General features: G+C 43.8%; 14 protein-coding genes, 2 long non-coding RNA genes and 3 other non-coding genes across 41 annotated transcripts; 9 read left to right on the top strand and 10 right to left on the bottom strand.

Moving 5' to 3' along the window:
* Positions 1-4,628: 4,628 nt before the first annotated feature.
* On the top strand, positions 4,629-10,424 carry SHROOM1 (shroom family member 1). The gene is made up of 8 exons (XM_038552143.1): positions 4,629-4,682; positions 5,735-6,777; positions 6,870-6,925; positions 7,152-7,361; positions 7,560-8,132; positions 8,236-8,362; positions 8,460-8,732; positions 8,839-10,424. The coding sequence occupies exons 2-8, from the start codon at positions 5,773-5,775 to the stop codon at positions 9,169-9,171; spliced, it is 2,577 nt and encodes an 858-aa protein (XP_038408071.1). The 5' UTR covers positions 4,629-4,682; positions 5,735-5,772; the 3' UTR covers positions 9,172-10,424.
* A 4,009-nt stretch (positions 10,425-14,433) lies between these two features.
* On the bottom strand, positions 14,434-17,572 carry SOWAHA (sosondowah ankyrin repeat domain family member A). Its single transcript, XM_038552144.1, has one exon. The coding sequence runs from the start codon at positions 17,570-17,572 to the stop codon at positions 15,857-15,859; it is 1,716 nt and encodes a 571-aa protein (XP_038408072.1). The 3' UTR covers positions 14,434-15,856.
* A 12,976-nt stretch (positions 17,573-30,548) lies between these two features.
* LOC102154746 lies at positions 30,549-47,487 on the bottom strand. Its single transcript, XR_005366665.1, has 9 exons — positions 47,267-47,487; positions 45,635-45,736; positions 42,066-42,965; positions 37,090-39,055; positions 36,776-36,825; positions 34,615-34,756; positions 33,929-34,020; positions 31,497-31,874; positions 30,549-31,119 (listed from the first exon to the last, which is right to left on the bottom strand). It is a non-coding gene; the product is annotated as an uncharacterized LOC102154746 (long non-coding RNA).
* SEPTIN8 (septin 8) lies at positions 46,290-72,799 on the top strand. Of its 9 annotated transcripts, none has more exons than XM_038552135.1 (10): positions 46,290-46,309; positions 58,276-58,396; positions 59,340-59,535; positions 60,074-60,254; positions 60,766-60,927; positions 61,494-61,590; positions 61,811-61,979; positions 62,213-62,345; positions 62,443-62,633; positions 71,437-72,799. In XM_038552135.1, exons 3-10 carry the CDS (start codon positions 59,369-59,371, stop codon positions 71,600-71,602), a joined length of 1,266 nt encoding a protein of 421 aa, XP_038408063.1. In that variant the 5' UTR covers positions 46,290-46,309; positions 58,276-58,396; positions 59,340-59,368; the 3' UTR covers positions 71,603-72,799. The 9 variants fall into 9 exon arrangements, with proteins under 9 accessions (XP_038408063.1, XP_038408065.1, XP_038408067.1 ...); XM_038552137.1 differs by lacking the exon at positions 71,437-72,799 and adding an exon at positions 65,355-67,754 and having other exon boundaries at positions 46,291-46,309; XM_038552139.1 differs by lacking the exon at positions 46,290-46,309 and adding an exon at positions 46,872-47,005.
* Positions 72,523-81,634, bottom strand: LOC119876779 (cyclin-I2-like). The gene is made up of 5 exons (XM_038551656.1): positions 81,256-81,634; positions 75,163-75,551; positions 74,828-74,956; positions 74,260-74,334; positions 72,523-72,759 (listed from the first exon to the last, which is right to left on the bottom strand). Exons 1-5 carry the CDS (start codon positions 81,632-81,634, stop codon positions 72,586-72,588), a joined length of 1,146 nt encoding a protein of 381 aa, XP_038407584.1. The 3' UTR covers positions 72,523-72,585.
* On the top strand, positions 81,481-137,163 carry KIF3A (kinesin family member 3A). Of its 3 annotated transcripts, XM_038552131.1 has the most exons (19): positions 81,481-81,638; positions 85,089-85,362; positions 96,178-96,322; positions 96,509-96,593; positions 106,968-107,073; positions 110,726-110,865; positions 111,259-111,456; positions 111,765-111,939; positions 118,379-118,477; positions 120,192-120,263; positions 122,339-122,347; positions 125,560-125,716; positions 126,098-126,278; positions 127,037-127,147; positions 127,497-127,622; positions 130,354-130,407; positions 130,819-130,887; positions 131,486-131,610; positions 133,903-137,163. In XM_038552131.1, the coding sequence occupies exons 1-19, from the start codon at positions 81,633-81,635 to the stop codon at positions 133,949-133,951; spliced, it is 2,181 nt and encodes a 726-aa protein (XP_038408059.1). In that variant the 5' UTR covers positions 81,481-81,632; the 3' UTR covers positions 133,952-137,163. The 3 variants fall into 3 exon arrangements, with proteins under 3 accessions (XP_038408059.1, XP_038408060.1, XP_038408061.1); XM_038552132.1 differs by lacking the exon at positions 120,192-120,263; XM_038552133.1 differs by lacking the exons at positions 120,192-120,263; positions 122,339-122,347.
* Positions 137,164-144,143: 6,980 nt separating this feature from the next.
* On the bottom strand, positions 144,144-153,003 carry IL4 (interleukin 4). Its single transcript, NM_001003159.1, has 4 exons — positions 152,806-153,003; positions 152,492-152,539; positions 146,947-147,069; positions 144,144-144,332 (listed from the first exon to the last, which is right to left on the bottom strand). The coding sequence occupies exons 1-4, from the start codon at positions 152,938-152,940 to the stop codon at positions 144,240-144,242; spliced, it is 399 nt and encodes a 132-aa protein (NP_001003159.1). The 5' UTR covers positions 152,941-153,003; the 3' UTR covers positions 144,144-144,239.
* An 11,330-nt stretch (positions 153,004-164,333) lies between these two features.
* IL13 (interleukin 13) lies at positions 164,334-167,264 on the bottom strand. Its single transcript, NM_001003384.1, has 4 exons — positions 167,085-167,264; positions 165,990-166,043; positions 165,600-165,704; positions 164,334-165,243 (listed from the first exon to the last, which is right to left on the bottom strand). The coding sequence occupies exons 1-4, from the start codon at positions 167,211-167,213 to the stop codon at positions 165,136-165,138; spliced, it is 396 nt and encodes a 131-aa protein (NP_001003384.1). The 5' UTR covers positions 167,214-167,264; the 3' UTR covers positions 164,334-165,135.
* Positions 167,265-175,601: 8,337 nt separating this feature from the next.
* On the top strand, positions 175,602-175,709 carry LOC119874127. The gene has a single exon (XR_005367337.1). It is a non-coding gene; the product is annotated as a U6 spliceosomal RNA (small nuclear RNA).
* A 20,931-nt stretch (positions 175,710-196,640) lies between these two features.
* On the top strand, positions 196,641-214,386 carry LOC119873884. The gene is made up of 3 exons (XR_005366664.1): positions 196,641-201,885; positions 212,142-212,968; positions 213,805-214,386. It is a non-coding gene; the product is annotated as a glyceraldehyde-3-phosphate dehydrogenase-like (transcript).
* RAD50 (RAD50 double strand break repair protein) lies at positions 196,818-426,889 on the bottom strand. 3 transcript variants are annotated; one of them, XM_038552122.1, is made up of 28 exons: positions 426,788-426,864; positions 416,148-416,303; positions 414,052-414,154; positions 386,005-386,045; positions 286,627-286,710; positions 271,146-271,297; positions 267,176-267,361; positions 266,617-266,821; positions 251,235-251,363; positions 250,835-251,000; positions 249,025-249,218; positions 247,443-247,649; positions 245,777-245,959; positions 245,090-245,247; positions 241,590-241,765; positions 240,807-241,044; positions 234,524-234,713; positions 234,158-234,284; positions 233,529-233,722; positions 231,032-231,142; positions 230,494-230,586; positions 230,306-230,419; positions 223,799-223,926; positions 221,730-221,954; positions 201,770-201,855; positions 201,107-201,249; positions 198,489-198,622; positions 196,926-197,140 (listed from the first exon to the last, which is right to left on the bottom strand). In XM_038552122.1, exons 6-28 carry the CDS (start codon positions 271,211-271,213, stop codon positions 196,954-196,956), a joined length of 3,642 nt encoding a protein of 1,213 aa, XP_038408050.1. In that variant the 5' UTR covers positions 271,214-271,297; positions 286,627-286,710; positions 386,005-386,045; positions 414,052-414,154; positions 416,148-416,303; positions 426,788-426,864; the 3' UTR covers positions 196,926-196,953. The 3 variants fall into 3 exon arrangements, with proteins under 3 accessions (XP_038408048.1, XP_038408050.1, XP_038408049.1); XM_038552121.1 differs by lacking the exon at positions 416,148-416,303 and having other exon boundaries at positions 426,788-426,889; XM_038552120.1 differs by lacking the exons at positions 386,005-386,045; positions 414,052-414,154; positions 416,148-416,303; positions 426,788-426,864 and adding an exon at positions 288,331-288,459 and having other exon boundaries at positions 196,818-197,140.
* Positions 215,592-216,488, top strand: LOC119876798 (glyceraldehyde-3-phosphate dehydrogenase-like). Its single transcript, XM_038552130.1, has one exon. The coding sequence runs from the start codon at positions 215,607-215,609 to the stop codon at positions 216,486-216,488; it is 882 nt and encodes a 293-aa protein (XP_038408058.1). The 5' UTR covers positions 215,592-215,606.
* On the top strand, positions 298,416-300,215 carry IL5 (interleukin 5). The gene is made up of 4 exons (NM_001006950.1): positions 298,416-298,587; positions 298,791-298,823; positions 299,693-299,821; positions 299,940-300,215. Exons 1-4 carry the CDS (start codon positions 298,444-298,446, stop codon positions 300,036-300,038), a joined length of 405 nt encoding a protein of 134 aa, NP_001006951.1. The 5' UTR covers positions 298,416-298,443; the 3' UTR covers positions 300,039-300,215.
* Positions 344,707-351,939, top strand: IRF1 (interferon regulatory factor 1). The gene is made up of 10 exons (XM_038552129.1): positions 344,707-344,863; positions 345,898-345,989; positions 347,261-347,360; positions 348,200-348,376; positions 348,482-348,531; positions 348,639-348,771; positions 348,962-349,081; positions 349,534-349,583; positions 350,496-350,631; positions 350,955-351,939. The coding sequence occupies exons 2-10, from the start codon at positions 345,903-345,905 to the stop codon at positions 351,065-351,067; spliced, it is 966 nt and encodes a 321-aa protein (XP_038408057.1). The 5' UTR covers positions 344,707-344,863; positions 345,898-345,902; the 3' UTR covers positions 351,068-351,939.
* LOC111098019 lies at positions 425,977-458,429 on the top strand. The gene is made up of 4 exons (XR_005366663.1): positions 425,977-426,468; positions 449,873-449,997; positions 451,112-451,178; positions 457,904-458,429. It is a non-coding gene; the product is annotated as an uncharacterized LOC111098019 (long non-coding RNA).
* SLC22A5 (solute carrier family 22 member 5) lies at positions 439,377-466,610 on the bottom strand. Of its 5 annotated transcripts, none has more exons than XM_038552125.1 (11): positions 466,157-466,610; positions 458,760-458,863; positions 452,306-452,479; positions 451,086-451,382; positions 449,820-449,946; positions 447,849-447,949; positions 445,712-445,926; positions 444,266-444,448; positions 443,122-443,257; positions 442,657-442,767; positions 439,377-439,417 (listed from the first exon to the last, which is right to left on the bottom strand). In XM_038552125.1, the coding sequence occupies exons 1-10, from the start codon at positions 466,547-466,549 to the stop codon at positions 442,680-442,682; spliced, it is 1,818 nt and encodes a 605-aa protein (XP_038408053.1). In that variant the 5' UTR covers positions 466,550-466,610; the 3' UTR covers positions 439,377-439,417; positions 442,657-442,679. The 5 variants fall into 5 exon arrangements, with proteins under 5 accessions (XP_038408053.1, XP_038408052.1, XP_038408051.1 ...); XM_038552124.1 differs by lacking the exon at positions 439,377-439,417 and adding an exon at positions 441,327-442,455; XM_038552123.1 differs by lacking the exon at positions 439,377-439,417 and having other exon boundaries at positions 441,327-442,767.
* A 15,238-nt stretch (positions 466,611-481,848) lies between these two features.
* SLC22A4 (solute carrier family 22 member 4) lies at positions 481,849-526,440 on the bottom strand. 4 transcript variants are annotated; one of them, XM_038552117.1, is made up of 10 exons: positions 525,785-526,440; positions 510,243-510,346; positions 508,233-508,387; positions 499,511-499,682; positions 494,679-494,805; positions 490,662-490,762; positions 488,678-488,859; positions 487,257-487,439; positions 484,816-484,951; positions 481,849-482,295 (listed from the first exon to the last, which is right to left on the bottom strand). In XM_038552117.1, the coding sequence occupies exons 1-10, from the start codon at positions 526,175-526,177 to the stop codon at positions 482,220-482,222; spliced, it is 1,629 nt and encodes a 542-aa protein (XP_038408045.1). In that variant the 5' UTR covers positions 526,178-526,440; the 3' UTR covers positions 481,849-482,219. The 4 variants fall into 4 exon arrangements, with proteins under 4 accessions (XP_038408045.1, XP_038408046.1, XP_038408044.1 ...); XM_038552118.1 differs by having other exon boundaries at positions 488,645-488,859; positions 499,511-499,613; XM_038552116.1 differs by having other exon boundaries at positions 488,645-488,859; positions 525,785-526,439.
* Positions 526,441-529,143: 2,703 nt separating this feature from the next.
* LOC119874132 lies at positions 529,144-529,251 on the bottom strand. Its single transcript, XR_005367289.1, has one exon. It is a non-coding gene; the product is annotated as a U6 spliceosomal RNA (small nuclear RNA).
* Positions 529,252-540,109: 10,858 nt separating this feature from the next.
* Positions 540,110-554,904, bottom strand: PDLIM4 (PDZ and LIM domain 4). Of its 4 annotated transcripts, none has more exons than XM_038552112.1 (7): positions 554,724-554,904; positions 549,533-549,684; positions 545,747-545,828; positions 541,405-541,586; positions 541,034-541,197; positions 540,580-540,697; positions 540,110-540,427 (listed from the first exon to the last, which is right to left on the bottom strand). In XM_038552112.1, the coding sequence occupies exons 1-7, from the start codon at positions 554,814-554,816 to the stop codon at positions 540,223-540,225; spliced, it is 996 nt and encodes a 331-aa protein (XP_038408040.1). In that variant the 5' UTR covers positions 554,817-554,904; the 3' UTR covers positions 540,110-540,222. The 4 variants fall into 4 exon arrangements, with proteins under 4 accessions (XP_038408040.1, XP_038408041.1, XP_038408042.1 ...); XM_038552113.1 differs by lacking the exon at positions 554,724-554,904 and adding an exon at positions 552,948-553,040; XM_038552114.1 differs by lacking the exon at positions 554,724-554,904 and adding an exon at positions 550,314-550,334.
* Positions 554,905-574,941: the final 20,037 nt, after the last annotated feature.

The following is a 574,941-nucleotide window of genomic DNA, read 5'->3' as shown; positions in this document are numbered from 1 at the left end:
GCTGATGCCAGAGTGGGAGTGGTGTTCGGAGAAGCAGAGACAGGAGGGCGCCAAGCAGAAGCCAGGCTCAGGTGCCTGCTGTCTGTCTCCACCCCTAGAAGACCCAAGCAGACAGGGTTCTCCAGGCTCCCCATGCGCCCAGAAAGTGGCAGCTTTGACCCCTCATCTGAGTTCTGGGCCCTGTTAATGCCACCAACAAAAATTGTCATCCAAGGATGCCAGGATGGGGGCTGCAGTCCCCACCCTCATGCAGGCTGCTTCTGTGGGAGAGCAAGGGGTGCCCACACCAGGGGCAGAGGAACTGGAGGACTGGAAGGGATGGAGCATTTCTTGGTGGAGCCAGGATTCAGAGGATAGAGGTTTGGGAAGTCGGGGCAGGGAAAGCTGAGGACATGGCTGGGAGGAAAGCACGGTGGCAGATGACTTTAGAGCATTCTCCGAGGTCTGGAGAACCCCAGAGGCAGAGACCTTGAGAGCCAGGCTCCAGGCTGGAGTGAACGCTGTCCCAGCCGTAGGGGGTGTGCATAGCTGCAGCTACCCGGGCTGGGGTTCCGGGCGCGGGCCTCGGCGATGCGGGATAGTGGGAGGAAGGCAGAAAAGGAGACGAGGGGGCAAAATGGGAGAGAAGGGTCCACAGTGGGCGTCAGGGAGCTGGAAGAGTGTGGGCACTGGGGGACCTGGAGGGAGAGTTGGTCAAGGAGGGACTTAGCGTCTGAACGGTACTCAGAGGCTCGGCAACAGAGGCACGAGCCCCAGGCTTACTCGCCAAACCGGAAAGGAATGGGGGCCGTGGGGACCCCCGGGGCCCCCCAGCCGGCGCACCCCGGGAGCTGAAGGCTCGCCCGGCCCGGAGGACGGCGGGCGAGCGCCGGGGTCGCCCCTCCCATCCTCCTCTCCTCCCGCTTCTCCCGCTTCTCCCGCCCGGAGCCGGAGGCCGCTGTCCGGCGGGAGCACGAGCGTCCACCCCTCGCCCTCCACCCCGCCCCCAGCCCGGGGCCGCGCCGCCCGGAGGCCACCACGGGGCGGGGGTGGGGCGCGGAGATCCCGGGGCCGCGCCGCCACTCGGCGCTCCCGCCCCCTCCCCTCCCCTCCCCTCCCCTCCCCGCGGCCGGACGTGGCACCTCCCCCGCGGCGGCTGGAGCCCGGAGGTGGGGTCGGGAGCCCGGGCCCGGGCGCTGATGTCACCGCGCGGCCGCCGGCGCCCGGGAGCGCGTCTCGGGCTGGAGTTCAGGTACGCGGCGGGGCCGGGCGGCGGGCGGCGGGATCGCCCGGGGGGGTGCGCCGCGGAGCAGCCGCGCGCCTGGTGGGCCGAGCGCGGGCCGGGTGCGGGGCTCCCCCGCGGGGCGGCGGGGCGGCGGGGCGGGGCGGCGGGGCTGCCGGGGGAGCGCGGCGGCGCACAGTGCGGGCTCCGCCGAGCAGCGGGCGGAGGCGGGGCCCTCGCGCCTGAGTCCGCGCCGCGCCCGCCCGCGTCCGGTCCCGGCCTCCCCGACCGTGACCCGGGCGGGAAGGGCCCCGCGAGGCGCCCGCCGGCGGCCAGCGGCTCCCCCGGCGTCCGCGGGTCCCGCCGTCGCGCCGCGCCGCGTGACTCTGCCGCCCCCTGCGGTCGCCCGCCTCGGCTCGAGTCCGCCCGGGGCCGCCGCCTCCCGCCCGCGGGCGCGGGCGCAGGCAGCGCGGAGCTCGAGGCCCTGGGGACCACCTCGGGGCGACAGCGACGCGGAGCGGAGGCCACGCGGGCTGCAGGCTGCCGGGTCCGCGGACCGCGCTGGGAGAAAGGGCCCGCAGGGCGCCGGGGGAGCCGCGCAGCTTCCCCGCCGCCTGCCTGGCCAGACCCAGCCTGCGGAGCCAGCGCCCAAGACGCGGCCCGGCCCGCCCAAAGCCCCGCCCGGCGGGGACGCTTGCCCCCCCGAGAGCCCCCCAGAGAGCGTGCCACCCAGGGGAGACCGCTGAGCCGGGCGGCCTGACGACCTCTCCACGGAGAGGAGTGACGGGAGGTGGCCTCTGAGAGGGTATGCTTTCATTCCCCATCATTGCGCATCATTGGAGGTTGCCTGCCTTTCTGGCAATCTTACCTGGATCTGCCCCCGTTGCATGGGTGTGACTTTACCAGCCCGAAGCTGCCCTCATCGATTAACCCAGCAACCTCTCACTAAAAACCTGAGTGGGCCTGCTTGCCTAGTCTAAACTGCTGAGGTCTAGACCCACATTGCAACTTCCCAGCTTCCCAGACTTGCCACAAACACTGCAAAGCCTACAGGCCCCAGACTGAATGAGCCCTGGACCCTGGACCCTGGACCAGACCCCATCTCAGCTTCCTCCTTCCTGAGAACCCGAATCCCTACCTCCCAGGCCTCCAGTCTGAACACCGAAGTCATCTTTGTCTCCTTTTCCTCTCTTGCTCTTTCATTCAGGTGACAAGTATATGTGACCTCCCCCCACCACTCTACTGCCCAATCCCAATCTGGCGCTCTTCTGGCAGGGATTCCATGCTGCTTCCCCGGCTTTGGTGGGGCTTGGCCAAAGGCCTAAAGAGCTTTTTGACCTCTAGCCTCTGGACTTCAGTGCTCTGTAGGCACTGGCTCTGCAGCCCAGCCTATAGCTGATGCTAATGTTAGGGTTCTGGGGTGTTGCCACCCACAGCCACAGTGGCTAGCTGGACTGCAAGAGGCTCCCTGCAGCCAGATACATTTGCAGACTCCTTGCTCTTTGTGTTGAGGCCCCAAAACACATTAACGGAGTTGCACCCTCCTAGTGTAACAGGTTCTGCAGAAGGTACAGTGTGAGTATCCTGCAGGGTTACTGGCCTACTGAGGCCACCACTGCAGAAGTATCCTCAAGACAAGTGATGGGCAAAAAGCCAACATATGTACACACAGTTTTATTATCCATTAAGCTGTTTCTTTTGGTAAACTCAATCCTTTGTGAGCACAGTAACTCACAAGATTAAAAAAAAATTTTTTTTTTTAAGATTTTATTTACTGGAACCCTGGGTGGCTCAGCGGTTAAGCCTTTGGCTTTGGCTCAGGGCATGATCCCAGAGTCCCAAGATCGAGTCCCACATCAGGCTCCCTGCAGGGAGCCTGCTTCTCCCTCTGCCTGTGTCTCTGCCTCTCTTTCTCTGTGTCCCTCATGAATAAGTAAATACTTAGAGGCAGAGACACAGGCAGAGGGAGAAGCAGGCTCCCTGCAGGGAGCCCGGAATCACATTCTGAGTCAAAGGCTCAAACACTGAGCCATCTAGGTGTCCCCAAGATAGAAATTTTCAGGCCTTTTTGGAGGAAACTTCTTCGTATGTGAACAATCACTGGTGCCTATAGAGGCAAGAAGCCAACAATGGGCAGGCAAGGGTGGCATGAACAGGGAAAACAATGCTCCAAGGTGGGCTCAGACTAGGAAGAGAGAGGGCTAGTGCCTGGGTGTCTAGGGTGGGTTTCCTAAAGGAGAGAGGTCCCCAAACCCGACTGTGAGGACCAACCTGCAGGGCTGGTGTCGATGGGCATAAAGATACCTCCAGGTAGGCACCACCATTCTGGTCCTCGATCAGCTGAGAGCCCCTCCTTGAGAATATTGCAGGCACTGCCTCTCCCTTGTGGGAAACACCATATCCTCACACCACTAATCTCCCCTACCTTCCTTGACCTGTAATCTGTAGCGTCTGCAGCCTTTGGGAAGGGGGTAGAGGGTGACCCTGAGTTCCAAATAGTATTTAGGAGGCTCAAATGAGCCTGCTTTTCATTTCCCACCCCAGCTGCCAGTCGCCCTCCTCTACACTCCTCAGCAAGCCAGCTCAGGGACAGTGAGCCCTCCCCACTTCCCAAAGTCCCCATAGCCCATATGGAGCTCCAGCTTCCTAAGACTAAAAGCTACTCTCACCCTTGACCCATGCATACCCATATGCATGGACATAGCACTGAAGTCCAGAGGCTAGAGGTCATCTCCTCCCCTTACTCCCTTTGCTCCCTCCCTGGCCCTGGGGAGGTACTGATTTCTGGCCTGTCCTGCTCCACCTGTGCTTGCCTGCTCTTTTGGTTCCTAACAATGCATGAGTAACAATGCATGAGATACTCTACAGTGTCAGCAGCCTCATTCATTCTGTCTTCTTCAGAGAAGATGAATAGGGGGATGCCTGGGTGGCTCAGCGGTTGAGTACCTGCCTTCCACCCAGGGCATGATCCTGGAGTCCCAGGATTGAGTCCCACATCAGGGTCCCTGCGTGGAGCCTGCTTCTCTCTCTGCCTACGTCTCTGCCTCTCTCTCTCTCTCTCTTTCTCTGTGTGTGTGTGTCTCTCATGAATAAATAAAATCTTAAAAAAAAAAAAGAAAAAGAAAAAAGATGAATAGGGAGAGAAGAGTGGGGAAGCAAAGGAGCCCTCTTCCTTCTCCACCAAAGCCACCTCATCCACTCATTGCAAGTTTACTTCTTTCCTTGCTATTCAACAAATATTTCTCTCTCTCTCTTTTTAAGATTTTATTTATTTATTTGACAGAGAAAGCACAAGCAGGGGAAGTGGGGAGAAACAGGCTCCTCACTGAGCAGGGAACCCAACGGAGTGCTGGATCCCAGGATCCTGTGATCATGACCTGAACTGAAGGCAGCCGCTTAACCAACTGAGCTGTCCAGGCACCCCTCAACAAATATTTCTGTAACATCGACTACGTGCCAGGCACTGAGGGTACAGAGATTAGTAAGTACAGGGCCTGTTCTCAGGAAGTTCAGGGGTGGGAATGGGAAGAGGGAATCGCAAGCCTGCCAACAATTACACTCCAAGGTGATGAGTACTGTGTTGGGGGGTGGGGATGGAAGGGAAGCTCTGAACACTGTAGGGGATCCCAAAGGGTCAGGAGCCCCCTAAGCTGGGCCCAGTAGGAGGAGTGCGAGCAGCAGGACAGAGTCAGGGTGTGAGGCTGCAAAGCAGAGACCATATTATTTTGGAATCTGCTAGTATTTTGAGAGCAGGTGGGGATAAATTTCCCACAGTGGAGTTTAGGTTTTGTTGAAGGCTTCTGGCAGTTGAGGGACGGAGGTAAACTAGCTTTCAGCAGTGTTTGCTTCTAGGAAATTGATTCTGGCTGCAGTGAGCTTGGAGGCAGGCCCAAATTCCAGATAGGGTTCTGCTTCTTACAGGCTGTGTGTGCCCTTGGGCAAATCATTTCCCCCTTAAAACTCCAGTGTCCTCATCTGTAAAATGCAGATAGTAGTTGTGAGGATCAAGATAAATATTTATATAATGTACCTGGAACATAACTGACACAGAGGCGGGGAAGGCTGCGAAGCTGCCTCTGTCACCTGACCTGGGTCTTGCTCCTTCCTTTCTTGGCTCCCCTGTGATCTCAGAACGTTCTTGACCATTGTTTATTAGGGGAAGATCACAGGGAGAAGCTAACAAAGCTGCCAGGAAGCTGCCTGGGTGGGACTGGGTTGGGGAGGGAAGGAATATGGGTACATTCTCCGCGCTCCAGGAGGTGCCAGGGTAGAGGCCAGGGCTGGCCTCCTGGAGAGCCTCTGGAGGTAATGGGCTAGCCACCACCTAGCGCACCCGTCCCCCCACTCCCCTGCAAGCAAAGGGGAATAGCTTAGACCCTCAAACTCCAGAGGCTAGGGGCTAGCCCTACCTATGTCGTCCCTGACCCAGTGTGACCAGGGAGGGGAGTGTAAGCCCCTGGCTGTCCCTGTTGGAGGGGCCAGCCTTACCCGGGGCTCCTCCCGCACCTCACCTCGCCGTCTGTGTTCCTCCAGGCCCCACGGAGCTGGCCTCAGCACTCACCTGCGCAGCCATGGAGGCCCCAGGGCCCGGGGGCGACCGCGCCTCCCCAGCCTCGTCCACCCGCAGCCTGGACCTGCGGCGGCTGTCCGCGCGCGCCGACTCGGCCTACAGCTCCTTCTCCGCGGCCTCCGCGGCCCCCGAGCCGGAGCCGCGCACGCCGTCGCCCGGGACCGACCTCCTCCCTTACCTAGACTGGGACTACGTGCGCGTGGTGTGGGGTGGCCCGGGCCCCGCCGGCAGCCTTCGCGCCTCCGCGCAGCCCCGGCCCGCGGCCGCCGCGCGCAGTGGGCCGCGGCCGCCCGAGGTCCAGGGCACGCCGGGGCCGCTCAGCCGGCAGGCCACCCCGCTGCTCTTTGCGCTGGCGGCCGAGGCCGAGGCGGAGGCGGCGGCGCGGCTCGTGGAGCCGCCCAGCCCACCGGCCTCGCGGGCCGCGTACCGCCAGCGGCTGCAGGGCGCCCAGCGGCGAGTGCTCCGGGAGACGTCCTTCCAGCGCAAGGAGCTCCGCATGAGCCTGCCCGGCCGCCTGCGGCCCGCGGCCCCCGCGCGGCCCCCCGCGGCGCACCCGCGCTCCGCCTCGCTCAGCCACCCGGCCGGCGGGGGCGGGGGCGGGGGCGGGGAGGTGGAGCCCGCGCGCCCCGGGGCCACCGCCGCCCGGGCAGACGTGGGCCGGGGGCGCCTCGCCACCCAGCAGCGGCAGTGGTGCTTCTCCGAGCCGGGGAAGCTAGATCGCGTGGGGCGGGGCGGTGGGGCGGCCGGGGAACGCTCCGGTGAGGCCGCCTGCAGTTCTGGCATCGCCAGGCCCGGGACCCGGGAGCGGAGGGTGCTGGCGCAATTCCAAGGCCACCAGACCAGACGGCTGCCTGAGTCGCCGCCCCGAGGCACAGAGGACCCAGAATCCGGGTCCGCGAAGCTTGGTGACGCCTATAGGCCCTCCGGTCGGAGTCAGAGTCAGAGCGCGTCAGGGGAAGTCTTGGCTCCCTGGGGAGGTCCAGGAGGGGTCATGCCCATTGTCCAGGTGTGGAAGTTAGGGGCTGCGGGCTTGGGGTGGGAGACATCTGGGAGAATGAAAACTTGAGCTACATTTCAAGCAATGATTTGCCTTTCCAGGCTGTTCCCCAAGGAGCAGAAACCCCCAGACCATTGTTTCAGGCCCAACTTGCCAGGTGAGAGACATGGACCACCAGGGAGTGGTCGACAAAGGCAGTTTTCATAGTTCTTGCCCAAGACAGAGAGGGCCTCTCACCTATTCTCAGTTTGAGCCTTCTAATTCTGTCTTTTGCCAACTACATCCCCTCTTGCCCTCCACCCCCACCCCGGTGCCACGCCACTGTGTCTCTGGTGCAGCACCAAGAGCTCCCTTCCTGGTCACTGAGGTGTCCCTTCCTACAGGTTCCTGACTCAGAAGGAAGCTGCAGTGGTTTGTTCTGCAGTGTATCCCCAAAGTAGCCCTGCTGACTGTGAACAGAGAGCCTCAGAGACATGCATTGGGTGTACCCGGCTCCCATCCCTTCCAGATGATGAGGTTTTCCTGGAAGAAGTCCCCCTGGCCAAAATGAGATCACCTCTAGACACCCATACCTGCCCAGAAAGCCCAACCAGGTGAGTTGCCTCTTGCTTCCAAGCTGAGTGAGACATTTCCTCCCTACACATATCAGCCAAATGCTATAGGGGCAGGGAACCCTCTCCTAGCTGGACCCTGGGAGCCTGGCTGGTAGGGATGGGGACAGGTGGCCCTTGGAGGCTACTGCTTGGTTTTGGACAGAGCTTTTTCTGACTCAGTGTCTCTTCCACTTCCAGTATCTATGTCTCTGACCAGCGGTATGGAACTGGCTCAGGCCAGAGGGCTGACCAGGCTACAGACTCCCCAGAGAATCCCCTCCATGAACACCCAGAGACTGCAAGGGCAGATGACTGCCACCAGAGGATACATGGTTCTGTGGGTGTCTCTGGGACCATATACTATAGGCCCCCTGGGACTGCAAATGGTGACATAGCAACCTTTCACACCAATGGACTGCTGACCATTGACTCACTTGCAGCTACAGAGAGTGACCCGCTCAAACCTCTCCCAGTTGATGTCCTCGGACCTCCAAGCAACAATACCCCAGGTGCTCCTGGCTGTACTGCCGAGGCTTTGGCCGCTGGCCAGCCCGGTTCTAGGCCAACATGGCCCAGTCCTCGCCTTGAGGAGCTGGTTCAGGAGCTGGCCAGACTGGATCCCTCTATGAGTGACACTCTCACTTCCTGTCCCAGCCCAGAGCCACCCCTGGACCTTCTAGATGGGCTGATTCCTTTAGCCGAGGTCTGGGCTGCAATGAGGCCAGCCTGTAAGGAGGCTGGGAAAGAGGCTGCTGGTAGTCCTGAGCCAGGGTGAGTTGGGGGCACCAGGGACTCAGGGGATTTGAAGTCCCTGCAATTTGGGGCAAGACAGCCCAGGAAGCTGTGGCTTTGTCCTCAAGTTCTGTCTCTTTAGCTCCAGCCAGCTCCTGCCAACTTCTCAGGAGGAGACAAGGTTTGAAAACCAGACCACCCGCTCTGTGCCTGACCAGGCCTGTGGCGAGCATCTCCCTGATCCAAATAGCAGCATCCAAGCCAAGAAGGTGAGTGTGGAGGGACTAGTGGAGATGGGGTGGGCAAGAGTAGGGGCTGAGAAGGGTGGTCTGGCCTCACCCTTAAGTACCCACGCCTCCCCTGCAGATGGAGCTAGCCGACCTCCTCCAAACGATGCTGCGGAACCTTCAGGCCGAGCAGGAGCAGCTGCACCAGGCGGCCCAGGCTTGGGCCAGGCGCGGGGCTGCTCTGGAGGCCGCGGTGGGGCAGGCCTGCGCTCCCCGTGACCTAGAGCGGTTCAGCAGGTTCATGGCCGACATAGAGCGTGTGCTTGGCCTGCTGCTGCTGCTGGGCAGTCGCCTGGGCCGCGTGCGGCGCGCCCTGGCCCGGGCAGGTGCGGACAGCGACCCAGATGAGCAGGTGACAGGGGCTGGAGTGGGGCGGTGAGGGGCCTATTCTGTCTGGGACCATCCCTGGAACGGCGGCTCACCGCCCTGCTCACCGCACGCTGTCCCTTCGGCTGCAGGCCTCTCTGCTGCAGCGTCTGGGGCTCCTGCAGCGGCAGCAGGAAGATGCCAAGGAGCTGAAGGAGCACGTGGCGCGGCGCGAACGGGCCCTGCGCGAAGTGCTGGTGCAGGCCTTGCCCCCCGAGGAGCTGAGCGCCTATCACTCCCTGCTGGTCGGCAAGGCGGCCGTCCTGGCCCAGCAGCGCAGCCTGGATGAGCGTGTCCGGCTCCTTCAGGACCAGCTCGACGCAGTCAGGAGCGACCTTGGCCCTCATCCCCTGCCTCCCAGGCTGGCCTGGCTCCCAGAGGCCTGTCTTCCTGATAAACCGCCCTTCCTGCCACCCCTCATCTAATGACAGGCAGTGGGAGTGGGGAGCAGTGCCCCTGCCCCTCACCCACCTAACTGGGGGTGACTCTGGTGCTTTCCCTTTGCGGGGCGGAGGAATGGGGATGGGGCAGGGCCAGTGTGGAAGACCCAGGCCAGGGCTTCCTAGGACACGTCTAAGTGTTTTCATGTGGTTTTACCCATTTCTTGTGGATTATTTGGTGATTAATTTATGAATTTTAAAACTACAGTATTCCCCCTTTTTGTGAGGAGAGAGGCTCTGTCTGGGTTGATCGGAGGGAGGAGGAGACAAATTAGAGGAGCATCTGAACTTACTATGCAAAACAGTTTTTTCTTTTCTATCTTACTAATAATAGATGTGGGAAGTATGTGTGTCACCTGGAGCCTAGCTTGGGGAAGGAATCTTGTTTACAGACAATGGACACCAACCTTGCCTGACTAGAGCAGAAGAGGGATTTGCTGGAGGACATCAGTCAGGTCTGAGAATCCTTAGGAAGACTGGGATACAGGCTTGAAACCAGGAGGGACCAAGAGGAGGCCAGGCCTTCCAGCTCCACTGCCACCAGGAATCCCTAGCACTTCTGGTGATCACATCACTACCACAAAAGCCTAGGCCTGATTGGCCGACTCCTTCTCCTTTGCTGGTTTTTACCCAAGCCTCCAAGCTCAATAGCAGAAGTGAGGGTAACTGCTTTCCTTCAAGACTTAAGGGATAGGGAATATCCCTATACACAAAATAGATTCAGTAGCTTCACTGCCTAAAAACCTTGACGAATTCAGGGACATTTATTCCAAGACTCAGAAGGAACTTTGTCTTCCAATTATCTTATCAAAAGTGAGTTTATCCAGCTCTCTTTGGAAACCCCACTGGATCCACCAGGCTTGAGGAGGGCTGTTGGGCATGGGAGCTGAAGGTGAGCCGTGAGAGACATGGAGATCTAGAATGTGGGGGCTGAGGTGTGGAGAGACCGCTCTGTTTGTGGGCCAAACAGGCTAAGCTGGGAGTGAGCTGGGGTTGGGAGAGGAGAGTTAGGTGCTGGTGTGGAATGAAACAGAGGCCACACACTCCCTTCTGTTTGTGCATCAGGCCTGTGTACATAGAGTCAATGTGAAGTTCTCAAATATACATGGGAAAATGTGCTTTAGTATTTGCAGCTGCAAAGGCCAGGGCCAAGAACATTGTTCATGCAAATGTTCAGTGTATTTTTGGAAGTTGGGCACATTAAAAGGCATGTGTATGTGTATTTAAAGCCAACTGACCCCAAAGTGAGAAATCTCTGCTTCTGGGCTTGTTTTCTGATGCGTATTGTCACTAAGTGCAACTGGTTGGGAATTTTAAATGGTTGTATTCATACCAAAAGCATTAGTTCCAACAGTCGAACTATTGAGCACAGAACAATGCTAACATTGTGCCTTTTTATAAAAAACATATGGGACTCCTGCTGAGGCAGTTGCGGGTTCTAACATTATGCTTTTGCCTTTCTCCTTTGAATGCTGTGGGCGGGGCCTCCACTCCACAGTCCTCAGCCTAGCAGGGCAGCTCTCTGAGATAGTCCGGATGGAATAAACTTATTTCTGCCTTTTGCCCTGTACAGCCTCCCCCGCCACACTCATTCTCCCAGTGTGATATTCTTGGAAAAACAACAGTCATCAGTTAGGCCAATAGAAATTGTGTGCTGTTCAGACAAAGCACTTCCAGCCTTGGATGGGCTTGAGGAGCACTGTCTGCTGTGGTCCTGTTAAACTGCACTTTGGTTCTGTGCTGGGTTTTTCCATGGGGGAATTATGAGGTTCCTGTGCTTGTCCTTATCAGATGGGGAGAGTAGGGCCACACCTCCTGCACCCCCCCTTTCATCGTGCCTCTGTGTTCTTCCTGCCCCATTTAATGTCCTTTCCACACCATTATAACATCAGAGTGCAAGAATGAGCACCACAGGTGTTCAGTATTGATGCCATAGACTAAGATTTTTTTTTTTTTTTAAAGATTATTAGAGCACAGAGAGCGCATGGGAAGGGGCAGAGGAAGAGGGAGAAGCAGACTCCCCACTGAGCGGGTAGCCCCGTAAGGGGCTCTATTTCAGGACCCTGAGATCATGACCTGACCTGAAGGCGACCTTAACCCACTGAACCACCCAGGCGGCTCCAGACTCAGACTTGGTGGTGCTGTGTGGGCAGGTGCCAGAAGCCCGGTGAATTCCACCCTCCAGGACGCTGCCAGCAGAGGGCACTGTTCTCCTTGTGATGAAGGCTCCTACGCTTCACCGTGGCCTCCTCCCCAGCCCAGTAGGCCCTCTGGGCTAACCCCAGGGGCTTTGCCTTCCGTGCAGAGCAGTGCTAGTTAGGCCTGAAGACTCGATGTGAGCCTTTTTGCTTCTGTTGGAAACAAATTCCGTCCAGCCAGCCACGGCGAGGCTGGCTTGCCTTCCTTTGCCACCAGGCCTTCGCTGGAAAGTTGTTGGTTAATGCGAAGTGGGGGAGGAGGGAAGCCGGGGGCGTTGATCTGGAGTATCAGTATCAAAAAGAGCCTTACTTAGTCTCCGAGGGTGGAAAAGAGGGTTTCATGGGTCTCTGTTGGGGTTTCTGCCTCCACCTCCTCAAAGCCACAGGTGCCCCCGCCTGCTGATTCCGCCCGCATCCCCGCTGCCCGCCGCGCGGCCCTCCGGGTTTTGGCGGAGGGGAGGCTTTGGCTGGCGCTGTTGCTAGGCAACGGGCGGCCGCGTGGCCACCTCCCGCGCTCGCCGCGCCCCGCCCCCGCTGCTCCTCCTAATATGGATTTAATTAGAGTACTTTTTACCTTCAGACTGTCAATTGGAAACCGAACAGGGAAGCAGCGTTCGGCGGCGCCCGCTCTGTCTGGAACAGCGCGTTCCGCGCACCACGCACCTGCGGGAGCGGCTGCTGTAAACCTCAGGGATCCTCGCCGGAGCGCAACGCGCTGCTGTTCGTTCACGTGTGAATCGGGAGCCTGGGTGGCAATGTGGGTCACGTGTGCTCGAGCGCCGCCGAGAGACGAGGTGAAAGGGGAGCGTGGGGGCAGGAGGAGGAAGAGGTGGGGGCCGGCGACTGCTCTAAAGCAAATGCTCTCAAGGACCCCGCAGTGTTACCGTCACATCCTGGCTACGGGCAGGGCAGGTGCTTATCGGTTGTCGTTGAAACTTAAATCAGCATCACCTACCCCCTAGGAAAATGGTGGGTCCACCCCCCCCCCCCCGGAGGAGACATCGGGACCTTCTCCTTTTTATCTCTTCCCTACAGAAACGACTGAGACCACCTGGGCTTCACAGGTTCAAGTCCAGAGGTGTGGCAGTTCTGGAAGGGTAAGGCCAGGACAGAGGTTCAAGGCAAAAAGCTATGTGGAGAGCAATAAAAAGTCTATTTATCAAACTATTATGAAAGGCCAAATAATTTCTTCCAGGAAATGGCCCAAAAAGGGGGGGTCAAATATGGGTCCAGAGAGGGCCCAGCTTTATAACTGTGTTGAGGAGTGCTTTCAGCTCAGCTGGCTGGATGACCTGTTTAGGTTCAGAAGACAGGGGTACGTATGCTAGAGGAATGTTAAGAAAGACATGGTGATGTCTATTTTTAACTGAAGTGATATACAGAACATGAAATAATCTCCCTTTGTTGGGACTACATCCCCTCCCCAGTCCATTGTTATTTATGTATACAAATACTAACATGGTTAGTGATTATAAGAATGGTGATCGTGTAAAGCCAAGCTACAGATGAGAGCTATTTGGTTTTGGTACTGAGGCCACAAACCCCAATGGGACCAATTGGGCACCGTGGTAGTATTTCAAGATGGTGTTGCAGTTCTCAAGGAGCCCTAGGTACTCCCTCCCTGTGCTCTATCCTCCTCACAGCCTGTAGGATAGATGCTGCAGTCCTACCACCCACGGAGGAGGGAGATAGAGTCTGGAGAACTGGATGACTTGCCTAAGGTCACTAGATGAGTAAGGGCTGAGATGAGGCCACCTTGCTTTTCTGCAGCAGGACACTGTCAGGGAAAAGAGAATCAGGAGGCCATCCCATCTGTGACAGTTATAGCTGTGAATCCTGGACAAGGTACTCATAGTTTCTTGAGGCTTCCATTCCCTCACTTTAAATTCCAGATACTATCAGGACATACCTTGTAAGGTTGAGGTTAATACCTGCACAGTGGTTAAAACTGTACTTGGCACTTAATAAACACAGGCCATATGTGCATCACCCATATCCTGGTCTCCATTAGGTGTGACATGTTCTAGAATAACCTCCAACCTCCTTTAAAGGAAGTATAAACCTTTATTTAAAAGTTTGTTCTAGATGACTCATACACATCTATATAACAATTAACTTCTCCCCCATTAAAAGGAGTGATTCTCTTCTCCATGACAATTCTAGCCAGCTAAATTGCCTTAAATTAGAAACAATTTTTCTTTTTCTTTTCTTTTCTTTTCTTTCTCTTCTTTTATTTTGTCATTTGTTGAAAATACCCCTCACAGGTGTACCTCCCGCTAGGCAATATGTAGTTCTTGAAAACTTTCCATATACATATCAAAGTATAACTTCTGACTGACTTATAGTTCTGGAACATCTTGACCTGAAAGGAAAAAATGATGGTTTCTAATACCTAAGTTTTAGGCTTATTGATCCTAAACTCTTGCCAAATGTTTTACTTCACTTGGAAGGCTTGCAGCATGCCCTTCTGAAACACAGAGATTCTTCTGGCAGTTTAAGTAACCCTCCTCTGATTTAAGTGTGCAGTAAACATTAGTTATTGTTATTACTACTCTCCTGGTTTAGATTTTGTTTTTCTCAAGGCAGGTCATACCTCTGTTTGTGACCTTTGTTATCCTGTCTCAGTCAAGCCTCTCTCTTACCATGGAAAATCTCTAATATTTTATTCTGTCTTCTAGACCTTCAGCAACTGAGACTGCTATAATTATTGCCTCCTACAATTTTTTTTTTCTGCAGAGGCAGATTTAATTTGCATTTTTAAATAATTTATGCAGCTTAGCAAGAGTTCCAGGCAAGGAAGGTGGGAAGGAAAGGGTCAGATCAGGGCCTACATTCATCTGTTGTTTTTTTTTTTTTTTTTTGGATACTATATCCGTGTGTGGATGCTGCCTTTATTTAGCAGATCATTCCAAACTCTTTCAATAACAGAATGCCTGGAAGAGGCAGAAGAGGATGAGGAAGAACTGAAGAAATTAAGTAAATAAAAAGACAAGAAAAATACAGTAGTAAGGGCTGTAGAATGTTTAAGGGAAAGACATTACCACACAAGTAAGAACAAAATGGGAGACTTGTTTATTTTAGTGCTTAAATCAAAACATTCCATTAAGGGCTGCCTTAAATAATGTCACACAGGATATATATGGAAGGGAGAAAACACACTCCCCTGTGCCACAAAAACTATTTGATATAACTAATGACATGCAAACACGATTTGCAAAAGCAGAGCATGACCACAATATGATATTAAAAAAAAGGCTGGTTGAGCAAACAGAGTCCCCATCTTTAAAACAGAAAAAGAGACCTTATAGTTAGAGTGGGTTGAACCTGGTACCTCTTGGTAATAGCAAACCTTCTCCATTACAGATAGGATCAAAGGTCCAGAGAAGTTAAGTCATCCCTGAAAGGTCACTAAGCAAAGAATTCTGTATTTGCTATTTTGGAATAAGTGGTTTGCTTTCAGATGGCTTTTAAAAGTGGATATATTTTTTGTTTCTATAGAATCTTCATATAAAATAGTTGCTCTTTAAGTGTATCTACTTTTATTTAACCAATTATTTTTCTGGTATAATGCTATGACATGTTGTTGTTCTTTAAATATTCACCTACTGCATTGAAAGGCGCATCCAGATTGGAAAACAAGATTCAGAAACATGGCACAATGGTGCATTCACAAGTAAATCATACTTAAAAAATTAAATATTCATGCCAAATCAAAATAATCACCCACTAGTGCCGAAGACAGTTTATATTTCATCATAAAGACAACCAGAAATTGCAAGTATTTGCCAAAATGTCTCCTTTCTCTCACTGTTAAATCATTCTTACTCCCCAGATGCACTTGTTTCCTAATAGTTAGCATTCACAGTACAACTGAAATGAATTACATTCACAATGATCACATTCTGTGTTCAAGTCTCTCTAGAATCGCCTAAAATGAGGTAGATAAACGTTTAAGGGTTTTGTTGGTTGGGACTACTTTCCTTTAGATCATGATCACCTGTTTGTTTTTTAATAGAATTCCAAAATACTCAGCAAAAGATTGAAAATGAGCATTTTGCCTAAAAATGGAAAAATATAATTTCAAAAGGTTATTATGAAAGTTGTTTTACCTCATTTTAATTTAAAAACAGGATAAAGGCAGCAAATTACAAAACCACTGGATATCTTAAAGCTGACAGTCCAACAGAACACGTTTAAAGAGACCCTTGCTCTAGTTCTGGCTTGGGAGTGTGTGGTTGCAGAGGCATCGAGTTCACTCGTTCGGGGGCCCTTAACTCTGACCCAATATTCAAGACTGATTTCTGGAGTTCTTTATAGAAGGCTCTCCCTGACGTCTTGACTCCCATCTCCAGAGGCAGGTCAAGCCTCGGGCGGGAGCTAGAACAGGCTGCACTGCGCGCAGCTGGAGACGGTGCTGAGCGGCTGTGAGGGGCAGGCCGGGTTACATCGACCGAGCCGGGCCTCAGGGACCGTCAGGTTGGGGGCGGGAGACTGGGCACGAGCCCAGCCAGGGGCCCGGGAGTAGGTCGGCGAGAGAGTTCTGGGAAAGCCGGCAGGCCGCTGCGGGTCTTCGTCTTTTTCCGTGGAGCTGTGGGCGAGGCACCCAAGAACTTGCTAAGGGAGCCCGACTTCCTCATGCCTCGAGCCAGGTCTTGGAGCATCAGGTCGTCGGCCAGGACGCCCAGGAACGCGCTGGTGGTGGAACTGAGGATGGTGGCGGCCACCTGCACCGGGCGCCGGGCCGCGTGGGAGCCACTGCCGGCCGCGGTGGCGTCGGCGTCGGCAGAGCCTGGAAGGCAGGGGTCGCCGAGGAGGCGGCGGAGCGCGTACGAGGCGCCGGGCGGCAGGTACTGGTAGGCGCGCCGCCCGCTGTGGTCGCGCACGTGCACCTGCGCGCCCAGGCGCACCACCAGCAGCACGGCGGCGTCCTCGCGGCCGTGCAGGGCGGCCAGGTGCAGCGGCGTGTAGCCGCCGTGCGAGCGCGCGTTCACGTCCACCCGCGCGCCCCCTCGGCGCGCCACCTCCACCAGCTGCAGCGCCATCTCGCGGTCGCCGCTCTTGGCGGCCCAGTGCAGGGCCGTGAAGCCCGACATGAAGTCGCGCTTGGCCGCCAGGCCGCTGTCGCGCAGCAGCAGCCCGTGCAGCTGGTGGGTCCAGCAGCCCCCCGCCGCCCGCACCAGCCACTCGTGCTCCGTGGGCTCCAGGGGCACGGCGGGCGGCGGCGGCGGCGGCGGCGGCGCGGCGGGCACTTCCTCCGCGTCCGGGCTTAGCAGGCGCGGGCCTGCGCGCGGCAGGCGCCTCAGGTGCGGGGAGCGGCCCGGGCCGGGGCCGAGGCCCAGGCCCAGGCCCAGGCCCAGGCCCAGGCCCAGGCCGGCCTCCTCCACCGACAGCCGCCGCCGCAGCAGCGGGGAGCTGCGCGGGCTCGGCTCCTCCGACAGCTGCCGCCGCAGGCCCTGCTCCTCGGCCCGGATCCGGAGCGCGGCGGGGCCCGGGACGCAGCGCACGGGCAGCATGCAGGGCTTGGGGGGCGGCGGCGCCTCGGCCGTCGGGCCGCGCCCAGGTTCCGCGTCCGGCGCCGCGGCGTGGGGCGGGGGCTCCCCCGACAGCGGGCTGGGCGGCGCGGCCGCGCCTGCAGAGAGCCCCTCGGGGGCCAGGGCTAGCTCAACGGCTGGGACCCGGGGCCCGGGGGCACCCCCCGATGGCTGGGCGGGACCCGCCGGGGGCTCCGCGGGCTCCGCGGGGGGCCGAGCGGGCCCAGAGGCGTCCTGCGGCTCCAAGGGCAGGGCCGCGTGCTCGCGTGGTGCCCCCGGCTGCTGCGGCGGCGGCGCGGCCGGGGATGGAGCCCCCGCGCCAGGCGCTTCCCGGGGCGAGACGGGGGTGCTCCGGGGGTCGCCGGGGTCGCCCGGGGGCAGGGCCCGCGCCGCCTGCCGGGGCCGCAGTCTCTTCTTCAGCACCACGAACTTGACGCCGTCCAACTCCTTCACCACCGCCACGTCGTTGACGAATTGCTTGAAGCGGTCCCTGCGGGCGGCGCGGCCGCGCGGGTCGCCGGCCTCCAGCAGGGGCTTGAAGCGGCTCAGCAGGTCGCAGCTGCGCACCTGGCCGCCGTGCTCCAGCAGGAAGCCCAGCACGGCCGCCTGGCTCACCCCGGCGGCGGCGGCGGCGGCGGCGGCGGCGGCCAGCGCCATGGTCAGCGCAGCCCCGCGGGGGCCCGGGCCGCCGCGCCCCCGCGCCCCGCGCTCCCGGCTGCCGGCAGGGGCAGGTGCACGCCGCGGCGGCCGCTGGGACGGGCGGGAGCGGGGGCGGGGGCGGGAGCGGGGGGCTCCGGGGGCCACGTCCTCCCCGGCCAGGCTCACCCGACCGTTTCCACCGAGGCGCGACGGGCGTGTCCCTGAAGCTGGACCTTGGTCACGCCCGCGCCGTGCCGCCCGGGGGCCTCCTGGAGGAAGGTGCGGGGGGCCGCATCGTGCACCCACCGCCTCCGGGGTAGGTTTCTGCCTTCGTACTGCGTCCGATGGGCGCCGGGCTCCATCCCCCGTGCTCGGTGCTCCCTTACAGGTGGCAGCTGCCACCGGGACCGCGGCGGGAGGGGGGAGCGGAAATTATCCGCCGCCCCCTCCCCCACCCGGGAATTAAAGGCGCAGTGCCACGCTTCAGCGGGCGCCCGGTTGCCAGGTGGGTGTGCTCCCCAGGGATGCCGTGGTCGACCGGGAGAGGCGACGCTTTTTCTTTCCTTAAGGAATAGCTCGCCACCACAAGAATACCGGGAGGTTATTTAACAGCAATTATTTGTTCATCGATACCGCTCCGATTGTCGACTGCGTTGACCGCGTTTCGCACAGGGAAAGGGCATCTTGCAATTTGCAGCTGAGACAGTGGCCATGCATGTTACCCAAGGTTTAGAAGGGATGTTTTAAAAAAGCAGTTGTTTCATGATGAGATAGTACATTTTCACATGGAAGTTTGAAAATAAAACCACAGAAAGATACAAAGGAGAACTATCACTTGAAATCACCATTAACATTTTGAAATATTTTTCTTCTTCCTTCCATACACACGTGCATACATGTTTTTTTGTTTTAGAATAAAAAGCGAAATGGTAATCATGCTATATTTAAATTTTTTCATTTAAGACACAAATATTTGTTGAGCACCTAATTTGGGCCAGTACCTTTTCCGGCTGTAATACATCAGTTAGCAAGAGAGATAAAAACCCCTAATCCAGTGGAGCTCACGTGGCAGGGAAGGGGGAATGGAAATAATATGGTGAATCTGAAAATTCTGTAATATGCTAGATAAATACAATGGAAAAACAGTAAGACAGGGGGGTCAGATTGCAATTTTGCACCTTGTGTTCAGGGCACGACTCATTTGAAGGTCCCAATTATATAAGGACTAAGGACTTGAAGAGATCAGGTAGTTATGCAGCTAGGTAGGAGAAGAAGCTTTTTGGCTGAGTAAACCACCAGGGGCGAAAAATGGGATCAGTTTCTTAACTTACAAACACCTTACTACAAGTATATAATCAGAGGTACCATTTCTTAGTAGTTTAAGAGAATAAGCCTGGGATCATAATTGCACACTCGAATCATAGCTCTACCTTGGCTTACTTGATTGACCTCTCTGTGCCTCAGTTTTCTTATCTATAAAGTGGGGATGATAATAATGCCTACCTCATCAGATTGTTGTGAGAATTAAGAAAATAAACACAAGAGACTTAAAGCAACGCTTGGCCCAAAGTAAGCATTCAAATTGTATAGCAATGATTATACCACTATTAATGACCAAAACAAAAAAGAAAACAGTAAAATGTGAAAGGCCATCCTTTTCCCAATCCCATTTCCCAGGGCAATTTCTGTCTTCAGTCCTTAAATGCATACGATTTAATCTTTTTTCTCCCACTTTTTATTATATTGTGAGCATTTTCCTCAATGACAATATCTATTCTTTAAATATATATGATTTTTACTATAGCATCAGATAAATATAGTATTACGCTTATTTTCTTATAGTTAGTAGTCTAAATTGTTTCCAGTTTTTAATTCTTGTGAATAGTGGTGCTCATATATAAAACTTTGTGCACATTTCTGATTAATTCCTTAGGATAGAATCCTACCAGTAGAATTACTAGGTCAGAGGGAATTCTTTTCAAAACTCTTGAAACTTAACGCTAGATTGTTTTCCAGAAAAGTTACAGTCCTGTAAAAGTACCTTGTCTTTCCCTCAATGGTATTGAGTAGCATCTTTTAATTTGTCAGTTTGGAAGGTGAAAAGTTGTAGCTCACTCTACTTTTTATTACTAGTGATGTTAAACTTCCCCCCACTTATTTATTGTCTATTTGGATTTTTTCTTTTTGATTTACCTTTCCCCCCCTTTATCCATTAATATCTTCCTGTTGATATGTAGTTATTAACCTTTTATTATATACATTGTCCAGATTTTCCCAGTTTGTCATTTGCCTTTTAATTTTATTGATGACTAGTTTTTTTTATTGTAAATACTGTATCCTTGTAGCTTAAGAATGCTAGTTCAAAATATGAAGATACATCTCCCATTTAAAGGAGAACGTGTAGGATCAACTTACTCTGTAATATTAAGCAGTCTACATCAGAATGATAACAATGCCCTTGAAGAAGTCCCTGTGCTTTTAATCATGCAATGATAACTGTAATCAGCTATCATTTATGTCTGAATATTACCTTTTCTTCAAATCAAACTCAAATCGCACCCTTGCAAAGTCTTCTGCAGCTGCCCCAGGGGCATCCTCCTCCTCCTTTTTTTTTTTTTTTTAAGATTTTATTTATTAATGAGAGAGAGCGTGGCAGAGACACAGGCAGAGGAAGAAGCAGGCTCCATGCAGGGGCCCAAAGCGGGACTCGATCCTGGGTCTCCAGGATCACGCCCTGGGCTGAAGGCCGCGCTAAACCGCTGAACCACCCAGGCTGCCCATCCTCCTCACTTCTATGATCTATTTCAACAAACATCTATTGACTATCTTTGGGTGCAAAGCAGTGAGCCAGGTGCTCAGGGGAGAAGGCGCAACCTGCCTGTGGAGAGCTTACTGCTTAGTGGAAGAGAGAAAAACAGTTAATTATGTTACATTCAGATGAAATCAATGCTCTGCAGGCTTACCAGTGCACAGCTTCTAAAAGACCCATGAGGAAGTCTTCAGGAGGCAGGCCGAATTTGCATATGCACAAGATAGGCAAGGGTTTGCAAGTTGGACAGTGAAGACTGAATTCAGGGTAAACAGTCTAGTGTGTTTTCTGTTTAAGTTACGTGTTAGAGGTACAGAAGATAATGTCAGGGAAGTAATCTGGGGTCATGGATAGAGGACCTTAAATTATACTTTGCACTTTATCCTGTTTGCAGTAGATTGCTGTGGAATGCTTGCTTTCTTTTTTCTTTTTAAAAAGTAGCTTCAATTCTTTTTTCTTTTCTTTGTTCTCCAAAAATGATGGGTTCATTTCTTTAAGATTTTAATTCCATTAGTTAACATACAGTGTTGTATTAGTTTCAGGTGTACAATATAGTGATTCAACAGTTCTATACATCACTTGATACTCATCAAAAGTGCCCTACTTAATCCCCATCGCCTATTTCACCTATTCTCCCACCCACCTCCCCTCTGGTAACCATCAGTTCTCGATATATTTTAATTTTCTTTTTTTTTTTTTTTAAGATTTTATTTATTAGAGTACAAGGGCATGTGCAGGCGCATGCATGTATTCGAGACAGAGAGAAAGAGAGAGAGCAAGACCAGAGGGAGAAGGAGAAGCAGACTCCCTCCTGAGCAGAGAGCCCTAAGCAGGGCTAGATCCCAGAATTCTGGGATCATGACCTGAGCTAAAGGCAGACGCTTAACTGACCGAGCCACCCAGGTGCCCCTAATTATTTTTTGATTATAGAATTCATGATTATGTTTTCCCAAATTCCAATAATTTCCAAATTAACAAAATAGATCACATGTTTGAGAAGCATTCCTAATATTTGTTGGCTTATTCTATGAAGCTTTTTATCTACCTCCCTAGGTATAAACACAGCCATGTATTTGTTCAGTGCAGGTGGCATTAGAGCACCCATTATTTTATAACCCATGCTGCTTTGCGGCCTGCCTGCTATAACTGATGCATGTGTGGTGAAGGGATGGAGGAGTGGCACTGCTGGAGGTGATGGCACGTCCTTGGGAGAGACAGAGACAATGAGCTACGGCAGCAGGGCAGAAAGATAGGAATAGATGCCAAAGCTATTTCAGAAGCAGAATTTGCATTATACTGCCTGTTTTCATTTTTAGTCACGTTCCCTTCGTTGTGATTTTCATTTCCATAGCTACTTTTCATATGACAAATTGCTGGTGCCTCAGAAAAATTATTCTGTGATCTCATAGGAAGTGGAGCCTCAATCGAGCTGGAATTTTGTTACTGCCTCCTCTCTCTAAGAGGAGGCGGGAGAAGAACCCTCTGTTAAAGATCATTACTGACTTATGCGGTTTGAACTCGTTCTGACTGTGATCACCAAGAATAGACAACGGATTAAATACTGATTGAAAAGGAGTTGCTGGTACAAGCAAAGTTTATTGACAGTGCTTGACAGGCTTCAGGCTCTGAGCTATACAAAGCAATGTAACCAAGGTCACAGTTTATTATTGGCTGAGCCCAATACTAATTTGTACTCATTTACCATTTAAAATTAGCTCACCAATTACTTAGAAGCGATGTTCTGAATGTTTAATAAGGAGAAAACTCATATAAAAGTCTAGCTTAAACCTTTACACTTGTGCATCTGAACATACTCCACTTTAATATTTTAAGTGATGCATTTATAATTTGGCAAACATCAGGGCAAGTGTGCCAATGACATCCAATTCCCCAGGCTACTTTTAAAGTTCGGTGCCCTCCTGACAGTGAGGCCATCAAATCAATTCTTCCAGTGACTCAGTAGTTTTCTCATAAATATTAGGAAAATCAAATATAAAATGTACATTTATAGCAAGGGTAAAATTTTATGTGTCTTGAATTTGGAGGAAGCAACAGACATTTGTTTTCTATCTCATTTCTCTCAAATCTCATATCTATCTCATTTTTCCTATCTTTCAAGTGTTTGCTTCTATCTCAGTATCTTAAATTTGAAAGTCAGCATAGATGGCCCTTTGTATTTTTTAAAGCCACATTTAAAAATAAATGTAAAATTTTAAATCCCCCATGCTCTGTATTCCATAATGTATTGTTTTGTTTTGTTTTGTTATATTGTGTTGCCTATTCCAACATACAATATCCCTTGAACTCTATGTCTGGGCTCCACAGAGACCCAGAGTGGATGTTTCATGTTTGTGACTGTCTCGCCCCCATAATGGGACAAGAATAGGCCCCTTACATTAGGCTTCATCCACCACAGTCTGGCTCCTCTGCCTCCTGGTGTCTCACCATGCATCATCATCAGTAAAGAAGAGTGTCTGGGGTCCCAGTCAGCAGGAGCTCCAAGGATATGAGGACGATGGTCTCCCCAGAACGGCTGTAAAGGGACTTTGCCCAGATAGCAAGCTTTTGCAGTCATGACTTCCGGAATAAATCATGTTTTGTTCTTGCTTACCAGCTCAGAGGGAGCAAAAAGGGCCTCTTTCTCATGCCTGTGACTTGTATAGTTCCCTTTTCTTCAAGGTTGAGGGACTATCTTTATTTCTAAATCCTAGTGACGGGATCCCTGGGTGGCGCAGCGGTTTGGCGCCTGCCTTTGGCCCAGGGCGCGATCCTGGAGACCCGGGATCGAATCCCACATCGGGCTCCCGGCGCGTGGAGCCTGCTTGTGTCTCTGCCGCTCTCTCTCTCTCTCTCTCTCTGTAACTATCATAAATAAAAAAAAAATTTAAATCCTAGTGACAAGTGCCACATCCTTCATTATATCTGAGATCCATTTCTCAGGATGCTTACCAGATTCTGCAGATGTGCTTGGTGGGTTGTTAGAGCACCAGTAGGTCTAGTCTGTGGACACTCGGAAAACTGTCCATGGTAGGCAAATCATGAGCAGATGTGGTCATTTTCTGCCTTTAGTCATTCCTTCTTGGCCATTTTATTCTCATAGATGAGTTTTGATTAAAAAATATGTTTACCCCCCCAGAGGGACATTTTGGGACTCCTTTTTATTTTCAAGGGAGTCAGTGTCTAAATTAGGAGAGCTTAGTTCCAGAGGCCTGCAAAGTGCTATTTTAACCATTTCCTTAATCATAAAGTGGAGTCCCTGCTTGGGTCAGAGTGAATAAAACAGCAACCCAAAACAGCCCTTCCACTATGGACTTCCCCATTCAAGAGGGCTTTGAGAAGACAGCACCAAGTGTATGAAAATGAGAAATCCACCAACATCTGGCTTTAAAGATGGACAGGTGGAAACAGTTTAAATCTTCTCTGAACTCTTGTACTATATATACTACTATGTATACTATGTAATATATTATGTTTAACTTGCCTTCCATGTAACAACATGGCTAAAGGTAGAAAGAATTCATAGATACAAACTCATCCAATTTCCTAGTCAGTGATTCTAAGAGCTCATTAATAGAGAGCTCCAAATAAACTAATTTGAAGTAAGTTATACAGAGCCTGAAAGTTATGCGTTGGTTGAGACCCTTCTAGAGGGGATGTGTTGGGGGAGGAGTCAAACTGAGGTGTGCAGTTGGGTGGTGGTTGGAAGTGACAGGTGGGTTGTGGGATGGACAATCAGCCAAAGGGCTAGTTCCAGGTGCTCAGCTTGCTTGCTGAGCACTTGCTTCAAGATTTGCTTGCTGCTTCAAGACTTACTTGCTTGCTTGCTGCTGCAAGACTATCAGCTAAATAAATGGTGAACAGTTTTATTAACAGTCCTCAGAGTAATAATTGGTGACACTGAACAATGGGCAAGAAACAGGAAGATGAACCCTGCCTCTGAGGCTGTGTGGTCTGGGGAACAGGTCATTAACAGCATGGGCTTTACTTATCTGACTGTGCATCAGTGAAACACAAGAATTGCTAAATGGGAACGAGGATAACACAGGTCCTTTTCCTATATTATTTCCAATATTCCTACTCCTGAGATGGCTCAGGCTCCTGGGAGTGAGATGCTATGTGTCACCTGTTGGGACATAATGCTAAGTGTTCCATAAATATTGCTAATGATGGAGTGGTGACAATCTGTCACATGATAGTGACTTTCATTGCTTTGATTTTTCTGATTCAGAGTGGGCTCAGAGGATGCTGTCCTCAATAACTAATCAGTGGTTACTTAATGTGCTCAATAACTATTGACAATGCTGAAACAGTAACAGCTTGTCACATGACAGTGACTCTCATCACTTTGTTCCTTTGCAAAATGGGGCAGTTACTGTCCATAAAGCTGGCTCCCACCTGGGGGTAACCCACTTGGACATGTTACGGTGGGTTACCTTGGTTCAAGAGGCCCATTATTGCCAGAGTGAGGAGTGAGGCCAGAAGAGATCTGCTCTTTTTGGACTTTTCTGAATATAAACTTCTGGTTACCTTTTCAGATATGGATTGAATGGAGGTGAGTATAGCACGGCTAGAACACAAGCTACACTAACCCTGCAGGCTTCAGTTCCAGATGAAATGGCTGGAGCAAGAGCAAGGGAAAAAATACAGAAGTGCTTGGTGGTGCTCAGCAGGAGGAAAGGTTCCACTTCCCCACCCAGTCTCAAAAACACAGACAATTGAGGATTTCTCTCAGAAAGAGAGAAACCCTCAGCTGCAGCTTGGCGCTGGGTTCCTTCCTCTCTCCATCCTTTCCCGATCTTTCTCTTCTTTACCAATGATGATAGAATTTCCTGGGCAAAAGAATCCATTCTTTTTTAACTGGAACTTTTGGGCAAAATGTCACAATGTTCTTCTGTCTTCAGAGCTCAACATACTGGGCCTTAGAAACTTTCCAGGGGAGAGACAATAAGGCCACAGTCTGCACAGAGCCTTCTGTGTGGCTGTCACAGTGAAGACAAAAACAATCATGGTAATGTTAGTGAGGCTTGGGTTTTTTTTTTTTTTTTCTGCTGCTTCTTTGTGATAGTTTTTCACTATTCTGTCTACATTTTTAAAGAACATTGTTTATGCCCTCATTAAAAGAAATTGTTTATGTCTCAAAATTATCAAATCCTGTGTCTTATTGGTCACTTTCCATTCAGAAGGTGTAGGGGATTGAATGGTGGCCGTCCAAAAGAGATATGTCTATGTCCCAGAACTCATGAAAGTGACCTTATTTGGAAAAAGGGTTATCACGGATAAAATTAAACTAAGGGTCTCAAGATGAGAGCATCCCAAGTTATCTGTTGGGTGCCAAATCCAATGACAGGTGTCCTTATAAGAGACAGAAGAGAAGACAGAGAAAAGGAGGTCATGTTAAGACAGAGCCAGAGATGGGAGCGATGCAGGCAAGGAAGCCAAGGAATGCCTGGTGGTAGTAGAAGCTGAAAGAGGCAAGGCAGGAGTCTCTCCTGCTGAATTTGGGGAAGTGCAGCCTGCTCATGCCTGGGTCTTAGATTTCTGGTCTCCAGAACTGTGAGAAAATACATTTCTGTTGTTTTAAGTCACACTGTATGTGATAATTTGTTATGTCAGCTATAGGATACTGATAGAGAAGGTTAGAAAAAACTGGAGGATTTATCCAAATCCTCCAGGACTGGAAGATTGCATCCTGAAATGGCTTTCTTCAGGTCTGTAGGGCTCAGATGACCCAGGGCTGTGAAGGGATCTGGCCCAGGCATGTCTCAACTAAATCCCATGGTGTGGCTGCATATTGGAAAGTCTTAGTGTCCAGGTCAAATGTTGGGAGGAAAAAATTCCCAGATAGTATAAAGCTATCCAGACCCCAAGGTAGGCCCCTCAGTCTGTGAGGCATTCTAAGTGATGAGATGGCAGGCCAGAAGATTCTTTTTACTCCATTTGGGAGGGGTGTTCTTTTTTTTTTTATCAAAATCTTTTAAGATTTTATTTATTCAGAGAGAGAGCATGGGGGGAGGACACTGGGGCAGAGAGAGTCTCAGGCAGACTCCCTGCTGAGTACAGAGCCCAATGCAGGGCTCTATCCCACAACCCTGACATCATGACCTGAGCTAAAATCAAGAGTCAGACACTTTATAGATTGAGCCACTCAGGCACCTGGGGAGGGATGTTTCTTGATAGTTCATTCAATGAACTCCTGGTTCCTCCCTGTTCCTTCTCCTCCCATGACAGACTTTTACTTTCCCAGAACCCCACCACACCTTGTACCACCTGCATTTGTCCAAAATCATCTGCAACATGGCATTCCAAGTAGTCATCACCAAGCTGAGAGAGTTGACAAACTAGGTGAAATATCTTCATATTTCTAACTTGAAGGATAATAGGTGACAGTTCCTATCCCCTATGAAACAATTGCCTGGTAGGGAAAGTAGACATATGAAAAAGAGATTTATGGGAGGATGTGCTCAGAGCTAGACAAAATCTGTTAGCATGCTGGGGCACCCAGAGGATGGAGCGCTTCTTAGGAGAATCTGAAGGTTTTCTGAGAAGACAAGAAATGTGAGCTGAGTAATAATCAGAAACTGCAGACTGAGAAGGGAGAAGGAAGGCATTCTCACCAGAAGCATTGGCATGAGCAAAGACATATATATATATATAGTATGCTTATGGAACAGCAAGAAACTCAGGGTGATAAGAGAACAGGGGTAGGGATGGCAGAGGGTTGCTGAGTGCAGAAACAGGTTGGAGAGGGTGGTTGGTGCCAGACTATGAAAGGCCTCACACATCCTTGATGACTCAAACTGAACGTGTCCAAACTAAACTGGTTATCTTCTTCTCAAACCCTCTTGCCCCACCCCCAGGGTTCTCCAGCTCGTAAAAGGGACCATCACTCACGCAGCTGGCATGATTCTTCCAAACCTTCTTTAGTACCTCTTGAATCCATCCATCCAGCTCTCTCTGTTCCTATGCCAGGCCATCATCAGTCTGGACATCTGCAGCTGTCCTCCTGCCCTGCCCTGCCCCTACTCCCTCACACCTCCACCTTCTGGCTTGCCTCCATTCCATTCTCTGCCTGCAGCCAGAGGGGTCCAATTAGAACACAGATCTAATCATATAACCTGGTTGTCTGTGTAAAACTCTAAACTATTTTAAATGGCTCACAAGACCCCCTATAATGTAGCTACTGATCAAAGCAATACATACCCAGAGAAGCTTATCATGGAAAGCAGTAGTGCTCCAACATAGTCTTCCCCATCCTGGGCTTCCTTCCTACAGACATTTTCAGCAGTTCTGAGTCTTGTACTTCCGGTGGTTATCTCTATATCCCCAAATAGTATGCTTATACTGAAGCTTCTTGATTTATCAATCTTGAATATCCTAGTATAGTAGGGCATATATAAGGTTTCATTGACTTCTATTACCTTTGTCTCTCTTCTCCATTACCAGACTATTTGCAGTTCCTCCTCAGGCTTGTTTTGAAATTTCAAAAAGTATACTTAAACCTTAACTTCTTGCCTATCAATCTTGAACAAGTTTACCATTAACCTATCCCTTTGTAAGATGGGAACATTAGAGCTCCTAGCCTATCATCCACCTTCTCTGCCCCAACCATTCTGTACCTTATGCATTTTTATTATGTTTATTTTCCATTTAACCATAGTGAAATCTCCCATAAATTTTTTCCAAGTTGATTCTAAAAAGGCAAGAAAACAAAAACAAAAAAACAAAAACAACAAAAAAATGTTGTTTGTTTACTTTAGAATAACCACGAAAAACTGTTCAGTGCAGCTCATGTCTATGCTATGTCTCAGTTTGCTTCATATTTGACTCTGCTGTTCTTGTCTGCTTTTTGTTTTTCTGGAAATGTCACTGTCTTTTCTTTGTTTGTGTTCTGTGAATTTCCCGAGCCATCGATCATACTCCCTATTCTAGTCAGTCCCTCCCCAACCCCCCACATCTCTGGTCAAGCCAGCCCAGGCTGTCCCTGCTTGGGCACAGCTCTGCGCTCCCATCGTGAGACTTCCTTTCACTGCTCCCTCCATTAGATGTACTGTTTCTGAATGTTGGATTTTTCTCTTGGTAACTGCTAGAGCACGCGATTGAGTGCTAGTGAGTAACTCCCTTAGAAAGAATGTTCAGGGGATGATTTTTTTTTTTTTTTACATTTTTGTTATGGGAAACTTCAAACACATGTAAAAGGAGAGAAAATAATACAATGAACCCATATACCCTATCAACTACCTCTAATAGTTATCAACCCATGGCCAACCCTGTATCATGTGTACTCCTAGCTGCTTCTCACCACCCCTAGATTATTTTCAAGCAAATCAAATCCCAGATAGCAATTACCAGTAAATATTTTAGAATTTATTTTGAAAAGGTACAGTTTTGTTTTGTTTTGTTTTGTTTTAGGGTTTTTTTTTTAGAGAGAGAGAGAGAGAGAGAGAGGATAGGGCAAGCAGGGTAGAAAGAGAAGAGAGACTCTTAAGCAGACTCCATGCCCAGCATGGAGCCTAACATGGGGCTCAGTCTCACTACCCTGAGATCATGACCTGAGCTGAAATCAAGAGTCAGATGCTTAAAAGACAGATGCCACCCAGGTGCTCTGGTACAGGCTCTTTTTAAAAAATATAATCACTGTACTATTAACACACCTAAAAAATAGCTATAATTTCTTAGTATCATCAAATAACTAGTCAGCATTACTAGTCAGCATTCAGATTTCCTTGATATATATAAATGTTTGCTTGTTTGAATTGGATCCAATTGCAGTTGTTTGATGTGTCTCTTGCGTGTCTTTTAATCCATGGTTCCACCATCCTTTTTTCTCTCTTCCAGTTTGTTTGTTGAAAAAAGAATTGTTTTTTAGTTTTGTTTTTCTTGTAAAATTTCCCGCAATCTGGATTTTGCTGATTGCATTCCTGTCCTGACTTTTGACATGGTCTTTTATCTCTCGTACTTCCTTGAAATTAGTAATTAAATCGAGGTTGTTGATCAGATTCAAGTTTGATTATTTTGGGGGCACTTTCATAGGTGGTATTGTGCATTCCCAAAAGGATGCACATCGTGTCTACTTGGCTCATATCATGATGTGAGTCGCCACAAGTGATCCTTGTGTAGGTGCATTATTTTATTGTGGGTTGCAACATGGTGTCACTCTTTCAATTAATGGCTAAAAGATTTCTATATTAGAGAGAAACTTCCCCTCATTTACTATTTAGTTACCCTGAGGCTCCTATGGGAAAGGTTGGATATATTCCCTTTATTTACCATTTTTCAAAATAATGAGTCCCTAGCATCTTCCAAAGGCAACCTGTGAACTTTTAAAATTTTAGTCATGGACTTAAGTGTGTTTGTATTTCAATTCATTATGGTTTTGTCATTACTGGTGCTCACATCATCCCTTCTTTTGCTACTATAAACTTTGTTCAGTTGGCTCCTGAGACTCTTTCCTATTTTCTTTGTTGGTATCTGAAATGATAGATATTTCAGTTTTATTTTATGTATTAGTCCTAGACATGGAATGAACTATTTCTTATTGTTACTAGGTTGGTCTTGTATTTCTAGGTCTTTTTAGTAGATAGAGCTAGAAATGCATTTTTATTATTTTTAAAAAATATTTTGTTTATTTTTTTTAATATTTTTAAACTTTTATTTATTTATGATAGGCACACAGTGAGAGAGAGAGAGGCAGAGACACAGGCAGAGGGAGAAGCAGGCTCCATGCACCGGGAGCCCGATGTGGGATTCGATCCCAGGTCTCCAGGACCGCGCCCTGGGCCAAAGGCAGGCGCCAAACCGCTGCGCCACCCAGGGATCCCAAATATTTTGTTTATTTGAGTGAGTGTGTGTGAGAGAGAGAGAGAGAGAGAGAGAGAGTGAGAAAAAGCATGAATGGCAGTGGGGGCAGTGGCAGAGGGAGAGAGATGAGCAGACTTCCCACTGAGCAGGAAGCCTGACCAGGCTCCATCCCAGGCTCCTGGGATCATTACCTGAGCCATAGGCAGTCACTTAACTGTCTGAGCCACTCAAGTGACCCTAGAAATGCATTTTTAGAAAGAGAAAATACATAATGACTTCACACTGAAACTTCTGAATCAAATTGAAGACTAAGGATTTTTACTTAATTTCATGGATCTTTTATTTTTTTTCCCCACACCCAATATGAAGTAAGCCTTTTACCTTTTGAAATGTCTGAACATTTCTTTATTCTCCCTTATGCTGAACTGACAGGTTCACTTGGTATAGAATTCTGGGTTGAAATAGTTTTCCATGAGAACTTTGAAGACATGCTCCATTTTCTTCCAAGCAACCAATGTTACTATTGAGAAGTCTAATGCCATTCTGACATTTTCTTGTATGGAGACTTTTTTCTTTTCATTTAAGGGAGCTTTTAGTATATTTTCTTTATCCTTATAGCTTTGGCATATCACTATGAAATGTCCAGGTGTGGATCTTTTAAAATTAACCCTGATCCACACTTGCTTGGAAAGATGGATAGGGAGAAGTATTCAATATGTAGGTGGCCAGTTAACCTCTGGCTTTTAGCTCCTCTTCTGATGCTTGCTCTATGTGGCATCGGTGGTCTCTGAGTCCAGAGGCAGGGAGGGTGTGTGAATAGGTGGATGTAGTCCTCTCTGTGAGGGTTCTGGTCTTCATGCACTCTGCTTCATACATAAGCATTCATCCTTCCAGCTGCTGCTTTATAGAAATGTGTTAATAAAATCCTTTATCTGAAATCTTGCAGATAAATCCTCTTCTGTATTGAGGAAGAAAAGAATATGCTTTGCAATTTTTACTTATCGTCTCATCATGGACTCTTGGAAAGAGTGGAGATGGACATGAACTGGGAGCCTTGGCCCTCCCCTAGCTCTCTTCCCTGACCACTGGCTCTTCTCAGTTTTTGCAAGGGGACTTGCTCTCTCTGAATTCTGTTCCTTCACCCCAAAATATTTCCCCTTCCCCACCTCCACCCCACACAGACTTTGTGCCTGGTGACTCCTGATCATCTTCCAGTCTATGGCCCTTCATCAAGGTGATCCCCTTGCTCCTTCACTAGATCTGCCCCCCCAACTTGTGCTCCCCTCACATTCTTTACTTTCCCCAGTGTCACACATCTCCATCCACTCCCATTACCTGCTCACTGCCTGTCTCCAGACTCTGAGCCCCTTGAAGGCAGGATCTCATCTGCCTTGCACATCATGATACTCTTCAAAGTCGTTCTCTCTGGGCAGCCAGCAGCCAATATGTGGCCAGCGTGGTTTTGAGGAAGCCATCAGGTAGTAGTGTGGGTGATGAGCTCGAGAGAGTCATGTTGAGGAGACAGATTGGGAGCTGGAAAAGCCCTGGACTAGAGCAGAGGCAGGAGGGAGGGAAAAGAGAGCCCGGCTGTGCAGAAGTTTCTGAGGATGCAGGATTTGGCCACACATCCTACAGAGGTGAGGAAACGTGAACATTCAAAGATGACTCCACAGTTTCTGTCTTGCAAGAAGAAGAAAATGGTGTTGCTGTTTCCTGAGATGGGAAATATTAAAGAAGGGAAAGGTGCAAGTTGAGTTTGGACAAATTGAATTTTTATGTTAAAGGGTGTTTGTAGGTCACCTGGGAAGTAGCTGCAAATGAGGACCTGGAGCTCAAGAAAGGCATCTGGGCTGGAGCTACAAGAGTCATGAGCTCCTAGATGGTGGACGACTTGAGGGTGTGGGCAAGGCCTTCTAGGAAGAAGCAGGTAGGCTCTTGGGGAATGTCAGTCCTATAGGAGTGAGTGAAGGAACAGTTTGTGGAGGGGAAGAGGAAGGAATGGACAGAGAGCTATGAGGAGAGTCCCGAAAGCCAAAGGAGGAAAGAGTTTCAAGAGATAAGGACAGAGAGAAATGACTAAATTGTGGCATGCCCATGTCCTTGAAAGATGAAGAAAGAAGAGCCGTATATAGTGATGAGGAATTAAGTGCAAGTATGATTTTTACTAAATGAACCCGGTGATTTCATTCAACCATATTTATTGAGGGCCTACTGAATGTCCAGGTCCTGGGGATTCATGAGTGAGCAAAACAGCTAAAAATCCCTGTCCTTATGGGGCTCACAATATAGTGGAGGAGACAGAGGACAAATAAGAAAACTGAAATACACAGTATGTGAGAAGCAAAGGCTAGCATAGCAAGCATAATTGTCAAGTGCTAAGGGGCAAAAATAAAGCAGGGAAGAGAAATGGGAAATGTAGGGAGTGTTGTGAAGTCGCATAGGGTGGCCAGGGATGGTGACTTTTGAGAAAGAACTCAGAGAGTGAGGGAGTGAGCTGTGTGAATATCTTGGGAAGAACATACCGGATAGAGAAAGGACTATATTGGCAGTGCTCCAGGGACAGCTCGGAGTTGTGTGGCTACAGTGGAAAGAACAAGAGAAGGGGTCAGAGAAGTAATGGGGGCTTATATCATGTACCACCTTGCCAGCCTTGATATAGACCAAGGCTTTACTGTGAGGGAGGTGGGAGCCATTGCAGATTTAGGAGCATGGTAGTGACAGGATCTAAGTTGTGCTTCAACAGAATCGCTCACTAGCAAGAGACTGGGATTGAAAGTTCATGCTTGGAAGCCCCAAGGCAATGATATGCAGAGTATAGAAGGAGAAAGTTCAAAAGTTGGAGGTGTACTCAAACAAGATAAACATTTCTGTGGACCAGAAATAGATCATCAATCCAGGGACTCAAACACAGCCCCGATAGACTCACAATCAAGATGCAATGGAGATATCCAGAAGTGCCAGTGGCTAAATGCATTCCCCACAAGACCCATTGCCGAAAATCAGGTGCTGGGGTGGAGATTGTGCAATGAGATGTATAGTTTTTCATGTTTTCTTTCTTTTAAATCCAAACTCTAAATGTATATGAATTCTACTTTTATTTATGAGCGGACAAATATCTAGAAAGACACACATGGGAGTAGAGTGGGAGGTTGAGGCAGGGGTCTCCCAGTCTTTCCCTTTTCTAACCTTTGGGTGTATTTGGATCTTTGGCTCAATGAATATGTACACCATAACACAGAAAGCAACAGAATTCTGGTGCAGTGTGGAAGAGTAGAAGCCACTGGGTTTGGCCAATAAGAGGTCATTGGTGGCCTCAACAAGACCAGTTTCTTGGATTTGTGGAGACAAGGGATAGGCTGCCAAAAGACACAGACACATGCGTGAGTTGACAAGTAGACTGCTCTTTCAAGAGGTTGAATAGGAAAGGGAAGGAGGGAAACCAGAAAGGTCCATGGGGCAGGGGCAGGGAGGGAAGACAAGACTTGGTGTCTTCAAGGAGCCTCCATGAGAAGGTGAAAGGAGGAGGGGAATGAGAGATTTAAGATCTGGGAAGAGGAAGGAACAACTGACCTGCTAACAGGGAACACCCCGAGGAAGAGCCAGGAGCTCTTCCAGGCGGCATCCTGGAGCCCCGAGGGTTGGTGGTCCAGGCAGCACCGCTAGATATGGGTGTTGGGCTGGGTGGAGAGCGTGGGTAGGGCTCAGGGCTCTGGAAGCTGGCCCATACCTAGCAGCTTCAGTTGTAACACAGTCTGTCTGCTTCTCACCTGTCTGGATTTCTCTGACTCTGCTGTGAGGGCAAGAAGTACTCCTGCTGTATCCCTGTGGCTCCAGCACACAGTAGGCCCTCAGTTAATGTCTGTTGATTGAAGGAGTGGATTATTCTTGTTAAAAAGAAGTCAAGTGGGAGGGCTGGAGGCGCGGGGAGAGTGACTAATGTTTGGAGCTGTGGCTGGGGAATGGGCCAGGGCAGTGGCCGGGAGCAAGCTTCAAATTTCTAAGTGACTCTGGGAGGTCTGCTGAGCATGGAAACATCAGGAGGTAGTGCTGTCAAGCAGCATGGCTGTGATACATTTTTTTCTCTCTCATGCAACTCTGGGCAGTGCAGGAGCATGCAGAGAAAGCAGATGGGTTTTTTGTAAGTGAGTTGACCTGCTGTCATCCTCTCAGTGGAGGCCTAGAAGAGTTAATGTCACTCCCGAGGCCCTGGCTTCCTTCCTAGAGAGGGTTTCTGCCTTGGGTGGGCTCATTCTTTGTGTTTGTAGCTTCTGTGACCAGAGCAAATTAGTGTGTAAGCCTCAGCCCAAATGTCACCCCCAGGGAAGCCTTCTCCTTTTCTCTCCTCCTCATATCTTCCTCTGGGTCCCCAGCAAGGGTCCCATGAGCCGCCGCCGTAGGAAGCCTGGGCTGGGGTGGGGGTCGGGGGCAGTGTCAGCCAGGGTGGAGCACTCACTGGGAGGGTGAGACCCAGGGTGGGACATCAGGGATTCACCAGCAGGCTTTCCTCAGGATTGCTGAGCCACACAGAGAAGGAACAGGACATTAGCTGAGACCTAGAACCCCAAGATTCTGGAGGCCAACTGAATGCACACAGGCTAGGAAAGGGAGATGGGTATCAGGGGACAAGGTGGAAGTTGGCAGACAGACCACAGCAGGCTGCTGGCATGAGGTAGCTCAGGTTTGGGCTTAATAATGCTGCTGCTTGTGCCTTTTTATTAGACTTCCTACACATTTTGCTTTGCTGCAGGCAGATTCTTAAAGGGGTGGCCAAGTTCAGCCATATATTGTTATAATTAATAATGTTTATGTTGGCCATCCTGTTGAACTCTGAACTCTGGCAGGCAGTAACCATGCCTTATCCTCATGCCCCCGGCACACAGGCCATGCTCAGTAAATCTTTGTTTTGCGAAAGAGTAAGTGACCTCATTCAGTCCCAAACCTTCTACAATCATACTAGCACGGGCCAGCACCATCCCAACAAGAAACCAGCCAGTCCTTCCTCTCCACTCCAGAAGGGACTTCACAGATGAGAACAAATTCTAATCATCCTGTATCTGCAAGTTGTCAGAAAAATGGACTCTTATCTCAAATGACTTTGTCTATCCTGGAGTCAGAAGAACAAACTTATTTTATTTTTTAAGTGAAGTATAGTTGACACACAACGAGCCATTAGTTTCAGGCGTATAACATAGTGAACTGACAACTCTGTGCATTATGCTGTGCTCACCACAAGTGTAGCTACCATCTGTCACTATACGATGGTATTTCAATATACTTCAGGCTATAGTCCCTGTGCCGTGCCTTTCGTCCTTGTGACTTCATTTCATAACTGGGTAGTGGGAGCCTGTACCTGTACAGGCTCCCACTACCCTTCACCCATGTTTCATCCATCCCCCTATCCCCCCGCCCTTCTGGCAACCATCATTTTCTGAACTCTCATGACTTCAGGCACCTCCCCAATAGCCATTCTCCCCTTCTTTCTGTCAGGACTCAAATTCTGTTCAGATAGCAATGCTTCTAAGCCCTAAGGGACAAATCATTATTGTTTGTCATGTGGGAAATTATCTCGATGTGATGCAGTGTCTAAGTACTCCATCAGGCAGGCTGTTCAGAGGTCGTGAGCAGAAGGACTTAGAGACCAATTTAAGATCGTTGAATCACCCAGTTTAAGGATTCAAATTAATGCTTGCAGTGAAAAACAAGGGGAAAGATGGAGCAGGGGAACCCACTTAGGGTAAGGTGTAGGCACGGTGGAAGGAGCCCACTGCCTAAATCTTGTGTTCCCTGGCCTTCACATTCTCCACCCGTCCCTCCCTCCCTCCCTCCCATCATCCTTCCCCACTGAGCATGGTCATGAGAACCAGAGTTGAGGGGCTTGGCAAACAGAAGTTTCCAGGAGCCAACACATGCTCTATCAAAGAAACACGGGAGCAAGTACCCTTGGCTACAACCATAGCATGCGGATGACCCTATGGAAAGCTAGAGAAGAGCACTCAAGAGATCAGGATGGGATCATAATGAGGGCCACCATGGGGGTGGGGGGTGGGGGTCATTCCCAGCTGGGGATGACAGCTGTCAATCTGGAATTAGCATGGTCCTAACCTTACAACTTGGTTTTTCCATCCCTTTTTGTGTACAAGTAACACTCTTGTGTTCTTGTATCTTTTTAATCTATGTTCAACATCCATATGTTTCATTTATTCTGTGTCTAGCACGTCTTGCAAGTTACCAACTACTGTCTATACTTAACACATTTTATGAATTTTGCCTGTCTTTTATTTTTTTTGTCTTCTACAGCAGACTTAAATATTCTCAGTAGTACAGCCAATACACATTATTGTACATAGTGTAATATACACCTTTGGCAATCCTAGAACTTCTGAGTGGTCATGTGGCAAATCTCTGGTCAGTGAGTCCCTAGGGGGAATTTTTAGGGGGCATCTGGGAAAGATTTTCTTCCCTGACAAAAGGCAAAAGCAGTGTACAGAAGAAATCCTTTGTCCTCTTTCTGATCTCCATGTGTCTTTGGCAATGAAATAATGAGTGGCACATAATATACACTCAACAAACCATTGAATGGGTGAATAAAAGGCACCAGCGCCCAACTTTAATACCTGTGACTCTGAAATCATGCTTTGTCTTCTGATAAGCTTCATTCCTAAATCTAGGGTTGGGAAGATGGAAGCAGGATAGTGAAAACAAATCTGATGATGATCATTTAATAATAATAATAATAATAATAATAATAATAATAATAAATTAACTGCAGCTTACATTTATTGAGAGTTTACCAGGTCAGAAATGGTTCTAAGCATTTCACACTTAATCCTCACACTAACCACATAAGGTGGAAATGATTATTATCCTTGTTTTGCACATGAAGACACGGAATCACAGAATGTAAGGTAAATTACCTGAGGTTACTCACCTGACAAGTGGTGGGCCTACTGCTGTAAAATTACAACAGTGTGGCTTTACACAACGCAAATTTGCTGTTATATGGTTCTAGAGCCCAACGCAGTCTTTCTGGGTTAAAATTTCTGTTGGCAGGGCTGAGTGTGGTCCTTTTGCAGGGTGTAGGGTTGAGCACATCTCCCTGCCTGTTCTAGAAGCTGTCTGAATTCCTTGCCTTGTGGCTGCATTAATTCTGATCTCTGCTTCCATTGTGACATCTCTCTTTGACATTCCTGACTCCCTCTAGCAAGACTCATGATTACATTGGGCCCATCTGGATAATCCAAGATAATTTCTCTGTCTCAAGATCCTTAACTTAATCACATTTGCAAAATCCCGTTTGGTTTGTAGGGGAATATATTTACAGGTTCTAGGATTAGGAGAGGGATATCTTTGGGGAGATCATTATTCTGATTACTCCACCATCCTGCCCATGCAGGTCCTGAACCAATGGGCCCCCCATCCTGTAGCAGAAGCTCTGTCACACACCAAGGAATGGAGGAGTGTCCCCTCAAAGCTTTGTCTGCTTTCCTAAGAGCTTCTATTTTATGCGAGCATGAAGGAATACTCAGTAGAGCAGTAATATGAACCAAACGGCTGAGTTATGGGGCTTTGGCCTCTTGTCCATCAGTTCATCTAGATTGTTTTTTTTTTTTTTTTTAGATTTTATTTATTTATTCATGAGAGGCAGAGACAGAGGCAGGGGGAGAAGCAGGCTCCCTGTGGGGAGCCCGATGCGAGACTCATCCAAAGACCCCAGGATCATGAGCTGAACCAAAGGGAGATGCTCAACCACTGAGCCACCCAGGTGTCCCTAGATTGGGTTTTGTACATTAACCAGATCCTTAGTTCTATTTTCATTCTTCAGTCAGATGGCCTCATTCTTGTGTGTGTCTGTTCTTTATTGCTAATTTGTTTTTATTTCTATTCTGAATTCAACTTAGAGTAATTTCTGTCAGTTTCCTTGAACTCCTGCCTCTATTTTCCCTGGCCAACCCCTTGGTTGCAGGTAAAACCTTACCTCTCAGCTATCTTGACTCAGACTCACTGATTCCTCTGGATTCCTTTCAGCAGCAGCCCTTTCCAGATCCAGTTTGTCCCTCTGAATGGATTCTCACCAGAGGTGTGGTTTCCAGGCTTATTTTTAGTTGCAGAGGAACCCTTCCTTGAAGTGAAAGCCCATCATATATGGCAGATGGAATGGAGCTGTCTGTGGGGAGGGGGTACAGCCCCTCCAACTGGACCCATTCTCCTCTCCACCCTTCTTCATGGCTCTTCTGGGCCCGAGTTGAAAGCCATCACTCTGGGGACTCTTGAGTGGCTCAGTGGTTGAGCATCTGCCTTTGGCTCAGGGTATGATCCTGAGGTCCTGGGATCGAGTCCCGCATTAGGCTCTAGGGAGCCCGTTTCTCCCTCTGCCTGTGTCTCTGCCTCTCTCTGTGTGTCTCTCATGAATAAATAAAATCTCTTTAAAAAAAGAAACAAAAGAAAACCATCACTCTGCATGTGGATTTGCTTCTCCCTAGTTAGCTGTCTCCTGTCCTGATGGCTTACTTCCTTAAATGCCTTGGCCAGCATGAAGCATGTGTCCTCTCTCGAATCTCCCTCATTCTCTTTGAAGGTCACATTTTCCCCAACAAGCACAACATTTTAACTTCTCATCTCTCTAGTGTGTCCCCAGGTGGGGCTTCCACTCACCTGCTTGTGTCCCATCCGTTCAGCCTTCAGGGCTGAAAGCCATGCTGGAAAAGGCTGGCTGGCCAGCTGCACATCACCTGGCCTCTCTACCATGTGACCATTTGAAGTCCTTCACTTAGGCCATAGCTCTCTGGTTACTGAACAATTGACATATTTTTTTTTTCCAGAGAATCTTCTTTGGTCACAAGCACCTTGGAAGAGCAGAGATGCTTCCAACTCAGGGAGGCAGGGGTTCCATGAGCCTGTGAGGAAAGGGGTGTGGAGGCCAAGCTGTGGGCAGGATCTTCCGGCAAGCCACATGGAGCCCCTTGTAACGCTGGCGTCAACCCTTGTCCTCCGACCCTCCAAGCCAGGTTTGGAGTGGGCTACCCTCCCTAGTGGGCAGCTCTGGATGGCAGGGAGTCCCGACAAACTGGGACTGGGGACTTGTGGGTGTCTCTGTGGCCCATTTACTGAGGGTTTCCTGGACATCTTGGAACACATTATGTGGGTCTTTTCCAAGCTCTGTTCTTTTTTTCTTTTCTCATTCTACATAATTATTTCCATACCTAATCTTGTACTTATAATTGTGTATCCTTTCTCGAAGAAAGCCTTCCAAATTCTATAGGCTTCAGGCCCTCTAAAACCTGGATGTAAAAAAATAAATAAATAAATAAATAAAACCTGGATGTGTCCCTGCAAACCATGGTCTCGGGGCTCTCCCAGTGGACCCAGGGACCCATGCTCTAGGGGGGGTTTCTAGGGGAGGCAAAGATTCTCATCTCCAAGGCTTTCCAAGACATCTGTAGTACTTTGTGTACAGGATGTCCATGGCACATGTTCTGGTGGAAGGCAGGGAGGCCTAAGTTTTGAAGTGCTTCTTGTCCTGTCCACAACATGCCAGTCCCACTGTAGAACCCTAAGGCAGAGGACAACTGGAAACCCATGAGGGTAGGGAAGGGCTACTTTCTGCTGGTTACTCTCCTTGTGCCACACAGCTCCTACACCCAGCTTTGGTGCAAACTTTCTGGAAAAAGGATTCAGTGTGGTCCCTTCTCTCCAGAATGGCTTTTTCATCGGGCTGGGACTCCTGGTTTAGGCTTCAACCTGGCAGTACTGGTGCTTGACTATAATTCCTAAATCTAGCTTTTAAGAGTCACGTATTACATAATGGGAGATTTTGCCTGCCTGGGACATCTCAGGACTTGTGAGTTCAGTGCCTAGGACCCAGTAGGTTTTTTGGATCTGCTCTTTGCTTTGCATTGTTTCATAGCTATTGATACAAGTCAGATGTGAAAGCCAGTGATAGCTAACACTATTTTTTTTGTTTTATTTTAAAGATTTATTTATTTATGAGAGCGAGCGAGCAAGTGAGCGAGCTTGCAAGGGATGGGGGCAGAGGGGGAGGGAGAGAGAGAATCCCAAGCACATTCCCCACTGAGCATGGAGCCCAATGTGGGGTTCAATGTCACAACCGTGAGATCAGGGCCTAAGTTGAAATCAAGTCAGATGCTTAACCAACTGAGCCATCCAGGTGCCCCAGCAAACACTATTTTAAAAACGTGTAGGGACACTTCTAGATATAGATAGTGGATTAAAGCTTCCCCAAGGCATTTCTCTTTCTTAATTTCTAACAAAAGAAAGTAAATAAAACTACAAGGGAAATTTCCTATCAGCAACCAATACAATCAACTTCAAATTTGGCATCCAAAGAAAGATACAGAAGGTTTTGGAATGCTATGGAGTGGCGCAACACATCTCTGCTTTCTCTCCTGTCCCGAATGCCCAGAAATGGGCAAAATCCTGAACATTCTCCCAAGTGCTCCTGAATCTGAAAGGAAACAGATGTGAGTCATGCCCTTATATTCTTCCTCTTCTGAATGAACCATATTTAAAAGGGTGCTGGGGAGAAATAGGGGAAGCAGGGAGTATGACCCATGGAGCTGACTCAGTTGATGGAAAGAAAACGCTTAGAACAACACTCCAACTGGGAAATTGATGCAAAGCCTGGGTTCTCCCCTTTCCTTGCAAAGGGTATCTAGTATCCTTCTCTCCATCCCCAATCAGGTGACCTGAGCCTTGCGCAGGACATTAATCAGAACCTCAGGACAGGAGCACATGCAGGAATTCCAATGAAGACTGCACTGTGCTTCAGTTGAGCTCTCCTCTCTCCCTTCCTCCCCTCCAACTTCCAAAAAGTGTACAAAATCCAAATACCCTGCCTCTCACTTAGGTCAGAGGGAAAAATAGACTGATCTCAAATAGTGGGGAGATAGTCAATGAGCTCCTCTCTCCTGCCATCATGTTACAGAAGCATAATGTAGGTCTGGACAGAGTTACCAAATCAAGATGAAAAGAAATGGATGCCAACACATGGCAGCACATAATTAATGATAAACAGAGGGGAAAATAGTTGGCAAAAAACAAAGCCTCCTCCCCCCTCTCGCCCCTACTCCTATCTCCTGCCAAAGGAAATTGCTTTCAATTGTTTCACATTGAAAACAACTTAATAAGAACACGAATTCAATAATCGAAGGCTCAAAGATAGGATGATAAAACGAGACTTGATAGCAAGGAAACAAAATGAGGACAAAAACAGCATTATGATAGAACTAAGAAATAACTTAGAACTAACAAGAAAGACAACTAACCACACAGAAACTCACATTCCTGAACTGGGGCAGCTAAACAAAGTAAGGAGATTTAAGAAAGTAGAATTACAGAGCACCTGGGTGGTTCCGTGGTTGAGCGTCTGCCTTGGCTCAGGTTATGATCCCAGAGTCCTGGGATCGAGTCCCACATCAAGCTCCCCTCAGGGAGCCTGCTTCTCCCTCTGCCTATGTCTCTGCCTTTCTCAGGAATAAATAAATAAAATCTTAAAACAAACAAACAAAAAAAGAAATTAGAATTACTAGAAATGGAATACATACAAAGATGATCCAACATAAGGATTAACTGGTATCCCTGAAGAAGGAAAATAAAAAATAGAGCCAAAAGAGAATGCCTAATGCAGAAAAAATGTAAACTGCAGATTGAAAGACCCATTATGTTCCAGAAAGGCTGGATTCAGAATGTTTAATACTAAGACATGTCTTGGTTAAATCAATGAACTACAAAACCTGATGGAAAGTGACTTCTTTAGGCATACAAGTAGGACAAAGAGGTCACCTACAAGGGGGAAAATTCAGACTTGTTTCAGATCTTTTCCAGAGAAGAAAGTGCAACATCTACCAGACTCTATGGGAAAGAAGGTGAGACCCAAGAATATCATACCTGGCCAAGATCTGGTTCCAGTGTACAGGCAACAGGCAGGCATTCTTAAACATCCAAAACTCTTCTTGATAAAACAGCTTAGCGATGAAACTCAGTCCATGAAGAGATGAATTGAAATGAAGAGCTTGCAATGGAGAATCCTTGATAAAAGGCTTGGAATGCATTTAAATCTACAATGTATACCAAGTAACTGCAATTATATTTCTACAGAACAGAATATGTTTCTTATAATCCTGGACAATGTAACAATATTAAATAAGTAACAAAAGTCAGGAGGCAGGGCAAGGGAGATTGGCAAGTGGAAAGGATCATGCACGTGTGCGTACACACACAATTCAAATGTATCATTTAAAAAAAATGACTGAATATCTTAATGCTTTTCACCATTTTTGTTTACTCTCAGAGGTACCTTTCAACAAGTAAGGTGGTAATTGTGGTCAAGAAACATGACTTGAAAGGTCAACTCTTCCTTCAGTTTCAAGTAAAATTAAACGTCATACTTCAAATTAAAATAGCATCTGGGGATCCCCGGGTGGTCCAGTGGTTTGGCGCCTGCCTTTGGCCCAGGGCGCGATCCTGGAGACCCGAGATCGAATCCCACGTCGGGCTCCCGGTGCATGGAGCCTGCTTCTTCTCCCTCTGCCTATGTCTCTGCCTCTCTCTCTCTCTCTCTGTAAGACTATCATAAATCAATAATAAAATAAAATAAAATAGCATCTGCATTTTGCTCCAATTCTTGTAAAGTATCTCTGTGATCTCTCTTCCTTTCTTTAACTATGCACAAAAAGCTTTCTGGAATGATGTGATGTAATAGTCATTTCTGTGGTCGATTCTGAAAGGTCGTATACAGCTGGTTATTTTCTTGCATGTTACTTTTTAATATTTAATCTTCCGATACATCTACGAATAAACAATTTTAAGTATTAGAAACAAAATTTTCTCAGACAGCTCACTGCAATAGAATAGTCCAAAAACAGACTCAGCAGAGAGGGCTGCTATTTCCCAGCATCTACTCTAAACATTTTATGGAATTTTTAGCATATACATGATGGCCAGGATGCAGACCCCATTTCCTAGCTGGGGTTCCGGCCGATAGGATGTAGGCAGAGGTACCATATGGCAGCTTGTGGGTCATTGTTGAGTACTTGATCATTTTCTCTTTATCACCTTCATTCTTTCCTGCTGTCTGGAATGTGGATATCACTATATGAGACCAAGAGATCAAGACTTTGAAAGCAAAGGGACACAGAAGGTGTGTATAGTGTGTCACATCACCTAGACTGCCTTTGTGGATAACATGAGGAAGAAAGAAACTTCTGTCTTGTGGAAGCATTGGAACCGAAGCCTAACTGACCCACAGACCTACACGTATGCATAGAGAAATCTAGACTCTGATAACTATTTGCATTGTACATCAGTGGGGAAAGACTAAACACCTGGCTTGGCACATGCACAAACAAATCGTCCTTGGACCTAAACGTGACAACAATTTTAAAAACGCTTTGTAAGGGATCCCTGGGTGGCGCAGCGGTTTGGCGCCTGCCTTTGGCCCAGGGTGCGATCCTGGAGACCCGGGATCGAATCCCACATCAGGCTCCCTGCATGGAGCCCGCTTCTCTCTCTGCCTGTGTCTCTGCCTCTCTCTCTCTCTCTCTCTCTCTGTGACTATCATGAATAAATAAATAAAATCTTTAAAAAAAAAAAACGCTTTGTAAGAAAATGCAAAGGGAATATCTTTATGAATGTGAGAGAGGGAAGGACTTTTTAAAAAGATGTTTTATCGTAGATATCAGAAAGGAAACAATAGGTAAACTATACAACACCAACATTTTACTCTTTAGTATGACAAAAGGAACTATAACAAATGTAAATGACAAGCAACAGTGAAGTCTGTCATGTTCAAGTTCATTGAGGTGCCAGATGTGTATATGGGGTGGGGGCAGAGGGGTGGTCAACTAAGCAGAGAGCTGCATATCCATTCCTTTTTACCTCTCAGATAGTGGCAATGCATATTAGCTTATAAAAATATCTCAGAACTTCTACAGAAATCTTTTTTTTTTCTCGTGTGGAACTCAGCATTCATACAGTTATTTTATTTCTAACTGTGGGACCATTGTGTGTGTTGTGTGTTGTGTGTGTGTGTGTGTGTGCGTGTGTGTGTGTGTGTAACATCTATGAACTTCTCCTGGGTGTTTAAGGAACACATGAGAATGCTGCCATAAGAAGTAACCCTCTGCTTCATGTAAGAAATGATTGTGGCATTCACCTTTGTGTGCCCACAGGTAACTCTTACTCCTCCCATAGTTTTGGCCAGTAGTAGCATTGGAGGGGAGATGAAGGAAGTGGAGAGGGTGGAGATAGAGGTGGAGGAGAAGAAGAAGAGAGAAAAAGGAAGAAGATGAAGAAGGGAAAGGGGAAGAGGAAGAAGAAAGAAAAAGAAATTTGGGGTTTGGGGAGTAGGTGTAAATTCCTCTAGTGAAGTGAACATATCTCAAGAGAAGGAAGTCAGCTGTAATTTGGGTTGTTCCTTCTCATAGCCATCAGCTGGGATTACTACAAGTAGACATTTTGAAACATGTCCGACTAGGGAAAAAAGGATCATTTTTAAGATAACTTAGGGGGTGCCTAGGTGGCTCAATTGGTTAAGCAGCTGCCTTCAACTCAGGTCATGATCCCAGGGTCCTGGGGTCCAGCCCCCCATGGGAGGTGTCTCTGCTCAGCAGGGAGTCTTCTTTTTTTTTTTCTCTCTCTCCCCCGCCTCACTGCTCATTCTCTCTCTCTCAAATAAATAAATAAATAATCTTTAAAAAAAAAGATAATTTAGGGCAGGTTTCAGAGAGTTGTGATGCAGAAAATGGCATTTGTGACAGATTTCTTACTAGTTATGGAGGGAAAAAAAGGAAAGAATAGATATGGTCTAGGATGGTCAATTCAACATTGATCTGTGTGTGTGTGTAGTCTGTTTGTGTGTGTGTGTGTGTGTGTGTCTGTCTGTCTGCCTGTCTCTCTCTACTCTGACATTAAGGCCTTTATAGTCTTTTTTTTTTTTTTTTAAGATTTTATTTCCAAGTCATCTCTACCTGCAATGTGAGGCTCAGACACACAACCTGGAGATCAGGAGTCTGCTGTGTGCTCCACAAACTGATCCAGCCATGTGCCCCAAAGCCTTTATGGCCTAGAGAGAGATTTTACTAAGCATTTTATTTCAAATATAGTTTAAAGCTCCTTACTTATTTTGTCTCATTTAATCCTATGACATAGGTACTCTAATTCTTGTTTTTAGGATGAGGAAGAAGACGAACACTTAATTGTGTAAGGTTAAAAACTTAGCAAGGGATTAGAAGCAGGATTCCAACCCAGGAGATTTGCCATTGGTACAACTCATTTCCCCACTGCTCTATCGCTTGTGGATAACTACTATGTAGCATGTGAAAACCACCACAGTAGAGGGGAACAAAGGGAACACATTGAGTAGGAAAGGACCACTGGAGTCAGTTTAGTTTAGTGACAAGCTACAAATTGGGTGGGAGAGGAAGAGAAAGCCATTTTAGGGTAAGAAATTTACCTACCTGCCTGCAAGCCAGTGGAAGGGTCAGGAAGGGGGCTCATCTTAAATCCAGGTGTGCCAAATCCAGATATGGTCTTTGGGCACCTCCTCCCAGCACAAGTTTCTGAGTAGGAAGAACAGGCCACGTTGTTTCTCAGAAGATATTGGGGGTGATGTGGGGGAAGTATGGAAGGCGGAATGACCGGAGAGGAGGCCAATGGAGGAGCAGGAGGCAAATCTTGCCATATTCCCAAAGAGAGAGCAGAAAGGCAGAAAGAAGGGAAAGAAAAAAAAGAGTTTTGGAGGATTTGGAGCTAGATTTTGTAAGGCTGGTCAGTGAAAAGGACCAGAGCTCACTGAAGCCATCGGCTTGCTTTGAAGTGTTGTTTCTCTGAGATTTATGAACATTTTGAGTAGCAAGGTTAGCAGAGAGAATGTGCGTGCCCTGAGACGTGTGGTTCTCTTTGCACGGGGCCCAGATTCCACTGCGACGTCGCCTCCAGTCCCTGGGGCAAGCAGGGTGATGAAACTTGCAATCCTGCGCCTCGACGGTCGAGGTGAAATGAGCATCCTGCGCATTCGTTGCGCAAGGACTCAACCCGCAGGAATGGAAGGCTGGTCTCTTCCCGGGAAGGCCGCCCGGCCGGACTCGCAGGTCCCGCCCGGGGTCCCGCCCAGGCTCGGATCGGAGCACCAGGTGGGGCCCCCGGCCCCCGGCCCCGGCCCCCGGCCCCGGCAGACGGGCTCCGGCGGCCTCTCCCGGCCCCGCGCGGCAGCGAGTGGGCCGGTGGTCCCAGGGCATTGGCCGGCCCCGACGGGGTGCAGGCAGCTCGGTGGCGGGGACACCCCTGGGCGCCCGCAGCACCCCACTGTCCTCGCCGCGAACCTGGCTTCCTAGCTCGCGGGGCCCAGCCCCAGCCCCAGCCCCAGCCCCAGGCCCCGGCCCCCCGCGCCGGCTGCAGCCTCGCAGAGACCCCGCACCGGCCGGTGGCGCCCAGCCACTGCCCCCCCGACCCCGCGCGCGGACTACAAGTCCCAGCAGCCCCCGCAGCCCGCACCTCCCGCCTCGCCGCGGAGACCCCCGGCCGTCCCAGCGCGGCTCGGGCTGCGCTCGTGGCGGGGCCGGGCGGGGAGGCCGGTCCCGCGGGCGGGGGCGGGGGCGGCTCCGCGACTTCTCCCGCCGCCGCCGCCGCCGCCGCCGCCGCCGCCGCCGCCGCCGCCGCCGCCGAGGGGAGTTTCCAGGAAGTGGCCATATTGGATCCATTCAGCCGCAGCCGCCCGGGCGGAGCGCGTCCCGCAGCCGGCTGGTCCCCTCGCGGCCCGGGTGCTCGCCCCGGCCCGCCCGCGCGGCGCGGAGCTCGCCATGGCGGCCACTGACCTGGAACGCTTCCCGGTGAGGGCCCCGCTGGGCCGCGGCGCGGGCGGCGCGGGCGGCGCGGGCGGCGCGGGGAGGGGGCCGCCCTGCAGCTGCCCGGGGGCGCCAGGCGGGCTGTCAGCTCCGCGCGGCCGGGCCTCGACGCCGGGCCGGCCTGGGGCCCCCAGAGCGCCTCGGGCTCTGCGCAGCGCCGGCCTGGCGCCCCGGGGCGTCGGGGGGCGCCCCCTTGGGCGCGCGGGACGCGGACCCCTTCGCCGCAAGGAGCCAGTAGACACCTACCTGGTTCCAGCCAGGTGCGAGGGCAGGCGGGGGCCCCAGGAGCGGGACGCGGGGCAGTGCGGGATCCTCCGACCCCCGCGGCTCCCGGGGAGCCAGCCGCGCAGGTGCTCTCGGATGGGCACCGCCTGCGAGGATGAAGCCCAAAGGCTCCGAGGGAGTCCTTCAGGGGAGCCCAGGGTAGTTGCAGACTTGGCTCCTGGAGCCCTGGGGCCTGCTTTGCCTTCTCCCTCCACTTGTCTCCCCTCCCCACCCCCACCCCCCACCCCCCACCCCCCACCCCCCACCTGAGCGCCCGGATCCTGGGCTTCAGTGGTCCCGTCTGGGGCAGCCGCTCCCCCAGGAACGAGGAGCGATTCTGCATTCAGCCAAGTGGATGTTTGTTTGGGCCCCAGTCTGGACGTGCCTTCTGCAGGGCTACCGGCTGGGGTGGTCCCCTCAGGGGTCTCTGTGGGGCTGAGCCCCACCAACAGGCAACTTCCTAAAGATGTTTATAATTCACCTGGGGATGGGGGGAGCCTTTGGGGGATCGTGTCCGCCTGTCCCCGGGTGTCTAAGGCTGGATCTGGGTGTGTCTGGGAGGCTGGGCTGTGACAGTGAAGGAAGCTGTGTCCTCTTGCCAGCATGTGAGGCCCTGGTCTGCGAGAAGGGGGAGGGAGGGCCCGGGCCGTTGGTGGGGGGCGGGGGGGGGGGGGAGCGGCCTGTGAAATGTTGAATATGTGACTGATAAGGAATTGGTTCTGAGTCTAAATAAGGGAGGTAGGACTTATGTAATTAATGCTATAAATACTATCATCTGAATTTATGCACGTACATTTTCCCTTTAATCTGAAAATACATTTGTTGGTCTACTTTGCAAATATGCATAAATGAAGCAGAAGCTGTTGGTTTCATAATTTCTAGACTGAGGTGTTTTATTCCCATCGAGGAGGGGGCTCTGTGTCAGTCAAGTAAGTTTAAATACGGGGAGGAGCGGAATCAGAGGTTGGGTGAATCAGAGGCTTACCTCACCCCCGCACTATAAATTGGAATTTATGTACCCAAGGAGGGTAGTCCCTGAATCCTAAGAGACATGCTGATTAGCTGAAGGCCAAGAGATCTGTGAATGTTTGCGCATCTGTGCATGCATGTCTGTGTACATTTTTTGTGCCCAGCTGACCAGAAAGTTATGTCTGAGTCTTGTCTGTGGCCAGAGGTTGCTCTAACAGTTGGTCTTGCTGGTGGGAGCAGTATGTAGGGTAACCGGAATCAGATTGCCTGATATGAATCCTAGACTACTACTCATTGGCCATGTGACCTTGAGCACATTAGTTAACCCCTCAGTGTTCTTATCTATATAATGGCATGAAAATATTACCTTCCTCCTAGGGTTATGGGGTGGATTCAGTAAGAGAATCCTGGTGAGGTACTTAGAGCAGTGTCTGGCACATGGTAAGGATTCCATAAATGACACATGATACCTAGTGCCTGAGTGGATGTGGAAACTGACCCTCTTTGTAAGAAGGCAGCAGAAAATGAGTTTGCTCCATTACACGGTCCCCTCCCTCGGGCTCCGTTCACTGTATGCCCAGAGATTGTCCTCAGTCCCTGAGCTGAGAAGCCTGATAGCACTGCCTGGGAGGTGGGGTGCAAAGATTCCCTCAGATTCCCCGTGTTGGCGTTTCTGTGAGGATTTCAGGTATTATGTCCTTGGTAGGTCAAGGCACAGAGAGGGGATTGACTCAGGTATGGCTGTACAGCCTGAGCTCAGGGGCCTTGGTTACTGCCAGGTTAAGCTGGCTGAATGAACGCCTTCCACACCCTCTGCACTCTGAGCCGTCAGCCTCCTGGGAGGACTTGCATAGGGTTGATTTGGGTGGAGACCAGGGGTGGGGTTTGGCCTGAATTTAGGAGTCTAGGCTCCATTCTCCTCTCCCGGCTTGTCATCCTGGGAAAATAATTTTTTTCTATCTTGCTATAAAATGGAACTAATATTCTTCAAAGAGTTTGTGGAAGGTTAATTACAGTTAAGGACATGTTTAGAGATATGCTTTGGTGTCTCTCCTGCCTCAGGGTTGACTTTGGTGTTAAGTGCTGGACATGAGGCTATGATTTGATTGAACCCCGCCCCCCACCCCTCACCTCAGGCTGGTTTAGTGGTCAACCGGGCACCGGCTGGCCTGGGAACTGTCCCGTCTTGGAGCTTAGATGAGCATACGGAGTTGTACCTCGAGGTCAGTATGTACTGGGTTCCTATTCCCCGCATGCTATCTACAGGCTCAGTAGCCTTTACATCTTGTGGCTAGGCTCTGCTCAACCCTAGGTCAGCTGAGGGGTGGTTAGGGTTGATGTCTCCTGGCTGTGCGTGTCTGGGAAGCCCTCCGGGGAGTTTCTGTTGCCTCTTGTCTTCCTTGAGCAGCCAGACTCCTGTGTGCTTTTGCCATGCTCCTCCTCCTTGCTGGGTCCCAGGGTTTCCTGCCCCTAGGGCCATCTCCTGTGTTCCTTCAGTCAGAATCTGATGGGGCAGGGTTCAAACTCCAAGGCAAGGGAGGCTATAGAGTCAGGAGAAGTGGAGCTGTGAGGGGGAGAGGGAAGAAACGTGCAGCATGGCAGCCTCACGCCTGGCATTCCTCCCAGCCAGTCACCCCCCCACCATCTCCGCTTTATACCCAGCACCATCTGTCACTTCCGTTGTCACCCCTGTAATCTTGACACTTCCCCAAGAAGCAGGCTATCCAAGGAGTGCCTATTCTGTCCCTAAAGCAAAAACTGGTGGGAAGGGGTGTGGGAGGCAACTCTCTCGTGCAACAGGGTTCTGTCATGGAGTGGTATCTCCCTGTCCTGGAAAAATGGCCAGGAACCTCCTTGCTGAGCCATTCTGAGAGAGATACGAGAGCTCAGCAAGTGACATCTGTGAAGCTCTCAGTGCCTGGTGGTGGTGAGAGGTCATAAGTGAGCACCACCTGCAAGGCTGTAGCTCTGCCCCACCTCCCTCATGGGCATCATGCCTTGCTCTGGGAGCCAACTTCAGGAAAGTCTGCCTGTGATCTTGTTTGAAATGGGTCAGAGTAGGGAGGCTGGTGGGAAGGGACCGGTGATCCAAGGGAACACACAATAAGGGACTGACCAGGGTAGGGAGAGAGAAGGTGGCAAGAAGGAGCCCAATTACAGTGTCAACAAGATGGGAGAATGGATGAGGCCTGGGAACCCAGGCCTGACTTCTGTCAAAAGCTTTGGGTGGCAGGGAGGGCTCTGGATGTTTTGTGCCACTGGGTTGTGGATGGCAGCAACCTGCACTCCGGTGATGCTGCAGGTGCTGGACATTGGTTAGTTTAGGTCTGAGACCCAACCCCAGCACCTGAGTAACCCTTGAGATGACAAAGATGGTGAAGCCCTCTGAATTTTGGGCTCCAAGATGGGCTAGGTGGAAGTATGTATTTGGGACATTAACTACCGTGAATGGCTCTGTGGCTTGGGTCCAGCTGCCAGAAGAAAGCAGCTGCAGGATGACAGAGCAGAGGCCCTGAGGGCTGGCTGGCCTCTGTGTCCCCTGCAGCTTCTCTAACCTTTCTGCGCCTTTGTTGCCAGCATGGGTCTTGGGGTCCCCAGGCATGGCCCCAAAGGTACAAGCTTTGCTAGACAACCAGACATGGAGCTGTGCAGGCAGGAGGGAGACACATATAACTGGGGAAGGGATGTTTTCCAAGGGCAGCATGCCATCATGATAGAGTCGGAGTGTTCTTTCCTGGAGCCGTCTGTATCTTCAGGACTTATATGAGGAACCATAACTGGGAAGAGGTGATGGAAGACAGGGCAAGGAACATCTTGGTTGTATCTGTACTTTAATTGTCCTGGGTGGTCTTGAGGCAAATTAGGTATTCTCAGAACACATGGCTTCCAGGCAGTTCTTGGTCCCTATCCTGGAAGCCATGTTAGAGGGATAGTGCCAGGGGAGGAGGGAATAAGGACCCATTTTAGATTGTAGGTGTCAGCTACTCTTTGGGGGGAGGTGGGGGCTCTTGGGCTTGGGCCACCTGCAGCCCAGGGTACCAGAGAGGCTTTGGGCATGAACCTAAGTCCACTTTCCAGACCTGGTTTGGTGTGAATTCCAGGGTTTGAATCTGATACATTGCATGGCACTGGGGTGAATGAGGCAGGCAGCAGAATGATCGTACTGCAGCCCTGAGCTTCCACTGGCCCATGTTGGTATCCTTGTATTTTTCCGCCCCTTCCCAGCACCAGCATTATCCTGGGATTGGAGAAGGGGGCGGTCACCTTCATTGCTCACATTCTCCCTTCCAAGGATAGGATCTCATTCACTGTGGAACACAGTCTGCTTCCTATCAGTGATGTCCAGACCACTTATGGCTTTTCCTGCTACAAAGCAGTGGGGGCTGTCACTGGAGTCCCTGAGCCAAGTGGGAAGGTGTGAATACATGGGTTTCCAGTACCTTCTGAGGTCCAGAGTACCTTTCCCATGTGCTCCATGGTGGAATGGACCACTCCTTCTCAGCACAACAAAGCCCAAGAAGGTGTTGCGTTCTAGACTTGGGGCAAGCTGATTTGGCCCAGAAACCAATAAGTGTATTTAGCTTCTTAGAAACCTTTATTTTGATATGAGAAGTGTGAAACAAGCTATCCTATATTGCTAAGTGGCAGCCCTGGCTTTCTATGTGCACAGAATGGGAGGAAAGTGCCTGCTAGTGAGCCAGGGACTCAGAGAGAATGGAGTATAGGGGTCAGGGCATGGGGTGGCCTTAGGCTCCTGGGGGTAGTTTTGCTCCTAAAGTCCCTTTATTTTCCAGGAAGGAGGAGGCGATGACTGGCCTTTTCTTTTTTTTTCTTTTTTTTTTTTTTTGATGACTGGCCTTTTAAGAGTGATGCTGGCCTCCTCCTGGGACCTAGCTACCATGTTTCCATTGTTGCCACCATGTAGGTTGTTCCTGTCTTCTCCCCAGGTTTTTGTTTTGTTTTGTTTTTGTTGTTGTTGTTTTTGTTGCTGCATTAGGAGAGAGACACTTTTGTTCACAGTTGTCATCTTGACCGTGGATAGGTGAATCCTGCCTCTGTCCTTTCCTCCTGGCCTAGGAGAGCCACATTCCCCCCCCCCCCATCCCCTTGGTTATTTCCCGTAACCTTTGACCTGGGCTTAGAGGCTTGCTGTGGAATCCTGGGATGTGAGCCTAAGCCTTTCCTGGGAAAATTCCTAGGATTCCTCTCAGACTCAAGGACAGTTGTGCTATGACCACGGGTTCTGGCCAGCGGCCTCTGCTCTGGCTATTTAAGGCCCAGGCTGCTTAGAGTAGCTAGAGCTGGGGGTAGGGTAGTTTGTGCCAGGAACATGGGTGGAGAAGGCCCCCAGTAGAGCGAAGACTCCTGAGTTCATGCTCAACATTAATAGGGCTTCCCTAGGGCTGGGAATAATAGGGCTGGGTCTCTCTTGGGGAGTGGGCTTCCTCTTTGCCTGGCAGGTGCTCAGGCCAGTGGATTCTAGGCCTGGGAGCCTGGGGGAAAAGGGTATCTGAAGACTGAAGCCCCAGAGAACTCTTTGGAAGGCCTAAGGGTGGGGATTTACTCTTTGTCCGGGATTTGGGAGCCAAGTACCTGTACAGTAGGGTACCGTTTCTGCTTCCATCCCAACGACCAACCTACTTTGGGAGTTTGACCTCAGGGTTCTTTATTTACCCATACCTTCTTTGGCTCTGTAGGTTCAGACATTCAGCAGATTTCTAATTTCTTCAGGATAAAATCCTATTCTTGTGTAGGCGTGCCATCAGACATGGTTCCTTCCCAAAACCCACCTCTCTTCCTGGTGAAAGGAGCAGCTCCTTTTGGCTGACAGTTAGGGCTGCTCCAGAGAGCTCAGACAGAGCATTTCCTGGTCAGGAAAAATGACGTCCTAGTTATCCACTGGGCTGCAAAACAAAATGCCATTCTCTACTTTGTACTGGATAGCCAGGCATGGAGGAACTCGGTGGGCCTGAGCAGTTGTTATTTTGGTTGTTGTCTTTGATGTGCCAAAGAAATGATGACACAGAAGCCTGGGGCCTGGCTCAGGAGCCAAAAGCTTGTTAGTGATTAGAGAGGGGATAATGGCCCTGTGGAGTTTCCCCTGTAGAACTCAAAGCTTCCAACTCTGTTCTGGAGCTTTGAGAACACAGTTAGACCCTCCTGAGCCAGCACCCAGGACCTGGGGGTACACATGGGGCAAGAAGTGGGCCCGCTCCTCCCCAGGGTCTGAGCTGAGTTATGTAGCTGAAGACTCTTAGTGGGGAGCTCTTGCTTGCGAGTCTCCATGCCCCAAGAGTGAAGACTTGGGTGTGTTGTCCTTCCAGCTCACTCTCCTCCCAGATGCCATGTTGCAGACTGTCAGGCCATGTACCAGGTACAACCTCTACATAGCTTGTGTTGGGCCCCATGGTCTTCTTGATTTGTACTGGTTGCCAACCTTTAAAAATGAGAAGTTGCATGTAAAAATCAGGATCTGTGGATTCTCCTGAAAAATTGTAAGATTTGGACGCCCTAGGCCTCTATTCCCACAGTTGGCTGGAGTTGCAGTACCACGGCCGCTGCAGCCCGAGCACAGGCTCAGCCATTCCCACCTCTCCCTGCGGGACCCTGCACTCAGCCAAGTCAGCAGGTCTCAGCCAGCAGGCCGTGGAGTGATGTGCTTGGAAGTATGGCTTTTGCAGGCATCTTGTCTCCATTCAGATCCTGGCTTTACCCTCCTGAGCGGTGTGGTCATGGGCAAATTACTTAATCTTTCGGAGCCTCAGTTGTCTCATCTGTTTGATGGAGGTGGTGAGCCTACCTCACAGGGCTGATGCACGGACAAAATGACGCTCAGAGCTGCATGTGGTAAGCTCTTGGTAACCGTTATGTATGGTTATCCTTGTCATTACTCTACTTTTTCTTCTTTGCCCATTGACATTACCTGCTTGGCTTCTCTAGCCCTTTGAATTTAAGCTGCATTAGATGGAGCCCCCAAGGTCTAGGATCTGGTGTTCTCATTTTTTTTCTTGGCAGCCCTCCCAGTGCCTGGCTCATGCAGCAGATGGGCCCAGTGCATGGGTGCTGGGTGACTGAATGAAGGAGTCAGGAGCCTTGTAAGTACGGACAGGGCAGACGGTACAGCACAGTGGTTTGGGGCAAGCGCTTGGTTACTCTCAAATCCTGGCTCTGCCCCAATTTGTTATGTAGCATCTGTTCACCTCAGTTTACTGGCCTATAAAATGGGGATAATGGTGTCTGCCACACAGGGTGGGGAAGGACTGTGTTGGAGCCTGTAAACCACTTGGCTTAGTTCACACCAAGTGGTCCTCAGTGAGGTGTTGGGGCATCATTTGACATTATTCCTTCCTTTGGTTGTAAATACTGAGACAGTTTCCTTGGCATACTTTCACCTTCCCTGTCCTTACTTTCTTTGCTTTCTCCCTGTTCCTCTGTGTTTAGATTTTTACTTTGCAAACCCTAGCAGTCAGGATGTTCTCAGTTGCGAGTACTGGATAGGCCCACTCAACTAGCTGAAGCAGTAAAGGAGGGGAATATGGCCAGGGGTAAAGGGAAAAGCCCAGAAATAGAGCAGAAACTGGCTTTCTCTCTTCTGTGATTTTCTTGGCACTGCCGTCCTTGAGTGGGCTTCAATGTTATGCTAGCTCCTTGGTTGTACAATGGTCATATGGTCATATGGGTTGAGCCTGGGTCACTTGCCTATACCTGAGATAGTCATGGGATCATGCTGATTGGCCCAGGGCTCTCAGGACCTACCCTTCGAGTTGTAGTTGAGGTCTTACCTGCAAATTGCAGGGCATTTTCAGAGTCACCAGGTAGATCTTTGGGAGATCTAAAGTTTCTTTCTGAGTTGTGTTAACGAGACATGCCAGTGATACTTTGGGGACTGCTAGCTCCTCCTAGGCTGGGTCAGCAGAGACACCCGGTTCAGGGACCTTGGAGTGAGCAGTATACCCAGGATCACATGTTGTTGATGCCAAACATAGGATCAGAGAGGTTGGCCTTAGTGACAGTCACACCACAGTAGACCAGGAAGTCAGATCAGTCTCCCAAGACCAGGGAACAACAGTCTGGCCTCATCAGGACCAGTAGCCATTCTTCTGTGTGTGTGCATGTATGTGTACGCACACCCCAGAGATCGACACTCCCATGGTCCCAGAGGCTCCTGAGCAGACATTGATTGCTCCAGGTCTATGGTCCCTGGAGTGACAGAGTGCAGCCTGGGCAAGAGTCTGGGAACAAGCTCCTCCCTATACTCCACACCCTTTTCCAGAGAGAGAGAGCTGAGTTGTGTGGGTGAAGGCAGCCAGGGCTAGCTGAGCCAGGACAGGTAGACTTTTGTGAGAAGCCCCCTGCTACTACCTGCACCCCATTGCTGCGCTTGGCCTTTGGAGCCTGGAACTGTGAGAAAGTGGGGAAAATCAGAAACAGGATGGCCTCTATTTCTGTGCAAGTACTCTGCAGCTGAGTGTGCGCGCGCGTGTGTGGTTTCCAGACGCAGCTGACTGGGTGGGTTTTGGCGGCAGGCTACAGGATGTTGGATTGCATCCTGATTGTGTCACCCTTGGAAGAAGAGGATGAATAAACACATAGCCTTCTCTGCAAGCACAGCACGCCTTATATTTTGGAGATTTGCAGTCTCGCCTGAGAAGAAACATGCTCTAGACTAACTGTTCTGTCCTCCATTTGATCCTTAAGCTGCGATGAGCAGGTGGAGCCGAGACTACATAATGCAGCTCTGTGTGAGGTGGGCAGATGCCCCTGGGTGCCATAGCGGTTGAAGACAGCGTTCAGTGGTTTATAAATGGCAGCGTTGTGTGGCACGTTGGGCATACTGGTGGGAGGGTGGGAAGAGCGGAAAGCCTGACCTCCCCCAGCCTGCAGTCAGCCTCAAGGAACTTCTAGAAGAGTTGGAAAACCAGGATGCATAAAATAAGGGCAACGAATAGTGCAGGGAAATGGGGACACAGCCAAGGGAGGGGTGTGGAATATAATAGTAGAGCCAGGTCAGAGCAGGTGCCAGGGAAAAGGGAGAATGAGCTGTGGAGCCCAGACAGAGGGACCAGTCGGAAGAATGAATTCAGAGGTAAACTGGCTGACTCTGTAAGGAAGGCCTCAGACTATGAAGGGCCTAGAATGCCACACTGTGGGTTTGGACTTGACCCAGCACATCCTATGCTTTCTTTACTGTTTTTGATGTAGGTCCCAGTGAGAGGAAGCTGCCTTTGGGGCCTCTTTGTCTGGCTATGTTTGCAGCCCAGGGGGGAGCCTAGGCTTGAGTGGGGAGGTTGTAACAGGATCCCCTGGGGCTAGGGGATATGGGGAAAGGGTCAACTGTAGGAACCGAGGCTCTGAGGCTCCGTAGAGAGAGGGTTATCAGAGAGCAGGTTTTGGGGTAATCCTGACTTGTTTGAGGGGGTAGCACAACTGCCCAGGGGGTCCACGTGGAGCCTTAGCTGCCAGCACATGAACCTGGCCGTCATCATCAATGAAATGCTGCAGTGGCTGAGCCAGGGTGTGGGGTGAGGGGAGAGAGACAGGCATTATTGGTCAAGGAGGTTAAGGTCAAGTATGTGTGTCTGGGGGCTCTGGTTGAGAGGAAAGAATGGTTGGAGGGGTTCTGGCTGAGGCAACAGCCTGTGGCTACTAAGAAGTCAGAGAGGGCTCAGGTGCTGAGCAGATGCCTCTGTAGGAGGGCAGGCAGCCAGGGCCTACTGTCTGGTATCCACATTGGCATGAGGGCTGACACTGTCCTGCTCTGTAGCTCCTAGGGCTGCCTTCATCTAGGCCTTTGTCCTCCCCTCTGGAGCTGTGGGGAGGACAGAAGGATGGGACTCACACCCTTGGCCCTTCCCTGGCCTTGTCCTTTCTAGTGGGCAGTTAAGGCAGAGGGCCTCAAGAATAGAGGGGATGTGTTTCTGCCCAACATGGAGTTGTCAGAGGCCTGCCCTCACGACGGCCAAAGCTGGAAAGGCTGAGCCTGGGAACCTTCCCTTGGAGGACAGCATTTTATCCCCATTCCCAGGGAAGCAGAGAAATCATCTGCACAAAGTGGAGTCTGACTTTGACCCTCTCCTTCGGGTCTTGGTGGTTTCTTTTTATAGCGCTGTGGGCCAGCTCCACTAGTCCCAGCTCACTCGGGACCTGCTGCCTGCCTCTCTCCTGAGGCCAGGCCTCCATTTTCTCATCTAGAATCCTCTGTCCAAACAACCAGGGTTGGGGTGGGTGTGGGAGGGTGGCATGAGCCAGAGCCTGGGAGTCCCTATAGAACACCACCAAGAAAAAAAAAAAAAAAAAAAAAAAAAAAAAAAGAACACCACCAAGGCAGGAGAGTGAGGCCTCAATCACAATGCCTCAGAGATTAGCCCTGAGACCCAGTTGGTAGGTGTGAGGGAGCACTGGCCCTGTTAGCAGGGCCCATTTGTGTACTCTACGGTTGGGTGCCTCAGGAGCAAGGGGTGCATGTGGGGAACTATGAGCCTGGCCCAATGGGGGAGGGCCCTCTGATGGAGAATAGATGTGAAGGGGTCAGGCCAGACCTGCCTCTGTTTGAATCTTGCTTCAGTAGGAGTGTCTTTGAGGTCTGGGAGAGAGCTGCCAAAACATACACACTATCCAGTCTTGGCCTCTTGAAATCTTAATTTAAGATCCGGGGACCATCTGGGGCCTCTTCTTGGGCAGGAGAACAGGTGTAGCCTCCAAGGTAGCAAGTAGGGTAGATGGTTCCCTGGGCCATCTGTGCCTGGAGATGTCCCAGGCCCAGGCATTGCTTGCCAGCCCAGGTAGAAAAGAGGCACGGGTGAAAGCCCTTTTCTGGGCTGGAAACAGGCCCTGAGGTACACTGGGCTTCCTCTGTGGAACCTCTTCCTGGAGTTGGAACTTTGGTGCACTCACACTGTGTCCTGAGATTTGCTGAGAATTCAGACAAGTTGGGAGGCGGACATCACTGGGGTTGGGCCTCTCCCCACGCGGCCCCTCTTCCCCAGTGAGCTCACTGCCTTGCTCCATTTCTTTCTTGGCAGAATGCAGAGCCAGAGCCTCGGAACCTCTCCCTTGGTGGTCATGTGGGCTTCGACAGCCTCCCGGATCAGCTTGTCAGCAAGTCAGTCACACAGGGCTTCAGCTTTAACATCCTCTGTGTGGGTATGTGTCATGGTCCAGTTGTGGGGTGGCCTCGGGGGGTGGACAGGAGCCTTCTAGGAGATGGGGTGCTGCCGCCCTGTCCACCTGTTGAGTTATAAGGGACCTTTCAGGCAGAGACACTCTTTGGGAGTCCAGGCGAGGCTTTAATTGGTGTCTTTGCCAGGGTCAGGGACAGAGCTGGGGGGCTTGACTCCAGTTGCCTTGAAGATTGAACAAAATTAAACATGTGAAAGTGCTTTGTAAACTGAGAGTTTATCACAGAGGTTCAGATTTATGTGTTTGTTTTAAAAACATTGACTGTCATTCGTATTGTGTGTCAAGGACACTTGTGGTTAACAAGACTCTCCTACGATGGCAGCTCCAGCACGCATCTGAACAAATACAGCTCCACACAGGGAGGTTCTGGGAGGTTTCATGCGCCTCAAGGCCCAGGGCTCCCAGAGGGCACAAAGAGCTCTCTGCCAGACCCCCTACAGGTGCCTGCGCCCTGGCCTCTGCCAGGCTACGAGGGCTCCTCCAGAAGCAGCCTATCCTGAGCCAGATAAAGCTGAATGGATCAGGAGGCCACTGATGGCTTCACACCCTGGCCCTCCTGGGACCATGACCAGCCTGGGCCCAGGAAGGATGGTGTGCAGACTAGGTGACTGGGTCCCATTGAGGCCAGCAGAGACTACTGGCCAGTGCTTACAGTTACCCACATAGCCATGGCTTTGTCCAAGTCAGCCCTCTGGCCCTTGTTTCCACACATTATGTTTGAGACCACAGAGAAGGGATGGTTCCTGGGATTGGGAACACTGAGTGATGCAGTTAGAGGCCTGCCCCTCCCTCTTGTGTGGAGGCTGAGGATGCCTGAGTCCCACCCACCCATCCTAGCCAGCAGCCAGGGGCAACCCTGGTTCCAGCAGTCTTTGACATCCTGTGTCATCCACTCCTTGCTTCCCAGGGGAGACTGGCATTGGCAAGTCCACACTGATGAACACACTCTTCAACACAACCTTTGAGACAGAAGAAGCCAGTCATCATGAGGAGTGTGTGCGCCTACGGCCCCAGACCTATGACCTCCAAGAGAGCAATGTGCACCTCAAGCTGACCATTGTGGACGCTGTGGGCTTCGGGGATCAGATCAATAAGGATGAGAGGCAAGAGGCGGGGGATCCCTGGGTGGCTCAGCGGTTTAGTTCCTGCCTTTGGTCCAGGGCACGATCCTGGAGACCTGGGATCGAGTCCTGCATCGGGCTCCCTGCGCGGAGCCTGCTTCTCCCTCTGCCTGTGTCTCTGCCTCTCTCTCTCTCTCTCTCTCTCTCTCTCTGTGTCTCTCATGAATAAATAAATAAAATCTTAAAAAAAAAAAAAAAAAAAAGAGGCAAGGGGCGGGGAGGGTGGCCCTGCCCTTCCTCTTTCCCTTCCTCCATGGCAGCCTTGGTTCTAACACTCAGTCCCAGCTCTCTTCATTCCAAGCTGCCCCCATACAAATCACACCCCATGGGGGCCAGAGGCAGGCCTCCTGGGGAATAGCTGAGGTCTTGAGGACCCCTTGGGAGGTTAGGATACAGGACTGGCCACCTGTACCCACACAGGGACATCCCAGGCAGAAGCCACTTATCTGCACAGAGGGAAGGCTGGTGGATAGCACCACAGTGCCTGCCTCCTGGGTGATGGAGCTGTCTCTAGTTACAGGCCTATCGTCGACTACATCGATGCGCAGTTTGAAAACTACCTACAGGAGGAGCTGAAGATCCGCCGCTCACTCTTTGACTACCATGACACAAGGATCCACGTCTGCCTCTACTTTATCACACCCACAGGGCACTCCCTCAAGTCCCTGGATCTGGTGACCATGAAGAAACTAGACAGCAAGGCATGTACCTCCTGCACCAGACTTGTTCCATGGGCTTCCTCCACTGAGTTGGGGGCTGTGGTGCAACTGCCCATTGTGGTCCTTAGGGGCCTGCAGATAGGCCCTGGGTTGGTCCTCTATCTTCTCTTGCTTTAGTCCCTACTATGCCAGTGGGCTCCCATCACTCTGGGCTCTTCCTCTAGAGCTCTGTCTCCTGGGTCTGGTCCTGACCCCCTGCCTTTTAGCTACATTGATTCTTATTCTCAGGTTAAAGCTGGGTTTGCCCAAAGGACTCATTATGGGGCTGAATGGTGGGTTGGGGGAACCAGGGCTATAAGAAGCACCACAGATGATTGTTACCACCCATTAGAAAGGTCCCAGTGGCTGGGTTCAGGCTGGGACTACCCATGGGAGCAGCTCCATCTCTCTGGCCTCCTGCCCTTCTGCCCGGGGATGTGGCCTAGGTGGGGCTGTTCAGTCAGGGGGACTCAGGAGGACCTAACCTGCTGCTCCTCTCCCCTGATCCTGGCAGGTGAACATTATTCCCATCATTGCCAAGGCTGACACCATCTCCAAGAGTGAGCTCCACAAGTTCAAGATCAAGATCATGGGCGAGCTGGTCAGCAATGGGGTTCAGATCTACCAGTTTCCCACTGATGATGAGGCTGTTGCTGAGATTAACGCAGTCATGAATGTGAGCATTGGGCACTAGCCTCAGGGCCAGAGGGCTCGGTGCCAGCACAGATCTGTGACACACAGCCCCAGAGACTCTGGTTTTCCAGGATTCCAGCCTTAGCTTCTCCAGGAAAGAAGGGTGGGCATCTGGGAGCCAGCTGGCCCCATGTCCTATGGCCAGGAGATGGGAGGAATTGGGTATTGGGCTGGTGCTGGGCCTTCCCTGAGTTTAAGTTTCACAAGATAAGGATTCTGGGCAGGAGCTGAAACCTGTAGGAGTGAGCAGGCAAGGTGCCAGGGCTTGGGAACTTGGAAGAAAGCCAGGCTTGCAGGTCCTATGAGGGACCCTCTAATGGTCCCTGTGGAGCCCGAAGGCTGAAAGAACCCCTTAAATATGAGGAAGAGGGGGGCGTGGGTTCAGCCTCCCCCCTGTTTGGAGGCTGTAGGGTGCTTCTTCAAAAGCCAGGAAGTGAGCATCTGGCCAGGCCTCGTTCAGGTCTGGCAGCCCCTCCCCCGGGCCCAGGCCAGGGTCTGTTCATGAGCATGTGTCTGCTGGTACTCAGCAATACTTGGGCTCCTTTCTAGGCACACTTGCCCTTCGCTGTGGTGGGCAGCACTGAGGAGGTGAAGGTGGGGAACAAGCTGGTCCGAGCACGGCAGTACCCTTGGGGAGTGGTGCAGGGTAAGTGTGCTGGGAGAGCCCATCCCCAGGTGAGGGCCCACATTTAGTGTCCTGGCCCCCCTGCTGCCCATGGTCTCTGTCCCGTGTCCTTCCTGTGGCCATCCATTGCCTGTCCTGCCTCTGGAGTGCACCTGTAGCACTGTGACTGCTGTCCTGTGTCCTTTCCCCCTGGGGCCCATCTGTGTGCCTGCCTGATGCCCCATGTGCCCCATGCTTTCAGTGGAGAACGAGAATCACTGCGATTTTGTGAAGCTGCGGGAGATGCTGATCCGGGTGAACATGGAGGACCTCCGAGAGCAGACCCACAGTCGGCACTACGAGCTCTACCGGCGCTGCAAGCTGGAGCAGATGGGCTTCCAGGACAGCGACGGTGACAGCCAGCCCTTCAGGTGACGGCCTGTGCAGGGAGTGAGCCTGTCTCCACAGCCGTGGCCGGACTGGCCAGACTGGCCAGACTGGCATCTGTGCCTGGGGGTTTTGTGAACCAGTGAGAGAGGCTGTGGGGACCGCAGCAGCGCCGTCATCTCCCGCCCCCCTCCCGGAACCCCCCCTTTCCTTGGCTCTGCCCCACCCCCTCCCACCACAACCCCACCCTTGGCCTATTCTCTCTGGGTCCTCACAGCCTGCAGGAGACCTACGAGGCCAAGCGCAAGGAGTTCCTGAGTGAGCTGCAGAGGAAGGAGGAGGAGATGAGGCAGATGTTTGTCAACAAAGTGAAGGAGACAGAACTGGAGCTGAAGGAGAAAGAGAGGGAGGTGTGTGCGAGCTCCGGGTTGTGGAGAGGCCGTGTGAGGGAGTGGGGGGCCTGGCTGGGCACCCACGACATCTGCGCTCCTCCCCCTGTGCTCCCAGCTCCATGAGAAGTTTGAGCACCTTAAGCGGATCCACCAGGAGGAGAAGCGCAAGGTGGAGGAGAAGCGGCGGGAGCTGGAGGAGGAGACGAACGCCTTCAACCGCAGAAAGGCCGCTGTGGAGGCCCTGCAGTCCCAGGCTTTGCATGCCACCTCCCAGCAGCCTCTGAGGAAGGACAAGGACAAGAAGAAGTAGGTGGTGGGCCCCCTGTCCACACTGGCTCTTGTTCCCTCTGGGCACTCACTCTGTCCTCCTCTTGGCTCCTTTACTTGGGCTTGGTTCTCGTCCATGCTCACCTGTTCACCATTGTGCTCTCATTCTCACCTGCTTTCCCACCTCCTTTTTGCCCATCTTTCTCTTCCTTTTACTGGTGGGTGTGATATATCAGGATCCCAGGTATTCGTGCACTCTCCATCTTGCACAAGTGATCCCTTGCTCCTTGGTACTTCCCCCCCACCTCTCCTCTCTCTCTCTCCTCTCTTCTCTGTTCTCGTTCTTTCTCTCCTTCTCTCCCCACCCTCTTCTGCAGCCCCTTCAGAGCTGGGGTAGTGAAGCCTGGGCCAAATAGGCAGGGTGTGGCCCCTGAAAGGGTGTAGAGGTCCCAGGGAAGGTCTTTCAGGCTGGGAGAGGGGCAGGGCCTGGGAATGTCAGCATTTCCAGATTCCAGAAGCTCCTGTGGTTTCTGCTTGCACAGCTGTGGCGCCTGCCCCTCAGGCTCGGAGACGGTGGATGTGGGACCCATGTTGGCTGGCGGATGGTGACTGAGGGCAGGGGACACGTGAGCCCAGGCAACGCTGACCCCTTGGGCAGTATGCTCACCGCCTGGTGGAAGGAAGGACAGCAGCTCCCCATGGGGGCTCTGGGGGTCCTGCTCCATAGAGGGGCTGCCCTTCAAGTTAAGAGTTGGAAGAGAGAGGACTCGGGAGGGCAAGGAGGCTTTTTCCAGCCTCCAGGAGTGCAGTTAACTTCTTGGCCAGTTGGGGGCAACTCTGGGTCATTTCTCCCTGCTTTTTTTCATAACCTCTTTCCACACTCTCCTGGCTTCTAGGGATCTCCCTCCTTCACCTCACTTCATTCAGTGCCCCATACCACCTCACACTGTGGGACCTTGTCTGTCCCTGCTTCTCTCTTCTCCTGGCCTCTATTAGGTACCTCTATTAGGTACTTCTTTCTCTTGTCAGCTGAGGAACTAAGCAGGTGATTCCATTGTTGCCCTCATCTTTGGGCTCTTTGGATTCCCAATCCTTCTTGGAACATTTGGGAATATGTGTATCCAGCCCTTCTTTCCTTGCCTTGTGGTTAATGCCATGAAGCACATAGGAAGCTGTTGGGTCTGGGATGCTGCTCGTGGCATTGGCACGCTCCCCACCCCCAGTATTGCATTCCCCAACATGCACACAACCCATGCACCCACACCTACTCGTACACTGTGTTACTGTCACTCTAGCCCCATTGTATCCACAGACTCAGGCACACATCTCCCAACACACTCCATCCCCAAGATACACAAGCACGGAGGCAGAGAGACATCTAAGGAAAAGAAACTTCATGAGCTGCTCCCTGGGGGTGGCCAGGGGTACAAAGCCAGGTGTTTAGGAATTGAATGCTAGTTCTTATGCCTGAGGCCTCCCTCTGCTTTGGGACAGACCCTCCTCCGTTCTCTAATCTCCCTTATCCTGCTTACTGGTGCCCCACCCCATCTGCTGGCTCTGCTGGCAGAGATGATCCCCTGCCTGTGCCCACATTCCTCCTCAGCCCTATGAATTTGCTCTCTGCTTTGCATTTGTTTCCAGCCCGGGCCCCATCTCCAGCTTTGGGCTTGGTGAGCCCGGGGACTCCGTGAATTGGAATCCATTTGGGTTTTAAGCTAGTGGCTCAGAAATCTGGTTTCTCCTGGAAAGGGGTGGTTATGTGGGTATGTGTCTCAGGTGTTGGCTCCTAAAGAGACTTTGCCCTGCTCCCCACCTACTTGGCCCAGGCCACCTTGTTTCAGAAAAGGCAGAGTCTCCTAGGAAATAAGTTATGGAAAAACCACTCAGAAACTGAAGGCAAGGACCTGTGGCTGGGTAGGGGCCAGGAGGTGGAGCGCAGGTTGACTGCAAGGAACACTGGCACAGCCCCCAGTGTCAGGTCTCCCTGCTTTTCCATGTGGCCTGGGTCTGGGAGACAGGTCTCTTCTGCTTGCTGGACATGCCAGAAAGCTTCAGTCAGTTTGGCCTTGGGGAGAGACCCTGTTCTCCCATGCTGGCCTTGCAGAGGCCAGGAGTGGGCTAGGTCAGGTGGCTAGGAGTACTCCTTCCTCCAGCCCTCGTCAGGGGAATGGGCTAAGTGAGGAATGCATTGGAGGCAGTGGTGGTGGGGGGGGGGGGGGTTGTTTTTCATGACCATTTAGTTGCATTGCTTTGATTGGTTATACTTGGTCTTCAAATTTTAATCCATTTTTGCAAAATTACTTCCCAATCAGATCTTGACTCTCAGCCTGGGATGCCACAAACTGAAGCGAATTCTCTGCTTTGCTCGTCACAAATGCCAAACTGACTGCCCTTTCCCAGCGTCCAACTTGTCTTTTGTTTCTGTTTGATTTGGTCGTCTGCGTACCTTTTAATGTGTCTGTTTTTTGTTTTGTTTGTTTTATTTTTATTTTTCAGTTAACGCACGCACAGACTTACAAAGAGCGGACTTTAGACTTTCATGTGTTAAGTTCCTTGAGTTACACCTTGTGACCCTTCTTCTCCCATAACATGGTGTGAGGACGGACTGGGAGCCGGTACAGACTCCAGTGTTTACAGCCTTGCTTGATCCCCTGCCCCGACCCCAGGCTGCCCCGGGCCTGGAGGGCTACCCCTCTCTATGCAAACACATCAAAGCCATGAATGCTGGAATCCAAAACTGACAAAGTTTATTTTTTTCAGAGCCAGTGGCTGGTCTTCCATTTACAGTGTCACTATTCCTTGACGGAGCAGTTATGTGCCACTCTAGCGAAGGCCCCAGCCGGCGATGCTTGACCTAATTGTTCAGCGTCAAGATGGCAACTCACGCGGTGCCCTAGGTGTGGTCGCGTGGTCTGGTATACATGCTGCAAAATTCACCCGATTCCCCTTCATTTTAATTTTTCTAACCTAGAGCTTAATTTCAATAATAACTTTTAAGAAACTTCTAAATTTTTATTTTGGCACAAGCATAAAGACAGATAATATCCTCTCCCATTATTTTCATAAGTAACCCAGTTTCCCTGATTTTTAAAAACTAAAAGTATCTCTAAACCTTTCTTATGTATAAAGCATCCCTATAATATTTAGGGAGAGGTGGGCAATAAACATCCTGTAATGACAGTGTTTGGAATTTCTTTACGGATGAAAGTGGATCATGAACAAGACCACGTCCAGTGTTTTTAATGTGAATGTAAATGGAACAGCAGCCCAAAACAATTGTCTGTGTGTTTCAGAGGTGCTACTTGTAAACAGAGACCAACTCCAGGTGTGTGTTAAGTGTTTGACTCCAACTAAGACCCCCAAACCAATCCTGCATATTCCAAATGCAGAGTACTCAGTTGGGGAAAGGTTTTTATCTCAAGGTCCTTGTTTTCTGTTTTCCTGGCTGAGTCACAAGGAAAAGAGATGAATGTGGACAATTTCAGAAAACACTACCAGCAAAGGAGCTGTCCCCTCTCCACTGCATTCTTCAGGGGATCATTTTAAGAAAGCAGTAGCAGCATTGATTCTTCTGTGTTCCTGTTGGTTTGCGAGCCAGTGGGAGTGTCAGGGCTGAGAATATGGTGTGATAAAATAGATGAAAAATGAGTAGCTCAAAAGAAGGATTTCATTTAATGTTGATGGAGCACTGTGCTGGGCACAGGCTACCCAGAATAATGCGCAGCTCTTCCCTCAAGGAATTCACAGTCTAGAGCACTCCCTAGACAGAAGCCTTGGGAAGCTGCGCTAACTTATTGTTGGATTGGTCGTTTGTTTTTCCTTGTCTTCCATCCTCCTTCTCATTAATGTTTTCCCTCTTTCTGCCTTGGCCTGCTGTAGTGATTTCCAGGACCAAGTCCTGGCTTCATCCTGGCTTCTGAGACAGGGCTCCTTTGAGAATGGGGACAAGGGGTGAGCTGTGTGTGTCCAGAGAGGCATGTCAGGAAAAAGACAGCCTTTGCCTCCTCACCAGGAGCAGAGGTTTTATGGATGCCCAGAGTGAAACTATTCCAAGTGTCCTGCTAAGACCAGAGGTGGATCAAGATTTTGAGGGGCTTCCCTGTGGGCATTCAAAGGCAAATCAGTGTATACCTAAGGCACATGTGGGCTAAGAATGGCTTGGCTTTAGGGGGATTCTATGTGTTCAGTTGGATTGAAGTGCAGAGCCGTTAAGGTAGCCTCCATTAGCTAACATACTTCTGAAGATGAAGCTCAGTGACCCAGTGGATTAATTGGTCATATAATAAATGGAGACTCCTGGCTCACAGGCCAGTCTGGGGACTCTGGAGTGGAAAGACCCTGCCACGCATCCACCACGGCCTGTGGGCTGTACTGCAGGCTTACTGGAATGCCAGAATTGTGGCTGGTTACCTGCCTGCGGGTGCAGGGCTTCCCAGCATCTCTGGGGAGACCTGTCACTGTTAAATTTTCTGGGGTCTGAGCTGCCTCCACAGGTCCCATCGGCTTTAGTGAGCCTCACTGCACTTCTCTCCCTGCACTGCCTTTGTTTAAAAGTTTATCGTCTTTAGCTGAGACCAAATTAATCCTTGGTGAACAAGGTGAGCTTAAAACATGCCATTATTTAATAAGCGCTCCATCCCATGATGGGATATGATTTGCCGCTCCTTTTCAGAATCCTCTTTTGGCATTATTAGAGCTGTCATTGGGGTTACATTGGCATTTACTATCATGTCTTTCATAAGCCAAGTTGGTCTTGGGTAGAATCATATAATTTATTGTCCGAACTGAGACTTTACAGAATGAAAAGAGGTTCTGTTAATAATTATGTCAGATCAACAGGTGTAAGCTGGAATTGTCTCAGGCAAACTGGGATGTATGGTCACCCTGGTTATGGGTAACCCGAGTCTAGGTGGTTTGTAATTGTGCAGACTGCATATATGTTTCTGTGTGTCTATGTGCGGGTGCTTGTTAAGTGGGGCTCATATTACTGGATAAGAGGCCCGAGGGAAGTGTGGCTTGCTCGTCTGTTATGTTAACAAGCTTTTCTAAAACTGCTTCACTTGTTAATTCATTTATTCCTTCATACATTGACTGTTTTTGTTCCTTTCCATTCACTTTGTACTCTTTTTTTTTTCCCATTAAATTTTGCATTTATTTTGAGTTTTTGTGGTGTCTTTTTTGGGCAATAGCTTTTCTGATTTAACACATTTCCTAGCCTATTAATCTGCTACAATTATGGTAAAATACAGCTTGTCTTTTCTGTGAACTTTGTGGGGTTGATCAGCTTCTACAGGAGTTATGTTTTAATTGTGACTCCTGCTCTAGGCAACTGAGAAAGGCTCTGGAATGGGTGTGGAATAGAGGAAAAACTTAGGAAAGGGAAGAGGAGACACAGCCCCTGGTCCATGAATTTTTGGTGGGTGGCTGGGTGCCAGACATGGAGAAGGCAAACACTGCCTTTTAAGAGTTTACATTGTGGTAGACTTGACACAGGACAACTAACATTTGGGTTCTTACAGTTTGTCAGGCATTGCTCTAAGTTGCATTATGCACATTAATTCCTCTAATCTTCATCATGATCCTATGATTAGGTACTGTTTTCCCCATTTCATAGGTAAGGCACAGAGAGGTAAAGTAACTACCCAAGGTCACACAGTCTAGTAACGAGGGGAATTGGGATTTGAATATTGGTGCTCTGTACCCTCAATTCCGGAGCTATAGCTCCCCCTTGGCAACCCAATGGGATGATGGAAGAACAGTGAAAATGTAGCCAAAATCCAAGTGTGCAGTTTGACAGTGTGAGTTGGTGGACCTGAGACAGTTCTATAGAGGTGGGATGCCCTGTTGGGTGAACATTTGGCTGAGGAAGGGCAGACTGGTGGTTGAAGGAAGCCAAGACATGCTCGTAGACCCACCTGTTGAACTTTCTCTTTTGGGCACTAGGTTAATCTCTGGGAAGTCCAAAAAGAGGAGAGGGGGACTAAGGGAACTGACAGCCCAGCAGGGAGACATGCAGACATCCCTAATGAAAATACACCTCTGCTCTACCTGCAGGAAGGTAGGCAGCAGGGAAGCAAAGGAAAGACAGAGACTCTCCAGGAAACGGGGGAGAGAAAGGCCTCACTGGTGGAGGGAACAGTACTGTACAACTCCGTTCACCCATGTGGGGAAAGTAGTATTTGGACAAGTGTTAAAAAGGCCCCTCCTGTTCATCTCCCCTGCTCTCAGCCCATCTGCCTGTCTCCACACATTTCTATGTTCTGCAGCCATAGTCCTTCACCAATGTCTGCCCCTCTGTAGATGGGGACAAGAGCAAAACAAGTTGTGTCCATATTTCTCTCACCACATCGATCCCCAATCTCTGATCTGAAGTGGGATAGGAGTTCCTTTAAAAAAAAAAAAAAAGTAGGATGGAACCTGGAATCCCAAGGCAAGCTTGAACATCATAAAACTTAAACACCCAAGTGGTACTTTGGCAACGCAGGAGTTTGCTATCCCAAAGAGAAATATGGTTTACTGAAAGATGGAGCAATAGGGGTATACCTTATCCCAATACAGGGCTCACAGGTCTACCTTCTCCTTTCTCTGGTTTTCTCTGATTGAGAGATTAGCTCTGAGGACCCAGTTTACACCCAGAGCTACCTAGTTAAGAGACACTGCAGTTCTCCAGAGTCAGAGACAGCTTGAGCTGAAGTGGGCCCTCAGCGTGAGCCCATACCCCACCCGCTACAGTGCCCACTTCCAGGGCAAGGAAGGAGGCAGAGGGCAGTGATGGCCCCCAGTGGGAATGGCTGTGAGCAGCATGCCACCTCTCCATCTGTGCTGGACTGGAGATAGTTGTTGTTGGGCTCTAGGAGATGATATTCCCAGTATACTAGACTATCAAGTCTAAAGCCGTGGTATCTGATACATTGAAAATAAGGTTGAAAGGAATTCAGGTTTATTTTTACAGAAGCTCCAACAAGCACATTTGTGTGGAGAAAAGGTAGAGATTTGTACAGACACTAGTATCATTTATCTGGTCTCTGACCATTCTGTACCTACTAGCAGTCCCTGTGGCTTAGCACAGTTCCAAAAAAAAAAAAAAAAAAAAAAAAAAAAAACTGCTCACGGTGGAAAGACTTCACAAATCAGTGGCATATATGTAGTTCACTCATTCCTGTCTGCAACACTACTGACACAGCTCTAGCTGGCAGAGGTGGCTGCCTAGCGAAGGGCTCTATGGTGTCACGGTGCCAGAAACAGCTGGCTTCACCCTCACAGCCACGCTGGTAAGCTCCTTCTAGCAGCACCGTGGCTGCAGCAGGCTCAGCCTCAGAATCTGCTCATCTCAATCCAAAACTCTCAGAGCTGTGTTTCCCTACCGGGGGTCAGCTGCTAAGATCATTCATTAGCATGAAATTCCTCTAATTAAGCTAATAGACAACTTTCAGAGTAACATAGGAAAAACCTGTTTTAAGCTTGATCAAATTACTGTACATTAAACAAAGCATACTTGGTGATCCAGTTCTTGTAAGAGAAGACATAAGTCATGACCAGGGCAGGAGAAATGCACCTGGAAAGACGGTCCCATTTCTGCAATGACAGGTAGGGTCACTGGGACTTGAAGGGCTACATGTGTGCTTGGTGTAAGCCTGGGGAGCTGGATACAAGAGCCTGAGCAGCTCTGGCGAGAGGAGTGATGAGAACTGATCTGCCTGCCAGACCCAGCCCGGCCCTTTGGTCCCACCGCTGGCTTGACTCCAGCTCTCTAAGGGGCTCATACCAGCCCTTGCTGGAGAAGGAAAACCAAGCTGCAGTGTGACTGTTTGCCCCTTCACACTGGTCTCAGACCCATGGGAGAAAAGAGAGAAGGGTCTTGATCTGTCAGACTACCCTTCCCACCAGTGACCCTGACCTACTTTTTCCTCCTTATTACCTCCTAAAAACACAGGAACTTATTCTCAATTGCTTTCCAGTGCCTTTCCCCCTCCTTGTTACAGGAGCCAGAAAGCCTAGAATTCAGAGCAATCCCAGCAAGGATGGGTTGCCATTATGCTCCAAAGGATACTGAGGGTAGGAGCACAGACGGTGGGAGGTGAAACAGAAAGGTCTCTGAGCAGGAGGAGGACTACAAACTTCTCAGATGCTGCTCTACAAGCTCCTTGCAGTGGCTCAACTGCTCAGTACTGACCTGTAATTAAAACAGAGTGGTCATCCTTAAAGCAGGACCATTTTACATTCTAAGTAAGATTTTGAGTGCTAAAATGTTAGCATAGAGCAGTTTCAGGAAGGTCTAACCACTCGACTTAAGAGTATTAACCCACCATTTCAGGGGCCTCCACCTCCAACCTCAGCAAAGCTGTCATTAGTCTAACTATGCATTCCATCTTACCCCGTCCATCCTCAGGGATTCTGACCCTTCCATGCCTGCCTCCTGGTACCCTGGGACCTGATACCACATAGTTATATAAAGGGTGAGGGGTCTGAAATTTAACCTCTCTCATATTAAGGTCAGAGGTGCCTCCTCCTGAGCTGGGCACGTCCCCCTGACCTGACCCCATCCTCTTGACTACAAGGGCTTCCACTGAGATAAAGCTCTTCTTATGGTCAGAGAAACCCACCACTTGGTCCAGTAAAGGAAACATATATTCTGTACTTGTCTAGAGGGCATGCCACATGTGCAAAGCCTAACCCTTAGGAAGACTCTTCCCAGAGTCGCTGTGGCCAGAGCATCTTCTGGAGCCCACAAGGGCTGAGAAGGGCGATGTGTACCATTTGGGGGGCAGAGTGCATCAGCTAAAGGGGCAAAGTGGAGAGCCTGGTCTGGAGCAAAGTTGATGTCTACCTGTGCTTTCTTTAGCAGATCAGATATAGGAGTACACCAGTCGGGCATGAGCCTCTCCAGCTCTAAGGTGATGATGACCAAGGCCAGTGTGGAGCCCTTGAACTGCAGCAGCTGGTGGCCCGCCATACAGTGCTGCAGCTGCCTGGTCAGGGACGCGACGTGGAGGGAAGGATTCCTCTGAGGCAGCAGCTCCACCACGTGGGGCCAGCCCAGGACCAGCAGGGCGTGGAACTAGAGACCGTGGTTTTTAATGTTAGAACACAAAACCCCCCTACCTTTCATAGATAAATGACCAAAAATGCAAACAATTTCAATTTCCATCAGGGAACTTCAAATGTTGCCCCACCCTTTTCATTCCCATCCATGCCCCACCCCCCCAAGGGACTTGAGACTTAATACTCATTCTGTGGCCAAGCTGAGCTTCAACCTTGGAGAGAAAAGACAATCTGCTTCAGTGACATGGTCATTAGGAGCTTTAAGTACCGAGATGACAATGTTTCCATTATGAAAAACAGAAGCATACTATTCAAGATTAAGGCAGCAGAAAGTTACTTGTATCTGTTTGATGTGAGAAGAAACTGCAACTTGGCAACAGTGACCAGGTCTCATAATGAAATAGCCCTTAGTGATTTGATCTTCATGCTTCATAACAGACCAAAACCCCGTGACATTTCCACATTGCATAATTTTGCCTTACTAACAGAATCATATCCTTAAGGATGACCATCATTCCCTAACTAAAAACAAAACAAAAAAACTAATACGACATTTTTTAAGTGCCAGATCAATATGGTCTAAAGCTTCAATAAGGATTGTGTGTAGGTGAATAAAGACAGCTAAGTGAATGTGTGTAAAGTGTAGCACAAGCAGACAGCTTTTTATGTACAGTATTCATAGAATGGAAAGCTAAATATTTTTGCAGTGTGTATTTAAAAAGAAAAACTCACCACAATAGTGCCGTCTAAAAATCTTTATAAAGTTAATTTAATGTATTTGAGAAGTGGGAGTCTGGTGGAACTGTGTTGGATTTGCGATACATTTTCACTCTTGCATATGTCGTGAGCCTTGTGGGTCACCTTCCTGTGGTGCATGTGCAAGGCCATGTGCACACCTGTGCTTGGCCGTCCTATGTTGTGAACAGCTGTTCCAAAGGTACCAATGAGTCTAGAGTGGACTCTGCCAACCCCTCGTACTTACTATGGTCAAGAAGTCCAGCGGCGTCCCAATATAGAGGTCCCAGTGCAGTTTGTCCAAAATAGCCAGCTCCATCCTCAGCAGCTCATTCGGGCTATAGCCAGAGCCATAGTGCTTTAAGAAGTCTTTTACGCGTGGAATTAACTGTAAAAAGAAAATAAAGAGGCCAAAGCCCTGTATCATGTCATCGTAACTTGTTTTCTTATCCATGGGAACTTGTTTTTCTTATCCATGACCCGAATAGAGTTGTCTTCTGGTGACCTGTCACAGAAAATGCTTCTGAAAGAAAAACCAAATCAGATCTTGGCAGTGTGGCAAGTCCCCAGGTGGGTGATGACAATGTGTAGTGGGTGTCACATGGTCATCCTCTGCAAACAGGCTTTTAATTCCAGTGGAGTTAACATTCGGTGCTATATTAATTTCAGGTGTACAGTACAGTGATTTAATGCCAAAGGGCCTTGATCCCTAAATGTACTCCAGCTCATACCCAAAGGTGCTTTCGAGGGCGGGGCTCTGCTGTCTCCCCTATTCAGCTGCACGAACTCACCCACGGTTTTCATTCCTATCATTCTTGTTCTTGACACCTACTGTAATTGCTTGTCCTCCAGAGAAAGAGTATGCCTTTGAGCTTCCTGGTCTACACCAGACAGGCTCACTCACAAAACCTCCCAAGGTTTTGGCAACACCGTTGCTGCAACCACACTTCCTTCAACCTTGATTTAAGGCGGTTCATCTCTGGAAAAATAATGGCTTTCCCCGCCAGAATGACTAGTAAGGCTTGTCTATGAGTACACATTCAAGTGCACGTGCTTGGAAGACCATTCTACTTTTTTAGGTAAACAAAGTATTCCTGTAGCTTCCATACATGCTTCTTTTAAGGGCCATTTACATGATTTTTAGTTGGACAGACAGAAGCAACTCTGGGGGAGCACCAATTATATTTTAATGAATAGGTTAAAAGCATTTTTATTGAAGGCTTGGAACTGGACAATCCATTTTTTTCTGACTCTTCAGACCATAAGCTCAGCCAAGGGGAACCCTGTGGAAATGGCAGAGGCTTCACTATTACCAAAGGGGGACAGGTTGTGGGGAAGGAAGGAGGGAGGTCTGGGAAGGGTATTGGGAGAGAATCTGCTGAACAGAAACCACAGTGAAACCGCTAAGTCCAAGCAAGCCCAAAGCACTTGTAGGGGCATCGCCTCTTAGAGAAGGGTCTCAGAGTCCCTGAGGACCAGCTTCGTTGACACAGACAAGTCCTTAAGTCTCAAACTTCTCAGATGTAGTTTCTAGGGGTGGCCATTAGGCCACATTATTTGGGAGGTCTTTTTCCTAGTTTAACAGCAGATGTTTCTGTTTAGTGGGAGGTGGCCTCAGACAGCAACCAATGAGGTAAGATACATTTGCCAGGAGGTCAAGCCTCTGGGTTTGCCAGACCAGGAGAATTCAGCTGTTCTAAGTGCCCATTTGTGGGTCCTGGGGTCCAGTGAGGCAGAAGAAGGGACAGCAGAGATCCTGGGAAGTCAATGAATTTTCCAACATACCCAACGTTCCTAAGGACACAGACCTTTCAGGAAGTCTGAGCACTGCAGCATTACCCTCCTGTACCCCAAAAGCAGCCCAGAGCAGACTCCCACAGATGCCTACCTCCTCTTCTTCATTAACTTTGGCAGCGAGTCTCAAGGAAGTAATCATGACACATTGGAGTATTCTCTCTCTCATCTGCAGTACAAAATGAACACATTTGAGCAGAATACGAATGCCAGAAACAAATAGTAAAGCATTGGTGGGCTTCCTTAGGAAATGAAGTTTTTAAATTTTTTTTCAAAAAGGGATTGATTGTATCCCTCCACAAGTTAGTGCCATTTTTAGCTTGACCAGTGAATATGCTCCTGATTTCCGAACAGCAAATGGCTAGTCAGGAGTCCTCTGTTAGGGGAATGAATAACAGTAGGAAATACAGCACCATCTCAAGGATGCACTGGTCTAGTCCAGACAAGCACGCTCTACCTCTTCGCCCAGCAAGTCCTTTCCCAACCAGGTCCACTCGGAAGGCCACACAACCCTGAGCCAGGCAGGCAGAGGAGTGGGATGTAAAGAGATTCCAGTTGCAGCTCTGGCAGCTCTGGTCCCTAGCTGATGAGCCTCTGAGCATCTGGGATGACGGAGGTCAGTTTCCTCTCCCACCCCCGTTAACATCCTCACAGGCACCTACCTTTAGCGAAACCAGGAGGCGGCTGAAGGTAGTGAGAGCCAGATTAAACGTGGTCTGGGAGAAGTGAAAAATGTTCTTAACCTCCAGGAGCCACAACACGAGTTCCCGGACCGTGTGGCGGATCTCGACCTGCCCGGGAAGAGCGGGGTGGGGTGGGGGAGTCGTCGGTGGCCAGTCCCGGTTGGCCTGCGGCACAGGTCGGCTGAAGGTGACCAGAGGGGCTGTGCGGAGTCCCTGCATCTTGCTTGGATCGCAGGGGGGTGGGGGTGGGGGTGGGGTGGGGCCCTCGGTGCTTCTCTGATGCCCAGCGGCTCACGGATTGAGACGGTACTTACTCCTCTTCTGCGAGAGGGGCCCACGATTCCCGCCTCGGGCCTCGTGCTCAGCCCGCACCTGGGGAAGGTCCCGGCACCCGGGGTGCGTCTCACCTGCGCGCGGACACAGGTGGAGCCCGGCCGCGTCGCGTGCGCGCGCGGGGAGGGGGGTGAACGTGCTCCCGGGAGGCCCCCGCCGCGGGGCCCGCTACCTGGGGGTGGCCGCCCCGCCACAGGCGCGCCTCGCGACCCAGGGCCAGCTGCAGGTGGGCGACCAGCCGGCGCTCGTCCAGGGGGCCTCCCCGGTCGCACTGCAGCGGCAGGGGTGCGGGCCTGAAGGGCTGCCGCGGGGACTGCGGCCCCGGGGCGGCGCCGAGGGCGGGGGCCGCAGCCCTGGGTCCTCTGGGGGACTGCGGGGAGAGCCGCCCTCCCGAGGCCATTGCGAGCACCGGGTCCCGGGTCTGAGACCCGCCATAGCCGGCCTTTTATAAGCCGGCACCCAGGGTCTCCGGCCCAGCCCCCGCCCCCCGCAGCTGCTCCCGGCGAGCCCGGCCAGCGGGGTTACGCCCTGGCTCCCGGGACGCTGCACCTGGAGCGCGCGCAGGTGGGTGAGGCATCCCCGCCCACAACCCGCGCCCCGGACCAGGGTCCCGAACCCGGGCTGGGGCGGCTAGTGACCACGGCGGCCCTGAAGGACACCCTGCCTCTCACCCACAACACGTCTTTGGGGCACGCAAGACCGGCTGGAGAGGTGTCTAGAGCGCTCCTCCCTCAGACAAGCTTGAGATGCAGAATGCTGACTGTGTGATCGCCTATAGGTGACTGTCTCGGTTACTTGTCTCTTAAAAAGCGACAGTATCTTCCTTACAAAATAGCTCCTTCACGGGTACATTTTTTCCGATCAGCAGTTATTCCACGAAGGCCTACAAATGTGTTAGGACACGACAGTAAATAAAATAGACATGGAATTTACATTGTAGCCAGGAAAGACAGATAATGAGCATGAGTAGAGTCCCAGTGATTTCACTTCTAAGTGTATGCTCCGCAGAAATTCATATACGTACACCAAAAAGACACCTACATAATGTTCAGAACAGTGGTATTTGTAATAGTCCCAAATGTCCATCAACAATTGAATGGGATAAATTGTTCTTTGTTCACACATGGAATACTACACCACATTGAAAAAGAATGGACTATACCCAACAAGAAGGAATCTCACAAACATAATAATGAATGTACAAGGACAGATACAAAAGATGTCATACTGGATGATTCTATTAATATAAAGTATAAGAACAAGAAAAAAATAGTATAATGTTAAGAGTTAACATAGTGGTTACCGTTAGGGGGCAGTGAATAGTAACTGGGGAGGAACGCAAGGAGTTTCTGGGGCCTGGTAATGCTCTGCTTCTTGATTTAGATGCTGATTACACAGATGTATTCACTTTGTGAAAATTGATCAAGCTGTGCACTTATTTGTGCGCTTTTCTTTGTATAAGATATATTTCATTAAAAATTTACATTACATTAAACCTACATAAAAGTTTACCCTTATATAAATATATGGGTATGTCAGAAGAAGAAGAAAGAGGAAAAGGAATTTGGAGTGGTAATGACAGAATTTCCCCGGGTAATATCAGACACCAAACCACGGAACCAGGAACCTCAGAGAACACCAAGCAGGATAAATGCCCAAATACCTCAGCATATCATATTCAAACTACAGAAAATCAAAGATAAAGAGAAGAGAAGGGGCACCTGGTTGGCTTAGTAGGTTGGGTGTCTGTCTTTGGCTCAGGCGTTGATCCCACAGTCCTGGGATCAAGCTCCACATCTGGCTCCCTGCTCAGTTCTTCCCACCCTCTGCCTGCTACTTCCCCTGCTTGTACTCTCTTTCTGTCAAATAAATAAATAAATGAATAAATAAACAAATATATAAAATCTTAACAACAACAACAACAAAAAGCAAAGTTTAAGAATTACATTGTACTTCTCTTCAGAGATCTACAAACAGGAAAAAAGTGGACTGAAATGTCTAAAGTGTTGAGAGAAAAAAGCTATCAACCTCGAATTCTGTATGTAATAAAATTATCTTTCAAAATTGATGAAGAAATAAGGATCTTATAAGTAGAAGATCCCAAGGAATCCAGTAAAAAACTACTAGAAGTAAAAAAGTTCATGAAAGTTCAGAGTACCAGGTTAATGTACTAGAAAACAATTTTATTTCTATACAATACCAATGAACAGTCTGACTATAAAATTAAGAAAATAATTCCATTTCGATAGCATAGAAAAGAACAAAATATTTAAGAACATAACCAAAAAAGTGCAGCATTTATGCATTGAAAACTACAAAACATTACTGAAGGAAATTAAAGAAGGGATGCCTAGGTGGTTCAGAGGTTGAGTGTCTGGGGATCAAGTCCCACACTGGAATCCCTACAGGGATCTTGCTTCTCCATCTGCCTGTGTCTCTGCCTCTCTCTCTCTGTTTCCCAGGAAAAAATAAATAAAATCTTTTCAAAAAAAAAGAAATTAAAGAAGACTTAAATGGAGATTCTATGTTCATAGATTAAAAGGCTTACATTGTTAAAATGGCAATACTTCCCAAATTGATCTGTAGGTTCAACATAATTCCTATTATGTTTCCTGCTGCCTTTTTTGTGGAAATTCACAAGGTGTTTCTAAAATTTCTATAGAAATGCAAGGGAGGGATCCCTGGGTGGCGCAGCGGTTTGGCGCCTGCCTTTGGCCCAGGGCGCGATCCTGGAGACCCGGGATCGAATCCCACGTCGGGCTCCTGGAGCATGGAGCCTGCTTCTCCCTCTGCCTGTGTCTCTGCCTCTCTCTCTCTCTCTCTCTCTCTCTGTGACTATCATAAATAAAAAAAAAAAAAAAAAAGAAATGCAAGGGAGTCAGAATAGCCAAAACAATCTTGAAAACAGAGACCGAAGATGGAGGCCTCAAACTATATGACTTCAAATCTTACTACAAACCTATAGCAATCAAGATAGTATAGTACTGGCATTTGGTTAGCTATTTAGATCAATGGAACTGAATTGAAAATCTAGAAATCAGCAGTCACATTCATGATCAATTGATCATTGACAAGGGTGCCACAGTAGTTCAGAGGAAGGAAGAATAGGATTTTCAGCAAATGGTGATGAGACAGTAGGATATTTATAAGCAGAAAAATGAAGCTGGATCCCTGTATCATACCATATACATAAATAATTCAAAATATATCATAGATGTAAATGTAAGAGTTAAAACTACAAAAATCTTACAAGCATAAATCTTCATGACCTTGAAGTAGGAAATGGTTTGTTAGTTATGTATCAGAAGTACAATGAAAGAAGTAAAAAAGAAAAAATACATAAGTTGTATTTGATATAAACTAAAAACTTAAAAAAAATAAATTAAAAACTTTTGAGCTTCAAAGAACACACTCCAGAGATTAAAAAGACGACCTACAGAATGGGAGAAAAATTTGTGCATTGTATATATGAAAAGAGATTTGTATTTAGGATATAGAAAGAAGTCTCACAACTTAATAATGAAAAGGCAAGTAAAATGGGCAAAGGATTTGAGTAGGCATTTCTCCAAAGAAGATGTTCAAATGTGTAATAAGCACATGGGAAGAGGTGCATCATTAGTTATCAAGGAAGTTTAAATCAAAACCATAAAGAAGACATGCTATTTACTACCAGTAGGATGGCTGTTATCAAAAGACCAGAAAACTGCAAGAGTCGGTGAGGATATGGAAGAACCATAGACCTCATACACTGTTGATGAAAATATCAAATTGCTGGTGGTATTGCTGCTATAGAAAACAGCTCAGCAGTTTCTCAAAATGTTAAGCATTAGAGTTACTGAATGACCTGGCAATTCCACTTGTAATGATATTAGACCCAAAAGAAATGAAACATGCTCACTGAAAAGCTTGTAGCAGCAATATTCATAATGGTCAAAAAGTAGAAACAAATCACATATCTGTCAACTGACAAGGGTATAAAAGTGTATATCCACACAATGGAATAAAAGTAAAGAATTACTGGTATATGCCACAATAGAGCTGAAGCTTAAAAACTTTACTCTAAGTGATAGAAGTCATTCACAAAAGGCCACATATTACATAATTCAATTTATATGAAATATTCCAAAGATGCGAGAGAGACAGTTGATTGGTGATTGCCTAGAGCTGGGATGTTGGCGAGGGGAGCGTAGAGGATGAGTGGAAGTGACTGCTATGAATTTAGAATTCCTTCTTGGGGTGATGAAAATGTTTAAAGTTGATTGTGGTTATGGTCTGTGTATATAATTAAAACCATTTTTTAAATGATTTCATTTATTCATTCACAAGAGACACACAGAGAGAGGCAGAGACATAGGCAGAGGGAGGAGAAGCAGACTCCATGCAGGGAGCCCGATGCAGGACTCAATCTCAGGACCCCAGGATCATGCTCTGAGCCAAAGGCAGATGCTCAACCATTGGGCCATCCAGGAGTCCCAATAATAAAAACCATTAAGGCTGTGTATATGTATATACATAATATGTATCATATATACAGTATATCAGATGGAGATGAATACTCTGGAGAAATATAGAAATATGGAGAAGAGATAAGACTGGGGCTAAAAGTTGAAATTTTAAGTAGAGAGATTATGATAGGGCTCACTGAGAAGATGATTTGTAAACAAAGCAGTGCGGGAGTCAGGTGGATATCTAGGGGGAGAGCTTTCCAAGGCCTTGGTTTGGATCATCTGGGTTTTGTCACTGCCCATATATCTGACCTTGGACAACTAATAGCTCTGTGCCAGAGTTTCTTTATCTGTAGAATAGCTGTTCCTATTTTCTAGCAAAATGACAGTACCTATTTCAAATGGTTATTATACAGATTAAATTAATAATAAAAAAAGAAAGTAAAGCACTTAGAATAGTACACTGGGCACTAAGTCAAATGCTTTATAGTTGTTTTTATTAGTGCCTACTGCAAGTGCAAAAGCCCTTGCATTCTAAGATGGAATCATGCCCAGAATGTCCTTGACTCAAGGAGGCCAAGTGTAGCTGGTGCAGAATAAAGAACAGAGGGAAGATGATAGAAAATGGGGAGAGGGCCTGTGAGTTTTAGTCTGTGACATAGGTAATCATTGGTAGGCTTTGAATAGAGAAAAGACACTATCTGACTCATGTTTTTTTTTTTTTTTTTTTAAGATTTTATTTATATATGAGAGAGAGAGAGAGAGACAGGCAGAGGGAGAAGCAGGCTCCATGCAGCGAGCCCGACGTGGGACTCTATCCCGGGTCTCCAGGATCACACCTGGGGCTGGAGGCGGCGCTAAACCGCTGAGCCACCCGGGCTGCCCCTGACTCATGTTTTTACATCATCACTCTGGCTCCTGTGTTGAAAACATACTGAAAGACAAGGATGCACTCAAGGAAACCGGTTCTGAGCTATTGTGGTAACAGATGAGAAGTGGTGGTGGTGGTGATAAGTGGTCAAATTTTGGTTCGGCTTTGAAGATAGAAACAAGCCCTGCTGAAAGATTAGGTATTGGGTATGAGAGAAAGACGGTTTTGATCTGAGCAATTGTCAGAATTCAGATTAGATTTATGCGGAGGGAAGTATGAGAGGGCGTTTTCTGTTGTTTGTTTTTATGTTTGGAGGGGGTTGGGATGGGGATGGGGCAGGTAAGAGTGTGTGTATGGGCGGGGGGGAGGCGAGAATCAACCTTTCAGTTTTGGACATGATCATCTTGAAATGTCTATTGCACATCCAGGCGCAGTAGCTGATGTTCAGAGCAGAGGTTCAGACAGGAAAGAGGATAGATCATTCGTTCTTTCACAAATATTCATTGAAAACCCGTCCTGTGCACTAGGTCCTATTCTAGGCTCTGGAGATATTTGTGAGAACACAGACAAAGCTCCTCCTGACTTCATCTGTAATAGAGTCAAGGATTTTATAAACAAATCAGCAATCAAGCGCATTCATGTGTGCGAAGTCTCTAGCTCTCCAGATGGACACAATGTACGACTGCTTTTTTTAATTTTTAATTTTTTGCTATGGTTGTTTTCAATATCTGGAGTGTTGCAAGAGACAGAAGATTGACCGTGCGATCCAGGTGCGCCTCCCTCGGTCAACCGGTGGTAGGTAGCCAGGTGCCCCCGCCCCACTGCGGGCCAGATTAATAAAGCGGCCGACCGGCAGCACTGCGCAGGCGCGGCCTCAGCCGGGCGTCCTAGGAGACGGACTCGGAAAGCCTCCGCGCAGGCGCAACTCCGGAGGCCGAGGAAGCGAGAGGCCCGGGGACGGGGCGGGGCGAGCGCGGAGTGCGCTTGCGCACTGCCTGCTCTCGCCCGAGGAGCCGCAGTCTCGAGAGCGCCCGGGCGGTGTTTCGGCGATCTCTGACAAACGTCTCCCGCGAACCCGGCGCCGTTGGACCACTCCCAGGGCGGGGACCTCCGCCGGGCACCGGAGGGAGCCACCATGCCGGTGAGGAGAGCGGCTCAACCGCTGGGGTTCCTCATCCCGGCGGCCTGGCTCGGGGGCGCGGCCGTTGCCATGGAGGCGCGGATCGGGCCGGCGGCCGGGCTGGGCGGGGAGGGTCGGGCTCGGCGGGCGGGAGCGGCTGGGGAACCTGGCGGGTGGGCTCGGGGTCCTGGGAGCGGCCCCGGGCGGGCCCCGGCGCCTTCGCGGGTGCTGCATCCCGCAGGGCCTGCGCTGCCTGACATAAAGGCGCCGCGCCGGGGGATGCGCTCTCGCTCCCAGCCCTGCTAGCGGAGTCGGGCGACGGGGAGCGGCCGCGCGGAGTCGGCTCTGGATGCGCCGCGCCCGGTGGGCCCGCGGCACCTGCTGGGTCGGTGCGCCGCGGGGCCGGGGGCTGCTTGCTTCTACTCCAGCTGTCGTTCCGGTGGTGGTGCCTGAGCTTACGGTGCGGAATGTAACCCGTAGGTGTCTTTGTGTGTGAGGGGGGGTGGGTAGTATGTTTGTCTTGTAGGATTTCGCAGGGTGTTACCGTACCTTATAGGGGGCGTCCTAAGTCCACTGTCGGGCCACGGAGAACACCTGAGCTTGGGTCGGTTTCCTCCTGGTTCTGAGGCCTGGGACGCTTATTTCGTCTTTCTGGGTCTTTGGTTCCCACATAATTAAACTGTTCCTCATGGGATTGTACCAGGATGAGATAAAGTAACGCACCGCGGCTTTGAAGGACGGTGCTTGACATTTAGCGTGAAATGCCCAGTATTTGTTCCGTGTCGTTGCTTTCAAGTTATTTTTCAGTTCATTCAGCAGATGCTTGGCATCAGCCACATGTTGGGCCCTGGAGGTAAAATTTTGAGCAAAGCCAGCCAGATTCTTGAACTTGGGAAGACAGAAACTTGCCTTCAATGGGCAGAAGTGAAAGGCATGTTGATAGAGACAAACAAGATGCTTACCATTAAGGAAGGGAATGGGTGGTATAAAACAAAGTAGATTCTGGTGAAGGGTAAAGTGTTCCCATATAGGAATGCTGGCCTGCAGATGTCAGATCATCTCACCCTCCCCCCCCCCCCCCGAGGGAATCTGGAAACTGACATTTTGTGGAATTTCTCCATTTTTAAATTCTAGCAACTAATTCAAAAATGTTGTTAAATGCTATGAGCTAAACAGAAGATATATGTGAAGCTGAATTCAGCTTCTTGACTACCAGTTTGCAACCTCTGGTGAAGACAGAAAGGACAGACATTAATACAATAAGAAGCAAACAAAAGTTGATTTGAAACCAGTTGTAGGGGATCCCGGGTGGCTCAGCGGTTTAGCACCTGCTTTTGGCCCAGGGCATGATCCTGGAGACTGGGGATTGAGTCCCACATCGGGCTCCCAGCATGGAGCCTGCTTCTCCCTCTGCCTGTGTCCCTCTCTCTCTCTCTCTCTCTCTCTCTGTCTTTCATGAATGAATAAATAAAATTTTTTTAAAGATTTTATTTATTTATTCATGATAGTCACAGAGAGAGAGAGAGAGAGAGAGAGGCTCAGAGACATAGGCAGAGGGAGAAGCAGGCTCCGTGCACCGGGAGCCCGACGTGGGATTCGATCCCGGGTCTCCAGGATCGCGCCCTGGGCCAAAGGCAGGTGCCAAACCGCTGTGCCACCCAGGGATCCCTGAATAAATAAATTTTTAAAAATCTTAAAAAAAAAAAAAAAAACAGTTGTAGAAGGCAGAGGGAGAAGGGTGCTCTCAGGGCCTATACCAGGATTTGACCTAGTTAGGGTCTTCCTGAGTGAAGTGGCTGTTTTGCTGAGATCTGAGAATAAGTGAAGATGAGAGTGAGGAATGTTCTAGGCAGAAGGAACAGCACATGAAAAGGCCTGTGGTAAGAAAGAGCATGTTTACAAGTAAAGGCTTTTAAAAAGCCAGTGTGGCTGTGGCTAAGAAAGCCAAGCAGGGTAACTTGTGAAATAAAACTGGACAAGTAGACACGGGCCAGAGCCAGGTCTTACAAACCAACCTAAGGACTGATTTTTATCCTGAGACCTGTGGAAAACCATGGAGAAGTTTTAAGTAAGGGACCAATATGATTAAATTTGTGTTGAAGCTAACTGCCCTGTAGAGAAGAGACTATAGGAGAACCTAACTAGATGCAGGTTTATAGTTTACGGTGGGATAACGGTGACCTAGACTTAGGTGGTGGAAGTAAAGATGGGGAGAAGTGTGTTGTATCGATACTGTTCAACGAAACTATTGAACTTCAGTAACAGGATTGTATTTTTTTAATTGAAGTGTGATTGACATAAACACAATAATTTCACCTGTGCAACATGATTTGATATTTGTGTATCTTGTGAAATAATCCCCATAGTCTAATAATCCCCATCCATCACCATATAGTCAAAAAAATTTTTTTCTTATGATGAGCGATTTCAATATACACTATTTTAGTGACTTTCAAATATGCAGTGGTGTACTGTTGACTTTAATCAAAGTGCTATATATTACTTATACATGATTTATTTTATTATTATATTTAGTTATTATATTAGTTATTATTAGTTATTATTATACTAATATTAGTTAATATTATACTAATATTATATTAGTTATTATTATTATATTAGTTATTATTATTATATTAGTTATTATATTTAGTTATTATTTTATAACTGGGAATTTGTATATTTTGATCCCTCTCACCCATTTTGTCCACCTCTGTACCCCACTGCCCTCAGGCAACCACCAGTCTGTTCTAGGCAGAATTTTGTTTTGTTTATCTCTTGTTTTTTAGATTCCACATGTAAGTGAAATCGTAGTGCATGTGTCCTTGTTTGGGGTTATATTTTAGCATAGATTCTTAATCACAAAATTCAGAATTCAGAAGTTGAAACTTTACGTATACAAATGTTCATAAGGTTAGAGAGATACTAAAACATTTCTCTGCGGTTGGACTTTGTTTTCTGTGTTTCATGTTATCTTCTATGGAGAAGATAGACTATATATAGTTACATGGTAAAAAAAAAATTTTACTGATGCCTTGTAGAAAAATAAAAAGTCTCAGGGGAACACAAGACCTACTACTTTAGTCTTGATTGAAGTTGTTAACCATGTTCAAATGTGTTTTCCGTCATGCAGGAAACTCAGTAGTAGTCAGGGATTTTTATTGCAGGAGGACAGTCCGTAATATACTGATTAATTTTCTGCTTGAACAGCATTTATTTACTATAAATGTAAATTAGGTTTTATTTCCCATCATTTGTGTTGTAAAAAAAAAACCTATTTACCTTTTCATATCTTTAACTTTTTTTATATATCCGTAAGATCTTTAATTGCATTTAACAGAAATTTGTGGAGTGCTTAAAATATGCAAGGCACTGGGATGGCACAGTAGCCTTTTTCAGATTTGAAATTTAATTTGCTGAAGGTAAAAGTAAATGTGCTTTTTTCTTATTTGTGAATATTTTCTCCACTAGATCAATAAATCTGAGAAGCCTGAGAGCTGTGATAATGTGAAGGTCGTTGTTAGGTGCCGGCCCCTCAACGAGAGAGAGAAATCAATGTGCTATAAACAGGCTGTCAGTGTCGATGAGATGAGGGGAACTATTACTGTACATAAGACTGATTCTTCCAATGAACCTCCAAAGACATTTACTTTTGATACTGTTTTTGGACCAGAGAGTAAACAACTTGATGTTTATAACTTAACTGCAAGACCTATTATTGATTCTGTTCTTGAAGGCTACAATGGTGAGTATATTGTTCACTCTTTAAAACAACTTTACCAAGGTATTAATACCCTATAAATTCATCTATTGTAGTTGCATAGTTTGGTGAGTTGTAGTAAATACATACACTTGTGAAACCACCACAACCCAGTTTGATGACCTTCCAGTTTTTTTTTAATGTCCTTTTGCAGTCCCACCTCCAGGCATCCATTGACCTGCTTTTGTCTATAGTTCTATCTTTGCTTGAAATTTCATATAAATCAAGTTACACCCTATCTCATCTTTCTTACCTATTTTCTTTCGGTTGCATAATGTTGTTGAGGGTCATCCATGTTGTTGTATGTATCAGTACTTTGTTGCTTTTTAATGCTGAATTGTATTGCATTGTTTGAATATACTATACCACCTTTTATATCTTCGAAGGAAATCTGGATTGTCCCACTTTTTTGGTGATTGTATATAGTTCTGCTATGAACATTGTTTTATAGAATGTCCTTTGTGCAGATAAGTTTTAAAGTTTTTCTTGGCTAGATATCTAGAAGTAGAGTTGGTGAGTTATATGGTTAATGTATGTTTATCTTTTGAAGAAATTGTCAGACTGTTTTCCAAAGTGGTGACTATTAATTCCCCCTGCCCCCCTGCCAGTGTGCTATGAGGGTTCCTTTAGTTTCTTTACATTTTTCACCAACATTTAGATTGTCAGTCTTTTTAACTACAGCTGTTCTAGAGGATCTGTAGTGGTATCTCATTGTTTTAACTTGTATTTCTCTATTACAAACAATGTTGAACATCTAATCCCGTACTTTTATTTTTATTTTTTTAATCCCATTCTTATATATTTTTGTATTTTTAAAAAATATCTTACGTACTTTTCAGTTTCATTGGCTATGTTACTATTGAGTCATGCTCTTTATATGTTCTGTATTCAAATCTTTTGATCGGGTAAGTGATTTGGAAATATTTTCTTCCAGTATGTGGCTTGTATTTTCATTTTTTAATGGTCTTTTGAAGAGAAAAGATTTTGAGTTTTGATTAAGTCCAGTTTATCATTTTTTTCTTTTATCATGTTTTCATTGACACAGCCAATAAGTATTTGCTGAACCCAAAACCAAAAAAATTTTCCCTTATGTTTTTATCTGGAAGTTGTAAACATTGTAGGTCTTACATTTAGGTATATGATTCATTTTGAGTTAATTTTTACATGTGGTGTGAGGTAAGGGTGTAAGTTCTTTTCCTCCCCCGCCCCCCCTCTTACTTATGAATACCCAGTTGTTGCAGCACCATTATTTAAGACTATCCTTAGCCTATTGGTGCTTTTGCCAAAAAATCAACAGATTACAGTGTGTGGGTTTATTTCTGGATTGATTATTCTGTTCCAGGTCTGTCCTGTTTTTATTACTGGGTTTATGTTTTGAAATTAGGTAGTATATGTTCTCTAGCTTTACTTTTCTTTTTCAAAATTGTTTGGCTTTTCTGGATTCTTTGTATTTTCATATAAATTTTAGAATTACCTTGTAAATTTCCACAAAAAAGAAAACCTACTGGGATTTTGGTAGGGATTGTGTTGAATTGTATTCTGACCATATTGAGTCTTCTAATCCAGAACATGGTATTTCTCTCCATTTATTTATTTATTGTTTAATTTCTCTCATTAGTATTTTGTTGTAGTTTTTGATGTACAGATCTTGTGCTGCTTTTCATAAATTTATTCCTAAGTGGGTTTTTTTTACCTGTTTCCTTTTTTTTTCTTTTAAGATTTTTATTTATTTGACAGAGATAGAATGAGTGAGAGAGAGAGAGAGAGAGGATGTGTATGCATGCATAATGGGGGAGGCAGAAAGAGAGGAAGAAGCAGATGTCTCTGCTGAGCAGTGGAGACTGATGTGGGCTTGATGCCGGGCTTGATTCCAGGACCACAGGATCATGACCTGAGCCAAAGGCAGACACAGTTAACCGACTGAGCCCCTCAGTGCCCTACCTGTTTCTTTTTTAAATTTAAATTCTAGTTAACATAAGTGTATTACTATTTTTGATGCTTTTGTATATAGAATTGTTTTTATAATTTCATTCTTAGAATTGTACATTTTGATACTAGAAATGCAATTGATTATTTTAGGGTTTTTTTTTTTTAATTGAGATAAAATTCAGGTAACATAGAGTTCACTTTTTAAACCATTTTACTATATACAAGTCAGGGGCTTTAGTACATTCATAGTACTTTTAAAAAAATTTTTATTAATTTATTCATGAGAGAGAGGCAGAGACATAGGCAGAGGGAGAAGCAGGGCCCATGCAGGGAGCCCGATGTGGGACTCGATCCCCGGTCTCCAGGATCACACCCTGGGCTGAAGGCGGCGCTAAACCGCTGAGCCACCGGGGCTGCCCAGTATATTCATAGTGTTGTGTAATATCACTGTTACCTGTTTCCAGAACATTTCCATCACCCCCAGAAGAAACTCTGTATCTATTAGCAGTTACTCCCAGTTTTGCTTCCTCTTATACTTGTACCTATGTATTTACTTTCTAATGTGTATGAGTTTTCCTGTTCTGGACATTTCATATAAATAGAATCATATAGTCTTTTGTGTATCTCTTCTTTTACTTGGTACATGTTTTCATTGTTCTTCTACCTTATAGTATGTATTAGGACTGCATTTTTTTAATGATCAGTTAATAGTCCATCTTATGGATATGCTGTCTTTTATTTATCCATTCATCTGTTGATAAACATTTGGGTTGTTGCCATTTTTTGACTATTAAGAAGTGTTGCTATGAATATTCTTGTACATGTTTTTGTATAAATGTGTGTATTCCCTTTGCTTAGGTAAATATCTACGAGTGCAATTGCTGGGTCAAAAGGGTAACTGCCAGATTGTTTTCCATAGTGGCTGGCTGCACCATTTTTACATTCCCACCAGCAATGTATGAGGTTTCCAATTTCTTCACATCTTTGCCAAAACTTGTTGTCTTTTTGGTTACAGCCACCATAGTGGATATGAAATGATAGCGCATTGTATTTTGCAATTGATTTTTATATATTGACCTTGTACCCTGCAACCTTGTTAAACTCGCTTATTATTTCTGGTAGGCTTTTACTCATTTATTGGTAAGCTCCCTAGGATTTTCTATATGCAAGAGTGTTTTCTATATGCAAGTATTTTATCTGCAAATAAAGATAGTACAGTTTCTTTGTTTCCCATCTTTTTGTTACCTGAATTGCCTTGGCTAGAATCTCAGGTACAGTGTTGAATACAAGTGATGAGAGTGGGATCCCTGGGTGGCGCAGCGGTTTGGCACCTGCCTTTGGCCCAGGGCGCGATCCTGGAGACCCGGGATCGAATCCCACGTCAGGCTCCCGGTGCATGGAGCCTGCTTCTCTCTCTGCCTGTGTCTCTGCCTCTCTCTCTCTCTCTCTGAGTGTGACTATCGTAAATAAATAAATTAAAAAAAAAACAAAAAAAACAAAAAAACAAGTGAGAGAGTGAACATTTTTGTTTTGTTCCTGATTTTAGCATTCACTGTTTTACCAGTAAGTATGATGTCATCTGTAGATTTTTACCTAAGTTCCCCTTAAAAAAAAAAGTTCCCTTCTTATTCTTTTTTTTTTTTTTTTTTTTTTTTTTAGGAATGGATTTTGGATCTTATCAAATGCATTTTTTTCCTGCACCTATTGAAATCATCTTTTTGTTTGTTATTATGTTCAGTTATGTTGATTTTTAAATTGAAACCAGCCATGCCACTTGGTCATGGCATATTATCATTTTGTATGTTGTTAGATTTGATACGCTAAAATTTTAATTTGTGTGTGTGTGTGTGTGTGTGTGTGTGCGTGTGTGTGTGTCTGTGTTCAGGAGGGATATAGGAGTTTTCTTGTAATGTCTTTATCTGGTTTTGGTATCAGGATAATAATGCCAATTTCAGAGAATGAGTTGGAAAGTATTCCCTCTTTTTAAGTCATGTGTAAAAATTTGTCTAGAATTAGTGTTACAGCTTCCCTAAATGTTTGGTAGAATTTACCAGTGAAGCCAGATAGGCCTGGAGCATTTTTTTGTGAGAAGGGTGGGTTTTTAACTTAAGATTCACTGTCTTCAATAACACAGAGCTTTTTGAGTTACTTATTTTTCTTTTAGTGAGCTCTGAAAGTTTATCTTTCATAGAATTTGTCTCTTTCATCCAAGTTGTTGAACTCATTGGCAGATAGTTGTTTATATCAATCCTCTATTATTCTTGTGTTAGAATGTGGTGATGTAATTGGATATTGATTTATGGTATATGATAGATGGAGTTTGTTTCATCTGTTTTTCTTGTGATTAGTCTGGTAGGAGGTTTATCAATTTTGTTGATCTTGTCAAAGAATTGACTTGGTTTTATTAATTTTCCTTTATTTTTTTTTACACTTTATATTCTTCTTTGATCTTTATTTTTTTCCTCCTACTTTATTCCTCTTTTTCTACTTATGGTGGAAGCTGAGGTCATTGTTTTGAGACATTTCTAACTTTCTTTCTTTTTTTTTTTTAAGATTTTATTTATTTATTCATGAGAAACACAGAGAGAGAGAGGCAGAGACACAGGCAGAGGGAGAAGCAGGCTCCCTGCAGGGAGCCCAATGTGGGACTTGATTCTGGGTCCCCAGGATCACACCTTGAGCTGAAGGCGGCGCTAAACCGCTGAGCCACCCAGTCTGCCCTAACTTTCTAATATAGAGATTGAATGCTATGAATTACTCCCTAAGTACTGCTTCAGTGGCATTGTACAGATTTTGACATACTGTGTTTTCATTTTCATGCAGTGCAGGGTACTTTCTCCCTTCCCTCTTGATTTTTTCTTTGATCCTTGGGTTGTTTAGAAATGTGTTAGTTTTCAGATAATTTGAGATTTTCCAGGGATCTTTCTGTTGTTACTGATGTCTAGTTTAATCCCATTTTAGTCAGAGAACATAGTATGTAAAACTCGAATCTTTTGAATTTAGAGACTTGTTATATGACCCAGAATGAAGTTTTTTGTTAAATGTATGTATATTCATGAAAAGACTGTGTTGGATGGAGCATTCTATAAATATTCTTTACATCAATTTACTTGGTAGTGTCATTCAAATTTTCTGTCTACTTAATTATTTTCTGGTTGGTCTATTGGTTCCTGAGAGAGGGATATTCGGTTCTCTTACTATGTTTTTCTATTTGCCTTTTCCTTTCAGTTCTATCACTTTTTATTTGATGTATTTTGAAACCCTGTGAGTAGGTGCATAAATGCTTAGGAGTTTCAAGTCTTCTTCATGCATTAACCTCATTTTCCTTGTGAAATTACTCTTTGTCCTTAGTAATGTTCTTTACTCTGAAACCTACTTCAATATGAATTTAGATAGATATTCTAACTTTCTTTTGATGTAATGTTAACATGGTATATCATTGTTCATCTTTTTACTTTTAATATATTTGTATTTTTGTAATGCAGGTGCATTTCTAGTACCTAGTTATACTGGAGATCACTAAGATTACCCCAAGTTCAGAGGTTGGTAGGAGAAGTCAGGGGACTCAGGATATAATTGTACTTACAGCTTTGGTTTATTACAACAAAAAAGAAAAAAAGAAAAAAGAAAAGAAGAAAACAAAAAACAGCACGGGGAAAATGGAAGAGGTGCATGAGGTAAAGTGTGGAGGAAACCAAGTTCAGACTCCTAGTGGGCACACAGGTTGTGCTTAATTCTTCTACCACTTAATGTGACAGTACTTGGGAAATCATATCTGTCAGAGAAGCTCTGTAGGCAGTACAGTGTCCCAGGTTTTTGTTGGTACCTGCTCATGTGGGCACCCTCAACCTACCACTTGCCAAGGTCCCAGACTCTTAGAAGGAAAGCAGGGGTTTAGCATAAACCACCTTGTTTATAGAAACAGTTTTGGCATGATGAGCTACTCTTACCTGTTAGGGATTGGTAAGAACCCTCCCCAAATCCAAATTCCCAGATGGTAGTCAAAGGCCAAACTTGAAAGCAGGCCTCTCAAAGAATAGCAGCCCCAGATCTGTTGTTAGCTCCCTTCTGCACAGCATTGTACAGTTGGTAGTGGTTTTGTTTTGTTTTACCTAGTCTTGCTGTCTCTGCCTTTTTTTTTTTTTTTTTAAAGAGAGAGAGACAGAGGCAGAGACACAGGCAGAGGGGGAAGCAGGCTCCCTGCAAGGAGCCCATTGGAGGACTCCATCCTGGATCCCAGGATCATGCCCTGAGCTGAAGGCAGATGCTCAACCGCTGAGCCACCCAGGCATTCCTAAAAAAAGGTTTAACTACTTGTCTCCTTCCAAGTTTTGTGCTCTTGTTGTCCTACATTTACTTCAACACGTTATAAACTCCAAACCACATCATTGTTATTTTTGTTTAACGCATCAGTTATCTTTTAAAGAGATTTGAATAATAGGTAAAAACATATATTTTCGTACTTATATAGTTAACCATTTTTGGTATTCTTTATTCCTTCATGTAGATCCATATTTCCATCTAGTATCATTCTTTCTGCATTGGAAAACTTCCTTAAATGTTTCTTAGAATGACTGGTGATGAATTCTTTCAGGTTTTGTATTCTAAAAGGTATTTATTTTGCTATTGTTTTTGAAAGAATTTTCACTGGATATAGGATTTTAGGTTGATAGTTTCTTCTTTTACTACTTGAAGAAAGTAGTACTTTCTACTGTCTACTGTCTTCTCATTTGCTTTTTCTTCTACTGGAATTCTCTTTTCTTTATCTTGGTTCTTCTTTACATAAGTGTCTTTCTCCAGGTGTTTTTAAGATTTTCTTCTACATCCCTGGTTTTGAGCATTCTGATTATGATATGCCTTGGTGTATTTTTCTTTGTTTCTGTGCTTACAGTTCATTTAAGCTTTTTTGGATCCGTGAGTTTGTAGTTTCCATCAAATTTGAAAAAATTTTAGCCATTTTTTCTTTCAATGTTTTTCCTTTCCCCACTCCCTTCTTGGGGGACTGCAATGACGTGTATGTTAGGCTGCTTGAAATTGTTCTACAGCTCATTGATGCTGTTTGGTTTTTTTCTCTGTATTACCTTTTTTATGTTTCTGTTGATATATGTTCAAGTTTAATGATCTTTTATTCTGCAGTGTCTAATCTACCATTAATCTTATCTATTATATTTCTCATCTCAAACATTGTAGTTTTCGTCCCTAGAAGTTTGATTTGGGTCTTTGTTGTATCTTCCATCCAAGTTCTTCCTGACTTCCATCCAAAGTTTCCACTTAACTTTTTAACATGTAGAATACAGTTTTAATAACTGTATTTTAATAACTCATTTAATGTCCTTGTGTGATAATTCTAACATTTGTATCAGTTCTAAATTGGTTTGATTGATGGAGTTCTTCATTATGAATTGTATCTTTATGCTTTTTTGCAAGCTTGGCAAATTTTGGTTAGTTTCCATATACTGTGAATGTTACCTTGGCTCTTGTTTTTTTTTGTTTTTGTTTTTGTTTTTTTAATTCCTATAAATATTCTTGAGCTTTTTCCCGAGTTGCAGTTACTTGAAAATGGTTTGATTCTTTCAGTTTTTTTTTTTATTAGTTTCAGAGGTAGAATTTAATGATTCATCAGTTGTATATAAATGTATATAAATGTTCATCATTTCCAACACTCATTTACATAGTTTCACCTTTTCTAGAATGTCATATAGTTAGAATCATGTATGTATATATATATTATAACCTTTCAGTTTAGCTTCTTTCACTTAGTAATATGCACTGAAGTGTTCTCCATGTATTTTCATGGCTTGATAGCTTGTATCTTTTTTTGTGCTGATTATATTCTGTTGTCTGGATGTACCACAGTTTATCAATTCACTTACCTCCTGAAGGATATCTTGGTTGCTTCCAAGTTTTGGTAGTTAAGAATATGCGCTGCTGTAAACATCTATATGCAGATTTTTGGTAGACCTTCTACCATTTTTAAAATATAGTAAAAAATGGGGAGGTTGGATAAAATTTCAGGTCATTTCTAGTTTTTAAAAAGTAAAGTTTAAAAAAAAATAAAAAGTAAAGTTTTAAGAGATGTCCATATTGAAGGAAATATTAGCATTAGATTTGTTAAGTTGGACATACAAAAACTAGAAATATAGAATCTCATCTCTGAAAATGAGATGAGATTCTTTTATTCTAGGGGATTCTTGGCTCTATAATTATAGATTACTATTCTTTTAAAGTCAGTAATCTTCATATATTTAATGAATTCATAGAAATTACATTAGGAATTAATTTTAAAAATTTTGGCCATTACATACTTCTAAAAAATAAGGGCTCTAGAGCCAAATGGACTGTATTCACAGGTTGTTTGTACCACTTACTAAGACATTGAACAAGGTAAGCCTTTGTTTCCTTAGCTAAAGCATGGGAGTATAAATAGTGCCACACTCTTAGGATTGGGGAGAAAATTCAGTAAGGATGTGTGTAAAGTACATGGCCTAGCTCATAGCATATGATCAGGAAATGACAGCCATGTGTCAGCTCTCACATGTGGTCTGTGCACTCATAATATTTTCAGCTCTTTTGAAGATTAGTACATTACATTCTTAATGACACAGTTTGAAACACTTAGTGAATTAGGAAAAAATAAGACTTTTTTTTATTCCATGTGTAAAAAATGGCTTCTGTTGTGATTAAGTGTTGTGATGGTTGTCACAGAAAGTCTTGAAAGTGATGGTGATGTAAGAGGTTACCTGCATGGAGTGGAAGTAGTTAAAAAATGTTTGTGCTGTATTCTCACACTGTGCTGTCTCCTGCAGAAATTGTACCTGCTCCCAGGGCTTTACTGGCCAAATACATCTCATTCCTTCACCTACCTGCTTAACGCATGCATTTGAATGTGTCATGGGCACTTAAAGCTCAGTAGGCCCTCAGCTGAATTCACTATCTTTCCTTTCAAACCATCATTTCAAACCATGGTGGTGGTCACCATCTCAGTATACGGCATAGCCATACATCTCCTTGTTCAGGCCAGAAATTTGAAAGTCATCCTGGATTCCTCCTTTACCCTGGTCTCCTGGTTAGTTATTTCCCAGATGCTGTTGCTTCTAACGGTTGCATGTCTCTGAAATCCTTCCACCTTTCATATTGCCTTCTGTTGTCAGCATTAGCTCTCACGTGGCTAACTACTCCAGCTCTTCACATCTCCCCTTGCTTTTCTTCTAGTTCCTTGTATACAGGGTAGCCTTAGTGATCCTGGTGTCACTTCTACCTGCAAAAATATTCTGTGGTTTCACTTTGCTTTTAGGATAAGTTCTTAAAATCTTAGCATGGCCTTCATGGCGGTGTGCATTGAGGCCCCTGCTGATATCTTTATTCTCTGTTTCCATCCACCTTCATTTTCCATCTGTTTCTTCCATTCTGATCTCATTTCAAGTCCTCAAAACCTCTCTTCTCTTTCTTGCTTCTTGCTGTCCCCTCTGTTGCTGTGTAACTCTTACTCATATTTCAGATTTTATCTTAAACCTTACCTTTCCTGACCTCCCTCCACTTTCCTCTTATATTATTTCTTCTGCCTGGACTACATCCCTTTACTCTCAGCTAGAACTCCATTTCTCATTTCCAACATTCATCTTGCTTATAAGTATTTGATCAGTATCGGGGCGCCTGGGTGGCTCAGTGGTTGAGTGTCTGCCTTCGGCTCAGGCCATGATCCCAGGGTCCCGGGATTGAGTCCCACATCAGGCTCCCTGTGGGGAGCCTGCCTATGTCTCTCCCTCTCTCTGTGTGTCTCTCATGAATAAATAAATAAAATCTTAAAAAACAAGTATTTGATCAGTATCTCCTCTTCAAGGTTATGCATACCAGAATATTAAGGATTATGTTGGTCTTATTTGTCACTCTGTCCCCAGTGCCTAGCATAATGCCATACTCAGGTGTGTGCTACGTAGTTGTTGAATGAATTTAGGTATTTGGAAAGTTTAAGTTGTATCTACAATTACCAGTAATAATTGTCACATTTTCAAACTCCTCCATTTCTTACAACTTTTACTTAAAAAATACATATTTTTAGGATGCCTGGGTGGCTCAGTGGTTGAGTGTCTACCTTTAGAGCTCTGAGTGCTGGGATCGAGTCCCATTTTGGGCTCCCTGCATGGAGCCCACTTCTCCCTCTGCCTATGTCTCTGCCTCTCTCTCTCTCTCTCTGTGTCTCTCATGAATAAATAAATAAATAAAATCTTTAAAAAAATACATATTTTTAAAAGGAACTTATTTCAGGATTAAGAAGAAAAAACCCTGCCGTTTACTTGTACATGACTAGGCATCATGCTGATCAAGTGGGGTAAATTGTTTTATTTGTTCTTACTGTTTATGTCGGGTAGTTATTCTTGTCCTCATTTTACCACTGAGGAGACAATCTCTGGGTCGATTCTTGTCTAAGCTCAGGTGACTGAAAAGTAGCAGATGTGTGGATTCACACTGAGGTCTTTCCGTTCTAGAACCTGTATTATTTCCTTGCTGCAATTTTTTTTTCCTTGCTGCAATTATACTACCTTCTCTAATTTAATGTCCACATTCAGTAATTAACATATGCATTACAGTCAATTTCTTATAATTAGCCATAGTGTAAAATTTTGCATTTAGGGCTTGCGGGATGCTTTTAATTAATGGTCAATATCTCATTGACTCTAGAACTATAACAGCGCTTGGCTCATATGGCAAAGAGTATGTATTGTCATTGTCGATAATAAAAGTGAAATTTGTACTTGAATAAATATTAAATCCAGGGAAGAAATCACATCACAGTGTCAAAGAAATAACTTTTAAGAGCTATTGTTCTGTAGCATTAGACTCTAAAAAGTAACTGATTCTCTTAATTTTCAGGGACTATTTTTGCATATGGACAAACTGGAACAGGCAAAACTTTTACCATGGAAGGTGTTCGAGCAGTTCCTGAACTTAGAGGAATTATTCCAAATTCATTTGCTCACATATTTGGTCACATTGCTAAAGCAGAGGGTGATACAAGGTAAAAAAGAATTATTTTCTAAAAAAAAAAAAAAAAAAAAAAAAAAAAAAAAAAAAAAAAGAATTATTTTCTAATATTGAGAAGTACAAGCACAAGGAAGGCATATATGTATAAAACTTGTAAACACATTTGAAAATAGCTCTCATAAATATTTCTCTGCTTTTTAAAATGATGTTTTATTTATAGATTTTTGGTTCGAGTGTCATATTTGGAAATATATAATGAGGAAGTCCGTGACCTTTTGGGCAAGGATCAGACACAGAGGTTAGAGGTAAGGATAACTGAAATTGAAGTATTTTCCAAAGTAGTAGACTGTTACTATATTAAGATTCTTTTTCTACAAAAGTTATTTTTAATATTTTACTTATCTTTTGACCTTGTGTAGTATATGATCATGATTCAAAATATAAAATAGTATGAAAATTAATGCATTGAAAAGTTGTTCCTAATCCTGTGCCCCACTTCTCCCCACCCTAAGATAACCATTTTCAGTATCCCTCACTGTTCCTCTATGTATATATTAACAAATATAATTTTACTTCTACTCCATAAGTAGGTATACATGTACAATGATCTGCACTTTTTTTTTTAAATTAAAATTCTTATCCAGGTAAGTGTAGAGTCACATGTGACTGTATGAAAGAATATGGAGAGATTACCCTTTACATAGATGTACCTTTTACGCAGCTTTGCCCAGTGGTTAACACTTTACGGAGCTGTAGTAGAGTATCATGATCATGATACTGTTGTTGATACAATCTACAGATTTTACTCACAGTGCCCTGGTTTTTCTTGTACTCTTTGTGTTTAGGTTAATATATCCGCTACTACATCAAGGTACTAAACAGTTGAATCACAGAGATGCCTCCTGTTGCCCTTTTATGACCATATCCACCTCTGTCCTGACTACATTCCTCTGTAGCCATCCCTGACTCCTGACAATCTCTAATTTGCTTTACAATTCTCAAATTTTGTTTTATTTGTTCTCAAAAATGTTATGTAATTAGAACTATACAGTATGTAACCTTTGGGATTGGCCTTTTTCATTTGGCATAACCCTCCTGAGATTTATCCAAGTTGTTGCATGTATTGAGAGTTCATTACTTTTTATTGCTGAGTGGCATTGCATGATGTATACGTGTAAAGTTTAACCGTTCACCTGTTGAAGGACATCTAGGCAGTTTATAGTTTTTGGCTATTATGAATAAAGCATCTATGAACATTTGCACACAGATTTTTTTATGTGAATGCATGTTTTCATTTCCTGGTTTGAAGGCCAAGAGTACTCCAGAATTTATTTTAAGTCAGAAATTTTTAAGGTGTTAAAGATACTAAGACCAATCATGAATGTAGTAAAAAACACTAGCAGTTTTCAATCTTTCTTTTACCTAAAGGAAAAACTAAAATTTCTGATTGAGAAATTTTAGTTTGTACTCTTTGGGGTAATAGATTGGCAGGAAAGACTACTTTTATCCTGCATTTCAGAAAAGGGAAATGTGAAATTACATGCGTAATAAATATTAGAGAATTACAAAATTACAAAATACATTATGTTTACTTACAAACTTAGCTGATTTATATTGTTTTTTAAAATAGAGATGTAATCCACAGAGGCTAATAATATTCACCCTTTTACAGTATACAATATAGCAGCTCTTAATATATTCACAAAATGATACAGCCATCATTATCTAATTCTGGAACATTGTCCTTACCCCCAGAAGAGGTCCTATGTCCATTAGGAGTCACTCCCCATTCCTGCTTCTCCCCACCTCCTGGTAATCAGAACTTAATTTCTGTCCCGATGGATTTGGCTATTCTAGATATTTCACATAAATGGAATCATATAAAATGTGATCTTCTGTGTCTTGTTCCATTTAATACAATGTTCTCAAGATTCATTGATGGACTTCATTTCTTTATTTAAGAAATAACTTTATTGGGACACCTGGGTGACTCAGAGGTTGAGTGTCTGCATTTGGCTCAGGGCGTGTTCCTGGAGTTCTGGGATCAAGTCCAACATTGAGCTTCTGCAGGGAGCCTGCTTCTCCGCTCTGCCTGTGCCTCTGCCTCTCTCTCTCTCTCTCTGTGTCTCATGAATAAATAAATATTTAAAAAAATAAATAAAAACAGTTTTATTGAAATATAATTCACATTCCATACAATTTACTCACTTAAAATGTACTATTCAGTGATTTTTGATATATTCATAGAATTGTACATCTATCACCACAATCAATTTTGGAACATTTTTCTTACCCTAGAAAAAAACACGGTGCTCCTTGGATATCGCTCCTAACCCAGTCCCAGGGAACTACTAGCTTACTTTTTTCTCTATAGATTTGCCTATTTTGGATACATAATATAAAGGAATAATATGTGGTCTTTGATGACTAGCTTCTTTCATTTAGAATCATTTTTCATGGCTCATCCATGTTGTAGCATGTGTTAGTACTTAATTTTTTTTGTTATTGCTGAATAGCAGTCCATTGTGTGGATATAATGCATTTTATTGATTCCATCAGTTGAACATTTGGATAGTTTCATCTTTTTGTCTGTTATGAATAAGACTGTTATGGACTTAGACTTTTACAAGTTTTTGTGTGAATATGTTTTCGGTTCTAGTGAGTACACCCTACTGAATGTAATTGCTGGATCCTTTGGTAACTGTATACTTAAGCATCTGAGGAACTGCCAGACTGTTTTCCATAGCAGTTATACCATTTTACATTCTTGTCACTAGTGAATGAGGTTTCCAGTTTCTCCACATACTTGTCAGTGCTTGTTACTCTTCCTCTTCTAGTTAGCCATTTTAGTGGGTGTCAAGTCATATTTGTGGGTTTGATTTCCATTTCTGTGGTGGCTAATGATGTTGAACATCTTTTTCCCATGCTTGTTAGCCATTTGAATACCTTCTTTAGAGAAATGTCTGTTCAGATCCATTGCCTGTTTTTAATTGGGTTGTCTTTCTGTTACTGAGTTGTTAATACTTCTTTATATATTCTAATGGAAGTCCCTTAGCAAGTATATGATTTACACACTTTTTTCTGCATTTACGGGTTGTCTTTTTCACTTTTTTGATTGTTTTCTTTGAAACACAAAATGTTTAAATTTTGATCATGTCCGATTTATCTGTATTTAGTTTTGTTGCTTGTGCGCTTGGTGTTGTATCTAAGAAACCATTGTTTCATCCAAGGTCATGAAGATTTATGCTTTTGTTTTATTCTAAGAGTTTTATACTTGTACCTTTTACATTTAGATCTTTGATCCATTCTGAGTTTTTCTTTTTCTTTTTCTTTTTTTTTTCTTAATGTGGTTGAGGTAGAGGACCAATTTCATTATTGCTCATGTGGATATTCAGTTGTCACAGCACCATTTTGAAAAGACTGTTTTTTTCCCCCAATTTGTGTTGCTTTTTTGACTGTGGATTGTGGCAATCTTTGCATATCAGTACAGAGAGAAAGCCTCCTCGTTCTTGTTTTTTCTATTGTCCTTTTATTCTTTTTAAAAGATTCTATTTATTTCAGAGAGCAAGCGTGCAGGTGCATGCATGACAGCAAGCATGAGTGGGGAGAGGGACAGAGAAAGAAGCAGACTCCCTGCTAAGCAGGGGGCCTCATGTGGGGCTTGACCCCAGAACCCTGAGATCATGACCTGAGCCCATGGCAGATGCTTAACGGACTGAGTCGCCCAGGTGCCCCTCTGTTTTCCTTTTGAAAATGATGTCCATATACTATCCATTGTATGGATGTAATTAAAACGTATTTGGCCAGTCCTCTCTTGATGAACACTTGGAGTGTTTCTGATCTTTCGTTTTTACAGACAATTCTGTAGTAAGTAGTGTTGTACGTATGTGATTTCATACATATGAAGGCATATCTGAGTTTAAGTTCCTGAAGCTAGATTGCTGGGTCAGGTGATAAAGAATTGGTAAATATTGCCAAATATTTTAGGATATGAGACAGACAAAAAGAGCATTTAAAATATTAATACTGGAATTTTGTTTAGAATTCCATTGTAAGTAAAATAATTAAAGAATAATGTGCATATGGTAGTTGAATAGAATATAGAATAGCAGTAACCATTATCATAGAGTGGTGTAGAATACATGTAGAATAACAGTGACTACTATTATTAAGCTCTTATAATGCAGGAGTAGACATTCAGTACAGTAAATTGTGATAGTAGTACATAGTTAATTTCATTTACTCTTCCTAGCAGTTCAGTTTTGTTGATGTGAAAACCAATGCACAGAGAGGTTTCTGACTTGCTCACAGTCAAATAACAGATTCACCTAGAATTACAGGGGTGGTTTTAGAGTCTTACCATTCTGGCTATGATATATTGAGCAAGTTACCTAACCTATATGAGCCTTAGTTTTGCCACATGCAAATGGAACTGATAACAGTATCTACTTCGTAGGATTATTGCCAACATTAACAAGTTAATACAAAGTGTTTAAATCAAGGCTTGATACATAAAAAAGTATTAAATAAATGTTAGCCTTCCCTCTCCCTCGCCCCGCCCCCAGAGGAAAGAAAAAAGGGGAGAGGGTGAAAGAGGGAAGGAGAATCTCAAGCATGCTCCATGCCCAGGGCAGAGCCCAACAGGGGGCTCAATCTCAAGACCCTGAGATCATGACCTGAGCCAAAATCAAGAGTCGAATGCTTAACTGACTGAGGTATCCAGGTGCCCCTAGCCTTTTTCTTTTTAAGTTTACTATATAAACTGGGCTTTTGGAACATAGTATTACAGGCTTAGGTATTGTTTGTTGGACCTTAAGGTTTATTCTGTAATGATGATGCATACATAGGAAATATCATGTTTCTTTTTTGCTAGTTGTCATCTTTGACATTATTTTTGATGGATGCCTTTTAAGTTTCTCATTGCAGAAATTATTAGAATAAAAATCATTTAGAAAGAACATTTTCCCTTGTACCAGTAATTACAGATTAGATTTATTCTTAGGAACATTTTTGTCAGTGATTCTCAACTCTATTAAACCCAGTGCCCCTTTTTTTATAACATATTTTGTAATGTCCCTTTGACTATCCTGAAACAAAATTCATAGAAAATAAAATCTACCTACACAAATAATTTTTAGGTTATCAGTATACTGACCAATTGTACTATAAACAAGAATAAAGTAGTGAAAAAATAAAATGCTATTATTTCATTATATAAGTGCTTAGATGTAACCACACTCAGTGACATAACCAAGTAGTCAGAGGCATAAGTAATCATTATGAATGCAACAGCTATATATGCAGACGGTTATAGATCTGTTATATTGGTGATCTAAATCTCTTGAGTGGTGTTCTTTTTTTTAAATTTTTATTTATTTATGATAGTCACAGAGAGAGAGAGAGAGAGAGGCAGAGACATAGGCAGAGGGAGAAGCAGGCTCTATGCACCGGGAGCCCAACGTGGGATTCGATCCCGGGTCTCCAGGATCGCGCCCTGGGCCAAAGGCAGGTGCTAAACCGCTGCGCCACCCAGGGGTCCCTTGAGTGGTGTTCTTGTCAATGAAATGGTCTTTTAAAATAGTGACAAGCTCTTGATAGAGTTCTCAACAAAATTAAGTAGTAGTTCTTTCCTCAGTTTTCTGTATTCCTATTCCTATATTAGTGTGGAAAAGCACTTTGTCTTTTTTTTTTTTTTAAGATTTTTATTTATTCATTCATGAGAGATACAGAGAGAGAGAGAGAGAGGCAGAGACCACAGGCAGAGGGAAAAGCAGGCTCCATGCAGGGAGCCCGATGTGGGACTTGATCCTGGGTCTCCAGGATTCTGCCCTGGACTGAAGGCAGCGTTAAACCACTGAGCCACTGGGGCTGCCCATGTCTTTATATATAAAATAAAATCAGAGTTTAGACTCAGGTAATCATAAATAATTTTTTTTCACCCATATGCATATATGCTAGGACATTCGACATTGTGTGAGGAGACAATTCTTCATTGATAGACCATCCTACCTATTTCAGGATGTTTAGTATCAATTGCTCCTGCCTATGAATGCTAATGGTGTCCTCAAATGAACCAGAAACTCCCACTACAAATTTCTGAAACATTCTAGGTTGGGAGTAACTGCTCCTTTGAGATCTGTTGTTCTGTTACAAACTGTATTTGTTATAGAAGTTAAATTTCTATGCTTTTATGATAATTATTCTATAGCATTACCCAGCTAAAAAAACTTTCATAAATTTAGAATCACATTTGATTCTTTTCTTTCTTTCTTTCTTTCTTTCTTTCTTTCTTTCTTTCTTTCTTTCTTTCTTTCATTTATTTATTTATTCATGAGAGACACATACAGAGAGGCAGAGACATAGGCAGAGGGAGAAGCAGGCTGCCTGTGGGGAGCCTCATGTTGGACTTGATCCCGGACTCTGGGATCATGCCCTGAGTTGTAGGCAGACGCTCAACCGCTGAGCCACCCAGGCATCCCAATTTCTTCACCTTTCATATCTAAACAGTTTATTTATACTTACTAATTGAATTTTGAATTAATGTCATATTTGATTGGAAATGACCTTAGATTTTGCAAACTAATGTCAGTTGGAAGTGTGTTTCTGGTCTGCAGTGACTTGAGTGCAGCAAGTGAGAGTAAATGTTTAAAAACTTATAGCAATTTGACATTGCTATAACATCAGGTGCATGATTTTTATATTTTTCAGAGATATGGGTTTGGCAGATTAGAAATACACACATTGTTTTTTTACTATACGTTTAATGAGAGACATTGATATACACCAGTAATTTTCACACATTTAAAATGTTTAAAGCATTTAAATATATTCATCAAACCAGACCTTACATGGGAGCACAGTGTGCAAAACACACAAAAATAAAGCTCTCTTCAGAATTTGGGCCCTAGGAACCCCAACTCTACAGTAGCCCCCTCCAGGCCCCCATGAACTCTCTGGGGCTCTCAGAGCACATTTTGACACCCCCTGGTTTATAGAGACCAGCATACTCCTTTACTACTAATAAATTAGGGCATATTTATATCCCATGACAGAAGAAGAGAAGTTTTTCCTTATGTATAAATATACCTTAAAGATTGTTATAAAAAAGCGACCAAAAAATTTCCAAACCTCCAACTAGATGTCGGCACCTGAAACTTGGAGTGTCTGCCCTTGTGATGTTTGTGTCTGGGATTGTTTTTTAAACTTGTGTTTGTCATCTTTGTCTATGAGGTCCTACTATTTGTGGAATGGTTCTCCCCACTGGCCGCTACAGACCTCGGCCTCAGCTTCACTTTACAAGCATACCTTGCTTAATGGGGCCGTCCCTTTATAATGCTTTCCAGTAACTGTATTTTTTACCCTGTGTCAAACAACTTAGCACCATTTTTCAAACAGCAGTTGCTCATTTCATGTCTCTGTGTTGTATTTTGGTAATTATTGGAGTATTTCAGACTTTCTCACCACTATTAATATTGGTTATGGTGATCTCTGATGATCTTTGACCAGTGATCTTTGATGTTACCATTTTAATTGTTTTTGGTGTGCCACAAACCATCCTCAGATAAAACAGCAAACTTAATAAATGTGACGTGTGTTCTGACTGCTCCACTGATTGGCCTTTCCCCATTTCTCTTCCTCTCTTTGGGACTCTATTCCTTGACAGACAGCAATACTGAAGTTAGGCCACGTAACCCTATAGTGTGGCTTTTAAGTGTTCAAGTGAAAGGTAGAGTTGCATGTCTCTTTAAATAAAAAATGATTAAGCTTCTAGAAATGATTAAGCTTTATTGAGGAAGGCATGTTGAAAGCGAAGATAGGCTGAAAGTTAGGTCTCCTGCACCAAATAGCAACTTTTGACTGTAAAAGAAAAGTTCCTAAAGGAGATTAAAAGTGCTATTCTAGTGAACATACAAATGATAAGGAAGCAAACAGACTTATTGCTGATGTAGAGAAAGTTTTAGTGGTTTGGACAAAAGATCATAGTAGCCACAACTTTCTCTTAAGCTAAAGCCTAATCCAGGGTGAGGCCCTAACCCTCTTCAATTCTGTGAAGGCCAAGAGAAATGAGGAGTCTATGGAAGAAAAGTCTGAAGCTAGCAGAGGTTGATTCATGAAGTTTAAGGAACCCATCTCTGTAACATGAAAGTACAATATGAAGTAGCATGTGCTTATGTAGGAGCTGTAGCAAGTTATCCAGGAGATCTAGCTAAGATAATTCATGAAGGAGGCTACTTTAAACAGATTTTCAATGTTGATGACACAGCTTTCTGTTGGAGGAAGATGCTGTCTAGGACTTTCATAGCTAGAGAAGTGAAGTCATTGGCTTCAAAGCTTCAAAGGACACACTGACTCTCTTGGTACGGGATAATGCAACTGGTGACTCTAAGTTGAAAGCAGTGCTCATTTAGTACTCTTAAAACTCCTAGGTCCTTAAGAATTATGCTAAATAGGGATCCCTGGGTGGCGCAGCGGTTTGGCGCCTGCCTTTGGCCCAGGGCGCGATCCTGGAGACCCGGGATCGAATCCCACGTCGGGCTCCCGGTGCATGGAGCCTGCTTCTCCCTCTGCCTATGTCTCTGCCTCTCTCTCTTTCTCTCTCTGTGACTATCATAGATAAATAAAAATTAAAAAAAAAAAAAGGATTATGCTAAATATATTTTGTCTTTCATCTATAAATGGCCAGCAAGGCCTGGGTGACAGCACATCTGTGCACAACATGGTTCACTGAATATTTTAAGTCTACTCTTGAGACCTCCTCAGGAAAAAAAAAAATTCTTTCGAAACAATACTGCTTGTTGACAGTGCCTCTGGTCACCTAAAAGCACTGATGAAGTTGTACAATGAGGTGAGTGTTTTTTTCATGCCTGCTAACACAACAACCATTCTGCAGTCCCTGGATCAGGTCTTGTTATTGAAGAATTATATTTCCTAAGCTGCCATAGAGAGTTATTCCTCTAAGGGATCTGGGCAAAGTCAATTGAAAATCTTCTGGAAAGGATTCATGCTTCTAGATGCCATTAAGAACATTCATGATTCATGAGAAGAGATCAAAATATCAGCATTAACAACAGTTTGGAAGAAGTTAATTCCAACCCTCATGAATGACTTGGAGGGGCTCAAGACTTGAGTGGAGGAAGCCGCTGCAGATGTGGTGGAAACAGCAAGAGAACTAGTATTAGAAGGTGGATCCTAAGGATGTGGCTGAACTGCTACAATCTCATGATAAAACCCAATGGATAAAAACAAACAAAACCAAAAAAAGAAACCCCAAAAACCAATGGATGAGGAGTTATTCCTTGTGGATGCACAAAATATATTTTTGAGACAGAATCTACACCTAGTGAAGATGCAGTGAAGACTGTTGAAATGGCAATAAAGGATTTAGAATAGCTCATAAACTTTGTTGATAGAGCAGTGGCAGGGTTTTGAGAGGATTGGCTCCAATTTTGAAAAAGAGTTCAGCTGTGGGCAAAATACTATCAAACAGCATCACTGTTCTACGGAGAAATCATTCTTGAAAGGAAGAGTCAATCACTGCAGCAAACTTTGTTGTCTTATTTTAGGAAACTGCCACAGCCACCCCAGCCTTCAGCATCCCCCAACCCTGACCAGTCAGCAGCCATCAGCTTTGAGACAGGACCCTCTACCAGCAAAAAGATATCGACTGGCTGAAAGCTCAGATGATGGTTAGCATTTTAGCAATAAAATATTTCTTGATTAAGGTATATGTTATTATTTTTTAGACAATGCTATTACACACTTAAAAGATTATAGTATAATGTAAATAATTTTATATACATTGGGAAACCAAGAAATTTATTTGACTTGGTGTATTTGAGTATTTGCCTTATTATGGTGATCTGCAACTCAACCTGCAGTAGCTCTGAGTATACCTGTATTTTGTTGATTTTGGAGGTGATTTCTAGGGTCTTACAAAGTGAATTTTACATTTCTAACACTGTATTTTAGGTAAACCTATCCTAAATATATCCTTCATATTTGGTAAATAAGTTTTACTCACAGAAAGGTAACGGTTTTACATAGATGTTATACAGATCTGATTCACTCATTTGTTTGAAATCCTCCAGTGTCTTCAAGTTGCTGTTAAGATAAAGACCAATAACTATGCTTAGTCTTATCTCTGACTGCCTCTGTAGCCATATATCCCACCTGTTTCTCCCATACTTCCCACTGTTTCCAGCCAACCTGGCTTTTTGTTTGTTTGTTGTTGTTTGTTTGTTTGTTTGTTTTACTTTTTCTAAGTGCCTAGTGTTGACCCATTTCAGGATCCTCACACCTGCTCTTTTCCTGCTACCCCAATCCAGTTTGGCTACCTCTTATTTCAGCAAGAGGTCTTAGCTTAAACTTCATCTTGGGGAAACTGTATGTCCCTGGTTTACTAGCTTAGTTCCTCTATACTGTGTTCTCATACTGTCCTGTGGTTTTTTTCTTCATGACATTATCCCAATTGAAATAACTTGTATTCATTTTTATGTTCTCGCCATAGATTGTCACCTGTGCAAGTGTAGAGACTATGTCTACTTTGTCCATCACTGTATCCTCATTTCTTAGCAGGGTGTTCAACACACAGTAGATGTTTGATAAGTAGCTGGAGGAATTATGGTATGTGTATAAGATCTTTGGGTCAGTTTTTTTCTTTTTTCTTTTTTCTTTTTTAGGTTAAAGAAAGACCTGATGTGGGAGTTTATATCAAAGATTTATCGGCTTACGTGGTAAATAATGCTGATGATATGGATAGAATTATGACACTAGGCCACAAAAATCGTAAGTGTAGTAAATAATTGTGATTGAACATTTATGTGTCGAGTAGGCTTTTAGAAGCAAAACTGACCCCACAGAGACTGGATTTTTAAGTTTCTTGATAGCCCTTTCTCTTTGATTATTTACTGTGTAGAGAACATATATGAATGAAAGAGATCACAGATTGCCTTCTGTGCTGACCAGAATTTTGTTTCTTGGTTATGGCGCTATATATATGAAATTCTTCTATTGTTAGCTGTCTCTTTTAATTAATTAGTTTATTTTTTAAAAGATTTTATTTATTCATGAGAGACAAAGAGAGGCAGAGACACAGGCAGAGGGAGACGCAGGCTCCATGCAGGGAACTCGATGCAGGACTCAATCCCGGGTCCCCAGGATCACACCCGGGGCCAAAGGCGGTGCCAAACCGCTGAGCCACCCGGGCTGCCCTAGCTGTCTCTTTTTAGCTATAATAATAAGTTTGTCAAACACTAACTGTGTGGTAAGTGCTTGTGCTAAGTCCTTTCTTTATAAGAATGATCTTTTTTAAATCCTCAAACTGAACTGTGAATGTACTAAATTCCTGTTTTGACTGAGGAAACCAAGACTTAGTCTAAATAACTTGTGCAAGGTTATGTACTACTTAGTAGGTGGTAGAGTGAGTGTTTGAACCTAAGCCATTAGACATCATTAACTGATCATTAGCATCAGTAATGCTTTACTGCCTTCCTTTTGTTGACAAGAAAAGCAAACCAAAATTAAGTGACATTCTCTTTAATAATAGTTTGAAGTTTTGTCTAAAAAATAGAAAGTTGCAGCACTATTTAATACCCAAGATGCCCCAGACTTAGTACTAATGATGTTGCTAGCAGCAATTAGAGGTCAGAGGTAAAAAAATAAGAATGTAGAAAGTAAACATTTTTTAAAAAGCTTTTTTGACTAGCCTGTAAATCTAGGAAAGTCAAGGAAATTAAAAAATTAAAAAAAATCAGTTGCATTTTTATAAATCAAGTAGAGAAAGACTAAATTCTAACAGAAAAATGAGCAAAAGATATACATGAATACATAGCAGCAGGAATACAGAGCATGTTCACCTTGACAAGTAATTGGGGAAATGAGTATTAAAAGAATAGTAGGAGATATTTTACCCATTATTTAGGATGGAGGGATATCCAGGTTTGTGCAGCTCTGAAGAAATGGGCACTGGTGATGGGAGTGGAAAGTGCTCCAGCCTTGTTCAGGGGCATTGTAACAGTATCTGTTGAAATTTTTTAAATGCATTTCTTTTCACCCAGTGTTTCTAATTTATATATATATATATATATATATATATATAATTTCTATATATATGTATATTTCTGGATATGTATGGATGTATCTATATTGAGAAATATCTAGAAAAATATCTTTAGACATAAAAAGATGCCTTAATGGAACATTATTGATAATAGCAAAAGGTTTGATGCAGTCTAAATAAATGTCAGTAAAACATTGGTTTTATGAATTGTGGTACAGAAGTACTCTGGACTGTAATGAAGCTATAAAAAAAAAAAGTTAAATATACATGTAGATACCTGAAAGATTTTCAAGATACATTGTTAAGTGAAAGGAAAACAAATTATAGAATAGTATGTACTGCATCACCCCGTTTAGAGATGTGGAAAAAGTCTAAATTGTTAAACTATGTATTTGGGCTGTGTGTGTGTGTGTGTGTGTGTGTGTTAAATATATAATGAAAGGACATTTGATAGTGATTACCTTTCGGTAAGGGGAAGTAAGATAGGAGAAAAGGGGTATGTGGAGCTTTTACTTCATGTTTTTGTATGTCTGTATTTTCATATTTTTTATACCAGGAATATGTTCATATATTGCTTACTCAATAAGAAAAAATTTTGACTCGATTCCTTTCACAGTAGTGATCAAAACCTTTCATTGAAAATAGAACAACAAAAAGCCTCCACAAAAAACCTCCCATTAACAACTGAGAATTAATTTGATTTGGTATGTGAGCTTCATTCAAGGAAAACTAAACAATTCTAATAAAAGGAGTAAAATGAAATGAAGACCAAAGATTTTGAGGACCTAAGATAGCAGAGGAAAATACTCCTAATTAATAGATTGAGTCTAAGAATTAGATATTTAGTACAAACATCCACGTTGAAAAGTTCTAACATAAAAATACTAATTTTATCATACTGCAATTGCAATAGAGTAAAATAACTATTCAGGGGAAAATAGAAGAAGGAAATGTGACAGTAAAAGCTGCTATTCTTTTTTTAAAAAAAGATTTAAATTATTTATGACAGAGAGAGAGAGAGAGAGGCACAGAAACACAGGCAGAGGGAGAAGCCGGCTCCATGCAGGGATCCCAACGTGGGCCTAGATCCTGGGTCTTCAGGATTACACCCCGGGCTGAAGGCGGTGCCAAACCGCTGAGCCACCCGGGCTGCCCTAATTTTCAAATTCTAAAATCAAAGCTTGCATGGAGAAGTTCTGCATAAATATATAGTAGAATAATTTTGACGTTGGCTAAAATTAGCAAAATGCTTTCCAAATACTTGGCAATTTAAGAAAAAAACTAATATATGCCTATTGAAAAAAAACTTTTAAAAAAAATATTATTTATTTATTTGTTTATTCAGAGAGAGAGAGAGAGAGAGAGAGAGGCAGAGACACAGGCAGAGGGAGAAGCAGGCTCCATGCAGGGAGCCTGACGTGGGACTCGATTCCGGGCCTCCAGGATCACACTCCGGGCTGCAGGCGGCGCTAAACCACTGTGCCACCTGGGCTGCCCAAAAAACCCTTTTCTTTACACAATATGTAAAATATTTATAGTTGCACAAATACTTAGTATATTTTGACTGGATGCTTTTGTTTAATAGAAGAAAGAAGATTGTACTATATATCTTTTTTTTTCATATGTTAAGGGTATCTTCCCATGTTATACATACAGATCTGTTTTGTGTTTTTAAAGGGCTCTTGAGTAGTCCATAGTAGGACTATTTTTTTTTTTAAGATTTTATTTATTTATTTAGAGCATGCAAGCAGGGGGAGGGGGAGGAGGAGAGGGAGAATCTCAAGCTGACTCCGCGCTCAGCTCTGAGCCTGACATGGGGCTGGATCTCATGACCTGAGCCAAAATCAAGAGTCAGATATTTAACCTACAAAGCCACCCAGGCGCCCCATCACTATTCTGCAATAGATTAACCACTTTCCTTTTGGTTGTTTCTGATCTCTTGATATTGCAAAGAGTGCTGTACTGAATATCCTGTATCATCTAATGCATATATGCAAGTATTTCTGTGATTTAGATTCTCAGCGCATAGTACTTTTTAGAGACAGCTGAAATGGCAAAAAATTCAAAAGTATTTAACTTTTTTTTTTTTTTTTTACCTAAATTAGTTTTCTTTTTTTTTTCTTTTTTAGCCAGTAATACTTGGGATTGAAATTAAGCTTTTTGTCCTAAAATTACCTCTGTAATATGAGAAACATTACAAATTCTTTTGTTATCAACATATAAATTGTCAGAGACATTTCTAATGTTAAGTAAACCTGTGCTTTTCTAGCTCTTCACTGTGATGAAATTAAGTATTTTAAACCAGTCTGGATATTTGATTATTTTTAAAAAATGCTGCCTCTTGTTATGCTTTTCAAGAATTTCCTTCCTTCCTTCAAGGTTCTGTTGGTGCAACTAATATGAATGAACATAGTTCCCGTTCCCATGCCATCTTTACAATTACTATAGAATGCAGTGAAAAAGGCGTTGATGGTAATATGCATGTCAGAATGGGGAAGCTCCATCTTGTAGATCTTGCTGTAAGTAACAGGATACTCCTTAAGGAATAACTCTTGTGATATTTTACATATTATAAGTGAATAAAAATTCCAGTGAAAATGTGACTTACATACAGTTTTTAAGTTGTTGACTTGTGTATGTGTTTAACTTCTTTTGTATTATGGAATACTTATTTATAAAAATAATGAGAGTAGTACTGTCTCCCCATGTACCCATGACTCTGCTTCAGCAGTTATCACTTCATGGCCAGTCCTGTTCCATCTCTGCCATCAGCCACATTTTCCCTTCCTATATTATTTGAAGCAAATTCCAGATAAATATCAGATTTTTAGTGTCAAATTTTGTTTTAAACTTTCAGAGGAATACTCTGTATTTTTAATTTTAGCATTATTTCTGTCTTTGTTTATTGCTAGGGTTCAGAAAGACAAGCAAAAACTGGAGCAACTGGACAGCGCCTAAAAGAAGCCACAAAAATCAATCTTTCGCTTTCCACCCTTGGTAATGTAATTTCTGCCTTGGTTGACGGAAAAAGCACTCATGTTCCATATCGCAACTCAAAACTGACTCGTCTTCTTCAGGATTCCTTAGGAGGAAATTCAAAAACCATGATGGTAAGACTTCATTGTAGAATAGTTATCATCAGGAAAATGTCAGATTCCTGTTTATGCCAATAATTGATATGCATAGCATTTTAAAAACTTGATTATTTCACTTGTAGTGATTTGTGGTTATTCTTTTTAAGTACATTGTGTGTGCTAACCCATGTAATGGTGTTTGGAAATCCATGTAGTTGTTGCTTTCTTGTTCAAGAAAGCTAGAGGAGAACCAGGTTTCACAAATTCTTTTTGATAAATTTATCATGGTAGTATTAATTTTAACTGTGTCATGTGTAAAATGTTTTGTATTCCTAATTCAACAGTGTGCAAATATTGGGCCAGCAGATTACAATTATGATGAAACTATCAGTACATTGCGGTATGCTAACCGTGCTAAGAATATTAAAAATAAAGCTAGAATTAATGAAGATCCAAAAGATGCTTTGCTTCGCCAGTTTCAGAAAGAAATAGAAGAACTGAAAAAGAAGCTTGAAGAAGGTAACTTTTTCTCAGAATATTGTTGGCTAAAAATATGTTGCTTAACCACTAAGTGTTCTACTAAAAACCACTTACTAAAATTCCTTGAGCATCTAACTTTGATTTTTTAAAAAAATTTATTTAAATTCAGTTTGCCAACATATAACCCCCAGTGCTCATCTCATCATGTGGCCTTCTTATTGCCTGTTACCCAGTTACCCTGTCCCTCCACCCACCTCCCCTTCTGCGATCCTTTGTTTGTTTCCCAGAATTAGGAGACTCTCATGATTTGTCTTCCTCTTTAATTTTTCCCCACTCAGTTTCCCCCCTTCCCTTATAGTCCCTTTTACTATTTCTTATATTCCACATATGAGTGAGACCATATGATAATTGTCTTTCTCTGATTGACTTTTTTCACTCAGCATAATATCCTCCAGTTCCATCCACGTCAATATAAATGGTAGCTATTCATCCTTTCTGATGGCTGCGTAATATTTCATCGTGTTTATATACCCCATCTCCTTTATCCATTCATCTGTCAAAGGACATTATAGCTCCTTCCACAGTGTGGCTGTTGTGGACATTGCTGCTATGAACATTGGGGTGCAGGTGTCCCATCGTTTCACTACATCTGTATCTTTGGGGTAAATATCCGGTAGTGCAATAGTGCAATTACTAGGTCATAGGGTAGCTCTATTTTTAACTTCTTAAGGAACCTCCACACTGTTTTCCAGAGTGGCTGTACCAGCTTGCATTCCCACCAACAGTGCAAGAGGGTTCTGCTTTCTCCACGTCTTTGCCAACATTTGCTGTTTCCTGTCTTGTTAATTTTTGCCATTCTCACCAGTATAAAGTGGTATCTATTTGTATTTCCCTGATGGCAAATGATGTAGAGGTTTCTTCATGTGCTTGTTGGCCATGGGTAGATCTTCTTTGGAGAAATGCCTGTTAATGTCTTCTGCCCATTTTTTGATTGGATTGTTTGTTTCTTGGGTGTTGAGTTTGGTAAGTTCTCTCTAGACCTTGGATACTAGCCCTTTATCTGATATGTCATTTGCAAATATCCTCTCCCATTCTGCAGGTTGTCTTTTAGTTTTGTTGACTGTTTCCTTTGCTGTGCAGAAGCTTTTTATCTTGATGAAGTCCCAAGAGTTAGTTCATTATTGCTTTTGTTTCTCTTGCCTTCATTGATGTATCTTGCAAGAAGTTGCTGTGGCCATGTTCAAAAAGGTTGCTGCCTGTGTTCTCCCTTAAGATTTTGGTGGATTCTTGTCTCATATTTAGATCTTTCAACCATTTTGAGTTTATCTCTGTGTATGGTGTGAGAGAATGGTCTAGTTACATTCTTCTGCATGTGGATGTCCAATTTTCCCAACACCATTTTATTGAAGAGACAGTCTTTTCTCCAGTGGGATATTCTTTCCTGCTTTGTTGAAGATGAGCTGACCATAGAGTTGAGGGTCCATTGATCTGTCTGTTTTTGTGCCGATACCATGCTGTCTTGATGATCGCAGCTTTGTAATACAGCTTGAAGTCAGGCTTTGTGATGCCCCCAGCTTTGGTTTTCTTTTTCAACATTCCTCTGGCTATTTGGGATCTTTTCTGGTTCTATCTAACTTTGATATTTATTTATTTATTTATTTTTAAAGATTTTATTTATTTATTCATGAGAGACACACAGAGAAAGAGGCAAAGATACAAGCAGAGAGAGAAGCAGGCTCCATGCAGGGAGCCTGACGTGGGACTTGATCCCGGGTCTCCAGGATCAGGCCCTGGGCTGAAGGTGGTGCTAAACTGCTGAGCCACCTGGGCTGCCCTAACTTTGATATTTAAAGGAATATTTCTGCAAGGTGTTTGATACACACTTCAGCATTTTCATATTAAGTTTAATTATTTAATATTTATTTATGTCATTTTAAAAAATTGTTTTAACTTAAACCTCCATCTCAATCATATCCGTCTCCATGACCTTTTATAGATTTCATTTGACCATTTACTAAATAATGAATTTTTTTTTTTTTTTTTTTTTTTTTGTCGAAGAACAAATTTTACCATATATGTATTTGGGTGAAAATGACCCAGAGTTCTTTGTGAAAGATACCAGTCACTGTTATTCAAAGTAAAGAAACTTATTAGAGTCATGAGTAAACCAAATTTACAATAAGTAAAAATTCATTGCCTTTGAAAATATGCTTTCATGCTTAAATTTGAACATGAGATTCTGTTTGGAGAATTCTTTTCTAACGATGTTAGAAGGTTAGAAAGTTTGAAGACCTTGTTCATGAGGGTGAGAAGTTTACTGCTTGTCATTGAGTGGTCAGTGACTTGCTACACTTTCATGCTAAGAACTGATAGGTATAGGACTCCTTTTCATACCAGATAAAAAAGGGCTTTTGAGTGGCTTTTTTACAGTTTACAGGGAAGCTGGATAGAACAGATATGAACTGCAGAGATGCCACCATCATATATGTTTGAAAAGGGTACTGGTTTAGTAAACTTGAATAAGATTATTTTTTTTTAAATTTTTATTTATTTATGATAGTCACACAGAGAGAGAGAGAGAGGCAGAGACACAGGCAGAGGGAGAAGCAGGCTCCATGCACCGGGAGCCCGACGTGGGATTCAATCCCGGGTCTCCAGGATCGCGCCCTGGGCCAAAGGCAGGCGCTAAACCGCTGTGCCACCCCGGGTTCCCTTTGAATAAGATTATTGAGGAATAATCTCAATAGCTGAGCTGCCCTCTCAGATAATGAAATTTGGTATTTTAAATATGGCCACTAGGTGGTATTTATAGTCAATATGTCTTAAAGATTTAAGATTTCTTAGATTTGTTAATGTTGAATTCACACCTTTATTTTCCTGCCTTTATTTTTTCACGTTTTTTCATAGGGGAAAAATATACATGATGTAAAATTTACTGTTTCAACTATTTTTATTCTGTGGTATTAAGTATGTTAAAATTGTTCTGTAACCATGATTATAATCCATCCCTTAAACTTTTTAATCATCCCCAAATGAGGTTCTGTACCCAGTAAACATTAACTCTCCATCCCCTCCTATCCTCCTCTCTGCCTCAGCTCGTGATAACACTATGCTATATCTGAATTTGACTATTCTACATAACTCATATAAGTAGAATCGTATAATATGTGTACTTTTGTGTCTGGCCCTCAGGGTTCATCCATGTCATAGCATGTATCAGAATTTCCTTCCTTTTTTTAAAATTTTTTTTAATTTTTTTCTAATTTCCTTCCTTTTTGAGGCTAAATAATATCTCTTTTTTTGTCTATACCACATTTTATTTATCCATTCATCTTTTGATGGACACGTAGGTTGCTTCTGCCTTTTGACTACAAAAAATAATCTGGCTATGAATGTGGGTATATAGATAATACATGTTTGAGTTCTTGTTTTCAGTTCTTTTGAGTATATATCCAAAAGTGGAATTTGATAGATCATGTGGTAATGCTGGCTTTATTTTTAAACACTTAATTTCATAGATGTTTATGATATTTGTTTTTATGATCCAGTTAACAGTGTTATGATTAGTACAGTTGATCATATAAACAATAAAAAAGTAAGTGGAAAACATTTAAAAGAGTAATTTTTAAAACTTTTTATAGACTTCTAGAAAACTTGGAAGTATGATGAGTTTCTGTATACCCATCACCCGGCTTGTCCTAATGTTAGCATCTTATATGACTGGAACATCTTAGAGTGAACATCTTACAGTTATTGGAACCAGGAAATTTACATTGATACAAATTTATTAACTAACCTATCAATTTTATTCAGGTGTTGAGTTTGCCCTCTAGTCCAGGATACAGTCTAAGATCACATGTTGCATTTAGTTGTCAGGACCTGTTGGTCTCCAATCTCCAGTTCCTCATCTTTCTTTGTCTTTCATGGTCTTGGCACTGTAAAAGTCATATATTTGAAAAATGTTCCTCAATTTTGGTCTTTTGTAGTTCTCATAACTATTCTGCAAGGTCTCTTCACTACGAATTCTATAATTTTACATTTTCCTTTAAACTTAAGGTGTGTCTTGTGGGGAGATACTTTGAAACTATGAAAAGGTCCTGTTTCTCATCATACTTTTCCCCACTAACTGTAGCATCCTTTAGGGGTTCTTGCCAGCAACACTAATTCTTTGGCATCTGTTCATTGGGTGACTTTGTCTTCTCATTATTCCTTTTAATGTTTAATGTTAAGAATTCTATTGTAAGGGGGAATAGTCCCTTCTCCCCCACTTGTTTATTCAGTTATTTATTGATATCAGTATCAATTCATGCATATTTATTTTAGTCTGTACATTGTAATACAATAATATCATTATTTGTCTTGTTGCTCAGATTGTCCCGAGATTTGACCATAGGAGCTCCTTCAGGGTAGCTGCTGTATCCTTTCAGCATGCTTCCATCAGTTTTTTGATTTTTGGTTTTAAGTGCTTCTTTATTTCTGATACCACAGATGTTTTAGATTCATTTTATATGTTCCCTATCCTGGCCTTAAATCCATCTATTTCTCCCTGGTTCCTTTCAGTGGAGACTGGTATATAGAAACCCAAGACTTGGACATTAGGTGCATTTGTTGCTACCAGGATGTCATTGTACTAGGCCTAAAGAAAATATATATATTTTTAAAGATTTTATTTATCTACTTGAGAGACAGAGAACATGAGCAGAGGGAAAGGCAGAGGGAGAAGCAGGCTCCCCTCTGAGCAGAGATCGTGATGTGGGGCTCTATTCCAGGACCTGAGATCATGACCTGAGCCAAAGGCAGACATTTAACTGACTGAGCCACCCAGGCGCCCCAATAAAAAAAAATTTTTTAAGATTATTTATTTATTTATTTATTTATTTATTTATTTATTTATTTATTTATGATAGACCCACACAGAAAGAGAGAGAGAGAGGGGGTGGGGGCAGAGACACAGGCAGAGGGACAAGCAGGCTCCATGCCGGGAGCCCGACACAGGACTCGATCCCGGGACTCCAGGATCGTGCCCTAGGCCAAAGGCAGGCGCCAAACCACTGAGCCACCCAGGGATCCCCAATGAAAATATTTTAAATGAATTTTTCTCCCAATATGCTGATCTCTTCCTATCCATTATTTAATGTTTAGATATTATCGTTTATGATTAGTGTATATTTATTTTTTTCACCAATTACGTTTGTTTTTTTAGACATTTCATTCATGGACAGTGTTATTTTTAAATAACTACTATGGAAGTTATTGATATTAGTTTAATTACACCCTTTTATTTGATTTTTTGTTTCTTTTTAAGCTATTTTTGTACTAATAAGCTCTTCTTATGATATAGTCCTTCTTTTCTTATGATATAGTCCTAAAAGTGGGATCACTGTGTTAGATGAGTTTTATTGTTCTTAAAAAATATGTAGGGTGAATGAATTTTTTTAAATCTTGAACAGAAGGAATCCCTGGGTGGCTCAGAAGTTTGGCACCTGCCTTTGGACCAGGGCATGACCCTGGAGTCCCAGGATCGAGTTCCACGTCGGGCCTCTTGCGTGGAGCCTACTTCTCCCTCTGCCTGTGTCTCTGCCTGCCTCTCTCTCTCTTGTGTCTCTCATGAATAAATGAATAAAATCTTTTTAAAAATTTAAAAAATAAAAAATCTTGAACAGAGGGGGCGCCTGGCTGGCTTAATTGGTGGAACATGTGACTCTTGATCTCTGGGTTGTGAGTTTGAGCCCCAGGTTGGGTATAAAGATTACTTAAAAATTAAAAAAAAAAAAATTTTTTTAGGATTATTTACTTATTCATGAGAGACACAGAGGCAGAGACATAGGCAGAGGGAGAGTCAGGCTCCCTGCAGGGAGCCTGATGTGGGACTTGATCCCAGGATCCTGGGATCATGACCTGAGCTAAAGACAATTGCTCAACCACTGAGCCATCCATGTGCCCCTAAAAATAAAATCTTATGCAAAAACTGAGAAGAAAATGCTCCTCCAAAATGATTACTTTTTTAAAAAGCTGAAATAATGACTTCTAACGTGAAATTTTTATGTATACATAGAACTTTATTAAACTTATCATTTGAAATTTTAAGTAGATTAGAATTTAACTTTTTAGGAACTTTGAAATAAAGCCTCTGTGTACATTATATCTTTTCCTGAGGTTAGCATATGTGATATACTGTTTAGAAACATTAAAATACAGTTTGTTTAGGGCAACAGACTTGATTGATTGATTTAGATTTTTATTCATGAGAGACAGAAAGGCCAGAGACATAAGTAGAAGGAGAAGCAGGCTCCCCGTGGAGCAGGGAGCCCAATGATGGACTCAATTCCAGGACCACAGGATCATGCCCTGAACTGAAGGCAGATGCTTAACCACTGACCCACCCAGGCATCCCAGGGCAACAAACCTAATGAAGAAAATTGATACAAGCCATGACCTGGTATAGAATATAAATTGTTTTGTAAAATTTCTATTCAAGGGGAAGAAATATCAGGTTCTGATATCAGTGGGTCGGAGGAAGAGGATGATGAAGAGGGTGAGGTTGGAGAAGATGGAGAGAAAAGGAAAAAAAGAAGGGGTAAGTTCTTTTTAGTGTTCTAGAAATTAACTGGGATTGCTCCCTAAATATGGTTTAACATTCATGCATACCTTTTCTTTTGCCATTTTTAGTTATGGTAACAATTCACACAGGAAATATCCATATACATAGTTAACTTTGCCTTATTTTTTCCTCCTATGCTGATCTCCTACTTACAGTTGAATCATAATACCATATGTTCTGTCCTTTACAGTTTAGAATTGTAAAAATCTGTGATAGTGCTTATACCATGTAAAGATTTCATTCAGGGTTTTAATTTTATGTGAGGCCTTTGATTTGTGTTGGGAACCTAAAATGTTTTTTAGGAAATCAGGTTAATGTGGAGTTTTTCTCAAGCATGCTTAGGCTTTAGAAGTCACTGTATTTTTAAATGGTGAATTTCTATGAGGATTCCATTTTTTAATTTAATACTTTGCTTTATAAAATGTACTTTCATTCTTATCCCTTTTATGGGGCATTTGTTGCCAAGTGTGAAGTTTGTATTTATTGTGATAAAGATATAGTTAACAGGCAAAAGAGAGAGACATATTATAATGGCCCACTTTTCCAACATTTTTGCTCTTAATGTTCATTTGTTTCAGAACTCTCTTCCATTAATGTGGATCATTAATGTGTGGATCATTGTTTTCAAGCTGGTGCATATTTTGCTTGTCTTACTAAAATGATCTTGCTCTGAAATAAACCCAGAAGTCCCAAATTTTAAAACAAAGGGTTCTGTAACTTCAAAGGACAGGAAGAAGATGATTTAGAGAAAGAGCTGACCAACTATAGTCTACTGGCCAAATCCTGCCCACCACCTGTTTTTGTAAATAAAATTTTATTAAAGATCCATGAGCATTTGTTTACATTTGGTGTACAGCTGCTTTCACATGAGACTATATGGCCCACAAAGCCTCAAGCACTTATTATTTGTCCCTTAACAGAAAATGCTTGCTGACCCCCTTGTTTAGATAAATCATTTTGTCTTCATCCCTATTTTCTCACAGACTATTCATAGCTAAAGCAGATAATAGATTTGTTAAAAATAAAATTTAAAATAGAAAAAAAATGCTGTTGCTTAATATGTTAAAATATTTTTTAGTAAGGTATCCTTTTAGGCTTAAAATTTTTTAAATTTTCATTGAGCCTTTCATAGTTTTGCTATGAAACCATGAGCTTACATAATTATATCCACTCGCTTGATGTTTTGGCGGAGAGTAAAATTGGAGACAAACCAAGCTATCTATAATGAAGGGTAATTCATCATTACTGTAGTTTCAATTGTGCATGACTTTATTTTTTATTTTTTATTTTTTGTGTGCATTACTTTAAATTTTAAAACTCACTTCCTGTAACTTACCAACTAAGTAGTGTAAATAATTTAAATTTTAAATATCAACAAATGACTTAGTTTTTTATTCACGTCATTCCAACCCTCTGAATTACTATGTTTTAAGTGGGTGATGCAATTTTCCCACAGTAAGATGCTTAAGGGAATCCAGTTTCTAATTGCCCTGTCTGGCTTTGTAACCAGAAAATATTGGGTAGTCTACCAAGACTGGTATTAAGGGAAAGTAAGTTTTGATTTTTTAATGCAAAGCTTGATTGTTCTTTAAAATTCTTTCGCTGGAACTGAATTTTCCTCTGTGTATGTGTTCATTTACTTGTTTCCTCTTTCTTTGGTTCCCGTTGGGCTCATTTCTTTGTCTTCCAGGCAGTAGCAGCAGCAGTAGTTCAGACTCCACATGTTCTGTCATAGAGAAACCTCTGGATAAGTCCTTGCCTAGTGAGTGGTAGCTCTTAAATTCTCTCACAGAGCTTTGGCTTTTCCATAACCCATGGGCTTCATTTGAGAAATGCTGCACTGCTCCCCGTCATTACTTAAAGAATACGTGTTGGACTTCTCAGTAGAACAAAGCATGTGGTTATTTCCTCCCTTCTTCATCGCTTCCAGTTAACCATAATTGTTAAAATGTGTGCTTTAGCTTATCTTTGAGACAATGGAAGAGAGATTCATGCTTTTGCCATTGAGATAATGTAAAGAGAGCTAGTAAGCTGTATAAAAGAATAATTCTTATGGTTCCTTTTTATGTTTTGGAATAAACTAATCCTAGTCAATATAAGAGATATGCAATAACAAATCCTGAATTTCTAAAAGTACAAATGTTTGGCAATACACCAGTGCCCATTATAACATGTCTTAAGTTATAAGATTTTATGCTTTGGTGTCCTATTCTTAGGTGTAGCTTAAGCTTGAAAGCTCCCAAATAAAGAAAAATGTAAAGTTTGAAGCAAGTAAAAATATATTGGATAGTATTTTATTTCAGATGGCCACTTTTCTCTATTTCTCAACTACCTGATTGATTTTAAGAAACTTTCTAAGGTATGATTGGAGAATTCAGATCCACAAGAAGTTGTTTACGCAGGATCTGTCTAGATGTATTTCAGTCCTAAAAGCTTTTTCTTAAACCTTAAATCAGTTTAAAAATATTATTAATTTTGTGTATATTTTTAGAAGAAAAGGGAATTGATGTTTTCTTCTACTAGATTGCAGCTTACTGCCTTTTAAAGCATTATCTTTGTAGTTATTTTTCTAAAACTATTAACAGTTATTCTTACACATTTAGCTTTCTAGAAGAAGAATTCCAAGAATATTAGAATTGTTTTCTCTCTTAACTCTTACATTTTACCAAAACAATTAATTTCATAGGACAATTTCTGAAATACAAGAAATTGCTTTAGAAACCGCATAGAGGTATTATAAATTGTCAGATACGAGGAAATACCCGAGTGGAGGCATTATAATTTAATTTTCTATTTTAAAACTTACCTTAATCTTTAAAAAATAGTTACATGAAAGTATGTTATGAAATGAGTTGTACTTGGTTCAGTTCATGCAGTTTTAGTTACTGTTTGTATATCTAGCACATTAAGTTCTTCTGTTGTGATGTGGGTGTGTTGGTGAAATGGAAAAATGGTTTTCCCAGCATGTGGTTGCTGTGTGTAACTCGTATGTACCTTCCCTTTTAAAAATACGAATGGCTTTTTTTAAGGTGTTCTTTGCTTGAGTCATCAGTTGATCATTTACCTCTATGGAATCATAATTACCCTTAACAAGCTATGAATAAATTGAATGCAAGTTTGTTATTATACAGGTGTACTTCACTTTATGCAGTTAATGTTTTTTTTTCTCTGAAAAAATTGCCTATAAATCAAATTGGTAAATCAAATCTATTGGGAGAACTTGCTGTCCTTAATATTTCTTCATTAAATCCTTTTATTAATCAAATTATCACTGCAAATTACTATAATCAGTTCATCTCTTTAGTTGATTCAGGTTTTTGTGTTGGATTTTTCTTAAAGGGGAGCCACACCTGTATGGAATCTTTATATTAGAACATTGAATTGGGAAATTTTGAAATCAACAATGCAAATTTTGCTCTTTTACTAATTTTTTTAATTGGCATGATTTTCTGTTTTGTCCTTTTAGATCACTTCCTGATCTTAGCAGGTTCCCAATTCCATGTGTACCATTAATATAACGACTTGGTGCTGAACTGTTATATTTGCAGGAGTTTGAGAGTCCTTGTGAGCTCTTGAGATCTATTTAAATTGTAATCTTAGTCTAGATTAATCTTATTTGCTTAAATTACATCTCTGATTGTGTTAAATATGCTTTTCTTTTTACATAAAGCTCTGTTTCAGTTTTGATAATGATTTGATTTATTTCTATATACTATAAATAAATGCTATTATACATTTTTCTTTGTTTTACAAAGGAAATAATGTTTTTCTTTTTTTCCTCTTCATCTCTGTGCATATGCTTCCTGTCTACGATTTGCTTACTACTCTTACTGAAAGATCAAGCAGGTTGGTGTGATTGATTTGCACTCCACATGGTACAATTATTTAAACTATAAAGAACTTTGTTATTTAACTACATTACATTTTTAAAATTTAATAGTTTTTTTTTACAAGGTAAGTATCTGTCTTTTGTATTTAAAAAAGCAACATTAGCTTTAAAAAAATTTTTTTTCAGAATAAATAAATAAAATCTTTTTTAAAAAAGAAAAAAAATTTTTCTCTTAAAAAATTTTATTTCAATTTTTGTTCAGGAAGATATTAGGAACATTCTTATTTCCAAATGATCTTTTTTGAAGAACAATTCATAAGTATCAGATTAACAGTGACAACCACACTGGATTCTCTAGACCTAATTAACAAAATAGACAAGAATAAATACTACACCAGAACCAGATGTTTCTTTTTTCCTAAATTTTTAAAGACTTTTAAGCCAAATTTTGGTAATACAAATATAAATGATTTTCACTGTCAAACATTTTTTTAGAAGCAAGGAGTCAAATACTTGGTTACTTATGCCCATGGGTGCTCATGTAATAAAAATAAAATTAATTCAGTTAACTCTTCCTAAAATTCTTCCCCTTTATCTTGCCAAAGTTCATTTTGATAATTTTGGTTGGAACACATGGCAAAGGGCAACTAAAAATATTACTACTCCTGTTTGTCTTAATTAAATACTTTATGACATCACCATTTTCCTAAGATTTATTTACCTGAAATTTTTTTGCTGAATACTGTCCTGCCATATTAGAAGAAGGGGTTTTGGTTGGTTCGGTTAAGATTTTTAGAAAATGTTTAAAAAAAAATCAATTTAAAAGTGACTTTTAGTGAATGTCATGATTTTAAGTGCCTGGTTAGGAGAGTTGGAACATATTCATATTTAGCCTAAAATGCTATTTGGAGAGAAGTACAATGATTTATGTGAATAATACTGGCTAGAAATTATGTTACTTAAATATTAAACTTTTGAAACTGAACCTAGCTGTAAATGCATAGTCATCTTTATGAGAATAAGAGCACAATTAGATATTTGCTGCTAAAGCATCAGTTTGAAAATAACACCTGAATGGTTTTGAATAACTAATATAATTCAGGCCTAATAGTAATTCATCAACAGGTTGTGCTTTTGTATTTCTACATATAATATTTTTTTATTTTACTGCCTCTTAATGGGGTTGGAAACTGTATGTTTTTGACTGTTGTTAACCGAACATTTAGAACCCTACCAGCCTAAAAATTAATGTGCATATGTTTATCAGATCATTTCCACTATATTATTAATATCCATGTCTTCACATAGAGGGTTTTTTTTTTTTTTTTTTTTGGCTATAACATACTTGCCATTTTTCTTTATTTATAATTCTGAGGTAGAAAGTAACTTAAAATTTTTTAATGCATGCATTTTATTTACTTATTTTTAAAGATTTTATTTTTTACGTAACCTCTATACCCAAAGTGGGGCTCAATCTCATAACCCCAAGATCATGAGTTGAATTCTCTACCAGCTATGCCAGCCAGGCACCCTCTGCATGCACTTAATACCTGAACTTATGCTTTTCCCCCTCAGATTTCTAAGAAGTAGTACTACTGATTAGAAATCCTTTCTAGGAGTTCACTGGGAGCAGGAATTAGATTACTTTTTAAAATTAATGTTTTAACAGCATAAATCAGAACATTCAATATAGGCAACTGTGCCGAAGAAGCCAACATATTCAGGTCTACATCCTGACTTTTGGAATGCAATGAATCACACCACACCAAAGCATGAATTTGGATCAGTGCTCTTATTTACTCTTATTTTAACTTACTTGTTTTGTGGCTTAAGTTCTCTTTGGACTTTTATTTCTGGAGAAATGAAAGATGTATTTTGCATCTTTGAGGTTTGTTTTTTTTTGTTTTTTTTTTTTTTTAATAATTGTATCCTAAAGATTTAAAATCTATGAATGATTCTTCATCTCATGGTTCCTGAAAGTACTTATTCAGATATATATCTGCACCATCATTATCTTTCAGTTCTCTTCCCTTGTTAGCAGGAAAGGCTAGCTTTTGGGTGGAGACATTAACAATTTATAAACTCTTCTGGTTTATGCTCTTCTGTGGTCCTTTGGGAAGGAAGTTAAGAATGACAGAAGCTTTCAGGAGAGCCTCTCACCAATTCTACGAAAAGTTTGATTGTTTTTCTACAGAAAAGTATGTTTCAAAGAAGTTGTATTACCAGAAATGAATATATTTGATTCATTTCATAACCAGTTTAATAACCTAGTTTTTTGATTTTCTGATTTTTCATTTTAATTTCATGATTTTGAAGTTTATCCAATAATCTTTTATTGAACATCTGTTGTGTGTATATGAAGCCCTCTATGAGGCATTATAGCCAAGATAATCCTTTGGAAGCTGTATTTCCAGCTCTATTATTTGGTAGTATTTCTACTTATATTTGATATTTGACATATTTAAAATGGCTTAGGTTTAAGATCCTGCGCTTGACATAATAACGAGCTATTTTAGTTGTTCATTTAAGACATGATGATAGATCATGGTAGATCAGCAACTGTAAAATGTCTGGTTATAAAATAACCATTTTATAATTAGTGTAGAACTTCATCCTTTAAAGTATACTATGAGATGAAATACTTCCAAGTAATTTTATTAGACATAAATTTTAGAAAAAGTGTGAAGATATATGTTAAAAACTTCCTATTATAAATTTTGCCTGACACTTTCATCCGTGCATTTTATGCCTACTTGTGACTTCTTTTCATTAATTTATTTTAACAAATTTTAGGAAGGTATTTTGGGAAACCACTTGATTTTGTACCTAGTTATCAGAAAAAAGTAAATAATCATACTGTGTTTTTGAACATATGTATTATTTGGGGACACATAGGTCTTTGGTTTTTTATTTACTTGGCTTTTTTTAAAATTTGGCTTTCTTTTATTAATCTTTCTTTCTCTTTTTTCCCCCTACATACCTGTTTTGCTTCTCTTTCACATATTTTTGTTTGTAGTTATCGCACAATTACACAAGTTTGTTTAGCAATTAGTGAAAAAGATATTCCAGGAACATAATAAATAGAAATAAAATATTCATTTGATTTCCTTATAATGTTGATATTTGATTTTGTATTACTGAGGAATGTATCTTTTATAATTGAAGATAATTTCTACAAATCTGAAAAATGTGCTCTAAAGTGATTATTGGAACTAAATAACTCATATAGGTAAAAAGAAAGTGTCCCCAGATAAGATGGTTGAAATGCAAGCAAAAATTGATGAGGAGAGAAAAGCACTTGAAACAAAGCTTGATATGGAAGAAGAAGAAAGAAACAAGGCTAGAGCTGAATTAGAGAAACGGGAGAAAGATCTTCTTAAGGCCCAGTGAGTAATACTTAATTGAGAGGGATTTGTGATTTAGATTTCTGGTATTTTTCTTAAGATGTATAAGCAAGAAAATTGAATCGTAATTGGCTTGATTTTTGTCTTCAGGATAGCTTTTTTGGATAGAAGGTTTTGTGGTATTTGTTCTATTTCTAAAAATTTGTTTTTATTACTTTGTCTCTAGGAGGAAAAATTATCAGTGATTTGGATGTTAGAGATTAAATCATAATACTACACTGTGATATAATTTGATAGAAATGTTACATGTTTATATCCCTCTTTTGAAATTTTGCATTGAAATACTTGTAAAGTTTTGGAAACTACTATTGGTAGATAGTAGATAATTGATGGATATTAAGTATTCTCATTTTTAATCAACAGACAAGAACATCAGTCTTTGCTAGAGAAATTATCTGCCCTGGAGAAGAAGGTAATTGTTGGTGGTGTTGATTTGTTGGCAAAAGCTGAGGAACAAGAGAAACTTCTTGAAGAATCTAATATGGAACTGGAAGAACGGAGGAAAAGAGCAGAGCAACTTCGCAAAGAACTTGAGGAAAAAGAGGTGAGTTTCTGGTTTTGGTTGACACTTTGCATTAGGTATTAACTTCTCTAATGAAAAGCTTTATATCCACTATCTTTAAGTATAGTGGGCACACGGTGTTACACTAGTTTCAGATGTACAACATGTCATGATTAAATGTCTCTCTTTGTTATTCTATGCCCATCATACATGTAGCTGCCATCTGTCACCTATGATCCTATGACAGTACCATTGACTGTGTTCACTATGCCGTACCTTTCATACCCATGAGTTACTCCATAGTTGAAGGCCTGTACCTCCCATTCCCCTTCACCCATTTTGCCTGTCTCACCCCGAACCCAGCCATCTGTTCTCTGTAGTGATGAGTTTCTGCTTTTTGTTTACTTTTGTACATTATTCTGTGTTTTAGATTGCACATATAAGTGAAATAATATGGTATTTGTCTTATATCTATAATCTTAATAAAATTTTAAAGCAGATCTGTGAATTGCTTTGAAAGATAATAGTTGTGAGACGCATGAGTGGCTCAGTGGTTGAGCATCTGCTCTCGGTTCAAGGCATGATCCGGGAGTCCTAGGATCAGGTCCCACATTGAGCTCCCTGCATGGAGCCTGCTTCTCCCTCTGCTTATGTCTATGCCTCTCTTTCTGTGTCTCTCATGAATAAATAAAATCTTTAAAAAAAAAAGATAATTAGTTGCTAAACATTTTTATCATCTGTTAAATAACTTATGATTTAATGAAGAAAATAATTCTGAAGTTTATAAATTTTTGTCACAGCAAGAACGCTTGGATATTGAAGAAAAATATACCAGCTTGCAAGAGGAAGCACAGGGAAAAACCAAGAAATTAAAGAAAGTTTGGACTATGCTAATGGCTGCAAAATCAGAGGTTGGTCTCCTAGAAGTTACCTACAAATGTAGCTCTGAATTAAAAAAAATTTTTGAATAAATATGACTATGAATCTTAAAGAGATCACACTGTATGCTTACAATTTTAAAGAAAGAATATTTTCTCCTTTGTGTGCAATTTCAAATTTTAGCTGTTAAGTTATATTGTATATTTCCAACCTTAATAACATGGACATAGACAGTGATGGGCAGTGTCATTCTGTCCATTGTTTATGAAAGAACTGAGTAAGCTTTTACAGAGTTTCTTAAACCAGTGCCTATATCGGATGGGACTGTGTTATATTTAAAATCCTATTTTCCCTTAGTATTTTTATTGATTTTTCTGGTAGATGGCTGATCTCCAACAGGAGCATCAGAGGGAAATTGAAGGCCTACTGGAGAATATTCGACAACTTAGCCGGGAGCTCCGACTTCAGATGCTTATCATTGATAACTTTATACCTCAAGATTATCAGGTAAGAGAGAAGTTTTCTGCTCTAGATAGTACATCACTGGTTGGAGTGAAGAAATAAGGATTATAAATTCTAATTTAATTGGTGGTAAATATTTACATTTAAGTTGTTGACAGTAAAATTTTCTTGAACTAATGCCATCACATTTCACTTCAGCTATTAATTTTTCTTAATACTAAATTCTCTGTTTGAGTATATAAGTGTCTATATAAGAATTTCTCAGCCCTTTGCAGGAACCCAAATTTATGTAATTGCATTCAGAATCAAGATATAGGTCTTATTTATTCATTCAGTATAATTAATCCTATAAATAGAACAAACAGTACTCTTTTGCTAATTTTTCCTACCTGCTTATGGATACCAGTTGCGTGCATGTGTATGTGTGCTTTCATGTGGTGTAGTGTGGTAAATATGGTAAAATATACATAACATGTAATTTACCTTTTTTTTTCTGGAGATACCACTTACTGCAACATTATTTATAATAACAAAGACATGGAAACAACCTAAATGTAGACAATAGAAAGAGAAAATGTGCATACATGTAGTAGAATATGCTGTTTTGTTTTTTAAAAATTTTTTAAAGATTTTTTTATTTATTCATGAGAGACAGAGAAGCAGAAACATAGGCAAAAAGAGAAGCAGGCTTCATGCAGGGAGCCCAATGCAGGACTCGATCCGGGACCCCAGGATCATTCCCTGGGCCGAAGGCAGACTCTCAACCACTGAGCCACCCAGGCATCCCAGAATATACTCATTTTTTTAAAAAAAGGGAAATTCTGCTATTTGCTACTACATGGATGAACTTTAAAGACATTATGCTGAAGGAAATAAATCAGACACAGAAGAACATATAAGCTATTGTCTTAAAAATAAAAAACAGTGAAACTCATAGAGGCAGAGGATAGAATGGTGGTTACCAAGGGCAGGGGGCAAAAAGAATCAGGGAGATGTTGGTTAAAGATTTTATAGTTTTTAAAAAAAAAAAAAAAAAAAAAGATTTTATAGTTTTACTTAAGGTGAATAAGCTTTAGAAATATATATACCATACTGTGTATAGTTAACAGTATTGTAATGTATGCTTAAAAGTTTCTTTTTATTTTATCTTATTTAAATTCAGTTAATTAACATATGGTGTATTATTAGTTTCAGAGGTAAAGTTCAGTGATTCATCAGTTGCGTATAACACACAGTGGTCATTATATCACGTGCCCTCCTTAATGCCCATCACCCAGTTACCCCATCCCCTACCCTCCTCCTCTATAGCAGCCCTGTTTGTTTCCTATAGTTGAGTGTTTCTTATTGTTTGTCTCCCAAAATTTACCTTTTTAAACAGTTTTTAAGAATATAGTTCAGGGGTGCCTAGGTGGCTCAGTCAGTTAAGCGTCCGACCCTTGATTTCACCTCAGGTCATGATCTCAGAGTTGTGAGGTCAAGCCCTGCATCTGGCTCTGTGCTCAGCAGGGAGTCTGCTTGATACTCTCTTTCTCCCTCTCCCCTTTCCTGCTCTCTCTCTCTCATACTCTCTCCCTCTCCACCTCTTTCCCTACCCCCTTTCTTTTTCCCTCTCCAAAATAAATAAATAAATTTTGGCAGAAGAAAAAGAATACGGTTCAGTGACATTAAGTACATTCACAGTGTTTTGCAATCATCACTGCCATCCATCTCCAGGTGGCTGCTGATTTTCAATTCTAGTATAACTTTAAAGTCAGCCTTTCTGTTTCTTTACTCAGTATTTCCATTTTTCTAGTACATTTTATTTGTTTTAAAAAATTTTAATTTGTTGGGGATCCCTAGGTGGCTCAGCAGTTTAGCGCCTGCCTTCGGCCCAGGGCGCGATCCTGGAGTCCTGGGATCGAGTCCCACGTCAGGCTCCCTACATGGAGCTTGCTTCTCCTTCTGCCTGTGTCTCTGCCTCTCTCTTTCTCTGTGTCTCTCATGAATAAATAAATAAAATCTTTAAAAAATTTTTTTTAATTTGTTGATTGACTAATTGATTTTATTTGTTTGACAGAAAGAGCACACACAAGCAGGGAGACACAGCAGAGAGAGAGGGAAAAGCAGGCTCCCTGCTGAATAGGGAGGGACTCAATCCCAGGACCTTGGGATCATGACCAGAGCTGAAGACAGACACTTAACTGACTGACCCACTCAGGCGCCCCTCTAGTACATTTTAGTACACCTTAACATACTGATTTTTAAAAAATTTTTGAGTCTATATAGCTTAAAGATTTTTTTTTTGAAAATCGCTTTAATATTTTTTTTTCCTCTGGACTCGGGTGCTCAGAATTAATTATTGGTTTATGGTACATTTCCTTATTGGTCCTTGGATGACCTGCTTTTATTTAGTTGGTTAGTTTTTGGTTTGTTTGTTTGGGTTATTTTGTAATGAGCTTGTCATGAATAGCAAAAGCTAGTATCACCACAGTAACCTACTTCTAACCAAATGGTTTTCCTCTTCCCTCTTCCATCCCTTTGCCTCTTCCAACCCAAGGTAACCATAATCCTGAATCCCATGTTCTTCACTTGCTTTTTATATAAGAATATAGTTTACTTGCATTTACAAGTATTCTTTTAAAGTGTATTCTTTTTAAATGTATAAAAAAGTTATAATCCAATATGTGATGTTTTGAGGCAACTTCTTTTACTTAATAAGATTGTAGTTTTATGAATATTTTCCAGTATTTCAAATGTTACTAAACATTAACACTAGACCATGTTTGACTCTTTAAAGGAAATGATTGAAAACTATGTCCATTGGAATGAAGACATAGGAGAATGGCAGCTAGTGAGTATTACCTTCATCCTTTCATGAAATACTTATAGAGTGTTTCCTATAGACTGGGTCTGTGCTGGCTTTGGGGAGAGAAGGATGGTCCAGACAATGAATCAGATGAGAAGCCACTAGGGTGGATAAGATATTTTTCTAATTAACTATATTGTAGTTACTATATTAGTTACTACTAATATACTAATTAATTATATTATAGTTACTATAGTTCTATTATCTTGGAAATGGTGTAGTTTAGGCCTTCTTAGGACTGTATGACCTGTAGGTCCTTTTCTTTTCCAACATTCAAATTTTCAGAATGCTTTATGAGTGTAACATCAGTATATCTCATAGTAATTTGCCTTGTTTACAATATTAGTTGCTAATTAAGACATTTTTCCTCCCTCTTCTTTATTTTCCTTTTTTGAGAAATGTGTTGCTTACACAGGAAATAACATGAGGAAGCAGACTCCAGCTCCTGATAAAAAAGAGAAAGATGTGAGTGCTTTTTTTTTTTTTTGAACTACAGTTTCTTTATAGTAATGTGGGTCACTAAGTTGTGTTATCACTATGATATAAGTTAATCAGCTCTGCTGAAAAATAGGCCGATCTCCGAGAAGAGAAGCCTTTGGAGGGGTAATAGAGAACATTTCTACTCCCCTCAGTCATGAGAAAAAAAAAAAAAAAAAAAAGTCATGAGAGCAGGCTTAGGCTTTGCACCACAGGAGGGACATGGCGCTTCTTCAGAGCACACTTCACCACCTCTCTAGGCCGTGGGTTGATAGAGACCAGAATGGGTCTGTACTTCTCAAAGCTAATCCTAGACATAAGTCAGCAAGAGGAAGTAGCAGGTGTAGGGAAAAAAACAAGTGTTCCTTTCCTAGAAAGGAATTTATAGTATGTCAGGGCTTCTTATTTACCACCCTTTGGTGAATACATTTGAGATAAATGGCATTAAAAGATATCCTTACACATTTATTTGGTCTTGTGTCCTGCAGGTGTTTTCTAGGAGTTTATTCAGTATTTAAAATCTTCTCCTCAAATCTGGTTTAAATGCTTCCTATAAGAGTGTCTTTTGTTTGTTCCCTTTACTTAGCCCTTTGAAGTGGACCTTTCCCACGTGTATCTTGCCTACACTGAGGAGAGTCTCCGGCAGTCCTTGATGAAATTAGAGAGACCACGGACTTCTAAGGGGAAAGCAAGGCCAAAGACAGGGCGAAGGTAAGGCACTAGGAAATAAAAGGCAGTAAGATATTCTAATTAGACACATTGAGAGGAAATTTAGTTGACATAATAAATATTTTAGTTCTATTAAAAAGCTGCATTTTAGATGTATTTAAATAAATATCAGAGTCCTTATATAGTTATGATTTGAGTAAGTAAAAACTAAAGAATTAAGTCTTCCAACTTCTTTAGCCCCCCAGTAGAGTTTAATTTACTTTGTTCTATCCAAATGTATTAGAAGTCATCTATTATCTTAATTCCTTAATTCTTAACAGTAATTCTTCTATTGAAATGGTTCTTAATTTGCCTACTCAACTCCCAAAGTCTTGTATTTGCTGCCTTGCTTTTCTATCATAAACATTGCCCCAATAACCTTGACCTTCTCAGTCACCATTCTTTCCCTCTCCTTTGAGTGCTGGTTTTGACTGTTGAGTAGTCCATATATATCATATATAATAAGCCCAGGGAAATCAGGGCTGAAGCTTATTTTTTTCTTCTTTCCTTACATTACTATCCTGCTTATTTAAGTTGATTGTAATACATGGGCCTCCTGAAATGATAGGAAATAATAAGCTTGATTTTCCCCCTACTTTGAGTATGTAGACTTCTCAGTTACTTGTAAGATGAAGTTGTATGGTTTTACTATCTTTGTGTTACATAACATAGATGGTAACCTAACATTTTTAAATTTGGTATAGTTGAACTCAGGAATCAGTAGCATTTTAAAAGTGTACAAGTTTTTACCTTTTTTTTTTAAAATCGCATTTAGGTGCCAGTTGTTAAAAACTTTTCATATGTCAACAGAACCCATGTGTATAATACTTAGTGAATGAAGAAATCAAAGAAATACAAATCTCATTAGATCTTTCGTTTTCCCATCTTTAATAAAGATATTTTCCTTTTAACTCTGCAGTTAATAAGAAAAACTACAATGAAAAGTGATGATAAGTAGTAAAGCAGTTGGCCTTAGCCTAAGAAAAATAGGCAGTGGTTGGGACTGGGGCAAAGTGAAGAGTGGTCTGTCTGGATTAAGTGGCAACTACCCTGTTCCTAGTTAGTTTTGGGAATAAAGGGCCTATTGTTTCTGGATCTTCTCATTTCAGAGGAGGAGCTAGAAATCCAGATTATTTAAATGACATCTCATAGTTTTTAGTCACTTTCTTTTTTTTTAACCATTAGGACTTAAAAGAAACAATTTGATAAGGTATGTGAATAGAGTTTTCAGAATGCTCACTTAAAAAATACTTCTTTTTTAGTTTAACATAAAAAAAAAAATTCATGGGCAGCCCTTGTGGCGCAGCAGTTTGGCACTGCCTGCAGCCCAGGGTATGATCCTGGAGACCGAGGATTGAGTCCCACGTCGGGGACTGCTTCTCCTTCTGCCTCTCTCTCTCTGTCTCTCTCTGTCTGTCTATGAATAAATAAAAATAAAATCTTTAAAAAAAAAATTCATTTGAGCCTACCTTAGATGAGCCAAACTTTTTTTTTTTTAGATGAGCCAAACTCTTACCATTAGCCTTCCAAACAATAGATGGCCATAAACATAGCTAAATATATACAATATAAAGTTTATTGATAATGCATTGTATTACCTGATAATGCTTAATGTGATATCCTCATTAAAAATTCATAATTCGGGGGATCCCTGGGTGGCTCAGCGGTTTAGCGCCTGCCTTTGGCCCAGGGCGCAATCCTGGAGTCCCGGGATCGAGTCCCATGTCAGGCTCCCGGCATGGAGCCTGCTTCTCCCTCCTCCTGTGTCTCTGCCTCCCTCTCTCTCTCTCTATGTCTATCATAAATAAATAAATCTTAAAAAAAAAAATTCAAAGTTAGGTGTGCCAAGCAAAGTTCCAGTGAACATAGTACATTCATGTAGCATTTCCATTGGTTCCTATACATTGTCTGTAAGTTGTTGCTTCAGATGATTTGTGTCTCTTTTTTTTTCACTGAACAAACCTATACCTTCAGCATGCCCCAGAGCAGATAATCAAGGGGTTCAAGTCTGAAGCCCACGTGGCCTGTCTAGTCCAATTTCAAAGTTTTCATCCACTCAATCCCTTACATTCTGGTGGTGGGATGGAGTGCCATGCTCTTGCATGTACTTTAGATGACTTCCCCTGGCCTAAAAAGGTGGGCTTTAATTGATCTCCTAACATGGTCAAACGTGTCAGACATTGGCCTGTTTCTAGACCTATGACCACCCTGTTTTACCTGCTACATAATGTAAAGTGTTTGCATTCAGTCTTCTAGAAAAGCATTCATGTTGTCTTTTTTCTCTTCTCCAAACAGAAAGCGTTCTGCAAAGCCTGAAACTGTAATTGACTCTTTACTTCAGTAAATGTTACAGATTTAAAGTCACAATAAAAATTAGTGATATTCTCATGTCTGGACAAAGTCTTTAATTAAAACACTGAAGACTATTCTGTAATTTCAAATAATGGAAGCTGTAATTCATGGAGTAAGACTGGAACTAATGACTTGCCTAATAAGTCTTAGCCAATATATATATATTAATGTCATATTGAAATTGTACAACTGATAATCCTTCAAATTGTTGTATTATGCTCCAGTTTATAATTGTGCAGGGAAGTTGGGGGAGCAGCTCTTACTATAAAGAGTTGCAGTTTAAATGTATACATAAATCTGCTAGTGATTTATTCAGCTACTGTATGATTAGGTAACTAGGTAGTCAGAATAGAAAACAAACAATGTATGTCCTCTTTTGCACACAGAAAGTAGCAGATCTCCTTGTCTTGTTGTTGTGCTGTCATATATGAATGTATGGGCTACATATATAAGAAATTATTTGATCTTAACACCTGCCTGGTCTGTTTAAAAATAATCTAATTTTTACACTAACATTCATTGCATTTTAAGTATAAAATGACTCATCTTACTGATCTTTTGAGAATTTTATAATTCAGCCGTCAACTCTTAGAAGTATACATGTTTAAAATACAAAAGTTGGAAATATGTTTCTTCTAGACTTCTCATGACCTTTTTTGCCACTTCAAGTCAAAATGCACTTTTTTTGTTATGGTTTAGTGTTCTTTTGAAGCATTGAATTTGTACATAGATATAAAGGAGTCACAGTTGCAGAAAATTAAGAAGCTAATACTGGTCTCTGATCTTTGCCCATATATGTATATTTTCTAAAATTCACTTTGAAGTATAACTAGTGGATACTTTTCTGTGTCTGAGTTCTAAATTGTGTTGGAAATTGCTCTGTATTTCCCAAATGAGAAAGGTCTCCATTTTCCACAAAATGCAACCAAAGCAGAAAACACTGTTTTATTTTTATTCATATTTTATTAAAAAAATTCTTCCCTCAATTTCTTTTATTTACAACTTTCAGATCATATTCCTCTAAAACTAAAAAAAATATGGTAAAATAAATTGTAATAGTTAGAATTGTTCTTATGTTGGCTGCTTACAAAATTTTAAATTTTTTGTAAGTTATGGTACTTCTAAACCACTTAATATACCTTCTGTGAGTTTTACAATTGTATAATCAGCCCTGAAGTCCATTGGTTGCAAGTTTGAGACTTCATAAATAAGTATTTACTAAGTGAACAGTATTTTAATAAGTTTGGTTAAATATTGGTTTGTAGTTACAAAGCTGTGTGTAGAGTGGGGGTGAGCAAAGGTGGCATACTTGTAAGTTGGTGGTAATAATGTGTCCCTAAATTTAAAGTACATTCCGGAGGTGGTGTACTAAATGTCCTGTGTATAGTGAATATTTTCTAGGTAATAAGAATTGCATTTAACTAGCAGCATTTTTTTTTTTCTAATGTGTAAGATAGAGGTTTATGACTTCTACGGGGCATTGTTTAGGTACTGTGAAGACTAGAGGTGAATTTGTGTCTTGTGAAAGCTTTGTGTGTACAGAATATCTTGGCAATTGCAGTTGCACATTTAACTGTTAGTAATTGCTCTAGAGAAATCTTAATTTTACCAGTGGAAACAAAAGATGCATATTTCTTTTTAAAAGTCCTTATGTCTAGCCTCTAACCACCCAGTTAATAGGAAAGGAATAACTTTATTTTTTATTTATTTTATTTTATTTTTATACTTGAGCATAGTTGACATGGTGTCACATTAGTTTCAGGTGTACAACATAGTGATTGAACTGCTCTGTTATGCTGTGCTCACCACAAGGGTGGCTACCATGTGTCACCGTAACAGCGCTCTTACAGATATTATTGACTATATTCCCTTTGCTGTGGGAAAGGAATAACTTTTGCATTAAGCTTTAAAACATAGGACATTTAAGCCAGTATGTTAGATTTATTTTTCTATTCCACTTCCGCTGCAATAACAAAAAGAAATCTGTAAAAACTCAAAACATTGAAGAATTTACAAAACAGACCACTTTAGCAGTTTTTTTTTTTAAAGGGTTTACACTAGAACTGATTATACCAGATGTACATTAGATACTCATTTTATGAAATACCAAAATCATATATTCGAGCCAGGCTTGAATATCCATATGAAAACGTGGGATACTGACTTTAGAGCTATTCATTTAGCTTTAATCATAGCAATTCTGTGGTTTCTTCACATGTACTATGTCTTTGTCCAAGAAATGAAATGTTATGTGACTTCAGTGTTAATTTCATTAAAGAATATAGATGAAGAAACCTGCTCATTATTGGAAATATAAATAGGCAAAATTAAAATGAGTGTCACATATAAATAGGTTGTTGAGTAGATATTTTCTCTTTAATTTAAAAAAGTAATGTTTATTTATTAAAAGGAGCCTTGGTAGTATGTTAATTGTTTGTGGTAGCTTCTTTAATAAACCCTGTTTTAAAACCTCAATTATCCATACTAATAATTAGGATATTAAAATATACTAGCAGCCCCCCCCATTTTCATTTAGATTCTTGTAAAATATAAGCCTAATCAAGGTATGGGGGTGGCCTGCATCTTTGTGTTTGTCTGGCAAGTAGAGTCCATTTGACAAGGTATGTCTTCTTTTTTTTCTGGGGAAACAGGACCTTTTTTTGCAGCAAGAAATTTAAGGGTACTTTAGGGGAGAGGGCATTGCTACTTCATCTGTAACATGTTTCTAAAATTATGGTTATGGATTTTGAGTGGTTTTTGTTTTCAGTCTTTTAAAAATATCTTTCCCCTTAACTCTTAAATTAAGGGAAATCCCTCTCTTTCCTACAGGGCTGTGAATTAAGGAATGGGTAGAGTTTACATTTAAGCACGCCAGTGTCTGCCCAATTTCTTAACGTATACATTTGTTTTTCTTTTCACTTATTCTTTGTTCTTAAAATGCTAGAAGAAAACCTAGATCTTCCTAGTGCCTTTGAACCAATACTGCAGTTTGATTAATTTAAATCATTAATAACTTCAGTAGGATTACTACAGACTGTATACTGGCCAAAATTGCAAATCTTACAGTGAGTTTGTTGCATTAATTTCAAAAGCCACACCTTCATTGTATTTCATGTATAAATTATATTTGTTCAAATGTATATATTGATATTGTATGTATACATGCAGCATGGTTGAGTTAGAAATAAAAATCTTTATCTAATACCTATAGTGGTGGTCTGTTTTTTTCCTGAACTATCTTGTGTTTATGTGCATCTTGATACTAATGGGCATGATACTTTACGCTTGGCATTGTAATTTTGTATGGTTTAAAGAACCCAGTGCATCTTTAAACAAATCATTATGAAACAAACCCGGGAGAAAGGTTTTAAAATGTGCTTCTTCTAATTGATAACATGTATTTTCGGGGCCCCTGGGTGGCTCACTTGGTTAAGCATTCTGCTCTTGATTTCGGCTCAGGTCATGATCTCAGGGTCCTGGGATTGAGCCCTTTGTTGGGCTCTGTGCTGGGCATGGAGCTTGCTTGAGATTCTCTTTCCCTCTCCTTCTGCCCCCACCCCTCACCACCCCATGCGCTCTCTTTCTCTCTTTTTTTTTTTTTTAATTTTTATTTATTTATGATAGGCACACAGTGAGAGAGAGAGAGAGGCAGAGACACAGGAGGAGGGAGAAGCAGGCTCCATGCACCAGGAGCCCAACGTGGGATTCGATCCCGGGTCTCCAGGATCGCGCCCTGGGCCAAAGGCAGGCGCCAAACCGCTGTGCCACCCAGGGATCCCCCTCTTTCTCTCTTAAAATTATTTTCACCAATTTTTTTTAAGCTTATACTCATTTATTCGTGAGAGACAAATACAGGCAGAGACATAGGCAGAGGTTAGAAGCAGGTTCCCTATGGGGAGCCTGATGTGAGACTTGATCCCAGGCAGGACCCTGGGATCATGCCCTGAGCGAAAGGCAAGGCACTCAGCCACTGAGCAACCCAGGCGTCCCTCACCAAAAATATTTTTATCCAAATTTTACTATCCTTTTTTACTAGGTGTTTGAGAACAGAAACTTAAAGAGCTGTATATGTGAAATGTATCTGACTAGAAGGTGAAAGGAGACATTTCTTAGTGCAAAAGTACTGTGATCTCTTTCAAAAACTTTTTTTTTTTTAAAGATTTTATTTATTTATTCATGATAGAGAGAGAGAGAGAGAGAGAGAAGCAGAGACACAGGCAGAGGGAGAAGCAGGCTCCATGCACCGGGAGCCCGATGTGGGATTCGATCCCGGGTCTCCAGGATCATGCCCTGGGCCAAAGACAGGCACTAAACTGCTGCGCCACCCAAGGATCCCTCTTTCAAAAACTTTTAATGAGTTTAATGTATCTGCAAAACAAAACATTGCTTGGATTATTGTTAATCATATATTCCTATAACAAACATTTATTGATTAGCAGGCACCGTGCTGGGCGCCGTGCTGAGTGGCCTGGCCTTAAGAAACTCACAGCCAGCACTGAGAAGTTTTGATTTGTCAGCAGGTCTCAGAGGACTTAAATGTGCTTTCTGCATAGGATAAGAGACTCCTCTGGCCCTTTCAGGACTTGCTGTCTTCTTTTTCCCCACTGCTAACTTAGGTCACACTCCTACATTGTGTAGAACATGAAAACAAGATGAAAGGCCTGCCATGGCCTAAGCAAGATAATAAATAGTTCCGCCTTCGCATCCTCTCCGCATCCTCCCAGTTGAGTTTTTGGAGCTCTGACACTTTCACCAAGCCCTGGCACTAAGGCTTGCCCTCAGGAAACACTACAGCCTGTGTTATCAGGATGCTGCTGAGGACATTGTCCTTATGAAGACCCTTGAGAGACTCTCTTACAACCAAGTACAAAAACAAAGCAAAAAATACAGCCAAAGACCAGCCTAGGGAACCACAGCTAGCCGGTGCCTGCTGCCTGCGGGAGCAGTTATTACATTTCTGAAGCCACAGCCTAAACTTCAAGGGAGCTAGAGGAGCCTCTAAACACATTTGTTACAACAGTAGCTAAATGTCTCATTCTTAGGCTGTTTCATTTGCAAAGCAAATCAGGTCTTCAGTCCTCCTTCGGAAGTTGAACAAATGTGTGGGAAAATGATTATGAAGAGGCTACTTCAAAAAGAACCTGTTTCCTCTCAGCATTTATCTGGGCTTCCTGTGACCCAATCTTCAAGTTACTTTTATCAACGTTATCAGAACATCACTTTGTCTTACCCAAACACGTTTATGGCTCTGACTAAAGAATATGACAGATCACACATTCTTCCACACCTGCTCCCCTCCCCCACCCCTTGTCAGAGGGCTGGGGAAATTTTAGTTTTTAATCAAAGGCTTTATTTCTCCAGTGGTACAAAGGAATTTAACTGGGACTTTACAACTGCATAAAATATTTCTCAGAGTTGATAGTAATCTTAGTGAGAGGATATTGCCTAACTCGACCTAAAAGTACCAGAGTCATTACAGAAATATTATGTTGAACTTGATTTCTAACTCCATCATGAATTGTGCCACTCCGTCACTGGTGCCTTCTGTATTGACTGTGTGCCTACACCCTACTGAGTAGAAGGTCTTTGTGATGCTCACAGCCTCCCTCAGGAGGGAGAAGTGACTGTGGAAATGAGAATGCCAGCGCAGCACGTTGAGGGCTGTAATTCAGGAGTGTGAATGGTGAGCTGCCAGGCCCGGTGTTCTTCCCCAGCAGCTAAGATGGTACATAGCACTTGTCTACCTGACCACAAGGTCAGAAGAGGCTTCTTCCCAGGGAAAGTGCTGTTGGAAATGTTGCAGCAAGTCGGATAAAGCGTCTTGGGCAGCAGGAGTAACATGAATCTGGATGCAGTGTGTACTGGTAGGATATGGGACGAAGGGCAGAAGGCATCGGGACAGGTGAGCCAGAAAAGGGAAGCGATAGGCCAGGACCCTATTGTGAAATTGTGTCCTGTAAGGAATGGGAAGCCTTCCTTTAATGGGATTTAAAGTGGGTCCCTCACATCATTTGTGTTTTAGAGAAACAACATACAGAAAGGTGAAGGAGTAGCTAGTTGGGAGCTGGGAGAGCAGATGGTGTGCACACCTGGATCCTGGAAGCTCAAGTGGTCCCAAGCCAAAGGAGCCAAGAGCCCTGGCTTAGCTAGCTAGCTCCCTTGTTCTCTTTACTCGTGTTGCCTATCAGGTACCCAGGTGTGCGGCCAGTGCACCAAACATCAGAACGTAATGGTGTTTGGTTAAACACTGGCTAATAGGAAATAAAGAGCAGACGGCTGAGAGCCTGGAGTGCAGCTAAAAGGAGTTTTGGGAAGGATGGATCAGAAGAGCTGTACTGTGGAGAGCTGAGGAGAAAATATCTGAGTGCTCAGGACGAACTCAGTTTGGGAAACGCTGGGCATGGCAGCAAATTAGATTTTAATTCTCTACCTGGGCATGGAACTCCAACAAGCTGATAACTTGGACCAGGGAATCAGCCCTGGGAGCAGAGAAAGTGCATGCCTTGCTCTCAGTGGAAGCTGGTAGGAACGGAGAGGCTAACTTGAATGCTGATAGGCAGGATGTACTGTGCTACATGAGGAAGGTGTACGCTGCCCTCTGTGCTGAAATTCCCCATTCTCAGATGATTTGAGCACTCCAAGAGGCCCACCAAGATGATATGTGGGAGAGAGTGGGAAAAGACAGGGTAGGATAACTGGCATGGACCAACCTACAGCAACAAGAGCACCCCTGGTGCATCCCTAACTGGGGCCCAAGAGTGCTTTCATGAAAGACATTCAACCATAGATTTGAGTGAAACGTATTTTGTTCATTTATTCAATAAGTATTTCTTAGCTTCTAATGCCAGAGATACAATACATTTGGAGGCAAGAGGTGGCGATAGCTGATGGCAAAGGGGGAGTGGTTCAGACTTCATTATGTCACTTGGTCCACAGAGGCGCGTACCCTGAAGCACGGCTGTGGCTAAGTTTCCTAAGTGAATGTGCTTAAATGGCAGCTGTCTCACCTTTCACTTAATCCCCATTTCTTACTCTTTTAATGTGTGTCCTCAGTTCATGTGGTCACGCTCTCTCGGTAAACTCAAGGGCTTATTATTGGGTGTTTCCATGCAGAGCCCAGAACCACCCGTCCGGAAGTAAATAGACCTGTTAGTTGCATCTTAACCATCGAAACTAAGCCTGTGACAGACCAGCCTGGAGCCCGCTTGTCCTTCCGATGGCCCCTTATAACCCTTTCTTCCCAACAATCTTTCCTTTTACCATCCTGGCCCCGTACACAAATATAACCCACAACTCATATCCTGTGGCAGACTACAGCTCACATTAGCCATTGAATGCAAATGAGTCTCAATCAAAGAAGAAAGGAAACTAAAGTTTTCAGTGTGGCCTTAGAAGGCTCCATGACTCTCTTAGTTACTTGCTGCCCTTGGCATGCTGGTATTTTATGTGGGCAGGGTGAAACTGGCTGTGGTCAGGGTGAGACTTTAAGCTTTTGATTTGTTCCCTTATTTTGAGAGGGTTAAAAAGATGTTACATGTTTTGGTATAATTTTAGTACTAGTATTAATTTTTGTCACATATGTGTAAGCGAGGATGAAACGCGAGTGCTCATTCACTGTTACTACATCCATAGTCTTGCAGAAAACTTGGCTTCAAAGGGCAAGTTTCAACAACTTGCCACTGTTTTTGTTTACTCTCCTACTTAAAATAATAGCTTTATTAAGATATATACTGAAACTATACTAATATACTATCAAATCTGTCTTTCTAAAGTATACAATTCAGTGGTTTTTAGTATATTCACAGTTACACAGCTGTCATCTCTATCTAATATGAGAACATTTTCCTCTCTCCTAAAGGAAGCCCTGTGTCCATTAGGAGTCACTCCCTAGTCTTCTATCCCCTCAGCCCCTGGCAACTGGCATTCTACTTTTACCTCAATTTTTTTCCTCCAAATTTTTATTTAAATTCTAGTTAATATATAGCATAATACCGGTTCCAGGAGTACAATTTTAGTGATTCATCACTTATAGCACCCAGTACTTATCACAAGTGCTGTCAATACCTATCACCCCTCTAGCCTACCTCTTGCTTCCCTCCCTCCATCAACCCTCAATTTGTTCTCTACAGTTAAGAGTCTCTTAACATTTACTTCCCTCTTTTTTTCCCCTTCCCTTATGTTCATCTGTTATGCTTTCTAAATTCCACATATGAGTGAGACCATTTGGTATTTTTCTTTCTCAGACTGACTTATTTTGGTAGCTCCAACCATATCATTGCAAATGGCAAGATTTCATCTTTTTGATGGCTGAATAGGATTCCAGTGTGTGTGTGTCTTCTTTACCCACTCTTCAGTCAACAGACACTTGGGCTCTTCCTGTAGTTTGGCTGTTGTTGATCTACTTTTGATTTGCCACTTCTGGATGTTTCATATAAATGGAATCATGTAGCCTTTTGTATCTGTCTTCTTTCACTTACCCTAGTGTTTCTAAGGTTCATCCATATTGTAGCGTGTATTGATACTTCATTTGTTTTTATTGCCAAGTAGCATTTTGTTGCATGGGAATACCACACTTTCTTTCATCAGTTGATTGACATTTGGGATGTTTCTACCTTTTAGCTATTATGGATAATGCTGTGATGAACATTGGTGGAGAGATTTTTGTGTGGACGTAAGTTTTCAGTTTTCTTGGGTAGATACTTAACATGGAAAGCCAACAGTCTTCTGTCTTGCTTTCACTGATCCTTATTCCAAGACCCATTCCCAACAAACCACCCTCCCTTTTGTTTGTAATATTTATGGTTTTGCTACTAGCTATAGTTTGCTACTCTACTACTAGCATAGTTCCACAGATTTCTCAGTCACTCACTATGGGATTTTTTCCCCACTGTTTGTTATGAAAACTTATAAATGTGTATAAAAGCACAGTAGTATAATTAGCTCCAATGTACCCCATCCCCAGCTGCAACAGTCATCATCTAGTGACCACCCCTGCCAACTGGTTTTTGATTTTCCAACCTTGGATATTGTGTGTTAATTTCTGTATTGAAAAGTGAGGGTTCACTTCATTTGTACTACCCCTTCCACATTTTTTATAGTGAATTTATTTTCAGATCTTGTATTACCTGTGCAAATTTGAATACTTAAATCTCTTGTTCTTATTCCATCATCTTTAGACAATATTGTTCAACTAATCCCTTCCCCAAGTGAGCTACCTTTCTTTCCTTCTGCTTTTACCTATCAACCATTTCCAGTTGTATCTTTTGTGTCATTAGGTTGATAGCATTTAGTCTGTTCTATAATTACAGTTAAATTGTGCTTTGTCTGGTGGTTGGTCCTAAGACTTAAAAATCAAGGGAATTTACACTATCAGGACTTTATTTTTTTTGTTTTGTTTTTATTGACATTCGATTTGCCAACATACAGTATAACACCTAGTGCTCATCCGTCAAGTGCCCTCCTTAGTGCCCATGACCCAGTTACCCCATCCCTCTTCCCGCCTCCCCTTCCGCAACCCTTTGTTCGTTTTCCAGACTTAGGAGTCTCTCATTGTTTATCTGGACTTTAAATGTTGTTCAGTGCAGAGCCATGTAGTGTGCTGGAGCTCCATTTTCCCATCTTAGACTCAGTGTGACAACCGTGTGCCAGTGGGAGAGGAATGTTTTCAGCATTCAGTTAACACCTTTTTATATTAAATTTTATATTAAATTTAATTTTGAATTCATTTAATTTTTAAATATTTTATTTATTTATTTATTTGACAGCTCGAGCAGAGGGAGCAGCAAGAAGAGGGAGAGGGAGAAGCAGCCTCTGTGCTGACCAGGGAGTCTGATGCAGGGATCAATCCCAGTACCCTGGGGTCATGACCTGAGCTGAAGGCAGATGCTTAACCAACTGAGCCTCTCAAAGTGCCCCAATGCCTTTTTTCATTCAACATTAGTTGGTAGGTAGTAGTACTCATGGACCCACTCTGCAAGCTCTCCTATCATGTACATCTTGCATGGCCTTGTAGTCTTTAATCATTTTGTACATTATGTCCTGCTCTGGAAAGGGAACTCCTTGAGAGGGGAATGATTTTTCTTCTTTTACTTCTATACCAATTTTAGTCTCTTAGTAAATTAAATTGGTTTCCCCAAAAGTTGTCAAGTAAATATAGCCAATGCCATTGAAGTGACACTGTGCTGTTAGAGTCTATATATATTTTATTTTATTATGTTATAAATATATAAATATTTTTAAAATAAAGCTATTTAAAAACTCATAAATTAAAATATTCAGCTTCAATGCCTGTAGTATTTCTTCTGCATGATCACTTTTAGCCTTTCCAAGAAGTCTTTCAGTGTACTCTTCTTGATTTCATTCATAGAACAGGTCTGCAAAAAAAAAACCCAAAACATTTCATTAGCTTGCATTGCTAGATCACTGAGTCAGGCCTCCTCTGGCACTTGTCACCTGAACAATTCTTTCCAACCAAGGCCTTCAGTCTAGTTTGCATGAGAATCTGTCTCTGCCAGTAGGCCAGCATGGTTTCCTGGTCTTCTGTACATTCTAATATTCTAATTCTATGCTTCTAGAATTGGTCACTGTACCATCACTAACCGTGTACCGTTAGGGGGTGCCGCAGACTCCGGAAAGGTATGTCACAGCTAGGTACTGTTCAGGGCTATAACATGAGGTGTAGGGCCTTTTGCATGTCTGCCTGGACTGCTGAGAGAGAGATTCATTTCCTTTGCCCTCCTGCCCGTAAACAGCAACACTCCAGCTTGACAGCACCTCAGGTGGAAAGGATTCCAGGTACCTACCCCAGGTCACTGCTTCAGTTTGAACCTCAGCTCTATTAATTACATTGTTTAGGACAAACCACTTCATTTATAAAAGCTTCAATTTCCTCCCTGGGTAAATGGGGACAATTGTGCCTACTTAAATGATAATTAAATGGATTAAAAGAGAGAATGAGTGTAGTGTCACCTCCCTCTTCCTTTTCTTTGCCTTAAGAATCAGGTGACAGGCTCAGCAAGGGGATGAATGTCCCCAATTCTTCCATTTGGCACTAGGTAACATCTACTCTGAGCTCTTCCTCTTTCCTACACCATCAATTCTCCCCTCTCTGCTGGATCATTCCCACTGGTATATTAACATGCTGGACATATGCCCCACCTCAAAAGAGCTTCCCTTACTGCTGCCCTTCAGCTCTTGTTCTGTTTCTCTGCAATCTTATAGCAAAACACCTCAGAAGGGTTTTCTGAACTCACTGCCCCTTTCTTTTCACTCCTCCTTACCAGCATTCTCTGTGGAACCTGTTCCAGTCAGGCTATTATTCCAGATCCAGTGGCCATTCTCATCTTCATCTGACTTGACCTTTTGGTACACTTGACACATTGGATCTCTTTTTATTAAGAGTTTCTTCCCTTCTGTTTGGGGCACCATACACTCTCCAGTTTCCCCCTTCCTTCACCAGCTACTTCTCAGTCTTTTTTGCTGGATCTCTTCCTGACCTCTTTATGTTAGAATGCTTCTGGGCTCAGTCCTTAGATCTCTTTTCTATGTCATGCAGGTCTAAGACTTTTGAATAACATCTTCTGAGGACTCTTTCTTTTATAGAACAAGTTCTGACTTCTCCCCAAAGCTTCAGTCTTTTCCAATAATCTCAGCATCTCCACTTGACTATCCAAGAGGTACCTCAAACTTAGTATTGATAAATTGAACTCCTGATCTTCTGCTCAACCTCCAACACTGCTCTGCGCTCAATTTTCTGGGCACCAGCCCTCTCCCAAAAGGCTCAGGCTGGGAACCAAGAGGCCCCCTTTTACTCATTCCCTCATCCCTCACAATGGGTCTTCTGGCTCTATTTTTATTGTTTTTTTTTTTTAAGATTTTATTTATTTATTTGACATAGAGAACACAAGTAGGTAGAGGAGCAGGCAAAGGGAGAGGGAGAGGCAGGGAGCCTGATGTGGAACTTGATCCCAGGACCCAAGGATCATGACCTGGAGCCGAAGGCAGATGCTTAACCGACCAAGCCACCCAGGTGCCCCTTAGCTCTATTTTTAGTTATATCCCAAATCTAACAACGTCTTTTTTTATTTTTAAGACTTTATCTATTCATGAGAAACAGAGAGAGAGGCAGAGACAGAGACACAGGCGGAGGAAGAAGTAGGCTCCATGCAGAGAGCCTGACATGGGACTCGATCCCGGGTCTTCAGGATCACACCCTGGGCTGAAGGCAGCACTAAACCGCTGAGCCATCTGGGCTGCCCATAACAACCTCTTTTGCTCCCAGTCTGTTGAAACTACTATTATCTCCAACCTGGGTTACTGTGATGGCCTCCCAGTAGAACATCTTGCTTCTGTGCTTAGCTCTTTTCAGTTTACTTACCACACAGCAGCCAGAATGATTATTTTAAATAATATAAATCAGATTGTAGTCTGTTCAGCTCCCAACTCTGTGGGTGCGTCCTGCCATACTTGGGGTAGAAACCAAAGACCATGTGTAATCTGCCAAAATCCCCCTTGCTCAATCTGATCCAGCCACCCAGTCTTTCCTCCTGATCTTTGAACATGTGAACCTCATTTCTACCTCAGGGCCTTTGGACAGCTATTTCCTCTGCCTGGAATGTTATTTCCCCAGCTAGTCATTTAGCCTGCTCCTTCACTTAATTCAAATGTTTGCTCAGATGATGTCACCAACTGTTAAATCATCCTTCTCCCTCATGACCTCTATATTCTTCATTCCTGTATTTTTCTTCAGAGCATTTATCTCTCCTGGACATAATATTACATGTTTGTTTGCTTTTCTAACTCTCCCACTAGAACATTCTGTGAGACCAGGCACTGTATCCTGAGTGCCTAGAATAGCACCTTGCACTCACAGACCCTCAATAAATATTTGCTGAGTGAATGAATGGGTTGATTAACCAAGGGTATTATGACTCTTAAGGAGGAATGTTTAAAAGTCAGGAGCCAAACTGTAGGTATGATTCAGATTACCTTGTTTGCCATGCTGCTGAGGTTCCTGTAGAGTCCTCTGAGATATCTGTTGGAGCAGTTGTGTGTATAGATCTGCCGCAGTACAGTAGCAGCTCTGCAGAAGATTTCCTTATCGCTTGTGTTCTAGAAAGATAAATATTGCAGTTAGCCATGTGCTAGCCCTGTTTTGAACATGGGAGAGAGTTTTTCTTGTGATTGCTTTTTTCCAGGAAGACAAATGGAAAAATGTGAGTTTGCTCAACTGTGGATCAGGTATTAAGAGAATTCTTTCATGTGAATGAAATGACAGTAAATGACCTCTCCTGATTACCTACAAATGCAGCAACCTTCTCATTTCCCTTGGACGGTTTTGCTAAAAGGCTGCCCGAGTAAAGGTGCTCAGCTAAGTAAATGACAGAGCAGGGATTTGAATGTAGAACCATATGTCTCTGCCCATGATGTCTATTTCTCTCTACCAGGCAAGCCTATGTGAGCTTGTAGTCACATTGCTCTGTCTCATTGCAGAGGTATTAAATAAAGTCCAAGTGTCCTAGAAATCCTACATGGTCGTCAAATAAATGATTGTCCATCCTTTGGCCTGGATATTGGTGCTTTGGGCAGCACTCTCCAGTTAGCTCCCCCACCCCCCTCCATGGGAGGTGGCAAGTGTCTGCAAAGCCTGGGGTCTATGTGAGGAGGTAAGACATCTGCCCAAACAGCTGGAGAGGCAAGCCAGGATCAGGGCTAGGCGTGAGATCAGAGGAAGCTTCTGGAAGAGGGTGCAGTTGAGCTGGGCCATGGACACAACTTCTGGAAAAGGCCTTTGGCCTAGGAGGTATAGCATCAGAAACACTGTGAACTACTGGCAGCCCAGATGTATGTCTGGTCACATGGCTATTTCTGGAGATGTCTGGGCCTTAGAAGAGGGAATGTACAGGTGGGAAAACAGCTTTTTTTGGGAACCTGGCAGAGGCATTGTGACTTAGTCTAAATCAGGCCTGGTGTGTCCTGTTGCTTTCCGCTGAAGAACAAAAACAAGGAATGTGGGGAGTGGTCTAGCTTGAGCCTGATTCAGCTCCCATAAAGCTATCTCTAGCCTCTGCAAGGACATACTTTAGTTCCTTGCCCCGCAAAGTGTGGGCCAGGAAGCAGCAGCATGGTCATCACCTGGGAGCTCATTAGAAATGCAGAACCTCCAGCCTGCCCCCTAGCCGCCTGAATCACAATGTACATGAACAAGATCACCTGGGGATTTATATGAGAAGTACGGGGGGGGGGGGGGGGGGGGGGGGGGGGTGCGGGGGTTTAACTGCATTTTTTTTCTGATTATTAAAGAAATATCTGTTTACTGTAAAGGTAATATATAGTCATCAAAAATGAATTCACTCATTATCCCACCAGCCAGAGATAGCTATTGATACTTTGATAAATATCTTCCCATTTTAAAAAAATATTTTTTTTAAAAACGAGGACCAACTGTTGATACCGTTCTGTAGCCTTTTCACACAATAGATAGTTCAAGGGGATCCCTGGGTGGCGCAGCGGTTTGGCGCCTGCCTTTGGCCCAGGGCGCGATCCTGGAGACCCAGGATCGAATCCCACATCGGGCTCCCAGTGCATGGAGCCTGCTTCTCCCTCTGCCTGTGTCTCTGCCTCTCTCTCTCTCTCTGTGACTATCATAAATAAAAAAAAAAAAAAAAAAAAAAAATAGATAGTTCAAGCATTAAGTCATTCAGTAGTATATAAGAACATGGGATGGGATGCCTGGGTGGCTCAGTGGTTGAGCATCTGCCTTTGGCCCAGGGGCGTGATCCTGGAGTCCCGGGATCGAATCCCACATTGGGCTCCCCGTAGGGAGCCTGCTTCTCCCTCTGCCTGTGTCTCTGCCTCTCTCTCCCTGTGTCTCTCATGAAAAAATAAATAAAATCTTAACAAAACAAAACATGGGATTGAGAGCTACATGGGAGCCCAAGGCATATTTGAGCCACAATTGGTTAGTATTCTATCATTGCAGTTTTTTGCTTCTGTAAAATAAAGTGGCAGTGAGTCATCTGTGTAAATCTTTGTGTTCATCTCTTATATCTTTAGGCAAAATTCTAGAAGTGCATTTTATATTTTAGGGTTTTTCCAGGAAGATCTAGACCCAGACTGAAGTAGGATCCTGACCCAGGATCCTAGCCTGCACAAGCTTTCCCTTTACCCTGTGGGCCTTGATGGACCATTGGCGAGGACTTTGGAAGGACATGTACTTAGTGAACTTGCCAAGAGCCCTCCCGGGTTCTGATTGTAGTTGGAAATTAAAGAGCAACACAAGCATCTCTGGACTGTGAGAGTCAAGAAACCTCCCATAAATCTCCATATCTTTGGAGGGTTAGTAGGTGAGCAGAGGTGGGGAAGCTAAGGAGGAAGGCAGACACTAAGCTGTACGTGCACAGGTAGGTGCATACCTGTGCTGCTGGAGAGAGAACAATGTGGTTCAGGAAGACCAAAAAGACAAGAGCCCCTTTGCTTATTTTTTCATCAAAATCTCATGAGACTTTTATAAAACTTTGGCTTGGAGCCTAGAAATTAAACTGCCTCTGTTTTGAGTATATGGCCTTATAATACAGGAAAACACCCTCTAGGCAAATTCTTCAATGTACTTTCCAAAGGCAATTAGGATATAAAGGAATTGAAGAGTTCAAATCAAATGGAAAAACTCTAAAAGAACTGATTCTAAAGGCAGTTTTCATTAAGACTTTAAAGTTTTAGTTCCATTGAAATTGCAGCTACAGGATCCTACTATGAACTACTGAATGACCACTGACATCTGCTTGACCAGCTTTCGCTGCCTGACAATATCTTGCTCAGGAGGCACACTTTGACAGCCTGGTGGACCTTGCAGTTCAGGACTGCTCAGGAAAAGAAACTGCACTGGGGAACTTAGGCCTATGCTAGATAGAAGCCTAACACTCATGGGGATATCAGCAATTGGTGGAACACCATTTAGGGCTGCTTCTCTGGCAAAGATGCTGTTAGATTTCTAACATGGCTCTTGACTAGCTTCATTTAGGGCCATAAAAATCTAGTCCTGTGCGATCCCGGAGTTCCAGGATCAGGTCCCATGTTGGGTTCCTGCATGGAGCCTGCTTCTCCTCCCTCTGGCTCTCTCTGTGTCTTTCATGAATAAATAAATAAAATCTTAAAAAAAAAATCTAGTCCTGTTTGTGTTGTATTCATTATCCCCACCTCAGCCCACATTTAGTCAGCTGATGCTCTACACAAGAAAATCTTTTGCTTCTACTTAAAAAAGAAAAAGATTTGAGAGTTGGTGTAAAATTCTGAGGAATCATGGATTTGACCTCTCTTTGAAAGTAGGAAATACCTTCTACTAATGGTCCACCCAAGAAATCCATCACAGACCAGTCAGCTTGCTTGTTTTCTACTTTGCTGTTTCTCAGACCACCTTAATTTCAGAGATGCTGGATAAACATTGCCTGTGAAGTCCAGGATTTAGATGAGCACTTTCTTTCCAGCAACTACCAAGAACAGGATCCCACCTGACTTGAAGATAATAGGATTCTTGATCCGCCAAAGAAAGAAAACTGATACAGTGGATTTTGGAAAGATGTCTTCCTTTGGGAACACCAAGATACCCACATACCACATTGATGGGCTTTGAAAATAACATCCTTTCCTTATCCTGTAGTATCTTAGTAGATAAGTAAGCAGGGCTGCGTCTTTGAGGAAAAGAAAGAATAGAACAAGGAGATTGGTAATCCTTGGAATAGAAGCATTTTGAGGAAGGCATATGAGACAGGTAGGAATGAAGGAGGACAGTGGGGACTTTGTTTCAGCAGATGTCTACCCATGCAGTGAGGGGCCTGTGTGATAACTGATGAAGAGGATGGCCAAGAGCAGCAGAAAGGTTGTGCAGCTTGGCCTGCACCTCGGCAAGGATGAGGCTGGCCTGGTCTTCTAGAGATGGCTCAGAGTGGAGTCACAGAGAGTTGGATCTTTTCTAGCCACCAGCCCCTCCTTCTTAGAATGATTGCTCCTCTATAACCAGTTTTTGCCTTTAACTAAGAGTTAGATCATTTTACATTAACACTTTCCACTAACTCAGGAATTGAATTCCAACCAACTTTCAAAATCACTTTCATATCTTCAAATGTGGAAACTGAGGCACAAAGAGATATGGAGACTGGCTAAAGGCCACATAGCTAGTTAACAGCAAAAGTGTGCCTAAAGCCACAGGCTGTGTGTCACTTCGAGACACTCGGCACTTTGGAGCCTAATCCCTGGCTTTGATAGAGCCTTCCCAGCAGTGCGGTGCCATCTGAAGAACCCAGGCACAGCCCTGTGGGCTCTTGGCTATCTCATATGTATATAAAATGTTGATAGATGATATTTATATATTATATAGTTCCATGTATGTATAAAATCTCCAAGCCCTTCCAGCCTCCTGATAGAGTCTGAAACAGGATGAGATGCTAAAGGACAAAATTATATAATATATATTATACATTATGCATTAATATAATATATATGGCTGTATTACATTATGTATTATTGTATATTAGACTCCTGGACTAATCTTTAATGAGATGAGATAGCCCAGACAGAGCCTGAAGAAGTTTCCCTCACAAGGTAGGATGAGTCTGTTCTGTGGCCTGGGTGCTGGGCCTACACAGCTCTACTCCTGGCCACCCTATCCTCTTCTAGTCCACGTGGAAAGCAGGTGGTTAGGAGACCACTGGTAAATTGAAGCTTTGGGTTTTTCATTCTCAGTCTTGTGTTTCCATGAAAACAGGAACTGATGTGCACAAACCTATTGACATGGCTGTAGTCATATGTTTGTCAGAGAAAATGTACTATCAGCTGTCAAATCTGTCTCCTCCCACTAAAGATAGAGGGGCGGGGGTGAGATGGCACAGGAGGCGGAAAGGCGAGATGCCCAAGCAGCTAGGGCCAGGGATGAGTGGGGACCCCCTGTGGCGGGGCAGTTCCAGACTGGGCTGGAAGGGGCTTGGCAGGACATTGCAGGCGAGGGTCTTTGGATTGCCACCCCCAGAGCCAGTGGGCTGTTAGGTGACCAGGCTGCGGAAAAGGAGGGGCTCTGGCGATACCTTCTCTGTTGCCGTAGGAAGTCTCTTAGACAAAATGAAAGCTCCCCCAGCCTGTAATCTCCATATCTATTTTCGTGACACTATTTGTTTTTTTCAGAAATGTGCGGGCTGGAAAAACTCTCCTTCAACAAGCATTTATTGAGCACCTCCCGTGTTCCCGGTACTAGGCTGGGATATAGGAGGAAAAGAAGGAGCTATTCCTTGACCGGGGTCTGAATTATGATCACAAAATCCAAGCTCTCCACTACACATCTTCTAAACCATGTGAAACCAGAAACACTAAAACATGCTTGAAAGTAAAGATCAGAATTCTCATTCTTAAAAACCTCTAACACCTTCTAGTTCATCTGGGTCTATTCACTTTCTTTTAAAGAAGAGTTTCTTGTTCAGACACTTGTGGATGGCTTTCCTCTCCCAAGTCACTCATGAGCCAAAGCGGACGCTGGGACAGCTCTTACCTTTGGAGCAGTGAAGACGTCCTTGACAGTCAGCTCCATGCACGAGTCCTGGCCCGGAATGAGAGAGAGCAAGAGACAGTCACTTCCAATTGTACAGAGGGATGCTTGTTGGGCAGCCCTCACTCCCTCTGACCAAGCAAACTTCCCACAATCCCTCAGGACAGAAACGCTGCTGCAGAGCAATCTCTACTCTGCTCCTTGTCCGTCACCAACCACCAACTTCTCTGGAAGCTGTGATGTTCTTCTCAGAGTCTAAGAAATACCCACGGCATCTCCAGAACATCTGGAGAGATGGTGCCAGATAGCTTACTCACGTTTCTCGCTGTGAGGATGTTCAACATTTTGATGATCTCTTTAATAGTAATATTGAAGTTATGTCCGTGGACAAAGGTGCTGGTGAGTGCTAGTAAGCAGACCAGAGTTGGAATCAGTTGGGAGGTGAGACCCATTAATAGATCTCTATTTGCAGTGACAATAGCAGACAAATCAGTTTACTAGGAGAGGCTCACAATGCAATTCTGACAGAGATATCTCTATATATATAGATTTAAAATTGCTGAAACTGAGGGAAAATGAGGGAAATTGGAAATTTTCGTTACACCAAGTTGTCAGTCATTTGGGGCCAATCAGCACCTCTCTTCCAGGAGAAAAAATACCTCACAGAAATAGGTAAAATGTTCCTGTGAAATCATACCAATAGGAAAATGAAACCTTTTTTTAAAATTAACTACAAAGTATCAGCATAGGAAATTACACCATAATTTGCTCTTTAGATTAATCTTATCAGCTTGGGGTTGCTGCTGGCTTTTTGTTTGCACAGAAGGAAGAGGCCACAGGTGTCCGAATTTGTTCTAGTGCAGTCCTCCTGGGGAAAGATAGAGTAATATCAAGAAAGTTTGACTTGAATAGTGTTTCAGCCAGGCTTCTTCCAAGTACAGGTGGCATCTTGGAAACTATCCTCTTATGGAAAAGCTGATCTGAGGTTCTTTCTCTGGGTAGAACCCAGACTCTTTCCTGTCCCAGCACTCAGGGATGCCATTCCTCCCGGTTTGGGATTCTGACAAAAGACAAGTGGCACCAGGTGGGGCTTAGCCTGGGTCACATCAGGTCCATGGGTCCTTAGCAGTACGGGGGCCCTAGGTAAAGCGTGTCTATCTTGAGGTGTCAGAAATGACCACTTTATAAATGGAACTGAAATATATCCTAATTAGGAAAAAGAACCACAGTCTTCCTGGTTTTCAAATCAGTTGTCTTTGTCAATGCCTCACAACCTGCCCTGCTGCCTTAGTCTAATTGCCTCGGCCCTGGTGAGGTCCTAGCACCCTTGCTGCTTGCTCTGGTGGAGTGAGATTCCTGGGCCCCAGGACCACATGGCTCTTTCCTCCTGAGATTTTGCTTCTCTGTCCTGTCCACTCCTTTCCCCTGCTTTCTGACCTTCCTCTCCCTACTGATTTCCTCAGGTCATCTTGTGAAGGACAGAATCCATGTGAGTGTATGAGGAAGGCCCTGCAACCATATTTTGGATCCTTCCTCTGCACTGTGGCACGGGTTTGCCAAACTTCGTACAATGACTTCTGATGCCAACTGTGTGAAGTTGGGTTATACTTCCCAGGTTAAGGGCATGGCTTCCATAAGACTGCCCTCACTTCACACAGCTGCAAAGTTCAAGGATTCCCTGCCCACCCTCACTTTTGGCCAATTGGCTACAAATTTAAAAGTTCACACTACCTCCTCAGGTTCATAATTCTCCGGAGTGACCCACAGAACTTGGAAAAATATGTAAGGTTATAGCTGTGTAACCTGTAATACGAGCCAAAAGAACAGACACAGAGGGTGATGTCTAGGAGGATCCCAAACATGAGGCTTCCTCTGTTTTCTCCCCATCGAGTCAGAATGTGCCACCTCCCCAGAACCTTGATGCATGGCAATGTACAGGGTACCGCCAGCCATGGCAACTCACCTGAACCTTGGGGTCCAGAGTTTTACTGGTGTGTTGTTCTGTAGGTGCAATTGACTGGATCATTGTCCCCTCAGTTGAGACCACTGTGGCCTAATGGTCATGCTAGTCCCCACCCTGAGTTGCCTAATTAGCATAAACTATCAGGACCCAGACACTCTTATGACTTGGGAAGTCCCAAAGATTTAGGGGCTCCTTCCCAGGAACTGCTAGCAAAGGCCAACCTCTTTATTCTAGAGGTTTAGAAGTTACCTCCCAAGAGCTGGGAGAAAGGCCAGATCTCTGGGTAAGTTTGTTTTGTTTTGATAGAGCATGAGATGGAAGGAGGGGGAGAGAGAGAATCTTAAACAGGCTCCATACCCAGTGCAGAGCCCAACATGATCAAGAGTCTGACACATAACCAACCGAGCCACCCAGGTATCCCTAAGTTTGTGTTTTTTAAAAAAATTTGTGAATAGGTATTTCTTTTTATTCCTCAGTTTTATTATTGACATATAGCATTGTATGGGTCTAAGGTGTATAGCATAACAACTTAACATATATACTGTGAAATGATTACCATAAGCTTAGTTAACATCCATCATCTTATTTATAGACAACAGAAAGAAAAAAATATTTTTCCCTTGTGATGTGAAATTTTAGGATTTATTCTAATAATTTTCAAATATGCCACAGAGCATTGTTAATTGTCATCACTGTGTTGTATATTGCATCTCCTGTACTTACTTATAACTGGAAGTTTGTACCTTTTGACCATGGTCATCCAGTTCCCTCTTTTTCTACCCTCTATAGTGACCACAAATCTCATGTTTTTTTCTATGAGTTTGGTTTTTTTGTGTGTGTGTGTTGTTTTTGTTTTTAGATTCCACATTTAAGTGAGATCATACAGTACTATCTTTTCCTAACATTTTACTTAGCATAACACCTTTAGGATCTATTCATGTTGTCACAAATGGCCGGATTTCCTTCTTTTTTATGGCCAAATAATATTCCTGTGTGTGTGTGTGTGTGTGTGTGTGTGTACACACCACAAGTTCTCTTTCCATTAGTCCATCTGTGGATACCTAGGATGTTTCCAGGTCTTTTTTTTTTTTTTTTTCCCAGGTCTTGACCTATTGTAAATAATGCTGCCATGAACATAGGGGTTCACATGTATCTTCGACAGAGTGTCTTCATTTCCTTTGGGTATATTTCCAGAAGTAGAATTACTGGATCATGTAGCATTTGTATTTTTAGTTTTTTGAGGATTTTTCATACTGTTTTCCATAGTGGCTGCACCAGTTTGCTTTTCCATCCATAGTACACAGGGTTCCTTTTTTTATGCGTCTTTACCAACACTTGTTGTTTCTTGCCTTTTTGATAATAATCATTCTAACAGAGGTGAAGTGATATCTCATTGTGGTTTTGATTTGCATTATTAGTGATGCATCTTTTCATGCATCTATTGGCCATTCACATACCTTTTTTGGAAAAATGGCCATTTTTTTTTTTTTTGCTCTTTTTTTTTCATGGGGTTGTTTCTTTGCTCAGGTAAGTGAGGTCCTCACTATAGAGATGGGGAGACAGAGTTCCTTCCAGGATAGGTGGAGACTTCAAATCCAGATGAACTATTATTTGGAGTCAATGGTGCATTTTCCTTTTTTGAGGGAAGGTCTAAGTTTTTGAGGAAAGGTCCGAGTGTTGAAGTTAAAACTGTGAAGTGTGGACATCCTAGAGGGAAGGCCAGGGTACAGAGCTTTGGGATTGAGGGAGAGCTGGAGAGGAGGGAAGGTCAATGCGATTCAAAAGCTATCCATGTATTCAGTGGTTGTGTGTGTGTGTGTGTGTGTGTGTGTGTGTGTTTAAGATTTTATTTATTTATCCATGAGAGACACAGAGAGAGAGGCAGAGACACAGGCAGAGGGAGAATCAGGCTCCATGCAGGGAGCCTGACATGGGACTCGATCCCGAGTCTCAAGATCACGCCCTGGACCGAAGGTGATGCTAAACCGCTGAGCCACCCAGGCTGCCTAACAGTTGTGTTTTTGAGTGCATGCCTTCGCTGAGGGCTATCCCCCAGGTTTAAGGCTATGGTGGCAAAGATGTAAATCAAAAGAGCCAGTAGCTCAGAAGCACAATGAAACTTCTTTGTTTTGTTTCAGTGGTTGGATAAGGCCAGGGAAAGTAGGGTGAACTTTCCAGAACATCAAAGAGTGACCAGCAGGTCCCCCCAAAGGGTAGGAGAAAAGGAGCTGTCCTCATTGCAGTGTGGCCTCATGGCAGCTGTACATGTGTCTCGCTGGTCGGAGGTCTGCAGATCAGGGGCAAGGACAGCCAGCACCCACGAAGGAGCCTCTCCCCACCTTCAGGAGTTGTGGGTGGTGATTATACCAGGCGGGTAGGCAGGCAGGCACTGAAGCTCAGGGAGACATTGACACTGCTGGGCTCTGGCTTTGTCAGTTGTAGAGCCCTTCCTTTTGCCCTGCCCGGTTTGTGGGGCCTCAGAGCTTTCCTTTCAGGCCGTAGAATGTGGGTCCAGCAAACAAACCACTTGTCAATTCTATGACCAGGAACAGATCACTAACTCTCTCCAGGTCTGTTTCTTCATCCGTGCTATGGCCATACTATGGCTCCTCCTCCTAAGATTCCACCAGGAGTGCGTGAGAGGTTCTGTGCAGAGTGCTTGGCACACATCAGTCCCCAAGGTGTGGCTGCTCATGGAGTCCACCTCAGCGAGTGGCAGGCCAGGCCACTGGTCAGGGCTGGCTCCTCGCCTTTCTCAGCCACCTGCATAAAGTGAGGGCGTTAACAGTACCTGCTTCACGTGGTTGTGGTGTGGAACAAACAAGTTAATGTTCCTAAGTTGTCAGAATAGTGCCTAGCACGTAGTAAGCGTGCTGCCAGCGATAGTAGCAGCAGCCGCAGCAGTAGTAGTATTGCCATTGTTTCTAATCATAACTTTGGTTGGTCACGTGACTGTGGTACTTAATCTACTAAACAAAGCCAAGTCTGGACAGGGCCAGTGGAGGTTTAGCCCCTGGACACCACCCTACACATGTCCCTCCTGGATGTGTCTGTCTCCTTCTTAGTCTTCGGGGCCTTATCCTTGTTTGGGGGTGTCACTGTTGGTTGCTACACTGCAGCCCTCATACTTAAGTCTCTGGAATCATTGCAGGAAATAGATACCGTGGGGCATCTTATGCAGAGAGCACTCAGTGCAGAAAAGTAGGTGTTTATGAAAATGTTGGGAGGATGGAGGAACAGGCTGGGCCCAGAACTCTAAAGAAATGACCCACAGGTAGGGCTGCTGCCCCTGGGGCTGCCGCTGCTGGTGTAGAGTTCAGGAGCACACAGCTGAGGCTGCAGCCTGGGGGTCCTGCTTCAGCTGTGCCCAATCACCCCCACCACTGCTCCAGGAGAAAACTTCAGCTTCCCACCCCAGCCGAGGGCACAGGAAGGGGGCGTCTGCCTCCTCCCAGCTCCTGCAGCTCTCTGAACAACAGGGAGCGGTGGGTCTTGTGTAGAGCATCTCTGCTTCCCTGGCCCTGGCTGAGGAGTTTTCCACAGCAGTCGTCCCCATGGGTCCCTGTGGCCCTGTTCCGCCCTGAGCCTTGCACTCCTTGCACTTGATCTCTCCCCTGGCTTCTGTCAGCGATGTGGGACCACACATGGAATAGCGCTTTCCAGCTCCTCCTAGGTGTACTCATGATGAAAGTAAGACTCCTCCAAAAGGAAGGATATTTAGTAGAGATTGGAGTAAGTAGGCCTTAGCAGGGGTAGGGGGACAGTTCGTGGAAGGCCAGCAGGCCTCTCTGGGGCCTGGAGGAAGTGAGCGAGCCAGCAGGCATGGGAGGGCAGTCTTCTGGAGGACTGCAGTCCCCAGTCACTATGAGCTCGGAGCAGCAGCTGGCCTGGATTGCGGGGCATGGATCTGGACCTTGGATTGCATGGGGCCCTGGGAGCCTCAGGTCTGAGAGTGACTCCCAGCAGTGCAGTGTCACTGAAGGCCATGTGTCCTGCAGTCAGCAGGGCCTCCTACTCCTGAGTCCCAGCTCTGCCACTTGGTCTTGGGTGACCTTGGGAAAGTTTCTCTGCCCAGGATTCTCTGTCAAACTGGGCTAATAATAGGGATATGGGAAGATTACATTATACAGTGTTTTTTGTGGTGCCTGGCATGTCGGAAGCCTATACATGCCAACTGTCATCATCGTCGTCATTGTCATCGCAGTTGGGATGGGCTGAATATGGGGGTGAGGAAGAGTGAGAAGTCACAGAGGACCCCAGGTTTCTGTCTTGGGAGCTGCTATTCACAGAGATGGCAGTTTCAGAGGGAAGGTCCGGAGACCATGAGCTGAGGCACATAGGACAGACTGGGTTATAGACACAGAGGGTGAGGAAGTGGTGGGGAAGGATGGTACTGGCCAGGGCCTCTGGAAGAGAGGGGACCAGAAATGACTGTGGCATTCCAGGGCTGCTGGGAGAGGGGAGGGAGGGAGAGGAGGCAGCCAGCCAGCCAGGCTGAGAGGAAACCCGGGCATGAGAGAGTCTTGGAGGAGAAGCGAGTGGTCCGTCAGTATTGTAGATGTTCTTCAGGGATGGGCTAGATAAGGTGGAAACATTTCCACTGGATTTAGTGATAAGAGATAATTAGTGACATCACTGAAATCGTTTCTAGGGTGTGGTAGGGGCAGGTGCCCAATGGAGGGCAGGCTCTGCTGGCATGTGTGCTGCAAGAGGGTGGGGGGCTCCAGGTGATCAATAGTTTTTCAACCTGAGCCCAGGCTTCCCCAGCTCAGTAAAGGCACCTGACACCAACGGAAATGCCTCCCATGCCCACATCCAGTCCCACACCAAAGCCTCTGTATTTGAACTGTATCCACACTGAAAGGTATGTGGGCTTGGACGGTGGATGGAGGGGGCAGGTGAGGCAGAGACAAAACTGAATTGGCCTTGAGCTGCTAACTGTTAAAGTTGGGCCGTGGATACTGGGGAGTTACTTTTGTGTGCTTTTGAGATTTCCCATGGTAAAGGAATTTTTAAGACTTCCATGGTTAGAAAAGTCATATATTTATATATCACGTACTATACATATATCGATGATCTCAGATGCCACACATGTTTATGTAGATGATGTGTAAGTGTGGGTCATGTAGGTACCACACACAACTCCAGAACCTGGTCACATTCACTCTTTCACTGTCCTACCCCACCTGGGTTTCTACAAGATTGTTCTCACTGGTCATCCTGCTCGCATCTTTGTCCCCACATTCTGTTGTTCACACAGCAGCCCAAATGCTGCTGTCACATGGGAGCCATCCCACCAGAGCAAAGCCTTCCTGCCCATAGAACCCTGACTGCCTGTCCCTCTTGTTCCTGCCCTTGGCCTCTGCTCTCCTCTTCTTGATGCTGGTGGGGGGCATTCCAGCTCACTCTACCTGTGAATGACTTCCTCCCTCTCTCCCTCCATCCAGATCTCTGTTCTGTGTGAGCTTATCAGAGAGGACTTCTCTGACCTCCCCTCACAGCACAACCCCTCACCTGACCCCGCTGCCTCCTTGTGTCCCACAGCACTCGCCACCACCTGTACTGTCTGTGTTTTCTTGTTTGCAGGCTCTATCCTCCACTAGGAGTAACCTTATTTTTGTTCATCATGGATCCTCAGTGCCTTGACACTTCCTAAAGACCTCAATGACTAATTATTAAATGAATGACTAGAGCTCCATTTCATGGAGAGGGCAGCTGAGAAGGGTAAGGCCTGAGTAAGAACGAGGGAAGTTAGGGACCTAGCTGGGACTTGTATGGACCCTATAGTCTTTGCCCTAGCCCCTGGAGAGGGCAGGGAGGATGGGATCCTGAGGACAGATGCAAGAAAGACCCCTCAGAGGGAGTGAACTGGGGGATGAGGGAGACCAGGCAGGCATAGCTGTGGACTCTGGCTTTTCTGAGTGGAGGCTCCACAGGCTACTGGCCTGTCTTTTCTTTGAGAAGCAGATGGAAGGTTCTCCTCCTGGGAGAAGGAAGCTGGCTGAGGCATCTGCTGGACCTCTCCATCTGTCCCTGAGGCATCAATGTCACTTCAGCCTCAGAGGGGACTGGTGGCCCATCCTTTCCCATCCTACCCCCTCTTCCATTCGCCAGCACCAGCCTGGCAGACTGGGGCTGGGCAAAGCCCCCCAAGAATGGCATTTCTTCCTCGCTTTTGGCAACACAGGATCTGCTTGGCCCTTGGGAGGAGTGGTGCCAAAACTCCTGCCTCCTGGGCCCCTGCTGGGCCTCTCTGCTCCTGGGCTGGCTAGCTCCCTGGGGGTGCTGGGAACTGAGCTCAGGGTCCTGGCTGGCCCATCCCGGGAGGGCTGCTGGCCCTTTCCTTACCCTTCATGGACCAGTCACCAATTTCATGTTGTTTTGTTTTAGTGTTTGTTTGTTTTTTAAATTAAATTTGTCTTCATCTCCCAGTAAGAAATGAATACATGCTCATTGTAGAAAATGTGGGGAAATGGAAATGAGCAGAAAGAGGAGACATTAAATGAGAGATTGCCTTTCTAAGGCAGCGTCCCCGGGGCTCCTTGGGCCCAGAACCTGGGGCTCTGCAGGGGCCTCCACAGCAGGCAAGCTTTCAGGAATCGTCCTCGTCACGGGCTCCAGCTTGACCATGTGATGCAGAGTGCGGAACTGACGAGAGTTGCTATATTTACCACTGGTGTCTGCGTCACCAGTGACCACACAGTAGCATCGGCCCGGCGGTGCATCTGCTGGGGCGTTTCTGAAGGACGCTCTGAGAGCTCACTTTCCACAAGAGAAGGCATGGTGCAGGGGAAGGGAGTGAGCGCAACAGAAAGTGAGGTCGTAGGTAGAAAATCGCTTCTGGGATTTCAAATGGCTTCGTCATGGGGCCCTCCCTTGCTGCCGAGAAATCAGTTGATCTGGGAAAGTTCGTTGCAAACCCTTTATTCTGTTGCTTTTGGGTGGAGCTGAGAAATGAATGAAGATAATGAGGCTTTATGACTTTTATTTTTCAGTGTAGGAGTTGGGCAGCGTGTGTGGGTGGGGTGACCACGGATACAGCCACCAGTCCCAACACCAGCTGGGGCTTCTGGAGAGGCTGGATGCCTGGCCAGTGCGTCCCAGGCCAGGCATCCAGCCTAGCACGGTCAGCCTGGACTTGGCAGGGCCTGCTTAGAAGGCAATCAGCTAAAGGGAGGAATAGTTTTTGGTTTTGTTCAAACTGACCAGCTAAATTAAGATAATAAGCAGAAGGCGCTTTCCTGTTGATAATAATGAAAAAGCTATGAGGCGATGGATTTGATAAACCCCGTCCTTGAAGCTGCTGGGTCACAAGGAAACAAAATGTGACCCTTCATCCTCCTGAGCCTTGAGCAGTTCAGAGGGCCAGCCTTGGAGAAACCCCAGCAGTGACTCGCAATGTTTTCTGACACCTCATCTGAGCAGCAAACAGAAGTGTTTGGTGCCAAGTTCACCGGAAACTCAAGTGTGTCTCACTTCTCACTTGAACCTTGGCCCCTCTTCCAGTGAAACCTCTGGGGCCTGGGGTTCCTGGGGTGCAGGGGGGCTCCCCGCCTTGGGCCCCATGACCAGCATCTCCCTCCCACTCAGCAAGCACTCTGCCCCTTCCCAACCCCCCTTCCATCCGGCATTGCTCAGAGTTTGCCTCTCCACCTGGAAGAAGTGAGACCACACACACGGTTTGAGAAACTCCCAGCAAATACCCCAGGCCTTAGTCCCCAGGTTGGGGTGCTCCCAGCCATAATAGCTGACACGAAACCTTTTTTCCTGTTTCATCTTTTTCTTTCTCTCTCATCCCTGGCTGGGCCCTCCTCCCTTTTGCCACCCACGCTGGCTTGGTACTGCGGCTCTGTGAGGTCAGTCATTCCTGGAAGGACCTGAGCCCCCTAGGCTGGCTGCATGCCTCAGTGACTACAGGTTCCTCATCTGGTCTCGGGGATGGTCTCAGAGGTAGCTGAGGACGTGGTGCGCTGTGGACCCCTAGTGGTGGAGCTGTACACCCTCCTGACTATCCCCTTGGAATACATCCTTAGGGAGTCCTTGGGGCCGGTCCACACCAGTCTCAAATGCAGTCTTTGCTCTTGGAAGATTCACACGGAATTTCATCCAGAGATTTTCCATCTTTCTTCAGACAGACAGGCTGGTGCTCTCATTGGGGAGGTGATGTGGCCAAAGGTGATGTTACTAGAGAACAGATGGCTGAGTTTGGAATAAAAATACAATCCTCTGGCCTTGAAACCCTTGAGACTCTGGTTGGAGAGTGATTGCAAAACCTTGGCTCCTGCCCCCAGGCCCGACTTTCCCACCTACCTGGTAGATCACCCCTCTTCCAGATCTGCCATTGCTCAAAGATTTCTTTCTGGTGCCTACTCACAAGGCCCAGAGTGCTGGAGAAGTGCAAGCCATGTGCAGCCCGCCACAAGTGTACTGGGACTCAGCAGGTTCTGAGGCTCCCTGGCACCACAGAGACGGTCCAGTGCCTGCCCTGGACAGCCTGTGGGATACTCAGCTCCCATGCCCCCTCCCTAGATCTTCCCTCGCTTTGCCTGGGTGCAAGGGGTCCGCTCTCTTTGAATGGTTCCTGGAGCTGCCCACTATGGTCATCTACCCCTGGATGAGTCCTTTCATGGCCTCTGTTGCCTGAATCACACGCAGCTTCACCTCTCACTGTTCCTGGGTCTGTCTCCACTGGCTTCTGAGCACGGCTGTGGATGTTCCCACCAGGCTTGAGGCTCCCCAGGGAGGGTACCTGCCTGCCACTTAGTGTTTAAGACCAGTCTCTGATGACCCACCACCCTCTGCAAAGGCGTTGCATCCTTCTGGGTGCCTCTTGGAGATTGAGTGTAAACCACTCCTGATGGGCATGAGCATTAGCTGTGGTGTGCTGATGCCTGGTGCTTCTGGCACTCGTGGTACTGGCCTGGGCCAAGGGAGAAGCAAAAAACCTGTTTGGGATGGTGGTCTGCCCAGGCCCTGTGACCTTGGGTCTCTACTTGTGACTCCATAGTGCAGGGGTCATAAGTCAGTTGGTGAATCTTCATTCACAGAGGTAATGAGTGTGCAGTAATAATGAGATGTGTCCAGGGACTGACTAAACAGTCTCTAGAAAGGAATTTGTGAGGGACATCTGGGTGGCTCAGCGGTTGTGTCTGCCTTTGGCCTGGGGCATGATCCTGGGTCTAGGGATCGAGTTCTGTATCGGGCTCCCTGAGAGGAGCCTGCTTTTCCCTCTGTCTGTGTCTCTGCCTCTCTCTCTGTGCCTTTCATGAATAAATACATAAAACCTTTTAAAAGAAAATGGAATTTGTGAGCTTCCTACCAGGGGAGGTGCCCAAACAGGTTGATGTCAATGTTATATAAGTTATGGGACACCTGGGTGGCTCAGTCAGTTAAACATCCATCTCTAATTTCTCAGCTGAGACGTTGATCTCGGAGTTGTGAGTTCAAGCCCCATGTTGGGCTCTATGCTGGGCATGGAGCCTACTTAAAAAAATACTCATCCTTTTAGGCCAGATAGCATTTGGACAAAGGAAGGCAAAGTGGCTAAGTGTGTGGGTTTTGGAATTGGAGTGAGTTCTGGGTTCTAATCCTGGTTTCGCTCCTTACCAGGTATGTGACCTCAGGCATGCTACCTTCTCTAACCTGAGTATCAGAGAGATTCTGAGGGAGACACTGGAGGGTGTGTGGGTGGTGTCAGACACAAGCTGGCCCACCCCTGGGGGCCTGCTTACTTCCTTCATCCCAGGTCGTCTCCCTCAATCCCCCTGCACTCCTCCCTAGGCCACCTCCTCCACCTGCCCCACTTCCCGGAGAGCTCCTCAGAGTCTTAGGAACCGAGGCCAGGGTCCCCACAGGCCAAAGTAAAAGACAGACATCATTAGGTCTCTTGTCACCATCTTTATTTCTGGCTTCCAGTTTGACAAAGTCAGTGAAAGAGCACATTCAGTGACAACACCCTCCCCCCCACCCGCCCCGGCCTGGCCACACACACCAAATGCAGCCTTTTAGGCTACTCTTCTATATATTATTAACTCTTTGATAACATATTTTATTTCTTAACTTTAAATACAAGGAAAAACAATAAATTACTGCTTGGCTGAGGGCCAGCTGCTGAGTGGCAGACAAGAGCAGCATCTCTGACCCTTTCTCCTGTCCCCTGTGTCGGCCCCAGGATCCCAGTGAGGTAGCAGAATTTTACACACAGTGCTTATTCCCAGGGACTCTCTAAACCCGAGTCACTGGGCCCCCAGCTCCAAGCCACTCCCTGTCCCCAGCACAAACAAAGACACTTGTTTAAATAACACACAATAATAAATAAGGCTAAGAAGAAACATGTCTGTGCCACTCCCAGGTACAGCAAGACCCCCTCCCACACATATCTGCCTCCACTGTAATGCTGCACTTTGCTCTGAGGAGGGGACAGTCATGGGATGCAGTGCTTTCCCTCAGCGTTGATGAAGTGCAGACGGAGGAGGGCCACCCGGCTGGGCCCCATGCACCAAGGCAGGGGTGGCTGGGCTCAGCTCCATGGAGGCAGGCGGTGCAGGCTGAGGTCCCAGCTGAGGAAATGGTTCTCCCCCCCCCCCACCTCCCTAAGAAATTTGTGACGTCGGAAAGAAAAATGAATCTGGAACTTAAGTGGTCAGGTCTGGGTCTACAGATAAGGATGCTAAGTTTTCATGCTTCATCTGAAATTTCCATGGCGATAAACTCCCCTTACATAGGTGAGCAGGTTTTTCACCAACTGGATCACTTCAATTTTGGTGTCTCGGCTGCGTTCACTGGAAATCTGCTGCGGGACAAAGAGATCAGCGTGATGGTGTGACACCAGAGCAGAGAGGACCGGCATCTGCCAGGGGCTTTCCAGGAACTGGCTTACTGAATCCTCACAAAAGCCCCCATGAGGTGGGTACTGTCATTACCCGTATTTCACAGATGTGGAAACTGAAGCTCAGGTAGGAGTCAGGAGCCCTCAAGCTCAGGTCCTGGAAATCCCAAAGGGCATGTTCCTGCTGCCACAGTGGCCCCACCCCCAGGGTGGACGCTTGCCTTCCCGATGCTCAGCCAGGTTCCCTTGGAGCCCCCAGGGAGCACCCAGGGCTGGCCCCAGTGGATGCAGGGTTGGGGCTACAGGACAGAGGGCCTTACCCCTGCCGCGGGCTTTTGAGAGCACAGTGCTTTCAGCATCCTCTGGGTCCTTTGGATGGCGCTGCAGTCGGAGACATTGATCAGAGATTCTAGAGCTGCGCAGTACTGCGGAGAGAACACGGGATGTCAGGCCCTGCTGGGTGCCCCCAGCCGTGTGGCTCAGGCGGCACCTTCACTGGTCTGCATGGACCTCACAGGAGGTGGGGTTTGAGAGCCCTGACGGAGGTGGCTTTGGTAGTGGCAGGGGTCCAGATTGTGAGGGCTCTGGTTTGTGGGTATCTCGTGAAGCTCGCTCGGCTCCCGGGGAGCCGTGTGCGTGAGGCTCAGAGAAGACAAGCACAAAACCTACAGCCTCTGCTACGTCCCTCCTCGCGGCCCCGGGGGCCTTACCATGCCGGCGGTCAGGTTGACGCTCCACACCATGCTGCCGTTGCAGAGGGATGCCTGCGGGGGCAAGACGATGGTGAGCCCAGGCCAGGTCTCCAGGGGCTCCACCCCACAGGCATCCCCGGTGTGGCACGGAGGTAGGCCTGCCCCCCCACCCCCAGTGTTCCTGAGCATCAGTTCCCGCTCCACATAGTAGGGGAGACCTATTGTACAGGGTCTTGGGGCTGAGAGAGAAACATTTGAGTGACACAGCCAGTAAGCAACAAGCCTTGTGTGAAGCTTTCTGTAGCCAGGGCTGCAAGACAGAGAACATCTGGCTGGTCAGTAGGACAGCCACAGGGAAGAGTCAGGACAGCGTCGGGTGAGTGGGGAGCAGTGGCCGCCTCAGATGGGAGGCAGTGAGGGCTGGCGTACAGAACCCTGTCCTCTGAATTGGGAGACACTGCAGTTTGAAGCATGGGCACTGGGTGTCAGCCAGGCCTGGCATGAATCTGGCTTTTGTCAACTTTAATGAAGCTTCGTCAGTCAAAGAGGGTCATTATACCTGCCTTTTGAGGTGGTTGGCAGTGGTGAAATGAGATGGAAAAGCACCCAGCACTAGGCTTGGCACACAGTCATTGCTCAGAAAGTGTGAGCCATCAGCACTGGGGACAGGAGCTGACTACCAGTGAATACTTCCATAAGAATGGATTTAACCAAAATGCTGTGAATAATGGCCCCATTATTCCATTCAAATCCCGCTGGCAAATGCTAAATAGTCCCAGGGGATATGCTGGCCCCTCTCTGCTTTCCTCTTCTTGAACGAATGTGTAGGAGCTGGCCACGGCAGGCAGGGCCAGGCCGGGGGGGGGGGGGGGGGGGGGGGGGGGGAAGACAGGTAGTCCCTGGGGGCTCCACCAAACCCCTTTATGGGTCCACCCAAACTGTTGCCCCCCATCCCCCTAACCTGGCTCTTCTCCCTCATGGCAGGGCCCATCCTGGTCCAAGGGGCTTCTCAAGACAGGGCCTAGCCTTCATGGCCTGAACCATGACCAACACCCTGCCTAAGAGTCACCCACTCCAGCGCCCTCAGACCTAGGACCTGCAGAAGGTACTCACCTGATTCTGGGTGATGTTGACCAGCTCCTCAATGAGCTCCTTGAGGGTTGGGGAGGGAGTCACAGGGCTCGGGGAGGCAAGGCCACCGAGGCAGGTGAGAGCAATGACCACAGTCAACCAGAGCGCCATGGAGCCCAGAGCCAATGCAGGAGGAGCGAGGGAAGAGCAGGCAGGTCGTAGGCTGGCCTAAGCTGAGTGGCTTGTGGCCTTGGCCTCTTGTGGCAGCTTTTATAGGCCAAATGATGACGCCTCCCACCCTGGTCTCTGCTTTGTCGGGTACTATCTAGAAACCACATCTTTACTCATCTTGATTTTACTTTGTGGAAAATCCAGCGTCGCATAAAGGAAAGAGTTTGATTTCTTGTGGACTTATCATTGAGAGGGGTCTGGAGCGCTTTCCAAGATATGGATGGGCTTGCTCCAGGAGTAGGTAAGAGAGCCCTGAGTGCAGCCTGATGTCAGCCAAGCCAGCCAGAACTGCAGCAATTTTGATTGGTAACCACCTTGAGTGCCCAGCCCTGTCCACAGACTGTTTTGGGTCACCAGAGGCTCTCAGCAAACCATGCTCTGACTACAGTCTACCAGATGTGGGAATTTCGGGGTTTTATTTTTTCAATGAACCGGTCTCTAATACTTGATTTGGATACAAACTCAAACAGGATAAAAAGGGGACACCTGGGTGGCTCAGTGGTTGAGTGCCTGCCTTTGGCTCAGGTCCTGATCCCGGGGTCCTGGGATCAAGTCCCACATCGGGCTCCCTGCAGGGAGCCTGCCTCTCCCTCTGTCTGTGTCTCTGCCTCTCTCTCTCTGTGTCTCATGAATAAGTAAGATCTTAAAAAAAAAAAAAAAAAGGTAAAAAAAAAAGATAAAAAGAAAAGAGGGAAGTTCATTCTTTTTCATCCACCTGATTCCCTGTTGGCCCTACTGTGGGAAGGATTATAAAAGTTTAGATTCACAGGTCTCCACAGAAAGATCCAGTCAGATTCTGGGATCCTTCTGGGACCTTTTCTCTTTAAAGTGACTTTGATGATAACTTTGAGCATAGGCAGTGTAAACACTGAGTGCCCAACTCAGGCTTTTTCAGCCTGGGCCCATCCTGATGGGAAACCCTTAATGGGCCAGGTTGGCAGGAAGTGGGACCCAGCCTTAGCCCAGGTAGGAAAATGTAAGTGTTCCCACCAGTATCTGTGGGACAAAGCCTTCCCCGCTGGGGGACCCAGGTTTGTGCAGACTGAAGGCTGTGGAGGGAAGCTGCTGGGCCTGCCCCGGTTCAGGGACCCCACTGAGCAGCCCACCCCTGCAGAGACCCTGGCATACAGCCACTTTCCTGCTTCTCCCTCCCTTCCCTGGAAGTCCTCCAGAAACCCCTGCAACAGAGACCGCATCATTTGCCTGTTGAGTACTGATGTCAGGCTGTCTCCCTCAGCCACTTCCTCCCCTAAACCAGTGTCTACCCCTCCAGGCCCCTTCTCTGCTTGCTCAGGCTCCCTTTGTCCTACTCTCAGTGAGGCTCAACCTCCTCACAGGGGCTCCCCAGTGATGCTCCGGCTCCTGCTGCGAGGCTGCCCACCTTGCCCACCTTCTCTGCTCGCCAGACCCCAAGCTCGAGGCCGGCTGTAGGCCCTGACGCCCCGAAGCCAGCCCCTGCCCCTGCCGGCCCCCTCCTCCAGTGCCTGGTGTGCTGTCACTTGGCTGTACGACAGACACGTCTGGGTGTGGGCTGTGGGCCCGTTTCCTCCTCTGTAGCGGGAGGCTCTGTGTTGAGGGCAGGAGCAGGGAACCGTAGGATGGAACCGTAGGTGGGATGTAGATGTCCCGGGCTCTGCGGGCGGTGGCCGCGATGCCCCGCGGAGATAGGGCCGGGCCTCATGCAACGGCAGACGGGGCTGATAAGCGGGATCCGCGCCCTCCTCTGCCGCGACCCGCCGAGGGCGTGAGCGCAGAGCCCACCCGCGGAGCCGCCACGCGCCGCCCCCGCCGCCCCCGCCGCGCGCAGGTCCGGGCCGGGCGAGGGAGCGGGGAGGCGGGCCGGCCCCTGCCCCGCGGGTCCAGCGCCCCACGCGCAGCGCCCGCACCCGCCCGCCTTGGCCAAGGGCAGCGGGGCCGCGCCGTCCACCGGGGCGCGGGGGCCCATCCCGGCTTCCACCCCGAGACGAGCCCCGCTGGCTCCGTCCTGCGTCTCTCTGGGTGTCTCTTGACTTTGGGGCGGCTCCGCTCCCGCCCCGGGTCACCGTGTCACCGCGCACTACGGCCGCGCGGCTCCGGCCCGCGCACGCGTCTGTCCCCCGGGCGTGGCGCCGGTCCCCGCGGCGGGCGGCTCGGGCCGGGAGGCGGGGCCCCAGGAGCGGAGGCGGCGGCGCGTCCACCCGCCCACCCGCCCGCGGAGCGTCCTTTCCCAGTTGCCGCCCACGCTGTTCTCCACGCGAAGGAAGGGATCCCCAGTCGCTGGGAGTACGGGGTAAAGCTAGTAGGCGAGTCTTAATGATTTAACATATCTCACTTAGAGGTTTTCATTTTTATGAAGGTTCTATGTGTGTGTGGTTTAAAATAATCAAAAACGAGTTTGGGGTATGAGCTCCCCGTGGGTCCTTTGCATTCCTGCAGGACTCGTGAGCGAGGCGCCAAGGGGTCCTTTGTTCCTCAGTATCTTTTGAAAGATGTTCGTACAAGAAACAGCCTTGGACACAGGGCGTCTTCCTCACCCACAAACGCAGGCCGACCTACTAGCCGTCCTGAGACTTCGGCTTCCCTAAGCTCAGGCTTGTTTTTCCGCAGTGCAACCCCCCGGGTCCTGGGGGCCGTGGCTTCCGTGGCACCACGCTGCGAGAAGTGGGGTTCAGAGGGCAAAAGAGCGCTTCTGTGTCTGTTCTCAGGGCCTTGTGTCTTCTGCCAGCACCCATGAACTTCTTAGCTTGTTACCATGCAAGTTAGATAAAATCTCAGAGCCTCCAGTTGTTGACAGGCCAGCCATCCCCCTCCCCTACCTACCCCATTAGCCTCTTCTCCAGAGGAACCATGATTTGAACTGTTCCTTTTGGTATTTAGCTCCTCCTTTCTAAATTTGATCTTTCAGGTGTAGGCATTTCCTGTGGTCTATGATGAATGTTTAATTCTCTTTCCTCCTTGCTGTTGTTCTTCCATTTGCTTCCTTCCCCTTTTCTCATCCCATTAGTACAGATCACAATTTGGGTCAGTCACAAGGCTAGTTCGTCATTTGCATAATAATACCAATATAGGGATCCCTGGGTGGCTCAGCGGTTGAGCATCTTGCTTTTGGCTCCGGGCATGATCCTGGAGACAGGGGATCAGGTCCCTCAGGCTCCCTGCATGGAGCCTGCTTCTCCCTCTGCCTGTGTCTCTGCTTCTCTCTCTCTCTGTCTCTCATGAATAAATAAATACAATCTGGGATCCCTGGGTGGCTCAGTGGTTTGGCGCCTACCTTTGGCCCAGGGCACGATCCTGGAGTCCTGGGATCGGGTCCCGCGTTGGGCTCCCTGCATCGAGCCTGCTTCTCCCTCTGCCTGTGTCTCTGCCTCTTTCTCCCTCTGTTGTCTATCATGAATGAATAAATAAAATCTTAAAAAAAAAGAAAATAAATAAATACAATCTTTAAAAAATAATAATACCAATATATCCAAAGCTGGAACAAGTAGTTTACTGCGATTACTTTTATTTCCCCCTCAAAGCTTCTTTCCTCTGGAGTCAAGAATAGGTTTTTCTATTTGCTTCGTTTTCTCTGTTCCTCTGTGATTTGACCTTAAATTCCTGGCCACTTAGATAACTCTCTTCTCAGCATATTTGGGTAAATGAGTTATTCTCACAATCTCATCTTCCCTAGAAAGTCGGCCCGGAGCCTGCTGACCTGCCCTGACTGACTGGACAGCGCCCTCTGACAACCTGTGAAGGCTGTCATCCTGAGGTCTGCTGTCACCCCTGCCCTGGGACTTCCCTTCACCCCTCTCCTGTGCAACCCTCTGACTTTGCATGCCAGGTCTTCCTCTTTCTTGGGGAAACACATCCTAACTAACACAGAATTTCAGGCAGGAAATAATTTTCTTTCAGAAGTTTTAATGCCTTTGATTTTGCGTCCTGTCTCCCAATACTGCTGTTCAGAAATCCTCAAGCATTTGAATGCATATCTTTCTAACTGTCTCTCTGGAAATTTGTAGGACATTTTCTGGGCTCCCACGCTCCAAATGTTACAGTGATATTCTTCAGGGTCTTTTTTTTTTTTTTAAGATTTTATTAATTCATTTGAGACAGAGAGATACAGAGAGAAAGACAGAGCATGAGCAGGAGGAGAGCCTGAGGGAGAAGAAGCAGATGGCCCACTGAGCAGGGAGCCTGATGCAGAACTTGATCCCAGGACCCAGAGATCCCGACCTGGGCTGAAGGCAGACAGTTAACCATCTGAGCCACCCAGGTGCCCCAGGGTAAATTTGTTTTCATCTATCATATCAGATGCACAGTGGGCCCTTTTAAACTGAAAACATGTCATTAAGTTTTGGGCAATTTTCTTTCCTGAGAAAAAATTAAAACCTCTATTATCTTATTTTATTTTATTAATTTTTTTATTTTTATTTATTTATGATAGTCACACAGAAAGAGAGAGAGAGGCAGAGACATAGGCAGAGGGAGAAGCAGGCTCCACGCACCAGGAGCCCGACGTGGGACTCGATCCCGGGTCTCCAGGATCGCGCTCTGGGCCAAAGGCAGGCGCCAAACTGCTGCGCCACCCAGGGATCCCCTTATTTTATTTTAAAATATTTATGTAAAGTCATTGTTTTTTTAAAGATATATTTTTTTTTTTAGGGACGCCTAGGTGGCTCAGAGGTTGAGTGCCTTTGGCTCAGGGTGTGATCCTGGTCTGGAGATCGAATTCCGCATGAGGCTCCCTGCGAGGAGCCTGCTTCTCCCTCTATCTCTCTGCCTCTCTGTGTGTGTCTCTCGTGAATAAATAAATAAATAAATAAAATCTTTAAAAAATATTTTTATTAGATTCACAGCAAAATTGAGCAGAAAGCCCAGAGTTACCATATACCCCTGGCTCCTCACATACACAGCCTCCCCAATTTACCATATTCTCTGCCAAAGTGGTACATTTGTTACTTCTGATAAGTCTCCAATGACACATCATTATCACCCAGAATCCATAGTTTACTTCAGCGTTGACTCTTGGTGATGTACATCCTGAGTTTTAATGAATGTGTAATGGCGTGTATCCACTGTTATAATATCATATGGAGTAGTTTCATTGCCTTCAAAATTCCCTGTGCTCCACCTTTCCATCCTTCCTTCCCTCCCAACCCCTGGCACCACTCATCTTTTTGCTGTTTCCATAGTCTTGCCTTTCCAAAATGTCATATAGTTGGAAGCATACAATGGTTAGCCTTTTCAGATTGGCTTCTTACATTCAGTAATATGTATTTAAGTTCCTTCATGTCTGTTCTTGGCTTGATGACTCACTTCTTTTTAGTGCTGAACAATATTCTGTTATCTGGATGTACCAAGTTCATTGACCCATTCACCTACTGAAGGATACCTTGGTTGCTTCCAAGTTTTGGCAATTATGAATAAGGCTACTGTAAGCATTGTGTGCAGGTTTTTGTGTGGGCATAAGTTTTCTATTCTTTTGCATAAATACCAAGGAAATGTGGTTACTGGATCAGATGGTAGGAGTATGTTGAGTTTTGAGTGTCTTCCAAAGTGAGAGAGAGAGAGAGAGGCAGAGACATAGGCAGAGGGAGAAGCAGGCTCCATGCAAAGAGCCCAATGTGGCACTCAATCCCAGGTTTCCAGGATCATGCCCTGGGCGGAAGGTGGCGCTAAACCGCAGAGCCACCCAGGTTGCCCACATTCTATCTTTAAAATAAAAAACAGTATGGTTGTATGAGTACAGAATGGTTTTAAGTATATCTGTCAATTACCCTTGTGATTGTGTGGTTGACTGCGAGATACAGCCATCATTGCTCAGCATCACAAGACAGCATTGTATCACATATTGATAAGCTGAGAAAAGGTCAAAATTGAAATTTTGAAGTGTGGTTTCTACTGAATGTGTATCATTTTCACACCATCATAAAGTCAAAAAATCATAAGTTAAACCACTGTAAGCTGGACACCATCTATAGAAATCATACAATTGCCTACCTCATGGAATTAAATTAGAAATCAGTAACAGAAAGATAGCTGAAAAGTCCCAAGACGTGGAGAAAAAAAAAAATCTAAATAACACATGAGTCAAAGAAGTAACCTCAAGGGAAATTAAATAATTTTTTGAACTAAAATTAATTAAATTAACTTTCCTTAGTCTGGAATCTTCTCTGTGAAATGATTACATTATTAATATTAGCATAGCTACTCTTTTTAAAATTAGTGTTATCATGGTACATCTTCTATATATTAACTTTTATTCTAGAATTGTCTTTATATTTAAAATCAATTTATAATTGGGCCTTGTTTCTTGACCCACTCTCACAGTCTGTAAATAATTGGTGCATTAAGGCCATTTGTGTTCCAAGTTATTATTGATGTAACTAAATTCATATCTACCATAATTGCTATTGTTTCCTATTTGTTGTTCTTTGTTTTTTAAAAATTAATTAATTATTTATGTTAGAGAGCAGAGGAGCATGAGTGGGGGGAAGGGCAGAGGGAGAGGGAGAGAATCTCCAGCAGACTCCCCACTGAGTGTAGAGCAGGATGTGGGGCTTGATCCCACAACCCTGAGATCATGTCCTGAACTGAAATCAAGAGTTGAACACTTAACTGAGCTATCCAGGTGCCCCTGTTCTTTGTTTTTGTTTTTTCAATATGCATATATTTAAAGATGTTATTTATTTATTTGAGAGAGAAAGTGAGAGAGCACAAGGGGCCAGAGGGAGAACCAGATTCTATGTGGATCAGGAAACCTGATGTGGGGCTCGATTCCAGGACACTGGGATCATGACCTGAACTGAAGGCAGATGCTTAACCAACTGACCCACTCAGGTGCCCCTCCTTTGTTTTTATTGTTGTCAACTACCCTTTTTCTGCCTTTGGTTTTAATTGAGCATTTTATATTATTCATTTTTCTCTCCTTTCTTAGTATATTAGTTATACTTCTTTTTAACTCTTTTTAGTGATTGCTCTGTAGTTGGCAATGTATGTTTACAACTAATCCAAGTACATTTTTAAATGACACTCTGCTGCTTCAAGGGTAAGGTGAATACCTTATAATAACAAAATAATCCTGATTCCCCCTTTCCATCTCTTGTCTTGTTGGTATTCATTTAACTTGTATGTAAGTATGCTTATGTATGTACATGTATATTTATATATATTTACATATAAATATAAGTAATCAAATATATGGTTGCTATTGCTTTAAACAGATTGTTATGTTAGATTAAGAATAAGAAAAATAAATGTTTTTATTTTGCCTTCACTATTCCTTCTCCAGAGTTCTTCCTTTCTTTTTTTTTTTTTTAAAGATTTTATTTATTTATTCATAGAGACACAGAGAGAGAGGCAGAGACACAGGCCGAGGGAGAAGCAGGCTCCATGCAGAGAGCCTGAAGTGGGACTCAATCCAGGATCCCCAGGATCACACCCTGGGCTGCAGGCAGCACTAAACTATCCTTTCTTAGTATAGATCTGAGTTTTGTCATTTTTCTTCTCTAAAGAATTTCTTTTTTTTTTTTTTAATTAGCATTTTTGCATGGCAGGTCTATAAATTTTGTCTGTTTGAGAAAATCTTTATTTCTCCTTCAGTTATGAAGGATAATTTTACAGGGTATAGAATTTTAGGTTCATGGGAGTTTTTTTCTCTCAAGATGTAAAATATTTCACTTTGCTTTCTTTTTTGCCTGCCTGGTTTTTAAAGAAAAGTAGGTATAATTCTTTGCTCTTCTATAGGTGAGGTTGTTTTTTTTTTTTTTTTTTTCCTTCTGAGTTCTGTTAGGATTTTTTCATAATTTTTTTCTGTAGTTTGAAAATAGTATGTCTGTGTGTATTAGGGTGGGGGCATTTTTCATGCTCAGTGGTCTCTGAGCTTCCTGGATCTATGGTTTGGTGTCTGACATTAATTTGGAGAGTTTCTCAGTCATTTTTTTTCAAATGTTTCTTCTCTTCCGCTTTTTGTCCTTCTGGAATTTTGATTATGCTTATGTTACACCTTTGGTAGTTGTCCCACAGTTCTGGATATTTTCCTTTTTTTTTTCTCCACCGAGACTTGTATTATCATTGCTTTTCAGTTGTGGTGGTTTCTGTTGAGAAATCCTCATGCTCAGAGGTTCTTTTCCTTTCCTGTGTGCAGTCTATCAGTAAGCCTGTCAAAGATTTTTTTTTTTTACTACACTTTTTTTGAGCTCTAACATTTCTTTTATTGTTCATTCTTAGAGTCTCCATCTCTCTGTTTATCCATTATTGCAAGATGTCTCCTTTGTCAGAACCTGCAGCATCTTTTTTTTTTTTAAGATTTTATTTATTCATGACAGACAAAGAGAGGCAGAGACACAGAGGGAGAAGCAGGCTCCCGTGCTCGCTTCGGCAGCACATATACTAAAATTGGAACTATACAGAGAAGATTAGCATGGCCCCTGTGCAAGGATGAGAAGCAGGCTCCCTGGGAGGAGCCCGATGTGGAAGTCAATCTCCAATTCCAGGATCACGCCCTGAGCCTGAGACAGACACTCAACTGCTGAGCCACCCAGGCATTGGGAACCCTTAGCATCTTAATTGAAGTTGTTTTGAACTCCTAGTCTGATAGTCTCAATGTCATGGCCATATCTGAGTCTGGTTTCCAGGCTTGCTCTGTCTCTTCCAACTGTGTTTTTGGCTTTTTAGGTTGTCTTGTCATTTTTTTCTTGATAGCCAGGCATATGTACTAGGTAAAAAGAACTGCTGTAAATTGCCCGTTAGTAACATGGTGGAAAGGTGTGTCAGGAGGGAAGTATTCAATAGGCCTACAAGGAGCAGGACTTACTACTCATAGTCAGCCTGTGAACTTCACACATGCTTCTCGGTCCCCATGCATCTTATGTGGGACAGGATGGCTAGAATGGCCTGGAATTAGGTTTTTTTCCTTCTTCCACTTGGAAGGCTAGAGCTGCTTGGAGCTGGGTATTTCTCTTTTCCCAAGTCAGTTACACTCTGATAAAACTGCAGCAGGTTGGGCTTTGATTAAATAGTTTTTCCTGAGGGCAGACCTTGTAAAGAAGAAATAGAAGGTTCTGGCATATTTCAGGATGTTACATTTCCCTTACCCCTGCTGGAAGCACAAGATGGTTGTTCTCTTATATTCCACTAAGAGGAAATAGTGAGCTTCTGGAGACAAAACTCAGAAAAGTATGAAGCCCCCTGATGACGGAGCTTCTTGGATTTTGATCTCTCAGGCTTGACAGTGATGAGCCTCCAGCAGTTCCTCATTGAGAGTTCAAGTTTCCCTACCTCACCACTGGTTCCTGCAGAGTAATTTTATTTTTACTTCTGATTTTGAAGTTCTAATCACATGGCTCAAAAATCAAAACTGTATAAATGAAAAAAATTCAGTGGAATGCCTCAACCCCCCTCACAAATAATTGGTTTTATTAGTTTTCTGGTGTATCCTTTCTGGATTTATGTAAATATCAGAAACTATGAGCATGCAGTTTGATTTTGCTCTCCTTCCTGCATATGACATAGCATCCCCTACACCTTTTGCATCTTGCTTTTTCTCACCTATCTTTATTAAGATCTTTCTCTATTCACACTTACATTTCTTGGAATATTTTTGAAAATAATTTTTATGACTTTTTTTCTCTGCATTTCTTCTCTTCCCTCTTATTGGAACTACTTTTTTTTTTTAATTACATATCTCCTAGTGTGCTCTTATTTTCTTTTTTCCCCTTATGTTCCATCTAAAAATGTTCTCTCCTCTGGGATATTTCTATAAGATGGGATCTCCCATCCCAAGGTATTGTGCTCTTTTCGGAATGTGTCTGTGTGTGTCTAATAGCACTGTGTTCTTGTTTCATTGATGGGATGTCTTAGCAATCTGTGAATTTTACTGATAGTTTTTTTTCTTTTTTTTTAAGTTTCTCTCTTCATAGGAAGTCTATTTCCTTCATGTTTTTTCTTTTTAATTTAATTTGATCTTTTTTCTTCCATGTTACAGGTATTTCCTTGGATCAGGTGATCCTAAATTCTGTGCTCATATTTAAGAGTCAGAGGTACTAAGAGCAGATTGAAGCCAACAGAGAGAGAGAGAGAGACAGAGAGAGAGAAAGACAGAGACAGAGAGGGAGGGAGAATGCGTATAGAGGTGGGGGGAGTTCACCATAGAGCAACTGGCTTGTGTTTATCTGGGGGACCTTCCATGCCAGCTTCATTGGGCCATTTTTTGACAGGTTGGCAGATTCCCCAAAGAAGAATCTCCCTGTCTCCAGCCTGGGCTAACAGCATTTTGGCAGGTCGGGCATGGGGGACCTCAGCATCTGCTAATTATTCGCTTAGTGCCCTAATTTCAGCACAAGTAAGCAGCCAGATGCCCTCTTCAGAGAAAAAATACTTCTGTCTTCTGCTGGAGTGGAGGCCTTCAACTTTGAGGAATGGAAACGGGGATCAAACTGCTTTTTTAAAAAATTTTATTTTTTAAAGATTTTATTTATTTGTTTGTTTGTTCATGAGAGACACACACAGAGAGAGAGAGAGAGAGAGAGAGGCAGAGACACAGGCAGAGGGAGAAGCAGGCTCCATGCAGGGAGCCCAATGTGGGACTCGATTCCTGGACCAGGATCACGCCCTGAGTCAAAGGCAGACACCCAAATGCTGAGCCACCCGGGCATCCCCGAACTGCTTTTTAAATCAAGTTTCAACCTATTTTCAGCATTCCTCATCCAGAGGTGCTTGGTCTTCTGCCACTGCCTGAGCATGTGGGGGCATCTCTCCATCAGTGTAGGCCTCAACAATCTGCAGCTGGTTTAGGATTTCCTTTTCTTAGTTTAGCCAGACTGTCAGCCTGTTGTCATTCTGCTTTCCACCTTTCAAAATGCTCTTGCTCGGGGGATCCCTGGGTGGCTCAGTGGTTTGGTGCCTGCCTTTGGCCCAGGGCTCAATCCTGGAATTCGGAATCGAGTCCCGCATCGGGCTCCCGGCATGGAGCCTGCTTCTCCCTCTGCCTGTGTCTCTGCCTCTCTCTCTCTCTCAATGTGTGTGCCTATGATAAATAAATAAATAAATAAATAAATAAATAAATAAATAAATAAATAAATAAATCTTTTTAAAAAACACAAAAAACAAAATTCTCTTGCTCTTGTCTTTTTCTCCCTTTTTCATGGGTTTAATAAACCTTTAAAAAAATTTTACCAGGTGGGAAATTACACATCTATTCACTGACTTGACTTGGAATACATGTTTTCAACATTGTGGAGAATTTGTGGAAGGGATCAGCCATGAGAAGCAAACAATAATCTTTGTACCCCTGGCACAAAGAGACCTTAGTATGTAGTAAAAGTCCTTTTCTCATGCACATTCATATTTTGTTACAAACATGGGACAGTACATAATGTAATTTTCACCGCCTTTTTCACTTAAAATGTTTCCCATGTAAGTATTCTGCACTTTAAATAATTACACAAAAATGTTACTGTGTGAAGTGTAGATATGCAAAGAAAGAAAAATACCCTGTAATGCCAGCACCCAGAGATAATCATCACTGCAATGATAAGTACTTTCTCCCTTAGCTAAAACTGAAATCTTGGGGCACCTGGGTGGCTCAATCAGTTAAGCGTCTGCCTTCCACTCAGGTCATGATCCCAGAGTCCTGGAATTGAGCCTCGCATCAGGCTCCCTGCTCAGTGGGGAGCCTGCTTCTCCCTCTGCCTCTCCCCTCTTTCCCACCTCCCTCTGCTCATGCTCTCTCTCTCTCTTTCTTTCTCTCAAATAGACATATAAATAAGTAAAATCTTTAAAAGTGAAATCTTTGCTTTAAGTATTCAGCCTCGTATGGGAGACATTTTAAAATAATTACAGATACTTCACACAACAATTATAAGTTCATTAATTCATTAAGTAAATGTTTATTGTATGCTTACTATATGCCAGGCACTAAACAAAACAGCACAGACCTCACCTTCTTAGAGATCCATTCTAGTAGGTGGAGACAGATACATAGTATGTCATGTGGTAACAAGTGCAATGAAAAAGAAAAAATGCAGAGGACAGGCAGAGGAGATATTTTATGCTCTTCTATATGGGATGGTGAGGAAAGTTCTCCCTGAGGTGTTACTTGAGCAGAGACCTAAAGTACCTGAGGGACTGAGCATGCAGATCACAGGGAAGAGGTGTCCATGCTGAAGAGCAAGTGAGGAGTCTCTGCAGCAGGAGATCTCCCAGTGTACTGAGGATTAGCAGGGAAGCCGGTATGGTGGGATGGGGTTATCCAAAAGCCTGGCATGCCATTGTGAGGATGGGCTTTCAGATGAGTAAACCAGAGGGCCACTAGAGGTTTTGAGCAGAGGAATTACATGACTTGATGTGCACTTTGTTCTTTTTCAGAAGAACTTTTTATTTTGAACTAGTTTTAGATGTGTAGAAAAATTACAAAAATAGAGAGAATGTCCTTATTTTCCCATAGCCAGTCTCCTCTAATGGTAAGATCTCACCTAGTCATAGAGCAATTACCAAAGACAGAAAAATTGACATTGGCTTATTATTATTATTTTTAAAGATATTATTTATTTATTTGAGAGAGAGAGAGAGCGTGCGTGCGCAAACAGAGGGAACCCAATGCAGGGCTCAATCCTAGGACCCCGGGATCGTGATGCTTAACTAACTGAGCCAGCCAGGTGCCCCTTGCCTGAAATACGTTTTACCATGGTGTTTGCCTAATGCTGACTTTTCAGTTTCCTTCTTTTCTTTCACAAACATAATTTGTAGACAAAACTTGCCTTTGTCCCTCTTTATCTAATGAAATACTTGTTTCCATCAGTATGACCTTTAACCCGAGTCCTTTGGGATCTAGACCCTGAAGTGGAATTGTTGGATCATGTGATGATACCCTTTTGAATTCTGTAATTGCCAGAGCGGCTCCACCATCTTGTGTTCCCGCTAACAGGGCACAAGAGTTTCAGTTTCTCAATATCCCTGTCAACATATTTTCTGGATTTTTTTTTCTAGCCATCCTAACAGATGTGAACCAGTATCTCATTGTGATTTTGCTCTGTGTTTTCCTAATGATTACCAGCGCTGAACATCTTCCCATGTGCTTTTTGGCCATCAGATTATTGTATGGGTTTTTATAGCAGCATCCTACTGTCAGTACTTTACAGAGTACATCTTACTCTCTTAGTTGGTTTGGATTGCTGTTAAAAGAAGTACCAGAGACTGGTATTTTTAATATCAGCAAGTTGCTTGAACAAAAATTTATTTATCACTGTTCTGGAAGATTAAGGCACTGACAGATTCGGTGTGTGGTGAGGGCTGGTTTTCTGCTTCATAGATGGCCTTCTTGCTGTGCCCTTACATGATAGAAGAAGTGAGAGAAGCACTGTGGGGTCTCTTTTATAAGGGCACTAATCTTATTCAGGAAGACTCCATCCTCATAACCTAATTACTTCCCAGAGGCCCATGTCCAAGTACCATCTACTTGGTGATTAGGTTTCAACATATGAACTTTGGGAGGCACAAACATTAAGTCTCTAGTAGGAAGTTTAGGTTATTTATTCGAGATTTTTTTTTAAGATTTTATTTATTCATGAGAGACAGAGAGAGAGAGGCAGAGACACAGGCAGAGGGAGAAGCAGGCTCCGTGCAGGGAGCCCGATGTGGGACCTGAGCCCGTCTCCAGGATCACACCCTGAGCTGAAGGCTGATGGTCAACCACTGAGCCACCCAGGCGTCCCTCTTTTTTCTTTATAAACATAGGCATTCATAGCTATGCATTTTCCTCTCTGCACTGCTTCTGCTGCATTCCATACGTTTTGGGTGTTGTATTTTCATTTTCATTCATCTCAAAATCTCGTTTCCCTTGTAATTTCTTTTTTGGCTCATTATTTACTTGAAGTCTGTTTTTTATATTTCCATATATTTGTGACTTTCCTAAGTATCTATTATTGATTTCTAATATCACTCTGTTGTTGGAGAACATACTTTTGATGATTTCAATCTTTTAAAATATATTGAGGCTTGTTTTATGGCATTATATATGGTCTATTTCAGGTAATGTTCCATGTCCACTTGAGAAGAATGTGGAATGTTCTAGAAATGTCTGTCAGTTTAGTTGGTTTACAGTGTTGTTCAAGTCTTTTATTTCCTTGTTGATCTTCTATTTTATCCACAATGGAAAGTGGGGTATTGAAGTCTGTAACTATTACTGTCAGAATGGTCCATTTTTCCTTTTTATTCTGTCAGTTTTTTGCTTCATATATTTTTATATTGTGTATCTGTTGTTAGTTGATGCATGTTTATAATTCTTATGACTTCCTGATAGATTGACCTTCTCATCATTATTAAATTCCATTCTCTATCTTTTTAACAATTTTTATCTTAAAATCTATTTTTTTTCATATAGTACAACCATTCCATATCTTTTGGGTACTGTTTGCATAGTATTTCTTTTTCCATAATTTTATTTTCAACCTATTTGTATCTGTGAATCTAAAGTGTGTCTCTTGTAGACAATATATAGTTGGGTCATGTCTTTTTTCTTTTTTTTTTTAATCCATTCTTCTAACTTCTGTTTTCTAATTGGAGTGTTTAGTCCATTTACATTTAGCGCAAATATAGAAAACATATGATATATGTCTCCTATTTTTCTATTTGTTTTCTGTTGGTCTCATATATTTTTTTTTTTTGTTTTTCTTAGTCCTCCATTACCAGTTTCTTTTGTACTGGGTATTGTGTTAGATATTTCCTAGTACAACATTTTAATTACTTTGTTTCTTTTGCTTTATGTTTTTGGGGAGGGAGCCAGTTATTTTCATACTGGTTCCTCTGGGGATTATGAATTAACATCTTAACTTAGATGAATAGCAACCTAATTTGTATTTCAAAAGCTCCTATATAGCTCAGTCCTTTCTTCTTTATACTATTATTATCACATGAATTACATCTTAAATTATAAGCCCATCAATACAGTGTTTAAAATATTTTGTAATGTAGTTATCTTTATTTTTATTTTTTAATTTTATTTATTCATTCATGACAGACACACACACAGAGAGAGAGAGAGAGAGAGAGGCAGAGACACAGGCAGAGCGGAGAAGCAGGCTCCATGCAGGGAGCCTGAATCAGGCCCTACCTGGACTGAAGGCAGTGCTAAATCGCTGAGCCACCCGGGCTGCCCTCTCTGATTTTTGACACTTTGTGATGCATCTAAGTGCAAATATCTTCGCGTTTGATTTGTTGTTGTTGTTTAGAGAGGAATATGGGGGCAGAAAGAGAGACAATTTTTTAAAAAGATTTTATTTATTCATTCATGAGAGACACAGAGAGAGAGGCAGAGACACAGGCAGAGGGAGAAGCAGGCTCCATGCAGGAAGCCTGCTGTGGGACTTGATCCTGGAACTCCAGGATCATGCCCTGAGCCAAAGGCAGATGCTCGACTGCTGAGCCACCCAGGTGTCCTGAAGAGAGACAGTCTTATCAGGCTCCATGCCCAGTGCAGAGCCCAATGGGGGTTCAATCTCACAACCCTGAGATCATGACCTGAGCTGACATCAAGAGTCAGATGGTTAACCAACTGAGCCACCCAGGTGCCCCTCTTTGAGTTTTTAATATTAGAGACGTATAATTGACATATAACATGTATTTAGTTTCAGGTGTATGACATAATCATTCAAATTTGTATATATTACAGAATGATCATCACAATCAGTCTAGTTAACATCCATCACCATACAGTTACAATTTTTTTCTTGTGATGAGAAATTTTAAGATCTACTCTCTTCACATCTTTCAAATATGCAACACCATAATATTAACTATAGTTACCATATTGTACCTTATATCTGCATAACTTATTTATTTTACAACTGGAGGTTTCTACATTTTTAAAAAAGATTTTATTTTGTTTTATTATTTTTAATTTTATTTTTTTTAAGTAGGCTCCATGCCCAATGTGGAGCCCAGTGCAAGGCTTGAACTAATGACCCTGAGATCAAGACCTGAGCTGAGATCAAGAGTCAGATGCTTGGGGTGCCTGCGTGGCTCAGTCAACTCAGTGTCCAGCTCCTGATTTCAGCTGGGATCTTGAGTTCAAGCCATCTGCATCACCCTTACCCATTTTACCACTCCCCTAATCCCCACCTCTAGAGACTACCAATCTTAGCTCAGTTTTGTTTTTGTTTTTATTTTTTAGATTCCACATATAAGTAAGATCATACAATATTTGTCATTCTCTGACTTATTTCACTTAGCATAATGTCCTCAGTCTACTTATGTTGTCTCAAATGGCAAGATTTCTTCCTTATTTATGGCTGAATAATATAAGATTCTGGGGTGTGTGTGTGTGTGTGTGTGTGTGTGTGTGTCTGTGTGTAGCATATGTTTTTAAAAGTTAACTTACCTGTCAATGTTTGCTTCCATGTTTTGGCTATGTTAATAATGCTGCAGTGAACATTGAGGGTACATATACTTTTGAGTTAGTATTTTAGTTTTCTTCAGAAAAATGTCCTGAAGTGGAATTACTGGATCATATGGTAGTTCTATTTTTAATTCTTTAAGGAACCTCCATACTGTTTACATAGTGGCTGTACCAATTTACATTCTCACCAACAGTGCATAGGGTTCCTTTCCTCCACATTCTTCAACACTTATTATTTCTGGTCTTTTTGATAATCATTCTAACAGGTATGAGGTGATACCTCATTGGAGTTTTGATTTGCATTTTTCTGATAGTTAGTGATGTTGACACCTTTGCATGTATCTGTATGTCTTTGAAAAACTATCTGGTCTGATCTGTCCATTTTGTAATCAGACTGCTTTGGGGTTTTTGCTACTGAGTTGTCTGAGTTCTTTAAATATTTTGGATATTAACCTTTTATCATATAAGTGATTTGCAAATATTTTCTCCCGTTTGGTTTCTTTTTCATAGTGTTGATGGTTTTCCTTGCCATACAGAAGTTTTTTAGTATGATGTAACCCTGCTTGTTTATTTTTGCTTTTGGTGTCAAATCCAAAAACTCATCACCATGACATATGAAAGAGCTTACTCCTTATGTGTTCCTCTAGGAGTTTTAGGTTTCAGGCCTTACATTCAAGTCTTTAATCCATTTTGAGTTAATTTTTGTGTGTGATGTGAGATAATGGTTCTGTTTCATTCTTTTGCATGTGGTTGTCCAGTTTTCCCAGTGTCGTTTGTTTAGAAGACTTCTCTTTCCCCACTGTATATTCTTGGTTCCTTTGTCATGTTAATTGACATATATGCATGGGTTTATTTCTAGCTTCTCTATTCTGTTCCATTGATTCAAGTGTCTGTTTCTGATCCAATACCACATTGTTTTGATTACTATGTCTTTGTGATATCATTTAGAATCCAGGTGTGTGATGCTTTCACCTTTGTTCTTTCTCAAGATTACTTTGGGTATTCAGGGTCTTTTGTGGTTCCCTACAAATTTTAGGACTGTTTGTTCTATTTCTGTGAAAACTGACATTGCAATTTTGTTAGAGATTGCATTGAATGTGTAGATTGCTTTGGCTAATATGGACATTTTAACGGTATTAATTGTTCCAGTCCATGAGCACAAACTAATTTTCCGCTTAATGTCCTCTTTGATTTTCTTGCATCAGTGTGTTAGAGTTTTCAGAGTACAGATCTTTCGCCTCCTTGGCTACATTTATTTATAGATATTTTCTTCATTTTGGTACAATTGTGAGATTATTTTCTTAATTTCATATTCTGATAGTTTGTTATTAGTGTGTACATATGTGATAGATTTGTGTATATTGATTTTGTACCCTGCAAATTTACTCAATTTGTTTATTAGTTCTAGCAGTTTTTAGTGGAGTCTTTAGAGTGTTTTCTCTCTCTCTCTTTTTTTTAAAAGATTTATTTATTTATTCATTCAGAGAGAGCGAGAGAGAGACAGAGACACAGGCAGAGGGAGAAGCAGGCTCCATGCAGGGAGCCCGATGTGGGACTTGATCCCGGATCTCCAGGATCACACCCTGGGCTGCAGGCGGCGCTAAACCGCTGCGCCACCAGGGCTACCCTCTCTCTCTTTTTTTGTTAAGATTTTATCCATTTGTTTTACAGAGAGAGAAAACAAGAACAGGGAGAGTAGCAGACAGAGAAAGAGGGAGAAGCAGACTTCTTCCTGAGCAGGGAGCCTGACACAGGGCTTGATCCCAGGACCCCAGGATCATGACCCGAGATGAAGGCAGCAGTCCAACCTACTGAGCCACCCAGGTGCCCCTAGGGTGTCTTATATATGATACCACATCATCTGGAAATAACAACAGTTTCATTTCTTACCATCTGATTTGGGTTCCTTTTATTTCTTGTTTAATTTTTCTGGCTTGGGGGATCCCTGGGAGGCGCAGTGGTTTGGCGCCTGCCTTTGGCCCAGGGCGCGATCCTGGAGACCTGGGATCAAATCCCACGTCGGGCTCCCGGTGCATCGAGCCTGCTTCTCCCTCTGCCTGTGTCTCTGCCTCTCTCTCTGTGTGTGTGTGACTATCATAAATAAAAATTAAAAAAAAATTTTTTTCTGGCTTGGATTTCCAATATTGTGTGGAAATAAGTGGCAAGAGTGAGCATCCTTGTCTTGTTTTCGATTTTAGAAGGAAAGCTTTCAACTTTTCACTGTTGATTATGATGTTAGTTATGCGTCTTGAGTTTATTCATTTTGGAGTTTGCTCAGCTTCCTGGATAGGAAGATTGATGTTTTTCATAAAACCTGGGAGGTTTTTGGCCACTACTTCTTCATGTTCTTCCTGCTTCTTTCTCCTTGCTTTTTCTGGGATTCCCATTATCCTTGGTAAACTGAGTATGTTGGTATACCTGACAATGTTTCACAGGTATGAGTCTCTGTTCATTTTTCTGCATTATTTTTTTCTGTTTCTCAGACTGAAGTAATCTCAGTCTCAGGTTCACTCATTCTTTCTTCTCTCATTTCAGATCTGCTGTTGAGCTCCTCTAGTGTATTTTTATTTCAGTTATTATATTTTTTGAACTCCATAATTTCTATTTGGATCTCTTAAAAATAACTTCTACCTTCTTAATGGTATTCTTTATTTGGTGAAAGATAATTCTCATACTTTAGTTCTTTAGACATGGTTTCCTTTAGTTTCTTGAACATACTTTTTTTTATTTTTTATTTATTTATGATGGTCACACAGAGAGAGAGAGAGAGAGAGAGAGAGAGGCAGAGACATAGGCAGAGGGAGAAGCAGGCTCCATGCACCTGGAGCCTGACGTGGGATTCGATCCCGGGTCTCCAGGATCGTGCCCTGGGCCAAAGGCAGGCGCCAAACCACTGCGCCACCCAGGGATCCCTTGAACATACTTATAATAGCTGATTTAAAGTCTTTATCTGGGCTTCTCCAGGAACAGTATTTATCAGTTGCTTCTTTTCCCTTTACTATGCATGGGTCCTATATTCCTATTTCTTTGTATGTTTCATAATCCCTTGCTGTAAACTGGACTTTTTATTTATTTGTTTGTTTTAGAGAGAGGAAGAGAAAGAGGGGAGGGGCACAAAGAGGGGGAGAGAATCCTAAGCCTGCTACACAACTGGCATGGAACCTGACATGGGGCTCTATCTCATGACTCTAAGATCATGACCTCAGCCAAAATCAAGAGTTGGATGCTTGATTTTCTGGATGGCGTCATCAGAAATGCTCTGGAAATTAGACATTTTAAATAATATAACTCAAGTCTGAAAATCAGGGCATTTGTAAATGTTGATGTTTGATTTTACTGCTGTTTGTTTCCTGGGTAATTTTGTTTTTGATTTGATTCATTTGGTTCCTATCTTTTTTTTTTTTTTTTCTTGATGAGTCTGGGTAAAGATTTATCAACTTTGCTTATTTTTTGAAAGAGTCAGCTCTTGGTTTCATTGATTTTTTACATTTGTCCATCTTGTTTTTGAGGTAGACCTATGTCTCTATAAATTTCCCTCTTATAGTGGGAATCTTTGTTCCAAAGATTTGGACCATTATGTTTTCATTTGCATTTGCCTCCAGATATTTACTTCCTATTTGATTTCTTCACTCATTGGTTGTTTAGAAGTACGTTATTTAGCTTCCACGTGTTTGTGTCTTTTCCTGTTGTTTTTTTTCTTATAATTGATTTCTAGTTTTATACTGTTGTGGCTGGAAAAGATACATGATATGATTTCAGTCTTAAATTTATTGAGACTTGTCTTTTGGCCTCATGTTATCTATCCTGAGAACATTCCATGTACACTTGAAAAGAATGTGTATTTTGTTGTTTTGGATGGAATGTTCTGAATATATATAAAGTCCATTTGGTCTAATCTGTTGTCAAAGACACTGTATCCTAGTTGATTTTATGCCTGGATGATCTGTCCATTAATGTAAATGGGGTGTTAAAGTCACCTAATTATTATATTACTGTCCATTTTTCTCTCTTTTATTGGGGGAGAGGGCAAAGGGCGGGAGAGAATTTTTTTTTTTTTTTTGATGGGAGAGAATCTTAAGTACCCAACATGCAGCCTGACTCGAGCCTCTATCTCACAACCCTGAGATCATGACCTGAACTGAAATCAAGTCAAACACTTAAACAACTGAGCTACCCAGGTGCCCCTATTTCTTTATGTCTGTTAATAGTTGCTTTATGTATTAAGTGCTCCAATGGGACAAAGATATTTATGCTTGTTATATCTTTTTGTTGGATCCATCCCTTTATCATCCCTTCTTGTTTGTTGTTACAGTCTTTATTTTTTAAAAATTTTAAAATTTAATTTGAAAAAGAGAGCAAGAAAGAGAGCACAAGGAGGGTGGGGAGGGGTAGAGGGAGAGGGAGAAGCAGGCTTCCTACTAAGCAGGGAGCTCAATACATCATGGGACTCAATCCCAGGACCCAGAGATCATGACCTGAGCCAAAGGCAGATTCTTAAACAACTGAGCCATGGGTGCCCCCAGTCTTTGTTTTAAAGTCTGATATAAGTCTTGATATTCTGGCTTCTTTTTTTTCTTTCTTCCATTTGCATGGAATATTTTTTCCATCCCTTCACTTTCAGTTTGTATGTGTCTTTAGGTCTGAAGTGAATCTCTTGTAGGCAGCATAGAGAGGCATTTTAAAAAATCCATTCTGTCTTTTGATTGGAGCATTTAGACCATTACATTTAAAGTAATTATTGAGGGGATCCCTGGGTGGCTCAGTGGTTTAGCGCCTGCCTTTGGCCTAGGGTGAGATCCTGTAGTCCCGGGATCGAGTCCTGCGTCAGGCTCCCGGCATGGAGCCTGCTTCTCCCTCCTCCTGTGTCTCTGCCTCTCTATGTCTATCATAAATAAATAAATACATAAATCTTTTTAAAAAAGTAATTATTGGTACTTATTGCCATTTTGTTAATTATTTTCTGGTTGTTTTATATTCTTTTCTGTTCCTTTCTTCTCTTGCTCTCTTCTCTTGTGATTGATGAATTTCTTGAGTGTTAGACTTGGCTTTCTCTTTATTTTTTGTGTATTTATTATAGGTTTGGTTGTGGTTACCATGAGGTTCATATATAACATCCTACAATATAGCAGTCCATTTTAAATTGAGGGTCACTTAAGTTCAAATACATTCTAAAAGAACTTCATTTTTACTCCCCCCTTCATGTTTTATGTATATGTTGGCATATTTTACCTCATTTTATTCTGTGAATCTTTTTATTTTTTCTAAAGATTTTATTTCTTCATTTGAGAGAGAGAAACAGTGAGCAAGAGAAAGCATGGGGGTGGGGGCAGGGGTGGAGGGACAGAGGTCTGTCCTCTGTGAATCCCTTTAAATATTTTTCTTGATATAATTGATTTTGCTCCTTTTGCCTTTTCACTTTCATACTAGTTTATAAGGGATTGTTCTAAGAAGTGCCTGGCTGGCTCAGTCAGTGGAGCATATGACTCTTGATCTTAGGGTTGCGAGTTCAGGCCTCATGTTGGGCATGGAGCCTACTTGAAAAGTAAAATAAAATGCTATTTATAAGTGGTTGTTGTAATACCTTTACTGTACATTTGCTTTTACTCATGAAATGCTTCCTTTCATAGTTTTCTTCTAATTATGGCCTTTTCTTTTCCACTTAAAGAAACTTCTTTAACATTTCTTGTAAGGCCACTATAGTGGTAATAACTTCCTTTAAATTTTTTTGTCTGGAAAACTCTTTCTCTATCCTTCAATTCCAAATGATAACATTGTAAAGTCTTCTTGTGGTTTTTTTTTCCCCAGCACCTTGAATATATCATGACATTCCTTCTAGCCTGCAGTTCCTGCTGAAAAATCAGCTGATAGCCTTATAGGATTTCCCTTGTACTAGTTGCTTCTCTCTAGCTGCTTTTAAAGTTCTCTCTTTGTCTATTATTTTAATTAGTATATGTTATGATATGGACCTCTGTGGATGTATTTTGTTTGTAAGTCTCTGTGCTTCCTGAACCTGGATGTTTGTTTCCTTCCCCAGGTTAGGGAAGTTTTCAGATACTTTTGCTTCAAAGAAGTTTTCTGCCCCTTTGTCTCTTTTCCTCCTAGGACTCCTATAATGCAAATGTTTGTTCACTTGATATTATCCAAGAGAGCCCTTAACCTATCCTCATTTTTAAAATTCTTTTTTTCTTTTTGCCGTTCACCTTGATGCTTTCCATTACCTTGTCTGAATGAGTGCTGATTCTTCTGCATCCTCTAATATACTGTTGATTCTCTCTGGTGTATTTTTCATTTTGGTTATTTTGCTCTTCAACTCTGATTATTTGCAGTCCCCCCCGCCCCCCTTTGTTGAAGTTCTCATTAAGTTCATCTACTCCTTACCCCAGTCCGGTGAGCATCTTTAATGACCATTATTTTGAACTCTTTATCAGGCAGGTTGGTTATTTCCATTTCATCTAGGTCTTTTTCTTTTGTTTGGAGCATGTTTCTCTGTTTTCTCATTTTGCTTGACTTTCTGTGTTTGTTTCTGTCAGTCATGTGGAACAGCTACTTCTGGACTTGAAGGAATGGTCTTATGTATGGTCATTCCCTGTATAGACTTTGTAAGCCTGATTATTTTGGCTGGCTGGCTGGAGTTGTGGCTGGCATGGGCTGGGGGTCCCAGGGTACTTTATGATCCTGAGGCTCTTCACATAGAGGGTACCCTGACAGGACAGCTGAAGCTGAAGTAGGTTTAAGCTGGGGGGTTCCCTGGGTTTTTCATGCAGAGGGTATCTTGACAGAACAGATGAATTTATTTTTATTTCATTTATTTTATTATTTTACATTTTACTTTATTTTATTTATTTTTAGGACAGCTGAATCTGATGTGAGTGCAAGCCAGGGTGTCCTGGCTGGGTGGCTGGAGCTGAAGTAGGTGCAGGCTCATCCACACAGGGGGTGCCATGGAAAGTAGTGTGGGCTTGGAATGTTCCTTTGTGTCCCGTAACTGTGTCACCTTGGCATGAGGCTGGAACTATAGTGGGTGCTGACCAGGGGTGTCCAGCTGTGTGCCATGCTGGGGCCACCTTGGTGGGTAGTTTGGGCCAGTGTGGGATAAAGGCTCAGGGCTCACTGAGGACACAGACTGGAAATGGTGCCCAGACTCTGTTCCCATCCACCTTATCAAGATGTAAGGGGGAAAAAAACCTTGGTGCTCACCAGGACCTCAACCAGAGACTTCCAGCAGCTCTCCTGCTGTTTGGCAGAATTCTGGGGCTGGATCTTTTATATTCTAGTTCCTCTTTTAAGCAAAGGTGTTGTGTTTTTTTTTTTTTTTTTTTTTAAGATTTTATTTATTTACTTGAGAGACTGAGCACAAGCAGAGGGAGAGGCAGAAGCAGAGGTGGAAGCAGAAGCAGGCTCTCCACTGAGCAGGGAGCCCGACATGGGGCTTGATCCTAGGACCCTGCGATCATGACCTGAGCTGAAGGTAGATGCTTAACAGAGGGAGCCACCCAGGTACCCCTAAGCCAAGTTTTTTTCTCTTTTTTTCCTTTCCTGTACCCTAGGGCACCTCTATGTGCTTCTGACCTCTTAGTACTCTCCCTCCCCCTGCCGCTCACAGGGTCAGGGGTAAATTTTGTTTCAGGATGGTGTATCCATCTGTCTTATCATTCTCTATGTGGTCTCTCTTTTGTTATGCAGAAGTTGTTCATTCAGCCCTCAGTTCCTCTTCAGGAGGAATTGTTTTGGAAGTAGGTGTGAATTTGGAGTGTCAGTGGAGGAGGTGAGTTCAGGGTCTTCCTACATCATCTGGGACCTGAAGCCTCCTTTCCTGGACTAATTTTGTAAAGCTATATTCTTTGTTATATGTGGTCACTGAATTCTCAGCTTAGTGGTAGTTAATGTTCAGACAGAGATTTCATGTCTTGAACTAATAAGTTTCCAAGCCTTTGTTGAAGGGCTGTGTCTTAGCAGTGATTGCGATTGCGGTTAGAGGTGCTGAAGGGGGTGAACTCCATTCAGGTCAAATAAAGAACAGCCCTGAGGATGGAGATTTTCAGTGAGCTTGCCAGACAGGGCAAATAGGAGTGGTTCTCTGTGGCTGAAGATTTTGGGGCACTCCAATCCATTCTGGTCCTTCCAGTCAGTGCTGGTTTCCACAAGTACTGTAGTTATGGGGCTTCTGGTTTTCAAAGCCCCCCCCAGAGATGGGGAGTGGGGCAAAGCCACTGGCTTTTCTGAGATTGTTTTCCCTCAATAAACACTCCTTGGCTTATAGCAAGCCTTTAGTTAATTTCCAAAGTTCTGAAAAAGTTTACTAGCTTTTGCCATTGTTCTTAGTGCTTTTACGAAGAGCTGATTTTTGTCAGATCTACTATTCCTTTATTCCCACATACGACTCCATCCCTTTTCCCTTCTTTAAAGGAAGTAGAATTTCTGTAGATACTAAAATTACAAATTTAATCGACACTTTGGATTCAATCCTTCAGGATTCTTTTTACAGCCTTTCCCCTTTCCTGATACACAGACATAATTCTCTACCAGTGAGAAACTGGTTCTTATTATCTACAATACTTGTATGTGTTTGATTTTCGTGTATAAAGTGGTTTCAGAATTGCTAACCATCCTGCTTTGAGAAACACACTGAGTTGGTTTACTCTTACAAAGATGACTGACAGCTGTGTTGAGAAGCTGTGAGCGTCAGGGGCAGGTCCAACCAGTGAGAGCCATTAGGTAGCTCCTCAGATTATTCAGGTTAGAGATGATGGTGACTTGGGCCAGAACAGTGGCGGTTTAGAAGGTAAGATAAGGTGAGATGGAAACATTTTGAAAGTTGAACCCAGAGTATTAAACTGATGGACTGGATGTGGGGCAGGAGATAAACAAAATATGAAGGATGCTGCCAAGTTTTTGCCTGAGTGATTGAAAGAATGGAAATGCCATTAAGTGAGAGCCTATGGGAGGTGCAGTTTCTGGGGGAAGGATTGATTATGGTCATTTTAAGTTTCAGATGTCTGTTAGATATTCAAGTGCAACTAGATGTCCAGTAGGCAGCTGATTCTGAGTCAGGAGCTGAGACAAGATCTGGACTGGAGACACATCTGAGGAGTCAGCATCTAGGGGATCGTGGAAAGTGCTGTCAGTGCCCTGCCTCTATCATAAAAGCTTCCGGTGTGCTCCTCCCCATTTCTGTCTGCTGCTGTTAACTGAATCTTTGTCAAAAGGCTTTTCTTAGTTTTTGTTTTTATTTTCTAACTGTGAAAGGCAGCTCTGTGGAAGGTGTACCTGGCAAGTCAGTAGCTGCCCCGCTCTGGAATGGCCCTTAGTCACTCTCAGGAGGTAGTAGGTGAATACCATGGCCCTTAGGTGTGTACTCTGCCACATTTCCCAGAATGTTCATGTGGGATTCAACTACAGTTGCCAGATGTGGTGACTGGCTTAAGAACACACTTGGCTTTTTATGAAACTCCCTAGTCTCCTGTTTCCTTCTGCTGGAATCATTTCAGATTCTACTGTGGGTGGAGAACTCAAATTAAGGTAATGTGAAAGCCATGAGAGTGAATGAGATCTCCCAATGAGTGAGTGCAGGGCTCAGAGGAGCAGACTCTGAGGACCAGAGGGCTGCCGCATTCTTAGGTCAGGGAAGTGGCATGTGCAGGGAGAAGCGGGTCTCTTGCAGCAATGTTGGGGTTGTTAGGAGTTTGAGGACAGAACCTAGGTGAGACAGTGATAGAATGATAGGCCACAGAATCTAGGCTGTTGAAGGAGAAAAAGGTAGGAGGGAAGCCAGGAACTGAAAAAGTGACAATATGGTAGGTTGAAATATTCGTGGGCTCACAGGATTGCTGGGGTTGGAGGCCCCCAGAGGGAACTGTGAACTTCTCAGGGGGTTTTTGGAGAGTGAGGTGCTGAACAGAGATTATGGAGAGCTTTGTTACTAGAAGTACTAGACTCTGGATAAGACAAGGGAGTGTCTTTTCATTTCAGGAAAGAATGAGGAGCCAAGAGGCCAAGGGTTATGTTACATCATCATCCAAAGGCTGAAATCACTGTGATTATGAAGTTAGTCTTGGGAAATGATGGCAAACTGGGAGCTAAAAATGCCCATGAAGAAGGGGGAGTGAGCAGGCTGGGGGCTCAAGAAAAAGGAAGCCAGAAAGAGTAAAACGAAGATGGATTTTTCTTGAACAGCCACCTGCTACTTACATTGTCAGGCAGTGCTAAGTAGTTTATGGTTATTTAATCCTCATTAACAACCCCCCCAGTATCTGTTTTACCTATTTACCTATTTTAAAGATAAGGAAATGGAAGTAAAAGCTCTGGATCCCAGAGCCAGTGAGTGGTGGTGCTTGGATTTAGCTCAGGATTTTGCCTCCTATTCTTCCTCTCCACATTGTGCCACCTACTCATCCCATGTGTGAAATGTGTCTAGAAGCAGCAATGAAAAGAAGGGACCCTACTCCACCTCCAGGACACAGACACAAGGGGAAATGGAGAATGGAAATGGGAAATCTCTTTTTAACTTGTAAATGACTGTTCAATTGCTTCTATTTATCTTGTATTGCCCTGTCATTTCATGTGGCAATGGCTGGAGCCTTAAGAAATATGTTGATAGAAGACGTGTTTTTTATTTAATGGGAAATGCTTCCTCTTTTGCTATTAAGAGGACTTTAATTTTGATTGGATGACAACACGAAGAAAATATTTTTGGGGCACCTAGGGTGCTCGGTCAATTAAGTGTCAGACTCCCATTTGGGCTCAGGTCATGGTCTCAGGGTGGGGAGATGGAGCTCCATGTCAGGCTCTGTGCTCAGCTCAGTGTGAAGTCTGCTTGAGATTCTCTCTCCCTCTGCCCCTTCCCTTGCTTGCACACTCTAAAGAAAGAAAATCTTTAAAAAATTCTTTGCAAAGTTATTAGGTTTGCTAAAGCTAGGAGATAATGAATTTTATAAAAAAATGGTGTTTGCGGTGTCTCGGAATTTTTCCTTTGGCTTTACTATGTTGATGATTTATGAACAGATTCATCATACTTTGAAATATTCTTGCATTCCTGAGATACTGGTTACTGTGTTATTGGTTATTATTTAATATATGGCTGGAATTGAAGCACTTCTAAGTAATTTACAAATTATTGGATCTTGCTCTGAGACTGGTCTTTTTCTCATGGTACTGATGTGGAGATCATGCCAGTTTGGTACACAGGGGAATTTTAGTTTTTCAAAGCATATTAGGATGACTGAACCTTGTCAGTCAATGGATAGGAAACAGATGGCTGGAGTGGTAGCTATGCTGCTTGGCCCTTTTATCCAGGAATCGGGTGAGGGTCTGGACCAGGCTTTCTCAACCAGAGTTCTTCATGTGAATAATAGGACACAGGAAATGATGCAAGTAACTTTTTTCAGTTCTTCCACAGACAGTATGTAGCTATAGCTGCCTTTGAACTCTGAACCCAGGGGCTAGGGGAGGCCAGCCCTCAGAAGGCGCAGTCACAAATCTTGTAGAACTTTGGACTACCTCAAATCTTGTAAAACTTTGGACTAATACTGCTGACCTGAAGCAGTTGATAAACACATATTCTCTGTATTATATCATATACTGTATTTTTAGCATGAAGCTAGAGAAAATACTAAGAAAAAGGAAATATATTTACAGTACTGTTCTTTATCAGAGGAAAAAAACCCCACATATACGTGGACCTGCACAGTTCAAACCCATGTTGTTCAAGGATCAACTGTAAGATCACTTCAGATGCACAGAAACTGATTACATACAGCAGATATAGTACGAGTTTCCTACTGCTGCTACAATGAACTAGCCTACACTTAAGGTGCTTAACACTGATTCTCTTATACAACTTGGGAGGTCAGAACCCCAGAATCAGTGCTCATAAGTCACTGTGTCAGCTGGTTCCTTTTAGAGGCTCTGAGGGGCAAGGGTTCCTTTGCTTTTTTCAACCTCTCTTGGTTGCTTATATTGCTTGGCTTACAGCCCTTCCCCCTCCTTCAAAGCACAGCACTGCAGCCTCTGCCTCTGGCAGCACATGCTCTCTTGATTAGGCTATTCATGATTACATTTAGGGTCCACCAGGATGATCTTATCTCAAGATCCTTACTTTTAATCACATCTGTCAAGTCCCCTTTGCCACATGAGGGAATACTCACAGGCTCTAGGGATTAGGACTTTGCTATCTTTGGAGGTTATTCTTCAGCCTATTGCAGATACCTTAGGACCTAATTCTTTCCACACCCTGGTTGAGAAAGGCTGTCTGTACCCTAGACTCAGTAGATTTACAGATGGCTCAAAACTGGTTGTGCCACATGACTGAGACTCTGAAAGATAAAACTCCACAGTCTAATTCAAAAGTGTGTGACTTGGTAGCATTCTGTGTATAATGTGTGGGAAAAGCTTCCCGATGTCAGCTGGCAACTCTAGGAGAAAGGTGTGACTGGACTTTTATTAGAAATGACATCTGAAATGAGCATGAGTCCTGCTCTTCCAGGTCTGGCTGGACCCCAATGGAAGGAGGTTAGGACTTGGTGAGAAGGCCTTGCTTGCCTACCACACTGGAATGCACACTTGGTGAACAATCAGGATTGATGGTGAGGCAGATAGTTGATACATAGGATGGATATAGAGAGAGGGACAGACTTCTTTATGATGGCAGCTCATGCTCCAAGCCAAAGGTGGCTTGCTCTTGATCAGAGCTTTCCAAAGGTGGATGTGCATAGTGGAGAACTTCCTCTTGTCTAGAGAGCCCCAAGCTGTGATGGCTACCTGGCAAGGGCATGTGGGGAGAGACGACGATAGGTATTGATTTAAATGATTACTTAAGGTTCCTTCAAATGCCAGTGCCCCATTTGACTACTGTGAATTTTATTTGGGGGAACCGGAGTCCCAGTGAGGGAGGTCACTTCCTGGATTTCTGAAGTTAAGAGCAGAGCCAGATATTAAAACCTCTTCATTTTTGGTCACCTTCAGATATTAATAATGCTCACTAATAACTCCTAAATTATCAAGACAGTGAGAACCTACTTCTCAAAAGTACATTGGAAAGTGGAAGTTGAGTGAAGTAGCTTTAGGTAATAGGAAGCAGTCATTTCCACCAGGAAGGGAAGCAGAGCAGCTGAGTCACCTGTGTTGCTATTGAGCCCCCCCAAGCCTGTCAGAGGCTGCCTGCAGGGGGTTGAAGTTCAGGAAATCAGTCCAAATTTCATGTGGAACAATTTTAATGATTCTAGATGCAGAGCTCCTCTGAGGGGACAGATTTTCCTACTGAGTAAGTTGATACCAGAAATAAGCAGTTGCCTGAGGACATGTATTTTTAAGGCAAAATCTTGACTATTTTTAATGAACGTAAGAACCCAGGGAGCTAACATTACATGTCACAATCTCTGAGCACTGATCGATGTTCTTCTTAATCCTGTAGAATTTCTCCACATATTCAGAGCGGCCTAAGAGCTCTACAAAATCTTCATCGTGAGTGATGACCAGAAGCTGGAAGTTACGCTGCTGTGAGCGACTCTTAATTATCCTGAAACAGTATATTCAGAACATTTTATTACTGGAAAGCTTAAATAGTCCTTTCCTTTTATATGAAAAAGCCACTGAGAACCTTGTCACAGTGGATGACACCATGTGTGCTGTGATGACCAGGGCCCCTGCCAGCCATGCAGGAAGCTGGAGAGCCTGGGGTGGCCTGAGGCCTTCAGTCCAGCTGGGTAGGAGCCCCCATCTCCTCTCCAGACAGTGCAGGTGCCCACAGTTGACTCTTCACCTAGGTCTGACTCAGGCACTGATAAGAATACATGATCTAGTTTCTTCCAGAACACAAAGTTGTTACTAAAGCAGGTAGAAATGTTTTACCTAATTTTCTTTAATATCTGTGGTGTTCAACTTTAGGAGTCTGACTTATTCCTTTGTCTGGGGTTTTTGTGTTTTGTGACCTGTTACTAATTCTCTCTGGAAGAAGAAGAAAAAAAAGACCAACTACAGGCAAGGGAAATTACATTTGCAAGTCCCACTACCTTCTTGGGAGCTGAGTCTACTTAGAATTCTGCCACCACCAGTTACCAGATGCATCATTAGTATGACACACAGGAGACCTGAGTGGGTGTACTGGGAACATTTTTGCTCATTATCTATATGCTGAGGTAACTACCTAAGAGACTGAAATCAAACTTTTTCTTTTAACTACTCATTTATTTATCCCTTGCCTACAGCTGGATGCACTTAGCTTTCAAAAGTAGTTGACCTTGTGTGATGGGCACACAAGACTACCAAGAGATGGCTGAGAAAGGGGCCCCATCCCTTCATCTCTGCCAGAAAGAATGTGTCTGGAGCCAGAGTACCCAAAACAGCTTCTCTAGCTTGGAAAAAGTGCCTTTTCTTTGCCAGCACAGTCTTTCAACTGCTGTCCATCCCTGGAGCCTGTACCAAGGGCATGTGAATGTGGCAAAGGTGTGTGCAATTTTACTTTCTAGATTCTACTTAACCACTATTCCACTTTTTGAATAAGAGCTGTCATTTCTCATAAAGCTGGGGAGATGGGCAAAATCCACTATTACCACCTACAAATGTTTTAGCAGGGCAGCTAAGGCCTCTACATGATGTGTGGGCATTGCTGGTGCATTTACAGAAAAACCAAACCAAGCCAGGAAACCCTTCAGTTTCCCTATGAACACACTCGGGGAGATGCAGGATGTGTCTGGGACTGCTGTTCACCACCTAGTTCTTTTTTAAGTATCTGAAGAATTACTATCAAAGGTCTGGCACCAACCAGTTTTCCCACAGAACACCCATCCAGAGAGGGTTTTCACCGTAATTTTTAAAGTAAGGTAAAGAGTTCTATCATAACCTGCCCCCAAACCAGAGATTCTTACTCAACAAGAGCATGTGCAAGAGACTCAATGTTTTCTCGGTCAAGATTTGTTGTTGGCTCATCCAAGGCAAGGATGCCACAGTTCAAGCAGAATGTTTCAGCCAACGCCAGACGAATGATGAGTGAGGCCAGTACCTGGAATAAAGCACCAGAGCTGAGTTGTGCATTGACCTTTTTCTCATTCACTTTAGGAAAACAGGCAGACCTGGCCTAATGTCTTTATAAGGGAAAGGATCAATGTCACGAGGTCACTGACTTTAGGCAAATCATTGCTCTTTTATATGGGAGAGTCTGGCACTGTGATCAGACTCTTAAACCCTTCCAGAAGGTGAGCCATCAGGTATATTATCTCAGCCTATCGTGCAGTGAAATAAGATGCTAAAAGCAATGGTGATTTTACTACCCCCAAATACACACAAATCATGTCAGCTATAATGAAACTTGAGAGCACACGTTTGAATCGGAAATGCATTACTTTTACTCAAAGTATAAGATTAACAACCTTAAAAAATTCAAGTCCTATTTTACTTTCCTGATAATGATATTTGTTAGAAAACGTAGACACGTTACATCTTCCAGAGTCCCACACACACTTTTCCTCTGTGAGTTATCTTTCAATCTCTATGTTCTATGGTGCAAAAGGGGCACCAGGTACTGTGGTGTTATTTACCTAGACTTAAGTGTAAGCCAAGAGAGAGAGAAAGAATAGTCCTGGATCAATTTACCAGGAGTGTAGGAGTATGGTTTTATTTAAGCTTACCTACAGGACATCCAAGGAACTGACACTTTGAGGTACTTTCTTGGTTAATTAAAAACCTAATGCTAAAACTCTCAGATGCAGCTGAAGCCATCTGAGGTATAAGGGGCACAGAATCAAGAGTGACAGAATAGTCTAGAAAGTAGAAACTACTTTTGCGTGAGCCGTCAATATCTCCTTCCACCAGTCTGTGAGCAAAGGAGCATCAGTGAGTGGAGTTAGTGATTTCAGGGCAGTTTAGAGCTTCTCTCTGATACCCAGGGCAGACTGGCAGACTGAAGCCAGGATCATAGCTTGGCCCTTTGGGGAAGACACCTTTTTCCTGTATTTGAACCCTACTGCAGCTGCCTCTTTCACCACCATGTACTCAGAGTAGAGTCTAAATGAAGTTCCTGGCCAACTTCTTTTTTTTTTTCCTGGCCAACTTCTAACAAACTATTTGTCTTCTCCCCCAACACCAAAGAAGCAATTAATACTAATTTTTATAATTTAGAGTGTCTATGGGAAATCTACTTTGTTCAGAAAATAATTTTCAAAAGTATTTTTAATCCAAAGGGACATGTTTCAAACTCTATTTTCTTATTCATTACCACTGAAAATCACCAAAGCAAGTAGGAATACTGATTATAGATCATAAATTTGTCATTTTTGCAAAATATGATTAAGATAATAATCTGCATGTGCCTTAAATTGGTATCTGCCATCTGGGCTGACAACAAAATACATACACGCAGGATTGTCTTTAAGCAAAAATTGAAAATTATGAAATACCTCAGATAATGTGAGCAGCCATTTCTAGAATCTTAAGATTTTGTTAAGAAACCCAGGAGTTCAGAAATGTTATCAAATATAATCCGCTTCTAATCTGAAAAGAGGAAGCTCAAGAATCTAAGCCACCATGGTTACAAACCTGTGCACAAAGGACCCAGCTTTGTTTCCAAAGACACAGACCAATTTTCCTGACTCTTTATTTAAAGCTTTACTCCTCTTTCTGATTTGCTCTGTGCTCCCTATCCAACATAGCCTGTTCTGCCAGCCTCGTGTGGAGCTAAGTAGCCTGGCTCAGTAGCTGAGGGGTGTGTCAGGGTGTATGTGGTACACGCACAGAGGGGAGAGGCAGCTGTATGTGTCATGGCTTCTGGTCTAGCAGAACCTTCTTTTAACATTTTTAAGCAATCTTTACACATGATGTGGGGCTCAAACACAACTCCAAGATCAAGAGTGCACATTCTACCAAATGAGCCAGCCAGGTTCCCTTAGAGGATCCTTCTTTCAGAGGGTGTGCAGGCCAGACCCATTGGCTAGGCCGATGGCAGAGGTTGGCAGGGACTCAGTCTCATGATGGGGCAGCTTTCTCAATGAGAATTTTACATTTTAGTGCCTCACCTGGCTCAGCCTAGGATCTGACTTAGTAATACTGCAGGTCACTCAGTCTATCATCCCACCCCACCTTTGATTGTTCTGAAATCAGAATGCACTCTTGCAATTAGTTGCATTTTTTTCTTTCTTGGTGACACATAAAATAGTGTTATGTCTTAGAACTGATGACACATTAACTTTATTCCTGTAAGGAGTAATATGATATAATGGTCACAAGCTGCATGTTCTGTGTTTGGCCTGTCACGTGAGAATGTTTCCGACCTTTCTCCTAAAGGACCATCTATGTTGCAGGAAATGCTGATTAGAACTAGAAGAGTGTAACGGGATAGCTGATCTGATCAACTTGATGCGGCAACAAAGAGCGCTGTGAGGAGCTTCTCAGCATTCACAGGCAGCCCTAGTTGCTTTCACTGCACTGACAGCAGTTTCTTCCCGTCAATTCACTGTGCACAGGTTACTCCCTAGGCTTTCGAGATACCTGCCTTTTGTCCAGCACTGCATCGTCCTCTCATATCCAAGGCTGTGTCTCCTTTTAGCATCACCACGCGGTAGTTATAATTCCGCCTTTTATCAGAAGCGGATACATTTTCATCGGCATCAGACCGAATTTCTATGTATTCAATATCTAACATACAAAAAAGAAGATTTCAGAGAAACCTACATTCTGTAGCTTCTTGTCACTTGCAAATATCAAGTAAGCCCCCATGAAACAACGTGTGAAGCTGACATTACCATTCAAACTGGCTGAGATGGTTCATGAGGCAAAAGCAACCCCAGATGCCCCAACCTTCAGTCTCCACTCTGCCTTTCTTAGTTCCCCTATTAAGAGTTTCCTCCTGCTGGTTTTCTTCTTATCGCCTTTCAGCTTATCCATATCTATGCTTCAACAGAATCTATTAGGTCATCAGTTAAATATAATATGTACATAGCCAAATATGTAAGTCCTGTCAGGCTTTGGAATAGAAAACTTTGCATTTTTTTTTTCTTGCTACAAGATGTCGTCAAGATAAGAATTCTTAGAAAATCTCCAAGAGATGTTTAGAAAGGGGTCTAGGAGGTAATGCTGGCATGATGAGAGATCCTATGTGCCAAGAACTAGGGACGGGGCTTTGGAAAAAGCATTCACAACAAACCATGTCAATTACCTTGTCCACGATAGGTACTTCGCCAAAGGTCACGTATAATTTTGTTGATTTCCTCCATTTTCATACTGTGAAATTTCATGATTGCTCTGGAAGAAGAAGCCATTGATACTTAAAAGGTAAAATAATGTAATGGTAAGATTAATGATATGTAATAGTATATTTTAAGAATATATGAAACATATAATGTATACTGTAATAAAAGAAACATCTTAACAATCTCATGAAATAACGAGTATTTCCAATGATAAAAGCAGAATACAGTAAGAGCTAGAAACAGGAACCAGAGCTACAACACTGCTGCATGGTCATGAATGAATGCAGCCAGGCACGTTCCCGGGCTCCTGAGTCCTGGCCCTGCCCATTGTCACTCCATGACAGGACAAATACTCCCTGAAAGAAATATTTAAATACTGTGAAAATCTCAGAAACTTTGTGGACAACTTTTTCCTTGGCTTACTGGAAGGACTGTAGCCACTAAGGCCTACCAGGTACAGAAGGACCTGTTGAATAAATGGATGGTAGTGAGTTAAATATGGGGGGCGAGATGTACAGGGTCCTCTACTCTGTGGGGACATAGTGTGACTCTGAACTGCTGTCTTTTTTCACTTTCTGTTACTATTAAAGTTTACCACAAGTGAGCCTGTTAAGGTATTTTAAAATTCCTCAGATGTGTGAGCTTTTCACCAACCAGAAGGTGTGGTTCAGAGAGAACAATTTAGTAAGAGACTTAAGCTGAGCTGAACCTCAAAATTTCTATTTTCCCTTCCTAGTTGAGGGATTAAGAAATCTTACCTCCAAGTATATGCATTAATTTCCATTTGGCCTGTCAGCTTCCACCCCCACTCCACAACATACTTTAAAAAACTAATACTTTCTGAATTCCAAAAAAAAAAAGGGGGGGGGGGGAAGAAATGTTAGTTTTTAACAGGCTACTTTTGTTTTTACAAACTTCATTCTTACTCTAGTCTCCTTTCATGAAAAAGCCCTTTGGTTCTTTGGAAATGGGTTTATGAATTAACAAATGTTGCATCGGTGACAAAAAGGCAAACATCATTGCCATGACCATACAGAGGATGTGAGGTGGCTCTACTTCCATTTGCAAGTCTCTTATCTGATATATACAAAAAAAGAAACTGAACGTAATGCTACTGCCTCTGCAGAATCATTTCATGATCTTTTGGTTCACCAGCAAGAGAGAAAGAAATGACTCAACATAAATACATTTTAAATATCAGATGAAGGATTTTGAAGTAATCAGACTGGAAAAAAACCGTATATTGTGCTTGCTGGTGAGAATGCTGCAAGCCTCCATTTTCCAATTCACACGCCTATCCCAGCCTGACATTTCACATTCCTGTCAAAAGGACGGACCAAATGTCTAAGTATTTGCCAAATAAACAACAAAATTCCTTGAGAATGTTCTTGGGACCAATCACGTAATCCATAGCTCTTCACACATTATAATCCTAATTTTTCAAATAATTTTATAAAAAGGTCATCTTTTCATTCAATTTAAAGATCTTTTATAACTAACCTAAATAAGCAAACCCACGGTGGAGAACAAACTCCAGGTGTCCAAGGTATACACACACAGCCCCTGCCATGGGTTCCTTATAGAACAGAGGTGGTGTATCCTGGCCTGAGAGAGACAGCACTACAAGAAACGGCTCTAGGGGATCCCTGGGTGGCTCAGCGGTTTTAGCACCTGCCTCTGGCCCAGGGCACAATCCTGGAGTTCCAAGATCAAGTCCCGCATTGCGCTCCCATGTCGGGCTCTTGGTGTGGAGCCTGCTTCTCCCTCCTCCTGTGTGTCTCTGCCCCCGCCTCTTATAAATAAATAAATAAATAAAAATAAATCTTAAAAAAAAAAAAAAAAGAAGCAGCTCTAGTCCTGAGAGAGATCTGGATCCCCCAAGAGGTGTGTCACACCAAGTTGATGCCTATTGGTTGGCCAGACCATCAGCTAATCTTTGTATTGTCTCTCTCCAGTATGGAGTTTACCACACCACTTGCAACAGTAGGGGATGATGAAGATAACCACATTAAATCCACTTGAGAATAGTGACATTAGTTGTTACTACTAATGACCATTTACTTTCTGGTAAATAATTAAATGTCATTTAATCCTTACAACAACACTGAAGAGTTATCTTTATTTATCCTCATTTTACCATCAAGAAAACTGATACTTTAACAATGAATTTTCTGAAAAAGAAATCGATCCCATTTATAATAGCATCAAAACCAATAAAATACTTAGGTACGAATCTAACCAAGGAAGTCAAAGATCTCTACTCTGAAAACTTCAAGACACTGTGAAAGAAATCAAAGACACATATAAATGTAAAAGTACCTCATGTTTGACTGGAAGAATTACTATTATTAAAATAACAGAAGCCATCTAAAGATTCAGTGCCATCCCTATTAAGATCCCACTGGGATTTTTTTTACAGAAATAGAGAAAACACTCCTACTATGGAACCACAAACTACCCTAAACAGCCAAAGAAGTCCTGAGAAAGAACAACAAAAGCAGGAGGCATCACACTTTGATTTCAAGCTATAGTCTTAAAAACATTATGGCACTGGCATAGAAATAGATCAGAAGAATTTAGAGCTCAGAAACAAACCCAAACATAAGCAGTCCAACTAATATTTGCCAAGGAAGCCAAGAATACTCAATAGAGAAAAGACTGTCTCTTTCAATAAGTGATGCTGGGATAAATGGATAGTCACAAGTCAAAGAATGAGACTGGACCCCTATGTTCAACCACTCATACAAAAATTAACTCAAAATGGATTAAAGACAAATTTGAATGTAAGACCTAAATCCATGAAACTCTTAGAAGGAAACATGGGAACTAAGTTCTCTGACATGACTTTTTATAAATTACACTGAAAGCAAAAGTAAAAAAAATAAAAAAATAAAAAAATAAAAAATTGGGGTGCCAGGGTGGCTCAGTCATTTGAGCATGACTCTTGATTTTGGCTCAGGTCATGACCTCATGGTTGTAGAATCGAGCCCCACATTGGGCACCCAGCACATGGAGTCTGCTTGATATTCTCTCTCTCCCCCTCTGCCCATTCCCCTGCCTTGTTCTCTTTCTCTCTCAAATAAATCTTTATATATATATAAAAAAAAAAAGCTTCTGCACAGCAAAAGAAATCATAAATAAAATGGAAAAGAAAGTCTACAGAATGGGCAAAGTATTCACAAATGATGTATCTGATGGGGTTAATATCTAAAATATATAAAGAACTCAGAGGTACCTGGGTGGATCAGCAGGTTAAGCATCTATCTTTGGCTGAGGTCATGATCTCAGGGTCCTGGGATTGAGCCCTGTATCAGACTCCCTGCTCAGCAGGTAGTCTGCTTCTCCCTCTCCTTCTGCCCCTTGTGTTCGCTTCTTTTGTAAATAAAATCTTAAAATATATATAATATATATACACAAACATATACATACATATACAAAGAACTCCTTTAATTCAATAGCAAAAAAAAAAAACGTTGACTCTTGAACATGGAGGTTAGGAGTATCAAGTACCACACAGTCAAAATCCATATGTAACTGTGGCTGCCCTAAACCTAACTTCTAATAGTCTATTGTTGACTAGAAGAAGCCTTACCTATAACACAAAAAGTCAATTAACATATATTTTAAATGTATTACATACTATATTCTTATATATACAGAGATAGCCAATAAAGTACATTAAAAGATGCTGTCACTAGTCTTTAGGGAAATACAAATTAAAACCACAGTGAGATAACATCTCACACCTGTTAGGATAGCCATCATCAAAAAGACAAGTGATAATGAATACCAGCATGGATGTGGAGAAAAAGGAACCCTTGTGCACTGTTGGTGGGACTATAAGTATAGCCATTATGGAAAGCATTATGAAGGGTCCTTAAACAAAAAATTAAAAATAGAACTACCAAATGGATCTAGCAATTTCCACTTCTGGGAATATATCCAAAGGAGATGAAAACACTAAAGAGAAATATTTACACCCCATGTTTATAGCACCATTATTTACAATAGCCACATTGTGGAAACAACCTAAATGTCCATGGATGGATAAAGATATGTAGTGTATATATTCAATGGATTATTATTCAGCCACTTAGAAAATGAGGAAATCCTACTATTTGGGACAACATGGATGGGCTTTGAAGGCATTACTTTAAGTGAAAAAAGTCAGAGAAAGACAACACTGTGTATGATCCCAATTATATGTGGAATCTCAACAAAACAAAAACACCGAACTGACAAAAAAGGGATCAGATTTGTGGTCACCAAGGTGGAGAGTGGAAGGAGGGAAAACTGGAAGAAGGTGATCAAAAGGTACAAACTTCTAGTTATAAGTAAGTACTAGGGATGTAACATATACCATGAATGAATACAGCTAGCACTGCCATATGATATAGAGGAAAGTCGTTGAGGGAATACATCCTAGCAGCTGTCATCACAAGGAGACATTTTTTTCCTTTTCTTTTTATTGTATTTATGGATTCTTTTACCTATTGTATCTTTTTTATTGTATTTCCTTTATTAAGAAAATGGATGTTAGCTGAACCCATTGTACTAATCACTTTGCAATATACGTAAACCAAACCATCACACTACATCTTAAACTTAATACAGTGGTGTATATCAATTATTTCTCAACAATGAAAAAAACCTGAAGTCTGACAAAATTACTAACATGGTTACAATTAGAGAAAAGTGATTACGATGTTAACAGCACTTGGATATCATAATTAAAATTAAAAAGACAGTTAAAATGCCACTTTAAAAAATATTTTACTGATTTTATTTGACAGTGAGTGAGCCTGAGAGGGAGCACAGGGCCAGAGGGGGGAAGAGGAAGCAGACTCCCCTGCTGAGCAGGGAGTCCGATGTGGGGTTCGATCCCAGGACCCCGGGATCATGACTTGAACCGAAGGCAAATGCTTAACCAACTGAGCCACCCAGGCACCCCAAAATGCCATTTAAAAAATATTTTATTTATTTATTCATGAAAGAGAGAGAGAGGCAGAGACACAGGCAGAGGGAGAAGCAGGCTCCATGCAGGGAGCCTAATGTGGATCTCCATCCCCGTGACCTGAGCCAAAGGCTAATGCTCAACCACTGAGCCACCCAGGTGTCCCTTGGTATGTCTTCATTATGTCTCTCTCACCTCTTCCACCATCCCATCTAGGTAACCTAGAAGTTGATGCTTATTTTACAAAATGCCATCTTGAGGGCAGCCCAGGTGGCTCAGCGGTTTAGCACTGCCTTCAGCCCAGGGCCTGATCCTGGAGACCCAGGATCGAGTCCCACATCAGGCTCCCTGCATGGAGCCTGCTTCTCCCTCTGCCTGTGTGTCTACCTCTCTCTCTCATTAATAAATAAATAAAATCTTTTTAAAAAATGCCATCTTGAAAGACACAAGGCTCAAATAGTTTTAGGAGTAAATGTTAGCTCTAAAGTATATAGAGTATTACACAGCAAGGAGAGATATAAGAAAAAAAAGGATATAAGAAAAAAAGTACAGGCTTAATTATTTTGCTTATAGATGCAGATACAAACATTCTAAATAAAATCAAATTTGGTGCTAAGGTAGTAAAAAGACCAAGCAATATCATGATCAGTGTTATCATGACCAAGTAGCATTTATCCCAAGGAAGCAAGACTAGTACAACAGGAAAAATAATTTAAGATAACTCACTGCATTAACAGATTAAAGAAAAAAATGATTATCTCAAAAATTTGTCAAAAAAAGTATTTGATATAAACCCTGAATTCTGACAAAAATACTCAGAAAGTGAAAAACAGAAGAAATTTTTTTAATTTGACAAAATGACTATCAGATATCCACAGCAAGCATCAAATTTTACGTTAAAATAGGAGTACTTCTAAAGTACAAGAGAAAAATGCCCCTTCTTATGGCTACTTTACAACAATATCCTCGAGATCCCTAACAATTCAGTAAGACAATAATAAGAAATGGAGAATAAATGAGGGGAAAATAACTTGTCATTGTTTCTGCAGGTGATATAATTGTGCACTTAGAAAGTCTAAGAAATCAACTGAAAAACTATTAAGACTAATAAGGTGATCAGAAATAAACATAAAAAAATTATAAGTATTATTATGTAGTAAGCAAAATCCAATAGGAAACATAATAGAAAATAGGATTCTACTCACAGTGGTAATAAAAACTATGAAATACCTAGGAAGAAATCTAACAAAATGGTACAGGATCTAGAGGAGGAAGCTATGAAAGCTATAAAAGCTTACACGAGAATAACCCTTACAAAAGAACAGAAAGAACTAATTAAGTAGGAGAAACTTACTACTGGGTGCAAAATGGGAGATAGTTAATGTTCCAGAGAAGTCCATTCCTTCCCCTAAGTAATCCATTAAATTAAATGCACTCCAAATAGAACTCCCAACAAGAGTAAAAAAAAAAAAAAAATATTTAAATGAAATCCACAAGGTGACTCAAGTTAGTATGTAAGACATAACAGGAATAAAGATGAAATAAATCCAAATACAGAGAGAACTTTAGTTTATAACTGCTATTTCCCATCAGTGAGAAAAGATTCAAGAGTGTTGGGAAGAGGGAAAAATCAAAACTTTATTTCTTTTGCCTTTTATTTTTTAAAAGAGTCATTTATTTTAGAGAGAGAGTGTGAGAGTTAACAATGAGTGAGGGGAGGGGCTGAGGGAGAGAAATTTGAGCACTCCTTGTTGACATAGAGCCTAACATAGGGCTTGATCTTATGACTCTGAGATTATGAACTAAACTGAAATCATGAGTTGGACACTCAACTAACTGAGCCACCCAGGCACCCCATGCATCACTATCTTTATTAGACCTTAAATTTCAAACTAACTAAAGGATTAAAAGTTAAATAAAATTATCAGAATAAAAATTAACAATTATAAATAAATAATAAAGAAATAAATAAAACCATCAGCTTTGTAGTCTTAGGACTGGAAAGCCTAAGGGAGAAGCTATAAATAAGACAACTAAAGGTTTTCTGGGACTCTTGAGCGGGTCAGCAGTTGAGCGTCTGCCTTCGACTCAGGGCATGGTCCTGGGGTCCCAGGATCGAGTCCCGCATTGGGTTCTCTGCAGTGAGCTTTCTCTTCCCTCTGCTAATCTCTGCCTCTCTCTCTGTGTCTGTCATGAATGAATAAATAAAATCTTAAAAAAAAAAAAAAAAGACTAAAGATTTTCCTACCTAAAAATGAAAAGTCACAAAAAATACCATAAAGTTAAAGGTCAAATGACAAACTGGGAGTAACTACTTGCAAGCAATGTGAAAAGGATTACCATCCAAAATCTATTAAAAAAAAAAAAAGTAGTACAACTCACTAAGAAAAAGATAGCCTAGTAGATTGGTAAAGAGATATGAACAAGCAATTCTCAGAGAAATACAAATAGCCAACCTATGAAATGCCGTTTAACCTCACTACTAAACAAGGAAATGTAAAATTCAAGTGAGAACTTTTTTGTGCAATGGATTGGCAAAAATTAAAAAGGTTGATAATATGAAATGCAATCATGGAGAAATGGGCACTTTCACACACTACTCATGGAAACACAAATTTTGTGCTTTGGGAAGGCATTTTGGCACTAATGAGCTAAAAATGTACACACCCTCTGTCCTAGTAGTAACTGTTTCTAAGAAGCTATCTTTCTGGTATATCTGCCCAAGTGTGCAAAGACATATGTTGTAGCATGTGTAGTATCAAACATTTAAAAGCTTCCCAATATGTCCACTGGTGGTTAAATCAATTAGGTAACATCCATTTCATAGAATATTATGTGGCTATTAAAAATAATGATATACTTACATATATGAATATAAAAAATTTTTCATTACCTGTAAGGGACATAACAGAAAAATACCTACAGTGTGATACTATTCACCTAAAACAAAGATCTATTTGTGTGTACATAACATGCAAAAAAGCAATGGGAGGGCAATGACAATGTCATCAATGTAATAATATCTAAGTGCTCAATAAATTCTAGTCATTGTCACAGAAATGAACCTAAGTCTGCTATAAATCTTGTTCTGTGATTTACATAGTAATGGACAACAGGTGTGCTCGCTTCGGCAGCATATATACTAAAAAAAGTAATGGACAACAGGGAAGCACAAATATCTGTAATACATGGCTAAATGGTATAAGTAGTACAAATATCATGGAGTACAGGGAAGGAAAAATCACATCAATGGGAAGGGCTTCAACAAGGTAACATTCCACAGAGGATAAAGAGCACAGGGAAATGTGAGGTGTCTTCAGGGAACAAAATGGTTCGATTTGGTTAGAACATAGTGAATAGTGAGAGATGAGATGGGCAAGACCAGAGGTGGAAAGTCTTTAATATTACAAGTGAACAGGGACCACTACCTTTAGGAAAATACACCTGGTAGAAGTATAATGGGTGGTGAGGGGGAGTGCAATACAGGACTCTGTGGGAGCTGACTGATGCAGGCCCAAAGATGAACTTCACAACACACTTTGCAGCCTGTGGACTTTACAAGTAATAGACATTTAAGAATGACCTTGAAATCCCTGACCTGTAGTAAACTATCATTCTGCTCAGGCAAAGGTAAGTATTTCATGGGCTGGAAAGTGTTGTGGGTAAGTGGTCATCTGAGTAGCTGCACCAGCCCTACCATGTGCCTGAAGTGTGTAGGTCACTCTGTTACATTTATCCTCACTCTTGGGAAGTAGTCTGTTTTGTGAAAACTGACTTTCAGAAGAAAAGGTCCAACATCTAAGACAACAGTGGTTTATAAATTATTTAGTCTTATGTTTAAATACTTTTTTCCATGTGAAAGATTCCCTTAAAAATTTCAGTAAAAATTGGTTGGGTTCAGTAAAAATCCTGGCATCCCCAGGACAGTAATTCAGGATTTTTGCCACTTCTCTGAGTCTATTTTTTTTTAATTTTAATTTTATTTTTTAAGATTTTATTTATTCATGAAAGACAGAGAGAGAGAGAGGCAGAGACACAGGCAGAGAGAGAAGCAGGGTCCATGCAGGGAGCCCAATGTGGGACTTGATCCCAGGACTCCAGGATCAAGCCCTGGTCCAAAGGCAGGTGCTATACCACTGAGCCAAGGATTCCCTGAGTCCATTTTTAAAATCATTTTGGACCCAGCCATTAGCAGAGAACTGAACATCTGAAAAGGAGTCAGAGCAGGTACTAAGGGGTTGGAAAAACATCACAAAACCTTACCTATCAGGGAAAGATCTTTCTAGTTCTTACTTCTTCCATTATTTAAACCATAACCAAGGCTCAAAATACTAGGAAAGAAAACTATCATTCTACAAAATTTGAAGTGACGCTTAAAATCTGAAGAGCACATAAAATGGCAAGTGGAAGTGGATTTCTCCATAGTCTCAGCTATTTCACTGAATAAAACATTAAGTAAAAGAGTCAAACACATATGTCTTATTAATAAAAAAATTAGTTCAGAAGTATGATAAAAACTACCAAGTTAATGAAAAGTTACCAAGTTAGAAAAAAGCAGTAAGATAGATTATACTTGCAAAAGACATTTTCCAAGATTATCCTCACTCTTGTATTTAAAAGTGTGCCAAATTTTGAGATATATAAATTGCTAAAAAAAAAAAATTAGCTATGATCACTGCTATTCGTGATCACACTGGATACTCTTCCTTATTGCCCTATTATTTACCACCGTGAGAACTTCCTGTCTCCCTACATTTAGGTCAGCGGAAGCACTCTTCTACAAGGGAATCTTCAGTGTTATGTTCTACTGAGTATCACGTCCTAAACAGTGACTTTCACTGCTTAGCAAAACTCAAAATCTGTCACTTACCAAACCGAAGTTGTACTTTTTTTTTTTTGATTTTTTATTCATTTATGATAGTCACAGAGAGAGAGAGAGAGAGAGAGAGAGAGAGAGAGAGGGGGGCAGAGACACAGGCAGAGGGAGAAGCAGGCTCCATGCACCGGGAGCCTGACGTGGGATTCGATCCCGGATCTCCAGGATCGCGCCCTGGGCCAAAGGCAGGCGCCAAACCGCTGCGCCACCCAGGGATCCCCGAAGTTGTACTTTTAAAAGAAAAATGACCTCTTTTTTTAGATGAAACCCTTAAAGGTTATTAAACTAATTTCCTAAAACCCTTAAAACTGTTGAGCTAATTTCCTTTAGCCAAATTCTTAAATATCAGCTTTTAAAATTCAGGGAGTGGTTCAATCACTGTTGAATGATAAACATTTGGTTAAAGAAACAAGCAGTGAGTGAGAAACGCCACCAGCCATCTTTTGGTTTTGTAATCTACCTGTGATGCTAGAGAGGCTGCTGATGTGGAACTGTACTGTATTCACAGTGATGGCAAGAATGGTGGCTATGAGGTGAACCCTGATCAAGCCCTCATCCCTAAGTTCTCCTCCAGTACCAGGAGCCGGGTCTGACAGACTCAGAGCTGGATGCCTCAGCTGCAAAACTATAAAAGTTAAGTGTTTCCAGTGAGTTTCAGAAGAAATGTGACTTAACAGGCAACATTCTGTATTTGGGGGAAAATAATAGTGGAAAACCTGGGGCACAGGATAGAACATAGTACTGAATGATTTATTCCAAAAATCACTTAATTGATGCCTTCTTTTTAAAGCAGTAAGAGGTAGTATATTCTAAATGATGTAGTTTCCCCCCATTCTCATATAGTGTTAGTGTCTCTGACCACTGGCAAGCTTATAATCAGTGATGTTTTTAGATGATTACTAATAACAGATGGTAATCAGCTTTTCTTGAAAATGCACTGCTAATTTCCTGTGTTACCCTAAATAGACAGCTGAATGCAACAATTACACTGATTGCATGCTTCATTCTAAGAGGTGAAACAATAAGGGAAATTTTGGACCTTTCTTCTAGGTGAGAAGGCAAATTAAAGGCTCACAACATGAACCTTACGAAGGCCACTATTTGCCAGCATAAGCCCACAAAGACTCAATTTTGGGGAAATCTGTACCACTTTTCTTCTCATTTAGAAAAATCCATTTGATTAGCAGATAACAGAACACAGTAAACAGCCTGTCTTTGTTCCTTAGGCAAGCCTAAATTGCTGGAAAGCACCTCTGCACCTCCCCACCCCCACAAGCTCCTCCTCACTGGCCCCATCAAGCCCACTCTGCTCAGTGTGATGGATCTGGCACTAAGGTACTTTTCTCTACTGAAGTGCCCTTTGTTCATTATTCAAGGCAGAAGGCAGATACAGACTGTTACTGTGGAGCACCTACCATGGCTCCCCTATTGGACCATTAGCAGTTTGCAGTAGGGACAGGGTATGATACTTCTGTCTTCTCACAGCCTGACAAGAAAAGACTAACGGGGTTTTTGAATGAACATGTGCCTGACAGAGGGAATTCATTTTCTACCTGCTGTCAAGGCTTCTTAGGGTATGTAGGGATAGCTGGAAGGTTCCTAGATATAGTCTTCTATTCAGTTAACACATATGGAAACCCCAAGTCTGCAGTTTAATGTAGTATGAGGAGGAGTTACCTTATAGCAGAACACCTACAAGTAAAATTTAAAAGAAGACCAACATGCCTAACTTGGCCCCTCAGTCCTGTCTACCTATCACCCCACTTAACAGCTCCCCCTTCACAGAACTTTTCATAAGAATTAACTATGCTGTCTCCACTTCTTACCCCCATTTTCTCCTCATCCAACTCCAAAGCTTCAGTTCAAACCATGCCACTGACATTGTTCCTCAAAATCAATAACATTTCCATTTGTCAAATTCAAGGGTCACTTCTGAGTCCTCATCTCATCTGACCTCTCAGTAACTCTAGATTCTTTTCTTTTTTAAAAAATTTTATTTATTTATTCATGAGAGACACAGAGAGGCAGAGGGAGAAGCAGGCTCCATGCAGGAAGCCCAATGTGGGGCTTGATCCTGAGACTCTAGGATCACGTCCTGAGCCAAAGGCAGACACTCAACCGCCAAGCCACCTATGCGTCCCAGTAACTCTAATTCTTTTTTTTTTTTCTAGATTCTTGAAATACTTTCTTCACTCAGTTTTCAAGATACCACACCTTTTACGTGTTTCTCCTACTTCAACTTCAGAAACATCTTGAGTCATGGAACCCTTCTCTTCTTTAAGTCATGTCACACAGTATCACTCTTGTGGCTTTAAATACTACATCTATGTTGATGATTCTCAAATTTATACCTTTCCTCAACTCCAGACTCTAGGTTACACATCCAGCTGCTTCAGGTGCCTACAAGTGCCTTACACTTAAACTGTCTAAAACAAAACTGTTGCTCAAGTAAAAATATGTAGGAGCAATCTTTGATTCTCTTCTTTCCTTTTCCTCCCCTATATTCAATTCAGCAGCAAGGTCAGTTAATTTCATATACCAAACAAACTTGAGTCCATCCACTTCTCTTCATTTCCACTGCTACCTCCCTAGTCTAGTCCACCACTATTTCTTGGATTATTACAACAGTCTCCTCACTGGTCTCCTCACTACCTTTGCTCCACTATGATCCATTCTCCAAACAGAAGCCAGGGTAGTTTCTTTTCTTTTCTTTTCTTTTCTTTTTTAAAGATTTATTTATATGAGAGAGAGACAGACAGACAGACAGAGGGAGAAGCAGGCTCTCTGCAGAAGCCTGATGTGGGACTCGATCCCGGGTCCCAGGATCACGACCTGAGCTGAAGGCAGCCACCCAACTGCTGAGCCACCCAAGCGTCCCAGTTTCTTCAAGCTATGAATCAGATTATGTTACTTCCCTGCTTTAAACTCTCCAGGGACTTCCTGTCATACAGAGAATAATATCAAACTGTTTACCAATGCTATAAGGGCACCACATACACTGGAGACCATGTTTCTCTGACCCTATTCCCCTGCTCATTCTATTCTAGCCATGCTTACCTTCTTCTAGTCCTTGAATCCCTCCTGTTCAAACTGGTCTTGGAGCCTATACATTGGCTATTCTCTACACCTGGAAGGCTTGCATCTCTTTTTGTGTATATGTTGCTCCCTCTCATCAATCAGGTCCCAGCTTAAATGCCACATTCTCAGAGAAGATCCTGCCTTAGAAAAGGCTTAAAGTAGTCCCTCAATTACTCCCATCATCAAAGTTAAATTTGCTGGGTAATCCTAAATATCTTCTTAATCTTTTTGATAAATACTTGACCATTATAGGGTAAATACAAGAATTCAATTAGATTATGGCTAATATACAGTAAGTACTGATTCAATATTAACATCCTCTCTGTACAGCTCCCACCCTTGAAAAATTGAATCTCAAAGAATGTTTAAATAGAAACAGAAACCTACATTTTCCTATTAATAAAAGTTAAATTCCTTAGTACTAGTAAGGAATAGACAGTTCAAGAATTTATATTAAAGAATGGAACATGACAAAGAAAGCTGGACTAAATGGCCTCTGAGTTTCCCTTATAATTTTGACTCTACAGTGACTCTAATTGACTTAAAAAAAAGATTTCCATTTTATAGACAAGGAAACTGAACCCCCAGGCATTTAAGTAAGTTGCTAAATATCAAAAGTGAGAATCTGAATTCAAGTAGTCTCCAGGGAAAATACTTTAAACCATGTATTATGGATTTTTGAGACTTCAAAAAGGTAGAACTTGGCTCTCTGCTTCTCCCTGTTCAACAGACAGCCTCATCTTCTGGTGCAGTGCCAGCCGCGTCCCCGAGACACGTTGGTGAAGGTCAGAGTGAATGGATTTGGCTTATTGGGTGCCTGGTCACCAGGGCTGCTTTTAACTCTGGCAAAGTGGATATTGTCACCATCAATGACCCCTTCATTGATCTCAACTACATGGTGTACATGTTCCAGTATGATTCTACCCACGGCAAATTCCACGGCACAGTCAAGGCTGAGAACAGGAAACTTGTCATCAACGGGAAGTCCATCTCCATCTTCCAGGAGCGAGATGGGGTCTCCATCAAATGGGGTGATGCTGGTGCTGAGTATGTTGTGGAGTCCACTGGGGTCTTCACCACCATGGAGAAGGCTGGGGCTCACTTGAAGGGCAGGGCCAAGAGGGTCATCATCTCTGCTCCTTCTGCTGATGCGCCCATGTTTGTGATGGGCGTGAACCACGAAAATTATGACAACTCCCTCAAGATTGTCAGCAATGCCTCCTGCACGACCAACTGCTTGGCTCCTCTAGCCAAAATCATCCATGACCACTTTGGCATCGTGGAGGGCCTCATGACCACCGTCCATGCCATCACTGCCACCCAGAAGACTGTGGACGGCCCCTCTGGGAAGCTGTGGCATGACGGCCGAGGGGCTGCCCAGAACATCATCCCTGCTTCCACTGGCACCGCCAAGTCTGTAGGCAAGGTCATCCCTGAGCTGAACGGGAAGCTCACTGGCATGGCCTTCCGTGTCCCCACCCCCAATGTGTCAGCTGTGGATCTGACCTGCTGCCTGGAGAAAGCTGCCAAATATGACGACATCAAGAAGGTAGTGAAACAGGCATCGGAGGGCCCCCTCAAGGGCATCCTGGGCTACACTGAGGACCAGGTTGTCTCCTGTGACTTCAACAGTGACACCCACTCTTCCACCTTCAATGCTGGGGCTGGCATTGCCCTCAATGACCACTTCGTCATGCTCATTTCCTGGTATGACAATGAATTCGGTTACAGCAACCGGGTGGTGGACCTCATGGTCCACATGGCCTCCAAGGAGTAAGAGCCTCCTGGACCACCAGCCCCAGCAAGAACAAGAGGAAGAGAGGCCCTCAGCTGCTGGGGAGTCCCTGCCCCAACTTAATCCCCCAACACACTGAGAATCTCCTGAGCTCCAATTTACATCCTAGACCCCGAGGAAGGGGAGGGGCTTGGGGAGCCCTACCTTGTCATGTACCATCGATAAAGTACACTGTACCCAGCCAAAACAAAACAAAAAACAAAAAGGTAGAACTTATCAACTTTTACAAAAACATTTTTTTTCATGACAACCAATAGAAATTATCTTACTGTATAATAGGTTTTTAATGATAGAATCTATTTTGATTCTTATCTCTCGAAATAAACTTGCCTTACTAGGACCAGGTCTCCTATTCCTTAGTGCTCAAAAAAGGTTTAGCAAGTTTATTGGGCAAACAGCATCTGTTGCTGAAGAACTAAAAAAGTAAAAAGCTTCCTAAAAGCATATATGAGATAGCAGGAAAGACTTAAAAGAATTATGAAAGGCAAAAAGGAGGGTATGTATGTGAACATGTAGTCTACCAGGCATAATAATGTCTTGCTAATGCTCTTGTTTCAAAACCTTAAATTTCAATACTTTAAACTGCTGGACCCCAAAACTAGGGGAGTTTTCAACATTTACAAAGGTTAAAAAAACAAGAGTTCTCACTTGATGCACACACAGATTTCTATGAGCTAGGAAAATGTAGAATGTTCACCTATTACACTTACCATGAAAGAGGATAGAAGGTGTGCTCATGGAATAACCGTCTAAGAGTCATTTTGGAATGCTAACTTAATCGAACAAAAATCTTAGTAGTATTAATTTAAAAAAATAACTAACATAATAGGCTCATTCCCAGTTTTCATGGACCCAACTTGTCTTAAAATATTATGAACTTCCCCAAAATTGTATATTCCAAAGTTATGGCTAGGTTATTCTGGGGCTACCTAATATTTTCATCATTACCTAAAACATTCCTCACACTGAAAGCAGGGTTCTCCTGCCTTCCTGAGACTGGTCTGTTGACTATGCACTTCCTGATTAGAAGAGAACCCATCTGTCTAGTTCTCTTAGCACTGGAGAGGATATTTTCCTTTTCAGAAAGCAACAAACAAAACCTAAGGTAAATGATAATTCTTCTGCCACAAATGCCTACAAACATGATAAAGATTTTTAACAAGAAGTATTTTACGTTCATAGTTGAGTTCTTAAGAAATAAAGGAAAATACCCATGTGATGGAAATAAAGGACTGAAAACCAACACAGTGTGTGATATGATACTGTAGCTAAACTTGATTATTGGGGATCCCTGGGTGGCTCAGCGGTTTAGCGCCTGCCTTTGGCCCAGGGCGCTGTCCTGGGGTCCCGGGATCGAGTCCCGCATCAGGTTCCTGGCATGGAGCCTGCTTCTCCCTCCTCCTGTGTCTCTGCCTCTCTCTCTCTATGTCTATCATGAATAAATAAATAAATCTTTAAAAAAAATAAACTTGATTATTATTTTCGTAAACTTCGCATTGGGTACTATCAACCAGATAGAACATAAAGCATAGGGCTTGAGAGGCACAGAATTAGAAATGATCCAACTTAAAGATTGAGACTCTTAATGATCTGTATCACCAACATTCAACGAAAAAATGGAAAAGTAGTAAGTTGAGCATTCAAAGTCCTGGGCAAATGCCTTACATGGGATGAGTTTAAGGTTCAGTGTTTTATTACCAGTGTAGTTCAGGAACTCCCAAACTGAAAAATTAACATAAAAACTGGACCCAGGCCAGTGTTATCCCTGGAGCTCCTAGGAGATAAAAACCAAAATTGCTATGTGGAAGGTCATTCTCACAAGAAGGTCATGAGGGAGTCTCACAGAAAAATAAAAAAAGCACTATGAAAGATAAAGTTACAATTAAGCATTGCATAAAACAAAAAATAATTCATTAGGGGTTAGAATTAGCACAAATAGTAGAAATATACTCCTAAAATGTGAAACACAAAAATCCTAATGTAAGAGTATAAAATATGAATTATTTAAAATGAGTAAAAGACACTTGAGAAATCGAAATACTAAGGAAAAAATATAAAAGAATTTCTATACAGGGGAAAGGAGAAAAAATGAGTGGGAAATATCATAAAGGGAGACAGAACATGAGAGACTCCTAACTCTGGGAAACGAACAAGGGGTGGTAGAAAGGGAGTTGGGAGGGGGGTGGGAGTGACTGGGTGATGGGCACTGAGGGGGTACTTGATGGGACGAGCACTGGGTGTTATTCTATATGTTGGCAAATTTAACACCAATAAAAAATTAAAAAAAAAAGAATTTCTGAAAAAACAAAAGCAAAATAAAACTTAGAGAAATGAAAAGCTTTAAAAAGGCAACTGTTAATAGGCAGGATGAATAGTAGCTAAAGAATTTATGACCTGGAAAATACTTATGAGGAAGCCAACCAGTTTATTACCAATACATGCATGCCTGTGGAGGAAAGAATGAAAAGGCTTATTTATATGCAATGAGAAATGAAGGGAGGAGAATAAAGAGAAATGGGAAAGGATGATATTTGAGGAGATAATACACAAGAATTTCCCAGAAATTATGAAACCTATCAATACTAAGATCAATAAATATGGTACTTGAACAGAAGAACTGAAAACTGACCTACCTCTGGAAGCACTCACACACAAAAAAATGCAGAATGCTGGAGACAAAGTAAAATCTTAGGAGAAGCAGAGAACAAAGGCATATTACTTCCAAAAGAATAGTAAGAATGATTTCTCAACAGTAACAGTGGAAGCCAGGAAAGAATGGAATATTTTCAAAGTGCTAAATAGGCACTTTGAAAAAGGGGGAGGAAACAACCAAAAAAACCCAACCTCTTAACCTAGAACTCTACACTACAAAAATTAGTAAGGGTTATACCCTGGGGAGGATACAAAGGAAACAGAACAGAAAGAAATGAAGAGTAGGACTTTCAAGAAATTGGTAAACATGAGGGTTTATCCAAATAAGCACTGAGGATGAAACTACTGCAGTAGTAATTATTACTAATTTGAGATGATATAAAAACACAATGAAACTAAAATCCTAGAGAATAGAAATACTGCAGACAAGATCATTCATATTCAGGAAGAAGATCAAACAATTCACATTAGAGCCATAGTTTTTCAGTTTTGATGTGCATTAGAATCACCGAGAAGTTTTGTTCAAATGCTGCCTGCTGGGCCCTGTCCCCCAACATTTCTGATCTGGAGTAGAGGCTGAGACTTTGCATTTCTAACAAGTTACAAGGTGACACTGATAATGCTGCTCCAGGACCTCTTTGAGAATCAATGCATTTGATCTTAAATCAAATACACATATTAAAAATTGAAAGGGGGACACCTGAATGGTTCAGTCAGTTAAATGGTAGACTCTCGATTTCAGCTCAGGTCACGGTCTCAGTGTTATGAGACTGAACCCCTGCATCTGGCTCTGTGTCTAGCACAGAGCCTGTGTGAGATTCTTTCCCTCTGCCTCTCCCTCTCTCAAAATAAATAAATAAAGGTAAATACCCAAATCACTAAAGGAGAGCATATCATTTACAACCTGAAGAAGGGGAAAAAAAGGAATAAACAACAATAAATTAATCTCACAGAAAGCAGGTAAGTTGAAAAAAGGGTACAGAATTAAATACAACTCTATTATCAATTAAAATGAATTAAAAGGACAATTAAAAAAAAAGATGGACAGACTAGATAAAAAAAATCTATTTGTTGAGTATATCATAAGGTTGTAGTAATTAAGACAGTCTCAGTAATGGCAAAGAGTCAGACAATGTGAGCAGTGACACAGAGCAGAAAACGCAGAACCTACTTGCACACACAGGGATTTCTGATATATAACGGAAATGACCACTATAGATCGTTAAGGAAAGGATTGGCTACCCAATAATTAGATTCAGGATGGCTGGTTATCAAGGAAAAAATGAAACTGGGTTCTCACATCACAATGTATATAAAATTCAATTTAGGATTAAATACTTAAAAGTAAAAAAGCAATATTAAAGCTTTTAGAAGAAAAAACAGCAGTAGGAAAGGATTTCTTAAGATACAAAAAAAGCTAATTAGAAAAGATTTATAAATTCAACTGCCTTAAAATAAAATCTGTTCATTAAAAGTTTGAGATGATATTTATAATACATGTAATTAAAAAATTAAGATACAGCTGAGATAAGAACACAGGCAGATCAGTACCACCACTACCAAGACATTAAAAATGGGTGAAAGACATAAACACTTCAAAGAGAAAAAACAAGAGTAAATATGAAAAGATGTTTAGCATCATTAGAAATCAGGGGACTGGCAATGAAGACCACAATGGTTTACCACTATACACCCACCAGGTTCACAAAAATTAAAAAACTGACAAAATCAGTGTCAGAAGATGCTTTAGAGAAAACCCTTACATTCTGGTAACAGTGCAGATTAGTAAAACTACCTTGGATAACAGTTATTTTGTAAAATTGAGTGCAAAAAAAGTTCTACTTGTACATATATCTCAGAGAATCTCTTACACCTTTTTCTTCAGAAAAAAAAAAGATATATCTCAGAGACATATCTTGGATAACATTATTTTGTAAAATTGAGTGCAAAAAAAGTTACACCTTTTTCTTCAGAAGACCTCATAGGAACGTTCCTAGCAGTAAAGGTTATATTAGTAAACACCGTATACACCATACAGTGTGGTATAGTCCCATGTCAGAATTCTGTACACATCAGTGAAAATGGATGAACTATAGCTATAAAAGCAACATGAGTATATAAAAACAAAATAAAAAAAAAGACAAATCCTAGAAGAGTACACAGAACATTGTATTTTTTAAAAGCTTGAAAAAAAGAACCAATACACACGATGATTTTTTTTTTAAAGCAGAGAAAGCAAAAATCTGTGTCAATTGTCACAGGGAGTAGGGGATGACAGAAGGCTTCGATGAGGAGCATCTAAGTGGATCCTAGTTAGTGACAATGGAAGAGTTCTTGGAATGGCTATGCAGGGTGGTATCAAGAGTACTCTTTAAGATTAATATGCTGTAAAACTTAACTTCATAACTTAAGTAAGCATGCATGTGTGTGTATATACATGTATATATATTTATTTTCCCATTCTGATATATATAACTATATTTAAAACATAAAAAAAAGAGGAAAATATGACTAAAATATGCTAGTTTATACTGACTGCAGTCAGAATCAAATCCCCAGTCTAATACTTACTGATCAAGGGTCTTATAATAAATGTCAAGATCCTTGTTCACAAGCTCTGTTGTTCTCATAACAATCATCATTTCCCTGTGCTTTTCCTCTGCATCCCGAAATTGAGGTTCTCGAAGTTCTCTTTTAAAATGAATAATTTCTTCCTCGTAGCCTTTCTGTCGTCCTATTGCCAAACTGTGATTTCTTTTTATATTGTCTATTTTTTCTTCCAACTTCTGATGTTCACTATAAATGGTAAACATGACAATTAAGGACCATTTTTAGCTTTTAGCAGCCTGAAGTGAAAAGTCAGATCTCTCTAGATAAAAAATAAGTCTCTCCTTGCTTTTTATTTAAGGCTTTAATACTAAAGAAATTTTTCTTCCTTCCCAAATCTCTGAATCATCCAGATTTCTGAACAGCTGATTTCTGTGTGCCAAAAAACTCTTATAACACGCAAACACTGACCAAGTTCCTCACTTTTAGACACCTAAAAAAAAAGTACTCTTGGTGATTAAATTACAAATTCACAAAATTCTGATTGTGAACTGAGAATGCACACTTACCAACACGGAGAAGTTACTAAGTAATAGGTGTCATCATTCCATTCACAATACATCAAAGGCAAAATACAACTTCATCTCAAACTATTAGTTTCTGTGGTAATACTTAGTAAAGGTCTGTACTTTATGAAAATAAAGTTTCACTTGCACAAGTATAGCATAGTAATGATCAAAGAAAGTAAAATACACAAACTTTTCTGGTAACTAGGGAGATAATAAAGATTTGTGTGCTTTAAAAAATCGTATTCATTTAACAATTACTTATTAAGCACCCTCTTATTAAGCACTACAGTTTATGGACATCATTACAGAACTGGCTTGATGATCTGTTTTGTTGACATTTCCATTGCATTCTAATTTAAGACAGATTTGACAAGGAGCACTTGTACTTAGTCTGAATGAATATTAAAAAATCACTCTTATGTAGTACCAAGCACAGAAGAAATTATAAAAATATCTGGTTTTGGTCTTCAGCAGTGAAAAATAAACTGTTTCAACTGTAAGATTATTCTAAAAGCTTCACTCTTTCAAACTTGCCACTGAGAGCACTACTATGTTAAATAGCTGAGGCTTGGGAACTAGGATATGTAGGTCACATTCCAGGCTTTTGTTATAACTTCCTGTGGATTTTTTTTCTGGGTCTCAATGTCCTAATGCTATAAAAATGAGACTGAAGATGAAGAGCTCTTCCAGTTGTAAAGTCTGATTTTTTTCAGTATATGAAAGAGATTTTAAACAGCTAAACCAATAGCGCTTACAGTAAGATTAAACCGTTAGGCTTTATAGAGTAAATTAAAATTTCATTTATAATATCCTTTAGAAAAAAATTAAACATTCTTTGATTCCGATCTAAAGTCAAGTCAAGAAGACAAAAAATCTATAAGGAATGGCTAAATTAATTAGAGGCCTATTTTTAACCAGTTAAGGTGGTTCAAAAATCTATTTGGCTAGTCCAGCCTTTTATAGCAGTCTAATGCTTAAGCATCAACCATTTCCTAGAGAATTCCTGAGGCAACTCTAAGGCAAAAAGGTAGCAACTGAAAGTAAATATCAATAAAACCACATGAAAGAAGTAGCAGACTAATCTTCAAAAAACAAAAACAAAACAGATCTGGTTGGCATGCAATTATAATGAGGACCGTCTAGAATGGGTCTCCAATGACAAATCACTTTGGCACTAAGTCCTCTGGCAGTATTAGAGACTATACAAACTGGGACCCAGGCATGGTCCACAGGCCATCTGTGTTCTTTATGCTTGATACCATTATCTTGTGAAGCAGGCTAGCAGAAATCTGGGACTTTGCATATTTAATCCTGCCCTTCAGTGCAGTAGGACTATAAATTCTGTATCACTTCTTCAGTTTATAAAGCCAAGACTTATGGTTATATAAAAACTCTGTCTACCTTCCTGTAAGTCTCAAGGGATATTTATGCTAAAATTCTTTTTTAAAAAATATGTATTGAATATTCTTCATACTTCAATAAAAAGATCTTTATTTAAACTAAAGACCCCTTTTAAAAACATACTTCTTCATTTGTAAAACCTGCATTTGACCCATTTCCTTCAAATGCTGTTTTCTTTCTTCTTCAACTTCTTTTAGTTCCTCATTTCTTTTTCTTAAAGTAAGGTTATCCTGTAGCCATCTCTCTTGGATCTAAATAATATTAAATTGGTTAACAAAAATAATCAAGTTATCAACTGTGATTCATAATAAACAATTGCTGACAGGTAGTACTAATTATACCTTTACTTAGAATTATGGTAAACTCGACAGAGGGAGAAGCCAGGGTAAAGGGATCTTGAAGCTTGGAAGAATCTGGATAGCCCACAAATACAAATACACAAAACAGATATTTAAATGACAAAATAAAAGAATATAACTAGATGTTTTAGTATTGTATAACTATATCCCATTGGATCATCTTGCATGGTAACCCCACAATAGAGCTTATTGATGTAAAAGATCACAAAAGAACAATATACTATCAAAAGTCTCCTCTCAACTTTTTTTTTCTAGTTGTATTTATCTCCTAACATATGCCAAGGCTGAGATACCATTAGGTATGTCAGGTAAGATCTTAACCTTAAAGCTGACAAATAACAGTCACAAGACAGAAGTTTCACAAAAATAGTATATACCTACATACCTGAAGACACTATCCCTGGACATTGAACTGAACTGAAAATTTAAGAAGTTGACAGGTTCTGAGTAGTTCTGTCCTTAAAAAGAGACCTGATCATGGTGATTATGAACTATGTCGTCAAGAGCCAAAAAGGAAACAGTTTACAAGTTTACAAGTTGACTCTTTGGAATGTAGGGGGAAAAAAATCACCTGCAGAAATAGGTTTGGCTCACAAAAGTCTGAATATAGAAAACTCAGCCTAAGTTCAGAGTCTAGACCTCTCAAGGAGAAAGCTAGGACCCTCCTCCAGTAACCCTTCCAACTGAAATAAACCCAGTATTGCGGGAAGTGGGAGGGAGGGACAGATCTTTGGCCTTACCTTGTTGCCAACAGTAATGGCACAGAAATTACTAAGGAGTAAGGATCTGGGAGGTGGGCCAGAAGAAGGGAAGCCAAGGATTTCTGCCACATGCTTAACCTTGCCCACCTATGAATCACTATTCTGAGGTGGGTTTTCAAAAAAAATTGTCATTAAGGTCACCTTCAGTTTTCCTACAAATAGTAATACAAATACATACAATGGACTAAGGGCATTATTATAAGTAGTTAAAAATAACTAAAATGATATGGTTGTAAACGTCCTTTTGTTGCCAGGTAACCTAATGTACCACTGCAGCTGCTGTGACTCTCAAAAATTCTTCCGTAGAAGACTACACTTGGACTTTTTCCTTATTAGGAACAGAAAACTAAGCACTTTTTTTTTCTTTTTAATTAGGTCAGCTTCTAGTTGCTTTTAACAATCATTTTGAAAGACATACAGTACAGTTGTTAAACAGCACAAGTTTTGAAGTCAGGTACACCTAGGCTCAAATCTCAGCATTACAACTTTCAAATTTGATGACTTTGGGCAAATTAATTTTTTTTTTTTAATTTTTATTTATTTATGATAGTCCCAGAGAGAGAGAGAGAGAGAGAGGCAGAGACATAGGCAGAGGGAGAAGCAGGCTCCATGCACCGGGAGCCCGATGTGGGATTCGATCCCGGGTCTCCAGGATCGCGCCCTGGGCCAAAGGCAGGCGCCAAACTGCTGCGCCACCCAGGGATCCCCGGCAAATTAATTTAAATTCTGAGCCTCAGTTTACTTGTATATATTATGATAATAATTCCACCTGTCATATAATGATGTGAAGACTGAATGAATGAACATATATGTAAAATAATCAGCACAGTGCCTAGCTCAGTAATTGATAGTGAAATGCTTTTTGGGTCAAAAATGTCCTTGTACTTTAAGCGTGAGAATTCCAATTATAGTCTACAAAATATAAAGTACTGGAGAAAGAGGAAAGAAAGCCAGATGCAGTTAAAATACAACACAATTGTTTTTCTGTAATATTAGCAATTTGGCAATGTTAGGTCACATTCTACTTTGGTTACTCACTACTTTTGTGACCTTGGGCGAGGCAGGTCACCTCCAGTTCCTTTCATCTAAAAAATGAGGGACACAGATTATTCAACTTCCAAATTTTTTATTCTGTGGACTAAATTTAGTAGAGCTTAAGTATGTAAATAAGGTACTGTTACGCTCAACTCTTAAATATTAACCCCATTTAGCTCAGATGACAGTCTATGCAGTGTAGTACCTAAAGCAAAATCTAAATATTAACTGCATTCTAGCTAACTGTGATGTAGCAGCACAATGAATAGATTGCAGTTCAGTATCTACCAAGTCTGGCTGGGAAAAACACCATTAGAGAGGATAGCCTGAAAGTTCTGCAATGCTCTGGCTCAGTGATTGAGGATATATATCAGAATCCCTGAGGAACTTTAAGAAGGCACAGATGCTTCTGCCCATACCCCAGAGATTCTGACTTATTGGTCTGTAATGGAGACATAAACAAGTATATTTTTAACAACCCACGTGATTTTTTTAAAATGGAGATGTAATTCATATGCCATAAAATTCACCGTTTTAAAGTGTGTAATTTAGTGGTTTTTGTATATTCAAAAGGTTATTTAAGCATCATCACTAATTCCAGAACATTTACCACCCCCATAGAAACTCAGTCCGTATTAGCAATCTCTCTCCTTTCTCTCTCCTTGCCCTAGCCCCTGGCAACACTCATTTGCTTTTTGTCCATTTGGATATTCCTATTTCATGTAAACAGAATCATATAATATATGGTCATGTTTTTTTGGATTCTTTCATCACGTAGCAAGTTTTCAAGGTTTATCCAAGTTGTGGCATGCATTACTATTTCATTCCTTTTCATGGCTGAATAACATTCCTTTTTATGATGTGATGGTTAATAGTGTCAATTCAACTGGGCCTCAGGGTGCCTAGACATTTGGTTGGACATTATCTGAGTGTCTTGGAGACTATGAACATCTGAATTGGGAGACTGAAACAGGTTGCCCCCCCTAATGTGGGTGAGCCTCATCACACCAACGACAACCTGAATAGAACAAAAACACCAAATCAGTGGTTACTGCTCCTGCCTGAATGTATGAGCTGGAACCCTGGTCTTTTCCTGCCTTTGGTCTTGAACTGAAACCTCGGCTCTTCTAGTTCTTACACCTTCAAACTCAGACTAGAACTATTTCATCAGTTCCCCTGGATCTCCACCTTACTAACTACAGATCTTGGGAGTGCTCAGCCTCCACAAAAGTGTGAACCAATTCCTTAAAATAAACTTCTTTCTATAAATTTGTGTATATGTATATAACCTGTTGGTTCTGTTGCTCCGGAGAACTGTAATACATATTGGATATATCACACGGATCCATTCATCAACTGATGACCATAATTTGACTAATGATGACATATTTTGACTAATGTGAATAATGCTGCTATAAATATTCTTGTACAAGTTTTTATGTGAACATGTTTAAAATTTTCTTGGTTGTGTACCTAGGAGTGGTAAACCCAGGAGATTCTGATGGGTTCCCCTAGCTAACCTTTGCTCTCTAAAACACTCCAACATTTATTTTAGGCCTCAATCACACAACCTTCTAAAGAACCTTATTAAGGAAAGACAAAAGAGATGCTGAAACACACCGTGGGGGAAAAAAAGAGAAAAAGCTCCATGAGGTTTGTTAAGGATATAGTGTTAATAATAAGCTACAGTGTCCTTCTTCCCATGAATGTCTATGGGAAATATTTTTCTTTGGTCTTAATATGGGTCCTTTCAGCTCTCAGACAATGTGAATCTTAATTATAGTTGTGACTTCCTATCTTCCTGTGACTATTGGAATCTTTAGCAAGCATATCACATTTCATGGGCTACATTTTATACACTTACTACTCAATTGCCACATTGTCTCATTTTCCCCACTAACTTAAAATGTTATTTGGCATTACTCTATGTATATAACTTATAATTTCTAGAACAAGGTAGTTTACAAAAGTGAGCTAATACAGTCAGATTCACTAAGTTTAGATCATCAACTTGAAAAGGAAAGAGTCGGGCAGCCCGGGTGGCTCAGCAGTTTAGTGCTGCCTTTGGCCCAGGGTGTGGTCCTGGGGTCCCGGGATCGAGTCCCGCGTCAGGCTCCCTGCATTGAGCCCGCTTCTCCCTCTGCCTGTGTCTCTGCCTCTCTCTGTCTCTCATGAATAAATGAAAAATCTTAAAAAAAAAAAAAGAAAAAAGAAAAGAGTTACAAATGGGTAAATCTTAATGATCTTTGTGTATGTTATACACGGAGGGACACTGATTTATAGACTGGGATTTTAAACAGGCATTCCACCTAAAAGCAAAGGATACATAAGTATCTTGTTATATATGCTATCATCAATTTGTAGTTACTCAGCATTTATTAGATGGCAGAGATTACTTTTTTTTTAAGCTTTTATTTTTGGGATTACCTGGCTAGTTCAGTCAGTGGAGCATGTGACTCTTGATCTTGGGGTTGTGAGTTCGAGCCCCATGTGGGGGATAGAGATTACTTAAAAATAAAAACTTGGGGTGCCTGGGGGTAGAGTCAGTTAGGAAACTGACTTATAACTTCAACTCAGGTTGTACATAACCTCAGGATCATGAAATTGAGCCCCACATTGGGCTCTGGGCTCATTGAGATCCTCTCTCCCTCTACCTCTGCCACCTGTATGTGCACTGTCTAAAATACATCTTAAAAAAATAAAAAATAAATAAAAATCTTAAATAAAACAAAGATTTTATATTTTTCAGTAATCTCTACATCCATCATGGGGCTTGAACTTACAACCCTAACCTCAAGAGCTGCATGCCTCACCGACTGAACCAGCAAGGCACCCCTAGATGGCAGAGATTTACTTTTGACTAATATTCATATATTTGAAATACCTAGCACTATGGCCAGAGGCCCTGCAGGCAGGTGATACAGCTAATCTTCAAACTGATTTTTAAAACACTATAACTAACTAGAATGAGGGATCCCTGGGTGGCGCAGCGGTTTGGCGCCTGCCTTTGGCCCAGGGCGCGATCCTGGAGACCCGGGATCGAATCCCACATCAGGCTCCCGGTGCATGGAGCCTGCTTCTCCCTCTGCCTGTGTCTCTGCCTCTCTCTCTCTCTCTCTGTATGACTATCATAAATAAATAATAAAAAAATTAAAAAAAAATAAAATAAAACACTATAACTAAATGATTAAAGCATTCATATAGCAAATTTTGTTTATAAGAGCAGGAATAGAGAAATGGTAGACATTAACTATCATGCTTACATAAGGAATGCTGAAGATAATTTCTCAATGTGATTTTAATTATACTGTAGAAATTAATGTCCTTAATGGAGAAAATGAGACAGGAATTAACTGAAAAAAATGACAAAATATACAGATATTATACTTACAACTTTTAAGATTATTATGCCTCTATTCTCGTTTTGTGTGAATTTACGTTTCATTAAGAAAAGACAGAAGAAAAAAAGATATATGCAGGATATTCATTGTTACCATTTGCAGTATAAAAAAAAAGTGATCAATTTATGGCCCACACACAAAATCGAGTATTTCATAATCATTAAAAAGTACATGGTGGATCTGTGAGCTAACTTGATATAAAGATCAAATTGCATTAAGTGGACAAAGGTGGAGAATATGAATGGTATGATCTTATACATAAAAGTAAATATGCTCACATACATACACACAGATATATTATTGATTTATCTACCTGCTGATATGAATAAGAAACTTCTTTAAGAACAAACAAAAAACTGTTAATAGTTATGACATCTAGAAATGAGACTGAGAATTGGCAGAAGGGGAAGGAGAATATTTTTTTTAAAGATTTTATTTATTTATTCACGGGTGACACACAGAGAGAAGCAGAGACAGGCAGAAGGAGAAGCAGGCTTCTCACAGGCAGCCCGATACAGAACTCGATCCCAGGACCCTGGGATTACGCCCTGAGTCAATGGCAGATGCTCAACTGCTGAGCCATCCACACATCCCGGGGAGGGAGAATTTTAAGTTAAACTTTTTATGTTTAAATGTTTATATTTAAAATTAGCTTTGCGGTGCCTGGGTGACATAGTGAATTAAGTGTCTGGACTCTTGCTTTTGGCTCAGGTCATGATCTCAGGCCCATGAGTTCGAGCCCTACACTGGGCTCTGCGCTGGACATGGAACCTGCTTAAGATTCTCTCTCTCCCTCTCTCTCTTCCACCCTGCTCATGCTCTAAAATCAGTCAATAAATAAAAGCTTTTGTGTTTATACTTTTACCAAATGAGTCTTTTTTTTTTTTTAATAAAATTGGAAAAAAGGAAAAGACTATGTTATTAGAATTGCTTTTCTCTACTGTATGCATTTCTACTCGATGGATCTATTGAAAACAAAAGTAAAAATAAAGTAAAATAAATTAAGTAAAAACATAAAGAGAAGAATGTTACTGGTATAAGTAATATCAAAAGCCAGTAGCAAAAAAGACCTACCTTCTGTGTATCAATATCTTGTCTCATGATTCCCATTTCTTTATTTATATTTTCTTTGTGTTTCTCACATTCACTTAGTTGAGCTATTACTTGATTAAGTTCATTTTCTTTTTGCTGTACGAAAGAAAATTCTTTGAGCATGGAAAATAAAAGTATAAACAAATAAATAATTTTAAGTTTTAAATTACCTTCTTATAGTCATCTTTCCCATCTTGAATATAATTCTCAATGTCTTTCATATAACCATGAATATTTTTAACCTTTTCTTTGATATCATTCATCTGTGGAAAAATATTTATTTTAGTATTTATTTAATACTAATGTTTATATACTGGTTGGGACACGGCATTTAGAAAGATTTATTTCCAAAGAAATATATATTAAGGTAACAAAAACTTAATAGGCAAGCCCAGTGGAGCAGTGGCTTGGAAGTTGGGAGACTTGGGTTCCACTTCCCATCACCACCAAGTTTTATAATGAGACAATTCCCTTTATCATCTATGGGATTGGATTAAATAGTCTCTATTCTCAACTTCTATTTTAGATTAAAAAGCAAAATAATTTAATTTTAATCTTTAACAAGAATTTTTAATGTCAATTATGTCACAGATCTGAAAATACTATTTACCTTATGTTTTTAATTTCATGTGAAACACTAATGTCCAACATGGTGCTCTGAACATTAAGTTTAATATAATGTATTTGATAATAAAAATAATATCTTACTTTATCCTGTGCTATTTTGTTGCTTTTATTTTTTTTGTTGATTAATTCTTCTTTTTCCTGTTGGAACTTCTCCAATATTGTTTCCAAAGGGCTTAACTGCTCTTTAGCATCCTAAAAATAAAAAATACAGACTTATACTCTATCATTTTATTTCAGGTGTCAGACTTTATAGTCCTCATAAAAGCACCTTCTATGTGTCAGGCTTTAAAAATTAACTCATTTGCTTTTTCCAATAACCCAATGAGGAGCCCTACCATTATTTTCATCCCATATGTCAGATCAGTAAACAGGCATACTAATGATTTGTCTGGGGTCATAAGAGCCAATAAATGAAGGATTCAGTATTCAAATCCTGCCTAGCACCTGAGTCTTTCTCTTAGCCACTATGCTACATTGCTTCACCACTGACTTGATTCCTAATCCAGGCCATGTGCCCCAATTATATGAGCATGTGGCTTCAGGTGTAGTTTTTATGAGTTTGTAGGGGCTCTGTGTGACCAAAGAAGCGGTTCAGTTCAGGCCTCTCTTTTACAGATGGGAATATGACTACAGAGGACACTTTTGTCCTTAAGGTTAGTTTGCTAAGGCTAAGTAGGTATTTTACAGTAATAAAAAAAATATAAGTACATTGATGTTGGTGTATCCACACCTATATTGGAAGAAAGGGGGCTTTGAAATAACAAACTATTTTACTAATCAGGAGTCTACGTTGTTCAGCCTTACAACATTTCTAGAGCAGAATTACATGACTACCACTGTTGAAAACAATGATCCTCAAGCACTCTAAAATAACGAATATTGAACAAACCATAAAAGTAGAAATAACTCCTTAGTATCAGACTTCAGTATAGGTAAATTTTTGCATTTTATCATATTGAGAAGAGGTATGGTATGCTGGGAAGTCAAATGTAATAGACATTGAAGACCTATCTGAAAATAAACTGTGCCTCTTACTAGCTGCATGAACTTGGCTAAGACCTGGGGTGTCCCTAAGTCTCAAACTTTTTTTATAAAAGGGGGATCTAGTCACAATTCTCAACCAGGCTAGTAAGACACTGAACTGTTTAATGTTAAAGGGCTTTATAAAGAGTAAAAAACAAAATTTTTAAAAAATATTTAATTTATTTATTCATGAGTGACACAGAGAGAGGCAGAGATTCAGGCAGGGGGAGAAGCAGGCTCCCTGTAGGGAACCTGATGTAGGACTCAATCCCAGGACTCCAGGATCGTGCCCTGAGCTGAAGGCGGATGCTCAACCACTGAGCCACCCGGGTGTCCCAAGAGTAAAAAAAAAAAAAGCTATTACTATTTTATATCATACTCTAAGCCTCTTATCATATGCAATCCAAAAATACTTATGAAGCATTTATGGTAATTAGTGACAGAGTCAGTAATATATTTAGTGCTCACTGAATGTTTATAATTATGAAAAACTAGGTAAAATTGTTATGTCTAAGGGGCACCTGGGTAGCTTAGTTAGTTAAACATGTGCCTTCAACTCAGGTCATGATACCAGGGTTGTGGGACTGAGCCTTGCTGGACTCCCTGCTCAGCAGGAAGCCTACTTCTTTCTCCTTTGCCTTCTGCCATTCCCCCTGCTTGTGTGCTCTCTCTCAAATAAAAAAATAAAATCTTTAAACAAACAAAAAAACGAAATTGTTATTTTTTTTTAATTTTATTTATTTGAGAGAGAGAGAGAGAGCGCGCACGCACGCGCGCACGAGAGGGGCAAAGGGAGAATCAGACTCCCCACTGAACAGGAGCCCAACGCAGAGCTTGATCCTGGAACTCTGGGATCATGACCTGAGCTGAAGGCAGATGCTTAACTGACTAAGCTACCCAGGCACCCAAGATTATTATTTCTAAAACCGTTCAAAAATTTGAGTGGGCCTTAGATGTGATTAATCTAGATGAGATGCCAAATGGTTTCCATTCCACGTAGTAACTCAATGCCTGCTTACTACAGTGGGAAGGATTCTGAAACTACATCTAGAATCAAACAGAAAAAGCATTACGACTAAGAGATAGGGTCTGCCATGGATACAGGATCGGCAGGTAAGACAAATATCCCAGACAGGCAGGAATCCTTCTGTGTAGTTAGCCAGCCACCTAACCACTTCCAGTAACAGGAAGTTCACTAATTAACCAGGCAGCCAATTCCTCCATATTATGGCCAAAACCTTTACCTATTAATACAAGGTTTGTCAACACAGGAGCCACAAAAGAATTATACTATTTTCTATTTAATTCTCACAATAACCAGAGTTCTAGTCACTATGCCAATAAGAAGCATTTCACATATGTGAACTTATTTAAAAAACAGGTATGTGGGACATCTGGTTGGCTAAATCAGTAGAGTATGAGACACTTTATTTCAGGGTGGTGAATTAAAGCCCTATGTTGGGCATAGAGCCTAATTAAAAAAAAAAGATAAAAAACAGTTTTGTATGAAATTAAAAAAAAAGAAAGATAAAAAACAGTTTTGTATGAAACTTACCTTTATCTCTCTGGATAAGGACTGAACTTCAGTGGATAATTCCACAGTCTGTTCCTCCATTTGCTGTCGACGTTGTAAATTAGTGGATATCTGAAGTTTCTCTGATTTAAGTTCATTTGTTGTACTTTTTAGGTATTGAATCTGTTCCTGCTGGTCCTGTATAAGCTTACGATTCAATTCCATCTTACTGGAAACTACATGAAAACATAGTCACACAGCGATTAGTTTAAGGATACAGAAAAATACTATGATCAGCAAGCTTCCATTTTTATAGCTCTATGGAATTCACAAAGGCTCAGCTTCTGTGGATCCCACCCACTGCAAGAAAAGTGATACAGAATCCCTCCTGGTCACCCATGGGTTAAAATCACAGGGCAGGCAGGACTAAGAAAGAGTAGAGCTCATCTGATATCCATCATTCAAAATCTGTTATGCAAAGCAAGGAAACAAGTAAGGCTTTTAGAAAGAGGATGAATATTGCGAACTGGAAGAAAGACAGTTCCCTGTCCACATGATAGATATAAAATGTATGATAAAAAGCATATGCTAGGATGTTGAAGTCTTTATGGGTACATGAAAAAACTAACTATATATAAAAAAAAAGAGAAAGAAAAAACTAACTATATTACCTGTATCTAATTTGTGTTGTTTTTCTTGTTTTTCCTGGTTTACTTGTTGAACAGTTCTATCCAAGTCTAGTCCTTGCAGCTTAGCTGCTTGTTGTGCAATTTTTCTTTCAACATCTTTAAGTTCCATCTTAAGAACAAAACAGTTATTTCCTTTAACAAACTTACATTATCATTATTTGGTATCTTTAAAAGTTGCTATTATTTTAAAATCTCAATTTGGCACCAATTTCAGATATAATTTTAACAAAGTTTAATAGGATAAAATGAATTTTAATAATTTAAATGATATAAATAATAGGAAACTAAAAATGAAAATGAATCACCATGAAACAGGTTTTATTTGACCTTCAACTACAATAAACTTACCTGGAACCTCTCCATAATTGTAATATCTGTCAGACAAACTTTAGCACTTTCTTCTTCAGGCATTATTGTGCCTAAGAGCGTTTCCTGTTCCTCTATGTCATTCTTTAAGCGCTGTATGTCTCTATTGACATTCTGCAGTTTGTTTCTTAATTCTGGTATTTCCTTTTCCTTCAAATCAATTATGCTTTGCCTTAACAGAGAACACAATTAAAAATAAGCTAACAAATAATAATAATTTTAAAAAAGCTCTCTAAAAAGCTCTCGAATGCTTTCTTATCATGAAATGAAGGTTATGTATTTTTGGCAAGAGTATCATTAAGTGACTGTATCCTCCTCAGGGCATCAGATCAGCGGTACATGATGTCATAATATCTTATTAACGGAGATGTTAATCTTATTCACTTGGTTAACATGGTGTTAAGCCAGGTTTTACCCACTATAAAGTTACTATTTTTGTCTTTGTTATTAATAACAATCCTAGGAATACATGGGGACTGTGTCAGTATCTTGTTTCTCTTCAAATTTTTGCCCACTGATTTTAGTATCCAATAATAGATTTTTCTCAAAACAATTAAATAGTCTCCCCCTACCCCCATGCTGATCCACGGGGGATATATTTCAAGACCCCTGGTGGATGCCGGAAATCATGGATAGCACCAAACATTATATTATTTTTTCTGCAATAGAATTTATAAACTAGGCACAGAGATTAACAACACTAATAATTAAACAATTATAACAATATACTGTAATAAAAGTTATGTGAATATGGTCTCTCTTGAAATATCTTGTACTGGGGCACCTGAGTAGCTCAGTTGTTTAAGTGTCTGGTGATTTCGGCTCAGGTCATGATCTCACAGATTGTGGGATCAAGCCCTGAATTGGAGAGTCTGTACTCCAAGTGAAGAGTCTACTTGAGATTCTCCCCTTCTATGCCTACCCCCACCCAAGTATGAATGCTCTCAAATAAATAAATATTAAAAATATCTTATTGTACTGTACCCTCCCTCCCTCTTGTGATGTTATATGGTAAGTTGCTTATATGATGATATGAAGCAAGGAAAATGATGTAGGCCTTGTGACTTCAAATTGGGCTACTGTTAACATGATGATATGTCAGGAGGACCATCTGCTTCTGGACCACAGTTGATCTCAGGTTAATGTAAAGAACAGAGAAGAAAACTGCAGGTAAGAAGGACTACTGTATTACTGTGATATTTGCCAAACTGAGAGATTTTCAATAAATTAACTGACTATACTGATCAAAAGTGTCAAGATCATGAAAGACAGACTGAAGCACTACTGAAGACTGCAGGAGCCTAGGGAGAAATAACAACTAGGTGCCAGGTGGGATCCTGGGCTGGGTCCTGAAATAGAAAAACAACATTAATGGAAAGACTGCTGAAATTCTAATATGCTTTGTAGTTTAGTTAACAGTGCCACACAAATGTTAATTTCTTTGTTTTGACAATTAACTTATGGTTCCATAAATTGTGAATATCAGGAAAAGCAAGGTGAAGGGTAGATGTGAATTCTCTGTATATTTTTGAAATTTTTCCGTACATCTAAAATGATTTCAAAACAAAAAGTTAAAAAAAATGATAGAAAGGAGACCACTCAGCCAACTGTTACACGTGTTTACAGTACAGAAGCTGTTAACCACTTTACTGCTGCTACTGTTGCAAATGGATTACAACTCCTGTGGCAGGTACTGGCTTCTTATCTATTATTGTTGACACCTCTGAAACAATAAAACTGATGTTTAATCTTAAAAAAAAGCTATCAACTGTACTTCTGAAAAATTCCAGAATTCTTAATTATAAATTAGTATGATGAATTAATTTCTAATGGAGTCTTATAATAAACTAAAGGAAAAACCAGAAACTCAAGGGTTTGCTCTTACATACTACTACTACTTAATGATTTTTAAAAAATCCACACCATGACCAAGAAATGCCAACCTAAAGTGGTCTTTGGCAACAGAAGACCTAGTTTGTTATGCCACTGAGATGAAAAAATGTCCTGAGTAAATATGAAGGTATGTAGATTATGAGTAGTTCCATACCCATGTTACTCCCTGAATCTTGTGATCATAGCCCAGAAGTTGATCTTAAAAAATGTTCCCAGTACCTAAAAAGTTACATAGCTATGATAGCCTAATGAAATCATTCACTTGAATGGGGACATCTTTGTGAAGAACTACATGCATCCATTCAGTTTTAGCCCTATCTTTACATCTTCACATACACACACAAAAAATCCTCTTATTGATGTGGTCCAGGGGTTTTTGACAATTTCTGGCAATTATCTATGATGCTAAACGCTAAAATAAGTATTATCAGAAAGAGAAAAGATGTTTCCCAAAAGAATAGGTTATTGAAATTAGGATGCTTTGGTTTTGTAAAATTTTCACAAACTCAGTTCATCTTTTTGTGACAGCATTCCTTTTCCAAGGGAATTTTATGTAAAAGAAACCAACACAGATATGGTTGGTTGAAAAATCAAAGAAATGGGGAAAAATACTTTTTATTTAACTGAGATTTGTAATAAACCTGATTCAGTATGAAGCAAAATGAGAAACAGGTATATTTTCATCTGAGATTTCATTCATGAAGGTGTTCTTAAACCTTTGGCCTTTAAATGGTTGGTGTTGGTGACCTTTGGCCTTTAAATGAAAATATTTTCCTCAGAGAGAGTAAGATGTGGCTCTTCACTAGCTCTTTGAGCTCACTTTCAATTACTTTTCCCTTTGGCCTCAGGGATTTTGTACTGCCTGGAATGTTCTTCTCCTGGACAAATGCATGGCTAGCTCCCTTACTTCTCTCAGGTCCACACTCAAATGCCACCTTCAACAGCAATTCCCCTCTCATCAATTCTCTACTTCCTTATCCTGCTGTATTTTTTTCCAAGGCATTCATTTACTTGTCCACTACTTATTTATTTTTCCAGTTCAGGTTATCTTACTTTGCATGTGACAATCAGAATGACATATGGGTGCCACTCTAGATACTGGGGTACTATATGGATTAAAGTTAGCCACAAATACTTTGACAGTCTTCTCGCTGAGAGGTGGAGTCTGTGTCCTCTCATGGAATCTTGGCAGGCTCTGTAACTCTGACAGAGACCAAGGGATAACAGCAGAAGTAACACTGTGCCAGTTTCTGGGCCTATGCCTTCAGATACTAGGAGCTTCGATTGCCTGTCTCTTGGACTACTTGCTCTTAGGATCCTTCATTTGGTAATCCAACCACTATGCTGTCAAAATCCCAAGACACATAGGCACTGTGTCTGACAGCCCCAGTTGCGTTCCCAGCCTGTAGTGTCACTGCAAGTCATTTGAGTAAGCCACCTTGAGCAATGGGTTTAGGAGGGTCTTGAGATGACTGCAGCCAACATCTGACTACAATCACATGAAAGACTCTACGAGGAACTACCCAGCTAAACCCAATTATCCCACGGACCCATGAAATATTCTAACAATGACTGTTGTGAGACATTAAGTTTTGAGGAGGTTTGTTACAAGCAATAAATAACTGGAACAGATATTGTAGCTCTCTCTTTTTTTTTTTTTTTTTTTTTGTAGCTCTCATTTATTCAGCAAATACTTAGCAATGTTACAACACAGATCCTTAAGGAAGTACAACTATGAATAAGGAATGTACCTTACTCTGAGATGGGGAGCTTTGATGGCAAGCGTCATAAAGTATAATACAAAGCTGATTTCTGCTATTTATATTAGTATGACACAGAATGAAGCTCTCAATTCCTCTAAGTGCACTTTCTACCAACTTCAAATTTTATCTTTTCTTTTCCTTTTGTCTCCTTATCACATTCTCTCTATAGACCCCAATAATCTCATTTTCACCCTTTCAAGATTATAGAACTTATCTATTATTGCATAACAAAATATCCCAAAACTCAGTAGCCTAAAACAACAGCACTTATTTCAGGATCAGGAACAACCATATGGGTCCTCCTGACTCAGGCTGTTTCACTGAAATTCCAGTCAAGCTGTTCGCCAGCGGTGCAGTCACCTCAAGGCCTGACTCCTGGATAATCAGTGTCCAAATGGTACTTGTGGTGGAAGGCCTCAGGTCCTTGTCAAGTGGGGCCTTTCACAGGGAGACTCTCATGGCAGGTGGCTTCCCCCATATCCAAAAGAAAAGGAGAACAGGCAGCTGTACTGCCTTACCTAACTAACCTAATCTTGGAAGGGATATGCTATCACTTCTGTCATAATTTATTGGTTTCATAGACCCATCTGGGAACATGGGAGAAGACTATACAGGAGCATGAATACCGGGAGGGAGAGATCGATCACTGGGAATCATCTTGGAGGCTGGCTATCACAAAGCTTATCTTTGTAGCCTTTTCCTGAAATTCCTCTTCAGTTTTCCGGACAACATACTCTCTTAGCTTTTCTGCTTCTAGAGTTGTTCTCAGTCTTATCCATTCAATATATTAACATAAGATTAATTTCTTAAAACACATTTTTCATTAAATCCCCATCATCTATCAGTGAATGTTGTAAATAGGCCTGAACATATAACATAGCCCTATCTTCTCAACTTATGGGAATCAAACTCCCCAAATGATTCCTCTAACTCGAGATCACCTTTCTATTATAGCACACTCTCCTTCCCTTTACACACAGTGCTCTCATTTCTCTCTATACTTGCCTTCTGTTAACTGAGTCAAATCAACTTCCCTACATTTTATTTTTTATTTTTAGAAGATTTTGTTTATTTGAGGGAGAGCCAGCATGCGTGTGGGGGTGGAGGGGCAGAGGAAGAAGCAGACACCCTGCTGAGCAAGGAGCTCAAAGTGGGGCTTGATCCCAGAGTCCTGGGATCATGATCTGAGCTGAAGGCAGACACTTAACTGACTGAGCCACTCAGGTGCCCCCTGCTTCTTTTTAAAGATTTTATTTATTTGAGAAAGTGAGAGCACAAGCTGAGAGAGCAACAGAGGGAGAGGGAGAAGCAGGATCCCTGCAGAGCAAGGAGCCCAATGTGGGGCTTAATCCCAGGACCCCACGGATCATGACCTGAGCTGAAGGCAGACATTTAACCAACTGAGTCACCCAGGTGCCCTCAAATTTCCTTATGCTTTACATTCCCCTCCCATATGTTCTCAAAATCTTATTCTCATTCTGTAGTCTTCTAGCTTCTCTCCTCTTAACTAATGCATTTGTCTGAACCAATTAAGAACTTAAGTGCAGCTTTCTAAATATTCAATTCGGAGAGCTTGTCTCCTTACATAGACCATCAGCCCCTTGAAGATTGTGTCATTTTGGTCTCTGTGACCAATCTCTGCTCTATGTTGTGGAAGACACCAAGGCATCATCACATACTTTTCTGACTTGATTTTATTTATAAATAGGCCATCATATGAATTTCTTGAATAAGTGAGGGAAAAATAAACAAAATCATGATGACTCATTCTTCTTGAAAGTGGAAAAGACATACAAACATAGTTTAAAGTTTGTCTGTTGGGGGAGGTTTTCAGTATTTTAATTCTTTTGATGAATTGAGAAAGTGAGAGATCAGCCAACAGGTCTGTATCTGTCAAAATTTATGCCCTCAAGCCAAGTCTCAGAAATTAACACATACATACACACAAACAAAAAACAGTAGAAATTATAACTGCTCTATGACTAGTTTAAGAAGTCTACTTTTACATAATTTTTTTCTTTTTTAAAAAATTTTTATTTACTTATTTGAAACAGAGAGAGAGAAAAAGAGAGAGAGAGAACACAAGCAGGGGAGAAGGGCAGAGGGAGAAGCAGACTCCCCGCTGAGCAGAGAGCTGGATGTGAGGCTCAATCCCAGGACCCTGAGATTATGATCTGAGCCAAAGGCAGATGCCTAACTTACTGAGCCACCCAGGCACCCCAATAATTGCCTTTTTTCTTCTTTTTTTTTAAAGGATTTTATTTATTTATTTGACAGAGAAAGAAAGCACAAGCAGAAGGAATGGCAAACAGAGGGAGAAGGAACAGGAGGCTCCCTGCTGAGTAGAGAGCCCCACTTGGGGCTTGATCCCAGGACTCCAGGACCATGATCCAAGCCGAAGGCATATGCCCAACTGACTGAGCCACCCAAGGGCCCCACTTTTCCTTATAAGATAAATAACATGAGATGGGACACACTGGTTCAGAATCTTGACTTGTACTTTTATTCATCTAACCCACTGTGGAACACCTACCATATGCCAGGGACTGGATGGGTACCTTTTACAGTGCTGCTGTTCATGTACAGTAATGGTAAATCCCTATTCTTACCTCATAGGGACAAGTCCCAGCATTTCATCACGCCGCTTTTCTTTTTTCTTTAGTTCTGATTCTGTTGACTTGAGTTTATCTGGAGCAAGCCGCAGCTTAGACTGCAAATCACTGATGACTTCCTGTAATTCAGCTTCTGTTTGAAAAACCCTCTGACAGACAGGGCAACATGACTGGTTTTCATCCGTTAGCTGAGTAATGAATTGAGAGTAAACTGCTGTAGCTCCAGCTAGCATGGCTAATTTTAAGAAAATACATAAATTACCAGTGAGAAGAATACACAATATAGTTTTGTCATTATGGTTCTATCTTTGATATATGATTATTCATCATTTATAAACATACAATGAAAAAAATAAAAATTCTGTTATTTACATATTCTTTGAAAGGGGACAATATAGTCAGATTTGTATAAATTACTTTCTGATAACACACAAAAACCATCACAAAATTTTGGAGCATATTGTGTGCCAGAAACTGTTCTAAGAGCTTTATACTATAATCTCATTTTCTCTTCTTTAACATCCTGAGTAGTAGGTAATTATATCCTCTGAAGAAAAGGAATGATTTTCTGAAGAAAAGAATCTGAAGAATCTGAATCTAAGAAAAGGAATGATTTGGTAATTTGCCCAAAGCCACAAAGTCAGTAAGTTGTAGAACCGGGACTGAAACTTAAGACCTTGTTTCTAGAACCAAGTTTTTAAAACTCTCATCCTTCATAATAACCTGTGAGTGAAAATTTACGAGTCAAAGTGCCTTGATAACATAAAGATGGTAACTTACCTCGCTGTTTTGAGGATTTTTCAATTTCTTCTTTAAGCCTATCTAAATCACTTTCAAAGTCCTGGCTACCACAAACATCAAACAGCTTGTCTTCATAACTGGACAACTGCTCTTCTTTCCTTTTTAGTTCATTATTTATATGATTTTTATTTTGCTCAGCCGAAGCTAGTTCTTTGCTAAAATAAGAATATGGATTACAATTTTACAACATGAGAAATGAGTTTGAAAAGTCTAAGTAGATACAAAACAAAATCTGCCAATAAGTATTTCAAATGTTTGCTGTGACTAAGTATTTTTTTTGAGAAGTCAAAGCAACAGTCCATTTCTGCCTGAACTCTACCCCAAAGACAGTGATCGCCTTCCAAACCTGGTCGTTAACCTACTCCCAGACAAATGTGTGTAGGCAAAACTGTGTGATTTCTGGGGGTTCATGTCTTAGATCTCAGGTTAGGAACCTCAGCAAGAATATGCCTGCTGGGCAGCCCTGATGGCTCAGCGGTTTAGTGCTGCCTTCAGCCCGGGGCCTGGTCCTGGAGACCTGGGATTGAGTCCCGCTTTGGGCTCCCTGAATGAAGCCTGCTTCTCCCTATGCCTGTGTTTCTGCCTTTCTCTCTCTGTGTCTCATGAATAAATAAATAAATAAAATCTTAAAAAAAAAAAAAAGAATATGCTTGCTGGACATACTGGAGAGAGAGAAGAGAAAGGGAGAACATTCTCTTAATTCCCTTTGAACCTTTCACTATCACTTCCCTTCACTCCTGAAAGAACTATAGGATACACTTCCCTTACACTTACAGGATACAAAGAATACACTTCCCTTCACTCCTGTAAGACCTTTATCCCTTCCTTTTTTTTTTTTTTAATATTTATTTATTTATGATAGTCACAGAGAGAGAGAGAGAGAGGCAAAGACCTAGGCAGAGGGAGAAGCAGGCTCCATGCACCGGGGGCCCGACGTGAGATTCGATCCCGGGTCTCCAGGATCGCGCCCTGGGCCAAAGGCAGGCGCCAAACTGCTGCGCCACCCAGGGATCCCCCTTCCTTTTTTTTAAAAAAAAGATTTTATTTATTTATTCATGATAGACATACATAGAGAGAGAGAGAGAGAGGCAAGCAGAGACACAAGCAGAGGAAGAAGAAGCAGGCTCCATGCCGGGAGCCTGACGTGGGACTCGATCCCAGGACTCCAGGATCATGCCCTGGGCCAAAGGCAGGCGCTAAACTGCTGAGCCACCCAGGGATCCCACTTCATCCCTTCCTTGTTGCTGTCATCTACTTATGACATTATCCATTCCCTTTCATTCATCAAAGACCTTGCTCAATAGTATAATTCATCTCCACTACAACTCCTAAAATTATCCTAGCCAACCTCCATACCAATATAGATGAGGGTTTGCAGGTTATGATGCACTAGGCAAGTCATTATGAAGTCAATATAATGGATCATATTCAGCATATATTTAAAAATGAGACAATAAAATACATTGGAACAGACTACCCATGGTTAGGACACAAACTATTTTGAGAAACTTATTTCAGATTAATGTGTATAAGTCCATGTGTGCTACATCTTGATACTTTCCATTATGAGTCACAGTAAAAATATGGCAAAAATAAAGGTGATGCTTTGGCCATCCCAGCCACTGAGCAATGGTTGTCAACATCACTATCTTAGCACCTAACACTCCTGACCCCCTCCTTGAAGGTCTATTTTCTCAAGATGTCAAGAACTACTCCTGTCTGGCTCCCTCCAGCTCCCTGAATTCTAGTTTCCTTCACTTTCTCCTCTTGCTTTGCTTACCAACAGTAAATGTTTTTCTCTTTTCTTCATATAACCCCTTTAAGATGATACAGTCTATACTAATGATTCCAATTATTAGTCATTCACAAAGCAACAACTTCCAATCTCCTGAACTTCAAGCTCTAATATTCTATTCCCTAATAGACATTTCCGTAAGAAACACAAACATGGCCAAAAGTGAATTCGTGATCTTCTCAAATACCTGTATTGAATTTTTGACTCTCTTGACACTTTGAGTGCAAAGTGACAACAGAATAAAGTGATCACTTTATTGTGGTAAAAACCAAATTATATAAACTTTACCATCTTGATCATTTTTAAGTATACAGTGCAGTAGCATTAACTATATCACATTGTTGTGCTATACATCTCTGAAACTTTTACATCTTGTAAAAACTGAAACTCTGTAACCATTGAACAACAATTCCCTTTTCCCCCTTTCCATACTTCTTAGCAACCATCATTCTACTGTTTTCAAGAGTTTGACTTCTTTGGGTATCTCACATAAGTGGAATCATGCAGTATTTGTCCTTTTGTAACTAGATTATTTCACTTAGCAAAAATATCTTCAAAGTTCACCCAATTAGTGCACGACAGGATTTCCACCCCCCAACCCTCAGTAAGCTTTACACTCAATGTGGGGCTTGAACTCACAACCTGGAGAGCAAGAGTCACATGCCCAACTGAATGAGCTAGCCAGGCACCCCAGGATTTCCTTCTTTTTTAAAGCTGAGTAATATATACACAAATATCCACCAAATCTTTATCCATTCATCATCTGGCTGCTGACACTAATGCTGTAATGAACATGGATTTGCAAAAATCTCTTCAAGATCATGTTTTCGATGCTTTTGTATACTCAGAAATGGGATTGCTGCAATATCTGGTACTTTATTTTTATTTTTTTTAAGATCCTCCATTTTCTCTATAACCTATATCATTTCATATTCCCGCTAACAATGCACAAAGGTTCCAGTTTCTCAACATCCTCACCAATACTTACTTTCTGGTTTTTCTTTTTTGGTAGTGGCCTTCCTAAACTGGTGTGAAGTGATATATCATGTGGTTTTCATCTGTATTTCCCTGATGACTCAAGTACTTTTTCATATACTTACTGGCCATTTGTATATGGTCTTTGGAGAATGGGAAAAATTCTTTGCCCATTTTTTAATGCAATTATTTGTTTTTGTGTTGGTGAATTACAGGAGTTCTTTACATATTCTAGGTAATTATCACTTATTAGATAAATGGTTTGAATATTTTCTCCTATTCTGTCAGCTGCCCTTTCCATAATTGTTTCCTTGCTGTGTAGAAATTTTTAAGTTTAACATAGTCGCATTTATCTATTTTTGCTTTTGCTGCCTATGCTTTTCATGTCAGGTCCAAGAAAATATTTGTCAATTTCAATATAATGAAGCCTTCCCCCTAAATTTTCTACCATTAGTTTTACAGTGTCAAGTGTTGCTTTTTGTAAAGGAGAATTTTAATCCTCTCATTAAATTCTGCAAACTTTTAAGGAACAAAAGGCCCAAATCAATTTCAACATTTCACTTGATTTATAAAATACAGAAGAACCAAAGTCAATTAACACAAAACATACCAGTTTATAACAATAAATAATAAAACAACTAAAGCAATGAAAAATAAAAACATGAGATAAGGGATCTATAGTACATCTTCAAATGTTACAACTACTTACTTCAATTTGGCCAGTCTGTCCCTGGTCTGATTAATTTCTTTTGATTTACTATGAAGCCAGTCTTCAAGCTGTTTTTTGTTGGGAAAATATCCTAACAATGAAGTTAATTCATCACTGTGTCGAGATTTTATTTTTCTAATTTGTTCATCTTTGTCAGCCTACAGAAAAAAAAAATTTTTAAAATAAAGTCCAAGATTTTACACATTGTATCAAGAACAAAAATAAATTTTAATTTACAAATCTGAGATCAAGAGTTACATCCTCTACCGACTAAGCCAGCTAGGTGGCTCAGAACAAAATAAATTTTAGACTGATTAAAATTCTAGGCTTAAAAAATAAAACAATAGAATGCAAGAAGAAAATAAAAAAACGTCTTGAAGTTTCACAGTGGGAATTGCCTTTCCGTGCCATAAGAGAAAAGAGTCTGACAATATATAAAAAGTAAAATTTCTGTATGATATATAATAAAAATTAATAGCAATGGGCATGTGTATATACACTTCTGTATTATTAATTTTTGTAATCAGAAAACAGTTCTGCTCCGAAGTCTTTTTTATAGAGTATTAAGCTCACTTAACTCCTAAAATACATTGCCAGCACCACCTAAACACTTCAAAGTGCATCTATTATGAATGTAAATTATTTTAAATACCAGAAAGTATAATTAGAACAAAAAGAAAGTCATACTTTGTCTTTGGTCAGCATTTCCATCTGGGTGCGTGTTGTTGTATGATGGTTTAACTGTTCCATCTCCTGGTCCAATTTACGCAGGGTCCTGTCTAGGTCTGCTTTCTCGTTTTGAAGGCTTATTACTTCTGTTTTTAGAACTTCTACATTGCTGTTTTTCTCAGCCTTGCTTAGCTCACGTTCCTTATTAATAATTCAAACACACAAGTTTATATGTTTTGTGTTAAAATAAAGACAAAATGTATTAGAAATCAACTATTCACCAGAATTACCAAAATATTACTGTTTGCCCTTATCCAAGAAGAGAAAAAGCATAAGAAATAAGATTTTTAAAGAAATTCTTATAAAGTTATCTTACTAGGTTATAATGGTAGAAAATTAGTTAATAAATCTTGGAAGGACAAACAGGAGGGAAAAGTGAGAATTTAGTGTAAAACTGAGAAAAATATACCTACATATACAGTTTAGTGACCCTTTAGTTGGTAATTATTTATCAAGTACCCATGTAACTCATTACATTGCTTGGCATGTAGAAACCATAAAATAGTGTAATACGGTCTCTGACCAATGCTTTGCCATCACAAGGCAATATTGTGACAAACTGCTAAACTGACAAAAATGTATGGTAGATGGTACAGAGCAAATAGAAATGTTTACTTATATTATCAAGATGGGATCTGAGAGGGAGATTAGCCAAGCTTTAGGATGCCCACTTTGGTGGCAGAAATGTGAAGGAAGGGGACAGATTAGAAATGAGGAAGAGAAACTTGGAAATTCATGAAAAGAAGAGATGGTCTAAGAAAATTTCTACCACACACAAAGTGAGAACATGTCAAGAATCATATAAAATCTACAGTGTTTGGAACCTAGAGGGAAAATACTTTTTTTAACTTAGGTAAGTGTTTCTTAGCCAAGGTACTCATAACAATCACCTGGTTTTGTTGGGAACACATTTTTCTTTTTTCTATTTATTTGTTTATTTATTTATTTTTAAAGATTGTGTTCATTTATTCACGAGAGACACAGAGAGAGGCAGAGATATAGGTAGAGGGAGAAGCAGGTTCCCTGTGGGGAGTCTGATGCGGGACTCAATCCCAGGAGCCCAGGATCACGACCTGAGCCAAAGGCAGATGCTCAACCACTGAGCCACCCAGGCACCCCACGTTTTTTTTTCTTTTAAAGATTTTACTTATTACAGAGAGAGAGAGAGAACATGCATGAGCAAGGAAAGGGCCAGAGGGAGCAGCAGATTCCTCGCTGAGTGGGGAACCTGACATGGGACTCAATCCCAGGACCCTGGGATCCTGACCTGAGTTGAAGGCAGATGCTCAAGTAACTGAGTCACCTAGGCACCCCTGGAACACATATTTCTATTCCCCAATCTAGAGATTTTGATTAACAAGGTCTGAGGTAAGGTTTAAGCATAAGTCTTTTTTAAAAGCTTCGGAAGTGATTCTAATTTTCAATCCACCTAGTTCCAGAATCAAAGAGTTGGTATGATTAAATATTCAGATGTTTTCATTTTGTATGAGATTCATAGACAAGGTTGACATTTTTATTGAAATGCCATAATCTTAACGATTAGCAATAGGCAATATACCTCAGAATATAAGATTCTAAACATTTGATATCTTAAAATTAATAGATTACTCAAATAATATCTTACAGCTTTTGAGAGCTCCTGGTCCAGTTCAAGAATCCTGTCTGAAGATCCTTCCAACTGCTGTAATTCATACTTCACATTTCTCAGCTCATTCTGCTTCTTACTTAGGATTTCTGATTTTAGCTCAATTATTCTTCCCAGTCCAGTTTTCTTATCCCTTATCTCATCTATCTGTTCTTGTTTCAGAGTCTCTTTTTCTGCAAAGTCATTCTACATATGAGAAGAATGAGCATTAACAATTTTTTTCACTGAACAATTTATTAATAAAGTTTCTTAAATGCAAAATTAACACATGCACACTAAGGAAAATATAGCAAAGTAAAAAATATAATGACTATCAACCAGAGAGAATTATTAGTAACTACGAGCAAACTTTTTCTTTATAATCACCTTTAAAAAGAAAATTTGGAAGACAAATACTGTATGATCTCACTTATATATGGAATTTAAAAACAAACCCAAAAAACAAAAAAACTCATAGAAAGATTAGATTTGTGGTCATCAGAGGCAAAAGGCGAGAGGAGAGAGAATTGAAGGACAGTGGTCAAAAGGTTCAAATTTCCAGTTATAAGATTAGTAGGTACTATGGATATAATGTATACCATGAGGACTACAGCTAACACTGCTGTATAATACATAGAAAAGTTGTTAAGGAAGTACATCCTAAGAGTCTCATCACAAGGTAAATATTCTTTTATTGTAACTACATGAGGAAATGGGTATTAGTTGAACCTATTGTGGTAATCATTTCACAATATATGTAAATCAGTCCATCATGACATATGCCTTAAGCATATAGAGTGGTATATTTTTTTAAATTTATTTTTTATTGGTGTTCAATTTGCCAACATATAGAATAACACCCAGTGCTCATCCCGTCAAGTGCCCACCTCAGTGCCCATCACCCAGTCACCCCCACGCCCCACCCACCTCCCTTTCTACCACCCCTTGTTCATTCCCAGAGTTAGGAGTCTCTCATGTTCTGTCTCCCTTTCTGATATTTCTAGAGTTGTATATGTTAATTATTTCTCAGTAAAACTGGAAAAAGAGAAAAGAAATTTAACTTAAAATCAAATTTAAAACATAGCCTGTATTTTCTTCATATTTTTATCCTTAAAAAAACTGAGGACAAACATTATATGGTCTCATTCATTTGGGGAATATAAATAATAGTGAAAGGGAATAGAAGAGAAGGGAGAAGAAATGGGTAGGAAATATCAGTAAGGGAGACAGAACATGAAGACTCCTAACTCTGGGAAATGAACTAGGGGTGGTGGAAGGGGAGGAGGGCAGGGGGTGGGGGTGAATGGGTGATGGGCACTTGAGGGGGGCACTTGACGGGATGAGCACTGGGTGTTATTCTGTATGTTGGCAAATTGAACACCAATAAAAAATAAATTTATTATTAAAAAAAAAAACTGAGGAAAGTTGCTTCCATAAAGTTTTGTTCTATCTCATATAGATTATATCCTAACACTAACCTGAAAATCTGACAAAACTCATTTTGTCAGAGGTCCACCCAAAAATTAAAACTATAATATCACTAGAGAATCTGACACAAACAAAAGAATATAGAAGCATTTACCATCAGTTGGCTGGCAATTTCTGCTTCCCTTTCTTGCCTCTCTCTCACAAGTTTGTGAAAATTTTTAATATGTCTTTCACTGAATGGTCCACGCTCAAAGCCGTCCAATTCTAGCTGTGTTGCCAAAGATTGAATTAATGAATCTCTAGCTCGGATATGTTCTTGATGCCGATCTGCTTGTAGCTGTAGACGACCTTTAAAAAACACAACCATAATGATTCTATTTTCAACTGGTTTTTTTAAAAATGAAAAAACCTGGGGATCCCTGGGTGGCACAGTGGTTTGGCGCCTGCCTTTGGCCCAGGGCGCGATCCTGGAGACCCGGGATCGAGTCCCACATCGGGCTCCCGGTGCATGGAGCCTGCTTCTCCCTCTGCCTGTGTCTCTGCCTCTCTCTCTCTCTCTCTCTCTCTGTGACTATCATAAATAAATAAAAAAAATTAAAAAAATTTAAAAACCTGTACATTCATATGCAGCTATAAAAAAAAACAAAACACAACAGAATCTCTTATAGCCTTTACCCAGATCTCCTCATTGGTAAATGTGGTATTGTGACATAATAAGAAATACATATTTGGTCTTTGTCCCTGCCTAACACAAAACAACCAAAACTCTTAGAATTTCTGAGTGATACAGGTGAAAAGAGCATCTTTTGTTATTCATTTTAAGTCCTTTTCAGCCATACTTGAGTTTATTCTAATGAGGTGACTCTTAAAAGGATGAGAGCTGGTTGTCAAAAGAACTATGTGATTATAGAGTAGGAATTTTCAGTATCCACCTTCTCAACTCTACAGAGCAGCTGAAGATTAATTCAATCACCAATGATTTATCCAACCATGCCTATATAATGGAACTTTCCCATAAAAACCCTGAACAACAGTGTTCAGAGAGCTTTCAGGGTGGTGAGAACACATCAAGGTACTGGTTCATGACTCCAGACAATTAGTCTCAAGAGCTGAATTCTGTCTGCTGAGAATTGGAGAATTAAATTACTTGGTATGGAAAAACCCACACATCTGGTGTCAGAATTGTTGTGAGCAGAAAAACAGGCTGCCGCCTCCGTTCCCGCGCAGGCCCCGGGGGCGCCGACGGCCCGGCCCAAAAAAAAGAAAAACAGTATTTCCTTTAGTAATATTTTGTAATACTATAGCATAATTTCACAGTCAGATAGATATTGACACTGATACAATTCATCAGTTTTATTAGATTTCCCCAGTGTTACTTTTATCTGCTTGTGCATATTAAGTTCTATATGACAGTGAACATAATACAGTTCAAATACCACAATAAACTTTTGTAACCATAAGGTTTTATAACTGTAACCATACTTGTTACTTTTTTTTACCTTTTTTTTTTTTTTAATAAAAACTTTATTTGAGAGACAGAGAGAGAGAGAGAGAGCAAGCACAAACAGGGGGAGGTAGAGGGAGAGGGAGAAGCAGGCTGTCCACTGAGCAGGGAGTCCAATGTGGGGCTCAATTCCAGGACCCTGGAATCATGTCCTGAACCAAAGGCAGACGCTTAACTGACTGAGCCACTCTGGTACTCCTGTTTTTTGCCCTTGTCCCTTTTATAACCATAACCATACTAAACCTCCTGCCCCTCCTCCTACTCAGTAACCCTGGCAATCACTTATCTGTCCTCTGCTTCTAAAATTCTGACATTTCAAAAAAGTTATATAAATGAAAACATACTGTAAAAGCCATCTTTTGAGATTGTCTTTTTTCACTCAGCATAATTTCCTGGAGATTCATCATTCATGCAGAAAATGCAAAGTTGGAAAAAAGACCAAGTTAACATTTTGTCCTACCCTGCTCAACAAGCAGTTCTGATTTTTCCTGATTGAGAAGCCTTGATTCTTTATTTAACTTTTCCAGTTCACGCTGACAGTCTACCAGTCTCCTTTCTTTCTCCCTTACTGTTCTCTGGTGATTGTGATATAAGTCATTTAGTTGCTCATCAGTCCCTTGAAAAACCTGTGTAGAGAACCAAAATAAAGAGCTTTATTGAATAAATAGAAGTTATCACTCTAAGGTACAAAATATGAAACAAAGCTTATTCAAAATCCTTTCTTTTAACACATACATGGAAGTCACACAAACATCAAGATTTGTATTTTTTCCGAAATATGAGTGGCAAATGGATTCAAATAAGGCTCATTATAATAATCTCAAAATTCTGAAGGAGAATAAAATTCTACCACCACAAACCTTTTCCATTTTCTGTTCCAGTTCACTATTATCTTTCTCCATTTGCTTCTTTCGGCTATCCAAGGCTTTAATTTCATTGTCAAGTCTCATTATTTTAGAGAGATTTTGTTCAATTTCTTTTAGACGATTCTGAAAATAAACCAATACTCTACATAAATTTCACTACAGTTTATAGTGGAAATGAATGAAAAGAATAAAGATGTCCTGGGCTAGATACTTAGTAAAAGTGATCTCTCTCATTTAATGCTAATAATGCTGTAAGTTATAGGAGGCACTGAGAAACTGAGGATCAGAGACATTAAATAATTTGCACAACTTCTCAGAGCTACTAAAAAAAAATCAGTAATTAAAACACCACTTCTAGCTCCAAAGCCCATGTCCTACCCTCAACACCTCCCACAAAAGTCATTCATTCACTGGGTAGAGTCACATTATGTAAAGTACCACATTATAAAAACTTAATCTTTAACAGGCTCATTTATTTAAAAAAAAAAACAAAACTACTGAGTGGGCGAGAAACTCATCATGAGTCACAAGTGCATTCTGAGGCTGAAGGCAAAATTTAGACAGAAAACTATATTTTGATTCAAAGTCTGCTCAAGCGCAGAGAATTCTGAGCAAGTGAAGTGTGACAGATGATCTCACTGGCCTGCTTCCAGGGACAGTTGGTTGCCTGATCTCCTAGGAATACTTAAAACCAGGCTCAGAGTGTTCTTTCCTTGGACTGACACTGAGGATACTCTTCTAATGTTTGCCTCTACAATTCCAAGGCTGACCAATTCCTCTTCTGAGAAGGGGTGCCTGGGTGGCTATGTCGGTTAAATGTCTGACTCAGTTTCAGCTCAGGTCATGATCTCCCAGTTGTGGGATCGAGCCCCAATCAGGCTCTGTGCTCAGTCTGCTTCAGATTCTCTCTCCCTCTCCTCCATACTCTTGTTCTTAGTCTCATTCATATAAAATAAATAATAAAATAATAAAATAAAATAAAAAATAAAAAATAAAAAATAAAATAAAATAAAATAAAATTAAATTAAATTCTGGGGAGGAAAAAAACCCTAATTTTAAAAACTGCCACACTAGTAGAGTGCTTTTATATCAACTTTAGCTTTCACTGGTGTACCTAAATACACCCTTAATTTCAATGTCATTTAATAAAGTTATAGTAATACCATATCTTGTGATTTGTATATTAACATGTAGCATGTAATCACCATAAAAACAGGAACTTTGTTTAGTAATGCATCCCCACACATGAAATTGGTGCTATGTTATTAGCTAAATCAAAGGAATAATTTTACCGATTATAATTCATAGCTATCATTGCATCAATGCCTACTATATTGAAGACATTGTTTAAGATGCTGCTATACATTCACTCTAACCCTTACGAGACTACTAGCTAAATAGGAGACTTGGAGGACTCAATGTGCATGAAGTCACATTTTTAATAATGTGAGGTAAGATTGGAGGCAGGGTGGTGTCGCTGCTAACACTATAGGCTCTGGGTACTGGAACAAGGTAAATCTCAACTTTATCTTGCACCATATAAAAAATTAACCTGAAATTGAGCATATACTTAAATGTAAGAATGCAAACTATAAAACAGAGAAGAAAATTTTTGTGATTTTGGGTCAGGCAAAGATTTCCAATTAGGAAACCAAACAAACTGTATGAGGAAAAAAGGATAAACTTGATTTCATCAAAATTAAAAACTGCTGCTCTTGGAAAAGCAGTTAATAAAATACAGTATTTGCAAAACACATACATGATAAGGGCCTATATCCACAAAAAAAGAAATCCCACAGCCAAATAAAAGACAAAAATCCCATTTGAAATAGGCAAATAGGGGATTCCTGGGTGGCTCAGCAGTTTAGTGCCTGCCTTTGGCTCAGGGCGTGATCCTGGAGACCTGGGATTGAGTCCCATGTCGGGCTCCCCGCATGGAGCCTGCTTCTCCCTCTGCCTGTGTCTCTGCCTCTCTCTCTGTATCGTAAATAAATAAATCTTAAAAAAAAAAAAAAGAAATAGGCAAATATCTGAATGATACTTAGCAAAGAAGATATGGCAAACACATAAAAAGACACTTAACATCTATAAGCATTAGAAAAAAAATAAATAAAAATTATGATAAAAAAAAAAACATTTGCAGATACTACCATGCTATAATGGCTACAATAAAAAAGACTGAAAATACTAAATAGTGTGAAGGATGAAGAGCAACTTCACTCTTATATGTTGTTAGCAGGACTACAAAATGGTACAATCACTTTGAAAAGTAGTTTGGCAGCTCATAAGGTTAAACATACACTTACCATACAACCTAGCAACCTACCACTAGGAAGTTACCCAAGAAATTTGAAAAGATATCTTGAAAAGCCTGTATACCAAGTTTATAGCAATTTTATTCCTAATAGCTAGAAGCTGGAGAGAGACTATTATCCATCAACTAGGGAATGAAAAAATTATAATATATCCACACAATTTATCCTCAACAGTAAAAATAAATTAACTACTCATACATGCAATACAGGTAAGTTAAAAAGATTTAAAAGATTATGCTAAAAACCAGAAACAAAATGCTATCTAATACATGATTCCATTTATATGACATTCTAGAAAAGGCAAAACTATGACTTAACAAATCAGTGGTGGGATCCCTGGGTGGCGCAGCGGTTTAGCGCCTGCCTTTGGCCCAGGGCGCGATCCTGGTAGACCCGGGATCGAATCCCACGTCGGGCTCTCGGTGCATGGAGCCTACTTCTCCCTCTGCCTATGTCTCTGCCTCTCTCTCTCTCTGTGTGTGACTATCATAAATAAATAAAAATTAAAAAAAAAAAAAAAAAAGAAATTAAAAAAAAAAAAAAAAAAAAAAAGAACAAATCAGTGGTTACCAAGAGCTGAGAGTAGAGGGAGGGGACGACAAACAAACTTCAGAGAACTTTTTTGGGATAATGTGAATGCTCTATATCTTAACTGTAGTGATGGTTATGCTACCGTATGCATTTGCCTAAACTATCAAATTACGTACTTTGCAAAAGGTGGATTTTACTATATGTGAATTGTTTTTCAATAAATCTGACTTAAAAAAATATGGACTTAGGATTTAGTGAAATCTGGACTCAAATTCTGGTTTCACACCATAGGAACATCTGTGCAATGTGAACATCTGTGCCTCAGTTTTCTTGCCTATAAAATCTCATAGGATTACTACAGGGCTTATTACACAGTGCATTTTAAAGCACTCTTATCCGTGACTAGCATATCATAGACACTCAACGAATGGGACCATTCATATCACTTGTGAAAAAAATTCTGTGTTCTGAAAAATGTCTTTTGAGCAGTTTAACAAAGAGACCAGACTGATTCTTAAAAGCCCTGGATATTAACACCTCAGCTATGGTACTACACTCAGAAACTTGTCAGCTTCTATTACTGTCTTTTGTTGGCATTAACCTTATCTGGGCTTGGATCTATTTTGACACCTCTAGTGACTTCATTCCTTAAATCCAGCCAGTCCACCATATCCTGAATATCATTTCTTTGAAATCTGTTTTTTTTTTTTCTCAATTTTCATTCCAGTGTAGTTCACATACAGTGTTATATGTATATGTGTTTCTGTTCAGTCCCTGCAGCACAAAACCCAGGTTCTATTCCCAGAGCACACCACCTGGTAAAAGAAGCCAGGACAAATACAAAGACAACACAAAATGTAGCAGTATTTAAAGCTTAGGTGTTAGTGTGAAATGAGACCATGAGCAAGTTCAGGTATCCAAGAACCATGAACTTATGTGTGGAAGAATACACAAACAGGCCAGAGGGTATTTTTTGAATTCAAAAACAAGTTTCCCAAGGCGTTTCCACTGAAGGCAAAGAAGGGCCAAGGTCAGGACAGATTGTGGTGGGATGAGAATAAAGCAGTATGACAGAATTCCTAAAGAAAGAGGGAATCTATAAAAAATGAGAAGCATGAATGCAGTATTGAAATGAAGCGGGCTTCTAGAGGACTCCTGGGAAGGTGATCGGACTCAAACTTTATGTTTAGTTCCACGAAGGAAAGAAACCTTGTACGTTAGAGCTAAAACCAAACCAAACAAAAACTTTGAAATCAACCACTTAATAAATATTTTCTGAACCACCTGCTATGTGCCAGACACTGGGATAGGCTATGAGGACTCAGAGAATAAAAATTAAACCCAGGGAGAACTAATCAAAACTAAACACAAATAAAGAAACAATATATATATATGTAAGTGATGAATCACTAAATTCTACTCCTGAAAGCAACATTACAGTATATGCTAATTAACTAGAATTTGAATAAAAACTTGAAAAAAAAAAAAGAAACAATACCTCACTATTTGTTACAGCCTTAGTTAGAATCCTGGCACCACTCAGCAAATGCCAGTTGTTATCTGTTTGCCATATCTTGATATTCATTCCTTTACAATGTTGTTTCTACCAAATGGATTTTCTTGATACTGTTTAAGAAAAGTTTGTTTTTCACTGCCTCTCCATCTCTAATTACCCACTTATTCATAGTCAACAAAATCATATCCCCAATTCATTCCTCTCTGGCCAACTCAGACAGAAATTCTCTTTCTTATTCCTTAGAGGTCTTACACCTGTCTCTCTCTGCTGTATGTGTGCCTTTCTAACCAGTCTGCTCCTAAAGAAGGTAAAATGTGTTCCAGTATCTTGGGAATTACCACACAATATCTATACACGGTAATCAGATAGCTCATTCTAAAATATCATTCTTACTTTCATACTTTCATTTTTCACTTATCATTCATACTTTATCATTCTTTTGTCTATTAAACTAAATTCTAAACCCAATGGTTCTCCATAATCTGACTGCAATTCCCTCTCACTCATTTTACCCTGGTTTACTTAACCCAGGCTCTTCCTCACATGATCCTGTTTAATAAACTGTATGTGTGAATACAGACATATAAAAATGTAGATGTAAATACATTTATACTGTATATATACATAAAAAGAAAAACTGCAGGTAGCCTGTATCTGGAAGGTCAGAAATGAGGAGTAGGAAGATTATCTCTTACTTTTCAACTCATATTTTTTCCATAATTTTTTTCACTGTGAGCATATTAGTTTTAAAAGAAAAAAAATACAAACATACATAAAATGCCTTCTACTCAAGTCAGTTTGATTTTTCCCCATTTTTTAAGGAAGAGTTCAGCCATCTCTCCTCCTTTGAAGGCTTTGTGACCAATTTCTATTCAAGACCATCCCCCTCTTTTCTAACAGCTTTATTGAGATAGAATTCACATATCATTAAATTCACCTGTTTAAAGTGTACTGATTTTCAATGCTTGTTAGTATATTCATAGAATCGTGCAACCATTACCATAACCGAATCTTAGGATGTTTCAACTTCCAAAAGAGAAACTGTGTCAATTAGCAATCACTGTTCATTCCATTCTACCGTCTACCCAATGCAATCATTAATGTATTTTCTGTCTCTATAGTTTGCCTATTTTGGACGTTTCAAATAAATGGAATCACATGACATACAGTCTTGTGTAATTGGCTTCTTTCAATTAGTGTGTTTTTGAGGTTCTTGCCTGTTGCAGCATGTATCAGAACTTCATTCCTTTTTATGGCTGAATAATATTTCAATGTAAGGTTATGCCACATTTTATTTAGCTAACGGTTTCCATTTTTTGGCTATTATGAATAATGCTGCTATGAACATCCCTATACAAGTTTTTTTTGTAGATAAATTTTTTTAAGTTCTCTTGGGTGTAAGATTCTCAGGAGCAAAAATGCTGGATCAGGGATCCCTGGGTGGCGCAGCAGTTTGGCGCCTGCCTTTGGCCCAGGGCGTGATCCTGGAGACTCGGGATCGAATCCCACATCGGGCTCCCGGTGCATGGAGCCTGCTTCTCCCTCTGCCTGTGTCTCTGCCTCTGTCTCTCTCTCTGTGTGACTATCATAAATAAATAAAAAAATTTTTAAAAAATGCTGGATCATATGTTAACTCTATGTTTAACATTTCAAGGAATTGCTTAACTGTTTTCCAATGAGAATGCACTATTTTACATTCCCACCACCATATATGAGGGTTCCAATTTCTCCCTATCCTTATCGACACTATTGTATGTCTTTTTGATTTACAGCTATTCCAGTGGGTGTGAAGTAGTATCTTACTGTGGCTTTGGTTTGTATGTTTGTGATGAATAATGGTGTCAAATTTCATGTGTTTTTGGACAGATATATACCTTCTTTAGAAAAATATCTATTTAGATCCTTTGTACATTTTCAAATTGTTATTTTTTTTATTACTGAGTTATGAAGAGTTTCTTACATATTCCGGGAAAAAGTCCCTTTTTAGATAGATGACTGGCAATTATTTTTTCCCATTTTGTGTCTTTTTGCTTTCCTGATGATATAGTTTGCAGAGCAAGTTTTTTTTTTTTTTATTTTGAGGAAGTCCTATTTATCCATTTTTCTTTTCTTACTTGTGCTACAGCCACCACACCTTTTGGCTCCTAAAGAATCTATATTTTAAACTATATTATTTGCATAGCTCTTTAAATTACTCCTCTGTGATCCTAACTATCTTCTTAAAAAGTATCCTTGTTTCTCCAAATAGATTTTAAGTTCTTTAAAAGCAAGGTCCAAAGTTTTGGCCTCTTCATCCCCAAGAGCAACTGCACAGTGCTATGCAAAAAACAATATTCACTAAATAATGCAATAATGTCAATGGATACTGAGAATCAAAATCAAAGCTTTTCTAGTTTACAATCCAAAAATCTGTATCAGGCAGTTGGAGGATGGCAATGAAATAGGAGGACCCTAGGCTCACCTCATCCCACAAATACAAGTAGATAACTATTAAATCATCTTACGTACCCCAGAAGTCTATCTGAAGACTGGCAGAACAAACTCCACAGCTAAAGGTAGAGAAGAGGTGACACTGAAGAAGGTAGGAAGTGTAGAGATGTGGTTTGGGAGAAAAGGGATTATGAGCCCTGGGTGAGGAGGGAGCTGCAGTTGCAGAGAAGAGTGAGGAAACAGACTAACATACAGGGTAGCACACAGGGAAAATGGATCCCCAGAGCGATCGGCTTAGAAAGCGAAGAGGGCCTGAATTTTTTGAGTTCTTGCAAGCAGCCTGGAGTTTCAAAGTGTTTGACTCTAGGAAAGCTCAGAGAGCCATGAGGCTGCTCTTGGAGAAAATGCTGGACAAACAGCCAGTAGTCATATACCGTGGAAAGAGCAATCTAAAGAACACCTGGGGCACACAGTGGGGAGGTTAGTTGTTCATCTCAGAACATGTCCTAAAGAGGCAATGTTCATTCAGGGATTGGTCCAGAAACAAAGGAATTGGCATTTCCCTCCCCAGCCCTCAGGGCCATCTGTAGGAACCAGCAGAGCCCTGACACTCAATACCTAACTTATACCAAGCTACACACAGCCTCCACACTCTAGTGGAACCTCCGGTCCTTGTCACACTCATCTCAGTCCCAATGTAGCAGGTCTCCTCCCCCAAAACACTGGCCCAAATCTCTGCCAACACCCCATCTCCCAACTTGGGAGTTTTGCAAAGCTTCAGTTCTAGTGGCGGTGGTGACAGATCTCATTTCACAAGCAGATCAGAGTACACCTAGTTAAAACATGCCACAATCAGGCCAGGGACCCACCATTGCCCACAATAGGCAAAGACAGCCTCTGCAGATGACTGACTGGCTTGAAGGATAAAGCAGCCAGGACACAAAAGGAGATCACATGAAGCATACATAGGAGATGCTCCCAGAAGGGTCAGGCCCCATAGAACAGGGGACACTATATGGCAGGGCACTACAGGACCTCTTCTTCATAAAGCCATTACTCTCAGAAATAGGAAACATAGCTGACTTTCCTGACACACAGAAACAGGCAGAGAGATAGACAAAAATGAGAAGACAGAGATATTTCTCCCAAATCTAAGAAGAGGACAAGGCCACAGCTAAGGATCTAAGTGAAACAGATATAAATAATATGCCTCTTGGGAGAATTTAAATAAATGATCATAAGGATATGCACTGGACTTGAGAAAAGAAGAAAAGACAATAGTGAGACCATTAACACAGAGTTAATGAATAACATAAGCAAATATAAAGAGCTCAATAAATGAAATGAGAGGGGCACCTGAATGGCTCAGTAGTTGACATCTGCCTTCAGCCCAGGGCGTGATCCTGGAGTCCCAGCATTGAGTCCCACACTGGGCTCCCTGCATGGAGCCTGCTTCTCCCTCTGCCTATGTCTGTGCCTCTCTTTGTGTGTCTCTCATGAATAAATAAATAAAATCTTTAAAAAAATAAATAAATGAAATGAGAAACACATTGATGGAATGAATAGCAGGCTGGAAGAAACAGAGGAAAGATATAGTAACCTAGAAGAGAGGTTAATGGAAAGTCACCCAACTGAACAAAATGGAGAAAAAAGAATTATGCAAAATGAGAACAGGCTTTGGGAACTCAGTGATGCCACCAAACATAATAATAGTTGTATTATAAGAGTCTTAGAAGAAGAGAGAGAAAATGCGGCAGATAATTTATATGAAGAAATAATAGCTGAAAACTTCCTTAATTTGAGGAAGGAAATAGATATCCAGATTCAGGAGGCACAGAGACCCCAAACAAAATCAGTAAAAGCAGATTCACATCATAGTATATACTGTAATTAAAAAGGCAAAATATTTGAAGCATCAAGATGAAAAGAAGACACTTATATACAAAGGAAACCCCTTAAGGGTATCTATCATCTGACTTCTGAGCAGAAACTTTCCAAGCCAGAAAGGAGTGGCATGATATATTTAAAGAGCTGAATGGGAAAAGTCTATAGCCAAGAATACTCTATCCAGAAAGGCTATCATTTAGAATAGGAGATCAAAAATTTCCCTGACAAGTAAAAACTAAAGGAGTTCATGATCACTAACTCAGCCCACTGCAATAAATATTAAAGGGGGACTCTGTGTGTGGAAAGGAGAGCCCAAAATGACAATATGAAGATAGGAAACACAAATCAAGAAAAATGACTGTTTCTGTAAAAAAACCACTCAAGAAATCCACAAAATAAAAACTGTAAAGTATTATGTCATATACCTAAAATGTAGGGAGGAAAAAAGTAAATGGGTTTAAACTTAAATGACCATCAACTTAACATAGGCTACTATATGTAGAAGAGATTATATACAAATCTAATGGTAACCTAACGGTAACAAATCAAAAACCACTAATAAATATGCAAAGAATAATGAGAAAGAAATCGACATATATCACTAAAGAAAGCCAGTAAATATGAAAGAGATAAAGACAGAAAGTATCAGAGAAAATCTTCAGAAACAACCATAAGACAATAAAATGGCAATAAATACATATTTATCAATAATTACCTTGAATGTAAATGGACTAAATGTTCCAATCAAAGACAAAGGGTTACAGGATGGAGATAAAAAAAAAAAAAAAAAAAAGACCTATACCAGAGCCTCGTTTTATTTCATTTTTTGAAAGATTTTATTTATTTATTTGAGAGCGAACAAGCAGTGGTGAGGGGCAGAATGAGAGAAAAGGAGAAGCAGACTCTGTTGGGCAGGAAGCCCGATGAGGTCTCAATTCCAGGACCCAGTGAGCATAATCTGAGCCAAAGGCAGATGCTCAACCAACTGAGCCACCCAGGCGTCACCAGAGGCTCATTTTAGGCCCAAAGGCAGGGGCTGCCTGGGTGGCTCAGTGGCTGAGCAACTGCCTTTGGCTCAGGGCATGATCTCCTTCTGGGGATCAACTCCTATACTGGGCCCCCTATAGGGAACCTGCTTCTCTCTCTGTGTCTGCCTCTCTCTGTCTTTCATGAATAAATACAATCTAAAAAAAAAAAAAAAAAAGAATTAGACCTAGAGGCAGTTGCAGGGATCCCTGGGTAGCTCAGCGATTTAACGCCTGCCTTGGCCCAGGGCATGATCCTGGAGACCCGTGATCAAGTCCCATGTCGGGCTCCCTGCGTGGAGCCTGCCTCTCCCTCTATCTGTGTCTCTGCCTCTTTCTCTCTCTTCTCTCTCTCTCCCTCTCTGTGTGTGTGTGTGTGTCTATCATGAATGAATAAATAAAATCTTTAAAAAAAAAAAATAAAGGCAGTTGCAGATTGAAAGTGAGGGGATAGAGAAACACTGATCACACAATTGAATGTTAAAAGGAAGCTGGGGTAGCTGTACTTATATTGGACAAAATAGGCTTTAAGACAAACACTATAACAAGAGAAAAAGATACTATATAATAATCAAAGGGACAATCCAACAAGAAGATACAAAAATTGTGAACATTTATGCACCCAACATAGGAGCACCCAAATACATACAATAGTTAATAACAAACATAAAGGAACTAATTGATAGTAATACAATAATAGGAGACAAACACCCCACTTACATCAATGGACAGATCATCTAAAGAGAAAATCAACAAGGAAACAGGGTCTTTGAATGGCACACTGGAACAGATAGACTGAATAGACATATTCAGAATATTTCATCCTAATACACGAGAATACACAATCTTTTTCAAGTGTACATGAAACATTCTCCAGGATAGATCATATATTAGGCCCCAAGACAGGTCTCAACAACTTCAAAAAGATCAGACATCCCATGCATTTTTTCCGACCCCAAAGCTATGACACCAGACATCAACCACAAGAAAAAATGTGAAAAGAACACAAGTACATGGAGGTTAAATAACATGCTAAGCAACGAATGGGTCACCAGGAAATAGAAGAAAGTACAGGGAAGGGTGCATGGCTGGCTTGGTGGGAGGAACATGCTACTCCTGATCTCAGGGTTGTAAGCTGTGCTCACTTCGGCAGCACATATAATAAAATCAGGATTGTAAGTTTAAGTTCCATGCTGGGTGAAGAGATTCCTAAAAAAATAAATTAAAAAAGTAAAAAAAAATAAAAATAAAAATAAAAAGTACATGGAAACAAATGAAAATGAAACACAACAGTCCAGAATCTTTGGGACATAGCAGAAGTCATTCTAACAGGGAATTTTATAGTAATACGTACCTACTTAAAGAAGAAAAATCTCAAATAAACAACCTAATCCTACACGTTAAGGAGCTAGAAAAAGAAGAGCAATCAAAACCCAAAACCAGCAAAAGGAAGGAAATAATAAAGATTAGAGCAGAAATAAATGATATAGAAATGGAAAAAAGACAAAGCAGGGGCACCTGGGTGGCTCAGTTTGTTAAGCATCCAACTCTTGGTTTTGGCTCAGGTCATGATCTCAGTGTTGTGAGAACAAGTCCGGTGTCGGGCTCCATGCTCAGCAGGGAGTCTCCCTCTCCCCCGCCCCCGTCCCCCCTCACCTTTCTCTCTAATAAATAAATAAATCCTGAAAACGAAACAAAATAGATCAATAAACCCAGGAGCTGGTTCTTTCAAAACACCAACAAAACTGATAAGGTCCTAGCCAGACCCACCAATACACTAGTCAATAAATAAATAAATAGGGGATCCCTGGGTGGCGCAGCGGTTTAGCGCCTGCCTTTGGCCCAGGGCGTGATCCTGGAGACCCGGGATCGAGTCCCACGTCGGGCTCCCGGTGCATGGAGCCTGCTTCTCCCTCTGCCTGTGTCTCTGCCTCTCTCTCTCTCTCTCTCTCTGTGACTATCATAAAATAAATAAATAAATAAATAAATAGAGCACAAAGAGAGTGCTCAAATAAAATCACAAATAAAGGAAGAGAAGTAACAACCAACACCACAGAAATACAAACAATTTTAAGAGAATATTATAAAAAACTATATGCCAACAAACTGGACAACCTAGAATAAATGGATACATTCTTAGGGACATATAACCTATCAAAACTGAATGAGGAAAAAATAGAAAATTTGAACAGACTAATAACCAGCAAGCAAGTTAAAGAAGTAATCAAAAAACTCCCAACAAAACAAAACTCCAGGACCACATGACTTCACGGGTAAATTCTAGCAAACGTGTAAGGAAACATTAGTATCTATTCTTCACAAACTATTCCAAAAAATACAGAAGGAAGAAAAGCTTCCAAATTCATTCTGAAGCCAGTGTTACCCTGATACCAAAACCAGATAAAGACAGCATAAAAAAAAAGAGAGAGCGAACTACAGGCCATTATCTCTGATGAACACAGATGCAAAAATCCTCAACAAAATATGAGCAAACCAAATCCAACAATACATTAAAAAAATCGTTCACCACAATCAAGTAGTATTTATTCCTGGGTTGCAAGACTGGTTCACTATTCATAAAATCAATCAATATGATACATCACATCAATAAGAGAAAGGAGAAGAACTATGTGATCATTGCAGCAGATGCAGAACAAACATCTGACAAAGTGTAACATCCATTCATGATAAAAACCCTCAAAAAAGTGGTTTAGAGGGAACATACTTCAACATAATAAAGACCATCTAGGAAAAACCCACAGCTAACATCCTCCTCAATGGGGAAAGACTGAGAACCGGAATTTCCCTAAGGTCAGGAACAAAACCACTTTTATTCAACATAGTACTAGAAGTCCTAGCCACAGCAATCAGACAACAAAAAGAGACAAAAGGCAACCAAATTGGTAAGGAAGAAGTAAAACTTTCACTATTTGTAGGTGACATGATACTACATGCTATTAATGCATAGTATACTAAACCATGTATGTATAGTATACATACACTAAACTGTATATATGTATAGTACATGTGAACTCTATATATCATACATTCTAAATATGTATATATACACACACACCTGTGTATATAGACATGTAACTGGAAAGACCACCAAAAAACTGCTAGAACTGATAAATTCAGTAAAGTTGAAGGACACAGGATCAATTGTGTTTCTGCACACCAATAATGGAACAGCAGAAAACGAAATTTAGAAAACAATCCCATTTACAATTGCATCAAAAACAGTAAGACAACTAGGAGTAAAGCTAACCAAAGAAATGACAGGCTCGTACTTTGAAAACCATAGGATCCTGATGAAAGAAACTGAAAATGACATAAAGTGGGAAGACATTCCATGCTCATGGATTGGAAGAACAAATAGTGTTGAAATGTCTATACTACCAAAAGCAATCTACAGATTTAATGCTATCAAAATACCAACAGCATTTTTCACAGAACTAGAATAAACAATTCAAAAATTTGTAAGGAACCACAAAAGACCCTGAATAGCCACAGCAATCTTGAAAAAGAAAGCAAAACTGGAAACATCCAATTCTAGATTTCAAGTTATAGTACAAAGCTGTAGTGATCAAAACAGTATGGTATTGGCATAAAAAGAGACACATCAATCAATAGAGCAGAAAATCCAGAAATAAACCCACAATAATATGGCCAATTAATTTTCAAAAAAGCAGGAAAGAATATCCAAGGGAAAAAAAGACTGTTCAACAAATGTCAGGAAAAATGGTCAGCTACATGTAAAAGAATGGACTACTTTCTTACACCATACACAAAAATAAAACAAATTAAAGACCTAAATGTGAGACCTCAAACCATAAAAATCCTAGGAGAGTGTAAGAAATAATTCCTCTGACATAGGCCATAGCAACTTTTTTGACAGGTCCCCTCAGGGAAGGGAAGCAAAAGCAAAAATAGACTATTGGGACTACATCGAAATAAAAAGCTTCTGCACAGTGAAGGAAGCCATCAAAGTAATGTTAACTTACAGAATGGAAGAAGATATCTGCAAATCACATATCTGATAAAAGGGTGAGTATCCAAAACATACGACGAGCTGATACAACTCAACACCCAAAAAACAAATAATCCACTTAAAAAATGGACATAAGACATGAACAGACGTTAGACGTTTCTCCAAAGAAGACATCCAGACACATGAAAAGATGCTCAACATCACTGCTCATCAGGGAAATGCAAATCAAAACTACAATGAGATATCATCTCATGTCTCCCAAGGTGCTGCTGAGGATGCAGAGAAAAAGGAACTCTTGTACACTACTGGTAGGAATGCAAACTGGTGCAGCCACTCTGGAAAACAGTATGGAGGTTCCTCAAAAAATTAAAAACAGAACTACCCTAAGATCTAGCAACTGCACTACTGGGCATTACCCAAAGAACACAGGAACACTAATTCAAAGGGAGACATGCACCCCTATGTTTGTAGCAGCATTATTTACAACAACCAAAATATGGAAGCAGCCCAAATGTCCATCAACCGATGAATGGTTAAAGATGTGATGTATAAAACAGTGGAATATTAAATAGCCAAAAAAACTGATGAATTCTTGCTATTTGCAACAATATGGATGGAACTAGAAAGTATAATGCCAAGTGAAATAAATTAGAGAAAGACTGATTTGATTTCACTCATGTGGAGTTTAAGAAACAAAACAAATGAGCAAAAGCAAAAAAAAAAAAAAAAAAAAAGGAAAAAGACAAACCTCTAGAAACAAACTCTTAACTATAAAGAATTAATGGTTATCAGAGTGTACATGGGTGAGAGGATGGGTGAAATAGATGATGGGGATTAAGGAATATTTTTGTCATGATGAGAACCAGATGATTACAATAAAAACCTTTTAAAATAGACAAATAAAAAATCTTTAAAAATCTATACCAGTATTTGGAGACAAGTTTAAAAAGCCAGATCAGTAACCTTTAAATGATTTTTAAAAAAATCTTGTAGTTCTTGTACCTGTAGTAGTTCTTGTACCTGTAGCCCTAAGCACCATATACCATGTATATCCTTCACACACAGGAAACACTCAATAAATGTTTAGGAAATCAGCATTTTTATTTATGGTCTTTATAGCCTTTCTTATAAACCACAGAAGTTTAGAAAGCTGAACTCATATGCAAATATTATCAACATGTTATGCATCAATTCCAAATTCTGTACAATGTTAAGAACATCCTGAAAATTACAAAAATTCCCTGGAAAGATGTGTCAATTAAAAAAAAATCTCCTTAAGAATATAGAAATGTGGAAGGGGAGGTGGGTGAGGGGATGGGGCGACTGGGTGATAAGCACTGGGTGATATGCTACATGGTGGCAAACTGAACTCCAATAAAAAAAAAAAAGAATATAAAAATGTGTAAAGTGGGGTCATTATTCAATTACTAAACATCTACATTAGTAACTTAGTATGACGGTACCATTCCTTCTACTCTCAAATCCAAGCTCTTTGGGCAATTCTAACACTAACCATCTATTACACACCTAAGATATTAACCATAACTTTATATAGTGTCTGATAATTTTTTCAAGAAATATATATATTAAAATTTATATAAAGTGCTTTAGGGGTGCTACCACGATAAAAGGTTACTTTCTTTTTTTTTTTACTTTCTTATTATATAAGAAATCAAATTACCTTCAATGGATCAAGTTCGTTCTCATAGGATTTGACAATTTCCTTTGATGATGTTAACTGGGCTTCCTTACTAGTAATCTGATCACGTATCTCACAAGCTTTTTCCTTATTTTGCTTCAAATATTTTAATTCTGTTTGACATTCTTTTACTTTCTGACCTTGTGTCTGACGTACCTGCCGAAGTGTTTCCAAGGCTTTAATGTACCTTTGGAGATATTAAATAAAAATCAAACTTCTGTACAAGGCAATTACAGTAGATTCAAATGATGGAATATTACACAGTTGTTAAGATAACATTTACAGAGTTATTAGTAACTTACAAAATGCTTATGATATAATGGTAAATGAAAAAGTTATATAAAAATTATTAGCCAGATCAAGAGAGATGTGCAGAAAGTAAACAGAAAGGAAATAGGCCCACTGGTTACTACTGGATGACAGATAATAACTGATGACATTTTACTTTTAAAACTTTTTCTCTTTTAAAAAAAGAAGCATCCAAATTATATCATTGCTCAATATTTTAATGGGTTATAAAGTCTCATTAAAGGTTACAAACCTTGTTGCTGAAAAAATCTCATCAAATTTTTGCTTCAGGGCCTTTCCCTCACTTAAAGGCCAATTAGAGTCTTCTTGGTGACAAAAAATGACATTATTTAGCACAGACTTGGAAACACCAAGAGAACTTATCATCTCTCGGTCAATTTCTGCACACTTAGAGCTGAGACTGACCTTCTCACCATGCCTACAGAAAACAAAAATTGAGAATTTATGTAAAATAAAAGAACCCCTCCATTTGTACTTATTTAACTGTTTAATCAATCCTTTATGCTGTACTTGTTTTAAAAAAAAAAAGAAGAAGAAAAAAATAAAAGTCCCCTCATTCATCCCATTACAATATTCCTCAGGGTAAAAAGTTTAACTCTTAAATGATCAGCAGTTCCATTATGAAAAGGAGGTAAAACAGGGCAGGACAGGAAAAGATGCCAGAAATTGATTTTTTACATGTCTGTACTTTTAAATATGATAATTTAAAATATTTATAGATGGTAAACAGAGAAAACTACCTTACATCTCCAGAACTTGAAAATAAGAGAAATAAGAGGCTTAAAAGAATAAAACAAAACATGATGGTCCATAGTAGACAGGCAATGGTGCCAATAAAAACATGTGAAGACTATGTTGTTTAGATAAGGACTGTTCAGTAACAGACACGCTGTGAAAAGAGAACAAACTTTAGTGATACTCACCTAAGCAAATCCAAGGAGGATTCTTAATCAGTAGACCTCAACTTCTAAGGTGACAGAGACAAATAAATCCAACAGAGAAGTGTCTTTAGGGTCTTTTATTTTTTTTCTTTAGGGTCTTTTAAAAGATGAGCTCCCTACATCATTATACCTAGGGCCAGGAGCTTCCATGCCCTTCAATTCCAAGAGATCTCTCAATACCTTTCATCAGAAGGACAAATTCAACATTTTCTTTCCTATCTTCTGTTCAGTATCTGTTAATAACTAGATTAGGAGGGCAGAAGCAGTGTCTGTGTTTATTGTCATTTATATATTCCAATATGCATTTTGAAAACACTACACCAAATACACTGAGAATGTTTTATTGGGGGATTGAATGGACACAGATCAAGAGGTTATCTGGGTAGCCCAGTGGGTCAGCGGTTTAGCACCGCCTTTAGCCCAGGGCCTGATCCTGGAGACCCGATATCGAGTCCCACGTCGGGCTCCCTGCATGGAGCCTGCTTCTCCCTCTGCCTGTGTCTCTGCCTCTCTCTCTCTCTCCTCTCTGTGTATTCTCATGAATAAATGAATAAAATATTTTTAAAAAAGGAGATTATCACATTAGACCAGGGAAAGATGATGGTAGCTTGAAATCGAATGGACACTGCACAGATGGAAAGAAAGATTCAACAGACCTTTAGGTTAAATTCACAGGACCTGGTAATGAACTGAATATAGAGGGCAAAGAAGTGTCAAGATAGAGGTTATTGGTTTGTTGTCACTGTATGGATAGGGGTGCCATTGGCTATGATGAAGAGCACTGTAAGAATATCAGGGTGTGGGAGGTTTGTTAGAAGGCACCAAGGAGAAAGACTTGGTTTTTAACATGTTGAAACTGAGGTGTCTTTGAAAGAACAGGTAAAACATGAGAAAGACAGCTGCATACATGGGTCTAAAAACAAACGTCTGGAGACCTAAATCTCTGAGTCACCTATAAATACACAGTAATTTGAGTAATGGATAAGAATGAGATTAACTAGGAAGAAAATATAGAGCAAAAATAGGAGAGGATCTAGGACAGCCTGTTGAACTCCTACCTTTATTGGCTGAGTAGGATGTGGCCATGAAGAAGATAAAGAGAAAACAGTGTCACATCATGGAAGTCTATTAAAAATTTTCAAGAAGTTATTAACAGCTACCATTTACTGAATTAGAGTGCACAGAACAATGGCCCTTCAGAGATATTTATGTTCTAATCCCTGGAATTTGTGAACTTGTTGGGTTACATGGCAGAATAATGATACAGATGGAGTTAAGGTGCTTATCATCAGGACCCTAAATAGATGGATCACCCTGAATTATCTTGGTGGGCCAACACAATCACAAGGGTCCTGAAAGGGGAGAGGGAGGCAGAAGAAGAGGTCAGAGTGATGGGAACTCTGCCGACTATTGCTGACTTTGAAAGGTGAAGGAAGGCCATGAGCCAAGGAATCCAGTGGGTAGACTGTAAAAGACAGGGCATGGAAATAGGTTTTCCCTCAACCTCCAAAAAGGAACACAGCCCTCCTAACATCTTGATTTTAAGCCGATGAGACCCAATTTGGACTCATAAATTACAGAAATGTAAGATAATGAAGGTGTATTGTTTTAAACCATCAAATTTGTAATTTATTTGCAGATGGGAAACTAATACATAAGCTCCTATTACCTATTAAACATTTTATATGTATTAGCTCAAACCTTAAAACAACTTTCTAAAATATATACAGTAAAAAAAAAAAAAAAAAAAATATATATATATATAGTAGGGGATCCCTGGATGGTGCAGCGGTTTGGCGCCTGCCTTTGGCCCAGGGCGCGACCCTGGAGACCCGGGATCGAATCCCACGTCGGGCTCCCGGTGCATGGAGCCTGCTTCTCCCTCTGCCTATGTCTCTGCCTCTCTCTCTCTCTCTCTGTGACTATCATAAAATAAAATAAAATAAAATAAATAAAATAAAATAAATAAAATAAAATAAATAAAATAAATAAAATAAAATAAAATAAAAAATAAAATAAAAAATAAAATAAAAAAATAAAATAAAATAAAATAAATAAAATAAAATAAATACAGTAATAATGAATCCCTCTTTTTTTTTTTTTTTTTTTTGAATCCCTCTTTTATAAGTGAAACAAACACAGGCTTCTATGTGATCTGTTTTGTAAAGCAATAGCATTATCCTAATTAACACTGAGGGTACCTGTGACCTTAGTTGGAGCTGTTTCAGTAGAGGAATGGGGCTGGACGAGTAAGAAGGAAGAAAAGAAATGGAGACAGTGAGTATCAACAACTCTTCCTGAGAAGACTGGCTGTAAAGGGGAAGAAGAGACAGTAACTGGAGTGGAATGAAATCCCAGGAGTGTGGGAGAGATCTGTGTTTAAATGCCATCAAAACAAATCTGCTGGAGAAGCCATTAGCTAATATACTGCCTCTAGCATATAACAGGTGCTAAATGTTATTAATGAATGGAATTATTTCAGTAGTTGGACAAATAAATAAACAAGTAAAAGGAAGTGGTAAGGTGACAGTTAAGTAATCTGCTCAACAAGGATAAAGCCTTGAAGCCAGGGGAGGCTAATTCCAAAATCCAAACCCATTACAAGATAATACCTGCCTCTAACAAAGAGTTGAAAGAGATAGATGATCTCTTTCTTCTTTTTTTTTTTTTTTTTTTTAAATTTATTTATTCATGATAGTCACACGGAGAGAGAGAGAGAGGCAGAGACACAGGCAGAGGGAGAAGCAGGCTCCAAGCACCGGGAGCCCGATGCGGGATTCGATCCCGGGTCTCCAGGATCGCGCCCCGGGCCAAAGGCAGGCGCCAAACCGCTGCGCCACCCAGGGATCCCTATCTCTTTCTTATTTGTTATGCTTCTCATCTCACGCACTCCTAATACTACCATTTTCTATTCAATCTATACTTGAGTGATTGTGCACCTTTAATTGAGCAACTGTTCATAAATTACTCAAAGGAATGTAGCATTACCACTAAATCATTTATGGGATCATTCTGTTTAACTGATAAGTAGATAGAACAACAAATGTTCATAGTGGATGAAGCCCTATGTGTGTAGGGGCAGAGAGTACTCAGGAACTCTACTTTCTGCTCAGTTTTGCTGAGAACCTAAAATTGCTCTAAAAAATAAAGTCTTTAAAAAAATTAATATGCCCCCCAAAATAATAGAGAAAAACCCATTAGGTTCCTTGAACCTAAAAGACTGAAAATGAACAGATATTCAAATATAAAATAAACACCTACTTTGTTCTAGTAATGACTCCTTCCAGGGTTTTAAATTCCGTCTTTTTGCTTTTCTGAGTACACACCATAGCTCTCTGCACAGCTATAAGTTCTCCATTGACATCACGAAACCGCAGACGAATCTGGGCTCTAACATCTGTTTCTTGAGCAACCTTTGAAGGTAAATGGAGAAAAATTATGCTACCTTAGTATCAGAATGTTAGTTCTAAAATAAAAGGCACAAGAAAAAAAAAAAAAAAAGGCACAAGAAATCTTATCAAAAATGAGGACAAAAAAGAAAAATGTCCAAAATAAGTGACATTCTATATGCTATTCAATATAGAAGAGGAGAAGAATAGTCTTTAATTGATTTACTAAAATTGTTTATTTTCTGTTATTCAGTATTAGATCAAATATGTAGATTTTTCAAATAAATAAATCTTACCTTCTTAAATATCAAAAGTGTTTTCCAAAAGATTTTTTAAAACATACACAAGCTTACAAAAAGTAAAAAAAAAACAGTATACAAAACTACTCTCTGAACCACTTGAGATTAAGTTGCTGATCTGATGTCCCATCAATATTTCCTAATAAAATAGGGATACTTTCAAATCTAAAAATCAGGAAATTTAGTGACGTACTACTACCATATGGTCCCCAGATTCTATTTAGGTTTTGCTGATTGTTCCAAATATGTCCTTTAAAACAAAAGAATCCAGGTCAGAATAATACACTGTATTATATACTATTCAGAATTACATATTGTTGTCATGCCTCTAGTTTCTTTCAGTCAGGGACAATTCCTCAGATTTTCCTTGACTTTCCTGATTGATTACTTTGAAAATTACAAAACATTATTTTATGGACTATCTCCCAAAATTTGGTTTGTCTAATATTTCCTCATGACTAGAATCAGATTATGCAACTTTGGCAGGAATATTACAGAAGTGATGTGTGTTCCTTTCATTGTATCTTGTCTAATGGGACCATGATTTCAATTTATCCCACTACTGGGATAATGGTGGTATCTGCCACACTTCTCTCATAAAAGTTTTTTTTTAATACTTTGCTATTAATAAATATTTGGAGGAGAGATATATTGAGACCATATTAATATCTCATACCTCATCAAACTTTCTTCCACAACTTTTAGCACCTATTAATGTTTCTTACCTGAATGAACTAGTTCTATGATAGGGATCAATTAGTTATTTTCCAGTTCCATTATTTCTCCTACATTTATTCATTAAGATTCTACTATACTATAAAGGGTTTTGTCTTTTCCCCCATTATTTACTTTCATTTAAAAAATATCACTGTAGGGATCCCTGGGTGGCGCAGCGGTTTGGCGCCTGCCTTTGGCCCAGGGCGTGATCCTGGAGACCCGGGATCGAATCCTACGTCGGGCTCCCGGCATGGAGCCTGCTTCTCCCTCTGCCTGTGTCTCTGCCTCTCTCTCTCTCTCTCTGTGTGACTATCATAAATAAATAAAATAAATAAATAAAATAAAATAAAATAAAAAATATCACTGTAGATTCCTACATTCCACACCTGGACTCTAATTTCCAACCAGGTTGCCATAGTTAACATCTGTGGATGCCTTCCTCCCTTGGCTTCACCAACTGGCTTTCGTATTGAATTAATTAGGAATGAAGGAAGGTGCTGAGTTTTTACCATGAACACTGAATTTTTTTTGTTTTGTTTTGAAAGATTTTTTGAGAGAGAGAGAGAGAGCATAAGAGCAGGCACAAGTGGAGGGAGGAGCAGGAGATAGTCTTCGAGCAGATTCCCTGCTGAGCAGAGAGTCCACCGTGGGGCTAGATCTCAGGACTCATGAGATCATGACGACCTTAGCAGAAACCAAGAGTTGGATGTTCAAGTGACTGAGCCACCCAGGCATCCCACAAATTTAGATGTTTTTGTATTTATTGATGTTCATATGATTTTTCTCCTTTATCCTGTTAATGTGGCAAATTACACTGATCAGTTTTCGAATGTTAAACCTTGCATTCCTGAGATAAACTCAACTTATTCATGGTGTATTATCTCTACTTGCATATTGATGAATTTGCTAACATTTTCCTATGGATTTTTACATTTTTGTTCGTCAGAGGTATCTGTGGTTTGTTTTCCTATAATGTCTGTCTGGTTTTGGTATGAGGGTAATGCTAGCCTCGTAAAACGAGCTGGGACATATTTCCTCTGCCTCTCTTTTCTGAAAGACTTTGCGTAGAACTGACATTATTTCTTTCTAAAATGTTTGGTAGAATTCAGTGAAATTATCAGGGTTTAAAGTTCTCATCATGAGGTTTTAACTATCAATTTCTTCAGTAGGTGTATTTTTTCTTGGGTTACCTTTAGTAGCTGGTGTCCTTAAAAGAATTTGTCCATTTCATGTAAGTTGAATTTATTGGCATAAAGTTGCTAACAACAGTGCCTTATTATCTACACAATGTCTGTATGATTTGTGGTGACATTGCCTCTTTTACTAATACGGTAATTTCTTTTTTTAAAGATTTTATTTATTTATTCATGAGAGACACAGAAGGGCAGAGACATGCAGAGGGATAAGAAGGCTCCCCAAGGAGCGCCAGATGCAGGACCCAATCCCAGGACCACAGGATCACTCCGAGCCAAAGGCAGACAGACGCTCAACCACTGAGCCACCCAGGTGCCTCAATACTGATAATTTCTGTCTTCTTTTTCTTGATCACACTGCTTAAAGGTTTATTAATTTTATTGGCCTTTTTTTTTAAAAAAAAAAGAACTAGCTTCTGGTTTTACTGGTTTTCTCTGTTGTCTTTGCATTCTTCACTTATTTTTGCTCTTAATTTAATTCCCCCTTTTGCCTATTTTGAGTTTAATTAGTTCATCTTTTTCAAGCTTAAGATAGAAGCTCTCAGGTTTTTAATTTAGATATTTTTTATAATATAAACACTTGATTCTATAAATTTCTAAGCATTATTTAGCTACATCCCACAAATTCTTCTCTTATGTTTTTATTTAAAGTCTTTTCTAATTTCTCTTGTGCTCTTTTAATCCAAGGGTTATTTAGAAGTGTGCTACTTAATTTTCAAATATTAGGGATTTTCCAGTTATTTTTGTTACTGATTTCTAGTTTAATTCTAATGTGGTCAGAGAATACTGGTTTGTATGACTTCAATCCTTACAAATTATTAACACTTGTTTATGGTCCAGAATATTTGTGAATGTTCCATGTGTTCTTGAAAATAATGTAAATTCTATTGTTCACTGGTGGAACGTCTTAACAAATGTCACCTAGGTTTATTTGGTTAAAAATGTTAAAATTGTCCATATCTTTACTGATATTTTGCCTCCCTTTCCTTTTCTCTACCATGAAGGGTGTTGAGATCTACAAATACAGTTGTATATTTATTTCTCCTTTTCGTTTCATAGATTTTTGTATCTTCCATATTAAAGCTTTACATTTAGAATTGTTGTATCCTCTTTTTTTTTTTTTTATTTTTATTTTTTTAAATTTTTTTTTAAAATTTTTTTTTTTAATTTATTTATGATAGTCACAGAGAGAGAGAGAGAGAGAGAGTGAGAGAGGCAGAGACACAGGCAGAAGGAGAAGCAGGCTCCATGCACCGGGAGCCCGACGTGGGATTCGATCCCGGGTCTCCAGGATTGCGCCCTGGGCCAAAGGCGGGCGCCAAACCGCTGCGCCACCCAGGGATCCCAGAATTGTTGTATCCTCTTGATGAACTGAACCCTTCATGATCATAAAATGTCTCTTTTTACACCGGTAATGTTACGGTTTCTGAAGTATACTGTCTAATATTAATATAGCCACTTCAGCTTTCTTATTGTTGGCATATTTTAGTATTTTTTTCCAGCTGTTTACTTTTAACCTATCTGTACTTTATTTAAAAACACTGTTATTCCTTTTGTTTTATTTGGGTCTTTTTTGTTTCATCTTGCAATTTTTCATCATTACGTTTTCCTTTTCATCTTTCTACACATTTATAAGATTTGTAATAATGTTCTAAGGGTATCTGCTAATTCTATCATCTCTTTCATTTTTTATCTGATTCTACAACTGAATTTTCTCCTGGTTATGGGTTCCCTCTGTCTCTCTGCATGGCAGGTAATTTTTTACTGTGAATTTTACATTGTTGAATAAAGAATTTTGTTTTACTCCTTTAGTGAGTATTGAACTTTGGTCAGGCATGCAGTTAAGTTTTTTGAAGTTTCTTTCGAACTTTTGTTTTTCAAGATTGTAAAGGGGGATCTAGAGCATTCTTTACTCTGAGACTAATTTAGTATCATTTCCCCTTAACCTCAAAAAACTCCTTTAACATTTCTTGTGGTACAAGTGTGTTGATGACACATAATTGTCATTTCTTAAAAAAAAAAAAATCTGGGATCCCTGGGTGGCGCAGCGGTTTAGCGCCTGCCTTTGGCCCAGGGCGCGATCCTGGAGACCCGGGATCGAATCCCACGTCGGGCTCCCAGTGCATGGAGCCTGCTTCTCCCTCTGCCTGTGTCTCTGCCTCTCTCTCTCTCTGTGACTATCATAAATAAATAAAAATTAAAAAAAAACATTAAAAAAAAAACTGAAAATGTACTCCATTTCCTCTTTTATTCTTGAAGGATATTTCTGCTGGATATAGGATTTTAAACTGAATGTTACTCTCCAGCACTTTGAAGATATCACCTATCTCCCAGCTTTATAAAATCTGAAAATGGGGACAGCTGGGTGACTCAGCGGTTGAGCATCTGCCTTCAGCTCAGGCATGATCCTAGGGTCCAGGATCAAGTCCCACATCGGGCTCCCTGCAAGCAGCCTGCTTCTCCCTCTGCCTATGTCCCCACCTCTCTGTCTCTCGTGAATAAATAAAACCTTAAAAAAAATCTGAAAATGTACTCCATTTCCTCTTTAATATTTAAATGCTATTGCTGCTGGATATAGAATTTTAAACTGAATTTTATTCTCCAGCACTTTGAAGGTATCACTTAACTCTGGCCTGGATGGTTTTTGATGACAAGTCTGTCGTCATTATTTTTCTCCTCTGCATAATGTTTTACTTTATCTTCAGTCTGCTAAAATTTTCTTTTTATCTTTGGTTTTCAGCAGTTTGAATATAATATATAATGTAAGTATGTTTATGCTCTGATGTGTCAAACTCCTTGGGTCATTTTTACTTTTATTTCTCTACCGATAGTTCTCTATACACATAACCACCTTTCCCTTTAAACTGATGAATTTATGTATCTTTGTCTGCTAATCCCAAAAGCTGTCACCTCCAGATCTGTTTCTATGTATAGTTTTCCTTCTAGTTATGGATCACATTTGCTTCTTTATATATCCACTAATTTCTTTTTTATTACATCTTAGACTCTTAGGCCCTGTAGATGCTACACTTAAGACTTTGGACTGTGTCAGCTTCCTTTAAAAAGAGCTGGGTTTTGTTTTAGCAGGCAGTTAATTTATCACAAACACATCTTGATTCTGTCAAAGTTTATTTTAGGATTTGTTTGGATGGCCCTTCTGAGGTCTCAGAAGAATGGTAGGGGGGTTCCACAAGACCTCCCTACTCTAGCATATCAGAACTCAAATGCCACCCAACAGTGAGTAACCTCTAGATTATCCATTCAGCTCACAATCCCACTCCTCTACCCTAGTAGTTGTTCTCTGCAAGCCCTCACTAAATCCTGTCCTGGACATATGTAGCTTAGTAACTGGCCAAAGATTCAACAGTCCCTTACACAGATTTATGGTACCCATTTCTGTAAAGCAACCCTATTCCTATATTTTTCCCACAATTTACAGCCACCTCAGCAAACCCACACTTCTACCTTTGTTTCATCTACCTAGTTTTTCTCTTTGGGGTTCTAATCCCACATGTAGAAAGCTAGAGTGAATGTACAGTCACATCATATATTTCTCTTTTCTGAAGATCAGAGCCCTGCAGCATCTGTTGTCCAATACCTAAAAACTGTTGCTTCAATTTTGTGTTCCAGTTTTACAGTTGTTTATCTTGGAAGCAAAGGCATAATACTTACTATTCTACTGTAACCAAACACAAGTCCTGAATCTTGCTTTTTTGTTTGAATCACAGACTACCTTTTGCTGGCCTTTTAATAAGTTTTTGGCCTAAGTCTAACTTTGATATTAATTCATCAAATTATTCAAAAAGTGACTAGGCTCAAATTTATTAAGCACTTGTAGTTTCTGTGTGCTGTTTTGGTTTAAAATGAAGGACACTTTTTCCTTTGAAGTATGGAAAACAGGTTAAAGAGAAGAGTAGAAAAAGGTGTGTTAAACATCATCTTAAGAGACAAACAGAATGGTCTGGGAACACAAAGTAGGGAACTCTCCTAATCTACCTGGGAGAGTTCTGGGAAGATTTTCTAAAGGAAGTGAATGTTTTAAACTGACAGATGGGCAGGAGTTAGATGAAAAGATCTGAGTAACTGAATAGTTTAAGTAATTTCAGAAAAGTATGGTGTAGAAGTAGGGGAAGGAGGAATAAAGACAGAAAACAAATGTTTTGTTAAAATGCTTTGTACTTAAGGCAACAGAAAGTCACTGAGAGGTTTAATCCAAGGGAAACACATGTAGTAGATATGCATCTTAGACTAATTACTCTGCCTTCAGGATAAACAAATTGGGCGGAGGCAAGACAGGGGGTAGGGAGTAATCCAGGAGAAACAGAAAGATAGCCTGATAAGAGCTTTAGCATTAAGGACGGAGGTAAGGAGGTAAAGTTGAGGACTGGCTGCCCAGAAGTTGTAGGATTCAAAATTAATATACAGAAATCCACTACATTTCTATACATTAATAACAAAATAGTGGAAAGAAAAATTAGGAAAACAATCCCTTTTACAATCACACCAAAAAGATACCCAGGAATAAATTTAACCAAGGTGAAAGATCTATACTCTTAAAACTGTAAGACAATGATGAAAGAAATTGAAGATGATACAAACAAATGGGAAAATATGCCATGTTCATGGATTGGAATAATGTTAAAATGCCCATACTATCCAAAACAATCTAAAGATTCAATGCAATTCCCATCAAAATACCAACAAAATTTTTCACAGAAGAACAAGTAATCCTAAAATTTGTATAGAACCACACACAGAAGACCCTGAAAAGCAAAAGCAATCTTGGAAAGAACAAAGCTGGAGGGATCACAATCCAAAATTTCAAGAAATACTAAAAAGCTGCAGTAAAAATAAATAAATAAAATAAAATAAAAATAAAAAGCTGCAGTAATCAAACAGGATGGTACTGGCATAAAAAGACACACAGATCAACAGAATAAAGAACCCAGAAATAAACCCATGTTTATTTATTTATTTTTTTAAAATTTTTATTTATTTATGATAGTCACACAGAGAGAGAGAGAGAGAGGCAGAGACACAGGCAGAGGGAGAAGCAGGCTCCATGCACCGGGAGCCCGACGTGGGATTCGATCCCGGGTCTCCAGGGTCGCGCCCTGGGCCAAAGGCAGGCGCCAAACTGCTGCGCCACCCAGGGATCCCTAAACCCATGTTTATATGGTCAATTAATCTACAACAAAGGAGACAAGAATATACAATATGGAAAAGACAGTTTCATCAATAAATCGTGCTGGGAAAACTGGACCATTTCATTTGCTATGACACTGGACCACCTTCTTTTACCATATTCAAAAGTAAACTCAAAAAACACCAAAGACCTAAAGGTGAGATGTGAAGCCATAAAACTCCTAAAAGAAAACATAGTGGACATCAGCCCTAGTAACATATTTATGAACATATCTCCTCAGGCAAAGGAAAGAAAAGCCAAAATAAATTAATGGGATTATATCAAAATAAAAAACTTCTGTAAAGGCAAGTAAACCATCAAAAAAACAAAAACAAAAAAGCAAGCTACTGAATGGTAGAAAATACTTCCAAATGATTTATCTGATAAGAGGTTAGTATTCAAAATATATCAAGAACTCATACAACTCAACACCAAAAAAACCCAAATAATTGGATTAAAAATAGGCAGAGGAACTAAAGAGAGATATTTTCCCAAAGACATACAGATGGCCAAAAGACACATGAAAAATGCTTGGCATTACTCATTATTAGGGAAATGCAAATCAAAATCACAACGAGATATCACTTCACTCGAGTCTGAAGGCTAGTATCAAAAAGACAAGAAATGATGTGTTGGTGAGGATATGGAGAAAAACGAACCCATGTGTACTGTTGGTAGAAATGTAAACTGGTGCAATCATTGTGGAAAATGGTATGGGGAGGTTCCTTAAATACAAAACAATAGGAATACTAGGGATGCCTGCGTGGCTCAGCAGTTGAGCATCTGCCTTTGGCTTAGGGCGTGACTCTGGAGTCCTGGGATCGAGTCCCACATCGGGTTTCCTGCATGGAGTCTGCCTCTCCCTCTGCCTGTTTCTGCCTCTCTCTCTCTCTGTGTCTCTCATGAGTAAATAAATAAAATCTTAAAAAAAAAAAATACTGTATGATCTAGTAATTTCACTAAGGGGTATTTATCCCCCCAAAATGAAAACATAATTTGAAAAGACAATAATGCTAGCCTTGTTTATTGCAACATATTTACAAGAGCCAAGAGATGAAAGCAACCAAAGTGTGCATCTATAGACGAATGGATAAAGATGTAGTATATACATATAATGGAATATTACTCAACCATAAAAAAAGAATGAGATCTCGCCATCTGCAATAACACGGATGGATCTAGAGAATATTACATGTGAAATAAGTCAGAGAAAGACAATTATTGTATGATTTCACTTGGAATCTAAAAAACAAAACAAAAAATCAGAAACAGACATAAATATTGGGAACTGGTAGTTGCCAGATGGGAGGCAGGTAGGGGAATGGGTGAAATAGATCAAGAGGATTAAGAGGTACAAATATCCAGTTATAAGTTAGTCACAGAGATGAAAAGTACACCATAGAATGAGGTCAATAATACTGCAATAACATTTTAGTATGAAGACAGATGTTATCTAGAGTTATAGTGGTGAGCACTGTGCAATGTATAGAACTGTTGAAATTACTATGTTGTGCATCTGAAACTAATATAACACTGTATGTCAAATATACCTAAACACAAAACTTAAAAAAAAGGGAGAAAAAAGAGCTGCCTCTTAGAATATAAATATCTCAGTGAGGAAATGGCCAGATGTTGATATTCAGCTTTGAAAGACATGGGGCTTGATGCTATCATTTAGCTCAAGGAAAGTAGTTGCTAAGGTCTCAATCCACAGTAGTTAAAGGAATTATGCATCTATGTACTAGAAAATTGTTTTAGTTTAATTGGTTTACAACATGCCCGGTATACCAGCAGGCCAAATAAACATTCATTCTCCATGGCACCTACCTTTCTAGGACTTAGCTATCTGGCAAGTATCAAATTATTAAGTAGAACTGAAGCAAAAGGTATCTTGTAACATTTTAATCACAGTATTGTTGGCAAGCATACTGAGGTAGAATCTCTTCAAAAGGAGCAATTTAGATTTTTTTAAGGCAAAAAAATAAATACTACACTTTAGAACAATTTCTGTCCAAAAGAATAAAACAATAAAATATTTTAACCCCTTCCCTTTCTAGTTGGAAAATCATTAAATGGGGTAGAGGAAAGTATGTGTTCATGCTGGTTGAAGGTGCGGGGACATGGCAACTCAGCCTAGAGCAGGGTAACTGTGTAGGCTGAGAAGGGTGTCCACAGGGGGAGACAGCCTGCCTAAGGGCTTCAACAGTCCAAGGGCGTCAGAGTTCAAACAGGGTGACAAGGGCGTCCATGAGAAGGGAGGAGCCAGCTCACAAGGAAGACATAATGTGGAAATTCAGAGCCTGACAATGTTAAGGAGGGAATCCATGAGAGGGAAAGTTTGCTGGGGTAATTCAAATCCCAGATTAGAGAGGGCATCCCTACGAGAGATGATCAGAGACTGAGCAGGGTAAGATGTCCACTTGAGGGGAATGAGAAGGTGGTCTTGCATGGGAAATCACAGCAGGATGGGCAACCAAGCATGTGATGGGGCCAGCCTGAGGAGTTAGAGCCTAAGCAGAGTGAGGAGGGACTTCACACAGGGTAGCATCAGTCCGGAATGGGGTGTTGGGAGCCCTACTGATAGTGATGGGAGATTCATTACAAACACGGAGATTGATCAAATAAGTAAATATATTAAGAATATAGTCAATTCCTTGCTTCTCACGGTCTTCACTGTATTTACCAGGCAATGTATTAAATTCTACTCTCCAATTTACTCAGTGCTTGATGAAATCCAACTTTCCAACTTGCTCAGGGCTTACCACTGAGCCACTGAACTAGACAAAAGAAACACAACCATGATGACTAGTCTTCTTACAAACTTTCACCCACAAACCTCAAGTGAACCAATGACACCATCATGCAACCCTGTTAACACTCCCCTCACCTTACCTCTGAGCTAAAAACTACCTTATACTTTTCCCAAGCCTCTATAAACCCCTTCTCCCACACTCAGTCAATGATTCCATTTATTTTTTCCACTGAAAATATAGAAACAATCCAAAGACAACTGATTTATTCTCTCACCACCAAATATAATTATATGCTCTGTCTGCCATCCTCTTACAATGGATAAACAATGTATACTCCTATTAACTCCTTCAGTCAAGCAATGGATCCTATCCTTGTCTACTCAAGAATTTAACTCTGCAATTATCCCTTCTTCTGCACTCATTTTCTTCCCTCTATCCAGGGTCATTTCTACCAGTCTACAAATGGTCTATCCCATTTATAGACTTTATCCCATATTTATCCATGGCTTAAATTCTATAGTGCTTAAAAACACAAATATGGGAGCAACATGTGATAAAGAAACTGCTGCAGAAATAAGCATGTGGTTAATTTACAGTATCAACCAGAAGCAAAACAAAGCTGATGAGACGCAGACAAGAGAGAGTTGAGCTTCTGAGGGTTCAGGTCAATTGAGATGCGAACAAGGTAGAGAATGAATGGGAGGGACTGAGGTAGTCAAAAGTTTGAAAGAAGTAGAGGAGAAGGGGGGGAAGGTAGGCAAATGGAGCAATATGGAAATCAAAGTTCCTAAGAAGAGACAAATAACTGAAGACAGTTAAGAAAGATTGGTCAGAAGTAGCTGAAAAACTCAGGTGTTTTAGACATGGTAGACAGGATGAAGTATGGGGGGGAGGGAATTAAAGAAAGGAAAAGAAAAGACAAGAGAAGCTGAATATGTAAGACGAACTGAAATGATAAAAACACAGCAGGTTAGGAAATTGAGGGGATTTGGGCAATTCGGGTAAGGAAACGGATTCCTTCCATAACAGCGAGTGTCAGTGACTCAAGGGAGAAGCACCGATGAACAAAATAGTGTGGGTGGAAGCTCAAAACTGGGAAATCATAGTAGTTGATAAGCAGGCAGTAAGCAAAGCTAGACAACCAAGGCCAGAAGAACCAGACGGAAGACATGAGCAGACAGCTAAGAAAAATAGCTCTAGAAAGAAGCAAGCATTTGGAAGGAGGAATGGGTGATAGACTGAAATTGTCAGAGATGCTAGAGCATCAATCAACTTAGAAACATCCAGAAGAACGACAAAAATAACAAGACACAACAAAACAAGAAAAACTGCCAACAAAACTCTCCTTAATCCTGCAAACCTTTCAACTAATTCCTTCTTTCTACTCAAAGCAAACTCATAAAACAATTCCGTGTTTTGCTTTTTTATCTCCTCTGGTTTGGTCAAGATGATCAATGGCCTCCAAAGAGCCCAACCTTCCTGGCTTGGGCTATCAACATAATTGACTCAGCTGATGTCTCCCTTTTTGTTAACACTTCATATTTTTGTCTTCCAAGACCCCACTCTCCCAGTTTTCCCCACTTTACCACTTATTCTTTTAGCCTCTTTTGCTGGTGCCTCTTCCTTGTCCCTATTTCTACATGCTAATGTGCTTTAGATTAAGATCTTCCATCTCTTCTCTGTATTCACTCCTTACGTGATCCCATCAGGCTTTCAAACTACCTACATGTAACTAACTGTATCCATCAATGATTCCTAGTTTTCTCTCTCTAGCTTGAAACTCTCCCCTGGACCTACTTCTATTTGCCTACTGGACATTTTAGATATCTAACACACATCCCAAATTTACACATTTAAACCAGAGCCACCCAAATTTCCTTTTCCAGAGTTTCCTCATTATGATAAATGTCAACACTACTTTACCCAGTTTTTCAAGTCAAAAAGGTTGGAATTATCCAGATCATTAACTCAGCTATCAGTACTATTTTTAAAATGCAACTTAAGCATTTTTCAACATTTCTAACATTACCACCTTAATCAAAAGGTGGTATCTCACCTGGATATATCTCACCTGGATTATCACAAAATCTCCTTTACTAGGCCTCCCCTCTGTTGACCCTTACCACCTACAGTCTTCTCTCAGCTGCCAGACTGCTTTAAAATACACACCATACCCTTATCCTGTGTCATTTCTACCAAAAGATTCCTATTTAAATGAGAACAGAACCCTAAGGCTTGCAGAACCTAGTCCTTTCTGATTTAGTTTTCTACCAGTGGTTCCCCTCGCCATTTTGTTCCTCCTTGTGATTCCTTGAACACATCAAGCATGCGCCTACTTCAGGAACTGGAATGTTAACTCCTACAGATTGTGAACGACTCATTCCATCTAGAATCAACGAATATTTAAAAGGTAACTCTGGCTGCTGTGTGGAAAAAGAGAACTTCAAGAATGATGGCAGAAAAAGAAATTTGAAGACTATTAGAGTAACTCAAAGGAAAGAGGAAGGTAACTTGGACTGGGAAAGGAGCATTGAAGATGGAATAAAGGGGCAAATTCTAGACATATTTAGTGCAATCGATGAGCCTTACCCTAGGAGAACCACCTTATGATCATGGTATGTTCCTCGCCAGGTTAAGTATCTATGGACATATTTGAGAAGGCTAGCCAAGAACTGCTTCTGAACTGGCAACAGAGAGAGACGAAGGAATCAATCAAAGCATGACACACAGGTTTTGGCATGAGCAAATGTATGGATGGTGATATCATTTATTAAATTGGGAGAGGATGGAGGCAGGACTAGACATGGAAAGGAATAGGGGAACAGGGAACCATGAGTTCTGTTATAAAAATGTTAAAGAGATACCCCTTAAATATCAAAACAGTTGGATATATATATCTAGAGTTCAGGAAAGAAGTTTGAGCTAAATATACAAATCAGGAATAATCTGCACATAACCAGTACTTAAAGCCATGAGAATGAATGAGATCACCCAAGAAGAGTAAGGCAAAAATACCCTTAGCAAAGGAGACTAAAATATGGCTAGTGAAAAAGAAGGTATAAGATAATGGCACCTGGAAGCCAAGAGCAATGTTAAAAAGGGAATAAAAAGCTATATCAAATCTTCTGAGAAGTTACTGAGAATTACAAAATGACAACTTGATCTGGCAATATGAAGACTGTCAGCAGCCTTGTAACAGCAATTTTAGTGAGAGGAAGAAAGAAGAAAATCTGACCAGAGCAGGCTGGAGACAAAATGGGAAGCAATAAAGTGAAGATGATGAGTACATACAACTCTAGTGAACTGAGCTATAAATTTGAATAGAAGTAGTAGCCAGAGGATGATCTGGAGTAAAGAGAGAGAGAGTTTTTTGTCTGTAGATTTTAGCTACCAGAGCATGGTCATATGCATGATCCTATAAAGAGAGAAAATGTTGGGGATCCCTGGGTGGCTCAGCGGTTTAGCGCCTGCCTTTGGCCCGCGGCGCGATCCTGGAGTCCCGGGAACGAGTCCCGCGTCGGGCTCCCGACATGGAGCCTGCTTCTCCCTTCTTCTGTGTCTCTGCCTCTCTCTCTCTCTCTCTCTCTCTCTATCATGAATAAATAAATAAATAAATCTTTAAAAAAAAAAAACAAACAGTAAACAATTTACCCTTAATGCAAGAGAAAACATAGTACCAATACAGGTGAAGGGTATTTTGGAAGATCTGAAGATTGGAAAATGTGGAAAATGAGGTACTTTTTATCTGATTCCTCCCAATTTTTCAATAAATTACAAGACAAGATCGTTGACTGAGGAGAAATTGCAGATTTAAGGAGAGAGGTACGAAAAGTCACTGCAGAGAGGGCTCATTCAGTGTACTAAATGATTTTACTATCTCAGAGAAAAGGTTATAAATACTTTAATAATTACAGTTACCTTTAGTCACATTAAAGTGGCAACACCTTAAATGAACATCAACAGAGGGTCAACTGAATAAACTATAGAATATAAACTCAGTGGAGGGATCCCTGGGTGGCGCAGAGGTTTGGCGCCTGCCTTTGGCCCAGGGCGCGATCCTGGAGATCCGGGATCGAATCCCACGTCAGGCTCCCGGTGCATGGAGCCTGCTTCTCCCTCTGCCTGTGTCTCTGCCTCTCTCTCTCTCACTGTGTGCCTATCATGAAAAAATAAAAAAACATTTTTAAAAAAATAAAATAAAATAAACTCAGTGGATTAGTAATTAATTTTATTAAGACCAATGTAATAAAAGCATGTATATATATTAATATATGCACAGTATGTTACTAAAAATTTGACTCACACAATAGTATAAAGTGCTACTGGTGTTTTGAAATATTTATGTTTCAGTGTATTTATATCCACAAATGTGTTTTTATAAATATCAAAAAAAGGTCTGGGAGAAATATACAATGAACTATTAAGGGGGACTGGCAGGTAACAGAGGGAGGCAAATGAACCCAACATACATATAAAACAAGAGAAACCTATAAGCCAAAATACGTACTATAGAAAATTCTATGTCCTTTACACTTAGTAATGGTATAAACACTATAATTCAAAGATTCGTACACAAAGATTTTAAATTATGGCACATTTTAATGGAAAACCAAAAGCAATCTAAATGTAAGAAAATTATGCAACTATTTAATATGTTCATAATATGGGGTGCCTGGGTGGCTCAGTGGTTGAGCATCTGCCTTTGGCTCAGCTCATGATCCCGGGTTCCTGAGATAGGGTCCCGCATCAGGCTCCCTGCAGAGAGCCTGATTCTCCCTCTGCCTGTGTCTCTGACTCTCTCTCTGTCTCTCATGAATAAATACATAAAATCTTTAAAAAAAAATGTTCATAATAGGCTACATATTTTAGGTAGAAAATATTTCAGACATACAAAAAGTATAAAGAATAAAAGCAGCACCAATATGCCAAATACTTAGGTTAAGAATTTAATTTATTCTTTAATGACATGGGACCTTATGATAATGTTAAGTGGGGAAAGAATATCAGAATACAAAATTAGGGTATGACTTTAGCTATGTAAGACTGTATGTACAGAATAAAATACATGAAAATGTTAACAGTGGTTGTCACTGGGTCCTAAGACTGTGTGGACTTTCATATCTCTTTATACTTTTTGCCAGGTTTTCTACAATAAGTCTTATCATTTTATAACCATAAAAATACTGAAGTTCACTAGCACCATTACCTTGGGATCATGAACAAATGTATTTCCTTTGGTTCCAGGAGGAAAATCGCCAGTACAAATGTATTTTAGACATTCAATGATGGTCTAAAAAAACAGAAATTTATATTAGCTTTGAGAATCAGAGAAGTTTATCATAAAATGTTAATTCGTTATAAAAACATTAACCACAGACTATAAGAGATATGTCAGAAAAAATTTGATATTATGAAACTTGTAATATAGATATGATTAGGTGTTAAAGAATAACTGCATTGAAAAGCTAATTAAAAAGGTATACTAAAATAAGAAGTTACTGTTAAAATCTTCTATTTCCAATTAAAATCCTTTAATAACAATAGCTAATGTAAAATATGGTTACCATAGCTGATAACACCATATTATATAAATGAAATTTGCTGATGGTAAAAAAATGTAAATATTCTTCCAAAAAAAGAAATAGAAGAAAAAGAGGTAATAGATGTGTTAACTGGAGAGGAGGGATCCTATGTATTTCCATACATATGCCAGTATGTATGGCATATTAAGTCACCTTAATATACCCTTTAAATATCTTAAAATTTTATATATCAATCACACTCTAATAAAGCCAAAATTTTTTAAAGTAAAATTTTAAAAAATGGCTAATGGTTACACAGGCCTCACTATGTGCCTTGTATTTTACTCACCACCCACCTTTACATACATTAACCACTTAATTTTCACATTAGTCTTAGGTTGTAGAAAACTCTTTTAACTCCATTTTATGAGAAAACTAAAGCGCTATGCCTCTGGGTCACCCTTGCCCGATCACATAGATTATATGTATTTGGATAGCTAGTATTTATAAACACTATGCACTTAATTCTATGTACACAATAAGTAACTTTTCCACACAAGCAAAAGTAGATAAAAGACTGGCATTCAATGCTCAACACGAAACCTCTTTCTGTATGTTTTTTGCTACGTTTAGTCTTCTCTGTTATACAGACAACGCCCTGCTTTTTCTCAAGCCACCCTTAAAGAGCAGACAGCCTCTTGGCTATACTTTTCTAGTACCTGCATGCCACTCCGGGGTCCAACTCAAATTTCTAAATATTCCCTGGTCCTCAAAAAGCCAAAATCAGTAAGCTGTGCTCCAATTTTCTATTCTGACTGGGTAAGAGCATCCTAACAACAGTTATCCAATGTAAGTAGGCCCCACAGCATCAGTTTCACTTTTAAGTCATTTATTTTCCCATTTATTATGCTTACACAGTCGGCATACTCAGAAACTCGTCTACGAAGTTCCTATGCCCATCGTATTTTGTAATTTTTTAAGAAATTCCTATAATGGGACAACTGCCAGGAAATGAATGCTATGTTTTGGGAGCAAGGAAAGTGTATTTAAAAAAACAAAACAAACAAACAAAAAATCAATGCAGACTACAGCTTCGTGCAGGAATGAAAACTCGCTGTAAACCTTGTCCTCCCAACAAGCCCGGACACCCTCACGAGGCTGGGACTGGTCCCCTCCCAGGGGCGCCGAGGCCCACCGTCCACACCGGGCCACGCCCAGGGCCCGGGGCGCCAGCCGCAGGCCCACACACTTCCTGGGGCCCCAAGAGCTGAGCCATAGGGACGCCTCGCCTTTCATCCTTACTACTGTTGGGCTCCCCAGACATTTTACCCTCTAGATTTCGCAAGGTGTGGCGGACGGTAAACTGAAGGCGGCTACGGAGAACTTACCGTCTTCCCCGCCCCGTTGGGTCCAACCAAAATTGTGAGGGGGCTGAAAAAAGTGATAATTTGCTTATCTTTGTCCTCTATTCCAAAACTCCGCACGCCCAAAATGCTCATCTTTTCGATCCGGGACATGTTTGCAAATGGTTCTTTTCTCAACACGGGGGGACCTCGGGACCTAGAGGCGCGGCCCACCGAGACTTAGGGGTGAAGCCGGAGCACGACGAGCCGGGCCGTGGGGACTTGCGAGTCTCCGAACTGGGAGGCTCCAGGGAGGAGCGAAGGCTCTGGCTGGAACGCTTCCTCCCACACCGGCTTCCTTCCCGCTTGACTGGCGAGGGAGGGGGCGGGGGCGGGGGCCGGGCCGGGGGTGCCCGCGTAGACGCAAAAGACAGACCCTCGGGACCCCGCACAAGGGAGCACTCACGGATTCCCGCCGCGGCCGGCCCGCGGGTCACGTGCGACGCCACGACAGGCGTGCATTTACGCTGCAGGCCCGGGGCACGCCGGGAAGTCGGAGGCTCGCGGTGCGCGCGCAGCTCTGGCTTCCGGGAACGGGTCTGCCCTGAGGGTGTGCTGGTGGCCGCGCGGTGCTCAACGCTGCCGGGCAGCCTTAATGAGCGCTAGCTGTGAGGACGGCGAACCTTTGTGACAAACGGCGGTTATCAGAGTACGATTCTGGAACCCCTGGAATGGAAGGGAGTGCGGTGTCGGCTAATGTCAAAACTATCTTCTGACCCTGTTCGGTTTGTTTCGCTAATGTACGCATCTGACGTATGGTGACGCCATCGCACTGATGGCTAATAGGATGCGTGCTCGTGTATTTCTTGTGCTTAAAAAAAGAATCTCAATTTTAATTTTCAATTGAGTAAATATTGACAGTTGTAACTCACATCAAACCTCTTTGGGAATCCTGAATAATTTTTAAGAGTGTAGGAGTTTAAGACCAAAGGTTTGAGGGACGCCTGGGTGGCTCAGCGGTTGAGCATCTGCCTTTGGCTCAGGTCGGAATCCGGGTGCTGAGATCGCGCCCCGCATCAGGCTCCCTGCATGGAGCCTGCTTCTCCCTCTGCCGGTGTCTCTGCCTCTCTCTGTGTGTTTCTCATGAATGAATAATTTAAAAAAAAATCGCAAGATCTACCCTCTTAGCAAAATTTTAAGTATATGATATAGTATTGTTATGCACTATAGTATGGTTAACTACAGGCATTATGGTACACGATGTTTCATAATTCATCTTGCATAACTCAGTCTCTTAAAGGTGTCTCTTCTTATAGTGGTACTTAGAGGAATGGATTTCCTTCACATCATATTTGCAAGTATTTTATAGTTTTATAACAGCATTTGGCTTTTGATCTACAACAGCAGTTCTCAAACTTTTGGTCTTTTTTTTTAAGGTTTTATTTATTTATTTTTTTAAATATATTTTTTTAATTTTTATTTATTTATGATAGTCACACAGAGAGAGAGAGAGAGAGAGAGGCAGAGACACAGGCAGAGGGAGAAGCAGGCTCCATGCACTGGGAGCCTGATGTGGGATTCGATCCCGGGTCTCCAGGATCGCGCCCTGGGCCAAAGGCAGGCGCCAAACTGCTGCGCCACCCAGGGATCCCAAGATTTTATTTATTTATTCATGAGAGACACACACAGAGAGAGAGAGAGGCAGAGACACAGGCAGAGGGAGAAGCAGGCCCCCTGCCAGGAGCCCCATGCAGGACTCCATGCTGGGACGGCAGGATCAGGTCCTGAGCCAAAGGCAGAGGCTCAACCATTGAGCCACCCAGGGGTCCCAGTGATAAGTGTTCTTATCACAAAAAAATTAAAAATAAGGAAAGTGGGAGGAAATTTTTCAAGTAATGGATAAACCAATGGCATTGACTGTAGTGATGGTTTCACTGGTGTATATTTACCTTGGAAGTCAACAAGTTGTATGTATTACATATGTCCACCATTTTATATAGTAAAAATTTTTAAGTAAAATAAGGGGAACAAAAAAAATGACTGAATATTGCTTTTTGGAACCCAATTTACAGACGGCTATCACATGCAAGAACCTATAGAAAAAATACAGCTATTACAAAACAGTAGTGGAAGACATAAAAATCAAAGCAAAAACTTTCGATTATTGATCCAGAAAAATGTAGAAAATGCTCTCCACTTAAAATCAGTCATTTGCAGGACTTAATACATAAACTAAAAAATTCAAGTCAAAGGATGCAAGTGAGGAAAGCCAGTGAGTACTCTCTTGATGTACCAAGAAAGAAACAGGAAAGCATCAAAAATCATATATTTTAAGTAACTAATGGAACACAGCAGATTGAAATTATACAGTAGTGCTTTATGTAACAAGCTAAATGTAATTTTAAAAATGAGAAAAGATAAGAGCCCATTTTAAAAGTCAGTTTATTTAAATATTATTTACATACAGTAAATGTCTCCCTTTTACAGAGTACAGTTCCATGACTTTTGACAAATGTAAATAGTTGTAAACCAGCAAGGCCATTTTTTTTCTGCACAGCATTTGCATTGCTTAGATACTTGGATATCAATAGGAAGAAAAAAAGCAAATCTGTATCTACAAATTACCACTCTAAGTTTCAGGTGGATGAAGATCTATATTTTTCTGGCAGCAATAAGAGTAGAGCCCAAAAATGTAATTATACACACTTTTATTTAAAAAAAAAGATTTTATTTATTCATAAGAGACACAGAGAGGCAGGCTCCCTGTAGGGAGCCTGATGCTGGACTCAATCCCAGGATCTCAGGACCCCAGGACCACGACTTGAGCCAAAGCCAGACGCTCAACCACTCAGCCACCCAGGTGCCCCTTACCCACACTTTTTTTTTAAAGATTGTATTTATTCATGAGAGACACACACAGAGAGGCAGAGACACAGGCAGAGGGAGAAGCAGGCTCCATGAAGGGAGCCGGATGTGGGACTTGATCCCAGGACTCCAGCATCACACCCTGAGCCAAGGCAGACGCTCAACCACTGAGCCGCCCAGGTGTCCCGACCCACACTTAAAAAAATTTTTTTTAAAGATTTTATTTATTCATGAGAGACACAGAGAGAGAGACAGAGACAGAGACACAGGCAGAGGGAGAAGCAGGCTCCACGCAGGGAGCCCAATGTGGGACTCGATCCCGGGACTCCAGGATCACGGCCGGGCTGAAGGCGGCGCTAAACCGCTGAACCACCCGGGCTGCCCCCGACCCACACTTTTATATGAGAATTTTTGTGATGCCTGAGCGTCTGCTTTTGGCTCAGGGTGTGATCCTGGGATCCGGGATCAAGCACCACCTTGGACTCCTTATGGGGAGCCTTCTTCTCCCTCTGCCTATGTCTCTGCCTCTCTCTGTGTCTCTCATGAATAAATAAAATCTTTTTTTTTAAAAAGGAATTTTATGACTCAACATAAGAAATTAGCAATGATTGAGACAACCAGTCTTTTTATATGTCTCCTGCTGTGATTTTTTTTCAAATGTAGCTGACTCACCATGCACATTAGTTTCACGTGTACAATATATTGATTCAACAAATTTATACAGTATGCTAGGCTCACCGAAAGTGTAGCTACCACGTGTTGCCATGCAACCTATGACAATACCCTTGACTATATGCTTCTACTGTGATCTTGGCATGAAGTACCAAATATCTCCTATGCAGTTTGGTTTTTAAAAATTAACTTGAATCTAATCTTTTTTAAAAAATTATTTATTCATGAGAGGCAGAGGGAGAAGCAGGCTCTATGCAGGGACTCCGACCCGAGACTCGATTCCAGGTCTCCAGAATCACACCCTGGGCCAAAGGTGGCGCTAAATTGCTGAGCCACCCAGGCTACCCAACTTGAACCTGATCTAATCACACTTTTACACTTAGCCTCAGGCATTAGGATTAGGTTACTAATTCCACAAGGACAGAAAAGACAAATCTGGAAGGAAGGGTGTGTTATAAGACACTGGTCCAGGTTCTCAGGTCAGTATCATTAAAAGAAGGACTGCTGCAGATTTTAAAAGAGTTTTTAGAAAATATTTATTTAAAAAATATTTATTTTATAGAGAAAGGGAGAGAGAGGAGCAGCCGAGGGAGAGTGAGAGAGAGTACTAAGCAGACTCTGCACTGAGTACAGAGTCCAATGTGGGGCTCAAACTCACACCCCTGAGATCATGACCTGAGCTGCCCCTAAAAGACTTAAAAAAAAAAAAAAAAGCAACACATGGTCCTGGGGTGGATTCTTGTTTGTGCATAGAAATGTGAAGGGAATTTGGGGGATACAAAGGGAAATTTGAATGCAGTCCAGAAATTACATGCTAGAAAATTATCATTGTTAATTTCATTATATTTGATGCGACATTATCTTGCTGTGTAAGAAAATGATTCTTTTTTGAGATATATATGAAGTGTTGATAATGGAGCATCATGCTTTTCTGTAATTTACTTTAAAATACTTAAGGAGGGATCCCTGGGTGGTGCAGCGGTTTGGCGCCTGCCTTTGGCCCAGGGCGCGATCCTGGAGACCCGGGATTGAATCCCACGTCGGGCTCCTGGTGCATGGAGCCTGCTTCTCCCTCTGCTTGTGTCTCTGCCTCTCTCTCTCTCTCTCTGTGTGTGACTATCATAAATAAATAAAAATTAAAATAAAATAAAATACTTAAGGAGAAAACAGCAAGCTGAAGAAAAAAGTTTACAAGATAAAGTAGCCAGATTCTATTACAAAAAATTCAACTTTGTTAACAGTTTTATAGGAAACTATAAGACTAAGAGAACATATAGGAAACTATAAGACTAAGAGAACAAACTAAAGGAAGGGGGTAGAAATGAATTTCGATAAAAATGATTAATCCCTAAAATAAAAAAAAACTGAAAGAGCAAACCAATCCAATTCCTATTTCTCAGTAAACTATTACTGGAAAATGTTTTCTTTTTCTCTTTTTTTTGAAAATGTTTTATTTTTCTTATATCATAATTAGTGAAATGAAAAAAAAACTTCTATGAGTTATTTTATACTTACTAGTGAATCTCGTTTTCTTTGTAGTACTTTCTGACACATTCTTTTTCTGATATTGATGTTGATACATTAGCTTTCTTTTGATTAGTGTTTATCTAGTATATCTTTCTATCCCTTGATTTTCCATCTTCTAATGTCATTTTGCATGAAGTATATCTCTTGAAAATAGCTGACAGATGATTTTGGGTATAATTTCATAGTGTCTACCTTTTAATAGGTGAGTTTAATCTTTTCAATTACCATGATTCATGATAAATTTGGATGTATTTCTCATATCTCTTTCAATGCTTTTCTTTGCTTCTTTTTCTCCTTTCCTGGTTTCTGGATTGACTAAACTTTTTTTATGCCCTTGTTGTGTTCTACTGATTTGGAAGTTGTACATTCTATTCCTGTTCTTTTAGTGGTTCTTCTTAAATTTTTCATATGCCTATTTTAAAGTCTAAAGTTAATACCTTTAGGAAACTTTTAAACAGTACAACAACAGTAATATATACCAACTTTGATCATTGTATCTTCCACATTATCATTGTTTAGTATTTTTGTTCCTCATTGTCTTAAAATCCCCTAAGTAAGTTATTTTTTGACCAGCATTAATTTATTTAGGTTTACCACTATTTGTCAGTCTCTTTGATAACCACGGCTTCTTGCATCACACCTTTCATGGGAGGTCATTTCACTTATCACATCAGCAAAACTGTTTAACCCTAGTGCTGAAGAGCCTTCAAGGAAAGAAATCTATCCCACAGTGCTGATAACCATGATTAAACAGTTATATTAGTGCAAGTGCTTTGTAAGTTGTAAAACACTAAAAATGCAAGGGATTTATTTTATTTCCATTTAATATTTTCAGAGGGGTGATCTGGTAAAATGTAACAAGAGCTGTAAAAATGTTCACACAAGTTTCTTAGCATAAGGAAATATTTTTTTAAATTATGCAAAGAGCTTTCTTAGCATTATTTATAGTTGTGAAAGACTAGAAACAATCCAATCAGTGAAGTAAACAATAGATACAATTTCATCTAATAGCAGATAACCTTGAAAATAATAAGTAGGGATCCCTGGGTGGCGCAGCGGTTTAGCGCCTGCCTTTGGCCCAGGGCGCGATCCTGGAGACCCGGGATCAAATCCCACGTCGGGCTCCCGGTGCATGGAGCCTGCTTCTCCCTCTGCCTATGTCTCTGCCTCTCTCTCTCTCTCTCTCTGTGTGACTGTCATAAATAAATAAAAATTTAAAAAAAGAAAATAATAAGTAGATACATGAAAGAGAGGTATTAATAAGCAAAAAAGATAAACACAAGCTGCACATACTCATTGATTACAAGTCTATGAAGTTATCCATGCATTAATAAAGATTGGAAGAAGTCATAAAAAAACTCAGTTGCCATGCTGAGGGGAGGAAGTTCTGTGTTTCTCTTCCCGTAATGTTATTTATTCAATAAAAAGAATTATTTTAAAGATATTGAAAGCATGAAGGTTAAAATACGGTAAAAAAAAAAAAAAGAGATGCTATCATTTTACCTTTAGTCACCACAAAAAATTTGTGGCATCATGCCCAGTCGATTGATTAGAATCAGTTCATAGAAAAGTCATTTGACCTTAAATGACTACACAGTTAGTAAAAAAACCACAGTTATCAGTTTTTTAAAAACACGTTGCCAATTTGGAAGCCACTAATAGAGATAAAGGTTTTTGGGCAAAAGTTTGGATGTTACCCATGAATACAACTTTTCAACACTATTCAAAATCCTTTTGCATAATTACTAGTAATTCTTAAAAATTCCAAGTACTGATTGCTAATTTTCTATTCTCCTAAAATAATGTGGGTTTTAAAAAAATGCCAGGTAGTTCACACTGACTTGGTCTCTACAGCTGAGCCTTAAAGTTTTGCTTTATCTTTTTTTCCAGGAGTGTGCCAAAGATTTTTTTAAAATTACTTCATGCTCCCAGCCTCAGGGAATAGACTCCTTGAGTTTCCACAGTATTCATATTAATTTGTTCAGCTAACACAACATGACTGCGTATTCATTCAGTTATTTTTTTCAACAAACATTGAATGCCTACAATAATAGGCCAGTCCTTGAAGACAAAAAGGTCAATTAAATAAACTCTTTCTACTCAAGGAGCTCAGTCTAGTAAAAAGGTCCTGAAGTGGGACGCTTGGGTGGCTCAGGGGTTTAGCGCCTGTCCTTCGGCCTGGGTCTCTGCCTCTCTCTCTCTGTGTGTCTCTCATGAATAAATAAAGTCTTAAAAAAAATAAATAAAAGGTCCTGAAGTGCATGACATCTACAGAATGCAGTCTTTTTAATAATCATAATAGTAAAAACAATCATTAACTTCTTTCAACTTGCAATGTTTTGTTTAATAAGCTTTTATTTCAAATAGTTTTAGAGTTGCAGAAGTCGCAACAATGTTATAGAGAGTTCCTGTGTACCCTGCACCCAATTTTCTCTATCGTTTATATTACTATATATTATATTTGTCACAACTGTGGAACCAACAATTGGCACATTACTAGGCTCCACTGTTTTTTGGAATCTCCTTAGTTTTATCTACCATCCTTTTCCTGTTCCTGGATTTCACCCAGGACACCACATTACATTTAGTCACCATGCTTGGACTCCTCTGGGTTGTGACAGTTTCTCAGACATTGCTTCTTTTTGATGACCTTGACGGTTTTAAGGAGTATTGCCTGGCTATTCTGTCCCTCTGGGGTATTTGGATATGTATAATGTTTTTCTCATGGTTAGATAGAGGCTATCGGGTTGGTGGGGAATACCACAGAGATAAAATGCCATTCTCATCACATTATATTAAGACTAGTTGCTACTAATGTGACTTATCACTATTGATGTTGATGTTGGTCACCTGGCTGAAGTTTGCCAGATTTCTCCACTGCAAAGTTCCTCTTCTTACAATCTCTTTTCCATATCGTATTATTTAAAATGTATTCCTTACTTCAGGAGGATGATGCACACCTTTTGTGAGAGTGGAATATCAACAAAAATTATTTGGAAAAAAAAACTAAAAAAAAAATTTATTTGGAGTTCCCTCCTGCACAGTAGATTAAAATAATTAACTTTTGTATGCAGTTTTACATTAATAAAGTTCTTTCAAATATTATTTTATAGTCTTTGCTATAAGAGAGTTTAAAGTCAGGTTTGGGAGATCAGTTTCACAGAGCAAAAGTTCAAAAATTATGACAAGCAACATAATTTTGGACATCCATGTTCATAGTAGCATTGTTCACAGTAGACAAAAGATGGAAGCAACCCAAATGTCCATTGACAGGTAAATGAATAAACAAAATGTGGTATATTCATACAGTGGAGTATTGCTCTGCCCTAAAAAGGAAGGAAATTGTCAAATGCTACAATGTGGATGAATCTTGAAGATATCTTAAGTGAAATAAGTCAGTCACCAAAAGACAAATGCCATATGATTCCATTTATATGTTGCCTAGAGGAGTCACATTTGTAGAGACACAAAGTAGAAGCATGGTTGCCAGGGGCTGGCAACATCCATTAAACAGATGTAGAGTTTCAATTTTGCAAGATGAAAGGAGTTCTGGAGATGGATTGTACAACATTGTAAGTGTACTTAACACTACTGAACTATACACTTAAAGTGATTAAGAAGTTAAATTTTATGTGTATTTTACCATAACAAAATATTTTAGGAGAAATATTATTTTGAATAGAAGACATTTTTCAGTAACTAGCCCTCCAACTTGACCTTGTACTGTAAATCATAGGCTGCACAACGGTACACTATAAGTTTTTAAAAATATGAATTGCCAGCATTTAAAAATCAATAGGTTATATATAATAATTGGGGTTTCTGACTTCTTTATAAAATGGGATGATTCAGCTACAGAAGTCCAAGGGTGTTACATGGAAACAATCAGTGGAAGCTGAATAGCATCTGCCACCTTTAGACAGGTCACATATGCTGCAGTTCACTGTAGCCTTACCGCCTTGTTGTATTACACCTGTGTATTCCATTGATTTGCACAGTCAGCTAGCAACTTGAGTGGGGTAAAGCCTATTTCCAGCCTCAGAGAGAACCAATCCGTATATCCCACACCCCTGGCAACATGTTCAAGGGTGAACATGTGGTCCTTTGTCATAAGGAAGGGGAATTCCAGGACTTTTTTTTTTAAAGATTTATTTATTTACTTACTTATGACAGAGAGAGAGACAGGAGGAGGGAGAAGCAGGCTCCATGCCAGGAGCCCGACGTGGGACTTGATCCCGGGACTCCAGGATCGCGCCCTGGGCCAAAGGCAGGCGCTAAACCGCTGAGCCACCCAGGGATCCCCGAATTCCAGGACTTTTGATTGAGCAATCAGAATAGTACAATTTGCCTTCTCCTGCTGCTCAGAAACAGGATACATACAGATCCAGGAGATCTGACATCATCTTGGGACCATAGTGGGAGAGCTGCCTGACAAGGGAGCCGAGGAAGAATCACCAAGGAGCCTCTCTCCTGGACCATTTGGTTGTATGATCTAACAATTCCCTGTTTGACTTCAGTCTGGATTAGATTTGGGGTCACTGGCAACAGGAAGGGTCCTAACCTAGTCTCTGGTGAACTTGGCCCTGCTAAGTTTTGATGATCTCTAATCACCATCTTTCCACCTGTATTTTACATTCCTCTTAAGAAAGATCAGTCTAGCAACAACAGTGATAGAAGTTAGTCAACCTGAAAAAAAGATATTCCCAATATTTATACATTCTGGTATAAAATTTAATGCATCATACTTCTCCTTTTTACACACATTTTTTAAGAGGAAATTCAGTCTTCTGATTTTAAGAAATGCAAATGTGAGGTAATGATGTATCAACCCAAAGATTTTCTTTGTAATAGAAAATGTTTTTAAAGGGGGGAAAATAGGGATTTTTATTATTATTAAAAGATAAAGGCAAAATTATTTTTTAAGATACAAGGCATTGGAAACAATTCATATTACGATACGCCATTATTGGGCATTCTCTATCTGATTGTTAGAAATTATTCATTTCCTCAAAGATAGAGAATAAATTGGTTGAGGATGCAATCTTGTACTATGCACTTTCTTTGCCCAAGGCAAACACTGAACATTTCAGAGCTATGAGAATGCTTCTGAATTTGAGTTTGCTAGCTCTTGGGGCTGCCTATGTTTCTGCCTTTGCTGTAGAAAATCCCATGAATAGACTGGTGGCAGAGACCTTGACACTGCTCTCCACTCATCGAACTTGGCTGATAGGCGATGGGGTAATTTTCTTTTTGATTCCTACAGTCTTTAAAATGCATGGGTAATTGGTGGTGGTGGCTAGTTTTTAAAGATCCATTATCAATAATGAAGTAATGAGTGTTAATAATATATAATGGGTAACCATGTTACTCAGAAGAATTATATTAAAAGTTATGAACCTTACAATACATTAAAAATGAATGTTGTTTCCTTTCTTTTTCAGAACCTGATGATTCCTACTCCTGAAAATAAAAATGTAAGTTAAATTATGATTTGATAAAATGATTACATGAATCAGTTTCATATTTTAAGCTATAAAGTATCAGTTAACATTGGGATGATTTAATTTTATCTATTTTGTTTTTATGTGTGCGGATGTAAATTATGTGCTTATGAATATTAGGAATGGTGTTAGGAATGGCTCTACAATATTAAGTAGAATCCATTAAGCAAGTGGATCAGGCCCTTTTTTGATGTTGTCAGTTCTCCATCTCAAAGAGCCTCGTGTCAGGCATTCTTTCCAAAAGAATTCCATATTGGGTCAGAGATACTTCCTAGGCTCCATTCACCTCTGTCGTTGGCTTTCCTCACTTCAACGTTTTTCTGAAAGTACTAGCAACTTGGGGTTATATATTTAGAATTATGGTCAGTAGACATGAAAATATACAGTGAAGTCCTATATTAATAGTCACTTCCACATATTTAAATGATTTTTAACTCTAATGGAATCATATACATCTGGAGTATGTCATGGTCATATTAAAATGTTAAAAATGTGATATCATTAGTCTAAATAGAATAAAATTACCAGCTAGAACTATACGAGGAAATTCTGAGGTGAGGTAAATCAGTAAGGCAGTTGTATTATACCTCGTAAGCATTTATTTTTCATTAATCATTTCATTTATATCATTTGTAACACTTCTCAGTAATTATATAAACATCATTTACTTATGGTAATTATAGCTTAGTATAAGGTGGTTTCCCACCTGGAAAAGACACAAGTAAAAACCTCTTGGGAGAAGGGAACTTGTGTAAACCCCACAAAACAAAGTCTAACTTTTTGGACCAAATTTTTATGCCTTGTTTTGATGAATTATATTTTTTAAAATCTTCCTCATTTAGCACCAACTGTGCATTAAAGAAGTTTTTCAGGGTATAGACACATTGAAGAACCAAACTGCCCACGGGGAGGCTGTGGATAAACTATTCCAAAACTTGTCTTTAATAAAAGAACACATAGAGCGCCAAAAAGTAAGTTAAAGACATTTGGCAAAAACTTAAGTATATTTGTCTGACTCTGCCTGTTTTTTTTTTTTTTTTTTACAAGAATTGACAGTTTCCTACAATATCTCCTCTGTTCTTTTAACAGAAAAGGTGTGCAGGAGAAAGATGGAGAGTGACAAAGTTCCTAGACTACCTGCAAGTATTTCTTGGTGTAATAAACACCGAGTGGACACCGGAAAGTTGAGAACAAACCGGCTTATTGTAGTGGAAGATTTTGGAGAAGAATGGTTTTTTGGCGATGAGAATGAGGGCCAACCAACAGTAGGGACTTAATGGCCAGTATAACTAAGCTTCAGAGACAAAGTAAATATTTCAGGCATCCTACTACTTTATCACTTCACACAGATGAAATATATTTGAGATATATTTCAGGTATCACATCATTGAAGTATTTTCCTCCAGTTTGCTGCAGGCAAAATAAATATGTATTTTAATCTTATTTAACACAGCGTTCTATAAAATGTCTGTTAACTTAATATTTATTTATGAAATGCTTAAGAATTTGATAAATTAATATTTATATCAGATTAGGCTATGTTCCAATAAAACAAAAATAAACGGCTCTGATTCAGTTCGTTGCTAGCCTCTATGCTACTCCTTTTTTTTTTTTTCTTCAAGATTTACTTATTTATTTGAGAGAGAGCATGGGGTAGGGGGCAAAGGAAGAGAATATCCAAGCAGACTCTCCCTTAGCAAGGAGCCTGACACAGGGCTCTACCTCAAGACCCAGACACAGGCCTCGATCTCAATGACCCATGAGATCGGGACCCGAGTTGAAACCAAGAGTCAGACACTTAACCAACTGAACTACCCAGATGCCCCATCCTACTCTTGAAGTGAGCACAGTCTGTGTGAAAACATGCTGGGTTTGGAGGGAGAGCCTGCATCTGTGCTGGCTGAACATTCCCGTCTTCCTGGTAATGGAAGCCACAGAGTTGCTAGGCATACTGCAGGTGGAAGTGACCCAGCAGGCCCTAGTGGGCATGTGGGTATAGGAACATGGGCATGGACTGAGCATGGTTTCCTCACCACAGTATACCTGAACCGGGGAGGGCGTGGGTTAAATGGTAAGTGATGAAAGAATGAATGAATGAATGAATGAACTTTCCAGGGCTGCCCATAGAATTAAAATGACTTTCAAGGATTTTCCTAGGAGGAGAATATGTAAAAATCTGTAACTAGGTCTCTTCCTAGCCAGTGAGAAGAATCTGGCAGGTCAATCCTATTGCCAGTTCAGGGAAGGAGGCAGAAACCCTCTTGGTGGGGCCCAGAGCACCGCGGCCTGGGACAGTACTTCCTCATCTCACCTAAAGTAACAAAAGGTGCAGAGAGACTAGGTTCTGGTGGCTCAGTGGTTGAGTACCTGCCTTTGGTTCAGGCCATGATCCCAGAGTCCTGGGGATCGAGTCCCACATCAGGCTTCCTACTTGGAGCCTGCTTCTCCCTCTGCCTATGTCTCTGCCTCTCTCTGTGTGTCTCTTATGAATAAAAATAATAATAATAAGACTGGTTTCTAAAGGGTCCCATCATCCTGTATTCCCAGGGGGTAGAGCAGCAGCACTCTGGCTGCTTATGACGATCAGTACCGTAACTGAAGGTTCTTCTGTTTGAGGAAATTTCTCAAGGATCCAGAATATGTGTTCTTTAAAATGTATCTTAATACCAAAATAGAACTAAAGGAGAGATCCAAGAAAAATATTCAACTATGCTATTGACTCCTTCATTCATTTACTGGTCACAGGGTCTACACTGTGTGCTGGGATACAGTTGCAAGCATAGGCTGGCACTCCTTACCAATGGGTGCCATTACCCAGGGGAATTATCTGCATGGATTGTGTGGGTTACACTTGGCTGTTTCTGGGAAACAATCACTGTTTCTGGGCATAGGAGAGGGGACAGAGCAGGCAGGCATAGAGTCTCGGGTTGGAGAATGCAAGTCCCTCTGTGTAAGAAGACACGTTTTCCTTCCAACACAAACCCAGGCATAGTGGTTAATGCTCTGCTGTGGCCCAGACCCCACCCCCAACTGTGTATCTACCAGGCCTCGAGAGTCAGAGCCAAGCTGATGAAAAGGAAGATGGGTCAGCACAGCCCCATGCTGACTGTTCTAAACACTGTCAGGAAACAGGAAACTTGATTTGTGAAGAGACTGAATGTCAATTTAATTCAATTCAGCAAATATTTACTGAACTCCCATCTGGTCTAGGACTGTTCTAGGGACTAGGATCCACCAGTGAATGGAACAGATAACATTCCCTTCCCTTACAGACTTACATTCTCTCTCTGGACCTATGAAGGTCCAGTACAGTGCAGGTGGGTTTAAGGCTAGAAGAGCCTATCTGAAATCCCACTTGTGAACGCTTACCAACCTACCAGAGCTCAGAGAAACTAAAAGGAATCACCACTGTATGCAATCAACCCAAATGGGACTTCTTAGATGTACCAATGGTTTTTAAGGCAGAAACTATGCTCCTCAAGCTGATTTTACTTTCCTTTTATTTCAGAAGCAAAGCCATCCTGATGGCCCCTAGCAAGTCACATCAACTGGCCCCTAGCTCAGGCCTGATGACTGTGGGGCTCCAGAACCCAGAGCACCCAAGGAGAGAAGGAATCGGCAGCCTCCAGGTTGTAAGACTATTTTCCAGAGCCTTGCTTTTCCTCTCAAAAGCTTATCCCAACAATGAAGCATCCCTTCACTCTATCTTAGTAATATCACTCTTACTGTCCAGTGAGAGGAGCTAGTGTGAGCTAATAGGCTGAGTTTTGGAGGGACACTGAGGACCTTCCCAGAGGACACCTTGACATAATATGTCCAAAACCAAAGTCAGCTTTTGTCAGCCATCCTCATCCCCTGAAACCTGCCACTGCTTCTCCTCTGTGTCTTTCTTTCCCCTCTTCCTCTGAGGTCCCTTATTTTGGCTAATGTAACCACAACTATTTCACCATCACCTTTCTGGATGACCCCCTCACTAAATTTAACCCACTGTGCCCTCCATCCACCATTCAGCCTCTGACATGTCACTCCTATTCCACCTCTGTGTCCCCACTCCTCCAGTGGAGGCTGTGATCTCTCAGCTAGACTGAGTCAGCACTACTCTCTGTTTCAGGCTCTCCTCACGCCTTGTCGAGTCAGGGCTGTGGGTAAAGTACACTCATGTCCACATGTCCCAAGGCACAAAAACCTCTGATCCACTTGAGACATCTCTGTGCATATCAGTCAGGCTCACTGTCTCAGGTCTAGCCGCCTTCACAGGGCATACCTCTGCCTCCTCCAAACCCTGCCATAGAGAAATGCAGGCATCTCTCACTTAACATTGTTTATAAGAAAACACTAACTAGGAGCCTCGTTCCCATTATTTTAAGTGGAAAAACTTTTACTGCATTACATCTCAATCCAAAATCAACCAACTTTCCAAAACACAAAGCAGTAAAATGCCTGAATATAAGCAACATGTTAACATATTAGGTTGCAAAATATTTTTAAATTTATTTTTTGTATTTCATTATTTAATGAACTGTGGCAAAATATTTAAAACACTACTTCCTGACCATCAAACCATTAATATGGCTGCTTTGTTTATATAATACACTACATGTCTCCTTGGTTGACTGTCAGAGCCTTTCCAATGACCTTTTGTGAACCTTAATATGGAAAGAAAGTAAAGACTTTCTCTGTTGAGCTCGCTACCACCACTTTACTCAAAAATGCATCCACTTTGGGGGAATAAGTATAACATCTTTCCTACATAAATACTGGTAAAACAAAACAAAACAAAAAACCCAAAAAACAAAAAACCAAAAAAAAAAAAAAACCCCACTGTGTTGAAGGACACACATTCTATGAAGAAATGTTCCACGTGGAAAGCCTTCCGTAGAGCATGCTAGTCTTATTCTTTCCAGAATACCTCTGAGAATGTTCACACTGCCATGTGTGCCTCACGCTGCCCACGCTGCCTCAGTACATCTGTCTTTTCCCAAGCAGAAAATGTGTAACTTTCTGCCCCCTCTTTCATTCCCTGCCAACCATCAGAATTAGTTGCCCCTTCTCAGTGCCCTGCGTGACTTTGAACATTCCTTTGCCGGAGCTCTTGCTTTTACATTACAGCATTATCAGATCCATCTGATATATCTCTGTATGTATAGCAGTCAGAATAGTCTAGGTGATGCTGCAGTAACAAATCATCCCTGAATCCCAGGGGCTGTATACAACAAAAGTTTGCTTCTAAATTACACAGTCTTCTGTGGGTGTGGCTCTGGGCAACCTTCCAGAGCAATTGTCTTCTGTGTGTTGGTTCAGCAGTTCCAGGATACTTCCATCTTGTTGGTATGGAGACTCCATATCAACAACTGCCTTTGCAATTCCCTTGGTAGAGAGCAAGAGCAATGAAGAATCACACATAAATTCTTAAGTATTTCACATCATATTGGTTAGTGCAAGTCACACTGCCAAGAGTAACTTCAAGAGCCAAGGAAAATACAGTTCTCCCATGTGCCAAGAAAAAGAAAAGTCAGAGGCAGTGGAAAGGGCGACTGGATGGCTCAGTCAGTTAAGTTTCTGACTCTTTGTTTCAGCTCAGGTCATGATCTCAGGGTTTTGAGATGGAGCCCCATTACCTGCTCAGCACTCAGCGGGGAATCTGCTTGAAGATTATCTCCCCCTCCCTTTGCCTATACCCCTACTCAGGTGAGTGCTCTTTCTTTCAAATAAATAAATAAATAAATAAATAAATAAATAAATAAATAAATAAATAAATATTTTTTTCTAAGAAAGAAATACTGGAGAGTAGCACTAATATTTAACACAATAGATCCTCAACAAATGTTCACAATGTTGCAGTGTTATGCTGAGGAAGGGGAGTAATGTAAACTACCATTTACTTATCTCCTTAAATGGGTTAGGACTTCACTAGACACTTTATATCACTATCTCAGTTAATTCTCATCACAAGCCAATGAGAGGCAGTAGTATTCCTTCTTTATGATATGAAATCAAAGGCTCAGAGAGTTTAAATTACCAGCCAAGGTCACACAGCTAATAGGTTATAGGGCTGAGATTCAAACCCATGCTGACACATCATTATCACTCAAAGTCCACAGTTTACATTAGGATTCACTCTTGATGTTGTACCTTCTATGGGCTTTGCCAAATGTATAATAACATATATCTGCCACTATGGCATCACACAGAATAGTTTAACTTCCCTAAAAATCCTCTGCATTGTGTTTCTTCATCCTTCCCTCCTTTCTAATCCCTGGCAACCACTAATATTTTCACTGTTTCTAAAGTTTTGCCTTTTCGAAATATCCTATCGTTGGAATCATATAATGTATAGCCCTTTCAGATTGGCTTCTTTCACTTGGTAATATCTATTAAAGGTTCTTCTGGGTCTTCTCATTGTTTGATAGCTCATTTCTTTTTAATGCTGAATAATATCCCATCATCTGTATGTTCCACAATTTATTTTTCCATTCACTTACTGAGGGATATCTTGGTTGTTTCCAGGTTTCAGCAGTTATAAGTAGAGTTGCCATAAACATCTATGTGCAGATTTTTGTGTGGATATATTTTCAACTCTTTTGTGTAAATACCAAAGAGAGTGATTGTTGGATTGTTTGGTAAGAATATGTTTAGTTTCTATTAGAAACTGCCAAACTGTCTTCCAAAGTGGCTGCAACTACTTTGCATTCCCATCAGCAGTGAATGAGAGTCCCTATTCCTTCACATCCTTGCCAGCATTTGGTGTTGTCAGTGTTTTGGATTTTGGCCAAACAGGTGCATAGTGATGTCTCATTTTTATTTACAATTCCACAATAATATGTGACATTGGGCATCTTTTCATATGCTTATTTACTATATACATATAGTAAATATAAAGAGAAGATATATATAAAAGATATGTAGAGAGAAGATATATACACACACACAGAGAGAGAGAGAGAGAGAGATGTCTGTTCATGTTTTTTGCCCATTTTAAAATCAGCCAAAATCACTTTAGGAGGGATTAAAAACTGAAAGAATGTATTACCAGTAAGCTCTCACTAAAAAATTTTGATAGATTGTACTTGTGGGAGAAAAACCATCTCAGAAGGAAGGTCTATAATGCAAAAGGGAATTAAACAGTCACTGTCTTACACAAGATGATGGTGTCTTCCTCCAGAAAGGATATACTTCACTTCCAGCAAGCAATTAGGGTAAGAACAGGTCATCTCAATCCAGTCTGAGATGCAGGTGATTGAAAGCTGGGTTTTAGTTTTAAAAGACTGGTCTATTTCTGTTAGTTCTTAAAGTATGACTCTTTAGGGGTCCCGGTGGAAAGCCTGGAAGGATTTACAGAAACCCCTTCCTACTTCGTGGGCTCCAACCTCCAATTTTTATTCCTTCATATCCATGAAATGGCTTAAAACTCTGCTTTACCCATGGTCCCTCAGCCATAGCGTTTCTTTTGGCTTCTCGGCTGCTCAGCTCCTCCACTTCTATTCCACTGCTTACTAATTGGTAAGTGCCTCAAAGCAAAAAGCTATGTCAAATGTCAGGACCATTTCTAAGCTTACCTCCTTTATAGTCTCTCGAGTCTTCATTGCCACGTTAGTTCTCTGATTGTTCTAAATAGATTTTTCAAACCATTTGGCCATCTTTCCTAATTGTTTAGCTCCAGGGTAGTTTGTACAAGCTAGTCTGCCACAGCCTGAGTTGAAAGTGTGGTTCTGGTTTTTGCAGAGGAAAGAAGATAAATGCAATGGAAATATATACCTTTAAATCCCCCTGTCCCCATATATTTCAAGTCTTTCATAGTGGCAGTCATCCAGGAATACAGTATTTGTCTTTGATTTTCTACCTTGACAGGGTCCGGATAGTTTCAAGGCCTTCCACTTGTCCCCTACTTCATGGGTTAGAGAACCAATATGAAGGCTCTCCCAGGTGTTAAGAATGTTTATCCCATGTATATGGTAAAGAACCAAAAAAATAATCAGAGGGTGTAAAAAAGATTCATGCCAAAGCTCCATTTGTTATTTGTCCTAAGCAATTTCCATTCTAACCAGAATATCATGGTGGCATTTAGGTTTTCCAGGTGTCTGGGTCAGCTCACACCTCGTATGTACCAATCTTTGAAAAGTCTGAGTATTTCCTGGGGCACCTGGGTGGCTCAGTTGGTTAAGTGTGTGACTTGGTTTTGGCTCAGGTCATGATGTCAGGGTCTTGAGATCGAGTCCCGTGTTGGGTGCTGCACTGGGCATAGAGCCAGGTTAAGATTCTCTCTCTCATTCTGCCACTCCCCCCACCCTGCCACCTGCTTGTGCTTGTGCTCTCTCTCTCTCTCTCTCTAAAAAACAAACCAAGAATACAGTTTTCTGAGCCCCACTCTGGATCTACGTCTGGCTCTGTGCTCAGTGGAAGTCTGATGGAGATTCTCTCCCTCCCCCTCTGTCCCTCCACTCCTCCCCACCCTATCATGCATGCACGTGTGCACTCTCATCAAATAAATAAATAAATAAATAAATAAATAAATAAATAATAAATAAAAATACTTTTAAAAAAGAGAAAAGTCTGAGTATGTCCTTTACCAGTACATAGCTATTCTGATGAATGGCTCTAGGTCTCATTGGTAAACGGTTGAAGAAATAAAGTTTACTGTATGAAGTAGGATTGTAGGGTCCCTTCCATTTAATGAGTGGGCACTGGCATCTGGGAAATGGATAAATAGTCTGATTTTCCATTGTGGTGGCTCTTGCACACCTCAATCTATAAGCTCTTGATTGTATCTAACTACCTATGGCATACAATAGCATGTTGATTGATTATCCATCTCTCTTGCCTCTTGAAATCCTTCATTGTATTAGCCACCATTATAAAATCAAGGGTCAAAGGACTTTATATAGCCTGCCTGCTCATTGCAGTAATTATGACCACTTTGCTTCTGATGGTTAAGTGCTTCCAACCTAGCCTCTGCCATTCTAGGGATTCCGTCTTGCCCACTGATATTAGGGAGCCCATGTCAGTGGCAGCGTCCCCCACCTTCAACTCAGCTTATGGAGAACTTCTACTATTAAGCTTTGTAATGATGCCTGTTTCTCCTCCCTAGTGCATCTTGTGCTGTGTTAGTGAGAGGAGTGTTCTCTGTGCCCTCCAGAGAACAGAGTCAGAGAGCGGGTACTCAGACCATGTACAACATATCCATCTAGTATTCCTGCTTCCTGAGCTATCTGCCCTCTTCTTCAACATTATGGAAAGGAAGTTCTGGCACCTCCATTTCATATTCTGTAGGCTACCACCAAGTCAGGCTTCAAAGAGCCATTCCAGCAAACTGTTAGGATCAGCTCTGGGTGTTCTTGCCAAAACATTAAATCCTGCATCATCGTGAATAGCCTCCCTATCAAGGAATTCAATTCTATCTACTCAACTCCATATTCTTCTGGACTAATAAAATCCATGTGGTCTTGGTTTCTGACAGTACATATATGTGAGATCCCGCACACCTGAATGTCAGCTGGAAAGCTAATGCCTCTCAGCTTCAAACACATCTTCTATATGCAGCTAGAACTGGGAGCCTGAAAGCCAATTTCTCCTCTACCAGCTGATTCTCTGTTAGGATCTGTCAGTAGGGGGTGCTAGACTAGGAGGCTGGAGGAAGAGGAGACTTGCTCCTTCCTGTTTCCTTCCTATTCCTTGTTTTTGCCTCCTATTTCTGTCCTAATCCTAATCTTAGTGTTACCCTGGCAGCAGTAGTTCATTCCAGCAGCAGCAATTGGTTAAAGTTTGCAGTTTCACCAACATTCATTTGAACAATGTTAGTGTACCTCACCCTTCTCCCCCAAGACCCCAGCACCTCTCTACCAGCATCACCTTCTCCCTAGAGATCTGGATTTCATTCCCATAGGCCCCTTTTCTGAGCTCAGAAACCCCACCAGCCACAGAGTAGTGCCTCTTTACAGAATTTTGAGTTTCAGGACCATGAGTTCCGTGCCCTAAGGTTGTATGTTTTAATCATTCTAACCTTTTCCCTTTGATCTCCATACGGGCAGTAGCTGCTTTCCACAAATCACCACCTTCCTAAAATCTTATTGTTCCCTTTTTGTCTCTTCAGTTATCCAATACCTGCTTAACAATTATTTATATTCACTTCTCTCTATTAAAATAACTGGTGTAACTTCTTTCTTCTGATTGTGCCCTAGTTGATCAAACTATTCTGAGCTCTAATTCTGATTACCCTGCAAACAGTGGGGAGTATTGAGGGAGGGTTAGTTGGAGAACAAATGTCATCTTTTGACATCACTTGTGTCAAGAGAAATGATTTTTCTGTCTCCAAGCATGGAGGAGCTAGTCCACTTTGGCAAGGGGAAAGGGCTGCTTCTGCCAGTTAAGGAGAACTCAGAAGAATTTGGGGGTTTCAAGAGTCTCAGGTTTTCTCACTCACATGTTCCTATCTCAGGTCTCATGATCCCATACTCTTGCTAGAAGAGCCACAACTTTGCCATAGAAGAATGCCAAAGGTGCACAACTATTCTCCTCTGAAGCTCTACAAAAATCTGCAAATAATCAGACCCTGAACCTAATTTTCAACCCAGTCTGCAGTCTGCCTTGTGGCTTCAGGAGATAAGGGTCTCTTCTTCATTTTTAAAAAATTTTATTGGGCAGCCCGGGTGGCTCAGTGGTTTAGCGCCGCCTTCAGCCCAGGGCGTGATCCTGGAGACCCAGGATCGAGTCCCACGTCGGGCTCCCTGCATGGAGCCTGCTTCTCCCTCTGCCTGTATCTGTGCCTTTCTCTCTTTTTCTCTCTCTCTGTGTCTTTCATGAATAAATAAATAAAATCTTTTAAATAAATAAATAAGTAAAATAAAAAATTTTATTTATGTAATCTCTGCACCGAACGTGGGGCTTGAACTCATGACCCCCAAGATCGAGTTGCCTGTTCTTCTGACTGGCTAGCCAGGTGCCCCAGAGGTCTCTTTTAAAGTTACCATAGAAGTCTGCTAGCATTCAGAACATACCTTAAATTGGAATTGCTCTGAGCCTATTGCTCTCTAAAGGTCTCCAGGGCTGTCAGAAAAGTCACTGTGCTCTGCAATCCTTATAATTAACATGGCTTCCATATATCTCATCCATTCCGTCTTCCATTGCCTTGCTCTCCATTTACCCTTCATCCAAATTAACCAGTCAAAAGCTTAAAAGACTCCAAAGCCACTGCATACCAGAAATTACTGTCAATCTGCTTAGCACCAGCAATAGGTTCCTATTATTTTATAGAGGTGAGTAATTGAACTTCAAAATTTCATTCCAAGGGTCTGTTACATCTGAAACCAATTGTCCATAGCTCAGGTAATCTTAGAAATCAGAGCCTGAGGCAAATATTAAGTACTGACACTTAATTCAGGATTATAAGCCTAGTTTGGTTAGGTTAAATGAAAAAGGGAAGTGAGGCAAGAAAGTTGTGCAGCAGTGTGGTGTGATATATTAGTGAACTAGCCACAACTTCACACCAAGATGTGAGCAAGCATAGCATATCTCTCTGCAGGTATGTTTGTCCCAGGGAATTTCTGCAGGAGTGCTGAAAGAAGAAGGCAGAAGAGCACAGAGAAAGGGCTAAGGAGAAAGGAATTCATATGCCAGGCTCCCTTTTGTCTGCGACATTCCATTGCTCAAATTCTCCTCTATTGCATTATTGGGTTGGTGGCAGCCACTTTGATGCCAGCCTTAATTTCATATAGTGTGGCATTTCACCTATGCCTAGAAGCGTAGGGGTAACTTGGTGTGAGGGGAGTGCTGACCAAGAGAGAGTAAGAGAAGGTGGAGGAAATCTGAGAAGGCGCACAAATATGTGCCCAATACAAATATAAATTCCAAAAATGGATGCAAGAGTTGTATTACCATTAGAATAATTGAATTAATCATTTAAAGTATTCCCACAAAGAATACACATAGGCTAGACAGTTTTATTGGCAAGTCTTCCCCAACTTTCAAGTCACGTGGGTTTCAAAACTCACGTATAACAAACGAAACACAATATTTCCCAGTTTATTTTGAGGTGAAATCAGAGGGGAATGTCATTAAAAAAAGAAAATTATGATCCTATACTCATTCATGAACATGCACACGAAAATTGTAAAGAAAATGTTATCAATCCAAATCCAGCACGTGTAAAAAGATATTACATAATAACTAAGTTGAACTTATTCTAAGAATTCAAGATTCAAAATTAGAAAATCTATTAATGCAATTTACCATGTTAAATAATTAAAGAGATAAATCACATATCAATGCACAAAAAGCATTACTGAAATTTAACATCCACTTATTGTAACTACTTTCACAAAGTTAAAATAAAAGGGAACTACCTTAATCTGGTAAGTTTGCAGCAAATATTGTACTCAATGGTGATATGTTAGAAATATCCCTTCAAAAGCAGTAACAATGCAGGGGTGCTGGGTGGCTCATTCAGCTAAATGTCCAACTCTTGATTTTGGTTTAGATCATGATCTCAGGATTGTGGGATCAAGCCCTGAATTGCGCTTGGAGCTTTCTTGAGATTCTCTCTCTCTCTCTCTCTCTCCTTCTACACCTCCCCCTTCAATATATAAGTAAATAAATAAATAAATAAAAGCACGAACAATGAATGAATGTACAGGACCACTTACATGCACTGTACAATCCCAGGGAGCACCATTTACATCATAGACATTGTGGATTTGAATATGTATCATGATATTTCCTAGCAGACAGAAGTAAAGGGTACTGAGGAATAAGTTTCTTTTCCCAATTTGCACAAAAACTTTATATGGGCTACTGGGGGCGCTGGATAATGTTAAATCCATTTCTTTTAAAAACTGTGACTGCAGATACTGGGCTTTGCAACAAGATTATAAATAGTACTAATAAATATGAGGATTGTAACAGAAGAAACAAAATTCATGTACAAACACAAATACCTGCATATATATATATATATATATATATATATATATATATATATAATTTTGCAGGTGATGCAAAAATGACAAAAACAAAACGTCAAAGAATGTAGAGGTAGTAAAGGATTATAAGTAATAAGACTTGGGATCCCTGGGTGGTGCAGCGGTTTGGCGCCTGCCTTTGGCCCAGGGCGCGATCCTGGAGACCCGGGATCGAATCCCACATCAGGCTCCCCGTGCATGGAGCCTGCTTCTCCCTCTGCCTATGTCTCTGCCTCTCTCTCTCTCTCTTTCTCTCTCTGTGACTATCATAAATAAATAAAAATTAAAAAAAGTAATAAGAGTTTAGCAAATTGCTCGATCAATATATAGAATCAATTACATTGTTACACATCACTAACAAATAGAAATATAATCTTAAAGATTATAACACAAAAATAAAAGGTGCCAAGGAATAAATCTAATAAAATATGAAAAACTTTATTGAAAGTTGATTTAAAGCTTTATTAAAATAATTTTTAGGGCAGCCTGAGTAGCTCAGCAGTTTAGCGCTGCCTTTGGCCCAGGGCGTGATCCTGGAGACCCAGGATCGAGTCCCACATTGGGCTTCCTGCATGGAGCCTGCTTCTCCCTTTGCCTGTGTCTCTGCCCCTCTCTCTCTCTCTCTCTCTGTGTCATGAATAAATAAATACAATTTAAAATAATAAAATAACAATAATTTTTAAAGGATCTTAACAAACACAAAGACCTACCATGATCATGAATACAAAAACTCAATACCATAATTTGGAACCTTACCTATAAATTAAATGCAAATCCTATCAAAACCCCAACAATTTTTATCATGGTACTTACAAAGCTGATTCTAAAATGTACACGGAAGGATGAGAGTCCAAGAATAACCAACACAATCCTAAAGAAGGAAATCAAAGTGGGAGATCTTGCCCCAAGAAATATCAAGAATATTTAAATATCAAGAATACTTAATAATTAGATCAGCATGATCTTTTTTTTTTAATTTTTTAATTTATTTATGATAGTCACAGAGAGAGAGAGAGGCAGAGACATAGGCAGAGGGAGAAGCAGGCTCCATGCACCGGGAGCCTGATGTGGGATTCGATCCTGGGTCTCCAGGATCGCGCCCTGGGCCAAAGGCAGGTGCCAAACCGCTGCGCCACCCAGGGATCCCCCAGATCGGCATGATCTTGACATAAGGTAGAGTAGTGGTTCTTCACACAGAGCAATTTTCTCCCCTAGGAGAATATTTGGCAACTTTTGGTCATCACCTTTGGAGAGAAGAAAGGGGCTACTGCATGATCTCATGTGGAGAGGCTAGGGATCCCACATTGCACAGGAGAGCCCCCACAGCAAGGAATTATCTTGTATAAAGTGTCAGTAGTGCCAGGGGCAAGAAATAGCAGAGGAGAGAGAGAGAGAGGAAGAGAGAGAGAGAGAGAGAGACTAATAAATAACAAATTTTAAAAAGACTTTATTTAGTTGAGAGAGAGAGAAAGAGAGAGAGCACAAGCAGAGGGAAGAGGGAGATGTGGAACTCAATCTCAAGACCCAGGGATCACGACCTGAGCAGGAGGCAGATGCTTAACTAAACCACCCAGGTGCCCCTAACTAACTTTTTTTTAAAGAGGCGGGTGGGACGCCTGGGTGCCTCAGTGAGCTGGGCATCCAGCTCCTGATTTTGGCTCAGGTCATGATCTCAGGATTATGAGATGAAGCCCCACGTTGAGCTCCACAGTTAGTGAGGAGTCTGCTTCTCTGTCTCTCTCTTTCCCTCTTCTTCTGCCCCTCCCCTTGTTCTCTCTCTCTCTCTCTCTCTAATAAATAAATGAATCTTCAGAAGAAAAAGGAGAAGGAAGAGAAGGAGGAGGAGGGTGGCACCTGGCTGGCACAGTTGGTAGAGTGTGCGACTCTTGGTCTTGAGGTCATGAGTTCAAACCCTACATTAGGCATGGAGACTACTTTATAAATAAATAAGAAAATATGACCTTGAAGTGAGCATATCCAGCTGGAGACAGCTGGAATGTTTCCAGGAAACTGGGTAATTCGAGGAAATTTTATTTAATAATGGCGTCATCATTAAATAACAAGCTGTAAGGAAACCAGGAAGGCAAATGTCATCCTCTGGCACTAAAAACAGGAGCTGTAACAGGAGAGGGATAGTTGGTGAAACTCCAAGGTACAGAGAAGATGCCTGTGGGAAAAGGGCCACCAGTAGGAGCTAGGATCTTCAATCAAGGGACACAGCTAACCTGTAGCAGCCTCACAAGAAGAGAGCTGGGAGAAAAATACCTTGACTTCACTTAGCTCCTACCCTTGGTTTGCCTATGAGAAACCTCCTCATGGTCAAACCCAACAGGGGTCCCAGGAGTAAAGAAGTCATTAATGTAGGGCAGACAAGTCTGACTCCAGGACAGAGAGAGAAGGCCAAAGATATGGATCTGAAGGAGCAAAAAAGAGCTCTCCAGAATGAATGGAAGGATTTCATAAATACAACCCTCAAAGCACAGTCATTAAGGAAAAGTCATTAAGGATTTCATAAATACAACCCTCAAAGCACAGTCATTAAGGAAAACTTAACATTCAACGAATTCACTGAGTGAACAGACAAGTTACAAGCTAGGACACAGAATTGTGTTACGTATAAATGACAAAGGATTCGTTTTCAGAATGAGTAATAAAGTCCTCTTAATAAGAAAAAGATAAGTCTTCAATAAGAAAAAGATAAATAACCCACCAGAAAAAAAAAAAGGTAAATGACATGAATAAGCATATTCTCAGAACAGGAAGCACAGATGGCTAATAAACATAAAGAGATGTTCAACCTTGTCAGTAGTTAGGGAAATGCAAAATTAAACCACAATAAGATAGTATCTCACACCCACCAGACTGGCAAAAATTTTAAAAGTCAAGATATTACAAGTCTTGCCCAGAATGTGAAGTAAAAGGAATTCTTATACATTGTGTGTGGGACAGTAAAAATTGGTACTTTTGAAATGCAGTGCCTAAAAGCATTGAAGACACTTGTACTCTTGACCCAGATTTTCAATCTGATATACATACTAAAGAAATTCTTGCACATGGACATTAGGAGATTTAAGAAAGTATGTTCATAACAGCATTGGGTTTTCTTTAAAAAATATTTTATTTTATTTTTAAATAATCCCTACACTTAACATGGGCTTAAACTCGTGACCTCAAGAGTCAGATGCTCTACTGACTGAGCCCCATAAGATTTTTTATTTTAAAAAAACTTTAGGAAAAAAATAATAAAATAATTTTAGGGACACCTCAGTGGCTCAGTGGTTGAGTGTCTGCCTTCGGCTCAAGGTGTGATCCTGGAGTTCTGGGATCAAGTTCCGCAACAGGCTCCCCATGGGGATCCTGCTTCTCCCTCTGCCTATGTCTCTGCCTCTCTCTCTGTGTCTCTCATGAATAAATAAATAAAATCTTTAAAATAAAATAAAACAAAATAATTTTAGATTTACAGAAAAAATTGTGAAGAGAGTGAGAGTTCCCTTGTACTCTACATCCAATTTCCCCTACTATGAACATCTCAAAATTGGATGGTACATTTGTCACATTAATAAACCAATATTGATACATTACTATTAATTAAAGTCTATGTCTTATTCAGATTTCTTTAGTATTTACTGAACATCCTTTAGCATCACTGTTTTTAATAGCTAAAACTGGAAAAATATGAAATATCTATCAGTACAAAATAGATAAATATGCATTTAGTCACTCACTGGGTTGCAGTAAAGGAGAGAATGTACAGCTTTGGGTCAACACGGATGAGTCTGAAAACATTTTGTTGAGCAAAATGAAAACATTTTGTTGAACAGTAAAAACGAGTCTTAAATACATTCAACAAGATTCCATTTATAAAAAGGTAAAAAATAGGCATGCCTGGGTGGCTCAGTGGGTTAAGCATCCGAATCTTGGTTTTGGCTCAGGTCCTAACCTCAGGGTCATGAGATCTAGCCCCATGTCAGGCTCCATGCTCAGTGCAGAGTCTGCTTGAGACTCTCTCCCTCTCCCTCTGCCCCTCTTCCCACTGTCTCTTCCTTTCTCTCAGTCTCTAAAACAAACAAATAAATCTTTTTAAAAATAAATAAATAAATAAATAATAAAAAGTAGAAAAAAATTTAAAAATTTAAAAAATAAAAAAAAATCTTTTTTAAAAAAGGTCAAAATAGGCAAAATAAAATCAGATATAATTTAAGAATATTTACATATGTGATAAAACCATTAAGAATAGCAAAAAAATTATTAACCACAAAAATCAAGATAGTGTGGCTACCTCTGGTGGGAGGGAGTGGGATATCATAGAAGAGTCACCTGATTCTCAGGGATAGGGTGGTGGACACATGGATTTTTAATATTTGGTTATGTTTTAAACTGTACGTGTATGTAGAGTTTTTTGTATATATGACATTTCATAACAATAATTTTAAAAGCTCTCGTCCCTTGTTCTTTTTTCCCCCCATAAAAGATATTTTCCACACAGTCCTCATCCTCCAGAATTCTGGCTAAAGGGAAAAGGTGATGTATTAGAGGCAGAGCAAACAGGAACCCCAGCCCTCCATGCCCAAACCAAAGAAATGTGATTATGTCTCTTATCATCCTTTCAAGCCCTACCACACATCATGGTGCTTCCTGTTTCTCAGAAGCTGAAAAGGTGCTGACATAATGTAATGAGTGGAAAAGAAGTTGTTTCCACAGGTCCACCCAGAAGCCTGGTATCGCCCCAGTGGACAGGCTAGACTCTCGGCTATTGTCAGGAACAAGGCTAAACCCAGACCCTTCATTGGGGAATGGCCCCAAGTTTGAAGAATCATGGAACAGGTTACTCTTGTTATAAGAGCAAGCAAAACCACTATCTGCTCTGCAAGATCCCTTCTGCAACAGCAAGAGGCAACTTCTTAGCAGATCCCTTTGCCCAGGCACTGCTGGGCTCTGGGCACCAGACTCCTGCTAGTGCCTGGGAAAGCCTACCACCACTGGCACTCATGTTCCTCCATATTCATCTCTCACATGTCTGTTTGCTTGGTGTTTATTCCTTCACCCAGCAAACACCGAGTACCTACAATGTGCCAGGCACTGTTCTTAGCATTGGCATCACTGCAGGGGGCAGGACACAGTCCTATTCTAGCAGCACGACACCATGAGAGGGGTCAGACTACAAAAAGCAGAACAACTATAAATTATGGTAAGTGCTATCCAGGAAAGAACAACGGTAGAGGTAAAATAATCCAATGTCAAGGCGTGAACGCAAAAGTCAGGCTGCCTGAGCTCAAATTCTGCTTCTACTGCCTATACTTTGGGAAAATTACACTAACTTTGGAAGGGATAATCAAACCTACCAAACAGAGTTGATTGAACATTTATTCTTTCAAAAATTATTTACTAAGCGCCTCTATGTGCTAGGCACTGAGGATTCGTAGTGAACATGACAAGCTAGCTCTTGCACTCAAGGTGCTTACATCATAGCGGAGGAGTCACTGGATAAGCAAAGGCCATTTCAGATAGAGATGAGGACTAGGGACCGATGTGATAGAGGGAGATGGGGGTGGGGAGTACTGGGAAGCAACAGCCACCTTATATGTCACGGAAGACCTGAGAAGGTGACATTTGAAAGCTAACTGATAAAAAGAAGCCAAATATGTGAGAGTTTGAGGGAAAGAGACAACTCAACAGAAGGGCAAGATGCCCCGAAGTGGGAATGAACGTGGTGTGGTTGAGGAACAGTAGGAAGACAGATAGCTGGAACACATTAGTTGCATGGCAGGAGATAAGCCTAGAGAGTGGGGGGGGGGGTGGGGCGCGGAATGGCCCATGCACACTGGAGAGAGGACTCTGCATTTCTTTTAGTAATGGGAAGTCAGTGAGGGTTTAAAGCAGAGGAGGGTCATTATCTGACTTCCATTTTTTGAGAACTCTTGCCTCGGGGCATCTGCCTTTGGCTCAGGACACGATCCCGGGGTCCTGGGATCAAGTCCCGCATAGGGCTTCCCACAGGGAACCTGCTTCTCCCCCTGCCTATGCCTCTGCCTCTCTCTGTGTGTGTCTCTCATGAATAAATAAAATCTTAAAAAAAAAAAAAAAAAAAAGCTCTTGCCTCTGTGTGGAAAGAGATGAGGTGTTAACATTTCATCAAGGAAATAAGTTAGGAGGGTATTGCTTTGGGGTTGGTGGCTTGAATTTGGGTCTGTGTGTGATATGCAGTGGTGTGGGATGAGCTGGAGGAGGCAGGATGCCCTCATGTAGGGCTTACAGGGCTTGCAGTGGACACCTGATCTATGTCCTCTCACCCCTTCAGCTCGCTCTGTTCTCTTAGGATCCACACCCAGCGTTCCATATTCTGCAGGAAAAGCCTTGGACCTCTTAGAATTCTGTTCTCTCTGCAGGTGGTAGGGGCTCCCTGGACCTGAGCTCCTTCCTTCCTTTGCCCACACCTTCCGCGATATGGCCCTAGAACCCTCTGGTGTGACTCCCATGTAAGCTAGGGTCTCCCAGGCTCCTGAGACCTGAATGAGTAGGTTCAAACTCCTCTTTGCCCACGTGCGAGTCCAAAGCCTTTGCCAAGGTGGCTGCACATCCCCAAGGACTTGTGTTAGCATGACCACCGCTGGGTCCCTGCTCCACTGTGGGGTTCATCCTGACATTCTACCAGAGTCGCTCCTGTTCTGCGCACCACCAGAACGCAGCCCTTTCAATGGAGTCCTGGCCACACAGCAAAGGTGATCAGCTACACAAATCTCTCCGTGGCAGAAGCAATCTCAAACTAAACACTAGTGTTCCTGTTCTCTGAAGTCCTGTGGCCACCCCACTGTGGAGGATTTTCCTCTTTACTCCATTTTGCATTCCTCTTGTGCCATCTTACCAGCTCCTCCTTCCTCCTCACCCAATTTCAGTGCCTTTCTTTTTCTTTCTTTTAGATTTGAATTATGTATTATTTGACAGAGGGCTGGCGAGAGAGCACAAGCAGAGGCAGAGGCAGAGGGAGAAGCAAACTCCCCCACTGAGCAGAGAGCCCGATGCAGGGCTCGATCCCAAGATCCGGAGATCAGGACCTGAGCCGAAGGCAGCCACTTGAACAACTAAGCCACCCAGGCGCCCCTCCAGTTCATTTCTAACACACAGCAATTTCTGGGGGCTCTTTTGTGACCTCAGTCCAATTGTTCACCCACGATCTCGGCTCTCCACCCCCCTCTACTGGCTGCTCCAGGTATTTCCCCAAGGGTTCCTCCTAGCGCGGGCTTCTGGAACTGGCTGCAAGGCTGCCATCGATGCCTTTTTACGCACAGTGGCTGTTTGAGTTTAAGGTGCTTACAACATATCACAAAAGCTAACGCAGCCTGGCTGAAGGAAGCCAAGCTCTGATTACTGTCCCCCGGCTGAGGCAGTTTTCTGGCATTTCTTTGACATGCCCCAGCACCGCCCTCTGGTGGCTGACAGGTGTTAAGAACTGACTGCTGGACTTCAGCGGCAAATCACGACTTCCCAAACTCATCCCCTCAGCCGCGCATCCACCAGGTGAGGACAGACCGCGGCGGGCTACAGCTCTGAAAACAGCTTCCCAATCAACAACCCCCACCTACTCTCCCACTTCCAGCCCCCAGGTGACGATTTCTCTGGTTTCCCTCTGGCCTTGGTCCCAAATATCTGCTCTTCGTTGTCAGAGCCCTGGGCTAGGAGTCAGGAATCCTGGCTCTACCATCAATGAGCTATTTGAGTCTCTCATGACCCCATCTGTGAACTGAAATGGGGCGCTGTCTCGGCCCTAGGAAGTAAGTGGGATGGGAAGGTACCCAACCATACTTAGGATTGCAGCGTCCTGCCTCAGAGCTGCAGTTCTCTCTCACTCCCTTTTCAGCATCAAAACTGTTACATGCATGATGTAATACATATCTATTATCTATCTATCTATGGCATAAGACAAAATCCTCCCAGAAGTATCCTCTGTCAGTTGGGGATATACTGTTATTTTATAGCCTCGATGCTATTCAGTCTTCACACCAACCCTGCCAGGTGGGCACTTTTATTAGCAGTGTTTCAGGGATCCCTGGGTGGCACAGCGGTTTGGCGCCTGCCTTTGGCCCAGGGCGCGATCCTGGGGACCCTGGATCAAATCCCACGTCGGGCTCCCGGTGTGTGGAGCTTGCTTCTCCTTCTGCCTGTGTCTCTGCCTCTCTCTCTCTCTCTCTCTCTGTGACTATCATAAATAAATAAAAATTTTTAAAAATTTTTAAAAAATTATCCGTGTTTCATAGATGCTCAGAACAGTGAGGATTAAAGAGGGCAAGGAACTTGGTCAAGGCCACACAGTTTGTGAATGGTTAGGTTGGGATACACCATGAGGACAAAAGATTCAGTGCTGGGGGACACCTGGGTGGTTCAATGGTTGAGCATCAGCCTTTGGCTCAGGTTGTGATCCTGGAGTCCTGGGATCGAGTCCCACATCAGGAGCCTGATTCTCCCTCTGCCTATGTCTCTGCTTCTCTGTGTGTGTGTGTGTCTCATGAATAAATAAATTAAATCTTAAAAAAAAAAAAGTTAAATAGTGCTAACTGTAGCCAGCCATATGCTGATTTCTCACTTGGGGAGAGGAGTGAAAGCTTTAAATCCCATAACTGCCATTCATAACTGGGTTACAAAACTCTTTCTTTGTCACTGGATCCTGTGCTCCTCAAGGGCAGCCAGTATTTTATCTTACAGCTTTCTTGAGATATAATTAACATAGGAGAAACTGAACCCAAGGTGTACAATTTATTAAATTTGAAATATGTATGTACCCGTGAAACCATCACCATGATCAAGATAGTGAACAGATCAAACACTTCCCCACCTGAGGCAATCACTGATTGGTTTTCTGTCACTATAAATCAGTTTGCATTTTCTAGAATTTTCTAAAAATGGGATCATACTCAGCCTGGTTTCTTTGACTCAGTAGAATTACTTTGGGATTTATCTGTATTGTTGCCATATATCAATAGTTTATTCCTATTTTATTTTTAAATTAATATATGGTGAAAATAACAACTTTGGTGAGCAGGTCTATGATTTTAATACACATTTAGGTTTGTGTAACCACCACCACAATCAGGATACAGAAGAAAAACTCTCTGGTGCTATCCTTCAGTAGTTCTACCTCTCTCTACCCCTGGGCCTTGGGAACTACTGATCTAATCTCCATCAACATAGTTTTGTCTTTCTGAGAGCATCGTATTAATGGAATCAGGCAGTAGGTAGCCTTTTGAGACTGGCTGCTTTTACTCAGCATAATGCCTTAGAAATTCATTCAAATTATGTTATTACTTTTTTTCTGAGTAGTTTTCATTGTATGGATGTATGCATCTGTTTATTCATTCACTCACTGAATTTTCAAGTTGTTTCCAGTATTTAACAATTATCAATAGAGCTGCTATAAACATTTGTTTAACATACATCTTCATTTCTCTAGGATAAATATCTATGAGTAGGGTTGCTGCATCCTACGGTAAGCAGATGTTTGACTAGGAGAAACTGCCAAATGGTTCTCCAAAGTGGTGTATCATTTTGTATTTCTATCTGCAAGGGTATGAGAATTGCAGCTACTCCATCTCCCCACCAGCACTTGCTTTTGTCAATATTTTCTATTTTAATTATTCTATTAGACATGTAGTGGTACCTCTTCACAGTTTTAATTTGCATTTACCTAGTGGCTAATGAGTAAAAACATCTGCTTTTAGTGTAACAATTGATATATTATGGCTTAAGTCTACCATTTCATTTTTTTATCTCTGTTTATTCTCTCATTTCTTATTTCTTTGTTTTCTATTTTTGGCCTTCTGGGTTCTTTATATATTTTAGATATGTCCTCTACCCAATATAGGATTTATAAATATTTATAAATACTTTGAAGTATATGGCTTTGACATTTTCTTGATGATGTCTTCTGAAAAGCAGAAGTTTTACATTTTGAAACCTAGTTAACTTTTCATTTATGGATTGTGCTTTAGGTGTCATAACTAAGAAATATTTGCTTAGGGATCCCTGGGTGGCGCAGCGGTTTGGCGCCTGCCTTTGGCCCAGGGCACGATCCTGGAGACTCGGGATCGAATCCCATGTTGGGCTCCCGGTGCATGGAGCCTGCTTTTCCCTCTGCCTATGTCTCTGTCTCTGTCTCTGTCTCTCTCTGTGTGAGTATCATAAATAAAAATTAAAAAAAAAAGAAATATTTGCTTAATCCAAGGCCACAAAGATATTCTTCAATATTTGCTTCTAAACATTTTACAGCTTTAGCTCTTACATTTAGGTCTGTTATCTACTTTGAGTTAATTTTCGTGTGTAACATGAGGCAAGTGCATAAATTCTTCATTTTGTATGAAGATATTCAATTGTCCCCAGCGTCATTTGTAGAAAATACAACTGAATTGCCTTAGCACATTGAATGAAAATGAATTGACCATTGGGGTGCCTGGGTGACACAGTCAGTTAGGCATCTGGCTCTTGGTTTCAGCTCAGGTCCTGATCTCAGGGTCATAAGATGGAGGCCTGAGTTGGGCTCCCTGTTCAGACTCTCAGACATGCTTGAGACTTTCCCTCTCCCTCTGTCCCTCCCCACCCCACCACTCTCTCTCTCAAAGAAATAAATCTTAAAAAAACAAAAAGAGAATGAATTGACTATAAATGTAAGGGTTTATTGTGGTACTCTCAATTCTGATATGTATATGTGGGGGGCAGTAACACAATGTGTTGATTACTGTAGCAGTAGAGTAAGTTTTTATTTGAAATTTGTTATTGAGTTATATTTGAAATAGAACATTGCATAAGTTTAAGGTACATATATTAGTTTGATGCATTAATATTGCAAAATGATTGTCATAACAGCATTAGTTAATACTTTTTTAAAACATTTATTTATGATAGCACAGAGAGAGAGAGAGAGAGAGAGAGAGAGGCAGAGACACAGGCAGAGGGAGAAGCAGGCTCCATGCACCGGGAGCCCGACGTGGGATTCGATCCCGGGTCTCCAGGATCGCGCCCTGGGCCAAAGGCAGGCGCCAAACCGCTGCGCCACCCAGGGATCCCGCATTAGTTAATACTTTGACGTATTAATGTTTGTAATACAGTTTTGGTATCTATAACACTGTGCCATGTAATAGGTCTCCAAGACTTATTTATGTACTAGTTGCAAGTCTGTAACTTAAATAACATCTCTCTCATTTTCCCTTCCTCCAACCCCTGGTACCACCATGTCCCTCCAAGCTTTTACAATTTCAGTTTTCTGGATTCCACATATAAGAGATATTATACAGTATTTGTGTTTCTCTGACTTACTTGGCATAATGCCCTCAAGGTCCACCCGTGTTGTTGCAAATGGCAGAATTTCCTTTTTTCTCATGGCTGAATAGGACTCCATTGTATAAATATACTACATCTTCTTTATCCATTCAACTGTTGACATTTAGGTTATTTCTATATCCTGGCTATTGTGAGTAGGGCTGCAATGAACATGGGAGTGCAGATATCCTTTTGATATCCTGTGTTTATTTCCTTTGGATATATATGCAGAAGTGGGATTGCTGGATCACATGGCAGCTCTATTTTTAATTTTTTGAGGATCCCCCATACTGTTCTCAATATCGGCCCAACCAGTTTAAAATCCCACCAACAATGCACAAGAGTTTCCTTTTCTCTATGTCCTCCCGATACTTGTTCTCTTGTCTTCTTTGACACCTGTCAAAATGATGAAGTGATATCTCATTATGATTCTGATTTGCATTTTCCGGATGACTAGTGATGTTGAACACCTTTTCATGTACCTGTTGGCCATTTAAATGTAATTTTTGGAAAAATGCCTATGTAGTTCCTCTGCTTGCTTTTCACTGGATTTTTTCTTATTATTAAATTCTATGATTCTTTAATAAATTTTGGATATCAACCCCTTATCCAACATGTAGTATGTGAACATTTTCTCCCATTCTGTAGATACCTTGTCATTTTGTTGACTGTTTCTCTTGCTGTGCAAAAGATTCAAGTTTGATGTAGTCCTGCTTCTTGTTTTTTTTTTTTTTTTTTCTTTTGTTGTTTGTGGTTTGGGTGTCCTATCCAAAGAAACACGCCATGGCCAGTGTTGAGGAGATTCTTTCCTATGCTTTCTTCTAGTTTTATGGCCTCATGTCTTATGTTTGAGTTTTTGATCTATGTTGAGTTAATAGTTTTTGTGAGTGGTGTCAGACAGGAATCTGATTTAATTTTTCTGCATGTGGTTACCCAGTTCCTCATTACCAGTTGTTGAAGAGACTATCCTTTCCCCACTGAATGTTCCTGGCTCCCTTCTCAGTTATTAGTTGACTGCAGATGTAGGTGTTTAATTCTAGGCTTTTCTTTTCTGTTCTGTTGATCTGTATGTCTATGTTTATGCCAGTACCATACCTTTCTTGTTACTGTAGACTTGCAGTTTGAAATCAAGAAATGTGACGCCTCCACTTTTTTGGGGATTTTGTTCTTCTTTCTTATGATTGCTTTGGCTAATTGGGGTCTTTTGTAGTTCCATATATATTTTAGGATTATTTTATCTACTTCTGTGAGAAATTGGAATTTTGATAGGGATTCCATTATAGATGGCTTTGGTTAGCATGGACATTTTAACAATCCACTCTTCCATTCCACAAACACACGATGTCTTTTGTATCTTCTTAGATTTCCTTTTGCAAAATCTTTGGCTTTTATTATACAGATCTTTCACTTCTTTTGTTTAACTTATTCCTAACTATTGTATTGTTTTTGATGCTATTGTGAATGGGATGGTTTTCTTTATTTCTTTCTCGAAAGTTTCAGTATATAGAAAAGCAACTGATTTCTGTGTATTGATTTTATATCCTGCAACTTTACTGAATTCATTGATTAGATCCAACAGTTTTTCAGTCGTCTTTTGGATTCTTCAACATATAAAATCATGTCATTAACAAATAGTGATAATTTTATGCTTTCCTTTTTGGATCCCTTTTATTTCCTCATCTTGCCTGATTATTCTAGCTAGGACTTCCGTTTAAGTGGAAGAGTGAACACTCTTGTCTTATTTTTTATCTTAGAGGGGAAGCATTCCATTTTTTTCCTGTTGAGTATAATGGTCATGTCATATATGCCATATTTATGTTCAGGAGTGTTCCTCCTATGTACCCAATCTGGAGTTGGAGTTTTCATCATGAAAGTATGTTGCATTTTGTCAAATACCTTTTCTGCATCTATTGATTTGATTATATGATTTTTATCTTTCATTCTATTAATGTGGTATATTGGTTTGTGTATGTTGGACAACCCTTGCATCTCAGGGATAAATCTCACTAGGTCAAGGTATTCCTTTTAATGAATTCTTGAAGTCAGTTTGCTAATATTTTGCTAGAATTTTTACATCTATTTTCATCAGGCATATTCGTCTACAGTTTTCCTTTCTTGCAATGTCCTTCTCTGAGTCTGAGTTTGGCATCAAGGTAATGCTGGCCTCATAGGATGAGTTTGGGAATGTTCCCTCCTCTTTAATTTTTTGGAAAAGTTTAAGTATTGGCATTAATTTTTCTTTAAAATATTTGGTAGAATTTTGTCATGAAGCCATTAGGTCCTGGCATTTTCTGTGTTGAAAGGTTTGTTTTTGATTACTGATTCAACCTCCTTACTCACTATCAGTTTGTTCAGACTTGCTATTTCTTCCTGGTTCCGTCTTGGTAGGTTGTATGATTCTAGGATATTATCCATTTCTTCTGTTATCTAATTTGTTGGCATATAATTGTTCAAAGTAGTCTCTTGTGATGCCCCGTATTTTTGTGGTGTCAGTTATTATTTCTCCTCTTTCATTTCTGATTTTATATATTTAAGCCTCCTCTATTTTTTTTCTTAGTCTTGCTAGGGGTTTGTCATTTGGGTTTATCTTTTCATAAAACCAGCTCTTTGTTTTGTTGATTATTGCTGTTGTTCTTCTGATCTCTATTTCATTTATTTCCACCATTACCTTTATTATTTCCTTTCTTCTACTAACTTTGGGCTTAATTTGCCTTTCTTTTTCTAGTTCCTTGAGATGTGAAGGTAGGCTTTTAAATTTCTATCATTTTAATTTTTGTGATCTTTCTAATTTCTTAGTATGTGCACTTATAGTTCTATACTTCCTTCTCAGAACTGCTTTTACAATGGAGCACCTGGGTGGCTCAACCAGTTGGGTATTGACTCTTGGTTTCAGCATGAGATCAGCCCTGTGTCAGGCTTCATGCTCAGCCTGGACTCTGCTTGGGATTCTCTCCCTCTGCCTCTCCCCACCTCTCTAAAGCAAATAAATAAATATTAAAAAAAAAAAAAAAAAAGAACTGTTTTTGCAGCATGCCATAGGTTTTGGTAACTTGTGTTTCTATTTTCATTTGTTTGGTGATATTCTTGGACTTCTATTTTGATTTCTTCTTTGACCCAATGGTTATTTAAGAGTGTGTTATTTAGGGGGATCCCTGGGTGGCTCAGCGGTTTGGCACCTGCCTTTGGCCCAGGGCGCAATCCTGGAGTCCCGGGATCAAGTCCCGCGTCGGGCTCCTGGCACGGAGCCTGCTTCTCCCTCTGCCTGTGTCCCTGCCTCTCTCTCTCTCTCTCTCTCTCTCTCTATTATGAATAAATAAATAAAACCTTAAAAAAAATAAGAGTGTTATTTAGCTTTCATATATTTGTGTAGATTTTCCAGCTTTCCTCATATTGTTGACTTCTAGGGCCATACCACTGTGGTCAGAAAAGATCCTTGGTATGCTCTCAATCTTCTTAAATTTGCTAAGACTTGTCTTGTGTCTTATCTTATGATCTATCTTTGAGGATGTTCTGTGTACTTGAGGAGACAGGTCAAAACAACTACAATTCCTTGAGAATAAGGTCCATTTTGCTCCTTCTGGTACTAACAACCTACATTGGGAATACATTGGGAATGCAAGCTGTTGTCTTCAAGGTTTTCACCACACTGGAGGGAGGAGAATGGGGCTTGGGTAAGTTAAAAAACCACAAAGTTCTACCAAGATTCAGCTAGGCTTTTTGTTTTTTGTTTTTGGCCTTGACTAAACATTTCCTTGGTTGCTGTAAACTTTTAGTTTTTAGAGTTCTAATAAAGCTGATTCTGACAGTTTTTGCCAGTGTATTTCCTGATTTTGTGTAGGGATGGACTTTTGTGGATTCCTAACTTCAACATTTTTGCTGACACTGCTCCTACACCATTTACATTTAATGTAATTATTGATGTGATTGAATTTATGTCTATTATTTTATTATCTGTTTCTTTGTTCACCCTCTCTCCATTTCCTCTATCTTGCATGTTTGGGTTATTTCAACATTTTTTAAGTATTCCATATAAATGCATCTATTGCATTTATAACTATCTTTTTTTCTTAAGGTCGACATTTTATTATTTTAAGTGGGATGTAAAACCTTACCACCATACAGATTCCTCTACTCTCCCTTCTTTATGTTGTCCTTTCATTATTATATAAACATACTTTGAAAACACCATCAGAAAATGCTATAATTTTTTTCAATCATAAAACATATTTTAAAGAACCAAAGAATATGTCAAATAATAAAAACAGAATGTTAACCTAGATTTTACCATTTCTGTTGATCTTCCTTCATTCCTGATATTTCAAGTTAACTTCTGGTATCATTTCCCTTCTGCCTAAAGACCTTCTTGTAGCAATTATTTAAGGGTAGGTTTACTGTCAAGGAATTCTCTTAGTCTTCCTTCATTTGAGAATGTTTTTATTTCATTTTCACTCCTGAAGGATATTCTTATTGGCTATAGAACTTGGGTCTATTTTTTTCCCCCTCCATCACTGTAAAGATGTGATTCCACTTCTTTCTGGTCTCCACAATGAGACTTCCTTCTCAACTTCTGTGGTAAATCTGAACTAATTTAAATGTATTCCCCTACACTAGATTATTTGATTTTGGGGTATTGAGTTTCTTAAGTTCTTTATACATTTTGGATACTAACCCAAATCAGATATGTCATTTGCAAATATCTTTCCCATTCTGGAGACTGCCTTTTAGTTTTGTTGATTGTTTTCTTTGCTGTGCAGAAGACTTTTATCTTGATGAAGTCCCAATAATTTATTTTTGCTTTTGTTTCCCTTGCCTCCAGCAATGTGTCTAGAAAGAAATTGTTATTGCCAAGCTCAGAGGTTGCTGCCTGTGTTCTTCTCTAGGATTTTGATGGTTTCCTGTCTCACATTTAGGTCTTTCATCCATTTTGAATTTATTTTTGTGTGTAGTGTAAGAAAGTGGTCCAGTTTCATTCTTCTGCATGTGCCTGTTCAGTTTTCCCAACACCATTTGTTGAAGAGACTGTCTTTTTTCCCTTGAGTATTCTTTCCCACCTTGTTGAAAATTAGTTGACCATACAATTGTGGGTTGATTTCTGGGTTTTCTATTTTGTTCCATTGATCTCTGTGTCTGTTTTTTTGCTAGCACCATGTTGTCTTGATGATTAATAGTGTTTGAAGTCTGGCATCGTGATGCCTCCAGCTTTGCTTTGCTTTTTCATGATTGCTTTGGCTCTTCTGGGTCTTTTGTGGTCATACAAGTTCTAAGATTGTTTGTTCTAGCTCTGTGAAAAATGCTGGTGCTTTCTGACAGAGATTGCACTGAATATGTAGGTTGCCTTGGGTAGTACAGATATTTTAACAATGTTTGTTCTTCCAACCCATGAGCATGGAATGTTTTCACATTTCTCTGTGTCCTCTTCAATTTCTTTCATGAGTATTCTATAGTTTTCAGAGTACAAATCTTTTATCTCTTTGGTTAGGTTTATTCCTAGCTACCTTACAGTTTTTGGTGCAGTTGCAAATGTGATTGATCCCTTGATTTCTTTTTCAACTGCTTCATTATTGATGTATAGAAATACAACAGATTTCTGTATGTTGATTTTATATCTTGGGACTTTGCTGAATTGATGTATTGGTTCTAGCAATTTTTTGGTAGAGTCTTTCAAGTTTTCTACATAGAGCACCATGTCATCTGCAAATAGTGAAGTGGAGCTAGGTGTATTATGCTAAGTGAAATAAGTCAGAAAAAGACAAATGCCATATAATCTCACTCATATATGTAATTTAAGAACAAAAACAGATGAACATATGGGAAGGGAGAAAAGAAAAAAAGGAGAGAGGGAAACAAGCCATAAGTGACTCTTAACAATAGAAAACAGGGGCGCCTGGGTGGCTCAGTCGGTCAAGCATCTGCCTTTGACTCAGGTCATGATCCCAGGGTCCTGAGATGGAGTCCCACATCCAACTCCCTGCTCAGCGGGGAGTCTGCTCCTTTCTCTCCCTCTGCCCCTCCCCCTGCGTGTGCTCTCTCTCTCTCTCTCTCAAATAAATAAATGAAATCTTTAAAAAAACCAATAAAGAACAAACTGAGGGTTGACGGAGGGGAGGTGGTGGGGGACTGACTAGGTGGATAATAGGTTAAGGAGGGCACTTAGGATGAGCACTAGGTGTTGAATGTAAGTAAATGAATCAGAATTCTACTTCTGAAAACAATATTGCACTGTATGTTAACTAACTAGAATTTAAATAAAAATTTGATGGAAAAAATGTATTACCCTATAAATAATGTGTCTTTTTTCTGCAATATATATTATTTATTATATATTTATATATTGCATATATTTTATAATTATATACAGTATTATATATTATATGTGCATATAATATAACATAATGAACTTTTTAAGGAAACTGCCAAAATGTTTTCCAAAGTAGTTGTATAATTTTATATTCTTGCCAGCAGCTTAGAAACATTCTAGTTGCTCCATGTCATCACCAATACTTGGCATAGTTAGTCTTTTCCATTTAGCTTTCCTAGTAGATGTGTAGTGATATTTCATTGTGGTTTAATTTGCATGTAGTTAGTGACTAATGACGTTGAGCATCTTTGCAGGTGCAGTTTGCCATCTGTATTTTCTTTGGTGAAATGCCCATTCAAATCTTCTGACCATTAAAAAAAAAATATGTTGTATTCTTATTATTGAGTTGTAAGCATTCTTTGTATACAGTAGTCCCCCCTTTTCTGTAGGGGATACATTTCAAGACCTCCAGTGGACGTGTGAAATTGTGGATGGTCCTAAACCCTACTTTTATTGTTTTTTTCCTACACATATATACCCACGATAAGATTTAATCTATAAATTAGACAGAAAAAAATTAGACATAGAAAGAGATCCACAATAATAAAATAGAATAATTACAATGTACTGTAATAACAATTACATGAACATGGTCTCTCTCTCAAAATATCTTATTGTACTATACTCACCATTTTTCTTCTTGTGATGATGTGAGATAATAAAATGCCTACGTGATAAGATAAAGTGAGGTGAATGATATAGGCACTGTAACGTAGCTTTAAGCTACCATCGACCTACTGATGATATATCAGAAGGAGGATCACCTGCTTCTGGACTACACTAGACTATAGGTAACTGAAAACACAGAAAGTGAAACTGCAGATAAGAGGTGACTACTACAGTCTATATGTAAGCCCATTTTCCAGTATTTGATCAATATATAATTTGCAAATACTTTCTCTCATTCTGTAGGCAACACATTTCATTTATCTCGTGTTTGGCTTTCCCTCCAAACTCTGCCTAGTTCCATCCCTTCTTCTTTCCACTGATACCACCACCATCCTGGTTCACCTCTCCTGGATCATCCTCCCACTCTGGCTTGCCTCCTGGTCTTGCTTCCACACTTGCAGAAAGACTTAGACTGGACTACAGTCCAGTCTGGAAACAGCAGCCAGTAAGCATTTAAAAATGCACATTGGATCAATTCACTTCCATGTACCACATCCTTCAAAGGCCCTCCATTCCTTTTGCATTAAGCCCAAGCCCCTGATGGGGGGGGGGTGCAAAATAGCCCCACCTCATCTGACCCCCACTGATCTGACCGTTCCCATTTTCTAGCATGATCCTCCTTACCTACCATGCTGCGGCCACAGTGCTCTTTTCCCTCAAACATACTGAGCCTGTTCTCATTCCAAGCCCTTCACATTAACTCTTCCCTCTGCCTTAGAGTGCCGTTTGCCCTGTTCTGCACGTTGCTGCCCCTTTTATCACTTACAAAGTTAAAATGTCACTGCTGTAGTGGTGCAGGGTACTGCAGTCGGTTGAGTGTCTGACTCTTGATTTCAGTCAGGTCATGATCTCATGGTCATGGGATTGAGCCCCATATGGAGTTCTGCACTCAGTGGGGAGTCTGCTTGGAATTCTATCTCTCCCTCTGCCCTTCCTGCTCATGCTCTTTCTCTTTCTTTTTCTCCCTGTCTGAAATAAATAAATATTTAAAAGAAATTGTCACTGCTCCAGATAGACATTCCTTGAACACCCAATATAAAGTACCTACCTCCATAATCTCTATGACACCATGCTATTTTATTTCTCTGCAGAATAGTCATTACCATATTACACTTTCACCATTGTTAGCCTGCCTTCACTAAAATATGAGTTTCATGACAGCAGGAACTTTGTCATGTTCACGTCTATATCCCTAGTGTCTAGACCCATGCCTACCACATCCTATGGGATCAATAAATTCTTGTTGAATGTCTTTGCCATGGCAACTACCTATGTACCTGGCACCTGGCCATACTGTAAATGTTTGCTGTCTGAATTTGTCACTTAATCCATCCCCATGGCACCAAGGGTCAAAAAGCAACCCTGAGCTAGCAGAGGGAGAGAAAAGATACACATGCAGGAAAATGACAAGAAAAAATTTGTAGAGAAGCCTAAAAGAGAAGATCAATTCCTCTAGAGGTGTTTTGGGAACTCTGTGACAGAGTTGCCATGTTCCTGGCTCTGACGTGGGCTCCGACCCGAGGGCCAGCCTTACCTTGGTTGTGGAGGCTGTGAGGCTCACACAGAATGCTCACAAGGCAATGGTGCCATGGCAGGAGCAGCCTCACAAGCCTTCACCAGGGGATGCCTGGGTGGCTCAGTGGCTGAGCACATGACTTCGGCTCAGGTCATGATCCCAAGGTCCTGGGATCGAGTCCCACATCAGGCTCCCCTCAGGTAGCCTGCTTCTCCCTCTGCCTATGTATCTGCCTCTCTCATGAATAAATAAAATCTTTTTTAAAAAAAGCCTTCACCAGGCCTACTTATCAAATATTTTAGACTCTTTGACTTCATCTGGTTTTACTCTGCTCCTGTACTTCCTGGTGTCTGCAGCTTGATTTTCCCATCCCACAATCCTCAGGCTGGTGGGTCAGCCCTGCCATGAACCAGTGACAGCTCTTTGCTCCCACGGTCTCTCAGGCCATGTGGCACCAGGCCTGCAGGCTAAGCGTGGCACCTAGGGTACATGGGCAGTTTTAACACATAGCACCACCAATTTCTTCTCTTCATGTTCTCCCATTGGCCTCATCTCTCCCTGAGAACCTGGTAGGTGAGTGGTCGGAGGAGTCTCTGTGAAGAGCTTACACTATTCAAGATGAATTGACATGACTGCTAAGGCCACCTTGGGGCATGGTGAGGAGCTGCTTTCCTGAGCACTGAGTCATCTCTGAGTCCTAAGAGAACAGCAGCCACCCACACTGTCTTAGCCTGGGAGAGAAGTTTCCCTGGGGTCAAGACCCTTGCCCAGGGCTCCCAGAAGCCAGGTGAAGTCTATGTACCCAAGAGTCATGATGTAAACAAATTCCCATAAGCTGCTTTTCTGAGGTGGGGACTCCAGATGCCAGGGCCATGGATGGGCAGGGCTCACTGGAGAAATCCACCCTTCTGTGTGTGTGTGTGTGTGTGTGTGTGTGTGTGTGTGTGAGAGAGAGAGAGAGAGAGAGAGAACCTTCAGGGAAGTGGCTGCCTAGGGTGTGACCCTGTTTGTGGACTTCCCGGCTCGGAGGCAGCACAGGTCCTGTCACTCTTCTGTCCACTGGACATCTTACCTAATACTCCAACTTGGTCCCTATGTCCTGAGGCCCTGGCCTGGAGCTCAGAAGGGAGTGAGTCCAGAGGAGGATGAATCAGAGGAACCATGGAGAGCTGCTCAGGAGCTCTCTCTGACTTTGTTCTGTTGAGGCATCACCACCTCCATTCTAGCCTGGGTTGGAGATTTGAAGCAGGAATTCTCTCAGGGGACGACTCTTCCTACTTTTAGATTGCCCAGGGCATTGACCCCTCAGAGACCTATCCCTGAGCCCTCAGTCCCAGGACAAATCCTCTGTGGGGCCCAGGGGGTTTGTTCTGGGAGAATCGGAGGAGCTGTCAGGGCCCACCCAGGGTGTCCAGAAGGGGCTGATTCTGTGCTCAGAATAGGATGTGAACCTTCCTGGGCTGTGATGCCAGGGTAGGGTGGGACGGTGGATCGATGAGAGGCTCCTTGCTCTCTGGCCTCTCTCAGTAGTCCTCTTAGACAATGTCAAAGTATTCAAATTAAAAAAAAAAAAAGAAGAAGAAGAAAAGAAAAAATGCCAACACGAACTAGAAGATATGCTAAGTGCAATAGGTCTATCAGAGAAAGATAATTATCATGTGATCTCACTCATATGTACAATTTAAGAAACAAAACAGGGGAGTATAGGGTAAGAAAGGAAAAAATAATACAGAAATAAGAGACGAAATCAGAGAGTGAGACAAACCATATGAGACTCCTAATCATAGGACACAAACCAAGGGTGGCTGGAAGGGAAGGGAGTGGGGGGACAGGGGTAACTGGATGATGGACATTAAGGAGGGCACGTGATGTAATGAGCACTGGGTGTAATATAAGACTAATGAATCACTGATCTCTACTTATGAAACCATTAATACATTATATGTTAAGTAATTGAATTTAAATAAAGTTTTAAAAATGCAAAAAAAGAAAGAAGAAAGAAAGAAAAGAAAGAAAGAAAGGAAGAAAGGAAGCAAGGAAGAAAGAAAGAAAGAAAGAAAGAAAGAAAGAAAGAAAGAAAGAAAGAAAGAAAGAAAAACTGAGTCATCTCTGTCTTTGCTTGGTCCCGTCTCTCTGGCACCCACTCAAAGGCTACTGACCAGGAAGCAGGTGCTTTGTTTACCAGGTGGCACCTGCCTATCTGCCTTAGCCAAAGTCCAACCTCAACTCCTGACCCCGCCCTTTAAACCTTCATTGACCCTTCACCCTTCTTTCTCCCCAAGACCGCTACACCCCCTTTTCCAAAAGCAAGAGAAGGGGGAGTATCTCTGTTAGCCAGCAGAGGGCACTGGTGCCATAGGGTCAGAGCTTCAGAGGCAAGAGCTAGGAGAAGGGAACCACTAATCCCTGGGGAACACAGGACCTCAGGGTGGACTCTGGTCCCGCTGGACAGCAGATGATGGTTTGATGGACACACCCAATCCAGCACTGGAGGCACCCTTATCCAGCCTTCCCTGTGTGTTGTGCCCACACACCCAGTGTCCAAAGGGCAGGGTCAGGGCCTAGGAGTCTTGGAGTACTGTTGCAGGTTCTAGCTACCGTAAGTGGTGACATAGGCATTGCCGGGGTAGGCTGTGGCCTACCTCTGCCCTACTACTCTCTTTAGCTCAACAGTTTCAGCCCCCAAACTCAAAATCTAGATGAAGCCAAGGCCCAGGGTCCAGCCTTGGCCCCAGATGCAGGCATACAAACTGTTAGCAGAGCGGGGGCCTCCCTGTACTCTTCATAGGATGGGGTATTATGGAGGGCACCAGAAGGGTCCTGCTTCAACCCGTTCCACATCGTGGTTATCCCCAAATCCTGTCCTCTGATCCTACTCCCAAGTAGGCCCAATTCTCTCAATCCCCTATGGCCATAGATCTGATTCACCTGGATCAACTGAGCTGCCTTTTGGCCACTGCCCTGCCTCCAGTCCACAGCCAGATCCCAGACTCGGGTGAAGCAAACAGGGGCCTGGGGTGCAAAACTTGAGGAGGCACTCAAACTCTCATGGTCATGCCAGTAGACCTGGTCCCTGAGAGTGGATGCCTCCTTAGGTTCTGTGGCCTCAGAGACTGTTTGCCACACCCTGGTCCCACCCTGGCGTGCCCATGCTTCATTCATCATGGTAGTCATGCAAAGTTTTCTAAAGCATGGTCACTCCCGGTTACCCTCACAGGGCCCACCCTAGAATTTACTTCAACAAACATCTGATTATAGACCTAATTCTCTAGAAGGAGAGGAACCATGGGTCCTGCCCTGAGGAGCCCCTATCTGCCAAGATAAAATCCTGACTGTTGAGTATGCCATTTGAACCTCTTCCCAGTGTGGCTCCCATTGACTGGTCCAGGCTCAGGAATTGGGACAGCGACACACAGCCATACCTGTACTGCAGGCAGAATCTGTCTCACACTTTTGAGTCTCCAAGCTTTTCCTTGGGCCATTCCTGCATCCCAGAATGCCCTCCCCCACGGCTGGCCTATGAAACTGTGACTCATCCTTCAAGGCCCTAATGAATGCCACCTCCCTGGAGTAGCCATCTGTGGACCCTGCTGAGATCAACAGCTCCCATCTCAGTACCCAACATCTCTGCCCCTTTGTCTAATTCTCCAGGTATTGCACACATTCGTCATTCTGCAATCAGCAGTGCACTTACTAAGTGCCTACTGTTTGTGAGGAGTGTACTGGGTGCCGGGGAGATGACTCTGACTGTTAACATTTGCATCCTCTGCCCTAGGAGAACACCCAGGTTAGTGATGGGGACCATGGCTGGTCACTTCCAAGTCCCCCATAAGACCAGCACAGGCACAGGGCTGAGCAACATTCCATGACTTGCAGATGCCCCTAAGTTATCAGTCTTCTAGAGTTATTTCTCCACTAAAAGCAAAGTAATACATGTGCTCTCCAGCCCCTGTGGAAAGCCGCTTCCAACATTCCTAAGGGCTTTCCAGGAAGGGAGAATGGCTTTGGTTTCCTCGGGTGCCCAGAGCTCCTTCTCCCAGCACATGCTGGTCCATTCTGCCCTCAGTATGGACCCAGTCCTCTCAAATACTACCAGAGCAACATTTTATGTTGAATATCTGACACAGTGACAGACTCATTGTGGTTTCTCATGGGCCAAACTGAACTAGACAGTCATACTTTCTCCTGGACCATCCTGGTGGGTGGTTCTCTGCTGACTCTTCATTCCTCCTCCTACCAGTCAGCTGGTCAGTGAACACATGCTTTCCTGTGGACACACTCCTTCAGAGAAAGCACTGGAACCTCTCACACCTGGCTGAGGTCCTACTTAAATTGAGCTCTTTTGTGGACCCACCTTCTTTTAAAGATTTTATTTATTTATTTATTTATTTATTATTTATTCATTCATTCATTCATTCATTCATTCATTCATTTATTTTAGAGATAGAGGGAGATGGAGAGAGAGTGCAAGTGGGGTGAGGGGCAGAGGGAGAGAGACAAGCAGATTCCATGCTAAACACACAGAGCCTGACCACACGGCTCAATCCCACAATACAGAGGCCATGATGTGAGCTGAAATCAAGCATTGGACACTAAACCAACTGAGCCATACAAGCCTCTCGTAGACCCACCTTCTGAGAGAGGAGAGAGAATCCACCTGTTATTAACAGCCCCTTCCTCTTATTCTATGTCTGGCTGGTCCTTGTCACTGTACTCTCAGTCTCTCCGCAGGCCCTAGAGGGCACACATGTGAACAGGGCAATGGCAAAGGGAGCAAAGGTCTCCTTGGAGGGACAGAACCAGACAGAAATGACCACAGTGCTGCTCAGGGAAGCCTCATCCCTCTATCCTTCCTCCCTTTGGCCCATCAAAGACTTTCTGTGGCAATTGTCTTGTTGCCAAGACCACCTCAGGGAAAGTGTGCACGCTGCTGAGATAATCTGAGAACATCATCCATCCATCCATCCATCACCTACCCACACCACACCGGTCCATAGGGCATCTGCTGTGTTCAACCAAGTCTGGATCCTGGGGATACAGCAGTGAACAAGACCTGAGCCACCCTGTTCTCTTGCTTCATGCGCTGCTTTCCCTATATGAATATACCTGTAACTCAGCACTTGCTGAGCACATTGACACATTTCTGCTATCTTTGAGTTTGATGTACACCTACTGTTTCTGAAATGTGATCTTGAATGGGGCCCAACATGGACACTCTGAAAACTAGGTCCTCTCCTATGTCAAATTTATTGGCCAGGCTGAATGAGGGTTTGGCTCCCTGCCTCAAAGATATTATTTGGACCCAGCATGGGTCCAGCTTTGGGAAAAAGAAGGAAGGGACAATAATCTACTAGTGGGGGGCTTCACTAAACTGCCATCATGGTTGTCAGGACCCTTAGGGGCGTGCGCTCTCCATCCTGAGCCTTATTCCCAGGGCAGCCCCTGGAGTTGGGATTCCCAGGATGAGTCACCAGGGTCACCAGGGACTGTGCTCAGAGCACAAGCTCCACTCTTGCAGCATTTGGAGTTTCCCTGGCTGCCTCCCAGGCCAGCCACCCTGGTCCTTAGCCTGGGCCAGAAGTCAGTGATGGCATGGACAAGGGATGTTGGAGGGTCTGTCTGCCTGTCCCTCTCGCTGGCTTACCAGCTACTTCCAAGTGGCCCATGCCGCCCACCCCACCTCCAGCTCTTTTGGACTGAGAGAGCTCCCCTATTTTCTTTCCAAGAGTCATAGTCTTCAGACTATCCTGAAGGAGACCCCTGTCACAGACTTGGGGGCCCCAAAGCAAGAATTTAGGTGACCCTGCCCACCCAGACTCCAGGCATTGCTTTGGTCTGAAGAGGCCAGGGAGGATCCAGGACTCTGTCTCACCATTGCAAACTCCCATCCTTCCTGGCTCAGATCCAGGCCCAGCCCACATTCAGCCCTGGACTGAGCTGCAAGCCCTGGGGAGGGAAGGAAGTAGCTGACCCTCAAAGCCAGCATTCCTCTGTGATGACTATAGTCTGCTTACTGCCCAACCACCCCATCAGGAGGGCAGTTCTCAGGGAGCTACAAGGGACTTCCCCACAAAGAGGCCTTTCCTAAAAAGGGGGTCTTCATTAGCTAGGGACATCAGGATCTGACTGGAGTCAGGAGAGCTGGGCCCAGAGGCCTCCTGGAAGCAGGTCAGAGGGCCACAAGGCCAGCCCTAGAAGCTTCTCACTCCATTTCTTCACTCTTTCAGTAAACACCGAGACTCTCCTTGTGGTTAACCCTGTTCTAGGCCCTAGGCGGGGCGCGGCTGCACCCTCCAAGGGCTCCAAGTCATGTAGGAGGAATCCCCCAGTAAAAAAAAATAAGTACATAAAGGGGATCATTTCAGCAATGATAAGAGCTATAAAGACAATAAAACGAGACGTGATGATGTGCGCTGAGTGGTACAACTGGGGAGTTTGGCCGTGTGAGGGGGCCCCGATTTCTCACACTCCACCTGCCCAAGCACAGTCCCCTCCTCCCGCGTGCTCACAGCCCCCCCCCCCCCATCCCACCGCCCCTTCTGGGTGGGGACTGCGGCAGGTGCATTCAGGTGGGGCTTTTCCGGGGCCGGTTTTCCCCCAGCTCCTCTTGGAACTTCCAGAGGGCCACTGACCCGCGACGCTGGACGGCCGCCCGTCCCCCTCCGCCGCGCGAACCTCAGCGCTCCCGGCGCGGTTCCCGGAAACTCCTCGGTTTCCCTGTGGCCGCGGCGTTTGCAAGAAACCGAAACCCAGGCCCCGCCCCTCGGCGCGGCCCTGCGGTGCCGGCGTGGGGGCTGGGGCCGCGCGGGTGGGCCGATCCCCCGGGGCCGCAGCGTCCCGCGGGCAGAGTCAGCCCGGCGGCTCGGCACGTGCACGCCTCCCGCGGGAGCGCGAGTGGCTGGGGCCGCAGCGCGGCCTCCCTCTGCAGCGCCGGGGACGCGGGCGCCATTTCTGCGCGCCTACTGTGTGCCCGCCAGCGGGGGCATTTACGCAGAGCTCCGCACCCCGGTGCCGCTCGCCGCATCCTGCGGGCGGGGTGGGGCAGGGGGCGAGCGGCGGCGGCGGTACTGGGCGCGAGCAGCTCGCCAGCTCGCCCGAGCTCCCACGGCCCGGAGCTGCAGAGCGGGCTGGAAGCGCTTGGCCCGCGGCGGGAGGCTGGGCGGGAGGCTGGGCGGGAGGCTGGGCGGGGGCGGCGAAGGAAGCGCCCGGGGCTGCGGGCAGGTGAGCGGCCGGGCACGGGCGGGGCGGGCGGCTGCGGCGGGGGCGGGGCGGGGCGGGGCGGGCCCCGGCAGGGCAGCCACCCGGGCGGCGCGGCGGGGAGGCTTTGCTTTTCTCCGCCCTCCCTCCCTTTCCAGGAAGCCGGCCGCTTACCCCCGACTCACCCCCAGCCGGGGCCGAGCTGGAATGTGGAAGTTAGCCTGAGAGGCTTGTGCCCCCTCCCCTCCCCTCCCCTCCCCTCCCCTCCCCTCCCCTCCCCTCCCCTCCCCTCCCCTCTCCTCCCCTCCGCACACACGCGCGCGCGCACACGCACACTCAGATCTGGCTGGGGCAGCGCGATCGTGGGTCACCTGGAGGCGAGGGGCTCCAGGTCAGGACTCGGTACCCAGGGCGAAGTAGGGGTGCTGCTGCCCCAGGAAAGCCGGGAATTCTCCGAGGGGCGCTCTAGGAGCACGACAGTGGGCGCCGGCGGTACTGCAGGACCCGGTCGTGTGGGGGCGGGGAGGATGCTGCTCCCAAGCGGAGTGGCTCTGGGACGTGGCCGCCAGGCCTCGCCCCGGAGCACCCCCGCACCCCCGCCCCCGGCCCCGGGCCTCACGGGGCGGATGGGGAGCTGAGGCCTCTTTCCTCCCAACCCAGTGTTTATAAGAAATGAAACTGCACAAGGCATCAGCGGCAGCCCACACTGACACCCGCGCCCCCTCCGCGGTTCCGGAACAGTCCACAGCGCCGGAACGATTCCTGGCCCACTCTTCCATCGCAGGACCCCCTGGCTGCCGCCAGCTGCAGCCTCCCACTCTGTATTTAGGATTTTTGTAAGAGCACAACGCTTATTCTGCTGTGTCATACAGCATTTTTGCCAGAACTGTGAGAGGGGAGGGGCGAGTCTTCAGCCAAATCCGGAGCTGACCTAGAGCAGGAGTGCGATTCATGATTTGTTGAATGAATTAAGAAATGACTTTTTTTTCTTCCAACTAGGCTCCTTTCAGGCAGGGTGATGATGGCAGGATTCTTGAAGCTTTTGGATGCTTTCTGATGATCTGATGCCTGATTTGTGTTCTGCACTTAACAGTTTGGGATTGCCTGCATCCCAGGTTTACTGTGAAAATAGACATGATGCCTGGAAGGGATTTTTAGCGTCTCAGAAAGCCCACTCTTCGCATCTGGAAGGCTAGAAGGCTTGCTGGGGGGTTCATCTGTTTTTGGGGACCATGGCTTTCTCTTTGGATAGCCTGCCCCACAGGAGCCCAGGGTTTCCCTTCTCTCAAAAACCTGGTGAAAGCCTGGCAGGGTTCTGTGCTTCAGAACTAACTGGAGCCCCACCTCCCCAGGGGGGTGAACGTTGTATTCTGAGAGCCTAAGGGAGGGGGCTAAGGACTGGCTTGGTCATCAGGGAAGAGGCTCCTACAAGGTTGATCTTGCCTCGGGAATGCCTATTGCAGAAATCACCTCAGAGGAAGTCTTGCCAGCCCAGAAAACTTCAGGGCCTGACACAAAGGAATTAATCCTTATTAAGTAATCGTATAGATGGGAGGCATGCCGTGAGACCAGAGCAATAACCTTCAGCTAACTCCACCTGAGTAGCCAGATAGATCTGTAGAAAAATGGAGACTTTGCTCCCTAGAAAGTCACCACCCTGGTGATAAATGCAGAAAAGGCAACATAAAAGTTAAGCGCCAGGGGGTTCTAAGGTGGGGAAGGATTTTGGTTTGGCAGTTTGGGGGTACTTCCTAGAGGACCAGGCATTTACTCTGGGCCTTGAAATGGAGACTGACACCGAAGTGTTTGGTGGGGAGGGTAGAAAAAGTGAGAATGAGACAGAGAGAGCCAGAGAGGGGGGAGACTGAGTGTTACCAAATATCACAAGAAGATAGAGATAAGGAGCAAATGGAAGGAGCAAAGACATAAGGGGAAAAACACAGTATGTTCAGAGAACAGAAATGCAGTGAAAGTTGTTCACTACTGTTAATACATGTCATTTTGCTCAAGTTTTAGTTTATAAAGTTTGGTAGTCTAATTCCATCTTCATAATAATCAGGAGAGATGGGCAGAGTATTTCTTTTTTACAGATGAGAACACGGAGACCCAGAGAGGAACAGTAACTTGCCTAGGGTCACACAGCAAGTAGTGGAAAGCACACTATCCCAAGCTTTCAGACCCGAATCCTGTATTCTTTACACTGCCCTCTAGTTACTGCTCAAGGGTAGGGAAGCTGTGGGAGACAAGGTTGGAACCAGAGTGAGCCTCAACTGGAATGTGGGGCTAAGGAGTCTGAGGAAATTCAGAAGCTCCTGGTGGACCTGAATGTTTGGGAGATCAGCAGAATTAGGCAGATCATCCTAGTGCAGAGGCACCAAGAAAGGAAGACCAGACAGGGAGGGAAGGAGAGAGACCTGAAGGTAGGCTGTGGTAATAACAGTCTGGGACTGGAAAGTCAAAACATGAGGATTTAGGGAAAGAAGACCTGGAGGACCAGGTGAGGCAAAGAGGAGAGGAGGACAGGAAAGACTTCATCTGGGAAGGAACATGAATTAGGATGAGAGAAAGCTGCTGGGAGGCAGTGTAGACTGGGAAGGCCAAGAGTTCGGCTTATGTCTATGTGAATCTGTGGATAGGGTTGTAGTGGAGCATCCAGAAGGCAACCGGAGCTGTGTTTAGAGGCTACTTGCCCCCAAGGGATGGCTGAAATGACAGAAGATGAGTATTTTGAGTCAGCAAGGCTCACCCAAAATGCTGGCCCTGAATTACTACGAAAAACCTAGGGAAGGCTCTGTTTTGATTAGCACCGTAGGGGATATGTGATACATTTTCGAATGGGATTCAAGAAGTGTCACAACAAAAATTTGGGGTACTTAAACAGGGTATAGTTTTATTTCACTGATTTGTAGTGAGGCACTCCCAATCATGATAAGCAGATTTTTTTAAAGATTTTATTTATTTATTCATGAGACACAGAGAGCGAGAGAGAGAGAGAGAGAAAGAGAGAGAGGCAGAGACACAGGCAGAGGGAGAAGCAGGCTCCCTACACGGAACCCGGCTTGGGACTTGATCCTGGGACTCAGGGATCATGCCCTGGGCCGAAGGTAGGGGCTAAACCACTAAGCCACCCAGGCATCCCCGATAAGAAGATTTTTATAGGCTTCAAGATAAAATAAGAATCCCTAGACTTAAAAGTAAAAAAAAAAAAGTCAAAGACCCCTTCAGAGATGTAAATGACAACTTCATCAGTAAATTATAACATTGGGGAATTTGGGGACTTCTGGGTGGCTCAGCAGTTTAGTGCCTGCCTTCCACCCAGGGAATAGTCCCAAAGTCCCAGGATCGAATCCCACATCAGGCTTCCTGCATGGAACCTGCTTCTCCCTCTGCCTGTGTCTCTGCCTCTCTCTGTGTGTGTCTCTCAGGTGGCTCAGTGGTTTAGCGCCTGCCTTCAGCCCAGGGTGTGATCCTGGGGACCCCGGATCGAGTCCCACATCGGGCTCCCTGCATGGAGCCTGCTTCTCCCTCTGCCTGCTTCTCTCTCTGTCTGTGTCTCTGCCTCTCTGTGTGTCTCTCATGAATAAATAAATAAAATTTAAAAAAAAAGATATGGGCAAGATACAGCTACACAGTGTTGTTTGTATTCAGAAAATATGGAAATAACCTAATAGGAGATTAATGGGTAAATAATTATCCTTATTAGAGAATAATATATACCCAATAATATGTATCATAGAAGTACATTTCATGGCATGAAAGATATACATACAGATGCAGATGATTATCTGTGAATTAAAATAAAGTTTTTGTCAAAGCACTTCTTACAGACTCCTATTGTCTTAAAAGGGTCATTTTGGTCAATTTCTGAGACCGTATAAGATGCAAACTTCCTTTCCCTGATCTCATTTTGAATTTTCCAGTGCCTATATCAGGTTCTTCAAGACAAGACAAGCATCCATTTGCTGCCCAGAAAACAGACTTCACAACTCAGGAGCCACTTGCTTTCTGCTCTTCTTGCTCAGAAGGTCTTGATTTCTGTAGTGGGTGTCCACTCCACCTGTCACTTACAGCACCCTACCCCTTCTCCCCCTTCCTGGGTCTCAGCACCTTCCATTTTTCTTAGCCAGCTAAGGCTCATTCCTTGTGGTTCCTCCTGTCTCTTGGCCTCTCTCTCAGGGACTGCACCCACTACTCTCTGGGAGACAGCTCCGACCCATTCTTGTTGGTCTCTTGGGAACCAAGCTTCATGTTAATCACAGCATCAGATCCTGGTGCACGGGGATTGGATTAACCCATCCATTTCCTCTGTAGGAGGAAGGCAGCTGAGTGACTGACAGGTGGAATGCTGCATCAATGTGTCTATTTATAGTCTGTACCATTGCAACTGGGTGCTGCTGTGGAGGGAGAGCTGGGTGAGGGGAGTGACACAACCAGCGCAGCCTAGAGGAGCAATTTACTTCTGAGTCAGCAGCTTTGGGGAGGTGAAGGAAGGAACATGCCAGGCCAGAGTTCTGGACACTCAGCCCAGCCTTTAGGAGAGTGCAAATGGGGCAAGGTCTACTTTAAGGCACAAGAGTTAAGTGGTTGCCCTTTCCAGGGGACTGGGACCTGGGTTCCTTAATTCTTTGTCCACATCCATGGTCTTGACCGACCCTAAGCAACTTCCCCCATGCTGCCTAGAACCTCTCTGGGCCAAGCGCCGAGGGCCACAGGCAACACCAATGCTGCTGCTAAGGAGCACCCCTGTAAGGGCTCTGTGAGGCTGTGGAGGTGGCCTAAGACAGGAGTGCTAGGGAGCAAGGGTACCCAAGCCCTAGCCAACTCCGTAGCCAGGGCTTCTCCGAAACCCTTCTCCTTCTCCCTAAGGTCAGGTATATGGCAGCCCCAAGGATGTAGACCCAGAAGCGGCACCCAGAGAGGTGCCTCTCTGTCGCTGTTAGGCTCTGGGCAGGGACCTCAAAAGCCACACAGCACCTGCTGTCCTCAAGTGCGGCTCTGTGCTTCACAGACATCGTTTCTGGGTAGCTGTAAACCAGCAAGTTAGGGCTGCTTGTTTTACAGTCGAGGAGACTGAGGTTCCCAGTCCCGTGCCAGGCTGCACCTGCAGCGGCCAAACTGGGATTTCCTCTCTCCCTCCCGCAGCCCCAGTCAGCACCCCAGGCGCAGTAGGCTTTCCTGGACTTCCCCAAGGCAGGTGAGGGTCCTGGGGGCCGGCCGCCCCTCCAGAAGCGAGTAGTAGGAGGGCCCAGACGCTTCCTTCTTGGCACCCCGTTAGCAGGTTTGAGGAGCCAGGCTCGTTTACGGGGTTTCAATCCCGGGCTGTCCGCTCTGAAGAGGACAGCAGGTGCCCGGGTGACCTGCTCACCTGCGCTCGGAAGACAGACGTCCCCCGCGCCCGGCGAGGAGGCTGAGAGCAGGCCCGGAGAACGCGGAGCGAGGGGAGTGGCTGCGGGTGCGGGTGCGGGCCGGGGGCGTCCGGCTTTCCAGGACAGCCTTCCCCGGGCCGCGGGGGTGGGGGCAGGGGCAGGGGCAGGGCAGGGGCAGGGGGAGGGGGAGCGGACGGGGCGGGCCCGCGGTCGCCCCAGGGCGGCGGCGCCGGCCGGAGGGGGTGGGGAGGAGCAGCCGCCCTGTACTTCCCCTTCGCCGCTAGCTCTACAACAGCCTGATTTCCCCGAAATGATGGGGCGGCACCGACCAATAGGCGCCCTCGCGGCTCCTCGGGAGGCGGGGCCGGGCCTGGGTTGGGGGAATCCCGCTAAGTGTTTAGATTTCTCGCCGGCGCCGCTGCCCCGGCAGAGCGCGCCACTCCTTCGTCGAGGCAGGACGTGCGCCGGAGCCCGGCCGGGCCGAGGCCGAGGGAGCCGCGCCAAGCCAAGGCCAGCCGTGCCCCCCGCCCCTCGACCCGCGCAGCCTCTGCCTTCGCGCCGCTCCCTGCGGGATCGCGCTCGCCGCAAGGACACCGCCGCGCCAGCCGACCGGGACCCTCGGGCGCCGCGGGTGGATCGCGGCCGCTGCGGAGGTGAGTCCGCCTTCGCCGCGGGGGGGCGGTCGGTGGCGTCGAACAAAGGCGCGCGGGGCTCCGGGAAGCGGGGCCGACCCCCGGCCGGGAGAGTCGCGGGCGCGCGGCGTCGCGGGGGCCCCCGCGCGGGCTCCGGAGGGCGCTGGCGGAGCGGCGAGCCGCGGCGGGGAGGGCGGGCCGCGCGGCGTGGACCGCCCACGAGCCGAGCCTGCCGAGCCTGCCGGCGCCCGGCCGGGTCGCGGATCTGTGTGCGCGGAGCCCCCGGGCCTCTGCGCCGCTCGGTAGACCTGCCGCGCGCATCCGTTAGCGGTGCGGGAGACTCGGCGCCCCCAGCTCCGCGCCCAGGCCTCAGGTTTCGGGCTGTACGTGCAGGTGTTGGGGCGGGGAGGGGGGGGACTTGCTGCCTGAAAGGCCGGTGGACCTGCTGAGGCTACGCATGCGAAGAGGCGCCACAGGTGTTCCTTCGGCTACTTCGCGGAGGACGGGAGCCAGACCGGGAGGGGTACCTGGTCTGGGAGCAGCATAGAACAGACTGGGGGGTGCAGGGTCCCGGTAGAGTGCAGGGTGGTTGCTTGCCACCAGTGCACGGCTAGCTAGTGGTAGCGGCGGCAACTCAAGTAGGGGGATTTATGGGCATCAACCAAAAGAAGCCTGTCCCTTACCAAAGGATTTGAATTTGGGGAGGAAAGTTCTGGCATTAAAATATCTGTGTATTTTGTCTGTTTCTTCTGCACATAAATCCTGAAACTATCACTTGCACGCCTGTCTCCTCCCCAGAGTGTTTAGAGGATCGTGAGGGAAGGGGCTTAATTGTTTTTGCCCATGATGCTGAAAATATTTGGAGAACAGTTTTGTTCTGGTGAAAGCCTTCTTTCCCATGATTATACTACTTGGTACCTGGTGGAGGGCAGGGGAGAGTTAACTGAATGACCTTGGGCTGCGGTGGGGGGGTGGAGGTGGGGGTTGCAGGCAGGGTAGTGCCTAAGGGGCTGCTCTGCAGACTCCAAACAGGAGCGTCTGTTTTCTCTTCACAGCCAACATGCCCATCACTCGGATGCGCATGAGACCCTGGCTAGAGATGCAGATTAATTCCAACCAAATCCCAGGGCTGATCTGGATTAATAAAGTGAGTGTCACCTTCTGGGTTTTTATGCCACTATTTTAACACATGTTCTTTGAGGGGACCGAAGCTTCAGATGCAGCTCAAAAACGGAAGTGATGAGGAGGAGGCAGATGTGTTTGTTTCCCAGTGGGTCCTGCCTGCAGGCAGTATGCAAGGGCCCAGCCTTGGGCCGCTCTGCCTTCTTCCCTTCCTTGATATGGACAGGGCACTCACCTGAGGGCACTGACAGTTTGCATCAGCAAGACTCTCCCCGCATCTGCAGAGCCAGAGTTCTGGTCTCTTTTACGAGAGACTCCTGCAAACATACAGCATCCTACAGGGTTCCAAACAGCCAGGAGGCAGAGAAATGAGCACCTAGTGGTGAGAAGATGGCTGGAGGAGCAAGGGACCTGAGAATTAACCTTGCACTGCTGGCCCAGGCTCAAGAAACCTCATGCTGGTGCACAAACCCTGCAGACATAGTAGTAATAACAATATTCATAATAATGCTTACTGTCCACTCCCTATGAGCAAGTGTGATTACTGTGCTACGTCTGTTACTTACGTTGTGTCATTTAATCCTCACAGTAGCCCTGTGAAGTAGATCCTGTTAATAGCTCCATTTTCAGATAAGGAAAACTGAGGCACTGAGAAGTAGATAATGAGATGACACAAAAAGTGATCAAGTCAAGATTTGAACCTGAGCAATCAAACTCAGAAATCCAAAGTGTTAACCACCAGTAATGATAACAGTGAGACTTAGTCTTTATATTTGTCACTGTGATTTCTCATTTCACAGAAGAGAAACCAATGAGGGACCAGGAGGTATAGGGACAGTGCCAGTGTCACACAGGTAGTCAGCATCCAAGACTGGCCCAGGGCTCCCTCCCTGTGTAGGAGCCAGTGGTCCCAATTGTCCTAAGCATCCCCATTTAATGGATGGAGTTTTCACTTCTGCGTTGGTGCTGAAAAGCCAGAGAGCATCCCAAGGTGCTCCTTATGGGTCCCAGCACACCTGTAACAGGCAGAGGGAGAGCTTTGGTGAGCTGATACTGCCATAGCTCTTCAGAACCCAGAGCCCCTTCTGAGAGATCTAGAATGATAGAGTAGTCTGTTTAAGCCATTCTCAGGATGGGTCAACTCAAGCCAGATGTCAGGGTGAAAAGGGGAAGTCAGCTTTTTCTCAGACTGGGGGGGGGGGGGGGGGGCGCGGCGGGGCTGGGCAGGCTCCTGCTAAAACCCTGTGGCTTCTGAGCTGACACAGCCTTGTATATATGTGTGTGTGTGCCATTCAGGAGGAGATGATTTTCCAGATTCCATGGAAGCATGCTGCCAAGCATGGCTGGGACATCAACAAGGATGCCTGTCTGTTCCGGAGCTGGGCTATTCACACAGGTGTGTGCCCTGGTCTCCAGCCCTGGAGGGCCAAGGAGAAGACTAGAGGAATCACTTCTATTAACACAGAGGCTCTTCATCGGGTTCCTTGAGATTGTGTACAAAATTTGGGGGTGAGCAGGGGGCAGATTTGTATTTCTGGGGAAAAGTTCCATCATTTCAGCAAGTTCTTAAAGGAACCTGTGAAATCAGCGTCTTCAGCAAGTTCTTAAAGGAACCTGTGAAATCAGCGTCTTAGAAAGTGTGATTTCAGGGAGTTTGTAGCTGGATTAAAGCTCCTTGGGGCAAAAGCAGTTGTGAGCCTGGATACTGAAAGACCCAAGTCTTTGATTTTCTTGATGTTTACCAAGGTCCTGGCCCAAGGCCCATCTGGTTGGCAGCCTCTTTTTATCCTTGAGGTCTGGAGCTCTTGGTCCATCTCAGATCAGACAGCACACCTATCAGTAACTGTTCTTTGATGCCTCCTCTTTGTCCACTGCTGTGTTTGGAAACATCAGATAAACCCTAGTCTTTATTTAATCTCTGGCTGCTAACAGCCCAAGCAGGGAGACTGGTTCTGGTCCAGCACCAGTACAGCCCGTGAAGACATACAGGCCCTCTAGTGCTTCTGGCTGGGCCCTTCAGAAAGGTCTGCTGGATGTGTCTGAGTCAAGCATGGGCATTTGAGAAGCCCCAGGGCTTGTAGAGGGTCACCCAGGAATACCGTCTGTTTGGCTAGTGTGGATCTCTGGCAGCATGAGAGCTTAGGGGTACTCTTGCCTTCCTCCTCCCAGGCCAGACAGCAGCTAAGGATTCCCACCTCTGGTCCTTATAGTCCTCTTCACTCTTCTGCCGACTAGGTCGATACAAAGCCGGGGAAAAGGAGCCAGATCCTAAGACATGGAAGGCCAACTTTCGCTGTGCCATGAACTCCCTGCCAGATATTGAGGAAGTGAAGGACCAGAGCAGGAACAAAGGCAGCTCAGCTGTGCGGGTGTACCGGATGCTCCCACCCCTCACCAAGAACCAGAGAAAAGGTATCCAAGGGCTCTGGATCCTTGGGAAGCTCAAAGGGAGGGAAGAAGAAGGGCAGCGGGGGCTGGTGTACCTGTACCAAGACTGATGGCCCATCTGCTTTGTAGAGAGAAAGTCCAAGTCCAGCCGAGATGCTAAGAGCAAGGCCAAGAGGAAGGTGAGTGTGGCCCTGAGCTACTAGTCTTTGGTCCCCCGGGAGTCAGGGTGGGCAGTGGGAGAAGTGCCACGGCAAGCCTGGGCCTAAGCTCCTTTCTCTTGTTGCAGTCATGTGGTGACTCCAGTCCTGACACCTTCTCTGATGGACTCAGCACCTCCACCCTGCCCGATGACCACAGCAGCTACACAGCTCACGGCTACATGGGGCAGGATTTGGAGGTTGAGCGGGACCTTACTCCAGGTGAGGTAGGCCAGGTCTGGCAGGAGGCCACACAAGGTCACAATGGGATGGCTCCTTCTTTTGGGTCCAGGAGGCAGCGTGCTTGAGGAGGGGGTGGCAGGTTGGAGCAGGCCGCGGGGTCAGGGATGCTGCATGTCTTGCAAACTCAGAAAGCAGCCAGTTCTGACCTGTGGTTTCTGCTGTCCCTCAGCATTGTCACCGTGTGCCGTTACCAGTACTCTCCCTGACTGGCACATCCCAGAGATAGTGCCGGACAGCACCAGTGACCTCTACAGCTTCCAGGTGTCACCTATGCCCTCCACTTCTGAAGGTTTGTGCCCTTGCGGCCCACATGCCTGCCTGTTTGGGTCCTGGGGAGGGTTTCCTGAGGGAGAGAAGATGCTCAGAACTCTACCTGGCACTGACCGAGATGACTGTGCTGTGCTGGAGAAAAGAGGGAAGGGGGCCCAGGGGCTGTATTTGGGTCTGAGGTTGCTCAGTTCCCTGGCTCCTCTGCAGCCCAGTCTCTGTGGGTGAGGAAGGAAGCAAGGGGGTGGGAAGAGGTGTGGCTTCAGGGTGCGGGAGGCTGAGTCACAAGGACAGTGTCCTGTTCTGGAATGTCCATAGCAGGTACATGTCTGCTGGGAGGTATGTGTGTGTGTGTGTGTGTGTGTGTGCGCACACGCACGTGCGTGGTAGGGCAGGCACTATGGTGGAACTGCAGGGGCAAGCCTGGTTGACTACCAGCCAACCTCTAACCTCTCTGCTCTTCCCCATCCACAGCCACAACAGATGAGGACGAAGAAGGGAAATTAACTGAGGACATCATGAAGGTAAAGCGCATTCCTCCCTGAGCGCTCTTGTGAAGTGGCTGCTTCTTAGGAGAGAGAAAACTACTTAGAGCTCAACACATTGGAGGGTGGAGGCAGCTGCTACTGTGACCTGGCTGCTTGTATCATCCTATAAGTGCCACATCCACTGTGCCCTCCTTGGCTGGTGGGAAAGACACTGGGGAAGTGAGGACAGTGGGGAGGCCTGGTTTCTGACAGGCTGTCCTGGAGGCAGCCCTAGGGCCTGGAACCACTCTGAGTCAGCCAGCACCAGTGCCTGGTCCCTGGCCTGCGTCCTCTGCCCCAACAGGCCCCAGGCCTGCTGCCCTGTTAGTTAGGGAAGTGCACATCAGGTTTTAATAATCAGCTTTTGGGATCTGGGATCTGATGAGGGATTTTTTCCTTTTCTTTGTTTCTTTTCTTTTTTTCCTTAAAGCAAATTATTCTCCAGGGGTGTGTTGTTTTTTTTTTTTTTTTTTTTTTTTTTTGTCCTGCTTCAATCTTAAAAGCGAATATAAAACAGTTGTTGCAGTAGTTGTACCCAGGCTGTGTTTCATCAGCATAGAAAACTTGAGACGTAGGCATAGCTCCCTATCTCTAGCTTTTCTTTTCTTTTCTTGACTTGTGATGCTGTTACTTTATGCCACATTCCTGGTTGGTATGTCCTCACTCAGCTGAGGGGGAAAGTCTTAGGAGATTCTGTGCCAGAGGGGAGATGTAGGAGCATGAGTCCAGGGCAGATCCACAATTCGCAGGCCCCTGTCCTAACCACAGTCCACATTTGCATCCATCTGAGAACATGCAAATGACCAAGGGTACGATGCTGGTAGGGAAGGTTTGGCTCACTGAGGGCAAGACCAGAGGATGAATCTGCCCTGGAAGTAACCTGATGGTTCCTTATTCCTCTGTCACCAGCTCTTGGAGCAGACGGGGTGGCAGCCGACAAACGTGGATGGCAAGGGGTACCTGCTAAATGAACCTGGGACTCAGCCCCCCTCTCTCTATGGAGACTTCAGCTGCAAGGACGAACCAGAAGTTGACAGCCCTGGGGGTAAGAAGTCCCTGTAGCTGGAAGGTTTCTCCGAGAAGCGAGAAACTGGCAGGGGGTGGGTAGGAAAGGGCTGGGGGACTGGGCTAGGGAGCAGGAGAGGCAAAGCATCTTTCTTCAACTCTTCTTGGTACAGACAGCTTACAAACTGGCTGCTGCTCCCACGTACTCAGGTCTGCCTGAAGATGGAGGCAGGGTGCTTACTGCCATGTGGGGACAGTAGAGGCGGCTGTGTCTGTGGCCTACAGGGATAGGGCTGAGGGGCAGGAGGGGAACACACCTGTCTTTACCCTCCATCCTCATACAACCTTCTTCACATCTTCTAGGGTATGTTGGGCTGATCTCTTCAGATCTGAAGAACATGGACACCAGCTGGCTGGACAGCCTGTTGACTCCAGTCAGACTGCCCTCCATCCAGGCCATTCCTTGTGCACCATAGCTGGGCCCTGGCCCCTTTGACTCCCCTAGGTGTTGAGCAGGACCTGGCATCATGGTTGCCATGATGCAAAGAAACAGGATTCCTGTGGGCTCCTTGACATGGCAGAGAATGACTCCATTGCTGAGCAGGGATGGAACCTCCCTCCTTAGGACAGTGACCCTTTAGGTTCTGTTAGGCCAGGGTCTGGGCTCATCTTGTGGGGTAAAGCTGGCCCTGCCTCCTGGGAAGATGGGATTATGAGATTGATGTGTCAGATGGAACTCTCAGAGAGGAGTCAGCCTCCAGCTTTCCCCCTCAGCCCGACTGCCTTGAAAGGGTCTCGCTGTTGCTGAGGTGGCCCAAGGGAACAGACCAGTGACCTCAGAGAAGCACAGCACCAACCCCAGGGCTGGCTCTGCACTAAGAGACAATTGCACTAAGGGAATCCTGTTCCCAGAGACCCTCCCCCCCTTCCCAGCTGAGCCCTAGGGACTGTTCCAAAGCCAGTGAAATGTGAAGGAAACGGGGCCCTGCAGGACAGTGCTCCCTCAGCTGTAGAGGAGCTCCGCCCTGCTTGGGCTCAGGGGCTTGGGAAAGAACATGGCACTTTTTCTTGTGGACCTTGCCACTTTTCTGATCAGAGGTGTACACTAACGTCTCCCCCAAGCTCTCAGCCTTTACATTTATTTATGTTGTGCCTTGCCCTGCGCCCACCTGCCCCCTCAGGCAGGCCCTGGCAGCCCTCAGCAGGCCCTGGGAGGGAAGTGGGAGCGTCTTGGTGTGATTTTTAAAATTGGAAACGCCATCTAACCACTAAGTCATGTGTGACCACATATGTACATGTGTGTAAATATGTACATTTATCTTTTTATAAAAAGTTAATTGTTTATAAAGGGTGTGGCCTTTTATTTAGAGATAAACTGCAAGTGGTTTTTTTTCTTACAGAGACATTTTATTTTGATGGAGTCATTCTTGGCATCCTGCCTGAACTTGACTGGGGGGTGAGCAGTGACATGCATCTATTGCAGAAGCCTTCCAGTTATGTTCATAGAGAAGATGACAGGAAAAAGGGACAATCACAGTACAGGGACATGCTCATATAAATATAATCACTTGCCCTTAGATTTATAGCCAGGCTGTGAGTTGAACTGGGGCTCCAAGGTCTGGACAGTGTTAGGTTTTTCAGTTCTGAGTAATGTGTCCCATAAACTATATGTCCTGCTAAACTCAAATCCAAGGGTATTCAGATGCTACTTCAAAAAGTTAACAATTAGTACTGCATGGTCATGGACAGTTACAACAGACACCAGCCCAAAACAGGTTCCTGAGGCCTGTTGTGGTGGGCATTCCTTGTCCGGTTTTTGCAGTGATGAAAATGTCCTCTCCCTCTGTACTGTCCACTGTAGTAGGTAGTGGCGAAGTCACATGTACCAACTGAGCACTGGAAATGTGGCCAGTGTGATGGAGAAACTGGATTTTAGTATATGTGCTGCTGAAGTGAGCACAAGAAACTGAATTTTTAGTTAAAATGTAAATAGCCACATGTGGTCAATGGCTACCATACTGGACAGTACAGATAGATACTGGGTTGGGGACAGATCTGAGAGGCAGAGGCTGGGGTTGTTGGAGAACACTAGGGATGGACACCTGCCAATTCAAGAGTATTTTACCATTCTGGTGGCCAGCAATAATATATTGGTGCTAAATACAAGACCTGTAGTGTACCATGCACAAATGGGCTAAGAAAACCTTGGATGACCTCACAACAAGCAGGTTTCCTTCTCCCATGTCTCTTCAGGGTTCTGGCTGAACTTAAGCACACAAAATCTTTATGAAGCAGTATATTTGATCAGAAGAGTTTCTGAAAACCACAGGCTGGGAACCACTGCCATATGGCAATGCCCCCTTCAGATAAGGCCCAAGTCAAAGGAATGTCTAAGGGCGAGAGTTCTGGATATGGACCTTTCTCATGTCTCCCCCACCCCCATCCCCAGCCTCTGGCCCTGAGGCATAAACAGTACCCAGTAGTAGGCAGGCTGGCCAAGGGAAATCAGCTGATACAACTCGCATCATCTAGGGAGTGAGGTCATGGCGGTAAGGAGGTTCCTCAGAGAAACCAAGCCCTGTGGATGCTTATCTATAGTGCAGTCCCAGAAACTGGACTTAGATCCTGTCCCTCGGCCCAGCCCTCTGGAAGGAATATGGGCCCCTGTGGGGAAGGCAAGGCTGAGTGAGAAAATGATGAAAAAAAACCTAGAAAATGAGCAAGGATCAGTCTGACATTCTGTCAAACTCAAAGTATTTTTGCCTGATCTTGGACATGCTCTTTGAATAGCAGGTGGCTTCCTGCCAGGTGGGCCTTTTGCTTGTGGATGCCTGGAGGGACCCCAATATCAAGCTCTTCCCAGTAGAAGATCCACCTGTATTTTTCACCTGGGAGTAGAGGGATGGATGAGATGACCTTTCTCACCTCCAAGGCCGAGCCCTTATTGACAAGTATTGGATTAACTTCTAGCCTTGTGTGGCTTCTAACTGGAAACTTGGCAAACTCTTGAAGGGGGTGATGACTTCTCTAGCTAAGGATGTTGGGGGTGGTGTGAAACCAGGTACAGTGGGCTAAGGAGGGATGGGAGGGAAGGGATGCAACCCAGAGCAAATGGCATTGACTGCTTCTGACCTTTCTGCTCTCCTCTGGTCCTTCAACCTAATCCCTGACAGAGAGTAGGCAAGCGGGTATGCTGAAGTCCCAGGTAGCTATGGCAATCTTGCAAGGTCTGATATGTGATGTTAGTTTATCACTTAAAAGTTATTAAAATGAAAAAAAAAAGTTATTAAAATGGGAGAGGAATTCTATCCATTAGCCTTCCAATCTCCAAAGCCAAGGTGGAGTCCTGACTTCTTCTAGCTCTTCTTATCCCAGGAGTCCTAAACAGTTGCGAGTAACTCGAAATATCTAGGGATGAACTCCCAAACTCTAACTACTCCCCATCACAAGGGAGCTGGGTTCTGGGGACTGGGCCTCAAGAAGCAGTGTGGGATAGAGCCAGACCTTCCAAGCTGTCCCATCACACCCTGCCATGGACCTCAGCTCAGGCCTCACAGGGGAGACAGTAACTGTGATAGCAGCTGACTCTAACTCATTAGCCAGTTGGTGCCCAAACGGAGCAACACCAGTATAACGGGACCCAAATTTGAGCATAATATTTTAAGGTGATTCTCAGGGTCTGTCAATGCTTTTGTGGCTCATTCTCCAGAGTTTGAGTCTAAGCACTAGTGGTGGAAACTCTTGGCTAATCAAGCTAGGAGGTCAATGAAAGAACTGTTTTGTTGGGGTTGTGGTAACATTGTCATTAAGGACTACTTTCTGTTGGGGTAAACTGGCAAATTGGGGCTTGGTCATACCAGCTAGAACTCTGGCTAAATCTATGGACATTCAGGGGGCATTTATGGTTAGTTATAGGTTTCATTGCCTTACTCCAAAGACATCACTTTAATTGGGCTGATTTATTCATTTAGCTCACTCGACAACAGGAAGAAAAAGAGAGGCTAATATGTTAGCTGCCCATAGAGAGGGTCATGATTACAGAAAATCTTCAGGGAAGACAAATGCAAACCATCCCTTCTTCATAAATTAGTCTTCAACATCTGTCAGTGGGCTATGTGCAAGATAAGAGCTTCCCCAGATTTCTGGAAGTCAAAGACAGGAAAAAGTCCTGCACCTGGCTGGAGGTAGAGTCCTTTCTTCTGGGAGTGAATCCCACTGGTTGGTGACATTGAGTCATTGCCAGGCTGCCACTCTCTGGGACCATTTGGACTTCTTTCACACTCTTTGTACAGATTCCAAAGTTGTTACATTAGCAGGGTACACATTTCCTCAGCAGCCCTGTGGAAGCACCTAGGGAGGCTTTGTGTCCACCAGATGCAATGCTCTTGCTTAACTTGGGCACGACTAACCCTCCATGATAAGGATGCATGAAATTCACTAGACCTCTGCACTAACCTTTCCCCACTTATGACAGTGGTCACAAGGGCAGGAGAATGGCAGGGGGCTGGTGCACTCTCTTTTTCAGGATTAAACTTACTGGGCAGAGTGACATGTGTCTTTGTCAGCCAGGCTTCCCTTGTGAGGCCAAGTCTAAGGCAATACAAGGGCATAGTTGGCTGGCCATGTGGTTTTCCTAGCTCCAGGCAGCTCCCAAGATACTCATTTCTGCTGATTTTCTGGTGGTAGGGAATTGCAGAAGCAGCTCCTACTTCTGTAAGCTCAGTGGGGAGGCAGGCCTAGGGAGTCTATGCTAAGTTTCATTTTAGTTGGGGAGATACTAGAGGTAATGAGACAAGGATATAGGGATTGAGTATAAGAGGAGAGGCAGACATCCAACCCACCATCCCTCCTCTATTTCCACAAGCTCAGAAATGGGAGGAACTGGGAAGGACCTTCAAGTCTGGCCAGGAAATGACAACAAAAGTCCTGGGTGCTCACCCCACAGCAGGTGCTATGCCAAACTCCCACATGCACTGTCATACTGGTGCCCCACCACAGCACCTTGTTTGCAGACCAGGTGACGAAAGCTCAGTTGGTATAGGGCGCTTGCCCCGGATGACTCAGCTAAAAAGCATGGAGCCTGGATTCCAGCCCACACCTCCCTATGCCCAGAACCCAGATGAGTTCCACCATATTAGGCTGTTGGCAGAGAAGGAAACTGAGGCCTGGGAAGGATGTTTGGGAGAGCTTGTCTGGGACAGGGCACTAGCACTTCAAGCCAAGAGAGCATCTGGGGACACAGAGGGAAGGCAACAAGAGTTGCATCCACTCTGGATACTGTGGGACTCCGGCCCTGTTCTCCTTCTTCCTGGGCAACATGGCGCTGCTGCTACAGGCCCCTGAGCCCCAGGAGGTGGGGGTTAGCTTGGTCCTCAAGGGAGGGATGCCTTACCTATGCCCTGGAAGCCACCTGCATTTTCAAGGGGTGGGGCTCCGGGGAGGGTAGGACACAAACAGGGCTGTAACTTGGCCTCAGGGCAGGGGCGGGTTGGCCACCCCAGCGTGTTTGTGAACCTGCTTCCAACTGCAGGGGACTCTGGCCTGCTAGGCCTTATCTCAGCTCTAGGGATCAAAGAGGAATTTTCAGCTGCGCTTCTGTCTGAGTAAGGCAATGAGAACTCTCCTGTTCTGCTCTAAACCAAACCCTTCATTAGGTCCTGGGGTACTCAGAAATCTGAACTCTGGGTGAATGTATAAGCACCAGGACTACTCACAGGTGCATCCTACTTCCAGCCATGAGACTAGAGTCTCATAGTCCTGGAACTATGGCTGTCTGGAATCTAACCTGGCTTCTTGGTCCCTGAGCAAATACAGCACCCCTGGCATCTGGCTGGTTGCTGTCCTATACCAGGGGAGTTCTCAGACTCCCTGGCAAGCTTCCTTCAGGAAAAGCTCTCGCTTGCCCTCCAGACCCCAGCCTAGATAATGGGGTCCTTACTTCCATTTCTGGACAATTGCCTTGGATTGGTCTGGGTTTCCTTCTCAGTTTCTGCCCTCTCCTTTTCCCTAAAAGCCACGTGGATATGGGAGTGTCTAGTCAGATACCACTTCTCACTTGTACTATCAATTAATCCTGAATCTGCCCAGAATTACAGTAGGTGCAGTGAGTTCTTCCAGAGCAATTAAAAATAATCAGCCACATCTTTGCTAAGAGTCGTGAAGGGATATGTCTGGGAACTTAGTTCAGGAGCAAAGTAAGTGGCCAAGGCCAAAGGAGTCCCAGGGTGCAGGTGGTGGGAATTCTGTACTAGGCTTTTCTGAGAAAGCTGACTCTATGGGATGAGGGATTTATATGGATACACAGTTGGTGTCTGGGGACCAGGCGTGGATAGGGAGGTAGTCGTTAGGCCAGAATAGCTATCACTTTCCTAAAACTAAGAACAAGTCAAGAAGTCATGTCACTTTAGCCACACCAGGGTAATGGTGGATTTCAGTCCTTGCTTGTGGGAGGTGAAGTGTAACTGCCTCTGCTGAAGATCCAGAGCTTCTTTCCAAATGCTCCTTCTGGACTTTCAAGGGTGGGGAGAAGAGCTGGATATCAGGATGCCGAGAGCCAGGGTGAGGGCTGTGCTCCTAGGTATGGAGCCTGACATTCTTAGATAGGGCGTGGGGACAGGACAGAGAGGAGGGCCTGAAGGGGTGTCCAACTTTCCAAGGCACCCTTCTGTCATGAACTGGCCAGCAGCCAGAGTACTTGGCTCAGGAGACCATCTGCCCCTATTGGGGATCACTCACTAGAAACCCATTTTTGGTCTCTGGCCAAACTAAGACATGTACAGGGTACCCAGGGGCCCTCTTTTAGCTGATGGCCCAGAAAAGCACAGCCTCACCATCCAATGCCTGTCCCCTTCCTCTCTGCCACTCCCCTTGTGGTCTGTGGGGACCCAATCTCTCCAGACTGGAAGCTCCCCAGGAGCTCTGTATTCTCACAGTGCTTAGGCAGGACTGGCACTTGAGAGCATTTCCTGTAAAACCCCAAGTCAGCATCTGCTTACCTGTTCTGTCCACTGCCCACCTGGCTTCTCTGAGTCCTCCCGCACTCTGGGGACAAGCGAGGCTGGACTCTGGAGTGCAGGGGACAGACTGAGAGGCAGGAGGACAAAGTAGTAACTAGCTCTACCACTGCAGAAGACCCTCGGACCATGACCAACCAGCAGCCAGAGCAGAGGCTGCTATGTCCCACTCCATGTAGTATATCCCATCCACGTCCCTCAGCAGGACTGCTGGGGGAGACATGAAGGCAGAGTCATTAATTACTTTCTTTTATTAAAAATGTACACTAGTAAAAAGTTTAATTGTACAGAATAAGAAATACAGATGAGTATTAAGAGACACATTAATTAAAGCTACCTGCAATACATCACCCAGGTAATCAGGATATTACAGTTTTTAGAGACTCGGGCAAACATGATTTCTCACTCCCCCATACAGGTATCTAGAAGCTCCATCCCATGCAGACACAGGCATTGTGTCCATGTGTGACACGTCTGCTGGCAATGCTGCAAGCAGGAGTCTATATTCCCCTACACCAGCCTGGGGCCCCTCCTCCACCCACAGATCTCTCCACGCCCACATATTGTGCAGAACTTGGCATCTAAGAGTCCAAAGAGCTGGCTGTCCAGGGCTGCAGAGGTAATCTAGGGTAGATTAGGAGGTACAAAGGGCCTTGGATGTAGGGTAACCAACTGTCCCAGTTTGCTCTGGACCGAGGTGAGGGATTTTCAGTGCTACCACTGAGAAAGCCCTGGGTAAACTGGGGCAAGGTGATCACTGTACTTGGAGAGCCAAAGGCTTTGTCCAGCCCCTCTCTCCTTGCCCTGCCCACAGGCCACCCTGCTGGGTCTCAGAAGCTCCGGGTGCTCATCAAGCAGCTCTGGGACAGAGGTTCTCTCTGGTGGGCCCCTAAGTGTTCCAGCCTAAGGCCCAGGGATGGAGAGGGGAAGGGGAATGATGATAGGCATCATCATCTGAGAGAGGATGGCCAGATGAACTCTGGCTGTCCAGAGTGGCCCGGGATGCAGCCATAGAGGGGCTCTGATACTCGGCCAGCTACTCCTCCAGCCTTAGAGCTGTCCTTAGACCTCAGGATCTGAGTCCTCACAGGACAGGCTCTGGCCCTAGTTCTTGGAAAGTGCAGTATCTCTGGGTGGGAAGTGCTCACCGCCCCCCCCCCCCCCCCCCCGCCCCGCCTCCCCCCGGAGCTTTCCATAGCCCTGGTGCAGCCAGCCTCATATCCTCCTCCTCTGTGTCCAAACCTGCTGGTGCTTCCTGCTCAGCTTCTCTCTACCTAAGGCTGGGAATTGGGGAGGAGAGAAGAGGAGTGCAGGACAGGTTGAGCTGAGTGAGAAGCAGGCAGGTGGCAGAAAGGACCTCTTTGACACAGGTGGGAACATCCTGATTGTGATCTGGCCTGTCTGTGCCTGAAGGTGAGGCCCTTGGAGAACCCAGAGGAGTGGCAGCATGATGGTCCACAGGGGAATAAAGATGTCCACATCCTAATGCATGTAATCTGTGAATATGTTATCTTAATGGCAACAGGGAATTGAAGGTTGCAGATAGAAATAAGGTTGCTAATCAGCTATGTAAAATAAAGAGATTATCCTGGATTATCTGGATGGATCCAGTGTAGTCACTTGAGTGTCCTTAAGTGGGGAAGAAGGAGGGAGGAGAGACAGAACCAGGGATGTGGCATTATGGGAAAGAGTGGACCAGCCACTGCTGGCTTTGAAGATGGAGAAAGGGTCCACAAGCCAAGGAATGCAGGTGGCTTCTGAAGGGTGATAAGAAAGGACTAGGAAACAGATTCTCTTACTAGAGCCTCTGGAAAGGAATGGAGCCCTGCTGACACTGTGAGTTTAGGCCAGGGAGACCGATTTTGGACTTCTGACCCACAGAACTGTAATCTGTGTTGTTTTAAGCCACTTAATTTATGGTACTTTGTGACAGCAGCAATAAGGGAAACCAGCTGAGGGATGCAGCTGCCCCAAGTCCCTTGGTTAGAGTCTGTCTCACAGAGCCCCAGAGTCTCTCTGTGGCAGACCCTATTCTGTTCCGGGAGTCACTGAGACTCTAGTGTGCTGGGCAGAGAGTGAGCCTCCATGGCCTAGGTGGGTCAAGAAGGATGCCTGAAAAATAGTGGCTCTGCTGGACATGTCTACAGGTAACAGCTTCCTCCTTGAACCCACCCCCTTAATCTCCAGTGGTGCTGGCTCTGAGCTGTCCTAGAGGAGGTGCTCAGAGGTCAGGCCACCCAGCACCTGAGCCAGGGCTTGGTTTAAGATTCCCAGGGTGGGCTTCTGTCCTTTTCCACACACGCATTATACTTATAGCACTCTCAATCTTTGGTTTCATAAGGGCATCCGATTTAACTCAAAAAAAGCTAGGACTAGGGGGAAAAAAGTTTTGAGGAAAAATCCCTAAATTGGATGTCAGCCAGATCTGCATCAAGTCCTGGCTCTGCCACGTACTAGCTGTGTTGCCTCAAATGAGACCTCCTGTAGCCTCAGTTTCTTCATCTATACAATGGGTATAACAGCTTTTGTCTTACTGCCTCACAGGGGTAGGTAGCACAAAAGAAAACATGCTGCACCAACTGAGATGCTGTTTTTATTAATAAACAATAGCGATCACAACCACACATGTGCCTTTAGAGGGAGTGGATGATCACACATCCTGTGTTGAGGAAGGAAGGGTGAGGGCACATTCATCAACTCCTTTTTGCCCCAGGCAGGAGGCTGCACGGCCTGGCCAGGAGAGGAGAAATGCTTTTCTCTCTCTGAGCCCCTCCCTCGGAGCTCCCACCAGACATGAGGCAGAGCCACTCTGCAGCCAGCAGAGTGTCCTCCCAACCACCACAGATGGGAACTTTTGTCCTTTTCCTTTTTTCTTAAGGAAAAAAATTTTCTAGAGTTTCTTTTAGATTGAAAACAGCCCTCCTTCTCATAAAAACGCATTTTTTATAGGAAAAAAAAACAGAACATGAAATTATACACAATATAATTCCAATCTAATGCATATATAATGTATAATTTTATGTGAAATACCTACTGGAAGAAATGCTTCAGAACACTAATGGTGATTACATTTGGGTGGTGGGATTATAAGTGATTATATTTATTTTTTATGTTTCCATAACTTAAAAATGCTCTACAATGACCTATAACTACTTTTACAGTCAGAAAAAACTTACATATAGTTATGTGTCAAAAATGCCAGGGACCTCCTTTTATGGGGCCACAAACTGGGGTTGAACTGGAGTCTGCACAGGTAGGAGTCCTGGCCCAGATAGTTGCTTGGAGACTCATGCCTTCCCCTGCCTAGCCCCTGCAGACCTGGTGAGACAAGAGGCTGGACAAGATGCTCTTGAGGGTCCTTTGCAGCCCAATAATGAAAGACTTCACCTTGCTCTCATCCATCCCTGCTCCCTGCCCAGCTTCTGGGGCTCCTCTGTGCCTAGAGAATTCCCTACTCAGGCCATTCCTTACTCAGACTTGCCCTGGGAGTCCCTGCCTCCTGGCATTTGCCTGCATCACAGGCTGCACTTCTCAGAGCCCTGCCCTTCCTTGAAGAACAAAGCCTGGCAGCCCCTGTGCAGCCTGCTGGCCTGCGGTGACCCCGCTTCCCTCTAATTCGTGCATAACAATAGCTGCCATTTGATGACTGTTAATTTTAGACCTCTTTGCAAAAGTGCTCTCATTTAATCCCAGGCCACCAGCTACTGCAGAGACTAAAATATGAACAGCACCCCCTGGGGTTGTGCAGTGTGGGGACCCTATCTGATTCTCTCTTGCCTCTGAGGGATGTATTGTGATCTCAACTTTCAATGGCAATATAACTGAAGCTCAGAGAGCCCAAGTGAACTCACCCATGCTCATGTGGTTCATGTGTGGCAGAGCTAGGACTTGACCACTAGTAAGTTTGCTTCAAGCTCACTGCTCCTCGCCTCCCGAGTGGTGTCATCCTCAACAGCTCCCACATTCCAGCACTGAGGGGAAGGAGGGTTGTGAATTGAACACACAGAAAGCACCCAGTGAATGTCTGGTGGCAGCAGTGATGATCACAATGAACTCAACCAGGGTTTATCATTCAGTAAACAAGTCTTCTCAGAGCATCCGGAGGCTCTGGGAGCAGTGACAGGCCTATTCTGTTCCCGCTCTATTCTGGCACCCAGCAATGTCTGACACATTGTATATGCTCAGTGAATGACACTGAATCCATGACTGTTTATTCAAATAATAAAACAATAAAATAAGTACTATGAGCTAATATCTATGGAGTGCCTACCATAAGCCAGCTCTCAGGGAGCCTCCAGGTGAGCTGAGGGAAAATATAACACTGGTGAAAAGGGCCATCCAGCATGGGGTATAACCTCACAAAAGTATGTCTATGTATAGGCCATGCCAAAGAATGAAAGATGATTAGCAGCAACCCTAAACCTTCTACCATGTTAGAGGCCATACCAGCAGCTGTCACCATCGCAGCTTGAACACAGCAACTGCCAAAGCACACAAACCCTGATTTTTCGTCTGCATCCACGTTCAGACTACATCTGGATGCTCTTTGCCTCTCCAGGCTAGACAACTGGAATGCTGAGGGCTGTAAGGCAAACAGTTGTAGAAATTGGCAATATTTAGCTTGGAAAGAAAGAGGAGGGTCGTCTGTAACACCTGATGAGCTAGCTGCCAATGGGCGTCAGCTTAGGGCACCCCCTGAGGAAGCCTGCTCTAGCTGGCTAGGCTGTCTGGAGACAGATCAGAGGAGGGAGCCTGGTGGGCTGTTTCTCTGGCACCTGATGAAGCCTTACCTTTCACAGCATATACTCTACACACTTGTTCACACAACAAACATTCATTGGCTGTCATCCCTGGCCTATTCCAGTCTAGAAAGATAAAGATGAATAAAACAAGTCACAACCTTAGAAAATGCCAGGCCCTTAAGGTGAACTACTGGTCAGGAATCACTAGTAGGCCTTCCCCAGCAGTGGTGACATGTCAAAGGATGTCTTCCAAACCTAAATTGCATACCAGTCTGTATCTTCCACTCCCTCCAAGGTCCCTTGGTCTGCAGTAAAAGCTAAAAGCTACAAGTTAGCAACCAGTGTGGCATCTTGAGGAGTTTTGTTTTTGTTTTTGTTTTTTGGAGAACCTATTTTTATTCCTGGTTGAGACCCTGAGTATCTTCTTTCCATGTAGAAGAATACAACGGTGTCAGGGCGCAATGAGGTCAATATCTGCTCCTCAACAAACCATCCCCACCGGCCCCTGGGCCACCACTCTAATCCCAACTGATGAGGAGCTGAGCCAGCCAGCTTTCCTCAGGACAGATGATGGCTTCATGAGGAAAAAAAAAAAGAGGCTGGCTCAGGTACAGCCTCCACTACAGCCCTGTCCACACACTGGATTGAACATACGCACACTTTTATTCCTCATTGAGAGACAGTAATTATGCATAAATACACACAACACATATGTTCAGTGTTTTTAATAACATAACGTTCAGCTTAATAAGTGTAAAATATAAAGCAAATATTTGTATAACCACCACCAGGTCAACAGATGAAACAACACCAACCCCCTCCAAGACCCCCGTGGGCCCCTCCTTATCACAACCTGCACCCTCTCCTGTGGTCATGCCTAAACTGACTTTTGTGACAGTAATTTTTGTGTTTTCTATAGTTTTACCTCTTCTGCCTATACCCTTAAAACAATACAGTCCGGCTTTGCTAGTGGTTAAACTTTGCCTGAAAGGAATTATACCATATGCATTCCTTTGTGCATATTATGTTGACGAGAGTCAGTCATTCTTACAATATTATTATCCAATATTACAGCTATTGCAAGTCACTGTAGTTCATTCATTTTCATTGGAAGAATGTTGCACAATTTCTGTGCCTTCTCTAATGCTGATGATAGGCATTTGGGCTCTTCCTGGTGTTGTGTGGATAGTGTCACGCACATGGTAGGTAAGAGTTTGGTCAGAGCAGACTCTTGAGGAGTGGAGCTGTTGGGTTATAGGGATGTGTATCTTCTTTACCAGATTGCCAGATATACTTTGTTTTTCTTTTTAAAGATTTTATTTATTCATTCATGAGAGACACACAGAGAGAGGCAGAGACACAGGCAGAGGAAGAAGCAGGCTCCTTGCAGGGAGCCCGACGTGGGACTCGATCCCAGGACTCTGGGATCATGACCCTCGAGACAAAGGCAGATGCTCAACCACTGAGTCACCCAGGTGCCTCTATACTTTTAAATTCTGAAAATGGTTCTCAGGGAAATAGTGCTGTCATACCCCGCTTTGCCTGGGGTAGAGGAAATGAGGTATGGCTGCTCTTGCAGCTAGATCAGATCAGCCTACCTTCCATCTTCAGCACCTTGTCTCCTCCAGCCCACACACCCTGTGCCCTCTGGTACCCATAGCTCACGGCCCCTTGGCAGCAGGCTGGGCTCTGGCCTCCCTATCTCGGGGATGCAGTTGAGTGGGGGTGGGAGGAGGCTGAGAATGAGGAAGTGGAAACTAAATATGAGGGCCACAGAGAAGTCCGGTTCACAAACCTCAGTGTTTCAGCAGCACACTCTGTGGGAGAGGAACATGCAAGCTGCCCGTGTAGCAGCCCTAGCAGGCGCCAAGGTGCACTACCAAAGTGCACTTTGCCCTAGGTTCCTGCACGTAGGTGACTCCACGCAGTCTTCACTGTGCACCAACACTGACAGTGACATGTTATCATCCCCACATCACAGATGAAGGCATTGAGGCACGAGATGCAGAGTGACTGCCAGTACAGTATGGCAGTTCATAGCATGGGATCTGGGCCTGTGTAAAGTGGGTTCAGCTTGTGGCTTGCCTACTTACTGATGCAGTCTTAGGCCACTTAGCTGACTTCTTTTGGTCTTAGCTTCCCCATCTATAAAATGGGGCTGACTCACTGGGTTACTGAGTTAAGATTTAACATGAAGGGCACCTGGGTGGCTCAGTCGGGTTAAGGTCATAATCCTGGGGTCCTGGGACCAAGCCCTGTGTTAGGCTCCCTGCTCAGCAGAGTCTGCTTCTCCCTCTCCCTCTGCCCCCCATCCTGCTTGTGCTCTCTCTCTAATAAATAAATAAAATCTTTTAAGAAGACAGAGATACTTTGAAGAAGGAGCTTAGCAGAGTGTCAGCACAAAGGAGAAATGAGCAGGACTATGAAATGGGACCTCTGGAGTTCCAATGTTGACAGCCAGCGCAGGAAGTAGGGTGTGGAGGGGGAGGGCACAGCTCCTGTTAGCAAGCTGGGACCAGGCCACCAAGCTGAGGGAGCTGATCCAAGGCTGTGTGAGAATGGTCAGTGGAGTGCTGGCAGGGTGGACTCTGAAACGCAGGAACCCAGGCACCTTTGCCCAGAGCTTTCTCTCTATCTGCGGTTGCTTCAAAGGGCACTGATTTCTGACAGGGAGCAGCTGGATCCCTGCACATGTGAGAGCTTCAGCCCTTCAGGCCTCCAGGAAGCTGCACTGGCAGGCGGCAGCAGTGGCAGCCAATGGGCAGCAAAGCCTGTTGCTAAGGTCACTGGTGAACCTTATTTGGCGACATGGGGCTGACCCTGCATTCACCTCTTAGAACCCTGGGAAACGCCAACCACAGATGTGAAATGAACGTCTCCAAACCACAACTGCATTTCCTTTGAGAAAAGATTCGGCTCTCTTCTCCAGCCTGCCTCTCACGGGTTGGACGCCTCCTGTACAACAGCTTGCAAGCTCAAGAGAGAAAAGTCTGCTACAAACCCATGCTGGGCAGAGAAAGGGCAAGGGGCTATGGCCCCAGTGGCCCCAGGACCCATCAAAGACCTCCAAGTTTTCTGTTCTCACCCTGGCAGCTGCCGACTCCTGCTCAGGCCTCCCTGCACACACCCTGAGGAGTTTCTGGCCCCACTTCCTGCAGCTTTGGGAAGCGGCTGGTATGAGGAAGACCCATGGCACGCAGGGAGGAAGTGGGCCTGCCCGGGCCCTTACCATCTGCACCGGCCACACTGCTTTGGTGCAGCTTACAGCTCAAACGGTCGGCGGTTTCTGTTTTTCACCTCCCTTTTGTGCATCTCTAGTCTAACACTGAATAAGGGAAACTGTTGCCCCACCCCAGACAAATGTGGGAGAGAAGCTGTGCCTTCAGTATTTCCAAAACAATGCTCTTTCCTCATATTTGTACACTGCCTTCAAGTCTAGAGACTGTGCTTACATATGCTGCTGTCTTGTTAGATCCTGTAAGCCCGGGGAAGGTAGTAATAGTGATGACTGAGCCCTCATCATGTGTCCGGAACATGACTTAACTCACAGAACCCACTATCCTTTTTCCTACTTTATGGGAGAGAAAAAAGGAGGGAAAGAGGGATTCAGTGATTGGCTCAAGGTCACACAGCCTGTGAATGACAGAGCTGGGATTTTTATCCTAGACAGCTCGATTCCAAATTTCTATTATCTTCTGTTCTATTGCTTTTCAAAGCACATACATAAGAACAAATCCCATTTACAGTGAGAAAGTGAGGCTAAGATTGAAAGAATGTAGGACTTGAAGACAGAGCTGCCCACATCTACTCCTAGAGGGCTATCCACTGGCATCACGCCTCTGCCCACACCCTCACCTCTTGACCCCCTGAGGCTAAAAGTGGCCTTTCTTTTCTAGGTATCCCAGGGAGCCAAGAGTCCTGGCCTATCTAGAAGAGGCTATGTAAGTCCATCTGTCAGGTAAGGGCGGGGGGGGGGGGGCACAAAGCCAGGCCCTTTGGAGGAGGTACCACAGAAGAAGCCCCTGCCGTGGCCCCGAGAAACCTCCTGCACACCCCAGGACAGTAGTCAACCCATTCCACGGACTGGTGTGTCTGGGGACCATGGGCAGCAGAGCTGGGACATCTGTTCACAGCATCTCAACTGCTGGTACGAGGTTGGACACTGAGGAATGCCACTGCAGACCCCCTCCTGACACACTGTCCTTTTCTTGGGCTCTTCAGGCTATCCTCGTACATTGAACATGCTTTTTTGCACACCGACAATGTGTCAGGCACTGTTCCAAGCATGGATGACACAGTGGTGAACCGTACAGACCAAATTCTGGGTCCTGGCAGTTTTAGTTTCAGGGTGGGACACAGGAGGCAAATACTCCCAAAGACAACTGGGGATCCCTGGGTGGCTCAGCGGTTTGGCACTTGCCTTTGGCCCAGGGCACGATCCTGGAGTCCCGGGATCGAGTCCCGCATCGGGCTCCTGGCATGGAGCCTGCTTCTCCCTCTGCCTGTCTCTGCCTCTCTCTCTCTCTCTCTATCATAAATAAATAAAAATAAATCTTAAAAAAAATAGACAACTGAAGAGCACAGGGCTCTAGAAGGCGCACCTGCAGGGTCTTAATCAAAGGAGTATGTGGTGGGCCTGCAGATTAGGGCAGCCATTCTCTGAGACGAGCGACATGGAGGACAGAGGGCTGGTGTGGAGCTGTAGGGTGGGGATGGTTCTTGGCCCACATCCCACAGTCCTCATCTCATGCCTTCAGCCCTTTTAAGAAATCTGCAGCTGTGAAAGCTGCTCTGCTGGTGTCGTCAAAGCTGCCCCTGAGCAGTGTCTTGGCTGGGACCAAGACTGTTTTTGGTACCTGTGCCTGAGTAAGCATGAACTCCGAGCTCTGGCACCTGTTGGGGTGGCTGGAGTTAGGGAGGGGGTAGGACCAGGATTTGGGGTCTCAAGCACCTCCATCCCTCCTCATCAGGGTGCTGCGTGTGCATGTGGGAGAGCACTGGCAGGCCAAAGCGTTCCTGAAGGGAGCCGGTGTGGCAAGACGCTGCTGGAATGAAATGCTGATTTCTGAGAAACGGTTTTGGAATGAAACATATTTTAGATTAAGCGAGAGCCCAGGACCCTTTCCCAAAGTACCTCTGAAAAGAGCTTTCAACCTAAGTGGTGAAATTACCTTTTCCTAGTGAGGAAACCCTAGAAGTGCTGCCAGCAAACCTGCCAGCTTCAGAGGAAGCTGGTGAGTGGCCATGGCCCTCCCTGCGCGGGCGCCACCCAGCCTGCAGGCTGCCAAGGTGGCGTGTAGTGTGCCCACCACCGGGCTGCTTCTGGAAAGCCCTCGTTGCCTCACTAAACAGGCTGCTCTCCCCCACTGGGGACTCCCCGTGGAAAAGAAACCCCAGCACTCAGGGTGGCGAGGCTGTGATTTCCAGTTTCATTTTCCAGGTTCCATTGAGAAGCAGCTCCACTCCCCATGCCCCCGGGGCACCACAGAGGAGCTGAGGGGCAAGGAATGTGTTCCCACCAGCACCTGTTTCCTGGGGCTCCCGGAGGGTGGAGACTGGCTGAAGCCCCTGTATGGGAGGTTTGTTTAATTCAGATTCTTGGCTCCCCAATTGCTGAGGGGGGAGGTTTGGGCCCTTCAATGGTTCTGATGTGGCCCGGGGGCCCTGCTAGGCAGTCACAGCCTCAGAGACCATCAAAACAGCCAGAGTACAGCTGGAGCGCAGCCCATTCCCTCTCCAAGGCTCTTCCTGCCAGGAGCGCTGGTGGAAGGAACGTTGTTCAGAATCTCCTCCCTTTCCCTCACTGGTGTTGACCATGCTTCAGATGTCAGTTCCCTGGGCCTCGAGGTCTATGGAAAGCCCAGCCTATGGTCTTCACACAAACTCCTCTATTCCCCACATTCCACATTTCTCCTTAAGGTGCTAATTTGTAATAGGCATTCATAGAAATGAAGCGAGAAAAGTTCTATTAAGAGACTTTAGGTCCTTTTGTTCTGTCCCTTGTTCCGTTTATTTGTAATTTATAGCCTATGTAATTCCAAAAAGACTGTAAGGACGCTTATGTTTTTGTTTTTTTGCCCTGAGTGTGTGTGTGTGTCCATGTGTGTCACATGTGTGTGACTGTATTTGAGGTGGGCCTTCCAATGTACCCTTGCCCCAGTTTGACCTTGGAGGGAGCAGGTGGTGAGCTCCCCAAGCCTGGCAGATGTAGACCTTTCCTAATCTCTAGGGCAAATTTGTTCTTCGGTGTTTCTAGTATCAGTTTTTGATCAATCATTAATCAAAGTTGCAATAAAAAAGATAATCTTCTCAGGACTGGGCTGTAAAGATCCTGGTTGAAACCTTAAATAAACCCTTCTGTGGAAGCCTGAAAGCCAAGAGAGAAGGGTCTTATGTCTGTGGCTGGATCTGCAAGCAAATGAAGTCATCAACCATCTCTAATCAGGGGGTACAGACATGAACTTCAGTCACCTGCATGGCTGGGGCCTCTTGCTTCATTTTTCACTGCTGATGAAGCTGGCCAAGCTCTGCCTACTAGACCAGGTGGCAAAGGTAGGGAAGGAGGATATAGTTGGGCCCAAATGTGAGAGTCTGGGGGCACATCCATAGGATGTGACAGCTGGGATATATGGCTCTGGGGCCAGTACTTAATGGCAGCAGAAGCAGGGCAGCTAATATAGCCCACCTAGCCCACATGGTGGGGGGAACCCCTCTTTCTGATAGCTTTGCTCATTCCTGCTGACTTGTAGCTCTGCAGGGCACAGTGGTGCCTGGGATGGGGCAGGAGGCCCACTTCTCATGGGAGGAAGAGAGGAAGCAGCTGCTCCTCCACTGGGCCCAGCAGGGGTCAGAGGCTGTGGGGCCCTCACGCTTCTCGTAGCTCCCTCACGGTAGAGAGGGGAAGGATGTGCTCTTTGGGGCACGAGGTCACAGGCTCCTGACAGGCTACAGAAGTCAGATCTTGGGGCTAGCACCAGGGATAATGAGGCCCAGCACCAGGTCCAAGAAGCAAGGAAAACAAGGCAGAGCACAGGGCCCTGGGGAAGGGCAGCCTGGACCAAGATACTCAGGGGTTTGGTCACCAGTGGCTTCCGTAGGACTCACAACGAGTGCATTATACAAGAAGCCAACACGCTCATGTAGACCTACCGAAGATGTGTGGAAGCTGAGAATGGGGAGAGGCACTTGCTGTTTTCTCTGACCCCTCCTAACACATTACCAGTCCCACTCTAGTAACATGTTCTTAGAAACACAGATCAAAAGTTAGGTGTGAGAAATTGTTCAAAGAACTGATGTCCAGAACAGGAACAGACTTGTCCTGGGAGCCTCAAAGGGAGGAAGCAGCATTGACACGAATAGTTGAGAGATGGATGTGAGGAAGAGACTTCCCATAGGTTGAATATGGTCTCCAAAGATAGATCGGTAGATATACATACATATTTGTTTTTGAGAGAGAGAAAGGAAAGAGAGGAATAGAAAGGTACTCACCTCATTTTTAACAGCGGATGTTTCTAGCTGGTAATGTTTAAATTTTTTCCCTTTGTGCTTACCAACAGTTTCTAAAATGTTCATAATGTGCTCATATTACATTTTTAAAAAATTTGGTGAAACATACATAACATAGAATTTACCATTTTAACCATTTTCAAAAAAGTTTTCTTTATGGGGTGGTTGGGTAGTTCAGTTGGCTAAGCGTCTGCCTTTGGCTCAGGTCATGATCCCAGGATCATAGAGATAGAGCCACACGTCAATGGGCCCCTGTTCAGTGGGAAGTCCGCTGCTCCCTCTCCCTTTGCCCCTCCCCCTGCTTGTTCTCTCTCTCTCTCTCTCTCAAATAAATAAATAAAATATTTAAAAATAGGGACACCTGGGTGGCCCAGTGGTTGAGTGTCTGCCTTCGGCTCAGGTCGTGATCCTGGGGTCCTGGGATCGAGTCCCACATTGGGCACCCCACGGGGAGCCTGTTTCTGCCTATGTCTCTGTGTCTCTCATGAATAAATGAATAAAATCTTTTTAAAAATATTTAAAAATAAATATATAATAAAAAGTTTTATTTATTTACATAATCTCTACACCCACAGTGGGACTTGAATTCACAATTCTGAGATCAAGCCACACGCTCCTCCAAATGAGCCAGCCAGGTGTCCCATTTCGAGCACTGTTAAGTGTGCAATTTATTTTTATTTTTATTTTATTTTATTTTTTTTATTAATGATAGTCACAGAGAGAGAGAGAGAGGCAGAGATATAGGCAGAGGGAGAAGCAGGCTCCATGCACCGGGAGCCCGATGTGGGATTCGATCCCGGGTTTCCAGGATCGCACCCTGGGCCAAAGGCAGGCGCCAAACCGCTGCGCCACCCAGGGATCCCAAGTGTGCAATTTAATGATGATAAGTTGAATGTATAAGCAGCCATCACTACCATCCAGCTCTAAAAATTTTCTATTGTCCTCAATAGAAACACCAAACCCATTAGACTAATTCCATATTCCCTTCCAACCACCGGCCACTGGCTGCTACCACTTTACTTTCTATTTCTATGCATCTGACTACTCTAGCTACCCCATACAAATGAGGGACAATACAATACTTGTCCTTTTCTGTCTGGCTCATTCCACTTCTTAGTATAATGTTTTCAAGGTTCATCTATGCCTTACCATGTAGGGGAATTTCCATCCTTTTTCAGGCTGAATAATATTCCATTTCATGTGTATACTACATTTTGTTTATCTGTTCATCTGTCAATGGACATTTGGATTGTTTTCACTTTTTGGTTATTATGAGTAATGCTTATATGAACATGGGTGTAAAAATACTTCTTTGAGTTCCTGCTTTCAATTGTTTGGGTATATATCTAGAATTAAAATTGCCAGATCATATAGTATTTCTATGTTTAATTTTTTCAGTAGACACGATACCATTCCCCACAGCAAATATGCCATTTTACATTCCCACCAGCAATGCGCAGAGTTCTAATTTCTCCACATCCTTGCCAATACTTGCTATTTTCTATTTTTTTGATAATAGCCATCCTGATGGGTGTGAAGTCATATCTTATTATGGTTTTGATTTGCATTTACCTACCTCAAATTATTTATTTTTTAATCCAATTCTGTCTGGATCAAATCCTGGATCAAAGCCTTTGTCCTTTATCTCTTGATAATATGGACCTTTCTCCCTTATTCCCTTTGTCTGTACTTATTCTTTGCATTATATATATTCTTTAAAATTGTGGTAAAGTACACACAACATAAATTCTACCGTCTTAACCATTTTAAGTGTACAGTTCAGTATCTTTAAGTAAATTCACATTGTTATGACCTAACCCAAGTTACCATATAAAAGGAAACAAGTACATAAAAAAAAAAAAGGCAAGCAAGCAAGCAATGATTCTCAGCCCGTGGAGACATTCACACACTTCGGCTCAGTCTTGGCAAGAGTTTACATTCATCTACTAAGCATCTCTGATGCTCTGGGCTCTATGCTGAGCAGGAGACTTTGAGGTGAGTGTGATCTGGTTTCCGCCCTTGGATTTCATCTCCGCACAGAGCAGTTAAAACCAAGGCTGTTCTGGGACAAAAGGACCACCCTGTTATGCAATGCAGTGTTGGGAAGGTGGCAGATGTGGGAGCTTCAAAGGATCTGTGGACATTTGCAGGTACTCAAGTGCAGAGAGGACGTGGCCTGTGCTGTTGGGCTATGGCGGCGCTTATCACAACCGCCATTACGTAAGCACCTGTTAATAATTCATGTGTGTCTTCCAGACTCAGCTGTAAGCTTCATGAGAGCAGGGCCAGATGGTCTTGCTCACTGTTGAACCCTACTGTGCCCAGCACAGGCAGGGGTAAAATGAATACTTGCTGAGTAAGTATTGAGGAGGAAGAGGAGGAGGAGAGAGATGTCTCTTTCCAGAGTCTTGGCTGTGAAAGGCAGACAGCATGGCTGTGCTGCATGGGGACAGAGGGTGGAGGAAGCATCACACAGACAATGTTGGCATGAGCACGTCAAACATTGAACCATGGCAGCCAGTAGAGTAGAGCCTGAAGACCCAGGTTTGAAAGAACTAAAGGGCAAGATTGCTGGGAGGGGGCCCTGGTGAAAGGGGAGAGGCTGTGATGCATTCTCAGTGGAAGGAGAGGGGTCTCTCTTTTTATGAGACTCAGATGGCCAAAGACAGAATGTGCCAGTTGTTGGCAAGGACGTAAAGCAACTGGAACCCTCAGGCACTGCCATGTGTTCTCCCTGTTAGTATTCCAGGCTTCAGATAGCACTCTGGTCTCTGGTTGGTGCAGACTACCATTTACACCAGTCAAGAGAACACCAACATCTGTACTTAGACCACCAGACATGAAAGGCTCTATGTCCGGAGCGATTTCCAAGATGGGCCTGAATCCATGGAACATGGCACGACTGACAGCCCAGAGTTGGCTCCATGCTCACCAGCCTACCAAATGTCAACCTTGCCTATGTGCCTCCATCTCATGCCACATGGTTGGCAGGACTTCAGTCAACAGAAAGTGGACTGTGCTCTTTTCAAATAGCATGTGGATGGGTCCTGGCGAGGCTGCACCCCTGCTTGCTGAGCTCTGGACACCACGGTGAATTCCATCAGGGCGTCCAGAGCCCTTCTGCCTAAGGGGCCTTTATGCATACCAAGCTGGGCACCAGCATCCTAGTCCCCTGCTGGTGGTCCCACTCCAGACTCACTGCACAGAGCTCCTTGCTCCAGACATGGGATGTGCCAACAGGGAGCCCACAAAAGGCAGCTCTGCTCAACACCTGCACAGCTCCAGTCTGAGGGAAGGAAAATGCTGACTCCGTGTGTGGTCTGTATTTTCACTGCATCTTCCTTTTCAAGTTGGAAGTTGTTGTCACTGAGTTACCAAATGCCCTCTACCCACTGTTGGGGAGCAGAGAGAGGTGCTCAGCAGTTCCTGGGGTAAGAGTACAGTCCAGAGGGGGACATGAGATGAACCCAAATGACAGCACAGACCCAGTACAAAGCAGTGTGCCATCAGGTGCCACACTGCATGGTCTCATCCTCAGTGCTGCAGGAGCTCAGCAGGGTGAGGGGTCCTATAGGGGTGGGCTGGGGAGGGAAAGTCTTGGAGCAGGGCCCCCACGGTGGGGAGCAGAGGACAGAAGAGACCATTACAGGTGACAGAAACAACAAAACAGGACCTCTATGCAAATGCACAGAACTCAAGACCTGGCCAGGCTTGGACTCATGTGGGAGAGGCTCACTGGCTGCCCTTTTACCCAGGAGAAAGGCCACAGATGGCAGGCTCTCGGCCCCACCCAGGCCCCTGTAACACATGTTCCACTGTCCCTAGTCTGACCACAACCCCCACATGAGCTGTGTCCTGTTCATGCTCGCTTAGAAACTGGGAAGTACCTGGCATGTGGCCCCTCCACTTCCTCCACATGATTGCTTGGGGCTCTGGGGGGATCAGCGAGGGATCATTTTTGTGGTCAGGAAATGTCTGTGGCAGCTTTGGACACCACAGTCCCTCTCTCTGTGCCCTTCTGAAGTAGAGGCTACATTCCCAGAGACTTACAACTGCCTAAACTCCAGCTCCAATCTCTTGCTTCTTCCAGGTAGGCTTATCTTAGTGTGGGGGACGGAGGGTGGAGGTTACCTTTCCCCAGCTTCATGAGGTCCCCTCAGATCCAAAATACTCTGAGTTCAAGGGCAGGACATCGAGAAACAGAGCAGCAGATACTAACTTGTGGTTTAGTTCAATGGTTTTCAACCTTGGCTGCACATAAGAACCACCTAAGGAACTTCTTAAAAATACTCATGTCCAAATACTTAAACAGGCACTTTGCAAAGAGGGGATCTAAATGGCTAATAAACATATGAAAAGGTGCTCAACTGTATTAGTCATCAGGGAAATGCAAATTAAAACCACATCGTGATGCCATTGCACACCCTCCAGAATGGCTAACATGAAAAAGATATAAAATACCAATTGCTGGCAAAGACGTGAAGCAACCAGAACTCTCATATATTGCTGGAGGGGTGCAAATGGGTACGGCCATTTGGAAAATTATTTGGTATAGAGTACGAAAGTTGGGGATCCCTGGGTGGCTCAGCGGTGTGGCACCTGCCTTTGGCCCAGGGCATGATCCTGGAGTCCCGGGATCGAGTCCCACATCGGGCTCCTGGCATAGAGCCTGCTTCTCCTTCTTCCTGTGTCTCTGCCTCTCTCTCTCTCTGTCTATCATAAACAAACAAACAAATAAATAAATAAATAAATCTTTAAAAAAAAATAGAGTACGAAAGTTGAACACATTCGTATCCATGCCTGCCTTAGCAATTCCACTTCTAAGTATGCACCCAATGGACATGCATACAAATGTGGTCCGAAAGCCGCCACTGGTATGCTCATAGCAGTAGTAGTTATAACAACCTCAAACCCCAAACAACAATCCAAAAACCCAAATACCCAACAACAGTAATATCCATACGGCTGAATGCTCTATAGCAATGAGAATGAATGGACTACAGCAACCATATGCAATAGCTTGCGTGAATCTCACAAACACAGTATTAAGTGGAAGAATCCAGACATGAGAGCCCAAATACAGTATGATTCCCTTTATATAATATAAAGCTTGAAAACAGGTAAGACTCATTTCTACCATTAGAAGTGAGAATGGTGGTTACCCTTCGGGGCACCAGGGGACATTGGTAATGTTCTGCTTCTTGATCTGGATGCTGGTTACTTCGGGTAGCTGGAGTTCACTTAGTGAAAATTCACTGAGATTTCCACTTAGGGTTTGTGTTGTTGTTGTTGTTGCATGTATGTTATCCTTCAGTACACAGTTAGATTTTTTTTTTTTTTTAACCCGGGTCAATTCAGCTGGCCTCAGTGAGACTAAGGCCCAGGCATTAATATTTTTTAATATCCTTGATGACTGTAGTGTGCCACCAGGATTGAAAGCCACTGGTTTGATTTTTTGGGAAAAGGAGATCCACTGAGAGGCTTCAAACAGTCCTGACAAAAGGCACTCTCCAATCAGGTGGAGCACGATACCCAGGCAGGAAGAGGTCCATCTTTGCTGAGGTGAGCAAGCCTCCTGCACGGGCAGAGGAAGCACTGTGGCCCGCTGTTGTAATGTTTCTTCTCTGGCAGTGTCTGTTGAAAGCTGGTTGCATCAGTTTGTAATGGGGTTTAGTGACAGCAAGGTGGACCCCAGCCGCGCCCCAGAGCACTGGCTTATCAGCACAGCTGCTGCAGGGCCATTTATAGAGAGGAGGCAGCTGGCCTTCCCAGGGATATTACCCAGGCCAGAGGCACTGCTGAGGATGTGCCACTTGGGCAGGGGCAGGAAGGGGCACGGATGTCTGTGTTTGTCGGTAACATGCAAGTCTGGGTTCCAGATGATACCTAAACTCCCTGGCCTCTGGGTTCAGATTAGGAACTTGCAACATCTTGTTGAGGACTACAATGTGCTTGGTTCAAGTGCCCAGGCTGAGAATTTTCCTTCCTCTCTTTGCGGTTAGAGGCAACCACCCTACAATTGCCATCTCCAGCATACTCTGGACAACGGGCAGCTTGGACAGGAAAAGACAACATGGGCTTACACGTTACGCAGGAGTTCTGCCCACCTGGGCCTCATCCCAGTGCATGGACCATGAACCTCCCACTGTGGGAAGGATCATGCGTCCCTCAGAAGCTTCCCCCAGCCCTCCAGGGCCCTCCACCATCCAGCCATGGGTTGCCTCTTGTCCGTGTCCCTACATGTCTGCCTCACAGCATCACGTTTACAGAATAAGAGTGAACAGGAAGGGGCCTGGGCCCACTTGCAACTCTGCTGAGTGGAATGCAGTTGGGGGGGGGGGCAGGTGTCAGGGGGCTCAGCTAAGCTTACTTGGCCGATGGACACAGAGTGGCGTGGGCTGGAAGAGGACAAGCTAAACCGATGAAAGCTAAATCGCTGGAGGGTAGCCAGCAGAACAACGAATCTGTCTCTAACTGTCCAGTCCCCACTCCTCAAATTAAAAAAAAAAAAAAAAAAAAAAAAAAAAAAAAGCCCTAGAAGTGAAAGAAGCTTGAATAAGGAAGCCAGGTTGTAAAGATATGAGTGTCTCTCCAGTGAAGCTGTAACTCCCCGCTTCTCTGGCTTTCATTGTCCCCTCTCCAGGAAATTGGGGTGATACTCCAATCTACTCCTGGATTTTCCTCCCTGCCCAGGAGGGGGGCTGAGAGTTAATAATGGCTCTGCTAGAGTGGCCAGTGGGACACTGTGCCAAGCTCTGTGCCTATGCTGTCCCTGGCTGGGGCCTCGGCCTCCATGTGCCACCTCACCTCCCTCATCTGTGAAATACCACATGGCAAGCCCCGCCAGCCAGAGTGCCACTACCCCTTCCTGTTGTCTGCTTTACAAAGCATTTGTGAAATGTTTCCTTTTTGTACCTCAGGAAATGGGTGGCCAGGAAGAGTACTTGATTCTACCTTTTCCCTAGAGGTATGCATGCTTCAAAGGGCTGTGCAAATTAAACCAAACCTGAGGTCTGACTAGGCTGGGAGAGTGAGGAGGAAAGAGAATCCTGAGAGTGTTCCAGCAGGGAAGTCATGGAGGCCCAGTGAAGGCTGATCTTGGGGTGTGGCTGAAGGACAGATGGACTCTGGGTGCTCCTCCTGCATGTGACTTGTGACCGGGGCCTAGGCTGTGGGCCTCCCTGGGCTCTAGGTTATCCTTATCCTAGGGGACAAACAAGCACACGACACTCCTCAGAACAAAAGTATCAAGAAGGCCACTGAGCTGGAAACACACAGGCTCAGTGAGTCTGACTGAAAGGACTCCTAATGTCAGATCTAGGGGAATCCCACGTGGACGTGGCCTGGATGTCCCCCAAATGTACACTCTTACCTTAAAGACCCAACAAGGATCTGTTATTCAGGGAGTTATTTCTTCATTTTTCTGAAACTGTTGATGTTTTCTGGTCAGTCATATAATTTCTGAAAGTCATCATAAATTCTCTCTCCTGGTTTCCTTTTATTGACATGCTTATTTCCCTCCTCAGAACACTCCAGTGAGTAATATTTCCCCATATGGAGAAGTCACTAATCCAGCACCTTCTACCATGTCTTATAGCTAAAAACTTGAATGGGAATTTTTAAAAGCCACCCCCCCCAACCCCCCACCCCACCTCATCCCCTGTGTCATTCAGAGACGTCACAAAGCTCATACAAAGAACTCTTAGGAGAATCTTGCAGGGACTATTCTTGTTTTAGATGCAAATCAGAAAAGGTTTCTGTATCGTCAGAGTCCCAGTGGGAACCAGATGCACTGCACCGATAAGCAAGGAGATGGAGTAAGGAAGGACTATGTCCCCTATGTCCTGGGTGAGCAGGACTAAGGAAAGCACAAGGGGAAGAGAAGCCTCCCAGAGCCAGCAATAGGCTAGGGTGGTGGGGGAGGGGGAGGTGTTACCTCCACCTTGAAGGGAGGAGGGCGAGGGAGCCCATCCATGGTGGAACAGACACAGGGCTGCAGGAGTGGGCTGCTATAAGGGTTGTGGCTTTAGGGTGGAGAACACAGACTCTGCTGACCAGAGGCCTAGCAGAAGAGGTAACGGGGGAGGGGTGGATAAAGCACCCCACTATTATTCTCCAATCTCCTACAGGGTTGGCCAAACCCAACTGGAAGCATGATGACGCCATGCTGCCTGGTTGATGCAGTCCAACAAACGTCAAATACTGGGAGGTGTGAGTAAGGGTAGAGAACAGGTAGGGGCAGGGCAGTGGCAGGATACTCCACACACTCATCTGGGTTAGCCACTCAGAAGGAGTAGATTGGAAGTTAATGTGCTATAATGTTGCATCCTCATCACAAATGAATGGCACAAGAGGCAGCCACGACAGAGATGATGGTGGAAAAAGGCTCAAGGCAGGGGTGGGGATGGTGATGAGGGTGGCTGGGTGGCTCAGTTGGTTTCGGCTCAGGCTGTGATCCTGGAGTCCTAAGTAAGAGCCCTGTGTTGGGCTCCTTGCTCTGCAGAGTCAGCTTCTCCCTCTCCCTCTGTTCTTACCCCTGTTGTGCTTTCTCTCATGCTCTCTCTCTCTCTCAAGTAAATAAATAAAATCTTTAAAAAAAAAAAAAAGGCTTATGGGATTTTAGCACAGTGACCCTAGTCCCCATCACAGAGGGACAAGTTACTCTACTTAGCTTCATAATTCCAAGGCAAACATGTACATTCATAAAGTTGACTCTGAATTACCAGCAAAGGGTTATATGTGGTCACTGTACTACTTAACAGAGCTTTAACTGGGCAGGCAAGATTGTAACACAATTTAGACAAGTACTTCCTTCCAAAAGAAGTAAAACAGGGCTTCCAGTTAAAGACATCAGGTTACTCACATGTCCCAGTCTTCTTTCTCTCCTGAAGTGTCACAAAAATGCCAGTCAGGAAATAAAATGGTATACTGGGGGGAGGGATGAAATTGATGGTGGGTATTAAGGAAGGCATTTATGATGAGTACCGGGGGATGTACGAAAGTGTAGAATCACTACATTGTACACCTGAAACTAATTTTACACTGTATATTAACTGACCGGAATGTAAATAAAAACTTAAAAATAAATAAAAAATAAGTTAAAAGAAAAAAGAAAGGAAATGGTATAAACCCTCAAGTGCAAAGACAATAGTAAAGGAGACATGAGTGGATGAGATTTGAGCAGACTCCAGGAAGATGGAAAGCAGATGGAGGAATGATGGCTGGCATGGAGGAAGCTAGTCTCCTAGGGCCCACGGAGGAGGATGCAGACAGGAGGTCAGTCCTCTCATGCCCAGAGCCCTGGAGGAACTCTAACCTCAGGGTAATTATGGATTGTGATGGTGGGCTCAGGAATAGGAGGCAGCAGAGTAAAGAACTAGAGAAATCCTTCTAGATCCCACTACACATTCTGCCTGGCACAGCAGGAGACTAAAGACCCAGAATCAGAGAGATGGAGGCAGAGGAGATAGCAGATGAGCACAAGGATACAAATGGGGCACGAGGGCAAAGTCTGAAGACCGAACAGTGAGATTCAAGGTCTCCAGTCCTTTCACCCCAATCCTGCCCCAGGCATATATCACCCTATTCTGGAGTGTGTTGTATTTAAAACATGGCTGCACATTTTTTTGAACATATTTTCCATTGAGAAGTGGGTGTCAGTCTCCTTCCCCGAATCCCTGAACAAGTGTAAACTTGTTATTATTACCTATTCTTAGAAAGTTTTTGAGATGTACTTTATGTCTAGGTGTGGCAATTTTTTTTTTTACCTAAGTTCAATTTAATTGACATATATTGTATTACTAGTGTCAGAGGTAGAATTTAGTGATGCATCAGCTGCACACAACACCCGTGCTCATCGCACCCCGTGCCCTCCTCAATGCCTGTCCCCAGTTACCCCGTCCCCCCTCACCCCCACTCCAGCGACCCTCAGTTTGGTTCTTAAGAGTTAAGAGTCTCTTATGACTTGCCTCCCTCTCTGTTTTTTTAAATGTACCCTATGTGCTCAAGAAAAATGTTTATTTTCCGAGTCTTGTTTTCTGTATATGTACACTGAGCTTGTTGATTGTCCGAACCTCCCATATCTTTACTAACGGTCTTTTGCCTGACCTGTCAGTAATTGGAAGAAGTGCTCTGAAATCTCTCACTGTAATGATGGATTTTCAAATTCCCCTTGTTTTATCAGTTTTGCTTTATACATTTTGAGGCTATCTTGTTAGGTGAATAAAGTTTAGAATTATGCCCTCAAAAACAAAAACAAAAACAAAAACAAAAACAAAAACAAAAAAACATTTTATGCCTGGTTTTTCCTGGAGCTGAGATGGCATCTACAGCTCCGATTCTGGCTCTGGATCCGGCTCCGGCTTCAGCTTCACCTCTGGCTCCAGCTCGGGCTCAGGGTCAGGCTCAGGTTCAAGGATCCCTCTCAGAGGCCTGTGGGGTTGCTATTAATTATATGGCATCTTACGAGCTGAACGTCAGTGATGGTTATTTATCTATGGTCTGTTACTTCGATGAAGACCCGGATGCATCTGTTTATGTCCCCTTTTTCCAAAACCAAGCTGAGGTGAAGAAAGAACACACAAGGCAGTTCATAAGATACCTGAAGGAGCATAAGAGTAAAGTCTGCCTTCCAGTGGTTAAGAGGCTTGACAAAGAGTACTGAGGAACGAATGTACAAGCTATAGTGATGGCTTTGGAGTTGGAAAACGGGTTACACAAGCTCCTGCAAGACCTGCAGAACTTGGCTTCTCAGAAGAATGAAACCGATCTCTTAGAATTCCTGAAAAGGTTCATGGGTAAACAGAAGAGGAACATAAAATATCTGGAATACTAGCATAGCTATCAGAAGGAAGTAGAAAGGCTGACTTCGAAGGAAGGTATCTTGGAACAGTTTGGTGAAGCATCAGGCAGACAGGCTTAACATCTGAAGGCAACACAGCAAGTCTTCCATTGTAGTAGTTCCCAAAAGCAGCTACTTAAAAATCTGGATCTCTATTTGTTTTTTTTTTTTTTTTCCTTTTTATTTTATTTATTTATATGATAGTCACACAGAGAGAGAGAGAGAGGCAGAGACACAGGCAGAGGGAGAAGCAGGCTCCATGCACCGGGAGCCTGAAGTGGGATTCGATCCCGGGTCTCCAGGATCACGCCCTGGGCCAAAGGCAGGCGCCAAACCGCTGCGCCACCCAGGGATCCCTGGATCTCTATTTGACAGAAGACTGCTTTCCTTTTAATAGTATCCCAATCTTTGTTGTCATACATGGAAATAAATTGGCTTTGCATTACCAAAAAAAAAAAAAAAAAAAGCCCATCTTGGGCTCCTCAGTGCTATGGGTGCCCCTTGGAGGACCCAGGAGCCCTCCCCATAGAACCAACACTGATATGACAAGTCTTTCTTCCTTCATCCTCCAACATGCAACATCAAAGAGAAAAAAAAAAAGAAAGAAAAAAAGGAGAAAATAAAGCCTTACTTTGTTTTACTTGCCATTTATTGTAAGAAAACTTTAAATCATTTTTAAGGAAACATTCTAAAGCAAGGCTGGAAAATGTCTGATTTTTCTATAGAAAGTTGAGTATAGTATGTAACTGCTGGCAACCCACTGTCCCTTTGTGGTCTGTGGCACCCAAAGCATGTGGACATACTTGATGTTCTCAGCAAGAGGAAGAAAGTATGGTCCAAATTAAATTTTCCAAATTAAAGATTTCAGTTTATACAAAATGCATCTAGCATCATGTAAATTTTTCTATGACCAAATATCTTTTAAATTATAATCCTGAAATAATATTTTTGTCACATATAAGAGCAACTTTTTAACATTGTAAAACAGTCCAAACAATATAAATGTAAACATAATAAAGAATGAAAATTCCCTTTATTCCTCAAAAAAAAAAAAAAAACCCAGGTGGGCCTTGTGACTACGGTGGCAAATGATGCCATGTGACTTCCAACGCCAGGCCATAAAAGGTCATGCAGCATCCATATTGCTAGCTGGAACATTCACACTGGAGCTCTAAGCTACCACATATGAAGTCCAACTCCTGGGCAGGATGCTAGAGAGGCCATGCGTAATCTCTCTGGTCACCAGTCCCAGCCAAGCCCAGGCTCCCTGCTTATCCCTGCCAAGGGAAGAACCATCTTTAAAGTGGACCCTTCAGGGATCCCTGGGTGGCGCAGCGGTTTGGCGCCTGCCTTTGGCCCAGGGCGTGATCCTGGAGACCTGGGATCAAATCCCACGTCAGGCTCCCGGTGCATGGAGCCTGCTTCTCCCTCTGCCTATGTCTCTGCCTCTCTTTCTCTCTCTGTGTGTGACTATCATAAATAAAAATTAAAAAAAAAAAAAGATTTTAAAGTGGACCCTTCAGCTCCAGCTGTTCCAATCCCAGCCACTCAAGCCTCTGTTCATTTCAGTCATCCCAACCTAGGCTCCAGACACTGGGGAGCTGAGCCTTTCTGAATTCCTGACTTGTAGAATAATAAAATGGCTCTTGTTTATGCTGCTAAGTTCTGGGGAGGTTTGTTATGCAGCAATAAGTAATGGAAACAAGGAATCAGAAATGCTTCTCTTGAGAAGTGGAACGGCTCAAGTGGTGGTTCTCAGTGGGGTGATCTTGCCCCCCCCCCCCCCCCCCCCCCCCGCCCAGGGGACATTTAGCAATGTTTATAGACATTTTCGGTTATCACAACTCTAGGAAAGGCATCTGGAGCTTCAGGGATACTGCTCAGCATTCTACAGTGCATAAAAGCCCCTGACAACAAAGAATTATTTGTACTAAGATATCCATAGCACCAAGGTTGAGAAACCTAGTTCTGGGGAAAGGCTCTGACATTTAGAGGCTTGTTAACTGAAAAGACTGGCTTGCTCTCTACAGAGAAGCCCTAGCTAATAAGTTGTTCCCAAACAGACTATCTATTTATTCATTCATTCATTCATTCATTCATTCATTCATGAGAGAGGCAGAGAGAGAAAGGCAGAGGGCATAGGCAGAAGAAACAGGCTCCCTCTGGGGAGCCTGATGCAGGGCTCAATCCCAGGACTCTGGGATCAAGACCTGAGCCAAAGGCAGACGCCCAACCACTGAGCCACCCAGGTGCCCCTCAAACAGTTTAATTTGGGTTTTCATTGCTTCATTCATAAGTATCAACAGATAGCCAGGACATTTGACATTTGAGGAGAGCCTCCAAAATGAAAGAAAACAAACAAAAGGCAACTAGGTGGAAACAAAGATAATAAAAAGAAGAGATTAAAACAAAACAAATAGACAAAAGAAAAATAAACGATGCCTTCAGAGAGGTAAGAGGGCAACAGTATATCCATAAAACAAGAACGTGATATTATGAAAGACAGCATGGAAAACAAGAATGAATAATTATATATTAAAAATATGGAAGCCGAAATTAAAATAAAATCAGCAGAAGGCTTGGGGGATAAAGTCAAGTAAAGTTTCCCAAGAAGTAGACGCAGAGGCAAAGGTCAGGGCAATACAGAAAATACAAGATCCGAAGAGTAATCCAGTAGGTCCAACAGGTAAAATAAAGGGGAGAAAATTACCAAAGATAGAAGATTTTTTTCCCCCAGAACTCAAGGACACACAACACACTACTTAGCTCTGCAATGAAGACTATGTCTACATTTACTTCTGAGTTAACCAAAAGTCATGTTATATTCTTACCAGGAGACCAAGGGAAGAGAACTGGAAGTGGCTTTATAGGAAAGCTCAATTCTTGACTCCCACAAGAGGTCAACAGACGTCTAAAATGGGTAAATCAAGAAATAACAATATAAACAGAACTAGAAACTAATGAAAGAGTTGAAAGATGCTACCTCTAGAGAGAGCTGGACTGAGAAAGCTAAGGGAGGGGAGGGGATTTTTATTATGAGCCTCTCTGTACTGTTGATACAGAAACCATTTGCATGCATTATTTTGACAAATTTGATAAAACAGAAATTAATTAAAAATGAGTACAGTTAAAAATTGCAATGCGATGGGATTAAGTTTGATTATTTGGAAAATTCGCTGATGTGGATGAGCCATGCCATGCCATGCCCCATTTACCTCATGAATGTGGAGGAGTTTCTCCTGACCTCACTGGCCAGTGAAAGCAGTTTGTGGGTGGGGGTGGGATGGGGACCTACACACCAATCCCTTGGAGGTGGGGTCACCAGTTACTGGATCCCTTTCCCAGCATTGCTGCATTTGAGTATGGATCCTGCCAGGGTGCCAAAGGAGAGAAGAGCTAGTTACTCTTTGAGAAATTTAGGAATTCACTAGGATTTCTTGCCTCTTCTACTCTGGACTCGGACAAAGTGCTAGATTTCTGAAGGTCCAGAGCCTCTGTGCTGATGTGCTCAGCTGCTAGAGGTGGCTGCACACACTCATTGTCTCATGCGACAGATGGGCCTTGAGTCACCATATCTCCTACCAGGAGCTCCCCAGGAGGGGCGAAAGCAGGGAACATGCCTGTAAGGGCTTGTGCCTTACCTCTAAGGTGCATCTCCTTGGGTGCCAGGCCTCAGGCCTAACAGTCCTTCCTGTTCTTTCCCTCACCCACTGCCCTTCCTCTTCCTCCTCCTTCCTGCCTCTACCCACCACCCTCCTCCGTGCCCCCCCAGCCCCGCCCTAGGGGCTGCTCAGCTGGCTTGCTTGCCAAATGCACCGCAGGTTTTTTCTTTTAACCTTTTCAATTGTTACTTCCTTTTTGAAATTACATCATTATTACATAAGTAACATGTATTCCTCATACAAAAACAAGAAAATTTTGAAAATCACTCACAATTCTACCAGCCAAATAAAACTCAGTACTTGTCTATGAATTTCCAGGATGTTTCCAGGCTTATGCACAAGTAGAAATACTACTGGCTCACGCCTCATCTGGGTACCCATCTGTTGAGCACTCAACACAGGCCAGACCCTGTGCTGAGGCCTTTAGATGTGTTAATCCCACCCAATTCTCGAAACTTTGCGAGACCTGTGTTATTATGCCCATTTTACTGGCAAGAAGTAGAAGCTTAAGGAGATCACATCACTTGTCTGAGCTCTCACATGGGTTAAGAGACTGACCTGGATTTCAACCCTCCAGCCTGAGTCCCAAGCCACTTGCCTTGCATGTTTGCTGAGCTTTCTACATTTCTTTTTCTTTCTTTTTTTTTTTCACTTAGCAATACATGTAAACATCTTTCTTGCCAATAAATATACACCTAGGATGTGCCAAATTTTAAAGGACCAATTCCTTTTTCTTGGGCTTTTCAACGTTTCTTTCCTTTCTTTTTTTTTCATATTATAAAACAATGCAGTGACAACTATCTTTATACATATATCTTTGCACGATTTTCCTAGGATAAATTCCAGAAAGAGGAATTGCTGGGTCCAAGGCTAAATACATTTTTAACACTTCTTCTCTAATTATGTCAGCAGTACACATCGGTACACAATTGCCCACCTCCATTATTTACTGAGTGTTTTGCTCTCTAAAATTTGGGCTGTGATTTAACACAGAATCAGAGAACCCTGATGCAGGAAGCATTCTATATATCTCTAGATCTAGACCCAAACATCTTTGCTTAAAAAAAAAACAATGTCGGGGATCCCTGGGTGGCACAGGGGTTTGGCGCCTGCCTTTGGCCCAGGGTGCGATCCTGGAGACCCAGGATCGAATCCCACATCGGGCTCCCGGTGCATGGAGCCTGCTTCTCCCTCTGCCTGTGTCTCTGCCTCTCTCTCTCTCTCTGTGTGACTATCATAAATAAAAACAAAAACAAAAACAAAAAAACAATGTCCAGGACCCTGACTTCAGCAGGCCTGATAGAAAACAAGGAAACAAGAGACCAAGGAGAGGCCAGGAAAGCACAGCAGGAGGCCAGCTGTGGACACAACCAACCGGCTTGGAGGAAGTTGTTCTGTTTTCCCAAGGAAAGCACAGTCTTCTTGGGTCTAAAGACCTTGAGGCCACCATGGATGATCCACTGCTCAATACTGAGCTGTCCTCACTGTCCATAGCACCCACAACTCTATCCAGGAATTCAAGACGAGTCCGCTGGACCTTCACTTCATCCAGCTGCCAACACTTTCAACACTCTGGTCTTCCTTGAATACATTCCAAGGCCTTTTAGGTTGGGAAGTCCCAAACTAGACACAGTCTTATTGTTCTCTTACCTTGATGTTGTTTTCTTCCAACAGGTTGCAAACTCTGGCACCTGGAGAAGAAAAGGAAAGTAACTGATTGAGACAGAGCACTGAGGGTAGGTCCTGAGGCGCGCGCGCGCACACACACACACACACACACACACAGCCTGGATGGAAGCTAAGTGGGGCCCCTCATTGGTGGTGGATTCTTCAGAAGCCACTGAGGTGTGAGCTGGCTGCATGCTGGCCCAGGTCAGACGCAGGCACCATGACTTCTACACACAGACATTCTCCGCTTGGGGCGTTTAATTTTCTCACTCAGTCTATTAATGCTCCTATGCTGGCAGGAACCCCAGTGCTTTTGCCACTATGTCTCAAAGCCTTTTATAAACAGTAAGCCATTCTTTTGTGTATTTTGAGTCATACAGCCATTCATCAAGTATTTGTTGAGCCCTGACTATATCAGGCTCTAGAGATACAGCAGTAGACAGAAGAGACAAAAATCCTACCCTCAAGGAACTTGCATTCTACTAGGGGAGACCAACAGCCAGAGAAAGAAAAGGATACAATCTATAGTAGTGAGAAGAGGAAAGTTCCCTGGAGGAAAAAGCAAACAGGAGAAGGGGAAGGGAGTATTGGAGCAGGCATTGAGGAGTATTGAAATTCTAAATAGGGATCCCTGGGTGGCGCAGCGGTTTGGCGCCTGCCTTTGGCCAAGGGCACGATCCTGGAGACCCGGGATTGAGTCCCACGTAGGGCTCCCGGTGCATGGAGCCTGCTTCTCCCTCTGCCTGTGTCTCTGCCTCTCTCTCTCTCTCTCTCTCTCTGTGACTATCATAAATAAATAAATAATTAATTTAAAAAAATTCTAAATAGTATGGCCACGGAATTATGAACAAAGACCTGAAATAAATGAGGGCCTGAACCTTGACATTTAATGCGGAAAAAGCTTTCTAGTGGTGAGAACAGCATGTGCAATGGCCCAGAGGTGAGAGGCTGCCTGACAAAGATCACTGGGGAGGGTGGCGTGGCCAGAGCAGAGTGAGTGAAGAGGGCATAAGGGAGGGGATTAGAGAGGCGGTGGGGCATGCAGGGCACTAAAAGAAGGCCCTTGTATGAACTTGAGCTTTGACTCAGATAGGAGCCACTGGAGAGTTTTACACAGAAGACATGATGTGACTCATATTTTAACAGTATCATTCTGGGGATGCCTGGGTGGCTCCGTTGGTTAAGCATCCAATTCTGGACTTCAGCTCAGGTCATGGTCTCAGGGTAGTGAGACTGAGCCCCGCATTTGGCTCTGGGCTGGGCACAGAGCCTGCTTGGGATTCTCTCCTTTCCTCTCCCTATGCCCCTCTCCTGAGTCTCTTAAAAAAAACAAACCCCAAAACAATATGACTCAGGATGCTGTGTTGGGAATAAATTGGGGAGAACAGGTAGAAGCAGTCAGGAGGCTACTGCAGAAATCCTGGCAAGAGACGATGGTGGCTTGGACTAGAGAGACACCATGGAGGTATTGACATAAGGTCAGATCCTAGAAAGTAGAGCCAGTAGGATTCGTCGATGGATTAGAAGTGGATTTGAAATAAAGAATTCAACTAGGACTCTCAGATTTTTGGCTTGAGCAAATAGGAGACTCAAATTGCCATTATCTGGCTTGCACTATCTCCACGCTGATGGAGCATGTTTGGGGGTAAGACAAGGAACTTAGTTTTGGACATGTTAAGTAGGAGATGCCTTTTAGATGCCCAACTGAAGAGGCCTGTAGGCAGCTGGATATATGAGTTCAGGGAAGATGTCAAGGTTAGAAATGAAGTTCAGCATGTAGCTCTTTAAAGCAATGACACAGGATGAGATCACCAAGGGGCAACTGTCTAAGGGCTGAGACACAGTAAAGGAGACTGAGAAGGAGTAGCAAGTAGAACAAGATGGAAATCAGGAGAAAGGGTTTCAAGGAGGATGGGGCAATCCACTGTGATAGGTCATGACAGGACAAAAAATTCATCACTGGATTTGGCATCTTGGAGTCCCAGGTGACCATGGTCAAGGGCAGATTCAGTGGAATGGTTGGGATGACAACCTGACAGCAACAGGTTCAAAAGAGAAAAGTGGAAGTCATCAGCCTGGGGGACAGAGAGATGGCAGCAGCAGGAGCCTTGGGAGGGAGGGGGGAAGGAATGATCAGATAAATTTCTTCTTTCTGCACTTCACTCCTTTATAAAATGTAGCACACAAAGCTGGCACCTCCACAACATGTGTCAGTGGCAGCCATGGTTACCAAGTTGAACTGCATTCCCCAGGTTGCTGAGCTTCATCCAGCTTCTGGCCCATGAGCCAACTACCTGCTTGTTTCTAGACTCCCATGAAGTAATTCCCATTTTCTCACAGTCCCTTGTAGCCAGAGGGAACAGGATAGGCAATGTTTCGCTCTCATGGAGCTTGCCTTGTGAAGGAGACAATCGCCCAACAGACAGACGTGCAGAGAGGTCATTTCAGGTGCCAACAAATGAAGTGAAGATAATAAAATGGGGTGAGAAGGGGAGAAAAGTGTTGGTGGGGTGGGGCCTCCTTCAGCCAGACTGTGTGGTCAGATGGCCTCTCTGGGAGATGGTGCCTAGGTAATTCTTCTCACACTGGCCCCTGCCCCACTACTCTTGGGCTTTCAAATGTCCCAGAGCTGCCTGGGGTCTGTGGTCAACTAAGTATAGGGCCAAAAGGAGACATTCTCTTCCTCTTCTCTCTTTAATGTATACTGTGGAATACTCCATGATTACAAAAGACATGCATTTTCACTGAAGGAATTGGAAAATATATTGAAAAGAGGAGGAAAAAAAGTCACTTACAATTCTACTACTCAGAGATGCCTACTGCTCACACTTGTATGCATCCTTGTAGACATTTTTGCTATGCATATAAACACATAGTTTTTAAAGACGGAGATTGGCTTGGGGTGCCTCAGTGGCTCGGTCAGTTGAGTATCCAACTTGATTTTGGCCCAGGTTATGATCTCAGGATCACAGTGGATCCTTGGGGGGGTCAGGGTCTACACCCAGTGGGGAGCCTGCTTTTCTCCTTCCACCCCTTCCGGAGGTCACATGCGCTCGAGAGCTTTCTCTCTCTCATAAATAAATAAATAAATAAATAAATCTTAAAAAGAAGAGACCATGTTGTCCATTCTGTTCTGTGTACACTGTTTTAGTCTTGAATTTTGACTAAATCTATTATAAGCACACTTCTGATGCCATTTAATTTTCTTCCACATACCAATTTTAATGGCTGCACAGTATTCTACTGTGAATGCATACTTTTACCATACTTTATTTAATCCCAAGAACATTGGCCATTTAGATTGTTTCCAAGTGAGTGACACTAGGAGTAAATGCTATAATAAACAAACCTGCATTTTTTTCTTTCTTAGTGGAGTAGGTTTGCAAATCCCTGATTGTTTTCTTGGGTTCAAGACAAAGCATCCCTGCCCAGCAGGAGTGTCGTGGGTCTCATGGCATCAAGAAGCAGCCTGAGGCTGAGGGCAGTGGAAGGGCAGAGCTGTGCCTTGTACCAAGGAGCCAGAGTTCACTCAGATGCCAGAGGCTGATTTTATCCTCAGATACACCCTGGTCCTGAGTTTTCCTCCCTTGAGGCCTAAACAATAGGAAAACAGTAGGCCCTTTTCTTAAACCCAGTGAAATCCAAAGGGATTCCCCACCTGAGCCAGGAAGAGGGTGTCTCCCTCTGACAGGAGCAAAAAGAGCACTCCCTTCTTCCTTTGAAATCCCCTTGAGGAAGCTGCCTCTTCCATCCCTCCTTGGGGAAAATATCCAAGTGGTGAGGCATTCAGCCTTTTTCAGGGCAGGGCTACCAGGGAGGGTTTGGGCACAGAGGGTTCTACAGAAATGGCAGCTCCTCTCCTATCTCTGATCCAGCCATGCTCCTGCATCCCTGAATTCCCCAGAAGGCTGGTAGGGGCAGTCTGTGCCCCAAATGAGAGGAGTGTCCTGGGGAGTAGTGAGTTCTGGGGTGAGGTGGGAAAAGCACAAGCCCAGGAGGCCAGAATCACAGCACATTCTGGCACATTCCAGTCTCATTTTGGGCAAGTGACTTCACCTATGGAACACAAGCTCTAGAAGCAGGACACTTGGATCTGTTTTGCATAGTTATATCTGCAACATTTAGCATGTAGTAGATGCTCAATAAATACTGTGCTCCATTATCTTTTCTAACCCTCAATTTGCTTATCTGTAAAATGGGGATGATAAAACCAATATCATAGGTTCATTGTGAGGACTAAATAAAACATGGGTAAAATATTTAACATAATGTCTGGTGTTCAACAAACACCACTTCAAAGCCCTAGAAAGTTGCTTTCATGCCCCACACCCCATGGCATGGACAGGATGCTCTGCAATTTCCTCTTATTAGATAGAATTAGTTTGCCTCCACTCTGCTCATTATTTGCAACCCAAACAAGCCTCTGGTCTGGCACATATCACACAGTGTGTATGGTTGTCTAATTCCCTTGTTAGGCTTCAAGGCAGTTTAAGGACAAGAATTTTCTTTCTGTATCCTCTGTGTCGCTGAACAATACTATGAAGTAACCAAGATCATTGTCACCATTCTACAGAAAAGAAAACTGAGGTTCAGAAAGGTTAGGTGCTTTGCCCTGGTCACATAGCAAGGGAGTGGCAGAGCAAGATCTAAATCTGCTTCTGATTTCTGGGTCCCCACTCTCTTTTAGAGGAATCTTTGGCAAATGGGATTGGGGAGGTGGCAGTGGGTGAAGAGGAAGCAAGTCAGTTTCAATATCTCTGAGGGAAAAGACAGGCAGGACTCCAAGTAAAAGGAGGTCCTTAGGAAGTCAGCAGGGCACTGACTGTCACCTGAGCCCTGTCTCATCTTCCTGTGGATAATCATGTATACAGTAGCTATAATCCCCAGAGACCCATGATTTGACTGGTCTGGGGCAGGCTGATGCAAATAAAGAAGTCCCTAGGCTCCCTTTATCAATGTGGAGCCCAGCCAGCAAGGGGACTTGGGTTTCCTCAGGTCAGAGTTGGTGATGGCCCCAGCAATAGCGGGAGTGGTTGTTGGGCACCTGCTCAGAACTGCCCTATCCCCAGGTATGGGACAGGTAGAGCTTCCCACCAGATCAAAAGCATCTTGATTTACTTATCTCTGTGACCCCAGGATCCTGCTGAATGGTGACAGCCTCCAACCTCCAGCACTGGGGAGTGAGGAAGAGGAGGAAGCTAGACCTAGACCAGGGATGTGAAGGGAAAAGAGACCAGAAAGAAGGGTTTTTAAGGATTTTATTTATTTATGTATTTGAAAGAGAGAGAAACAGAGAATGATAATGCATGCATGAGGTGGGGGTGGGGCAGAGGGAGAGAGAGAAGCAGGCTCCCCGAAGAGCCAGGAGCCCAATGTAGGGCTCAATCTCAGGAGCCTTAGATCATGACCTGTCGCTTCACCCAGTGGGCCACCCAGGCACCCCTAAGAAGAAGGGTTTTTAATGACCAGGAATGCCCTCTGTGTCCCTCCTCCCTATTAAATTATGTGTTTCTGGAGGGCAGGTTGGTGGCTGATTCATCTGTGTCTCTACCACACCCAGTAGATTTCTTTGCAGAGAGTTGGTACTCATTGTAGCTTATTGGAGGTATAACTGGAAGCCAGTATCCAGGATGCCATCTGCTTTTCATACCTGGGTCATCCAGGAAAGGGCCTGTCCTGATGGTCTGATGTCTTGACCAAGACAATCCCAGGGAGGGGCAGAGACTGTTAACCTGAGGCATTCAGAGTTGACCTCTGTCCCCAAGCTCCACCCAAGTGACTATCTCTCCCTTCCTTAGCCAAAGAGAGCTCTTTTGGGGGAAATCTCCAGGATCCAGGTGATAGAAATGGACTGGGTATGTGGTGTAACACCTTTGTCCTTGGGAACCTAAGAGGGCTCTGGGCCACGAGAAAGAAAAGTCTAGAGCAATTATCTCTTTATTGAGAGAGTAAAACTGCTGCTTTTGCCTGAACGGTCAGATCAGTAGATTCTTTTTGCACCTGCCATCCCCACAACATGCACGTACCGCACAGCTACAAATAATCTTGATGTTGCATATTTAAAACGACGCCTTTTTACATCCAGATGGCCAAGAGGCACACGAAAAGATGCTTAACGTCATTCATCATCAGGGAAATGCAAATCAAAACTACAATGAGATATCACCTGACACCTGTCAGAATGGCTAAAATAAAAAACACGAGAAACAAGTGTTGGCGAGGATGTGGGGAAAAAGGAACCCTTGTGCTCTGTTGGTGAGAATGCAAACTGGTACAGCCACTATGGTTCTTCAAAAAGTTGAAAATAGAACTATAGCACAATCCAGTAATCACACTAGTGAGTATTTACCCCCAAAATACAAAAACACTAATTTGAAGGAATATATGCACCCTACATTTATAGCAGCATTATTGATAATAATTGAATGACAGAAGTAGCCCAAGTGTCCATGGATAGATGGATGGAAAAAGGAGATGTGATATGAATATCATTCAGCCATAAAAAAATGAAATCTGCCATTTGTAACATCATGGATAGAGCTAGAGAGTATAACACTAAGTGAAATAAGTTAGAGAAAGACAAATACCACAATTTCACTCATAGGTGGAATTTAAAAAACAAAACAAATGAGCAAAGGAAAAAACAAAAAGAGAGAAACAAACCAAGAAACAGACTCTTAGCTCTAGAGAACAAACTGATGGTCACCAGAGGGGAAGTCGTGGGGGGGGGGGGGCATGGATAGGTGAAATAGGTAAAGAGGATGAAGAGTACACTTATCATCATGAGCACTGAGCAATGTACAGAATTGCTGAATCACTATGTTGTATACCTGAAACTGATACAACACTGTATGTTAATTATACTGGAATTAAATTAAAAAATTAAAATTAAAAATAAACTGATGCCTAAAATGCTTGTGTGCCCATCAGCATGAGTGGAGTCCTCCTCTGCAGATGTGCTGTGTGCAGAGCTTGTCTCTACAAGGCCAAATGCAGTATGCATTTCTCACCTGCATACCTGGACAGCTTTAAGCTTCAGGCTGAGTGGGGATATCCCAGAGAACAGCCATTACTCATGTCCTTCCATGTGGCCTTAAGTTAAATCTATAGAATTATGTCTAAATTCCTCAGACAGCCTTCAGGTCACGGGCCAGGACACCTGTCCACACCCCCCTCCCATCTTGCCGTTGGCTTACCTCACACTGTGGCTCAGGTGAGATGCAATTGGCTGGACTAGCTGTGTTTTCACAAGGCCTCCAGGCAATTCTGACGTGCACTAACTAGTACTCAGAAACCACGTGGTTATGAGGCTCCCTTGCTGAGCCTGGGCTGCCCTTCTCAGGCCTCTTCTGCCTCACTATCCCTCTCAGGAAGCCCTCCTCGTCCCCTGAGCACCTGTGAGCATCCCTTCCCAGAACACACAGCTCCTCCTCCATTCCACTCCCCATTCTGGTACAAAGGCTTCCTTTCTGCTCCTCTTCACAGCACATAGGTTCTCCTTCATTTTATGGGTGAACTGTGAGCATTTGTTAACTGCCTCCCAGATGGATTCCACTCTAATGCACACATGAATGTGACTCTGAAGGCACCTTCAGGAGTGAGGGCCTCACTTTGCTCCCTGTCAACAAAAATCAACTGAGGGCCTGCCAGCTGTGGCAGGAATTGAGCAACTGTGCCAGGCACTGGGGCTGGTTCAGTGATGAAAGGTGTGGTCCCATCCTTCAGGAGCACAGAATCACACAATATGCACTTTGTTTGTATCTAGCTTCTTTTGCTCAACATGTCTGTGAGATTCACCTATGTTGTTCTGTGTCATCACAGTATGCTTTTTAAAAAATTGCTGTGGGGGATCCTTGGGTGGCTCAGCAGTTTGGTGCTTGCCTTTGGCCCGGGGCGTGATCCTAGAGTCCCGAGATCAAGTCCCACATCGGGCTCCCTGCATGGAGCCTGCTTCTCCTCTGTCTGTATCTCTGCCTCTCTCTCTCTCTCTCTCTCTGTGTGTCTCTCATGAATAAATAAAAAAATATCATTGCTGTGGTGTATTCCGCTGCACAGATATGACACAATTCACCTATCCATTCTATTACTAATGGACATTTGTCTGTTTCCAGTTTGGGATTTCTATGAATAAAAACACTACCAACATTGGTGGACATGTGAACTCACTCTTCTTGAGTATACACCAGAAGTGGAATTGATGGCTATGAAATGGGCATAATCTTACGTTTAGTAGGTACTGCTGAACATTTTTCCAAGGTTATTATACCACTTGGCACTTCTGCCAGCAGTGTGTGAGGGTTTGGCAGCTTTGGCATTATCGATTTTTTAAGTCTTAGTCCTTTGGGTGTGTGTACAGTAAGTTTCAATTCGTTTATTGGCTAACAGGTACCCACTTTTATTTTTTTTATGATAGGCAGAGAGAGAGAGAGAAGCAGACACAGGAGGAGGGAGAAGCAGGCTCCATGCCGGGAGCCTGAGTGGGACTCGAACCCGGGACTCCAGGATCGCGCCCTGGGCCAAAGGCAGGCGCTAAACCGCTGAGCCACCCAGGGATCCCCAGATACCCACTTTTTAAAAAGATTTTATTTATTTATTCATGAGAGACACAGAGAGAGAGGCAGAGACATAGGCAGAGGGAGAAGCAGGCTCCATGCAGGGAGCTTGATCTGGGACTCGATCCCCGGACTCTGAGATCATAACCTGAGCTGAAGGCAGACGCTCAACCACGGAACCACCCAGATGACCTTAGATATCCACTTTTAAGATGTGCCAATCAAGACTTTTACCTGTTTTGGGGTGCCTGGGTGGCTCAGTTGGTTGAGCGGCTGACTCTTGGTTTCAGCTCAGGTCATGATCTCAGGGGTAGTGAGATGGAGCCCCACGGTCCAGCTGCTCGGCAGGGAGTCTGCACTAGATTCTCTCCCTCTGACCTTCCCCAACTCCTGTGTGCATGCATGCGCTTGCTCTCCTTCTCTGTCTCTCAAATAAATAAATAAATAAATAAATAAATAAATAAATAAATCTTTAAAAAAAGGACTTTTGCCTATTTTGTCTTTTTTCTTATTGACCTGCAGGAGTTCTTTGTACATTCTAAATATAAATCCTCTGTCGAGTACATTACTGAAAATATCAGTCTGTGACTTACCTTTTCACTCCTTTCAGTGGTAACTTGCGATGAAGAGATGTTCATGAAAGGTCAATTTATCTATATTTTCTTTTTTTTTTTTTTAATTTTTATTTATTTATGATAGGCACACAGTGAGAGAGAGAGAGGCAGAGACACAGGCAGAGAGAGAAGCAGGCTCCATGCACCGGGAGCCTGACGTGGGATTCGATCCCGGATCTCCAGGATCACGCCCTGGGCCAAAGGCAGGCGCCAAACCGCTGCGCCACCCAGGGATCCCAATTTATCTATATTTTCATCTGTGACTAGTATTTTTTTGGTAGCCTATTTAAGAGATCTTTATTTTAATATTAAGAAATCCAGTGGACACAGAAATAATGACAAAAATCACCAATACTAGTAAACAGAAAGAAGTAATGGATAAAGTCTGACAGTGAGTGTGGGAAAAGCACTGGCTCTGCTCACGAGGGTGTGCCTGCTTGAGTGTGATGTGCAAAGCCTGGGCTTTGTTCTGGAGTGGGGTGGAGGTGAAAGGGGAGTCTCTGATCAGTTCAATGAACGTGTGCTGGTATCCAGGTTGGATGGGGTGCTGTGCCGGGTGCTGAGGATGGCTCTGTGGGGACAGGGAGACCCTGAATGACTGACTCAGGAGAAGGACTGCCTCTTTTCATTTGTGTTAAACTGGGTTCAGCCCCCCAAACTCTGCAGGCTCCCCCTAATCCAGGCCCTGCACCTCCTCTTCTGTGCCAGAGCCTGCAAAGACAAAAGTGTTGACACTTGTCCAGCTGGCTCAAGAAGGGGAAATTCTCCCTCCCTGAGTCACCACAGGCAGAAGGCGCTTCACATAACAAGCACGGGACTACAAATGATCACTATGCTTGTTTCACTATGCTGCATCACTTCCAAAATCCCCGATGATGCTTTCGAATGAAGTCTGGGTCCAAAAACTTTCCCCATGTTTCCCCCAGTTTGAATAGAACAATACCCAGGGAATCACAAGCTGACTTGTGAAATTGACTTCCCCAAAGAAAAGAAAACAGATATGTAGTCCAGAGTGGTCAAGCCCCCACTTCTTTTGCCAGGGGGAGGGGTAAGGGGTGGGAGTAGAAGGCTAGTGGCTCCTGTCACCTTGCCAAGAGGACCCCAACCCAACAGATGGACATAAGCCTCCTTCTGTCTCCTCCAGCAGAAAGCCAGCTCTGGAGTCCCTGGGACATCTTTCTCCCCATCCAGCTTAATGGAGATGTACTGCACATGGCCTTGAGAGCTCAGAGATATGGTGCACAAGTCCCCAACATCATTAGCTGACGGAAGCATACCTTCTCTCTAGGGCAGGGCAGTGACCACAGCTGGGTGACAGACATCCATTTCTAACATGTTCACATTAGTAGCTTTGGGGAAAACCACAAGTGATCTCAGGTCCCTCACTTGCGCCTGTTCCCCGGCCCCTCCCCACCACCCATTTACCATCCTCTCACAAAATTCAAGATCTCCAGGGCAGGGTCAGTAGAAGGATCCTTGAAACTCACAACGGTATGTAAAATTCTGGATGTTCGTCCATCTATTTCCTTTGATTCTGGAAGGGGTGTGTGACCTCAAAAAGGCTTAGAACCACTGAACCAGGACCTCTTTAAGTAGAATGCATCAGTTCGATAAAGTTAATTTGCATTAATGAGTTATGCATCTTCAGCTAAGTGCACTTCCAAAATAACACCTGGGGAAGAAGAATCCTTAACTGAAAATAGATTTCTAATGGCAAATATGAGGTCCAGTTGAAATTTGAACGGGGGTGGGGGGAGGATGACAATGAAGCAGGAGGACCTTCTTGTTTCCTTTAAGCCACTACCACTAGTGCATAAAACCAGTTTAAAAAAAAAAAAAAAAAAAACAGTTTTTCTCTCTAGAAACTTTTCAGAGGCTATGGGGAAGGGGGAGTGGAGAGTAAGAGAACAGGAGTTGGTGACTAGGATGTGCCCAAAGACACAAGCATTTCTCAGATGGATCCCAGCCCCTCAGGTCTCAGAGGCTGCCAAAACCTTAACAAAGAAGAGAAGATTCCCACCCTGACTTGGGGGCCCAGGAACCCTGCTTCTATCATCATACCAGATCTCAAATGGGCAGAAAGTGTCTGGAGCACGCATCTCCCCCCTGCAGGGACCACGTCCCCAGAAGCCCTATGTCTGCCACATCCTGGGCCCCCATGCTCCACTGGTGACAAGACACAGCTGCTCTTACAAGGAACAATCTGAAGAGCCAGCTCTTGCTCCTCTGGTCTTTCACTGAGCTTTCAGACTTAGCCAGGGCCTGCCCCCACTGCAGTCAGGAGGAAGTGATTCTGTAAGGTATCCCAGGGACTCCCAGGGCTGGCTCAGACAGCAGACTGTTAAATAAGTGGGATTTTTTCCAGTGTTTTCAGAAACTGTTGTTTAAAAAAACATATATAACCATCCAAACTATTTACGTAACCCTTGGGAAGTCTCCACAGATATGGCTTCCAATTTGTAATCATGGCCAGGACTTAAAAAATCAAGTAGAGGGACAGTCACAATTGGAGAGGCTGTCACGTTAAAGTTCTGTGCTTTTGTAAGCCAGTTCAATATTTTATTCTACTTTGAGAAGTTTCTTTTCATGCACTTTCCCCCTTTTCTGGTTTTCTTTTCTTTCATTGTCTGCTGCTGTGCACCAAACACTCCTAACAGTTTCTGGGAACATCAGAACTGTCACCCGGGAGACCAGAATCAGCCCAGAACTCAGGTTTGTAGGGGTGTTTAGAAAGACTATGCTGGAATGCATTTAAAAGCCTAGGAATATTCTATTCTCATTGATATTCCATGCTTACCAGGCTCAATACAGCTCTCTTCTCCCCTCTCCAGACACTTGCAGAGTCTACTCTGTGTCTGGGTTGTCCTCCCTGGAGGTAGGCATCAGATTTCTTGGTTCAACTCTCAGGGGTTCAGCTCTCTGGATCCGTGCTGACCTAATCCATAGGGTCCCTAAACCGCAGATTCTGATTACACAAAGCTCATGGGAGGGATGATGATCTGGGCTTCTTTCTAGAATCACCCTGGTGTCTCCACTACTCAGTGCCCATCATCCAACTAGAATCTGGCTTTCATAGGAAAACATCCTTTTTTCTTTTTCTTTTTTTTAATTAGAAAGACTATTCTTCTTAGGATTAAAGAAGTGGTTTGGATCATGGACTTTACTGGTAAAAAAAAAAAATTTGATGAGAACTATGCCTTCACCAAATGTACTATTTGATACCACTTGAGGGGAGAGGGTGGATTCAACAAGCTCTGAAGATAAGCCTGTGAACACAGAGATAAGAACCTTGGGCTTACAACGGGCTTCCTAACACCACAAAGCTCTAAGAATTCATAACCACTGCAAATCAACACCAACAGCCAAGACCTCAGCCTAGAACCTCTTTGCTGATACTTGCACTGAACACACTACTAGAGAAGGCAGAGGCACATGGCTCTCACTCTGATAAGAAAACCCTAGGGTGTCCTCTGAGGACCCCACAGTTTGGAGAAGCTGAGGAGAGAATAGAGGGTGTGGCCACCCCAGCCCCAGCCTCCTTTAGCGAAGGGATAGTGGCTAAGGGACATCTAAAGGAGGGTAGTGAGTCTGGGCCAGGAGTTCTTTCTCTTCTCTCTGCCCACCCTCATCCCTACCAAGCTCTGATGTCGGCCCAACTGTGGCCGCTCCAGAGATCTTCAGCCATTTCCCACAGGTCCCCTCCCATTGGAGTTCTTTAATTGGTGGATGTGGGAAAGAGAAAGAGGAAAAATATTTCCATCCCTCCCAATCCCATCACTCCACAAAAACCCAATCAAAAAATAATTATTCATCTGACTGGGAGATCTCATCCCAGGTCTTAATAATTGTTCTTCTTATGCCCATAAGGAGAATGAGTGGTGAAGAAATGCAAAATCCCAACTCCTAAAGATGTGGTTGAAAAAGGGAAGCCCCCCAAAAGTTCCCATCTGCTGACCAGAGGCAATAAAATGATGACTTAAAAAAATTTGGGGTCTTTCCAAATCATGGCAGAATGTATGAACAGAGGAAGATGTGCTCTAGTTTTGAAACTCTGACCTGGTACCAAGATAGGTGATGCCCAATGACAGTACACACCCTCTCCCCAAGACCTTCTGCCCACCTTCCCTGTCCATGTGAGGCCCAAGCAATTCAACATTTATTGACCACTGACTGTGTGCTTTCAACCCTTCCAGGAGGTGGAGCTCCACAGCTTCTAGGTGCCATGAGAGGGGCAGGTGAACAACTCAGCCAACATTTGCTGTGCTGTGTTTTGAGGTTCGAGGGGACAAGATTCTGAGAAAAGATTAGCTAAGAACACTCCAAGTCTATGAACCTACAAATAGCACCATAGATGCAAGGAACAATTAATTTTGCATGGTGGGATCAGGGAAGGTGACCCAGAGAGGTGACATTTAAGTTGGGCTTTGAAAACACATGAGGATTTTGATGGGAATAACTGGGGAGGAGTGGCACACCAGGCAGAAAGAACTGGGTGAGCAAAGGTCAGGGTTACAGACAGTTGGTTGTGGGGGGTATGGCAGGTAGTCAGGCCAGTGGTGCCAGAGCATGGGGTCTTGGAGCAAGAGGTAAAAGGCAGGCTGTGGTTCATGACAGGCACGGACAAGAGCCATTGAGAAAAGCTGCTACACAGAGTGACAGCTTGCAACTTCAGGATCTGCCAAACCATTCAGGTCAAGGTCACTTTCTCTCCTGGGAAACCTCTAGCTAATGGCAGATGATGGCAGGGTGTTAGAGCTTGTCTGTTTCTACCCAGAGTGACTGCTTTCATGGGAAATCTTTGCAGTGGAGCCCCCAACTGGGCTGGCGGAGACAATCTCCACGTTGCATCACAGTCAGAGGATCTTAGACCTCTACTGCAGTTTGTCTGCCTACTTCTGCCCCCTTCTCTTTATCTTTCACAAGTGGTACCCCCATAAGTCCCCTGCACTCCAGATTCCATCTGGGTGTGTGCCTCTGAGAGGACCGAACTGGTTGGTCTCTGGATGAATGCCCAGTGTCCGGGCTCTGTCTTACTGGCAAGGAGGAGCCATCGGGATTTCTTCAACAGGGGAAGGTGCGGTCAGATCTGAGTGTCACAAAAGTAATCCAGCAACAGAGTGAGGAGCCAACCACTGGGGCAGAGGTGGAGTGGTATGGTGTAAGGACCATTTAAACGGATGCTGCATTTATTGGTACCAGGTTTTGGCAGCCTGTGTAATTTACTATGTACCCTTTCAGTCAACAGTCTCAATCTTAGAAATCTGATAGGAACCTTGGCACAAATGCATAAAAGTGTAAGGATGAGGATGTTTATAGCGGCCTCACATATAGTTACAGGACATTGGAAACTCCATGTTCATCACAGGAGGGAAGAGGAAATAATGGTGCATCCATGCAGTGAACAATCCCAAACAGCCTTTGAAACTAGGCAGTAGGTCCCTCTGTACTATCTTAGAAAGAGGTACACAGTATATTGCTATTTTTATTTTTATTTTTATATTGCTATTTTTAAAAGGCCAGCTGCTGAACAAATATATAGCATGATGGAATTTTCATGAACAACATTGTGCACATGTGTGTCTTTTGTTTGTTTTATAAGTAAATCCAGAAAGAGATACTTCCACTGTTATTAGAGGTTACTCCTTGAGGTAATAGGGATTTTGCTTTTTACTCTATGCATTTTTAAAAATTGAAGTAGAGTTGACAAACAACATTACATTAGTTTCAGGTACACAACACAATAGCTCAGTAACTCTCCATGTTATGCTACATTCACCTTAAGTGTAGTTACCATCTGTCATCATCATACAAGGCTATATTTTGTGTTTTTATAAAGTAGCAGTAAGAGAGAGTTTCTAGCTTTTATTTTTTATTGTGTTTGGGGATTTTCTGTATTTCCTGATTTTTTAGATGATGCCCATGTTTCATTTCTCTTATCAGAAAACAAAATTTTAGTTAAAAAAGCTCCACGTCTACTTAGAAAAAGATTTTTAAAAATTCTTCATATTGCCTTTCAAGAGAACAAATAATTTTTAAAAATGAGATATTCAGGAAATCTGTCAATGGCCTGGTCTGGGTAAATAGGAATTTAAAATGAGCTGGAATAAAGCTGAACACAGGATGGTGAAGACAGAAGTCCCCAAAGAAGCTCAAAGTCTATCTTTTGGTGGCAGGCAGGAAACCTACAGGAGAGAGTGGGGAAAAGCACAGGAGTGAGCATATGTGCTGAGTGCACTGACTTTCAGGAGGCTCAGGCCAGGACAGGTAGTGTATCCGAGAGGTGACACTGGCTCCTGTCTGTCCTACAGCTCAGGAGACTATTTGGGTTTAGAAACTCATGACCTACAAGAGATTCAAAGCTCACCAAAGGCACTCACCAATGGATAAAATGTTAAGTATAAACAGTGAATCATAAAAAAAAGGAAAATATTTGTGGATATTTATCTGATCTGAATGGAGAAGGGCTTTAAATATGCGAGCAAATCACATTTTAAAACTCTAGAAATTGGGATCCCTGGGTGGCACAGCGGTTTGGTGCCTGCCTTTGGCCCAGGGCACGATCCTGGAGACCTAGGATCGAATCCCACGTCAGGCTCCCGGTGCATGGAGCCTGCTTCTCCCTCTGCCTGTGTCTCTGCCTCTCTCTCTCTCTCTCACTGTGTGCCTATCATAAATAAAAAAAAAAAGTTAAAAAAAAAATAAAACTCTAGAAATTTTAACATAAAAAAACCTATGCTTTAAGAATAAAACTCATCTACAACATCAAAAAGCAAGCAAAAATGGGGAGAATAATAATTACATTTACAGAGAAAATATCCTTCCTATGTAAAGAACACTGATCAGTAATGAAAAAAAAGATGCTCCAGAAGAAAAACAGAACATTTTGTATTAGTTAGAATTTAGTTCAGTTACGTATAACAGAAAAGAACACTGGCTTAAACAAATATGGGAGTGTATTTCTTTCTCTCTCTCTCTCTCTCTCTCACACACACACACACACACACACACACACACACATACACACACACCCAGAGGTATCAGTCCAGGGCTGGTATGGTGGCTGCAGAAGTCATTAGGGACCTATTCTTCTTCTAACTCATTCTGCCCCATCCCTAGGGCACACTTCTCACAGTCCATGTTAGTTGCTTGAGCCCTAGTCATTGTGCTCTCATTTATTTTTTTTTAAAGATTTTATTTATTTATTTATTAGTGACAAAGATTTTATTTATTTATTAGTGACATACACACAGAGAGAGGCAGAAACATAGGCAGAGGGAGAAGCAGGCTCCATGCAGGTAGCCCGATATGGGACTCGATTCCAGGACCCTGGGATCATGCCCTGAGCCGAAGGCAGTTCAACCACTGGACCACCCAGGTATCCCCATTGTGTTCTTATTTAAGAAAGCAGGCTGGAGAAAGGGAGATGGAGTAGAAGACACACCCCTCTCCTTTTTGGGTGACTTCCTAGAAGTCTCATATGATATTTTCACTTATATCTCACTAGCCAGAACTTAGTAACATGGCTATACCTAGCCACAAGGAAGCCCAGAACACTATTTTTTAGTTGGCTGGCAAAGGGCTCAGCTAAAAACAAAACTGGGTTTGTTATGAAGAAAGAAGGGGAGAATGGATATTGGAAAGCAATTGGCACGTTCTAGCATACATGTGAAGAGAATTAACAAAATAAATACAAATGTAAAGGATTTTTAAAGAGCCAAACTTACAATAATCAAATAAATGTAAAGTAGCCATCTTATGGTTTTGTCCAGCTATGATCTTGAAGGACTGGCCAGATGAGCCACTGAGGGGACAGCCAGGAAGTGATGTCCTTATAACAACCTCCATACAGCTGCCCATGGAGAGAGTTTCAGGGTAAAGGCCCTCCCACCTACTGAATGGTGCCTGGCCCTTCTCCCCAGTCTCCCTCCAGCCCAAGTGATGTCAGATTCTGTAAATGCTAGGGAGTGGAGAAAATTCTTCACCCAGGGATTCTCTAACTAAGCTATGGCTACAATTAAATTTTAGGTGTTTTTGAAAGTTCCTTAAAAAGTAATATCCTCATGCAAACTGAATCAGCAGTTTCAGAACTAAAAAAAACCTCTGCCCTGTGCTTGGGGTGTTACAAACTAAGCGTGAAAACTGACCACTAAAATAAAAACCAGTATTGGGGAGAATTAAGCAACCCCGAGTTAACTCTTTTGGTAAATTCAGAACTATACTTCCAGCCCCAGAGGATTGTAGTGTCAATGCTGCCATCCCTCAGAACACACAGAAGACGTGGCCAGTGTGAAGCCTAAAGGCTTCTGAAGTTCTTAAGCCTATTTTTAATCATTACTATGCCTTTCTCCATTGCAGACTGTCCTTCTCACTATTTACCAGAAAACCTGCCTTTAGCACTTCTAATTTTTGCTTGTTTTAAATGGTTGTGGACTGGGAAACAAGATAAAATAATAAGCAGATATTTAGTGGCGTCTGGGGAGATGGTCTCCGGTGCATGGGAAGCAATGGGGACGTAATGACTAAATGTACACATCCTTAGTTGCATGTATCAGGAACACCTGCATTTGAGTCTTAGTTATACCCTTTACTCTGTATGCCCTTGGACAAATTATTAAACTTCTCTGAGCCTCACCTTCCTTGTCTTGCAATGGGGTGAATACAAAGTTTATTATACTGTCAAGGTCCTAAAGGAAACAGATGGCCTACTCAGCCTAGAAAGGTTTAAGGAAACCAACAAGAGATAGGGGAGCACTTTCAGGTTAGCAACAGTGTGGAGCTGTTACCACCTCCAGCCTGAAAGCGTGGAGGAAGGGAGGAAGGAGGGGAAGAGGTAAGGGAGTCCAGAGGCCATCAGAATGGGTGTCTGGTAGGAGCTGTGGGCTCCCATGGATGATGCAGTTGTATAGTAATGACCTGATGTGGATCCAGGGGAATAAATTCTTGACCTATTTTTCCTATATCAACTCATCTCCTGCCACTGCTCCCCATCAGCCAAAGCCTAAAGCCAGAGACAAGGTATATGGTGATACATCGCATACAGGTCAGCCTCCCAGTGCACAGAGCAGGGGGAGTGAGTGCAGAGCAGATCTGATGGGGCAAATGGAAGAGGTTTGGGGAACATTAAACAAAACAGAGAATGTGATGAGCTTAGCACAGTGCTTGAACATATAGCAAGTCCACAAATCCTCAATAAATACTGATTAATTTTGGACTCTGGCCTCTCTCCCTCTCTCCTTGTGCCTACCTTTTTAACTTACTGCTTACTTCCTGGTTTTCAATAGGTTGAATGTACTCCCAGGAATTAAGTGTGATTATCTATATCGGAGAGTTTTGAGGGAGTAATAAGTGTGTAAAGAAGATTACCAGGGGCTCTGGGGGTTAGAAACAAGAGAGGAAAACAAAAGGGAAGACAGGAGGAAAGGAGGAAAGAAAGCTGTATGTTCCATATCAGGCTGGAATAAACACAGCATTATCTACTTTATGATCATATTATGCATTTATTGGGATGTGATAACAGTCTTCGCAATTTTACAGCCTACTGAGACTCGCCAGAAAGCCTAGTGAGACTTGCAAAGATCTTCCTGCCCTAAACGCAAAACTCTGTTCCTACTTCTAGATCAACAGATTTTATCTTGGTGCTCCCTTCCCTCCAAAAAACCAAGCAGTCAAATGTGTTCATATGGATGTGCAAATACTTGCCCGCTCCCATCTGGGTGCCTGGTTCAGGTGATTCTTCAATTCTGAATTGGAAAATGGCTGCAGGGGGAGCTGGTCCTCCCATGGGATGGCTCCTGGTAGGAAGGGAGGCCCAGAGAGTGGTCTGAGCTCCTGAACCTCAGCCGTCCTTTCTTTAAGCCGTTGCCCACCACCACTCACTTGGCCCCCTCAGAACTTCACAAGGTACTCTCAGATGTGTGGTAAGGGCTCCGGGCCGTTCTTCTCACATCTGCTTACCTTCCCCTCCTAGCCCTCACATGGGCCTCTCTCTCTGCCTGGAACAGATGAGCTCAACGTCACTCCCAGACCCCTCAAGTGTCACCTCCTCCAGGGAGCCTCATATACAGTGTCTCCTTCCCTTAAGGCCCACAGGGATTGAGAAGCCCCTCCTTGGTTCTCTAACCCACAGCACTTCCCACACTATCTTGGTTCCCTGTCCTACCTCTCACAACAGACTCAACAGCCTTGAGAAGAGACGCTGATATGTCCACCTTGCTTTCACCATGTCCAGCAGAATGCCTGGCACGCATTAACAGTTTCCTGAATGAATGTTTAGGGCACAATTCAGAAGATAAGAAATTTACAAATCACAAAGCATTAAGTTAGGTCAGCTATATGTTCTAGAACAGCCTTCCTTTCCTGCTGTCACTCTGGCTTTCCTGTCCCAACAGCAATCAGGACAGGTAGTCTTGTGGACTGCTCACCTCCTCTGTCCTTCTCTTCTTTTTTCGGTATTCTCTTACATGCCACTTCCTCAGAGGCCATCCTTGGCCACCCTATCCAAAGGAGTCTCTTGGTCACTTGATTATACATTAGTGTATTTTAATTTGCTACACACTACTTATTTTCTCTGTGAAAATTTTATTTATGTATTATTTCCTATCTTCACCACTAGACTGTAAGCTCCATTTGAGCAGGGATGGTTGTTCATGGCTTTATGCTCAGCATCTAGCACACTGTGAGCCACACAGCAAAGTGTTCATTAAATATTTGTTAAATGAATGCAAGCTACTATTGGGATGCCTGGGTGGCTCAGTGGTTGAGCATCTGCTTTTGGCTCAGGGAGTGATCCTGGGGTCCTGGGATCAAGTGCCGCATCAAGTCTGCTTCTCCCTCTGCCTATGCCTCTGCCTCTCTCTTTCTGTGTCTCTCATGAATAAATAAATAAAATCTAAAAAAAAAGAATGCAAACTACTGTTACTGTATTCTGATTTAATTTGATGTACATCCTCCATCTATGCTGTTGGGTTAGATGCTCCAGAGAAACTTAGACAGGCCTACCTCATGGCACTGGAAGGTGGAAGGGGGACCTCAGGTCCCTTCACAGGCCAAGGTGGGGTATACTGCCTGCCTATAGCTTCCTTCTGGCCAGATGCTGAGGAATCTGGGCCCAGAGCCTGCAGGCCCCTCATCCTAGAAATGCTCCTCCAGCTTTCTGTGAGAGCAGCTCCAGCTGCCCGCTTCCCAGACGGACAGAGGAATGTGTCCAAGGTTCCTAGCTGGCCTGGCACCCAGCAGGAAGCAGGCACAGTGGCTTCTGACAGACGTCTTCCTTCCCTGCTAGAACCGCCCCAAGAATGCACATAACTGCCTGGCTGGGTGCAGAAACTGGCCCTGCTTCATGCTGGCAGGGCAGTGTGGCTCTTTGGCTCTGCTGTGGAACAAGGCTAGCCTTGAGAAGCTTTCCTTGCTCCTGCTCCTCCCATTCCTGCAGACATCCCTCTGCCAGCTCAGGGGAGGGCCAGGCCTAGAGTCTCTCACCTGCCCCTGGCCCTTCCTTGAAGCCCTCTGGTTTACTGGAAATCATAAACTGTTAGAGACAGCCTTTATCACACCCTCAACAGTGCACTCTTAATATTTAACGCCAGAGGCTGAGACAACCAGGGGCGCTGGCCTCCCGGTTACTCCCAGTGAGTGATATTTGCACCTGGTAATTGAGGTCAGATTTGCTTCTCTTAAGTCACATGATTTGCCTCAAGGCAGGAAGGTGTCAGAGCCACTTGTTGCAAAGGGACCAGGAGGTGATTACAGAAGCTGCAAAGGCTGTCCTTCTCAGGGAGCCCAACCTGGGAGTTCAGAGCTGAGCTGGCAGCTGGTAAATGATCATGTGGGGCCTAAACCCCAACATTTCACCAAGAGCAAACTTAGGGCATCTGCTGAATGGAGCCACTTTGAATCCTCTCTGGAATTGGGTGGGGTATTAATTAGTTAATTAACTAAAAAACTAATTAGGCATGTTGAATAGGCCACCTGGAAGATTGGTCACGTAAGGGTCTCCAAATCACAGTACAGGTCCCATCTATTCAGACACCTAACCTCGCTCCAGGCTTCTCTTGACCTCAGGTATTTATCTCCTGGTTGTCATGGAAGCTGCTCAGATAAACAGCAACACAGCCAGCCTGACTCCTTGGTCAGCCTCAGATCCTTCTGAGAACAGTGGAGCTCCCTGGTGGCTACTGGCAGCCCTGCCCCCTGGGCTGGAGGCAGCTCTAGACCAACTCACGTATGTGGCTGTTTTCACATAGTCTTCTGAGGCACACAGGGGTGCCTAATGCTCATTGTATGAAGGCACCTCCAGGGGGCATGTTAGTTCTCAGGCTTCAAAGTCCCTAAATAACCCCTCAGTGGCTGCTGTGGTTGGAGCAGATCCACCCCCACCCATCACACCAGTCACCCCAGGGACTGCAGGCCAGGCCGGATACAGCCACTCAGCTCCTCAAGTCACCCAGTTGGCCCCCAGGCCACTTCTTCACTCCCAGAGCCCAGCAAATAGACCTGGGAGGAAGGAGCCAGCTGAGGTCTGGTGACTCAGGTGGAAGGAAGGTGGGGACACTGTCTGGCTACACTGGTGCTGAATGCTCCATTCCACAATCACAGAGGCAGAAAGGCCTCACCGTCCACATGCCTGTGGAACATCATCAGGCTGTCTGCCTGTCCACCCCAGGACTGAGCACACTCTCAGAGTAAGTCCCTAACTACTCTGGATGATGGATGGATGGGCCTGAAACAGACACTGCAAGGGAAATGAGGAAGAAGCCACTGTTGCTACAGACTCCTAAATGGCTACCAAAGGAGGATCGGCAGTGTCCTCAGAAAAGCATCCAAGGTAGGGCAGATGTTCCCTCTGGGGCAGCTCAGGCCAGAAAGGGGGCTGGGGGACAGGCCAGAGCAAGACCTGATCTCTCAAGGCCACCAAAGTCAACCACCGCCCTGTTGGGGAGGCAAGGCAGGGCTCTGGAATCAGCCTGTGAAGCTGGGGTCTGCTGTGTCATGGCAGATGCACAGGCTCCCTGAGGCTGAGCCACACGCGAAAGCGGTTTCCACCCATATACTAGTGGGACCCAGTGATGTGTTTAATAATAATGACAGGAATGAGGGCCACCCCAGGCCTAGCATGTGCCACGTTCACACAGGTTACTTTATTTGTTTCACACTGCATTCCTGTGAGGTAGGTATTCTCATTTTACAGATGGAGAAACTGAAAGCCAAGGAGGCTAAATAACTTTCCAAGCATGTCCCACCCAGCCCCACACACGAAGAAGCAGAGCTGGGATTCAAATCCACGCCTGACCGACTGTGGCCTTCTCCACTTTGCTAGACCATTTGAAGCAAAATTCCAAGCACTATCCATTTCCTGGGGAAACCCATCTGGGCAATCCATCATTGTCCTTCACCAGGAGCAAGGGCCACCACTGTGTACCTAAGACCAGTGGGAACAGTCCTCTGGCGACAGAGTGAGTGGGGCAGCTGTATGCAAAGGGTGTCTGCCACCCTGGCCCCGAATGGCAAAAGTAGTGTTTCTTTTTCCAAAGGGTTTTAAGGAGATTCCTCCTGTACCCAATTCCTAGGCTGAAGCCTAAAAGTCCTCCCACCATAGTAACGACTGGCTCTGCTCAGGGATGGAGAATTCTGGAGTACTCACCTGCTATGTGCATGCCTGTCCCAGTGCCCACCCCAGGCCAGGCGTGGTCTCTGTGAAGCCCCAGGGGGCTTCTGTAGGATCTGGCCAGCAAGCAGGCAAGGCGGAAGCAGGAGAGCACTGGAAGCACACAGCCTCGAGCTCCCTATACTTCTCAGAAAACAAAGAGAGGCTTCCTGTCCACTAGTATCACAGGTGCCCCTTGCTGAGGGGCTCCCAATGCCCAGGATCGAGAGTCCTGAGTGCTGATCCCCTACAAAATCCCCTACAGAAGCCAGAACCATCTACCAGGGGATTAGACTCAGAAAGAACTGTCCATGTGTACTAACATTTCCTTCTAGAGACTAGAATGAATCCTGGGGAGAGAGAGCACTGGCCACCGACCCCATGAGCCCTGGCTCCTATTTCCAGCTTTGCCTCTAACTCTCCACATGACTATCAGGCAAGTCACTTACCCTCCCTGATCTAAGGCTTTCCTTTCTTTTATATGGGAATAATTATATATAATCATCATTGTAATTACCATTCACTGAAGTTTTACTCTGAGCCAGGCCCTGTGCTAGAAACATTGTCACATTTACCCTCATAGTGCCCTCAGAGGTAGCTATTTTCCTTTCCATTTGTAGATGAGGAAACTGTGGAGGAACAGGGAAGTTAGGGAGCATGCCCACAGACCATGGTTAATAAAGCTGAACCTGGGTCTCCGTACCATGTCCACTGTGACATACAGAATTACTTTATAAAGATCAAGGACAGGGGCGTCTGGGTGGCTCAGTCGGTTAAGCGTCTGCCTTCGGCTCGGGTCATGATCCCAGGATCCTGGGTTGAAGCCCTGAATTGGGCTCCCTGCTCAGTGGGGAATCTGCTTATTTCTCTTCCTCTGCTCCTCTTCCTGCTTGTGCTCTCTCTCAAATAAATAAATAAAATCTTAAAAAAAATAAAGATCAAGGACAGATACAAAAGTGTTTTGAAAGAAAAAGAAAAAAAAAAGGAAGGGGCAGAGGTTGCATAATACAAATATAACTCACAAACCCTTGGACATGATTTAAGGGATAGTCCTAATCCCTTTAAGAACATTCTGTGGAATCCTGTCTACAGAATCAGAGACTGCCAAGAAGGGAGAGACCCTTAAGTCATTTTCTTCCTCCCTCCCTCCCTTTGGATAGGAATGCTATGACTCGCCAAATTCTACAGGTGAGACCAGAAGGGTCAAGCAAGGGTGATCCAGGGCCTTGGGTTGTTCTGTTCATTGTCACAAGTTCACCTGGTACGTTGTAGGTGCTTAACTATTTGCAGAATACTCTAGGAAGGGTCAAGGGAAGGAATGACTAAAAAACTTCAGGACAAACCAAATCCTCATGTTCTCCTGCCTGCCCTGAAGGAGCAGGGCCGTAACAAGAGTCAACGTGTGCTGGGGCTGCAGCTGTGCTGTCACCCCGCCCGGATCACTATCAGCCCTGCGGCTCCCACTTTGGAGGAAAAGACTTGCCCGGGGACCTGTAGCTCCAAAATTCCCTGCAAGGTCTCTGCCGCCCTGGGAACGTGCCTGGACTATTGCTGCGCCGACCAAGGGGGCCTGGCTGAGTGCCGGCCCCTGCTTTCCCAGGGCCTCAGACAGGCTGGGAAGTGACTTACCCAAAGTCCCCTTTCTTCCCCTAACCGGTTCAGCCCAGGGAGTGACGCTGACAAACAAATGCAGTCACGTATAGCCTCACAGGGTGACATGGGGCGGAACTGGCTGGAAGACTCAGAGCAGTGCACACCTATATGTATTCTGGGGTCTGGTGGATCCAAGCTCCACTGGCTACGTGACCTTGGAGAATTATTTGAAAAGAAGATATTTGAAAAGCACTGGTTTTCTCAGGTGTAAAATGGAAATAAAAATCTCTATTTGAAACAGTAGTAAGCTCGTGTTCCTGTTCAAAAGTCTTTACTTCCTATTCTTTTTTTTTTTTTTAAGATTTTTTTTTTTTAAGTCAGCTCTATACCTCAACATGGGGCTCAAACTCACAACCCTGAGATTAAGAGTCCCATGCTCTACCAACTGAGCCAGCCAGGTGCTTTATTTCCTATTCTTTTTTTTTTTCTTTATTATTTTATGTATTTATTGGAGAGAGAGCAAGTAAAGCGAGAGAGCACGAGTGATGGGGAGGGGCACAGGCAGAGGGAGAAGCAGACTCCCTGATGAGCAAGGAGTCCAATGCAGGGCTCCATCCCAGGACTCCGGGATCATGACCTGAGCCCAAGGCAGACACTTAACTGACTGAACCACCCAGGCACCCAGGGAACAAAGTTTTGACTCTCAAATCACAAGGTGGGATCCTTGAGGGTGACTGTCTCTTCTCTTACTATGTGTCTCCCATCAGGCATTAAATAATAAATAACAAATTCCTGCTGACTCACCTGAGTCAGAAATTCAGTTAAAACGCCCCCTAGTACTCCCTCATGTCCCAAGGGAAGAAAAATAAAGATAAAGAAGTAAGTTAAATTGGAGGCAAACTCAAATCACTCCTATTTCTGCATGCTTGGTCAGTTTGAAAAGAAAAAAAAAAATGATCTCTAACTCAAACCCAGATGTGAGAAGCAGAGGAACTCCCTAAAAAAAAAAAAAAAAAAAAAAAAGCATAGAATAAATCACAAGGACTAACCTCGTTTAAAGATTTCAGGAAGGAAAACACAGTTAAACTGAAAACTGTTAAGTGATGTGAAACACACACACATACACACACATACATACACACAACAAACAGCCCGGAAATGTTTTTAGTACTGCACCTATCAGAGTCCCTTGGGGGCTTGATCTGTCCTTCAACATATTCTTCCTAACACCTGCTTTTACTAAAAACCAGCAGCCCAACACCAGAGCTCTGTGAGTCAGAAGCAGAGTGAAACTAGACCCCACAGGTACTCAGCTGCGAAGCACGTCACCCAGATACCAAGCAAGAGCCACACTAAGCATGACCTGTCAGTGCCCTGTGGCCATGGGGGTGGGCCACAGGGAAGCTATAAGAAGAACAGATGTGTGGCCCACATCATCCCAGATTTTCCTCCTGCCTTCTTCCTCTCTCGGCCCCTGCCTCCACCTCACCCACCCAGCTGCCAAATGTACCCGGAAAAAAAGTCCCTCTGCCACCTGCCACCCAACTAATTCCACATCATTTCAAGTGAGACCTCAGGACCAACACAAATATCTTTCTTGTTCTTTTTTAAAATAAGAATAGCAAAACATTAGAACTTGAAGACTCAAGTGATACAGAGAAGAATTATATCTAAATACCTTTTGGGTGTAACCTTGTGTTATACAGTTAATCACTCTAAATGCAAATCTATGTCTATGCAAAGAAACTGTCCCTTAAAATTACAAACAACGTCAACATGATTCTTGTCCTCTCTCAAATTTTTAGAAGCTGGACTTGCTCCTCACAGTTTTACAGAGTCACAGAACCCAATGAGGCCCATGCAATGCACTCCAAAATATTCACAGCATTGTTCACAATCGCCCAAACTGCAAACAACCCCAAATGTCCACCAAATGATGCATGAATAAACAAAAGTGGTATAACCATACAATGGAATATTTGGCAATGAAAATGAATGGAGTACTGACACATGCTGTGACATGGATGAGCCTTGAAAACATCGTGCGAAATGGAAGAAGCCAGACACAGAAGACCATAGGTGTTGTGGCGCTATTTCTATAATGACCAGTATAGGAAACCTACAAGAGGCAGAAAGCAGGTGAGTGGTTGGGGGCGGGGGGCCTGGGGGAAAAAGGCAGAGTAGAGGTGGGGGACAATCCAGGGGTACAGAGTTTCTTTTAGAGTAGGAAAATGTTCTAAAATTGACTCTGGTGATGGACATACACTCTGTAAATACACTAAAGCCATTCAATCATATATTTTAAATGGATAAATTGTATGGTATGAGAACGATAGCCTAATGAAGTTGGTTTTTTTTTTTTTGTTTTTTTTTTAAGGACAAGGGAAAAAGTCTCTCACATAAGTTAGTGACTGTTGCTTTTGCAAGTGACTGTTGTGTAAATCTATCAGTCTGAAACATCCACAATGAATGTGTCCTTGAGGCTATTTGTCCTGAGTGGCTGGAGAGGAAGTACCCCAAAGTAGTGCTCAAGAAGATACCCCCCACGGGCAAAGGACAGCTTTTCTTTAACTGGCCCGTTTTAACTGTAGCATTTTAAAATGGTCAGATATGGGCAGGCACTTAAGAGTGACCGGGTTTATAAAATAACTGATTGTGACAACATTTAAGATTTTGGTTGCACCAGTCATCAGAGCTAAGCTGAGACAGAGTCCTGCTTGGGGCGCTCAGGGTTGTCAGCATGTGGATCCTCAGATGGGCACAGAAGACTTTTCACACTTGGACACTTTTCAAACTTTACCAATTTATGGAGGTCACAGGTCCTCCAAATGAACCACAAAACTACCTCACGTCAAGTGGTACACGGAATGGTGCACATAAGGATTCACATAAGGCAAACAGCAACAAAGGCAAATTTTACTCGTGTACCAACAATTCAGGTTAAAAGAAGTAAGAAAGAAAAATAGGATTATGTGAAGTTAAAATGCTAAATTCAGAGAGAGAGGTTGTTTAGGGACTATAATTTTGTTTTCCATTAGTTTTACTTTGTTCCTTTTTCAGGTCTACAAGAACAAATATGATTCATCTTCTACCCTGAGGTGGCCAGCCTCATTTTCTGATAAGAGGCAAGAGTTCCAGAGATCTTGGGCTGCCATCCTGCCTTGCTACATCTGAGCTCTGGACATAATTTAACCTCTGAGCCTTGGTTCCACATTTATAACAAAGGAGTAATATCCCTATTTGACCAGGTTTTTGTGGGGGCTGAAGGAGGTGGAAACCGCACAGCATAGTATCTGACACACAAAAGCTCGGGGCAAAGCTGGCATAGGGTAGGGCGAAGAACTACGACATCAAGCTCCCTACAAAAAGAGACTGGGGACACTGAAGGAGGATGTCATAGAGATTGCAAGTAGTAAGGAAGAAACATCATCGCAGGAAGTAGGTGCTGAAAATCAGGGAGGGACGGAGGAGAGGGTCTCTCCTAGACCTCTCATTACAATGACAACAAGGGGTGCATTGCCTTTAGCTTTACAGACAGCAAGTACCTTACTCCCAAATATGACACTTAGAATTATCGTCTCTTGAGGACAAATGGGGTCGAAAGAGAATGTAAACAGTCCTCACACACATGCTCACACTGCAGACTGTAGAAGGGAGTCCATTTTCTTGCTTCTCTGCGGTTCTGCCTCAGGACTACTGGCAGCGCAGAGACGTCCAGGGCGTGCTGCCATCTGCAGGCAAAACAAGAAAAAGCACAACGTTATGGACTAAATCATCCACCTTAATCGCCTCCCCCACCCTCCCTGGGCCTGTCTTCAGGCAGCTGGAACAGCTGGGTGTATCCAGGTGCAGGGAGAACCCACTCAGTTCTGCATTTGTGATTCCACCACAGAGTTGTGATAGACATAGTAAAAATTCTAAACTATTAAGGACTCAAACATCTCTTAACAGCAACACCAAGCAAACTCACACAGGGCTCGCCATGTGCCAGATACTGCTCTAAATGATTTACATTTATTAATTCATTTAATCTTCACAAAAAATTGAACATTTTAAAGGTCTCTGCTGATTTGCCTGATTACTGAGTTAGCATGAATAATTAAAATGAAGAACATGGTAATAGCTCATTTCCAAGAGGGATCAGATACGAAGCTCTGTGAGAGGTTCTGAGCATCCTGCATATCTTGCATCTCCCATTTATCAAGTTCCTGTTATGGACCAGACACTGCTCTAGGACCTGGCATGAACCCAAAAGACAAAGTCTCTGCTCTGGTGGGCTTCCATTCTGGTGGAGGGAAGCAACAAGAGAAGAGGCAATAAATGCTGTGCAGAAGCAGCAGCAGGGTAAAGGGGACAGAGGGTGATGACAATGCTGTTAATATTCATTCACTTATTCATGTATCCCCACATACTTACTATACATAAGCCAGCCACTGTGCTGGGATGCAACAGTGGCCAAAAACCAGACATGGGCCCAGCCCATATGCGATACTTACTCACATAGGAGAAGCATGTATTATTAATCAAATGACCAGTTAAATAAATGCAAAGGTATAACAACCTCGGTAAGCGTGACAGCAGAGTGACACAGGTACTATGAGCATCCTACAGAGACCTGACCTTGTCCGGAGCCTCAGGAAGGCCTGGAATGAAGTTAGGAGAGGAGAAACATCCTTGGTAAAAAGCATACCATGCACAAAGGCTAGATCACAGACAGCAAGCCAGAGGCTGAGTAGATAGAGAGGAGGCAGAGGGAGGTGCAGAAGGGATGTGAGGAACCCTGCACAGCAGCCCCGGAGAGGCCCTCATCCTCAGAGGACTGGAGTACCACATAAGAATTTTAGGCAGATGAATAATCTGGCTGGATGTGTGTGTTTTTAAAAGGCTACACTATGTGATAGGCTGAATAATGGCCCTCCCAAAGATGCTGATGTCTGAATCCTTGGAAGTTGCTAATGTGTTCCCTAACATGGCAAGAGGCACATGGCAGAATGTGATTAAGGATCTAGAGATGGGAAGATTATCCTGGATTATCCAGGTGGGTGCAATGTAATCATAAGTGTCCTTACAAGAGGGAAGCAGAGAGACTTGACTATAGATGAGGAGCATCAGAGCAGTGCAGTGTGAGAAAGATTTGTTGGTTTTAAAGACAGAAGAAGGGGCCATGAGCCAAGGAATGCAGGAAGCCTCAAGAAACTGGAAGGGACAGCAAAATGAGTTTCATCCAGAGCCTCCAGTAGGCACACAGCCTTGCTGAAACTTTAGTTTTAGGATTTTGACCTTCAGAACTGTAAAATAATAAATTTGTATTGTTTCAGTCAAGCCACTCATTTTGTGGTAATTTGTTACAGCAGCAATAAGGAGATTAACACACACTGGCTTCCGTGAAAAAACAGGCAAGAGGTAAGGGGAGGTAGGTACCAGAAGGAAGTCACTGTGTTATCCAGGCAAGAGATGTGACTGCCTGAATCACAGCAGTAGTGGCAATAGGGGTGGAGAGGAGTTGAAGGACCCCGGGAGGGGTGGAAGAGTTGGCCAGTCAAGGGTCTTACTACAACCTAGCAGATGTTATTGGAATGCCACAACAGGCTTCTGTTAGGCTCAGGACCTAGCTAGCTGGCCCTGGGCAGAGCCCAGCTCCTTTGTAGAAGGAGAAAGCTTACACCAGAGCTGTAAGACCACTCTCCAAAAAAGATAGCATTTAGTCACTCAACAGAGACCTACCAACTCCATTCCCACAAAGGAATTCAGGTTTCCAGGAACAAGCTCTAAGAAGTAACATCTTGAGAATTCTACGATGCAAATGGTAGCAATTGTTTCTGCCAAGCATTAGGCCTTGCAGCAAACATTTTTTTTCTTCTCAGTAGAGATTCTGTAATTCTAGAAAGGAGAAATCCAAATTTAAATATATGCACCCCCAACCCAGGTGATGCAGAACCATGATTATATCTAACATACAGAAATTTCACGGCCATGTAGAATAATACAGAAATTATAGTATGAGAATAAATAAGAACCTAGGAGAACCCCTTTCAGCATCTACTTCTAATATTTAATGCTCCAAACCCACTGAAAAAGTGGGATCCTGATGTGAGCCTGCCTAAAAGGGCTGTTGGGAAGAAAAGGCAATCGAAATAATTTAAAACTATTTTGTATATACTCCTCCGTTTTACTCCAAAGGAATAATTATATGCCCACCAAGACCAAATATCTTGGACTGAATGGAGAGGTGACAGGGAAGGCTTGAGGATGTTATCCCCCTCTGGCTCTGTAGCAGGCTACCAGGACCTCACTGGGTTCCAGGAGCATGGGAGCACCCAGGAGTGCCTGCAGATGGTGAAATGCTAAGCAGTCCTATTAGGGTTGGAACAGGTTAATTTAAAAAATAGATATATGTAAAAAAAGATATATAGATATATGTATACACTTTTTCTGGTAACAAAGTGATATATGTTTATTATAGGAAAACACAAAAATCTGTAGTCTCAATCATCCAGACATAACTTGTTTGGAACTATTTTTTTCTACTCCTTTTCCAAATAAATTTATGTAACAGCCTCTTGATTTTGGCTCAGGTCATGATCTCAGGGTCCTGGGACAAAGCCCCATGTCTGGATCCGTGCTCAGCGGAGTAGACTGCTTGAGGCTTTCTCTTCCTCTCTCTCTGCCCCTCTCCCTGCTTGCGCAGGCATGCAGCCTCTCTCTCTAATAAATAAATAACCATTTTCAAAAAAGTTTTAGTTTTTAAAAAACTAAGTTAGGGATGCCTGGGTGGCTCAGTGGTTGGGCAGCTGCTCAGGTCGTGATCCCGGGATACGGGATCCAGTCCTGCATCGGCTCCTGTGAAGAGCCTGCTTCTCCCTCTGCCTATGTCTCTGCCTCTCTCTCTTACTCTCTCTGTCTCTCATGAATAAATAAATAAATCTTAAAAAAAAAAAACTAAGTTAAAAAAGTAAAAAAAATAAAAAATAAAAATAAAAAGCTTTTGATAAACACCATCCGAGTTAGTTTTACCATAGTTTCACTGTGACAGTGCTCATTGTACTTTACCCTCAAATAGTTAAGTATTATAAACAAAATGTTAAAATGTTAAGCTTTTTAGCATAAGGTATTCAGCAGCTGAATTCTCAAAGCTATTTTCATATTTCTCTAGCCAGTCTCCAACCCTGGGGCAGGGCCATTACATGAGCCTTCAGTTAGTGGTTTAAGTTTACACAAACTGATATTGCTCTTGGTTTAACTAAGCTAAAAGTAAACTCAGTAAAACACGAGGAAGTGACTAGCATTTGCAAATACTTCAGAATGTTTTTGTGCCAACAAAGGTCAAACAAGGACCAGAATAGCATGGATTCCAAAGTAGATTTTTGAGAAATAAGGAAGCCAGAGAAGAATTATTCATGACATACCAATCACTAAAAATATTCAGAAAGCCAATGAAAACTCTAAAAGAAACATATGTGTGAACCTTCCTATCCTATGTGATAGGCAACTGCAGAAATAGGTTATGGATTAATGCAATTGTTAACAAAAGATTAATAAAATAGAAAAAAGGAAAGTGTATTTTGAAGCATGAAGAATTAACAACAGGAAGTTTCCAGATTATTTCAGTAATTCCTGGGCAGACACTTACGTGTGTATGTGCCTATGAGGGAAAGTAGGGGAGGAGGAGAGAATTAAGAACATACTACAAAGTTTCATGGGGTGTGTGGGTGGCTTAGTTGGTTGAGCATCTGCCTATGGCTCAGTCATGATCCTACCGTCCTGATATTGAGTCCCGCATCAGGCTCCCTGCTCAATGGGGTGTCTATTTCTCCCTCTCCCTCTGCCCTTCCTCTTGCTTGTGCTCACTCTTCCTCACTCTCTCTCAAATAAATAAACAAAATATTTTTTAAAAAGTTTTGGTGATCCCTGGGTGACTCAGTGGTTTAGCGCCTGCCTTTGGCCCAGGGTGTGGTCCTGGAGTCCCGGGATCGAGTCCCACATCAGCTCCCTGCATGGAGCCTGCTTCTCCCTCTGCCTGTGTCTCTGCCTCTCTCTCTCTCTCATGAATAAATAAATAAAATCTTTAAAAAAAAGTTTCTTATGTTTGGGAGGACATTAGAGATTCTGTTTAATATTTGGTATTTATAGGAAAACATAAGTTTGTCTATGCTTAAGAAATTAAAGAGGGCTCCTCATAAGATAGAGAATTCCAAGTCACTAAATAAAAAGAAGGAAGGAAGGAATGGAAACAGACACCTTGATTAATACAGAATAAGTCTTAAGAAAAAAAAGGAAAAGGATGAACTCTTGATAAATATAAATCAATTAAATTCCACTATTAAAAAACCAAAACATTCAATCTAATTGCCCTAATTGGAAAAGTTGTAGACAAATATATAAGAGAAAAGCGTCCAGAAAAACACCAACTTGGTAATGGTGGTTGCCTATAAAGAGTGCGATTGTAAGAGACAGGAGTGGGCTTTTCTTTCTTACTTTACAAGTGTCTACGTTGTTTGAAACTTTTACAAATAGCATATTAGAGTATGCTATTGCATATAAAGAAACAAGAAGAAATGAAATAAAAAACATAAGGGCAGAAATCAATGAAGCAGAAGATATAGAAGACACAAAATAAAGGTGATTAACAAACCCCAAAGTATTTCTTTAATTTTTTTTTAAATTTAAATTTTATTTTTAAATTAAGTTTTAAGTTTTTAAATTTTAATTCCAGTAGTTAACATACAGTGTTATGTTAGTTTCAGGTGTACATTATAGTGATTCGACAATTCTATACATCATTACTCAGTGCTCATCATAATCAAAGGATTTGAACACAGAGAAACTGAAAAACTGACAGAAGATGGGAAAAAAAGACTATGAAAAAAAGAGGAAATGACAAATATAGCAGATATTTAACAATTTATAAAAGAATAATATATATGTACATAATATAGCTATATTATTCTACATAACTATAAATAACTGTATAACTCTAAATAACTATATGACAATACATATTGAAAACACAGAAATCAAGATTTTCAGAAAAATTGCCAAAATTGGCACAAAAATGATAGCAAATGTGAATAGCCATTTAAGAAACTGAAGTAATTTATTATTTTTTTTTTAATTTTTTTTTTATTTATTTATGATAGGCACACAGTGAGAGAGAGAGAGGCAGAGACACAGGCAGAGGGAGAAGCAGGCTCCATGCACCGGGAGCCCGATGTGGGATTCGATCCTGGGTCTCCAGGATCGCGCCCTGGGCCAAAGGCAGGCGCCAAACCGCTGCGCCACCCAGGGATCCCGAGAAACTGAAGTAATTTAAAACACTTCTTCCGCATAAAGTCTCAGTTCTAGAAGGTTTTACAAGAACATTCTACCAACTTCCAAGGAACAATCTTTACTTAAATGTATTACTACAGAAAATTAAAAAAAGAGGAAACATTACCCAACCTAAATTTACCATAATTTTGAAACTTGGAATACAGATTGTCCAAGAAAAGAAAAATACAGGCCAGTTTAACTTAAAAACATGGATGCCAAATATCTAAATAAATTATTATCTAATCGAATGCAAAAAAATGTTGAGAATATGTCATGATAAAATAATAAAAAATGATTCAAAGTCAGCAAATCTCTCAATGTAATTCCCTACATTAACAGATGATAGAGGAAGTTACCATTGCTCACCACCTCTCTGTTCTCCTTTCCTTCCTGGGAATGCCATTAAACTTCCCAGCCACCTTATAAGTAGGTGGGATCGTGTGACCAGTCCTTGCCAATGGAACGTGAGGAGCAGTGATCTGTGTCCTCTCTGGCCATCATGGAGAACCTGCTGAAGGACCTAGGTCCAAGGAGATGGGGAAGCAACTGGCTGGAAAGAGACTGTGTTCCTAAACAACTAAGTGAGGAGAGTCCACTATCTCACCAACATCCTTGGACTGCATCATGAGAGATAAATAAATAGCATTCCTGGTGTAAGCCTTTGAAATGCTGGGACTGTTACAATAGCTAAGATTATTCACCCTAATAATAGATGGAAAATTGAGATGGGGGAAACAGATGATCATCTCACCAGGTACAGACAGAGCGTTTGACAAATTTCAATACTAATTCATGTGAAAAAAAAAAAAAAAAACCCACAAAACCTAGCTCTTAAAGAAGTAGAATTAAGAGACCAATCTCCTATCTTCCCTACCACCATCTTTTCTTCATGGCTTAATTATTAACTGGTTTAGCCACCACATGTGATAAGTTTTGTTATAAAATTTTTTTCATTAGAAAGTAATGCATGGATTGTATCTGTTTTCTTTGATATCTCAAATTCTAAGGAAAGGAACTTCTTTTCTTTAATAAAGACTATGATCTACAAACCTATAGCTAACATCATATTTAACAGAAAACTACACTCTTGTTAAAGAATGGAACAAGACAAGAATGCAGCTATCCTCACTACCATATAATAGAATTATAGAAAAAGTAGCCACTAAAGGAAATAATAAAAAGCAAAACAAAGTATAAAATTGGAAGAAAGGAGATAAATGTCAGTGTTTGCAACTGGCATAATTATTTCACCTTGAATTCTCAAGAGAATCCACAGAAAAACCATTAGAATTCATGAGTACAGAACAGTAGTTAGATATGAAACCAACCTAAAAACAACTGATTGCATTTCTCCATACTAGCAGCAACTGATCAGAGAGAGAGAGTTGTAACAGTGTAACCAGCAACAATGTGACAAAATAAGAAACCACTTATAATAGTAATATTATTGAAGCTAGGAATTATCTTAATAAAAAAAATCCAAGAGATTTGTGGAGAAAATTTGAAAAACTCTATTAAAGTAAATCTCAGAGAAAACACAATAAATGGAGAAATTAGATCATATTCGTGGGTGAGATGAGTTGACATTAAAAGGTATCAATTGTTCCCAGATCAACCTATAATTTCAATTAATTTCCACTCAAAACTTCAGAAAGCTTTTGTGAACTCTATAGACAAATTTTAAAATGTTTATGGAAGAACAAGTCCATGACAAGATAAGAAAAGTTTGAAAAAGAATAAAATGGTAGATATTAAGACATATTACAAAGCCATAACAAAAACAAAATCCAAATGGATTGAAGATGTAAATGTAGAAGAAGAAACAATAAGGTTAGCAGGAGAAAATATAGAAAAATTTTATGATCTTCAATAGATAAGGATTTCTTAAGATGTAAATAGCACAAGCTAAAAGGAGAAAAATGATGGAAGTGACTACACAAAATTTAAAGATTTATGTTTAGGTCTATGTAAACCATTTGTGGTAAACTATATGTAAACTATAAAGCTCTTAGGTGAAAACATAAGTGTGGGGATGCCTGGGTTGCTTAGCAGTTGAGCACCTGACTTCGGCTCAGAGCGTGAGGAGCCTGCTTCTCCCTCTGCCTGTGTCTCTGCCTCTCTCTGTGTGTGTCTCTCATGAATAAATAAATAAAATCTTAAAAAAAAAAAGTAAGTGTGACTCTTCATAATTTTGAGTTAGGCAAGGATTTATTAGATACGACACCAAAAACACAAAAGGTAAAACAGAACACTGACTAGCTGGATATTAACAAAATGAATTTTTTTTTTTTTCTTTTTGCCTCAGAGAACACCATCAAGAAAGTGAAGAGAAAACTCACAGATTAGGTGAAACTATTTGTAGTTCACATAGCTGATAAAGGACATGTATCAAGAATATATAAAGAAGGGATCCTTGGGTGGTGCAGCAGTTTAGCGCCTGCCTTTGGCCCAGGGCGTGATCCTGGAGTCCTGGGATCAAGTCCCACATCAGGCTCCCTGCATGGAGCCTGCTTCTCTTTCTGCCTGTGTCTCTGCCTCTCTCTCTCTGTGTCTCTCATGAATAACTAAAATCTTTAAAAAAAAAAGAATATATAAAGAAGTGTTACAGTTCAATAATAAAAGACAAATCATCCAATTTAAAAAATAGATTTGAACATTTCTCCAAAAAGATACACATATGGCTAATAAGTGCATGAAAATGTGTTCAACGTCATTAGCCATCAGGGAAGTACAAATCAAAACCACAATGCCCGACAACTTCATACCTGCTAGGGTAGGTCGGCTCTAACCAAAATGATAGACAAGTCGTGGTGAGGATATGAAGAAAATGGAATCATCCCGCACTACTGGTAAGACTGTAAAGTGTTGCAGCCACTTTGGAAAAGCAGTTTGGTAGTTCCTCAAAAGTTTAAACATAGAGATACCATATGATCCAGCCATTCCACTTCTAGGTATGTATCCCAGAGAAATGAAAATACATGTTCACACAAAAACTGTACATGAATATTCACAGAAGCAATATTCATAATTGCCCCAAAGTAGAAACAATCTAAATGTGCATCAACTGATGAATGGATAAACAAAATGCAGTATACCCTTATGATGGAATATTATTGGGCATTAGCAAGAAACAACCTACTGATGTATGCTATAATCTGGATAAACAGACAAAACACTATGTTAAACAAAAGAGTCAGTCACAACAAACACATGTTGTATAATCCCATTTGTATGAAACATCCAGAAGCAGGGAAATGAAAAGAGACAAGAAGTAGATTAGTGGTTGCCTAGGGCTGGGGAGGGGCATAATGAAAGTGGAGAGTGACTACTAACGGAGTAATAAGAATATTCTAAAATTAGGAGGACCTGGGTGGCTCAGCAGTTGAGCGTCTGCCCTCGGCTCAGTTCCAGGATCAAGTCCCATACCGGGCTCCCTACAGGGAGCCTGCTTCTCCCTCTGCCTATGTCTCTGTGTCTCTCGTGCATAAATAAACAAAATCCTTTTTTTTTTCCAAGTGCTCTATATTATGCTGAGTGAAATAAGTCAATCAGAGAAAGACAAACATTATGTGATCTCATTCATTTGGGGAATATAAAAAATAATGAAAGGGAATAAAGGGGAAAGGAGAGAAAATGAGTGGGAAATATCAGTGAGGGAGACAGAACATGAGAGACTCCTTACTCTGGGAAGCAAACAAGCGGTAGTGGAAGGGGAGGTGGGCGGGGGGATGGGGTGACTGGGTGACAGGCACTGAGGGGGGCACTTGATGGGATGAGCACTGGGTGTTATGCTATGTGTTGGCAAATCGAACTCCAATAAAAAAAAGTGCTCTAAAATTAGATTACAGTGATACTCATTCAGTAAAATATACTACAAACCAGTGAACTACTTTAAAAAGGTGAATCTTATGGTATATAAATTACAACTCAATAAAGTTATGAGTAATCATAAAAAGGAGACCATAAATGAGGTTAACAGGTGACAAGATGGGGGGAAGACTTAAAATATCCACATCTAACAGAGATCTAACATTTTTAACATGTAAGGACGCCAATAGGAACAAAATGCAAACCCCATATAGAAAAATACCAGAAACCTGAAAGAAAAGAGGGGCAGATCAGATGGATAGATGGAAAAGCAGTTCACAAAAATGGCAAAACAGTATGATGAGATGCTCAATTAAAGCAGAAATGGAGTACTGCTTTAACCTACCAGTTTTGACAGAAATTCGTAAATTAGCCAGTAGTAAGTGCCAGCAGATGTTGGAAAAGAGACTCCTGATATGCTCCTGGTGGGAGGAAACTGATGAAGCCATTCTGCTGCACAATTTTTAGTGAAAGACGTTCCACAAGTATCCTAGAACCAGCAATCTCCTATCTGTCTATTAAAAAGAAAATTCTTGCACAAGACGCAGGGAGACACCCAAAAGGATGTTTGGTGCAGCACTGATCCTGTAAGTAAGGAGTTACAGGCCACCTCAGTGTATTCCCAGGAGGCTGGTTAAGTATTTGTGTTGTATACTTTTGATATAAAACTATGCAACAGCCAAGAGTAATGAATTAGACTTACATATATATAGCAATATGGTTTGACTCAAAAACGTAATGGGGGGGGGGGGGGAATCCCTGGGTGGCTCAGCGGTTTGGCGCCTGCCTTTGGCCCAGGGCGCGATCCTGGAGTCCCAGGATCGAGTCCCGCATTGGGCTCCCGGCGTGGAGCCTGCTTCTCCCTCCTCCTGTGTCTCTGCCTCTCTCTCTCTCTCTCTCTCTCTATCATAAATAAATAAATAAATCTTAAAAAAAAAACGTAATGGGGGAGGGGAAAAGCAGTATGAGCTATATAGCATGAAAGTATTTTTTTTTACATTTGTTTTTATTGAAGTCCAACTTGCCAACATATAACGACCAGTGCTCATTCCATCAAGTGCCCTCCTCAGTGCCCATCAGCCAGTTACCCAAAGAAAGTATTTTCTTGTTTAAAGATTTTATTTGAGAAAGAGAGCACAAGCAGGGGGAGTGGCAAAGGGAGAGAAAGAAGCAGGCTCTCCGATCAGTGTGGAGCCAGCCCTGAGGGCTCAATCCCAGGACCCTCAGATCATGACCTGAGCTGAGGGTGGACATTTAACCTTAACCAACATAGCCATCCATGCACCCCTAACATAAAAATATTTATTTTGGTAAGTGTAACAAAGCAAAACGTGACATATGTTTTAAAGATACACATGTGCTAAGAAGATATAATGAGAGGTAGTTTAGAAGAACAAACAAATATGCCAGCACGGCTGCCTGTTTGTGTGTGCACAGGGAGGAGGGTGTTGACAGAGAACTGGAATATGAAGGGAGGAAATAACAAAATAAAACAAAATGAAAGAGAGACTCTAAATGGAGCAAGGAGTAGTGTGCCATGAACTAAGGCATATAAGCAGTTCAATTTGGTAGACCTTAGATACTAAGGAAAACAAAGAAATTCCCATGCACCACTTTTTAGTGAAAAATATAAGACAACCCATCACACGTTGGGGACTAAATCAGTAAATCATAATGTTATGGAGAAAAGAAGGCAGCAGGAAAGACAGGGGTTTGCTTGGTTTTCCACTAAGTAATTCCCTTTTCTGGAACATGGAAGCAAGAACCCAGGGTGGTAGAAATGGAGTGCATGGTGTCTCCACTACACCACCTCTTCCTCCCCGTGCAGACTGAAGCTGGGGAGTAAAAGGAGAGAAGTGTCCACTACTGTTCAAGTTTAGGTAATAGAAGGAAGAGAGAAGAGGACATTAGCGAATTCCGGAGAAAAGGAATAATTCACTGAATCAAAGAATCTGATTTTCTGGCTCATGATAAAGGCTGTATTTTCTACATGCAATGAATACTCAACAGGGCACCAGAGCAGGGCAGAGGAGGGACTCCATGTTTTAAAAATTAGTATCCTATATCATTGTTGTGAAATTCAGATGGCTATTCTCAAAGTTAAGATCATTCAAGTTTTGATTCAGTAACAGGCCTTAGGATCAGATCTGTGTGATTAGGCTGAATTCAGTGTTATTGAGACAAAAGTTGATTAAAAGGGGGTTCTTGGTATTGGCTACCAAGAAATGTAATTCAAGTACCTGCAGATTTAGTCACCTTACTTTCAACATTTAGTGTCTTCTACCCAGTATGCTTGTTCCACAGAGCTGGCCATGTGGGCAATTTGCATACACACATACACACACATATGATGTTTTTCTCTTTGCAAAGGGGTTGTCTCCCCAGCCTTGGGTGGAGCCCAATTCTCGAATACCACCACTGAATTAGTGTGTATGTGACCAATGGCAAAGACCAGAGAGAGCACTTCTGTTTCACCCTTCTGCTGGCAGATGCAGTGGCCCGGAAGATTCCTGGTCTGGGAAGGACTCGGTCCCTGAGCGCACCCATCCCTGACCATTTTGGCGACCCCCAGTTAGGGGGTGGGTGGGTGGGTTGGACTCTGCAGAGTAAGCTCCTGTCTTCTCATGGGCAGGGCCTTGGGGAGAGGGAGACATCCTGGACTAGCTGATGTCCGTGCCTAGGACCGAGAGAGGCGAGCTGCAGGCTTGCCACTTCAGGGAACGGTAGGTAGGAAGGCACCCCAAGTACGCTCAAGGGCACCCAATCTGTAAAACGCAGAAAGGCCGACTGCAGGAGGAGTGGAGCCAAATGGAGAAGAGTCTCAGAGGTAAGAGGGGGTAAAGCACGAGTTCCTCCTCGCTGAGCTCAGGTGAGGCCCTCTGCTCAGCGTTGTCCACGCGTCCTCCCACTTGGATTTCTGCTGAAAGCCGGTCGCGGGTGGGGGGTGGGTGGCGTTGCGCAGAAAGGGAGCCGTGCTGGGACCGGCGCCCGGCCTGCGGGTCGCGTGCGCCCTGGGCTCCAGCTCCCGGGCCCTGGCACGCCAGGCTGAGCCGGGGCCACGCAGGCGCCCCCAGCCCCGCGGCGGGAGCCCCGCCCGGCCCGGCCCGCGTCACCCGGCTGCCTGGCGTCCCGCCCGCCCGGTCCGCAAGGCGGAGCCCGCGAGGCGGCCGCCGAGGGGCTGCGCTTACCTCGCCGGTGCGGGCCGCGGCCCCAGCTCGCGGGCTCCACGCAGGCCGCCGCCTCAGCTCGCTGCGCCCCTCGCCCGGACGGCACCGCGCCGCTCCGAGCCGCGGCCACGGTCACTTTCATTTTCCTCCGCGACGGCTGCAGGAAAGCGAAAGCGAAATCGGCCGAGAGGCGGGCCCGCGGCCGAGCGCGGTGCACGCGGAGCGCGGGCTGGCGGCCGGAGGCGGGGGCTCGGGCCTCGGGCCTCGGGCCTGCACGCGGGAGGCGGCGGGGGGCGGCGGGGGGCGGCGGGAGGCGGCGGGAGCCCCGGGCACAGCTCCGCGGCGCGAGGCCCGGCCGGGCGGGGGGTGGGGGGCGGCAGGGGAGAGGCCCCCGGCGTGCCCTCGTGCGGCCCCGCGCCTCGGCCCAGGGCTGCTTCCCCCGTCGCCCCTCGGCCGGCGCCTGCCCTGCTTGGGCCTGGCGGGGGGCCGGGGCCGGGAGCAGGCCGCTGCGGGGCCCCGGGTTGGAGCGCTGGGCCGGCTGGGGCAGGTTTTGTTCGCAGACCCCAGGGCTCGGCGTGTCCCCCAGACCCGGGCATGCGCACTGGGCCCTCCGCCCGGCTGTCTGCCGCTGTCTGCACCGTGGCTTGCAACGGCCTGGCCTGGACCGTGACCGCGAGGTTCCAGGCGCTTCATCCTCGGGCAGCCGAAACATCAAAAGCCAAGAGTTTCAGTGAAATACGGGTCACGTCATTTGATAAGAAAAACTGAACAGCAAGCTTAGGATTCGGACTCCCTGCTCGAATTGGTGCCCATTAATACCCCACCCAGGATTTAGAGAGCCCTGAACTTGTCCCTTACTGGCTGTGTGATTTGGGGCGGGATATTTCCTCCCTTAGTCTTCGTTTCTTTCCCGGTAAAATGAGGATAACCACACCTACCTCAAGGTTGTAGGAATTACACGAAACGATATCAGGGAGAAATACTTGGCGTTTTCTCTTAGGCTCTAGGTGGGTTCTTTGAGGGCAGCCACCAAGTCATTCTCTAATGTTAGTTGATAAAAGTGGAGATCTCCAGGAGAATAAGATAGCTTTCAAAGTTTAGACCGTGTTATCTTGACTTAGAGGGGCTGAGGAGGCACTGCAGTCTTTTTGGAAGACACCTCACATCTCACTTGACAACTAGCCCCTATAATTATGACACTGGATCAAGTTCTGTTAAAGTAGAACACTACTCCAATATTGAAGTTTGAACAAAGTCCCTACAGCTCTGTCCAGCATCAGTCACTGAGATCTGAAAATACATTTCTACTTGGAAAACATTCATGAGGCTTCATACATACTCCAAACAAAATTTGCCATCTGTGTGTTTGCTCATTTTTGTGATAGAGCGGTCTGATAACGAACAGAAAAGCAGAATTAACTGCCTAATCTTGGCAGAGTCACTTTGGCTTGCCTGTTTGAAATTCAGACACATTCCCTGCGTGATGGAAGCCTAGATCTGTGACTGATGTTGTGGCTTTCTAAGTATAACTGCAGTATTCTCCTCACGAGCAGGTGGGGAAGGGATACCTGGGTGGCTCAGAGGTTTAGCACCTGCCTTTGGCCCAGGACGTGATCCTGGAGACCTGGGATCGAGTCCTGAGTCCCATGTCGGGCTCCCTGCATGGAGCCTGCTTTTCTCTTTGCCTGAGTCTCTGCCTCTCTCTCTCTCTGTCTGTGTCTCTCATGAATAAATAAGTAAAAATCTTAAAAAAAAAAAAAAAAAAGAAAAAGAAAAAAGAGCACATGGGGAAGTGGGGCAGGCCAAATAGCAACCTTAGATAAACAAGAGCCCGTATTTCCCCCTCCAGGAGATGATGCTTTTGGTCTATAGCATGAAGGAAAAAGGAAAAACAACAACAACAACAACCAAGGGAAGCCTTGGAGCTCTTCCTTGTGATGGGACAATCATTCTTGATCCCATGAGAACAAAAGAGAGATAAATATGTTTCTTCATAAAAAGTATGTCTGGGAGATGAGGGTTAGGAAAAGAGAGGTAGAGATGTAGGAATGTAAAGCCACATTCTGGTTTCCTTTTACAGATGTTATACATGTGACCAGAGAGGTGCCAGGAGGTGAAAGGCTAGCCTCTAGTCTATCATCTTGGTGATTTCACACAGTCCAGATTTGGTCTTTGATCCCGTGGGATCCACAATTTCATCTTTTCAGTATTCCAGTGTTGATTTAAAAATCTACGTTGTATAAAATCAGAATGCAAACTTATTGATTTCATTCACTGTTTGCTAAACTCTCTGCTAAGTACACTACATGCATTGCTCCCTTTAATTCTCCCTGTAATCATGTGGTATGTTGTGATCTTTTTTTCAGTTGGGGTAAAAAAGATGAAGGAAATTCCCAAGGTTAGTATGTACAGTATGTAAGTGGGAGTCAGGGTTCAAATGAAGGCCATCTGATACTAAAACCTGGAGCTTAACCATGACTGTTAGAAGCAAAATGGTCAGGAACATGAGACTGGAATTTGTCTCGTGAATGCACTCTCTTAAGTGTATAACTTGGAACCTAATTGTTGGAAGGTGGCTTGACGAGCTTGAAGTTGGAAGCAGAAGAGTGAATTATCTGATTTAAATGTTTAATGGTATCAGCCTTCGGGAGCCTGGTGCATCTTCCTTCACACCAGAGGTCAAACAAGCTGTTGTGAGGATTGGCCACTCATTCCTGCAGTCCCGGCCAGCCTGTCTCCTGGGGATGGTGGCCAGCAGACACTCTGTTACCTAGGTTCTCCTTATTATGCTACCAGGGCTGTTCCTCCTTAGATGAACACATTTCTTTTTTAGATAGAGCAAGGCCTTACTGAGTAAACAGTACTGTTAGGACTTGTAGGTCCTGGAGTCCTTATTTCTCTTTCAGGAGGCATGTTCTGTATCTTTGCTCTGATTGGTTTGATTTATAATTCAACTTTCAAAGGCAACTTTGTATCCCAAAGCTTTGGAAGCAACTTACTTTCTTTTCCTTCCTACATCCCTGACCTTTAGCTCTAGAATAAAATCTTGTGCCACAGCAAATTCTGCAGCAAGCACTTTATTCTGGCCTGCAATGCTTCTCAAGGAAAACTTGAAAAATCACAAGTCCAAGGCCAACTCTCAAAGATTTTACCATGGGCGAAGGGTGGAAGTAGACCTAGGTGGAGATCATGAAACATAGCTGGAGAACAATATAAATAGAATGCACTGGTTAGAAAAGAAAACATATGGAGTGTGATTCAAATAAAAGGGGAAAAGATGCCAAATAACCTTTTAGATACTTTCTTTATCCAACAAATATTTTGTTGCGACTGCAAACTGCCCCCACTCTGCTAATACTGCAATAATGAGCAAAAATGGACATAGTCTCTGCCAAGGAAACACACTTTCTGGTGAGGTATCAGTCAGATAATCAAATACAGAATCCCATCCTAATTGCTACAAAGTGCATTTAATTCATGATAAAATGGAATTACAAAGGATTCAAACTTGTGTAAAGGTCAGAGAAGGTTTTCCAGAAGAAACTATATCTGAATTGGTAGCTAAGGAATGAGGATTAGTTAACTGGGTAAAGGGGCATGGAATTGGAGAAGAGATAATTGGTAGAAGGAACAACATGTGCAAGGGTCCTGAGGCAGGAAAGAATTTGGAGCATTTGGGGAATTGGAAGGAGGTTAGATTTAATGCTATCTGATGCTCAGAGGGTCAGTGGAGCAGAGAGAGTAAGGACAACCCAAGTCCACAGACTGAAGAGTAAGGCAAAAACTGACACAGGTAGGGCCTTGAAGGTCATGCTAAGGATTTACGTCCTTATCCTATGAACATTGATGTTGTTTAAGCAGATCTAACTTATATTGTAGAAAGATGGCTCTGGGGTACCTGGTTGGCTCAGTTGCTAAAGCCTGTGACTCTTGATCTCAGGGTGATAAGTTTGAGCCCCACATTGGGTGGGGAGATTACTTAAATACAAAATCTTAAAAAAAATTTTTTTTTTAAACATAAAAACCCTGCTCTATATGCTGTGTGGTGAGTAGATTGAAAGATGGTTGGGAACAATATGACAGTGGTAGTGGTGGAGGAGATAGAGAGAAACGGACAGATGTGAGAGATATTTAGGAGGTGAGATGGTTAAGATCTTGCCAGTAGACTGGGTCTTAGAGATAAGGGAGAAGAAGATATCAGGCATGACTTGCAGGTTGCATAACTGAATGAATGAATGTGCCAAATGCATAGCTACTCAGATCAGTCTTCAAGAGAACCTTCTACAGGGGCACCTGGGTGGCTCAGTGGTTGAGCGTCTGCCTTTGGATCAGGTCATGATCCCAGGTTCCTGGGATGGAGTTCAGCATCAGGCTCCCCATAGGGAGCCTGCTTCTCTCCCTGCCTCTGTCTCTGCTACCCCTTTAGATTTGCTGCAGCATACACACAAGGCTACACACTCTCTGGCTTCTCCCAGACAATGAATGAACTCGGTGGGGGTGCCAGAGCCAGGCCATTTCTGCCCAACGTGGGACTCAGTCTAACATGCAATCTGTTCTGTGGGGCTTCCAATCAGTGTGGTCAACAATTTCTCAGAACCAATCTGTAGCCTGAAGCCCTTCCTGCCTAATTCTCTTCCTTTCTCTCTCCCTTTTCAGAGGGGATAGACCTGCATCATGATCTGAGTCTCTCTCTGCCTACTCTTGCCCCTTCACCTCTTTACCTTTCATGAACATTTTCCTCAATAAGCTCTTGCATGTTTAATTCCATCTTGGCATGTGCTCTAAGGGGACCCAAACTGACACAGTGCTGCCCTTCATTGAGCTGGAGAATTTTAGAAAAGGCTCACATTTTGCAGGACTTAGATTCTGTACATCTTGGGTGAGGTGTCAGGTGGGCAGGGAATCTCATGTCCACTTTCCCACTCATAAGATGTATTTGTGCTTTGCTACTAAACTATCAACTATGTCCTCCGTCTGAGCTAGTATCTGATCTGCTTTGTAAAATGTTTGTTCCATGGACAATCTCCAAACCCCAGTTTAAAACTCAAAATGAAAACTGTTTGCCTCTAGAAAAATACAACCTACACGTAGCAAAAATATCCCTTAACTTTCTTAAGGAGAAAAAAGTAAACAAATAGAAAGTGAGAGACCAATTGTTCTTGAACAGCCAGATTTAAGTAATTTTGCTTTGGGTGGCCCTGGTTTCCTGTGAAAAAGGAATAGTCTTTCCTAAGTGTTCCTAGAAGAAAAGACTTACAAATTTGGCAACACAGATGGGAATCTTTCTGTGGGGAAAAGAAGCTAGTACTCCCAAAGACACTCTTGCTTTGACTTCTGTCTGCCCTTCGAGAGGTTGGCAGAGGATGAGCCTGTCATGAAGATTGCAGTCCCCGGCAGCCTGTCTGAGTGAATCACCTGTGAAAGGTGAGATATGTTCAAGTCCAACATTGGTTCATCTACTAAATCAGGCTTAGACACAAAACGACTGCTATAGGAGTATTTGAACCCTGAGTTCTCTCATAAGTCAAACAACATTTCTTTCACTAATTGAAGACCCCAGACAGCCCAGCCCATCTCGCTGTGAAGTGTGATGGCTGACAGTAGGTGAGTTTGCCAGAAGCCTAGATACCATTAGTCTGCTTGGACTAAAAAAAGAAAGAAGGAGGTGTGGGCATCATGAGGTACATTTCCCCAAGGGCTCTGGCTTTCATTAAGGGATGGATAAGTAAAAATATTTCTCCCAAAGGTAGTTATAATTTCCCTGATGGAACCAAAGAGAACATAAAAAGGACTAATTATTTGTAGAGTTAGTAATTGCCTTAGGGAGGTCTGGAAGAATAGGAATATTATTATTGTCAACACAAATTTAGTATTGTTAAGGACTTTACATGCTAATTTAATCTTTTTATTTTTTAATTTTTAAAAGCTTTATTTATTTGACACAGAGAACACAAGCAGGGGGAGCAGTTGAGGGAGAAGCTCCCTCCACTGAGCAGGGACCCCCTACACACACACAATGTGGGGCTCCATCCCAGGACCCTGGGATTATGACCTGAGCTGCAAACAGACGCTTAACTGACTAAGCCACCCAGGAGCCCTAATTTAATCCTTTTAAAACCCCAGTGAGGGGAACCTGGCTGGCTCAGTTGGTGGAGCGTATGACTCTTGATCTCCGGGTTGTGTGTTTGAGCCCCATGTTGGGTGTAAAGATGACTTAAAAAATAAAATCTTTAATACTCTAATAAGACAGGTCATTTATTTTGTAGATGAGGAAACTGAGTCTCAGAAACATAAAGTGACTTGCCTAAAGTCATTGAGGTAGTAAGCTACTTTTGGATGACCTGGACCACACATCTGTTCCAGGTGTGGGCACTTGTACACCCTATAGGGCTTCCAAGGAAGAGGATGTGCTGGAGGTGAATGCTGAACATGAGTAGCATTGGGAAATCAGAGATGAAGGATGGTGGTAGGAGTGTCAAAGACATGTAAAACTGGGAGTGTGTTATATCAGAAATCAAAATTAAAAATCTGTGACGATTTGGGAAAAGGTTGAGGGAGTTTTAAAAAATACTGAAAAATACACAGAAGAAAATAATTCGTCTTTATTGTCATCTTGCATATTTACTTCTGGTTTTATTTTTTAACTAAAAACCACTTCAAAACATATACATGCTCATTGTAAGGAACACAGACACCATAGAAAGTACAATAAATGCCTTAAAAGTTCCTCCAAATCTTACCATCTAAAAAGTATTGCTACTAATATTAGGAAAATATTCTGTACATTTTTCTTTGCATTTCTACAGAGAAGAGGATGGATGGTTAAGTGAAAATGATACCTCAATATTTTTTTCATTTGTATTTCTCTTATTAGAAGTGAAGCACAGAATCTTTTCATATGTTTAAAAATCATCTGTATTTCAACCTCTGTATATTGTTTATGCCTCTTATCCATTTTTTTAATTGGGGTTGATGATTTTTTCCCCTATTTATTTGTAGGAGATCTTTTTATATTAGGTTAATTAGTTCTTTGTTATATGAATTGCAAATGGATTCATTTATTAGGGGCTTAGACTTCACTTTTAAATAGTTTCTCTCAAAAAGGATTCATGAGTACCTTACTACTTAAATTGAATACTTGAGAATTTTTATTGCCATTACCCATGAACAATTCTTTTAAAAAGTTAATTATTGTGGTAAAATATATGTCATAAAACTAATCATTTTAACCATTTTTTGGTGTACAACTCAGTGGCATTAAGTACATTCACATGGGTGGTCAACACCACCATCCATTTCCAGATCTTTTTCGTCATCTCAAACTGAATCTCTGTACCCATGAAACAATCACTCCTATTACCTCTTCCTTTCAGCTCCTAGTAACCATTATTCATCCATGTTGTAGCATGTATCAGAGTTTCATTCATTTTAGGACTGAATAGTATTCTATTACACACACACACACACACACACACACACACACAGTATAGTTTATCCACCCATCCTCTGATGGACACTTGGGTTGTCTCCACCTTTTATATATAATAATCCTATTATATATAATTATCTAAGATAGATAGATAGATAGATAAATTCTTCTATGAACATAGGTATACAAATGTCGGAGTCTGTGCTTTGAATTCATTTGGTTATATACCTAGAAGTAAAATTGCTGGATCACGTGGTAACTCTATGTTTGATTTTTTTGAGGAAATATAATACTATTTTCCATAATAGCTGCACCATTTTACACTGCCACCAGCAATGCACAGCTGTTTGAATTTCTCCACATCCTCACCAATTCTTGTTATTTTCTGTTTCTCTTTTTAACAACGGCCATTCTAATGAGTATGAAGTGATTTCTTATTGTGGTTTTGATTTGTATCTCCCTAATGAATAGGACTTCTTTTCATGTGCTTGTTGTCCATTTGTATATCTTGTTAGATGATATGTCTACTTAATTCCTTTGCCCATTTTTTATTTTACATTTTTGGCTGTAGGAATTCTTTATATATTTTGGATATTAACACTTTAGTAGATAGATATATGATTTCTCCCATTTTCTGGGTTGCCTTTCACTCTTGATGGTGTTTGATGCACAGAAGTTTTTCATTTTTCCCCAGCTTTATTCAGATATAATTGATATATAACAAAAGTTAATTTTGATAAAGTCCGATTTATCTGTTTTTTTTCTTTTGTTGCCTGTGCTTTTGGTGTCGTATCCAAGAAATCACTCCTAAATCCAATGAAACTTTCTCCCATCTATTTTCCTCTAAAAAGTATTAGGATTTTAGCTTATTTTTGTTTTATTTTTTAAATATTTTATTTATTTATTCATGAGAGACACAGAGAGAAAGAGAGGCATAGACACAAGCAGAGGGAGAAGCAGGCTCCATGCAGGGAGCCCGATGTGGAACGTGATCCCGGGTCTCCAGGATCACGCCCTGGGCTGAAGGCAGCACTAAACCGCTGAGCCACCGGGGCTGCCCTACCTTCTTATTTTTAGTTTTTAATCTATTTTGAGTTAATTTTTGCATGTGGTATTAAGTAAGGGTTCACCTTCATTATTTTGCATGTAGACATCCAGTTTTCCAAGCATCATTGGTGAAGACTGTCCTTACCCCTAGAATGGTCTTGGCTGCTTGTTTGAAAATCATCTTTTTTGACAATCGTCTTTTTTGACTATATCTGTGAGGGTTTACTTCTGGACTCTATTCTGTTTCATTGATCTGTCATTCTGCCAATACCACACTGTTTTGATTACTGTAGCTTTACTTCTTAATTCTCAACTTGGATACATTTTCTTTCTTTTTCTTGCCTAATTACTGTGGTGTTTTCATAGATGCCATTTATCATGTTGAGGAAATCCCCTTCTATTTCTAGTTCATTGAGTGTTATTTTTTTAAGATTTTATTTATTTATTTATTAATGAGAGACACAGAGAGAGGCAGAGACACAGGCAGAGAGGAAGCAGGCTCCATGCAGGGAGCCCGACGCGGGACTCGATCCTGGGACTCCAGGATCACGCCCCAGGCCAAAGGCAGGCGCCAAACTGCTGAGCCACCCAGGGATCCCCTCATTGAGTGTTTTTTTATCATAAAAGTGTGTTGAATGTTGTCAAATGATTTTCTGCATTAGTTGATATAATCTTTATTTAAATTCATTCAATTCACATGTTGTATTACATTATTAATATTTTAAAATTGAACTACATTTGTGTTCCTGGGATAAATCCTACTAGGTCAGAATATATAGTCCTCTTAGTATGCTGCTGAACTTAGTTTGCTATTTTATGGAATATTTCACATCTATGTTCATAAGGGATATCGATTTATATAGTTCCCTTTTCTTTTGGTGTCTTTGTCTGGGTTTGGTCTCAGGGTAATGCTGGCCTCACAGAATGAGTCAGGAAGGGAGGTTTTGGGGAGGTTTTGGAGGTTTTTGGTTATTTTGGGAGGCTTTTGATTATTTTGGAAGTTTCGGATTATTAATTCAATATCTCTACTTATAAGTCTGTTCAGATTTTCTGTTTCTTCCTGAGTCAGTTATGGGAACTTGTATGTGTTTCTAGGAATTTGTCCAGTTCCTCTAGGTTGTCTAATTTGTTGGTACACAAATGTTTATAGTGTTCTCTTATAATTCTTATTATTTCTGGAAGGTTGGCAGTAATTTCCTCACTTTCATTAATTGTCTTTTATATTTACTTATGTTGTTTCCTTTATCCATGTGTTTTATTCCTTCATGTGGATTTGGGCTGCTGTCTAGTATCATTTCAGCTGAAGAACTCTCTTGAACATTTCTTATAGGGCAGGTCTCACTTCTTTCGGTGATTAGCCCATTGTCCATTTTCTCCATTTCATCTGTTTTCTATAGTGGTTTCCAAATATCTTTGAAGAGGGAAATAAATAAAGGCCTTCATCCAGTCTGCTTTTGCCCTGATTTGGGAGTCTTAGGGAGGTTGCTCCTGATGTTGATGACTTTTCATTATGGCTAAAGACTTTAGGGGTCATTGGGTTGTATTTCATTGCTAGCATGTACATAGAATGTTCTTTTTTTTTTTTTAAAGATTTTATTTATTTATTCATGATTGTCACACAGAGAGAGACAGAGAGGCAGAGACACAGGCAGAAGGAGAAGCAGGCTCCATGCAGGGAGCCCGACGTGGGATTCGATCCCGGGTCTCCAGGATCGCGCCCTGGGCCAAAGGCAGGCGCCAAACCACTGCGCCACCCAGGGATCCCTACACAGAATGTTCTAACATACAGTGTTAGAATCTTCTCTTTCACCAATTTTTAAAAAGATTTTATTTATTCATAGAGACACAGAGAGAGAGAGAGGCAGAGACACAGGCAGAGGGAGAAGCAGGCTCCCTACAGGAAGCCCAATGTGGGACTTGATCCCGGGTCTCCAGGATCACATCCCAGGCTGCAAGGCGGCACTAAACCACTGAGCCACCAGGGCTGCCCTCTTTCACCAATTTTTAAAGTGTATGTATTACATCATGCTGCATGCTTGTTTAATGCTGGTGAAAACATTTTATAGGTTTGTACTTTTTTATACTCATTTGATTGGTATAGGGGAGCATAGTTCTATGAGGACATTTGGAATTTTTTAAATGATCAAAGGTTACATGATAATTAAAAATTTCAGATCTCTTCAGGACACTGGCTCTGTGAAATACTCATACCTCTGCATGCACTTAGCACCGTGTCCTTGATGTGTGCATTCTATGCCCACACCTCTACACATTCATGAGAAGAGTTTCTCATGTGAGACTCCTTCAGAGGTAAAAAGAGATGGTCAGGTGCCTGACTGCTGCCCTCTGGCTGCTCCAGCAGAAAGATGATGTTCCAGTGTCTGGCAGCTTCTTATACAACTGTTCTTGAGTTAAGTCCCTTCCTCCCAAGGTGAGACCTTCCAGGGTGGGTCTATCTGAGATTCCAGGAAGACATGTGACTTCTGCTGGTTTTGTCACCCTGGGGATGCTTTACCAATTTCATAGGATTTGTATAAGGATCCAATGAGCAAATAAGTGAATAGGCATACCTTGGAGATACTGCAGGTTAGGTCCCGGCCTCTGCAATAAAGCAAATGTCACCAAAAAACCAAGTCAAATTAACTTTTTGGTTTCTTGGTGTGTATAAAAGCTATGTTTATGCTATAGTCTATTAAGTGTGCGATAGAATTATATGTAAAAAAAACCAATGTACACACCTTAATTTAAAAATACTTCATCACTAAAAAAATGCTAACCATCATTTGAACTTTCAGCCAGTGGCAAGATTTTTGTTGGTTGGAGCCTCTTGCTCGATGTTGATGACAGCTAACTGACTGTGGAAGTTGCTGTAGGTTGGGGGCTGTGGCAATTTCTTAAAATAGGAGAACAATGAAGCCTGCCACATTGAATGCCTCTTCCTTTCCATACTATCTCTCTGTAGCATGTGATGCTGCTTGATAGCATTTTACCCACAGTAGAACTTCTTTTGAAACTGGAGTCAGTCCTCTCAAACCTTGGTGCTGCTTGATCAACTACATTTAAATCACATTCTAAATCCTTTTGTTGTTATTTCAAAATCTTCACAGCATCTCCACGGGGAGTAGATTCCATCTCTAAAAACCACATTCTCTATTCATCCACAGGAAGCAACTCCTTATCCATTTTACTGTGAGATGGGAGCAATTCAGTCACATTTTCCGGTTCCATCCCTAATTCTAGTTCTCTTGCTCTTTCCACCACATCTGCAATGACTTCTCTACTAACATCCTGAACCTTCAATTTGCAAAAAACACAACAGAATGAATTGCAATAAAATGAGATAGGCCTGTATTTTTCCAACCTACTTATATAACAATGGCACACACAACAGAAATTATTGCTAATACTGTGTTGCATCCAGCCTCTGTCAGCTGAAAAGCCCTTTAGGAAAAGCAATTCGATGGTAAAACACCTAGGGGAAAGATTTGTTGGGCTACTTACTACTTGACAGAGAACAGGGCCCTTTGCCCAACCCATTCACCATCAGTTAGACTAGGTGTTAAGTAGAATAATTCTCTTTGGCAAATACCAGCCCTTCTGGAATTCATGAGAGTGTTTAGGGAACCCTGATGGAGACAGGAATTAGTTGCCAGGAATAGGAAAAGATCATGGGGTATACTCTTGTTTTCATCTTTATCTGTGGCAGAAAACAATACTTTTTTTTTAATTTATTTTTTATTGGTGTTCAATTTACTAACATACAGAATAACACCCAGTGCCCGTCACCCATTCACTCCCACCCCCCGCCCTCCTCCCCTTCTACCACCCCTAGTTCGTTTCCCAGAGTTAGCAGTCTTTACGTTCTGTCTCCCTTTCTGATATTTCCCACACATTTCTTCTCCCTTCCCTTATATTCCCTTTCACTATTATTTATATTCCCCAAATGAATGAGAACATATAATGTTTGTCCTTCTCCGACTGACTTACTTCACTCAGCATAATACCCTCCAGTTCCATCCACGTTGAAGCAAATGGTGGGTATTTGTCATTTCTAATAGCTGAGTAATATTCCATTGTATACATAAACCACATCTTCTTTATCCATTCATCTTTCGTTGGACACCGAGGCTCCTTCCACAGTTTGGCTATCGTGGCCGTCTCTTCAATAAATGGTGCTGGGAAAATTGGACATCCACATGCAGAAGAATGAAACTAGACCACTCTCTTTCACCATACACAAAGATAAACTCAAAATGGATGAAAGATCTAAATGTGAGACAAGATTCCATCAAAATCCTAGAGAAGACCACAGGCAACACCCTTTTTGAACTCGGCCATAGTAACTTCTTGCAAGATACATCCACGAAGGCAAAAGAAACAAAAGCAAAAATGAACTATTGGGACTTCATCAAGATAAGAAGCTTTTGCACAGCAAAGGATACAGTCAACAAAACTCAAAGACAACCTACAGAATGGGAGAAGATATTTGTAAATGACATATCAGATAAAGGGCTAGTTTCCAAGATCTATAAAGAACTTATTAAACTCAACACCAAAGAAACAAACAATCCAATCATGAAATGGGCAAAAGACATGAACAGAAATCTCACAGAGGAAGACATAGACATGGCCAACATGCATATGAGAAAATGCTCTGCATCACTTGCCATCAGGGAAATACAAATCAAAAATACTTTTAAAATCTGAATTGTTCCGTCACTTCATTTGCTTTGCCCTTTGTATTTCTATGGGTATCCAGGTTTCTAATTCTTATGGGTATTAACTGAGCACCAACTTTCCCTGTGACTACAGGTTATGCACCCCTCTTTCCCTGTAAGGATATCCCTGGTCAGGATAACCTGACCAGGTTAGTCTTCCCAAAGGTGTGGCTCTGACAGAAACAAGCCCAGGGGACCCAGACAGAGGGCTTCGATTTTCAGATACTTGGCTCAGCCCCAGAAGCAGTGACATGAGCTACTTATTGCCTTGCCAAAAGAAGAGCTCTAAGCATTCAGGTAATTATGATTTTGACCCACAGAAGGTCACAAATGGTTGGAATCAGCACTGAGAATAAGAGAGAAAACTCAGACACTGTTCACTCATGCAACAAGAAAAGAGGCAGGCAGGACCATATTTATATTCTGGAGTTACCGTGAAGCCATTTAATTAGGAACCTGGCACAGAACCAGGTTTGAGGAGAGTAGAGAAGCCAACAGGGATCCAGAACATGAGCTTCCTTCCTTCCTACCTGAGTTTGATACTGCGTGTTATATTATAAAACAGGCCTTTTGAGTTACCTGTCCAACACTGGAGCTTTTTACCCAAGTCTATCTACATGTTCTAGCTCAAGTCGCCATGTGGCACATTTTATATACACAGGTATTGTGGACTGTGTCCAAACCATAGTCTTCCCAGACTCACCACTTACTCCAGCCACTGTTGCAGTAACCAGTTCACACAAGCTTTGATCACCTTCACAGAAGCACAATCTGACAGTGCCTCACCTTGGGTCTGCCATATATCACCTCTTGCTTTCTACCCAGGGGGAGGATCCTGCTCGGAACTCACACAGGTGTAACCTAGAAATGTGGGGAGGTGACTCCTGTGGGACTGCCTTTGATGAATGAGGAAAGGGGGCCAACACATAAATGCTTTTCCCTTTTATCCATGAGGCAGATCAGAGGATTCTAAGATACATTTCATAAGGCTCCTCAGAAGTTGTGGCTGGCTGGGGCAATGCCCTTGGCACAGACAGTGCATCCTTGTGTTGAGTTTCTATCTATCCTTATTTCCTCTCCCATCCTTAATCCTGCTCCCTCGAATCTTGTTCCCAAATATACTACGTAACTACACTGAAGCAGGGGTCTCAGGCCCTGCTTTCAGGGGAACCCAGGCTAAGACACATGTGTAAGGAGGCTGGCTCTGTCCATAGTCATTAATGGCATGAAGGTTTCTAGCACATAGGGATTAAATCTTATCCTTAGGCACTCATCACCAATCACAGCTAGAATTAGCCCAAGTTCACACAGACAATGCTGTGGCATGACTCACCAAATTGTGGAAATAAAGGCTGGAGGCAGTTGCTATTATTTAAAAAATCATTTTATTTATTAAAACGTCTTCATTTCCCAAGGCACTTCAGTAGTTTTCACAAAAATATGGTTTTTATCCAGGTAAAGCATATACTTTAGGAGTACCATGGTAACATAATCATAAAAGATAGTTACACAGAACACAAAATATCTCCCAATATTACGCGACTGAAGTGAGGAACCCTGAACGACTGTGAACACAATCTGACTTTCTTCTTTGTAATTTCTTTCCCATGATTAGGTATCACAAAAGGAACACATACAATGACGTCATTTTTGGCACTCAGAGAAGTGCTAGTGGCTGAGGCTGATAAGGCCATGCACGAATGGCAACTGCAGACCTTTGCCAGAGTAATTCTGGGTTGAAAAAAAAACCAAAAACAAAAAGACACCAACCAGGAGGCTGAGGAACCAGCCTTTCCTAAGTCTATTCTGAAGGTCAAATAACTTAAGAAGAAAAAGACATCACAACAAACAACAAACAAACAAAACACAAAAGATAAATTCTACATCATAGTTTGAGAGAAGAGATGAGTTTGCTTGTCTCTCTCACTGACAGACTTCCTTCGAACCATACGTCAGAAACCACAGGAGCTAGGAGATTTGACTTACACAGTAGTGGAAAACAAGAAGAGTAGATTCTGTGATGCATCTCATATATGCCCAGACAAGCCCAGAGCTTGGATCAGATGTAAACAAGTCTACTCAGGAGTCGCACCGAGGGGTATGAGAGCTCACAAATCAGTGCACCTGCCCATGGTCTCTATCTGCTCAATTCCCTTCATATTTACCACCCATAGCTTTCCCCAGATCCGTGCTCTCCTGCCTGAGGAAAAAGGATCCCCGTTACTATCCCTTGAGACCAAGAAAGTGTGAGAAATCAAACTCCTTGTGCAATTCTTTCTTTTTGTCTAAGTGCACCATCAGAGGGAAATGGGGAGGGCAGGGAAGGGATGCAGTTCCAGGAGAAGGTCAGGAGGGGAGATTAGGCCTCCACTCTTTTCAGGAGGTCTGAAATTAAAAGGTAAATTTAGTAGGTGCCTCTCCTATTTCTTCGAGGTCCCACTGGTTCTGGTGAAGCGTTCACTTCTTAGGGAGTGCCAATCCACCATCTGCCAGGTCTGTAAGTTAGGACGTAGCTAAAGTTGTCGGTCTGGAGGGAAGGTAGCATGCCAAGGCCACATACAGCCTCTGAGGCTGGGTATCTAGCCATGAGCAAGTCAAACACGAGGTCAACAGGATGAATGGCAAAGCCCTCCACCACTCAGGGACCCAGTGTCTACACAAGATATTTCTTATGAGACACAGTCTTCCCTCCTCACCTTCTCACGCTCTGGAGGTCGTGTTATAAGGCTGTGCTTTTAAGGACTATGGAGCTGTCTTCACTGTCTTTTAACATCCTTGTGTGGCCTGGAGTTTGCCTGTATTTTATTCTGTAAAAACAAGCAAAACCAATGTTAGGAACCAATCTTTAAAAACATGTCTACCAGTCTCTAAACAAACAAAACCCAGAACCAAGGGTATCTTACTAAGGGGAAAAAGCAATCTTAACAGCAGATTCTCAAAGGATTCTCCTGGTCTCTGCTGTCCCAGGCTGCTGTAGTGGTAGAGACGTACATGGTGACATAGTGGTCTGGGTCAGACTAGACATGGTTTATAAGCACCTTGCCATTTCCAACCCTCTGATGGTGAAACTAGTCCATGGTGTCTGTGAGAATCTGTGGGTAACTCTCAGCCAGGCCCAGACCCAGTGCATCAATCAACACTGCAACCCAGGGCAACCTTACCCCTTGACCCTTAGCATCTGGTCAATGGTGTCCGGGAGGGGGGTGCCAAAGGTCTCTGGGAGGAACAAGGTCAGAATGGCTGTCAGGATGGTCAGACTCCCCATGAGAATGTAGGGCAGGAAGCGGTCATAGGCACCTATGGCAAAGCAGACAGAACCCCAAGCCAGGGGTGTCATCAGACTCGGTCTCCCTCCCTCCCATTGTGCTCCCAAGACTCTACAGGGGACCACATGCCTCCTAGGCCTCTGCATCTCCCACGGTCTGAGCTGCCCGACTAGAATCTGGTACCTAGACAGGTCTTAGAACTGCATTGGCACAGAGATGCCCAGAGGTCCAGCAGGGCCTCACAGGGCAGGGAAGGGATGCAGGCCAGGAGAAGGGGGCCAAGCCGTGATTACTATTCCTATTTCTCAATGTTGGGTTTCCACAGAACTCAAGGTTCTCATCCAGGGACTAACTCCTCCACCTCTCCAGATGTGTCACAACTTGCTCGATTTGCCTTTAGGCTAGATAAGGTGTTTCTGCTTGTCAGATCCATGTAGTAAGTTCACAACACTTACTGGGTCCTCTCAAGGTGGCTGCCAACCCTCTCCAAAGATATGCTGGCTAGAGAATGTGCCAGGGAATAGCAGCTGCCATGAGCAAGTAATTTTAAGGCATAAACATGAATCGAGGCAGATCTATACACAGTGTAAAACCAAAGTGCTCCAAATTACAATAAATCTCTGTCCATTGGACCTCTTGAATGGCCCTCTCTCTCTCCATGTTCCTTTTATACTCTGATTCCAAGAAGAAATTTCTCCAATTAAGTCCATTGGCTCCCTATACCACCATGCAGTTTCTTAGGAAAAGGAAACTGTATCTTCTGATGGAAGGCCTGGGATGGTTAAGACAGAAACAAAACTCTCTGCTTGCGTATCTCATGGATTTCTAGCTTGTCTATAGGTGGTTTTCCATTTGCAAGGGAGTGCTTCCTCCACAGTGCGCCTGGACAAATTCCTTCTCAAGCACAGATCTGGTACTGGATAGATCTCGTTTGCTGTGTGTGCTGGCTTTGCTGTTAACAACCCACCATGGCTCCCCTTAAGGGCAATCAGTGCTTGCACCCCACTGTGCCAACATGCCCTCAGCCCATGGGACTCACCGAGGTAGACAAAGTAGGGAGACAGAATGCTGCCCAGGCGGGATGCTGTGGAGCTGACACCCACGCCCATGTTTCTGACCACGGTAGGGTACAGCTCGGCTGTGTACACGTAAACCATGGAGAAGGCAGCAGTAACTCCAAACTTGCCCACCATCACCAGGACAGTGGCCAAGTAATACAAATCTGGAGAGGCAAAGGGAAGAGAGTAAATAGAAGGCACCAATTCAAGAAGGCTATGCAGCCATCAGGGGGTACCCAAAGCGAACATACTTTCTCCTTTAGGGGATATGGGGGATGGTTTCTCTGATGTCCTACTGTGGGATAAATGGCTGTAGTCAAGCTGTCCCTCCAAGTTCATTACTGAGAGGACAGTAGCTGGGACCTGCAGCTGTGTGAGGACATGCTCTTCTCCTCAGCCTAGAGACCACCAACGTGAGCCCTTCAATAGTCCAAGTAGAGCTGCTCCAGGCCACAAACCATTGAGGACATGCCTGTCAAGGGGTCAGGTGGCACCCAGAACTGCACTCTGTGCACACTGTGGGATTAACAACAGGCCTGTGGATGAATGATAATTCCGTTCTAACTCTTTTCCAGTTTTATGTCTAATCAGACCTCAACAATTCCTAGGCCAGCAGACCCCTAGGAATGACCCTCCAACCTACCTTGCTTGCTGTGCCAATGAGACTCTGAGTGAACCTCTATGTATGGACACTGACAAACTCTCCCCTGCCAGGGTGCAATGGCCCACAAATGATCACCACAAAGTCTCCACCTCTGCTGTTTTTTTGGCCTGAAACGTTCTGCCTTGAGACCTCTTCATGGCTTTCCCTGATACTTCTTCTACATTTCTGCTTGACTGCCACCTCTTCGGGGCTGTTGCCCATGACCATTCTATATAAACTAGTTCTCCCATCGTCCTTTACTGTTATCATAGAAGGTAACCCAGTCTGTAGCACGTTAAGAATTTTATTCACTTGTTTGTTGTTTTCTCAACTATAGCGTGAGCTCCACAAAGACCTGGGGTTCTGTCTGTTTACTTCTGCATCATTACTTTATGCCCCAAGCACAGAGCCTAGCCCGGAGGGGCACTGGGAGCCACTTGCTGAATAAATAATGACTAAGATAGGGTCAGGTTAAATAGTCATGGTGTTGGCTCTCTTTCCTTCCCCTTACTCTGCAGAGAAAAACACATATGCACTCATGAACTTGGGCAGAGAGTAACATTAACCACCAGCCTCATATGGTTGCTCTCACCACTCCCCCAAAGCCCTGGCCATGACCAGTGCTGGTCCCAGGAGACACTTTCTCTCTCTTTTTTTTTTTTTTTTTGTGAAGGATGCAGATATGCAAGTGAGCTGTCATAGCATGGTTTTATTGGGGGAGACAGCCTGGTAGAGAATGTGTGACTCAGCGAAAACCTTGACCGTGGATGCACAGGGTCCCTACCTGGGGGCACCAGCTGCACGAAGAGAAGTATACTGCCGCCCAGGAAGAGGGCTGTGGCCATGGAATAGCGCCGGGGCATGTGCTGCAGCAGCAGCCAGGCCAGCACGTACGCAGGGACTTCAACCACTGCCGAAAGGAAGCAGTTCACATAGACGTCCCCATGCAAGTTAGGAGTGTCAAGGGAGAGCCCGAAATAGCCTACTGATATGGTCATCCTGAAACAGAGTGCAGGGGAAAGCTGGAGAAGCAGCAGCCATGTGCTCCCAACCCAGACAATTTTTAAGATACAGTTAGTGTGGAAAATTCAAAACAGCAGATTTAACCCCGTGTCTTCCCTCTTAGAAGAAAAGATAATTTCCTCCCCACCCAATGTTAACTCTGGGCCAGAGCAACATCAGAGCATTCCAAACAGAAAGTGTCCCAGCAAAAAGGCTTATGATAGTTCAGATGGATTTACTTTGTTGGGAAAAAAACAAAAACAAACAAACAAAAAACAACCAATAACCCAAAAAACCCAGAAACAGCCTTCAACCTGCCTTTCAGCATTAAAAACCCGAAGCTGAAGTACTCACAAAAGCTACTTCCCTACCCTCTAACCTTCCCCAAATCCTGCAACTGCAGAAGGAGGGAGGGAATGAGCAAGGAGGCCCGTATCAAGTGGGGTGTTACAGGACTGGAGCAATAAGATGAAATAGGGACCAATCGTTAGGTCAGACATTTGGAGAAAGACCCCCGGCAGACCTTCTGTCTGTGGCAACCGGCCAGGAGGAAGCTGGACAGAAGTGGCAGATCCCAATCCTACTGTACGTGTGAGAAGAGGAGGAGCTTCCGATGGTGAGCCCACATCATCTCCCATCTGCATGCTTCCTGGTGTCCCAGAGGACCTGTCCCTACTAGACATTCTCTCTGCTGATGACTGGCACTCTCTGGCAAACCAGACCTTTATGGAGTAGAATGCTTTTAACTCATCTGCATGTTGGAACCATAGATGATACAATTAGGGGAAAAGGGAAGGCCCAGGAGTCTCTGGGAAATAAGAGCCCGAGGAGCACCTGGGTGAACCACAGAACTGGTGACTCATCGCAGACTTTCAAATCTGTGCTGCAGGTTGAATGTTGGTCCTGTCTGAGGCCAACACAGGGGTGGTGCACTGCCCTGAGGGATCCTGGGCCATTCCCTGGAAATAGGTGACTCATAGTATCCCTCAGTGAGCAAAACAGCTGGCGGCCCCAAAGCTGGATGGCACTTGTAATAAGGGCCGGGAGATGAAGTCTGCCAGCAGGCTCAGGTATTGGTCTATAATCCCAAGGGTCTGGTTGCCCAGCAAAGCCTACTGAGGCACTAGGCTGTGGCCCCTCTCTCTGGTAACTCACAAATGCCTTTCTGACACACTTGGCGAGATGCCTCATTAGAAGGAGCCCGAAGAGGCCATCTAGACCATGGCCCTGCCTCCAGGGCAGTCTCTGAACATCCCAGAGGGAGGATGTCCTGCTTCCACATTTCCAGACAGTACTTAGCAGTCTCTGTAATGGAAAGGACATAATGTTTTTACTTAGATCCTTTTTTTTATTTCTTAAAGATTTTATTTATTTATTCATGAGAGACACACACAGAGAGAGAAAGAGAGAGAGAGAGAGAGAGAGAGAGGCGCAGAGACACAGGCAGAGAGAGAAGCAGGCTCCATGCAGGGAGCCTAATGCGGGACTCAACCCCAGGACTCCAGGATCATGCCCTGGGCTGAAGGCAGGTGCTAAACTGCTGAGCCACCCAGGGATCCCCATACTTAGATCCTTCTTAAAGGCCTCCCCTCTCCTCTTCAGTCACTATCTGAGGCACGGGGGGCAGAAACAAACTAGGGCCCACAGTGAGCAAGCATCTGCCCCAGGATCTAGAGGGATTCCCCAAAGAGTCTACAGCTTCCTCAAAATCCCCCCAACAGATTTCATACTCCTTTTTTGAGATTCTATCAAGCTCAGAATTATAATATGCCCACTTCTTCCATTGCAAGGCAGATCCTTTCCACTTTCTGACGACACAGGCTTTCAGTTTTGGTCTGAGACATGTCTGCAAATGAGAGGCCTAGCAGCCACTGCCAGAAGCTTTGTCTGGAAGCTTCAGGTAGGTCTCACTTACGCACCACAGAATTATGCACATGACGGTGACTATGCGGATATTCCGGGTTCGAAGCAGATCCAGGATGCTATGGGACTGCTGCTTCTCAGAACTCAGGTCTTCCAGCTGCATGAACGATATGACACAGGTACGAGAGGGAGAGGCTGGAGACTCAGAGATCCAATAATATACCCCAAACCCTAGTACCTGAGCTTTCTGCATCTATGAGTTGGTGAGTATTTTATATTTCTTTCTTGAAAAGAACAGTAAATACAGTGAGTGTATCTTGAGCTATGGAAGGCTTCCCGGGGCCTTGTCAATGACCCATTAGGGAAGGAGAATGAGAAGGAAAGGTAGGTGACCAGTCCCTCAGGGGATGCAGCCAAGGCGGAGGCCCACACTGACAGTTCCCTCTTGGCCTCACCCCAGCCTCCATCAGTGGCCACATTCCAGGGAGGACTCTGAGCATTCCTTCCCAAGGCTGGCTCCCTGCCCTTTGGGTCAGAGAGAGAAACTGGCTGTGTAGTTTATTGATCTGATATTTTAAAAGAATTTCTGCTTTGAGTTCTCATACCATGTAGTTACTGGTCTACTTCCAGGGAAAAAAAAATTCAGATAGAAAAACAGGAAAATTGACCTCAGCTTCACCCAGAGTAACTTCCTATGAAATTTGGCACAGCCAAGGACATTAATAAACCACACGTCTAAATACACTGATGTTGCTTTCTTAAGCAAACTCAGCTTTGGAGTTTGTTTTTCTCAAGTTAGCAGTTCAACAAAAGGTCAACTCTTGACTTTAATGGAGCCCCTGAAATAGCCTCATTTCCTCAAAGATGCCAGTGGGGCTTCTGGATTCACCTCCACTGAAAAGCCACCAAGGCCACCATACTTAAAAGCCTGCCCTGCCATCTCCTCCCACCTAGACGGCCATGATCTAGAGCCCTTACCAGTACATGTTAAGCGGGAGCTGGTACTGGGCCAGCACTTAACTCTCAGGCCAGGATTTCCCTGATGCCCACAGTAACTGTTCTCTGGATCTGCATCCCGAGTCCTGAGCAACTCTGCACACGCCTCAGTCTGACTGCTCCAGGCTGTCCTCACAGCAGGTCCCTTGTCTTCCCATCAGATCAGAGACACATTCCAGAACTCCATCAGCCAGCAATTACAACTTCTGACCTCTTGTGGTAGTCATGAGACTAAGCAAAACTGCCTGCTGCCAAGGGTGGAGGGAGAGGGAACAGGAAGGAGAAGCAAGACCCAGGAATCAGGCAGAGCCAGGAAATTACTCACGGTGCATGAGAACAGGGTTTGCAAGAGGGGTGGCATAGAGGGAAGAGGCGGATATCAAGAAGGACCAGGCTGCAAGATGACATGCAACAACTAATGATTGGTGGGTGTAAAGAGACTGAACATTTCTAACTCCAAATCTACTTCTGCTTCATATTTTACACACTGTATTTCTTTTAAGGGGTGCCTGGGTGGCTCAGTGGGTTAAGTGTCTGCCTTTGGCTCAGGTCATGATCTCAGGGTCGTGGGATCCAGCCCCACGTTGGGCTCTGTGCTCAGCAGGGAGTCTGCTTCTCCCTCTCCCGCTACCATTCCCCCTCTGCTCCTGCTCTAGCTCTTGCTTTCTCTCCCAATAAATAAAATCTTAAAAAAAAAAAAAACTTCAAGATGAGAAACTATATTAGACATAAGAAACAATGATTTCCCACAATGGCAACTTCACAAAAGGTCTATTACTCAGAGTGTTATTCAAATTAATGGTTTATGATGGTTTCTAGGTATGATTGCCTAGAAAAGAATCATATAAAATATAACCCAAAACCCACAGGAAAGGAGAAGAGTTGGTGCCTATTCCTCAATGTGTGAATTTGAACAGGGCCTGCTTCAGGGCAGCTCAGGCCCAGGGAGGAGGAGGGCTGGGCTCCTGCATGATGCTGCCCTAAAATTATGGTCAATGAGACCTTTCCACTAGCTCCTATGTAGCACTTACCTCACTTGAGTCGAAGATAGTTGAGGGTGCAACAATCCCGTTCATTTTGGCAGCCTTGCGGATAATCACCTCTGCCTCTTTCAATCGCCCCTGGGAGATGAGCCACCGGGGGGACTCCGGGATGAACCTGGAAGTACAAGGAGCCATCTCACTAAGACCATCCTGCCCAAGGGACCAGGTATAGCATATGTGCAGGTGGGAAATGGGGTTTTAGAACCAGAGTTGGGTTGGGGGAATGTCTGGTGTTTCTGAACCAAGCAAAGAGATGGTTCATACCATACCCACTAATGACCTAATGTTAAGCTTCTGAGAACCCTAGAGTGCACAAAATTTATAGAGTGGCCAGCACACCAGGATGGGATTCCTCTTCAGGCTGGTCACCTCCACTTCTGAAGAGCAGTGGTGCCACCTGCTGGACACTGCAGAAACAGCCACAAGATGGGGTCCTGAGGCCTAGCTTCTTGCCTCTGGCACAGCCCCGAGCAGCCCAGCCCCTAGTCCCGTTGTTTGCTCTTGTTCCCAGGATCAACAGAAGCTTCTGCACTAGCTTCTTAACCTGTAGTTTTTTCTCATTCTCCAGCCCTGATCCATCCGAGTGACCTGTCAGGCACCCCACCTATGTTTACCAAAGCACCTGGGACTTTGAAACTTTGTGCATCTTATTTTCTACCTCACTAGATGGCCCCTGCCCTTTGGTCATGACCAAGACCCATGCTGCGCTCTGTGTCCTCTCCCATCATGCTCTGAAATGCTCTCAGCTCTGAGGGGAGCAGTGATCTCACCAACCCTACCTGCAAGGTGCAATTCCCGTCTCAGCCCCTCTATTGTGTTCCCTCTCTCAGTCAGGAAGGCCTCTTCTCTGCCTGCCTAACTCCTCGATCTCAGAGGCCCATATGGAGCTGGCTTCCTCCATGTAGCCACGCTGGGGACTCTCACTTCTAGGGCTCTCCCTCTTCTTCTGCCTGTGGCATGAGGCCTCAGCAACACACAGCCTGAACCAGGGCCTAGGCTGTCTTGTCAGTCTGATAACTTCCTGAAGGTCATGCTAGACCTCATCATCTCTCAGCTACTACTTCTTCCTTTTCCTGCACTTCGATCAAGCCTAACACAGGACTGAGAACAAGTCTGTTGACGTCTGGGGATTTTGTTTTTTTTTTTTTCTTGGCTGTTCTGAGTGTAGAGAAAAGATTCTGAAACAAATAATTTACAAGTTATTTATACTTTATATTTATATAATATACAAATTATAATTTATAAATTATTTACAAATAATTTATACTTCCTGTCTCCAGGAGCCCAAACAGGGATTTGTGGCTTGTTGCTGCCCCCTGGTGAAGGCTGAACAGAAGACATCTGCCGGTAGGCACCCCGGGGGCACAGGCGAAACTCACCACCAGAGAGCTGCACACAGCACCCCTGGTAGCGTCAGTGCCAGCAGCAGCATCCGCCAGTCTCTGATGAAGTAGGCAAATAGTGGCAGCATCATGTAGCCAAATGCATAAAATATGCACACTCCTAACGTAGAGAATATAATACGAACCGATTTGCCAAGAATTTCTGTTCCTGTTTGAAACAAGGAAGGAGTATGTCAGTCCTTTAATTTAGGTCATTTCCTTACTAATCTTCTCTTGTATAATTTTAAACATACAAAAAAGCAGCCACGCCCTGGAGAGGGATGGGATTTTGAATCTGCTGCAGTCTGACCACCTGTTGGGGGTGCCCCACTGTGACCTCTTAGGCTTCCCAGGGACAGTCCTGCCTTGAAAATTTCATTACTTCCCCAAGCCATACGCTAAAGATGCCACAGGAGGCCTCAAAATGTAAGCCTCACGTGAGGAAGAATTTATTAAAGGGGAAGTCATAATGAAAGACTCACATGGGCTTAAGGAAATATTTTTAAGAAAAGATTATTCTATTGAATGTGAAGAGAAAGAAATAATCCTTTCAACATACAAGCTAAGGCCCAATAAGCTAGAGTTAGATTCCTCCAGTGAGACTGGTGACTCTTCAGTAAAAACAGGCCAAAGCCCTACGGTATGTACTTGGAATTGAAACTCTGAAGGTCTTGAGACACTCAAGTTCATTCATATCAATTTGTTCTCTCCAATCAGTTTCACTGGACACCATGCTTTGCAGAAGAGGTAGCTTTCATTCATGGCCCTTGCTCCTCATATCACATCTCTAACTCTCCTTAGCAACCTCAGCTCTGGGAAGGGCCCTGTTTTTTTATGGATGATCTTGGCTGAGTTCTGGTAAGATGGTTACTGAATACTAATGAGACCAAGGTCCACATCTCTGAGAGCAGAAAAGCACTGGAATTCAGCATTCAGGCTGTGTGCTCCTGGAGACTCAAGGCCAGGCACATAGGGTTCACTGCACAGCCCTGGTTGGTGCTGCTAGAGACCACTTCCCCTTGAGGGACACCGCAGCTGTCTCTAGAGAGTGGGTGGTGGGGTGATGGTGAAACACAGGATCAAGTACTCAACTCCGACTGGAGGGCCATACCCAGGACAAATGCTGCCACATAGTTGGAGATCTGGCCCATGCCCACAAGGACAAAAAGCACAGTAAACATCTCAAAGTTCTTTGAGAAAATCTGCAGGAAGCTGAAGCCCGTCTGCATGCCCATGGTCACAAAGAGCACATTCTTCCGGCCAAACCTGGGAGGGGAAAGAGAGTAACAGAGATCCAGTGAGGAGAAGGTGGCCAAAATGGGCCCCACCAAGAGGGATTTTTCCCAGAGCCATTCAGGGATGGGTCATGGACAGTACTACCAGGGTATGGGACATAGACAGTCCTGGTCTCCAGCCCATACCGCCCCCCCCCCCGGCCGGATCACCATGTAGCCCAGGTACCAGGACTGCCGTCAAGGCAGTGCCAGAATTACGATAATGATTGCGAAGGACTGAAATACATTCATTATGCTGAAATCCATATGTTCATAATGGTTTTTATCTTTTAAAAAGAAAGATTTAATTTATTTATTTGACAGAAAGAAAGCCCAAGCAGGAGAAGTAGCAGAGGGAGAGGGAGAAGCAACCTCCCTGGCTGAGCAGGGAGCCTGACGCAGGGCTTGATCCCAGGACACTGGGATCATGACGTGAGCCAAAGGCACTTAACCATTTGACCCACTCAGGTGCCCTCATATGGCTTTTTAAAAAAAATAACTTGTGGGATCCCTGGGTGGCTCAGCGGTGTAGTGCCTGCCTTTGGCCCAGGGCATGATCCTGGAGTCCTGGGATCGAGTCCCACATCAGGCTCCCTGTAGGGAGCCTGCTTCTCCCTCTGCCTGTGTCTTTGCCTCTCTCTCTCTCTCTCTCTCTCTCTCTCTGCCTCTCAAGAATAAATAAATGAAATCTTTTTAAAAAATAAAAAAATAACTTGTTTACTATGGAGGATGATGGAAAAATGGGTTATTTTAAATGAAGACTGATAAAGGAAAGAAACATTTGTCCTGAAATTCCTATGTAAAGTATGTCAACAGGAACCAATAATGAAGGAAAATATCATTTTATAAAAGTATTCCAACTGTTAAATGAAAAAGAAGGATAAAGTTAGAATATCATCATCTTATAATTCTCAGTAAATGGGCATTATGTTTCAGCGACTGCTGACAGTCATTTTATGAAGAAGTAATTGAATTAGCATGATTCTTACTCTTGCTAAAGGGTATGAACTTAGATCTGATGAAGTCTCTAGATCCAGCCACCAATTTGCAAGAAACGCAGTCAGAGGAGGAATATGCTGAACTGCACCATGAGTATGCAACCATCAAAATCCAGACTGGGAAATTCTATAGGCCTGGGTGCAAAAGATAAAACGTATGGCCACAAAAAGCACAGAGGGAGAATCCCATAATCCCTCAAAAACATATCAAAAATTTTTAAGTGGGCTAGACTCAACTTGTTTTTAAGGATACACACCTGGATGATAAAACTACAAAAACCCCACAAGGAAGTGATTACTATGAAAGCCAGGTTGGTGGTTACTTATGGAAGAGGGAGGCTGTGATATTTGGGATGAGACGTGCACGGGGGCTCCTTGGTGGCCAGCAAGATTCTATTTCTTGACTTGGTGGTAGTTACAAGGTTATTTCCTTGGAATAATTCATCAACCCACACATTTGCTCTGTGTGGTTTTCTGTACCTGTGTTCTTTTGAAAAATGTTTTTCAATGTTGGTTTTTTGATGGGTTTATTCTATTTTAAAGACAGTGTCACAGGCAGGGAGGAACGAGTCAATGTACTTCACTCAACCTAGCAGGTTCAGCTGGAGTCTGGTCAGTACTGGCTGCCACCCATTTTCATTCAATGAATGTTTATTTGAAATCAATTTTATACTAGGCACTAGGGATACAGCTGAAGTATAAAAAACAGAACAAAACTCTCATTTCTACCCTCAAAGAGCTTATAGCTATAGTTGGTGAGATAGACAGGAATCCTATTCTAATCCAACAACTACCCTACTGAATGTGCAATCACACACTGACATAAGTGTGCTGAAGGACCAGCACTCAGGCTCACCAGGAACCTATCCTGGCCTGGGAAGAGGGCTTCAGGACGTGGGCATTCAGGGAAGGTCTCCCTGATGATGGGACACTGAGATGAGGCTCAAAGAAGTTATGACTGACAAGGGGGAATAGGCAAGAGGAACCAAGCTTTTGATAATATTCACTGTATAGTGGAGGAGACCAAAATTAATCACGATAACATCTCTTATTTACCAATATCTGATAGGTGCTATGAAAAAAAAGGCACAAGGAGCCAGGGTAGTATAAACCAGGGACCCCAAGTTAGCCTTCATGGTCAAGGAGGGTCATGGGTGTAGTTGGAGAATGCTGAGAAAAGCACACACAAGTGTGGCTGGAGGGGGTGAGGAGACATGTGCAGTCAGCAGCCAGCGTGACTGTAGGGATCGCGTGAAGGGGGTGGGGACCAAACTGCAAAAGGCCTTGTTGCCATGTTAAAGAGTCTGGTGCTTCTCTCCACTGAAACAGGTTTTATGTTTGTCTTTGTGCTACTGGCCATCTAGTAGGTAGAGGCCAGAGATGTTCTAAACACCTTAAAATGTCCAGGATAGCATCCCATAACACAGAATTCTCTTGCTCAAAATGTCAATAGTGCCAAAGTTGAGAAACCCTGTCAAGGAGGAGACCAACTGCCCCTGCATTATTCTATAATAAGAGTACTCAACACACCAACCAAGAGAAGGTCCCTTCCTACAGGGAGTAACCTCCATCCATGCCTCCCCTTCCCGGGGATGGATGGTAGGGAAGAGAAAGACCCAGCGAATCCTTATATGGCACCAGTCTTTGGCAGTCTGGGGCTGGACTCAGAAATGCTTGCTTTTAAGGTTTGTCAACAAAACGTCAACCACACACATGCTTACGAAAACAGAGTCAGTCTACTGTTTCCCAAGGCTATGTGCCCTCTTGTAATTTATGCACATAGGGCAGCCCGGGTGGCTCAGCGGTTTAGTGCTGCCCTCAGCCCAGGGTGTGATCCTGAAGACCCGGGATTGAGGCCTACGTTGGGCTCCTTGCATGGAGCCTGCTTCTCTCTCTGCCTGTGTGTCTGCCTCTCTTTCTCGGTGTGTTTCTCATGAATAAATACATAAAATCTTAAAAAAGAAATTTATGCACATAAAGGTAACTCAGTAACATCAGATAAAATGTTTGTGACCACCCAGGATTATTTTCATTGCTCTTGAATTTCAGGCTAATTGATATGTCAGAAAGGAAGCTCAATCTTTGCCCTACACAGGAAGTTACTGCTGCTATCCAGACAAGTTGAGGCAAGAATCTACTGCTCTGAGGTCATCTGTTTGGCCCAAGCTTTTGACTCAGCTTACTCAGTCGGGAACTGTCCATCCCACAGAGCCTAGTGCCTCTCATGGGGGTACAAACAAGCTTGGGGGTGATGCTGGGAGCTGAAGGTAGGGCTGCAGTCAAAATGGCCACACTTTTAGCTACTTCATTTACTTGATTTAGATGGCCTTACTTAGAAGAAGTCTGCTGGAAAGCTTTTTTTTAGAGGATTTGTAAAACACTGTATTTGCCCTTCAGAAGACTAAAGTGGTCCTCAGCATACTCACTAATTTTGCTTCTACTGTTTCCTTGGGATTTGATTTGTGGAAATGAAACACTTTCCTCAGGCAATCATGGTGTTCATGGTAATCAGGTTCTTGGGCTGGCCCACAAAGATCTGCTTAATCTATGACACAGATGACCCAGAAAAATGCGTTGAGTTTCAACTTCAAACTTGGGGTACCTCTGCCTGGATTTTCACATCAAGGAAATTCCTCTCTCTGCTGTCACTCAACTCTGTGACAGGGATCTGCCAGCAGCCCACCCAGAAGGTCTCAAAGCTCAGTCCTGGGCAGCTCCTCTTCTCACTCTATACTGTCTTGTGGCAATCTCTCCCACGCTCCAGATGCTCTGCTGAGGGCCCTATGGAGCTGACAATTCCCAAATGTGTTTCTCCAGCCCACAGCTCTCATGGAGCACCAGAGCCACACATCCACTTAGGACTCTCAGTCACCTCAAATTCAGTACAACCAGACTGAGCTCTGGACCTACGAACATGGTCCTCTTCCAGAGTTGTCTTAGAGAAGAGCATCATCACCTGCTCTGCTGTGTAGGCCTGAAATTTCCCCTCATTTCCTGTATCCAACCCACAGCCAAGTCCTGCTGATTGGACCTCCTATTTCTCTCTCCATTTCTATCACTATCAGCCTAGACCAAACCATCATTATTTCCCACATAAATTATGGTGACAGCCTCTTAATTGGTTTCCCCTCAACCCCAGTCCTTGCTCTGCAATGTTATCAGATAATCGTTTAAAAAAAGTACAAATCTGGGATGCCTGGGTGGCTCAATGGTTGAGCATCTGCCTTTGGCTCAGGTGTGATTCTGGGGTTCTGGGATGGAGTCCCACATCAGGTTTCCCATAGGGAGCCTGCTTCTCCCTCTGCCTGTCTCTGCCTCTCTCTGTGTCTCTCATGAACAAATAAATAAAATCTTTAAAAAAATACAAATCTGATTATGCTGCACAAACTCTCAATAGCTCCCCACTGTTCTGTGACTAAAACTCAAACTTCTAAATGTCATCAGCTAAGCCTGGTCTGCTCTTCTGCTCGGGCCTCCTCCTGCCTCACTGCTTCCTCTTTACACCACTCTCCATACCTTCACCAGAGAGGACTTTATTCCAGTTCTTAAAGTGTGCAGCTTCTTCCTGACTCTCTAAAGTACATCTCTTTTTGCCCACAATGCTCCTTCCTCTCTCCATCTCTTTATCACTGGTTAATTTCTATTCCTCTTTCCACTCCCAGCACATGCTTCACCTTCTCCGGGCCTCCTGTCAGACCTTCTCTTAGCATCCTCTACTTCCCTGTATTGCTTACACCACAAAGGATGAGTATACCACTCAATTAGTTGTTTAATACATTCTGTCTTGCTAGAAGGCAAGTTCTAGAAAAGCATGGCCTGAGAACAGTAGTCCACACAAAACAGAGGGTCAAGACTCTTTGGGCCTAAATCCTACCACTGCCACTTGCTGGCTTTGTGACTGTGTGAGTGATTTAACTCCTCTGGGTTTCATTTTCTTCATCTATAAAATGAGAGTAATAATACTTCCTACTTCACAGGGTTGTGATGGGATTATTTTTCTTTCTTTTAAATTTGTACAGTGCTGATAAGAGTGGCTGGCACATATTAGGTGCTGTGCATTTATTAGACAAATATAAGCAATCAACTGATGCTTGCTGTTATATTAAAGATCTCAGGAAGCAAAGGTCTTTCTCCCAAAAAGGCATGTGTCTCAGTCTTGTCTAGAACTGTCAATCAGTGGTCATGGCTACTTGACTCTTTAATGCTCACTGGTGACTGCAAGAATTTGTCCCTTTTCCAATGGCTAGATACACTTGGGAAACACAAATCTGTGAGAAGTGCACATATTTCTCATGATTCTTAGGTAAAGACAATCTATGGGTGTAAACGTGCCAGGACATCATCTGAGTTTGTGCTATGGGATAATAAAATTTGTTCTTAAAGTAGGATGACATTCTCATCCTGAACTTTTCTATTAGACCCCAACCAGCCAGGAGGATGCTGGGACTCTACCAGGTGATACAGTATGGCCAAGGACCTTGGTGAAGGCTATTCTTCTCACTGTGGACTTCTCCAACAGACCCTGGAGCCCTGTGGTAGGAAGATACGATGTAATTGAGCCCTCTGAGAACTTTATGGAAACTATGGGCCTTTATTCAGAAAAAAATGCTCATATACAATCTCTAAAATTTTGCAAATAATTTCAAGAATAGATGAACTCCTTAAGCCATGAATGTAACTTGAGTTAAATGCCTTGGAATTACATAAATGACCTGCTATAGGTCAAAAGAGCACATGTCCTTCCTGTTGCAAAGTATGTGCTAGAACCATAGGTAGCTAAGCGGTATCAGCCCTATGAACACAAGAGTTCTGCCTTTATGCCACTACAGCCACTACTGTCTAGTTAGATCTCCTCTCATCATGCAGAGAAAATGATGGTTGGGGAACACAGAGGTGGCCATTCATTGTACACTTGAAGATCTTCAATAAAGTTCTCTGCATGTGTGTGTAGTGTCTACCTCTCCCATGGTCGGGGACATGAAAGAGTTACCTGGGGAAGGCCAGCCAGACTGGTACAAGAAGTGAATCATGGCATACTTTCTGGTCAACTAGATCATGGATACACTTAGCTCAGGTTGTTCTATTCAGCAAGAATGAGGGAGAAGAGGTTATTGGCTCTCTTCTTTACTTGGTATGAAATCTAAAGTATAGACACAGCTTCTTCTTCCTGGGCTGAGAGAACACTACCATCTCAAGTTAAGAGCCAGGCACATATATGCTCCTTACTCAGTGCCATGGTCCCCTGCAGCTGCAGCAGATAGACACCCACCTTACCTGTCTGAGAGCTGCCCCGAAATGAAGGAGCTCACCAGCACACCCACGAAAAACAAGGAGACCGTGAGTGGGGCCTTCCAGTCGTCCTCACACACCAGGTTCCACTGTAAGGGGAGCAAAGAGATGCATCACTCACTTCTTTTGTTAAAGTTTTAAATTTAAGGCCTCTTAGAAAATGAAATGAGAATGTTCCCTATCCCTGCAGGCTCTGTTTGCAGTATTGAATGGGTGCATGAGCTCATTCAGGCAGCCAAAGGCTTGTCTGGACAGCAAAGCAGAGAGGTTCCCCCTCACAGGAAGAGTAGGTCCCCTCTCATTCTGGTTTTCATAGCTTTCAGCTCCATTGTTTTGTCACCAATTTGAGGAGAGAGGATAGATAGGGAGCAAGTACAGTGCCCATGTGTCAATCCAGGAAGTGAGGCCTTTCATGGCTGCTTCTAAGAATCTGGGGGGAGCCAGATGTGGATGGGGCAGGGGATCCTTTCAGTGGGGTTCAGGCCATTGACAGGAATGGCACAGGAGTGGTTCTAGAGCAGGGTTCTGGGGCTCTAAGAGTCAAGGCATCCAGCAAGGGACTGAGGCCACAAGGCCTGGGATGTACCTTCTAGATCTGTTCTTGCAGCTCTGTTGAGGCCCCCCCTCTGAGCCAATGAGCGCTGGGACACTCAGATGACATTTACAGCTGGGATCCCTGATGCTGTGCCAATAACACCAGGCCCAATTACAGCCAAGAGTTCTGAGGTGGAAGTCAAGAAATTGGATTTAGCCTCTACTCTACAGTTAGCTGGTTATCCAGTGTCAGTCAAGATTATTCCCCCAGTTTGCCTTCTTCTTCATGTGTAAAATAGGGGTTGGGGTACAGAACAGGCCGTACTACTTGAGTTTCCCAGCTCCCAATGTGCAGTTCTATCCACAATTCCCAAGAAAAGAAGTCTGCAAGCATGGGGAAGCAGCTGAACATTCAGACTCTGGGTTGCCTTAGCCAAACAAGGAGCTAAAAAAAGGGACGAAAAGCCAAAACAAGAAGCTTGGTGGTTCCCAGAAAAATGTTTCCTAGCACAGAGAGATAGTGCTCAGTAATCACCAGAAGGCTGCCCTTCAGGGAATTCAGACCCTGGCCTGCCTGGTGCCAGGCTGCTGACCTACACTCTGTGGAGCTTGTTGGCTCCCGAGTAACAAACAGGGGGAGTCCATGGCTTCCAAGAAAGCATTTCTTCCAGGTCAGTGACAGAGGAAAAAACAAGTCTGCTTCCCTGCTGGGCAGTATATGCACACAACCTCCAGGCACCCCAGAGGCGGTGGGAAGCAGTCTCCAGGGTGGGCATGAAAAACTCCCATAGCTAATAAGGATCACTTAGTCGCATAGCTGGCTCTTCACTCTGGAATAAACATTCACCTTGGATGGCATGAGAATGCTGTGGGGATCCCTATACCAAGGAAGAGGTAGGATTTCAAACTCATATCTGGAGAAAGTTCTAATTAGCAGGAGGCCAGAATATTGGAGCATCTGAATACTCAGGCTATAGCAGCCCTCCCACCTCTGCAGCCTCAGTGGTTCTAGCACCTAGGTACCATCTCTCTTCTAGAAGGGTCAGTGCTCCTCGGGCAGCCCCCATACAGACATGACTGCTAAATTTAGGACAGGAGTGGCCAGGGAGTCAGAGCTAGGGGACTTGGTGATGGGGTGCAGGCCTCTGGGTGTTAGATAAAGTATTAGGCAGAGTTTCAGGAGCCAGATTATAGCTACCGCTGCTTCTATGATGGGATCTATTTCTAGCCAGCATGTGTTAACTTTTGCAGCAACAGAGATGAAAAACTGAAGAGTCAGTGGCTGCTTCTCATCGGGACTCTAAGGGATGGGATTCCATAAGGCTGAGCTAGACTACATATCCACAGGGGCTTCTACAGCCCTCTCCACTGATAAAGTCAGATCCCCCAATATAGGCTGGTAGGGAATTCTGAGCTGATAAGGACAGGTGCACCCGAAACCAGGTCAGACTATGCTTTGCAGCAGACAAGGTATCTGTCATGCTCATCTTGGGATAGATAGATAGATAGATAGATGATAGATAGATAGATAGATAGATAGATAGATAGATAGATAGAAAGAAAGAAAGAAAGATAGAGCATCTTTCTAGGGCCTGCAGCCTCAACCCAGCCACTTGGTCCAGCCTGTCCTTACTCTGGGCAAATGTGTAACTCCCTGGAATAACTGGGCTCTCTGTCCGCCACTGAAGATCGGTTTTGTTTGTTTGTGTTTGACAGTGAGGGGGAGCGCCAGAAGGAGAGGAAGAGAATGGATCTTAAGCAGACTCCATGCCCAGCGCAGGAGCCCAACATGGGCTCAATCTCACGACCCTGAGATCATGACCGGAGCAGAAATCAAGAGTCAGAAGCTTAACCAATTGTGCCACCCAGGCATCCCACCACTGATGATTCTTAACAATCCTCAGGATCTGGTTTTAGCCCTCCAGAAGCAAGCATGAGTTAAGACTTCCTTCCCACTGGCCATACATAGAGAGCCTATGGGTAGGGCCAGAAGACATAACTGGTCTCAAAAAATGAACACAAGAGCAGGCACGGATCAGATCCCATCCACCCAACCCGTTCACTTACCTGTCAACCACCACATGGATTGCAATGGGGCCAGGACTTGGCTTGCATCCTCCTTAAGAGGAGCAGGATGAGAATCTCAGAGTCCAGGCCATGCACCCAAGGCTTGTTGCATTTCCAAAGAAATCTAGTGTTCCTATACTGAACTCCTGGCTCCCCAGCTGTGACTAAAGCAGCTACAGACTAGCTCACTGATGCTTCCACTTGATACGTCCGATGGGCTGTACTGGCTAATGATAACAAGTCTTAAAGTTAGAACCAAATATGTGGGTTTAAGATTCAAGTCATGCATCTAGCATTGTGACCCCTCAGCTGAGTGAGCTGTGAAAGTGGGCACAATATGAAAAAAATCTGGGAGCCACTCTGGCAAGGGGCCTAAACTTGCTATCCTTCCTGGTCAGAAATGTGTCTGTCTGGTGGTGATACTTTCACAGATCTCTCTCTCTCTCTCTCTCAAAGCTTTTCAAATCGCACACTTTACTTATGTGCCATTTATTTTATGTCAGTTATACTTCAATAAAGCTGTTAACATTTTTAAGAAGAGAGAGAACCGTGTCTCTTGTACACACCATATAATTAGAGCTGCTTCTCAGTTATGGGAAATAGAGGGATGATGTAGCTCCCTGGGACTAAATGTTCTTACTTATAAATTGGCTGGAAGGGAAAAAAGATAGGGTCTGTGCCCATAGGGCAGAAGCTCTTCCCTGAGATGTACCTGGCCTGACCGCATCAATGGTCAAACACCCAGGTAAGCAATGCCTGTTACTGAATGCCATGTATTCCTTTTTTTTTTTTTAAAGGCATTATTTATTTATGATAGTCACAGAGAGAGAGAGGCAGAGACACAGGCAGAGGGAGAAGCAGGCTCCATGCACCGGGAGCCCGACGTGGGATTCGATCCCAGGTCTCCAGGATCGCGCCCTGGGCCAAAGGCAGGCGCTAAACCGCTGCGCCACCCAGGGATCCCACCATGTATTCCTACACACATTTTGTCCTGCCTCCTGCTGCAGTTAATGGCAGATCCTTATCCCAAAGTCGTCAGGGCAAGGAGACAAAGAATTTGCTGCTATATCCTCTATAATGCTTGGCAGTGCCCTGCAGAGGAGAGGCTATTTTGTACAAAAGTGAAAAGTTCTTTTCTTTTCTTTTCTTTTTTTTCTTTTCTTTTCTTTTCTTTTCTTTTCTTTCTTTCTTTCTTTCCTTCCTTCCTTCCCTCCCTCCCTCCCTCCTTCCTTCCTTCTTTCTTTTTCTTTCCTTCTTTCTTTCTTTTTCTCCTTCACCCTCTTCCCTGTGTCAGCTCAAGAACTTTGACCCAAAATGTTTGTTCTCCGCTAGCTAGCGTAGGTCAATCTGACCTCTCATAGCCAGATGGGTCTGCCATGACTGTGTGTGCACAGGGACCTAAGGAACCCAGCAAGTGACTTCTCTGGCTTTGCCATAAGCTCCAAAGGCAAGGCTAAGGGTCTGGGCTTCCCCAAGTGACACAGTAGGCAAAAACTCAGCAGTGAAGCACAAGCTCTAGGTCTTTCCACAAGGAGTCAGCCCAGCCCTGCCTCCCAGGCTTTTCCTTCAGGAGGGCTTGTAGATAAAAGTGGGGGCTCTCCTATCTTCCAAGATGATCTATACAAGAGATAAGAGTGATAGAAAAGATAGTCTAGAGAAAGAGGCTTTCCAGGACAATAAGGAATGGAGTCAAAGTATTGCTATGGGCTGTGGGAGGAGGCTTCAGAGAAGGAGAGAAAGGCCAGAAGCAAAGGGACAGAGACAACTGCTAGGTCTTCGATGAAGAGACCTCAACTCATGGGTGCCAGGGGAGCTGTAAGTTTCTAAAAGAATCTTTCTGGCTAGGGAAACATCTAAAAGCAGGAGGCTGGGACAGCCTGAGAAATCACCAGGTTCCAGAGGAGGGGAAAGTCCTGGGCCAAGAAGCTCTCAGGGATTGGAGCAGCATGGCAAGGAGTGCTGGCTGATTCTCCAGTACTCCAGCCATGACTGAGGGGCCGGGGAAGGGGCCACCCTAGAAGTACGAGGCCAAACTCTTCCCCAAACATTCCTTTTCGCCTCATAGCGTCCCCTCCTTTCCACCAATTCCAAAACCTTGTTGCAGATCCATATAGGGGCAAGTCACAGTTTGTGGGCTGGGGGATTACATTTTTCTTAAAATATTTCAGTCAATGCTTTTTGACTACCTCCCAGTTTCCCTTCTGTGAATGCAACTGTCCTTTCCTTCTTCAGCCCTTAAACTTCAGACAGCATTTAAGTTGTTCATTAATACATCCGACAAAAATTTCCCAGAGTATCCCAGTCTGTATCCGGCATAATGTCTGGGAGATGCAAAGATGTAAAACTGCCACAACATTTAGTACGACATGTACATTCTTCAGCAAAGAAAAAAAAATCAACAGGAGATCCTATGGTTCTCATCTTCTGTTGAAAAATAAAGAATTCAATACCAATGTACTTATAAACACCTCTATGTAGGATCCAGGGCAGAGGGCAGGCTTGAAACATTTAGCAGACCTGGAACTAGTTGCAGTGGTCAGCAGGCTAGGTCCGTGTTGAAAGAAAATCAGAATATTAATGCAGTAACTTGCAACAGTGACTGTTCATCTGGGAGAAACAAGCAGTCTTGGACTTAAGAGTCAGACATTCCAGCATCCCCAAACAAAAGGCTAAGTAATGTATTAACCTCGCCTCCCTGCAAAGGCGGACAACCCATAAGTAGGTAAAAGGGCATACAGCTCTTATGAAACCGCTAAGATGGCTAAATAAATAGGCTAAATACAAAAAAGGAAAAACTGACATTGGCAGCAATGTAGCCGCTGTTCAAGGACCCCTTCATTAGAGTTGCTCTTGGGAGCTCATCAGTGCCATCACCAGCCTCACTCAGCCCAAAACAGGATGGCGGGGCAGTGAAGCAAGAGCAAATGACGTGAGTAAGCCAAGGGACTCTAGAAGTCAGGGTAAAACCCACAAGGATGCCATGAGCTTCTTCTGACTTCACTGCCTCTCCCTTCCGTGTGCAGCCAGAAGCAAAATTTGCAGGGACTTCCATGTCATGAAGTATGTTTCTCTTTGGTGGCCTCTGCCAGCAACCGGAGGGACAACCACTGTTTCCACAACTCTCACTGGCTTCCAGGAGTGTAACAGACTGCCTTGTGAGGCATAACAATGCCTCAGGACACTGCCATGATGTTACTAGCTGAGAGATCCCAGTGGGGCTCAGATCACACTCCTACTATGTATATGTGGGAGTAAGGGAGGCACAGATGCTAGGGGCATCAGATGTCCAAACAGAGAGAGAGAGAGAGAGAGCGCTCTAATCCCACCCCCACCCTCCCCTCCAGCCAAGAGTCTCAGAGCAGTGATTAGATTCCCTTGAAGGGTGACACCTACAGAAGAAACATTAAGAGGGAGCTCAGGACCCGGGTCAGCCCTTTTGGTTTGAAGCCATACCAAGACCTATGAGCCTTCCCCTTTGGCCCTTACCCTGTGAACTCTGCCCTCCTTCTATGTTGTTTCCTGCTGTACCAGTCTTTGCATATAAACACCTCAGACTCAGAGAGGCTGCCACCTCCAGAAAGCTTTCCCAATTTGTGAATCCCTGATCCTGACACCCAGAGAAACTGGGCACCCTGGTGCCTACTGAGGATTCTTTTCACTGCTCTGCTAGCTCATTTCTGCTGAGACTCCGGGGAGTTTAGCGTTCCAGCATCTGAGTAAGACGCAAAGCACAAGTACATGCATCCATTAACATCACGCCATGTATCTAGCTCTAATGGCTGCAGGGTCACCAGGGGACATACGAAGCCACTCCAAAAGGAAAATCCAAGGGGTTGGGGAGTGAGAAGTTCCCACCCCACACACACACAATTCCTATTAACTAAAAGTTGTATGCTTTAATTACCTCTGCCTCCGATATTGCCTTTGAATACTCTAAAATATTCCAGACCAACAAGTCACCCTGAACGGATCTTCAGATGCATGGACCCTAAAATTCTGATAACTAACCATAAGCAAAAAAACAATTCCTGACAAGGTATGACCAGACTTATTTTGGGTGAAGGTGGGTGAGGAAAGAGTAACTGGAGAAAGGAGCATGTGACAATTTTATACACACGCTTCCTTTAGCTTTAAAAGTTCTTCAAGAAGTGTTTCTCTGGGGATCCCTGGGTGGCTCAGCGGTTTAGCACCTGCCTTTGGCCCAGGGCGCGACCCTGGAGTCCCGAGATCGAGTCCCACGTCGGGCTCCCTGCATGGAGCCTGCTTCTCCCTCTGCCTGTGACACACTCTGCCTCTCTCTCTCTCACTCTGTGTCTATCATAAATAAATAAATAATTCTTAAAAAAAAAAAAAGGAAGAAGTGTTTCTCTCTCTCTCTCTGAACAGATGCCAAGAGACTAGAGGAAAAACTGTAACAGCCCCGAAGCCCAAGCTCTGGCTCTGCTCCATTCAACCCTCCCACTTCCATCTAGGAAAAGTCTTTGATCATTCGGGGTCTTGGAGTATCTGCCAGGGGCCACCAAGGCCTTCTGGGTTCGTCTTCGAGGTGGCCATCAAGATAGGTGGCCAGCAGGACACCCGTGCTATGAAGGGCATGGTCTGGTTAGAAGTCACTTCGCAAAGTGGTGCTCGGAGGATGTCCACTTTGACGTGTGTAGTGTGTTGGGGATATAGAGGGGCAGCATGCAGCGTGCACCTTTTCGGGAGGAGGGCCGAGGTCCTCCCCTCGTCCCGGGCTCGGGGCTCCGGGCTCCGGGCGCGGCGCGGGGGCTGGTACCCACCTCGGTCACGATGGTGGACTGGTAGACGTCCTGGCTGAACTCCCAGCCATCCAGGCAGCTCTCCTGCTCCAGCTGCTCCAGGTCCACATCGCGCCCCGGCTCCAGCCCGAGCGCCGAGAAGTTGGCGATCGCCGCGAGCCGGTAGCGCCGGCAGCTGTGCGGCACCTCGCGGCCGTCCTGCAGCCGCAGCGGGATACTGTGGTTGCGCCACGCGCGGCTCAGGTTCGCGGCGTCGGGCACCCGGCAGCGGTGCTCGGGGGTGGCGGCCAGGAACACGGCTGACATTCCATTGAAGCCGTTGGGGATGATGCTGGCGCTGAGCAGGAAGAAGATGAGGCGCTGGAAGGGCCCCCACTCGCCCAGGAAGGTGGTCACCTCGTCGTAGTCCCGCATGCCGCCTCCAGCGGCCCGCGGCGCGCGGCCGGGGGTCGAAGGACGCGGCGCCGCGCGGAGGCAGAGGCGGGGCGTGCGCGTGCGCGGTGTGCGCGTGCGCGCCGAGCCCTGGCGCGGCGACCCAAACAAGGACCCGCTGGAGACCGCTTCCCGAGAGAGCAGGCTCGCGAGCTTCCGCCGCCCCAGCGCGCGGCCTTACATAGAGCTGCAGGCCGGGGCGGGCTCTGGGTCTGGGCTGCGCGGCGCGGGCGGGGGCGGGGGCGGGGCCGGGGCTGTGCGTGACGGCGGGGGGCGGGGCGGGCCGCCGCGCACCTGGGACTCGCGCGGGGCGGCTGACCCGGGTTCCGTCGGGGGCGCGTCGGGGTCCCGTCCGGCTCCCGCCGAGCAGGTCCGGTCCAGCCCTGAGCTTGCCGCGGGGGTTCCCCTGGCTCGGCGTAGGAAGGCCGCGAGACTCGGAGCCCCCGGCGTCTCAGGCCGAGGCCGCTGGCGCTGCGCGGAGCCAGGGGAGGGGATGCGTGGACGAGCCGGGTGCGAGACTCCAGTGTTACGAATACCGTCCCCCCACCCCTGCCAGCCTTCTGCCGGGACGGGACGGTGACTGCCCCAGAGCCTCGCTGCCAAGTCCCTGCCCTTGACAGCCCATCCTTGTGAAAGTGGCACGGATTATTTTGGAACCAGAACTGTTAACTACCCCAGTGGTGAGGCTGGGAGCAGTGACTTTTAATTCTAAAATGTCTTTTCAGTACTTGGGTCTGCGACAGGCCCCTCTGTTGGCCTTTAGCTCGTTAAAACACATGTAAAAATTTAACTTCAAGTATTGACGATCCCAGTCTAGGATTAAATGTTTCCCTCAGATTAGGCATTTCTGCACAGTTAACTCCATAGTTGGCAAAGCAAAAACGAAACGGAAAAACTAGATAATTCTAAAGCCTCGCTGTCCACTAGTATACCTTTGTAATTTAAATGTGTCTAGTAGTCATATTAATAAAGTTACCAGATCTAGCAAGTAAAATATATAAGACACCCAGTTAACATTTGAATTTCAGTTAAAGAGTAATTTTATAGTACTAAAACATAGGCAGGGACATAGGAAATTCAGATGCAACTAGCTGTCCTGTATTTTTATCTGGCAGCCCTGTTAAGAAGGATAAAGAAAGGGGTGGGTGAAATTATTTTACTCCTATATTTAATATGTCCAACACTATAATTTCATTATGTAAGCAATATAGAAATTATTGAGATATTTTACATCCTACTATAAAAATTATTGATCTTACATCCTTTTCATTTTCACTAATCTTGAGAATCCAGCTTGTATTTTATAGCACATTTCAATTTGGTTTAACCACACTTTAAGTGCTCTGTAGCCTTAGTGCCTATATTATTGGACAGCACTGTTTTAAAGCCTTTAAGGACTAGGGCTGCTAAGTTTAACGTTTAGCAGTATATTCCTTTTTGTAATAACAGCGGCTTAGTGATGGAGAATTAAATATACATTTTTAAATGTGATCTATTGGATAAGCACTATTTAATAGTGATTATATTCTAAATTGAAAATAAAAATAAAGAAGGGCAAGCCAGCATGTTTTATGCAGGGAAATATAAACATTTCCTTAAAACATAATAGAATTAAAAACATAATAGAATTTTTAAAAATTAAGGTAAAAATGTTAACACGAGTGTTAGTCATTTTGTTTATATATACTGTTCAATATTCCTCAGAAGATGGCTGGCTATGCCTTCAGAAATACACTTAATCCTTTCTAACATCTTATCTCAAGTAACAGTCCTTTTCTGGAACTAACCAAAAAGGAAAACCAAGCTTCTTGAAAATAAACTTGTTTCTTGAATCAATTCTCAAAATTGTTTCAATATTTCAAAATAAAGGAAAGCTTCTATGAGAAGAATGCTGACCTGTGTCCAGACCAAACAATGTGAAAAGGTCTTAGTTTAAGAAACATTGGTTGGACTTCAGAAAACACTCCTGAAATGGTTTGAAAACAATTCCGTAGGTTATGGGAGAAGTTGCAGATCTTAAAAAAACAAACCTTTTGTCAAAAACAGCTTGTCCTGTACATGTGCACAAAGCAAAGAGCAACCTGTGGCAGCATCTTCCAGTTCTAGGTGGGGCAGTGAATACTATCTGAATGTTACTGTTGAAATTGCATCTTTTAAAAGAGAAATTGAACTTAGACTCTGAGAAAATCAGTTATTTGAGGCCCTCCAATATTCAAAATTCTGAGTTTAAGATGTTCCTGTTTTAGAAATAATAGAAAGTAAAACTGATTGACATGGCAGCAGATTCAGGGTTGGAACCCTAGTTTAAATGGGTTAAAATGCTACCAGACATGGTAGCTGGTCTCCAAGATGATCCTTGTCACTCAGTGATCCTTGTCTCCTGGTATTCATATCCCACGTAGGCCTCACCCACTTTGTAACAGAGTTGGTCTTTGTGACCGATAGCAAAGAGCAGAAGTGATGTTTCATCACTTCAGTGATCACATTTTACTAGATTTCCATCTTGAGCGTTTCATCTGTGTCCTCATTCTCCCCTCCCCTCCTTCTCTTTCTTTTGGAACATCAAGCTATAATTAGTAAGAGGCCCAGGTGGTACCGGTGATAAGAAATGAAGACTACTGTCAAGCCAATGGGGAACATAGCCCTCCGTCCCACATGTGAGTGAGCTTGTTAGAAACAACTTCAGCATCTGTTGAGTGTCTCTCTCTCTTTTTAAGATTTTATTTTTAAAGGAGTGCCTGGGTGGCTTAGTTGGTTACGCAGTTAAGTGTCTGCCTTCAGTTCAGGTCATGATCCCAGGGCCCTGGGATCGAGCTCTGCATTGGGGTCTCCGCTCAGAGGAGAGGCTCCTGCCTCTCCCTCTGCTGCTCCTCCAGTTTGTGTGCTCTCTCTCTCTCTCTCTCTCTCTGTGTCAAATAAATAAAATCTTTTTTTTTAATTTTTATTTATTTACGATAGTCACACAGAGAGAGAGAGAGAGAGAGAAAGAGAGGCAGAGACACAGGCAGAGGGAGAAGCAGGCCACATGCACTGGGAGCCCGACGTGGGATTCGATCCCGGGTCTCCAGGATCACGCCCTGAGCCAAAGGCAGGTGCTAAACCGCTGCGCCACCCAGAGATCCCAAATAAATAAAATCTTAAAAAAAAGATAAAATATATTTTTTAAAAAGACTATTTTTAAGTAATCTCTATACCCACTGTGGATCTCAAACTTACAACCCTGAAATCAAAGGCCACGTGTTCTACTGAGCCAGCCAGGCACAAGTTGAGTCTTCAGATGACTGCATCCCTAGCCAACAGCTTGACTGCAACCTCATGAGAAACTGAACCAGAACCACCCAGCTAAGTGGCTCCCAGATTCCTGACCCTCAGAAAGTTTAGAGAAGTAATAAATGCTTATTGTTTTAAGCTGCTACATTTTGGGGTGATGTGTTATGCAGCAATAAATAAAACACAAATTATTAATATGTTGGACTAAAATAAGGAAGAATAAACATCTATAGCTCTTTGATTTGTTTTACCTTCTATTCAGCAGGGTAGAATTTTATAAACTTTATAATTACTTCTGGGATAAGAGACAATACAGTGTATTGGTTAAGAGCATAGCCTCTGAGTATAGCTGTCAACATTCAACTGCTGACTCCTTCAAGTCCTCGCTTGTAAGATTGGGCAAGTTTTTAAACTTTCCAAACCTCAGTTTCCCAGGTGGTAGTAGTTAGGTCAGTGCCTAGCAGATGTTAAGTGTGAAATAAATACTAGCAATAGTTATTGCTTTTATTTTGATTATTAACTCTAAAGAAGCACCTGAGAAACTATGTGTTCTTCACAGATTTGGACATTTTTATATTTATGTGGGCTGAAGCGGTCAGCATTCACTTGCTCAAAGAAGGGAAGCCTCCAAAGAAAGGACTCCTCCTTTGGGAAAAGAGAGGAGGTCCAGTCTTCAGCATTAGAGTAAAGGATGATTCAGAGGGTCTGCCCAGGTTCTGCTGTTGATTCCACAGATCGTGTACAGATTTTATGGAAAGGGCACCATGAGGAAGATCTGAAATCGCTACTTTTGCCAAGATCTCTGTGGGACTTTATTTGCCTTGGCCTCAGAATATCAGGGCATGACTCAAGAGTCGAAGAACAGGAGTCTATTTGTCTCATCAGACATCATCCCAAGTGACATGTCATCACCCATGCATATCTGCATTTTGGGCCAGCAGAGCAGTTTCAGTTGAACTTGGCATAGCAGGACTTCAATTGCCAGTGGGAATGCTCACTTTTGTGCCATTTTCTGCTGTCCACTGTAGACATGCCTCAAAAATAATGTCAGGATGGCCTATCTTCATGAGTCCAAATGTGGACAAAGATTTGACTTTGAAGGAAATTGGGGTTACAGCACATGTAGAAGGGCCAGCAAAATCACATTTGTGCTATCATATGGTCCTGCCTTTTAAGCCCAGTCTGTTTTGGCCTAGACAGATAACTAACCATGAAGATAATGAGCCTTAAAACCATTCTTTAGGGTAGCCCGGGTGGCTCAGTGGTTTAGTGACGCCTTCAGCCCCGGGCATGATCCTGGAGACCTGGAATAGAGTCCCAAGTCAGGCTCCCTACATGGAGCCTGCTTCTCCCTCTGCCTGTGTCTCTGCCTCTCTCTCTCTCTCTCTGTGATGACTATCATAAATAAATAAAAATTAAAAAAAAAATCTTTACACTAGAAGTATGTAATGAAATACTTTGAACAATTTTTTAAAGACTTCAATGTCCAGACTTTTACTCTGAATGAGTGTAATTTCAATATGAAAGCCTACAATTTGGTTTCAAAAAATATGGGACAATTAAAAAACTCCATATAAATAATTACACTTTGCTATGCTTTGGGTCAGAGCAACAATGTAAACTTGTTCCTTTCAGGGTATGCCTCATAAAATGAAATGTCAGACTTGCTGCTTACATTTTAAGACGAGTTACCACGTTCTAGACTAGATAAAAAGACACTGGTGATGTATAATGTTAGAAATACCAGTTTACCCAAAAGGCTTTTTGTTTTTTGTTTTTAGGGCTTTTTTTGAGGGAGAAAGATCGTTTGCACACAAGCAGTGGGGGAGGGGCAGAGGGAAAGGGAAAATTTTAAGCAGCCTCCATGCTCAGCACAAAGCTGGACATGGGGCTTGATCTCACGACCCTGAGATCATGACCTGAGCCAAAAACAAGAGGAAGCTTAAGCGACTGAGCCACCCAGGCACCCCTTCTCAAAATGCTTTAATAATACATATGTGACACAGAAGGAAAATTGGGTCATTAAAGTTATTTAGTTCTTCCTTCAGTCAGCAAATATTTGAATAGGATGTTATGTGCCCAATAGTGTTCTGGGTTCTGAGATTCAAGAGACAAACAAGTTATCTGTTCTCACGGAGCTCAAACTTTAGTTGGGGGATGGTGAAGCTGATGATAAACATGTGACAACAAAAATGAATTTGTAATAAAGGTAAGTGCCAGGAAGAGAGAAAAGAAGATGACAGTATAAAGCCTGACAATCAGAGTGGGTGGCTACCTTCGATTGGATGGTAAATGAGTTCTTTTCTGAGAAGGCGATGGCTAAGCTGAGATGGAAGGGATCAGAAGGAACCTGTCATGTGAAGATGTGGGAAGAGAGTGTACCAAGCAGAGGAGCAGCAAATACACAGTCTGCAAGGAAAGAGCATATGCTTGGGGAAGACCAGCATGACTGGAACATAGTGATCAAAGTGAATAACGATGGGACATGAGATCAGAGATGTTGGCAGGAGGCCAGTGTGTATGGACACCAGATCATCTAACACCCTGTAAACAGTTTGAATTTTATTGTAGGTGCAGTAAGAAACTTCCTCCCTCCCCACAGCCCCTAGCACCATCCTTCTACCTTCTGTTTTTATGAATTGGACCACTCTAGGTACCTCATATAACTGGAATCATACAGTATTTGTACTTTTGTGACTGACTTACTTCATTAAGCATAGTGTCTTCAAGGTTTACGTGTGCTGTAGCATGTGTCACAATTTTCTTTCATTTTAAGGTTGAATAATATTCCGCTGTATGTATATACCACAGTTTATTCTTTCATTCATCTTCAATAGACATGTGGGTTGCTTTCATCTTTCTGCTACCTTGACGTTGCTATATGAACGTGAGTACATAAATATCTTTGTGTCCCTGCTTTTTTTAAAAAAAATATTTTATTTATTTATTAGAGACACAGAGAGAGGCGCAGAGACACAGGCAGAGGGAGAAGCAGGCTCCATGCAGGGACCCCGATGTGGGACTCGATCCCGGGTCTCCAGGATTCTGCCCTGGGCCAAAGGCAGTGCTAAACTGCTGAACCATCCGGGCTGCCCGTGTGTCCCTGCTTTTAACTCTGTTAAGTATCTACTGAGAAGTGGGATCATATGGCAATCATTGCATGCATGGATCATATGGCAATGCTATTTTTAATTTTTCTGAGGAATTGCCATGGTGTGTTCTGTCTTCTGTAGGACTGCAGCATTGTACTTTCCCATCAATGGTACACAAAAGTTCCAATTTTTACACATTCTCACCAACACTTGTTATTTTCTATTTTTTGTAAAATAGTAGCCATTCTAATGGGTATGAGATGATATCTTATTGTGGTTTTGATTTGTATTTACTTGATGATTAGTGATGTTGGGCATCATGTAATGTGCTTATTGGCCATTTGTGTCTTTTCTTTGGAGAAATATCTCTTATGTCCGCTGCCCATTTTTATACCATGCTGTCTGTTTTTGTTGTTGACTTGTAGGAGTTCTTTCTATATTCTGGATATTAACCCCTTATCAGACATATGACTTCCAAATATTTTCTCCCATTCCACGGTTGCCTTTTCACTCTGTTGATCATGTCCTTTTATGCACAAGAGTTTTAAATTTTGGTATAATCCAATTTATCTATGTTTTCTTTTGTTGCCTATGCAAGAGTTTTATCTTAAATATAAAAATGAATTTATATTTAAGTATATTAATATTTTAAACTTACATTTCAGTTAAAGTTTGGAGACAGTTGGATATACATGAGTATGAAGTTCATAGGAGAAGTCAGAATGAGATTTAAATTAGGGAGTTATCTGCATATGGATGGTATTTAAAGCCACAGGTTCAGATGAGATCATCCAAGAGGAAAGATACATATGAACATGTAAGTCTCCTTATGAGATAGAATGGGATATGAGCCCTATTGGAGTAAGAGTCCATAGGAAGATATCAGGAGGCTTTGGCTCAGTTAGATTTGGATAATCTAAGTTACCGATGCTTTTAATCTTCTGAGCTAGATGCCAGGTTAGGGTAGAAATTAGTCCTGGTCAAGCAACCATCCTCTCTGCTATTGTATTATTACAATAATACTACCAACAATAGCCCATGATGTCATTTAGTCCTCACAACAGCTCTATGAGATAGATATACTTATTGTCCTCACTTTACAAAGAAACTGAAGAGAAGCTAAATACTTTGTCCAGTTGCTATAGTTACTATGTGGCAAGTCCAAATTAGAACTCCAGTTGGTCTACCTCTGAGCTTGCACTCTTAATGATTAATGCTTATTATGCTAAAAAAAAAAAATGAAATCTAGCTCTTGGCCCCTACCAAGTGACCACATTCAGTCTCGTCAGGTTTCATATCAACAGAGTCATGTCTTTGGTGAAAAGTCCAAGAGAAATAGAGCAGATTATTTCACCTTCGGCTGATATGCAGTCTGTTCTTTTGGATCTTAACACTGTGCCAGGTTCTCATATACACCAAATAAAGGGGAAAAAAGTAGATGGGCATAGCATACTAGGACAATAGAATGTTGTCATGTTTTTTTTGTTTTGTTTTGTTTTTTGTCATGTTTTATTCACTTTCGTCTTCAATCTAAATCTTATGGTCCTTTGCTTTAGTCAATCTTACTTCCTCCACTGTCTTGTCATTCTGATCATCTGTACTGCAACCCCCAAATTCAACTATGTGTGTTTTATTCGTACCCCGCACTGGAGAAAATCACACAACCATGTGAATCAGTATCTCTACACTTTTACATTTCCAGTCACAGCTGGAAATGACAAGCTCAACCTGCTTGTCACTTTCTCAAACCACATGTTCCTCCAGCTCACAGAAGACCTCCCCTCCCTCACCTATAACTTAATTCAACAGCTTGGATTGAGTATGAAAAGTAAAGTAATTTGACTTATTTTGGGTTTAGATTTTGCAAGATGAGTACACAAAAGGATCAGGGTAGTGGGTGAGTGAATTGAAGGGATCACGAAATATAAACTAGAAGGAAAAGGAACCAACGGTGTCAAGGTCAGAGCTGAAGGGTTGGGAGGAAAACAAAAGTATTGGAATGAGGTGGACAGCTCCAGGGTGTGTCATAGGCTGAGAGGAACTGAAGTTCAGATAAAGGTCAAGCATCTGAGACTGAGGTATAGGATTACCCATCTGAGCACAAAAGTCATCGATCGGTGAGGCTGGGTTGCTGAGAGTTCATAGAATGTGAATAAGCAACTGGGAAGATTGTTGGTAACAGCAACCAGAAGGACACAGCATAGAGGTGCCTGGGTCGCTCAGTAAGTCAGGCATCTGCCTTCAGTTCAGGCCATGATCTCCAGACCCTGGGATTGACCCTCATTTCATTCAGCGGGGGGTGGGGGGAGGTATCCCTGCTCAGCAAGGAGCTTCTCCCTCTTCCTCTGCTCCTCGCCCCTTCTTGTGTTCTCTCTCTCTCTCTCAAATAAATAAAATCTTAAAAAAAAAAAAAAAAAGGATACAGCATAAACCTTGAAGGAGGTATTTCATGAATGTGAAGGCGAAAGAGTTATAGTCTGGAACTGCAGTGGGCAACTGGGAAAATGCTGAGAGCTCACCTGGCTTTGAAGATCACAGGAAGTTGGAAGTAAATGGCCTCCATTTGAGACAGGACCAAGACGGAAGTGGCGGAGTGCTCAGGGGGCAGCCAGGTCTCTGTTAGGAGAGATGTTGAGAAAGCACCCTGGGATATATACTTGAAGGACAACAAATGTCTGTCCGCAGTGGAACACAGTAGAGGGGAAGGCAACAATGGAGGGTAAGGTGGTGGGCTTTGCAGGGACAGGGAGCACAGAGGGAAGTCAGAATTAGAGTGACAAAGAGGGTCAAATTTGCAGTGTTTGATAAAGAAGTTCTCCAGGTTCTCAAAATCAGGTTTAAGACCTTTCTGTGCCAACATAGAGGCAGTGATAGTTCAAATCCTTATAATTTTTTTTTGCAAATCTGCATAATTTTTTATAATCCATTTTATGTCCATTTTTATAATCTGTTAAAATAATCTCAGCAATAAAGTAATTTCCTTCAGAAGAGCGAGTGTGGCTTGGTAAAACCAAATCAGGGGAGATGTGACTGCTGCTCAAGCAAAAAGGAGAGATCTAAATATGCCCAGGTCGGGATGGGAGAAAATGACTGACTGGGGTTTCAGCTCCACGGAGCTCAGCCCTAGGTCGGGGCACTGGGCTAGCTGCTGAGGCCACAGACAGGAATTTATCATCTGGCTACACTGAGCCTACTACAAGCAAGAATTTTGCATTCTTCATCTTTGCTTCCCAAGACCTCACACATAGTTGACACTTAATAAAAGTTTTGATTTTTTTAACTTTATCACTATAAAAGTAATATATTAAAAAATAATATATTTTGTGAAACATTTGTGAAGTATGGAAAAACCACAAAAAAAGAACCTAAACCAGAAGTTATCCATAATCCCCCAACCAAACATACCTCTGTTAATATCTTGAAATATTTCCTTCTAGTTGTTTTTTCATGTTTTAAACATAGCTTATTCATGCGTACATTCATTATTTAGTTAATATTATTATGTGCTGTTTATTTAATGCTTGCATTATATCACAAGTATTTTATGTGATTAAAAATAATTCTTAGGAGCACATGGGTGACTCAGTTGGGAGAGCATGTGAGTCTTGATTTTGGGGTCATGAGTTCAAGCCCATATTGGGTATAGACGTTACTTAAAAAAATAAAACTTTAATAAAAATTCTTAGGGCATCCCGGTGGCTCAGCGGTTTAGCGCCACCTTCAGCCCAGGGCCTGATCCTGGAGACCTGGGATGGAGTTCCACATCAGGCTCCCTGCATGGAGCCTGCTTCTCCCTCTGCCTGTGTCTCTGCCTCTCTCGGCTCTGTCTGTCTTTCATTAATAAATAAATAAAGTCTTTAAAAAAAATAAAAACAGTATCTAAGAATTTATTTTATTTTATTTTTTTATTTACTAATTCATGAGAGGCACAGAGAGAGAGAGGCAGAGACACAGACAGAAGGAGAAGCAGCCTCCATGCAGGGACCCCGACGCCAGACTCGATCCGGGACTCTAGGATTACATCCTGGGCCGAAGGCAGACACTAAACTGCTGAGCCACCCAGGGATTCCCAGATACTGTTTTTAAAGGCTGAATAATATTCTTTCAGAAGAGCACACCATTATTTATTTAACTATTTCCACACAGCTTTTTTTTATTGTGGTAAAAAAAAAACCCACATAACATTAAATTTTGCCATCTTAACCATTTGAAAGTGTACAGTTTAGTAGTATTATGTAAGTTTACATGGTTACGCACAGATCTCTAGAACTTCTTCTTGTCAAACTGAAACCCACTAACCATACTGATTTTAAATACCCCATGTGAATGGAATCATACAGTATTTGTCCTTTTGTGATCGGATTATTTCACTTAGCATAATATCCTTGAGGTTCATCCATGTTATAGCATGCAACAAGATTTCCTTTTCTTTTTAAGGCTATGGAAGGTTGCATTGTATATGTACACCACATTTTCTTTATCCATTCGTCTATTGAAGAACATTTGAGTTGCTTCCAGCTCTTAGCTATTGTGAATAATGCTGTGATGAACATGAGTGTGCAAATAGCTCTTTGAGATTCTACTTTGAACTATTTTGTATATATACTCAGCTGTGGAACTGCTGAATCATATTGTAATCCTATTTTTAATTTTTCGAGAAACCTCATATTGTTTTCCATAGTGACTGCACCATTTCACATACCTACCTACAGTATGTAAGTATTCCAATTTCTCCATATCCATGTCAACACTTGTTTTCTGCTCTTTTTATAGTTAGCCATCCTAATGGGTGTGAGGTGGTGTCTCGTGGTTTTGGTTTGTGGTTCTCAAATGATTAGTGATGTTGAGCATCATTTCTTATGCTTGCTGGCCATTTGTATATCTCCTTTGGAGAGCTATCTATTGAGATCTTTTGCCTAATTTTAAATTAGACTATTTGTGGAGGGCCTGGATAGCTCAGTTGGTCATGTCTCTGACTCTTGATTTCAGCTCAGGTCATGTTCTCAGGGTTGCAAGACTGAGCCCTTCTTTGAACTCTGTAGGGCATGGAGCTTGCTTAAGAATTTCTCTCTCTCTCTCCTTCTCCCCCTCCTCCTTACTCCACCCCCACTCCCACTCCCACTCCCATGTGCACGTTGTCTCTCCCTTTAAAAAAAAAAAATTCTAAGCATTTTAAGGCTCTGGAAACATTTTGCCAATTGCCAATTTCTTTTCCAGAAAAAATAATCCAGTTTACACTCCCACCAGAAGAATGTGAAAGTGTATCTCATCATACTCTCATTATTGTTAAATATCATCATTTTTAAATCTTTGCTAATGTGTTAAATGGAAAATGGCATCACATTGTCACTTCAATTATTATTCTTTCAGTTGCTTGTAAGCAGAACCTTTTTTTTTTTTTTAAAGTATGCTCCAACTCAGGGCTTGAATTTATAACCCTAAGATTGCCGAGACCTGACCTGAGATCAAGAGTCGAATGTTTAGGGCAGCTGGGTGGCTCAGTCAGTTAAGCTTTCGACACCTGCTTTCAGCTCAGGTCATGATCTCATGGGTCATGAGATTGAGCCCCATGTCAGGCTCCCTGCTCAGGGGGAGTCTGTTTGAAGATTCTCTCCCTCTGTCCTTCCCCCCACTTGTGCACATGCTCTCTCTCTAAGATAAATAAATTTAAAAAACAAAAAAAAGAAAGACTTGGACACTTAACCAATTGAGCCACCCTATTTGCCAATGCTTTCTTGTTTGAAAACTAATAATTACTTTTGCCAATATAATAATGATTTTAATGTACTTATTCATTTTTAAACAAATATTTATTAAATATTGACTATGTGCCAAGCACTGTTCTAACCTCTGGGGATACAGAAGTGCTCCTCATGGAAATTCCATGAGAAAGCAGGACATTAAAAAAAAAATGAAGAGGTAAATTAGTTAGGATATTAGAGGGTAATAAGAACTATGGAGAAAAATGAACCAGAGACAGGTGAGTTTAGGACAGAGAGAACAAGATACGATTTAAAGCTGGGTGGTCAGGTAAGTGTTTATTAAGCAAAGACATAGGGTGGTCAGGTAAGTGTTTACTGGGCAAAGACATAGAGTGGGGACACATGGGTAATACCCTATAATTGATGAGCCTATATAACTCGTCATCCAAACTGGGACATTTTTAGAGTGAAAGATTGTGGGGGAGGGGCGATTCATTATCGCCCTTGGCTTATAGACAGAAACTGTGACTATCCTAGGAAAACTGGGACATGTGATCATCCTATGTATAGACTCTTGTAAAGACTTTGACTTTTTTAAAAACCTGACTGAAGTGGAATGTAACTCATATAAATAAAAGTATGTGCTGTGAGACCGTAAAGGGGGGGAAAAAGCACACCTGAGATGGGATGCCATTGGAAGGTTTTGAGTGGAAAAGTGACATGATCTCATTTAGATAATTCAGGCTGCTGTGCTACAGATAGACTCAAGGCAGAGAAGGAGCAGAACCAAGGAGGAGAGATTGGTTCAGAAGCTAACAGAATCCAGGTAGACACTAGATTCTGAAATATGCGATGTCAGATTGGCTGCCTGTCTGAAATTGCTGCTCACAAGCGAGTGCAGGATGTTGCCTTGTAGACCTAACTTTAAATGTAGTTTTTAAAAATCAGGAATGAAGGGGGGGTGGGCAGGGGGTGGGGGTGACTGGGTGACGGGCACTGAGGTGGGCACTTGACGGGATGAGCACTGGGTGTTATTCCATATGTTGGCAAATCGAACACCAATAAAAAATAAATATATATAAAAAATTAAAATAAAAAAATAAAAATAAAAATCAGGAATGTAGGAACACCTGGGTTGAGCATCTGCCTTTGGCTCAGGGCTTGAGCCTGGAGTTCCAGGATCCACATCAGGGGCTCCCTGCAGGGAGCCTGCTTCTCCCTCTGCCTGTCTCTGCCCCTCCCTCAGTGTCTCTCATGAATAAATAAATAAAATCATTTAAAAAAATCAAGAATGAATCTTGAATTTAACCAAATACTATTTTGGCATGTGTTGATCTACTTGGTCTTTGAACTACTAAAGAGATGATCATCTGTGTACTTGTTGCCTTTACAGAAACAGATTTTAAAAAGTTGTCTCTTACTATTTTAAAATATAAAGCACCTGTACAAACAGCAATAAAAGGTAATCATCACATCCTTACTTTTTCTATTTAGAGAAAGCTTTGAGGGCATTGTGTATATAGGTATTTAAAAACTTTAATGTCTCTGTATCAAACAAACATTTCCAGCAAACTAAAGTTATAAAGTTTCTTAACTAAAAGAAAAATTTATCGATGCTTCTTAAATGCAAGAAAACACTATGATAAACAGTTCTATAGAGGATAAAAAGAGAAATAAGGTAAGTCCCTAGCCTTCCCAGAGGCTGGGGGGTAGGGCAACCAGACAAGAGTCCCCAACTCAACGAAGGTAACAGAGCACAGAGGAGGAAACAGCCATTGCTGGTGGGAAGGAAGTTAAGAAGAGCTTCTTGGGAGGCGGCGTGACCTGCTCTCTGTGGGACAGGCTACTTAGTGCTCAGCAAAGCAGGTTGAAAGGTGATGCAGACTGGCTGCATCCACGGGGGAGGTAAAAGCACTGGGTGGATGAAGCTATGCACCTGTGTCTCTGGTGACAAAACATAAACTATTCTAGGATATTCTAGTGGATTTTAAAGTAATGCTCAAAAGGTAGGCTCAGTATGTCAGTAGGATATAAAATCTGTGTTAGAAATAGGGCAACAGAGGAAAAAATTGGGGGTTAATCAGAATAGTTCAAGATAAAGAACTTGAAAAATTAAGGACTATTTGTCAAAAAATGTTACGTCCAAGTTTCCTCTAAGAGATAGTGAACATTTACATTTGGGCATAATTATTTTTAGGATTTTTATTTTTGGGTATGTTAAAGGGTCAGGAGCTTACCACTGAGTTGCTGTCAGAGAAGCCACTTTCAACGAGAGCATGCTGTCCCAGGTCTCTGAGAGTAACCTCTTGCTCTGCTGTCATCTCAGCATGCCTGCAACGTGCTGAGACTGAGACCTGACATTTATCTCCTGTGCTTGGGAGAATACATTTCCCCAGTAGTGGCATTTATTACCTACCACCCCCCCGCCCCCACTCATTCGTGGAACTGCCACCAGATGCACTCCTGGATGGAGAGGCTAGCAGCTGCATACTCTGCTTAGGAAGGAATCTATTAATGGAAAGAACTGTTTTAAGATTGTTAGCTTGGATGGCCTTCTTCCTGGGGGCTGAGAGCTCTTAGTGCCGGGCACACAGACCATTTTACCCATCTAACTGGTTTGTGGCTTTCCTGATTGTCTGTTTACCAGCAAAATACCTCTTCAGTCACTCTAAAGAAACAAAGTTTAAACACGTGCTCAAAAAACTCACAACTAATGTGGACCATTAAAAAGGCCATGAGTTTATAGCCACTGAAATTGTAGTAGGGAGCTGTCTTGGTTCCCTTCTCAGAGGCCAACAGGTCATATGAGCCAGGCTACTTGATCACTTGCTGCATTTCACTTGTAAAACACTATTAATATCTGCCATCGGGGTACCTGGGTGGCTCAGTGGTTGCTGCATCTGCCTTTGGCTCAGGGTGTGATCCCAGGGTCCTGGGATTGAGTCCCACATCAGGCTCCCCAGAGGGAGCCTGCTTCTCCCTCTGCCTATGTCCCTGCCTCTCTCTGTGTGTCTCTCATGAATAAATAAATAAAATCTTTTTAAAAAATCTGCCATCAATTCCCTTCAAAAGTTTGTATAAAATTTTGTGGATAGAAATACTGCCTATAATCATCATTTAGTTATGGCAGCATATAAGTTCACTTCAAAAACTACTATAATTTTGAATGTGCAGTTTCCCTTACACACACACACACACACACACACACATACTGTTGTCACCTGACAGTTGTGTTAATGCAATGACATTCTTTTTATTTGAATAGTATTTGTATGTTTGGTAATGAGATACAAATTTATCTTTGTATGGATTTACCAGTCTTTGCCCAACACGTTTTCAAAAAATCTTCTGAACCCATGTCATCAAATTCATTAGGAAGGTGGACTCTCTAGAAATGATGTGGTTTTTAAAATAAGAAGATTATTGGAAGAGTGGCCCAGAGTGTGCTCTATGACAGGCATTTCTCAATAGCAAAGCTATCTTAGTGTTAATCATTAGCGTTGGTCCAATTCCTCAGGAAAGGCTTTGGTTTCTTCATAGAGTCTTATACATGTGGTTTTCAGGTCACCAAGTGAGGTGGAAACTTTATCAGAATGAAGTTATCAGAACTTTGGGATTTTCTTCTTTCTCCACTGAATCTCTTGTCCTTTTCCTAAATCTGAACCTGAAAATAAAATAAGTGCTGAAGAAAATTAAATATTCAAGACTCTCCTCCCCAAAATGCCAGACTGACATTGAAAAACATTTATCCAGTCAATGAATATAATTCTGATAATAGCTTAGGAGTCTAGAGTTTTGTACTCTATAATTTTATAGTTTCTCTGAGAAAAGGATAGAGTGGTAAATATGAAGTTCTCAGCAAGCTAAAGTTGGTATTGAAATAGTCATATCATTGGAAGAAAACGACTTTTGGGGCATATTTTGCTGTATATGTTCTGTCAGGGATCAGAATCCACTCATATAAAGATTTATGTTCTTCATGGCCACACACTAAAGACACATTATCTTACATAACCTCACAATAGCCATATGAGCTATTCCCATATAATAAATGTGAATCCTGAGGTTTACTGAAAATTAAGCCATTTCCCCAAATTTATGCAATAGATTTGGGTTTTGAAGCCAGGCAGTTCAACTCTAGAATCTAAACCTCTACAAATCCACTCGACTTTAATTGTTTGCCAATCTGTGATATCATAGAAAGATATTTGATTTTTGTCACTCGTCTTTTGTTCTAATGAGACAACTACTCTTGGGGAGGGCCTCTTGATAGCTTCAGGATGGAAGCTGGTCACCAGAAAGACCAGACCTTGATTAGAAGCCTGGAACTTTTCAGCCACACCTCCCAACATCCAAGGAGGGGCAAGGGGCTAAAGGTTGAATTAGTTATTGATCATACCTATGTGATAAAAACCTCCATAAAACTCCATGAACAGGGGTACCTGGGTAACTCAGTGGTTGAGCGTCTGCTTTTGGCTCAGGTTGGTCGTGATCCCAAGATCTTGAGATCGAGTCCTGCATTGGGCCCCCCCATGGGGAGCCTGCTTCTCCCTCTGCCTAGTCTCTGCCTTTCTCTCCGTGTCTCTCATGAATAAATAAATAAAATCTTAAAAAACAAAAACAAAACAAAACAAAACAAAAAAAAACCCTGAACACTGAAGGTTACTGAGGTTCAGAGAACTTCTGAATTGGTGAACACATCCATGTGCCAGGATAGTGGTGCTCCCCAACTGTATAAGGACAGAAGCTCCTGTACTCTGGACCTTTCTGGACCTTACCCTTTGTACCTCTTCATCTGGCTGTTCATATATATCCTTTATAATAAATCTGAAACGGTAAGGAAAGACTATATGAGTTCTGTGAGTCATTCTGATAAATTACTGAACTTGAGTTGGGGGGCAGGGGTTGTGGAAACACCAGACTTTGAAACCAAGTTGGAGAGAAGTGTGCATAACTGAGGACCTGATATTTACCACTGGCATCTGAATGCCAGTCTTGTGGGACTCTCTTAAACCTGTGGATTCTGATGCAAACTCTGGTGGTTAGCATTTGAATTGAATGAAATTATAGGACACCTAGTTAGTGTCAGAAGTGGCTGGTATCAGGAAGAAAAAAATCACATAATCTCATAGGTAAACACACACTCGTACAAACAAAAAAAGATATCGAATCGTTTTATTTCATATTTCTGTATAAATGTGTATATACCTGCCACTGAAATTTCCTTTCCTGTCACTGCTTGTTGATGACCTTTGCCAGTTTTCCTGCTGAGCGAGCTGTCTTTTTCCCACTGACTGCTGAGAGTCCTGTACATGAGCTGTATAAGCCCCATGTGTATATTGTGTGTTATAAATATTTTTCCCCTGGCTTTCTGACCTTTGTTTTTATTTATGGTTTCTTTTCTTGCTGTGCCAACAATTTCTAAAGTTTCATAATCAGACATAGTAATCTTATCCTTTATGTCTCTTTGCTTTTCATATCATGCTCAGAAAGGCCTTTTCTGATGTTACAAAAATATATATGTTTTCTTCTGGTACATTTATGATTTTACAGTTTTAGGCCTCAATTTTTAATCACTTTGCAATTTATCTTGATGTATTTATTCTGAAGTAGGATTCAAGTTTTTTATTTATCCAATGTGGCTGGCTGAATTCTCTAACACCTTTTACTGAATAGTTTAATTTTCCTTACTGATTTTGAATTGCTACTTTTTGGCATAGACTGAGTTTCATATTTTCTTGGATTTAATTTTGAACTCTATTCTGCACCATTCTATTCCTACACCATTTCTATTTCTGTTCCTACATCATTATCATTAGTATTTAATTACCTTTAATTACTTTTGCTTAGTAATATACTTTATTATCTGATAGAACTGCTTTCTACTGACCACCACTCTGCTTGTTCAGAAATTTCCTGGCTATTCTTGGCATATTTCTTCCTTCTGAGGAATTTTGGTATCAGTTTTTTTTTTTAATTTTTTATTTATTTATGATAGTCACACACAGAGAGAGAGAGAGACTGGCAGAGACATAGGCAGAGGGAGAAGCAGGCTCCATGCACCGGGAGCCCGACGTGGGATTCGATCCCGGGTCTCCAGGATCACGCCCTGGGCCAAAGGCAGGCGCTAAACCGCTGCACCACCCAGGGATCCCTTGGTATCAATTTTTAAAGTTCCACTTACCCTTTGACTTTCTGCATCTGCTCTAAGGTCTCTGGTAGAGTCATTCCAAAACTTTCAGGGAAAAAAAGGGTGATGATTCCAATGAAGACAGTCAGGCTGCCCATGACAATGTAGGGCAGAACTCTATTGTAAGCACCTGTAAGGCACAGGAACATCAAAATTAGATACAGGGATTCTCCAGATGCTCCTGGGAAGGAGCATTTTGTAATGATGGCAAACAGTATTTGAGAGCAGTTTTAAACCTGACCATTATCAGAAGGAAAAAGGTATGCAAAATATCACAGTTTCCTTTTTGATAGAAGCCATTGCCTTTGTGATTTCCATAATCATTTTCCTACATGATTTTGCATTATCAAAAGGTCTTTCATGCCAGTTGGCATTCTCTAAACCACTATTTAACCATGTGTGACAGATGTTCCTTTGATGGAAGTCTTTGCCTACCAAGTTTTCCCTCTCAAGGTGGAAGTAATTGGAGATGAGAGATGAGAGGATATAAGGAGAAAAAGGATATCATAGGGACAGGTCTGGCCATGATGACTGGTGTGACCTTTGCTTTTGCCTGAACCAGTAAGTAGGCCGCAATGGATAGCTGGTCCAAAGAGCCAGGAGACTTAAAAAAAAAAAACTAAGTAATATGTTCAGTCTAATTTCAATCACTAAATGTCAGGCACAGTGAGGGCCCTATACCTGGCTTTGGTTTCTTTTTGCACATTTGTGTATCTTGGTTTTGTAACGTAATTGTAAGAACCATTCCACCTCTTCCTTATCTGGCATTACTTGCACAGGAGAATAATAGATCCTCATCTTGCTTCCTTTCTGCAAACAGAGATTACAGAGGAACAACATACCCAAGAATTTTATTTGAGAGAAAATGTTAATCTTGAAGTTTCTCTGAAGCATCTCTGTCACTAACAGGAGTAGCTACTGTGGAATAGAAAAGCTCTGTGTCAGACTCCTCCATTTCTTATGTACCAATGGTCTGCCCTTAGACCAAGTGAGCATAGTTTGAAAGTATAGGAAGATACAAAGGGTAAATGACATCATTCATAATAATAATGTGCTTTCCTAGGGGTTGTTCAGGGTAAACGTATGCAGTATGTTTAAGATAAGAAAATGTTTCACTTTCTCTGCAAATATGAGGGTGTACCTTTCCTAAGGATTCGTATATAGTATTTGTGTGCATGTTTGAACCAGTAACCAATAGACAAATAGGAAGAATAAGGAGGTGTATTAACATCTCTCACTGTCAGAGTACTTATGGAGTTTAGGCTTGGAGTGCCAGATCCTACATCCATTGAGCAACCCACTGAAGGCCCTATGTGGTGTTATTCCAGATTGAGAAATGTAACTATATAAAAACTAAAATTTCCTAAAATATCATAAAGTCAAAAATAAATGATGAACTAGGAAAAATATTTACATATTTATATATGCAGAGAACTAGTTTCTTTTAATCAGAAAGAGCTCTCACAAATCAGGGTCACCTGGGTGGCTCAGTTGGTTAAGGGTCTGACTCTTGACTTCTGCTCAGGTCATGATCTCAGGGTCCTGACATGGAGCCCTGAGTCTGACTCAGCACTCAGCAGGACTTCTGCCTGAAGATTCTCTCCCTCTGCCCTTCCCCTGAACTCACATGAGCACTTGCTTATGCAGTTTCAATCTCTCTCTCAAATAAATAATCTTTTAAAAAAGATCGACCTTATATATAATTAAAGAATTAGAGATGAAAGCAACTATAATATCTATTTTTCAGATAACAGATTACCAATGATTAAAAAATTGGATAATTCCCATTGCTAGTGAGGATATGGAGAAACAGGCACTCTCATATATTGATAGTCAGATTGTAAATTAGTACAATATTTAGAGGCCAGTTTGGCAATATCTATGAAAATATTAAATTGCTCCAAGGATCCATGCATCCAAGTGTACATAATTAAATGAACAAAGCGTCTTAGGAGTATAGAGGAATGTTCATGGTAGTGTTATTTGTAATAACAAAAACCTGGAAATGGCCTAAATGTCCATCCACTGAACCTAGTTAAACAAATTATGTATATACATGCATTGGAAGAACATATACTAACTAAAAAGAAGATAAAAGCTCTATATACTAATATGGAAAGATATTCTGAAACAATGCTAAGTTAAAAAAGTTGTGAAACAATATATATAATTTTGTTTATGTTTTTAATTTTATTGTGTGTGTGTATATATATATATATATTTTTTTTTTTTTTTTTCAAAACAAAATGTCTGAAGGGCTACTCACCAAAGTGTTAATATTAGCTACTTCTAGGGCTGCAATCTGGGGAGCCGAGAGAGAAGAGGTGAACTTGTACTTTTTCCAGTACTTTCTGTGCTGTTTGCATTTTTCACAATGAAAAATCTATTCCTTTATATTTGAAAAAAAAAGAACAAATTGACAAGATGCATCTCACCGAGGTAAACAAAGTAGGGAGCAATGATGCTGCCCACTCTGGAGGCCATGGATGTGACCCCCACAGCCATGTTCCTGACCAGGGTGGGGTAAAGCTCTGCAGTGAACACATACAGCATGGAGAAAGCGGAGGTGATCCCAAACTTTCCTAACATCACCAGACCAATGGACAAGAAGTTGTAATCTGGAAGAGAGACCCAGGGTAAATAGAGGTGCTTTTGGAAGTAAGACTTTGTTAACAGCTGCTTTTGTTGTCCTTTTGCTTGTATAGCAATGTTTCTAGAATATAAAGATATTCCCGGGGTACCTGGATGACTTAGTCACTTAAGCTTCTGACTCATGATTTCAGCTCAGGTCATGATCTCAGGATCTTGAGATCAAGCCCTGAGCTGGGCTCTGCCTGCTTAAGATTCTCTCTCTCTCTCTCTCTCTCTCTCTGGGATGCCTGGTAGCTCCATGGTTGAGCATCTGCCTTGGGCTAGGTTGTGATCCCGGAGTCTTGGGATCGAGTCCTGTATCAGGCTCCCTGCAGAGAGCCTGCTTCTCCCTCTGCCTGTGTCTTTGTCTTTCTCTCTGTTTCTCGTGAATAAATGAATAAAATCTTAAAAAAAAAAAACAAAAACCTTCTCTCTCTCCCTTCCCCTCTACCCCTTCCCTCCCCGCTGCTCTAAAAAAATAAGTTCCCCAAGTAACACTTTCTCCTCAAATATCTTAATAACTGGACATGAGCAAAGATGGAGAGTGACACATTGCTTTCTGTTTTGTTCTACTGTTATTCAAGATCATTTATGCATTCAGGGACCTTTGTCCACTTCTATTTGTTACAACAGTTTCATGGAAGTTGTTAGCATGTTAATATAGTTAAACTTAACCTTCAACGAGAAGGAGCAATCCTTTCTATCCTGTTTATTATTATTAAAAAATATATATTTCTATGTATAATACTATGTTATCAATGATCTACTGACAATATTAATAAAATGAGAAAGTTAGAAATGAGGAGAAAGAAGAAGCAAGCATCTTCTTGTGCCCTAACTACTTAAGGATTACAGACCCTAAAAATCACGGACTTAATACTGGAACCGGCAGGTACTACACACTGCAACACTGTAATATGCTCCTTAGAGAAGAGGTTTGAAAGTACCAAGGCGATGATTCACGTCCTTAGTCTTCCTGGCAGGCAGTGATTTCTGATCCTCTAAAGCTGACTCCCATTTCAGGGGAGTTATGACCACAGAAGATTATGTAGTTAGCTATCACTTGTCTGGTGGACCTATGAAGAGCTTATAATGTAAAGGTGACACAAACAGGGTACAGTGACTAAAAATTAGTCTAGTTAAGGTTTGGATCTTTCTTGGTAAGCTGTTAATATTGGTTGTTAACTTTTACCTGCAGGTACCATCTGAATTAAGAGAAGCACACCTCCTCCCAAGAACAGTACTCCAGCTATGATATAACGCCTAGGCAGAGTTCGCAGTAGCAGCCAGGCTGTAATGTAAGCTGGAACTTCAATCAGGGCAGAAAGGAAACAGTTCAGGTAGGCATCTCCATGTAAATTTGGAGCATTGAGAGACAGAGCAAAGTAACCCACTGAGGTTAGCATCCTGAAAGACAAAAGAAAAAAGGAGAGCCTGAACCATTCAATAATCCCATGACAGTCAAGAAATTGTTTAGATCTTTCTGTCCTGCAAGTAGCCACTAGCCACATATGGCTGCTTAAAGGTCAATACGTTAAAATTAAATTAAATTAACAATTAAATTAAATTAAAAATTCAGTTTTTTAGGCACACTAGCCACACTTCACCAGCTTAATAACCATATGTGACCAGTGGCTACTATAATGGACAACTCAAACATAATATATTTCATTGTTGTGGAAAGTTCTATTGGAAAGCACTAGTTTAGATATACCAACATTCAATAACACCTACCCTGATCTAATTAATTTCAATATTTCCTGAACAGTTTGTACATCCTCATGCCCTTATAATTATTATTTGAAGAAAGATCATCAGTCACGTCAGTGAATACAAAATCCAGATTTTATTCCTATACAAAAGAAAAATGAAGACACATAGGTAAATACTGTGGGATTCACTTTCAGTGAATTCTAGTCAGTTTATTAAAAGTCACTTGAGGGAAAAGAATGAAAGTCCCACAATGGTTCAATGTTTCCCAGAGTACACACTGCATGTCCTATCATTACAATCAACTTCCACAGAACTGCAAAGCTCTTCTGGGCAAAAATAACTGCACTTTGCAGACTCCTCTGTGGAGACATTTGCTAATTATGAACATGACTGAAAAGCAGAGCATGTCTCAAAAATGTTTTCAGGAACATTGTTGGATCTTTTTATACATACTCTACCAGGTTGGGTAGTACAGGGCTAACCCAAAACAAAAGAAAAAATTAAACTTGATTGCTCTAAGGATCTTAGCGTTTCACATTTGATAATAAGTGCACTGTAGGCAAAACTAGTGACTAGTTTATTACTGGCTCAGTGATGCGCAAGATACATTTGTACCAATGACAGATGCTGACCTAGAAGAAGTAAGGAGGTCTAGAGTGAGGAAAGCCCTGCTTAGGACACATTTGCTAAATCCAGAGCCATAACTCTGTCATTGATTTTTTTCTAACTGCAAAACAGGATGGCCCTAAAAATAGACTCACTACAGTCTCTGAACCTTTGATTTTTTTGTGTTGCTGTTGGCGGGTAGGGATGTTCTTTTCTTCTTCCTCGTTTCTTGGAAGATACATTATTAAATCTAGACAAAGTCCATTCATTACCTCTATGCCTGAAAATCACTTGGTAGTTTGCTATTGGCAAGTGTGAAAAGCTCATCAAAGCTCCCACACCGGGGATCCCTGGGTGGCGCAGCCTTTGGCCCAGCGTGTGATCCTGGAGACCCGGGATCGAATCCCACGTCGGGCTCCTGGTGCATGGAGCCTGCTTCTCCCTCTGCCTATGTCTCTGTCTCTCTCTCTCTGTGTGACTATCATAAATAAATAAAAATTAAAAAAAAAAAAAAGCTCCCACACCGGCAGTGGGGATTCAGGTTGTTCTAATGTCACTGTTATGTTGACACTACAGCTTCAGGAAGCGGAAGCTGAATTAGCCTCTCAGTTTCAGCAATTTTATTAGTATTAATCCCAATTGCTTTCGGAGGGGAGGGACACTTTCCCTGTGGGCCATAGTACTGCAGACATAAATATTGTTCCCTGTGACTTTTTTTAGTATCCAGTTCCATGAATTGAATGGAGGCATTTCCAAATTACTTAGAAGTCTATAATTTTTATTTTGTTTTAGGAAGAGTCAGTCCTTGCCCTGACGTTGCTATGAATTAGAGAAAATCAGTTGTATACTTGTGTGCTGCATAGCACATTTCTAGATCACTTATTACTTACCACAGCAGCAAAGACATAATGGTTATTGTGGCAATATTCCGAGTCCTGAACAGGTCCAGAATGAAAACTTTCTGCTGACTTTGGAGTTTTAGTTCCTGAAGCTAAAATAATGCAAATAACCATGAGATTAAGAGGTAATGAGGAGGTATCTTCAACTACAGCAAGGTGGGAAAGACTTATGCATATGACTCTACTTCGCCTTGAATATGCTCAGAAGTCTGGAATTTGAGGGGAATCAGCGCATCTACTTATATGATGCTAATTCTAACACTTGAAAATACTTGTGGCCCATTTTAGATGCAAACTTTAAAATATATAACATTGGCTTCACTGTCTTTTTATATAAAGCCTGACTGCTAATAGCCTTTTCTTGACTCATGGTCACCACCCTGGTGATTTTAATCACACAGAGGATGCTATGATCCTCTGGACCTGTTTAGTGGGTAATGCCAAACAGCCCCAACCTGCCTCGAGGTCCATGTCTGCTTTTTGGACTTTTCTTGTTGTTGTCTCAGTGTCAGAACAGATTTGGGTAAACTGAGGGACTTTGGGCAAGTGATTATGTACTCCTTCTGAGCATCAGTTTACTTCTCTGTTAAAAAGGTATAGTAATTGGGAGTTGAAAAAATTAAATGAGATCTCACATATATAAAGCTTAGTATAGTACTTGAACCATGGTTAATGCCCAATATGTTTTAACTGTAATTATTACTATTACTATTACTGCAACACTGAGAAAAAGATTCTAGCCAGTTGGCTAGTTGCAGTTTCTTACTGCTATCAATGGGCTTTCTTCCTTTACTCTTAATCTTAATTTACTAAAGGCAACTTCCCATGTGTTAGGAATCTAGATAACCAAACTTATTGAAACTTGTAAAGGCTCTGAGGTAGAGGATCTTTTTGGGATATGGTGTGTGTGTGATAAAGAGGCTTGAGAAGGAGTGTTTATTGTGAGGGAGTGAGACTGCCAGACTGCCTTTAGAGCAGATGCTCCCCAGATGTAAGCATCCTTCTCTCTAAGAATAACCAGATACTCCCTCCTGCTGCTCGCAGACATATTATCTTTCTTTTTCTACACTATTTGGAATGCACAGCTTTAGAGCATACCCCTGGCCATATATCACTATTATCACAACCCAAATAAAGCTCCTGCATAAACTAGTGGGAACTTAAAGTCTTCACGGAGGGTTCTGGAAGTGGTGTCATGCACGTATAGGATCTGTGCATCAGGCATAAGCTAACACTTGGTGTTTCCACAGGGCCCTTATGAAAATGCAGATTGCCAGGTCCCCACCTTGCCTGCTGAATCTGAACCTTTCCTGGGACCCTGAAGCCTAGGACTCTGTATTTTTAAAGCTCCTTGGGTGATTTTTCCCCCCTTTTGGGTGATTGTGATAACAGCCAGTTTTACAAACCTCAGGACAAGAATATTCTTGTGTCCAGTCCTAGTCTCTGTATGGAGTCCCAAAATACCTTTGGACCAGACACCCTGAGCAGGTTGAAAGTGCTTCAGAAGGAAAGCCAGAAAAGCCCAAGATAGCTTTCCAAGGTGATACTACTCTATATTTATTTTTCTGTCCACTGCCTCTAACACAAGGTAAGAAAGCATATGCTCTTAAGCACATACTTGAACCATGGTTAATATGTACTTTGGCAACAGAGAGGCCTAGTGAGACTTCTAGCTGTGTGGTTCTGGGCAAATTACTTAACTTCTCTGTACCTCAGTTTCCTCTCCTGAAAACAAGGACTTAGGGACGCCTGGGTGGCTCAGTGTTTGAGTGTCTGCCTTTGGCTCAGATCATGATTTCAGGGCCCTGGGATGGAGCCCCTCATGGAGCCCCACATGGAAACCCATATCAGGCCCCCTGCTTAGCTGGGAGTCTGCTTCTCCCTCTGCCTGCCACCTCCCACCCCGCTCCTGCTCTCTTTCTCTCCCTCAAATAAATAAATAAAAATCTTTAAAAATTTATATTTTATAGGGGCACCTGGGTGGTGCAGTGGCTGAGCATCTGCCTTTGGCTCAGGTTGTGATCCTGGGGTCTTGGGATCAAGTCTTGCATCATACTCCCTGCTGGGAGCCTGCTTCTCCCTCTGCCTATGTCTCTGCCTCTCTCTGTGTGTCTTTCATAAATAAATAAATAAAATCTTAAAAAAAAAAAGAAAAGAAGAGCCTAGAGTGGTGCCTACTAGCTATGGCTTTACATGAACATCAAATAAGGTGAACACTGTGCCTGACACCTGGTAGACTCTCCATTGTCATTCTGGGCAGACCATGTTTGCTGGCACAGAGTTCTGTGGATCCTCCTAAAGAGGACCCTCGCCCCCCCTCCCAACCTCCTTTGCCAGGAGGGGAGCAGTAGAGGTGAGTACAGGCTCCCCTTCCCTCAACGGGCATGTCCAGTCAAGGCTCCACGTGTCTAACAACAGGAGCGCCAACAACAAGGCGCTGTCAGACACATGTGTTTTGACACTGGACTTTATTCTTATTTGCCCATAATTATCTCCTCTATGTTTTTTGACTGCTTTCAACCATGTATGTTTGATCTCCACTACTAAATTGTAAGTTCCTCAAAGACAGGAATCAGATCACATAGCCAAGAAATATCATCCAACAACCAGTACCACCCTGAGATGTAGAAGAGTCCACTGGATGCTCCTTAAATAAATTATTTAAGGCTGGGAATGAAATTTTTGATCAGAAGGGCAAAGGATTAAGAAATATTTGCACTGGCAGCCCTCTGAGAGCTTGGGCTCAGGGCCCTTAAATGAATCCTTCAGCTATTGCCAGGATATCTGTTTCTGTCAGAGATCCCAAAGGCCAGGGATGGAGGAAGCCCTCATGGTGGAACCGTGGTATGCCCACCACCCTCCACAGAGCCCTGCTTTCTAGGGTAGCCAGACTTGAGTCTATGCAGACTTAAATGTGGGGCAGGCATACTGTTGTTGCAGCTGCCCTAGTCTTTTTTTTTTTTTTAAGATTTTATTTATTTATTCATGAGAGACACACAGAGAGAGGCAGAGACACAGGCAGAGGGAGAAGCAGGCTCCATGTAGGGAGCCCAATGTGGGACTCCATCCCGGGACTCCAGGATCGAGCCCTGGGCCAAAGGCAGGTGTTAAACTGCTGAGCCACCCAGGTGTCCCTGCCCTAGTCTTCTTAAGGTATCCTGAGCAATCCCCTACCCTTCTCCTAGCGAGGAATGCCCTGCCCCATCTTCTCCATTCATCTAAGTCCCCCAACCCCTGGGTTGGACCTGCCTCTTCAGCCCTGAGTCAATCTATTTGCGCTCTCTGCAGGTACACAGCATCCACTCCTTGGATACTTAGCACTCCCTCCCTCCTGGCATCATTCATGTTACATCTAATCCTCTTGACACTCTTAGCTACATGTTATGCTCCTTAAGCATAGGAACTGTATCTAATTTTTCTTATTTTCTTTAGGATCTGGCACAGGCCATGGACGGAGAGTCCTCAATGACTGTCAGGAAGTGCAGCTGCTACCATAATATATTATCTTTTCCTCGTGGCCTCCTGCCTTCAGGGGTGAACCCTCAAGCCTACACTTTCACGCCTTTAGGTTGTTAGACACGACATACCAAGACTAGAGGCATACCCAGCTTCCTCGGCAGCTTTGGCACAATTCAGAGTATGGTGGGGAAATCCATGGATGGAATACCCTCAACCACATTTTCCTCACTTAATCTGGACATTCAAAAATCACCAGTATGTAAGTGCACCAGTGGTACAGAGCAATACCAGTAAAAAGTTGGATATAAACTTGCTGAAGGAAAGGAGGAACTCATATTTAATCAACACTTGCTATATACTAAGCAGTTTACATATATGATTGCACCTAGTTTCTACACAGCACTCTGAGGTGGGTTTCAGCTCAGTATTTAATCATCACAGTGTCTCTAAGGACTCACAAAGAGCCTGGATCGTAGTGGGCACACAGTGGATTAAGTTAAATAAAAAATGCATAGCTGATTTTAGGAGGACACATTTGCAAATGCTTACCTCCATAGGATCAAAAATCACCACTGGGGCAGCTATGTTGTTCATTTTTGCAGCTTTTTGGATGATATTTTCAGCCTCTCTAAATCTTCTCTGGGATATCAACCACCGGGGAGATTCGGGAATAAACCTGGAATACATTTTTAATGGTTTATAATTTTTCACAATCACAAGGTTTGATACTATTCACCATAAATTGCCCCCCCCCAAATTTTTATTTTGTAAGATTTTAGTCTGTTTAAAGAAAATCAGGAAGGAGGCCTCGTAAGATTTCCGTTGATAACAGGAATAATAAAGCACCTCCAAATTTCAAAGTTCTGATCAAATAACAAGGCTGATCATCAGTTGTGCTTGAAGCCAGGACCAAACCATGGGTGGGTTTAACTGTGGGTGCCATAAGCCAGGGCACTGGGGGACAGTCATTTCAAACTGAATAGCCAGTGAAGCTCTTAAAGAAACACAATCTAGTGTCTTTTTAGTGTGTCCATCCCTTGGAGAATTCCTGGTGCCCCAGCTGATGATGGTCAGAAGTTTATCAGGTAAAGGATGCCCTTTACCATGGAGCCATTTGTGGTTTTGGGTTTTTCCTGGAGTCAGAGGAGGAAAGTGTATATATGGACATCCTCCTATGAGCTGCTATCCCTGTGGCTCTCAACAGACTCCCAGGTCAGTGAGTAACCAAATCAGTTTTTAGGAGACATTGTTGTCTTTTTTTTTTTTTTTTTTTCTAATGTCTAGAAACGTAAAATTTTTTTTATTGCACACAGTTCACTTCTTTCCTAATTTTTTTCTTTTTTTTTTTTTTAAGATTTTATTTATTTATTAGAGACACAGAAAGAGAGAGAGAGAGACAGAGAGACAGGCAGAGGAAGAAGCAGGCTCCATGCAGGAAGCCCAAAGTGGGACTCGATCCTGGGTCTCCAGGATCAGGCCCTGGGCTGAAGGCGGCGCTAAATCACTAAGCTACGGAGGCTGCCCTATTCTTTCCTAATTTTTCTATTTTTTTCTATTTCTATCTATTTTTATCATACTTACATTTATTTATATTTTCCTATTTTTTCCTACTTTTTATTTCTCAGCATTTCTTAGCCATTCTCCTTCCAGCTCTCGTTTTTCTTACCTGTCAGTACTCAATCATCCTAGAAAATAAATTACATGTAGCAGATACAGAAGCCTCCTATAAGTAAATGGGCCCCTCTGGAGCCTCAACAGGAATTAATCCCAGCGCACAACACAGCTTATCAAATGGCCAAGCCTCAGCTTCCTTCCCCAGATTCCTAGCACATGGGTTGAAAAATGAACCCAGTTTATGCCTTTTTTAAAATTAATTAATTAATTAATTAATTAATTAATTTTTTAAGATTTTATTTATTTATTCATGAAAGACACACAGAGAGAGAGGCAGAGACACAGGCAAAGGGAGAAGCAGGCTCCATGCAGGGAGCCTGATGTAGGAGTCAATCCCAGGACTCCAAGATCACACTCTGGGTCGAAGGCAGGTGCTAAACCACTGAGTCACCCAGGGATCCCCTATTTAGGCCATTTTGGAATATGCCTTTAGTTGGTCCCTGTAGGAACTCTGATGTTAGGTTATTGACCTTCAGTGAACAGGGCTGTGCTGTCTGAGAAAGCTTTCTGCAGTGTTCTGTAGCTGTGTTGTCTAATAAAGTAGCCAATAAATTGCATGTGGCTATTGAGCTGGTGTAAATAATGTAAATGAGCAAATGAAATTTTTATAGTATTCACTTTAAATTAATTTGAATTTCAATAGCAGCATGTGGCTAGTGGCTACTGTGTTAGTGCAGAATTAGAGCTCTTAACTTGTCAGCCATTGTATATTTCATGTGTATATACAGGCACACTTCACTTCTAATTCTGAGCAATGTCGGGACGCCTGGGTGGCTCAGTGGTTGAGCATCTGCCTTTGGTTCAGGGCGTGATCCCATGGTCCCCGGATCGAGTCCCACATCGGGCTCCCTGCATGGAGCCTGCTTCTCCCTCTGCCTATGTCTCTGCCTGCCTCTCTCTCTGTCTCTTATGAATAAATAAATAAATAAATAAATAAATAAATAAATAAATAAATCTTAAAAAAAAAAATCTGAGCAATGTCTTTCCCCCACCAGGTTGTTCTTAGAAATACCCTGCCTTTCTTTCCATAGGCTCATCATGAACCTCAAGTTCTTAATGTTTGGTCAGCTAGATATTGCAAAGCTTCCCCCATGTTGCATCTACGGGCTCCTTCCCCACCCCGTACACACATACTCCATTCATACTTGTGGTCCATTCTTGCCAAACCTTTTAAAGGGAACTTGAGATATGAAAAATCCCCAAACCACCCTCAGGGCCCTGCATAGTAGGTCTACTCTCATTTCCAGCCCACCATACTTAGGGCTGCTGCCATCTTTACTTTTGCCATGGCTTTTTGCTGCATGGAGAATCAAGTCTAGCTGATGGTTTCAAAAGTTAGTGGAGCGCTATACACTCTAGCCTCTCTGCAGACTGAATTCAAATAGAACAGGGGAAAGGCATTGCTGGGAAGTCTCTATCACACACTAAGCAGGCAGCAGGGAGCATAGCAGCCCGAAGCCAGCTCCCCCATGATCCCAGCCCACCTAGACTGAAGAGCATGGCTTCCAGAAGCCCCACCCTCCAGAACCAGGTGTTCCTAAGAAAGCTGTTTTGTTTTTATAGGAAAATGATTAGACTGGTGTTAAACTTTCAGGACAAGCACACAGCCTTGTAGCACTGGCCCTGGGGCTGCCCTCTGGGGGTGGGGGGCAGTCCTGTCCCTGGGACAGTGTGCCAACAGCTGGCAGTGCTCATGAGCCAACCAGGTGACAACAAAAGGAAGAACTCTCCTTAGGGCAAGAGTAAGGCAGCTCCTCATGGAATGGACCATCTTTACTAGAAACTGAAGGGGCTGACCTATCAGACTTGTTCCTTGATGAAATATTTGGACCTAAAACACAGGTCTAAGCTGCTGAAATTGAAATCCCTACTAATCTTTTATGGTCCATCAGGGGCCTTTTCTCTCTCTCTCTCTCTCTCTCTCTGATAGAGGCACACAGTAATAAAGGTTGGTTATAACCTATTTTAGAAATACTGGTCTCTTATACCAAAATGACAATAGGAGCCAGGGATCATAGATTACTAACATCATTTGCCTGAGGAGGCAGAGAATAACTTTGGACTTGTCTTGTCATATGTTCTGAGAGAACCTCTGGTCACCAACATCTTTTACAGTAAATTCAGTTAGCAAGGAAATTGTGGAAAGAAGATGTGATGAAGAAGATGTTGATGATTATGATTATGATATTGATGGCTCTCATTCCAGAAAATTGCCCTGCTCTTGTAAATCTGGGGTGCTTCCTTGGAGACAGAGCTGTGTAGTGAATGGCCTGTCCTTACTTACCATAAGTTTTTCTGACCTTCAGGGTGAGTTCCAGAGAAAAACCTCCAAATCAGAAGAGTATCTAACCTTTAACACACTGTCTCTCAAATTCCAGGGAACGGAGGAAAAAAGTGCTTTCTCCTCCCAGGCACAATCCATGCCAAGAATTTACTTTGAAAAATGATAGCAGTCTTAGAAGTGATAATAAGACAGCAACTGGGAGTGGTCCCACCTGTGCTAACTGATCCAACAAGGCCAAAATATACTACCTGTCAGCCTCTATGGTTGCCTAACAGTAGCAGCAAGATAAAGGACCTTCTGGCAACTTCCTAGGCTATGTACAAAGAACAGGGAACCATGAGGGCTAGTCTAAACCATGAGATTGAAAAATGGTCAAAGAAACTTTCATTGTGTATAAGCAGGTAGAGATCAAGCAGCTCAGTGAAACCTGTCACTGCTGGGAGATTTTATATCATGAAACCAAACCAAAAAGAATTAGAGAGAGATACCCACCCAAAAAAGCAATTCCCTTTCTTCTTGCTTAAATATGGAAATAAACCTCTCCCAAAACAAAACAAAGAAATGGGGGGTTTCCCAAAAGAAAGTATGGCTGGGACTTTATTCCATTATTCTGTCTTCTCTCACCTGAAATTTCCTACATCATCATATTGGGTGAAACTGGGGCCTGTATCTCCAAACGTGTTTAATCCTGCATGAATGTGTCAAAACTGGGTGGCAGGATTGAGGAAGGAGAGATTTCTCTAAAACTCATTAAATGAAAGTAATCCTCTCATCTTCAAGACAAAGCAGAATAAACAGGCACACCTAGATGTTAATCACCCTGTGATAGGAAAACTTGAGGAAATTGTATTAAATTTGTATTAAATTGAGAGCACCAGGGTGGCTCAGTCAGTTAAGTGTCTGCCTTCAGTTCAGGTCATGGTCCCCAAATCCTGGGATCCAGTTCCCTTGTCTGGCTTCCTGCTCAGCGGGGAGTCTGCTTCTCCTTCTCCCTCTGCCCTGCTCCCCGCTCATGCTTGCTCTATCTCTCAAATAAATAAAATCTTAAAAAAAGAAAGAAAGAAAGAAAGACACTACACTAGTTGAATCCATAAGGGGAAAGATTTCCTGAGAGAAAAGTTGTCGAAAGAGCCAGGAGAGGGAGAGCTTTCTAGCTCTGCCCAACAGTACCACCTCCGCAAACATCACCAACCAACAGCCGAGAGTGGAGGGAGCCTCAGTGGGGACGCGTTTCCCGAGAACGGTGCTCTGTGGGAGCGCAGTGTGGAGCAACAGACCCCAGCAACAGGCCCACCCACAGAAAGGCCAACACTCTCCTGGCCTCGGGCGGCTCCACTGAGATGGGCCCGCGGGGAGGCGCCAGGCTCCAGCTCCAGGCCGCTGGCCCGCAGCGGGGGGCCGTCTGGGACAGAACCACACTCACCACCACAGAGGGATGCACAGCACCCCCGGCAGCGTCAGCGCCAGCAGCAGCATCCGCCAGTCTCTGATGAAGTAAGCAAACAGTGGCAGCAGCATGTAGCCAACTGCAAAAAATGTGCACACTCCTAATGTAGAGAATATAATACGAACTGACTTGCCCAGAATTTCAGTTCCTGTTCAAAACAAGGGAGGAGTATTAGCATTTTAGCTCACTTCAATATTTGCTGTTTTACATCATTACCTGGCAGTTAGGGTGAACTACAATTACTCAGGAAAGGGAAAAGGCATTTGCCTTAGGGCCCAGAGGAGGCGTGATTATGGTGAAGGACAGTGGGAAGTGACCTTGACACCTTCAAGAAGACTTGACACCTTCAAGAAGGATGAGTTTTCACGAGATTTTAAAGGAGCCACAGATTTATCTTTTGAAGGCCGTCTCATGTCACAGAAATATCATGCCCAGCCCTGAGAGGCAATCTTTTCTGAGAAAGCCACATTTCCAAAATAAGCACACAGGGTGAGGAGCAGAAAGGGTGTTCCGGGAGGCTCTTCTGAGGGACTCTGTGGGGTCACGATGCATGTAGCCTTTCCCACCTTTCCCCACTATGAACAAACAGACAAGGGATCTTGGGGAACAGTGGAAAGTTCATAGTTCATAGAGTTGTGTTAGGACACTGTTAGCTACCCTTAGGCCCTGAGAAATGATAAATAGGATCCAAAAAAAAAAAAAAAGGATCCAGCTGATCCTGAAGGTACACAGAGGGGTACACCCTCCCCCCCACCCCAGCCACCCAGGGCTGAATTCCTTGTGGCCATCCTACCCAGAGATCAGCCCCAGGCAGACATCATCTATTCAGACCAAGGAAAGAAAGAAGGAGCTATTTTGCTGGCCCAGCAGGTGGCAGCTCTAGAGCTGGCCACACACCCAGGAAACTTCACAGAGCTTTCCCAGAACACCACAAAGGCCCAAGCTTGCTTGGTGTGGGGCTTTGTTTTGGGAAAGAGAACACTGGGGTGGGGGTGGGGGGAGTGGGGAGGGGGGAGGGGCAGGGAGTGGGGGGGTGGAGTGTTGGCTTTTGCTCTGCTCAGTGTTACAGGTCTTCCAGAGATACTGCCTGCCTCTTGGAGCTCTCAGTTGCGATGGGGGAGTCCAAGAACAAGCTCCTTCTGTTGTCACGGAGCTCCAGGCCCTTTCCAGAGTCTACTCTTGGTCCTCTGACCCTGAGCCAGAGATCTGGCCAATGGCAACAGCTTTGCTTTTTGTTTGAGATCTGCCCACCATTACAGGAAAGTAGCCCAGGAAACACAAAACAGACCATTCAAAGGACCATTCAGGCTTGTCTCTCAAAAAGTATTTTCTCAGTTGTGTTAAAATGCCCTGAGCACAAGCTCAGGAATTAAGGGCGAATTCCAGAGGAGCCATATAATTACTACAGTGCATGGATCCACTTACACAAGGATTTTTTAAAAAATAAATACAGTACAGTACTGTACATGTATTTCTCTTCCTTATGATTTTCATAACATTTTCTTTTCTCTAGCTTACTTTATTTTAAGAATACGGTATATAATATAGAACATAATATGTGTTAATTGGATGTTTTTGTTATTAGTAAGGCTTCTGATCAACAGTAGACTCTATTAGAAGTTAGAATCTGAGGAATTAAAAGTTATATGTGGATTTTCGACTGTGTGGGTGAAGGGTGGTCAGTGCCCCAATCCCCCATTGGTATGGGTCAATTATAGTTGGTTTGTTTCCCATTCTTGCTGCCTGCTTGTTCCTGATCCTCCAGCCCATTTCATCCTCACTCATCATAACTAAGATGTGTGCCTCAGTGGTTCCCTTTTGAACAACCATTTCTAAACACCAGACTGATAGACATGGCCAATAATGTGTGCCTCTCCCATTCCAGACTGTAGGTAATAGGCCTAACCACCTAGGGCACTTTTCAGCCTCTCTACTAATTTCCAAAGATAGGGCTTGACTTCTTTGAGGATTGTGAGTGGTATTTTCAGATCTTTTCCTACCTCAGTAATGACCCTCTTACCATTCCACAGGCAGACCCACCTTGCCATGATTCTTAACACTTTGGCTGTAATGACCATGATGTGGGAATGAATAGGGGGATGCTTTGTCCCTAAGCATTGTTTCAGCAGTGAAGCAGCAGAGGATTTGGTTGCAGAAAAGATCAAGTGCACAGGACCAAGTGAGAATCTTGTAATATCGTGAGGCCAAGGGAGCTCCCCCTACGATTCCATGACCCTGATAGGAGAAGAGAGAGAAGAGATACCAATGGATTCCTGGATAACGTCTGTCTCTAAGCTCGGGTCTCAGGCCAGAACAGCGTTATTCTGACTTTGCACAGAAAAGGGGGAACAGAGCTTTCTAAATGTAACCCTCTGTCTTTGCGGGGAGCAACACAGATGGCATGAATCTGAAGAGTTCCTTGTTAGCACGACTCCTTGCCCTCTGACTTTTAGACAGCCACTTCTCCTGACACATTATCATCATTGCTGTCACCATTATCATCTCCATAGCTAACATTTGCTTTTGAGCAGGTGCTTTGAGCCAGGTCTTCGACTACATACATTATCTCTTTGAAGTTTCACAATAATTATGAAAGAACTAATATTACCACTGGGACACCTGGGTGGCTTAGTGGTTAAGTGTCCTACTCCTGATTTCAGCTCAGTTTGTGACATCAAGATTGTGAGATCAAGCCCCACATCAGGCTCCATGCTCCATAAGGAGTCTGTTTGAGCTTCTCTCTCCCTCTCCCTCTGCCTCTTTCTCCCACTCACTATCTCTCTCTAAAATAAATAAATCTCTAGGGATCCCTGGTTGGCGCAGCGGTTTGGCGCCTGCCTTTGGCCCAGGGCGCGATCCTGGAGACCCGGGATCGAATCCCACGTCGGGCTCCCGGTGCGTGGAGCCTGCTTCTCCCTCTGCCTATGTCTCTGCCTCTCTCTCTCTCTCTCTGTATGACTATCATAAATAGAAAAAAAAAAAAAAAAGACTGTATATATAAAAAAAAAAATAAATAAATAAATCTTTAAAAAAAGATAAACTAATACTACTGCTGTTTTACACATAATCAGCTGAGCCTTAAAGAGTTGAAGCAAATTGCCTCAATTCACACGTAGGTAGTAACTGGGGCAGCAAGGATATAAGCCTGATCTGTTTGAACTATGGATACCATCTAGAAAAAAATCACCTGGAGGCAAAGCTCAGGCCTTATCAAGCACTGCTACAAATGAAATTCCTAAGGGAGACATTCATGGGACATGGGTCAGGCCATGTTCTCTTTGCAAGAAGTGAGGATTTGCATATTCCCTTCTTGGGCTGGTCTTTGAACCAAGGGGGTGGCTGACCAGACCTCTCTGAGGAGCACTAGAAGAGGAGCCCTGCTTCCTGCAGGCCTTCCATGGCCTATAGCTGCCCAACCGGTGACAGCAGAGGACAGCTGGTTGGGGATGCCTATTTTGGCCTGTTTACTCATTAGGTTTTTGCTCCTGGTTGGTCTTGGTCTGCTTGGACCTTGCAATGTCTCTTGGGAGTAAAACTCTGTCATATAAGCCGAAGAGCATGTCCCGATCAGGAGTGTTTGCCCATTGCCTGTCACTACCACTCCAATCAGAGTACTCTCTCCAAAAGGGAGTGACTCAGAAAGGGGTAAGCTCACTTCCACATTGATCAAGGCCCTTCTCTGGTTGTTATCCCAAGAATCACTGGATCCACTCCATGTGAAGGCAGGACCTAGTCTTCTATGAATGACCAACAGAGGCCTGCAGCAGACCCCTGCTCAAGAAATAAGAAGGTGGGAACACCTGGATGGCTCAGTGGTTAAGTGTCTATCTTTGGCTCAGGGTGTGATCTTGGGGTCCTGGGATCAAGTCCCACATCGGGCTCCCTGCAGGGAGACTGCTTCGCCCTCTGCCTGTGTCCCTGCTTCTCTTTCTGTGTCTCTCATGAATAAATAAATTAAAAATCTTTTTTTAAAAAAAGAAAGAGGGCAGCTCTGGTGGCTCAGCGGTTTAGTGCCTCCTTCAGCCCAGGGCATGATCCTGGAGACCCGGGATCGGGTCCCACGTCAGGCTCCCTGCGTGGAGCCTGCTTCTTCCTCTGCCTGTATCTGCCTCTCTCTCTGTGTCTCTCATGAATAAATAAATAAAATCTAAAAAAAGAAAAAGAAAGAAAGAAATAAGAAGGTGGTACAGTTGCCAGGCTATAGGGTAGGACCCAGGAACCCCTGGGTTATGAGTAGAGAGGCCATGTGCAGAGAGGTATCTGCAGAGAGCCTGGGCTCCTTAACACTCATTTGCTAGTAGAGTGAATTTGATAAGTCCTACTTCATGGATGTCTTATTCAAGGACTGAGATACCATGTGTAAAGTATCTAGTAGAATATCTGGCATGTGGTAGGTGCCCAGGAATAGCTAATTCTTTTATCCTGGTAAAAGTAATCTTTATTATCTCTGTATATAACCCAAAAAGTCTTTCTTCACTCAGTACATTGCAAACAAGGGATGCAGCAAATTTCTGCATCTTCTTAATATATTTGTATCTCATCTAATCCCTTGAAGTCTTTGAGGTACCTTATAATTTGAATATAATAAGATAACAGTAACATTAATGTTACTGTAATTAATTAATGTAAAATACAAAGAAAGGCAAAAGTTCTGCCTTGAAGAAAAGGACAAAAAATATGCAACTGGTCACCTTGAAAAAACAGTATGGCAGTTCCTGAAATGGTTAAATATAAAATTACCATATGACCTGGCAAATCCATTCCTAGGTACATATCCAAGAGACCTGAAAACACATATCCACAAAAACCTGTACTCAAATGATGATAGTAGCATTATTTTTGATAGTCAAAAAGTGGAAATAACTCAGATGGCCATCAACTGATGTGTGGATGAAGATGTTGTCAATCCATTCAGTGGAATAGTGATTCCCATGCTACAGCATGAGCCAGCCTTGAGAACATCAAGCAAAGGAAGTCAATCACAAAGACCACATGTTGTATGTTTCCACTTGTTTGAAATGTCTAGAATAGATAAATCCACACAGAAAGTAGATTAATGGTTGCCAGAGGTTAGGAAAAGAGGAGGATAGAGAATCACTGCTAATGGGTATAGGGTTTTTTGAGGAAGTGATGAAAATGTACTGGAGTTGGAAAAAGTTGATGGTTGGACAACTTTGCGAATATACTAATAACCATTAAAGTACATCTTTTAAAAGAGTGAATAGTATGGTATGCAAATTATATCTCAATTTAAAAACATTTAAAAAATGTGTGACTGATAAAGACTGCATGGTTGATACTTTCAATTTTGCCTGAATTTTCTGGTAGCCAGAGTTATAGAGGAAGATGCCATTAATCACATACTTTTGAAAAAAGGAAGAACATATATAGACCCCGGAGGAAGCAGAGTTTTAAATAAGTCAGCATAGTAGCACAAATATTGCACAGGAGGTTGATGTTAGAAACACTAGGAAAATACTGAATTAGTGGATCGGTCGAGACGGGAAAGCAGTTAACTGTGAAATATAAATTTGAACAGGTAGTTATGAGGGATAACAGAGGAGCCTCTGGCTTTTTACCCAGAAGACTGTGGACAGCTGTGAGGCACTATTTCTGGCAAACAGTAGGAGATGGTGAGAGAGAGCTAGAGTGTGGGCAGAGTCGGGGTCATCCGTCCTGAGTAGTCATTTCCTCCTAAACTAGCATTTTTTTTGGCAAGGCCTCACTATCAGGTGAATCCACTTTATGTTCCTTTGGCTAGCACTGTTCTTTCCCTCCCTTGTCCCCTAGGACTCTGGCAGGCTTTACAATTTTTAAAAAGTAGAGCAAGGAAGGTCCATTTCTGCGTCGTTTTGAGAATGACAGCAATTCAGCTTCCTGAATTAATGTGAAGCCTCTTAAAATGGGATTATTATCACAGATTCTCGCCAGCCCTTCCCCAGAGCCAGAGGGCATAAAACTGAAGGCGCATCTCTCAAGCTTTCGTTTACTTTACTCAGAACCCAGAATTCACCATTTTGGCCCTGGAACGCCAGGGGGCGCTGCTGCGCTGTGGGGAAGCCAGGCGCCGCCCAGCCCTCGCGCTTGGTGCGGCCGCGGCATCCCAGGCCCGGACTCCGGAGTCCGCTACTCCAGGGGGCGGATAGGTTTTCAGCGACATTCTCAAATGTCCAAACCTGAAAACCCAACACAAAGAGTCTCCTACCAGGACACAAACGTTAGCAGTTCCCTTTAGAGCACAGAGACGTGAAACGCCAGCCAGGGAGGCTCTGGGACCCAGGCTGATGGGGAGCCTGCAGCGCCCAGCGTCCAGCTCACTGATGGCTGGCTTATAAATCTCGGACCTCCCCGATCTTACAAGATCTTGTTCTCCCCCTTGGCCCTATCATTCTTCTTGGCATGGAGAGCTGGGAGGGGAGCAGGCTGTAGTGTCAGGGCCAGTTGGGCAGGACTTCCCCGCAGGAGGGCTGGGGTGGGCTCTCCCAGCCTCACCTACGCACAGGGGAGGTTCCAAGGCCCCAGAAGCGCCCTTGCCTCTGGAAAGGAAGGACGCAACACTGGCCATTCAGTAGAACCTGGGGGATGCCATGCTGGCGCAAACCCCACCTGGGTCCCAATCCCAGTGACAGGGTTTCTCTGGCTTCACCATGATTTTCTGCCCTTCCATTCCAGATGGTCCTTTAGGTCCTCCTTAGAGGGGTCTGCCCGCCTCAGGCAGAGTCCTCTGTTTTGAGGAGGCCTGTTTAGTCCTGGATGTGTCTGTATGTACCTGTGTCTGTCCCAAGCTGAGCCACAAATTGGACTTTTCAGGTTTAGGGAGGATTACCACTAGGAATATAGATTCTGGGAAATGTTGCCCATGAGAACAAATAGACTTTACCCAAGAGCCCTGTGTCCTTGGGGTCATGAGGCCTTAGGAGTTTGCAGTCTCCATCCTGAATTCTTCTAATCCTTAGCTTCTAGCACCACTGGCCTTAATCTCTGTGTCCTCTAAAACAAAAGGATGTTCTTTAAGAACATCTGGCTCCCCCCCTTCCTGCTGGGACCTGTTACAGAGGGTGCTAATGGCCGGGACCATGTGGCTTCAGTGTGCTCTTCCATCCCCCCGAACCCCCCTCCAGAAAACTTGGCTGTGTCAAGGAGCTCTTCACAAATGATTAAAGGAGTGGAATGTGAGCAATCCCATCTTGGCAACCTCACAGAGAGTGTACACCTCCTCAACTAAGAGAACACAGCATCTCCCAAGCTAGTGAGTCATTTAGACTCTTAAAAGCAATCAGAATCCATCTTCACAGATTCAGACTTCAGAGACATTAAGAATTGTTAGACTCAGGGGCACCTGGGTGGCTCAGTGGTTGAGTGTCTGCGTTTGGCTCAGGTCATGATCCTGGGGTCCTGGGATTGAGTCCTGCATTGGGCTTCCTGTGGGGAGCCTGCTTCTCCCTCTGCTTACGTCTCTTCCTCTCTCTCTCTCTGTGTCTCTCATGAATAAATAAAAAAAAAATCTTAAAAAAAAAAAAAAGAATTGTTAGACTCACATTAAAAGGGCACTATTGGGCAGCCCTGGTGTCTCAGTGGTTTAGTGCCGCCTTCGGCCCGGGTTGTGATCCTGGAGACCTGGGATTGAATCCCACATTGGGCTCCCTGCATGGAGCCTACTTCTCCCTCTGCCTGTGTCTCTGCCTCTCTCTCTCTGTGTCTCTCATGAATAAATAAACAAAATCTTAAATAAATAAATAAATAAATAGGCACTATTAATAATTACAGTGTGACAATAGGGACAAACTAGGCCAGCACTGAGCCAATGATGATATCACACAAGAGATTATGGGAACTGGTATGTGTTGTACCAGAGGGGCCCCTCATTCCCCACACCCCCACTCAGCGGGGAAGAGAACAGGTTGGCAAAGAGAGCATGTTGGGGACACTTGCTCCTGTGGGTGACCCTGGCCAGGCTGCTTGGAGCTCACCTCACTTCCTCCGGGGAAATGCTGGTGAGAGCGCTGGGGGCCTCCTCATGTCCTTTTTAGCTTGTGTGTCCCTAAAATGCTGCCTGAGACTCCAGAAGCAAGGCTGCTGCTAGGAGACAGGAGTACTATCAACAGCACTCGTCCTGCAGGCAGCTGATATGCTCTGGGGTGTACTGTGACTCAGGGTGAGGCCAGACCTGCCCAGTGATGGCCGTCTGGCACTGAACTCCTGTCAGCATATGCGTCTTCCACCTGTGTACTGGCCACACCAACTACCCTTAGTCCCTCCAGGGGCCAGGCACAGCTGCCAGAAACACTGTGCCATAGCCCAGACCGAAGTTCCAAGCTTTCACAACCCAGATCAAAGACATCTCTAGGTGGTTCCTCCTCCAGCACCCCAACTTTGTGCCTTTCCCAAGCCCTATGCTCCCGAGATGTGTCTCAGTTATTGTGTGGGTGGCATTCACTACCGCATTTCAGAGCCCAGGACAGAGCTGGCTCCCTGTGAGCACTTGCTTGTCTGTGATCAGATCGAAGAACCTGAGACTACAGCCCCCTCCCCAACACATGTATATCTGAGGCTGATCCTGTTTTAGAAGGACAGCCGATGGGTTGAGGTGCTTCCTTCTGTGCTAAGAGCACTCCCTATGCCCTCTTTAGTGGCCCCCTTTTCTGAGGCCTCTCAGACGGTTGGAAGGAGAAGCTCTGAGGGTTGAAGCCATTCCTACCTAGAATGAAGGCCACCACATAGTTGGAGATCTGGCCCATGCCAACGATGACAAATAACACAGTAAACATCTCCCAGTTGATGGAGAAAATCTGCAGGAAGCTGAAGCCAGTCTGCACAGCCATGGTTGCAAAGAGGATGTTCTTCCTGCCAAACCTGTAGAATATAGCACAGCACAAAACATGGCACATGCAGGTCAAGGCAGCTGTAACTCAGGGCATGTGGCAAGCTTTGAGTCACTTATCACTGCAGACTTTGTTTTGTTTTCAGGGCTGTAACAACTTTTCTCGGCCTCATCTTCCTGAGTTCTTCCTCTGTGATGTCTCAGGCATCCATCTCCCCAGGAGGTGCCTTTGAGATCCTAAAACTTCTGTGGAGGCCCTATATCTCGAAAGCATAGAGCAGCTCATGCAAGGTCCCCATAGAAATCTGCTCTTTAGGGCAGCCCCAGTGGCCCAGCGGTTTTGTGCCATCTTCAGCCCAGGGCGTGATCCTGGAGACCCAGGATCGAGTCCCACGTCAGGCTCCCTGCATGGAGTCTGCTTCTCCCTCTGCCTGTGTCTCTGCCTCTCTCTCTCTCTCTCTGGTCTCTCATGAATAAATAAAAATAAAATCTTTAAAAAAAAAAGAGAGAAATCTGCTCTTTGGAACAAGCCACAGGAAAAAAAAAAAAAAAAAAGAAAGAAAGAAAAAAAAGGGATCCCCGGGTGGCGCAGCGGTTTGCCGCCTGCCTTTGGCCCGGGGCGTGATCCTGGAGACCCGGGATCGAATCCCATATCGGGCTCCCGGTGCATGGAGCCTGCTTCTCCCTCTGCCTGTGTCTCTGCCTCTCTGTCTCTCTCTGTGTGACTATCATGAATAAAAAAAAAAAAAAAAAAAAAAAAGCCACAGGTAGAAACTGACACCACATTTCTGGAAAATGGATGAGTACATATTGCAGGTAATCTAGTATCTAGTTCTGTCAATCTGGAATGAGGATCTACCTCTATGGCAGTGGTATCTAACCTTAGCTGCACTTGAAATCCCCTGCTCCCAAAAAATGCTGGGGCCAGCACCCCACCCCCCAAGATTCTTATTTTCTGGGATGCAGTTTGGGTATTAGGATTTAATCAATTTTCCCAGGTGAGTCTAATGTGCAACCAAAATTGTGTGGGAATCGTCTACGGGAAGTGTAGCTTGCAACTGTAAATATGATGCAAGAGTTGGCTTAAGTCTCATTTTACTTTCTGATGGTGACCAATGGGTAGAATGGAGCACAGGTGTGAGCAGAACAGTCTCCTACCACATTTTCCAAATTCAGGTCTCAGGCTTTTGGGCTTGTAGTCCCTTGGGACTTTGTAACTGAAGGAGGGACAGGCAGTCCTCTGGGAAGCCTTCCCAACCCTGCTACTGAGCACTCCCACCTGCCTGCTCTGGTGCCCTTAGGACATTCAGGGGCTAGTGAGGCATTTTTCCTGGGGCCATGGCACTGTCTCCTCTAGACTCTGAGTTTCAGGAGGCCCACAACCAGCATGGGTCAGTTCTGCGGCCCTGGTGCCCTGCTGGGGGCCTGACCCACAGCAGCAGTATGGGTCCTGGCTGTCTGGACCTTCCTCTGACTAATGGATGGCTGTCTGTGGACAGACCAAACTCTTAGACCTTCTAAGAGTAAGAAGTAAGGTGGGGCAGTAGTGGTGAGGGTAGCAGTGTATTTTTTTTTTTTTTTTTTTTTGAGAGGTTTGGTGATATAAGAATCTGTTTCCAGTGAGGCCATTGAGTCTTCCTGACCCTTGGCCAAATCCCTGGAGGTTTGAGGCTGGGAGAACTGAACAAAAGAAGGTTCCAGCAAGGGGCTGATGGAACAGGAAACATGAGACATCACGGCTCCTCCTTTCACTGACTTGTTGGCGTGTGTGTGGGGGGGGATCCTCTCTTTCTGAGTGGAAATGCCTTAAATTTACTCCCACCCCAAGATTGGCAGTGAATTGACAAGGGGCCCTATTCCAGCTTTCCTCCCTCCCAGCCTCCTTACCTGTCAGATAGCTGCCCAGACACAAAGGAGCCAAGGAGCACACCCACAAAGAACAGGGAGGAGGTGAGGGGCGTCTTCCAATCATCCTCACACACTAGACTCCACTGCCAGAGAAGACAACATGAAGTGTGAGCCCAGCCCTCCAGCAGGCCCAGCCCCAGCCCAGATCTGAGGGAGTATTAGCATGGCAGCTGGAACAGGGTCTCCTCTCCTGTGACAGGCTGTTGCCTTTGTGCTAAGGGCAGAGGTTCCACAGCCCTGGGGTTGACTCCTGATTCTACCATGCCCTGGGGGCCAAGTCACTGTCGCCCTGTGATTCACCTTCCTCTTCGTTTTTTTAAAGATTTTATTTACTGATTCATGAGAGACACAGAGAGAGGCAGAGACATAGGCAGAGGAAGAAGCAGGCTCCCTTTGGGGGAGCCTGATGCTGGACTCGATCCCAGAACCCTGGGATCACGCCCTGAGCCAAAGGCAAGACGCTCAACCACTGACACACCCAGGCGCCCCTCACCTTCCTCTTCTAGGGGTTAGAGAGGTTAATACCTCAGCTTTGCTTGTGTCACATAGCAAGAAGCCTGCCAAGGCCATGGCTGTGCCTGGTGACCCCTCCACTGTGAAGCAGTATGAAGCAAGGTCATATTTCTGCTTCAGAAGACATCCAAGCATGGAGAGAAGCTCCAAGTCTCTTTGAAACTCCCCAGGGCCAGGGCATAGGGCCTAAGCCGAAGTTTCCTCTGCCCTGCTGAAAAGTCCAAGTGGTCTGTGATTATATTTTCTGAGCAGATTCCTTCTGAAAACCTTGTTCTCTCTGCTCCATTCATACCATAGGCCAAGCCTATGGGGCATGAATTCAGGGCCCACTGTGTGGCCATGGGGGTGGGGGATCTGCACCTCTCCAGCACTCTTTATCTCCTCTACCCTCCTCCACACTCCTTCCCACCCAGCCTTCCCAGAAGGGTGGTTCCTCCTGTGCTTCAGGCCTGTGGGCTGTTTTAGCCCTAACAAGTCCCTACTGGTGGACCCATAAAATGAGGGCTTCAGGAAGAATTTTAGTTCTCAGCTCTTTAATTAAGTCAAGTCAGCAAAATCTCAAGGGAGGTTGCAAAAATTTCAAAGTGTGTTCAGTGAGGTATATATATCTCTCTCTCACACACACATATACACACACACACATATATATATATACATACATATACACATCTTTCTCTCTCTCTCTCTCTCTATATATATATATATCTATATATATAGATATATAGATATATATGGGCTGTGTGGATCAGGGGATTGCTGTGTGTAGCAAGATGATCCAGTCTAGAGAAAAAAAAAAAAAAAAACTCTGCCTCCTATTGAATCCCACCTCAACTGGGTGGTTGTGCTGCTTCCTTGACATTCATGAAGCCATTCAGTTCTTAATCCTCACAACTTCCCTGAAGTAGATTTAAAAATGAATTCCCATGTTTATTATCACACTTCACTGTGTAGCAGAGAGGGATGTTTATAAGGACACATACAAGGGGAAAGTATAAAACAAAAAGCTAAGGAATCAGGGCAAACAGCCCAGGGGAGGAGGGATTGCAAAATAACCAAGCCAAGGGTAAGACTGACAACCAGTCATCCTGCCCAGGGGCCTGCCTGCTTGCCAGGTTCTAAGGATTGCAGTGGCTCAGCTTGCAGAATCCCTGTATGCAAAGCAATAAACTCGTTCTCCAGAAGCTAGTATTTCTAAGTACTAAGACCTAAGAGAAGTCTCTCCTATATACTTCCTTCCACAAAGAGGTCAAGCCATGATGTTGAGGATAATGTCCTTGCAAACACCGCCGTCCTAAAGACAATAACAAGATTCATGAGGCTGCCTTTCCTGGCACCCACATTGCTGGCTACAGGCAGAATGTCTAAGCACAGCTCTGCAGAGGAAAAACAAAGTGGGCCAAGACCTCAGCTCTCTATTCCTCAAGCACAATCAGAGATTGCATTTCAGACCATGCTCAGAGAACAGTTGCTTCAACTGGGGTTCCTGTAGGGGTTTCAGGGGAGAGGGGACAAACCCTCCAAAACTGAATGCCCAGATTCATGTGCCTTGGCATGCCTTGGGTCAGAAGGCATAGACAAGACATGTACCTGAATTAATGGCCACCCACTTCCAAAGATTGCTGCCTAAAGTATCAGAAAGGAGCTTAGAATCTGCCCTAACAAACAGATTAATGATTGAGACTCCTAAGCCTCATAACATGTTTTGTCTGTTTTTTTTTTAATTTTTAAAAAAATTTTAAAAAGATTTTATTTATTTATGAGACAGAGAGAGAGAGAGAGAGAGAGAGAGAGAGAGAATGAGAGTGACAGAGACACAGGCAGAGGGAGAAGCAGGCCCCATGCAGGGAGCCTGACATGGGACTCCATCCTGGGTCTCCAGGATCACGCCCTGGGCCAAAGGTGGCGCTAAACTGTTGAGCCACCCAGGCTGCCCTTTTGTTTTGTTTTAGAGTAAACTGAGGCTTGGGCACCTGGGTGGCTCAGTTGGTTGAGCATTAGACTCTTGGTTTTGGTTCAGGTCATGATCTCAGGATTGTGGGATTGAGCTCTGTATTGGGATCTGTGCTTGGGCATGGATCCTGCTTGGGATTCTCTCCCTCTGGCCCCACCCCACTCTCTCTCAAATAAATAAATAAATCTTAAAAAAAAAAAAAAACAAAAATGAGGCTCAGAGACTAGTGTTTGTTTGCAAATACATAGGCTTGCTAAATACCAACTCAGGCCTTAGAGTTCAACCTTTACCCATGTTATGCTTTGGGCAAGAATTCTAAAGGTCAGACAAATGAGCTTATTAAATGCCATCCACTATGTTTCTTCAAGGGAGATGCTAGGACTAGGGGTAAGAAAACTACCAGCCTTTAGAACTGGACAGATGTCAGAAAATCCCATGGGTATCAGTGTATCTGTTATCCACTGTCACCATTTCATTTCCAATCAAGTAGGAAAGCTCTTCCAAAGAGAAGAGCTTTCTTTTGTGTTTTTTTGAGTATTTTCTGTCAGGATTTTGCCCAAAGGCAGGATAAATAAGACTTAAGGACAGAAAAGAAAGAAGAAGATTGTGGCACCAGGGATTATGTGGCAAGTGTAGTGACTGGCTACTTAATTTGCAGGCCCAATGCGACATGAAAATGCAAGACCTCTTATTCAAAAATTATGAAGAATTTCAAGACATCAGTAGCAGAGCATTACAACCAAGTGTGGAGCCCCATATAACTGCACAGTTTGTGTGCCTATAAAGATGGCCCAGTAGTGGGTCGAGGCTTGTCTCTTTGGGGAAGGGAGCAGGGCAAGTTTTGCACTGGGGTGCTAGGAAGGATGAGGTATGGGCCAGCTCCCCATCACTCCCTACTATAGCCTATGCAGCCACGGCTCTAGGTTCCTCTTCCTCCCTGAAGAGGGGTGTCCCAAATCCCCATCAGCATCCTGTGGCACAGGTGGTAGCCACATGCACACAGCAGCCACCTGTCCCAAGCCCAGGGTTGGTGCTATTGGTTTTTGGAAATCCTGCTCATACCCAGCAGGGGAAGGCAGCTGATGTCATGGCTACTCATAGTTGGTTTCAAGGTTGGGCCCTCTCTTGAAGAGTTACTGTGCCACAGAATCTTTTTGGGAAGCTGCAAAGGCCCTAGTAATAGGACACAGGATCAGCAGACAAAGTTCCAGCTGTAAGTCATGGGACCGAAGTCTGATAAATCAGCTGCCAGCCTGAAGAAGGGCCCTTTTCTCCAAGGGGTTATTCTAGTGAAGGCCAGGTCCTACCTGTGACCAGCCCCTTGGGATTTGAAGGGTGTGTTGTGTGTTTTGGGATTCCATTAGCCAGAGCCCAGAGAACTCCCTGTGGCTGACAGTGACATTGTAAACCCAGTAGAAGATAGTCTTTTCCTAAATAAGATAGAACTGTCCCTTGTATCTCTGCACATATGCACACATGCACGTACACACAAACATACACACATGTGGTCTGCTCAGAGGCTAGTGGTGGACAGTCTATTAAGGAACTGGCTGGCATTGCTCTGGAGCTGTGCTTTCAGGTCAAGCATTAACGTTTCTAAAACATAATCCCCTTTTCCACTGTGCGCGCGCGCGCGCACACACACACACACACACACACACACTGGGTAGAGAGTGGATTGTGGGAACTAAGTGGCCCCAAACTGTGCAGTGTGGGGGCACTGGATATGCCCTCCGAGGGTTACTGTGTCTGTCTGATCCTCACGGTCTAAGACCAACATTCTAAGTTGGTTTAATATGAACTCTGCACAAAGGCCATCTAGCTTTTGGCTTTGCTTTAAGAAAAAACAACCCAGGTCACAAGGTAATAGAAGACGAGAGGTCACTCTTGACATAGAAGAATATGCTTCTCATGCCACTGAGCAGTACTAACAGAAATGACAACTATAGTATACTGGGTGCTCATTTTGTGCCTTGTATTATCTCATGTGATCTCAAGGTCGCCATGTGAAATGGGTACTTTCTTTATCCCTATTTTTCAAATGAGGAAATGAAGGCCTGGAGCAATGAAGCAACCAGCCCAAGTTCTAGTGGACTAGTAAAAGGAATTGCTTAATTATTTATTCAACCGTCATTGAGCACCTGTTCTGGGCCAGACTCTGTGTGGGGCACAAAACAGACATGGTTACTACCTCCACAAAGCTCAAGGTCAAGCATTCTTTACAGGACAGATCAAGTGTGCATATTGTGCATGCATGAGCCTGGCTGTCCTGGGCAGGGCAGGCTCTCTTCTGGGCCACCGTGCCCTTGTTCTCTGGCTAGGGAGGAAAAGAGGCCTCCCCTACCTCATCCTCCTCCAGATGGACAGAGTTCTAAAACCTGAACTCGTTCAGATACTCATCTTAGATAACTAATGCTCGCATGGGGCTAGGCACATGGTGGACTCTGAACAAACTGCTGATGAGTGAATGCTGAATGCTGAACAATCAGATGTAATGGAAAAGGGGTTTGGGAAATGTGAGACATCACACATTGTCCTTTGAAAATCACCCTCAGCCTTGAACTCTCAAAGTAGCCAGTCTAGCAGTTTTAGCCTTTACCAAAGCCATCAAGGACCATTAGGATAAGTTATCCCTAATGATCTCCATAGAACTGAGAACTCCAGATGGCAGTCTGATGTTGAGCAGAGCACAGGCTCTTTTGGGCTCTGCCACTTTCTGGTTGTGACTTTAGGCTTTCACCCACCTAGATTGGCCTCCCTTTTCATCCTCAGAGACATGACAATAATAACCCCTCCTGGGGTTGTAGTGAGCACAGGACAGGAAATATAAGTGGAGTGTTTAACACAGTGTCTGACATGTTTCAGACCTCATTAAATGGTAGTTCCCTTTTTATGGAGCCCATGCCTTTGTCCTCATGGCCATGACTTAGAACAAACAGCATGAATAAATAAGTAAAGCAAGTTACACTTAAATTTGTGGCAACAGTAATTCTTAGAAATAAGAATTTCCTGGTCAATGACCAACAATTGAAAAAGCTTTTGATACAAACTATAAAATCCTTTTATAATGGGTATCTATCTCAGAGATGACTGTGAATGAAAAGTTAGCAATAGTCCATTTAAGAATGAAAAGAGGTTTCTACTATGTCATCTTACACTTTTTTTTTTCATTCCAGGAGGAAACTCAGGAAGTAGTTAACAATAGAACACACGTCCACTCCAATTTCTTTTTTCATAACTTTGTTGTGAATAAGCAAAAACTTTCCTGGCCACCATAGCAATAGGGCAGGGAGTGAGTAGGGTAGGGAAATCTGGCATTTTTAGTCTTTTTGTTTATAATAGCTTCATTGAAATACAGTTCACGTCACATAAAATTCACTCTTGTAATGTGTGTACAATTCAGTGGTATTCAGTATTCCAAGAATTCCTCAACCACTAGCACTAATTTTAGAACATATTCATCACCTCTGGAAGAAACACCATACCTATTAGCAGTCACTTCCTACTCACTTCCCCCACCCCCTGGCAACCAGTAATATACTTGCTGTCTCCAAAGATTTGCCGATTCTGGACATTTAATATAAGTGGAACATATACAACATATATACATATTCACTCAGCATAATGTTTTCAAGGTTTATTCATCTTGTTTTAGCACATAACAGTGCTTTGCTTTTTGTGGTTAAATAATATACTATTGTATGGGTAGGCCACATCTAACTTAGCCAATCACCAGTTGATAAGACAATGGAGCTGTTTCTACTTTTCAGCTGTTATGAAGAATGATGCTATGAACTTTTGTGGACAAGATTTTGCATGGATATATGTTTTCACTTTTCTTGGGCATATATGTAGGAGTACAACTGCCAAGTTTCAACAAACTCTCTGTTTCCTAAAGTGGCTGCACTGTTTTACAGTCCCAACAGCAATGAATGAGGGTTTCAGTTCTCCATATTCCTACCAATGCTTGTTATTGTATGTCATTTTAATTTTAACCATCCTAGCAGGTGTTAGGAAGTGTCTCATTGTGGTTTCAATTTTCATTTCCCTAATGACTAATGACACTGAACATCTTTTGTGTTGAACCTACAGATCAATTTGAGGAGTGCTGCCATCTTAACAATATTAAGTCATCTGCTTTGTGAACAGAACATGACATGTATTTCTATTTATTTAGGTCTCCTTTAATTTCTTTCAAGATTTTTTTTTTTTTTTTTTTTTTTTTTTTAGTTTTTGGAGCTTAAGTTGTGCATTAAAAAAAAAATGTATTCCTGAATAACTTAAGTATTTCTTGTAAGATAGCAGGGCTACCAAAATTTCTCACTGCCTTTGTTATTTATTTTTGTATCTGAGAATATCTTTACTTCATTTTTGAAAGATAATTTTGCTGGAAATAAGATTCTTGGTTGACATCTTTTTCCTTTCAGTATTTTGAATATGTTATTCTGCTGCCTTCTTGCCCTATGTTTTTTTGTTTTTAGTTTTTTGGGGTTTTTTTGCCCCACAGTTTTTGATGAGAAGTCAAATGTGAAACTTATTAGGGTTCCCTTGTACATGACAAGTCATATTTTTCTTGCTGCTTTTAAAACTTTCCCTTTGGGACACCTGGGTGGCTCAGTGGTTGAGTGTCTGCCTTCAGCTAAGGGCGTGATCCCAGAGTACCGGGATCAAGTCCCACATCAGGCTCCCTGCATGGAGCCTGCTTTTCCCTCTGTCTGTGTCTCTGCCTCTCTCTGTGTCTCTCAGGAATAAATAAATAAAATCTTAAAAAAGAAACCAAACACTTTTCCTTTCTCTTTGGCTCTCAGTGGTTTTTCTATAATGTCAGTGTGTGGAATTTTTTGGTTTTTTTCTAGTTGAAATTCACTGAGTTTCTGAGCTATATAGATTAGTGTTTTTCTTCTTCAACTTCTTTTCAAATGAAGTTATTTCCTATGGGGACAGCTTCCGAGCTCTCTGTTCTTAGGGACTACCTGTGCCCCTGGACAAAAATATCTGAGCCCTTGCTCCAGAGCTGGTGGCAGGCAAAGAAGCCCTCCAGAGTGATGCCTTGGTTTATTAATTGGATACTGGGTAAGAGTGGTAGCCTCTATCTTTTTGGCTTGACTCTCCTTGGATGGAACATTTACCTTACAAACAATCTGGGATATGCACAACCAGGGTCCTAGTATTCTCAGCCTGTGGAATCTGGGGTAGAGCTGCCACTATACGAGTAGGGGCCAAGTAGAGGATGGGATTCCCCAATCTCTCAGTTATACTCAACAGGAATTAAGCCTCTACAACTCGAAGCTCATGGAATCCAGGGAGGTGGCTAGACCTCAAAATATTTTCATTTCTTCTCAGATTAGAGGTAAAGAAAAAGCAACCAGAGTTGGGGAGGTCTCAGTGGAGAACTCTACGGTCACTGAAGGCTGAATCAAAGCAAAAGACCCGGTAGGTGTGAGTGGGACGGTGAGGATGGGGTGGAGGAATGTGAGGGAAGTAGAGGGGGCACTCAGAGCCCAGGCTCTCCCCCTTGCATCCTGGCACTGGATCCACCACAGGTCCACTGCTCTACTCTGGGTATGTAAGTAAATGGGATGGGGTCTGTGTCAGCCTCCCAGCATGGAGGGGAAGCTCTGGAAGGTGCCACTGTGAACCTGCCCTCCAGACCTGCAAATACACAGCAAAAGTCACCAGCCTTGGGCTATCTGTGCTCATTGCCAAGGCATGTGACTCAACCCAGCCTTTCCCAAGAGCCTCCATTCTCTCTCCACTGTCACAACTCCAAATGGGAATCCTTGCTTTTCTTTTGGGCTCAGAGGTATGCTTAACAGTAGACCAAGATTTCAGACAACACAGAAGCCCTGTATTAGCCTTGAACATAAACTGAATTTAGCCTGATGTAAATTACTGTCCATGCAGAGGCCTGAGGCACTTGCAGCTCCTCTGACCCACCCTGCCAAAGCTTTGTTTTTGTCAGTACACCATCCTACCTCTTGGACTCTGTGTGAGGGTTCTACTGCCCACCAGGAGGGGTGGACAAAGTTTGTTTATCCAGAAACTTGGCAGGAGATGTGGGTGAAGCAGCCTCCAGACAAAAGCACACTCAGATCCTCGTGGCCATTGTCAGAGGATCATAACTGAGAAGCAACAAGGGAAATTGTTTGGGGGGTGCAGCTGCTAAACAAACAGGGAAGCACATTCATACCAGAGCAAGGGAAAACTCCCTTAGTCTCCTTTATTTGTTTTCTGGAAAAAACTTTTAGAAAATCTCCCCGGTGTTGCCTGGAGGCGGAGATCCAACACCTCCCCTTTGGAATCTGACAGAGAGCTAGTCTGAGTGTGAACTTGGCTAACATTCAGGCTGTCCTGACAGCTAAGCTGCCAGTCCCCACACTAGCCAGCAGCATTTCCTGGTAGCTTGTAGGCCTGGTAGAAAGAAAACAGCTTATGCCTGCCTATTGCTCCAAATTTTTACCTTCGCCAGAGCCCACCTGGGCCTCAGATGAGTCACACCCCTGGGAGCTGCTGTACGCAGTCCCATGTAGTAGCCAACCAAGTACCAGCCTTAGTTTGTCATTGTTCCTCCTTTGCTACTCCCAATGCCTCCCATAAGTGCCCTGATAGCAGAAGACGAGGCCTCCAGGTTCCGACCTCATACCTTTGAGCTATGGGTAGAGAATCAATATGTCTTGCTCTGTTCATGCCCTGATCCCACCCAGGTCCCAAGAAAGATGGCACAAGGCTGGTGCTTCAAGAGGTCCAGGCCCTTTGCTGGAGACTGTATACCTACCAGCAGCTCCACCCATGGGTTCGTAAAGGATGCAACCATGTTAGAAGAGGAAAGGAGCCCATGTGATGGAGCAGCATGCCTGCCTTGGGCCACTGGGAGCCTGACACAGAAATCTGGTCCTTAACAAAAAGGCTCTTACAGGGCCTCTGGATCACGGGGCCTAGGAGAAACAGTACTCAGCTCAGAGGTGACTGCCTAGTTTTCCCAGCCTATGGACTGAAGGGTATCAAGTCTGCCTAATGATGTTCCAAGAGAAAAGTGGGCATGTTTGAGGAAAAAGACAACCCAGGCTTACACCCTGGCCATGAGCCAGGCTCACCCCTACTGCTTGCCCTGTGGCCCTTGCCCTGTGACTCTGATAAATCTGCACAGCAGGATATCTGCTGCCCTCTCTGTTCCTTCAGCTGTAGGGCAGGAGGGCTTTGAGTTTTCTCACACATAGACCTTTTCTCTTTGGGGTTTGTGGCACTGAAGGGTTATACAGAGAGCCATGCTCACTGAGGCTGGTCTCGCCACTGCAGTAGGTCTCAGCAGCAAGGACTCTGTATCAGACAGACTGTTTGGTGATGTGTGGGGTCCCTTCCTTCCTCAACAGAAGTTTTAGTCTCAATCCATTGGGCCATATCCCACTAGTCCCTGCTTCTGTCCTTGTGCTGCACACCCTGCAGATAACATAGCTAAGAGGTGTCTGGCACTCCATCCTGCAAGGGAAAATACAGGCTCCTCCAGCTCTGACTCCAGAGACAGATGAAGGACCTTACCCTGGATTTTTACCATCGCTATCCTTGAAGTGAAAAATAACTTGGTTTAAGCTGGACCAAAGTAATAATTGCATAAATAAATAAATGGGAGTGAAGGGGAAGCTCTTATCTAGAGAAGAATTCCAATTAATAAATTGGAAAGAATGTGGGAGATGCAAAATTACCACTAGGCAAACACCACAGTAATACTTGTTTCTGTTAAGGTCCTGAGATGGATGCTAAAATCAGCGGATAAATGTTTGAGGATAAACGGGATATCTGAATAGTCTCAAAGTATATCCCCCAAGATACTTATCAATTATGAAGGGGAAAAATACTGACTTCATGGTGAAAAAGCCCAGCAGACTACCACTTAACCACGTGATCAAAGCTGACATCACCAATCACAAGCCCTATCAACACCATAGACCCACTGGTATGATGCCCTGAGGACATATTGCTTCTACAATATTCTTACCAAAAGCTGCACAAGCTCAATCTTATCATGAGAAAAATCATGCAAATCCAAACCAAGGGACATTCATCAAAATAATTGATAGACTCATGAAAAGTGTCAAGGTGATGAATGATAAGGCAAGACTGAGAGGCATGGTCGCAGATCAGAAGAGACTAAGGTGGCAGGCCAACTAAGTACAGTGTGAGCTTCTGGATTGGATCAAACACAGAAAAAAGAACATTACTGGTGGTGGTGGTGGTGAGGGGAATATTACTAGAAAAAAAACACTACTAGAAACTGGTGAAATTCAAATACTGTTTGTAGTTTAGTTAATTATAGAGCAACTAACATTAATTTCCTGGTTTTGATACAGGAATTATGGTTATGTAAATTGTTAACATAAGGGAAGCTGGTTGAAAGGTATATGTGAATTCTCTATACTATTTTTTTTAAAGGGAGACAGAGAATCTCTTTTTTTTTTTTTTAAAGATTTTATTTATTTATTCATGAGAGACACACAGAGAGAGAGGCAGAGACACAGATAGAGGGAGAAGCAGGCTCCATGCAGGGAGCCCGACATGGGACTCGATCCCAGGTTTCCAGGATCACACCCTGGGCTGACGGTGGCGCCAAAACGCTGAGCCACCCAGGCTGCCCGAATTCTCTATACTATTTTGACAACTTTTCTCTAAGTCAAAAACTCATTCAAAAGGAAGTTTGTAAAAATGTAATTCTTAATAACTATAAAAGAATCATCAATTGGACTTTATAAACAGCCCTGGAGGAAGGAAACCACCTTACGCAAAAATACACAGACAGACACACTCATGCAAGTCCCAGCTCAAAAACCACACTCCTGCCTCATGGCATTCTATGAGAGGCATTTCCAAGCAGAACATGCCATCCTTGGTTTCCTGGCTGACCTTGCCATCCCTGTGGGGGTCACGTGTTGGTTCAGCTGTCCCCAAGGGTATGCCCACTGAGAGATCCTGCATGGCGGGCTAAAACAGAAACCATCTGATGACAGTTCCTTTACTTGGATCGTGCCAGCTGGGACGCAGAGAACCTGGTCAGGGTCCCTGAGCTTGACCCTATGGTTGAGCTGGGGCCACTTCTCCCACAGCAGTGGCCAAGTCAGTGTGGATGTGGACCTATATCTTATTCTGTAGGTCCTAGAACTTTCCCAGGAGCCAAGGGGCACAGCCTCTAGCAAGTCTCATCACCCATTATTCTGGCTGCATCCTGGACCTTAGCACAGCTTCCACAATGCTCATATTGTACAGCCAGAGGTGATGAGATTTTGCCCTTACCTCTCCTCACCCACAGGCCAATGATCCCCATTTGCTGGTTCTGAGGGGTGTGGCATGGCCTCACCGAGTCCTCCCAACAACTCAGAGAAGCTGTGCACTCTTATGATCCTCACTTTTTAAAAAAGATTTTATTTATTTATTCATGAGAGACACACAGAGAGAGAGAGAGAGAGAGAGAGAGAGAGAAAGAGAGAGAGAGAGAGGCAGAGACATAGGGAGAGGGAGAAGCAGGTTCCATGCAGGGAGCCCGACATGGGACTTGATCCTGGGACTCCAGGATCACGCCCCAGGCCGAAGGCGGCGCTAAACCTCTGAGCCCCCCGGGCTGCCCTGATCCTCACTTTTAATTTTTTTTTTTTTTTATGATAGTCACACAGAGAGAGAGAGAGAGAGAGAGAGAGAGGAAGAGACACAGGCTGAGGGAGAAGCAGGCTCCATGCACCGGGAGCCCGACGTGGGATTCGATCCCAGGTCTCCAGGATCGCGCCCTGGGCCAAAGGCAGGCGCTAAACCGCTGCGCCACCCAGGGATCCCCCTCACTTTTAAAAAATTATAAAAAAGAAACCACATAACATAAAGTTAACCATCTTAATGGTCTTTAAGTATACAGTTCAGTAGAGTTAAATATATTCATATTGTTATGCAATCCCCAGAATTCTTTTCATCTTGCCAAACTAGACTCTATACCCATTGAACAACAACTCCCCATTTCTCCCTGCCCCAGCCCCTAGTAACTACTTCTTTCTGTTTTTCTGAGTTTGACTACTCTTCATACTGTGAAATCACAGTTTTTGTCTTTTTTCTGACTGGCTTATTTCACTCAGCATAAAGTCCTTAAAATTCACCTGTATTGTAGCATATGTCAGAATTTCCTTCCTTTTTAAGGCTGAATAATATTCCATGGTATCTATATGCCACATTTTCTTCATCCATGTATCCATTGATGGACATTTGGGATGCTTTTACCTTTTGGCTGTTATGAATAATGTTGCTATGAACATAAGCATACAAATACTTCTTTGAGACCCTGCTTTCAATTCTTGTGTATATAGGCCCAGAAGTGATATGCTGGATTCAATGGTAATTCTAAGTTTAATTTTTTAAAGAACTGCTACACTATTTTTCATAGTGGCTACACCTTTTTACATTCCTACCAACAGTACATGGGGATTCCAATTTCTCCACATCCCTGCCAACACATGTTATTTTCTGTATTTTTTGATAGCAGCCATCTTAATGGATGTTAGGTGGTATCTCATTGTGGTTTTGATTTCCTTAATAATTAGTAATATATTTTTTAATAATTAGTAATATTGAGCATATTTTCATATACTTGTGTCCACTCTTATAGTTAAGGAAACTGAGGCTTTGAGCAGTGATGTAACCTGCTGAAGTGAGCCAAGTGGCTAGGGGTGCAGTCAGAATTGGCCCTCCAGTCTAACTCCAGGACTTCTTGTGCCACCATCTCTCTGGGGAGAGCCACCTCCCCCTACTCACCCTGGTGCTTCTCCCCTCCTTCCTCCCAAACACCAGCACTCATTCCTTACTTATTTTACTCCACAACCCAAAAAAGAAGCAAGGAAGGGAAAGGCTGCTGAGAAAGCAAACCCTTTTGCATGAATGTGAGTGTGCGACGATATGAATCCCCAGAGGTGCCCACAGGACCCTAAGCAGAGCACAACAGAGGGAGCTATGGCCTTGGAGGCCAACAGCTATCCATTTTTCACACCCTGAGGTGAAGGAAAGAAGGGAAGGGCAAAGCAAGTAAGGGCAAAGAGGTCAAACCAGTTGTCAGAGGGTGCTGCAGCTACTAGGGCCAGCTCTGCTCAGATTCTGATGACACTTGGAGGAACTGAGTTAAAAGGAGCTGATCCTCAGTCTCAGTTGCCCCAATACCAGGCTGTGGGCAGGAGATGGACACATACTTGGAGCCTCTGCTAAGGAACAATGCCAGAGAATCATAGTCAACTCAGCGTCCAAGATAGGCATGGTGACAATGCAGGGGGGATCCAGAAGTGGTCCACAGGATAAGCCCACTTTTCACAGGTTCTATAGACTCTATAGCCACCACTCCCAGTTGGCCACCAGGCTCTTGCCAAGGAAACTCCTACAGATTCCTTGCTGGTCTTCTTGCTTTTCATAGCAGGTAGAGTAAGCTTCTGCCAAATCTGGCCATGCTATCCCTTGCTTAGAATCTTATTACCTGGGATCCCTGGGTGGCTCAGCGGTTTAGCACCTGCCTTCGGCCTGGGGCGTGATCCTGAAGTCCCGGGATCGAGTCCCACGTCAGGCTCCCTGCATGAAGCCTGCTTCTCCCTCTGCCTGTGTCTCTGCTTCTCTCTATATATATCTCTCATGAATAAATAAATAAAATAAAAAAAAGAATCTTATTACATCACTTTCCTCAGAATAAAGTCAATTCCTCAGTTACAACGCCCACTGTGAAATGATATCTGTTGGCATTTCTAGCCTCATATGGAATTCCCATAGTTCCAGGTGGCTGGTAGTCAGGTGCAATTCTCTGACCACCAGCCACCTGGATCTTTGGGAATTCCACCCGCAGAATTTGCCATGATCTTTGCTTAGTCAAGGTCTACTCATATTTCCAGACTCAGATCAAATTTTAACACCTCTTCTAGGATAATTTCCTCACTCTGTTATCCCTACAGAGAGGGTAATATATTGCCCCAGGTCATAGAGCAAGTCATCCAGAATTTGAATTCAGGCTCCAGAACCCTATTACTAACCAGGGTTGATGTTAGCCCTCTCTGTGGTATGGCTAGTGTGCCCCATGGGCATCTGAGCTTTGAAAGTGAGACCCAAACCCCAGATATCTACAGTCTAGTGTCCAGCATAAGGCCAGTCATGATGTCTGATGATTGCCACATTGTGCTGAGGGAAGAGAATTAATACGGGTCACATTCAGTTTTTTGGAGGGGAGAAACAGAGTTGGAGGAAGGGCCTGGGAAATCCTACTTGCCTGATCAACAGAAGAAAACTAGTCTGGGTATACCCTCCTCAAAAGGATCCAATGTCTCATGGCCTTTACCAGATGCAAAGTACGAAGTATAGGGGACAAAGTTATGTGGGTAGCCTGACTCCTGAAACTCAGACAACTTGCCACCGAACCACTTAGGAACCTGAATGGCTAATGGCATAAGCTGGAACCCTGTCCACCACTGGATCCTATCCTCAAAAGGGTCTGTGTGAGTCGGTCTCTTCATCAGTACATTGGGGCTAGGGTTATGGCTCCTATGGTTCCCTGCATCCGGTCAGCATCGGGAGTCCCTCTGCTCCTTTTCAGAGAAATTGGAGCCTCAAGATAGGACCCCAAGCCTCACCAAAAGGTGTGTGTCAGAGCAGTGGAATCCCTGATGCTTCCAGAAGTCTGTGGCCAGGGAACAGGTCAGATCTGCCCATGGCCCACCTGGCAGCAAGGCTCTTCTCTGTGTCCACACTTGGGCTCAGCAGAAATCCCCACATTCCTCCTCCTGCCAGTAGCAAGAACTTGACTCAGACTCTATATCTGAGCATTCTGCAACGGGCGTCTTGGGAAACAATTTCATCTGTTATGAAACTCTAAAGGGAAAGACAGTTGGTGACAACACTCCCTGCTCCATCCCCTCCGTACTATACAGAACCCACCACGTGTTGGAAGCGTAGCACAGTTGGCAGCCAGTCAGGTTTGACGGGGTGCGGGGAACTCTCACCCAGGGGCCGCCGCCAGGGAGTCTCAAGGGGTCTGAAGTGGGCGGAGGGCCATTTGCACACCCACCTCGGTCACGATGGTGGACTGGTAGATGTCCTGGCTGAACTCCCAGCCATCCAGGCAGCTCTCCTGCTCCAGCTGCTCCAGGTCCACATCGCGTCCCGGCTCCAGCCCGAGCGCCGAGAAGTTGGCGATCGCCGCGAGCCGGTAGCGCCGGCAGCTGTGCGGCACCTCGCGGCCGTCCTGCAGCCGCAGCGGGATACTGTGGTTGCGCCACGCGCGGCTCAGGTTCGCGGCGTCGGGCACCCGGCAGCGGTGCTCGGGGGTGGCGGCCAGGAACACGACTGACATTCCATTGAAGCCGTTGGGGATGATGCTGGCGCTGAGCAGGAAGAAGATGAGGCGCTGGAAGGGCCCCCACTCGCCCAGGAAGGTGGTCACCTCGTCGTAGTCCCGCATGCTTCCCACCGCTGTTGCGCGGCTGCAGCAAGCGGAGCTAAGAACTGCGCCCCCGGCAGAGCCGCGCGCGCAAGGGCGTTCCCCGAGGGTATCCGATGCGCCCGGAGGCCAAGCAGGCTGCGGGAAACTGGGGCGCACGGCCGGGTAAGCGTTCCCGGGAAACAGGCTGCGGGCCTCGGAACGCTCCCGGGAGCCAGCGGGTCGCGAAGCTGGAAGCCACCGGAGGCACCCGGGACCACACCCCCATCCCGGCTGGGGCGGGAGGAGGAGGGCGGCGGCGCGGCCCGGGTGGGGCTCCCCGCCGGCCCCGCCTCGTGCTCCGCCCCCGTGCCCCCGCGACCCGCCGCCGAGCCCGCTCCCGCTCCGGGTGCCTCCCGGCCGCGGGAGGGGAAGCCCGGTGCCCGCGCACGCCGCGACCCCCGACGCTGAGCTCCCAGAGCGAAGCCGCGGCGCTGGGGCCCGCGGGGGAGAGCGTCGCCCCAGGCCTCGCCCGGGCAGGCGTCTCTCCCGGGCCTTCCGATCCGGAGTCTGACTGCGTTCAGGCCTCGGGCGCAGCGCGGACTGGAGCCCGTGGAGCGCGTGCTCGGGGGAAGGCTCCGTGGGCGAAGGGTGACTGAAGTGCGACCTCTGCGCGGGCGCGCACTCGGCGCGGTGGCTGGCACCAGGCGGCGGGGCGCTCATGCCCCACCCGTCCGAGGAGGGCTGCACGGACTCGGGCGCCAGCCGCGCCGCTCCCGCTCGGGAAAGCGGAGAGCGTCTTCCGGGCAGCCCGGAGCCTCCCCTTTAGTAAAAGGGGAACATGCCCGGAGCCAGAAGGGATGAGCAAGGTCACACTGCGGTGTCTCAGACACTCAGAGAGAGACTCTGAGATAGACGAAGGGGACGTGGGAGGCAGGGGCTACCGGGTGGTCCCACGATCCCGCTGGGGCCCCTGGAGAGGACTTCCACACAGAGCCTGACCCTTCGTGACAGCGCAATAATGGCGCTCCTGTCACCACTTCTGGGTTCTGACCCGAATCCCTTCATTCTCCCCGTGCCCCGGGGTTCTTCACCGCAGCTGCCAGAGCCTTCTTGGATTGGAAGGCCTCTGGGTTGCAAAAGGCACCGCCCCCACTCGGGGAACAGAGGGAGGGAGGAGGAGAAGGTCCAATTTGGCCTGATCTGGCAGGGAAACCAGAGCAGGGACCACAGACTGCTCAGTGCCCAGGCCTCAGGCCCTCCGCTGTTGTGTGAGCTAGCGGGGTGCTGCAGCCTGAGTCCTGGAGTTCAGGAGGCCATCAGATAACAGGCAGAAGGCCTCAGGTGTTTGGAGATCGCATACAAGTGTGTGGACTTCTCCAGGCCCGGGTTAAGAGGCTGAGGGACATTTCTGGTCAGTCTTCTAGCTTGCAGTCTGACCCTTCCTTAGCTGGCTTCTCACTCCCTTGGACCTGTTTCCTTTTCTGTGATAAGACTCTATGTCCTCATGTGCCAGGACAGGTCTGATTTATACCTGTTAGTCCTGTGAAATTACGATTAGCACACCCCTTTACTTTCAAAAGTATTCTTGAGGCGTCTAGGTGCCTTGATTTTGGCTCAGGTTATGATCTCAAGGTGGTGGGATCCTTATGACACACACATAGGCTTCATGCTTAGTGGGGAGTCTGCTTTGGGATTCTGTCTCCCTCTCCCTCTCTCCCTCCCACCCCGCTCAAATAAATCTTTAAAAAAATATATATCATTTGAACAATATTTTATGTGGTCATTGTCTTACTTAGCTTGAATTTCCATCCTTCCCTTTTCCCCCAATAAAAAAGCAAAGATAAAGATTTATTGGCGACGATTCATTTTAAGTAGTGATCCCAGGAAAAGGAGTGAGAGGCTAGGAACAGTGAACAGGGGAGAAGGTAAGGCCAGCAAACACTGTGTCACTGAGTAGGTCATTAGTACCAGGGTCAGTGATTATGCTGTGCTGAAATATATTGCATCCTGAAGCCAAAGGAAAAAATTAATAATATCGATCCTACCTTTTCTTAAAATTTTGATATTATTGATCATGGATTTTTATATAGATTTTGGTTTTTAAAAATACTACACTAAAATATTATTTATTTTGATGATTGAATTTCTTGGTGCCTCCTTAAATTTTCCATCTGACACAAACTTTCACTACTTTCCTTTGCCTCAGCCTTTGGGTCACCTCATTCCTGTGGGTGACTGGGATCCTATTAGGTCAATCCCGCTGGGACCTTGTGTAAAGAGCCATACATAATGGGGAGGTATTTATTTCCTAATTGGTCACCTGCCCTGCACTTCCAGATTGTAGTTGAACAAGCATTGCTCAAGTAAACTGTTTGGCATTTCCCATCAGTATATGTAAATCTATACTTTGAGCCATTTTGTCCTTCATACAAAATAAAGCCCAAGTGCACCGCTTAACGTGGACCCACTGAGAGGATTTCCCTTCACCATTGTCTAAGGCCTCTCCTGGGTGGGGCTGTGTTGCAGTAATCATCCATATTTTGGTCTAGTATCAAGCTAGCCCATCTGTGAGGGCTGATTTTTTCCCCCCTACTATTTGGTTGTAGAGAACCATCCCCATCAGACCATAGGTTTTTTTTTTTTAATATTTTATTTATTTATTCATAAGAAACACACACAGAGAGAGGCAGAGACACAGGCAGAGGGAGAAGCAGACTCCATGCAGGGACCCCAATGTGGGCCTTGATCCTGGGACTCCAGGATCATGCCCTGGGCTGAAGGCAGGGGTCAAACCATTGAGCCACACAGGGATCCCCAAGACCATAGTTTTGAGTTGAGAGGAAAGGGCTGGTATAGCTGAGGGAGGTGTCACTGAACTGAGCCCCTTGCTCATAAACTGACATGAGCTCTGTGGACCTGCTCAGGCCTGCCATGACTCTACCATTTCTATTACGTGATGGATTGCTAATGTGCCTGCTTAATCTTACAACTTGACAATACTCAGCTAATACTGGACATCTCTGGTTGCATAGACCCTTTATCCTTGTGCAGGGGCCATGCTTATCTTCTCCGTATCATTATATTTTTAGTATATGTGCTGCCAAAGCGAGCACTGGTTGCATAGACCCATAGACACTTAGTTTTTACTGTGGCTAAATAGTTGCCGTTTCAAAAGACAAATAGCTCTCTGCTACAGAAGACATGGCTTACTCTGGAACTCTAGAGATCTGTACTGAAATTCTTTTATTACAGCTTATCAGAGACTACCCAGCATTCTTATCACCATGAACACTTCTAGCACTATTGATCTTACTGGGCCAAATGGCAGAGAACCTTGTACTATAGTTGGGCACACTGTAGAGCTCACTCTTGCTCTGGGTTTTACTCAAAACTGGGAGTCTTCCAAGGCAGGGAATAAATGGGTCAGAGTAGTATTCTCACCAAGCATTATGTCTTTATTAGTCGTGAAAGTACAGGGTACAACTTTACAGGGGATCATGTGGCATACTCCATACTACTGGTTCTCTAATAACTTTACCAACTTGCTTCAAAATAATATGGATGGAGCAAGTGAGGATATAGATGAAATAACACTGGCCATGATGTTGGGTCTAAGCATTCATTTTCTAGTTTGTCTGTTTTTATACGCATTTAACTTATTCCAGAACAAAAAGGTAAAAGAAAATGTCACCAGTGGGGAAGGCCCTGAATCTTCATACTTTTTATCCCCCACTTTTTGGCATGTGTGGGTCTTACTAGGATATTTAGAGTACTTTTTTGTTCTTGCTCATTAGGTCATATCAGCATTATGTCATCAATACATAATGGCTATCATGTTTTAGGGAATATCAAGGTAGTGAAAGTCACTAGGTACTATATTGTAACAGAAAATAGGAGAATTGACATAGCTCAGGGGCAAGAAAGTGAGTATATACTGCTATTCATCCCACAGAAAACCAAATAGCTTTTGATTCTCCTTACTGAAGGATTTTGAAAAGAAAATCCATGATGTTGGTGCTAATCTTGCAATTCCTCCCAGGATGGGATTTATTTTTGATTTAATAAATTGGTCAGACATATGGGCATGTTAGAGGCATCTATTTGTCCCTACCTACATAATGGCTCTAGGGAGTAAATATTAGGGTCTTGAGACCTTCTAAGACTACTATCCCAGTTATACACTTAGGGACCAGTTATGCACTTAAGAACAGTATGGATCTTTACAACCATTAGACCTGTTTGAATGAGAACTCCATTTACCACCTGGCTTTCATGAGCCTCCAATCTTACTGGGGGGACCATGATGGTGTTTCTTATCCCCCGGGAGCAAGGCTAGCTCATACTCTGAATCCAACAGCCCTTGAGAGGTCTAGGACTTTCCTTTTCCCCAGGCCAGAGTTGCTCTGGTAAAAGATCACTAGTATAGACTGAACTGTCTACCTCTAAATTCACATGTGGAAACCTTAACTTTCAAACATATTTGGAGATGAGGCCTTTGGGAACTAATTATGTTTACAGGAGATCATGAGGGTGGGGCTCTTACCATAGAATTAGAAGGCACACCAGGGAGTTCATAAGAAGGTGGCATTCTACAAGCCAGGAAGAAGACTCTCATGAGGAACTGAATCTGCCAGCACCTTGATCTTGGACTTTCCAGCCTCCAGAATCATGAGAAATAAATTTCTGTGGTTTAAGCCTACCAGTCTGTGCTATTTTGTTATGGCAGCCTGAGCAGACTAAGATAGCCATAGATCCCTTGTGGGAAGAGATTAGAGAAATAATGAACATATATACTTCTGGCTGTATAGGCAGGTTTTTCCTTAAGAAAAAAGGTTTTTCCTTCTTCCTTAAGACTTAGCCTCCTCTTCAATCAATAGGCTCTGAGCCTATGAAGTGGTCTCGGAAAATTATGAAAAATACTATTTCCCATTGTGGCAGCAGCCATCAGCCCTCTGCTTACCAGCTCTTACTTTTGGAGGTGAGTCTGTTACACAAGTCATGTAACACTTGATCATCTATCCTTTCACTTAACTCCTAGGAGCACCATGGTCAATTAGTCATCACCACCTGGCTGTAGGTCAAAGCATGCTGGTTGCTACTTTGGTCTTGAAATGACCTCCACCCTGCCTCTGTTGGTTGTGTCACCATCCTGCCTCTGCTATTCTAGAATCTTATCCTCACTGACACTAGGAATCCTCACCTGTGCATTTTATATTGTCTTAGAGAAGGGAGCTATCTGGTGATAGCTTCTCTGGTCTTGCATCATAAATATAATCTAGCACTCTCACTCCCCCAAGCCTTCTGACTCCTTTCATACTCTTCTGGCATCTCCATCTTATTTCAATAGACCATAAGTGTGTCAGAGTTTCAAAGAGCCATCTCAGAAGCAAATGAAGATGTTTTTCTGTACCCTTGCTTGGACGTTGAGCCCAGTATAATAACAGAGCGCTCCTAGGTTAATAAAGTTCCACATGTTACCCCCGTTTCCACCAAAACAGAAGTCATCTTATTTTTTCAACATGTATGCCATTTCTTTGTGGATCAGGGACTGTATTTCCACCCCCCCCCCCCCCAAGCTGTGCTGAGACTTCACCCTGGTTGTTGGTCTGAAGGCAGTGGTGTGGGATGGGTAGGGGAGGATCTTGAGGAAGGCAACCATCATCTTTAGATCCACTTATCTCTGGAGGAGTCTTGGCAGGGTTTCCAGACAAGGAGAGGCTGCTCTCCTATAGTGAGGAGAGGAGAGCTGCTGCTGAGCTTGAAGGTTTAAAGGAATCCAGGAATTCAAAATTCTCACATTGGTTTATCCAGATGTCTCTGCTCCATGCTCCAGGGCTCTATGCATTTCCTATCAGGGCCATGACTTTGCCATAGAACACCCATCAAAGCTGTGCATGCAGGATCACCTGGGTGATTTAGTTAAGCAACCAACTCTTGATTTCTGCTCAGGTCATGATCTCAGAGTCATGAGATCCAGTTAGCCCCACACTAGGCTCCTCGCCAGGTGTGGAGGCTGCTTAAAATTCTCCCTCTTCCTTTCTCATACTCTTTCTCTTGAAAGAAAGAAAGAAAGAAAGAAAGAAAGAAAGAAAGAAAGAAAGAAAGAAAGAAAGAAAGAAAAAGAAAGAAAGAAAGAAAAAGGCTGTGCATGCAGTTTTTTTCTTTTTATGTAGCTGTCCTACTCTTGCAAGTAAATCAGTTAAATCCTGGGCCTGACTTCCAGCACAACCTTCCCTGTGGCCGCAGGAAATGAGGGTTTCTGTAAGAGCTGCCATGGTGGCCTCCAGGCTTACACTGAGTGCCTTGAATTTATAGATGCTGACCCAGGCCTGTAATTTTCTTTTTTTTTTTATAAAAAAGATTTTATTAATTTATTCATTTGAGAGAGAGAGTGTGTGTGTGTGCACATGCATATAAGAGACAGAAAGAGAGAGAGAGAGGGAGAGAGAGTATGCAAGCAGGGGGAGGGGCAAAGAGAGAGGGAGAGAGAGAATCCCAAGCAGACTCTGCACTGCATGCATAGCCCACATGGGCTTGATCCCATGATCCTGAGTTCATGACTTGAGCTGAAACCAACAGTCAGTTGCTTAACTGACTGAGCTACCCAGGCCCTGCTGGGCCTATCATTTTCTTTTTTCAAGGCTTCTAAAGCACGTAGCAAAAGCCATCCAACTCCATGTTCCTTATAATCACCATTCTTCTCATACATTCTATGTGCCATAATCGGGGATTCTCAACTTTGGTACTATTGAAACTTTAGGCCAGATTATTGTTTGTTGTGAGGGCTGTCCTATGCATTCTAGGATGTTTAGCTGAATCTCTGACCTCTACCTACAGGATGCCAGTGAAGTGTTACTTCAGTTGTGATTAAAAAAAAAATCTCTGGACATTGGTAAATGTCCACTGGTGGGTATATCAGCCCTGGTTAAAAAATACTGACACCAGCCAATGTTTCACTCTCCACTACTCTTTCATTGTCATCTCTTGTGGATGGGAGTTTTGCCACTCTGTGCCGGGGATTATCACCAGTCTACTTACTAACAGTAATGGGCCCTTCAGCCTTGTCCAAAAGGGGAACTTTCCAATTCTAGAATCCCTTCCCTGCAAGTCTGTCTTCCATCTGGGAATGGACCTAAGGGAACAGGAAGAAGAGACTGCAGAGAGTGAAAGAGAGAAGAAAAGCTACTAGAAGGGTGAAGGAGAGAGTTGTTTACAGTTTTGGAAAACTGTAGGAAGGTGTCTAAGAAATGTCTGTGTCAGGTTCACAAGTAGGCAACATGTATCCATAGGTTTCTATCCCTCATTGGCTCAGGGGTCCCCCTTTGGGTGTTAACTCCCTCACACTTCCAAATTGCACATGTGTGAATGTTGAGCAGGTTTCTGTATGTGTTTCCATGCCTCAGGGTCAGAGAAATCCAGGAGTATCAAGTGGGAAGTGACAGTGCCCTGGGATTGGACCACCTTGATAACAGGTTGCCGTTATCACTGGCTGCAGGAAGCAGTAATTCTGGAGAGGGAAGGTCTGAAGCACCAAGGAGGAGGTCCCATATTCAGTCTTCCCAGTCCTATATGCCTGGGGAGGATGCGGCCTGTGCCTCCTTTTGCTGGATGCTCCTCAGGACCATGAGGAAGGCAGGCCCCTGGCAGCCTCACTGGCAAAGTGAACTCCTGCTTCTGTTCTTTCCAGCCAAGAAGTTCTGCAATCAACACTTGTGGGTCTGTGGGCGACCTCCTGGCACTGAAACAATCCAATCCAGCTCAGACACTTGCCCATGTGAGCATTAAACCAGGAGTGGAAAAAAGCGGAGAGGGATGAGGTTGGAGAGGCTGACTGCAGAGGCTATACCACGCTTGATCTTAAACAGTCTAAATTGTTTCTTGGAGTCAGTTTTCATTCTGAGGCCAATGAGAGTCTGAGCAAAACCTAATGAGAGTTACATTTTAGAAAGTTCCCTCTGGTGGCCAAATTGAGAATGCAAGGAAGGGAGCTAGGGTAGAAGCAGAGACATCAGGGAGACTGTTGGAGGTGGCTGAGGGTGATGGATGGTGGTAGCCAAGAAATAAGTGAATTCAGGAGCTGTTAAAGAGGTGGTGGGACAGATCTTGATGATTAGCTGGATGTAGACACAAGGGAGGGAGAGATGCCTGATATTGGGTGTTGTCTTTGTCTAAGATGGAAGCATAAAAGTAGATTAGAGAGAAGGTGGTGAAATGGGTTTGGGATGTTTTGAGTTTGAGGTATCTTTGCGACATCCAGGTTGATATGTGCGCCCAGTCAGAGATCTGGGATAAAGATACGTATTTGGGAGTGTTCATGGCTGCAGAGAGCAGAGCCAGTCAGGGCGCCTGGCTGCAAGCAGACTCAGAGAATTGATGGGAAAGCTGGACATCTGGCAGGAATAAGCAGAAATCTGCTATGGAGGTGGCTCTGGGGAAGTAAATAAACTTAGTGGAGTCCAAGCAGGACGGTCTGCTTCAGATCGAGCCTAGAAAAAGAACTCCCCCTGGCCTGGGGTGGGGTGGCCTCTGTTCTCTGTCCTCCCGACCAAATGCAGTGGATGAGGTGGGACCACAAAAGGATAGAGGGCCAGTTTGGGAGGGATCTAGCTCAAACAACCCAGCCCAAACAACCCAAGCCACTCTAGAAAATGAGCTTCTAGGGAGGACAGGAGGATTTGGGCCAGAGCCTTGAGGCAGCCGGTGCCTCCAGAACAGGTAGGAGAGGAGCAGGGACATAGGATGAGGGGCTGAGGAGCAAGAGACTGCTCCCACCCAGGAATGTCTCTGTGGGTGATGAAGGAGGCTCCAACAGTGAGAGCAAGAGTCCTGGGAGCTGGAAGGAGCCATCGCCAGTTCTCTCATTAGCGCCAAGAACCACTGCAGAGCTGGTGAGCAGCCAACAGCTGTTTAGCAGGAGTCATGACCTGACCCCAGAAGCAGGCTGGGGGTGGGTTCATGCATGCCACAATTTATAATGAGATGATGTGGACACCAGCTTCGTCTGCACTCCGACCCAAAGCTTCAGGGGTCACCTGGGTTCAGCTTCCATCCCCTTGTACCCCATGGAGGGACAGAAGCTCAGCTCACCTATGTGAGGAGTCTGAAGCCTAAACTCTGGCCTCTTCTGGCAACCTTGCTAAGCAGAGACAGGTGAGCACCCTTCGGAAGTGACCTGGTGGGAGTCACCAGAATATTGGTAGGGCAGGCAACGTTCTCCAGTGAAGATGAATCCTTATAGTTGCTCTTGGTGCCCTTGCCACCCAGATTAGCTAGTCAAACCGTGACACTAGCAAGTTTCTCAACATTTCTGAGTTCATCCATACAATGAGGATAGTAACTTCCTTTTGAGTTGATATGAGTGAGGATTAAAGAATAATATCAGTTCACTAAGGACTTGGAGATGAAGGCCTGGAACACATCAGCTCTTATTAGAGTTATTACCCAGCATTCATCTCATTTTCTAAGTCTGTGGCTGTGTTCTAACTGCCTGTGAGAATATGCCCTTAGTGCCCTGGACAGCAACTGAGTGTCCTACTGCTGCCTTTGTTGGTGAAGATGCTGGTGTGTGGGACTCTGGGCCCACAGCCTAGTCATGGGGCATCACAGTGCAGGTCACAACATCCCCCAACTCAGTTGTTCATTGGCTGTGAACTCAGCAACAGGCTATGGTGCCCCCAGAGTGCTTGGTCCTTGGCCTAGAAGGGAGGGCTGGCATGAAGAGACATGTGTGTTTTTCCTGCCCTCACCCCTTTTCTTGAATCTCAAGGACAAAGGTGGGGCAAATAAAGCTTGTCACACAGAGAACTAGGAAGAAGGACTCCATTTTCATTTTAAGCTCCTTGGAAGGTCAAGGAAGGCTGCAGGAGTCTGGAGGAGAGCTTGATGAATTAAATTTACAGGTTAGCACGACTGTAGGCAAGGTATGAGGCAGGGCTGTCAGCAGGGATCAGCAATGGCTGCACCTCGTCTGGCCTTGTGTGCTGGGATTGGGAGTTTAGATTTTGTCCTAAAACCAATGGAGAGCTATGGAAGCTTTAACAGACGGGAGTGACATAATCAGAATTGCATTTTTAAAAAGCTCCCTTTGCTGAGAGGATTTGGAGAAAGGATTGAGGGGTCAAGCAAAAGATAGGAAGGTCAAGCAGGTACAGCACCCACACAAGAGAATGTGGGGCCTGGATTGGGGCTGGAGCTATGGAGGCAAAGGGAAATGGGCTGGTTAGGGATTAGTTAGGGATGAATGCAGTCATGCCTACCAACTGGTCTCCCTGCTTCCACCTTTGCCCCTTACAGTCTATTCTTCAGAGAGCAGCCAGAGTGATCCTGGTTAAAACGTGAAAGTTCAGGTCATGCCACTCCCCTGGCTTCTCATCTGGGAGTAAAAGCCAAAGTCCTGCCTGTGGCTCACAAGGTCAACAGAGTCAGCTTTACTGCCTCCACACCTCTCTGACCTCAGCTAGTGCTCCTGGGCATGTCCCTTATACTACTCCAGCCATTTCTTCACTGTTCTTAGAATGCGGCAAGTGAAAGCCTCCTCCCTCTGCCCCACCCACCATCTTTGTATTTCCTGCTCCCTCTGCCTGCAAAGCAATTTCCCCAGATATCCACACAGGTCTTTGCTTAATTGTTCCTGTATCTGTGAGATCTTTCTCAATTTCCTATACAAAGGGATCACTAATTCTCTACTGTAATATCTAATTTATATCCTTTATGGCAGTGCTTATAATCTGTACTTATTTTATATTTGTTCAAAATGTTTTTCACTTATGAAGCACAATGCCTGGAACATAGTAGATTCTTAGCAAATAATTAGTTGAGTGAATGAGTTGAGCCTAAGGATGCCAGGGGGAGGCTGAGGCTATAAGAAGGATGTAGTTGCCCTTTGGGCCTTACCTCCCATTGAGGGTTTAGGAAGTATGCCAGCAGAAACCAGTGCAGCAAGGTGAGGAGGAAGGTGGGAGGCAGGGAGGCTTAGAATGTGTTGATATACGTGTGTGTGTGTGTGTGCATGTGCACCCGTGCGTAGGGGAGCGGTTGCAAGGTGCTGCCCCTCATGGCCTGGGGTCTGGACAGGACAGAAGTAGGTCTGGGCCAGGCTCTGACAATGGAGATAACAGTTGTGCCCAGAAACATGGGGTAGGAGCAGAAGGGGTAGGGTAGAGGGCATATGGATGGGAATTCTTTGCCTGGAGATGCATGGGCCAAGGCTTTGTTCTAAGGGAGGGGACAATGGGGGTGGTGGAGTTGGGCCTTAAAGAGTGAGCATAAAGGCATTTTGAGTTTGGGAGAAGATCTGAGAGCTATGAAAATGCAGAATGATATAATGTAGCAGTGAGACTTGGAAGTGAGACCAGGAGTCAGAGAGGCTTTAAATGGGAGGCTTACAAATGATAGACCACAGATCCCATCCTGAGGGCCCTGGGGGCCATGAAAGGGTCCACAAAACAAGGGAGTGGGAAGTTGCTCCAGCTGCCCCGAAATAGGCCCTGGAAATAGTGAGGAGGCAGGACCCCAGACACAGTGATGGATAGGATGTGAGAACTGTGGTGAGGACACAGATGGTGTCCGAATCTCTAATCTGAAGGCCTCTGAGGTAAGGTCAGGCCAGGTTTGGGATCAGTAATGAGCACTCCGTCTGGGTCAGGTGGGCTAGGGCACTGTGGATCGGGGATCCTTGATCTCGGTTGCTGCAGCCCTGCGGGCTGGAGATGTGAGTCTTGGGGCAGCACAAGGCGCCAAGGAGGCTCCAGGACCCTTCGGGGTGAGTGGGTCGTCTCTGTGGGGGTTGAGAGTGACTGCACATTCTGGGATTAAGGCTAGCGCAGGTGGCAGGTGGATCCACAGCAGCGGGTGGGGGTGGGGAGCCGAGCCTCTGCGGGTGCGAGCCTGGCCCAGCGGTGGGGGCCTGTCCCCGTGGCTCCGGTATTGATTTTTCCGTCTGCTTCGGTGCCTACTGGCTTCCCCGACTGCCCGTCATCGCTTCCGTTCCCGCCTATGACGGGGTGGGGCCCGGACCTCGCCGTCGGGCTGGGCGGGGTGGGGGAGAAGGGGCAGAGGCCTCCACCGCCCCAACCCACTCCCCTGCAGCCTCAAGGGGCGAGACCGAGCCGGGGGTGGGGGGTGGCCGGGGGGAGACAAGCGCGGGCGGCGCCGGAGGTCGTCCGCGGGCCGGGGTGGCGGTCCCAGGTCTCCAGCCCCCTCCCTCCCTCCCGCTCGCCGCCGGCACCTGCCCGCCGCCCGGGCCTGTGCTCGGTCAGGGAGGGGAGGCGACGGCGGGAGGAGCCTTTGGAAGGCGGCTCTCAGAGCGAATTAAAGCAGGAACACAATGTCTACTACTGAGAGGCAAGCAGAAATAAAAATTTACGAGCTTATGTACACAACCCCTGAAAAAATGCAGAGTAAGCACGGATCACAGTATTCTTCAGGACAGAACTCTACTTTTTTATGCTGGTTCTTGCCAAATGAGTGTGTCGAGTTAGGGTCACAGTTCAAAAAGATTTGTTTGTTTGTGTCTTTTTCCAGAGCCTGACAGAGTCTAAACTTTGACAATTGGAAATGCACAACAGACTTGTAAATCAGTTTGTAAACAAAGAACAAGGAGAGACTTGTCATATTAAACTGTACAACAGTAGTAATTAAATCAATGCGATAGTGTCAATGGAATTGAGTCCAGTAACAGAGACTCTAACAAAAACATGAAAAGGTCCTATCACTAAGAAGTTAAATAAGTCTCAGAAAAAAACGAATGAAAGGTTTAGGACAATTCACTCAAGAACTCTTGGACAGAGAAGGCCATTCTGTTCCCCACTGTTCAGTTAGCGCCCAACAGCAAATACAAGAAATACTTGTCGAATGAATGCCATCACGGGTAATCAAAGGAGTGCAAATTAAAGCAAGTACATATCGTAATTTACTTATCAGATTGCCAAAAACGAAAAAAGAGAGAGAGAGAGAGAGATAATATCCTGTGTTGGGAAGAGCCTGAAAGAAACGGGTGCTGTCGTGTGCTGATGGTAAGACTGTGAACTGATAAGTCTTCTGTGGTTTTCGATAGTGCAAAATTGAAAATAGCATAAACGTTCTTTAGTCGAGACTCCCTAAATAAACGGGGACTAAGTGAATGAGGTTGCTTCCGGCCAGGAGCAAGCTGTGGAGAGTGGGGATCTGTTTCCATGTGACCTGGAGCTCAGGAGAGTCTGTTGCGCGTGAACAGCTATAATTCAACCACTCTGATATCATTTATATTTTTCAAAAGTGCGAGTCTGTACCAGCATGTGCAACAGAGCCATGAAAGGCTCCAGGTCACCCACCGCCCTGTAACCGCCAGGGCTCTTAGAAGGGGTTGTGTTTACCCTTGGCTTTGGGGATAGGAGCTAAGGGAAGGCAGCAGCCCTAGGCCCTCCAGCTCCTGCCGCCTTCTCCGGTCTCTCACTCCCCCTCCCCAACAAACTCTAAGTGCGCCCCCTGGTGGGAAGAGAGGGGAAGGGGAAAGAAAAAGGGGTCGCGGCAAGAATAAAGTGACAGGGGGCTGGAGAGGAGAGAGGAAGAAACCCGTGAGAACGCCAAGAATGCCAGCAGGCGGATAACCGCCCAGGACAATCCTGGTGATCTTACCCCGCTCCGCAATACTTCCTGCACCTGCTGGTGGCCAGACGGGACCTTTCCTGTCTGTGCTCACCTTTGTCATACCTTTGCACACACAGTTCCTCACCCTGAAGAGCAATTAATCTCCTTCCCATCCCTTAGTTCTCTGCTGACCTTTCCCGCCTCCACCGAGGTCAGAGCCCTTGGCGTGACATCACTTATAGCACCCCAGACCTCACCTCCCTGTTAATATAACCTCGCCTTGTGATTTATGGCTGCTTTGCATCTAGGCTGTGGCCTCCTTGAGGACCGCACAGCCGCTGGGTTGCTCACCGATGCGCCCAGGGCCTAGGACGTGCTTGCCAGCTGAACAGAGGCACTGCCATGTTCAAGGCTGAGCAGAGGGAATTTATTAGAGAGGCAGAGGGCAAATGCATATTTACACGGACCACGCGGGGGCATTAAAAGCAGAAGCGGGGACGGGAGGTTCCTGGAGCAGCTCAGACAAGTTCCACTTTGGCATTGGGGTACACCGCCACCACGTCGTAGCCCTCAGGTGGCTTGACGCGCGCCTTGGCATGGCTCTCGCAGTAGAGCCGCTCATCCAGAAAGAAATAACCGCGCTGCTTCAGATTCAGGCCGCAGTCGCTGCACATGAAGCATTCAGGGTGGTAGAGCTTGTCCCGCGCCTTGACGATGGTGCCCCTGATGGGGGAGACGGGGAGAGGGCTGATTCCAGCGACTGTCGGATTCCGTCGGATTCCGAGCTGGCAACCTTCGCAGGCGCCGGGCGGGGCGCCGGGCGGGGCCAGGGGAGTGCCGGGTCAGGGTTGGGGAAAGCAGGGCAGGGTACTCACACGATGCCGTGGCCGCAGCGCGTGCACTCGGGCAGTCCCTGCAGGCCGCTCAGCGGAGTGCCCAGCTTGCTGGCAGTGGGCTTGGGGTTGCGGGGACTGCTAGGCCCCAGCCGCTCCCCTGAAAGCCGGAGCGCAAGTGGCATGAGTCCAGTGCCGAGATCAGAAAAGGAAACTTTACCTCTGGGCGGTGTGGGATAGACCCAGCGTCCAGGACTATCAGCACTGCGACTGGGGACAGGGTGGGAGTGGGAGGGGCCGCAACAAGGGGCGGAGCAGGAATTCGGACCCTGAGGCCCAGCAAGCGGTGTGGGGACGCTGGGGCGTGGGGACGCTGGGGCGGATCACTGGGAGACAGGATGTGGGGGTCGCAAAAGGGTGGGGGCGGGGCGGGGCTATTCAGGGCACCCGAGGGATAGATGTAGGCAGATCCTGGGCAAGGTGGCCAGAGTCTTACCACCCTCCCCGGCCTCTAGCATGCCCTGCAAGTAGCGGAAGGAGCCTGACTGCTTGGGCTCCGAAGCCAAGGGTTCAGCCGGCTCTCGCAGCATCCTGTACACCTCTGAGCCCAGGTCCACTCCGCAGTCACGGCTTCGCGGGAGGCCTCTGGCTGTGTCAGGGCTGGGCAAAAGAGATGCACCAAGGGACAAGGTTGTGGTACCCGCCTTCCCTCTGCTAGCTCAAGGGTCTGGTGAGGTTTTCAAAATAAAACCAGCTGAGACCCAAAGATCAAGTGTCAGGGGTCAAGATGTGACCCAGTGAGATCTGAGAGATCTGGGATTAAAATGCGATGTGGGTGTGGCTTCAAAGGCCACTTCTCTGTACTACCTGTGAAGTGGAGACACATGCAGAGTGCTCATTTGGGTCAGTAAGGTAGCCTCACTGCTGCTGCCATTGTGATGGAATGGGAGATGAGATGGCTGCCCATAAGGAGATCCCAGGCCTGGCCTGCCATCTTCTAGCCCAATCCCGGTGGCTGAGGGCCTCCTGCTGGTCGCTGGACTGCCATCCTACAAGAGAAAGGGGCCTGAGGCACTGAGAAACCATCTGGGGTAGGGCCATTCTTCTGGCCATTCCTTATACATTCCATCCTTAGCCTGTTATGCCAGGCCTTCTTGGATGTTGGCTGGTTACCCCTGCTCTGGCATCTCTGAGCTGTGATGCCCAGCCAGGGAAGGGCTGAAACTTGGGTCTGGTTCAGCCCCAGAAGAAATGAGAAATGCCTGAGGAAAATCAGACACAGAAACCTGAGTAACTGTGTCTCAACCTTGGCACATGAGCCATGTGGTGGTTCTGACCACCAGTGTCCATGACAGATGGTATTGGGGCATGACCATTCCAACTAGCCTTTTAAGGCCAGCGTGACTAGAGCAGAGTGTGTGGCTTCCTTGCAGAGATGGTCCTAGTGCCAGGCCTTCTCACCTGCCAGAACTGTGCTGGGTATTGTATGGGCCCATAGCTGGGAACATGAAAAAGAAACCCCTGTCCTGCAGCCAGGAAGAGTCATCAATCATTGTGTGCCCAAAGCACACAATGGGTTAGGGTGCAGACTGAGTTTCAAAGCCATCATTGTGAGGTCAGCCCCCTTCAGGCCTGTACCTCTGCCTCCATTTCATGCTCCCCAGGGCAATATGCATGGCCTGCTATAGGCATAGCAGGTGAGGGGCAGTGGTTGGGCCAGGGCTTAAGGATCCCCACTCTACTTCTCCATGGCCAGCCTGGTGCCCTTGACTGAAACATTTGGGGAAATGCCTTGAACATGCCTCCACAGCATAGGAGAAAAAAACAGTGCCTCCATGGGTATGGATCCTAATGGAGACTGGGGATCTTTGTCTCTGCTGAGCCCAGGACTATGTTGTCCTTAGCTTGCAGGCACATACAGGCATACACACTCTCAAAGAACTTTCACAGACAAACACATGCATGAAGACAACACACAAGTACCAGCCAGTCCACTGACATATACCTAATCACACATACACAGTCTCATATACTCAGAGCCAGTGCTGGTCACCCTGGGGATGACCATAGTAGCAGCCTCCATGGCTGGGATGAGGTTGGTGGCCAGAGCAGCCGACTTAAAGATAAGGCACAAGGGTCCAGGCCATGAAGGTGGGTCTCAGCCTCAACCTGGGAGGTGACATGTAAACTTTTCCTCTGCTCTACAGTGGGGACGAGGAGACTAGGTGGTGGGGAGAAGATGCTTACTCTATGGGGAAAGGCTCTATTGGACTCAGGCAGCCTCCAGCACTGGGGCAAAACGGAGCCTGTAGAGCTTTGTCTGGACCGCTCCAGCTTTTTCTGCAGCCTCTGAGCTGGGCGGGAGCTTGGGGAATGGGCGGCCCAGCTGCTGAATGGGAGTGGTGCCCCCATTTCCCTTACCTCAACAGACAAAGGGGAGGGTCTCTTGCTGCCCAGGTGGGCCTCTATCAATGAGGCAATAGCAGTAGGAAAACCCACTTCCCCACTAGCCAAACAAAAGCCCCTGAGAAACCTGAGCACTTTTGCACATGTGTTTGCAGGGCAGACAGGCAGGCAAGGCTGGCCTGGCCTGTAATGGGGACCAGATGGGCCACAGGCTGTGGGGGCAGGGCTGGGGCTGGTACAGAGGAGGTTTCAATAGGAAGGGGAGTCAGAAGGTTCTGGAGGAAGGAGGCCCCCACTCACCCAGCAGGGTGTGGGAATCCATTGCAGGGTCATCAGAGCCACTGCCCCTCCCCCTCCCATGGCCACCCATGCAGTCGCCTCTCTAGGTCTGAACTCGGTGGTTAGGACACACATGGTGACCTCAGTCTCAGTTTGAATCTCAGCTCTATCACCTCTCTGAATCTGTTTCTTCATCTGTGAAATGGAGAATGTGACAGCCTTTACATCCTAAGTTCCTTGTGGGAATAAAATGAGACAGTTGCACATAAAGCACCTAGCAAAGTGTTTGGCATGCAACAAATGCTTGTTAGATGAAGGGCTGGCATGGACATTCCTGAGTTCCTATTCCTATTTCTAGACTCACCCCTGCCTGACCCCACTGTGTGGTAGCGCACCTGGTGCTATGTGCTCCCCCTCTCTAAGTATCTGCCAGCCATTGATTTGGTTGTTGAAACCTCAGTGGGATAATCAGCAGAATGGAGGTAACTGCCTGCTTGCTCATTAGCTCCCACATGACTGTGGTCAGAATCTGGGACACTCAGCTTGGATGGAGATGGGCACTGAGTCCAAATGAGCAGGTGGTGCCCATGGGAGGCCAAACTCCAGCTCTCTGCTGGTCTGGAGAGGACAGGCTGAGTGTGTGAGGAGTGCCTGCTCTACTTGGCTCACCTGGTTCTCAGCTTAAATGCCATCCTGTTCCAGGAAACCTTCCTGATCATCATCCTTCCTCTGCCCTGGGCTGGACCAAATGCCTCTTCTGTTCCCACATAAGTAAGGCCTGAGGGAAAAAGGGTCTCCTATGACCCTACATGACCTGCACACCCTATGTGCATCGGGGGTGCATCCCAGGGTACCTTGTGGTCTTAGGGACAGCTGTGGTTTTCTCCTTCTCTGATGTCTTTAGCTGGGCCCACCCACTCCTCGCTGCAGGCAGAGGGTGGGAGCACTGTAGGGACAATGGGCCCTGTGTCTGTGTTCCTGAGGACACGGCCTTGTGGGGGCTGGGTGTGGGTGTTTCTGTCACCACCCATGGAGCTCATGACTTTTAAGTACAAGAGGAGGACGGCAGCTGAGGGGCAGCCTGATTGCTTATAGAAAATCCCTCTGACTCCAGCCTGAGCAGTGGCAGCCTGGCCCTTGAGGAGGTCGGTAAGGGGAAGTGTGGGGGCAGGGCCGCTGCTCACCAGCCCCCCACCCCCTGCCCCCAGGCACCCTGGCCTTGAGCCTCTCCTGAAGGACAGAATAGAGGTGAGATTCAAGTTCCAAAACTCAGGCGCTCCTGCCCTATGCATCCGGCACTCGCACGTGACAGCTGGCCTCCCATATGTGTTGGGGGCCAGCACTGTGCTGCTGCCTTCCACCTGGCCCATGTCAAGCCTGGCCGATTTGTCAACCCCTGCTCACCCCTGGCCCCTTGCACCAGGGCAAGCTTTGGAGACACAAGTGTAGCCATGAATCTCTGCAGGAACAGCTGAGGTCCTGGGCAGAGAAAACCAAGAGACTGTCTGTGGTTCCGCTCCATCTCTTTATCCCTGGCCTCTGTGCTCCCACCCATAGGAGCTTTTATTTCTGAACCTATGATGCACAATCTCACTTCTGTGCCTTTGTATGTGCTTCCTTGCATGCTTCCTTTCTCTATGCTGCTTTGCTGGCCTTACTTCTTCCTAGCCCTTGGGTCTTGGCTTGGAAATCCCCTCCTCCAGGAAGCCCTCTCTGAACACTTAGGTGAATCATGTGCCTACTCTGGAATCCCTTGGCCCCTGGCTTCTGCCATTCCAGAATTGATAAGTGCCTCTTCCTTCTCATAACAGGTACTTCCTCGCAAGTAGTAAGCATCTGGCCTCGGGGATTCCAGCAAAATCAAGGTAGGGAACAAATATCAGAACAAGAGGATTGGGAATAAATGGTGAGGGAGATGGCCTTCTATACAGTGAAGGCTTCATGGTGAGAAAGTAGATACAAGCAGGCCCAGGAGGCCATGGCCCCACATGCTGAGCCCCACAGCTCTGGCTCCATCACAGGCCAGTCCAATTTCCACATTATTCAAACTCTGTAGCCCAGAGATGTTGAGCTGGCTCTGGATATGTCAGCCCTGCCCACTTGGTTACCCTTTAAGTCCATGGCAAAACAAGGCCCTAAAATAGCTTCTTTCTGCCCCTTTCCCCCATTTGAGGACAGTATCATAGTTATGAGTCCCATCATACATGCAAAGGTGGGTGACTGTGGCCTGAGGTCTATGAGGTGCAATCACAGGATGGCCAGGAGAAAACTTTAGTCTTAAATAAGACATGGAAGTGCTGCCTAGAGTACAGACAGAACCCCCAGCAGGTACTCATCACCTGGGGAGCAGAAGATGGGGCATGGACATGGCCCAGAGAAATCTGCTGCCTCAGTCTCTGGCCTGGATATCTGAAAGCTACAGTGAAGATATCTAGTACAATTAAACCCATGGACTAGGCCTGGCTCCTCTGTCTTGGGCTTGCTCTGAACCAGGCCAGGCCAGGCGGTGTCTGTCCATACATACCTGGACCTCAGGGTCAATGTGGATTCTCTGTGCTTGAGCTTTGCTGTCCTCTGGGGCACCAGGCCAGCTCCTGCCTTCAGGTCTGTGACAAGGAATTAGGACAGTCAGATATGTCTGTTTACTGTGATTACCATGACTAGGACCAGGACCAAGAGGGGCTGGGCTCTGGCACCCTGCATGGCAGAGGACACCACCACAGTGCTTGCTTGCACCTGCATCAGAATTTGGCCGTTGTGGCAAGGACACATAACTCTAGATCTGCCACCTGCCTAGGGCGGGGTGGTGTGTTCCATCCACACCAGCTGCTCCATGCCTCTCTGGTCTCATTCCCAGACAGGATGCAACAGAAGCCCTGCAGCTTCCTCACTTTTTCACCCTTTCCATGGCCTCAGCAAAAAGAAGACGAGCTTGAAGCAAGGCACACCAGGCCTCACACATTGATCAGCTAGGATCCCATCTGTTTATCCTCTTCCATCCACAGCCTCTGGCCTAGCCTGGAGGTCAGGCATCTATGGGCTCTGGGGGAGGTGACATAAAGGCTTTGAGGGGAGCGGTGCACCTCCCCTCTTGCTGCCGGCAGAGTCATCACCAATGTCTGCCCAGCCCAGATGGGAAACAGGCCATTAGGAAATTCCTGCTTCACCATAGAAACCAAAAGCCAAACACCACTCAGGAGGGAGAAAAACATCATAAACCTGCCATAAGCGGGGCAGGCGGGGCAGGCAGAGGCTATGGGCCTGGGGCCCAGTCCTGCCATTCAGTAGCCCTGCGAGGGGGCAAGGCAGGAGGGTGCATGGACCCTGGACTGACAGATGGGTGTGAAGTGAGGCCAGTTACACCGAAGAGGAATAATGTCCCCCACTTACTTCAAAAGGCCTCCTGGGGCTTTCCAAGGTCTCACCACTGGGTCAGCAGCTCACCACGGCCTCTCTTACCCCCACTCACTGAAGGATTTTAACTATCTGTCTACACCTGTAAACCACACTCACTCTACACTTCCTTACCTTGCTCCGTTCCTTAACCTGGTACAGACTAACCTCTCTTCCCCACAGCCTTCTGCAGGCCTATGTGTGACCAAGGCTCTGCTGCCCTAGGACAATACCATCCCCACTTGCACCTGGCCCCAGCTCTCCCAAGTGACTCCCCTAACTCAACAGCTCTACCTGTGACCTCTACCCACTCAGAACTCTGCTGGGATAAATCTAGGACATCTCATGTGGCTATACTGCCTTATATTTCCCTAAAGTTTTGTCCAGAAGAGAATCACAAGCCTGAGGTCTGAAGGTCAGAGTGCACAAAGCAGCCAGAGCAAAGAGTGTGGTACAAGGCATCAGATCACAATGAAGGGCTCATTCAATCTCCATCCCTAGGTCTTCACTTCAGGCTGGACAGGTGGCAACACCTACCATCTTTAAGCAAAATGACAGCCCAAGGGTGGACCATGCAACTATATCTTGTAACACACAATAGGCAACACAGATCCCACCAGAAGCCCAGGGTTGAAGCTGATGCCAGGAAGTTTCCGGGCCTACAGAACTTGTCCAGAAAGTATGGGTTAGCTTAGATTGTTGGATAAGTGGCTCTGAGTTGGAGACAAAATAAGCATAGCAGGGAAGCTGGGCCTTTCCCTCACTTTTCATCCTATGGAAAAGTCTATGGAGGATTAGAGCCCTCTATACACAAGACAGCATGTAACTGGTCTGGGTAGAGCTATGGGGGAGGAGGCACAGAACAGCTCTCTCCAGCCAGCTTACCAAGCTGATCCCTCCATGGAAACCATGTTGAGGGGATCTTTGGAGCACAGGTTCTGGCATAGCAGGTAAGAGAGAGAGCAGGGTCAGAGGCCCTGCATGTGAGATGTTGCCCAGGAGAAAAAAATGCTGACCCAGAGGGTCAAAGTGGCCTTTGTGTCTTGGTCTTCCAGAATCTTCATGTGTGAGAACTGGGAATAGGGGATGGAGGACAGAGCCCCAAATTTACACCCTGAACAGACCCAGTAAGTACATCATAAGCATTCAATCTCCCAGTTATAAGGAAGGAAAGGAAACTGAGAGTTTTGAGATTAAATCACTTGCTAGAGGACAACACAGTTCTCAAGTGCAGAGCGAGGACTTGAACCCAGATCTGTGATAGTAGAGAATGTGCTCTCACCTTCTCCATGGCCAGACAGCATTTAGGGGCAGAGTAGAACAGGTCAGGGGACCCCTGGCTCTATCCATGCTTGGCTTGGAACAAATGACCAGGAAAGGAAGGAAGGAAGGAAGGAAGGGGGACCTCCACCCTGCCCCTACCCTGCTACCCTCCCCTGACATTATTCCCTCTGGGAACCTCCTGACTCAGGCCCCTTATAAACACCCCCCTACCCCCCACTGCCTCCTCCATCCCACTACTACCAGGGCTTCCCTTCTTTAGCCATGCAAATTCAAGGCCGGAGGTGAGTCAGGGCCCAGGAAATCAGCCAAATGGGGTGGCAGCAGAGGCTACTCATGGACAGAGCAGTGCAGATATTTCCCCCAACCAGACTATAGTCTCAGTCTGGGAGAGGGTGATGAATGTGATCCTGCTTGGTAGAGAAGAAAACCCAGGCTCATAGAGGTCATCTGGTATACCTAAGATCCCACAGAGTCTGGATGAGAACCAGCTCTGCTGAACTCCCTGCTCTAGCCTTGGAGTTTCACTCAGCTCCAAGAGCACAGTCAGGGGGGTCCTGACCCCAACCTGGACCCAGATCCAGGCCAGACACACATGGAGGCAATGTCATAAGCCTTCCTGACACGTTTAATGGCTCCCAGCCCTGCCAGCTCAAACGCATAGTTAGCTGTGTTGTGGTTTGGGGAGGCTTTGCCGACACACATCCACAGGGGGAGCATGGAAAGTCCCTGTGAGCAGTGAACGTGGCAGAGCTGCACAGTTATATCTGACTTCTCTCGTTCCAAGTAAGACATGGGGAAGGGAGATCCCACTCAGCCAGGACCTGGCAAACTGCCTTTAGAGCTGAACAAAGACCCAGGGCCTGAGTAGCGCTGGAAACGCCTCAGGTGGCCCTTCCATCCTAGACCATTTTACGGCACAGAAGGGGCTTGGAGAACCCCCAACCTCCCCTTCATGTAGGCTGTAGGGCATTATACAGTCCATAGCATCCAGATTTAACAAGGGCAGACACATGGGCCCTAGCGGGGACGACCGAGGCAGGGCAGCCACGGGGTGGTAGGAAAGGTCAGCAACCACTCCTACGAGAGAGAGACCCTAGAGTAAGTTTTGCTTCCCCGCTCCTTTGCTGTGTGACTTCAGACACCGCTAACCTTTTTGAGCCTCAGCTATCTCATCTGTAGTGTAGGGATTATACCAGGTTCCACCCAATTAAGCAGGTTTGAAGGCTAACTGAGGTGTTGGACAAGAAAACACTTTGAAATGGTCATCAAGCTGATCACTCTGGGGTGGGGAGAAGAGTGAAATCCCTCACCACCCCAGAGGCTACCCAGGTCTTATTTCAACACTGATTTGGGCTGCCTATCCCCTCCCCATAAGTCCCTCAATATACTTCCAGCCCTGAACTAACAGGGGGCTTCTTTGCTTCTTAAATCACCCCCATCTCCAAACGGTGTCTGGCAGGCCCCCAGGAAAGCACTACTTCCCAGGGCCAGGGTGCCATAGATCTGAGGCAGAGAGGCTGTGGGAAGCCCGGCTCTTCCAGGATGCTGGCCAGTCTTAACTTATCCTCCTCTTAATTCCACCCCTTGCCCCCTCCCCACCCCATCATCCTGGCCCACCCCACCCTGTGCATACCTGCTCACAGAAAGTATGAGATGGTCATGGCAGCCCTTGATGCGGTTCTGAGCCTCCAGGTGTGTCATGAGCTCTGTGCTTTCACCATTAATGGCCTGGATCAGGTCTCCAGGGCATAGGGCAGCCAGTGCAGCCTTGCTGCCAGCGTGGACCTGAAGATGGATAAGCCAGAAGGCTGGGCATCAGTCATTATGTGACCTTGCTGTAGTCTGCTCTAGACCCCCTCTAACCTCAGAACATGGGCTGTGTGGCCCTGTTGCCCACATAACCTGTGAGAGGGCAAGCCCAGAGGCTGGTTGAGTTCCCATGTGGTCTTATTACAGCCTCTGCTCTAAACACCCTCATTTCCAGCACCTGAAGGACCAATGGAGTGTGAGGGCATATAAGAGGGCCTTCCTTGGGACTGAGACAAGTGGGATATGCAAGGAGCCTGCATATGCACCCAAGGACGTGCAAGGGACATGCAGGGACACATGTGCTCCCAGATACATACAAAGCATGGGCATGTCACAATACTCTACACAGAGAGTGCCTTACCCCGACCCATTGCACAGCAGCCCCTTGACCTGACATTTCCTAGTGACTTTGTCTCCCTACTTGTTTCTTCCCATCCCCACCTCCTACATTCACCTCCACCTACCCATACCAGTTGAATCTCTAGGGGCTACAGATAGTGCCAGATAGTTTCACCTCCACACTTTTGCCAATGCTATTCTTTCTACCTGGAACACTCTTTCCTTTGACCTCCAACCCTAATTACCAGCTTACTCCTCCTCCTCACCTTCATGTCTTAGCAGAGGAGCCATCTCTCCTAGGAGCCTCCTCTCTGGGCTCTCATGGAACTCTGTGAACCTCCTTTACCACTTTGCTAGTGCCTCATTCTGTGCCTGTGACATCACCTCCCCAGGCATGTCTGGGACCATCTCCTTCCAGCTGCCTGCCTGTACTCCTGAGCCAAATTTTACCTCCGCTTCCTCTGCAGGACAGACACTCACTCAGGCCACCCCAGTGCTACTATTCATTCCAAGCCAATGGTGTCCATGTCTGGAGCCTCTTAGAATGCTGGTCCCCTGATGAGGGTCACATAAATTTGGGGAAAAGCTCATAGAAGGCCTGAGTAAGGAGCCCAGGGGAATTCAAGCAAGAGGGTACTCTTCACCTTATCCCCCATCTCAGCAGAGCCTTTGGAATTAGCTTCAGGCACCCTCACTGAAAAAAAAAATTTTTTTTAGGTAATTTCTGTGCCTGACCTGGGGCTAAAACTCACAACCCCGAGATTAAGAGTTACATGCTCTACCAACTGAGCCAGCCAGGGCCCCATAGGCACCCTCATTCTTACCCAGCCTCTCTAGTGGAACCCTTAAGAGCTTCCAGTGACTCTGTTCCTATTGCTGGGGTTGGGAGCTCCTAGAAGCCCAGCTAAGCTCAGCTTATCCAGTTTTTAGCAGTGAGTGGACAAAGCTGAGGTGTTGGCAGCTTCTTGGCTGGAGTCCTGGTGTGGGGCAGTGCCTAAACTGACCTGCCCTGAAAATAGGCTGCCCCAAGGAATATTTTTCTGGAGCATGACACCTTCAGCCCACCATGAATACTCATTCACAGGGCCTCAGCACCTGCGCAGGCCTATCATCCTAAGGTTAGGACCCATTAGACATTATCCCACCCTCCACTCAAGGCCCTGCTCCAGAACCCTCTCCTTCATGGACACATGCTCTGTGACACAGCCTGAGCTCAGTGCTTTACCCAGAACTAGTTCATGGCAACCTTTCAACCACCTGATGAGACAGAGGCTGTTCTCTTTCCTACAGATGAAGTAAGGGAGGCTTGGGGGAAGGGACACCTTGCCCCAGTCCCCACGAGGGAGAAAAGTCTTCTTCAGGGGGGTGGTTGGCTGCAGGATGACTCAGCCAGTACAAGGGGTGCATTCAGGCCCCTGTGGGTGGAGGAAGTTCTTGAAAGCAGGGGTGGCTGGGACTCTGCCAGTTCCACTAGCTCGGGGAGTTCTGGTCAGAGAGGGCATGAGGCCAGGAAACCGTGACTCCCCCAACTGCCTTTATATGCATTGTCTTATTAATCCTCCAGGAAAGCCCATTTCTTAGGTGAGGAAACTGAGGTCCAGATAAGTGCAGAAGGAGGCTCAATTGATAAATGGCAGAGGGCAGCCCCGGTGGCGCAGTGGTTTAGCGCCGCCTGTAGCCCAGGGCGTGATCCTGGAGACCCTGGATGGAGTCCCACATCAGGCTCTCTGTATGGTGCCTGCTCCTCCCTCTGCCTGTGTCTCTGCCTCTCTCTCTCTCTGTCTCTATGAATAAATAAATAAAATCTTTAAAAAAACAAAAGATAAATGGCAGAGATAGGATTTCATTCCAAGCTGACTGGTTCCGTGTCTTATCCACTAACCACTGTGTAATTTTCTGCAAAAGGGAGTGAGGGGAGAGTGTGCCCAGAGGAGAGAGAGTGTCATGGGTAGAAAGATCAGCAAGGATAATGGCTCATCTGGGAGAAAGAATAAAAGCAGGCTCCTGGGGTTGAAGCATCATCAGTGAGGAGAGAGAAGTCAGAGAAGAAGCAGGGACCAGATCTGCAGACCTTGTAGATCCAGGTGAGAAGCCGGCATTCCTCCTGATAGTTGAAAACTACGGAGGGTTCTAAGCAGGGAAGTCACAGGACACAGTTTAATTCAGGCTGATCCCTCTGGCTGCTGAGTACAGGATAAATAGGCAGAATGAAGGCAGAGGGATCCAGTGAGGTCAGCTCGGAGGCTGGGGCACGAGCCAGCCCCCTCACCTGTAGCAGCTCCATTCCTGGGCCCTGCTCCAGTCCGCCCAGCTCAGACACTGTAATAGGCTGGAACTCACAGAGTCTGGTGCCATATTGTCCCATACAGTCACAGCAAGCTCCACACAGGCCTGGATTCCTGTCCCTGCTCTGCTTCTCTGGATACACTACCTTAGCCTCTCTGAGCCTTGGTGTCCCCATCTATAATGTGAGGCCAGAGAGGTCCTTACTTCTAAGGGCTCTTATGAGGACTACCTGAGACAATCAGGGCAAAAAGTCCCCACAACGGGTTGAGCACATGGTGGTGCTCACTTCAGGCTCTGGTTGCTGGGGACCTGGTACCAACACCCATTAGGGTGGGGCCTGGAATGCTGTGGATGCTTAGCCAGGGCCAAACACTATAATTCATAGGAGAAGAAGCCCGGAGCATTGTTCTTGGGGGCTCCCTGAGGCTTCAAGGGCTGAGGTTCTAAGGCCCCAAATCTGCCAGGCAGCCAGCCTCCTCCCTGTCTGAGTGTGGCTGTCCCCCCAGCAGGGTGAGCAGGGGGAGGCTCTGGAAGCATGGAAGAGGTTGGGTCTTGAACCCCCTCAGTAAAGACACTCCGACCGACCATCAGTGTAGACCCTGCCCTTGAGGTACCTGCGGGGCAAGCTGTGGCCTGTGTCTCCCCAGCTGCATAGATCCTCCCAGATCCCAGCCAAATCCAGGCTCAGCCATCCTGATTCCTTGGACCCGAGCTGCTGCCGCATGACTTTGGGGGACAAGGAGGGGTTCTTCCTGGCAAGCCCTCTCTCAGCCTGCCTGCCTGCCTGCCAGGAGCCTGCATCCCAGTCAGCTCCAAACAAGGCTGCCGCCGCTGCTGCCACTGTGACGTGCTGAGGCCTTTCCTCCACAGGCAGGCAGCCGCGTGGGCAACAGATGTCTCTGCTCCCTGCCGCCTGTGGCCGTCAGCCGCCACCACCGAGCCTGTCAGCGGCCTCACGCCCAGAGTGCCTGGCCTGCTGGCTGGCCTAGCACCCCCACCAGCTCGCCTTGGCGGACACACAGCAAGCCATACATGCAGACAGACACAGACACAGACACACACACACACACACACACACACACACACACACACCCAGCAGTCTCCCTCAGCAAAGTGGGAGATGAAAGGCTCCCGGATGTGTTAAAGGCCCACCTCACTCAGTCCCAGGAACCTGGTGGCCGTGGGGTAAGGGCAGATGTGAGAAAGAAGCCTCCCAAGACAGCTGGGCCTGCCTGTCACCCTGGCCCCCAGAAGTGGGATTCCATGATTCTCTGCTCCACCAGGTGCACAGCCCCTCCCAAGTAGGGGAAAGAAGTCTCAGAAAGCCCAGCCAGCTTGGTCCAGGCTCCATGGAGAAAGGCGGCAGTGCAGTTCTCAGTTCTCCTGACTCAGGTCTGCAAAGATCAGAGCAGTCTGTGTGGAGATAAAGGATGGTCTTCAAATGGCCCCTGCTCCCCTCTGCTCTTTCCACCAGAGTGAGAGACTTCAAGGGCAGGACCTGGGGTTTTTTTGTCCTCTTTTGTCCCCTGGTCTGGGACCTCCAAAACAGAGTCTGACTTCTCACTTTTAGCCCTTTGAAACAAGAAACCCCAAGGCTGGGCCAGGATCCTGTCTTGCTGAGACTGAGCACCCCTTCTGACAGGGCCTGAATCCCTTCCTCTGCTCCTCTCTCCTCCTTAGATTATCCACTACCCAGGGTTGTGCCCACTCCTCTTTGCCCTCTATCCTAAACCTTGGGGCAATGTCTGGCCATGGAAACTGGACGAACTGGGCAGAGGCTATTCTGGCCCCTGGCCTCGTGTCCCTTCACAACCCCTTCCCCTGAAAGCCCCAAATTCCTCTTGGTTACTTCCCCTTGGGAGGACTGAGCTCATAGATGAGACTGACCAAAAGTGGAGTGAGGAAGTAGGTGGATCTTGATCTTGTCATATTCAGAGAGGACCTCAGACCTCTCGGGGGTCAGCCAGCTCTACTGGCAGGGACCTCTGATAGAAGAAGGGGCTCTCAATCATTTTGCCCCAAATGCTCAGGCTGGGTTCAGTTTAAGCAGCATTTCTGGGCCTCTGTAGATCTGTCCAGACCCCTGGCCCAGCGCGGTCCTTCACCAGCCCGTAGCGACTCCCCCAGAACGAGAGCAGCAGAGAGGCTGGTGTGTGACCCGGGGGGGATCCTTCAAGGGATAGGGCTGGCAGGCCCGGCGGCAGGAGGGAGGGGCTTGGGGCTCCCCAAACTGCCCTGCCTGGAAGCCTGTGTCTAGAGCCTGTGTCCCGCCCGGGCCAATCCTTGGCTTTCGAGCCTCAGGGACGTCGGGGATCCGGGTCTTGGGTGGACCGCAGGGGCAGCGTCTCCTATCGAGGACCTCCCCGCCGCCCCGTGGCCGCCGGACTCACCCGCGAGATGGTGAGGGGTGCGCTGAAGTCCCGGCCGCCTACCAGGCGGAAGCCCCAGGGCGACGGGCCGCGTAGGGTCACGGAGTGCGGCATCGCGGGCCGGAGCCGCAGCCAGAGCCAGAGCCGGAGCCGGACACCGAGGAGCCGCCGGAGCCGCCGCCGCCGCCGCCGCCGCCGCCGCCGCCGCCTCCGCCTGGACGCCGCGCCCCGCCCCCGAACCCCCCTGCACCGGGCCCCCGCCCCCGCTCCCCCAGCACCCGGATTGGCCCCGCGGCCGGCCCGCCCCGCCCCCTCGGGGGGCCGCGAGGACCCGCCCCTCGGCCCCGGCGCGCCGAGCCCGCACCCCTGCCGCGGTCGCCGAGACCCCGGGCCCTGGGCCGCCCCGACGTCCGGGATCCTGCCCTGGCCTCGCCCGAGGCGCCGCGGCCGCAGAAGCTCAGGCCCGGGCCCTTCGGAGTCCCAGCCCGAGGAGGGGCGGGGGGCGGCCCAGATGGGGGATGGGGCCGTGCCTGGCCCAGAGAACTCCTCGAGGTCCTGGCAGGCCGCCCTGCCTCCCTACCCTTCGGGGTGGCGCGAGGAGTCCTCTGAACAGCAAAGCGCCGAGGGGCAGCCTCCGGCCTGAGGAGGCCTGGACCAGGCACACAGACCCAGGACGACAGCAGGCAGTGCCAAGTATGGGGTGAGAACAGACAGGTCCCCAGCCTCGTTCTCTGCGGCCAGGAAGAAGTGGCCCCTGGCTTGAGTCTAGAAGCAAGGGGGCATCTTGTCTTTCCAAGTGTCACTGCTTCTCCACCTTACCTTCTCTCCCAGGCCACCTGCCCGGCTGCACAGCCTCTTCTCAATCCTCCTTTGCAGAGATTTTTGTTTCCCCAGGCTTCCTAGAAAAGGAACAGCTAGGATGGTTGGGGTAGTAGCTGCACCTCTGAAGGGGAGTGATGTATTTGAGGAGCACGGAATTGAGGGCAGGCTTTCGCTGGAGGCACTTCCTGGTGCTGTCTTCACTCTCTGCCATTGTCCAGGGACATCCTTGCACGACCCTTGCAGGTGCCATGGCTTGGTTCCCCTGGACACTTCGTGTCTAGCTGTGTCAGGGCAGCACTGTTTTCTTCGTCAGGTTCTGAGGAGGCCCCTGATTTAGCCATTCTTGACAACCCTGTGTGCTCTTTTGGCCAACTTTTGGTAAGGTCTCTGCCCTCAGGAGGTTTAACAGGCTATGGGGTGAGATATGTCCATGGGGTCTCAGCCCCAAGAAGGAGGGCCACTTAAGAGGCACAAACGGGGCACCGGGGTGGCTCAGCCTGTTAGGTGTCTGCCTTTGGTTCAGATCATGATCCTGGAGTCCTGGGATTGAGCCCCCGTATGGTGCTCCCTGTTCTGAGGGGAGCCTGCTTCTCCCTCTCCTTCTGCCTGCTTTCCCCCTGCTCATGCTCTCTCTCTCTGTCATATAAATAAAAAAAATAAAAAAAAAAGAGAGAGAGAGACACACACACACACACAAACTTAGGGAAGTCCAAGGAATGGGGGGGGGGGATGAAGTGGGGGGGTGCCTTCACAGTGGGATGTGGATTCCACTCTGGCAGGTAGAGTGCTACTTGTTCAGCTGTCAGGGAAAGGTGAGTGGTATGTGTGGCAGTGGTATTATGGGGGGGGGGGGGAGGGTGTTCATCTCCGCAGAGTGCCAGCCACAGTATGAAACCTGTGAGGTGGAGGTTTCTGCTCAGCCCCATACAGACTTGAAGAGTGGAATTGGACAGAGTGGAAGAGCCAGCAGGAGAGCTGGTCTCTAAATGGTCTCTCAGAGGTCCTTAGGCTAGAAGCTTTGCAGACCTTGGATCCCACTGAGTGACATGGAGAGTGGGGACAACCATCACCTGTTACAGACTGTCCAAGGGTGAGATGCACAGAATGGCTGGGTAGTCAGAGACCCCTTATCTGGATTCCAAGAACTATAGTGACTATAAGTGGCACAGAGTCATACCGGGGGAAAGGAAGCCTTAAAAATCTGTGGAAGTTCCTACCTGAGACATCCCATAGTGGATTCTTGAAACTCCTCCTTAGCACTGCTTCCTTTACCCAACTTACACACCTCCAGAGACTGTAAACACCCATCCCCCACACTGCCCATCCTGAAATCAGTTCACTGCCTTCCTGTTTACTTCCCTTTTGGGGGAAGCATATCACTCCTTTCCAGATATAATCCTCCTGAATATGACTTTCCAGCCCTTTATCATCTGATCAGTGTAATCTATCTGTGAGGGTTTCTATTGCAGGGTTGAAGATGGGGATGGGGTAGGGAGTCGCTCTTTTAGAATCTATACATAAAGTTATTCATTTCAATGTGCAGTTTCTGGGTCAGTTCCAGGTTCCGTGCCAATTATCCTGCACAGTAGGTCCTTGATGACATCCCTGACCCTAGAAGGCATCAAAGGCCCATTTCGGACAGTGCCCTGCCATAGGACACAGCCTGGGCGAGCTGTGTTCCTGGAGACTGGGGACAGACCTTAGGAGCCACACTGTGGGTTTACTCCTGAAGGAGCCCGTGTCCTGAATAGCTGGCCAGACAAATCATCCGTGATACTTCCTCTAGGAAGCCTTCAGAATTTCCATTCACTCTTAATGGTCTTATTCCTGGGCGTTATTATGTTATTGAATCCCTATCGTGTCAGGGCACCACATCACAGGGCAATTACAGGGTCTAGGAGTCCTCTCCAAGGTGGGGATAAGTGGCAGCTAGCTCATACCTCACCTCTGTCCTTGTGGACTTCACTTGTTCACTACATGCCACCAGGCATCTGTACTGTTGGGTATAACCAGACTGTTCATTTCATGCATTCTCTATTCATTCAACCAATATGTATTGACTGCTTTTCATATGCCCTGGCTTGTGCTTGCCCAGGGCTGGTGTCAAGGCATCCATGGGGGCACGGGCTGTGTCTATCTTATTTATTTATGTTTTCCCAGCACCCAGCTGTGACCTTGGCTACTCACAGAGAGCCTGGCACACAGAGGGTGTTCAAAAACATTTGCTATTAAATAGCATTATCATTGTTATAGGAAATATTATCTCAGTTCACCCCTTGGCCTCCACCCAGAGAGAAGCAGGGGAGGACATGAGAGGCAGAGGAGGGGTCTGCTCCTGCTGTCGTGGAGGCCACAGTCAAGGGCCCCAAGTGGCTCAGGGCTCTACGTCCAGGCTCTCTGTGAGCAGCCAAGGTCAAGAGAAACCACATTGCTTTTTCCTCGATGGGCTGGCAAGCTGCAGCAGGATCAGAAGCGTCTGGAAGGTGCCCTTGGGGCTGAGGCTACAATGAAGGGGAGGGAAGCAGTAGGACAAGAACAACCTCAGGCCAACTTAGGGTACTACCCAGTGTGGGAAGCAGACCTGGGCAGGGGGTAGAGTGAAGCTAATGGAGCTGCCCATGAGGATACTTTCCTGTGAGATGCTGGAGGTTGGTCAGAGAGCTCAGGCCCTGCTCTGCCCCATCCTGACCCAGTGGCCGCAGGTCTCTGGGTGGAGTCTGTCCCATTCAGGCTCAACTTCTCAAGCCAATACATCTTTCTCTGTAGGCCCAACTTCCTCACCCCAGTCAATAGCCTGGATTCCAAGGGGATTGAAATCCTTGATGGGGCATCCCCCTCTTCATGAGATATACCCAGTCCACAGTAGGGACTACTGCAGGGCCCCCGAGGAGAGCCAAAGAAGAACTTGAGAAGCCTCTATTTTAGGGTGGCCTGTTTGGCCTAGCTCCAGGTCCCATAGCTTCTGATCACCTAGGGGTCAGCTGCTTTCCAAGGGGTCTGCTGGTCAAGGTTAGGAGTCTGTCAGTCTGTAGGGTAGAGAGAACAGCAGTCTGGGAAGGCTGGATGAGGAGAAGCTATATGGGCCTTCCGTAGGGCCAGGATTTGGCCCTACAGGTAATAGGGAGCCAAGGTGGACCCTAGGCAGGGTTTAAGGGGTTCTGAAAGGAGGAGAAGCATCCAAGCAGCAGGCAATATCTAGAAGGAAATCTGGGGTCATGTAGCCTGTAAGGCAAGTTGAGGGTTGATGCACCACATATCCTGGGTTGACAGGACTCAGTCAAGGAGGCAACAAAGCTGGCCTTTGAGCTGTGTTTGGTGAGACAGAACAAAAGGGGAGGGTGTGCCTGTGACCAAGGGAGTTTTCCAGCTCTAGTTTTGTGCCATTCGATCCCTCAACAAACACCGAGTACCTGCTGTGCGTGTAGCCTAGACCTGATTAACAGGACTAGGAAGTATGGTGGGGACTCCCCACCCTGCCACATCTCATCTGGGGGCTGAGAGGCTAGAGGCTCCAGAGGGAGCCATTCTCTGAGGGTCCAAATGGAGACCAAGCTGATTTTGACAACTGAAGTCTTATTCCTGGCTCTGAGCCAGATTCCAGGACAGACACAAAAGCGGAACCAATTCCTGTCAAGAAACTGAGCCCTGGGGAGGGTGAGTGACCACCCCAAGCTCATATAGCTTCTAAGCAGTTGATCTGGGGCTTAGACCTACACCAGTGGCTTTATGCCAGACCTCTTACAGCAGGGACTGGACATGTCTCAACCATACCTGCAACCCCCAACAACACCCCTGTCAGACTTGCTTTGTCTTTCACAGAGAAAACCTGTCTACTCTGGGTCCCAACAAAGGGGCTGCCAGGCATCAGGGCAGGGGCAGGTTTACCCAGCTGGGCCCAGGGAGGCCCCAGCCCTGAGGCTTGGGAGTGGAGGATGTTGGGAGGACTGCCATCTCACACAAGGGGCAGGCAGCAGACAATGGGAAAGCCAGAGGCAGCTCAGCCAGCTCAGGCAGGGAAGTGACAGAACAGGCTGTTGGCAGCGGAGATGAGATTGAGCCGGATTGAGTGATGTGCCGCTGGGGCCCCAAGAACACAGTTTATCAAGGCACCATGGTCTTGCTCTGCTACAAGGATACTCCCATCCTCTCCTTCCATTCTACTTCTCATTCAGGCCAGAGGGTACAGGCAGCCTGTCCTGCATTACCCAGCCTCCCCTGGCACCAGATGTCTCAATACTACCTGTAACCTCCAAACAGAAGCCTGACCCAGGGGTTCTCAGATTTCTAGCTTCCCCTGACAGTTGAGGGATTCTATCAGCCAGCCATGCTGGTCCCTGTGCAGAGAAGGTACCTTCTTATATAACTCAGTTCCTCCAGGTGGAGCAGCTGAAGAATCGGGGAGCAACTAGACTATGTGCTCGTTCTGTGTCTTGGACACTCTTGGCCTTGGCTTGATCATCAGCATGCTCTGGCACAAGCAGGGGTGCAGGACCTTCCTCCTTCTCAGCCCAGAGAAGATGTGGCTCTCAGGTGTGGGTAAGGCTCCACCAAAAGCAAAGGGATGACAAAGATGAAACAAGCATGGGATGCATGGAATCCAGTTACTGGGGGTCCTCATATACACACCACCACTCAGCTTGGGACTCACTGCCTGGCCCAGGACAGCAGCCCTGTCCCAGTTCACATAGCCACAGACACATTCAGAAGTGCCCTAGCCAGAGTACTCTGGTTTTTTGACTGAGGACCCTCCTCCTCTTCCTGACCACTGGAGCTGATATATAGGGCACCACAGAGAGTTAAAGAGGTCTAGGCCACTTCCATATTTCTAGGCTCTCAGGAAAAAAAAAAAAAAAAAAGGGAAATAATATTAAAATAGTGTTTTAAGAATTATGGCCTATGTTGTTTATGCTTTGCTCATTTATTCAACAAAACATTTTATTCCGTTTTACTCAAAATATTCAAATAGCTTTTTTTAAAAAAATATTTTATTTATTTATTCATGAGATACACAGAGAGAGAGAGAGAGAGGCAGAGACTTAGGCAGAGGGTAGCAAGCTCCCTGTGGGGAGCCCGATGTGGGACTGGATCCTAGGACCCTGAGGCAAAGGAAGACGCTCAACTATTAAGCCACCCAGGAGTCCCTCAAATAGCTTTGAGAGCTTTTTATGTGTCAGAATTGAACAATTAAGTGTTTGTAACAGGTACACAAAACATATAGCATCATTTGGAGATAACTTCAAAGATTTAAGTTCTAGGCTTCCTGGCCTTATTTCTCAGGCTGGACCACCAGAGTCCCCATCCTCTATGATTTTCTTTTATCTTTCTTTATTTAAGTAATCTCTACACTCAACATAGGGCTGGAACTCGTGACCCCAAGATCTAGAGTTGCATGCTCTACCAACTAAACCAGCCAGGCACCCACCCCCTCACCCCCATGATTTTCTCATTGGTATGGGTTAGGTTCTGTCCTCTGCTCTGAGGGGTCCTGTGACCCACAATGAGATTGGTGGAGGCGGCAAAGACTTCACTGGCAGTCCGGCCTAGACCTGTCTCTAGCCTGTCCTTCCAGCCCTGTCCTTTCTACATCCTATGGTTGCCTTCTTCTATGTAGCACCGGCATAGTCACTGATTGGTCTTGGTGAAATGTCCTGCCCAGTGGTGCCCAGCACTGCCCAGTGCTGCCTGTGGTTCGTCTCGTGGCTGAGTCACAGGCTGGCAGGAATGTTTGGACTGACCTCACCTCCGGGCCTGGCCGTGGGACACCCCAGCTGTTGCCACCTGTTATGAGCCTGGCCTCCTGTGTTTCTGAGAGAGTGGGGCAGAGCTGTGACACTAGTGTGGAGCAGCTGCCGGCTGGCCCTGGAGTCTGGGAATCCAGGTGCAGGGGGCCACAGGGATTAGAGCAGGAAGAACCAGATCTAGGCCTGCAAGGGTGAAGCTGGGCTGAGGCTGCTCCGGGCCCATGGTGAGAATGGACTGGAGCAGGACCCATGGGGAAGTCTCATTCCTGGGTGGCTGTTTTCTTGGCTCCCAAGAATCTTCAAAATCCTTTTCCTTCCCAAGGTTAAGTCCATAGCTGTGCAGGGCCTGGCTCAGCAGTGGGGAGTGGGCAGCAGAGCCTCCAGGGCTGGGGCTGCACTCATACCCTACGTCTCATACATATCCACAATGGCAAAAGCATATGGCTGACTTAAGCTTTCACTGAGAGGACTCCTGATCAGATTGCTTGCTGCTTATGAGATTACTGAATTTGTGGGAAGGCAGTCTTGCCTAAGCAACAGGGAAGGGATGGACATACCTCTCTCACAGTAGAAGCCAGGATTGCTTCCAAAGAATGTATAATGACAACTTCTATGGGCTGAGAATTAAACAAGAACTCTCATTTCAGGGAAGAGAAAAAGAAAATAGCAGGTCTGGACTAGGGATGCATGGGGTGCTGGAAAGGGTGCTGCCAGAACCCCGGGAACAGCCGTCCATGAGAAGTAGCTCTGTCTAGGATTAAGACAAGTTGACCACAAAGAGCTGTGACATTGGGCATTTGAGCATGAAGCATTGTTGGCCCAGAGAAGGAGTACAAACATTCTCCCTCAGAGAACCATGATGTTCTAGAGCCAGGGAGACATGAGGAGCTTCCATAATCCTTGTGAACATCTATTTATTACCCCAACACCAAGATAGCCCCTGCAACAAAAAGGACAGATTTGTCAAATTTGTGAATACAACAAATTGGCTTCCATTTCATGTTAAAATAGTTACCAACTGGGAGATTTTCTTGGATTGCAGGGTTAACTTAATATTAGAAAATCCGTGGACTAATAGATTAAAAGGAAAAAAAAAAAAAAGAAACCCTGTGATCATCTGGAAAGGCATTTGATAAAGTTTACCAGTCATTCACAGCAAAAAGTTGGAAAATCATGAAGAATAAGAAATGTTCTTGGCATTTAATTTTATTATTATTGTTTTAAAGATTTTTTTTTTCATCTATTTGAGAGAAAGAGTGCATGTATACGCTTGGTGGTGGTGGTGGGGAGCAGAGCAGGTGGGGAGCAGAGCCTGACAGGGACTCCATCCCAGAAGCCTGAAATCATGACCTGAGCCAAAGGCAGACACTTAACCAGCTGAGCCACCCAGGCACCCCTGCTCTTGGCATTTTAATGAACATATATTGGAAAGCAAAAGCCAGTATTGGACTTAACACTCTAAAATAGTTGTTCCTATTAATGTCAAGATTTATTTACTTTTTTTTTTTATTTTAAAGATTTTATTTATTTGTTCATGAGAGACACACAAAGAGAGAGGCAGAGACACAGGCAGAGGGAGAAACAGGCTCCATGCAGGGACCCTGACGTGGGACTTGATCCCAGGTCTCCAGGACCACGACTTGGGCTGCAGGTGGCGCTAAACTGCTGAGCCACCCAGGCTGCCCTTTTGTCAAGATTCAATGTCCTCTTCACTGCTCTTGTGCAGTATTGCTCTGGATGTCCTCAGTAGGACAAAAAGGTGAAATAAAGAAATAATGGTTAAGTAAAAGAAATAAGTAATAAGTAATAGAGTCAAAATGATCATTACTGGCAAATGATATTATGCCTCCGTAAAATTCAGGAGAATTGAGTGAAAAACTAATATGACTATTAGGGGTATTGAGTCAGGCGGAGCAGAATAAGATAAATTAGCATATGCATACAGATTTTAATAGTTTTTAAAAGTGCTAAGTCACAATTAATTAGAAAGTGTGATGAAAATAATTTACCAGTCATAATACCTGTGACTCATGAGAAATACTTAAAAATTCACTTAGGGCACATGGAAGGCACAAAAACTTTGCCCTAGGATAGATATAAAAGAAGATTAAAAAAAATAAAAGAAGATAAAATAGATGCATATGTCACATACCCAGAAAACTCAGTATTTTAAATTTATTAGTTGAGAAATGCAATTCCAATCAAGCTTCATTTGAGTGGAGGGAATTGATAAGATGACCCTAAAGATCAATTGAAAGAGTGAATATGGTGTGAGTATTGTGATTTATAAACATTATATATTTGATCATTCAAATGACTGAAATTATTTCTCATTTGTATTTGGTCTTCATCCAGTGTTCCTCGCTAGCACCTTAAAACCCTTGGAATTTCCTGTGATAAAGGTGATAAGCATGTCTTTTGTTTTGTTTTTAAATATTTATTTATGATAGTCACACACAGAGAGAGAGAGGCAGGGACACAGGCAGAGGGAGAAGCAGGAGCCCGACGTGGGATTCGATTCCGGGTCTCCAGGACCGCGCCCCGGGCCAAAGGCAGGCGCCGAACCGCTGCGCCACTCAGGGATCCCTCTTTTGTTTTGTTAATGAAGGTGACTTTTGGTCTCCACCCAAGGAGGCGGGGCAGAAGGGCCAGACGGTTGCCAGGGGGACCAACCGTGTGATTAGAAGATTGGAAGGTCCTACCCCGTCTCCTCTACCTCTGGGAAGCAGAAAGGGGACCGGGACAGGTGGAAGTAGCCAATGTTCAATGACTTATTTAATCATGACTATGCAATGAAGCCTCCATAAAAAGCCAAAAGGACTAGGTTCTGAGAGCTTCTGGGTTGGTGAACACACGGGGAGGTGGGGAAGAGCAGGTGCCTGCAGAGGACCTAGAACCTCCGCACCCTTTTCCTATACCTTGTCCTACGTATCTCTCCATCTGGTTGCCGTTTCATATCATTTATCGTATTCTTTAATAAACTGGTATATGTAAGTGTTTCCCTAAGTCCTGTGAGCTACTCTAGCAAATTAAAAGTACCTAAGGAAGAGGTCGGTTGAACGTCAACAGTCTATAGCCAGTGAATCAGAAACACAGGAAGTCTGGGGCTTATGATGGGGGTCTGAAGCAAGGGGTGGAGGGCAACCTTGGATGCCTGAGCCCTTAACCTGTGGAATCTCTTGCTATCTCTGGGTAGTTACTGTCAGAATTGAGTTCAATTCTTGGACACACTGCTGATGTCTGAGAATCACTTGCTGTTGTGTTGAGGGAGATCCCTTCACATTGGAATTGGGTTTGGCAACACAGAAAGAAGATGAAAAACCAGAAATTAGGTTAAAAGACTAATAAGGTAAGATTTATCCTTATAGTCACTTGGTGAGTGATAAAGCTAAAGTAATTAAGAATGTGGTGGTTCCATGGGGAAAAAAAATACATCAACAGAACGAAAGTTCCCAGAAAGTAATATAGGGAGCATTTTAATTCAGAGGATAGGGTAGTTTATTCAATAAATCAGGTTTATTTATTATCTACACACACAATTGTACATACTCTATATTTTTCCACGCTATAAAGTGAATTACAGATTGATTCACGGTCTTTGCAACATGTGTATTTTCATAAACTATTTATATACTTAAACACAAGGGCTGGTAGAAAATATAGATAAATATTTTTATAATGAATATCTTTTTCATCAAGGTAAACATTTTATTTATTTACTTTTAAAATATTTTACTTATTCATTTGAGAGAGAGAATGAGGGAGAGAGAGAGAGAGGGAGATAGAGAACAATGGGGGGAGGAGTAGAGGGAGAGGAATAAGCAGACTCCCCACTGAGCAGGGAGCCCTATCCCAGGACCCAGGGATCATGACCTGAGCCATGAGCCACATGGGTGCCCAGCAAGGTAAAAATTTTAAATATGTTTTTCTATTACATATAGATAAAAAGTAGCCGAAATACAGTATAAACTATTGATAGTTGTTATTGCTGACAATAGCACTTCAGAACATTTGTATTTTCTAGGTTATTAGTACAGTTTTAATTTTATAAGATAAATTTGAATTATACTTGTAACTAGAAAAATGATAATATTATGGAAAATAAAGGTAAGGAATAGAGGATAAATACTGCTTCTTATATAATGTAAGAACTTTGTGGGATCTCCGGGTGGCTCAGTGGTTTAGTGCCTGCCTTTGGCCCAGGGTGTGATCCTGGAGTGCTGGGATCTAGTCCCACATTGGGCTCCCTGCATGGAGCCTGCTTCTCCTTCTGCCTGTGTCTCTGCTTCTCTGTGTCTCATGAATAAATAAATTAAAAAAAAAATTTTTTTTTAAAAAGAACCTTGCAATAACATACTTTCCTTTCCCTTTCTCTTGCTTTATCTTAGTGTCATTGTACATTTACTTCTACAAATGTCATCAACTCTACAATATGTGGTTACTGTTTTTAAATAGTCGTCTGAAATAACTTAAGAAATGAGAACATTTTGTTTTTACTTATTATATTTACTGATTTTTTTTTTAGAGCTGAATTTCTGTGAGGTATCACTTCTTTTCAGCCTTAAAAATCTCCTGTAACATTTCTGGTAGGCAGGTCCACTGGGAATGAATTCTCTCAGCTTTTATTATGATTTATTTTATTTTATTTTATTTATGATAGTCACACAGAGAGAGAGAGAGAGAGAGAGAGAGGCAGAGACACAGGCAGAGGGAGAAGCAGGCTCCATGCACTGGGAGCCCATCGTGGGATTCGATCCCGGGTCTCCAGGATTGCGCCCTGGGCCAAAGGCAGGCGCTAAACTGCTGCGCCACCCAGGGATCCCCGCAGCGCCATCCAGGGATCCCTGCTCTGCACCACCCAGGGATCCCTGTTATGATTTTTAATTAGTCCAAGAATATCTTTATTTTTCATTCCCTTTTTAAAGACAGTTTCTCTGGATGTAGAATTCTAGGTTGGTTTATTTTTTCTTCATAGCACATTTAATATTTAATATATTATTCTATATTTCCATGTTTTTTGGCTTGCTTAACTTTTTCTTTTAAGATTTTTTTTTTTAAACTTACTGACACAGAGAAAGAGAGAACACAAGCAGGGGTAATGGCAGAGGGAGAAACAGATTTCCATGGAGCAGGGAGCTGGAGGTGGGACTCGATTCCAGGACTCCGGGATCATGACCTCAGCCAGATGTAGACACCTAACTGATTGAGCCACCCAGATGCCCTGGCTTGCTTAATTTCCGGTGAGAGGTAAATAGTAATCCTTATCACTTTTTTTTTTTTTCACTTTTCCTCTTAATACAATATGTTTGTGTTTTTTTCATTGTTTTTAAATATTCTCTTTGGCTTTAAGATATTTGACTATGATGCACTTAGGTGTGGTTTCCTTTGCATTTATCCCACTTGGGGTTTTATAATCCCAAACTTCTTCTGATGGTGAGTTAGTAATTTTTATAATCAAATTTAGAATTAATTCTCCACACTCACACACACCCTTTTTTTAAAAAATTTTGCTTCACTCTCTCTTCTTCTGGGACTCCAATTTTATATACATTAGATGTCATGATATTGTTTTAAATTCATTTCACTGAAGTTCTGTTGTGTTTTTGTTCTTTTCTTTCTGTTGTATACGTTTCTTTCTTTCTTTTTTTTTTTTAAGATTTTATTTATTCATGAGAGACACGGAAAGAGAAGCAGAGACACAGGCAGAGGGAGAAGCAGGCTTCCCTTGGGGAGCCCAACGTGGGACTAGATCCCAGGACACTGGGATCACGACCTGAGTCAAAGGCAGACGCTCAAATGCTGAGACACACAGGTGCCCCTGTTGTATATGTTTCTATGTTTCCATTTAGATCATTTCTATTGACTTGATGTCAAGTTCATTGAACTTGTTTTTTCAGTTTCTCCTCTCAAGCCTATCCAGTAAAATTTTAATTTTGGGTATTTTTCAATTCTAGAATTTCCATTCAGTTCCTTTTTAGTTTCTGTTTTTCTGCTGAGATGACTCATCTGTTTATTAATTATATTCATCTTGGCATTTAAAATTCTTGGACATATTACAATAATTTTTTTTTAAGTCTTTATCCGCTAATTCCAATATCTCTATTATCTCTGGGTCTGATTCTATTCATTTTTTTTTTCCTGGTTATGGACTATATTTTCCTGCTTCTTCATGTGCCTGATAATATTTGATCATATGCTGGCAATTGTGGATGGTACATTGTTGAGAGCCTGGATTATGCTGTCTCCTTTAAAGAGTGCTGAGTTTGTAATGGTAGGCAGTAAATTTACCTGAGGCTTGATATGATCCTGTTGAGGCTTGATTTCAGGCTTTGTTAGGGTTAGTGTAAAACAGTGCATACAAAATGGCTAGAGCAGTTCCTATTCCTAAGGCATGGACTTTCTCTGATTTTAATTAAATGTACAGGGTGGTCGGCAAGGTCTTGCCACTCTGGCTGGCCAGAACAGCTCTCAGCACTGTGTAACCTCTGGAACCCTTATTTAGTTTTGTTTTGTTTTTAAGTAGGCTCCATACCTAACATCAGGCTGGAACTCACAACCTCGAGATCAAGAGTCGCATGTTCCACTGACAGCCAGTCAGGCACCTTAGAGATCCAGAGTTTTTAATCCACCAGTCCTTGTAGGTCCTTTCCCTGCATATGTGCAACTTAGACGAGATCTCAAGACCTCTATGTGTATTTCTAGATCTCCTTTTCCATGTGGTTCCCTCCTCTTTGATGCCCTGTCCCTTAGATTCAGCCAACTCTTCATCTTTTATCTCTGTTATCTGTTTCTTCCACCCAGTGAGACCATTGCACCATTTGGGTTCCACTTCCCTCTCCCATGGTGCCTTAGTGCCAAAGTGCCCCAGGCAAAACCCTTAGTGAATGTGAAATTCATCTTTTGTTTTTCTTCTCAAGGATGAAAGCTATTTGATGTCCAATGCCTGTAATCAGTTGCTATAAATGTTTTATCTAGTTTTATAGTTGTTTACAGTAGGGAAGTAAGTTTATTACCAATTACTCAGTCATGGTTGGAATCCAATAAAAATTTAAAAGGAGAAAGGAAAGGAAAGGAAAATGGGGAGCCTTAATTCAAGATGTGGATCTGATGCCACACGTGTCTAGAAATCTAATTTAGCTGAAAGCAGCTGTGCCAATAGGGGCTGCCCATCTCCAGTTCTTTCTAATCTGGCATCAGAATTGTATTGAATAAAACTTCCATAATGGTAAATTGTATCAGACTAATCCTCCTTCCAACAACAACTATAAAAATTGAACAAAATATGTAAAAAACAATTATTTGAGAACATTGGAGAACAACCAGTACAGGTAAAGATTGAAGGATTATGGCTCTTGAGAAAAGGGAGTTATAATAAATATTCTACATTTACCTTGCATTTCCTGCACTGGTGCATGGTGGAGGGAATAGACCGAAGAAGAAAGCACCAATCTTACCAGACAGGATGGGGAAAGGAGTTCAGGAATGCTAAAGAGGCTAAAATTTAGGGGCAGAGGATAAATATCAAAGAAGGAGCCCAGTGAACAAATGTCTTTGAATTTATGGGTGAGTGAGGGTGTAGTGGATTTCTGAGGCCTCAGGCTGAGTAGACCTACTGTGGAAGCCCTTCTAGAGCAGATGGCCCTGTCTGTTCCTTAGGATGGCCAGGGCAGTTCAAAGACAGCCTTGAAGCTAACACAGGTCACTGAGCCAGGCCCATAAGTGTAAGCTGTAGCAACTTCTCCAAAATCCATTTCTTCCCTCTGGCTGATATTTCCTTGGTACTCCCCATTGGTTGGACCCAATTAGAAGTCACAGAACCAGGAGAACCTATTGATGTCATCCACACAGGTTAGCCGCCAAGGGCACAGAGTAGGTGCAAAGTGGGGAGAGGAAGATGGATCCAAAGGGACAAGTAGAAGTTGTCCAAGTCTGCCAAGTGTTATTTATACTTGGTACAGGGAAAGGGCTCCATATGTTAACTGCCCAATCCCAGAAGCAGCTGAGAGCATCAGAGAAACCCAGATAAAGACTGCCTGTTCCTGTTCTCCTAGCCCCTCTCTTTCAGGGTCTCACTTCAACAGGAGCCAGAATATTCTAGATATGTCCAGAATCCTGTCAATTGCCTCCCCCAGCCCCTTCCCTAACTTTACTGCGCTACTAGCCTTTATTTGTTCTTTAGGCCTGCTGGCTCTTATGCCCTGAGCCTCCTGTAAAGCTGTAAGTTAGCTTCACTGGCTCTGAAGAGCTCTGATCACCCGTGGCTGAATAAGGGGTTTGGGATCCTGCGAACATCCTCCCTGCTTTCCCCACCACTAGGGGTCGTTGCATTGGTCATTGTCTATGAAAATATCTCTATCTGCCCCAGTTGCTCACGCTTATGTAGCTGTAAGCAAAGGATCTGGCTAAACCTTCCCAGGTTGGAGAGATATGGCATTGGGTCAGGCCCTGCGGGGCTTTTTCCAACGAGACTGGGACTGCTCCTTTAACTGGGTGTCCCATGGTGGGCGCCAGGCACCCTCTGCTGGCCAACCTCATTTTTGCAGCTGCAGCTCTCTGGGCAGGACCAGAATTCCCCCCCAAAAGGGTTCTGAGGCCCTAATGCATCTTTGCCTGTGGACACAGATAACTGCTAGTGTCCTGGGAGGGAGCACAGAGAAAAATCCCAGATCTTGCAGAGGGCAGGGAACAGCCTGGCCTGGAGCTGTTGGGATGGGAGAGCACTCTTTGCCCCTAGGACTGCAGAAAAGCGAGAGTGTCTAATAGCACAGCCGTTGTGGGAAAGCCATCTCTCCACCTTTACCACCTAGATTACTTACTCATCAGCCAGGGAGACTCCTTGTCCAAGCCATTCCTGCTCTTCTTTGGGCTCTGTTTCCTGCAAATGATAGAGGTGGAAATCTTCCTGATTCCAAGCCTTATCTGGCTGGTTTGTGATCAGGGATAATGTTAGATTCTGGTTCAAAGTAAACATCAGATTCTGAGTCAGAGTCAAGGTTAGGGGCAGAGCCAGAGTACAGAACAGAGGAGTTCTTCCTCCTTGTGTGAGAGGCCACGTTCCATAAGCTTGTGCATGCATGCACGTTCCTCTGTGCATGTGTGTTTAGTGGGTAAGGACACTCCCACCAAAAGCTGTGGCCAAGTTGTTGTGTCTTTCAGGTACCAGAGGTATAGGGATCATCAGGCTTCTCATAGGTTCACACAAATGTTGGAGATAGGAAAAAAAAAGGGAGAACTATCTAAAGAAAGTATAAATACTCAATGCTAGCAAATGTAACATTATGTCATGGAAACTGGTCAAAGGTGCCTCAGCCAGGTGTTTGTTGGATAAGTATAAAACACAATTTTGTGGGATGTGGGTGCATTAAAATATGTTTGATGTGGTGTCAGGTAGTTAGGGCCTCTAGAGGAATGTGTGCTCTGGCCTTTCAGTGGTAAGTAGGTTGGAGTCCCAGGCAGTGTTCCACGGGGGCAGCAGACAGGGCTCATCAGCAAGCTTAGATGATAGTGTCTACTCAAGGGACAGGGGGAGAGTTGGAGCCACAACCAGACCTGATACAGGTAGGCAAGTTGAGGGCAGGAGAGAGCCCACAGGTGAGGGGGGGATCTTTTTTTCTTTTTTTTTTTTTTTAAGATTCTATTTATTTATTCATGAGAGACACACACAGAGAAGCAGAGATGTAGGCAGAGGGAGAAGCAGTTCCCTGTGGGAAGCCCTATGTGGGACTCAATCCCAGGACCCCAGGATCCACCTGAGTGAAAGGCGGAGGCTCAACCACCGAGTGTCCCAGGTGCCCTGAGGGTGAGGTCTTTGAGACAGGTGTAAGCAGACCTCAGTCACATGGGTGACACAGGCTCCTGTGGAGTTAGATCTACAAAAGCTTATGGTGATTTTGTACAAATTAGCAGAGGATACCCGCTTTTCAACTCATTTTATTTTATTTCATTTTATTTTATTTTATTTTATTTTATTTTATTTTATATTTTATTTATTTATTCATGAGAAACACAAAGAGAAAGAGAGAGAGAGGCAGAGACATAGGCAGAGGGAGAAGCAGGCTCCATGCAGAGAGCCTGACGTGGGACTTGATCCTGGTTCTCCAGGATCAGGCCCTGGGCCAAAGGCGGCACTAAACCACTGAGCCACCGGGCTGCCCTCAACTCATTTTATTTTATTTTAATTTTAATTTATTTATTTATGATAGCCACACAGAGAGAGAGAGAGAGAGAGAGAGAGAGAGAGAGAGAGAGGCAGAGACACAGGCAGAGGGAGAAGCAGGCTCCATGCACTGGGAGCCTGATGTGGGATTCGATCCTGGGTCTCCAGGATCGCACCCTGGGCCAAAGGCAGGCACCAAACCGCTGCGCCACCCAGGGATCCCTCATTTTATTTTTTATCTACTGGAAGGTTGTTGTAACAAATATGTAAATCTGTAATGTCTGTGATGTGAATGGAGCTCCCTGGTTTACACAGTACAGAATTTGCACAATTAGACTCACAGGGTGACTCACAGATGCATTGACTGACACCCATCTCACTGCAAAAAGGATATGAGGTGCCTTGCAAACATGTATCACTATAGCAAGATGGGATACATTCACTGAAACATAAGAGGGCATATGAAGCACAGGGAGAGGAAGGGTAGCATTAGTGAGTGAGTGTCAAAACCATCATTAAATGGATGGTTACCTTATGGTGAGAGGTGTCTGGTGATTAAGGAAACCAGACATTGTGATTAAGATTCTGAAGGTTTCAAGTCTGAAACCTTGAAGGGTGCTGATGTGTTCTCTGTGGGTAGCCAACTCGCTCCCCACTCTTGTGTTGTCTGGGGGTTGCCACTGATTCCCTGCAGCAGGTCCTGCTCTAAGAGCAGAGTAGAGGAAGCCAAGGGTGAAAAGTCCTCATTCTGGACAGGAGGTAGGTCCTTATCCCCAAAACAGAGCTCAAAATAGGGAGCAGAACATTTAGTAACTGTTTGTTGAATAAAAAAATGAGTGAATAAAAGCCCTCCCTATTTAGCACTTTATAATTCTCAAGTCTACCCATTTATCCTCCCTGTATGCCTTGCCATTTCTCAGTTCAGGCCACCATCAGCTGCCATCTAGACTCTGTGCCACCTCCCTCCCTATCACCTCTGGGCTCTGCTCCTCCCCTCTCCTCAGTGGTAGACATCCAGGGTGCTTTCCCTAAACCCAAATGCTCCTTCCTCTCAGATGATCTTCCTCTGGGACTTCTGCAGCCTTACCACTCATTTCTCCCTTTCCTTCTCTGCTGGCTTTCTGACATTTTGACAGGCCTGAGAATATACTAAAACCACTGTACTTTCAGCCTTTTAGAAAGTAGCTAAGTCAGATGTCTAATAGCTATCCCAACATTCATCCCATCCTCACTCATCCATAATCCCCACCCAGTCTCAATCTGGGTTCAAGGTTCAGGGCAGGGAGAGGGGAGGAATGAGGGGCTTCTGTGTTACAATCATAATAACTTTTAAAAGTGTGATTTGGGCAGCCCAGGTGGCTCAGAGGTGTTGCGCCGTCTTCAGCCCAGGGCGTGATCCTGGAGACATGGGGTGGAGTCCAACGTCAGGCTCCCTGCATGGAGCCTGCTTCTCCCTCTGCCTGTGCCTCTCTCTCTCTGTGTCTCTCATGAATAAATAAATAAAATATTTAAAATAAATAAATAAAAGTGTGACTTATCTGTATATATCAAAAGATCAGGATTGGTAAGCACCATACCTAGCTGACTCCTGGCCCTCTGGGCATTTGCAGTAGCTGAAGTTTCTTGCCAAAGATGGAAGGGAGGAGGGCACCGTGAGGGAGGAAGCCAAAGTCTAAGCCTGCTATCTTTATCACTAGGGCCTGCCCTGGACCTGCTGGGTAATTACAGCTCCGAAGTCCCTGGGAATCCTCTCTCCACCCTGTAATGACAGCCTAGCTTGTGCTGGCTCTGCTGTTTTGGGCCAGGTCCACAGGGGAGGCAGCTCGGGAGGGACATTCTATGGGGCCTATCTTATTTTTTGCATGCACAACAATGGACTTAAGGATTTGCAGGGCACTTTCTGGGGACCTACTTGGCTTTGTTCAAGGATGGCCCCTCAGAGTCCTGGGGGATTTTGCCAGATTCTCTTTCCCTTCTCCGGGGTCATGCACCAAGCTGGTCCTGGACCAGACTTATCTGGGAGGCCCTATTTCTGAAGCAGTAGGGCCACCACTAGGTGGCCCCACTCAAACTTCACCTTCTACTCTGTTGCTGGCCTGGAAGCAAGTACTGGTCAATTGGGACATCTAATCTTTCCTTAATCCCTAAAGGGAAGAAACTGGAATGGGAAAGGTGGTGGCCCCAGGGGCCCAGTGGACAGCTGTATGCTGAATGTGCTGCAGTGTACAGATGTGTGTCAACATATACAAGGCCTTCTGTGCAGCATTGGTTGACCCGGGGAGGGGGGGTGCGCTGCTCTGGGGAATTTCATGGTGGGACCAGGTGCTTATAAATCCGGACCATGCCACCGCAGCTGCTGTGTGGTTGCCAGGGTCTGCAAGAGTCATTAGCAGCCAGGGAGATCTCAGTGCCAAATGGTGTATCCTGCCCCACACTCCCCTTCCCCAGAGATCACAGGTAAGCCGGGGGAAATCAGGGTCAGTCTGAGGAGGCCTCTGTTTAGAAGGAAGCACTGTACCCACACAGCCTCATCCAGTTACCTATCCACCACGTAGGTGGTATCCAAGTGTTTTTGCCATCCCTCTGGAGAGACACCAGGTCCTTCCCTTGGGATGGTGGTGGTGGGCAGACAAGTCTAGTCTACTAAGGAACATCTATGATGGGGAAATGTGTTGGGGAAGAAAATAGAAATGACTGGGAGATGTTAATTTCATTTCCCAAGACACAGAAAATGCTAGAGCAGAAACAGTTCTGGGGTGTGGGTAAGGAGGGGGATGATAATTAATTCACCCATCAAGTGGCTGCAAATAAAAGGCTATGTGGGTCTAAGTGGGCCTGGGCTAGAGATTCAGACCTGAGAGTCATGAATTTACCCAGGCCCAGTAGTTCCTGGAAGGTATGATGGAATGTCATGGGTAGTGGGTTGAATGGTGGCCCCTAAAAGGATATGACCATGTCCTAATACCTGGCCCCTATGCATGTGAATTTATTTGGAAGGAGAGACTTTACAGATGTAATTAAGTTAAGGATCATGAAATGAGATTGTCTCGATTACTGAGGTGGCCCTAAATTCAATGGCAAGTATCCTATAAGAGACAGGAGAGAAGATTCAGGCACTAAGGAATGAGTGGGGTCCAGGACTCTGAGGGCCTGTGGAGGACTTAGCCAGGTCTTTGGGTACTGCAGTGCAGTGGAGCATTAAAGAGACATCTATCCTTTCACATAGTCGGCCAGTGTTTATTGAGCTCAGTTCTGTGATTGGAGCCAAGGATACGATCATGGGTGAAAATACACAGGTAATGTACTCCTGGAGGTCCTGGGCCAGTGGAGGAGGCACACATTAATCCAACAATCATTCAACTTTATTAATTGTGGCAAGTGTTGCAAAGCACACAGGGCACGAGAGGCTGTTAATATAAAGGAGGCTTTGACCTGGCCAGGGACATGAGAAAAATCCTTCTAAGGGTATATTAAGGATTTAAATGGGGAGAAGGGCATCCCTGGGTGGCGCGGCGGTTTA

The sequence above is a fragment of the Canis lupus genome, chromosome 11 (assembly GCF_011100685.1).
Source record: "Canis lupus familiaris isolate Mischka breed German Shepherd chromosome 11, alternate assembly UU_Cfam_GSD_1.0, whole genome shotgun sequence".
Taxonomy (NCBI): domain Eukaryota; kingdom Metazoa; phylum Chordata; class Mammalia; order Carnivora; family Canidae; genus Canis; species Canis lupus.
The sequence above is the reverse complement of the archived record's forward strand: the minus strand, read 5'-3'. Positions and strand labels throughout refer to the sequence as shown.

Excerpts from the sequence above, each read along its gene's own strand:
- SEPTIN8 (XM_038552138.1), top strand. The coding sequence starts at position 46,976 with ATGGCGGCCACTGACCTGGAACGCTTCCCG. Across the intron at positions 47,006-58,275 it reads CTGACCTGGAACGCTTCCCG|AATGCAGAGCCAGAGCCTCG; the intron begins GTGAGGGCCCCG and ends CTTTCTTGGCAG. Across the intron at positions 60,255-60,765 it reads TGAAGAAACTAGACAGCAAG|GTGAACATTATTCCCATCAT; the intron begins GCATGTACCTCC and ends TGATCCTGGCAG.
- IL5 (NM_001006950.1), top strand. The coding sequence starts at position 298,444 with ATGAGAATGCTTCTGAATTTGAGTTTGCTAGCTCTTGGGGCTGCCTAT. Across the intron at positions 298,588-298,790 it reads CTTGGCTGATAGGCGATGGG|AACCTGATGATTCCTACTCC; the intron begins GTAATTTTCTTT and ends TTTCTTTTTCAG. Across the intron at positions 298,824-299,692 it reads CTACTCCTGAAAATAAAAAT|CACCAACTGTGCATTAAAGA; the intron begins GTAAGTTAAATT and ends TTCCTCATTTAG.
- IL4 (NM_001003159.1), bottom strand. The coding sequence starts at position 152,940 with ATGGGTCTCACCTCCCAACTGATTCCAACTCTGGTCTGCTTACTAGCA. Across the intron at positions 147,070-152,491 it reads ACGTCTTCACTGCTCCAAAG|AACACAAGCGATAAGGAAAT; the intron begins GTAAGAGCTGTC and ends TTATCTTTCTAG. Across the intron at positions 144,333-146,946 it reads TCAGCAGCATGGCAAACAAG|ACCTGTTCTATGAATGAAAT; the intron begins GTAATCTGAATC and ends TTTTTTTTGCAG.
- SHROOM1 (XM_038552143.1), top strand. The coding sequence starts at position 5,773 with ATGGAGGCCCCAGGGCCCGGGGGCGACCGCGCCTCCCCAGCCTCGTCC. Across the intron at positions 6,778-6,869 it reads GGGTCATGCCCATTGTCCAG|GCTGTTCCCCAAGGAGCAGA; the intron begins GTGTGGAAGTTA and ends TTGCCTTTCCAG. Across the intron at positions 8,133-8,235 it reads GCTGGTAGTCCTGAGCCAGG|CTCCAGCCAGCTCCTGCCAA; the intron begins GTGAGTTGGGGG and ends CTGTCTCTTTAG.
- SOWAHA (XM_038552144.1), bottom strand. The coding sequence starts at position 17,572 with ATGGCGCTGGCCGCCGCCGCCGCCGCCGCCGCCGCCGCCGGGGTGAGC.
- PDLIM4 (XM_038552112.1), bottom strand. The coding sequence starts at position 554,816 with ATGCCGCACTCCGTGACCCTACGCGGCCCGTCGCCCTGGGGCTTCCGC. Across the intron at positions 545,829-549,532 it reads CTCATACTTTCTGTGAGCAG|ACCTGAAGGCAGGAGCTGGC; the intron begins GTATGCACAGGG and ends TCCTTGTCACAG. Across the intron at positions 540,698-541,033 it reads GCTAGAGGCCGGGGAGGGTG|GGGAGCGGCTGGGGCCTAGC; the intron begins GTAAGACTCTGG and ends TCCGGCTTTCAG.
- IRF1 (XM_038552129.1), top strand. The coding sequence starts at position 345,903 with ATGCCCATCACTCGGATGCGCATGAGACCCTGGCTAGAGATGCAGATT. Across the intron at positions 345,990-347,260 it reads GGCTGATCTGGATTAATAAA|GAGGAGATGATTTTCCAGAT; the intron begins GTGAGTGTCACC and ends TGTGCCATTCAG. Across the intron at positions 348,377-348,481 it reads CACCAAGAACCAGAGAAAAG|AGAGAAAGTCCAAGTCCAGC; the intron begins GTATCCAAGGGC and ends TCTGCTTTGTAG.
- SLC22A5 (XM_038552125.1), bottom strand. The coding sequence starts at position 466,549 with ATGCGGGACTACGACGAGGTGACCACCTTCCTGGGCGAGTGGGGGCCC. Across the intron at positions 449,947-451,085 it reads ACAGGAAGTATAAATTATTT|GTTCATCCCGGAGTCCCCCC; the intron begins GTAAATAATTTA and ends TTGTACTTCCAG. Across the intron at positions 445,927-447,848 it reads GTCATGTGCATAATTCTGTG|GATGACCATATCAGTAGGCT; the intron begins GTGCGTAAGTGA and ends ACTCTGTTTCAG.
- IL13 (NM_001003384.1), bottom strand. The coding sequence starts at position 167,213 with ATGGCGCTCTGGTTGACTGTGGTCATTGCTCTCACCTGCCTCGGTGGC. Across the intron at positions 166,044-167,084 it reads TCAACATCACCCAGAATCAG|GCATCCCTCTGCAACGGCAG; the intron begins GTGAGTACCTTC and ends TTGCCCCCGCAG. Across the intron at positions 165,705-165,989 it reads TCAACCTGACCGCCGGCATG|TACTGCGCAGCTCTAGAATC; the intron begins GTAAGGCCCCCG and ends TTCTCTCCGCAG.
- SLC22A4 (XM_038552116.1), bottom strand. The coding sequence starts at position 526,177 with ATGCGGGACTACGACGAGGTGACCACCTTCCTGGGCGAGTGGGGGCCC. Across the intron at positions 490,763-494,678 it reads TGATTTTTGATCCTATGGAG|CTTCAGGAACTAAAACTCCA; the intron begins GTAAGCATTTGC and ends GCATTATTTTAG. Across the intron at positions 487,440-488,644 it reads AATTCAGATGGTACCTGCAG|ATTACAACTTCTTGTCCATT; the intron begins GTAAAAGTTAAC and ends TCTCTCTTCCAG.
- LOC119876779 (XM_038551656.1), bottom strand. The coding sequence starts at position 81,634 with ATGGTGGCTCCCTCCGGTGCCCGGCGGAGGTCCCCGCCCTGGGAGTGG. Across the intron at positions 75,552-81,255 it reads AGGCGCACCTGGATCGCACG|TCCCCCAGAGGACCCAGGGC; the intron begins GTCAATCTTCTG and ends CTCTCCCCGCAG. Across the intron at positions 74,957-75,162 it reads GCCCCTCTCGCAGAAGAGGA|GTCGAGATCCGCCACACGGT; the intron begins GTAAGTACCGTC and ends CTTCCCGGGCAG.
- KIF3A (XM_038552131.1), top strand. Across the intron at positions 110,866-111,258 it reads TCCATCTTGTAGATCTTGCT|GGTTCAGAAAGACAAGCAAA; the intron begins GTAAGTAACAGG and ends GTTTATTGCTAG. Across the intron at positions 111,940-118,378 it reads GAAAAAGAAGCTTGAAGAAG|GGGAAGAAATATCAGGTTCT; the intron begins GTAACTTTTTCT and ends TTTCTATTCAAG.
- LOC119876798 (XM_038552130.1), top strand. The coding sequence starts at position 215,607 with ATGGTGTACATGTTCCAGTATGATTCTACCCACGGCAAATTCCACGGC.
- RAD50 (XM_038552120.1), bottom strand. The coding sequence starts at position 288,459 with ATGTCCCGGATCGAAAAGATGAGCATTTTGGGCGTGCGGAGTTTTGGA. Across the intron at positions 266,822-267,175 it reads GAGATTTTTTCAGCAACAAG|GTACATTAAAGCCTTGGAAA; the intron begins GTTTGTAACCTT and ends ATATCTCCAAAG. Across the intron at positions 251,001-251,234 it reads TGGAACAGAAAATGGAAAAG|GTTTTTCAAGGGACTGATGA; the intron begins GTTTGTGGTGGT and ends TTCTCTACACAG.